The 488,074-nt window shown below is 40.3% G+C and overlaps 5 protein-coding genes and 1 non-coding gene across 9 annotated transcripts; 5 read left to right on the forward strand and 1 right to left on the reverse strand.

The window, feature by feature from the left end:
* The first annotated feature begins 36,750 nt into the window (after positions 1-36,750).
* Positions 36,751-306,167, forward strand: RTN1 (reticulon 1). 3 transcript variants are annotated; one of them, XM_056133580.1, is made up of 9 exons: positions 36,751-36,908; positions 169,335-170,102; positions 182,177-182,932; positions 297,252-297,459; positions 299,797-299,935; positions 301,642-301,711; positions 302,172-302,218; positions 302,302-302,360; positions 305,359-306,167. In XM_056133580.1, the coding sequence occupies exons 2-9, from the start codon at positions 169,352-169,354 to the stop codon at positions 305,399-305,401; spliced, it is 2,073 nt and encodes a 690-aa protein (XP_055989555.1). In that variant the 5' UTR covers positions 36,751-36,908; positions 169,335-169,351; the 3' UTR covers positions 305,402-306,167. The 3 variants fall into 3 exon arrangements, with proteins under 3 accessions (XP_055989555.1, XP_055989554.1, XP_055989556.1); XM_056133579.1 differs by lacking the exon at positions 36,751-36,908 and adding an exon at positions 37,058-37,495; XM_056133581.1 differs by lacking the exons at positions 36,751-36,908; positions 169,335-170,102; positions 182,177-182,932 and adding an exon at positions 282,273-282,481.
* LOC130042217 (small nucleolar RNA SNORA31) lies at positions 165,188-165,319 on the forward strand. Its single transcript, XR_008795167.1, has one exon. It is a non-coding gene; the product is annotated as a small nucleolar RNA SNORA31 (small nucleolar RNA).
* A 19,704-nt stretch (positions 306,168-325,871) lies between the features above and the next one.
* CCDC175 (coiled-coil domain containing 175) lies at positions 325,872-368,218 on the forward strand. The gene is made up of 14 exons (XM_056133379.1): positions 325,872-326,049; positions 329,150-329,235; positions 331,127-331,238; positions 331,610-331,745; positions 336,018-336,246; positions 337,902-338,024; positions 340,384-340,493; positions 351,342-351,423; positions 356,306-356,442; positions 357,999-358,109; positions 360,640-360,711; positions 362,245-362,380; positions 364,425-364,556; positions 367,934-368,218. The coding sequence occupies exons 1-14, from the start codon at positions 325,872-325,874 to the stop codon at positions 368,216-368,218; spliced, it is 1,929 nt and encodes a 642-aa protein (XP_055989354.1).
* An 18,793-nt stretch (positions 368,219-387,011) lies between these two features.
* On the reverse strand, positions 387,012-406,767 carry JKAMP (JNK1/MAPK8 associated membrane protein). Of its 2 annotated transcripts, none has more exons than XM_056134188.1 (7): positions 406,653-406,767; positions 403,775-403,866; positions 401,901-402,055; positions 398,126-398,332; positions 394,753-394,934; positions 389,847-389,923; positions 387,012-387,734 (listed from the first exon to the last, which is right to left on the reverse strand). In XM_056134188.1, exons 1-7 carry the CDS (start codon positions 406,654-406,656, stop codon positions 387,516-387,518), a joined length of 936 nt encoding a protein of 311 aa, XP_055990163.1. In that variant the 5' UTR covers positions 406,657-406,767; the 3' UTR covers positions 387,012-387,515. The 2 variants fall into 2 exon arrangements, with proteins under 2 accessions (XP_055990163.1, XP_055990164.1); XM_056134189.1 differs by having other exon boundaries at positions 403,775-403,848; positions 406,653-406,733.
* A 29-nt stretch (positions 406,768-406,796) lies between these two features.
* L3HYPDH (trans-L-3-hydroxyproline dehydratase) lies at positions 406,797-415,385 on the forward strand. The gene is made up of 5 exons (XM_056134187.1): positions 406,797-407,448; positions 410,527-410,696; positions 413,211-413,333; positions 413,420-413,557; positions 415,141-415,385. The coding sequence occupies exons 1-5, from the start codon at positions 406,941-406,943 to the stop codon at positions 415,264-415,266; spliced, it is 1,065 nt and encodes a 354-aa protein (XP_055990162.1). The 5' UTR covers positions 406,797-406,940; the 3' UTR covers positions 415,267-415,385.
* A 5,596-nt stretch (positions 415,386-420,981) lies between these two features.
* On the forward strand, positions 420,982-423,012 carry GPR135 (G protein-coupled receptor 135). Its single transcript, XM_056133894.1, has one exon. It carries the CDS (start codon positions 421,090-421,092, stop codon positions 422,608-422,610), a length of 1,521 nt encoding a protein of 506 aa, XP_055989869.1. The 5' UTR covers positions 420,982-421,089; the 3' UTR covers positions 422,611-423,012.
* The last annotated feature ends 65,062 nt before the right edge of the window (positions 423,013-488,074 follow it).

Here is a 488,074-nt window from a genome sequence, read left to right on the forward strand (position 1 = left end):
AATATTTTGTTTTCTATAGCTGGTTATGAGGAATCATATAATGTCATGCGGCCACAATTTTGGATTTCTGAAAAGAGCCAGATAATTACGAGATTGGTTTCTGTGTGTCTGGTGTTATGGCCGTGCCAGAGAGCCGCTCGTGGGGGGTAACTCGTGACCTCGGTAGGTCGTGAAGGACATGCGGGTACCGCCCCCCCTTCCCATGAGACTGCAGTTGCCCGTCACTGTCGGCTCATACCTGGCTTCCAATACGCTCGGAGGCGGTGGCCACCTTGCTGCCAGGGGGGAAAAAGGCGGAAGGGAGCAACATCCTTTCCCTCCTGGGGAGGCATGGCGCCGTAGTTTAATGCATGGTCCATTCACTTTTCTTCTGCAACCTCTTGGGCTCTGGACTAAGTCCTTTTGCCTCTGGAGCCATGGCCGTGCCAGAGAGCTGCTTGTGGGGGCAACTCATGACCTCAGTAGAGCGTGAAGGATGAGCCGGTACCACCCCCCTTCCCGTGAGACTGCAGTTGCCCTGTCACCGCTGGCTCATACTGGCTTTCCAATATGCTCGGAGGTGGTGGCCATCTTGCTGCCAGTGGGGAGAAAGGCGGAAGGGAGCAACACCCTTTCTTTCCTGAGGAGGCGTGGCACTGTAGTTTAACGCATGGTCCATTCACTTTTCTGCTGCAAGCTTCCGGGCTCTGTATTAAGTTCTTTTGCCTGTGGAGCCATGGCCGTGCCAGAAAGCCACTTGTGGGGGGCAACTTGTGACCTCAGTGGGGCGTGAAGGACGAGCCGGTACTGCCCCCCTTCCCATGAGACTGCAGTTACCCTGTCACCGACCGTTCATATCTGGTTTTCCAATAAGCTCTGAGGCAGCGGCCACCTTGTATGCAGTTCAGATGCATTTCTGCCAAAAGCAGCTGAGTTTCAAGATTTGTTTTGAGTCTCTGGTATCATGGCTATTAATCAGCTTGATCAGAAGCCAGAGAGGCCTTTTGTAGGCAGCGACTCGGGGTCTCCTTGAGATGGGGAGAAAGAGTCTGCTCCACCCCCATGTGGTGAGGCCCCGTGTGTCTCGTCACTGCAGGCCCAAACCTGACTGTCCAGTGGCCTCTGGAGGATGGCGGTCAGCAGGCCGCCAGGGGGAACAGGCCAAGGCACAAAACCTATTCCCACCTGGAGTGGCCCAGCACCAGTAAGCTACTGCCGGAACAGGACGCATATCTGCCAAAAGCCTTTAGGTTCCAAAATTCGTTTCTGAGACTCTGGGATCATGGCCATTAAGCAGTTTGATCAGGAACCAGAGAGGCCATGCCTCCAATTATATAGGTGAGCTGGAGGTGGTTTGTGGGTGTGTCTCCACATACCTAACTTTTGGCCGTTTACTTTCTTGTTAAACTTTGCCCCAAGTTTTTGGGGTCTGGTCAAAGGCACAGCAGCAATTTTGGGGTATCTGAATGTCTGACGTTGCCATCAGGCTGCTGATGCACTCACCTCACAGGTACAGATTGACCTGCTGGAGGCACCATACCCCCATTTATATTTTTAATTCTAAATTAAAATACTTGTATCACAGTCAAACAAAATAACCCAACCCAAACCAAAGAAACCAAAAGAAAATCCATCCTAATTGCCACCTTTTAAAGAACTGCTTATTGTGTTAACATCTTAAATAGAGAATAATTTCACAAAATAGAAGTGACTTTAAAGATCTGGGTGCTGAAATAAAATTTAAATTCTATTGACTTGATAGTCTCTGAGTCTTGGCCGTTGATGGGATTACATGGCTCCAGGGGGCCAGTTGGTGGGTGTGATCCCTCCCTACTGGAATTTAGAGGATCTGGGTGGAGGATGCTCGGCCCAAATCCGAGTAGGCTTGGAGATCTCGGCCCCGGAACCCGCGTGACTTTGTCCCTCTGCCAGTACCTTCATGTGTGCGGAGAGTGGTCTCAGCATGGTGGTGGCTGGTCCTGGAGGTCTTCGGCTGCCGGAGCCCTGGTCGGGGTGGGGAGGAAAGCTCAACCGGCTCCCCTCCAAGGGATCCCTGCAAGCAAGGACAGTCAGGCGCGGGAGCAGGAGACTATAAAAACCAGCTCCCGGAAGAGAACAGTGCAGTCTCCTGCCCCCGCGCCTGACTGTCCTTGCTTGCAGGGATCCCTTGGAGGGGAGCCGGTTGAGCTTTCCTCCCCGTCCCGACCAGGGCTCCGGCAGCCGAAGACCTCCAGGACCAGCCACCACCATGCTGAGACCACTCTCCGCACACATGAAGGTACTGGCAGAGGGACAAAGTCACGCGGGTTCCGGGGCCGAGATCTCCAAGCCTACTCGGATTTGGACCGAGCATCCTCCACCCAGATCCTCCAAATTCCAGTAGGCGGGAGTCACACCCACCAACTGGCCCCCTGACGCCATGTAATCCCATCAACGACCAAGACTCAGAGACTATAAAAACAAGCTCCCGGGACTGTGCGGCTGCGAATGCGACATCTTATTATGACATCTTATTATCTCATTCCTACTTTGGACAAACTGGCAGGTTACCGAATGTAGCCTGCCCACGTGGCAGAGCCTGGCAAACTCCCCGTGGCGTACCCAATATGCCAAATACCAGTAACAATGATGGGTCTCATTCTCCTAAAGAGCCTTGAATATAATCTCAGGTCTAGGATGAAGGAGACGTTACTGGGGCCTGCTCAAGGCAATCGACAAATAACAGGGTGATTTGTGTTTTGTGATTGTGATTGACTTGATAATTTCCTAATAAGCCCTGACTTTACTGGTAAAGAAATATGGAGTGACAATTTGATTACTTAGGTTTAATTCTAACAGGAAAAGAGTTTGGATATTTTTTTTATTGAGTCACTGTGTTATAAACAATTACAAAGCTGTTCATGATCGGTTTTCAGTCATACAATGATCCAACACCCATCCCTCCACCAGTGTACACTTCCCAGCACAATGACCCCAGTTTCCCTCTCCCCCTCAAGAGTCTAAAGATTTAAAACTTATTCATTTTAAATTTTACAGACCTTTGATCCTTATTTACACTTAAGTCTTACTTTGACAATAGAGGACATAATCTTGTGGCACTTGCAAAGTCATCAGCAGAAAACTGTATTATTTGGCATCAAATATAATTAAATTAAAGTTAGCAATTATTCTGAAGTAAATAGATGTCTATTTATAATGGATATAAAAATGAAATATTTACCCATGGTTTTTTGATATGATTAATGGACAAACTTTTCTTTAAATGTAGCCAGAATAGAATTTTTTATTTTTGCTTTTTGTGTCACACCTGGCAATGCACAGGGGTTACTCCTGGCTCTGCACTCAGGAGTTACTCTTGGTGGTGCTCAGGGGACCATATGGGATGCTGGGAATCGAACCCAGGTCGGCCACATGCAAGGTAAATGCCCTACCCGCTGTGCTCTCCAGCCCCTATAAAGAAATTAAACTTTCTTTGTCCAAGATAACAAAACCTCACCACTTCACCTTCCCAGTTATATTTTGCTTAGAGGTAACAAACTATGGAACAATGGATTTTAGCTGAGAGAGAAATTTAATTCACGAGTATCGACCAGATTTTTTTGTGTGACTATTCCTTTTTCCTTTTATTTAACTCTTTAGACCTCAGATTAAAGGCCTTTCATTCCTTATTTAGATTATGCCAGTTAATTGTCACAGACTATTATCATTGGTCCATATAAGGTGTTTTTTATGTTTTATCTCCACGTTCTTCTCTAGTTTCAATCCTATTCCAACTACAGTCATAAATATGTTTCTTGTTAACTTTGAGGTGTGCATTTATCTTAAAAATCTTGCAAGTATTGTATTCAAGAAGCTAAATGAAGAAGACTCGGTAAAATAACTGAAAGAAAATAAGACTTGAGAATTCAGGCCGTTGATGCTAGAAAATTTTTCTATAGAGTGTGTTCAAGATAAAGGAAAGAAAGTGGAGACCTGGTTCTTTGTGTAAAATTTTTTTAAGGAGTTTAACTATAACATGAAGAAAAATGGGCCAGATACTAGAGAACTAAGATGGCATACTGGTATTTTCCAGTTGGCAGACTAATCATTTGCTTTAAAGCTAATGGGAATAATCCAAAAGGTAGCAAATAATATGTACAGGGAGAGTATGTCCAGGATATAGACGGAGAATTGTGAAACAGTATCCTAAAGGAGGTAAGAGTTGGTGGGTGATCACAGGTTGCAGCTTATCTTGGTCAGGAGTAAATGAGTACTTAAGTAAGTAGATGTATGAGGTGATGAAAGTGTATGAAAGTTCTCTTTTACATCTTTAAATTGTTCAGTTTAATAAAAATAGGGTTGTCTCAGAGTAAGGATGTGGGGGGGGGGTCAGGGTATAGGGTATAGAGATAATACAATAGGCAGCTGCTTGCCTTGCCTATGGCTGATAGGGGTTCATTTCTTAGCACCCCATATGGTCCCCCTAACCTTTCAGATGTCATCTCTGAGCAAAGCTGAGTGTGTATTAAAAAAGTGCCCCCCATAAACACTTGGATAAATAGTTTTATATTCCTAATTAAATTCACTGCTATTTTGAATTCTCTACAGAAAATATCTCAGGATTGATGTTATACAGCACATACAAAGTTCAAAACTGTATTCTTTCTACTGTTTTTCAAAGCCAGTTTGCTCTACTTTCTCCAGATACAACCAAACAATTTAAATAAAAACTTCTTCATTCTCCCACAATCAAAATTCTTATATGCTGGCCTAACCAAAAAAATACCACTTTCCCCAGAAATTCACTTAAATTGTGAAGACACTTAATGCCTAATAATAAGTAAACAAGTTTCCATTTCTGTTTTCTAGTAACTTGAGTAATATAAGACATCATAAGACAGTTCCTACTCATTTTTCACAATTATCACACTATATTTCAATATTTTATGGGCTTCAGACAGTAGGCAACAAAATCATATATAGATATATATGATTATAGATATAGATATATATAGATATCTCTCAGGGAGTCCAGCAAACTAACAAGAGTATCCCGCCTGCACAGGCAGAGCCTGGCAAGCACCCTATGGCATATTCGATATGCCAAAAAACAGTGACAATAACAGGTATCATTCCCCTGACCCTGAAAGAGCCTCCAATCGTTGGGAAAGATGAGTAAGAAGAGGCTGCTAAAATCTCAGACTGGGAGGAATAGAGACGTTACTGGTGACCGCTCAAGTAAATTGACAAAAAAAAGAATGATAGTGATACAGTATGTGATACAGTGAGTAAATATACTTATGTAGAGTAACTTGAGCACACAAATAGATACAGTAAAGTTCTCAAAATGAATCCATTTTGGAAGTTAGAGGGTTAGGTACATTGGGTTAGGTGCTTGCCTTGCATGCGGCTGACTTGGATTTGATCCCCAGTATCCCACCACCAGGAGTAATTCCTGAGCAGATATCATAGCCAGGAGTAACCCCTGAGCATTGCTATGTGGAGCTTATCCTCCCCGCCCAAAATCATTTTTTTATTTAATTCAGTAATGAATGCATTAGTGGCTCAGTTTGTTTGATAAATGAAAGGGAAGAGAAACTAATGAGGGGCAAGTAAAATCTCATAGTAATAAGTTGAAAGGAGGTGCCATGTCAGTTGGAGCCCTGCTGTTTCTATTTTACTAGACTGAACTACTTAAGTCACTCTCTGGGTCTTCTCCTGTGTTAAGTGTCAGAAGCTGCCACAGAATGGTTCACTGAGTGTGGATCATACAGTGGTGGAAAAATAAAGACTTTTTTTTTTTATTATGGTGGTCCAGGAAGTAATTCCTGGACCAGTGGCAATACCCAACTTTTATTTTTGGAGGGGGCAGGTGGTGGGCCACACCTGGCTATGCTAGAACTTACTCCAAGCTCTGTTTATAGGGATCACTTATATCAATCCTCAGGAGACCATATGTGGAGTCAAGAACAGAAACTGAGTCAGTCACATGTAAGGCAAGTGTCTGATCCACAGTTCTATTGCCAACTCCAACACCAACTTTTTTTTTAAATTGTATTGAATCACTGTGAGATAGTTACAAGTTTTTATGTTTGAGTTATAGTCACACAATGATCAAACACCCATACCTTCACCAGTGCACATTCCCCACCACCAGTGTCCCCAGTATGCCCTTTCGCAACCTCCCCCTGCCTCCATGGCAGACAATATTCCCCGTACTCTCTACTTTTAGGAATTATGGTTTGAAATACAGATACTGAAAGGTTATAATGTTTGGTCCATTATCACTTTCAGCACACATCTCCCATCCTGACCAGTTCCTCCAGCCATCATTTTTTTGGTGATTGCTTCTCTATTCCATCTGCCTTCTCCCCTCTGCTCATGAGGCAGGCTTCCAGCTATGGAGCAATCTTCCTGGCCCTTGTCTCTTCTATGCCTGGGTGTCAGCCTCATGTTATATTATTTTAAACTCCACAAATGAGTACAGTCCTTCTATGTCTGATCCTCTCTGACTCATTTCATTTAGCATGATACTCTCTATGTCTATTCATTTATAAGTAAAATTCATGACTTCATCTCTCCTAACAGCTGCATAGTATTCCATTGTGTATACGTACCAAAGTTTTTTTAAATTTTTTTTTTTATGTAGGAATACTGCTATTTATTCAGCCACTGCTTAACTGATTGAATTGGACATGAACTCCACCTTACTTTTTTAAATTTTTTTATAATTTTATTTATTGAACCACCGTGAGAGCAGTTACAAAACTTTCGGGTCTAAGTTTCACTCATACAATGTAACACCCGTACCTTTACCAGTGCCCATTCTCCACCCCCCAAAACCTCAGTATACCCGCATCCCATACCCTCCCTCTACCTGTGGGGCAGATGATTTACACATTACTCTCTCTCTACTTTGATTACATTCAATATTTTGACACCAGACTCACCATTATCATTTGGAATTTTACCCTAACACTCAGATCTGCTGAAAAGGCAACTGTAGACAATTTGTTTTCTATTGCTCATTATGAATAAGATATGATGTCATGTGGCTGCAGTAGTGGCCACATGATTTTGAAATTCCAAAATTTTAACAATTAAATCTGGAGGGATTTCTACCAAAACCTGCTTGGTTCTGAGATTTGTTCCTGAGTCTTTTGGATCATGGCCGTTAAGCAGCTTGATCAGGAGCCAGAGAGGCTGTTCATAGGCGGCGACTTGGGGTCTCATTGGGACGTGGAGGAAAGGGCTGGCTCCACCCCCATCCCATGAGGTCCCACGTGTCTCATCACTGAGGGTCAAAACCTGACTGTCCAATGGCCTCTGGAGGATGGTGGCCATCGAGTCACCTAGGAGGAGCAGGTGGAGTGACAGCACCATTTCCCCCCTGGAATGGCCTGGCAACAGTAACCTACTGTGGGGTCCGGACGCATTTCTGCCAAAAGCCACTTGGTTCCAAGATTTGTTTCTGGGATCGTGGCCGTTATGCATCTTGATCAGGAGCAAGAGAGGCCGTTTGTGGGCAGCAACTCGGGGTCTCATTGGGGTGGGGAAGAAGGTTCAGCTCCACACCCATCCCTTAAGGCCCCATGTGTCTCGTCACTGTGGGCCCAAACCTGACTGCCCAATGGCCTCTGGCAGATGGCAGCCACCGAGCTGCCAAGGGGGAGCAGGTGGAGGGACAGCACCCTTCCCCCCTGGGGTGGACCAGCGACAGTAACCTACTGTGCTATCTGGATGCATTTCTGCCAAACACCACTGGGTTTCGAGATTTGTTTCTGAGTCTCTGGGATCATGGCTGTTAAGCAGCTTGATCAGGAGCCAGAGAGGCCGTTCGTGGGCAGCGACTTGGGGTCTCTTTGGGACGAGGAGGAAAGGGCCGGCTACACCCCTATCCTATGAGACCCCACGTGTCTCGTCACTGCGGGCCCAAACCTGACTGTCCAGTGGCCTCTGGAGGATGGTGCCCACTGGGCCACCAGTGGGAACAGGCCAATGCACGAAACTTATTCCCACCTGGGGTGGCCCAGCACCTGTAACCTACTGCAGGGACTGGACGCATTTCTGCCAAAAGCCATTGGGTTTCGAGATTTGTTTCTGAGTCTCTGGGATCATGGCCATTAAGCAGTTCGATCAGGAACCAGAGAGGCCATGCCTCCAATTATATAGCTGAGCCGGAGGTGGTTTGTGGGTGTGTCTCCTATATACCTAACTTTTGGCCATTTACTTTCTTGGTAAACTTTGCCCCAAGTTTTTGGGGTCTGGCCAAAGGCACAGCAGCAATTTTGGGGTATCTGAAAGTCTGACCGTGCCATCAGGCTCCTGATGCAGTCACCTCACAGGTACAGATTGACCTGCTGGCGGCACCATATCCCCTACCAAAGTTTTTTTTAACCAGTCATCTGTTCTAGGGCACTTGGGTTGTTTCCAGATTTTGGCCATTGTGAACAGTGCTGCAATGAACCTATAGGTACAGATGTCATTTCCACTGATCTTTTTTGCATCCTCAGGATATATTCCCAGAAGTGGTATTGCGGGGTCATATGGAAGCTCAGCTTCTAGGCTTTGAAGGACTGTCCATATTGTTTTCCAGAAAGGCTGGACCAGTCGGCATTCCCACCAACAGTGAAATAGCGTCCCTTTTTCCCCACATTCACGCCAGCACTGGTTGCTTTTGTTTTTTTGATTGTGTGCCAGTCTCTGTGGTGTGAGATGATATCTTATTGTTGTTTTGATTTGCATCTCCCTGATGACTAGCAATGTGGAGCATTTTCTCATGAGCCTTTTGGACATTTGTATTTCTTTTTTGAGGAAACTTCTGTTAATTTCTTCTCCTTATTTTTGGATGGGGTTGAAGGATGTTTTCTTGTACAATTCTACTAGTGTCTTGTATAGCCTAGATATTAATTCCTTATCAGATGGGTATTGGGTAAATATTCTTTCCCATTTTGTGGACTTTCTCTGTATTTAGGTCACTGTTTCTTTTGAAATGCAGAAGCCTCTTAGTTTGATGTAGTCCCATTCAACACCAACTTTTAATAAGCAAATGGTAATTAGGAAGATACTGTAACAAAATGCATGATTTTTATAAAATCACTCTTGCCCTTAAAAGATCAAACCTCTTTTTGAGATATTTCATCATGGCTGTGATTCTCTTTTAGACTATTTCAGCATTACCTGGATTGTATTCAAAGGCAAAAATAAGCTAGATTTAAACCCTTTCAAACATTGTGGATCAGAGAATGGGGAAAAGATGATAAATGAGATGATTGAAAATCAGATTTTTGTATTCTTTAGTTGCAGACATTTCTCCTTCTCCTATACACTTAATATCTTTAATTCTCTACTTAGCACCTTTACTTATTCTAATTTAATTGATGTAATTATTTGGCTCATTTACAATCCTTATTTTGAATGCTTCATTTTAAAATTGTCATTAAGGATTTTCTAATGTGATATTACATTTAAAGAAAATAAAGACTCATTTCTTTAAGACTTTCCAAACATTCTGATGTTTTCTCAGTAATTTTATTCTTATTTGTTTATTTATTTGAAGTTCAATTTAGTTTCTAAATGAGTTTCTAAGAATATGGGGTGTTTTTTGAGCTGTAACTATAGGGACTCAATACAAGTTACACTAGACATTGAAGAACAGTAAAATGAGTGACTGACATACATGTATTTTAAATGACAAACCATGTGTCTTTTTTTTTACTGTGTGTGATTGCAAAGAACTCTCCTATTTGTTGAATATCCTTATCTACTCACGTTGTCCAGGATATCAAGGTATATTAACTAGGAAGTATTTATCATTCATAAATTCACCATAAATTTTTAGAAAACACAAAAGAAAAAATAAACTGAAATAATAAAAAAATTGAAAGAACTTCACCACAATATCTGTTTGTGATTAGAACAGTTTTTCTTAAACTTTTCAATTTCCCTTATTCTCTTAAAAAATTATTTCAAATAACTATTTAGATACTGACCTACTGCTTGCTTCTTCACCATCCCAGGTGGGTCTTTCCTCCTGCAGATTTCCCTGGGCCTAACCCAAAATGAGAGGCACAACCTCTACCTACTGGATGGGCCTCAGGAACCTCCGCACCAGACTTGCCTGACCTTCATATTAAGAGCCCACAAGATAGTCCTTGCCTGACCTTCTGCTTGCTGCTCCATCACAGAGAAGACAGAGAACAATCTCCAGCTTAATCCTTCAGTTACTTCCAGGAGAGAGGGTTGATTACAAAGACAAAACCCCAGCACAAGAAACTAGAAAACCAATGGGAAAGCACACAGAAGCCTACTAAGCTCAATGAGAGAAAACATTATCATTGAAACATAAATAATACCTTCAAATGCTCAGTGTCTTTGGTGACACTGATGAGGATGTTCAAATGGGTTCAAAGAAATGATAGCATAGGTAGTCAGCAAAGCACAAGGTAGTATGAGAGTAAAAATAAAAAACTACTACAGTCAGAAATGAAGAACATTTACATAGGTGATGTTAGAAAGTCAATAGAAGCTCTGAACAGCAGAATAACAGAAGCTGAGCAAAACATCAGTGAGTTCCAAGATGAGAAAGAAAAAGTCTCTAGGAAACAGCAAAATAGTCTGAAAAGAAATGAATAGCATACCAGAGAACTAAGGGATGAGTTAAAGAGAAACAATACAAGAATCATCAGAGTCCCTGAAGAACAGAAAGGCATTTCTGAATTTTAATTTCCAATATGGTAAATATCAGTTGATGCAATTCATAAATGCAAAAGTTTATGGAATAATTCCTAATTTTTTGCCATTCCTTTAACTTTTATTAGACCAAGTAATATGAACCTGTATAATAAATCTGTTATGTTACTGTCAAGGGGACAGACAAAGGGGTTGGAGAGAGGTTGGGAATATTGGTGGAAGGATGAGGACATTGGTGGTAGGACTGGTGTTGGAACATTGTATGCCTGGAACAACTTTATTATGAACAACATTGTAAATCACTGTTTCAATAGACATTCTTTTAAAAAATCATTGGACAACAAATTGGAAGCCTAGAGTGTTAACACAATGGGTGGGGTGCTTGCTTGCATGTGAAAGATCTTGGTTTGCTCCCTGGTACCCCGCATGGTCCCCCAAACCCTGCCAGGAGTGATCCCTGAGTGCAATCAGGAGTAAGCCCTGAGCACAAAGTGTGCCCCAGCAACAATTACTACAAAAATTGGGATAAAAAATTATTTCAAAGAACTTTTGCATTTATGAGGTACATCAACTGATATTTACCATATTTAGCAAATTAAAACTCAGAAATTTTATTAATTTATCTTAAGGTAACAAACATATCATCAAATCTGTCACTGTCACTGTCCTCCCGTTGTTAATCGATTTGCTCTAGTGGCCCCAATAACGTCTCCATTGTGAGACTTGTTCCTGTGTTTGGCATACTGAATACATCACGGGTAGCTTGCCAGGCTTTGCTGTGCGGGTGAGATACTCTCGGTAGCTTGCCGGGCTCTCCAAGAGGGGAAGAGGAATCGAACTGGGTCGGCCATGTTGGCCACTAGCAAGGCAAATACCCTACCCACTGTGCTATTGCTCCAGCCTATGATCAAATCTAACACATTTTATTTTTAATTTTAATTTTTGTTTTTAATTGAATCACAGTGAGATGCAGTTACAAAGTTGTTTATGATTGGATTCCAGTCATATTGTGATAGAACACTTGATCACTCACTCACTTGACATCCCGTTACTTATCGATTTGCTCGAGTGGGCACCAGTAACATCTCCATTCATCCCTGTCGCGTGCTAATGTAGCCCGATGACGTCTGCTCATTCTAGGAACACGAAGAGGCTCAAACACATCTTTCAGGGTCTTGACGAAGAAGTCTGACCATCTCATAGGTGGGCAGCCACGCGATCTTTTGACATCCTGTGGAATCCAGTCAGTAATGGCTCTAGTCCAGCTGTCTCCAAATCTCATTACTCATCCAGCTCATCTGATTTTCGATGCATTGGCAAATGAGACAGCGTCCCTGATTCTTGATCGTTGAATGGAGGTCGGAACTCTAGATTCTTTCTCTCATTTGAGTGAAGAGTGATACTCCAAGCATAGCTCTTTCGATCCCTCTTTGGGAGACCTAAATAGCATTCTCATCCTGTTTTTGTAGGGCCCAGGTCTCTGAGGCATATGTTAATGCAGGAAGAACAGTGGAATCGAAGAGATGTGCCTGGAGCCAGAGAGTCTTTGTCCTCTTAGCTATTTCTTCGACACTCTTGAAGGCGTTCCAAGCTGCTCTCTTCCTCCTGCGCAACTCAGGAGCCAGGTCATTCGTCATGTTGACCTATGTACACATAACTGTTGCATTTGGAGATGTTCGTCCTGTTGAGAATGAATGGGATGTCAGGAATGAAACCATTTCTCATAAACATTGTCTTTGTGAGATTCCTCTGTAATTTGACCTTTCCACACTCACGGTCATAGTCAGCTAGCATTTGTGCCACTTGGCTAATGTTTGGTGTTATTAGAACGATGTCATCAGTAAAGTGGAGGTGGTGTAGTTGCTGACTGTCTATCTTCACTCCCATTACTTCCCATTCCAGTCATTGCATGATGGTCTTGAGGGTGGTACTGAAGAGTTTCGGTGAAATGGTATCACCCTGCTGAACCCCTCTCTTAACATCGATGATCACTTCTTTGTAGAATGGTGAGATCCTGGTAGTGAATCCATAATACAGCTCGCGGAGGATCCTAATGAATTGACATTGAATTCCCTGTTTGGCTAGGGCCTCAATGACTGCTTCAGTCTCAACAGAATCAAAGGCCTTCTTTCAATCAATGAACATTAGACAGAGTGGCATCTTGAACTCCCGACAAACCTCAATGAGCTTGGTTATTGTGTGGATATGGTCGATTGTGCTAAATCCTTTTCAGAAACTGGCTTGCTCGCATGGTTGTCCTTCATCTAGTGTTCTGCCAATCCTATTCAGGATGACTTGAGTGAACAGCTTGTAGACGAAAGACAACAGGCAGATCAGGCGATAGTTACCAATGTTGTAGATCTCTCCCTTCTTGTACAGTAGTACAGTCCTGTTGGTCTTCCATTGGGATGGAACCTTGCATTCAGACAGGTAGCATATGAAGAGCTGAGCCAGTGTATTGATGAGTACTGATGGCAGGTTCTTCAGGTGTTCGGGTATGACTTTGTCTGGGCCGGGTGCTGTTCACTTCTTTACTGATGAAATGGCATGTCAGATTTCGGAAGGGAGAACTTTGGGAACAACATATCCATCCTGCGGAATTTGGAATCTGGGCAGGTGGACGTGGCTACCAAAAAGATCTGAGTAGAAGTCATGGGTAATCTTCTCCATTGCCCTTCTGGAAGATGTAATAGATCTATCAGGATGTCAGAGGGCAGTCATCTTGGTCTTGTAGTTGGCAAAGGACAGGCAGGCATTGCGAATGCTTTTCCCAGCTTCTGGCACATCTGCCAGCACTGCTGCTCTTGTCTCTTTGAGGTCTTCCTTTATTGCATCTCTGCACTGCTTTGTGAGCTCGGACGTTCGCTTGCAGTTGCCTGAGGCTTGCGCCAAGCCACGTTGGTGAATGAGTTCGAGAGTTTTCAAAAACAGGCGTCTTTTTGTGGCTCTCTCTCTCTCTCTCTCTCTCTCTCTCTCTGTGTGTGTGTGTGTTCTTTGCACAATCATGGAGGTGCTGAACCAGTTGATTGTATTCCTCATCAATGTTGTCAACGATGACAATTTCCCATGTTGCCACAATCGTGCCAAAGAGCTCTCAGTTGGTGGTCGTTTTGGGAGTTCTCTTCTTAAACTTTGCAGCCCTTTGCCCCCACTCTGTGAAGTAGAATTTTGCACAAAAGAGACGGTGGTTTGATCCCATTTGGAATTTTGGGACAACAGTGACATCTGTCAGGGAAGACCATTGATTGGATATAACGTGGTGAATTTCGTTGTGGAACTCTCCACCGGGAGACTCCCATGTACAACGTTTAGATTTGGCCTTCTGGAATTGTGAGTTACGATGAATGGTCTTGGTCGACATGATGAACTCAGACAGTCTGTCACCCTGTTCATTCCATTCTAGGTACCAATGTGGAGTTCTTCGGCTGATCTTTTTGGTCCTATCTTGGCATTAAAATCACCAACAATGATCTTGTAGAAGGTGTGGTCTTCTTTATAGAACTTCTCCAGCCCCATGTAGAACTTCTCAATTTCTCTTTCATCATAATTGGATGTTGGTGCGTAGACAATGAAGATAGAAACTGCTGGCAGTGAGCTACATCTATTCAAGTGTAATTGTTCGATTCGGGTTGTTAGGCATTCAAATGAATAAATGTTTATGGTCAAGATCATGTTGACAAGGACACCGACACCACTGACTCTTCTTTTGTTGCATGTTCTGAGGAACAGTTCTTCCCCACTGTCGAAAATTGTGTGATGTGATTGGTGCTTTCTCGTCTAGGTCAGTCCAATGATTTCGTACTTGATCTTTCGTGCTTGCACAAAGGTCCTCGATGGATGCATCCAATGCCAGTGTACATGCATTGAAAGTACAGACAGTCATTTTTGTCTTTCTTCATTGTGGCAGCCTAGGTCGGTCCTGAGATTTTATCAGCCTCTCCTTCCTCATCCATCTTAACGCTGCCGTATTGGTGGCTCTTTCAGGGTCAGGGGAATGAGACCCATTGTATTTATTGGTTTTAGCATATTGAATACACCACAGGTAGTTTGTCAGGCTCTGCTGCGTGGGTAGAACACTCTTGGTAGCTTGCGAGGCTCTCTGAGAGGGATAGAGGCTTTTAAGGAGGCCTCTAATCGTCCTTGCAGGTGTTCCCTTGGCTCAAACAATATTTCAACACAATCAAATATGGTGTGGTAATCTTGTATTAAGTATTTTATGATGTGTTTTATTATTCTGGACCTCAGATTCAGGCTCAACGGATCTGGGAACAGAAATATTCTGCCTGCTCTCAGCAGCCTGGCAGACCTCCATTACCTCCACTACTTCCACTATCTGGCTGCTGACACTCTGCAGGACGTTTTCAGGCTGTGCAGCCACATTGCTGCCACACGACACATCATAAAACACTTAGTACAAGTGATAGAACACATTTTAATAAAAATGTGCTTTTGTCATCATTGTCACTGTCACTATCCTCCCGTTGTTCATCAATTTGCTAGAGTGGGCCCAGTAACATCTCCATTGTGAGATTTGTTTGGCATATCGAATACATCACAGGTAGCTTGTCAGGCTTTGCTGTGTGGCGAGATACTCTTGGTAGCTTGCCAGGCTCTCCAAGAGGGGTGGAGGAATTGAACCCGGGTCAGTCAAGTTGGCAGCATGCAAAGCAAATGCCCTACCACTGTGTTATGTGCTTTTGTCATATGGATTATATTTCATAAAATTAAAAAATTCATGAGAAAACAGCATTGTTTTATATCTAAAAAATTCTCAGTTGTCTGACTTACACAGAGATGTCTGTATTCTCACATTTGCTTTGGCATCCAACTTGCTGCATGTGTAATCTCAAATCATCTAACCCTGGAAAACTCCCATTGTGCACAAGAGAGTGAAATAAGTATCATATTTTAAAAACTATTTCTTACTGAGTCACTTTGAGAAACACAGTTACAAAGCTGTTCATGTTTGATTTCCAGTCATACAATGTTCCAACACTTCTCTCCATCAATGTACATTTCCCAACATCAGTGACCTCAGTTTTCCTCCGGATACCCCTCCCACACCCATCCAGCCGCTATGACAGAGACCTTTTCTTCTCTTTCTCTTTCTTTCTCTTTCTCTTTCTCTTTCTCTTTCTCTTTCTCTTTCTCTTTCTCTCTCTCTCCTCTATGTTTCCCTGTCTCTCTGTTTCTTTCTCTCTTTCTTTTTAGGAATTATGATTTTGTAATATAGATACTGAGATGTTATCATGTTTGTCCCGACTTTCAGCACATAGTTCTTATCCTAAGTGATCATTTCCAACTATCATTGCCACAATGGTTCCTTCTCTATCCCAACTTCCTTCTCCCCTAACATCTGTGGCAGGATTCCAACCATGGACTAATCCTCCTGGCCTTTGTTTCCATTGTCTTTTGGTATTAGTCTCATACTATGTTTACATCCCGCGAATGAATGATGTCTGTCCCTCTCCTGACTCATTTCACTCACCATAATAATCCCCATGTCTATCCATTTATAAGCAAATTTCATGACTTCATTTTTCCTAATGTGTGAGTTTTAAAGAAAAAAGGAGCAAGGGCACATGGGGCATGAGCATTTGGTGGCCTAGAGCCGCCTTCCCAGGCCGGCCACAGGCAGACGAAGTACTAGGAGAATGGAGAACAGGAACTGGGCCCCAGGCTGGTTAGCAGTCAGTTTATTTCTCTCTCCTCCCCAGTGTAGTCTGACTTTTCCCCTTACGGCACAATCATAGTCGTAGTTTTGGTTGTAGTCCCAGTCATCATAGTTTCATCATCCTAGTCTCCTCATAGACCTTAAAGTCTTCTCCTTTGTTATCTCCTTCCTCATCTGTCATAGTCTCATAGACTTTGACTTCCAGTCTTTGTTGTCTTCTAGTCCTATTTCTAGTCTCAAAGTCCCAAAATCCCAGTGTCCAAAGTCTCAGTTCTCATTCTCCTAGTCATCAATTTTCTAGTCTCTTCTTACCCCTTACAGCATAGATAAACAGATATCATGAAAGGTGGGCATACACAAAGGTGGGGTTGAATATTATCATAACAACATGCAGATGTAAAGCCACTCCTTCAGGAGATTAACTCAAGGACAAAATCTCATCTGAGGGCTCAACAATCCAGATTACTAGGAGATTCGTTCAAGGGTGGGATTCCATCCAGGGTGTATTGCTTTCTCCTTTCCTCAGCTAGTAATCCATTTAAACAATCTGAATTTATTTCTTACAATATTTTAGTCATTTTGTATGAACACAGTAAGAGATATATTAAGCTTAAAGGTTGGTTCTTCAGTCCTCAGGCCAGGTTAGTCTTTCCTAACCTCTGCAGGGTCCTTATTCAGTTACTTCTTTTTGGGTCATGACAGAATTTTTCCATGACCACTAACATTATACTTACGGTGCTTAGCTTGTCTCCTTTTGATGCCAGGTTAGCTTACAGCTTGCGCTGGATCTATCTGGGTCTACCTTCATCAGGATCCTGCTTTTGGAGTGCTAGGAACTAAGGGCATCTGAGTCTTAAGTCAGGTAAATATGGACTCCCAGGAGTAAATATTACTTTGGAGTCAATTAATTCCCAGGTTACAAAGATAGCATGACTTGTCTTCCTGTGCCTATACAAAAAGGACATTGCTAAATAAGCTACGCAAATGACATAAAGGAAAGAGAAAAGCAATATTGGATTACCAGTGCTTGATGGAATTGGGTGTGCCTCAGGGGCACTGTTGTGGGAGTAGCTCAATAACCTTAAGCTCCCTGAGGGAGGAGCAAGGACAACCCAGTATTAACTAACACTAATGGCTGCATAGTATTTCATTGTGTGGATGCACCAAAGCTCATTCTGTTCTCTGTTCTCAGGCACTAGGGTTGTTTCCAAATTTTGGCTATTGTGAGTAGTGCTGCAATTAACATAGGAGTGCTGATGGCATTTCTGCTGTGTTCTTTTGTATTTCCAGGGTATATTCCCGGAAGTGTTTTTGCTGGATCAAATGGGAGCTCAATTTCTAGTTTTTTGAAGAATGTCCATATTGTTTTTTTAAAAAAAAAACATTCCCACCAACAATGAGTAAGAGTCCCCTTTTCCCTCCTGCATCTGTGCCAACACTGGTTGTTATTTTTGATGTGTGACAGTCTCTGTAGTGTGAGATGGTATCTCATTGTTGTTTTGATTTTCATTTCCCTGATGATTAGTGATGTAAAACATTTTTTCGTGTGCCTTTTGGCCATTATTAAATAACATATTTTATAAGGGCCAGCCAACTCAAATCACTCAAGGGCCCTGAGGTCAGCAGGCCTGTGATTCAGTTCTAAGTCCAGAGGATGCAGTGATTCTTGAGTCCTGCCATTCTGGAGACAATCCAGGCTACCCCTAGGATGCTAAAAGACCTCAGGCCACACCCAGTAATGCTGGGGGTGGAGGGGGGTGCTCCAGGGTAGTACCCAGCAATGCTTGGCCATGTGGTGCAAGGAAGCAAATTCAGACCAAACAGCTATGCTTCCTCTCAGCCCTGGCAAATAACATCATAACATTGTCATGAAAGCAGTTTCCATCTCACAACCTCTGAGAGATAACAGTCACACACAGAGAACTATTTCAGAACAATATTTAGAACAATATCTGTGAAGGGTAAAAAAAGGGTAAATTATTCATGATTAATAGTAAACATATCTATTTATTTATTAATTTTTATTAGTGGAAACACCATGAGGTACAGTTGTAGACTTACAAATTTTTGTGCTTGGGTTTCAGTTATACAATGATCGAGTACCCGTCCCTCCACCAGTGCCCATTTCCCACCACCACGGATCCCAGTATCCCTCCCACCCTCCATCCCCCCATCCCACCCTGCCTCTGTGGCAGGGCACTCCCTTTTGTTCTCTCTCTCTTTTGGGTGCTGTGGTTTTCAAAAGAGGCATTGAGTGGCAATCATATTCAGACTATAGTCTACTTTCAGCATGCATCTCCCATCCTGGGAGGATCCTCCCAACACCCTTTATTTGGTGCTCCCTTCTCTATCTGAGCTGCCTTTTCCCCTAATGTGCGTAGTAAACATATTTAGAATTCTAGACCTAGAAGGTCTTCATTTACAAATTGGGATAAAATTTAAAGCTATATTTAACAATAGTTCTCAATAAGCAAACAATTGCATACACAATTGTGTCCCCAAACAATAATTCTCAATAAGCAAACAACTGCATACACAATTGTGTCCCCAAAGATGAAATACCTGGATACAACCTAACAAAGCAGGTAAAATTTATACATAGAAAAGAGAATCAGAGAAATAGCACAGGGGTTAAGGAGCATGCCTTGCCTGTGGCTAAATCCACTCTGAACTATGGAACCACAAGGTCTGCTGTTTTTCAGGTTTCCTCCTTACAACCTTTCCCCTCTTGTCTGACTATACTTTACACATGGATAGCTGCTCTTTGCTCCACTTAATTGTGCTTATTTGCAAGCCAACTTCCTCACCCATTTTACTATCTCTCCACCCCCTTGAGTTGTAACTTTGTAAAACTATTTTATTGAATCACTGTGAAATTGAATTTCAGTCATACAGTATTCCAACTCCCATCCCAGTGTAAATTTCCCAGAACCAGTGTCTCCAGATTCCCTCCCACATCAACACCCACCCCCCCATGGCAGGTGATTTCCCCCCCCCCCCTTCTCTCTCTCCCTCTCTCTCCCTCTCTCTATCTTTCGTATAATTTCCAGGAAGTTAGGGAAGGCCCCATGGGCTCTCCCTCTTGCCACCCAGGTTCCTGGTCTTGGGCAGCTCCCCCACCTGGGACAATTTGATGCCATGGGCAGATGAAGGAGGAAACGATGGCCACCTGGGTTGATTAATCAGTTGCCATTTATTCCATTCTCCCCACGTGCTGGTTCCAGTCTCTTTGAGCCCCCCATTCTAGTCTTACAATGTCCCTCATTCCCGTCTCCTGTCTGTCCAGCTCATCTCTCTGTGCTTCATCTCGCAGCCTGGGCTCTCTCTCTTCATGTGCCTGTTCCTGTATTCTTTTTCTACATTCTACTCTCTGTGTCCCCCCCTTGCTAGTCTCTCCGCGCTCCATCTTGCTGCCCTGCTCTCTCTCTCATCTCTCCCCAACTCTCTCATCTCTCCACCTCCAGCACTCCAGCCTACTCTACACCCAGTCCTTTGCAAAATCAACATCAGAAAGCCCTTCCTTTGCTCACCACTTAAGGTGTTTTTCTCCTTTCCTTAGTCCAATAACTTAATTAACATTTTAATTGACATTTTAGTTCTACTTCTTAATATTATTTATTTTGTATAGACACAGTAAAAGATACAGTGAGTTTATAGGGTTACTCTCCTGCAGATATCTCGCTACAGACTCAGACTACAGTGCTCAGGCCAGATTAATATTTCCTCACCCTAGAAGGGTCTGAATCTAGTTATTACTTTTTGGATCATGGCAGAATTTGTCCATGACCATGCTCTTAAGTTATAGTTAAGTATTATGGCGCTTTGGCCAGACCCATTTCAATGTCAGGGTAGCACATATCTCACAGCTTACCCTGGGTCCATCCAGTCCCTCATCGGGACCCTACTTTTGGGGTGCTAGGAAGTAAGGGCTTAATCACTTAATCACTTAACTTCCCGTTAGTCGGCGATTTGCTCGAGCGGGCGCCAGTAACGTCTCCATTTGTCCCTGTCGCGTGCTAGTGTAGCCCAATGGCATCTATTCACTCTGGGAACATGAAGAGCCTCAAACCGATCGTTCATGATCTTCACGAAGAAGTCTGACCATCTGGTAGGTGGGCGGCCACGCAGTCTTTTGATATCCCGTGGAATCCAGTCAGTAACAGCTCTAGTCCAGCGGTCGTCTTTAAATCTCATCACGTGACCAGCCCATCTGATTTTTGACACCTTGGCAAACGACACAGCGTCCCTGATTCTTGATCATCGACAGATGTCGGAACTCCGGATTCTTTCTCTCATTTGAGTGAAACGTGATATTCCAAGCATAGCTCTTTCAATTCCTCTTTGGGAGACCCGAATAGCGTTCTCATCTTGCTTGCGTAGGGCCCAGGTCTCTGAGGCATATGTTAATGCAGGAAGAACAGTGGAATCAAAGAGATGTGCCCGGAGCCGGAGGTTCTTCGTCCTCTTAGTTATTTCTTCGATGTTCTTGAAGGTGTTCCAAGCCGCTCTCTTCCTCCTGCGCAGCTCGGGTGCCAGGTCATTTGTCATGTTGACTTCTCGACCTAGGTACACACAGCTGTTTCATTCGGAGATGGTCGCTCCGTTGAGAGCGAATGGGGCGTCAGTAACAACGAGGCTGTTTCTCATAAACATTGTCTTTGTAAGATTCAGCTGCAGTCCTACCTTTCCACACTCACGGTCAAAGTCGGCCAGCATTTGTGCCGCTTGGCTGATGTTTGGTGTTATTAAAACAATGTCATCAGCAAAGCGGAGGTGGTGTAGTTGCCGACCATCTATCTTCACTCCCATTCCAGTCGTCGCATGATGTTCTCGAGGGTGGCACTGAAGAGTTTCGGTGAAATGGTATCACCCTGCCGAACCCCTCTCTTGACATCAATGATTACTTCTTTGTAGAATGGTGAGATCCTGGTAGTGAATCCGCAATACAGCTCATGGAGGATCTTGATGTATTGGGCTTCAATGCCCTGATTGGCTAGGGCTTCAATGACTGCTTCCGTCTCAACAGAATCAAAGACCTTCTTTAAATCAATGAACGTTAAACAGAGCGGCATCTTGAACTCCCGAGAAACCTCAATGAGCTTGGTTATCGTGTGGATATGGTCGATGGTGCTGAATCCTTTGCGGAACCCGGCTTGCTCACATGGTTGTCCTTCATCTAGTGTTCTGCCAATCCTATTTAGGATGACTCGAGTGAACAACTTGTAGATGACAGACAATAGGCAGATCGGGCGATAGTTGCCAATGTCATGGATGTCTCCCTTCTTGAACAGTAGTACGGTCCTGCTGGTTTTCTATTGGGACGGAACCTTGCATTCAGACAGGTAGCGAGTGAAGAGCTGAGCCAGTGTATTGATGAGTACTGACGGCAGGTTCTTCAGGTGTTCAGATCTGACCTTGTCTGGGCCCGGTGCTGTTCGTTTCTTTACCGACGAAATGGCATGTCGGATTTCGGAAGGGAGAACGTTGGGAACGACATATCCATCCTGTGGAATTTGGTATGTCAGCAAGTGGACATGGCTATCGAAGAGATTTGAGTAGAAGTCATGGATAATCTTCTCCATTGCTGTTCTGGAGGATGTGATGGATCCATCAGGACGTCGGAGGGCAGTCATCTTGGTCTTGTAGTTGGCGAAGGACAGATGGGCATTACGAATACTTTTCCCGGCTTCTGCCGCATCTACCAGCACTTCTGCTCTTCTCTCTTTGAGGTCTTCCTTGATCGCATCTCTGCACTGTTTTGCGAGCTCGGACGTTAGGGCAACTGAGGCTTAAGTAGAGAGAACAGATGTCCAGGAGGTAAACATCATTCAGAGTCAATTAACTCCCAAGTTACAAAAGCATAGCATTAACTGTCTTCTTGTGTCCATACATAAAAGGACATTGCTCTGAATTAACTATGCAAATGACTTAAGGAGAAGAGAAAAACAATATTTACAAGTCAACAGAGCACAAAGAAGGAGGTTACAAATAAACACAGAGGAATGGGAGCACTGTAATGGGAGTAACCCAATAAACCTAAACTCCCGGTGGCAAGGCAGAAAGGACAAACCAATGTTATCCTACACACACACACACACACACACACACACACACACAGAGACACACTCTCTCCTCTTTCCTTTCGGATATTGTGGTTTGCAATATTGATACTGAACGGTTATCAAGAATATCCCTTACCTACTTTAACTCTCAGATCTTGTTTAGCATGATCATTTCCAGCTATTATTGTCATACTGGTCTCCTCTCTCTTACCTTACTCTCAGCCCCCCATACACTGTGGTTAGTTCCAATCATTGACCAGTCCTCCTAACCTCTGTTTTCTTGGCCATAGATATTATTCTTTTACTATATATGTATATTTTACATATTGCTGTAATTTTTAAAGAAAAGTATATGCCTTTTTTTGACATTAGGCTAATGTTGGCTTCAGCATGAAAATTCTCAAAAAAAGTGAAAATAGAGCTTCCACAAGACTTGATGATTTCATTTATCAGAATATAACTCCAAAACACAAAAACATCAATACAAATAATATATATGCATGTATATGTTAATTGAAGCCCTAACTGCAATAGTGACAATATGGAAACAATCCAAATATCCAATGACAGGAAAATGTATAAATAAATTGTGTTATATATACATGATATCATGATATAATACAAGAAAACATAAAATCTTACAGTTTGTTGCAACTTGGATGGAATTGGAGGGTATCGTGCTAAGCAAAATAAGTCATAGGGAGGATAAATATCTAAATGATGCCATTCATCTATGGTATATATAAAGAGAGACAAAACAAGGGAATAGACAATATTGAATGGCAAAACCTTGTCCTTGGATTATAACTAAGATTATCAAGCAGTGTGTAGAAGGATGGGGCAAAAGAAGAGGTGTACTAGAAGGAATTTAAGGATATTGGTAGAAGATCTTGGGCACTTTGGTGGTCTTGAGATGCTGTAATTTTGTATATCAAAGCCACAAATGTTAGCACTATTGTAGCCATGTTTCCTAACGACAGATGATAAAAGAAACTTCATATGAGTTATTCAGAAAAAACCCACTTCATCTCCTATATCATATTTCTTTGGGTAGTTGGAGTGGCTGCGGATGGGAAGTGGTAAATTTTGGGGAAAAGCTTGTCAAAATTCTAAATAGGGCTCATTTAGGAAAGATGCTGTTAAAGCTATAGATTTCAAATTTTAGCAAATGTAAAAGTAAACTTGAGCTACTACATTATATCACATATTCCTGGGTCTATTTCTAAAGAATTTGACTCAGTGTGTCTAGAGTAGGACCCAGGAATATTTATAATAAATAAGAATGTCTTGAGATATAGCTTGTTTCCAAATTTTGAAGAATATTCCTTCACATGGTGCTCATTATATATGCTATGGGAGAAAAGACCCAGATAAAGTATATAAGGATAGATTCAGAGCAGATAATTTTCATTTTTTAAATGCTTTTAGGGACTATAATGATGCATTTTCTTGTTTGCCTTAAGCACCTTGGTGAGCTTTGAATTATCGATGAAGAAATATGACAGGAGCTACATATTTAAAACTTGCACATATATTCTACATCTATTGCACATTTCACAAACCCCCAAGTACAGGTGACTATTTAAACTTGACTCTCAGCCCCAATCATGCATATCATAGGAATTCTTGAGGGGAGACTGCAGAGAATTAAACTTTGGAATCTCATATTTTGAGTGTTTCATCTCATCGAATAACCTTATTTTTTGTTAGCAACAATTGCATGAGAGTGGGTTAGATCCATGGAGTCATAAGGTACCCATTCAGAATACAGTAACACTTAGATCCTAAATATGGTACATCTTAGTTGGGTACTATCATAGATTGGAGGGAGGTCTCAGAGTATCTGAATCTGTGTTTTGAGAGAGACAAACATATTGCATCAGTAGTAGGGGTGGGTCTAGCACCAAGATGTTAGTTTTCAAGCTTTTAAATGTGTCACTGGCAGTCTTGATACCTAAAGTTTGTCTTAGGAACACTTTGCTTAGATGCTAGTTTCTGAGCAGAATCTTTAGTAAATCCAACTCTGAGGTGATCATATATTATGAGACTCATAAGAAAAAGTGAGATACATAGTACTTTCTTATAGTATTTTGGTGGAACTGAATAATTATTACAACTACTTGGTTTGTTGTTGTTTGTTTATTATTGTTTTTTAGCTACTTGGTTCTTAAGCTTGAACTGAAATGGTTTTTATCCTAATAGAGCAGTGAAGTTCACTGTAGTGTTTAACTCCAATGCACAGTTTTCAAATAGAATAGAATGGGCTTGGCACTCCTTGGAAGATTTATATGGTAATGATGGCATTAACTTGGATAGAAAGTGATGTGGTCTCTAGTTATCAAAGTTTACATTCTTGAAACTGTTTAGGTTGGCAGAACTTGGAGATAGAGAGTGATTGTTAGAGGTTCTGGGAGCTCCATGATAAGATTGATATCATAGTATGAGTCAGGACCATTTTAAACCAGAACTATTTTTTTCCATTCCTTCTACACAGCAGAGGCTTGTAAGTGATATAGTGCTTTGCCTGCTCAAAAGCAAAGAGAGAGAAAGTTGGAATCATGTTAACCTATGTACCAGTTTAATTTGACAAGGAAGCCACCAAGTTTGAGAATAGTTATGCATACACCTGAGTTAGTATTTATGTGGTATTGAATCAGCTTCTGGGCTGGAGCTATAGCACAGTGGTAGGGCATTTGCCTTACACGCAGCTAACATGGCCGACCCGAGTTCGATTCCTCCGCCCCTCTCGGAGAGCCCGGCAAGCTGCCAAGAGTATCTCGCCTGCACGGCAGAGCCTGGCAACGATATGCCAAACACAGTAACAACAAAGTCTCCAATGGAGACGTTACTGGGCCCGCTCGAGCAAATCGATTAACAATGGGAGGACCGTGACCGTGAATCAGCTTCTATTTGTGGGACATATCAATATGGAAAGAATTATAATTATCTTCACTTAGGTGATCCAAATGAACTGACTGTTCAGGACTTCCCAAAACCCGTTATCAAGAGTGTCTTTACTCTAGTCCAAACTAAGTGAGGTAAATGAAATGAGTAGCCTTTCCAAAATTAAGCTATGGCTCTACTATTGTTGCTGAAACCACCAAACACATCCACTCTCCTTGGTTTCCTTAAAATTCTACCCTAATTAAGCTGTGAAATTTCCAAAGGAGTTCAGCAGGAAACTATTGTCTCTGGAAGTTGTTTTGTTTTTGTTTTTGTGTTTTTTCAGTTACTGGAAAAAAAGGTTTAAGAAGAGTTCCAAACTTCAAGAAATCTGTGCCACATTCTCTGTAAAATATTTTAGAAAAATTCATCCTAGAATTTGTACAAAGTCCTGAGTTTTTTTTAAATTTACTTGACATGTTAATGGAGAGATTATAAGAAAAATAGGAGAAAGATGATGAACATCGGTCTTCAAAACATTTAAGTATACAAGCATGGCTGTAGACTGTGGAATTTCTTTCTGGAACTGCAGATTAATAGGGAGTAAGCAGAGGTTGACAAAACTCAAGAGATTTGCTTCTGAGCCTCATATGCCATAGCCATGCTAAAGTCTATGGGTAAAAGAGGGCAGAAAGTCAAGACGGGAAAAGTTAGTGACTCAAGCTTACTTAGTAAGGGACTAGATATTTGCAAGGTGCAGAGGATGAAGTAAAACTAACAAAGTTCGAGTACTAGAAGTGAAGCCATATCTGAGTCAGGAACCAGGACAAATGGATTGAAAACAGGGTGGGAGGAACAGATAGAAGGAATCAATTTGATAACAGTGGCAGAAACTAGAATTTTGGTGGCAGTATGGGTGGTATATATATTTATCAAAGTATGAAGTTATGTGAAACATATTGTACTGCAAACCACATAATACTGTGGCATCACAATTTATAAAAAAAAAGAATGAAAGGGTTGGTGAATAAGATCTGAAAAAGAGTATCTATTAAAACATTTATCTTAAAAAATATGCTCTGGGGGCTGGAGTGATAGCACAGTGGGAAGGGCATTTGCCTTGCGTGCTGCCAACCCGGGTTTGATTCCCAGCATCCCATGAGATCCCCCGAGCACTGCCAGGGGTAGTTCCTGAGTGCAGAGCCAGGAGAAACCCCTGAGCATCACTGAGTGTGACCCAAACACAAAAACAACAACAACAAAAAAAGTATACTCTGAACTAGCATTTGAAGTCCTTCAAAATCTGAGCTCAACCAATTTTTTTTTATTATTTTCTATCCGGCCATCCATTGCTCTAGAAAAGTGACTATAATCCCTTTTTTTGGTTCATATTATTTCTCTCCCATATCCATACTACCATATGATTCCTTAAATATGTATACTATGATTAATCTATATGAAACAAATCCTGTACATCGATTCTATAATTTTGACTTTTAAAATTTTATTATTGTTGTGGTAACACGATTTACAAAAGTGTTAATATTCATGATCTTGATATACAAATTTACTACCCCCCCCCACCGGAGTGCCAAAAACACTCTGACACTGTTTTTATGCCATTTTTGTTCTTCCACGTTTCTCAGACTCTCTAACCTCTCCTTCCTATCAGTAACCTCAGTTCTCTTGTCAGAATGAAGATTTGTTGTCAAGGACCATTCACACTCCCAGTCTTTCTTTCTTTATATACCAGATGAGTGAAAACACCCAGAACTTCTCCCTCTAAATTACTTTGCTTCACATGAAACCTTCTAGTTCCTTCCAAATTGCAGAAAAAGGGAAGTTTTTTTTTTATAACTGAGAATAAATACCAGATTCACTTAACCACTCATTTGTTGCTGAACTTTGGGTTGTTTCAGATCTTGGCTATTGTCAATAGTGCTACAATAAACATAGGAGTGTACATCTCTTGCCAAATTAATGTTCTTGTATCCTTGAAATAAATGCCAAGAAGTGGAACTGCTGGATAGTATAGAAGATCTATTTAAAATTTTTAGGTCTCCATACTTTTTTCCATAGATGCTACTCAAGACAAAATTCCTAATGAAGTAAAACTAACAAAGTTCAAGAACTAGAAGTGAAGCCATATCTGAGTTAGGAAACAGGACAAATGGATTGAAAACAGGGTGAGCTCTCAACAGTGAATGAGAGCTCATCTTTCACCACTTCCCCTGTTAGGCCTGGTTGTTTAAGGGCCTTTTTATATAAGCCATTCTTATTTATATGAAGTGATATCTATTTTATTATTTCAAGCAAATCCTGTCACTCTCAAATTATAACTTAAATACTTTTGTTCCAATAAAGTCTTTTGATCTCTCAAACTATAGTAATATTTATACTCTGAATTTTATAGCAGTATTTTATCTGTGCCATTTTAATAGTATTTACCATTTCTACTTGGATTTTGAAAATTAACATGCTCACTTTATTAGTTCCATGTTTTTATTATAAAAATGACAAAAAATTGATCCATCTTTGCATTCCCAAAGTTCATATTAAAATATATAAAGAAGATTGATAGTTAAACAAATATTCCATGCATTTCTCTGCCATTAGACTTGGGATATATGACTAGTTGTCAATATCCTATAAGAAGTGATGTGTGACATCAAGCTTGGTGTGATTTGAACTGATGAGAAATTTTCACACTTTCATTCCTCCTTTTATGGCAATCTGCAAGGTCATGTGTTTCAGGTAGTCTAACTGCAAGTTGGTGAGGTTTTTATAAACTTGAGTCCCTCATTAATCATGTGAATCAGAGTTGCCCCTGAACTGTTTTAGATGTGAGTATAATAAATTCTGTTAAACCACTTAAAATCTCAGAGTTAACTGTTATAGCAGTACCACATATCTCAACCTGAAAAATAGGAAGTAGCTTACATTCAATAAGCTTATAAATGGGCACAAATGAAGAGTTATTTATTGGATAAATTGTGCTGCTGCAATTGTTCAAGAAGTCTGTTGTCTGCATGAGATTATAACATAGGCTATCAAAACAAAAAGGACAATGGTATCAGAGAAAATAATTTCTATGTGATTACACTCTTTATATAAATACTTTATAATCTATTCTCAAATTAATTTTGTAATCTGATATGTATGAAATTTCATAGTTTTTATGTTTTAATTTCCCCCTGAAATTTCATAGATTTTAGATCACAGAATTTAAGTTAGATAGTAGAGATACATTACTCAAAAAAAGCTCGCAGTTTTACCATTTGGTTTTGTGTTCACACCCACCTGTGCTCAGGACTTATTCCTGGCTCTGCTCTCAGGGATCACTTCTCTCATGCTCCAGGGGACCATATGGGGTGCCACGGATCAAACCCGGGTTGGTCACATGCAGTGCAAGCACCCTATGCACTGTACTATCTCTCCAGCCCCAGTACACAGTTTTGAAATGTAGCCAAATGCACACTTCTATTTCCTCTGACTTACAGACATCCTGTAGCTCTTCTTCAGTGAATTGATCTTTTATGCATACAATGACTTAACATGCATAATTTATAAGCAAAACTTAATAGTATCTAATGGATGCTGGCTAATTACCTTAGACTTTAATACAGCTTAATTTTCCTTTAGAGAACTCAGAAAAGATGAAAAGTTTACAAAATAACCTCAAAAATTCTAGAGATAACTTGTAATAATATACTTTTCAAGGACTATTGAGCATATCCTTGAAAGTTTGCTGAAATTGATTCAGCCCTGTGAAAGTTCAACATTGTTCTGTTATTCAGAGCCTGTAATTGGAATCTTACATGTCTTCTCTGACAATGTGGGGTACTTTAACTCTAGAGCCTCTTATTTTATCAAAATATAAGCTGAGTTAGTAAAGTTGTCTGATATCCACTAAAGATAATAGAATGTATGCCCAGTTACCATTTCTGGGAATGCTACCAGTCTTGACCTGTGAAAGTTATAAAGTTAAAACATGGAATTACTTTTTTCAAATGTATTTAAAATTATTTTTATAATAGTGCCTTTTTTTTATAGTTGCTACGCTGCTACATTGTATTGAACCACATTGTCAAGAAAAACACCAAATTTTTTTTCATTTTTTATTTTTTATTTTTGTTTCTTTTTTTTTTTACAGTTGTAGATTTACAATTTTTTGTGCTTGGGTTTCGATTATACAATGATCAGATACCTATCCCTCCACCAGTGCCCATTTTCCACCACCATGGATAATATCCCCCCACTCCCATCCCCCCATCCCCCCTGTCTCTGTGGCAGGGCAATCCCCTGTGTTCTCTCTCTCTCCTTTTGGGTGTTGTGGTCTGCAAAAGAGGCATTGAGTGGCAAACATGTTCAGTCCATAGTCTACTTTCGACATGCATCTCCCCTCCTGGGAGGATCCTCCAAACACCCTTTATTTGGTGCTCCCTTCTCTATCTGAACTGCCCTTTCCTCTAGGATATCCGGCTAGCCTCTAAGTTATGGAGTAATCCTCCTGGTGCTGATCTCAGCTATTCTTGGGTATTAATCTCATACTTTGTTACTTTATATCCCCCAGATGAATGCAATCTTTCTATGTCTATCCCTCTCTTTCTGACTCATTTCGCTTAGCATGATACTTTCCATATTGTACCACTTGTATGTAAATTTCATGACTTCATCTTTTCTAACAGCTACATAGTACTCCATTGAAAAACACCAAATTTTTAACACCAAAAAAAATCTTGACTAGGAAAACTCTTTGGAGGAAGATATTTTTTAAAGTCTTCAAAGCTAAGCTGCACAGGAAGTCATGATTCTATTGAAGGCTAGCAGTTTTCCAAAAGATCATGTAGATGTTTATGCAGATAAATATTTTTTCTACAGTGGGGATATTGCTTTCAAAACCAGTTTCTAACACTGTGAACACTGTCCTACTAATATGTCATGCCCATTTCAATATTCAATATTGTGTTTTCTGCTGTACTTTTTTTTTACTGCTCACATGCTTGCTAGCCAGGACTATCTTTATGCTAAAGATTTTTGTTTGGAGCTTTCAATTATCATTATGACCTTTAGCTTGTTTTCCCAGTCATAATAGGCTCATCTTTATTCATCTTACTCTTTTGTGTTTCTTTTTGGGTCACACCCAGCCTTGCACAGGGGTTACTTCTGGCTCATGCACTCAGGAGTTACTCTTAGCAGTGCTCAGGGGACCATATGGGATGCGGGAAATTGAACCGGGGTTGGCCACGTCCAAGGCAAATGCTCTACTGTGCTATCACTCCAACCCCAATTATCTTACTCATGACCCAAACGGGTCCCAGTAGGACAAATGACCAATGGTGCAGGACAACTCATAAATCCATACAGAGCACAGAGTTTGGTGGCCCTATCTGCCCTGTGGTTCAAACTTGCATTATGGAATGACCAATATGGAATTACAAATGTAACCTGGCTCTTTTTCACAAACTTTGCCATCAGTTCCTCTTAGCACTTTCATATAAGCTTCTGTCAAGTTTCAGGTTCACACTTTTTATAATGCAGGTCTTCCAATTTTCTCAATTTGTTATAAAAGTAGCTTTATGGAGTTAGAACTCTCAGAAAAGAGTAAAGAAAACATTTTTCTTTAGACCTCTCCAAACGAAAAGAAATTCTCAGGGCCAGTTACACCCACAAGCCAGCTCTGACTGGTGCCTTACAATCTCATCAACAATCATGATCCAGGGACTCATTATAAACCTTTAGGAAGAGAGCATAAAATAACACAACATAGCCATGCTGCAGGACCCTGTGCTAGGCTGTTTCATTCAGGGCAACCTGGAGGGGGGCGTGGCTGGGGCTCCCTCCCTGCCCCAAGGGACCCAGCCCCGGCAGCCAAAAACCTCCAGAACTCAATAGCTGTCATGATCACGGCTGCTCTCCATATGCTTGGGACAAGTTTCAACCATGAGTAAACCTATTACTGGACCACATGACTGTGAATACTTCACACCACTAATATTCCAAGAGTAGTTCACCACATTTGATGGGGTTTAAAGTAAAAGGCAATGAATCTTAGGGGGAAATATATTTGTACATATATATGCATATAAATATATATATATATACATACCCAAGGCTCAACATGATAGTTTAACAACATGATAGTAATCTCTTATAGAAGGACTTAATATTCCCTGGGTGAAATACAATAATCTTCACAAACTTTCCTAGAAGGAAACTCTTTTGGATCATTTTCAGCGGTTTATTCATAACAATACAAAATAAATTACTTCAGTTCTGCTTAGGGGCAGGGTTTGGGGTTTGGGATGGAAACATCCAAAATATGGTGGTGGGAAGGTGTGATGGTGGTAAGATTGGTGTTCAAATATTAAATGTAATCAAATATTGTGAACTACTTTATAAGAATAAAATTAAAAAATTAAAAAAAGGAATTCTCGGGGTCTGGGACTTCCCAATATATTTATCAAGGCCTGAAATGAGGCCAGTACACTTCACAAAGGCTACAGCTTGTTGGAAGATGCTGTAAAACTTTCACGTAAAAGAGGTTGGGGCCAGAATGAATAAGGTCAAAGTCTTTTCATCTGGAGCTACGCTTTAAAGTTAGAGCTGTCAGTTCAATCGGTGACTTATTCGGTACTTCTACATAAAAAAAAAAAAGATAAAATAAAGTTAGCGCTAACCACAAATCTGGGGATTCTGTGACAAGGTGCAAAGGTCGAAGAAAAAAGCATTTAGGCTAATACTTCCTGAGCTGTCCAAGGTTCTGACTTTTACACAGGGTATCAGTATCTTTGTTATCTTTGATCTTGACAATAATTTTTCTTCAATGAACTGGATATAGTCTCTTATAACTAATATTGATTACCTTTTAAGTTTGCCTCAATCTATGTTGAGTAATATGCTTGTTAATGGTTAACTTCTCACAAACTGAAAACTATATTATTCTGTGTCATGTGTGAGAGCATGAAGCATAGCTGTGTAAGAGGTAGATATTAGTAACAGCCACATTAGCCAAGTGCCTTTGACAGTGTTTCAGAACTATGGTTGTCTCTTCACATTTTTCTGAGTAATAAAATATGAATAGTATCTCTAACATAAATGGCAAAAATACAATATAGTAAATACTTAAAGATGCTTGAGAAGGAAAATCTACTTAGAAAAATAAATCTGCACAACAAAAGACAATTTCACAAAATAAAAAAGATAAATTATATACATGCTATTCAGAAATTATCTCAGACTGGGCTAAATCCTAAATATAAAATCAAACAAGAATATAAGATATGGGTGCTAATCCAGATCTTGGATTAGGTAATACTGTTTTAGATATGACAAAAACCAACAAAAAATAAAATGTGAACTTCATAAAAAATTAAATTTTGTGCTGCAAAGGCCACTTAAGAAGTAAAACAACTCACAGATGGGATAAAAATAGTAAATCATATCTTTGATAAGCTTCTTGTATTTAGATGATATAAATCACTCATACCTTGATTTTGAAAAATCATCCTCACTATTTACAACAGCCAGAATCTGGAAACAACCCAAGCTTCCAAAATCAGATGACTGGATAAAGAAACTATGGTACATCGATACATCTACATAATGGAATACTATGCAGTCATTAGGAAAAAGGAAGTCATGAAATTTGCCTATACATGGATAAACATGGAATAATATGCCGAGTGAAATAAGTCAGATGAATAGGTACAGACATAAAATGATTGCACTCACTTGTGGGATATTAAAAAAAAACATAGTATGATACTAATATCCAAAGACAGTAGAAACAGTGACCAGGATGACTGGTACATGGTTGGAAGCTAGCCACAAGTGGGAGTGTTGGGGGGAGGGTGGTGCAGAATATCTTAAAAGATGTTTTGTGAGCTCAAAGCATGGATAATTCAGATTACAGATATCCCAATTCAGGCTTTTGCCCAAAGAAATTGCCATTCTCAGTGCTGTGAAGTCATATTTTATATTACAACTGATGTAAAATGTTCCCCAAATCTCCAGCAGTTTAATGCACCCAGGTTATATTTTAGGGAATCAAGATACTGAACTATTAAGCAAATAATAATGAGGTTGAAAACAATTTCACTGTGGTACAAGTTGTTGCGGTATGCTATCCATCATGTCTTCCACACTCCTTCTTTCCATGAATATAAGATTTGGTCTAAGTTAACTAGATTTAAATGCTCCTTGAACTGAATTCTTTCTTTTTTAAAACAATGAATAAGACTTCAGAACATCACTAACCCCCTCTCCCCCAACACCCCACCCCAAACAATACATAAAGATAAAACCTGACAGTTCTTTTGTCTCAATTCTTCTTGCTAAGAACACTTTAAATGTCTCAATCTGATTTTTCTTTCTTTCTAAAGCATTTAGAGCAACTCACAACTCATAGAAACTATGCAAGCCCTGGAATTTCATTATTGACCGCGTTATGCTCATAAATCTTCAATTAGTCAAGCTTTGTCAGTTCACAGGGATGTAGGTGTGAAATAATACTGAGAAACACTGGTAATTTTAACAATAACATGAAATTTAATAACTGAAAGTTTCTTTCCCCAGAAAAATATACCAAGGTGAATAGTAAAGAAAGATATTTTATTATCTCTAAAGATGGTTGTGAAAATTGCTAAAACTGAGTGTGCAAAGCAAATAGACTCATTACAAGGAAATTTAGTTAAATTAGAAGTGGGAAAATTTCACTGAGGAAAAATTAATTTCCTCTAACAAGCCAGAATATACTTTGATTCCTGTACCAAGACAATTCTCAAATATTTAATATTCATCAATAAACAGTGTAATATAATTAGAACTTCCTATATTTTTAGCATATTGCTAATGAAAATATCTGACATTTTGACTTGGTAATTCTGATGCTTCAGGGAGTTTTAAAGGATAAATTTGAGAAAAACTCCTTAGCGTAACCAGATAAAATGACAGGATTAAGTGCCATAGTATGTTAGCAGTAGAGCTTGCACAGCCTCCATGTTGACTCACTCAGCAGCCCTGCTCTATCAATTTATGACTAAATCTCCAAAGAGATGCAAGCCAACAAGCTAAGATTCATGGACACACCAGTCCTCCCTGTACTCCACATTCGGCTGAAAACTCTGGGGTGTCCTTGGGAGGGGGCAGACTAAGTATCTGCCCTGCTGAAGCTCTAGCAGCTACAATCACAACCCACCTCTACAGCCACAACAATGGCTCAAGTCCACTGCTTCACTAATACTCTCCGTGCTTCATTAATACTCTCTGCAGGGGCACCAAACTGTGAAAAATTTCAGGTACTCCTGTGCTCAGGCTGACAACTCTGGGGTCTTCCCGGAGTGGGATGGGGAAGCTCCTGTACTTCGGGAAGCTCCAGCAACCACCCTCCCACAGCCGCTGCTGTATCAACTCATTGACCCAGAACATAGATCATGAATTCTCTACACTGACAAGCTGCATAAGTGAGTGCACTGTGGCACTATCCTCCTGTTGTTCATCAATTTGCTCTAGCAGGCACCAGTAACGTCTCCATTGTAAGACTTGTTACTGTTTTTTGGCATATAGAATACGCCACGGGGAGCTTGCCAGGCTCTGCCATGCAGGCGGGAAACTCTCGGTAGCTTGCCAGACTCTCCGAGAGGGACAGAGGAATCGAACCCGGATTGGCCGCGTGCAAGCATTCCTCAATACTGGAATTCTACTAGGACCACATCAGATTAGATAGGCAAGTAACAGCAATCAACTAAACTCAACAAACAAAATAACAAAGCTCAACTAACAACTAACAGACTAGTAAATTCTTAGACAAGGACTTAACAACTCCTTGATGAGATATAACAAAGTGTTTTTTTTCACATAAACTAGATTTTTAGATACTTATTACTTTTATTATTGGAGCTTTATTGTCTAATTTCAACTCTAGAATTATATCAATAGTTGCAGGTTTTGTCTATTAAAAATAAAAAGCAACAACAACAACAACAAAAAGAATGTTAAAAGGGGAACAGCTTTTCATCTTAAGGCTGTTAAGGCTATTTACTCCAGGAAACATTTTTTGTTTGTTTGGGGGCCATACTAGGGATGATCAGGGTTTACTCCTGTCTCTGAGCTCAGGGATCACTATTGGTTAGTGGGGGTCAGGGGATCAGATTCTCAAAACTATGATGATTCGTTTTTAGATTTTTGTTGTTGTTATTGGTGGAGTTAAAATCACTTTAGGGCCAGAACCATAGAAAGTGGATAGGGTGTTTGCCTTGCATACAGTCCACCCAGGTTAAATTCCTGATCCCTGGTACCATATATGATCCCAGAAGTAATCTCTGAGCGCAAAGCTAGGAGTAAGCCTTGAGCACAGCTATGTGACCCTAAGATAACAATGATAACTTTAGAGATGTAATTGTCCTATATTGCATGTATATACCATAAACATTGATGAAATTTTGGCATGTATACTCATTAGTTTATTGTCACTGAACAGAATAAAAATTGAGCCCAAATTTTAGACCTTTTTGGGTGTCATGTATGGCAATGCTCAAGACTCACTTCTGACTCTGTGCTCAGGAATCACACCTGGTGGGGGCTTAGGGTATCCTGTGCCAGCCATGGGTCAGCTATGACAAGTCAATGTTAAACACACTGTGCACATTACTCTCTCACCCTAGTTTTAACAGTTCAAAGGAGCATCTCAATAGTTCTGAAATCTTTGAATATATAAATGCACAGGTATAAAAGGTATAATTCCTCACACAACCGTGATGGCAGAACAGAACAGACCCACCAAGTTTCTGGTAGTTGGAGGGCAGGTCCTAAATTTTCTGAAGAAGAGTATGAGCCTAGTTCTTCTGCACTCTGTAAGCCGAACTGATCCTTTTTATTTTTTCTAGCAAAATGTGCATTTTACTGATCCCTAATGTGTCTATGTGGGACTTGTACATTCTAAACCAAGTCACTTTTGTGGAGTTGGGATCTCCAAGTATCTCTCACCTCATCAGAGAGGGCAACATGTTTGTGAATAGGGTTGGTGTTAGGAAGTGGTGGTGGGGTAGGTCTTCCTGGAATATTCCACTTCTCCAGTAGAAGTCAAAGGTGCCCACACCAGTGGCAATGACTTTGACTTTGTTTCAGGCATTCAGAAGGATGTAACGTAGCTGTTATTGTCCCTGCCCACTGACATCCTATTTGCCCTCTGTGCGGGCTCGGAGAAGTTTTCTTCTGTAGCCCTTCAGGTAGTTTGCCAGTCCTCTTGCTATAGCCGGCTGGGTTCTAGAAACGACACTGAAGGACTCAGAGGCCTCCACCCGCGGGGCTGCCGGCTGACCACGCCTCCGTCTGCCGCCAATAGCCCCCGCTGACCCACGTTCCTATCTACAGTTGGTCCAGGTCACCTCCACCACCGTGGCCTTGAGGTCGCCAGAGTGTTCGGGGAGTGTATGTGTGTGTGTGTGTGTGTGGGGGGGGTGTCCTCGGGTCTCAGGGTGAACTTCAGGAGTTGGCTGGGGCAGCGCACAGCCCCTTAGTCACGCATCCGCGGGAGCTGCCCCTACCTGCTGGTGCCCACGGATTCCTCCCCAAGCGAGAGGAAGACGCCCGAGGGTTTGGCCCGTGCCCCCATCGGGGCCTGCCGGGAGCCAGCCGTGGTGGGGTGCCGACGCGTGCCCAGGAAGGCTGGGACCGAGCAGGCCTTTTCCACCTGCGTAATACGCGGCTGGGGAGCCGCGGAGCCGCGGCGGCTGGAGTAGGAGGAGGAGCGCGGGCGGCGAGGAGGTGGCGGAGGAGGGGGAGGAGCTGAGGCGCCGAGAGCGGCAGGCGGCGGCGCGGCCGGAGTTGCAGCAGCGGCGGCGGCGGCGGCGCGGACACCGCAGCCTCCCCGAGCCCGAGTCCCGGCGGGGGCAGCAACCCCGAGCGCCCGGCCGCCCCGCCACCGCACCCCGGCTCCGCCAAGCCGCTGTCGCCGCGCCCGGGGTGGGGGGAGCGCCCGCCATGGCCGCGCCGCCCGATCCCCGAGACGAGCAGCTGCCACCGGCCGGCCCCGGGTCCCACTGGGTCGGGGACCGGGGGGAGGGGGAGGCCGAAGCGGTGACGCCGAAAGGGGCCACGCCGGAGCCGCGGGCCGGGGAGCCCGATCGGGGGTTGGGCGCCGCCGGGGCTGGCGAAGCGGCGCCGCGGGGACCGGGCTCGGGCCCCGCCCGGCCGCCGCCCGTTACCATGGAAACTGCATCCACAGGTAAGGCGGGCGCGCGGGCGCCGCTGCCCCGCAAATGGCGTTGGGGCCCCGCGGGCCCCGGCCCGTGCCCTTCTCCGCAGCTCGCCGCTGCACCTTCTCGGCGCTCTCCACCTTGAGCGCCAGCCCCTGCCCCCCCACCCCCCACCCCCCCTCAACCCTCGCCTCTCCGCGGGCCACTGAGAGTGTTGGAGGACTTGGGGCTGGGGGCGGGGGGGGATTAGCGGTGAGGGGAGGGAGAAGCTGGGTTTTAATCTTTTCCAAAGGTTCGGAAGAAGACTAAACACATCGATCACTTGGGCGATCGTTATGATTTCGGCTTTAATAAAACACGACCCGCCTAGGCACACTAGGCATGCTAGCTGCTGGAGCTCCCGCGTCCAAGTTTCTTTCATTCGGCCCGAGGGTTGGGGGTCTGAGAGGGTCCGCTGGACTGCTTTGCGAGGAGCTTTTGGGGGGCGTGTTTGCGCGCAGCATGCGCTGCAGCAACAGGGGGCCCGGACAACAAAGCGGCGGCCGGCGCGCTGCCCCCTAGACCCGCCTGAGTGCAGGAACTGAGACGTGTCTTTAGCTCCCCGTGTTACCCCTTTCCTCCCTCCACGATTCGCCACATTCCACTCTCTCCCAGACCCCCTTCCGTCCCGTCCTCCGTCTCCTCTCCTGCCCGCGCAAAAATGAGAACTCCCCCCCCCCACCCCCAAGACTTGAGACTGAGTCGGAAGGACAGCGTTGCATGCGGGTTTAGCCCCTCCCGAAACGGTGGGTTCCCTGCTGCTGGGGTATCTTGAAACTTGCAACTCCCAGGCCCGCCTGGCCGCGAGATTCGAGATTCGGAGGATTTGAGTGGCGATGAGTGGATGAGGAGCAGTTTGCCAGCAATCTGGACCCGCCTGGGCACTAGGAGATTGCCCTGGACTTGCACTGCCTTTCGGCCGACTTTTCCTGGAGCAGGAAAGCGCGGGTGCGGAGCTGGGAGCAGAATCGAGCTGTACAACCTGGTCCGCCAGGGCAGGAAGCGGAATTTGGGGAGTGGTTGCAAACTTGGGTAATGCTGGCTTTCCAAGGACCCGGGCAGTGGGTGATGTGTTATGTGGCTTCCTCGAGGAAGCTTTGCCGTGGTGGAGTGCGGGTTGTGTGATCGGGAAATACAAGCCCCCCAGGATTTGGGATGATGGGTTCTTCGGAAGGAGAGAAAGCAGGGAGGGACTGACAAACTTGCTTTTGGCAGCTGGTTTAGGGAAACCCCTTCCTGAGCCGCCACATCTTTCAAGGGTCTTATGGAGTGCAGTAGGAGTCTTAAGTTCGTCTAGCATGAAAGATTTGAGCTGAAAATTAGAGAGGTGGGGAATGCATTGATGCACTTGCAAGCAAAAAAAACCAAAACAAAACACCCCCCCCCCCCCCAGGAAGACAAGAAAAAGGAGATAGAGAAGAAGATTCCAAAGCAGAAAACCCCATTTGTCCTGTATTAGTTTTAATATGAAAGGATTGTTTCTCTTTATTTGCAAATTAAAGAAAAAAAAAGACTTTGTTGTTGGTTTACTATTACCATTTATTGTTGAGGGTAGCTCATAACTTAGAACTTTTATTCACAATCATCACTATAAAGTAAGTGATTGCTTTATAAACATTGCCACCTTCCATTAATGTTACCAAGGTTGGGGGGGATAAAGAAGGGAGGCTAAGAGTCCTGTAATCACTAGCATACTGACATTAAAATGTGTTGAACATGCGTAGAACGAAGTGGGTAGGTGTCAGTTTTTAACATTATGATTATGAGTGAAACATTTTTCTATATTGAATGTATTAGGGAGCTCCAATCATAGGGAACAAATAAACTATAAATTCAAATATGATGCTAAGTTTGAAGGAAGAAAGTGAACAAATAAGAAAGGAGCATATATTTTGCATACTCATGTGGAATATTTTCTGGCTTATTACTCTAAAGGGATTTTAGATCGTTAATTGTTTAATGTTTTATTTTTCTGGGTAATTTCAAAGGCCTTATTTTGTCCAAAGAAGTTAGAAATTCAAATTGAATATTCAAAACTGGTACAGACTTAAACTCTCATTGTCTTAAGACAATGTTTCTTATTTGACTGGATCAACTGCTATAGAGATCAAGATGTCAGAAATGATATCTAAAATAAATAACTTAATCTTGCAGGAGTCCAAATAAAACCTGGACTGGCTTCCTTGTCTGCTATTTTGGGGATTCTTTGGGAATTATTTTGTTTTAAGCAAAGACAGCAAGTGAATCCTCAGCTTTGTGAGAGACAAAATCCAGAGGAAGCCTGGTAAATACACTGCTTCAGTATTGTTGGCTTTTTAAGGAATGATGCTCCTTGGAACTCACATCAAGATGAGGAGTGACTTTGAGCATGAAACATTTGTAAACATATTGTTTCTTTTTCAGCTGAACTTATTAAATGTGAGATATTATATGTAAAGGAATTGATGTTTTAAAAACTACTTAAAGAAAACCCCAATCATGACATCTAGACATTCTGTTATTTACTTTATGCGTCCATGATGTCCCAGCATGAATATATTTAAACATCATGAAAGCTGCACTCTGAAAATGCAGCAGTATTGTATTTCCAGGTACTGCCTTTTAAAGGTATAATCATTAGTTTCTATAATTGATAATGAGTATGTGAAATAATATATTTTGCCATGGCTATGTTTATCACACATTTGTAGGCTACACATGTTAGAATTATTAATCATATATCCGAGTAATTGTCTAATAACTTTAACAAAAGATGCTAAGAATTGTTTTTTTTTTTCAGGATCAGTTATTTTATTCCTGGAAACTATTCAAAGGTGTATAGGATAACACAAGGCTAGAAGAATAGTCTTTGTTTAAAGGAAGAATTTAAAATAGGACATTTGAAAAAAATGCAGTGATAAAGAAATTCACTCATTAGCCACTTTGGAAATTAAGTCCTTGACTTTCATATATCTGGAAAGCAATGAAGAGATGGAGAATAATCTTGAGAAACCAGTCCAGTAGGATTTGCCTCATTTAGGTTGGCATAGATAATTTGACTTAGATTTCCTAATAATTAAATCCTATTTACTTTACTCAGACTATAGAGCTTATAAATTAAAATTTGTGTGTGTTTGTGTGTGGGGAGAGAGGGGGCACACTTAGTGGTGTATAGGGCTTATGCCTGGCTTTGTTCTCAGGGATTTCTTCTGGCAGACCTGGGAGACCATATGTGGTACTGGGGATCTAGCCCAGGCTGGCTGAGTGCAAGGCAAGCACCTATCTGCTGTAGTATTGCTATGGCTCCTTAACTTAGAATTTTAAAATGCTGAGTGTGATACTCTTGGAAAAACATCATGATTCAGCTGATTTTCAGAATATTCATATATCCTGGTTTATTCTGTTTAACATAATAAATTGTACCATACACATTACCAGTCATCTTCTTAAACCCATGTGGAGGCTGGACTGCATGCCTCACTTGTAGATGTGTTTTAAAGAAATAGTACATTAAAAAAGTTGAAATCATTCCCAATATCCCTTTATGAAGGTGAAATTTCAACCTATTTTCTTTTATTTTTTGAGAAAACATTGATCTAAATGAGAAGGATATTATTTGCTTTTAAAATATTTTACAGAACATATGAGAAGGTTATTTGAATGCAATTTACTTTTTTTGGACATAGCTTCTGGATATAGTTAATAACATTTTAGGCAGTGAGTTTGGTGTATATGCCCTCTCATTTAGGGCATGTGACTTGGATTAAAGTAAAATTTAGAAACACTTAAAATGTTTAGAAAATTTTAAAAAAGTCCTAAAAAAACTGATGAACACACTTATCATCAAGATCACAGCCTAATTTTCTCTTCATGAACTTATTGTTCCAGGAAACACATTCTGCAGATACATCACAGGTCTCCTGCCTACATGTCTTTTCTAGGCTCTCCCTGATTTTGAGGAACTGCAGAGAAGCTCTGATTACATGGCTTGCCTATATAGTCTATCCTAAGAGCACAGATGACAGAAAGTTTTTTTTTTAAGATTCATTAGTGAATTCTTTCAAACCTTTTTTCTTTCCATTGTTTTTGTTAATTGAATCACCATGAGATACAGTTATAGACTTTCATGATTACATTTCAATCATACAATGATCGAGCACCCATCCCTCCACCAGTGCCCATGCTCTACCACTAATGTTCCCAGTATCCCTCCCATCACCCCCACCCCTTCCACTCCCTGCCTCTGTGGCGGGAACATTTCTTCTTTCTCACTCCTTTTGGGTGTTATGGTTTGCAATACAGGTACTAAGAGATGACAGGAAGTTTTTATCTGTAAAGTGAGAAGCTGTTATAATTCAATTCGACTTGGCCCACATTGGGTACTGTTTTGTGTAATACTAAGTAGTACACATAGGTTGTGGCTTCCGAGGATGTGCTCCTTTCTGCTTCATATTAGTATGTTTCATGTTGTGTCATTTTTCACTTTTCTCATTCCCAGGTCATCACTGGGAGCTTGACTAGAAGGATATTATAACAACTTAACCGCATATGCACAAGGGCATGAGTTACTTTACTGAGGTCAACTAACCATAAATAAATATGAGCATAGCTTTCTCAGACTGCATTGCTAAGGGGAAATTGAATCTATCTATCTAATTCTGTTTTGTTCATAGAAATAAATGGCTGGATATCATTCATTTAGTTGTTGCTTGTATTTTAAAATTAAATTATTGTAGTGTAATCACACTAAATTTGAAGAGAGATTTGAAAAAGACAGTAAAATATAGATGACTATGAAAATAAACATTTCAAAAGATTAATAACAGCAGATTGCTCACCACAAAAATCATTATAAAGAACATGATAAAAAATAAAAGGCATACAACCAGTTTTATTTGTTTAAATAATAGAGGGCAAAAAGAAAAGTATAAAGAGTGTAAACTAGACAGCCCTGTGATGTGGAGGAGACTTGCAGTATGACCAATGGGAAAAGAGAGAAAAGGACTTCTCAGTTTTCAATTAATTCTCAGCTCACACTTAAACAATTCTTAAATTTGAAAATTGAGGCTGGAGCCTGGAATCAGTCAATAGAAGAAAATCATATAGCGCTGCTTTTGATAAGACTGGTTCTTCTGAGATAACGACTTTATGTCTCGTGTTTTCCTTTTCATTGTTACTGTTATTTTGGGTTTGGGGGCCACACCAGTGGTATTTAGGGGAAACTCCTGACTCAGCTTGGTGCTTGGATGTCATTCCTGGTAGTGCCTAGGATCTAATCCTGGGCTCCGATATGCAAAGTGTGTGGTTCAGCCTTCTGAGCGCTCTCCTGGAGCCTTATTTCCTGGTATTTAGTTAGGGTGCTGAGAAATTTTAAAGTCATCCCTGGTATATTTTGAGAATAAGACTAGTGCTTGAAAAGTTCAAGGGAGATGTTATTTTGGGGGGCAGGCTTTCCACATCTCAGAGCTCACTCCTGGCAGGTTTGGGGGACTCTATGTGGGGTTGGGGATTCAAACCGGGTTTGCCACATGCAAGGCTAGTGCTCTACCTGCTCTTCAATCCTCAAAGTTCGAAGGAAGAATGGAGATGTTTAAGAAGGGGAAATGATGCATTCTTAAAACTTATGAACCTCTGGGCCCAGAATGATCTAATATAGCGGGTAGGAGCTGGAGCAATAGCACAGCTGTAGGGCGTTTGCTTTGCATGCGGCCGACCTGGCTGACCCAGGTTCGATTCCTCTGCCCCTCTTGGAGAGCCCGGCAAGTTATTGAGAGTATCTCACCTGCATAGCAAAGCCTGGCAAGCCACCCGTGATTCAATATGCCAAACACAGTAACAAGAAGTCTCACAATGGGGACGTTATTGGGCCCGCTCGAGCAAATTGATGAGCAACAGGAGGACAGTGCTACAGTGCTACAGGGAGCTTGCGCATGGTTGACCTGGATTCAGTCCTCGGCACCACACATGGTCCCTTGAATTCTGCTAGGAGTGATCCTTGAATGCAGTGCAAGGAGTAAGCCACTGGGTGTGGCCTCAGACTTCAAATAAACAACTTACAAATTGTTATATTTGATGGTGATGATAGAGTCTAAGAATTCATTATTATGCCAAATATTTACAAATACTTAGAAAACAATAGATATGTTGAGCAACTGAGAAATTGCCATTGTTTTCCATGGGGGAAACTAATTCCCCATAAAGCAAATGTACTTTTTTTTCGGATTCTGAATTGCCATCATCAGTATCTACTGTGTACCTATTATGCTCAGGAACTCCACAAAATACTCAATTTACATAGAGATATAGAAACTTGCTCTAGGAGCTGAGATGTAGTTGCTGGGTATAAACACTTGCCTTGCATATGTGAGGTCCTGAATTTGATCATTGGAAATATTAACAAAAGAGAGAGAGAGAGAGAGAGAGAGAGAGAGAGAGAGAGAGAGAGAGAGAGGAGAAGAGAAGAGAAGAGAAGAGAAGAGAAGAGAAGAGAAGAGAAGAGAAGAGAAGAGAAGAGAAGAGAAGAGAAGGAAAGGAAAGGAAAGGAAAGGAAAGGAAAGGAAAGGAAAGGAAAGGAAAGGAAAGGAAAGGAAAGGAAAGAAGCACACTCTTTAATTTTGCAAATGGGGGGATTGATGTTATACCACTGCTCTTAAAAAAATCTTGATTATGGTGTTTACTCAAGTAAATGTTTTTGAATTAAAATCACTGATTTAACTCTAAAAATAATTATGTTATGAGTAAGTATATGTGAATATGATATTAAAAATCTTCCAGGTGGTCTGAAGAGATAGCTCAAAGGGCTAGAGCACGTGTTTTATAGGCAGGAGTTTTAAATTCAGTCCCTTATACATAGGCTCTACATGGTCCCAGAGGCCCCATTGAGAGTGACCCCCAAGTGGGAGTAACTCAAGTAACTCAAGTACTGGCCAAGTACTGCCCTAATATGTCCCCATTTTTTCAAGGTAGAAAGGACTATAGAGAGAAAATGAAAGCTTCACACTGTTTCCCATCCAACCTTTATTTCCCTCTCCAGAGGTCACCATTGTTATCAGTCTTTTTTTTTTATTAGTGAAACACCATGAGGTACAGTTGTAGATTTACAGATTTTTGTGCTTGGATTTCGGTCATACCATGATCAAATACCCATCCCTCCACCAGTGCCCATTTTCCACCACCAGGATAATATCCCTCCCCCCATCCCCCCCCATCCCCCCCTGCCACTGTGGCAGGGCATTCCCTTTTGTTCTCTCTCTCCTTTTGGGTATTGTGTTCAGCAAAAGAGGCATTGAGTGGCAAACATGTTCAGTCCAGTCTACTTTCAACCTGCATCTCCCCTCCTGGGAGGATCCTCCAAATACCCTCCATTTGGTGCTCCCTTCTCTATCTGAACTGTCTTTTCCCCTAGAATACCCGGCTGGCCTCTGAGCTATGGAGTAATCCTCCTGGTGTTGATCTCAGCTATTCTTGGGTATTAATCTCATATTTTGTCATTTTATATCCCCCAGATGAATGCAATCTTTCTATGTCTATCCCTCTCTTTCTGACTCATTTCGCTTAGCATGATACTTTCCATATTGTACCACTTGTATGTAAATTTCATGACTTCATCTTTTCTAAGAGCTACATAGTACTCCATTGTGTAGATGTACCAAAGTTTCTTTAACCAGTCATCTGTTCTTGGGCACTCAGGTTTCTTCCAGTTTCTGGCTACTGTAAAGAGTGCTGCAATGAACAAACAAGTGTAGATGTCACTTCGACTACACATTTTTGCCTCTCTGGGATATATTCCCAGGAGTGGTATCGCTGGGTCAAATGGGAGCTCAATTTCTAATTTTTTGAGGAACGTCCATACTGTTTTCCAAAAGGGCTGAACCAGTCGGCATTCCCACCAATAGTGAAGGAGTGTCCCTTTCTCGCCACATCCGCGCCAGCATCGGTTGCTTTTGTTCTTTTGAATGTGGGCCAGTCTCTGAGGTGTGAGATGGTATCTCATTGTGGTTTTGATCTGCATCTCCCTGATGATTAATGATGTCGAGCATTTTCTCATGTGCTTTTTTGCCATTCGGATTTCTTCTTTGAGAAAGTTTCTGTTCATTTCATTGCCCCATTTTTATTATTATTAAATGACTCAACAAAGAATTTTTATTATTATTAAATGACTCAACAAAGAATTGTCAGTGGTAGAGAATAGAGGGCTTTCTTATAGCTATGTCCCTGAGTGATGAGAGAAAGTGGATCTACGGCACAGTGGACTCTTGATGTCAGATGCAAAGGACAGTTCATGGATGTAAATGTTGGAAAGATAGGGGAGATGATTTATTAAAAAAGGTTTGATCTTTTGTACTGCTGTTTGTCATTTAAACAGGAAGTAATGTCAACAGAACGTAGGTGGAACTAAAGGTGGAAGTGTGAAAAGAGAGATGGCATAAATTGTTTCAGAGGTGAATGGGAGACTGAAAGAACTAGTCGAGTTGCTGGAATTCTGAGCAGACCTAGGGCTTGCTTGGAGTTAGTGATCGCGAGCTTACAGTGAGAGCAGTTATAAAGTGTGTTCTCTCTGTTTTTAGGGATACACACCTGGCCATGTTAGGGGTTACACCTGGCTTGGTGCTCAGGAATTATTCCTGATGGAGTTTGGGGGACCAGATGGGAGGCTAGAGATTGAAACCAGGTTGGCCACTGCAAGGCAAGTGCCCCTACCTGCTGTACTATTTCTCTAGCCCCTTTTTCCTCCTGTAATTGGTTTTGATTTCCTTAGTTGATTTGGAGTAGGTGAGTTGGTTTGTGTGTGTGTGTGTGTGTGTGTGTGTGTGTGTGTGTGTGTGTGTCCAGTGAACATGGCAAGAATAGAGGGCGACGGAGTTGAGGATATATCAGGGCAGTAAGAAAACTGATGAGTTGTGAAATCTGGTGGGTAGATGAGGACAATAGGGGGACAGGAACTGTGAAACGGTGATATAACTGTGGTGGATGTGGTGCTACTGTTGAAGAGGACCTGGAGTAGGGACACTGCAGTGAGGAAATCAAATGTGTAGTGTAGGTAATGGCTTAAGAGTGGGTGTTTGGGCTAGAGATGAAGGAGCAGATGCAAGTCTGAGATGCACCCTCACACCTTCAGGCCTTTGGAAGAGTGGAGTACAGAAGGCAAGGCCCGGAAGTAATCTCTTAGATGATGACTGAAACCATGAAGAATCAGAGATAGTGACAGGGAACCCAGTTCTGTCTAGGAAAAGACACAATGGTCTGGACATCAAAGCTAGGGCTCTTTAGTAGGGACAAGAGCAATGTCATCCTCTAAAATGATACACAGTAGAGCCCTGCCTATGGGTTCTGCAAGTTCTGTTTAATACTCAGCATGTAGGATGTGCCACTTAAAATAGTTCACCGTGGGGGATGGGGCTTTGAGGATTGTAATTAACTAAATATGAGCTATTGTAATGGTGAAATTACTAAACTAACTTATGAAATTTTAGGTAGTATTAATAGAAAGCCTTGACTTCTCATTCTATGAGGGAATAGCTTTTCTCTGTTCTGTGCTAAATGTGCCAAATTGGGAGCCTTGTACCAAATAATGGGTACTATGCTTTAAGATGCTAAAGAGGTATATTTTGATAAGAATAAAATGTCTAGGCTGGTGAGGTTTCTAGAAAGAATGTCTTCTGAGAAATGATGGAGTAAATTGAGAACTTTGAGCTAGAAAAAATAAAGAAGCAGTGATCCGAAAGTTAAATTTAAATGCTGTAAGAACTCATGAAATTAAAAAAAAAAAACTTGACCCAAGTGATTTCATAGGACAGAACTGGACTGATGGGTAAATTAAAAAAGAAGATTTCTGCTGAGTGAAGGAGAAAGTTCTAATTGCAACAACCCAGGAAAGAGAAGCTGCTTTTTAGTTACTGATATTTAAGCAAAAGCAAGGTTGCTTCTTAGTTGTGAAAACTTAGAAACGAAGTTGCTGGTTATCCCAAGATCTTCAAACCTTCCCCAAAGAGAGTATACCTCTAATTTTATACTGTGGCTGTTAACTCCAAAGGGAACAAAACACAAAACACAAATGCAATTGTAAGCCATATTTATCCTTAAATTGGGTGCCTAAATAAAACTCCACTTTAAATAATGGCCTTCTATAAATTTTTGATAGGAATTCTTAGTCTTCACTAGTGGGAAAAATTCTATAACTTAACATTGTTTCTTTTTAAATTTATAAATTTTATAAATACTTTATAAATTTTTTCCAGTTTGGAAATATTAACTAAATATGTCACATCACGTTTGGAGGCATCTCTTTTATTTATTATTTTTCCTGAACTATTTTATTCCTTTGCCTACTATAACTAATACAATAAATATTCAATATATAATAAAACGTTTTTAGAATTAAATAATTCTGTAATGCTAAATGCTAAAAGACCACCCTGGAGGTGCTTGGGTGCCTCTTGAGCCACATCTAGTGGTTTTGGGGGGCCTCCAGATCTGTATCCAGTGATGCTTGGAGAACCATGTGGTACCAAGGGATTGAACCAGGGTCAGCTGAATGCAAGGCATGTGCCTTAACCTATGTGTTATCTCTTTGTTGCCCAACTATTTGTATATGTATGTCAGTTTATTCATTGTAAAGCCATGCTCACTGGGTTGCCTAATCAATTGCATTTTTAGCTAGAATAGTTCTGCCTTTATCTTCCATGTCTAATCTCCAGCTGAATTTTCTAACTCACCAACTGCATGAGATTATTATAAAACTTCTTATAGGTCATGTTCTTGCTTTCTGAATTTGGATACTTGTGTACTTAAATATTTGAAAATATAATACTTTTTATGCATAGAAAATATTCACTTTAATTATTTAAGAAAAATTTGGGCCCATACCTGGTGGTTCTTGGGTCTTATTCCTGGCTCTGCGCTCAGGAATCAGACCTAATGGGGATTAGGGGACTAAATGGGGTGCTGGGGACTGGACTCAAGTCAGCTGTATGCAAGGCAAGTACTGTGCCTGCTATATTATCTCTCCAGTCACTCATTTATTTTTAATTTTTAATTCTTTATAAGGCCCACCAAGTAGTTCTTTGAGAGAGGTGAGTGTGTGGTGCTTCAGGTAGAACTTGGAGCCTCACATGTGTTAGGCATGGTCTCTAGCTATTGAGTTCTCTCCCTGGCCCTTCATTTATTTTTTTAAGACAGCTCTTGGACAATAAGAAATGATGCATATATCAGTTTTTGCTAATCTTGTTGATGGACATAAGAATGAAAATTGGTGTGCAGTCTACCTTTGGTATAAAATTTTGAACTGATAGTAAAATTCAGGACTGATCAAAACGTGGTCTGTGTATGCCACCTGCTTCAGTAGTTCCTAATGTTATCCGTAGACCGCAAATCAGGAAAATTTCCCTGCCAGTAGCATATTAAAACTAAGAGGAGGCAGCAGTATATCTAAGCTTCCTTTTCTTGGCATTTTTCTAGAGGAGTATATAAATTATGCCTTTTGCCCCATTTCCTCTGTACTTACAGTGTAGATGAGAGAGATCACATACAACAGGCATAGGCATCTTTGGACAGTGTGCAGTTCGAATGGATATGAGATGCTTTAAGTGCTACAGAAGATGCTCTAAGTGCTAGCTCTAAGTGCTCTAAGTGCTACACCAGTCAGGTGTGGAAAGACAGATTCTTGGAAGTTACTGATTCTTAGATCCTTTTTATATGGATCCTGGGACCTTTGAAGGCTTATGTGTTGGAGAAGTAATATAACAAATATTTTTAGGGAAGGTTAATTAGTTGGACAGTAGCATAGATGATGTACTTAATGGGGTGCTGCTGAAACTTTGAAGTTTCTTGAAAGAAGTCTGACTCAATAACATAATTTTTGGGTCTTAATTAAATGATAATGGGAATAAAGAGAGAAATACATGGAAAGAAAGAAGAGCACTACATAGCAACACTCTATAGGACGTAATGACTAATTGAATATGAAGGATGAAGTGAGGTTCTTTGCCCTGTGGCTAGGAGAAAGTTGGTGCTACCAAGTGACAAGAGGTGGAACCAGTTAAAGAGATGAGGATAGGAAGGTCATTTTTAATCCTATGAGTTTCGAGATGATGAAAAAATCATTTGGGTGGAAATTTCCACTTGGCACAATAGATAAAAGAAATAGATTTTGGAGGTGATAATATGATTATTGCTATAGATGGAGAAACTTAGAAGAAAAGCCATAGAGTAAATTAGTCTTTTGAAAGAGATTGTGCATTATGGAAAGAAGAAAGGGCCAGGAAAGAGCAAGAGCATCTATCTCTTACTCACTAAATTACATCAGACAAGTTATTGAATTTTTCTGAGTCTCAGATTCCATGGTATGTGCAGGCACTGTTGCATAATGAAGAGTGCCTGAACTTCAAATGGTAACTACTCTCATTAATAAGTGTTACACAAGACAATGTGACATGGTAGAGAACAGTGTTCTTCAACCTTTCTGTACTTGATGACTGATATCTATCCCTGGACCAGTGGTTGGAGACCACTGCTAAAGAATTAACCCTGACCGAGGAAGCAGATCTCTTGTCTTAGCTTTGGATATTTCAGTGTGGGCAAATCTACTTTTGGTCTCATTTTCTTTATATAAATGAAAATGATATTGTAATACTGGCTATCTTCTAGGGCTGCATGAAGATAAGAATATGTAACATGAGGAGAAAGTACATGAAAATTGCAAATAACTGCAAGGTAATAGAAATTCTTTTCAGCACATTCAGCTGCAGAAGAGAGGTCCAGAAGAACAAAAGATAAGGGAAGAAGTCATGCTCCTCAGCTGCAGGGCTTTCATGTTTGCTTTGCTTACCTGGACTTCAGAGAACGGCCAGAGAACAAGGTAGAATACACACAGTGAGAAAGTCAGCATTGGCAATCCATCTTGCAAGATATTTTAGCAATGTGGAGTTCAGCTCAAGTGGCAAACCATTTAATTACTCATATCCTAGAGAGTGACTGACCTATTACAGGAAGACTCTGAGGTGTGCTCATGGGATCCAGCTGGGGGAAGGAGAACAGAAAATAGAGTCTGTTCTGATTTTCCTGCTCAGTGAGGGAATAAACACAGGCTGGTCCCACAGATTCATGGGACTTGGTCTGGATTAGGCTGATTCTCTCACAGAGAGCGCACACAGTGAAAGCAGCTTTTCTTTCTATTCTTCCACCCTCATCCACCTCAGGAGCTTTGTGATGTTGTGAGTACATGCAGGCTAGTCTGATAACACTGTGGGTTACACACATACACAAATATGGCCATCTATTTTATTATTTTATTTTTGAATATATATACACACAATAAGAATATTTTTTTCTTTTTGGGTCACACCTGGCGATGCACAGGGGTTACTCCTGGCTCTGCACTCAGGAGTTACTCTAGGCGGTGCTCAGGGGACCATATGGGATGCTGGAAATCGAATCAGGGTTGGATGCATGCAAGGCAAATGCCCTACCTGCTGTGCTATCTCTCCAGTCCCCGATAAGAATATTTTTATTTTTTAATTTATCTTTTTTTGATCTTAGTAGAAGTTTATTACAAGGAAGTTTATCCCATAGAAGAAATTTATGTTATGGAGGGCCTCAGTTCTCTCAAGCACATGTTCCCCTTGCTAGTCTCTCCGTGGTCCATCTTGTAGCCCTGATAAGAATATTTTTAAATAGAAGAATAGTCATATATTTTGTTTTTTGGACACGCACACTCTGAAGTGTTCTTTTGCATGTTACTAGCTCTGTTCTCAGGGATCTCTACTGGTGGGACTTGGGGGGACCATCTGGGATGCTTGAGATTGAACCTGGTTTGCTGCATGCAAGGCAAGTAATTGTCTATTGCTCAAGCACCCAGTTAATATTCTTGTATGGATAGAATAGAGATACATTTTCTTATTCTTCTCGCTAAGTATATTAAAAATATTGAGTAATATATGTTTATATATGTAAACATCATAAGGCTTTGATAGGTGGTGAGAAAACTGACTTTCTAGGATCTTTGGGAAATAAGGAATGGTGGGTGAGTTCTCCAGATTTTCGCCCCTATATCTCAGACTACCACTGGTGGAGATAGCAGTCATGAAATACCAATGGACATAGACAAAAAGAACTGACAAGAAAACTTCTTTTCTCTGGCCGAAGGACCAAGAAAGGGCCAGCCACATACACACCAGAAAAAACAGTAGGAAACCTTGATTTCTATACCATGAAGCTGTAAGAGGCACTTTGACAAACTTCTCTCTCCCTACCAGTATCAGTGATGACCACAAGTTTCCACCCCCAGCCAGTGGCAGGATTTTGGTATCTAATATGCCCAGAAGCTAGTGTCACATCAGAGACAGTCTTTCAGAGAGTCAGAAGTTTTAATATTGTTCAAAAATAGACTGGGAACTAGGACTTCCACTTCCACCTGGCACTAGTAAGATGGCACTAGTAAGATGGCACCCTTCTTCCTTCCCTATCAGTGTGGAGTTTAAATAAGATCTGTTATCTTTGAATTTGAATAACAAGGGATGATGACACAAACATTGTAATTATCTGACAAAGATCATTGAGTAAACATCTAAAATAAAGCTCCAGTGAGCATTTATGAATACATTTGAAACAAATTACAAAATTATTCCAGCAAAGAAAGATTCAGTTTCAAAATGAAAGATATAGTGAAAATGCGGACCGAGAGATAGTATAGGATTTAAGGCACTTGCTTTGCATATAGCTCATACTGGTTTGTTCCCTAGTATCTGCGTATAATTCCTCATGCTCTCCCAGGAGTGATTCCTGAGCACATAGGCAGGAGTAAGTCTGAGCACCACTAGGTGTGACAAACTTTCTCCACCCCTCCCTCCCAAAATGTAGTGTTGTCAAGTGAAAATTTCAGAATTTGTATATATATATATGTACATATATATATATATATGATGAAAGAATGGGAAACAATGTCATCTCAGTGTATGAACTCAACAGAAAGGAAAGGATAGAAGAAAGAATAGTGAACTTGAAGATAAATAATAGAAATGCCCAGTCTAAATAAAAGAGTGGAAATAAACTGAAAAATGAATACATGATAGAGCTTTTCCATTTTGTAGCTCAGGAATGTTTAACAGGACTTAATCCCTTTCTCAGATGTCCACTTGAATATTCATATGAATAGAGTACAGTGGAAATAGGCCTAAGAGTGTGCTGTCTCCTATTTTCTTAGCTACATTGTTTCAGATATAGATATCAGGGATAATCACCATAGTACTGCTTAAGTTCTTGAGATATTTTTCACATTTTTGCTATTCACTAATTTCTGAACTCCTAATAATTAAATCACAACCTGCACATGTAAATTAAGTTATTTAACAAGCAGTTATATAACACTTAAAATTTGGAGCACTGTACATTAATCTCAATAACCAGCCAATGAAGTACATGTAGTTATTTACCCCTTTTTACGGATGAGTAAGATGAGGTAGAGATTAAGTGACATGCTTAATTAAGCACACAGCAAGAGGCAGCACCAAAATTTGAACCTTAGCATCCTGACTAGAACTTGTGCTCTTAATAAAGCAAAGTCTAACTTTCTAATTTAGGATTTATATATTTTATGTGTAAGCCTTCTAGTTTGTCATTTGTGTAATGTAAGTTCTATACTATGGGAAACTCAACTGACAATTGAAATTTGACAGAGAAGATCACTGTAAAATCTACAGTAATATTTTCATGAAGAATGAAGAAAAATGGTTGGGTCATGGTGAAATTATTACACCTGTCAAATAAAAATGAGTTTTAGTTAATTATAAACAACCCCTAAGTCAGTTATAAATAACCCCTAAGCGGGAGCATCCGTTGCCCCCAGGTAATAAAGTGTTAGTCTCATTAACTCAGGATGCACAGAGTGAACCCGTGAGTTGCCATTTGCTTCAGAAAATGCTCGACCCTGTGGGGCCCAGCCGAGTCTTTGGTGTGGTGAGAGTTCCAGGGAGGAGACAGTAGCAGAAGCCTTGATTCTGATGGAAAGAACTAGTACTACAGTCAACACACAAGACAGTGTGTGATAGCTGTCTAAAAATACACAAGAGCTAGACATACTCTCTAGCTCTCAAAAGGGAAGGAGTGTGGTCTCTCAGAAGTTACAGGGAAAGAATTAGTGTTCAATATTCAGCAAAATAGTGAACTATAAAGTTAACATAGGCTGCTGTTTCTGGTGGTGAGTTTCTTGTCAATGGAGGTATATAAGCATAATGGGACTGGTCATTTGTATGACAGAGAGAATAAATAGGAGATATTAGGTGAGTAATTTTGTGTCTTTTCTATATCTTCGATCTCCTTTGGAGAATCTAATGAAAGCTTTGCAGTCTTTACTCAGTGAAATGCACCCATAAACACCATTTTGCAATGAATTCTAGAAGTTTTAGGAGACTTTTTATAGAGGAAGAAATTAAATAACTTTCTAACTCTTAGAAATCAATAATTTCAGATACTGGCATGTAGATCATTGTTTACACAGTAACTATAGTTTCATGGTTCAATAAAATCTCATGGAAGCATCTGTTTCTTTATTCGACAAATATTTACTGAGCACTTGCTGTGCACATGGAGTTGCATAGATGGCAGTCACATAACTAGAATATAAAAGTAAATGCAGTAAAATAATGATATAGTCAGACTATAAGAATGCAGTCTAGTTAAGGAAAAATTCAACCATTTGTAAATACTGTTTTGTTCTTTCTATTCAAGAATATGCTGTAGCTGAATTTGACTCTGAAAATATAACTAAGCTATAGTCTTTTCAAATAGAGAAAGAAGCCTCTGTGGGTCTTTGTGACTCTTCACTATCCAGATAATGATATATTTTGTATTCACTGTTTCTGTGTTGATTATATAATTCTGTATATACATTAGTCGTTGCTAAAGATTTTAGAACCAGATTTTATTTTAAGTAACCTAGACAACATCCCTTTATTATTTTGTTAGAAGACTCTTGTGGTGGGGATAGGGAAGATTATTTCTCCCTCTAATAAACCCCATCAATCATCTAAAGTTGCCTTAAATACATAATTATTTTTTGATGTGGAAAACCAATGTTTTCTCAACATATTTTGAATTATATATAGTTTAAATTGATAGAGGTTGTATGCAAGGCAAAAGCCCTACCCTCTGTTCTGTTGCTCTTGCCCCAACTCAGGGACTGGTTTTGCTTAGGAGTGATCTCTGGCTGTGTTGAGAGTACCGTGTATAGTGGTGGGGATTCGAACCAGGGTCAGCTGCATGCAAGGCAAGTCCCTGCCTCCTGTACTCTCTGGATGGTGTCATAGAAAATTTTGTTTTCTATTTCATCAGAACTGCAAGAAAGGAAAAATATCTAGCATTGCTTTCTAGAAATGGTACAATCTTTTTAAGGTCAAGAAGTTTTGACTTAAGATTTGAATGCTTACGTATGAAAAATTTTAAGAGCAAAGGAATTGCTTTCCTTTCTCTGAATAATGTTGAACAGAAAAATATTCATTCAAAAGAGAGGTAATGGCTGGAGAGATGGTACAAGGGTTAAGATGCTTGCCTTGCATATGACCGACCCTGATTTGATCCCAGGCACTGCATATGTCCCCATAAGCATCACCAGGAGTGATTCCCGAACACAGAGCCAGAAGTAAGCCCTGAACATTTGTGGGTATTGTCCCTAAATCTCCCAAAAAAGGATATTGTGTTTTAGAGGATAATGAGCCCTAGTAGTATCCTATCTTGAGGGTAAACATGTATTAGGAATAGTGAATGATTTGTGGTGAATCATGAAGGCAATTTGTGTTGGTTTATTTTGTTTAAGTATAATAACCTGCTCTGTGCTTAATAATGCTTTAACCACCATTAACTCCCAACAATGATGATTTCTCTAGAAGGAATCTTATATCTGTCAAAAACAAAAAAGCGCCACTATTCTAAAGACAGGGATATATAAAAGTTAACTTTTTATTGCCTCACTGTATAAGGAAATGGAGCATAATCCAGTTAAATTTTGTTGTAAAGTGGAAATGTTAAATTTCACAGTCTAATTTGTAAAAATTATAAAAACTGATAGTTGTAAGATAAAAAAATTACTCATCTCTCCTTCTTTACACAGGTCTTAGGGCCAACATTCTCTAGTGGTTTGAGGAGTCAGCGGGCCAATTTTTATAGTTCATGACTATAAATATTATATAAATATAAATTTTATATAAATATAATTATATAGTAATTATGGGCTCGAGTGATAGCATAGCGGTAGGGGGTTTGCCTTGCAAGCAGCCAACATGGCCGACCCGAGTTCGATTCCTCCGCCCCTCTTGGAGAGCCTGGCAAGCTACCGAGAGAATCTCGCCCGCATGGCAGAGCCTGGCAAGCTACCTGTGATGTATTCGATACGCCAAACACAGTAACAACAAAGTCTCCAATGGAGACGTTACTGGGGCTGCTCGAGCAAATCAATGAACAACGGGAAGACAGTGACAATTTTATAAATATTATATAAATATAAATATATCACTTGATCACTTGATCACCTGACATCCCATTACTCATTGATTTGCTTGAGCGGACACGAGTAATGTCTCCATTCGTCCCTGTCACATGCTAGTGTAGGCCAATGGCGTCTGCTCATTCTAGGAACACGAAGAGCCTCAAACCGGTCATTCAGGGTCTTGATGAAGAAGTTTGACTATCTCATAGGTGGGCGGCCACGCGATCTTTTGACATCCTGTGGAATCCAGTTGGTAATGGCTGTAGTCCAGCGGTTGTCTCCAAATCTCATTACATGTCCAGCCCTACTGATTTTCGAAGCCTTGGCAAACGAGACAGCATCTCTGATTCTTGATCGTCGATGGAGGTCGGAACTCCGGATTTTTTCTCTAAATATAAATATGTAGTAAGAACTATATAAATGTTTGCTATTTTTTCTTATTCCCTATCAGTTTTTTCATTTGCATAATAATCACTAATCTCTGAGTGAAAGCCTTAAGCTAAATTCTTCTCTATCTAGATCGATTTAGGGTGAGTTGTATTGTAAAGTATTGTAAAGTTTAAGTGCTTTACAAAGAAACTTACGCTGATGCTGTTTGTCCAGTAATTCTGTTTGTCCAGTAATGCTGAAGCTATTTGTCCAGTAATTCTCAGTTTATAAATACGGTGGACCTTGAGCAAGGCCAAAGCTTCATTTGACTGCTAAATCTCATGCTGTCTTTTGCTCTATGCTGCATTTGTGCCTTTGAAATATAGTATTAAATACCTAATTTGTCTCATAAGACAACAAAACCAGGACATGGAATTCAGCTTTGTCTTGCAGGGAGAAAAGGGAGTAAGAGGAGGAATCTCAGTTGGAAAGACAGTTAGAAGAGACATCAGAGGTGGAGGGCTCTCTGGAGATGATAACAGAAGGAAGGAACTTAGCCCCTGGACTGGAGACAGATAGACAAAAGGGGAAAGGATGTGGAAGAAGGAACAGAAAGGGAAAAACAGGGCGAAGGACAAGAAAGGTAAGTGTGACATGGTGGGAGGGAGACCCTTTGAAGAAGCAAAATCTTGTTAGGATTTGTAATAAATTGGAAAAGAGAAGCAGGCAGCAAAGGTTTCCAAATTTTAGAATCTAATGGGAATGAAATTAATTCTTGGCTTTACTTCCCTTTGGATTTGTATTTCACATCTTTGTAATGCCATTATAGCAAAATGTTTCCAAATGGGTTGACTCCATCAAGCCCCTAGACCTCAGGAGTAGGTGTTGAACTTGGGGTGGGGGGAAGTTGCACAGGGCTGTCTTACCCATACCCTCTCAACCCCGCAGCTGAATGAAATAAGTCCCTGACTGGAGTCAGGTTTCTGGACCAAAATATACCTTTCTAGTTCTGGGGATTTTCCAAAGGACTCACCCTAAATTGATGTAGATAGAGAAGAATTTAGCTTCAGGCTTTCCCTCAGATATAAGGGATTATTTGTAAACTTTCCTTCAACTAACATTAACATGGAGGTTTGCAAATGCTTTGTATTGGATGGGAATATTGTAGAATTAATTTGTTTTGCTTGTTATCATGTTTAAATGGAAATATTGTATTCTAACTTTTTTGGGGGAAAAGTTAGTTGAAGAAAGGAGAGGAAATAGGTGAAAGTGAAGGACATTAATATTTAATTAGAACCCAGTGTTAGACAGGAACTGTAATAAATAATTTGATCTACCTTCTTAGATTAGCTTTGGGATTCATGGCCTACTGACTAACAAATTATTTGGTTAATTTCAGCAATTATGACAACTAGTTTGCATAATTTTCTTTATTTGCTATCAACCTAGGCCATAAACTAGAAATGGAAAAGTAGTCCTCTAGTGAGATCATGCTGGATTGATACGGATTTGGGCCAGATGTTGGGGTTCAAGTCTTAGTAGAATGTGCTTTATCAGAAATGTTTAAGCCACCTTTGTCCTGGGAAGAGGGCATCTGTTGAAATAGTCACCTGAGAATTGGGGGCCTTCTGATCATTTTACAATGATAATGAAATTACATGTGATGATTTATTTTTCTATTGTTCACTTGTTTTTTTGGGACACAACAAGAGTGCTCAGAGGTTACTACTGGCTCTTCACTCAGGATGCCTGTTGGGCTCCTTGGGCCATATGTGATGCTGGGGATCAAACCCTGGTTGGCTGCTTGCAAGGCAAACCACTAACTGTTGTATTATCTCTCCAGCCCCTGCATGTGTTTATCTTCATTGTATCAAAGGCTGAATGTCCCAAGCAGAGGGTCAAGTATGACAGTGTCAGAATTTCTTCACTTGGTGATTTATTTTATTTTTGTTGCATAAAAAATCTCAGTCCCATATAGGGATGATAGCATACTTTCATAAGCTTTCAAAATACAATCTGAAACTTTCATTTATAGTTTACAAAGCTAATGTCAGCTATAATGTAAATATTTGCTTCTGTTTGAGTTATAAGAGTGATCAGCAAAAAATTTTCATATTCCATCACTGTCACTGTCACTGTCCTCCCGTTGTTCATTGATTTGCTCGAGCAGGCCCAGTAACGTCTCCACTGTGACACCTGTTACTGTGTTTGGCATATCGAATACGTCATGGGTAGCTTGCCAGGCTTTGTCGTGTGGAAAAGATACATACTCTCGGTAGCTTGCCGGGCTCTCCAAGAGGAGCAGAGGAATCGAGCCCGTTTGAGTTTCCTTTAAAACTCTCTAGAGTGATCACTTAAAAAATAAAATCAAGTCTTGTCAGTTAGGATTAAATCTGATAGCATATGAAATCTGTTAACAGTTTTTAGATTTTTTTGGATGGCCGTCCTTGATAAGGCATTCAATTATCCTGAGAATTTACATAATCAAATGCAGTAGTTTATGCTAAGATTAGTTTGACACAGTTGCCACGAGCAGCTCCTCCTCCTCAACACTGACCTGCTCACCTGGAGGCCCTGCCCTCAGAAAGGAGGCTGCAGACCATGCCTGGGAGAGCTCATTTCTATTAGTTAGGCAAGATAGTGACAATTAGTCTTAAAACTTTCATAGGTTTGTGGAAAACAAGATGTTGCAGCATTTTCAAGTCAGTTCTAGCTCTTTGGAAACAGAGCAGTTTCTTTTTTTTTTCTTTTTTGCTTTTTTGGATCACACACGGCGATTCTCAGGGGTTACTCCTGGCTCTGCACTCAGGAATTACTCCTGGCAGTGCTCGGGAGACCATATGGGATGCTGGGAATTGAACCCGGGTTGGCCATGTGCATGGCAAATGCCCTACCCGCTATGCTATTGCTCCAACCGTCAGAGCAGTTTCTTAAGATGAAGAAGAGTCCACAGAAGTGAGACCTAAAAGCAATTTTGGGCCTTGGTGAAAAAAAAAATTCAGGTGCCCCAACAAAGATGGCTTGGCTAAAGTTTTCAAGAGGGATTTGTAAATGAATGTCCATGCTGTTCCACCTTCTGGTGATATGCTGAGTGACATATACCAGCTTCCTCTATCTTCACTCAGTGCTGTTGCTGTTCCTTCAGCTGACAGAAAAGTCTATGGAATCAGGAGTTCAAGCTGTTCACAGAGGAGGTGGGTAGAGCTGCTCAATGCTGAGGGGATAGCTCCAGTGGGTAGAGCACATCTTCCATGTGTGAGGCCCTAGGTTCAACCCCCAATACTGATGGTCCTCACCTTGGTGGCCTTAGTACCCCATGAGCTCTGCAGGGTGAGCCCTACCAGGAGTGATGCCCTACAGCAATAAAAATAGACAGAGTCATTGCATAAAGTAGGCTGTTTTCTAACACAGGAAGGGATCAGGAAGAGATGGTGATCACCGTTTTAGGGATGTTTAAAAGGGTACTTAAAAAAGTAAGAAATCAGACAGGATTGCTTCAAATAGTATCTCTTATTTTTTTTGTCTCAGGAGTTCATAATTTTCCAGTAAAAGCAGGGAGTTATCATGCACTAAGTCCTGTGAGTAACTTTGAAATGACACGTGTTTTTAATATTTAGGTTTCACACATTTTGCTAAAACCTGCATAAGTCTATATGAACAAACCCAAATGCCAATAATCTAGTAGGTAATTTTAACCCTGAAATATTATCCACTTAAGCTTGTTATGACATGCTCAGATAAAATGTCTTGGATAAGTAAAATGGAAACACTGATTAACTGTTGTTATTTAAGATACTAAAACACAGACAAAAATTTTATAAACTAGTGCTTATGGGGCCAGTAATAAAGAGGTGGAGCAACAAATTATTCCTTATATACTCACATCGCATGACAGAGCCTGGCATGCTACCTGTGGCATATTTGATATGTGAAAAACAGTAACAGTAACGGGTCTCATTCCCCTGACCTCGAAAGAGCCTCCAATATGGCAGCATTGGGAAAGATGAGTAAGGAGAGGCTGCTAAAAATTTCAGGGCTGGGATGAATGGAAACATTACTGGTGCCCGCTCGAGTAAATTGATGAACAACGGGATGACAGTGATACAGTGATACTCACATGCAAAGTATTATTCTAAATGCTGTGGATATAATATTAAAAAGCCCTTTAAATTTATAACCTAAGAAATAAAGCAATGTTTATTTAAGATAAAAGCATGCACATAATGTTGTATCAAGCATCTTAATTGAAGAGATTAGAAAAGCTTTTTACTGAAAGTTGTACTGTAAGTGAGTTTTAAAGGACAAGAAATTAGCCTAAAGCCTAAAGCATGAGAAAAAGAAAGACCAGCCTTGCTTAAAACCATCTTTTTTTCTTTCTTGGTTCTTTTCAAAGAAGAATCTGCTTTTCTTTTCTTCCTCTGAGAGTCTAGGTTTCTGGTAGAGAGCTCTTTGTCTTTGTCTTTAAGCCTCTAGATTATTTCTGGTTCATAAACAAAGTTATCCTCCCCACAGTGGCTGCTTTTCTGAGAGTGCATATGGCTTTCATATTCGAACAGGCTGTGCATCTCAAACAGGTATGCAGACACCTGGCTAAGGACCAAGAGCACTCAGAATCAGACCAGACAAAGCCAATTCTCTCCAGTAGTCATCCCTTTATAGACAAGAAGTGGATGCATTAAGAGTAAATTCACATGCAGTTTTCAAATTTGAGACCTTAAACTTCTACATGAAGCATCTAGGCTACATCCACAGACCATAGGGATTTGCACTTTTCTTTCCCCGTTATGATTACTTAGTCAAAATTATTTGAAACTCATTAGGCAGAAAGATGTACAGAAGAGAGTTCTGGGGTGAGTTAGAAACTCAGAAACATGTGCATGTATGCGTGTGTGCATGCGTGCATGCGTGTGTGTGTGTGTGTGTGTATCACAGAGAGAGAGATTGATTAGGGATGCTGGGAAGAATGCTATAGAAAAGAAGGAAAGAATGCTGGATTGATGACTGAAGCAAAGAAATTTTGACCTAGGATTTATTCCATAGATCATTCTATTTCCTTTCCCTCACAATTGTACCCATAAATCCAGAGCCAGAAAGGGATAGAGGGGGATGCCTAAAGGTTCTTATTAGAGAGAATTCTCAGAGTTTTGCTTTTTAGAATTGTCCAAAGTTCATATTTTTAAAAAAGTCTTCATCAGCTGTATGTGTATATTTCAGACACTTTGTTTTAATCAGTTATATGTGTGCAGATATGTTTTATGCTAGAAGTTTGATTTTTTTCTTCTCCTAGCATATGTTTTATGGAACTGTTCACAAAAGCAAGCTGAACTTGTTTCTTTATCTAGGCCTTGAAGGATATCACATTGGATGATTGTGGGGGACAATCTTCTAGGGAGAAGGCACATTGAGTTGTAAATCTGGCAGGATGGGATAGTGACAGGTGGTTTTATGTGTGACTTCAATCCTCCTGGGGAAGGAAAAGAAAATGAAAGAGTGCGTAGGGACAAGATGGTGAGAAACTCAGTGCTGTTGCATTTTGTATAAAGATTAGATTTTATTTTCTCCGTGATAGAGACTAATTTGAGATTAACTTTTTGGAGGGTGGTGAACTAGGAGCCCTCTCAAATTCGTTATCAGAAAGCACTATGGCAATGTGGAAGGTCAAGTGGGAGGGTGGTGATGGGTGGGAAGGAGTTAAGAGGCTTCCATGGCACCACGGCAGTTTTATGAGACATGGTGAGGCTGAAACTGTAGCGTAGAGATCAAGAACATTAGGATGGAGAGATTTACATGAAGTATACTGTGGGTAGAACTTGGAGATTAGAAAAGAATCATTTCCGTTCCTGCTTTAGACATGTGTTATGGGCACTTGTGATGCTGTTAAGTGTAATGCAGATACAGGAAGAGAGAATCAATGTAAAACACTTTCAGATGATAATAGCACTCCATTGCAAATGTGATGCATTAATATTAAAATCACATTTCACTGAGCTTATCTTGAAGGTAATAGTCATCTACATTATTGATTATATAGTTGTAGAGAAACCATTAGGAGTCATACAGAGTGCTTTTATAAACAAAAACAGCAACGTTTGAATCCTTTGAATTAAAAGTTTTTAATTGACACAGAGAAATTACAATTCAAATTCATGTTCTAGATATTTAAATTTTACCTTGGTTATGGATTTTACTTTATTAGTTACGATATAGGAAAAGTCTCCTGATTGAGTATAGGTTGATGATCTCAACCACAAGTATTAAAGGAAATAATTTTTATTTGAAAACAAAATAAAGCTTGTCAAGTTCTATTACATGTATTATAAGCATACTTGATTTATACGTTACTCTGATAATGTATTAAATAAAATGATAGAATTTGATAAAATAGGAGGATTTGCTTTTACTTTTTTTTTAGTAAAAACTGTTTTCATTTGGAAGTTCCGAGTTGGGAAGAGGGAGAGACAGAGAGACAGAAAGAGACAGAGAGGAGAGGAGAGAAAGGAGAGAGAGAGAGAGAGAGAGAGAGAGAGAGAGAGAGAGAGAGAGAGAGAGACAGAGACAGAGATGCACTCAAAACAGACATCGGCTTCTTGAGTTGAAACAGAGGCCCAGTATACATACCAGCATTAAAATATGAAAGTACACATCTAAAGAGGGGAGATACTCGTGATTCATGTGCTTGGGCACTATATACACCCAGCAACAACACCTGTGTTTGGGCAGCACATGTACCACAATTTACTTTTCCCTGTGACTTTCTTTTTTAAAAAAAATTATGTACTTATATTTGGTTTTTGTGTTACAGCCAGCAGTGCTCAGTAGTTACTCCTGGCTCTGCATTTAGGAATTACTGGCAGTGCTTAGGGGACCATATGGGATGGTGGGGATTGAACCCAGGACTATCCAGGCAAGTGGCTTAACCTCTGTACTATCTCGGCACCTATCTTTCTAAAATACTATTTTCAATTGGGTAAAAAGCACCTGGAATATCTACCACTTTGCTAATTTTTAAGTAAATTCACTTAGAATTCAATGTTATTGTATATGTTCACATAACTCTTCACTCAATCCATTTCCAGAACTCAATCTACTATGACTTCCCATTCCCGCCCTTCCTTCTGTCTCTGATGGCCTTTACACTTTCTGTCTTTCTAGGAGACTCATTATTTTTCAAGCAACCTCAAAGAAAACAGTTTTTATTTGATAACCTCTAAGTGGTTTGCTGTGTTGAATTATATGTAACCAACTCATTGTCAGAATGGCCTTTGAAAGGCTTTAAAGCAGAACCATGCTTTGGACTTGGTAAAATGGTATATTGCTGATTCCTGCACAAGTCTTTCAGGTGTTGCTCAGCTCAAATCAAGAAGAAGGAGCTAGGAGTCTATGATCAACTGTTATCCAAAGTGACTTAGTCTGAGTTTGAATCCCAGGTCACCCTTTTCGATGGTGCAATGCTAAGCAAGTTGATTGAATTATTAAAAATTATAGCTTCTTTACCTGTAAATCAGTAGATCCTGCCTTACGGAGTTGTTGTGAGCCTTCAATTAGATTTTATACATGAAAACATTTTGATCAGGACCTGGTATACCATAACTATTTAATCTCTATTAGCTAATATTATTTATCTGTTGAGTTGTTATTCCCAATACCTTGTACCACCTGTCTGAGATGACTAGGAGCGTTCATGGTTTATGATCAAAGAATATTTTAAGACCTTGGCACAGTGCTTAAACTGTGAACTAGAAGGTAAACTGTTTCTATGGTTGTACTTTGGGCCTAGGTGTTTTTTCAGTTTTGAGTGTGGTAATATGAAAAATTTTAATTTTTGTAATATTAAATATGAAACTTTTTTGTGTTTTTAGTTTGGTGACTCACACCCTGAATATACAGTATTCAGAGTCATTATGAGTCAAGGTATTATGTGGTACAGGGACTACTTAAGTTTCTCTGAATCTATCTGTGATAGGTTATCATAGATGAATGATTTCCCCATGTAGGCCTTTTGCTCCTTTGTATTACCTGAATTCCCTCCTCTGCCCTCAGAATTTAGTGAAAGAAATGCATTTTTTCCAATGTTTGCTCTGAATGAAAACTCAGAAGTGCTACCCTACTGTGTTACTCTTTCTTACCCTTTTCACATTCACAGACCAGTGTAGACAAGATTGTTTTCTTTCCAAGGATAGTGGTTTTGATCTCTCCCAGTATTTTCTGATTGACCTTGTGAGGCACACAATCCAAAATTCAGAAATCTAGGGATATTAACTCATTTGTAAATACCTTGTACATTTATTATGTTCAGATACTTTTACATTTTTGAAGGTTTTGTCTAATTTGCATTATTGTATTTCATGACCTAGTACATTCTTGGCATAAAAATGTCCTATTTTATTTTCAGGGTTGTTTATCCAGATAAACTGTGATTTACAGTTGTTCATAATAGAGTTCAGGCATACAACATTCCAACACCACTCCCACCACCAATGTCCCCTTCCCTCCACCACTCTCCCTAGGTTCCTCCCTCTTTCAGCCTACTTTTGACAGGCATATAAAAAATTTATTTCATCATAGTTGGTCCGGTAAAACTTAAAGGAATGGCAAATAGAATTACCAAAAAATCTATAAAAGTCAATTAGTGATGATGAATTGCTGTATGGTTTTAACCTTTCTTATTCTATTAGAGGACAACCATCTGCACCATTAGTGCCATACTCAATGCAACATAATGGGAAGTTTCTCCTGTCCTTTGAAAGAGCTCTTTTAATACTTCTTGCAAAACTGGTTTCAAGGCTGTGAATTTTTTTAAGCTGTTGCCTATCTACAAAGCTCCTTAGAGTTCTTTCAAATCTGAATGATAATCTAGTCAGATAAAGTATTCTTGATAAGGTGCTGACTTTGTTGAGTTTTATACTATATCCTTCCATATTCTTCTTGTAGAGTCTCATTTGATAGATATGCTCTACATCTTATGGATTTTCCTTTGTATATAATATATAATCCTTTCTTTGACCTTTTTGCATTCAATATTCTGTCTCTATCGTTGAATTTTGTCATTTTGTATATACTGTGTCTTGTAATTTTCTTGCTCGAGCTCGAGCTCGAGCGGGCCCAGTAACGTCTCCATTGGAGACTTTGTTGTTACTGTGTCTGGCATATCCAATACTCTCGGTAGCTTGCCGGGCTCTCCGAGAGGGGCGGAGGAATCGAACTCGGGTCGGCCATGTTGGCTGCTTGTAAGGCGAACGCCCTACCCGCTGTGCTAATTTTCTTAATTGGATCTATTTCTACTGGAACTCTTTAGACCTCTTGGATCTCAGTGTCTGTATTCCTCAACTCTGGGAAGTTCTTACCAATGCTTTCTCTAGCTGTTGTTTCTCCATTTCATTTGCTTTTCTGTTCTTCATGGACTCTGATGGTTCTTACATTGTTCCTGTTGAAGTCATTCCATAATTTTTGATATCCTGTTCATTTCTTTCCTATTTTCTATCTTTTGCTGTTTCCTAGTGGTTTTCCTCCTCCTCATCTTGAAGCTCCTTGATCTTTTGTCCTGCTTCTATTATTCTGCTGTTCAGAGCTTCTGTTGACTTTTTTTCCTTTTCTGCGTACCAGTGGGCTCTTATTGAAATAAATTAACAAAATCCAAGAGTTTTTAATCATCTTTTCCAAACCTTATAAACTCTGTGCACTGTGGTCTATATACATGAACATACAACATAGCATCTCAACAAAAATGGAGTCCAACTGGAATATAAGCCAATTTACAGGAAATCAGTTTTCCCTTTCCCCAAATGTTTTTTGATTTTTGACCTCCACTGTTCACTTCTCAGTGGAACTGTGATCCCTTGTGGCTAGGGACATTGCAATTCTCTCGCATTTTTACTGAACAACAATTTTTTTTCAAGTTTATGTTTTGCTTCAGAAAATAAAGGAAGTGACTTCATTTTCTCCAGGCACCCTTCCACCTCCTACCACTGGTTAAAATACAGCAGTCTATATCTTATTACCCAAACTCTATTGCCTCCCTTGCCCTACCCAGTATCATCTACTGGGGAATTTAAACACACTTCTATTGATATCTGTCACCTGTGGAGAGACAGATTCTAGGCCCAGGCGAGCTCCTTCTGATCTCATGAATTGCTATAACTTTTGAACATTTTGAATCCCAAAGATGAAGAGAGCTTCTGTTGACTTTTTAAAAATATCACCTACCCTATTTCATGTCTGTCATTCTGACTAGTAGTTTTTTTCATTTCAACTCTCATACTTTCTTGTGCTTTGCTGATTATCCGGGCTATTCTTTTTTTTGAACTCATTGAACATCCTCATAGTGTCATTAATGACATTTTCTGAAAAAAATGTCATTATTCTTTGGTGATAATGTTTTCTCTCATTGAGCTTAGTAGGTTTCTAGGTGTTTTCCCCATTGGTTTTCTAGTGTTTTTGTTGTGCTGGAGGTGAGTCTTTTAGTTAACAGCCCTCACTCTCACTGCCCTTCCCTTCCCCGCAGGAGATACTGTGGAGATTGCTCTCTGTCTTTTTCCCTGGACTGGGATGATGGAGCAGCAAGAGGAAGTCAGGCAGGAGCTATCATGTGGGTCCTTTATATGGTGCAGGTCAGGTGTGGAAGCTGCTTGGGCCAGTAGGGCGGGGCTCTGTATCCAGTTCTGGAATAGACCCAATAACAGCTGGAATTTAGCCTCACCTGGCATGGTGGACTAGCAAGCAGGTCAGAAAAATGTCCTCTTTTAATGAATGAAAGAAGAGCTCATTTGGGGGCAGAATTCTGGGGAGATTACAGGGAGACACCTAGAAGCAAAAAAAGGATAAATTGGGGTCAGAGAGAAAGTACAGCAGGTAAGATGCCTGCTTTGTACTCCAGTTTAGTCCCCAGCAACCCATATTATTCCCCCAAGTCCCTCCAGGAATGATCTCAAGCACTGCTGCGGGTGGCTCAAAATACAAAAAAAGACAACAACCAGAAAAGTTCAAACATTTCCAGGCATATGATACATTTATTCTCTATTTGGAAAGTGTCATGTGCATCCTCAGTGCAGTTTGCCTGTTTTATTTACTTTGTATTTTTCCATTTTTAAAGCACTTTTTCTACATAATAATCATGTGTTCTTCTTATCGTGTCACCTAAGTATCGAAATCTCTAGTACGGTTGTGGTTCTTACTGCCTTTCCATCCCTGAAGTTGTATTTACGAGGCCTGCATAATTGCGCCTGTGAGAACACCCACAGGCAGTTTTTGTTCTTTTGCCCAGACAGAATTCACTTCTCAGTTCTAAACCAGCCCATATTCTTGCAGAGGCAAGGAGCAAGGGTGTCCCAGGAGGATAATGAGAACCCAAAGCAGCTTTTTCATAGAGTGAATTAAGGCCAAACACAAATCATTTGGGGATTTTGACCTAAATCTTAACCCATTTATTTTCCTAAAATAAATCTTCTTTCCCCCTAGTGCCTTTAAAACTGTTTGTAAAACTGGCACTATGCCATAATTGTTGCTTTCTAAATTAAAGACTTTAGAAACAAATGACAAATGAGAAATCTCTAGTGACAGTATAATTCATAAGCATTGTATGAAGCTTATCTAATCATTTCTAGAACACAGATGCTACAGGTTTTGTATTTCTTCCATTTTTGTCCTGTACTAAAGATGTGCTGATGTTTTCTTTCATGTGGCTTCCTTTTCCCCCCAATTTGTTTTAGCTTATTTTTCGAAAGTAAGAGGTCATGTTTGCTTAGAAGAGTACTAGTAATGGGTATTCAAAGTTAGAATAACACTACGTTTATGTTTCAATATATTTCTATTTAATTGCATTAACAAATAGCAATCATTAAACATCCATGTGTTAGACTGATTTTCTGATTTAACTGGCAAGGTACCCGTGATGTATTTGATATGCCAAAATCAGTAACAACAAGTCTCACAATGGAAACGTTACTGATGCCTGATTGAGCAAATTGATGAACAAGGGGAGGACAGTGCTACAGTGCTACCGTGCTATATAATTTAATCTTTATACAATACTGAATTGTAATTTATATCTAGAAAAGTTATCAAATAATTTTTTAAATGTAAAAGAAAACTTTTGTATAGTTTGGAGTGTACATATCTGTTAACTGTTACCTAACTTGTCTATAAACATTTTCATAGTCGGTAGGGCGGTCGCCTTACAAGCGGCCAACATGGCCGACCCGAGTTCGATTCCTCCGCCCCTCTCGGAGAGCCCGGCAAGCTACCGAGAGTATTCGATATGCCAGACACAGTAACAACAAAGTCTCCAATGGAGACGTTACTGGGCCCGCTCGAGCAAATCGACGATCAACGGGAGGGCCTTTACCTTTACCTTACCTTTTCTCCCTATCATCTTCCATCCGCACAACTACTGTTATTCTAGCTTCTGTAACTATGGTCTAGTTTTGTCTCTTTGAGTATACATGAAGGAGATACATTTTTGGTCTAATTTTTTGCTTAATAACTGCTTTTGAGATTCATGTGTACTACTATGAATTTTGAGATTTTGTTGTTTTTTATACTTTGTAAAATATAATATATTACAACTTGCTTATCTATTCATTTATGGATGGTTATTTGGGTTGTACCCATATTTTTGGCTAATATTTTGTGAATAGTCTTGATTTTTTTTGTAGAACTATTTCTTTTGAATGTGCACTTGGAATTATAATGGGAAAGCACAGAGTAGGCTACATTGTGTTTTATTTGCAACTTCTAAACAGTTTGCCAAAGTACTGTAATATTTTGTATCCTGTCAGTGATACATGAAACTTTCAATTGTTTCATATTCTTGCCAACCTCTGCCAGTGCTAGACTATTTTATTTTAAGAATTCTAGTGAATATGTAGTAGATTCTTATTTGAGTTGTTTTTTCACTGAAATGTATCATGGTACAGTTTGCATATAATAAAATGCACTAATTTCAAGTGTATAGTTTTAGTGTTCAAAATGTTTGAAAGCACATGACCATCATCCAGGTTTGTTTTAAAGCTGTTATGTGTTTAATTTATAATGAGTTAATAAATATGTTTACATCTTCTATCAGCCCTATATAACTGCAGTTCTGCAGATCATGAATCCCTAATGTGTTAATGTATTCACTGTTTAGATTTAAAATCATGCTACTTGTATACCATCTTTGGGAATATTGAAAAACAATGATCTATTGGGAACCCTTAATGTTTTCTTAAAATTTAATTAATTAATGTGATGTGTGAGTGTGTACATGTGTGCGTGTGTGTGTGTGTGTGTGTGTGTGTGTGTGTATGCTTTATTCCTGAAAGAGGAATTTTTTTGGAGGGCAGTTTGGGTTATACCCAGCTGTGACCAGAGAAACATTCCTGAAGGTGCTCAAGGACCGTATCAGATGCCAGGGATCAAACTAGGGTTAGCCCCACTCACAGGAACCTTTGCCCTTTATACTATCTCTCTGTTCCCTGAAAAATGAATTTTTAAAGTCGCTACTTATGATTAGGATTCTTATTTTTTTGCTTCAGTTTTTCATCGATTTGCTCGATGAAAAACTGAAGCAAAAAAATAAGAATCCTAATCATAAGTAGCGACTTTCATATTCTGACTCATGTAACTGAGGTTCTCTTAGATGAATACAAATATATAAATATTAGATCTTTCTGATATCTTTACAATTGCATAGTTTTATAACTATGCTAATCTTATTTTGAAGTGTACCTTGCCTGCTTGATTTCTAACACTTGTTTACATTTATATCTTTATTCTCCAGCTTTAAATCTTTATAAAACATGCTTCTTGTAACTAACATACTACTGAGTCTCACTGTTTTTTTTCCAGTCCAACATTCTTATTTTGAAGTCTTTTCTTCTTTTCAATGTATAAATACATTTTTGTTACTGATGATATTGCTGGGCTTTATTGCTGGCTCCCCTTTTTGTTTTTATTGATCGGATCTGGATTTTATTCTTTTGATACCCTTTATATACCCTATTTTGAATTAATCAAACATTCTCTACTATTTTATTTCTTGTTCTCTTCTATCTATGGTCTTAAGAGTTGCTGAACACCCAATATCCTTAATTTATCACATCCTACTTAAAATTGAAATGTGGCACTTTTAGCCACTTAATATTCACACTTGCTCCTTAAAGTATAATTTGTCCAGACATTTTAGGTAGATGAAGAAACAGACCCAAGGAAGATAAGTAAATTGCATAAAGTCACACACGGGAAGAGCTGTAATACAATATAATACAAAGAATAATATTTAAATAGCCTCATTAATGTTAAGTTCGGTGGTTCTTCTCATCATTGTTATTTCTATATTTTATAAATGGCATAAAAATACATGAAGAAAGTTTCATGTGATTTATCATCAGATGTTTCAGTTATAGATATTGGCATTTAGGGACTACAAATTGGTTTAACTAAAAAATAAAATAACTTATTTGGTTTTATTTATTTTTATTTTTTATGTAGGAGTACTGCTATTTATTCAATTTAAAAATTTTTTTTTAATCATGTGGAAATTCAATGTTGTTGATAAGTTTATCCGAGAGCAAGTCTATAGAAGAAGAATTACGAAGGAGAATAGTGAAGAATATTTAAGAATATGTAAGTTTTAGGTTTATTATGGGAGTAAATGAAGTAATATAAAAATTAAGCTACCAACATTTATTCACCATATATTATTAGCATCATCACATTGATTTTAGTTTTTACTTTACTTGTTCTTATTTCTTATACATTCTAAACCTTTTCCATGTTAGCAACTTTTCTGCACAGTTTTGTATTAATTTGAGTTTGAAAGAGTCTATATCAGAAGGACTTTATGCAATATTTATCATTGTGTCTGACTTATTTTACTGGCCATGCTCTCTGGATTCATTGGTGTTGTCACACATGGCTGAATTTTCTTCTTAATATTATTTCCTTCTGAATAATATTCTGCTTTATGTCTCATATGTTACATATTCTTTTATCTATGTATAGGCAATTAGGTGTTTCTGTGCCTTGGTTGCTGTGAATAAATTCTTCCAGGAAAATGGGAGTGTTGATGTCTCTTTAAGAAAATTATTTTTGTCTGGAAAGATTGTCCAGAAGATAAGGCTCTTGCCTTGATTGGAGCCAACAAGAGTTTGATCCCCCAAGGCGCACGTCATCCTCTGGGCTCTGCCAGAAGTGAGTGATTCCTAAACACAGAGATAGGAGTAAGCCCCAAGCATTGTGGCCAAAAAAAGAAAACTAAGTGGAAAATGCTATAATTTTCTTTTGATATGTACCCATATGGGACTTCTTCATCCATTTTTCTTTAATTTTAATAATTACAACTCTGTGGCTGGTATTTTTTTAGTCTTCAATTTGTGCATGAGAAAATTGAGGCACGAAGAGTATGAGAGGTACACAAGGTCTGGAAAAAGATAAAGTTAGTCTGATTTGGAAGTTTGTTTCTTAACTTTGAAAATTGAAGTGGACAGGGGGAAGGACAGGACTTGGCTTTACAACTCCCTGGACTCCTTGTAAGTTTCACAGCAACTCACTGTCATTGATAAATGCCCTTGTTTTAATGACAGGAAAATGGAGATGGTGGTTGAGGCAACTGACCAAATCTAACATTGCTATTAGGAAAGTTCTGTAAGTGTGTTTTCTCCCAGTGACCAGAATGGGCTCATTCTGGAATGCCGTAGAGTCAGAATCAGCAGAATTATATTAGATTAAGTTCAGGTCCTCCTGTGTATTCCAAAGACTACTAATAGAACTGGTTGGCTATGATTCTGGATATTTATTTTGAAATATTTGAGGAAAGAAAACAATAAAAGATACAAAGAAAATTAAATAATAGAATACCAAGAATCCAGATAATGTTAGAACAAAGAGGAGAGTGTTTAAATTCATAATACATAATACAGAGAAGAAATAATTTTTATTTCTGCATATTTATCAACAAAAACATATCCTAAAGTATTCTATAAACAAAAAACACTGTCCTCCGGTTGTTCATCGATTTGCTCTAGCAGGCCCAGTAACATCTCCATTTTGAGACTTGTTACTGTATTTTGCATATACTCTTGGTAGCTTGCTGGGCTCTCCGAGAGGGGCTGAGGAATTGAACCTGGGCTGGCTGCACGCAAGGCAAATGCCCTACCACTGTGCTATCGCTCCAGCCCAATACACAATACACAATACGCAAAATATTCTATGTGTGAATAAAAATTTACAACTTAAAAATGAATTTTAAGTTGTGGGATATTGGAACAATGGGTATGCTTTGCTTAGATTATGATCAAAAGATTCTAAAATGAATTATATTTATTTGAGAGAAAATAAAAAAGTGAGTTTTCCGGGTGGGTCAAATTGAATTGATTACTTTTTTAGCCTAATTTACTGAAAGAAACCTCTGTTTCAGAACTGGAATTAGTGAATATTTGGAAAAATGTTTGACAGAGTGCCATTTTTTTGTAAGAAAAATGATACTTTGCAAAAGTAAGAAAAAATGATACTTTGCAAGGCCTTAGTACTATACATTTTGTTAATGCTATGCATTTTTGTAACTGATTTTGTGACTCTGTAAAACCGAAGTAAAGCAAGTGTTTTAGAAGGTGCCATTGGATCATAGTCAGATTGTTAATCTGGGTTCCTCAGAATAATAGTATTTGGGTGGAGGGAGAAAGAGTTAAAATTATTAACTCTTTCTTCCTATTTCTCTCAGTTGTATGGAAGCTTACAACAAACAGGCACTACTTTCAAATGGCAAGAATTATAGTAATAATAAAATTACAGAGTGTTTTATGAAATTAAGATAGGCTAATGTGTGTTTTAAAGGTGCAAGATAAGGACCTTGACCCCTGTACTATTTATTTCTTTGGCTCCTACTTAGTAATTCTTAGTTCAGAGCTCTTATTAGGATTTCACCTAGAGTATTCACTTAATTAAAAGAGTTTTCCTATTAAAGATATTACACATTTTAAGTTACATTATTTTATTAATATTTTTAAGGTTTTGATGTTTTTACTTGTGTTTTTAAATTATAGACATTATTCTGTCATAATCTAATGTCATTAATTTTCTTTCTGATCTTTTTACTTTTATCTTTAAAAAAGTTCCTTCATTTAAAGTTAAAAATCTTACACTTTGATTAAATTTTGAACAATAAAAAGTAATGCATGGGAAAGAAAGGTTTTAATTTGTTTTGGTTAATGACTATAGAAAACCACCTTTATTCCAAGTTAATCAATAATATCAGCATCATTTGCTGAATGTTATTTTTCTCTAAGCTGAATCATTATTTTTACAATCTATTAAATACCTGTGTTAACAATTTCATGTTGTATTATCTATTTTTTAAAAAATTATCTTTATTGAATATCCATGAGATAAACCATTACAAAGATTTGGTCAGTTGCCTTAACCACCACTATCTGTGATTGGGTTTCAGTCATACAGTAATCCAACATCCATCCTTCTACCAGTGTACATTTCCCACCACCAATGTCCCCCATATTCTTCCCACCATCCTCCAACACCACTCCACTTCTCCTGCCCAACCAACGCGCAGGCACTTTTCCTCTCTCTCTCTCTCTCTCTCTCTCTTTCTCTCTCTCTCTCTCTCTCTCTCTCACTCTCTCTCTCTCCTTTTGTTCATTATGGTTTGCAGTACAGGTACTGAGAGGTCATTGTGTTTGTTCAGGGTGTTCAGTCATTTTATTGGGAAAGTAAGGCTGGAGTAGTTTTTTTAACTGGGTGGCAACTTTGGGTTGTGGACATGACTTCTGAGGCTTTGGGAAGTACAAGGAAGTGGGGGGAGATAGCCCATCCTGACCCTGAGAAAACCCTTAGATTTCAGTCACAAAATCTGCATACCCAGATTTTAAATGAGTTAATATCTCGGTTTAATTCATCCTGAGACTGTGGAGACATGGCAGTGATTTTTGGATTGTGGAAGCAAGTGGCTGCCAGAGGCTCTGCTTGAGTGGGTACCACGCTGAACTACTCCCCCCCGCCCCCATGGCTTACTCTGGTTTGTTCCGCCTTGCATGGGTCTGAGATTAACTGTGACTTTTGATCTCTTTTGAGATTTATTTATGGGTCTCTGAAGCAAGGCCAATAAATGAGCTTGTAGAGCTGAGCTTGTAGAGCTGAGTTAGTGGGCATGAGTTCCACATACCTAACTTTTGTTTTTTTAGTTTCTCAGAAAATTTGGTCCCAAGTTGTTGGGGTCTGATCCGAAGCACAGAGGCAGTTTTAGGGTATCTGGAAGCCTGAAGGCACCATAAGGGTGTTGATGCACTTGCCTCACGGATACAGGTTGAACTGCTGGCACACTGCACCTCAGTCTATTTGGTTTTTAAAATTTTTATATTTTAGGTTTTGGCCTACAAATGGTGATGCTCAGGGCTTATTCTTGGTTCTACACTCAGGGATCCCTCCTGGCAGTACTTAGGGCACCTATGGGGTACTGGGGATGGAAGCCCATGTCGGCCACTTATAAGGCAAGTGTCCTACTAGCTACCTGGTATTTCTCATTAGAAATAGTATTATCTATTTTTAAGCTTTCTAATTATTTTATTAATCTGTTTATTGTATACTGGTTCTATGAAATTTGAATTATTGTAGCTTAATAATACATCTTGTTAAGATGTAGTGTGATTTCCATTTTTTAAAAAACATACTTGGCCATCTTTCCTCTCTTTCCTCTATATGAACTTTAGCATTTTTCCCTTTGGCTTCAAAAGTTAGCAATGATTTTGATTGAAATTTTAGGTATTTTGTATGCTTTTAATTTATTCAGATATTCTTTTATGTTTCTTTAGAAAGCTTTGACACTTGCATTCCAGGCATTTTGTATATGTCTTCCTCTTTATTTCTCCCTTTTCACTTGTTAGCTTCTAATTTTCTTAAAGTACTTATGATCATGCTATCCCTGCCTCCTATATTAGTTTCATTTTCTCAGTCAATCTTTACAAACATCCAAACCCTTTCCTATCCACTTTCCACGTTTATCTCACACTACCCATAAAGCATGCCTTTTACTTTGGATATTTCCAACTTTTTGACTTTCCTTAACCAGGCATCTTAGCTTTCCTGCCTCTATCCCTTTATATATAAATTTTGGTCTGGAATATCACCCCCAGTTTGCCCCCAAAGAAGTAATTTGTAGCATTTTCATGAATGAAATCAAGTCAAACCAAACCTCCCAATTTATGAAGTGTTACAGATATTAGGAAAATTTGGTATGTGACCCGGGATCTTCTGTAGTATCACAATCTCTCTGAAGAATGGGAACAGTGGAACTGACTTCAGACTGCTGGAATGATTAAATGGGATGATAGAGCAAAGCATTTCGTAGACTACTTGGTGCACAGTGAATGATGTGAATGCTTAGAAAGTGATTAGATGTTATAGGCAGAATTTTGCTTCCCCATCAAAGATATCCGAGACCCAGTCCTAGCTGCCTGTGCATTTGATTTACATGGCAAAAAGAGATACTGCAGGTGTGATTAGAAGGACCTTGAGCTGGGAAGATTATTCTGGATCACCTAGAGAGGTGCAAAAGAATTCTCATAAGAGGAAGACAGGAGGATCAGAGTTAGAGAGGTGAGCCATAGAAGAGTCTTATACAGAAGGCAAAGACTGAAGTGAGGGGAAGAAGGAACTGAGATAAGAAAATATTGCCCTCCCCAACTCCCAGAGCCTCCAGAAGGAATGCAACCCTCATTGGCACTCTATTGATTTTTGTTTAGTTAGATACATGTCAGACTTATGACCTTCTTAGCTATGACATAATATATTTGTGTTGTTTTAAACCTCCGAGCCTGTGGTAATTGGTTGCTGAATTTATAAGAAACTAATACAGTGCTATACATAATTTTATCATAATCACTATAGTAATTATTAAAACTGGGAAAAAGAAACCTTAAGACATGATCACAGTTTTTTCTTCAGTTCTGTAATCACACCTAGTACTCAGAGGGTCACTCCCAGTAGTACTTGGGGGTTGATGTAGTGCATGCAAAGCAAGCACTCTTGTCCTTTGAGTGATCCTCCTGGCTTTGATCACAGTCTTAGCACAACAAAGTTTCATAAAGAAGACTGATTTTTTTTTGTGGTTCAGGGGGACAGATTCAAGATCAATGGTTGAAAATTATAAGAAGGACATTTTAAGCCAATTAAAGAAAATAAACCTTTCTCAGAGTTCAATAAAATTAAATTGATTATATATAGGAGTAATTTAAGCAGCTAATGGATGACCTTTTGTTGGATAAATTGCACATACATCTTGCAAAGGGTTAGACTAAATTTTAATCTTTGAACCTAGCTTTCATGCCTTGCCGTTCAGTGTGATTTGCATTATCATACCAGCAAGTATTATCTCTCATACACCTTGTTCCTCTTGTTACTCTCTCTCTCTCTTAGTTTTGGCCCATAATGGACTGTGTTCAGAATTGTTCCTGGCTCATTGCTCAGGGACCGCTCCTGGCAGGCCTTTTGGGGATCCATATCCAGTTCTCAAGCTGGCTTCCCTGGACTCCAGCTCTGTGCAAAGAAAGCACCCTATCCACTGTGCTATCTCTGTGTCCTCAGTTCCCATTATTTTTTGTTTTATTTTTGGGTCACATCCCATAGTGCTCAGGATAAATTCCTGGCTCTGTGCTCAAGAAGCACTCCAGGGATGGCTTGTGGGACCTTATGGAATTCTGAGGATTGAACCTTGGTCAGCTGTGTGCAAGGTGTGATCTAAATGCTCAATTGTCCAGTTCTGTGTATTTACAACCTATGATCTTGTCTTTTATATTTAGTGTCCGGGACTTTTGAGGATCCCAGGGCAGTGTCCTACACAGTTTTACACATTACTCATAGGTTGACATGATTTTTTAAAATTTTTATTAGTGAAACACCATGACACACAGTTGTAGACTTACAAATTTTTGTGCTTGGACTTCAGTTATACAATGATTGAGTATGCATCCCTCCACCAGTGCCCATTCTCCACCACCAATGATCCCAGTATCCATCCCCCGCATCTCCCCTCCCAGCCTCTGTAGCAGGGCATTCCCTTTTGTTCTGTCTCTCCTTTTGGGTGCTGTGGTTTGTAAAACAGGCATTGAGTGGCAATCATGTTCATTCTATAGTCTACTTTTAGCATGCATCTCCCATCCTGGGAGGATCATCCCAACACCCTTTACTTGGTGCTCCCTTCTCTATCTGAGCTGCCTTTTCCCCTAGCATGTGTAGCTGGCCTCCAAGACATGGAGTGAACCTCCTGGTACATATCTTGGCTATTCTTGGGTGTTAGTCTCCTATTTTGTTACTTTATATTCCCCAGATGAACGCAATCTTTCTATGTCTGTCCCTCTCTTTCTGACTCACTTCACTTAGCATGATACTTTCCATGTAGTACCACTTGTCTGTAAATTTCATGACTTCATCTTTTCTAACAGCTGCATAGTACTCCATTGTGTAGATGTACCAAAGTTTCTTTAACCAGTCATCTGTTCTTGGGCACTTGGGTTTTTTCCAGATTTTGGCAATTGTGAACAGTGCAGCAATGAACATGGAAGTGCAGATGTCATTTTGACTGTAGGTTTTTGCCTCTCTGGGATATATTCCCAGGAGTGGTATTGCTGGGTCAAATGGGAGCTCAATTTCTAATTTTTTGAGAAAACTCCATGATGTTTTCCAAAAGGGCTGAACCAGTTGACATTCCCACCAACAGTGTAGGAGAGTCCCTTTCTCGCCACATCCGTGCCAGCATCGGTTGCTTTTGTTCTTTTAGGTGTGGGCCAGTCTCTGTGGTGTGAAATGATATCTCATTGTTGTTTTGATCTGCATCTCCCTTATGATTAATGATGTAGAGCATTTTCTCATGTGCCTTTTTGCCATTCGGATTTCTTCTTTGAGAAATATTCTGTTCATTTTGTCGCCCTATTTTTTGAATAGGTTGGATGTTTTCTTCTTGTGGAGTTCAAGCAGTATATCCTTTGATATCCTTGATATCAAAGCTTTGTAGCACTGTAGCACTGTTTTCCTGTTGTTCATCAATTTGCTTGAGTGGGTTCAGTAACATCTCCATTTTGAAACTTGTTACTTTGTTTGGTATATCGAATATGTCATGGGGAACTTGCCAGGCTGTGCTGTGTGGGCGAGATACTCTCTGTAGCTTGCCAGGCTCTCAGAGAGGAGCGGAGGAATCGAACTCGGGTTGGCCGGGTCAGCTGCATGCAGGGAAAACGCCCTACCACTGTGCTATTGCTCCATATCCTTGATATCAGCCGTTGTCAGATGGGTATTGGGTGAATATCCTTTCCCATTCTCTAGGCTGTCTTTTTATTTTCGTCACCGTTTCTTTTGAGGTGCAGAAGCTTCTTAGTTTAAGATAGTCCCATTTGTTTATCTCTGTTTTCACTTGCTTGGCCAGTGGTGTGTCATCTTAGAAGATTCGGTTAACTTCAATGTCGTGGAGGGTTTTGCCAACCTTCTCTTCAATGTACCTTATGGATTCCAGTCTGATGTTGAGGTCTTTAATCCATTTTGATCTACTTTTGTACATAATGTTAGGTAGAGATCTGAGCCCATTTTTTTTTGCATATAGTTGTCCAGTTTTGCCAGCACAATTTGTTAAAGAGGCTTTCCTTGCTCCACTTCACATTTCTTGATCCCTTATCAAAGATTAGATGACCATATGTTTGGCGGGAGATGTCAGTATATTCAACCCTGTTTCATTGGTCTGCAGCTCTGCATTTGTTCCAGTACCATGCTGTTTTAATTATTGCTGCTGTGTAGTAGAGTTTGAAGTTAGGGAGGTTGATTCCTCCCATTTTCTTTTTCCCAAGAATTGCTTTAGCTATTCATGGGGGCTTATTGTTCCATATGAATTTCATGAGTGTTTGCTCCATTTTTTTGAAGAATGTCATGGGTATCATTATAGGGATTGCATTGAATTTGTACAATACTTTGGGGAGTATTGCCATTTTGACAATATTAATTCTCCCAATCCATAAGCAGGGGATATCTTTCCATTTCCTCGTGTTCTCTTTTATTTCCTGAAGTAGTGTTTTATAGTTTTCTTTGTACAGGTCTTTCACTTCCTTAGTTAAGCTGATTCCTAGGTACTTGATTTTCTGGGACACAATTGTGAAAGGAATTGTTTTTTTCATGTCACTTTCTTCTTTCTCATTATTTGCATATAGGAAAGCCATGGACTTTTGGGTATTGATTTATAGCCTGCAACTTTATTATACAAGTCTATTGTTTCTAGGACTTTTTTGGTAGAGGTTTTAGGGTTCTCTAAATATAATATCATATCATCTGCGAATAGTGAGAAATTGATTTCTTCCTTTCCTACCTGAATGCCCTTATTATCTTTTTCTTGCCTAATCGCTATTGCAAGTACTTCCAGTACTATATTAAACATCATTGGAGAGAGTGGGCATCCTTGTCTTGTCCCTGATCTAAGAGAGAAGGCTCTCAGTTTTTCCCCGTTGAGGATGATGCTTGCTGTAGGCCTGTGGTAGATGGCCTTAACTATATTGAGGAAAGTCCCTTGTTTACCCATTTTCACGAGGGTTTGCATCATATATAGATGCTGGATCTTGTCAAATGTTTTCTCTGCATCTATTGATATGATCATATGGTTTTTATCTTTTCTTTGTTGATATGATAAATTATGTTGATTGATTTCCAAATGCTATACCATCCTTGCATCCCCGGGATAAATCCCACTTGGTCATGGTGTATGATCTTTTTGATGAGTTGTTGAATTCTGTTTGCTAGTATTTTGTCAAGAATCTTCACATCCATGTTCATCAGGGATATCGGCCTGTAGTTTTCTTTTCTTGTGGTGTCTTTGTTTCCTTTTGATAGTAGAGAGATATGGGCTTCATAGAAACTGTTTGGGAGAGTTTCTGTTTCTTCAATTTTCTGGAATAGCTTGAGAACTGGCAATAGGTCCTCTTTAAATGTTTGAAAAAAATTGCTAGAGAATCCATCTGGCCTGGGGTTTTGTTTTTGGGAAAACTTTTAATTACAGTTTCAATTTCCTTGATCTTAATAGGACTATTCAGGTACTCTAGATCTTCTTGATTCATCCTTGGGAGATTATAGGAATCCAGGAATTTATCCATTTCTTCTAGGTTCTTTTGTTTCATGGCATACAGACTTTCAAAGTTGTCTCTGATGATCTTTTGAATTTCTTTGGTTTCTGTTATAATATCCCCCTTCTCATTTCTGATTCAGTTTATTAGGGTTCTCTCTCTCTGTGATTCTTGCTAGTGGTTTATCTATCTTGTTTATTTTCTCAAAGAACCAGCTTTTGGCTTCATTGGTCTTTCGGATTGTTTTTTGGGTTTCCATGTCATTGATTTCTGCTCTGAGTTTTATGATCTCTTTCCTTCTTCCTGGTTTGGGCTCCTTTTGTTGGTCCTTTTCTAAGATCTTGAGCTGTGAAGTCAAGTTGTTTATGTGGGCCCTTTCTTCCTTCCTTAGAAATGCTTGCAGAGCTATAAATTTTCCCCTTAACATGACTTTAGCTGCATCCCATATGTTTTGGTATCTCTTGTCTTCATTCTCATTCGTTTCCAGGTATCTTTTGATTTCATCTCCTTGACTTCCTTCCTGACCCACTCATTGTTCAATATTAAGTTGTTTAATTTCCAGGTGTTTGATTTGGTTCTCCGTGTCTGTGTGTGATTCACTTCTATCTTCATTACATCGTGGTCTGAAAAAATTGTTGATACTATTTCTATCTTCCTGATTCTATTGAGGTAGACATGATTTTAACATAGAAAAATGTGGCGAAGGAAGAAGTAAAGACATTATATTTTGAGTGTGTAATATATTCAAATTACCATTTGTCTTCCTATGAGCTGATTTGTTTTTCTGCAATTATGTCAACATTGGTTTAGATCTTTCCTTGAACAAAGCTGTGAGATGCAGAATATGCAGATAGTAACTGATGAAAGAGACACCTAATGTTCTGCCTTTTCCTGAATGTACACATTAAGTATTTGTGTTGGTTTAAGGTCCTAACTTTGTGGACTTCTTATCATAGAGTGCTTCCCCCCACCCCTTTGTAAAATTGAATCACCGTGAGATATAGTTACAAAGCTTTCATGTTTGAGTTTCAGTCATGCAATGATCAAACACTCATACCTCCATTAGTGCACATTTTCTACCACCAGTGTCCCCAGTATTCCTTCCCACCCCATTCCAGTCCTCACCCTTCCTCTATGTTGTACAATTTCCCCCCATACTCTTCTCTACTTTTGGAGAGTTCTTCCCTTTTTATTTTATATATTATTTGTATACAGAATTTTTGAAGTTCAGATGGTTTCTGGGAAACCTGAATTCCATTTCTGATCAGTGCCACCTTTAATCAGGGTAGAAGAAATCATGCTCTGAATCTTGCTCTTAGAACAAATCTGTCTGTCCGACACTGAACCAAACAGACTTAAAGACTTAACACTATTTATTTTTTCATCTTGTAAGAAATTGTTTTTTTCAGTTGAGCAAATGAAAGGATAGTGTGAATCTTGTGCCCAAGCAAGGATATAGAGATGAGAGCTTGGGAGTCTGTGATGCAAAGAAGGAGGGAATTGCATCCTCTGTCTCAGATACCAGAAGGTGCTCAGGCACAGAAAGTTTCATGTGTAATGGTTTCCGTCCTCTGCTTGTCTGCATAGCTAGAAATCCTGAGTTGCAAAGGGAGGTTCACAGGAAGAGGATGGTCCCGTGGGTCCATTTATGGCTCAGAGAGGCCCATTATGGAAAGCTCCCTAGTCATGAGCTCTTGGTGTTAAGGAGAGAATGTGGCTGGGAGGGTCACAGCTTTATTTGTTGCTTTTATATATTAGTTTTATCCTGTGAATTGGCCCCAGTTCCAGCAATGCTCGGTGGGTACTTGATTCTGTCTTTACTAGTTTCTAACTTATTTCCTGACTTTAAGTGAATAATTTCATTTATAAAGAAAGAAAATAGGGACTGAGCAAAGAGCTCAAAGGACTGGAATGTTTGCCTGGCACCACACGATCCTGCAAGCCTCACTTGGGGCCCCTCCAAGTCCCCAGTACCATACAACAGAACTTGAGCAGCATCACATTGCTGGGCCTGAGCACTAGGTGGTCCAGCTTGCATGATTTTTGAGTTCATCTGGTGTTGTCAGGGCTTAATCCTAGCTATGCACTCAGGAATCTCTCCTGGTGGTGTCAGGGGTAATCTGGGATGCTAGAGATTGAACCCAGGTTGGCTGCATGTAAGGCAAAAATGCCTTACTTGCTTTATTATCTCTTCAGCCCCTATTCTCTGTTTGTTAAAGGCAATTTTTTTGAAGTAAAATTGCATATAAAATTGCATGTATTTATTTAAATGCTCTGAGTTTAATATATGTATAAATGTTGTAAGCATCTCCATGATCAAATTTATACATAGCATCACCCCTTCCCCCCAAAATTTTTTCTTGGTACTATTTTTTTAATCTTATTACTTCCATACTCACCTGCTAGTCTGCTTTCTGTACTTTCCTGGAATTTTACATCAATTGTACTGAATGCATTTTTTCTTTCTTTGTTTTCTGGGTTATGCCCAATGATCCTCAAGGTTTACACCTGGCCCTGTGCTTAGGGAGCATTTTGTGGTGCCGGGGATCAAACCTGGGTGGGTTGCATACAAGCAAACACATAACCTCTGAACTCTCTCTCTGTCCCTTGAATTGCATTAACTCAGTGTCACGATCACGATCACGACCACCCTGTTGTTCGTCGATTGCCTCGAGCAGGTGCCAGTAACGTCTTCTTCGTCCTAGCCCTGAGATTTATTTTTTTTTAAAGTGCCATATTCAAGGCATTTTCAGGGTTAGGAGAATGAGACCCATCATTGTTACTGGTATTTGGCATATTGGGTATACCACGGGGAGTTTGCCAGACTCTGCCGTGTGGGCATGTTACATTTGGTAGCCTGCCAGTTTGACCAAATTAGGAATGAGATGATAAGATGATAAGATGCTTCCGGGAGCTGAGTGTGATAATCTCTGGATCCTGGCCGTTGTTGGAGTTACATGGCAGTTGGTGGGTGTAACTGTCTAGTTACTGGCAGGTCCAGTCCCAAACCGTGCAGGCTTGGAGATCTCAGCCCCGGGTCCCACACACCTGGGTTCCTCTGCCAGTTCTTTTATGCGTGAGGCTCATCCAAGTGTGTGGAGAGTGGTCCCAGCATGGCCTTGGCTGGGCCCCGGTGGTCTTCAGCTGTTGGGCCCTGGTGGAGACAGTCAGGCATAGGGTAGGAGACTCTGTCTTGTTCTCTCCCAGGAGCTGAGTGTGATAATCTCTGGATCCTGGCCGTTGTTGGAGTTACACGGCAGTTGGTGGGTGTAACTGTCTAGTTACTGGCAGCTCCAGTCCCAAACTGTGCAGGCTTGGAGATCTCAGCCCCGGGTCCCACACACCTGGGTTCCTCTGCCAGTTCTTTTATGCGTGAGGCTCATCCAAGTGTGTGGAGAGTGGTCCCAGCATGGCCTTGGCTGGGCCCCGGTGGTCTTCAGCTGTTGGGCCCTGGTGGAGACAGTCAGGCATAGGGTAGGAGACTCTGCCTTGTTCTCTCCCAGGAGCTGAGTGTAATATTTATAAAATTCATCTATATTGTGGTGTATCAAAATCACTCCTTTTTATTGTTAAATCCATTGTATGGCTGCCCCATAATTATTTACCTATTAATAGCCATTTGAATATTTTCCAGTTTTTTACTGTTATAATTAAAGCTGATATGAATATTGTGTACAAGACTTGATCTAAATATATGTTTTAATTTCCCCTTGGGTAAATAAATATTTGGCAATAGACTAATTGAGTTATAAGGTAGATAAAAAAAAGTAAATACAGTTTTAACTTTGTAAGAAACAGTCAGGCTGCTTTTCAATGTGGCTGCAGTGATCCTCCACCAGTTTAGGAAGGAGAGTTCTGGTTCCTCCAGGTGGAACTGGCAGTTCACGGTAGTGAAAGCCTTTGACATTTTTTTGCCATTCTGAGTGTGAAGTGCTGTTTCATTGGCTCTTAGCTTGAATTTCCCCCCAGGACTCATGATGTTGAATATCTTTTCTATACATATTTCCCATACATATATCTTACTTGGTGAAGTATCTGTTCAAATCTTTGTTCAAGTTCTTCTTCTTATTATACAGATCTATAATTCAGTCTATCTAGTTTTATGAACTGTGGTTTTTAAATTTTTATTTATTCTTTAATAAATAAAATGTTAATATTGTTAATATTGTAGCAAAGAAATCTTTGCCTAATCTAAGGTAACAAAGGTTTTCACCTATGTGTTTTTCTGGAACTTTTGAAAAAAAAATTAGTCTTTGCATAGGGGTCTATGATCTGTTTTGGATTAATTTTTGCCTGCGGGGTGAGGTATGGATAGAATTGGTGTGTGTGTGTGTGTGTGTGTGTGTGTGTTTTCCTCTATGTACAGCCAACCTTTATGGCACCATTTGTTGAAAGATTCTTTCTTCACTGAATTTTCCTTGTTGAAATGATCATCCATATGGGTGTGGGGTCTATTTCTGGACTCCGTTCCATTGATCTGTCTCTCTTTGCAGCAATACCACCACACTCCTTTGATTACTATAGTTTTACAATAATCCTTAAAATTAGTATTGTTTTGTTTTTCAATTTGATTCTCCTTGATGAAATATTGTTCAAACCAAAGGAAAATTCTGAAGTATTGTTTTAGAGATTCTTTCAGTGTTTCAGAGCAACACTTGCTTTGAGAGCAAACATGTTTATATAATCTTTGATATTTTCTGTGCTTTGATGAATAAATTAAGGTTGGCCAGAGAGATAGTACAATGGGTGGGGCATTTGCCTTGCATGCGGCTGACCCGGGTTCGACGCCTGGCATCCCATATGGTCCCAGAGCACTGCCAGGAGTAGTTCCTGAGTTCAGAGCCAGCAGTAACCCCTGAGCACTGCCAGGTGTGACCTAAAAAAAAACAAATAAACAAAAAACACCTGAAAATTAAGGTTACACTATTACTTATTGGAGCAGGAGAAATCTCTATATTGTGTAAGCCACATCACAAACTTTTCCAATATTATTTAATAATTAAAAGTTTTAAACTACTTTTGACATTTTCAATCACTACAATCCAACCAATATTTATTAAATTATTTTTTATTCTTTCTGTATCTTTTATGTGATATCTCCCATGTGACTCCATGTGCATGTAAATATTTTGTTTTCAGATAAATTGCTGACTTATGAGCTGCTTCTCTAGTTTTGTAGGCTCTGGTTCTTGGGAAATATTAGTTCAAGTTTTAGTTCGGCAGTTACCCAGATGTGTCTTATTTTTCTCCTGAGACCCATTGCCATATTTTCTTCCAGATATCCTTTGTGTGCTTCAGTTACAAAAATTTTCGCTTTATGTGCAGTATTGATTTTGTTGTTGTTATTTGTTTTGTGGCCATACCTGGTGTCGTTCAGGGATTACTCATGACTCTGTGCTCAGGGATTCCTCCTGGCAGACTTAGGAGACCATTTAGGGTTGCTGTGGATTGATCCCAGATTTGTTGTGGGCAATGCAAGCACCCTGCCCACTTTACAATCTCTCAACCCCAGATGTGCTCTGAGAGTGTGGTCTTTATACGCTCTGTATCGTTGTTTTCTTGAGTCCTTACAACCCATGGGCACTGAGTGAGGAAGTGGGAGTCAGTTATGGGCCCTTGGAAGCCACAGATAAAGAAAAAATGAGATAATAAGTAAATTATAAACAGATTTATATTAATTATTCTGCGATAAATGGAAGAACCAGTATAATTATTTTAGCCTTTATTGAATGCTGGGAACTGTTCTAAGGACCACACACATGTTTGCTATTTACCCATTGCAACTACCTTATGGGTTAGGTTTGTTGCTCTCTCCATTTTGCAGGAAGTTGCAGTACAGAGAGTTAACACATGGTCTGAGGTCATACTACTCATTAGGGACAAGGCTAAGATTCACACAAGTGATCTGGATTCATTTAGGAAGGGGCCAAAATTTACTGCTGCAATTTTTTGATTTTTAAAAGTAAATTCCTTGAGACTGGAAGATAGTAAATGATTAATTCTGAGACATAAGGTCTCTGGGATTTGCCATCAGGCACCTGCCACCTGTCTGGTTCCTTTCCACTTTGCTCAGCCTGCTGTCTTCACCAAGCACTTTTCCTCTGGGCTCCTCCGTCTCCATTTAGCACTTTCCTGACGGCTGTCTGGGCTGGAAACTCTTTGAGTGTCCTGGACTTTATACACAGGTGCTGGTGCTGCAGACTTTGTGAGTCAAAAGTGTTGGGTTGGGCTCCCTGTAGCTTTCTGTTTGATCATTTTCTTACTGCATGCACTTGAAGAGTCAGCACAGAACATCTTTAACATTGGCATCCAAGCTTTAAATGGATATGGTCGAGTTTGCCAGCGTTCTGCATTGATCCCGAGTCTCTGGAATCTTAGGCAGGCACTGTATAATGACTTGGTGCTGTAGGCCTAGAGAAAGCTTCACAATTGCTCATTCCATGATGGAGTGGTTTGGGGTGACCATGTTCTGCTTCAGTCCATATCAGAATTCTGTGGTTAGTGAGAAAAATTACAAGGACACATTCCTCCCCTCCTGCCCCCTCGCCCAGATATTTGTGTTTATTTTCCATTGAAAACTCCAGTGCTCACATGTACAGTTTGTGTCTTTTCATACAGTAGTCACTGGTGTTTTCTCAGTATTTTTGGTTTTCCTCTGGGCACATACATCCCTGCCCACTGAAGTTGGGTGTAGTTGGGTGGGCGGTGTTGGGCAGTTGAAATACAAATGGATGGGCTGTGTGCCTCTCAATGGCAGATTTAAGAGACAGGTCAGTAATGCCTCAAAGGAGTGAGGGGTGGGGAGGGGGGCAGGTAGAGGGTGGGGATGGAAACGGGTCCTTGGTGGTGGGAAATGAAGGGATGGTATTGGAACATCGTATGACTGAAACCTGACCACAAACAGCGCTGTAACAGTTCACCTTATGGTGATTTGATAAAAATAAAAAGAGAGTGGAAAAAGAGCCAGTGCAGGACTCACTGCATATCTTCTATTCTGCTTCCTGAAGGCACCAAGGGGGAGCATCCTCTAGCCTGGTACATAGGAGCCAACCTGCCTAGACAGGTAGCATGAATATGGAATGACATGTACTACCCTTGCATTCATTAATTGATTTCTTAGTACAGTAACTATAGATTTATAGGAAGTTGCAAAAATAGTATTGAGATTCTTTGTATTTACCACTGAAAATTGGTAATGCTTACTGATAATGAAACTGGTAATGAAAACGAAAACCACCAATGCTTTTATCTGACATAACCATTCAGTGCTGCTCTGAGTCACTGAGGTTTTAGGGTTGACTCAGCATTATTCTATTTGGAAATTTTAGAGTTTTTACTTTTTAAACAATACATACTTTCATTTCAACAATAGAAAACTTCTCAACTCACCTCACACTTTGCCTTTTTGGGTTTTGGGCCATACCTGGTGGTGCTCAGGACTTACTGCTTCTTGGTCTGCACTAAGGGGTCACTCCTGGTGATGTTCAGGGAACCATATAGGGTGCTGAGGATTGAACCCAGATTAGCCATGTACAAAGCAGGTGCCCTGCCCACTGTACTATCTCTCTAGTCCCTTCATTTTGCACTTTGATTGCCTTTTTTTTTTCGCTCAAACAGAATGTTTTCTCTTGTGTTGTAGGTCGTCAGGCAAGTTTATTTTTATTCTCCTTCTGTCTGATCATAAAATCTCTAACAGAACACATCTTTGAATCCTTTCTAACACAGTATTGCATGTACTAGCAGGCACTCTTAAATGTGCATTGCTGAGTGGATGATTATTGATATGTTGTTACCCGCATCTTACAGCATCTTAGGAAGGAAGGGAAATAAGAGGCTCATCTAGGGATCTTCAGGGGGCTGATTACCCTGGAGTTTATCATTGTTCAGAATTTCAGTTCGTGTGATGCGGTCAGCGAGAGATTCAGTAAAAGCTTGGAAGCTTTTTAATGGCAGTGGGGCTAGGGGTGGGCAGCGGCGGGGCGGGGAACAAGGTACTTACCACACCAAGGTCCTTTCTAAAGCATTGAGTTCCCCCTTGAACCATTTGTAGGCCAGCTGCTTCCTTATTTATCTAAGATTTTCAGTACCTTGAAAGTTTATCTGCGAGTGTAGCCAATATTTTCATTCTGAAACTGCCATACCCTACCCTCCTTCACTATTAAATCTGTGTAATCCTCTACCTGTGGGGCTTTGAAGGTGGAAATCGATCTGTCAGCTGCAGATGGCAGTGCACTTACACCTTTGACACTGCTGTGAGCATGCAGCTGGCCAGGTGTTTTATGACCAGGACTCAAGTCATTGCCTGAGATAAAAACTGGGAGGCAATTGGCCCGCTGACATCTGGTTTTAAGGCATTTTGTAGCTCTTGTGCTGCTGGTTTGTCAATGTTTGCTCTGAAGCCTTCCTCTCAGGCATGTGATGCCCATTCATCCTCACCAGTCTCTTCTTTCAGGCTTCTGTCTTCTTCCCTCTGAGTTCTATGCAGCGTTCACAGTCCCGTTAAGGGGGCTTTGTCTAACTCTAAAATGAGCACAGCACTCCAGGGAAAGGCAGACCAGAGGGAACACAATCCTTGCTTCTGTTTAGGTATCGTAACTGGTTTTGGTCTTATTCTCCTTCCTTCCCTCCCTTTCTTTCTCTTCTCTTTCTTGCTGATGGATATCAGAGGGGCAGATGCAACTGTTTTTGATTCTTTAGTTATTCCTTTAGAATAGAAGCTGAGGGCACATTATTTGAAGAAAATGGTTGCAAACATTTGTGCAAAGAATGACAGTTTCAGGAGAGATGATTTTGAATTGTGATTCAAGAGGTAAGACTACATTTGCTGAGCTACAAACTGCGTTTCAGTTTGAGGAGAACCAAAGTAAACAAGCCTCCCCTGAACTCATTTCCTGGGAGATAAATAGGATGGCAACTTATTTTGGTTCTATAAGGCTCATTAAACATGGAAGTGTCCCGTTCATTTGCTAGTATAGGAGAACTTAAATTAGATGCCACAGATGAGTAGAAACAAAACGTGCATAAACTGCAACTTCTGGGAATATGTCTTATAGAAATATTTGAGCTCAGGGGCTGAAAAGAGTATGGTGGTGGGCAGGAATCATCATTCCTTGAATGGGGTTTGATCCTGGCATCCCATCTGCTCCTCTCTCCCACTGCTCTGCACCACCAGTACTAATACCTGAGTGCAGAATTCAGTGTAAGCCCCAAGCATTGCTGGGGAGATTCCCAAACAATTCAAAAACAAACAAAAATTGTTTTTGAGCTCAAAAGACTTGTCTTAAAAAAAAAGACTTTTCTTAAATACAGATATCTTCAGAATGAAAACATGGGGAACGTTCAACTGCAGAGGGATAAAGAAAAACATTTGTAGTGTCAGACGGGGTTATTAGGGGTCACTTGGGATTGACTGGCCAAACCTTTTGTTGAAAGCAAGGTAGGAACTGGTTTGAGAAGGCTGAGCTAATTATTTGTGAAGGCTAGGCAATGATGGGATTTCTCCTGGGGCATGGCTGTCTGATTTATTTTCAGTTTCAGCTGAATAGTCCTTGGAGCTGATGTGAAGAGTATGGAGTCTATTGTTTTCTAAGTAATGTTTCCATGACTAGTTGCTAGGATTGAGTCTGCACCAAGTGTGGGCTGATGAGTGACCGGGTGGGCAAAATTAAATAGTCTATCCAGGTTGCTATGGCAGCCAACAGGAGGGAAAGTCCAGTGAGAAAATGAACCCAAGTGCTGCAAAGAAGAAAACTGCAAGAAGCAGCGCATAAGCACAGCAGACTCATCGAGTGTCCTCACACGTCCACTTGGCAGAACGCTTCCTGCAGTAAGTGGGAGGCAGCATCCCCGGAGAGGCCTTCTCTGGCCACCTGCGTCACCACACTAATCCCCAATTCTTGCTTATTTTCTTATTTGCATTTATCAGGAGGTGAGACAAGTTTTGCTTATGTGCTTATTACTAGACTAATAACCATGAAATTAGGGTTCTGTCCTTCCAAGTAGGATCCTCAGAGCCTAGCCCACAGTAGGAGCTCAGTAAACATTTGCTGGATGAAAACTGCTGCTTATAGGGGCAGTTTTTTTTCATCTTTAAATTTTATTCTGGCTTAGAATCATTTCAGATGGAAAAGTGAACCACTGTAAGAGAGGAAGAGATTTTTCCCCCATGACTCCCCCTTTTTTCTTTCCCTTTTTACTGGTTCTCTGGAATAAAGCATTATTCAATGCAAATTCTGGAAGGAACTCAGTGATTTCCAATGAAGCTATTCAAATGATGGGTTATATGGCCAATCTGGCACAGAAAACATGAAGGTCCAGATATGAAAGGATATGAAAGGAAAATCAATCCCTTGTTAGGAGCTAGACCAGACATCACTAGCAGTCAAGAAGGGCCCCTGGCTACACATTTCAGTTGTCAGTCCCCATAAGTGTAGAAAGAGGTTGGAACTTTTATTATGTTCATTTTACGTAGGAGACTTTTGAGGTACTGAAACTAAGTAATTTACCATTGGTTGCCAAATATTTTAGTGGGACAGGCAGTCTGTATTCAAATATACTTCACAGTATCATGTTGAGAACTGAGATAATTAGTTAAAAGTGATTAAGTTTGTTCAGGACACAAAATATTAATTCAAAAGGACACACACACACACCATTATTATTGCAGCACTTAGTAAAATAGCCAAGATACAAAATCGATCAACTTTGGTGGCCAATGATAGTTGAGTGGGTTATAAAGTTGTGGTATATGTACACAATGGAATACTATGCAATAGCAAGGAATGATGGAATAATAGAATCATGCAGTTCACTGCAACTTGGGTGTTCTGGAAGATATCATGTTAAATGTGTAGTCTAAACATAAGTGTAGTCTAAAAATCCCCCCCCACCCCCTCAAATGTTGCATGTGTTCGTCAATGTGTGTTCTTTCTCTCCCTCTTCCTGCTGGCTCCTCTGTCTCTTCTCACTGGTACTTTTCTGATCTCCTAATGCTGTGGCTTAATGCTTTTCTATTAATCTCCCCATCCATCTAGTGGAGAAATAGGCATATGCTAATAGGATGTCTAACAGAGAAATCGGCTTGCTTGCTCCTAAAGCCAGTGTTGAGTGACCTATGCAGACAAGGATACAGGGGATAGGAACAGTATGTTTAGGTGCATGCTTTCACCGTGCCCAGAAAGAGTGGCATGTAGTAAGGTGACAAGCTTCTGAATTCAGTTGCTAAATAGTCTCGTGACCTTAGGCAGGACATTCTGTCTCTGCAGGCTTGGTTTCCTTAACACTGAGGGTAAGATGAGTCACTGAAATAGGTAAACACTAGCATTCCTTGTAACTCTAGGAGTGCACTGGCTCTGTTCTGTGGCCCCAGTGTCCTACCTGTCTAATGCCACATTAACTGACTTCACAGAGGACATGTCCTCACCACAGAAGATCTGAACATAGAAATGAAACAATGGTATTCTTCTCACACTGGACAGCCCCACCTCAGGCTGAGAAAGTGGAGACACAAAACAAAACGCATTTTAACCAACACTGTCATTTTACCTCCAGTTTATCTGAGTTAGGGCATTTTTTTCCAGATTAACCAGGCATTTGACATTGGGGTAGCTAGGAGACCAAGGACAGATTTTTTCCTACAATATTAATTAGAACTGGCCAGCAAGAGTCATGGATCAGGGAGCTGGGAGGTCAAGTTTAGGAGAATGAGCTAATGTTCCAAGAGAGGAGAGGAAAACAATTTTTTTTAAACCAAGGGACATGTTTAGGGATGCAGATTGACATGATTTCAGCAGGGCTATTCATATCTAGAGGGGAGAGGCTGGGGTGTTGCTAAATACTAAATATTCTATGATACACAGAACAGCCCCCCATAATAAAGAAATACGAGATTCAAAATATCAGTAGTACTGACGTTTAGAAACCCTAGAGTAGAGGAATAGAAAAAATGTACACCTAGATAAGTTTAGAAAGGAGCTTCCTGATGTCTCTAACTTGAGTTAAAATCTGGCACTAAGAAATATGTCCCCTGTGCCCGAGAGACAGTTCTAAGGGCTGGAGCATATGCCTATCTCACAGAAACCCTGAGTTTGATACAAAGCTCCCAAGGGTGACCACTTAGCATTGCTGGGTCTGAGCATTGATTCTTTAGACCAACCCAACCATGCTGAACATCATACAGAATAGTACCTGGCCTCTTGAGTGTTGCTTGGAAGGTCTCCTCAAAAAATACTCTGAAGGGGCCAGGGTGATTGTATAGAGGGTTGGGTGCTTGTTTTGCATGCAGTCACCCAGATTCAATTTCTGGCATCCCATATGATCCTGGAGCCCACCAGGAGTGATTCCTGAGTGCAGAGTTAGGAGTAACCCCCATGCATCACCGAGTGTGGCCCAATCCTGCCCCCACCCTTCGCCACCCCCCCCCCAAGTACTCTTGAGATCAGAGATAGTACATCAGGTAAGATAATTGCCTTGCACATGGTTGATCTGGTTCAATCTCTGACATCCCATATGGTCCCCTGAGAACCACCAGGAGTGTTCCCTGAGTGCAGAGCCAGGAATCCCTGAGTGCCATTGGATATAATACCCAAACTTAAAGAAATGAAAAAACTACAGTCTGATAATCGCAGCAGCTATTTGTGGTAGGCATGGGTGTAAAAAATATATTACTATTAAACAATATAGTACAATATAATTAATGATTATATTGTATATAATATGCAATATATACAGTGCTGGGCCCTCTGAAACTGAGAGGGTTAAGTAATTGTCACATATTACATGTGAATAAGTAATAGTCTCAAAATGTTTGAGGGTGGGATTTAAAGTTAGATCATGCAGCCAGAGCAGGGGAGACAGGATACAGAGCTCTCTAGAATCCTCCACTATCAAAGCTGGATGAAGGGAAGGATTTGATCTTTGAAGAGACATGTGGTAATATGCAGATCATAAAACCTATGGATTGAGGAGAATTCTATCAGTTTATTTGAATGTGTTATGAATGTGAACAGGGTTTCCACAAATTGTTACAGGCTTAATTTTAACTTAAAGTTGGGGATTTACTATTTTCAGTTGGTGAATGCAACATTAGCAACTGAAATGCAGTTGAAAAAAAAAAGAAAAAAAAAAGAAATGCAGTTGAGTGGCCTTTTCAGGTTGTTACCTGCTAATCATTTTTGTTGCTGCATTTCCTAAACCTTTTTTGTAAAAATAAATAAATAAATAAATAAATAAAACATCAGCAACTTCTCTGTTAAAGTGAAGGCTCAGCCTGAGAGTTCTTGCTGCATCTTCCCAAACAAAGAAGAAAAGGGAATATTTTTCTGAGCAACAGATTTCATAAGTCCCCACAGATATAAACATTTGCATGGCAAATATTATTACACATTTCCCAAAAATTCCTCATTTAGAAATTTTAGGAAAGATTTTGAATCAAAGCATGACCTCTCCATGCCTGTAAATTTAGGCATCAGTGTAGGTGTCATTCAGCCCTGAATAAAGCTGAGTGTCATGGTTCTGTATATGGTTAACACAGTAATCCTTTAACATAAGTCCTTTTACAATAAGAGCAGCACAATTAAGACAACAAGATGGTAGCATGGGTAAACAATCTCAGTCCTTCTGCCATGCTAATATTTATAAAAAAAATACAGTAGGAGTATTTACAATCAAAAGAACATCACTAAATTGATAATGATCAAATAGATGTAATAGTAATTTACCTGTTGAACATTTGCTACATCTCATATCTTGGAATCAGTATTTAAAGAATGTCTTTTAATTAGGTTCTAAAATGAGACTGCAGATATGGTGGTGGTACTTTTCCTCTTAAATGTGCAAGGGATGTTTAGTTTAGAGGAGGTAAGTAAAGATTGTATATATGACTCAGCAGTGGAGCACATGCAAAAACTTATAGAATATGTATATAATTGTATCAAAATAACAAAAAAAATAAATAGTATATTATCCTTTGAAAAGTATTTTATTCTCTCAGTAAAGAGGTTAAATTCTTGTTGAATTAGGTATCAATGCCAGCAAAGTGCAGCTGGCAATTGGGTGTGCTCTGTGACTTTCCATCAAGGTCCTTGGCTGGCAGCATGAGTCAGAAGTTACAGAAATTCTAATGCCCACATCAGATTTAAAGAAAAAAAAAATCAAAGGTTGGATGAAAGTGTAGATGGATAAATGTCTCAGTATATTAGCAATGGCTCATTAATAGGAAGTTGTTGAGGGCAACCATGTTATATTGATTAAATGTACAAACAAGAACCTTGGAGTTTGTCTTCTGCAGGAGACCCCTTTGTTAGGATTATTGACAGCAGGCTATTTGATAGGCAGCTGGATGCAGCTAAAGCATCTAAAGCAATGGGATGCTTTTATTATAAAATGGATCCAGGCATGTCCCTTTTCCTGCTTACTTGCTTGCTTTCTCTCTCTGTCTTTCATTCTTCCTTACTTACTGCTTTTTTTGTGGGGGACAAGCATTTCAGGGCTTATCCCTGGCTCTGTGCTCAGAAATCACTCCTGGTAGTGTTCAGGGGAAAACTGTATGTAGAGTTGGGGCTTGAACCAAGATCTGCTGCATGCAAGGCATGTGCCTTCAGTCCTGTAACTGCTCTCTGTCCTGTTTTTCCCTTGTAAATGCAATCAGTGCAATCCCTATCAAGCATCAACTTGGTCAGGTCCTCTCATTTATACGTTCAAGAGTCCTTCAATTGCCCTTAATAGCACCGTGGTTTACAGTTAGATTTTTACTTTCCTTACTACTAGTCCATGAATATCTGTTCCCTCCCCCCCACCAACTAGATTCTTTTTTTTTCTTTTTGGGTCACACCCAGTGATGCTCAGGGGTTACTTCTGGCTCTGCACTCAGGAATTATCCCTGTCAGTGCTGGGGGATCACATGGGATGCTGGGAATCGAACCCGGGTCGGCCACGTGCAAGACAAACACCCTACCTGCTGTGCTTTCACTCCAGCCCCCGCAACTAGATTCTTAGCCCCTGAAGGAGAATCATCCCTCTTGTGATTCCTGTGCCTTCTTAAAGCTTGTCACATCAGCACTTAAAAACGATTTCCTGAATAAATGAATGCATTTATATTAGAACTTGAGCTCTCTGCCTATTGCTTTCAAAGCAGGAATATTTATTAAGAGGCCTCTGTTCTCTTCTATACTCACCGTATTTTGTTCATGCTGCGTGAGAACTTTGGTTGGTACTGGGTATTTTATAACTTGATTCTTCGAAGTAATAGTATGCATCTTTCCTTTCCCCTCCACCAGATCTGAATTTTATCCTGAATGTTGATCACAACTTGGTTAGAATTCTTCGTCTCAAAACCTTATTAAGTAGCAGTTTAATAAATGCAATAAATATTTATTAAGCTGCTACTCTGACTCAGATATGTGAGGTGCTGGAGCTCAGAGCTAATTCTGATTCTGCTTGGTTTCCTAGGAGCTTTTTAGAGATCAGAGAAGGCAAACAAGTAGCTACACTACTATGTGGTCACCTTAGAGTGATAGTGAAATGGAGAAAAAGCTATTGGAGATGAATGAATGAGGGCAGTGACTTCCCAGGGAATGGGCATTTTACAAAAGATCCATATCAGCATTAATTAACCTCTCAAGTACCCATTGTACTTACACACGTTTGTATGTGTGTGTGTATTTTCACACTGTGGTCTCTAAAATTATGCATATGAATTTATAATTATAAGAGAAAAAGGAGTAGGATCCCGTCCTCAAGCATTGCTGAGATTGTGCTTCTGTGCATTGAGGATGCCAATAAGTGGTGGGGGATGAGTCAAGGAAGATCACTTGAAGGTGCTTCATGTCTCTATTTAGAAATTGGTGGTACAAGTAACTGCACAGAGGCAGGGACAAGTGGCACTTGTAGTAGAGGCAGCTCCCTTGAGCAGAGGCATGAAAATTTGAGTTGATAAATAACACAGGCAAAAGACAGCAAAGGGCCCTCAGCGTTCCTGCAAGGCCTGGGAATCCACAAGAGAGACAAGAAGAAAGAAAGGAGGATTTCCAGGAGAGAGACAGTGTCTAATAGGCTGACTTTTGGAGTAAAGTGGGGAGAGGTGAGGACAGAGAAGGACTGAAGGATGGAGAACTGGACAAGGAAGGAGGGTCCTCACCTTTGTGTTCTGCAGAGGCTGGAGAGGAGGGCGATATCTTTGGGGATTTTCTGAACAGTTGCCTTGCCCAATTGGCATTGGTTGATGAACCAGGCCCATGGAAGAGTCATGAGAGTAGGAGTTGAGAGGAGAGGAAAGATAAATGTAGAGTACTATCTAGCAATAATGGCATGAAGACAAAGAGAAATGAATCATGGTAACTGCTGGGGTCTACAAGTTTAGGAAGGAGTTTTTTCTTTTTATAGGCTACTCTTTGCAGTGGCTTGGGAGCCATGGGGTCATAGTCAGGCATGTGCTCTAGTTCTTGAACCACAATCCCCTGTCTCTAGTAGGGTATTTTCAAAATCAGGAGAGAGATTCAAATATCAGAGGGAAAGAGGATGAGCAGTATGATTTCAGGAAGTGGTAAGGAGAGCCTTTGGGAGCCTGAGGAAGACTTGTACTGGTTTTGGGGTCCCAGACATTCTAGTTTTCTCAGAGCCATCATGCTCAGAGGGTAAAATCCAAGTGGGATGAGTCTTCCACCCCCCCCCCCATCTATAAAATGGAGCTTTACTCTGTGTCTGTGAGGGAAGGGAAAGAATAAATATTATTAGGAGGCAGCTGAGCACCCATGGCAATGACCTTAAAGGAAAAAGTTCTTTAAGAAGAAGTCGTTTTTCAGAGTAAATACAAGCTGTCTTGTTCTAACTGGTTGCATCTTAGCAGTAATTTATTACATGCCCTGTTTGAAGTAAATGAATAATGAAGAATTCAGAAGACTTTTTTTTTCTTTCTGAATCTTGAACAGCGTAAAATATGCTGTTCACTCTGTTGTGAGGGATTTATACTATCAACCTCATATTTTACTTTTTATTCTGTTTTTACTGCAAAAAAATCTCAAAGATATTCTTTTTATCTAAAAATATAGAAAAAAATCAGGACAAATTTCCCTTATCAGAATAAAATGATATCAGAGAGAATTAAGTTGCTCTTCTAATCTACTGATGTTCAGTATTATTTCTTTGTTTCAAATGCCTGTTAGATCCCCGAGTCCTTAATGTTGCTTTTTTTTATGCGTGAATGAATGAGATCATTGATAGATTGATTTTCAGCATTTCCAAGTAGGGTTTTATTTTTTTCCAAGGAATATTTTGAGGTGGGGCACCAGTCTGGCTTGTCAGTGTCAGGGATACCCAGAAGTATTGGTTTTTGCAAAAACAAGTTAATAGTCTAAACAATGAGAGAGAAAACGGGATCTTGTGAATTGCTTAGCTTTCCTTTCCACACTCTTCTACAATGAGCTGATGATAATTTCCAGAGGAAAATTCTGATGTGATATCTTTAGAACCATGCTTTTAGATGCAGCACTGCTGCCTGGGGAGGTTTCAGCACCTGCCTTATCTTCCTCCTAGACAGACCTGACCTTGGCTCTCAATACTATGATCTTGCCAGCACACTGAATTGGAGTAACTCATGTTGATGTCCAACTTTTGGCCTTTAGCTCTATGTGTCTATGTTGAGATACATAGAATACAATAGAAGCCTGAGTTGACCTGCCAGTTTTATTTCTCACTTGGTGTCCAGAGTTGGATGATCTTCAAACCTTCAGCTGAACGACATGATGTATCTTTCCTTTCACCTTTTGCTCTCCTTCTTGCCTTGAATGTAGATCTGATGTATGGGTGTTGCTGCCATTTTGTGTGCATGAGGCAAATCCATATCTTAAATTAGACACTATGGAAAGATAGAAGAGGTCTGGGTTTCACATGAGTCCCAAACTGACACTGCGTGTTCTTAGGCTTCTTTTGTTTTTTAAAATCTATTTTATTTTTTATTTTTCTGGTATTTGGGTCACATCCAACAGTGCTCAGAGGTTATATATGGCTCTGCACTTAGGAATTACTCCTAATGGTACAGGGTACCATATGGAATGCCAGGGAATCAAACTTGTGTCGGACATGTGCCCTACTCATTGTGCTATAACTTGGCCCCCTCCCAAATTTTTTTCAAAATGTTTTTAGTTCATGATGTCTACCAGTAAAAATATCTCTGTCTCTGTGTCCCTGTCTCTCTCTATATATATTATATATATATTCATTTGTATTTTTGTTTATAAACTATTCACATGTTAGTGTATAAGACAAAGAGAAAAGCTAAAGGCAAAACACTTAAAAATAACTTGGTAGTTGATTTGTTAATGTTAAACATTGTCATACTTTTTGTACTCTCAGTAAAGCAGAGCATAACAGAGTGATTATAATCCAATAGATTTTCCTTTCCCCCTAATTTTGGGGTGAAAAATCTTAGCTTAATGCTTTGTGATGCATTAATGCTTTATGATGAAATGGTCTGGAAGTCAGCTTTCAAGGTTTACTTAATTCTGTGATTTATTTAGTTTTATGTTCTTTTGGCTGCCAGATATGAAAAAGATGTGTTTTCAAGAGGAATAAGTAGATCATTTGGTTGAACTTATTAAGTCAAGATACAGAGCTTATTAAGTCAAGATACATATTTTCCAATCCTGCCCATCAATAATGCAAAGATTTTGATTAAATTTGGCTGATAAACCTTGATCTTTCATGATAACTTTCTCTGCAAACTAATTGACATGATTAAAATAATACTTTGAGTCACTGGTTTCAACATGCACAGACAGACACTCTTCATATAGATTTTAAATGGATTGAAAAATTTAGTTTCTAATATAATATGTACAGATACAGGTTTTTATATATGACACAAATTATTTTTAGCTAAAATTACCTAATTGTTTCCAATTACTCATGTTCAAAATGTACATTTCCCACCGTCAATGCACCAATACCCCGTTTCCCAGACTCCCTCCCCTACCCCAACCTTTTGAAAGGTGTCTGTCTCTACTTAGACACTTTCCTCTCCTCTCCTGGCCTCGCCTGGCCTCTCCTCTCCTCTCCTCTCCTCTCCTCTCCTCTCCTCTCCTCTCCTCTCCTCTCCTCTCCTCTCCTCTCCTCTCCTCTCCTCTCCTCCCCTCCCCTCCCCTCCCCTCCCCTCCCCTCCCCTCCCCCTCTTTTCCCCTCCCCTCTCCTCTTCCTCTCTCTCCTTTTAGGCATAATGTTTTGCAATATATAGATACTGAAGGTTATTATATGTACATGTATATTCCTTTACCTACATTCAACACTCAGTTCTTGTCCAGAGTGATCATTTCTAACTACTATTGTCATACCGGTTCCTTCTCTATCCTAACTGCCCTTTGATTCCACCCCCCCACCCCCACACACACACCACATGTGACAAGCTTCCAACCATTAATTAGTCCTTTGGGCCCTGATTTTTCCTGGTCTTGGATATTAGTCTCATACTAATTTTTTTTATATCCTACAAGTGAATGCAGTTGTTCTATATCTGTTACTCTCCTCCTGACTCATTTCACTCAGCATGAAAGCATGTCCATCCTTTATGAGAAAATTTCATGACTTATTTTTTTCCTAACAGCTGTGTAGTATTTCACTGTGCAGATGTACCATAGTTTCTTTGTCTAGTTGTCTGTTCTTCGGCACTTAGGTTGTTTCCAGAGTCTAGCTATTGTAAATAGTTCTACAATGAACATAGAATTGTAGATGGTGTTTCTACTCTGTGTTTTTTGGGCTTCCAGGGTATTTTTCCAGAAGTGGTATATCTGGGTCAAATGGGACTTCAATTTCTAGATTTTTGAGGAATTTCCATATTGTTTTCCAAAAAGACTGGACCAATTGAAATGCCATCTTTTAGCTGGAGAGTTTGTGCATGTTTATTTTTTATTAAAATATATACTTGGGGGACTGGAGCAGTTTGGACATTTGCTTTGCATACAGCTGAACTGGGTTTGATTCCTGGCAGGAGTGATTCTGAGTGCAGAGACTGGAGTGAACTCTGAGTATCCCTTGTTGTGCCTCCCCGCCCCCAGTACACAAATCTAGTTGTATTACAAAAGGTATTTGTCATCCCAGGAGAGACTAAATAATTTAGACAATTTCTCTTTCTTTTTTTTTTATTTAATCACCACAAGATACAGTTACAAAGCTATTGTGATCACTTAATCACTTAACTTCCTGTTAGACGTCGATTTGCTCGAGCGGGCGCCAGTAACGTCTCCATTTGTCCCTGTCGCGTGCTAGTGTAGCCCAATGGCATCTGTTCGCTCCGGGAACATGAAGGGCCTCAAACCGATCGTTCATGATCTTGACGAAGAAGTCTGACCATCTGGTAGGTGGGTGGCCACGCGGTCTTTTGACATCCCGTGGAATCCAGTCGGTAACAGCTCTAGTCCAGCGGTCGTCTCTAAATCTCATTACGTGACCAGCCCATCTGATTTTCGACACCTTGGCAAATGAGACAGCGTCCCTGATTCTTGATTGTCGACGGATGTCAGAACTCCAGATTCTTTCTCTCATTTGAGTGAAACGTGATATTCCAAGCATAGCTCTTTCTATTCTTCTTTGGGAGACCTGAATAGCGTTCTCATCTTGTTTGCGTAGGGCCCAGGTCTCTGAGGCATATGTTAATGCAGGAAGATCAGTGGAATCAAAGAGATGGAGCCGAAGGTTCTTCGTCCTCTTAGCTATTTCTTCGACGTTCTTGAAGGCGTTCCAAGCCGCTCTCTTCCTCCTGCGCAGCTCGGGTGCCAGGTCATTTGTCATGTTGACCTCTCGACCTAGGTACACATAGCTGTTGCATTCGGAGATGGATATTTGAGCATGGAAGAATTTATGCACCATTTCACCTGATAGAAACATTAACTGAATGTAGGTGAACATAGAAAATAATAGAATAGAAACATATAAGAATACGCAAAACACATATACATACACTTCAAACATTTAGCAGCTACCTCAACTTAACATACTATATACCATATTATATGTGTATTATGAGCCATAGTAGTTCACATTGATGTTCTAATTTTCCATCCAATTTCAGATAATCATTTACCTCTTCCTAATAATACATGAGCAGCAGTTAGTGTTGACTCACTGCTTCAGTCTTCACTAAAAGGAACTTTGTGTATTTTATCATGGAAACAGATACTAGCAAACACTACAAATAGAGACATGTTGAATCTGCAGTACTTTCATCTATGTAGCCAACTTCCCACAATATTTAATTTGTACTGATACAAGTCTCTTCAAATATGAAGCAATATTTTAATGCCTCTTCCAACTGCGATTTCTGGGCTGAGCCCAAAAAAACTGGTATTATCTGACCCTAAGAATATTCTAATGGTTGTTCACATTTAGGATATTCTCCTCGTATGTGTCAGTTAATTTTTCAAGATGTCTACAGGTTTGTATCAAGTGATTCATCTTGATTACACATTGATACAGATCCTTATTTTAATTAACAAGGAAAACAAATTACTGTGGTCAGATCTTATTAAGTTGTTATTTTTATTTGTGATTTGGTCGATGAAGAAATCATACTGGAACTACCAGTTCATCTTAGGGCCTTTTGTAAGTGTTTGCATTATCACTATTATCACCTGTGTTATCTTTAGTGGAATCTTTAATTTTTGCTTTTTGACTTAAACAAAATTAAGCACCATGATTTAATAAGTTGTTCATGATGCAGTTGTTTTAGGCATTCGGTGTTCTAACATCCTCTCACCATCAATGTGACTTTCCCTCTACCAATGTCCCCAGTTTCCCACCCCCCCCCCCCAAGCCTTAGTAGACACAAACAAATTTACTTCACATCGCTGGCCACAACAAAATCAGAAATGAAATGATCAGAAATCAGACTGACAAAAGCCAGTTTGTGATCATTGTTATGTCTCCCAATGGTGTTACTTAAGTCATTGAGGAATGACTGAACTGATTGGTGCTGGTTGAGCCTTTTATGTTGTTGTTTCCACTCATGGAACTTGGTGGGCATATGCAACTTTCCATCAAGTTTGCCAAACTAGGCTGTCAATACTGTGAAATACAGAGGAGTTGTTGCCTGCACCTGGGCTCCAAGTGCTGTGGAGCTGTGCTATTTATGTGTTGGAGGAGTTTGGGTACGGTGGCTGCTGGGACTCTCTGGAAGGGAGGGTATCTCCCCATCCCCATTCCCAGAAGACCTCAAAGTTTTCAGTGCAAAGGTCCATCTTCCTGGGACAATTCAGCAGCTTGGTTTCTCTTCCTTTGTGAAATCTTTTAAAGCCACAACCTATACTGTGATAGCTGGTTCAATAAAATGAGGTATAAGCTGTACAAATATTTGTTGTACTTAACTGTGAATAGACTTTGCTGTCACCACATGTTGAAGGCCCAGCAGTGACTGAGGATACTCACTCTTCCCCAGGGAATCCACACACACTGTGTGACACAATGAATACTAGCGAGGCAAGTCAAGTGAGAGGGTCAGTGCCAGGGCACATGGTAGATATTAAATTAAATTCACTGTCACTGTTCTCCAGTTGTTCATAGATTTGCTCAAGTGGGCCCAGTAACATCTCCATTGTGACACTTGTTACTGTGCTTGGCATATCGAAGACATCACAGCTAGCTTGCCAGGCTTTGCTGTGCCGGGCTCTCCAAGAGGGGTAGAGGAAACAAACCTGGGTCGGCCAGGTCGGCTGCTTGCAAGGCAAACACCCTACCCTCTGTGCTATTGCTCTTTAAAATAATTCCATTTATTCCTATCAGTGCCAAAATGGATTCCCTTGTGTTCTTTTCTTTAGGGTTTCAACTCAAATTTAAGACCATGTGATGAGATCTGAGGGTCTCTGTGATCTGGCCTCAACCTACTGGTCATGCCAAAGTCTGGTCAATGCCAGGCTCAGCTTCAGGGAATGATTTCCTTGTCAGCATGCACCATATTGTTTTGTTGCCTTGTTTTTGTATTTGCTTGCCCATAATTCCTTCCCCTCCAAACCCCCACCCTCAACTCCCCTAAATACTTAAAATTCTGTTTCAAGTGTAATCTTTCCTTTGTCTCTCATGCCAAATTTTGTGGTTTGTCCATAATTTCTGAAGCAGGTGTTCATGCCTCCAAGGATACATTCTTGTAGAATTCATGTTTGTTTTTACTTTTCTAAAAGACCAAGGGAACCTGGATGTCAGGAATAGAATCTCCCAGGACTATGAGAGTCAGGGATCTTTCTGTCTGTGAATGAACAAACAAATTAGCCTGCGACAGACCGAAGATGCTGGCAGACAACTGGGACTCCTTCATGGCTCACGCAGGGCAAGTGATGTGAGCTTTCATTCCATACCCCGTTCCTCATAGCCAATGCAGAACAGCTCTGTGGGAGCCACACAAGAGCTGTGCCTAGGTCACAGCCAAAGTACTGTGACTTTAGGAAAACTCTAGTCTTCAAAAGTGCTGCTTGCAGACCTGCCTTACCTTTTTCCTTGAGGCAGTAACAGCAGCTCCTGGTTGGGCAGCCATGTTGGCTCTGCCTGATAGGAAATGCTCAACCTGTCGTCCAAGGCCCTTTGCTCTGCATTCTTGAAAGGGCTGTTGGAAAGCTGCCAGCACCCCTGGACCTCATCTTAAGACATGTTGAGAATGTCTTTGTGAGAGGACCCTGGAAGTTTGCTGCCCACCTCCATCTTTTTTTCTCTCTGGCAGCTAGCATGGGCCTTGGGAGCATTGTGGGTTTGGGAGAATAGTGGGTTTGTACTAAATATGTGTTGAAAAAATTATTAAAACAGATGTAAATTAAAGAAAAAATCTTTGGTAGGAAATGAGAATAGTAGGGATTCCGGAAGATTTCCCTTCAAAATCTCTATATTGAGACCAATTTTTTTTTCTTTTTGGGTGATGTGCAGTTGTGACTCCTGGCTATGCACTCAGGAATCATTCCTGGTGGTGCTCAGGGAACCATATGGGATGCTGGGAATTGAACCCGGGTTGGCCACATGCAAGGCAAACACCCTACCCACTGTGCTATCGCTCCAGCTCCCCAATACTGCTCTGGAAGGGGCATCTGCCATACCCCTTTGCACTTGGTAAGTCCTCAGCCTTGGTTCAGCTGCTTTGGGGCAGGGGGGCCCCAAGGCACGGAGAACTTTATGAGGAAAAACCTCTCACCTAACTTCTAGGCAGCCTGTGGAGAGTCTCTGTTCTGTCTGTGCAGTGGATGTGTTTGAACTAAATTCTAATTGCTGAGTTTACAACAGAGGACTGTGAACAGATTCATTAGTTAGGTTTCTGTTTACTCTCATATCCCACTAAGCCATTAATTTGTGTAATTATGGCCTTTTGCTTTGGCTGAGGGATATTAGTGTAAAAAAGTATTTGCTGAACCTGACTCTCTGATGTAAGATGTTGGGAAATTTCAGCATGCTGATAGAGATGAAAATGCACTTTTTAAAATTCCAAGAACCTCTTACTAATCAGGCGATATTGAAAGAACAGAGCTCATTAGGTCCAAAGAAAAAATCTTTATTCCTGCCCCCTCAACCCTTACCAATCTGATTTGTGGGACCTGCTTTTTTTGTTTTGTTTTGTTTGGGGTACAACCATTGGCAGTCCTCTGGGTTGTTCCAGACTTGGTTCTCAGAGGCCACTCCTGGTAGTGCTTGGAGAGTGAGCTATCTCCTCAGCCCCTTGTCCTTGCTTTTCACATGAGTGCTGAAGTGGTCCTGTAACTTAGCTGGTAACTTTTTTGTTTGTTTGTTTGTTTATTTTTCATTTGTCCAGTAACTTAAAAAAATACAAACAAATAAAATATAGATAAAATAAAGCACATCAATAAAAGTATTTTCAACTGTTACCATGGGGTCTGGCATATCGAGAGTATTCGATATGCCAGACACAGTAACAACAAAGTCTCCAATGGAGACGTTACTGGGCCCGCTCGAGCAAATCGACGATCAACGGGAGGGCCTTTACTTTTACTTTACTTTACCATGGGGTAGGGGGATCATGTTTTACAATTAAAATAACTTTTGCCCTTGTAAATGCCACCACAGTATAGTTGAGAGTTCCAAGAAATATGCCTTGGGAAATGGTGCCTCAATCTGTAACATCATGGGTGTCTGAATATTTTTAATCAACTAGAGAAGTTGCTAATGTAAAATAAGATGGAAAAATGGGCTTTTTCCCCCTCTGTGCCTCAATTTATAAGTAAAAGTTAAGTCATAAAAACTCAAACCTATGTAAATAGAGTTGACTTTTTAGAGCTTCAATAGTCAAAGTGTAGCCCATGATCTAATAGCATCTGTTTTACCGGGGAGCTTATTTGAAGTATGAAATTTCATATGAAGGAGACCTCTTGGATTACCATCTATCTTTGGCTAGAAAAATACTTGGCAATAGACTATCAGTGATTAGAATCTGACTTTTTGTATGTTGTTTTATTTTGTGGGGGAGAGAACTCCCAATGTTTCTTGGGGACCCAAGTATGCTGCCTGGAGTTTCAAACGTGTGCTCCTTGCTTTGACCTCTCTCTTCACATCTGAGGAGAATGTGATTTAAATCTATCTGAATCTGAGCTATAAAAGTAGCTGAATTTGCATTTGGTTATCAAAAAATAATCCTTAGTTTAACACCTGCATTTTAATACAGATATTGTATACTTCATGTTTATATGTAATTGTAGATGAAGTTTGGAATTTGGTGTTGCATTTAGAATTTGGATAGTTGACATTATATTGTCTTTAGTCACCATTTCCAATTATCTAAACATTCACTTCAAAATTGAGAATTCTAACACTGGGTGAAACTTCACAGGTTTTGACTTTCCAAAATCACAGCCAAAGCTCACTTGCTAAAATGGTACCTAATTTTAATTGTATTAACAGTTCTTTCCCTTTATTTAGAGTGATGTTACAGTCTTGCTAAATCAATTGGGTACAATTTTTGGCCTGTCTCAAATTAACAAGGTAAATATCCCTTTATAAAAGATCAGTTTTACAAAGAGCAGAAATTATGTTGCGAATTACAGGTAACATTTAATTCTGTAAGCTTTCACTACTTATAAAAGAACCTTCACAACAATCTGCCATCCCCTGGGTGAAACTGATAAAGATAACCTGTCATTTACTCTGGGATAAGCACACAGGCCAGGCATAAAATAGCCATCTATCTAAATGAAATCACAAGGACAGGATGCCTTCTATTCTCACTTGACTAAAGGCAGCAGGAGAGAGGACACCTGTAATTAGAGTCCCCTGGAGCTCTGATTCTGGCTGCCTCACCTGACTGCTCATTGAGAGAGATCAGAGTTCTTTCTGTACAAGACCAGTGTGTATGACTTACCTCTACACTCAAGAAGTTTTTACAACAGAGTAAATCCCTTATAAACTCAACCCAAAAGTGAAAGGTCTCAATCTCAGACCTTTCAGTAAATGTTCATCCTCAGGAAGGGAACAAGTTCAGGAAATGAATGGCCTATTTCCCTCCAAGGCCAGGTCTCCCTAGTCAAAGCAAAGAATTAGGGCAACTATCCAGATAATTCAGGCCACCCAAATCTACTCTGGCCTGAATGATTCAAATTACAAAGCAACCTTCTGGGCAAAATCTGGTCCCCCCTTATAATTCAGGGGAGTCAAGATCCCCCACTATTTCCTTACTTGGGGCAATTGACATCATTCACAGCTTCAGACAAGCAGGAGATAAGGGTATTAATGTAACCCACTTCTCTCTGTGTGGCTCTTGCCTGGGTACATTACACTTTGCTTTCCATTCTGAATACCACTTTCTTTTTCTGAGCTGCACAACCTGTAACCTGAGGGAGAAATAGTAGTAAATAGCAGATGAGGCGGTAAACGGACCTTTTGACTCATAGTCACAGAAATCTGAACCTCTGTATTCATTCTGTGCTTTATTGTCTGTAGATGAGAGACTACAGTTTTACATGGAAAAAATTTATTATTGGTTTATGAATATTTATTGCAAAGTTAGTTTATAACTCTTTGGACTTTACAGAAAAAAATTGTGAAAATAGTATATCAGATTTCCACATGCCTCAAAACCAGTCATCTTTATAGCTAGACTCTTACACTAGTATGCTGCAGTGGTTATTATAGTTAATGAATCAATAGGGAAACTATTATTCATGAGTCTTATTCATATTTTCTCATTTTCCCCTTTAGGCTTTACTATTTTGGGATCTCAGTAGGATGCCATGTTGCATTCTCTCATCATGTCTCTGCTATTTATGACCTTGATGATCTTGATGATCTGAGGATGTTCACTAGGTAGACTATCCCTTGGCTTGGGTTTTTCTCATGGTTATGCTGGAATTATGGGTTTGAGGACTATCATAGAGTGAGCTCTCAGTCATGCATTCCCATCAGGAGTACAGGATAGTTATTTGATCTTATTGGTAATGTTCACCTTAATCTGAGATGGGGTTTGATTATATTTCTGTACTGTTGAAGAATTGATGTGAATTATTAATATCACATTTATTGTAGATATATGCATGTTTATCAATATGTTACAAATAAATGTATCTTAAAATATTGTTTTTTGAGGTTAGGAGGCTCAGTGGTAGAATATTTGCTTGGCGTATGTGAGATCCTGTTCCTTAAAATAATTTATTGTAAGAAGAATTACAGAATACGTATTTACCTAGTAAATTCTGTGTCTGAAAATTTCACTGAGGGCATGAAAGATTGCTCATAAATAGTATTCACAGAGTGTCTTGACATATGATTTGTAAGAGTGGAAATCATCAGAATTTTTATAAAAATCAAGTAAGAATTAGAAAGCTAGCCCCTGGTAAAGCTCAGTGGAAAGTAACTTTTCTGCAGGGAATTTAGCATTTTTTGAGTTTCATAGCATCACACGGAGCTTTTGAGACCCAGATCATGAACAAAGGTGAAATTAACAAATGCCTAATACATTGACATGACTTATAGACATCGTGGCATTTTGAGGCAAGTGAGAATTTTGCAGATGATGACTTTCTCAGTCAAGTGTTCCCGCCCACTCTCCTCCTTACCTGCATTAGCTAAGCTGGAGTAGATTATAAGAAATGTCTTCAGAAAGGGATATCCAAGGGTTATTTGCACATTTCAGTTTAAAGACTTTGTATTTCTTCCACTATCTGGAATGTTTGTCACTAAAATATTTGCACAAATTGACATCTTCCTTATCTCAATCTACCTTCAATAATAAATCTCTTCATGTGTAGTGCCATTACCTAAGAAGAATGTACTCCACTTCCTCCCTCACATCTTTTGTACTTTTGATGAGTAAGAATACCATCTTGCTATTTTTGCTTCAATTATCTTTTGAAATTATTTTTAAATTATTTATACTTAAGCTCACTTTTGGCCATTGTTAGTGTGTCTTACTTGAAGTTGCAGATGTCTGTATGTCCAATAGTTATCTTCTATTTGAGGAACTTCTTTTACCTTCTCTTTAAGTATGTCTGCTGGTTATGAATTCTCTTAACTCTGGTATATATGTAAGAGACCTTGTTATTTGAAGGTTATTTGTGCTGAATAAAGACTCTTAGATTGACAGTTACTTTTTTTCTTTTTGTCCTTTAAAGATTTTATTACCCCATTGTCTCTGGCTTACATAGTTTCTGACAAGTAGGTTGCTATGATTCTTTTCTTTGTGGATCTCTTTGTAATGGCTCTTATTTTATCTTTAATATCTTTAGTTTTCATCAGTTTGCGTATGATATATCTAGATTTAGTTATTTTTAATCATTTCACGTGGTTGGAGTTTTCTGGTATTCTTAAAGCTGTGATTTTTTTTTTGGAAGGGTCTTTATTTTTAGTGAAACAAGGTAGTTTTTACTGAGCAAAATTTGCTTAAAAAGATGTAAGAGGTGAGAAATAGAGGAAATATGTGTTCAAGAGAGAACATGGTTTACTCAGACTGGAAATAAGCAAGAAACACAGAGGTAAGCAAGTGAGATATATGTTCAAGGTCGAACATGGACTTGAAGAGAAAGCCTTGGTCTATTAATTTTGGAAAAGTCTCAGCCACTATATTTTTAGTTTTCAGCCACTGTCTTTTCAATTTTTCTCCCCATTTTCTTTCTTTGTTTTCTGAGATTGTAATTACCTATGTGATGTTGTCCTATAGAAGACAGATTGCTGTGATGATTTTTTTTGGAGTGCACACCCATGATATGCAGATGTTATTCCTGACTCTGCACTCGTGAGCAGTCTCAGGGGACAATATGGGATGCCTGGGATTGAACCTGGGTCAGCTGCAAATAAGGTAAGTGCATTCCCCACTGTACTATCACTTCAGCCCCAGGTTATTTCACCTTTTATGTGTGGGGGTGTGGTCACAAAAAATAACTATAATAGCTAACACACTTCAAATAATAATGACTTAGAGAGTAACTCAGACTAATGATAACAACAAAAGATTCTTAGTTCTGTACTAACTGTGATTTATCACTTAAAAGTCATTACAGAACCTTCACGAAATTATATTTCTGAATATTAAAAATATAATAATTCATTTCTTCACATTGATGTTCACTGCCCAAACAACTGTAGCATTGATTACTCTAAATGAGTGATTTATTGTGTGCAATTTAAAGTAATGCCTTTCTATTTTGGATAAAATACCGGTGTGAGAAGCTGAAGTCATGATCACAGGAGTGATCTAAGGGCCAAATTCTGGGCTGTGAAGATGGAAGATGGGTCCTTGGGTCAAAGAATGGGGTCAGTTGCCTCGAGAAGGAGATGAGATAAGAAAATAGATTGTTTTTCTGAGCTCCAGAAAGAATCCAACTCTGCTGGCTTGTTATTTTCAGACACCAGACCTCTATACCTGTATAATAGTAAATTGATGCTATTTTAACAACCACATTTATGGTCTTTTGTTACAACAGTAGAAAGAAACTGATACAAACTTTGAAAGAAAAAAATCGAGCCTTACAACTAATCTTAGAGGGAAATATATTTTTCCATATGTATATATATATATAAGCTATATATATAGCCACACAAGGCTCAATTCTTAAAAACATATTAGTAATCTCTTATAGAAGGGCTTAATGGCTTCTGAGTGAAATACAACAATATTCACACACTGTCCTCTAAGGAAAGTTTATTGGAGCATTTTCAGCAGTTTATTCATAACAAACAATACAAAATAAATTATTTTGGTTTTGCTTTGGGACAGAGGTTAGGGTTGGGATGGAAACACCCAAAATATGGTGGTAGAAAGGTGTAATGGTAGTGAGATTGGTGTTTTAATATTAAATATAATCAAATATTGTGAACTTGATCACTTGATACATTCAATTTGCTCGAGCAGGTGCCAGTAATGTCTCCATTTGTCCCCGTTGCGTGCTAGTGTAGCCCAATGGCATCTGCTCATTTTAGAAACACAAGAGCCTCAAACCGATCATTCAGGTCTTGATGAAGAAGTCTGACCATCTCATAGGTGGGCAGCCACGCAATCTTTTGACATCCCATGGAACCCAGTTGGTAATGGCTCTAGTCCAGCGGTTGTCTCCAAATCTCATTATGTGTCCAGCCCATCTGATTTTCGATGCCTTGGCAAACGAGACAGAGTCCCTGATTCTTGATCATCAGTGGAGGTCAAAACCCCGGATTCTTTCTCTCATTTGAGTGAAGCGTGATACTCCAAGCATAGCTCTTTAAATTCCTCTTTGGGAGACCCGAATAGTGTTCTCATCCTGTTTGCATAGGGCCCAGGTCTCCGAGGCGTATGTTAATGCAGGAAGAACAGTGGAATCGAAGAGATGTTCCCGGAGCAGGAGGTTTTTCATCCTCTTAGCTATTTCTTTGACGCTCTTAAAGGAGTTCCAATCCACTCTCTTCCTCCTGCACAACTCAGGTGCCAGGTCATTAGTCATGTTGACTTCTCTATCTAGGTACACATAACTGGTGCATTCGGAGATGTTCATTCTGTTGAGAGTGAATGGAACATCAGGAACAAGACCGTTTCTCATAAACATTGTCTTCGTGAGATTCAGCTGTAGTCTGACCTTTCCACACTCACGGTCGAAATTGGCCAGCATTTGTGCTGCTTGGCTAATGTTTGGTGTTATTAGAACAATGTCATCAGCGAAGCAGAGGTGATGTAGTTGTCGACCGTCTATCTTCACTCCCATTCCTTCCCATTCCAGTCATCACATGACATTCTTGAGGGTGGCATTGAAGAGTTTTGGTGAAATGGTATCGCCCTGCTGAACCCCTCTCTTGACATGGATATTGTGAACTACTTTATAAAAATAAAATTAAAAAATTTTAAATAATAAAAAATATCCAGCCTTCTTTAGTAGTACAATAAAGGAAATTACTCAGAGTGTGTGGATAATTTTAAAGACTTTCAGACAAGTGAGTGTTTAGTTGGTAATACTGAAATTGATCTTTTATTTTTAATATTTATTGTATTATTTTTAATTTTAATTTTTTATTTTATTGAATCACTATGAGATAGAGCATTTTATGGCTGTTCATGATTGGGTTTCAGTCATACAATGTTCCAACACCCATTCATTCATTAGTGTAATTTCCCAGCACCAGTGTCCCCAGTTTCCCTTTCTCCCACATCCACCCCCAAACCGTGGGGCAGACATCTTTCTTCTCTCTCTTTCTTCCTCTTTCTCTCCCTCATTTTAGTCACTATGGTTTAAAATGCAAATGATGAAAGGTTATCATGTCTGTCCCTTTACCTACTTTCAACACTCAGTTCTTGTCCAGAGTGATCATTTCCAACTAATGTTGTCATAATGTACCCTCCTCTATCTTAACTACCCTCTACCTCCACACTCTTATGGTAATTTCTAACTGTTGACCAGTCCTCCTGGCCCAATGAGGTCCTGGATATTAGTTTCATATTGTGCATTTTTTTCATATCCCACAAATGAATGCAGTCAATTCTATACCAGTTAGTATTCCCTCTCCTTACTTATTTTACTCAGCTTGACAGTCTCCAGGTCCATCCATAAATAGGTAAATTTCATGATCTCATTTTTCCTATCAATTTTGTTTTCCTATTCCATAGTATAGATGTACCATAGTTTCTTTATCTACATCTGTTCTTGGGCACTCAGGTTGTTTCCAGATTCTATTGTACATAGTGCATCAATGAACATAGAAGTGCAGATGGTGTTTCTCTGTGTGTTTTTAGGCCTCCTGTGTATATTCCCAGAAGTGGTATTGCTGGGTGAAATGGGACCTTGATTTCTAGTTTTTTGAGGACTGTCCATAATGTTTTCCAAAAAGGCTGGACTAGTTGGTATTCCCACCAGCAATGAATGAGGGAATCTTTCTTCCTGCACCAGCACTGGTTGCTATTGTTCATTTGGATATATGCCAGTCTCTGTGTTGTGAGATGATATCTCACTATCCTCCCGTTGTTCATTGATTTGCTCGAGCAGGCCCAGTAATGTCTCCATTGGAGACTTTGTTGTTACTGTGTTTGGCATATCGAATACATCACGGGGAGCTTGCCAGGGTCTGCCATGCAGGCGAGATACTCTCGGTAGCTTGCTGGGCTCTCCGAGAGGGGCAGAGGAATCGAACTCGGGTCGGCCATGTTGGCTGCGTGCAAGGCAAATGCCCTACCCGCTGTGCTATCGCTCCAGCCCGATATCTCACTATTAAGTTGATTGGAATTTTCCTGATGATTAGTGATGAGGAGCATTTTTTCATGTGCTTTTTAGCCATTTGGATTTCTTCTTTGAGTAATTTTCTGTTCATTTTGTCTCCCCTTTTTTTGATGTGGTGGAAGTTTTTTGCTTGAAAAGCTCTACCAGTGCCTTGTATATCTTTGATCTTAACCCTTATCAGATGGGTATTGTTAAATAGTTTTTCCCATTCCATGCATTGTCTTTGCATCTTGATCCCTGATTCTTTTGAGATGCAGAAGCTTCTTAGTTTAAATTAGATGTTAACATAGTCCCATTTATTAACCTTTTTTTAAAAAAAATTTTATTAGTAAAACACCATGAGGTACAGTTGTAGACTTACAAATTTTTGTGCTTGGGTTTCAATTATACAATGATCAAATACCCATCCCTCCACCAGTCCCCATTTCCCACCACCACGGATCCCAGTATCCCTCCCACCCCCATCCCCTCCATCCCACCCTGCCTCTGTGGCAGGGCATTCCCTTTTGTTCTCTCTCTCTTTTTGGGTGTTGTGGTTTGCAAAAGAGGCATTGAGTGGCAATCATGTTTGATCTATAGTATACTTTCAGCATGCTTCTTCCATCCTGAGAGGACTCTCTCAACACCCTTTTTTTGGTGCTCCCTTCTCTATCTGAGTTGCCTTTTCCCCTACCATGTGTGACTGGCCTCCAAGTCATGGAGCAAAATTCCTGGTACTAATCTCAGCCATTCTTGGGTGTTATTCTCCTATTTTGTTACTTGATGTTCCCCAGATGAGTGCAATCTTTCTATGTCTATCCCTCTCTTTCTGACTTATTTCGCTTAACATGATACTTTCCATGTAGTACCACTTGTATGTAAATTTCATGACTTCGTCTTTTCTAACAACTACATAGTACCCCATTGTGTAAATGTACCAAAGTTTCTTTAACCAGCCATCTGTTCTCGGGCACTCAGGTTTTTTCCAGATTCTGGCTATTGTAAAGAGTGCTGCAATGAACAAACAAGTGCAGATGTCACTTCGACTCTACTTTTTTGCCTCTCTGGGATATATTCCCAGGAGTGGTATTGCTGGGTCAAATGGGAGTTCAGTTTCTAATTTTTTGAGAATTGTCCATACTGTTTTCCAAAAGGGCTGTTAATCTTTGCTTCCACTTGTTTGGTCAGTAGTGTTCAATCTTTGAAGATGCCTTTAGCTTCAATGTCATGGAGGGTTTTACATTTTCTTTCATATACCTTATGAATTCAGGTATGATCTTGCCCAAGGTTGCTCACTCTCATCACTTTTATTCAGTATAGTACTAGAAGTACTTGCCATAGCAGTTTGTTAAGAAAAAGATATTAAGGGCATCCAGATATTAAAGGAGGAAGTCCAGCTCTCTCTATTTTCAGATTACATGATACTATACTTAGAGAACCCTAAAATTTCTACCAAAAAAGCTCTTAGAAACAATAGATTTTTATAGTAGAGTGGCAGGTTACAAAAACAATACCCCAAAGTCCATGGTTTTCCTATATGCAAATAATGAAAGAGAAGAAAGTGATATTAAAAAAGTCCTGTCCACAATTGTGCCTCAGAATATGAAGTACCTCAGAATCACCTTAACTAAGGAGGTAAAGAACCTGGACAAATGAAACTATAAAATGCTACTTTAGAAATAAAAGAGGACATGAGGAGGTGTAAACACATCCCCTGCTCATGGATTGGGAGAATTAACATTATCAAAATGTCAATACTACCCAAAGCACTATACAGATTCAGTGTGGTCTCTACCAGGATGCCCATGACATTTTTCAGAGAAATAGATCAAACACTCCTTAAATTTATATAGAACAATAAACCCCCACGAATAACTAGAGCAATCCTTTGGGGAAAATAATTGGGAGGTATCACTTTCTCCAACCTCAAACTGTATTACAAAGCAATAGTAATTAAAATAGCATGGTATTGGAATAAAGACAAACTTAGAGACCAATGGAATAGAGTTGACTATTCTGTCATAGATGCTCAAATACATGATCACCTAATCTTTGATAAGGGAGCAAGAAATTTCCCAGAACCAGTCTTTAACAAGTGGTGCTGGGAAAACTGGATAGCTATGTGTAAAAAAATGAACTCTGATCTCTATCTAATGCCAATCACAAAAGTCAGATCGAAATGGATTAAAAAGACCTTATACCAGACCTGAAATTGATCCTTTATAATCAAGCTGCTTAGTGGATTTTACCCAATTATTATTTGCAAATATAAATTCATGATAAATAATCCATTTTGGCTGGAAGAGTTATGATTTTTAGTTGCCTTTTATCTTGGAATATTACTCCCTTTGTTCCAGATAGGTACTGTAATATTCTGATTTATCCTGGATAATAATAGGTGATGTCCTTTTGTTATACTGTAGGGAAGTGTTTGCTGGCTTACTATTTGATATAGTCTCTCTACAATATAGACGCTGTGGCCATAATTAACCTCTCTCAGAGTGTAGCCATTAATATTTCCAATAGTAACAAGAATAACTATAGGTTTTTGTTTACTGTGAGCCATTTTTTATCTAAGTACTTACATTTATATCATAATTATTATAATTTTAGAATAACTATTCTTTTTCCCATTTTACATTTTAGTTGAAGCTTAGAATGCTGATGTGACTTGTCAAAGGTCTTACAACAAGCAGTGGAGGAGCTAGATTTGAACTGAGCTGTTTAACATTCACCCAACTCTCAGTTTCTCCTTTGCTATGAAACACTGCTCCTCAGTAGTGCTAGCAGGGAATGGTCTACACAAAGTAGCAATGAAAAGGCAGAAGTTTATCCTTACTATTATTCTGGTGCTGCAAGCATATAAGGAAGTAGACCTAATGCTTTAAAACAAAGGAATGGTTCTAGTTTAAGATTTCAGACCCTCGAGTCAGGGCAGGCAGGCAGCTTGCTATGTGGAGGCATTCAGACTCTTCCATATGTCTTTAATGACATGTCATGTGGGTGACCTCTGCTTTGAGTTTGGCTGAATTATTCTTCATAAGCAATAGTAGGTTTTGGTTACTGGTTGCATAATGGACTTTTCAGGGGCTAAAGAGATTCGTTTCTCTACAGCTTCATAGGAGAGAAGATGGCCAGCCTCTAAACTACCTTTTCTGATTCAGAACCACCAGTTCCCATTTTGCCTGTTCTCTGTGCAGACTTTTCTTTTGCCTTTTGAATCACACCCGGCGATGCACAGGGCTTATTCTTGGCTTTGCACTCAGGAATTACTCCTGGTGGTCCTTGGGAGAACTTATGGAGTGCTGGGAATCAAACCCAGGTTGGCCGCGTGCAAGGCAAATGCCCTACCCACTGTACTATCGCTCCAACCCTGATGCTGACTTTTAAATGGCACAGTTGATCATATTACCAGTACAATTAGCCCAGTTGAGAATTCCAAGGTGGTTGTTAGACAAGGTGATTTTCCCCAATGCATGTAGCTCTCTCATACTCTGTGCTTGCAGAAGTTGCACAGAAAATGGTGCAGCGCTTGGTGGTGAAGATTAATTTTGTGATTGGTAATAGTTTATTACATAGAGTAAGAAGTTCAAACTCTTTCATGCATAATAAATAGTAACTCTTCGAAAATAATCTGTGAAATTCAAGTTTATTCCAAACAGTGATGTGAAGAAAGGTTCAGAGAATTTAAGGGAGTCCATTAGAACCTGAAAGTGTTATTGATGAATCATAACAATTCATGCTGAATTCATTTAAAACTGAAACACAATTGGACCTTAATTCATTTGCTCAAATTTTTTGCTGATCATTTTCTTTGTGTGAAAACCTATTCCAAGCACAGAAGAAATGAAAATGAGCAGGATAAAGTCTGTGTCACATTCTAGTGGATGAAAGGGTCAGTAAAGTAGCAGATAGAAAGAATGTCACGAATTTAATCAAAGAGAATAATTTCTTTGGAGACAATTAGAAGTACCTAATATTGTTGACAGAGATTGGGGGAAACTTTCTTCACAATAAAGATGAAACCCTAATGGACTCTTAAACAGTTAAGACTGAGCTCTGTAATTGTGAAATGGCATAGAATGTTCTTGCCTAACAAATGTTTTAGTAAGGATAGGATATAGCATGTTATAGGGAAGTACTAGGCTAACAAGAGCCAATACATTATTAATGCCCAGTAGATTTTACCAAGAAGTAGGGGAGTTTACCTGCAAGCAAAGGGGATGTTGAAGCTTTTAAATAACAGCAACAGGATGTAAGGAGCACAACACTGATACTTAGCATTACCTATTTCAGGGCTTTTTAAACTTTTTCTACTTGTCCAAGAATTGCAACATGGAGTAGCACTGCTAGAATACCTCTGATTCATTACAAATTTGACTTCAAGTGAATTTTTGATCATTGCACAGTCAGAGAGTCCTATTACTATTGCCAATTTGTTTCACAACCCCCCCCCCACATTCAATTACAGAATCGGTAGGGGATTGTAACCCACAGTTTTATAAGCTAGGGCCTACTCTATCAGATTGAACACATCATAAGGATAGAGAAATTGTCCTTTGTTAAAATCATAATTAAGGTAGCATGGTTATAATAGTGTTAATATTTATGGCATTGATGTGTACATTTGACTTTACCACTAAATATTAAGGCACTGTGATTTACATAGTTTACATAGTTATTCATAGCTGAGTTTCAGGAGCACAATGTCCCAACATGAGATTAGCACTTTTATTTTTAAGTGAATACCTTGAGGAGGTATTTGCTTTGAACTATACAAGTGAATGCCACTTGTGAGGCATGGGGAAGTTATTCACAATAAACTGTGTGGATGTATTAATTGGATTCAATGTAATAGAAGATTCAGAATCCTGGCTAAGATTATCATTGTCCATATCATTTAACAGTAATCTGTAAGTAAAACTAAGACATGTAGACTTTATCTGGACAGCCAACTGTTCTTTTCCTCTATGGAGAACGGATACTGAAGGAAAACCAGTAGTTGTGCACCCTGACCATTATCCCATATAGAGAAAAGAATCTCTCTGGATCATTTATCTAGTCACTTCCATTTGTTCTTCTAAACCTATTTAATATTCACTCCAATTTAGCAGAATCGCAGTCCCATCTGCTGAGCTCTACACAAAAATAATTCCATATTGTGTGTATGTTTGTGTGCATACTAACTGAAGTTCAAACTCTGGCTAATTTCAATATTCTGTGACTAATTTTAGTCTTTGATAGGACAAACTGATATTAGCCCAAATTATGTATTTGGCCACTTTATGATATTAGCCCACTTTGTGATATTATGGAATTTTTTAAAAATAGTAGCATAACAAGTGTGGGAACGTAATTCTCTGAGGCCAGTTAATGAGAGAATGATTTGTTTTTGAACATTTCCAAATAACTAGATTATTTACTTATAGTTAAATATGGCCATAAAACCACTCTCTGGATGATAGAATATGTTCCTTTAAACAAAAAGCCTTTCCCTTTCTCTTAATCACCTCTATCTTTCAGTTTGGATTAGGGGCTTAAGGAGGAGGTACCAAATAGGAGTTAGATGTCAGACAAGTGCCTTTACGTTGCAGTTAAAAGAAACTCAATCCTGACCCGTCAAAACAATAAGGAAATCTGTTTATTGATGAAACTGGAAACTTGAGAGGTGGACAGACCTAAGAGGTGGTTACATTCAGTAGCTTCCAGTACCTTCAGGACTGAGGCTTTCATTTCTTGATTGTTTCCATCTGTTTTCTCTATAAGCCAACAAGATTTTGTTTGCAGCTCCTGCAACAAAATGCATGTTTTGATAACATGCAGGGAGCTGCTTCTTGTTTCTCAACCAGTGAACAAAGAAATTGAGTTTAGTTTGGAAGGAAATGGTTTTAAATCACATGTTTAGATCTGAATTCATCATTCTGGCCAAAAAATGTTATATATTTTGCTGAATTATTTTTGGCTTATCAATAATTGTGGCAAGGTAATAAACCATTCTGGTTAGCTTCTGCCAGTGAACTTTCCTGGGACTGTAAAATGGATCAGTCTAAAAGGATTATTCAAGATTCATGCCGGCTAGTGGAGTGGTGCATAATAGTTGTGTGCATGCATGTGTGTGTGTGTGTGTGTGTGTGTGTGTGTGTGTGTGTGTGTTGTGGGTGAATTTAAACAATAGTCACTGCATCTGCGGCTGAGAAGAGGAGTATACATGCTTTGAAGTACTGGGATAACGTGTATAGGGTAGGATAAGACTATTAAGTCTTATCATGAAAGTAATGATCTAGATTTTGTATATAATTTGGACAATGAACTCAATTTAGAAGAGACCTCAAAGTGATTTTATTTAATAGCACAACAGTAAGTGTAGTATAACAACCCCTAAGAGAATCTATGGGAGTGTATACCTAAATTGAAAAAAATTTTCATTACTGTCTGTGTGTGTATAAGGGAGGCAGATCATGATAGGTAATAAAATTTTTGTGAATATCCTGCCAAAAAAAGGCATGAAGAATGAAGTCTTTTTGATTAAATACACAAACACACGTACAGAAATTCACCTCATAATAGATCCATAAAGTTATTTGTTCTTATTGCTTTTGCCTAAATTATGTTACGTTTTTCTCCTTGTTTTTGGAAGACTTGAATTGAAGTTCTATACATAGAACTGGTGTTTTATACACATATATATGCGTATATCATGTATGTATAATATTACCTGCCTTTGATCTTGACGAGGCCTAAAAGTAAGAGTGGAGGATGTAGTATACAGATCTGACTCTCCTGACTTTGTGCAGCATAAAGTTCTGCTTCTGTCACTGACGTTAATAAAACTGATTTTGGTAGGGAAGATAGATCACAGGGTTGGAGCTCATGCCTTGCTTGCAGGAGGCCCAGGTTTCACCCCCAGCATTGCGTGATCCCTGGAGCACCACTGAGAGCTGCCTCTGGGCACAGAGCCCCAAAAGCACTACAAGATGTGGCCAACAGCAGCAGCAATAACAACCAAAAACAAAACAAAAAACTGGGGTAATAGATATATATAAGAGCAATATTATATCTGGAAAAAGACAGTCTTAGGGCCAGAGAGATGGTGCAGAAGGTAAGGTGCTTGCTTTGTATGAGGCTAATCCAAGTTTGATCCCCTGTACCCCATATGATCCCCAGAGCACTGCCAGATGTGACCAAAAATTTTAAAAAAAATAGAAGAGGAGAAAAACAACAGTCTTGCTTAGAACAAAGTGCAGTGTTACATATTGCTTAAAAAATGTGTACTCTATTCTTCTAATTGGCAAAGGGTGTCTATATTAATGCTCAGTGCTTCTCACTAAAATTACTCTGATGTGTTTCCATAGAATTTAGAATGTGAAGCAAGTACCTTACCTACTCTACTATCTCTCAGGTTCCAGGTTTAGTAATTTTACCCTATGTTGTCATGGTTTTACATAGCAGACAGAGTGGATCAATCACTTGTAACAGTTTGGAAATTAAAGAAAACAAACAAACAACCCCACCAAGTTGTTTGTTGTAAATCCAGGGAGGTTTTCAGTGGCTTATTACCTTGCTTTTGAAATATTAGAAATCTTTGCAATGGCCCAGAGTGAGAACAGAAACTTTTCACTCAAGAAACCACCACAGAAATTCTCCTTTTAGCAATTTACTTTACTGATTAAAAAAATAATCTTTACTAGATCCCCTAGGAAATCCAAAAGGTTTTGTTGACCATTTGTTGTTTCTCGCTGGTACTCTTGAAGGAATCTTCTTTTATTTATCTTAATTTTATTTTTGAAGGATTCTTCATTTAAATAAATGTTTTAAACTATTTGTGGTTAAAATATTCATCATTAAGGATTGTGTTAAAAATATGTTGTCACAAAGAGTACTGTGGTTTAAAACCCCCTAAGTCATTTATTGTCCTTTTAAAAAAAATACCTAAGACTGACCCAATTAAATAGTTGTTTTTAATTGATTTTCATGTGCTTACTTACACATACAAACCACCACAGAAATTCTCCTTTTAGCAACTCAGTTTACTGATTTAAAAAAATAATATTTACTAGACCCCCTAGGAAATCCAAAAGGTTTTGTTGACCATTTCTTGCTTCTTGCTGGTACTTTTGAAGGAATCTTCTTTTATATATTTATTTACCTTAATTTTATTTTGAAGGATTCTTCATTTAAATAAATGTGTTATTTATTAATAAATGAATGTGTTATTTTTTGTAACTGATAAATAAGTTTAGAGTTACTTTTAGGAAAATTGTGTCTATGTGAGAGAGAGACAGAGAGAGGGAAAAGAGAGAGAGAGAGAGAGAGAGAGAATTTAGGATAAGGTGGTAGAATAATGCCAAAAACACAGAATCCTCCTTTTTCCAAAACTGTACATGCCCAAAGATGATATAAACTAAAAAAAATACTGAAAACTATGCTAGTGACCATCAAAGAAAGACCAGCCGCTTGCAGTGTGATGTGTAGAGAAAGAAGTACGGACTCCTAGAATCTTCTGGGCTCCTAATTCTATTCTCTTATTCCTATTTTACTGAGACAGCCAAGAGAACAGAATATAAATTTACCAAGTCCTCGGAAGTTTCTCCTGTCAATTTAGATTAATCTGTGTGCAGCTCAGGAAAAGAAAGAGCAAAGCCCTCCTAAGCCCTTAGTGTCTCACCAAAGGAGGAAAAAGCATCAGGATGAAACTGACCAGGTAGAAAGAAAGCTAAAGGAATAGAGACTGACCCTAATTACCTGGAACAAATTATCTTCAGCACTAATGGGTGATTTAGCCTCACAGAGAGAAAAAGGTAAAGTAAATGGAGAAGGTTGGAAATGGATCCAGGTTTTAGACTATTGGAGGCTATTAAAGTGACTATCGTTGGCTTCTGTTGGGTGGGAAGAGATTGGGAGTATAATTCTGGATAGAGGCAGGTGGCACAGAAAGAGGAAACACTGGATCTCTCTAAATGAGGACTCGTGGCTTTGTTTTCTGAAGAAATTGAGGAGCTGAGGATAACATCTCTTGGCATAATAGGAATTAGAAGATATGTACTCAGATGTGCATATGATGTGGGTTGGATAATACTGAGGTTAAATGCAGGAGTTTGCCTGCAAGTGGCCAACCCTGGTTTGATTCCTGGCACTGCATATGGTACTTGAGCTCTGTCAGGAGTGATTCCTGACCACTGGCTATAGGAGTAAGCCCTGTGTACCCTTGGATGCAACCCCCAAACAAAAGAAAAATGTATAAGTAAACAGCAAAGCTATGAGAACAGCTAACGAGGTCGTTAACCATAGCTGCCTTCTGTCCTACTTGTACTTAGTCTGGGATGGAACCTGAGACCTTCAGTTTGCTTCTGTGTCAAGATATATAGTATATGGAAGTCAGAGAATAAAATTTGCAGGCATCTATTGAATGCATAGAAACAAACCGTTTACAAATAGAAAAAGGCAGCACACTCAGAATATTCTCTAAGGCAAAAGCAAAAAAATCAAGAGCAAAAAATGATAGCGAGTGCAAAGCTCTGAAGAAAAAAGAGTGACTCAAGAATTTCACACTAGTATTATTTTTTAATTGTAAACGTGCACAAAAACCTTCAAAAATATATTTTTCATCTTTTGTTTTATTTCTGTTACTCTCTCTCTCTCTCTGTGTGTGTGTGTGTGTGTGTGTGTGTGGTGTGTGTGTGTGTATTTAGGAGTATGTGCCTTTGATCATATGTACTACACTAAAGACATGATTTCATTGTTATCATTTGAAAAGTGACATGATGGGTGGGGAAATGGCTTAAATAGTTGAAGTACACTTTTTGCATGTTGTTGCCCTGGGTTTGATCCCAGCTCGGCAGGGTCCCCCTGAGTGCTCCTGAAGTGATCCCCAAACACTGAGTCAGGAGTGACCACTCAACACTCCTTGTTGCTACTTGTTAATATTTATTTTATTTTAAATGTATTTTATTAAATTTTGCAAATTTAATTTAATCCAATATATCCAAAGATTAAGTAATATCTAATTAATTAATCAAATGCTTCCAACTTTGTTGTTTTGCAAAAAAACCTGCAATGAACATCATCAGGATTCTCACTGTGCACACATGGGAACTTTCCTTTAAGATAAACATTGGAGGTGGAATTTCTAAATTGTAAAATTTATGTATTTTTAATTTTTACTCAAACCTGTTAGACCAGCCAAATTATTGTTGTGGTCTAAAGCTAATAAGATATTTTCTAACTTTTAAGGTTCAGTTATTAAGGACCTTTCAAACAAGTTTTCAGACTTATTTGCATTCAAAATTGCAATATATTCTTTTTATTTCTGACAAATTTTCTTAAAGCATAGAAAACAAATATTTTAATAGATACCAAATTTAATAGAAAATTTATTCTAGAAATAAAGGAACTGGTAATCTTTCAGCAAAATAGTAATGATAATTTTTTAGCACAAAATATCATAAAAATATTTTTTTCAACAAATTTATAAATAAATGTCACCTATGCTTATTGTCTGCATTTTCTTGTTTTGTCAAAATTCACTTAGAGAAAAGTCAGGTAAATTATGGTACATCAAGAAAAACCTAAAAACTAAAGACCAAACTGAAAAAAAGAACCTTCTCTTAGTAGAATGTGGTTTTGATTCATTGCATAATTAAATCAAAGACATAAGTAATATAAAAATATTAAGAATGGAGGTTATTTGTTATAATAATCAACATTTGGCAAAAATAGACAGGAAAATGTGGTAAAATAGTGTAAAAATCTACCAACCAGAGTATAAGAAACCATGTTAATCTGTACCTTATTTTCAGTAGTAAAATGCCAAAAGATATTATTTAATTAATGTCTAAGGTCATGTCAAGTTTGATTCCTTTTTCAGAATTTGACAAAACAATAATCAGGTCTATCTGGAAAAATTAATCTGTAAGACTACCCAGAAGGTTATGGGGAGGGTAGAACAATAGTCAAAAGGGTAATATAAAATTTGAAACTCTATAATTATAAAAATAGTTAAATAACTGAAAAGAGAATAGATAGTGGAAAAGAACTAACATTTTAGAAGGAAACTCATTTATATAACCATTTGCTATTTAAAAATGAGTATTTAAAATTGATACAAGAAAATGGCTGATTTTGTTGAAAGGACAACATATTTAAAAATAGAGAAGTTGACAAAGAAAATGAACAGGAATTTTATGTAAAGTAAATATAAAGAGCAATGGAACATGAAAAATGAACACTATGATTGTATCCTTCAGAATTAAAGGAAAGTCAAATAAAATCAGGTCTACTTTTTTTTGTGGGGGGAGGTCACACCTGGCTCTGCACTCAGGAATTATCCCTGGCAGTGCTGGGGGACCATATGGGTTGCTGGGAATCGAACTGGGGTCGGCCACATGCAAGGCAAGCACCCTATTTGCTGTGCTATCACTCCAGCCCCATGAGGTCTACTTTTTGTGTAACTGATAGCAATATTTTCAGTGGTGTTCAGAGGTGGCCAGGATGAGCAGAATTAGGACTTAGGGTAGTGGTAGAGATGCAATCCAGTGCTTTCTTTTATAAGAAAATCACTTGAGCACTTGATCACTTGACATCCCATTACTCATCAATTTGCTCGAGCGGGCGCCAGTAATGTCTCCATTCATCCCTGTCTCGTGCTACTGTAGCCCAGTGGCGTCTGCTCCGTCTAGGAACATGAAGAGCCTCAAACCTATCATTCAGGGTATTGACGAAGAAGTCTGACCATCTAGTAGGAGGGTGGCCACGCGATCTTTTGACATCCCGCATCCCGTGGAGTCCAGTCGGTAATGGCTCTAGTCCAGCAGTCATCTCCAAGTCGCATTAGTGTCCAGCTATCTGATCTTCGACACCTTGGCAAACGAGACAGCGTCCCTGATTTTCGACCGTCGACGGAGGTCAGAACTCCGGATTATTTTTCTCATTTGAGTGAAGCTTGATACTCCAAGCATAACTCTTTTGATCCTTTTTGGAAGATCCGTAAAGCATTCTCATCCTGTTTTTGTAGGGTCCAGGTCTCCGAGGCGTATTCCAAGGTGGAATCAAAGAGGCATTCCTGGAGCCAGAGTTTCTTCATCCTCTTAGCTATTTCTTCGATGTTTCTGAAGGCGTTTTATGCCCCTCTCTTCCTCCTGCACAACTCAGGTGCCAGTTGATTCGTCATGTTGATTTCTCTACCTAGGTACATATAACTGTTGCATTTGGAGATGTTCATTCCATTGAGAGTGAATGGAACATCAGGAACAAGACCGTTTCACATAAACATTGTCTTCGTGAGATTCAGCTATAGTCCAACTTTTCCACACTCATGGTTGGGATCAGCCAGCATTTGTGATGCTTGGCTAATGTTAGGTGTTATGAGAACGATGTCATCAGCGAAGCGGAGGTGATGTAGTTGCCGACCGTCTATCTTCACTCCCATTCCTTCCCATTCCAGTCATCGCATGATGTTCTCGAGGGTGGCACTGAAGAGTTTCAGTGAAATGGTATCACCCTGCCGAACCCCTCTCTTGACATGTATGATCACTTCCTTGTAGAATGGTGAGATCCTAGTAGTGAATCTGTAATGTAGTAGTACAGTCCTGCTGCTTTTCCACTGGGAAGAAACCTTGCATTCAGACAGGTAGCGTGTGAAGAACCAAGCCAGTGTATTGATGAGTACTGACAGCAGTTCTTCAGGTGCTCGGGTCTGACCTTGTCTGGGCTGGGTGCTGTTTGCTTCTTTACCGATGAAATGGCGTGTCAGATTTTGGAAGGGAGAATGTTTGGAACGACATATCCATTCCTGCGGAATTTGGTGTGTGGGAAGGTGGACTTGGCTATCGAAAAGATCCGAGTAGAAGTCATGGATAATCTTCTCCATTGCCCTTCTGGAAGATGTGATAGATCTATCAGGATGTTGGAGGGCAATCATCTTGGTCTTGTAGTTGGCAAAGGACAGGCATGCATCGCGAATGCTTTTCCTGTCTTCTGCCGTGTTTGCCAGCACTGCTGCTCTTCTCTCTTTGAGGTCTTCCTTTATCACTTCTCTGCACTGCTTTGTGAGCTCAGACATTCGCTTGCCGTTGCCTGAGGCTTGTGCCAAGCCACATTGGCAAATGAGAGTTTTCAAAGACAGGCTATCTCTTTCTCGGCGTTCCTTGCACAATCATGGAGGTGCTGAACCAGTCGATCGTATTCCTTGTCAATGTTGTCAACGACAGCATCTTCCCGTGTTGCTGCAATAGTGCCAAAGAGCTCCCAGTTGGTAGTCATTCTGGGAGTTCTCTTCTTAAACTTTACAGCACTTTCTCCCTACTCCGTGAGGTAGAATATTGCACGAAGGAGATGGTGGTCTGATCCCATTTGGAATTTTGGGACAACAGCATCATTGGTCAGGCAAAACCACTTGAATATGATGTGGTGAATTTCATTGTGGAACCATCCACCAGAGATTCCCATGTCCAATGTTTAGGTTCAGCTTTCTGGAACTGTGAGTTACCATGGATTGTCTTGGTCAACATGATGAACTCAGACAGTCTTTCACCCTGTTTGTTCCATTCTAGGCCATGGATCCCGATGTGGAGTTCTTCGGGCGACCTTCTCAGTGCTATCTTGGCATTAAAATCACCGACAATGATCTTGTAGAAGGTGTGGTCTTCTTTATAGAACTTCTCCAGCTCCATGTAGAACTTCTCAATTTCTTCTTCATCATAATTGGATGTTGGTGCATAGACAACGAAGATAGAAACTGCCAGCAGTGAGCCACATCTATCCAAGTATAATCATCCGATCCGGGGTGTTAGGCATTCGAATGAATCAATGCTTATGGCAAAGCTCATGTTGACAAGGACACGACACCACCGACACCTCTTTTGTTGCATGTCCGGAGAAAGAGTTATTTTCCAGTGTTGAAAACGGCATGATGTAACTGATGCCTTCTTGTTTTGGTCAGACCAATGATGTCGTACTTGATTTTTTGCACTTGTACCATCAGGTCCTTGATGGATACATCTGATGCAAGTGTACGTGCATCAAAAATACAGACAGTCATTTTTGTCCTTCTTCATTTTGGCAGCCTAGTTCGGCCTTGAGATTTTATCAGCCTCTCCTTCCTCATCCTTCTTAATGCTGCCATATTGGTGGCTCTTTCAGGATCAGGGGATTGAGACCCATTGTATTTACTGGTTTTGGCATATAGAATACGCCACGGATAGCTTGCCAGGCTCTGCTGTGCGGGCGGAATATTCTCGGTAGTTTTCCAGACCCTCTGAGAGGAATAGAGGCTTTTAGGGCAGCCTCTAATCGCCCTTGCAGGTGTTCCCATGGTTTAAACCATATGTGAACCCTATCAAATATGGTGTGGTAATCTTGTATTAAGTGTCTTATGATGTGTCATGCAGCAGGTTCTGTGGGGCTTCACTCGTGCGTGAATCTTGACCCGAGTGTTTGAAAAGTGTCCTGGAGCGTGGCGGCGACTGGGTAGTGGAGATAGTGGAGGTAGTGGAGGTCTGCCAATGAGGTATTTATCTGTTACCGGTGGGGTGGGTCTTCTGTGTAGAACCCCTGGGTCACCGGAGGTTGGTGGAAGCAGACAGGGAAGGATAGGGTGGGGCTTCTGGTTTTAATCTTTTTAAAGAAAATATAAGGCAATATTTCACAACAGAATAAATATACTCCTGCTTTTAATTTAGCAGCCCCATTGCCGAGTATATATCCTCTGGATACGTTTGCCAAACAATGTGAATTTTCATACAAAAATTAAAGTGCAGTTATTAAATATTGAGAAAAATTAAGTGTCCACTGATTGGGGTCAGGATAAAGAGTACAATATAATACTTCTGATTTGTGAGAGGGTCATCATTGGACACATGGAAAGACTCTGAGTATTCTTCTGAACTCTGAAAGTTCATTTAGTGGAAAATGAAAATTAGCAAGAAGGATCACAAGTAACAAAATCCTTTTGTACAATTAAGAAACTGTTTCATCATGAGTGTATCACTGTATCACTGTCATCCTGTTATTCATCGATTTGTTTGAGCAGAGGGTACCAGTAACGTCTGCATTTGTCCTAGCCCTGAGATTTTAGCAGCCTTTCCTTACTCATCCTTCTCATTGGTGCTGCATTGGAGGCTCTTTCAGGGTCAGGGGAATGAAACACATCATTGTAACTGTTTTGGGCATATCAAATACACCACGGGAGATTCCCAGGCTCTGCCATTCGGGCAGGATACTCTTGGTAGCTTGCCGAGTTCTTCGAGAAGGAGAACTAGACTATAAGAGGTTGCTTCCAGGAGCTTTGTTTTATAGTCTCTGGATCTTGGTCATTGATGGGATTTCATGATGATGGGGGCAGTTGGTGGGTGTAACTGCCTAGCTACTGGAAAATGGGGGATCTGGGTGGAGGACGCCCAGTACAGATCCAAGCAGGCTTGGAGATCTCAGCCCTGGGACCCATGCACCTGGGTTTCTCTGTCAGTTCCTTCATGTGTGAGGCTCATGCGAGCCTGTAGAGTGGCCTTGAGCATGGCTGTGGCTGGGTACCAGAGGTCTTCAGCTGTCGGGGCTCTTCCCATATCTGGGGAGGGAAACTCAACCCGCTCCCCTCTGAGAGGCCCCAGTGAAGACAGCCTGGCACGTGGGCAGGAGACTCTGTCATGCATGTAGGAATAATAAAAGGCTCTTGAGACTGATTTAGGAAAATATAGACATATAAGAATTTCCTGAGGGACATATACAAATATATAGTGTTTGGCTCTCGGAAGGGAGGGAAGTCGTTTTCTTTCCAACTCATGCCATTTGTCTGTATTTGTGACCATGTGTGTATTTGATGAGTATATCTATTATGTAGTTTCATGAGCCCCCTGACGCCTTCTCCCTATGTTCTTTCTGTTAGATGAGTACATGTCTGCCACATTCATGGACTTTTCTTAACGGATGACTTCCTACAGAGGTAAAACTCTAATGAAGAAAGGCATAGCTCAGGCTTGTGCTTCTGTTATTAATGTTAGTCATTTTTAATGTTCTCTGAGTACAGTTTTGCTGAAAAATCCCTTTAGTTAAGTTCCTGCTCATGGGAATCCATGAGATAATTTCATTTTCAAACTCTTTTAACAGAAGTATTGTACCACTTGGGACAAGGTGGATGAACATAGAAGATATTATGCTAAGGAGAGTAAATCAATCACAGAAGAACAATCACTGCATAATTCTTCTTAGAAGAGGTATAGGAGGCAATAGAATAATTGTTACTGGTGGTTGCAAGTGTGTGAATTATGGGGAGTCATTCGAGAGGAATAAAGTTACACTGCTTGTACAGCTGGCAGGGTGTTTTTCTTGTATACTATTGACCTAGGTTGGATCCCTGAAATCCCATATGGTTCCTGCCATGAGCAATTCCTGAGCACAGAACCAGGAGTAAGCCTTGAACACCACCAGGTGTAACACAATCCACCCCCCTCCCGAAAAAGTTTCATTTCTACAAGATGAGTCTCTTCCAAAGATCTGCTCTATAACATAGTGCCTACAGTTTATGACAAGCCATTGTGGATGTAACGTTTGTTCTGAGTGTAGCACTCATGCTGAGTGTTCTCCCCACCCCACTCAATACCCACACTCAAAAACTTTTGGACGTGATTGATATGTTAATGGATAGTGGTTATGGTAATATTAGTGTACATAATTTCTAAACTGATTTAAATTGTATGCATTGATTATGTAAAATTTCTACACTAATTATGCATTAATAAAATTTGGGGGGGTGTAGACTGAAGATTACTGAGATATATTTACTTAACCAGGCCCCACCTTCATAAGAGGCAGATTAAGTGTTGAAACCCTGGTTGGGCCCAAGCTAACTAGAACATTCTCTAGCACACTACTTCTTTGCACTTTTCAGAAATTAGCTCAACTCTGGGATAGGTCAAATAGGGTTCCCTGAAACACGGAAAATCACTATTATAGCTTCTTTTTTTTTTATTAACTAAAGAGATGTGTTTCTGTTTCCAAATAGTTGTTCAAATGGATTTTGAGATATGAAGTGCTTTTATGTAAGCCAAGGACCATCTGAATTTAATGTTAATGTCTTTTTTTAAATAATGCATTAGAATTGGAGTTCTTTAAGTACTTTTCTGTCTCCTTATTGCTTTCTCCAAATACTTTCTGATTTTTCAATTTTGTGGTTGTCAGGACTATTTTTGGTACTTAAAAAGATGTGTTTTGGGCATTACTCATTCTGCCTCAGTTTAGTTAAGTCAGTTATGACATGATGACTCTTACAGCTAAACAGGCCCAGGCAAGTCACTGTTTTTCTCCCACAGATGACTCTGTTGATAAGGCAGCAAAGGCGAAATAATTGGCTAGAAGTTTATGTTAATGATGGGGTTTTAGTGCATGACTTCATCAGATTCTTCATACGGAAAATTAAAGGAAAGTTTTCCAGAGGTTATAAATTTTGCCTTTCTTCACTCTTACACCCTCTGTATTCTAGATTTTATCCTTTATTATTACTCTGCTCTTACCTACAATCCAGAAGTTGACCTGAGCACTAGTCATAATAAGGACTTACTGAATGTCCTTTGTCAGTTATGCGTTATTGCCAGTACTCTATGTTTAGTAATGATCCTCTGAATAGAAGGAAGATAAAGAAACTCAGGCCTATATTTCTGCTACTGGTAATCGTAATGGTAATTGCCTTTTTTGGAATACTGAGAGATAGTTATATCTGCTTTCTTTTGCAGACATAGAAAGATTCTAAAAAGTTGTACCCAAAGACATGTGAACAGTCACTGGATTTCAAACCTAAGCCTCTCTGTCTGCAAATCTTTTGTTGTTTCTCTGAACTCCTATTCTAAGTAGGGATCCCCTGGACCATATTAGATAAACAGGTGGGGTTTTTTGGGGTGTTTTTTTGAAAATTATCATGAATCACGACCATCCTGTTATTCGTCGATTGCCTCGAGCAGGCCCCAGTAACGTCTCCATCCTAGCCCTGAGATTTTTAAGAAAGTGCTATATTCAAGGCTCTTAAGGAGAATGAGATCCATCATTGTTACTGGTATTTGGCACATTGGGTACACCATGGGGAGTTTGCCAGACTCTGCCATGTGGCAGATTACATTCGGTAGCCTGCCAATTTGTTCAAAGTAGGAATGAGATAATAAGATGTCATAATAAGACAGGGTTTTTTTAAAAATTTTTTAAAAATTTTTATTAGTGAGACACTATGAGGTACAGTTGTATACTTACAAATTTTTGTGCTTGGGTTTCAATTATACAATGATCAAATACCCATTCCTCCACCAGTGCCCATTTCCCACCACCACGGATCCCAGTATCCCTCCCACCCCCCACCCCCCATCTTACCCTGCCTCTGTGGCAGGGCATTCCCTTTTGTTTTCTCTCTCCTATTGGGTGTTGTGGTCAGAAAGAAAGGGATAGACATAGAAAGATTGCATTCATCTGGGGAACATAAAGTAATAAAATAGGAGACTAACACCCAAGAATGGCCAAGATTAAACAGGTGGTTTTAAGTGATAAATATATCACTGTCACTGTCCCTGTCCTCTCGTTGTTCATCGATTTGCTCGAGTGGGCCCAGTAACATTGTGAGACTTGTTACTGTGTTTGGCGTATCAAATACGTCACGGATAGCTTGCCAGGCTTTGCCGTGCGGGTGAGATACTCTCGGTAGCTTGCCGGGCTCTCTGATAGAGGCGGAGGAATCAAACTTGGGTCGGCCGTGTTGGCCGCATGCAAGGCAAATGCCCTACCCACTGTGCTATTGCTCCAGCCCAATAAATAAAAATATATATATATATACACACACATATACGTGTGTGTATATATACATATATATCACAAAAACTAGTCCAAATATATATATCACAAAAAATGATCTATATGTGTGTGTATATATATATGTACACACATACACATATATATAAAACAAAAACTGGCCCCCTTTTCTACTCTACTACCTGAGATTCTCATTGGTCTATTGACTCTGGTGGACTGTTGTTGGGATTACCATCTTCTATTCCAGTGTGTAGATAGGCAAAGAGCTGCTTTCAACACTTCATGTTTACAAACTAAAGGGAAAATTTTCCAAGTCTTTGTGGTCAATAAGAGAAAGCAGAGAAAAGAGTTTTGGATGAAAGGAATGGAGATTCTTCATGGTCATCTGTTAGCTATCCCTGAGATATATTATCTCTTAAAAAAAAACACTGAAGAGTTTCTGCTTTGAAGACCAAATCGAAGAATACCATATTGCCTTCCTGGATAAGTGGGATGGACAAGTGTCATGTGTCAGAAAGAAGCAGGGAATGTAAATTTAGATGACACTAGTTCAAATCTCAACTATACTACTTGAACTATATCAATGTAGGCATCTTAACTTTTTCATACTCAGCTTACTAATCTCTTATAATAAAGATAACAATTAGAGCATAGAGTGTGTGAGGGGGACAGAATAACAAATTATTCCACGTTCCTTCAAATAAAAATATTTGTCTTTTGATATGAAAGCCAGATTAATTCTAGCAGAAATGTTAATTTACTTAAATAAGTTTCCAAACAGATGGGAGAGAAACAAATGTACTTAGGTAGAGACAAAGCACCAGATGACAGAATTTATCTTGGCACTCAGATGTATTTTACTTTTGTTATACTTTTTTCATATGGGTTTTGTAATGTACTTATACCATCAGACACAAAAACTAACTTACATAATGGAAAACAATACTTCTAAGAAGAAATATAAAATAAATGTTGTAAAAGAGCCAATTAAGAAAAAAACCAGTTTGAGCAATGACAAATTTTTACTAATTAGGTTAATATTAATGATTTTAAGACATATTTTTTTGCAAATGAAAGTGGTATCCAAGGCTATTCTAGCATCAGGAATGGTAAACACTCACTCATTTTGAACATGATTCATCACATTTACAGTTAGAAGATACAGACACCTATTCTTTGAAGAAAGTTTTTCGGGTTTATTAGTGAGACAGATTTTGCCACAAGTTATGCATTGTTATGAGATCCAAGAAAGCAGGTAAAATTGAAACCAAAAGTGACAACTAGAAATATATTTAAATTTGTCAATAAGTACAGGAAAATTTCTGTTTTGTTTTGGGGGGGGATGGAGAGAGGTACATCTGAATGTGTTCAGGAGGTCTTATGTGGTGCTGGGGATTGAACCAGGATTGTCTGTGTGCAATATCTCCTGTATAGTCTCTCTGGCCCAAGACTTTCTGTTTTTAGGAAGGAGACCATTACAAAGTTTTACATCATGTTTACCATTTATTTACCAATGAGAAGTGTGCCGTACTTAATCTTTGTCCTGTTTTCCTAGACACATGTGCTCTAGTACTTACAGAATCAAGAGTATTAGTTAATTACTACTTAGTCACTGAACTCATTCACTGTCACTGTCACTGTCATCCTGTTGTTCATCGATTGCCTCAAGCAGGCCCCAGTAATGTCTCCTTCGTCCTAGCCCTGAGATTTTAAAAAATGCCACATTTGAGGTTCTTTCAGGGTCAGGAGAATGAGACCCGTCATTGTTACTGGTTTTTGGCATATTGAATACACCATGGGGAGTTTGCCAGACTCTGCACGTGGGCAGGATACTTTTGGTAGCCTGCCAGGTTCTCCAGAGTAAGAACTAGGTAATAAGATGTTGCGTGGCAGCAGGGTTTTATAGTCTCTGGGTATTGACCATTGATGGGATTACACGGTGCTGGGGGCAGTTAGTGGGTGTGATGCCTACATACTGGAAGATGGGGGATCTGGGTGGAAGAGGCCCCAGTCCCAATCCGAGCAGGCTTGGAAATCTACGCCCTGGGTCCCACACACCTGGGTTCCTCTGTCGATTCCTTCATGCATGAGGCTCATCCAAATGTGTGGAGAGAGTGGTCTTAAGCATGGCTGTGGCTGGAACCAGAGGTCTTCAGCTGCCGGGGCTCTGCTCGGGGTGGGCAGGGAAACTCAACCCACCCTCCTCCAAGGAGTCCTGGTGAGGACAGCCAGGCACGGAGGCAGGAGACTCTGCCCTGTTCTCTTCTAGGAGCAGGGTTTTATATATTCATCACAAATGAATTTACAAATAACATACATTTTTTTCTTCAATGACAAAGTAGAGTTGGAGTGATGGTACAGTGGGTAGGGCGTTTGCCTTGTAGGTGGCTTACTGCGTTTGATTCCTCCATCCCTTTTGGAGAGCCTGACAAGCTACCGAGAGTATACTGCTCAGAGCCGGGAAATTTCCCCATGGCATATTCAATATGCCAAAAACAGTAACAACAAGTTTCACAATGGAGACGTTACTGGTGCCCACTCGAGCAAATCAATGAACAACGGGAGGACAGTGCTACAGTGCTACAATGACAAAGTAATAACATGTTTAACAGTATGAATTTTTATGTGAAAAATACTGTGGATTGCTTTTCTAAAAGACCATATATCAAACTGTACTTTCAAAGCATACTCTAGCAGTATTAAGAATCATATTTGGGGCTGGAGCAATAGCACAGCAGGTAGGGTATTTGCCTTGCACACAGCCGACCTGGGTTTGATTCCCACCATCCCATATGGTCCCCTGAGCACCACTAGGAGTGATTCCTAAATGCAAAGCCAGGAATAACCCCTGAGCATCGCTGGGCATGACCCCAAAAGGAAAAAAAATATCATATTTTCCTCACCCCCCAAAAAGAAAAATAATGTAAGAAAGTAATAATATAAAGATTTCATGATATATTGTAAACTAAAATATAGTTACAGATACCATAATCAAAGTTCAAAATAGTAATAATGGAATTTTTGAAATATATTTTAAAATCAATAATCAGAATTAAAACAATAATAACCAATAAAATAATATTTAAAGGTAGATGACCTAGTATAAAATGAACAAAGGACATAAAGAGTCAGGGCCCAAAGGAAGAAATGACATAGTCAAGAAACACTTCTAAAGATTCATACATATCATTTTTTTAGATACCAGGAATATGCAATTTAAACCATTAAAAATGGAGGGAGGCATCAGTTTGTAAAGTGATAAGATTAAATATTGTTACCAAGGTTTTACTATTTTTCTATCATTCTTCTAACTACTGGAACTTAACCCTTTAGATGCATTTTGCTAGTGGGGGGTGGTAAATGCTCCTTCCCATTTTTGCTCATTCCTTGTGTACTTTTCAAAGGAGAGCTCTCTCAACACCCTTCGTGCTTTGCTTCAGTGGTGACACATGTTAGGTGGGCATTATTGCCCTTGCTGTAAGAAGTTCTTCACTTTGCTTCAGGGGGAAATGAAGGTTTGGGCTCCCTGTTTCCATTGCATCTGTGATCTGGAACCAGGAGGCAACTTCTCCCCTGCTCTCAACAAGAAATTCCAGAGCAGAGCAGAGCAGAGCAGAGCAGAGCAGACCGGTGCTTAATCTCTGCTAATATCAGAACATTGTGGGGGAGGGATCCTGTCCATCATATCATCGCTTCAACCACCTCCCCTACCTTCATCTCCATCTCAGTAATCTCACCCTCCATCCTTATCAAAATTCACATTACGCCCTAGTGCATGCAGTCTCCCGGGAAATGTAATTCAGACCGCACCACCACTGCTTCTCCTATGCTCTTTCTTGCCTGTATTTTTCCTCTCTACTCCCCAATCTCACTCAGAATTTTGGTAGGCATATTTTTCTATCATATTGCAAATCTAGTGGAGATGTTGGTATTGATTTCTTAAAAACACATGTTCATCCATAAACGTGTGGGGAGGTAACCCACTTGGGCAACAGGAAATAAGTCTGTTAGAAATTACATTTGTAAATCTACAACTGTACCTCATGGTGTTTCACTAACAAAAATTTTTAAAAAAATGTAAATGATGGAGAATGGGGACTGGTGGAGGGATGGGTACTGGATCATTGTATAACTGAAACCCAAGCACAAAAAGTTGTAAGTCTACAACTGTACCTCGTGGTATTTCACTAATAAAAATTAAGTAAAGTAAGTAAAGTAAAGGCCCTCCCGTTGATCATCGATTTGCTCGAGCGGGCCCAGTAACGTCTCCATTGGAGACTTTGTTGTTACTGTGTTTGGCATATTGAATACGTCACGGGGAGCTTGCCAGGCCCTGCCGTGTGGGCGAGATACTCTCGGTAGCTTGCCGGGCTCTCCAAGAGGGGCGGAGGAATCGAACTCGGGTCGGCCATGTAGGCTGCGTGCAAGGCAAACGCCCTACCACTGTGCTATCGCTCCAGCGATTTTATTATTTTTAATAAAAATTTTTAAAAAATAAATAAAAACATTTTATGATGCTCAAAAAAAAAAAAAAGAAATTTAACTTAGCTGCTCTGTGTTCTTCCACAGCTTTATTAGCCCCTCCCTGTCTTGCCTCATCTGTACTAGCAGAGTGACAGAATTTTCCTTATGTGGTTCCTGTGGAGAGTAAATGAGTTGATAGATACAAAGTTTGGGAAGTGCTTAGCACAGCACAGGGCCTCAGCAGTAATCAGGGTCACTGTAGCCACGAAAGACCCATCCCTCAACACAACCTGTAGGATAGACTTGACTCTGACCATTTCCATCACCCCTTTGTGGGCAATAATGAAACATTCTCTTTAGGTGGAAGGGGAAGTGCATGGCTGAGTCAGGAAAAAGGAAAACTATACCAAGCATGTAACTGCTATAGTTTGGCACCATTATATAACAACTACTTGGAAAAGGTAGTGATGAGCTGGATTCTTCCTCTTTAACTGGAGTTTTAAAAAAAGATAGTAATGTACAGATTTAAGTTGTGCACCATTCAGAGTCAAAATGTGGAGACTAAAGGGATAATGAAGGGATGAGGATCTTGCCTTGTAAGCACTGACCCTAATTCAATCTCAGTCACTGCATATGGTCCCCCAAATACTGCTCAGAGTCAACCCCAAGCACCACTAGGTGTGATCCAAACACCCTATCCACCAAAAAAGCACTGTAGCACTGTCCTCCCGTTGCTCATCGATTTGCTCCAGCGAATCGATGGATGATGAATCATTACTGAATCATCAGTAACGTCTCCATGAGACTTGTGTGTGGCCGGCCCTGCCGAGCCGGTTTCGATTCCTCCAGCCCTCTCGGAGAGCCTCGCAAGCTACCGAGAGTATCTTGCTCGCGCAGCAAAGCTGGCAAGCTACCCATGGTGTATTTGATATGCCAAACTCCCACCAAAAAATAGATTAAAATGTATAGATTATACATGAAATTCACCACTAACAGTTCGATTCTGTCCTTCACCAAGTAATTAACCCTTTTACTCAACTTATGCCTTCTGATAACTACTACTGGTTTATATTTTGCTATAATAAAGCAGCTATAAATCATACCTTTGACCTGAAGAAGAAAGCATATAGTCTCTTAGAAAATCATCATCACATATAATTTAACCTGGATTGGAGCAATAGCACAGCGGATAGGGTATTTGCCTTGCATGCAGCTGACCCAGGTTTGAATCTTCCATTCCTCTTGGAGAGCCCAGCAAGCTACCAACAGTATCCACCCCCCCCCCCGCCCCCCGCCCGACAGAGCCTGGCAAGCTACCTGTGGCGTACTTGATATGCCCAAAACAGTAACAAGTCTCACCATGGCGATGTTACTGGTGCCTGCTGGAGCAAATCAATGAACAATGGGAGGACAGTGCTACAGTGCTACAGTGCTACCCATTGGTTAAACTTTTCCTATTTATTGGCTCTGAATAATTAATTTATATGAGAGTTGGAATAAAAGGCTGACTTAACTTCATTTCTGCAGCTGTGTGCAGTGAGATTCTCCTGGTGCTTTAAGATGATTCTAGTTCTGTTAACCTAGGAGAAAATTACATTATCTTAAGTTCAGAGAGAGGGTTTTTTTTCTAGGGGAGCTCCCAAGAAGTGCTCAGAAGGTCCCCAGGTCATTCCTGGTGATTCTCAACCAAAATGACCAGATGATTCAATGCTAGGGCATGAGGATAAGGTTCTTCTCAGGCTCTGCAGTGCTAGTGACCACTTGGGTGACCTTGGGTCACTATGGCCATATTTGGCAGCTCTGGGTGGAAAGGATATGCATTAATGGAGACTGACCCAGGGTTTGCAGCCCTCCACCACTCAACTCTCTCCACTTATTTAATCTTTTCAATTCTTTCCCCCAGCTACCTTTATTGTATGAGAAGAGCCCAAAACCCAGACGATTAGAACCAGGGGGTATAGTTTCTCTTTTCTGAATATAGACTTCATTAAATATTTTTGCTGGAGACTTATCTTCCAGAAACAATAACCGTAGAATCTACCATTCATTTGTCTTCTTTCACCACATCTTCACAAAAAAGGCATTTCAGTTATTTCAAATGCTATTATTTAATTTATAAAAGTAATTCTTATCAAAGAAACATTTTTGTAATTTTGATCAGTATATATAAGGAACTCAATATATAGAAAAAGTAAATTTCAAATGAAAGTCATTTTAGAAATGCTTATAATTTATGAACATTTTCGTGGCAAATGCTAATAAGATATAACTGTATCACTGTGTCACTGTCATCAATTACTGTCATCAATTACTCCAGCAGTACGCCTTCCATACGGACACCTTGGCTGGAGTAGCATCAGTATGGGCATGAAGGAGGAAAAAGGAGAAATCAGAATCTGTGAGGTTTCCACTTTACTTCCAAGACAAAATGTCTTATCCTTTAAGATACTTTTTAAGCCCTAAGTGGTGTAATAAGTATTTCTGGAATGACTGATTTTGCACTACCTTCCTGTATTTACCTTACACCAAGACAGAAGATTAAGTACTACAAAAATGAGCTTGTGTTGTGGTAATCTACTTACTGATGCTTTATCTGTGAGAAGCAATGAGAAGTGACAAAAGTTAATGGTGCTTTTCTAGGAGAAAGAGGGAGAGGTGGAGATAACCCAGTGAAGTGAGCGAGGTCAGAGGTGTACTAGAGTTCAGCTCTACCTTCTAGTTTCTTAATTCACTGAAAATGACTGTGTTCCCTCTTTCTTTCAAGTTTGATAGCCCCTCATTGGGAATACCATCCAAATGTCTGGTACCCTTAGGCAAGTCTTGCTTGGTTGCTGGCTGCTTTTCTTCCCCCAGAGCTCTCACCTGGTCTCCTGTGAAAGCTTCAAATCCAAGATGATAAGTTTAGTTAATACTGGCCTTAAATTCTTTCATTTATTTGAATTTCATAACTTTTATGATTATGTATCCTCACTAAGAAGGTTTGATTTTAGTGGAAGCATTGTCTCCAGACTTCAGGCAGAATCCAGCATTCCCTCTGCACCCTGGAAAGCTCCTCATTTGCAGTGGGAATCACAGTGTGTTCTGAGCAGCCTCCCACTAGCCTGGGAGCAACTTGAGGACAAGGCTCATGTCATTTCATCTTTTTTTTATTCCTTGTACTAAGGCAGTGCCTGGCTCAAGACTGATGCACGAAGGACCCAGACCAGCTTGTGCAAGAAATACCAATTAGCAAAGTGTTATCTACACATTATTCTTTCAGTTCCTGGTATAAATTAAACATATGAGGAAAGCTCAATATTCCTAGGTTTAAATTTCTTCCCTGCCATTTACTAGTGATGTAATCCTTGCTAAATCACTTAACGTCTTTGCCATAATGTGCTCCTCTCAGATTGTCTTGTGGAAGTCAGAGGAGAAAGAAAGATATTGAGGTTATGAACAATAATCAGGAAAGTAGCAATACAAAAATGATTTAAATGAATATGCATGAAGCTGGACCTCTAAATGGGGTCAGACTAATTCTCAGAATCATGCAACAGCTTGGTAACAATGTTCCAAAACATCATGAAAATATGAAAATACCACCCACAGTTACATAACAAAGGAGAATATGATTTTTTCTCATTGGTAGGAAGTGTTTTTCATTCTTTACAATATAGAATAAAATGCTGTATTACTCTAGTTTCTTGAGCCATGCCTGAAATATGGGTTTGCCTCCTTGGGTATTATTCAGCCTTCCCTGACTGCAGCCTCCTTATTACCTCATTAGCATTCAGGGCTCTATCTAAACATCTTAAGTTGAGGTTCCCACATTTGTTTCTTAGCCCATTGTCAACTTCACTTACATGTTTCCTGAGTAGTGGTTTCCATGTAGACTTTATTTTCTTTCTTCCAGACCTCCTTCTGTTGTGGTTTGTGGGAAAGATGTTTTTTTTTCCCTTTAACTCTATTAGTGATGCCTAAAACTTGAGGCTCGCCCAAGATTTCTCTTTCACCGTCAGCTATCACACCCATGCAGCATCAAATTCTATTGATTTCTCTTGCTTCATTTTTTACTTTATCTAGTTCCCTTCATCCCCATTGTAATTGCCTTTGTTCCGGTCTTTATTAGTGACATCCTGGACTTTTCAGTGCTGTACCCTCAATTCTAATCTTTCTAATCTTCCAGTTTCCAAACTCATCTGTCCTTTCTCTATCATTCTTCACTTCCAGAGTGACTTTTTTGAAATAAAATCAGATTTCCCTTCCTTAATGTTGGCTGCTGACTCCTCGTTGTGATCACATACTTTCCAAGGAGCTTCTATTGCAGTGGGGCCCTCCCCATAGGCATTTTTTCCTTTTAAGCACTATGACTTACTATACTGTTACTGATAGAATGTCATGTATATTGTTTTATTTACTTTCAGCATCTAGTCCTTGTCCAGAGTGATCACTTCCTTATATCTTTGTCATATTGGTCCCTTCCCTGACCTGTTCTTCTCCCCTTACAGTGGCAAGCTTTCAGCTAAGGATCAGCTCTCCTGCTCTTCATTTTTATTGCCTTTGGGCATTGATTATTTTCTACTACTTTTTTTATATCCTGCATATGAATGAGATCATTCTGCGTCTGACTCTGTCCCTCTGACTCATTTCACCCAGCATGATACTCTCTAGATCCATCCATGTATCAATAAATTACATGACTATATCCCTTATTACAGCTGAGAGGTATTCCATTGTGTGTATGTGTGTACCGTAACTTCTTTATCCAGACATTTGGTCTTGGACACTTGAGTTGTTTCCAGATTTTAAATATTGTGAATAGTGCTGCAATGAACATAGGGATGCTGATGTGTTTTTTGCATTGTGTTTTTGGGCCCTTGGAGTATTGCTGAGAGTGCCAAGAGTAGGATTGGGTTATATGGAAGCTCAATTCCTAGGTTTTTGAGGAATGTCCAGATTGTCTTCCAGAAAAGTTGGACTAGTCAACATTTTTCCCATATCCACACCAACACTGTTTGTTATGGCTCTTTTTGATAAGTGCTAACAGGCACTTTTTGATTAGTGCCTCCTGTGTGAGGTACTAAATAATCTCAATGATGTTTTTATTTGCATTTCCCCAATGATTAGTGACATAGAGCATTTTTTCATATGTGTTTTGGCCATTTTATTCTTTGAGGAAGTTTCTGTTCATCTCTTCTCCCTACTTTTTGATAGCTTGGATTTTTTTTAATGGTAAAATTTTATCAGTGCTTTATATATCTTGGATATTAACCCTTTATTAGTGAGACGTAGGAAAATAATTTCTCCCACTCTGTGGACTGTCTTTGTATTCTAGTCATAATTTTCTTTAAAATACAGAAGCTTCTTAGTTTAATTTAGTCCCATTTGTTTAACTTTGCTTCTACTTGCTTGGTCAGTAGCATTTCATCTTTAAAGATGAAAGAAGATGCCTCTAGCATCTTCAAAGTCACGGAGAGTTCTGCATATGTTTTCCTCCATTTACCTTATGGATTCAGGTCTAAAATAGAGGTCTTTATTCCATTTTGATCTGACTTTTGTGCATAGCATTAGGAAGAGGTCTGAATTCATTTTTTTTGCATGTGACAGGCTAGCTTTCCCAATACTGCTTATTGAAGAGGTTTTCCTAGTCCATTTCTATTTTTTTGATCCCTTATCAAAAATTAACTGATAATATACCTGAGAATCCGACTCTGGATTTTTAATTCTATTCTATGAATTTCAGGAGTGTTTCATGTTTCTTTAAAAAATGTCATGGGTATCCTTATGGGGACTACATTGAATCTGTACTATGCTTTGGGGAATATTACCACTTTGACTATTTAATGCTCCCAGACTATGAGCAGGGGATGTATTTCCTATCTTCTTTAATTACTTGAAGTAGTGTTATCATTTTCTTTGTATAGATCTTTCACTTCTTTAGTTAAGCTGATTTCTCGGTACTTTATTTTCTGAGGCACAATTGTGAATGGGATTTTTATTTTAAAATCTCTTCTATTTTGTCATTTGCATATAAGAAAGCTGTGGACTTTTCCATGTTAATTTTGTAGTAACAGTGCTTGTATAAAATTAAAATATCTATAGCACAGAATTTTCTGAGAATTAAAAGCAGTTACTCATTCATTTAGCACAAAGCTTAAAATACCATGATGAGCAAAAACATCACATCATGTTTTCGTAACATACAAATTAGAGGGATTAAAAGAAAATAATCACAAAAGAAATATAAAATGCCAACCATGGCTAGTACTTTAACAAGACATTTTATCTGAGTCTCCAGAGATCTGGGGGTGCTGCAGCAAATGCCTGACCATGCAGGCTACATACTCTATTTGTCCCATACATTTGTCATCTGGGACTGTTAGGAAAAACTGGAATGGTTAATTTGTGATCAAATTGTGAGTGCTGCCTGTACTGAGACCCAAGGTATTGACCATGACAGAGCAGTGAGGGATGCCTTTCTGGAGGAAGTGATGTTTGAGCAGAGATCAGAAGGATGAGGCGGAGCTATTATGTGAAGAGAAAGAAGCATATTTTGCACCCAGTGAACATCAGAGCTTAGCACATCCAAATATTTAAAAGAAAGCCAATGTACCCTGGTCACCAAGAGCAAAGGTCAAATATAGATCAAGAAAGAGCCACAAAACCAGGAGGAGCCTGCATTGGCAGACCTCCTTTGGTTCATAAAAAGGCACAAAAGCTCTCCTACCTTTTTGACTAAAGAAATTGGAAAAGTCTTGAGGAAAAAAGATCATTCTGTTTTGTTGAAAATGTAATGTTAATCTTATTAGAACCCACAAGTTCCCCCACAAAAGGGAAGATATGTCTTTGGTCCTAAGAATACTCCCCCGCGAAAGAGCAAAGAACTGGAACTCAAAGTCCAACATTAAAACTCCCTTTGGTTGGGGGCCAGAATGTTAGTACATTAGGTAGGGAACTTTCCTTTCATGTAGCTGACCTAATTCAATCTCTGACAGTATGTCCCCTCTGTGCCCACCAGGAATGAGCTAAGCACAGAGTTTAGGGATCACTCCTGACAGGACTTGGGGGACCATATGCAGGTGTCAGAGATTAATCTTGTTTAGCTCCATACAAGGCAAGCACCTAATTTGCTGCACTGTCTCTCTGTCCTCCTTTTGGGGGGGCTGTCATTGCTCTTCCTTAGTTTCTTTCTACTCCACATATGGACAAGTTCATTTGGTGATTATCTTTCTCCTTATGACTCCACTTAGCATGATACCTCCAATTCCAGTCAGATTTCAGTGAACTGTATAATTTCATCTTTTCTCATGGCTGAGTAATATTTCATTGTATATCATACCACTGGATATTGGGGGAAGCAGGCAGAGGATCTCTGCTCCCAGGTCCTGTTGAGCGCAGAGTCCAAGGTCACAAAGTTCCACATTACATGGGTTCCGTGGGACTTCACTCATGCATGAGGCTTGACCCCAGCGTCCGGAAAGTGGCCTGGCATGTGCCGGTGGTAGGTGGTGGAAGTTGGCAGATGAAGAGATTATCTGGTGCTGGCAGAGAGTGGCTTATGGATATGACCCCTGGGTCTCTGGAGATTGGGAGAAGCAGGCAGACAATCTCTGCTCCTGGATCCTGTTGAGCCCAGAGTTCAAGGTCTGAGCTGCTTTGTGGCCGCGTGATACATCATAAGACACTTCCTACCCATTTTTCCATAATTACCACACCATTATTAGTAAGGTTCAAATATGGTGTGAACCATGTGGTTCACCACCTTATCGTTTGGGTGGGGGGGGGCGGCAGGTGGGCAATGGTGCCAACCTATGAAGTGTGAACCAACAGGTGCTGCAGACCCTTGCAACTTGCCAGTCGACCAAAATCTTGCATTTGGTAGACTGGGATTACCTGTAAGGGTGATTAGAGGCTGCCCTAAAAGGCTCCATCCCTCTCAGAGAGCCTGGCAAGCTACAGAGAGTATCCCGCCCACATGACAGAGCTTGGCAAGCTACCTGTGGCATATTCAATATGCCAAAACCAGTAACAATAATGGGCCTCATCGCCCTGACCCTGAAAGAACCCCTAGTACAGCAGCGTTAAAAGAAGGAGAGGCTAATAAAATATCAGGGCCAAACTAGGCTGCCAAAATGAAGCACTAAAATGACTGTCTGTACTTTCAATGAACGTATGCTGACTTTGTAAGCATCCATTGAGGACCTGATGGTGCAAGCGCAGACAATCAAGTATGACATCATTGGTCTGACTGGGACAAGAAGGCATAGATCACATCACCCCATTTTTGACACTGGAGAAGAACTCTTCCTTGGAACATGCGACAATAGAGGCGTCAGTGGTGTCGGTGACCTCGTCAACACGAACTTGGCCATGAGCATTGATTCATTTGAATGCCTAACAACCCGAATTGATACTTACACTTGAATAGACGTAGCTCATTGCTGGCAGTTTCTGTCTTCGTCATCTATGCACTAACATCCAATTACAATAAAGAAGAAATTGAGAAGTTCTACATGAAGCTGGAGAAGTTCTATAAAGAAAACCACATGAAGACTAAAAGATCATTGTCAGTGATTTTAATGCCAAGATAGGACTGAGATCAACCAAAGAACTTCACATCAGGACCCATGGCCTAGAATGGAATAAACAGGGTAAGAGACTATCTGAGTTCATCATGTCAACCAAGACCATCCATGGTAACTCGCAGCTCCAGAAGGCCGAATCTAAACGTTGGACGTGGGAGTCTCCCGGTGGAGAGTTCCACAATGAAATTGACCACATAATATTCAATCGATGGTTTTGCCTGAACGATGTCACTGTTGTCCCAAAATTCTAAATGGGATTGGACCACCGTCTCCTTTGTGCAAAATTCTACTTCACAGAGTGGGGAGAAAGGGCAGCAAATTTTATCTTGTTTTCTGGAATATTGACTTAATATAATCTCCATAACCATTTTGCTTCCTGTTATAATATCGTGTTCCCTGGACATACAGAGAATCCTTACCCTTCTGTGTGACTTTGTGGGGTTGATGTTTGCCAAATTTCTTACCAAAAGTCTGGTGGATTTTTGGTATGTTCACCAGGCATGTGGGAGTGGTGAACCATGTTACCAGTCCATAATTTTTTTATTGCCTATTTGCAAAATAAATAGAAGAGAGGTAGAGATTCTTCCTTCTTCACTACCTCAGTCCAAAAACAGCACATATGATTTCTGCCCACATCCTTTTGGCAAGATCTACTTACATGATCCCACCCAGGAAGGGAGCTGGGAGATGTAGACTTTGCTTGGGCAATCACACCCCAGCGACACCTGTGTAATATGGGATCATAGCATGCTTAGGTCAGTGAGCAACCATCTTTGCCATAACTTTAAAAGAGATTTCAGTTTATTATTGCAAAAAATATTTCCTGAATTATTAATTCAGAAAAGCAGTATAACCATCTTTGGCTCTTCAATTAATAAAAATAAGATGATACTTTGTCAAAAAGATTTTTTAGGAATCACTTCTGATTATGAAGTTTCTCTGAGGCATCTTTGTAGACGTTTGTAAATTGGTTGTTGTCTGACTTTACGGTACTAGTCATCAGAGCTCCACTCTTTGGTGATGAGGTATTGTAACCAGATTTATCCACATGAATTATTGTTTATCTGGGAGTGAACTTTACAAACACACATATAAATATTAATTTTCACTTGAAAATTACTTAAACCTCATTTATTTTATATATTTTTGAAGCCCTTGGAGAAATTAAAATAAGAAATTGCACTTTTATGAACTGAATTGATTTGTGTAGAGAAAGGCTGCCAAATAGTCATATTTTGGTCTGAATTATTTGTCTAATTACTTCAGCTCTCAATTTTGTCCATGTAGACACAACTCAAACAACAGAGTTTGAAAGAAAGCAACCCTTCAGAGACAAATTATAATCATCTGTACAGTGTCTTAGAGATTATTTATCATTTTCATATACTTTTTAGTTTGAGTTGATTCTGCAGTCTACCAAGTGGGATGCAGAATGCTTTGGGGGTAAATTTAGCAATTTTAAAAATGAACTTAATAAGAAACAGTACTTGTTATAAGACAATAAAGCGTGGTGCTACTTAACACTGCCACTTATGGGATTTAAACATTCCCTTTGATGTCAGTGAAACTGGTAGTTCATTATAGATACTGCTTTTCCATAGTGTGGATAGTTGCCTGAGACTGGCACATCTGACATTTTATTCAGCAAACATGTGCCTTTTTATTTTAGTCTTGCAGTAATGGAGAAACAGGAGTAACTCTCCTCTTTCTACACCAAAGAAAGAGATAGGTAAAAAAAACCCACAAGATCTTCAATTCTTATTTCATCACTATACTCTGTCATCTCAGGCTGGAACGATAGCTAACGGGTAGAGCGTTTGCCTTGCACAAGGCCAACGTGGCTGACCCAACCCGGGTTCAATTCCTCCGCTCCTCTCAGAGAGCCTGGCAAGCTATCGAGAGTATCTTGCCCACATGGCAAAGCCTGGCAAGCTACCCGTGACATATTCAATATGCAAAAAAAAAAAAAAAAGAAAGAAAGAAAGGAAGAAAAACAGAAAAAACAAAAACAAAAACCAGTAACAAGTCTCACAATGGAAACGTTACTGGGCCTGCTCAAGGAAATAGATGAACAATGGGAGGGCAGTGCTACAATGCTATTCTGTCATCTTATTATGGTCTCTCTGAAAGTGACAAAAGTGAAGTAGAATGGACTGCACATTTGCTTCTTATCTTTTGTCCTTTTCTGTGTAAACTCAAAAAGACAGCAGTGGTGGTCTATCTCTCCCACCGCCCACGTTCGGTAATCTTGTGCTGGTTCCCCCACCTTAGGGAGGTCAATGGCGATAGGCAGGCGAAAGAAGAAATGAGGGCCAGGCTGGTTGGTCTTAGTTGCAGTTTATTCCATTCCCATCTTCTCTGATTCTCCTCTGATTCTCCTCCTGCTTCTTCCTCCCTCATGCTACTTCATTCTCCTCCTCAATCCCCCTTCATTCTCCTTCTGGCTCTGGAATCTGGATCTCCCTTCTCCTTCTCCTTCTGGAGTCTGGATCCTGATCCCCCTTTCTCCCTCTCCTTCTGGAGTCTAGATTCTGATCCACCAGCCCACTCTTACAGTCTAGTTAAATCCCAAAACCATGAGGTGTTGGGGTAACAATTACACATTGGTGTGGTCACAATCAATAGGGGTAAAGTTCTTTCCCTTGGGGAAAGCCGCTTCTAGGACAGATACTCTCTCAGCAGGACAACCCACTCTAGAAGGGAAATCCCCTGGGTGTGTTTCTCCTCTCCTTGTCCAACAAACATATAAGCATTCATAATATTAATCATTTTGTATGGACACACAGTAAGAAATACATTAAATTTATAGAATTTCTCTCCTAGGGCCATCTCGATCTCAGACTACAGTGCTCAGACCAGCTAGTCTTTTCTATCCCTATCAGGGTCCTAGTCTCGTTGTTACTTTTGGATCATGACAGCATTTGTCTATGATCAAACTCTTAACTTATAGTTAAGAATCGTGGCACTTTGGCCTGGCCCATTTTGATGCCAGGGTAGCTCACCGCTTGCCCTGGGTCCATTCAGTCCCTCGTTGGGACCCTGCTTTGGGGGTGTTAGGAACCAAGGGTAACTGAGGCTTAAGTCAAGAAAGCAGATGCCCGGGAGTGAATAATATTCAAAGCCAATTAAATCCTAAGTTACAAAGCATAATATTAATGGTCTTCCTGTATCTATACAAAAAAGGACATTTCTTTAAAGTAAACTATTCAAAAGACATAAGGAGAGGAGAAAGGCAATATTAACTTACAATACAATTTCAGTGTACTAGAAAGATCTGACCTTACAAATGAACAGATACTGATTAGGGGGAAAGCTGATTAACTGGGTGGGGAGGAGAGCATAGGGAAGAGTTTACAGATAAACACAATGGAATGGAAGTGCCCCAGCAGCACTGTAATAAACCTGAATTCTTCATGGCAAGGTGGAAAGGGCAAACCAATGTTAAGCCTAAAATAAAGATAAAGGTAAAGGCCCTCCCGTTGATCGTCGATTTGCTCGAGCGGGCCCAGTAACGTCTCCATTGGAGACTTTGTTGTTACTGTGTCTGGCATATCAAATACTCTCGGTAACTTGCTGGGCTCTCCTAGAGGGGCGGAGGAATCGAACTCGGGTCGGCCATGTTGGCTGCGTGCAAGGCAAACGCCCTACCCGCTGTGCTATCGCTCCAGCTGGAGTGAGTATCTCGCCTGCACAGCAGAGCCTGGCAAGCTCCCCGTGACACATTCGATATGCCAGACACAGTAACAACAAAATCTCCAATGGAGATGTTACTGGGCCCGCTTGAGCAAGCCTAAAATATTTGGAGCTATATTCCAACACTTTTCCCTGTTTTCATGGATAATATAATGACATTATAAAATGTCAGGGAAGAAAGAAAAATATAGTAAGTTAAAAGCCAAGGTCAATTAATCAGTCCCAGAAAGCTTGAAAAATAAAAATCCTTCCTTTCGACTTCATTAGCCTGTTTCATTTAATCTTAGACATAGAAGTATGAGCTAGTAGCTTAAGTGGGCGGTGGAAATGCTGCAGTGAGTAAAGACTGTACTTGATCAAGAAAGTACTTCTGACTCAATTATAGAATATTTCACTTCCATGAAATATTTAAGGTTTATTCTGTAATGATAATACTAATCATATATGGATGAATATTGTTAATGGTTTAAAGTAGTAGTTTATCAAAAATTAGCTTTTAGCTATGAGAAGTTACACCTTTCATTTTAGCTATGAGAAGCTATATATAATCCTTCCTCATTTATTCTTGGTGATGTCAGTGGGCCCCACTGGTGGCTTATGTGAAGCAAGGAGGAGAAAGATGGTCACTTTCTTCCCATCCGCCACTGGCCACTGCCACCTGGGACCCAGGGTAACTGGGGTCTTGTCTTGCCTCCCAGAAAAGAATTTCAGGAATAAGTGAAGTAAAACAGAGAAGTAAAACAGATTTTATTTGGAGGGCTTTTGAAAGAAAGGAGGGAGAGAGAGAGTAAGAGAGAGTAAAGCACTCAAGGGAGAAGGAGGGCTTCTCCAAGCGCAGAGAGAGCCCCGACACACATGCCAGTATTAGGTACGGAAGCATGAAAGTACACATCTCAAGAGGGCAGATGCGGGTGACACATATGCTCAGGCACCACAAGTGCTCGGCCACGTGGGTAGCATATGCCAGCATATGTGAGCACTTCCTTTTATTCAAGGTGACTTTTATAGGGTTTTTCCACCCTGCCCCCACGTGGGGCTTCTACCTAGGAAAAAGTCCATTGCTTAGAAGATTGCCAGGAGATTAGGGCTGGGAGGGGTGATCGTCTTCTTTGAAATTCCTTTCCAGGCCTTTTGTTTCTGCTGGAGCTACTCTGGGAGGGAGGGGTCCAGCCTTCTTTGGGTCTGCTGCTGGCCAGGTGAAAGTTTTATCAGGCCTAGTTCCTGTTTTCTGCAAATTTGGCTTTCACAACTTCAGGGCTATTACTTACCAGGAAATTATGGCCATTGGCTTGGGAGGGAGCCTTCCCCATCTGCCTGCCTGCGTACATTATTGGAACCACAACAATAAATAACATGATATAGTAAATACTATATTCAAATTTTTCTTAGACTTAATAAAATATAGTTTTTATGATAACAAGAAATAAGTGACAAGTATTTTAACTAATATAGCTAACTAGGCAGGATATAATAGTTTATAGTTTATAATAGGTAATAAGATAGAATTCCTTTTGAGAGAGGATTCTTGCATTTACTCTTTTCTCTCTTTAATGCCCTTACCTGTAGCACTGTAACACTGTCCCCCAGTTGTTTATTGATTTGCTCGAGTGGACACAAGTAGCGTCTCCATTGTGAGTCTTGATGTTACTGTTTTTGGCATATCGAGTATGCCACGGGGAACTTTCCAGGCTCTGCCATGCAGACGGGATACTCTAAGTAGCTTGCCAGTCTCTCCCAGAGGGACAGAAGAATTGAACCTGGGTTGGCCATGTGCAAGGCAAATGTCCTGCCTGCTGTGCTATCGCTCCTTAGCTGATGTAATTATATTCTTTCCTTTTCTTTTTTTTTTAATTTTTATTAATGAATCATTGTGAGGTCGATTGCCTTGAGCAGGCCCCAGTAACGTCTTCTTCATCCTAGCCGTGAGATTTTTTAAAAAGTGCCATATTCAAGGCTCTTTCAGGGTTAGGAGAATGAGACCCATCATTGTTACTGGTATTTGGCATATTGGGTACGCCATGGGGAGTTTGCCAGACTCTGCCGTGTGGGCAGGTTACATTCAGTAGCCTGCCAGTTTGTCCAGAGCAAGAATGAGATAATAAGATGTCGCGTGGCTGTCAATCTACTGTTCTCTTCCGGGAGCTGGGTTTTATAGTCTCTGGGTCTTGGCTGTTGATGGGATTACACAGTGCCAGGGGGCAGTTGGTGGGTGTGACCCCTGCCTACTGGAATATGGAGGATCTGGGTGGAGGATGCTCAGCCCCGATCCGAGCAGGCTTGGAGATCTCAGCCCCGGGACCCTCATGCCTTTGTTCCTCCGCTGGTACCTTTATGCATGTGGAGGGTGGTCTCAGCATGGTGGTGGCTGGTTCTAGAGTTCTTCAGCTGCCAGAACCCTGGTTGGGGCGGGGAGGGAAACTCAACCCGCTCCCCTCCAAGGGGCCCCAGCGAGGACAGCCAGGCGCGGGGGCAGGAGACTCTGTGTTGTTCTCTTCCTGGGAGCTGGGTTTTATATCGTGAGGTACAGTAGGAATTATTTTCTTTTCAATGCCTCAATTTGGTCAAAGATTTTAAAATTATATTCTTAATTATCAAATTTACTGTGTTGTCTTCATTTATAGACAATGATCTGAAATTCCTTGCTCTGAAATTTAGCTGCAATTCAATAGCAGAGAACACAGTTTAAGTTGAGCTTAACATGAACCTCATCCAAGGTAGTGCAATGACTGATACATTAAAGAGCTTAATTATCAGCTGTGCCACTTTCTGGAACTCACTGGTAGGGATCCCAGAGACAGCCATAGTCTAGACAAATAACCATGGGATCACCCATCTCTGAGATGTCCAGGAGAGAACTTTATTTACTAATAAGGAAGTTACTAGTTATTTCCCAAGTTCATGGGAAACTGGAGATATTAAATGATAATGAATAAGGGCTGTGTTTTAGACTAATTCACATTGGGGTTTTTTTTTTTAACAGTTTAGGAGTCCCCTGGAGCAAAAAGGGAATAAATTGAAAGACATCTGTGGAGAGAGATAATACAGAAAGTAAGGCGTTTGCTTTGCATATGACTGGCCCACCAGCACCTCATGTGGTCCCCAGTGCCTCCTAGGAGTGATGCCTGAATGCAGAACCAGGAGCAATTCCTGAGCACCATCAGTGTGCTCCCCCACCCCAAACAAAAAAAAATAGAAAAAGAAAGATGCTTGCTCATGGTTCTGTAGCTTGGCATCATCTTAGCTATGAAGTAAGTTAGCAGCAATGATTTCTTCATCATGTAGCATCTTTTTCCTAAATTTTGGAGAAGTTGAAGAACCCAAACTGAAACAACTTGAAAAGGAATAAAATGTTATTTTGACTTTTTATTGCTCCTTTGATAGCATTCACATGAATTTATGGAGTACTGAAGATACCAGAGGCAGTTGAATGTGCTTGTGTGTTAATAAACTAAGCATACAATGAACATGTTTGCAAATGAAAGTCACTGAATAATCAAAACCTAAGAAAAGTAACATAACACATTCAGTTTCAAATCATTTTAGGATCTGGGACTGGAGCAATATTACAGCAGGGAGGGTGTTTTCCTTGCACACGGCCGACCCGGGTTCAATCCCTGGCATCCCATATGGTCCCCCAGCACGGTCAGGTGTGATTCCTGAGTGTACAGCCAGAAGTAACCCCTGAGTATCACTGAGTGTGACCCGAAAAGCAAAAATAAATAAATAAATAAAACCCATCCAAGCTTTTAAAAAAACAAACAAACAAACAAAAAACCCAGATCATTTTAGGGCCATTTATACAATTTAATACTTCTGAAGTCAGTTACATATTTTAAAGCAAAAAATTTTAATGTTCATAGATAAAGTATGAGTTATTTGAAAATTTCTTTTTAGATATTCTTTTTAGATATACATACATTTAAAGATGTATGTCCTCAGTCTCCAAATAGAAAAAATAATTTTGGTACTATTTGAGCTGTTCTATTTGTTCAATTTTCATGAATATTTTTTCATCTTTGTATTCTCACAAGTAATTATAGAAGGCAATAATGATAAGTAACTAATAGTATGTTATAATTTGAAATAAAATGGGCCTTCGATGATTTAAAAGGAGAAATTCCTTTTCACTGTTACTTATTTTCTCATAAATTTAAAAGGCACAGTGAAAAATGATGTGAAGCCATACATGAATAATTCTTCAGATATGAATGTCTTGTCATATCTGCAAGAAGCATAATTAGAATTGCATAGAGTCCTTTTATTTACCGATAAGGATGACTGAGCATAAAGTACGTCAGTGAAGAGCTTGCCATATGGGTGAAGTTACCCCTTTTTTACTGTTTACTTGAAATTTATGGTGAGAATATCCACAGTGAAAAATCATCTTTATGACCTCCCACAGTAACTAGGCACTTTTTAATGAAGTATTTTCATTGCTACAGATCCAGCATTCTGTTGCTAATGGCCCTCGCACACTGCCATGTGTATGTAGCCATGTGGGCGCTTAATAAATACTATTTGATGATAGAACTTAATTTAGCCATGACATTTTATGAATGCTTATGATTCACATACCTCCTCAGTGCTCACAGATGCACTTAGGTTTTCATTTTGTAAAAGTTCAGGAGCCAAATTGGCACCTTAAAAGCAAAGCCTGCTCTGCTTCACATGGTTCAGATTGAAGGATTTACCAGCAGTTCTGGCACACCCAGTCTACCCATCTGGTATGAAGTCTACCGAAGACCCTGGTAAAGATGTGTGGTTTTCACAGATTCCACAGCTCCAGCTGGCTCCCTGTTCTTGTGTGGACATTTTGCAATCATGGGACCAAAATACCAGTTGGGGAAGAGGAGTGTCAATTGGGTCATCACAAACCCATCACAGCCTTTAGAATTGACTCAAGACACAGTTGAATGTTGGATGAATGCAAGAAGAAATACAGGAAAGAAATCAGGAATGAAGGTTCATATTTTTGGTGCATGCCAGGTGGTATCAGTGGTTCTTTGTTTGTGTGTGTTTTCTGTTTTTCCAGTATCAGGGATCAAAACCAGGGTCTTGGGTATGTTCGGTCGGTACTCCACCACTGGGCCACATCCTTGCTCCATCACATAATAGTTAATAAAATATTTAAGACTGGAAAGCTGTCTGGGGAATAAACCTGGTTTCTAGGTATGTGTTTTCTTTGTTCCTTACCATTGTTTTTTATTGTTCTTATAGTAGTTACAAAGGTTTGTTGTGGTGCTTGCATACTTTCTAGTTGCTGTGCTCACCAGGGATTCCCTACTTTGTTTGCAGTGCTCACCAGGGCTGCACACTTATTTGTATACTGGGACACACTTAATGTTGTTGCTCTGGAGAGAGAACACTTCTGTTGTAGTACCAGCACCACAAACTTCAGTGCCTCCTGGATTGACCTTAACATATGGTGTAGGACTAGGGATTGAATTCACTGCCTCATAGTGCAAAGCAGACACTACCCATGCGGCACATCTCTAAGTCCCAAAGTGAGGAACTTTTATTTTTTAAATACCTATGGCTGATCTTACCACTAGTAACACATGATTAAATCATCTAAATCATGGATTTCTAGTTTTTGTACATATAGCCATATAGACACATACACACATGGAGCTTGACTATGACATTGAGCTTTTAAATAATTAGTTCTGCAAAAGAACCATAGAAATGGTAGAGTTGTAAAAGTTCTAATGTGTCCGTTATGCAAACATCTATTTCCAGAGCCCAACCATCTACATAAAAGGAAATCATTAATTAATTATTGAAATCCTAACTTCCATATAGTTTTTGGCTTTAGTTTATTTGCTCTATTGTGTTTTTCATGTATAGAATCAGAAATGCAGATGATTTTTTGTAAAGACTTGAGATTTCTCATGCTTTTGTTCATTGTGTGTTCTAAGCGAGTGTCACTGAACTCTTTCTATCTCCTGTGGCCAGCCTGTCGATCCACCTATCCACCAACTAGTCTGGGTTGCACCCCTATGTCTCAGTAGTCAGAAAAGCCTTTTCTACATTCCCACAGCATGTTGTCCTTTCTGTGCCTTCTGTTCATTGTCTTCCAGCATCATTGTATCTCGTGTACTGCAGCCTCCTGCAGACAGCACTCTTACCTGCTGCCTTGATATGTGCTTACAGATGAGTTTTCTTCCCAGATGGGCTCTTATGTTGAATTGAAGTCGATTTCCCCTCTAAGCCAGCCAAGAATTGCCTGGGCCTTTGATGTCAGGGATGGTGTGGACTATTGTGTGATAAAGGCAAAAACCAATATACCTTCTGAGTTTGAGTTAAATTTAATCTTAATGCAAAACCAGCTCGGCCTGTCTGCATCCTACCTCTTCAGCTTTTTGCACTGTGGGGCCCATTCTTCAAGGAATAGGGTTTGCTCTGTGGAGGTTGCCAGGTCCTGGGTGAAAGGGAAGGGAGGGAATCTGCTAGGAGATAAATCTCACCCAGATAATGAACCATCAAGCGGGGTGTCTGAGGTGTGGATGTGGGCCTAGAGAGGTGACGTGGGTCAGGTGTGGAGGCTACTTTTATAATGAAAAACATCATCAAGTTTTTTTGTTGCTATTACTCCCAGCATTGTATAAGCAAATTTTGAACTAATGGCTGATAAACAACCCTGAGATATTTATTATAGTTACAATTAGCCCAGCCACCTTTTTCATCAAGTTCTCACTAATTCCTAGCATTTTGGTTCTTTTCTACTCCTTACTTTGCTTCTCCTTACTTAGGCCCCTGAAATAACTTTATGCTGCTCTTTTCTACCTCTCTAGAATCATATGTATTTTCAAAGCCTCAGTGCAAGTATTTTCAAAGCCTCAGTGCAAGTCTTAGTTTACTTGTAATAGCTACTTTTTTTTTTCTAAATTCCTCCAATCTATTTTTATTGATCATTATGTTAGAGTAGAAAAATTTGGTATTTTAGCTTCCCTGCTAGAATTGAATTTTTGCACTAATGTCAGAAATTATTCATGTTTTGAAGTTATTGCTTATTATTTATGGTCCTTCGGAGATGAAAGGAAAGAAAGTGGGAAGCAAAAAAACCTTGATGTAGTTTCCTAGCTGAGCACTCAGAGCCCCTTGGATCAATATGTCCAAACTCCAACACATCAATAGCTGACTTACTGCTCTGCTTAAATCACACAGTTTACCTGGCCCATACATCAGGTAGTTCAAAGGAGCAAAGTGAATTCTTGTAGATAAAGGACATTAATCTTTCTTGTCACTCCCATGATTAGTATGGCTTCTTCAGATCCAATTTACAGATACCAAGTGACCTAGCAGAATAGATTTCTTATATGTATTTTGATCTTGACTGCATGTGAGTGAGTTGTGTATATGTATACATATGTGTAAGTAAAAGTGTTTGACTCAGTGTTAAAGTAATGTGTTCTGAATTCCAGTTTTATGCTCATTAATCCCAAGATTTCATTTGTATACCTTGACCTCCTGCATTCTAAGATGAGATTATGTTTGAAATTAGAAATGCTCAAACCCCACTGTTAAATTTGAGATAGTTCATGCCTACCACAAAATAGGAGTAAGACTTTGAAAAATTGAAGAAAATATACTATGGAAAGGTAAAATGATACCTAATGGTATTACGTTTTCAAATTATAGCATTCTCTTCTAGCCCTGTACTTCAAAATATTCAGTCTGATTTTTTTGAAATGTATTTGAGGTATTCTTAGTAAAAATAAGTGCTGTTTTTAAGTGCACATACTTTCTTGCCATAATCACTTAATCATTTTTATAAGAAATAAACATTGATCATACCCTAAAGTCTGTGCAGAGATGGGTTCATTCTACCTTCTGTGTCACTTTTAGATCCATCTAGCTTTGCTTAAGAAGTCAGCCACAAACCGTGGACCTCCTTTATTCCTCACAGTCATTCTAAGAATAGTGCTAATGGAGTCAGATTGCCCTAAATACAAATTCTGGCTGAGTCTGTCATTTCTGGCTGTTTCTTAAAGAAAGTTCCTTCATCTCTGTAAGCTTCACTTTTGTTTTCAACAATAGCATGGATATTGGTGATGGTGGTGGTGGTGAGCTTAGTAGACTGTTTAAGCTTAAAATGAAAAATCCATTTACTTATTTTGGCACATGGTGAGCTTAAATATTATTTGTTTTGTCTTCCTGGACTCCACAGGTCCAGGCCACTTCCTGGAAGATTGAATGACAGATTAAACGTCATGGGCATGGATGGAACTCAAAGTATTCTATTGTTTGCTGTTTCTGTCACCATTCACATAGTGCACTGTCATGCTGGGCTGCATTACACTGCATGTGTTGTCCTGGCATGTCCCAGCTCTCTACAGAAGAGCCCAGAATGTGGTTCTGCATCCCACCATGTCCGCCACCTCACAGCCTGTCTCGTGCCCATCAATCCTTGTTCCATCGTGTCTTTCTCTAGTACGTTACAAAGCAGGTCACTTTGCACGAGATTTTTCTAGATCCTATTAACTTGTGTTCAATTCCCACACATTGCATGTCCTTCTTTTGGGGCCTTTGCACGTGATGATTATCCAATAAGTCATTTTGATGGAATTAATTAATTGTTGATGATAAAGTTTATTGTAAGTCCTTTTGAATGTCTCTTGATTCACTGTTGATATGGAAAAAATTGGTCTGTCAGTAGTTACTGAGAATGTATTTTGTGCAAGGAAAAACACTAAGGAATCAGGCAAATAAAGAAATATATGACATGATTCTCAATAAATATACATTAATAAGGTACCTGTAGAAAAGGAATAAAGTCAGTGGGCCCCAAACAATTAGGAGCCTCAGAGTGAAGATGAAAGAGAAAGCACTGAGGAGTTTAGGAGGATACTCCTAAGAAGGAAGAACTGGGGCAAGCATTAAGAAAGAAACTTTGGATTTGGGAGGGAGTGAGCTTTTAACTTGCGGGGAAGGACTGGAGCAAAGGCTTGAGAGTTGAGCATCTCATGATGTTTGTGGGCTTGAACAGATGTGTTTCTTGAGTTAATACTGAACTTAATCCATTAAAGACAGCCTGAATTCTATGCCAAGGAGTGACAGAGATGGTCACTGAAAACTTTGGAGTAGAGAAGTGAACTTGGTGATAATGGTCTTCACAGGAGATGAAAGTGTCAACTGTGAGCAAAAGGGCAAAAGAAGAGGTGAGGCTAGAACTTGGAAGGTTCTTAAGAAACTATTACAGTTTTTCAAGTAGGAAGTAGTAAGATCTAGTCGAGGCAGCAGCCATGGAAAGGGAAGTAATGGAGAAAGCATGCCAAATGGAATTATGGGAGTTAATTAGATAATTCTATGTAGGGAGAGGGAGCAAAGGAATCCTTCAAGTATGAACAGAAGTTTGATTTCTATATAAATAGATACCATACCAAATGTGTATTGTTGATAAATTATAATCAAAACCATTCTTTTTTAATTTTTGGAAACTAGAGAACAAAGCTGTCAACATATTATATATTTAAGAATAAGACTTAACTTTGTCCCAAAGGTAATTCTTTGTGCAACTGGAGAAAAGTTAGAGCTTTCTCTATATTGAAAGTGTTAAGAGGAGAATGCATCTAAATTATGTAGGTGGATCATATAGTAGTGATGGTTGTATAATTTTGGGACTATTCAAAGACTGCTGAATTGTTTACTTTAAGAGTGAATTTTATGGTTTGTGCATTGTAAGTCAACAAAGCTGCTCTTTTAAAAAATATTTAAGCAGTTGAAAGTTTCTGAAGGTTTTAATAATTTCTGAATATTTAAGCAATTTATAAATAGGCATTTACTTCTTCGCTCACCTCCACACAGATTGTGTCTCAAAGAAGGCTTTGAGACAGAACTATATTCCTCTCTTTGTACAGAGGCAAAAATTATCTTACCCTCTCAGCCTCATCAGAACTTTCACTGCCATTCCACCCCAGCTCTGCCACTCTATGCTTTCCTAGTCCCTGATGAGAACTGTCGAAGAGACTTAGAGAGTGGTTTATCTGCCAGACCAGGTTTTCTTCCATCAGAATTTCCTGCTAATGTGAAAATACTGCAGACAGTGCAAGGCCTGGCTTTTGGGTAAGGAAAAACAAAACAAAACACAAAATCCCAAACACTTGCTGAATTTTTTAAGTTAAACATAATTTTGTAATCTTGGCAGCCAATCTTTATTCTGGCAGCAAGCTTTAAGTAAGACAGAGTTCAGGAAAGAAAAAGTAAATTTATCATAAGCTTAAACTCATAGGCACATCATCGTCTTTGACTTAGAAATTTTTTGCTAGAGAATGTAGGCTCATTTCCCCCCTTATTCTCTATGTGAACTAAGCACAAAGATAACACTTAAAGGATGGGTGGCTCAAGTGGTACAACACATGACTTTTTTGAGGGGGTCACACCCGGCGATGCACAGAGTTTACTCCTGGCTCTGCACTCAGGAATTACTCCTGGTGGGGCTCAGGAGACCATATGTGATGCTGAAAATTGAACCCAGGTTGGCTGTGTGCAAGGCAAATGCCCTACCTGCTGTGCTAGCACTCCAGCCCCAAGAACACATGACTTTTATGTAGAATATTCTGGACTCCATTACCAGCCCTCTAGACTCCCTCTTCCAACCCAGACCCAGCATCGCTGTCAGTGGACAGAATCCCCTGATGGGTGTGACCACTGTAATTATAATAACAAAAATAAAATGAATAAAAGAAAATTTGAAAGTAAACATAATGGGGGGTACCTGAATTTCTTAGTATCTGTTTTTCTTGTTAAATAACAGGCTACTGAATTTCAAGAGAATGTTTTCTAGGTGACAAAGCGGCTCCTGGCACCTTGCTGGCATACCCATCCTTTATAGATGGCTCTCTTGACAAACGTGTCACAGGCTTCATACTGTGGGCCTGCTGATTTCTTAGCACTCAGGAAAAATGAGTGGGAGTTTCAGGGAAAAAGCCTCATAGTGGAACAGTGCCGGCTACTGTCATTCATCATATGGGCAGTCTCAGGGCAGACAATTCTGGGAAAAGTGAATGCCACTGATCCTGGCTGTTAATTCTTAAATGGTAAGTCTGTCTCTCTACCACCATCACTGTCACTCTGATTTTCAAGTTATGCTTCGCTTAAAAATATTTCCCATTTAATGGGATTAATGTCCTTTATAACTGTCAATATTGGCTCTATTCAGACTATAATTGGTTTTTCTTGGTTCTTGGTTTTGTTTTTAACTCAGGGAAAACGGCAAGCCAGATTTTTTTAAAAAATGGAGTTTATCCACCTTTCAGTATAGTCCATCTTTCTTTTCTGGCATTCTATTTTTATTTCAGAGTAACGGGGGCTTGATTGAATCATAGAAGTCTTTTAAAATATCGACCTCTTGTCTGTCCCAAGGAGTTGAAATCAGCTCCATTTACTAGGGAAGTAGCTCATCTAAGGGTTCTAATCACTCCTGTTCCTTTTCTGTCTACTGATTTGGTAAATTTCAACTTTTCACATTCAAGTCAACTGTGACCATCCATGACAGGATGTATGTCAATCGTATCACTGGGAAGTGCCTAACAACCATTCACCTGGAGCAGGGCAGACAATCCTCGCCTTGCACACTGGGGACTTGAGCATTTGATGTAGACACTGGAGGGCAACACAAGTGCCCTGTCTGTATTTAATTGCTTCTGGCCCAAAGGACCTTGATTGCATGTCTATAGGGACAAAGCACCACATTCATGAACAGGTGATAATAGGATGCAAATGAGTCATGTCTTCCATGTAAAAGAGAAGTAATGGTAAAATTCACAGCTCTCCTTCACTTTGTGTGTTTGTGCTGTGTGCAAAGCACAGAGCTAAGAAATTTATCTCATTTAATCCTTAAAACTGTTCAGTAAATTTGGAACTATTTTTTGTTTCTTTCTTTTTTCTTTTCTTTATTTTTTGCTGGGGGTGGGGGAATCTTAACCATACATCACAATGCTTAGGGCTGTTCCTGGCTCTGTGACTCCTGGCAGTGTTCAGGGGGACCATATGTGGTGCCAGGGATTGAACCAGGATCTGCTACATGCAAGGCAAGCGCCTTATCTCCAATGCTTTCTCTCTGGCCCCCTTTTTAAATGAAAAATTGAGATTCAGGGAAGTGAAATTGTCCTGAGTCCTACAACAAATGATAGTAGATCCAGAATAGTAATATTAATTAATTGGTAAACTATAGTTTGCCAATCAGATAAACCCAACCCTATGAAAATGAGGTAAAAAAGGTAAAGGCCCTCCCGTTGATCGTCGATTTGCTCGAGCGGGCCCAGTAACGTCTCCATTGGAGACTTTGTTGTTACTGTGTCTGGCATATCGAATACTCGGTAGCTTGCCGGGCTCTCCGAGAGGGGCAGAGGAATCGAACTCGGGTCGGCCATGTTGGCCGCTTGTAAGGCGAACGCCCTACCGCTGTGCTATCACATCAAAGTTAAAATGTAGGGTTTTAGGATTGATTCTCCCTTTGGAAAAAGTAAAACTGTCTTTAGCAGGTGATCTTTTTCATCCCATTCCTTAATATTATCAGACAATTAGAAGTACATGATAAGTCACCATCCTTTTATAGGTGAATTTCCTTTGCCCTATCTTCAGCTACCTCCCAAGGGGACATTATTTGTGGGTCTGCACATTAACTCTTGTCCATATCCAGCTGCCTCTCTGTAAGTAAGAGTTGTAGATGGTCATGGAAGAATGAAGGGAATGAGGAATGAGATCTTCTAAGGAATCCTTAGTTATATAAAGCTAGTAATTTCTAATCTATTCAGGAAAGCACTTTTGTTTGGTGGTTTTGTATTTAACAATGGAACAATATTGGTTCCAACTCAGGGCAATTGGCTTTTGCTCTCTGCCTCAGTTCCCACATCTGCTAGCTCAGTAGGAAGCACTGACAAGAATTAATTGCTTTTCCTGAGCCTTCAGGTTCAGTTCTGCTTCTCAGTTCCAACAATCCCACAGGGCTCAGCTCTTGCATAATTTCTTGCCTAGAAGAGCTTTCTGTTTTCAACAGTTCTCTCTGATGGGCATAAATGTATATACATTTTCAAATTCAGAAAGTTAGAACCTTAAGAATATTTGAGTTATTTGGTCTAATTTTCGAAAATAAACTCATTCACTTTCAAAGATTTTTGGCCTTTATGAAGGCTTTGCCATGGTCCTGCCTTAAAAGTGAAAGTAGACTAGAGACCAAACATGATGGCCACTTACTTCCTGTATTGTAAACCATAACATCCAAAAGGAGAGAGTAAAATGGAATGTGCCTACCACAGAGGTAGGGGGGAAGGGAAGGGTGTGGCAGGAGGAATACTGGGAACACTGGTGGTGAAGAATGAGCATTGGTGGAGGGATGGGTTCTCAATCATTGTGTGACTGAAGCGTAATCATGAAAGTTTGTAAGTTTGTAACTGTATCTCATGGTGATTCATTAAAAAATATTTTTATATGCAAATACTTTTGTTCCTCTTCCTCTTGGGGGAAAGTAGTATTCCCAGTCTCCTGATGGACTCCTAGTGCAAGACAGAGTGAGTAGGATATAAATTGCAGGGGTGAGTTTTATCCCAATTGTTGAGTCTATAATCTTTCACATATGTAAGATTATTAGAATATAATAGAATATTAGAAATCATCAAGATTATATTCCCTTAGTTATTACCAGACACCAGGAAACCCTTATTCTCTGAGGCTTCAACTTAGGATAACATTATATTGATTCTGCTTTACAGATAAGAAGGAAATAAAGTAAGTTATAGCTGACTATAACAAATCGATCAATACCAAAATCAGAGAAAGTTGTCTGCTATCCTATTTGCACATCCCTCCAGGAGTCCTCTGGAGCTCCTGCAATAGAAGACTTGAGTTTCAGTGAGTTGTTGTCTCATCCTATTTCAAACTTCTCTTTCAGTGTCCACCTGAGACAAAACACTTATTTCTGATATGCAACTGATTTTCATTATTGGAAAACTTGAGTTCTAGGCTGCTCGTTCCTATGATAAATTAAAAACCATCCTCTTTGTAATTTGCATCTATCAGTCCTAGTTTGTTCTCAGTAACTGCATAGAATAGGTTATTCTCATTGTTTGACTGGTCAGTCTGTTCATTTATGCACTTTGTACTGGATACCTTCTGGTGTGATACGGTGTTCAAGACATACATCTCACACTGCAGGAGCTGAGAGGCTCATCGAAGATAACATGGGTACACAGATGTCTGATGACATACATGCCGTGTGTAAGAAGAAGGAGAGAGAATAATTGGAAGGATTCGGGTTGTGACAGGTAAAAGGTAGCATTTAAAACTGCTCATCTTTAATACCTTAAGGTTAAAAGGGAGATATATATATATATATATATATATATATATATATATATATATATATGTTGGAAGGAAAGTGTTGGAGAAGCTATGGGCAGATTATTTGACCAGAGCTCAGAGTCTAAAGCGTGAAAGATCAGGTTGTAAATGCCAGGGGATTGAGTGTGAGATTGTGAAGGACTGTAGTGAAGGGAGAGAAGAACAGAGGGACAGGCTTTGAGGACTTGTGTCACGTCATCTCAAATGCCAGACTGTAGCCTTTAAAGATTATCCAGCGAAGACTTAAAGGGAGAGATTTGTATATGGAAGTTGGAAGGTCAAAATGTTGGAGAAGCTATGGGCAGATTATATGAACCAGAGCCTGGGGCCAATGGTGGAGATGATGACAACTGTACTTAGTGTGACAACTGGTAGTAGGAGATAGTGGGCTGGAGGGATGTGCAATATATGGGTTTGACAAAGAGGACCAGGAGTCCTCTGGACCTCCTGCAATAAAAGACTTGAGTTTGAGTGAGTTGATGATAAATTTGATGTATACCCCCAGGAAACGACCTACTGCATAGTCCAGAAAACCATCTCTAGTATATGTCAAGAGATCTTCCTCTCCTGAGGGTTTGGGCAATCCCTTTCTTACCGTCTGGTGAACAATAACTGTTTGGGGGCCATAACCATAGGGGGTTAGGGCTTACCTCGATCTGTGCTCAGAGATAACTCCTAGAAGTGCTCAAGAGAATCTAACTAGGGTTGACTGTGTACATCACTAAGTGTATTATCTTTCCTGACACGCACATTCATTTAACATTTGGAAATGGTTCCAATAATTGTGATAGAGTACACCAGGATCCAGATGTCCATGGTAAAATATCTCAGCACTGATTTTCCTGTATCCTGGAAGGTGCACATGAAGGTGGATCCCATATATTTGAAAGGAACTTTAAAAATTGTTAGGACAAATGTGTGTGTGCAAATATTGATTTAAATTTATTTTTTTTTCTGTCTCTGTTGTATGATGGGTAGCACACAGGGCTTCTAAATATAGTCTGTTTCTTTGGTGATCTCTTTACAGTAGGCAATAAAGCCATCACTATTGCTAGTATTTTTGCCTTTTGTTAAATTGAGACTTTTTGGGTATAACTGATAAAGACAAATGCAAAGGAAATACAAGTAGAAGTCTAGCACAATTGTATAGATGCAACTGGAGAGCTGATACAGGTGATAAGGCCTTGCAATGTAACCAACTCTGGTTCCATGCCTGCACAGCATATGGTCTTCTGAGCACCACCAGATGTGGCCAAAAGCCCCCATCTCCCCAAATCCAAAAATGAAAACCAGAAATTATTTTTTTTGTTGTTTTTGTCATCTCGTTCAGTTTTATCTATAGAGAGGAAATGCTTGCACAAATCGTAAGAGGTTCTTTTTTAAGCCCGATTTCCTTTTATTTATTTTAACCCTGTTGATGCTAGTACCTAGTTGCTCGATGACTTTTTATGGGAAGTCCATCATTACGTGAGGCAAGTGTGGGGAGGAGGAAGTTCTCCGTCTCTAAAAATGCCTCTTCCTGCATTTCTGACCATGTTGGGCACGTCACCATCTGAGGTTTAATCTTCGTTCTAGACCATTCCAGCTATATTTTTCTTTATTGTCCCCTCCAAGGTTTTAAAAAAATTGTGGACTTTTAAAGAAGGATGAAAAATGTTCATTTTCCCACAATCTATGACACAATAAATTTACATCTTTTATTTTTTCATATTCAGTAGCAATTTTATTTTTTTTAATTTTTAAATTTTATTTTCATAAGGTTGTTCACATTGATTACATTCAGTATTTCAACATGAGTCCCACCACCATTATTTCAGATTTTCCCATCACCATTCAAGCCTGCCTGCCATTGGCAGTTGCTAGAGAGTTTATTTTTCTGTTGCTTATTATGAATATCATGAGAGGTTGTGTGGTCACAAAAGTAGCCGCATGCTCCTGGAATTCTAAAATTGTATAAATTTATATCTTTTAAATAAATTAAAATAATTACTCTCCATACAGCTAGGACTTTTTAACAGTAAAACCAAGAAAAAAACTAAAATGTAAAACCCTCACCCCTCAAGTCCGAGCTTCTGCCCCAAAGTAGCCTCAGGTAAAATATATTATGTTGCTTTCAGAAAAGTTGTTCAAGTCTACACCAGTATTCTGTCTACCTATCAATCTACCTATCATTTATTTATTATCATTCTGTTATTCCACATCCATCATCATGTTATCTAGCTCCTATAAAATTGACATAAAAAGATATTATGTAAACAGCCCTGTAATTCTTTTTCTTTTTTATTTCTCTATATATGGAACTACTTTTTTCTCTTTTATAAGAATCTGTCATTAGATGCATCTACTTGACAGACCTGCAGCAGTTGCTTGTCTGCTGCCAAGATTTCCTTTCAGCTGCAGGAGAAAAGCATCCTTGAACTTTCTGTCTGCCTGGTGGTGGCAGTCCAGAATGACCTGGACTACAGGAAAGAAACAAAAATGTGTGCATCTCACAAACTGTAAGCAGTGAGAACCTGACTTGCTTCACAAAGGAATTAAAATATCAGAAAAATTAGAAGCAAATTAAAAAGAAAAAAAGCTTGCTCTTTAAGTTGGGAACAAGCATCTTTCTGCTTGTTTCTATATCTCTTTGCTTTTTTTAAAAAAAATTTTTAAATTTTTTATTTATTGAATCACTGTGAGAACAATCACAAAGCCTTTCAGTTTAGTCTCGGTTGGTCATACAATGATCAAACACCCGTCCCTTCACCAGTGCACATGTTCTACCACCAAGAACGCTAGTAAAACCCCCACCCACCCACCCCACCACCTGTGTGGCAAATTTCCACTTTTCTCTCTCTACGTTGATCACATTCAATATTATGACAAAAGACCCAACATTATTATTGGGAATTTTCCCCAACATCCAGACCTGCCAAAATGACATAATTAGATAATTTGTTTTCTATTGCTGATTATGAAGAACATTTGGTGTCGTGTGGCTGCAATAGTGGCCATGCAAATTTGGATTTCTGATATTTTAGTAATAAGTCTAGAGTGATTACTGCCAAAAGCCCCTGGGTTCTGAGATTGGTTTGTGTGCCTCTAGGATCATGGTCGTTCAGGAGCTGGAGGAGGCATTTGAGGGTGGCAACTCAGGGCATTGTCATGGTGGGGAGCAGAGCCGATTCCACCCCCATCTCACAAGCTCCCACATGCCTCGTCAATGCAATCTCATACCTTGTTGTTCATTAGGCTCTAAAAGATGGAGGCCACCATGCTGCCACTGCAGGAGAGGTGGAGTGACAGGCACCCTTCCCCTCCCAGGGCGGCATAACACCAAAGTTAAATGGACAGTCCAGATACATTTTGATTGGGCATTATATTTCGCTCAGATTTTCCCAGGACCATTCAAGCCTATCTTTCAGGGACAAATGCTAGATCATTTACTTTCCATTGATCACTTTGCGCGGCCACGTGGTTCAGAAAATAGTCCTAGTACCTGCATACGGGAGCCATGCTTGTAGAAGCTCATGGTAGCCGGGATTCCATATGGAGAAAGCGGGGAGATAGCACCTACCCCACCTGGGACATCCTGGTGATATTGGTTCAGTATGGTGTCTGGAGAATTCTCCGGGAGTTGTGGGGCCTGCTGGCCAGTTTTCTTTGCTGCTGTGTGCTGTAAGATGGTGCTGGGGGTGGGTTGTAGGCTTCCAGGGATCAGAAGCTGCCTGGGAACTGGGGTGGAACTACTCGGCCTGGGGTCCCCATGCAGTTCGGAAAATAGTCCTGGTACCCGCATACCAGAGCCATGCTTGTAGAAGCTCATGGTCGCTGGGATTCCATCTAGAGAAGGCGAAACCAGAAATTATTTGAACTGGCTTGTTATTTTCAAAATTAGGCTGCTTGTTGAATGAAGTGAATGTCCCTAGCAATTTGAGGAAAGTTTTTAGTCTTCATTCTCATGCAATCCAGGAGGAACTAAGCTTGAGCTTAATTCTAAGTTTCATAATTATTTCCTTTTATTTGGCAATTTTTTTATTGATTACTTATTATATGCCTGGTCCTGTTCTAGGTGTTGGACTATAGTAGTGAATTGAAATAGTTGAAATTTCTTGTCCTCATGAAATTTAAGTAGAAAGCTTGTAAGTCTATAACTGTACCTCACCTTGATTCATTAAAAAAAAAATAATTGTATCATTGTATCATTATCATCCCATTGTTTGATTTACTTGAGTGGGTGCTGCTAATATCTCTATTCCTCCCAGCCCTGAGATTTTAGCAGCCCCTTCTTACTTGTCTTTTCCCAACAATTGGAGGCTCTATCAGGGTCAGGGGTATGAGACTTGTTGTCGTTACTGGTTTTGGCATATCGAATACACCACGGGGAGCTTGCCAGGCTCTGCCTGTGTGGGCAGGATTCTCTGGGTAGCTTGCTGGGCTCTCCGAGAAGCATATATTTATGTATTTCTCTCTATGATTTGTTGCCTACTGAATGAACCCCATCAAATATGGTGTAGTAATTATGGAAAATGCATACGAAGTGTCTTGTAATGAGTAGGAAGTGTTATAATGTATCACCTCATGGCCGCGTGGTCCAAAAAGTGGCCTGGAGTGTGGTGGCAGTTCGGTAGTGGAGGTCAGCTGCCAGGACTGGGTCCCTTGGGGAGGGGAGGGCTCACCCGTCCCATTCTGGGGCACCATGAGTGAAGACAGTCTGTGAAAAAAATAAAAGAAATTTACCTAGAAAGGGAAGATACAGCAGGTGAGAAAAAAAAGGTAGTAAGTGAGAGAAACAGAAACAGTGACAGGGAAGATTGGAGGGTGGGAGGGACTATGATTGGCTAGAAATAAGGTGGGACATCAGGATGGACATAGTTGGAGATAGAGTGGTTAGGATTCTTAGAGCAAAGGTGTAGAGTGACCATTTGTAAGGGAGGGGTTAGATTGTGGGAGCAGCCTTTCCAGGAATGAAGCTAGCTTGTGTGGAGATAGGGAGGCAAGGGATGCTTTCCTCTTAGATGGAAAATTGCTAGTGCCTGAAAGGAAGTTGGGAACCAGGACAAAAACAGATGTAAGTTCATTTGTAATTACTTGGACTAAAATTTTTCTTTTTTCAGAAAACAACTTTACAAACTAGTTAAAGGAGGAACAAAAGTTTTACTGACTTTGAGGTTGCCTGAGTTTGAGTCTTAATTCTGCCACTTTCTGCCTGTGAGAACTTAGGTGAATTATTTGACTTCTCTGTGCCTTAGTTTCCTCACCTGTACAATGAGACTAATGTTACCACTGATCTTATAAGCTTATTTTAGTGTTTCAATAAGTTAATATTAATAAAACTTGGAACTAAATTTGACAAATAGCAAGTTCTCAAGTATTATTATATAATTTCTTCTACTTTTATAATTTTGTGAGTTGCTGTCCTAATCCCCAGTGGTTCTTGAGGACTATCTCAAAGGTTATGTGTGGATGTGTGTGTTGAAAGTGTGGGCTTAATATATATATATATATATATATAATAGTTGTAAGAATTGAATAAAATCCTGCTGCTTAGATATCAAGGCCTCAGTACACATTAGTTTTCATCCCTTCTTGTAGCAGAGGAAAAAGAGGTTTTATTATTATTATTATTATTATTATTATATTATTATTGTTATTACTATTTTCTTTTCAACTGGCTTATGAGTAGAATAAAGAACAGGTGAGTCTATAGACTTGAACTTGAAAATTTCTTTTGCCTGAGCCTCACCATGGAACTAAGAAATCCCTGAGCAGTGCATAGTTCTTATTTTGAATAGTGGGTAAAGAAGACATAGAAGAGCATGAATAAGGAGGGAAATAGAATGAAGGGGAAAACTGAAGAAATTAAGAAGTATGCTATTAGGTTACATGCTTTGAGGATGAGGTCATCAGAAAGAAAACTAGCAAGAGTCCCTTTCTCTGATCCTGTAAAACATGAAGGTACCTCAGCAGCAGACTCCTTGCCTTGCATATTTTGGTCCCTGGGACCATCATAAAAGAATACAAATAAAATTAATAGCTGAAATGTGAAGGGACAGATAGCATCACTGCAGATGAAACAGGGATCCCTGAATGGGGCAGCAGTCCCCGGGGGTTCTTCCAAAACACCCCTCTCCCCTGTGACGTGTCCTAACACCAATTAGCCTGAATTAGCCTGTATTTCTGCCTCTACTTCGGGAGTCATTGCTAACCAGGAAGGCAACAGAATAGGAGCAGTCACTGTGTCCTGAAGATACTGAAAATCAGCTTTCTAGTTGAGTGTAGGGTTTGCCCTGAGTGTGGCTGCCTACATGAGCTTCTGGGGTCTGCTTCCAGGTGATTTCCAGTGTGATAGACTCAGGGAAACAAGGGAAAGGAGTGTTTTCAAGGGTCCAAAGGAACCCAGGGAACATGGGCTCTGGAGAAGAAAGGGTGCTGTGGGGTTGGCAATAGGGCACTGAAGCCAGGTGCCACTCACTGTCTGATGCTGCTTTGATTCGTAGGTGCACCAGATGTTTCCATGAATCGAACCTTTTCAGCCGAGCCAAAAGACGAGGATGGAGCATGCTACACGTCTCTGATTTCTGATGTCCGTTGCCCACCTCAGGAGGATTCCACGTATTTCACTGGCATTCTTCAGAAGGAAAATGGCCACATCACCACATCAGAGAGCCCTGAGGAGTTGAGCCCCCCGGGGCCCCCTTTCCCAGATGTGCCTGGGACGGAGCCTCCTGGTTTATTTAGTTCTGATTCTGGAATAGAGATGACTCCTGCAGAATCCACCGAGGTGAACAAGATCTTAGCAGACCCCCTAGACCAGATGAAAGCAGATGCCTATAAGTACATTGACATAGCCAGACCAGAGGAGGGGAAATGCCAGGAGCAGCATCCCCCCAAGCTGGAAGAGGAAAACTTGGACTTTAAGAATGAGGACCCTGAAATCTCAACAAAGTCCAAAGAGGTCCGTGAGCCTGAGAAGCCTGCACCTGTGGAGGGAAAAATCCTCAAGGACCATTTATTTGAAGAGTCCACTTTTGCCCCTTACATAGATGATCTCTCAGAAGAGCAGCACAGTGCTTCTCTGGTCACTGCCCCCGTCAAAATCACACTGACTGAGATCGATCCTGCCATTGAAATGGCTTCCCAAGAGCAGAGCCCTGAAAAGCAAGAGATCTGCCTGAAACCAAGCCCTGACACAGTCCCCACTGTCACTGTCTCAGAGCCTGAAGATGACAGCCCAGGATCTGTCACTCCTCCATCTTCTGGGACAGGTAAGGGGACAGTATTCTCTGTCTGAGGAAAATCCAGGAGAAAGCCAACAAAAAGAGAATAGAAATACATTACCATAGGGCCTTCTTCTGTCCCCATTGAACTGATTTAACATACAGCCTTTTCTGTTTTGTGCCCATTGTACAAAGGCAGATCATCAGAATTTTTCTTAGTGTTCTCTCACGTTTGCTTTCTGAAGTTATTCATTCTTTTAATTTGAAGGGAGCAGTATAAGGATGAAATGCATAAAAACATTCAATCTTCATGTGTCCCTGTGATTCAGAACGAAAAGAGAGGAGCCACTTAATTTTAGATTAGCTTTCCCAGCCCCCCTTCAACCTCCTGGAGAAATCAGGGGGTGAGAACTATGGCTACTGTCCCCAGAGAATCTTGAGTACCTTGGGTAGGCCATTGGCTTTCTTGGCCCCGCCTCAAAATCTGCACAGTGAAGAAGTGGGGGCTTCAGGGCCTTTTGAAAGAGTGAACAGAAGGATAATGCCAAAACAGAGGGTACTCTTCCTCTCCCTCTTCAGTTCCGCACTGTCATTTTAATAGTTCTTCATGGCGTTTTTCTTTTCTTTCCTTCTTTTCTCCTTTCTCCCTCCGTCCCTCCCTCCCTCCATCCCTTCCTTCCTTCCTTCCTTCCTTCCTTCCTTCCTTCCTTCCTTCCTTCCTTCTCTCTCTCTTTCTTTCATTCTTTCTTTCTCTTTCTTTCCTCTTCTTTCTTTCTTTCTTTCTTTCTTTCTTTCTTTCTTTCTTTCTTTCTTTCTTTCTTTCCCTTTTTCTTTCTTTCTCCTAAAAAATTTCCTTTTATTTTTTGGAGGGTAGTCGGGGGGTGGGGGCACAACTGACAGTGCTCAGGGCTTACTCTTGGCCCTATGCTCAGGGATCACACTTGGCTAGGGGGATGGTATGGGGTGCCAGGGATAAAACCCACGTTGGCCACATGCAAGGAAAATGCCACACCGAGTGTACTATTTCTTTGGACCTATGGCAGTTTGTTTTTTAAAGTAAAGAATTTAGATGGTTGAAATTTAAGATGTTCAGAATTCATAAGATTGTGGTCTTTGGTGGTCTTTGAATTTGAATATTATCCTACTCTGACTCAAGTATTGTGTTAGAGAAAACTTGTATACATCCTCTTCAATACAAAGCGAACCTAAACCCAGCTGGGAGGCCAACTAGATAGCAGGAACTTCTCCCCCACCCTCTGCCAGCCTCACTTGTAAGCATCTCCCACCTGTAGGCTCGCCACCTGGGTTTAGCACCAAGTAGTAAGGAGATGACTTCATGGTGGTCCCTCTAGTCTCATTGCTCTACAGAATATTACATCAGCTACTCTCTTTTGTCCATTTTTATCTCAGATTCATTCTTCTAGATAGACACAAGGATCTTAAATACACACAGTACCAGGTCTCCAGTTTTTAAAATTCATTCATTCACTCACCAAATAGTTTCTACATAATTCTTTTGGTCAGGACTGGTAACACTCAATTAAAAACAAACATAAAGCCATCTGGTAGAACAGGTGGCCTGGGAAATATCCATCCTTCAGTGCAATTGGAGACAATTGAAGACTATGGGTAATCCAGCAAGATTCCCGTCTAACATGACCATTAAAGATGCTGATGGAAAGAGTCAACCTCAGGAGATTTGAGGACACAGGTGTGCAGGCATTGTGACCTTCACAATAATCTGTAGAGTAATATTGGGGACATGATGCAACTAAGGAAAACAGGCTAGGTGTGAAGTAGTTCTGCTTTGTTCCAGCTGACATCATGAGGCAGGGATATAACTGGGATAAGCCTTTTTTTAATTAAATTTTTGTAACAATAATTTTAGTTATATCCCTGCTTCATAATCTCCAGGAAGTGGTCCTTTATTCCACAGCATAAAGGTACTAAGGCTCTGACGATGTAGTTAAGATTATCAGCCAGAGCTCCAGGGTTGTCTGGTAAATCAAGAAGCAAAATATCCCCAACACATAAATATCCATTTATATGACATATATGCAGTGCTATATGACATCTGTTTCAGACAAAAATCAGAGTTTACAGAATTAATGATAAAGATGATATAAAGCTAATTAATTTTTCAGAATTTTTTTTACTAGTTATGTCCTACTGGGGTTCCAAAGAAACTTTACACATAGTTTCTAACGAAGACAGATCTGACCCTTCGTTATACTCATGAGTTGCCAATTTGTCAGCATGAGGTTAGGGCAATGATTTTCCTCTTAAACTGAACAATGTTTATTCAAGAAAAAGTCTCCTGTCTCATTACACCAGTCTTTCCTCTATGCAGCAGCTCTCGCATGCACCACAGCAGAAACCTGAGTCATAGGACAGAGACAACACAGTTAACGGAGAGATCAAAGAAATCAACTTGTGCTCAAGGCCTTTCTCCTGGTTCTTTTTCTTTCCACAGGCTAAAGTAATCATTTTCACATCTTGTAAACTCTTTACTAGACACTGAAAATGTGGTATTTGATTACGTTTATTGGGGCTTGGGACACTGCTAGTTTTAGGCCCAGCAGATAAGATAAGCACCAAGAATTACAGAGTCTACATAGAAACTGAGAAAAAAGAAAACAGTATACAGAAGAATTGTTTGTTATATAATAAATAAGGACATCATCATCTCTAGGGAATAATTCTCCTTAGGTTAATTATTAATCAGGAGAAATTTAAACTTAGAACAGTTTTAACCACAGACCCTGCATCTTATACAAGAAATCTAAGATATTTTCCTTCAATTTGAATAGATTATTCCATCTTGCAAGTTTCACCAACCTACTTAACTATTTTCATCTTGTCAAATATTATGCCCTGAGATATAAACCAAAATTTTTGCAGATTAAATATTTAAAGTTTTTTCTCAGCAAAGATCAATTGTGAATGCAAGTGAAACACTTTAGAAAAATGTGGTACATGCCCTGACATGCCAGCACATTGTCCCACTGTCACCATGTCATTGCTTACATAAACTCCAAGCAACAGTGTCTCATGGTCATGACATTCATTAAGATGTTAGTCTCCAAAAGGATGATGGTCAAGGAGTCACTATTCAACCGTTCCAGCTTCTCTTACTAATAAATAAGCAATACAAATATAAATCAGTACTAATAAAAAAATTTAAAAATTAAAAAAAATTAAAAAAATAAACTAAAAAAGATAAATAAATCCATTGACATCTCAATGTAAAAAAAAATAAATCAATTAAAAATCTTCCAAAACTAGTTATTTTCTTTATCAAGGAGATCTGTGATTTGCCTACTCATGAAATATCAGAGTGTTGGTATGAGGGGTTCAGAACAGTTTCCATGAGGAGGTGGCATATGATCTGAGATCTAACTGGTGAGAAGGAGCCCACAATTCATAGAGGAGTATAGAGACAGTAAGTAAAGTAAGAGAAAGTCTGTCTTATTTGTGAACTGAAAAATGGCACAAAGCAGAAGAAAATAATTTTGGTAGAAATAAGAGTTGGAGAAATAGGCAGGATCCAGGTATTTGAGCTTGATATACCAGAATAAGGAATTTCGTTTTGGGGCCAAAATCATAATATAAGAGATAAGTCACTTGCGTTGGGCTCAGCTGATCTGATTTAATCTGTGCACCATATATGGTCCTCGGCGTCACCAGTGATTAGTCCCTGAGCACGGCCAGCTGTGGCTCAAACACTCCTCCCCTATGAAAAAGAATCTGGAAATACAATTTGGGACATGGCATTGTTCATTTATCCATTCTCTTAATGAATTTGTATTAAAGCATTTATTCTAGTTATCTGTCTGTCACCTCAGGGAATAATCACAAGATCTTTGCCTATATGGAACCTATATATCTGTTGGGAAGAATTGTGCGTGTGCGTGTGTGTGTGTGTGCGTGCGCGTGCGTGTGTGCGTGCATGTGCACGCACTGTGTGTGTGTGACAATATCAGGTGGCTACAAGAGTTTTGGAGAAAAATTAAGTAAGGTACAGTATAAGAGATTGCTTTGACCCTGAGTTTAAGAATACATTTAGATGATGTCACAATTTTGTTATTTTTAATTTTAGATTTTTGGACCACACCAGGCAGTGCTCCTGGCTTTGCATTCAGGGGTCACTACTGGCAGTGCTTTGGAAGATGCCAGGGATTGAACCCAAGTAGAATCCAGGCAAACACTCTGCCTGCTATACTGTTTCTCTGACATGTTTCCACATTTTTATAAGCATAAGAAAGATTCATGGTGCTGTAGTGATGGCGCAGTGGGTAGGGCGTTTGCCTTGCATGCGGCCTGCCCTGGTTCGATTCCCAGCATCACATATGGTCCCCTGGGCACTGCCAGGAGTGATTCCTGAGTGCAGAGCCAGGAGTAACCCCTGTGCATTTCTGGGTGTGACCCCAAAAAAGCAAAAAAAAAAAGGTTCATTCAAAGGTGCTCTTTGATATCTTTGGCAGTTAATAGTTTTATTACCTTGGTCTTATGTACTATAGTCCATAAACGCTTTAGAAAAAAGTAGGATATGTGGGTGGTTGTGTTCTAGAATTTTTTTTGTTTAGGCACTGGTTTACAAAACAATGGTAGGGTTTCATGCATAAAACACTGTAGCACCACCCATCCATCAGAGTAGACGCTTTACTCTTTCATGGTGCCATTGTCCCCTTCCTCCACTGTCTCCTCCTAACCCCCAGCCTCAGTTCTCAGTTACTATGGCCTTTAGTAATAACATCGTTATTGCGCTATGTTTCTTTATATCCTACATAAGAGACAGATCATTCTGTTTCTATCCTCCTATGACTGATTTTACTCAGCATGATTGATACTCTCCAGATCCATCTATGTAGTAGCAAACTGCATGAGTTCGGTTGTATGCTAGGATTATTTGTAGTAACTTAGTGAATAGAGAGGAAATGAAATTTAAAAAATGATCTTATTGGCAACTACAATCGGAGATTGAACTATTTGAATTTGCTCTCAGTACCGGGGACTGGAGCAATAGCACAGTGGGCAGGGCGTTTGCCTTGCTAAGTGGCCAACATGGCCAGCCCGAGTTCGATTCCTCCGCCCCTCTCAGAGAGTATATCCCCGGCACGGCAAAGCCTGGCAAGCTACCCGGAGAGTATCTCGCCCGCATGGCAAAGCCTGGCAAGCTACCCATGACGTATTCGATGTGCCAAAAACAGTAACAATTGTCGCAATGGAGACGTTACTGGGCCCGCTCGAGCAAATCAATGAACAACGGGAGGACAGTGACAGTAAAAGAGAGGGAAGTCTGTTCCCTACTAATAACTGAGCTTAGCAGAGACCTGAATGGGATAAGGGAGCTTTAGGAAAAGGGGACTGCTTGTATAGAGGCCCAGATCTAGGAACGACTTTTGTGATTGCAGCCAGAAGTTCTGTGTGGCAGGATTTTAGGGAAGGTAGGGAAGAATGGCAGGCTTGAATTGATTTTTACCATGATCCTCTGGATGAATGGAGGGGAGATTAGTAATGTCATTTGTAGTGTCATTCACAGCTGGACACTGGCATCTGATACTTAATAACTGAGCTCACATGGACCTTTCCTGTGATCCTTCTTAATTATGTTGTCATCATTAGCAGCAGAAGCAAACATATCTCCTCTTTGCTGCTGCTGCTAATTGGTAAGGCATGATAGTTTCAACCTTCTCAATTTCTATATACCTAGTCAATTATTTTAATTGACTATTGCTAGATTTTTTTTTATTTTTTAAAGAATAGAGTTGGACTTTTTTTTAGGGATTATTCCTGACTCTGCAATCAGGAATTATTTTTGGCAATGCTCAGGAAACCATATGGGATGCTGGGAATCAAACCTGGGTCAGCAGGACGCAAGGCAAGCAAGCACCTCACCTGCTGTACTATCTTTCTGGCCCAAAGATTACTTGTTTTTATTTTGTTTTGCCCTTTTTTTTAAATTGGTTTTGGTTTTGCTTGGGGTGGGGGGGAGGGGCACACCTAGTGATGCTCAGGGATTTCTCTTGGCTTTGCACTCTGGAATTACTCCTGGCTCTGCTCAGAGGACTATATAGAATATCTGGGATTGAACCCAGGTTGCTGTACTATTGCTTGAGCCCCCTTGCTAGCTTTTCTGGTTATGTTTTGATACATAATAACCATTTTCTTACTATAAAGTTTTAAACCAGGTTAGGGAAAGGGTCTTATTATAAAATTGCTCAATTTCTTCTAGCATTTTGTTAAATTTTCAGTTCCTATTAAGATGGAAGGTCATAACTGGAGAGATAGTATAGGCGTTAAGGTGCTTGCATTTGTATATGACAAACCCACATGTATTCCTGAGCATCACATAGTGTGGTCCCAAACCCTAAACCCCAAAATTTTCTTAGAAGGAAGCATAGTGTATGAAAATCACCCCTTACTCTACCACACACACTTTTTTCCCTTTGTGAGTCCCTTTTGACTCATAATAAGTATTTTTAAGGTATTTTATTTATTTTCCCAAATTGAATTTCACCTAGCTTTTTTCCTCTCACGCTCCACAGTATATGATCTTATAATTATTCTTGAGCGTCCTTTTTTTAATTTTTTTTATTTATTTACTTTTTTTATTAGTGAAAAACCATGAGGTACAGTTATAGGCTTACAAATTTTGTGCTTGGGTTTCAGTTATACAATGATCAAGTGCCCATCCCTCCACCAGTGCCCGTCATCCATCCCCACGGGTCCCAGCATCCCCCCCCCCCTCATCCCCCGCCCCCGTCCCATCCTGCCTCTGTGGCAGGGTATTCCCCCTTGTTCTCTCTCTCTTCTTTTGGGTATTGTGTTTTGCAAGAGAGGCTTTGAGTGGCAATCATGTTTGGTCTATCGACTACTTTTAGCATGCTTCTCTCACCCTGGGAGGGCCCTCACAACACCCTTCATTTGGTACTCTCTTCTCTATCTGAGCTTCCTTTTCACCTAGAGCCTGTGGCTGGCCTTCCATTCATGGAGCAAAATTCCTGGTACTAATCTCAGCCATTCCTGGGTGTTAATCTCCCTTTTTGTTGCTTTATGTTCCCCAGATGAATGCAATCTTTCTGTGTCTATCCCGCTCTTTCTGACTCATTTCGCTTAACATGATACTTTCCATGTAGTACCACTTGTATGTAAATTTCATAACTTCATCTTTTCTAACAGCTACATAGTACTCCATTGTGTAAATGTACCAAAGTTTCTTTAACCAGTCATCTGTTCTTGGGCACTCAGGTTTTTTCCAGATTCTGGCTATTGTAAAGAGTGCTGCAATGAACAAACAATTGCAGATGTCACTTCGACTATACCTTTTTGCCTCTCTGGGATATATTCCCAGGAGTGCTATAGCTGGCTCAAATGGAAGATCAAATTCTAATTTTTTGAGAGTCGTCCATACTGTTTTCCAAAAGGGTTGGACCAGCCGGCATTCCCACCAGCAGTGAAGGAGGGTCCCTTTCTCGCCACATCCGCGCCAGCACCGGTTGCTTTTGTTCTTGTGGTTGTGGGCCAGTCTCTGTGGTGTGAAATGATATCTCATTGTGGTTTTGAGCCTCCTTTTTGAATGTCTTAACGCAGCAGTTTTCAGATGAAGGTAGAATTGGGAGGTAAAAATTAATTCTGTATTTTATATAAAATTTTATATCAAAAATTGATATAAAAATGTTCATTTTGAGTGCTGATACTCAATGTTTACTGGGAAGTCTCTAATTTTATTCACTAAATCTGCCGACTTTAACTAGAGGTGACTGGTAGAATTACCCTGTAGTTACAAAATGCAAATGCCCAGGCTTCAAATAGACCTAATTTCTATAAAGCTAGAATTTCTGAGGGTGGTTTTTTAGTTCAAAAAACTTATTAAAAACCACTGTTCCAAGGTTTGATCTAGTTCTCACATGAACTGTATTTAGAGTAGCTCCCGTGTGTCAAGCTCTGCACTAGTTGCTAGGGTGGTAGAACAGGAAGATATGGCCCCTTGTGGTTTATCTCTCTAAGTACATTGCTGTCAACACTTATTTTCTTTGTTGTGTTTATCAGTACTTCATTCACTTTTATGGCCACATAATATTCCACTGTTTGAATTTACCACTTTTTATTTGTCCATTCATCAGTTGAGGGACAAAGGGTTATTTATTCTTTTTTGTAGTGATGAGTGGTATTCAGAACATTGGTGTACCAGTTTTTGATTTGGACTTTTTTGTGGTATTTTTTTTTCCTCTTTGGTAGGTACCTGGAATTTCTGGGTCATATGTTAACTCCATTTAAGTATTTGAGGAATTGTTACACTGTTTTTCAAAGCAACTATAAAATTTACACCCTCACAAGCAGTGTAGGAGGCTTCCAATTTCTCCATCTCCTACACAGGCTTTTTTACTATTTGATTTCTGTATTCTAGCCATCCCAGGGTGAGTGAAGTGGTATCTTATTGTGATTTTGACTTGTATCATTCTACTGAATAATGATATTAAGGATATTTCACATGTTTTTATGTATAAACATTTGAAAAACTATGCATTTTCCTTTTATAAATTGGCTTAATTGTCTTCATTATTGAGTTGTAAGTTTTTAATGAATACAAATGTAACCTCTGATATATGGTTTGTAATTTTTTTCCCATTCTGTAAATTGTACTTTCTTTCTTGATGATACCCTCTGAAGCACTGGTGTTCAATTTTGAAGTTTAGTTTATGCATATTTATTGTGTTGCTTTTACTTTCAGGGTCACATAAAACAGGCCACTATCCAAACCAAGGTCAAGAAGATTGTTTCGTGTTTTCTTCCAAAGTTTTATGGGTCCCTATAGTTCAAGTATTTAGGTAGTTAGTTAATTTGAAGTTTAATTTTTGTACATGACATGAGGTGAGAAGTCCAATTTTTCTTGCAAGTGGTTATCTTTTCCTCTTCTCATTTGACAAAATATAATCTGCTCCATCTCAGACGCCACCCCTTTAAGAAATATATATGTTACATGATAATGAGAAGCACATGTAACAGAAAGAAATGGGTTCAAATTCAAGCCAAGTCATTCCTAGCTATGTGACCTTATCATTCCAGTCCTGGCAGGAAACAAGTGACAGTCTCAGAGGTTCTAAGGGAAAAGTTTAAAGAAGGGTTATTTAGAGATGTGTGAAACAATTAAGAGACCAAAAAGAGATAGCAGAGGAAGCCCTCAGGACCTGGGTAGGCATTAGCAAGCCTAGACTAAAAGGATCCTAGGCAGGGAACAACTTTCCCAAAGCCTTCAAAGATCTGGTGTTTGTAGAGCAGGAAGAGGGGTAAATAGTCCAGTATTCCCCCACCTGCTTTCAGTGATTCCTGTTGGCTGAAAATAACACTTTCCATGTAGGTCAGCCTTTCAGAGCACAGAAAGGACAGAGAGATATGAAATAATTCAAGGGGGGGGCAATATAGAAAACACCAGCATGAACTTGGACAAGTCACTTAATCACCACCAGATTCTAAACCCCAGGTATAAAAGGTGTGAATTTCCTGTAACTCAGCAGATGCTCAACAAGTGGAACTGTGATGGTCCTGATGCTGCTATTCCAATATTCTGGAGGGACAGACCATCCCTCATTCACTTTTTTTTTTTTGCTTTTTGGGTCACACCCGGTAATGCTCAGGGGTTACTTGTGGCTCTGCACTCAGGAATTACTCCTGGAGGTGGTTGGGGGACCACCTGGGATGCTGGGAATCGAACCTGGGTCAGCTACGTGCAAGGCAAATGCCCTACCCACTGTGCTATCGCTCCAGCTCCCCTTATTGACTCTTGTCTCTCTTCTTTCTCTTCCTCTTTTCCCTCTGCCCTACCATACAGAGGTAGCCTGGTTACTTTTGTATCTTGTTACTGTTCAAAGTCATATCTCAGAATTATGTGTACATCATATTAAAAGAACTCTGCTGTAAAATAGAGTTTAGATGGTTTATTAAATAAAGATTGGGATCATACAATAAACCTTTAAAAATATAAATCATTTTTTATATTTTTTGAGAGGCAATGAAGTGTTTTTTTTTAGGTTACCAAGACAACAACACAGATCATATCATGTTTCTGCACCAGTGGTTCTCACTTCACTCAGCATGACGTCCTATGGGCTCTCTCCTTCCCATATGGCTTTACCTCTTTTCCTGTTGTTCTCCCCTGTTCACTTTGTGCAGGCCTCCTGGTGATACCCAGCAATCACTGCAGCTCTGACCTCTGAGCTCTTGCACTATCTGTTCCCTTTGCGTGCATTCTTTTTCTTTGGATAGCTTCATGAGTCACTCGCATGCCCTCCTCAAGTGTGGAATACAGATTACTTTTCAATAAAACCTATCTTGATTTCCCTGTTTAAATTACAGACTCATCCTCACCTACTTGTCCCTCATTCTTTTATTCTATGCTACTTACCATCTTCTAAATGAACCAATAATTATTATACATATTTTTTATGTTGCCATCTTCTCCCACTAGAAATATAGGCAGAGATTTTATTTGCTAATATATCCCAGAAGCCCAGAGGAGAGTCCTAACATTAAATAGGTTGTTAATAAATAATAGAATATTGAATGATTGTATTAAAGGTAAAATCAAATCTTCTTTATAGTGAATCCAAAAATGTTAAAATGTTTTATCCAGGGTTCTCCCACAATTGAAAGCAACTGACTAACTAGTGATAGTATACTAGTAATAGATCCTCTAACTGTATTCCTCCCAGAGACCTCAGCACTTGAAACAATGAGAAATAGCTCTTCCTCCCCCCAAAAGAAAAAAAAGCAGAGATGTTCTCTAGGAAATAAGGCCCTGCTGCATGGCATGGGAATATCAAGTTCCAGGGAGCTGTTGTCATGGGAACAGGAGATTGTCTCAACTAAGCAGAGAAATATCACTACCATTGCCAGTGACGTTTGGGGGCCATCTGGATTAACATCAGGCAGAAGGCAAGTTCATTGACCCTAGGGACTAGAAGAGACTCTCAAGTTTTGTTTTTCTCAAGATGTGATGAAGAGAGAAAAGGGAATTAATGGTGAACTCTGAGGCTGGGGAGATGGCTCAGAGGACTAGAGCACATACTTTATATGGCGGAGTCCAGTGTTTAATTCCTTGCCTGCACTGCATGGTCCTGCAAGCATCTTGTCAACAACCACCCACAAGCACTGAGCTGGGAGTAGCCCCTGAGCACCACTTGGTGTGGTTCAAGTACCAAAACCCAAAACCCTGGACTCCAAAGTTAGAAACACTGCAGGATAATTTGCATAGCCTTAGTGAAATTGGTTTAATTTTTTTTTCTGCTTATATTGCTTCACCTAGTCTTTTCACTTAGAAAGACTGAAAATGTTGATTTTCATGGGAAATGTAAAATTCAGAAGCCATGTTGTATATAAGGATCCAGATTAGGTTTCCTGTTTGTTTGTTTGTTTGTTTTTGGCTTTCTTTGGGTAACACCCGGCCATGCTCAGGGGTTACTCCTGGCTTTGCACTCAGGAATCACTCCTGCAATTACTCGTGGGACCATATGGGATGCTGGGAATCGAACCCTGGTTGGCCATGTGCAAGGCAAATGCCCTACCCGCTCTACTATTGCTCCAGCCCCAGATTAGGTACTTATTTACTTATTTGATCTTACTAAGTAGGGAACATATATAGCAATAGGCAAGGAATAATGGGTGACTTTAAGACAAGTGATAGTGGTGATTCAAATTAGTTACAAACATTAGATTTTCAGATGAGTTCTGTAATGCTGAAAAAGTTCCCCGAGAGACTGAATCAGAAATTAAAACAATGACTTGCAGAATGTTTTCTACCTTGAGGAAAGGGGAGGAAAAAATAAAAGCCAGGTGCTGTTGCTAAGAAATTGTTGGGTGGCTTTTTAAAACAGGTTGATGAAGCTAGGTACTTGAGACACCAATTCATTGGACCCTAACAGCAATTAGCCTTTTAGTTCAGGTGGCCTGCTTCTCCAGCGCCAGCCTGCAAACAGACTCTTTTCATCCTAATAAGAGACGTGTTTCTCAAGCAATGACAAAACATTGCCTCTAATGGAATTTTGTTTTATTTCTCCTCTCCCTGTCCATCTGTCTGTCCGTGTGTGTGCCTCTCTGCTCTCCTTTCCTCTGTGGGACGACAGAACCATCTGCCACGGAATCCCCGGGGAAAGGCAGCATCTCGGAGGACGAGCTGATCACTGCCATCAAAGAAGCCAAGGGCCTGTCCTATGAGACCACCGAGAGCCCAAGGGCCGCGGGCCGCACGGCCACCAAGCCCGAGGCGAAAGCCAGGTCGGGGCTGCCCACCATCCCCAGTCCCCTGGACCACGAGGCCAGCAGCGCAGAATCGGGGGACTCAGAGATCGAGCTGGTGTCCGAGGACCCGCTGGCCGCCGAGGACGCGCTGCCCTCGAGCTACGTGACCTTTGGCCACGTGGGCGGCCCCCCGCCGTCGCCGGCGTCGCCGTCCATCCAGTACAGCATCCTGCGCGAGGAGCGCGAGGCCGAGCTGGACAGTGAGCTCATCATCGAGTCCTGCGACGCGTCCTCGGCCTCGGAGGAGAGCCCCAAGCGGGAGCAGGACTCGCCCCCCATGAAGCCGGCCGCCCTGGACGCCATCCGGGAGGAGCCGGGAGCCCGGGCCGAGGAGGTGATGTCCAGCCCCCGGGGTCTGGCCCAGCAGGGCCCCGTCCACACCATCCCCGCGGCCGCTGCCGCTCCAGGCCGCCCGGAGCCGCCATCTGCAGAGGCGGCCCCGGCGCCCGCTGGACCCCCGGCGCCCCGCAAATCTGCTGATGCTGCCATGACGTCCACTTCGAGCCCCCTGGCCGCGAAGGGACCAGAGCCACAGGGGCCTGGGCTGGCGCCCGCTCTGCTGTTTTTCAATAAGCAGAAAGGTAAAGTGCAGGCGCTTCCCGGGTGGAGAGGTGGGTCGGGGGGCTTTGTGTTTGCCCTGAGCGCTGGGAGGTATTGAGCAGACAGAGGTGTTTGTGCTCAGCCCTGCGCCGACGTCCAGGGGTCTAACAATTAACCAAGGAAACCGTCCCATGGGCCTTGAATGGCCTGAACCCAGCATGTCCCCTAAATAGTCCGGGAACGGGCCTGGTGGACCTTTCCTCCTATTCCAAAGTTGGTTCAGAAGAGCTGGCTTTCTGGTTTGATGCCCTGGCTCCCGTTTTTTCTTTCTCAGACTCCCACCCTCCCCGCCATCACCTAGAACGTTACTCCCCGACCCCCAAATCATCCACTGTCCCCGGTAGCAGCAGGGTAACAGAATTTAATAAAACAGTGGGAGTTAGGCCCGGGAACTGCCCCCTGAGCGGTCAAATTAGTGGACTGTAGCCACTTCTGATGAAGGACGCTCAAGTCAGCGTCAGATAAATCCGAGAAGCCTAACTTTATTCAGGGACTCCTCCACCCATCTCTTCAGTTACTGTGATTTTGGAAGTATTTTCTGTCTTGAGGCTAAATGATTTTGAGGGTACACCCGCCTTCCAGTGTGCATTCTAACTTCAGTGATGTTAGTAGCAATTAAAGTGTTTCCTGTAAAAATAGAGGACAGGGCCTTTTTCCTTAGAACGTGGGAGCTACATTTGAGATTCTTTAAAACCAGCACATGGGGAGTGGGGAGGAACCTAGAGGAATATAATAGCACTGTCCTCCTGTTGTTCACCGATTTGCTTGAACTGGCCCAGTAAAGTCTCCATTATGAGACTTGTTGTTACTGTGTTTGGCAAATTCAATACATCATGGGTACCTTGCCGGGCTTTGTCATACGGACGAGATAACTCTGGGTACCTTGCCGGGCTCTCCGAAAGGGGCGGAGAAATCAAAGCCGGATAGCCCCTGTCAGTCTCCTGCAAGGCCCTACCCACTGTGCTATCGCTCTAGCCTGGAGGAATATAATAATTAAAAAAAAAGATAATTCATGCTGGTGACTTAGAAAGGTGTCATCATGTGGGGCTGATCAAACTAATTGCTCTTAAATTCTCAAATAACTCCTCCCGGACATATGGGGTATGTGCAAGAAAAACACCGATGGCAAATTTAACAGGTTGGCCTGTGTATTTGTTGGGGAATGTTAAATAAATATGGAGGAGTGGGCTTTTTTTTTTCGCCCCACGCATACTGTATGGGAGGTAACACTGGATTTGCAGGGAGCACATTAGTGTGAACAACCCTGATCCCTGCAGTCTCAAAGGTGTTGGATTTACGTTCTATGTCAGTTCTTAGCCCTGAGCCTGAACACAGGCATGTCTCCATTTCAACCATTCGAGTGCCCCAGGAAGAGTTCCCATGTCCACAATGCTGTTCAAATAGACATATTCTCAAAAGTAAATAAATCTGTAGACTAATAGAATGGGAACTGTGCAGTCCCATTGCCTCCCCAGTCTGGCAGAGAGAGCACTGTGACAGCTGGGAATGACTGAGTGACCACACATCTGATGAAGAGCTCAAGGGATGGAGAACTGCAGCTGTGACTGCAAAGGATTCTGAGCTTGTTTTATGGCCAGTGCTGGCTGATGTCATTCTAAGCTCTGTGCGGGTTGCCCCATATGGCTTGGGTACTCTGCTGCCAAGTTTAGATGTTAGGAGAGAGTGGCAGTCTTTTCCAATGATTAGTCATGGCAGGGTGAATAACCTCTTCTCTCCTCTGCACCAAGGGGTCCTTTGAAATCCGGCCTCCCACTGAACCGCACTGCTCAGTGACAGTCTCTATAAAGAGAGGCTGAAAGGCAGTTTGGGGGCTTGGGTGCCCTGAAGGTCCTTACGTATGACACTGCTGCCAGCAGGTTATTTAGTTCTGAGCTTCCTTTTGGTCTCAACCTGTGCCATCTCAGCAGCTGAGAGGTTAGTGCTGCCTGGCTTCCTGCAGGTCCTTCTTAATCACTGTCAGTGGACAGTAGTGGGAGGGCTGCACACAGAGCCATGAGGCTGCCCTGGACAGCGGGGTGCGTCAGCCTCCATGGTTGCCTCCTCTTTTCCATTAAGCTTCTGGCGGGATCAGCCGCATTTACAAGTATGCTGGTTTGCCTGACTTTGGAGGTCTGCTGATGCTGGGCAAAGTTTCAAAAATGCCCAGAAATATTTAGAGGAAGGTCTGCAGGCCAGAGAGATAGTACTTACTTTGATTGCCTTGCTCTCTGCCAATCCCATTCAACCCTGCGTCCCCAGTATCACTTATGTTTCCCCAAACATCCCCAGGAGTGATCATTGGGCACAGAGCTAGAGTAAGCTGTGAGCATAGTCAGTGTGACCCAATACCTCCTACCCCAGAATTACAATAAGGTTTGGCAAATATCTGATAGCATTATAACATGCTGTTTTGGGACTTCAAGCCTTACTGGTGCATTGACCCTAGTAAGGTCTGTTTGGACAGCTTCCTGGCTGTTCACACACTCCACTGCTATTGGCCTGGAGACAGACAGTGGCTCATCAGACTCCAGTTCCGAGGCTCTGTGCACCCTGGAGCTGCTGCTACCTTGTAATTCTGCTTCCTCATACCTTCCCGGATGACCTATTTAATGAGCAGCAAAATTAGACGTGCCAATTGTTCTCTCCTCAGAACCTTTTCATTACTTAACTCATTGACACGTCTTCTTTGTGTCTCTCTCTCTGACCTCTCCTTCCCATTCTCTAGCTCCCTTCCCAAATTTCTGGTGTCTCAGACTGGGTTTTGTTTCCTCCTTTCTTGCTCCTCACTTCTTCATTCTCATCCACACAGGTTGTCATGGGCTGCCTTTTGTGCAGTGTTGCTCAGGTTCTGGCTCTGGAAAAATCCTCTCTTCTCAGCTGCAGGACTATCTCCCCACTGTTTATTGAATATCCTGTGGGCCCTGCCCTATGGGGTAGTAGGTTTATGTTATTACTCAGAACTTGTTCTCTGCCTCCTCCTATTATCACATACCTTGGTGCTGCAAACATCCAAGTCAGGCCTGTGTCTGAGCACCTTTGTTGGTCTGAGATGGTGTTCAAAGGATAACTTGGTTGTAATAATGCCAGTGCAAGTTCTTTGGTAATGCTTGGCTATAAAACTGTAGCTCAAATTATCTGGAAAGTGGAACTTTCAAGAATATATCAGAGACCTCAGCCCCTGAGAAGTACTGGTTAATATGGAATTTTCAACATGTTGCTAGGACAATCAGGTATACCTGAGAGTCTGGGACTGCTGACAGAAAATGCAGGTTCCTGCATGCCAAAAATCAGAGTGGACCTGGGCATCAGCCTGTACTTTCTGTAAGAACCCTCTGTAGAGAATTTTGGCTGTAAGCAGATGAGCTAAGCAGCTTTGCAGTGCAAAACAGCTTGGTAAGCATGCCCTTGGTATATCATGTTTTTTAATTACAGAGATCTAGGGGTGTCTCACCGTTTCCAGCCCTTTCTATGCCCTGGGTAGAAGCCCTCTGCACCTTCCCTCCCTGGGTGCCAGCTGCTGCAGCAGCCTGAACTAGCAAGGTTTGGCCCTAGTGGCAGAAAAAGCTTAGCTCCTCCTTAGGGCAATGATTTGCATGAAACTACCAGATGGAGGTTTCAAATACACCTAGCATTTATGATGTCTGTTACTACTTTTTGCATTATACTAAATATGTCTTCTAGCTGAAAATATTTGGGAGAGAATCACAATAGGTGTGACCCATTTAGTTCTTTTCTACCATTCTTAAAAATGTCATTAGACTCTAGTACTTTTTTTTTGAGACTGAATTCATAAATCAGGCTGTCACAATTGTTGGAAAGAATTTTTCATGGTGTGGATTTCACAGTTAACACTGAGGTCCTCTGGCCCTTCTGTTGTAGCTACTGTGTGCATATCAGCTTTCAACAAGATGAGTCCTTAATTGCTGAATGAAGTCTGGTTTCTGTGATATTGAGCATTCCATGTTAGACTGTTGAAAAAGAAAATTGCACATGGGCAACTCAGGTCTGATCCTCACCACCCCAGTGCTCTTCCATCTCTGAGGACATTCTAGAAACTGAAAAATATGTGTATAGACCATTGTGTAGTGTTTGGTCTTTATAAAAAAAAAAAAACCCAAAACAAAAAAACACTGTAGGAAGCTGTTGACAGATTTTTAACTAGAATGTAAAGTGATCTGCTTAGCATTGAAGGTCCCCTAGTTGCACTGTGGGGGGAAAAATGGAGGAAGACAAGCACAGAGCTCCTAGGAAAACTACTAGGAAATCATCACAGTAGTGCAAGCATGAGATGATGGTGACTGGAATAGGTAGAGGCAAAGGAGATAGGAAGGAATAAGATTTGTGTTATCTTGGAGACTGATATAATAGGATTTACTCACACACTGAGTTGGTAGAGACTTTATCTCCAATACTTCTCAAGTTATATTTCAGTTTTCATCACTATATGATTACAAAGAGAAGTAAACATATTACATTGGGGAAAACATGATGATTGTTTCATTACTCCTTAAACTCATTTTTTTAGGTTTCATGTTGAAGTATTATAGCTTTAGATTGTGATAGCACTGATATGTACCTACTACAGTGTAAATCTTATGCATGCTGAAGGTTGTGTGTTCACGGGCTCTCTGGACGGCTGTCACTCACCGCCCGCATTCGGTGCTCTTGAGCCACTGTGTGTGGCCTGGAGGCTGTTGGCCAAGGGCAGACGAAGGAAGAAACAGGGCCAGGCTGGTCGGTATCAATTGTAGTTTATTCCAATCCTCTTTATTCCTGTCTCTCCTCTACCTCCTTCTCTCCTGGGCCCCAATCTGGAACCTTTCTCCTTCTGACTCTGACTCTGGATCTCTGGAGCCCGAGCCCCCTCACTTCTGACTCTGCTCTTCCAAACTTACTGTCTTAGTTTATATAGCAATCACATAGGGTGGTGACACAAAGGTGGGTTGAATATCGACAAGAGAAGTAAGACCACTCCTCAAGGAGATTAACTCAAGGATAAAATCTCATCTAAAGAGATTACTCCAGATTACTAGGAGATCCACTCAAGGGAGGGATCCTAACAAGGGTGTGTTCTTTCCTCAGCTAGTAATCTACTTAAATAGTTGTAGTAGATCTACTTCTAATATTTCTAGCAATGTCATTCTGTGTGAGCACAGTAAGAGATATAAACATCTCATTATACATTCCGCAGTCCTCAGGCCAGGTTAGTCTTCCTAGCCCCAGCAGGGTCCTAGTCTCGTCATTACTTACTTTTGGATCATGACAGCATTTGTCCATGATCATGCCCTCACTTATAGTTGAGTATCGTGGCGCTTTGGACTGGCCCATTTCGATGCCAGGGTAGCTCAAAGCTTGTCCTGGGTCCATTCAGTCCTTCTTTGGGACTCTGCTTTTGGGGTGCTAGGAAAGAAGGGCAACTGAGTCAAGAACGCAGATGCCCAGGAGTAAATATTATTCGGAGTCAATCAACTCCCAAGTTACAAAGCATAATATTAACTGTCTTCCTGTGTCCATACAGAAAGGACATTGCTTACAAGTTCAGTGTCCTTAGGATGGGTGTGACCCGATAAACATAAGCTACTTGAGGAAGGATAAAGCAGTGTTATCCTACACTACAGTAGCTCAGTATCTACCATATTTCCATAGCTGACCATCTGGGTACTTAAAGTCCATCAGTGTATTTCAGTGTATTTAGGTGACAGTGATGTTTGGATGGCTGAGAAAAGCTGGAGAATGATGGTTAAAAATGGCACCCAATGAAATAAAATAATATGAATAATGAGGTAGGCAAGGATCATGAACAAACAAGGGGTGTGTGTTTGTGTGTGTGTGTAGAGTGCGTGTGTATAGTGTGTGTGTATGTGTGGGGGGTTGTGTGTAATTAAAGTTTGATTAGGGCTCCCAAATTATATAGCTTTCAGAAAGTTTAAACTAAAGTCTCAACTATGAATCAAAAATATATCAACAGGCATATGAAAACCAAAAGCCTGCCAGAGGTAAGAGGTAAAAGTCAGAGAATGACTAGTTTTAAGGAAGACCTAGAAATAATCTGATTTGAGGACCTGCTTGCCTCTGCCTCTTTCAGACTACAGCTCTCCATAGTCATTTTCTGTGATTACTCAGTGCTTCCTCAGCCAACACCATCTTCGTAATTACCCTTCTGAGTTAGGTTTTTCTTTTGTTTTGTTTTGTGGCCACACCCAGTGATGTTCAGTGGTTACTCCTAACTCAGGAATTACTCCTGGTGGTACTTGAGCAACCAGATGGGATGCTGGGGATTGAAACTGAGTTGATTGCATACAAGGCAAGCCCCCTACCCACTGTACTTTCTCTCCTAGGTTTTTTTTAATTTGTTGTTGTTAAGAGACTGTGATTGACAAAGTTATTCATAGTTGAATTTCAGCCCAGTATCAATATTGTTTCAATATCAATAGTGTTTCAATATCAATCCCACCACTGGTATCCCCTGGTACCATCCCACCATTCAGTCTGCCTTTTTAACATTTTAAAATTAGGTTATTATAGTTTGGATTGAGTTTTTTTAGTGTAGTTGACTTTGTGGTTTAGATCTATAGATATACCATACATCTACATGGATGATATGCCCAGGGTCCCTGACTTTCCCATGTTACCTTCCATCCGCCTCTTGTTACTTGCCATCCTCAATTTCTTTCCTTGTCAATATTTCTCCTTTCTATACAATAGGTTCCAGGATAATGGAGGTAGACCCTCTTTGATACCTTGCATTCCCTCATCTTGATATTCTGTATACCACAGATAAATGAAATCATCCAGTGTTTGTTGTTCTTCTGACTTACTTCACTTAACATGGTATCCTTCAGTTCCATGCAATTTGTTACAAATTGCATGATTTTATTATTCCTTGTGGCTGCTTAATATTCCACTATATATACGGTATATGTATATATATGGACTGGGGCAATAGCACAGCGGTAGGGTGTTTGCCTTGCAAGCGGCCAATATGGCTGACCCGAGTTCGATCCTCCACCCCTCTCAGAGAGCCCAGCAAGCTACCGAGAGTATCTCGCCCACACAGAAAAGCCTGGCAAGCTACCCATGACGTATGCCAAACACTAATAATTCTCACAATGGAGCCGTTACTGGGCCCGCTCGAGCAAACCGATGAAAAACGTGAGGACAGTGAAAGTGAGATATATATATATATATATATATATATATATACATATATATATATTGCATCTTCATTTATTCATCCATCTTTTGTACACTGGATTGATTCTGTAGCCTAGCTTCTGTGCTAAATGTGGCAATAAATAATGGTGTGCATATGTCCTTTTGAATGAATGGTTTTGTCTCGTGGGGGTGGATAGCAAAAAGTATAATTGTAGATTATAGGGCAGCGCTATACTTTTATGAGAAAAGACTGCACTGTTTCCCATACATGTTAATAAAAACAAAAATTCCCACAGAAGTGGATGAGAGTCTCCTTTCACAAGATCCCCACTAACATAGGTTGTTCCCAATCCAGTTTTGTTTATTTGGTATGTGCCATTATCACTGGTGTAAGATGATATCTCATTGTTGCCTTGATTTGGATTTTTCTGATAATAAGTGATGATGATCACTTTTTCATTAGCCATCCACCTTCTTTAGAGAAGCATCTTCATTTCCTCTCCCCATTTTTTGTATAACATTTAAAATTTTTATTGTTGTTTATTTTTGTAAGCACTTTGTATATTTTTAATGAGTACCCTTTATCTATGTGTTAAGTGCAAGTGTTCTCTCCCATTCAGGTGAATATCTTTTAACTTTACTCCATGTTTCTTTCACCATGCAGAAACTTTTCAGTCTGATGTAGTCCCATTTGTCTTTTGTGTGTGTGTGTGTGTGTGTGTGTGTGTGTGTGTTACCTTTGCCAATAGCCTCATATCATTGTAAACACATTTGAGGGCGAAATCATGGAGGAGCATTTTATCTGTATTTTGGATCCTTTTGATTTCTTTTTCTTCTCAGATTGCTGCCGTTAGGACCTCTAAATTACATTGAATAAAAATGGAGACAGTGGACATTCATTGCCTTGTTCCTGATCTCAAACTGAATGTTTCAGTTTTCACTATTGAGAATGATACTGATGTGGGTTTGTTATAGATGACCATTAATATCTTGAGGAAGGTTCCTTCCATTCCAATTTTGTTGGATTTTTTTTTATCGTGAATGGATGTTGTATCTTGTTGAAATCTTTCTCTGCATTGATTGATCTGATCATATGATTTTTACCTTTCTTTTTTTCATGTGGTCACTGTCACTGTCCTTCCATTGTTTATCAATTTGCTCGAGTGGACCCAGTAACATTGTGAGACTTGTTACTGTGTTTGACATATCAAATACATCACAGGTAACTTGCCAGTCTTTGCCGTGTGGGTGAGATGCTCTCAGTAGCTTGCCGGGCTCTCCAAGAGGGGCGGAGGAATCAAACTTGGGTCGGCCATGTCAGCCTCATGCAAGGCAAACACCCTACCTGCTGTGCTATTGATTTGTGTATGTTGAACCATCCTTGCATTTCTGGCATGAATACTAGTTAGGGAAGTTGGTATGAAATTTTCTTTCTTTAATATAGTTTATAAGGTTTATAAAGTGTTTATGTAGTTAATTTTTTCTGCATGGCATTTTGATCAGGGAGGGTACTTGGTGTGATTTCTATACTCACAAATTCATATATGTTTGAGTATGTTATCTGTCTGGGAGAAAATTCCATGTACACTTGGCAAGAATGTGTATTCAGCTTTGGGGGATAGAGTGCCCTGCATATATCCATTAAACCTCCTGTAGAGTGCTTGTATATTAGAGTGCTTGTAGAGTGCTTGTATGATATCCTATCTGGTTGATATGTCTCATGGCAGAAGTAGAATGTTGAAATCTTGCACTACTGTAGTGTTTCCATCAATATAATTTTTTAGGTCTATGAGCAGAAACTTTATAAACTTTGATGATCCTCCATTTTGTGCATACATGTTCATGAGAGCTAGTGCTTCTTTTTTTTGGGGGGGGGGTCACACCCGGCGATGCACAGGGGTCACTCCTGGCTCATACACTCAGGAATAACTCCTGGTGGACCATATGGGATGCTGGGAATCAAACCCGGGTCGGCTGCATGCAAGGAAAATGCCCTACTCGCTGTGCTATTGCTCCAACCTCAAGCTAGTGCTTCTTGACCTGTTGTCCCTTCACGGTGTCCATCTCGGTATCTAATTACTGTCTTTTAGATAGAATTCTGTTTGGGTTGATACAAGTCCTATATACTATTGGCACATATGATTGTATTTCATCCGTTCACTATGAGCTTGTTTTTATCCTGGGGTAGGAGGGTTGGGTAACACTATAACAATCCAAGAGAATGAGAATGGAAGGGAGGAACTAGTTGTCTCAGCTATAATTGGGGCTTGCTTTCTATTTGATCACTTAACATAGGTAGTTTAGTAAGTTTTTTTTGAAGTCTGGGGTTGCTGAGTGGGTTTTGTGTTTTATTTTTTCTGAAAAAAGGGCAGTAGGCCAAATAATTTTGGAAACCTCTGGATGATCTAGGTGTGTAGATTTGTGCTATCTAGGGTTTGCCATGATTATGTAACACTGTCCTCCCCTTGTTCATCTATTTGCTCAAGCAAGCACCAGTAAGATCTCCATTGTGAGATTTGTTGTTACTATTTTTGGCATATTGAATACGCCATGGAGAGCTTGCTAGGCTTTGCCATGCGGGCGGGATACTCTTGGTAGCTTGCCAGGCTCTCAGAGAGGGATGGAGGAATCGATCCCGGGTCTACTGTGTGTAAAGCAAATGCCCTACCCGTGTGCTATCACTCCAGACCATGACTATATGTTATGATATTCACACCATTACAAAAATCACATAACACATTTCTCAAAGTATTTCTACTTTGTAAAGAAAAATATAATTGTAGTTTGTAGTATCCCAACTTAGAGGAGTTCTCCAGATTATATTTATTCATAGCTTGGAAAATTCATGGGGAAGGAGAAGGCCTGAGAGTGGGATTGAGATATACACGTTCAGTCAAAAAGGAGGAGTAACAGCTTCCTATTCTTACACAAAATGATCGACTACTCTCCAAAACTGACAGTTCTGTTCAAAGCTGAGAAATCCTGTAAGTGAAACTTTCTGATTTCTCTCTTCCCTTTGGGGAAGTACTTTATTTTTCTACAACTTTTGGCCAAGCCCAAATTGAAATCTTGCACGATTCATCTACAAACAGCACGGGTAAAAGCAGAGTACATGTTCCAAAATAATTAAATTTCAAGCTTACTATTATTTGTTTTCTCCTACCATCTCTAGGAGATTTGTTTGATTTTGTTTCTAAAAATGCAGAAGAAATCAAATAAAGGAACTCAAATTAAAGCAGGAGAGTGACTTTCACATTCTCTGCATTCTCTGTTAATGTCTGTTGCCATCCAGTGGTTGTGATGGAAATATCCAGCCTTTTCTTTTTTAACTTCATCTCACATCACCATTATTTGAATTTTACAGTTCTCCTGGGTTATGATGAAGAAATTACGTCTTTGAATGACTCTAAAATATCACGTGGCTTGAATATTTATGTGGTGATTTAAATGATAAATTTATTTATATTTTCCTTGGAACAAATGTAAGAAGGGAGGTCCAAACAATTTCTAAATGGCTTAGTTGTTTAACACACTTAATCTTAAGCCATTTTTCCAAATCATTTGACCTTTACTAAAGCATAAATGTAGAATTTATGAACCATAATTTTTTACTAATTGGAGTCTTTGATCAGCATCCTCATTTTGAACTAACATTATCCAGGGGTTGAGCTACATTAGTTTATTCTAGGTGATATTGAAGGGATAAAAGACCCAGGATTTGAGAAAAGGCCACGTGACTCCCATCCAATGCCCTTTTCCAGCTAAACTTATTTCCAAGTACTTGCCTTTTCCAGCTAAACTGATTTCCAGATAGTTGGCATGTTTATAAGTAAATCTAAATTATTTTTCCATGTCAGTTTGCTTTAGAATTTGGAGGTTTACCATTTAATTTTGTAAATGCATATTGATGAAAATGGGACTTTTATGATGTTACATGATATGCTTAGTTAGCTCAAATGATGACATGATTAGTCAGCTAGAAATTCAGTTTAGTTTCCTGGAAAAGACTTAAATTTTTCTATTTTAAGTTAGCCAGTTGATGGTTCAGTCAGTTGTATGGAATGATCATTTTTGCAAGCATTAGAAATAAAGACATTTGCTGCTTAATTGATTATAAATAGTTTTGATGTAAGTAAAATGGATTCATTGTCAAGCTGTATTTTATTTTCCATCTCTCCTTTTTCATAGGGTCCACTTTCTGGATCCTTTCTGATTCCTCTCAAAATAGAATCATGAAATTTTGATAGATTTTATATATTCCATTGAGTTGTAAAAATTATAAAACCAAGGGTTTTTGCTTTAACTTTGAATTTTAAAAGAGTCTCTTGATTACTTTTTGATTCCTGTGGAGACCACTTTTTTCTCTAAAATCTCATTAGTGTGACTGAAAACACAAGAGGAGCTGATAAGAGGAAAGTCACTGAGTAGATCTTCTGTGAAGAATTCACTTACTGTTCACCTGTCAACTCTGGATTGAGACAAAATGTTCCCACTTGAGCTATACATTTTATCTGTCCAACCGTATATTATATTGTACTTGCCATTATATGATGCCCATTTAGTAATAGATAAAGGTGGGTAGCTTTCCACCAAATTGATATTTCCTTATCCATAGTACAGAAGTCATTGCTTTGAAGTAAATTCTCAATCAGGAATTGTGTTTTCCAGCCTGCCTAATAGGTAGGTGAAGATGTGAACCTAGTTTTTTACCAATGGAACATTAATGGAAGTGATGCCACCTCCAGGTCAGGCCCTGAAAGCATAGTTTTACCTTTGCCTTTTTTAAAGTTTCTAGACCTGGGGTCACAGAGCAGATGGGTATCTAAGTTCCTGAATTACTAACGAGGGAAAATACTGCTAATGAGCATTCACATGATCTATTCAGTTAGCTCAAGATAAGTTTCTCCCACCTTATTCACAGAAAGTTTAGAGTTATTATTATAATACTAGAAATACTAATGTAGTCTCATCCTAACTATTACAGTACTCTGAAGTAATACAAGATTGAGAAAGAAGATTGACTGTTAGAATGTATGTTCATGGATACATTATTATGTCTGACTTCTCTACATCTCTGTCCTTTGTACTCTCCTTTGCTAATACTTTGCTAATTATCTACACTGCTGGATTAACTTATAGGCTATTTCTGAGCAAATTAGTAAAAAGGAAGCATCTTATCTTTCAGGTATTTTGTCACTAATTCCTGAGACATTGTCATAAAAACTGAATAAATTGTCAATGACCACAAGGTGAGTAACTGTTGTCGTCTGGAATGGGACAAAATAAGCAACCTTGGTGGTGTCCATCAGAAAAGCAGCAGCACAGAAAGGTTCTGTAAGATAGACTTCTCAAGAGATTCACCCCGTCAAACCTGAAAAACAAGCATGCATTAGGGTCCCCACTCCAGCACTTCCCTTTAGGTTGCCTTTCTGAGCTTTGGCCTATGGAAACCAATACACTAAAGCTTTTTCTGCTTCCCTTTAAAAATACTTATTTTCTGTGTTCTGTTTGCTTGGGTAAATTTCATGTTCTCCATTTCTTAGAGTTCACTATACAGGTTCCATTTGAGAAGCCAGTTTCCTTGTATGTGTGGGTGAGCAAGTATGCATCATCTCCAGAGGACTGACGGAATGAGCCACCCTAGGCAGAATCTGTTCCACTGCTTTAATGAGTAGCTTTGTTGGTCTAACGCTTCATTTTCAGTAATTTTTATTTGTTTGTTTATTTATTTATTTATTTATTTTTGCTTTGGGTCACACCTAGTGATGCGCAGGGGTTACTCCTGGCTCATGCACTCAGGAATTACTTCTGTCAGTGCTCAGGGGACCATATGGGATGCTGGGAATCAAACCCGGGTCTGCCGAGTTCAAGGCAAACGCCCTACCTGCTGTCTATTGCTCCAGCCCCTTTCAGTAATTTTTAAACAAAAACTTACCTGAAACTGGTATGCACAACAATTCACACACACACACACACACACACACACGCACACACACACACATATGCAGGAGATATACCAGAGAACCTTTAACCTAGTGGATTAACTCTTCATTGCCTGGTGAGCTTAGAATTGGAACAAGGAGAGTAGCTGGTTTATCAGAATTTTTTCCCTCTGACTGTTATGTGTTTCAATCACTGTGGAAAATGGCTTTGAGACTTCTCTCCAAACATTCTGAGTATTTCCATATGATCCAACAATTCTGCTCCTGGGCATCTACCCCAAGAACAAAAAAGCATCAGTGTGGTAAAACAAATATATATCTATCTTCATCACAGCACTATTTACAATAGCCAAGGTCTGGAAGCAACCCAGCTGCCCAACAACAGATGGGTAGATGAAGACATTGTAATATTTATGCACAGTGGAATACGATTCATCTATGAAAAAAGATGAAAATTCTGCAGTTTGCTGCAATATAGATGAAATCTAAGTGAAGTGAGAAAGTGGAAGATTGACACCAGATGATCTCACTTATATGTGGAATTTAAAGAGATAATGCAGCTGTTAGTCCCCAGTGTAACAAACCTTTGAGACATGAAGATTGGAACTGAGAACTGAGGAGACTGGGCGAGGGGTAAGGAGGGAGAGTCTGTGGGATAACAGAGGATTCTCGACACATAAGTGGAGGGATTGGTGTAGTAGCTCTGTAACTGTAAAACAGCCACTTGTCTCGATTAAAAAGTTAAATTTAAAAAGGGAAGAATTTTCTCCCATTCCCTGCCAGTTTGTGAATAAACTCTTCTGTAAAGATTGGGATCTTCAGCTGGAATTGCAGTTGCTCTCTGAGCCTCTTCCTTTGGTTCTTTCCTTCCAGGGCTACCTTCTGGAGATATCCCTTCTCTAGACCTTTCTTTTGATTGCCTAACCTCTCTTCACTGGGATAAAAACTTATGGGCCAGCCGGATCTGAACGTAAACTCTACTACTTACTCCTGGCTGTGTTACTTTGAACAAGTTAACCAGTCGATGCTTCACTTTTTTTCATCTGTTTGAGACAGAACCCATGCACAGAACTTCTATGAGGATTAATTGAGACAATATAGGTTAGATAATTGCCTTCTCATTTTATTACTATTTAAATATTTATGCTAATAATAATTATACAATGAGATGGGGTTTGGGAAGAGTCTAGTCCAGTTACTCATTTAATGCAAAAGTAGCTTCTGCAATGCACTCATTTTATAAAATTTCAATTAATCAGTGCACAGATTTTCTTCATATATTACAGTTTGGCTGCTTTCCAGTGATTATATGAAATTGACTAGATTTCACTACTAAGCTCTTTTCCAAGCATATGATAGGAAAGGTTGGCATTGGAGGGGTTTCATATAGGCAACTGACCTGGTTTAGCATCTTCTATTGAGTTAAGTTTTTCAAAATATGGATGTTTAGGTCATACCTTAAATATCCCAAATTTTAAGTCATTTTTTAAAATTTTTATTAGTGAAACACCATGAGGCACAGTTGTAGACTTATAAATTTTTGTGCTTGGGTTTCAGTTACACAATGATTGAGTACTCATCCCTCCACCAGTACCCATTCCCCACCTCCAATGCTCCCAGTATCTCTCCCACCCCCCATCCCACCCCACCCCTGTGGCAGAGCATTCCCTTTTGTTCTCGCTCTCCTTTTGGGTGTTATAGTTTGCAAAAGAGGCATTGAGTGGCAATCATGATCAGTCTATAGTCTACTTTCAGCATGCATCTCTCATGCTGGGAGGATCCTCCCAACACCCTTTACTTGGTGCTCTCCTCTCTATCTGAGCTTCCTTCTCCCCCAGCATGTGCGGCTGGCCTCCAAGCCATGGAGTGAACCTCCTGGTACTTACCTTGACTATTCTTGGGTGTTAGTCTCCCATTTTGTTACTTTATACTCCCCAGATAAACGCAATCTTTCTATGTCTGTCCCTCTCTTTCTGTTGAGTCATTTTTAAGTCAGTTTTGTTGATATTGTTATCGTTCTCAGTATTCCCAGGTGATTTTAAAGGTCCATCCAGAATTTATAGTCACTGAATGAAACGATGTGTGTAGGCTTTTATTTTCTTCTGTCCAGTTGTTCTCTCTCCCGAAGCATAGGCATTTGTACTTCTTTCCTTTTTTTGACTCTGTATACCTATATATTTAATGTTCCTAGCGCGAGCAGATGCCATTGTGCTACACTTGCACGTGACAAGGACGAATGGAGATTTACTGGCACCCGCTGGGGCAAATTGATGAGCAACGGATGACAAGTGTTACAAGTGAAGTGATATCTGTATTTCAAAATTCATTATACTCTTTAATCTCTGCAATTTAAAAAATATATTTTAAAGCCCTTAAAATAAAGCAGCTAGTGCTCATTCATTTTCAAACCCAAAGTAAGAAACATTTAAGAATCTGAAAGACCATGGTCGGGTTAGGTCACTGATCAGGCTAAGTGAAGCTGAGCACATGCTTTTCATGCACCACATGGTTTCCCAGAACCCCTGGGAGGGACTGACAAGCACAAACCTTAGAGTAGTATGTGCAGGGACGAGCCCCACCTTCCAGAACAAAAGTACAAAACATAAAAAAGAATTTGAAGGGCCAATCCTAATCTAATCTTTACAAGTTGATTAAAACATATCGTCTTTTGTGGATAACAATTCTTAGTGTGGAATGCTTTGCATCAATTTTTGGAGTGAGGTGATTCACAACTATTTTTTTCTTCTTTTTTTGGTTTTTGGGCCACACCTGGTGGTGCTCAGGGCTTACACCTGGCTCTGCATTCCGGAGTCACTCTCGGCTAACTCAGGGGACTGTGTCGAGTGCTGGGGCTCAAACCTGGGTCTCTGATGTGCAAGGCAAGTGTCTTGACCTCTGTAATGACCCCTTCATTAAATTAATGTTTCCCGAACTGGCAAGTACCAAGGGTGCTGGAGACACTTTTTATTTGTTCACTTAAAGGTAGCTTTTGTTGGAGGGCAGGGAGGAGGATGGTTGCTGAATGATTTTTTTTTCCCCGAAAAAAGGAGTAGGAGGTAGGCAAAAGAAGTTTGGCATCCTTTTCCCTAAATGTTTCAGTGCACATCTCTAAATATAGGGGCATTTTCTTACATAACCATAGAATCATTATTACATCTATTAAAACAAATAACTCCTATTATCTAATGCACAATTTACATTCAAATTCCCATAAGAATCCTCCAATTTCTTTCAGTTGATTATTTTTAAATAGCTATTAAGCAAGTATTTTTTTCTCAGTTTCTACTGTAGTGACCATATTTTTAAAAAAAAGTGGAGCTCTGGAAAGTTTTCTGGCTAGTATACTATATGACAATCTGCTGTATTTCCTATTTAACTTGTTTGTTTTTGAAAAAATTGAACAGAAGAATTGAAAGGATTCTTCAGTATTCACTTGTTTTCATGATTCTCTTTTTTATTCTTCCACTCCTGGAACTTGGTATGCTTTACATTCCGGACTCAAACAAATATTTCATGGCTCCTTTTAGGTGGACCCCTTAAATAATATTGGCAAAGAAGATGGATCACATGCTGATTACTTAGATATAAATTTTGAGAGTAACTGCTCTAATTGGGGAGCTTAGACATGCCTATAAATAATATTTAGCCTGACTTTCGGTTGACAGTGTTTTTCTGGGCTTTCCCAGAGAGCCAGGTGCTGCACTGTGACAGTGGCATCACCATTGTGGGTGAAGTGAGAAAATGACGAGCCACTTTAACACCAAAGTGGCTGGAGCAGGCCGAGTGTTTACACCTTATATAATGTCAGTTGTATTTCAACATGGTCCAAAAATATCATGCGAAGGTATTTGAAAAGAAGAAAAACAAATCTGGTTTTAAATGTGCCTGTCTGAGGGTTGCTGCTGTTACCATGGAGATCAGAAAAGCAGATTTTCACGGCTTTGACACCCTGAGCTTGTTTTTGAACAGATTCATGAGCCTGTGGGCTTTCTTCCCTCCTATTCTGGGAGGTTTTGTTAGACATAACCTTGCCTGAATAATATTAACATATCGTTTGTGTGAAATCACATTAGATGCTAATGCTTTGAGTTGTTTTTAGCATTATTTAACAATTCAGGATTCATTTTTCATCTGCATGTTTTAAAATAGACCGACTCCCCTAATCAGCTTTAGCATAGTTCTGCTTGAAGCACAAGGAAATGCTAGTTTAATATTTTGGTGCCATCTGCTGTAAATTTCATGGCATTCTACCCATCTGGCTTACTTGCAACCCCCTCCTACTCTTTTTTAAAAAATCTTAGTAGAAAACAACAAATCTCTGTCTAAATCTTTCCTACTCATTGGCCCTTTCTCTTGTTGCTAATCAGTGGATGAGGCTTTTGTCAGAAGAGTATGTTTCCCTTGGCTCCATGGGTTCATTTCCTAAGACTTCTGTTCTAGTTTAGAGAGGAGTGTGTGTGTGTGTGTGTGTGTGTGTGTGTGTGTGTGTGTACTTTTGTAAATTCGACAGCATCACAAAATAAATTTGGGAAGCTATTACATGGCAGGCTCTTTCCTAGGCACTATGGGTGAAAAACAAAGCAGACACCCTCTTGCCCTGGAGGATACAAGTTTGTTTGTTTGTTTTTTTATTTGTTTGGGGAGCCCCACAAAGCTAGACTCCTGGCTCTGAGCTCAGGGCCTGAGGGACTATATGGGGCCATGTGCAAGACATTTGCTTTACCTGTAGTACTATCTCTCCAAACCTGGAGTATATAAGTTAATGCTTATAATGCATTAATGGTGAGTGCTATGAATTGAAAATAAAACAGGCTAAGGGGAACTGATTTAAACAGAATGCTCAAAGAGGCCTAACATTGCAATGGACATCTCTAATGTGTAAAGATTATGACGTGAGAGGATAGTTCGTCCAACACTATGCCTTGGAACTCTTGTTCAAGACAGACTCATTGCTATTTAGCAATCTCAGTATTAATCATAAATGGTATACTGCTGAAAACCAAATCTGTTTCCTGAAAGATGTTAGGCAGTTTCTGCTCTTGTTATAGGACTGAGAGGACCTTGGATTTAACTCTGACAGTTCTTAAGCTCAGCACATCACCTTACTGATGTGAGTTGTGTTGACCTGTATTACTCTTTGTTGAGTCATGTAGAGAATTTTTGAGTTTTAAATTTGGTTGAGTTGGAATACCAGAGGATTTTAAGTAAGAATTTAAACTCTCCATGGATTGTTTTTGTTTTGGGGTAACACCTAGCTCTGCTGAGGGCATATTCCTGGGTCTGCACTCAGGGATCACTCCTGAAAGACTTAGCGGACGACTTGGGGTGCTGAAGATTAAACCCAGTTCAGCTGCATAGAAGGCAAGTGCCCAATCCATTGTGTTGACTCTTCTGCCCCTTCATGGAGTACTTTTACCTGTCAACCCTCAATATATCCGGGGGAGAGAATGCATATGGGACATCTAAATAATAATATGAGATACAGTTCTAAGTGAAATTTCACCAGAAATGCTGTTAGTATTGTTATCAGTTGGATTGCATAGGAGAGAGAAGTGTTTAGATGTTCAGTGCATTTTTCTTTGCCAAGTCTCTTTAAAGATCCCTTTAAGGATCTGACAGTTACTATAATAGTTAGGTGCATGTCTGACATGCCTCTGATCCTGGTTCAATTCCCAGCACATACTCATGCTTTTATTCATTTATTCAATAATAAAGTCTCAGGCACCTACAGTGTGTGAATGACTGGTATGTGATTGAGGAAGCTAAGGTCAATAGACACAGTCCTGTTCACAGGACATCTGTAGGGACCCAACATATCAGTTAAACTTAGAGAGATTAAGTATGTAAAAAGCAATGGAAGCAACACTGCCCCAGCTCTGTCTATATTGACTTGTGTTTTGATCAGTCATGTTCTATTAGCATTCTGACCTTTTAGTTCTTCTTTTCTTATGTTTTAAAATGTCTGGAGTGGAGGGGGAGGTATTCATACAATTCACATCACTTTCTTTAAAAAGGGGTGAATTATTGTGAAGTGATGACAGTATTTGTTCTGACTTACTAGGAATGAGCCACATAATAAAATCATTTCTTTACTAGATTAAATAACTATTATCCAGTGCTAGGTCAAATGGGAGCTCAATTTCTAATTTTTTGAGAATCGTCCATACTGTTTCCAGAAGGGCTGAACCAGTGGACATTCCCACCAACAGTGAAGGAGTGTCCCTTTCTCGCCACATCCACGCCAGCATCGGTTGCTTTTGTTCTTTTGAATGTGGGCTAGTCTCTGAGGTGTGAGATGGTATCTCATTGTGGTTTTGATCTGCATCTCCCTGATGATTAATGATGTAGAGCATTTTCTCATGTGCTTTTTTGCCATTCGGATTTCTTCTTTGAGAAAGTTTCTGTTCATTTCATTGCCCCATTTTTGGATGGGGTTGGATGTTTTCTTCTTGTGGAGTTTAACCAGTATTTTGTATATCCTGGATATCAACCCCTTGTCAGATGTGTATTCGGCGAATATCCTTTCCCATTCTGTAGACTGTCTTTGTATTTTGGTCACTGTTTCTTTGGAGGTACAGAAGCTTCTTAGTTTAAGATAGTCCCATTTATCTATCTCTGTTTTCACTTGCTCGGCCAGTGGCGTGGCATCTTTGAAGATACCATTAGCTTCAATGTCATGGAGGGTTTTGCCAACTTTATCTTCAATGTACCTTATGGTTTCTGGTCTGATGTTGAGGTCTTTAATCCATTTTGATCTTACTTTTGTACATGGTGTTAGGCAGAGTTCTGAGCCTATTTTTTTGCATGTAGCCGTCCAGTGATGCCAACACAATTTATTAAAGAGGCTTTCCTTACTCCACTTCACATTACTTGCACCTTTATCAAAGATTAGATGAGCATATGATTGAGGAGAGATGTCAGTGTATTCAACCCTGTTCCATTGGTCTGCAGTTCTGCCTTTGTTCCAGTACCATGCTGTTTTAATTATTACTGCTTTGTAGTACAGTTTGAAGTTCGGGAGGTTGATTCCTCCCATTTTCTTTTTCCCAAGAATTGCTTTAGCTATTCGTGGGGGCTTATTGTTCCATATAAATTTCAGGAGTGTTTGACCCAGCAATACCACTCCTGGGAATATATCCCAGAGAGGCAAAAATGTATAGTCGAAGTGACATCTGCACTTGTTTGTTCATTGCAGCACTCTTTACAATAGCCAGAAACTGGAAGAAACCTGAGTGCCCAAGAACAGATGACTGGTTAAAGAAGCTTTGGTACATCTACACAATGGAGTACTATGTAGCTCTTAGAAAAGATGAAGTCATGAAATTTACATACAAGTGGTACAATATGGAAAGTATCATGCTAAGCGAAATGAGTCAGAAAGAGAGGGATAGACATAGAAAGATTGCATTCATCTGGGGGATATAAAGTAACAAAGTAAGAGATTAATACCCAAGAATAGCTGAGATCAGCACCAGGAGGATTACTCCATAACTTAGAGGCCAGCCGGGTATCCTAGAGGAAAGGGCAGTTCAGATAGAGAAGGGAGCACCAAATAAAGGATGTTTGGAGGATCCTCCCAGGAGGGGAGATGCATGTAGAAAGTAGACTATGGACTGAACATGTTTGCCACTCAATGCCTCTTTTGCAGACCACAACACCCAAAAGGAGAGAGAGAACACAGGGGATTGCCCTGCCACAGAGACAGGGGGGATGGGGGGATGGGGGTGGGAGGGATATTATCCATGGTGGTGGAAAATGGGCACTGGTGGAGGGATGGGTATCTGATCATTGTATAATTGAAACCAAAGCACAAAAAATTGTAAATCTACAACTTTAAAAAAAAATACAATAAAGGGAAAAAAATAACTATTATCCAGTGCTAGTAAACTAGTGGGAGAAAATCCTATGACAAGATTGCATTTTCCTTCATTTTCTGTCTATACATGTAGGAGTTAGCATGTTGTTCTGAAAACTTAGAGACTAACAACTCTGCATGATTAAATGTAAATAGTCACCTTAGTAGGCTGATCGGGCTGGAGCGATAGCACAGCGGGTAGGGCGTTTGCCTTGCATGTCGCCGATGCGGGTTTGATTTCTCCATCCCTCTTGGAGAACCCAGCAAGCTACCAAGAGTATCCTGCCCACACGACAAAGCCTGGCAAGCTCCCCATGGCGTATTCAATATGCCAAAAACAGTAACAACAAGTCTCACAATGGAGACGTTACTGGTACCTCAAATCGATGAACAATGGGATGGCAGACAGTGACAGTGCAGTAGGCTGATCATGGGGCAAGTTGGGGAGTGGGGTGCTGAATTCATTACTAATAATTAAATGCTCCCTTATCCTGTGCCTACATGGAAGCAAAAGTGAATTTGAGAATACAGGGAGGCTGTTGAATGTCTTATTTATCGTCTATTCTCTAGGGTGCTTTAAATAAGGTTTTCCTGGGCACAATGAAGAGATTAAAGTTCACGGTATTATCCTTACTACACATAATAAAATTTCCATTCAAGTGAGTGCCAACATTCACAATTCTGATAGTATTCTTTGGAAACCTAAAAGCTATAAATGCTGCTTTCCTAAAGGAATTTTTATTGGTGGTCCTATTCTCAGCTTACGCTGCTCCAAGATGCTTGTTGGCATCTATGACATAGCCTTCAGGAGAGCTTGGCTTTTCCTGCTGATGACTGTGTTGGGGAAAATGAGCAGCAGCAGCAGGTCCATCACTGGTGCTCTCCGGATACTGGCAGTGCCGTCGCCATTTCCTTCTCCTCTCCCTTTCCTCTCTCTGGCTCTGTCAGTGACTGGAGATGTGACCATTTCTCCACTTTCCGTTACCACTGTGCCAACTGCACAGAACACTGCCGCATTCCAAAGAGTAAAGCCCAGTCACCATTTCTTTCTAATGCAGGGCCATCCTGCCAAGGGAGGCCAGGACTGGTATGTACATTCTGGAGACTCTGGGTCAGTTCTATAAACTGACTCTTTAGGTGCCAGCAAGTTTCAAAGCTCTGAGTATTTATGTTTCTCCCCCTGATGGCACAACATACTATACCATTGCTCTTTCATTCCATCTTCACAAAGACATAAAGAGTTTGTTGAGAAGGGACATTGTTCAATGTTGGATGGAATTGCTGAACTCTTGAATAATCTGCTCTGTGGGTCTTTAAATCTGGAAGAGAGTTGACTATTCGTGGACATTTCTTAAAGGACTTGAATTCAGGGATTCTTATGTGGAGATCATGCTATCATTTGCATCCTCCCAAACTTATATATAAAAATTCTAATGTCCTATGAAGGTACTGCAGATGAAGTCTTTGAGAAATAATTCAGAAACCATCGCTAATCCGAGACCATAGAGATTCCCCCTAAGCATGGCTGTGGCTAGAACAGGAAATCTTCAGCTTCTGGGGCTCTGCTCGGGGTGGAGAGGGAAGCTCAACCCACCTTCCTCCAAGGGGCCCCGGTGAGGACAGTCAGGCATGGAGGTAGGAGACTCTGCCATGCTTAAGACCACTATCCACACATTCGGACGAACCTCACGCCTGAAGGAACCGGCAGAGGAACCCAGGTGTGCGGGACCCGGGGTGTAGATCTCCAAGCCTGCTCGGATTGGGACTGGGGCCTCCTCCACCCAGAGATCCCATCTTCCAGTATGTAGGCATTACACCCATCAACTGCCCCCGGTGCCGTGTAATCCCATCAACGGCCAAAACCCAGGGACTATAAAACCCAGCTCCCGGAAGTGATATCTTATTATGTAGTTCTTACTCTGGAGAACCTGGCAGGCTACCAAAAGTATCCTGCCCACACAGCAGAGTCTGGCAAACTCCCCGTGGTGTATTCAGTATGCCAAAAACCAGTAACAACGATGGCTCTCATTCTCCTGACCCTGAAAGAGCCTCAAATGTGGCACTTTTTAAAATCTCAGGGCTAGGATGAAGGAGATGTTACTGGGGCCTGCTCGAGGCAATTGATGAACATCAGGATGACAGTGATACAGTGAACTTTTACCCCCATTGAAGTGCCTTGTCACCCTGATCAAAAGACAATTGACCATAAACATAAGGGTTTATTTATAGGTATTCAATGCTATTTCGCTGCGTGTAAGGATAACACCCTACCTGCTGGGCTGGAGCGATAGCACAGCGGGTAGGGCGTTCGCCTTACAAGTGGCCAACGTGGCCGACCCGAGTTCGATTCCTCCGCCCCTCTCGGAGAGCCCGGCAAGCTACCGAGAGTATTCGATATGCCAGACACAGTAACAACAAAGTCTCCAATGGAGACGTTACTGGGCCCGCTCGAGCAAATCGACGATCAACGGGAGGGCCTTTACCTTTACCTTTACCAATGCTATTTCACTAATTTGTATGTCTGCCTTCATATTAGTACCACACATTTTATTTTTTTTATGTAGGAGTACTGCTATTTATTCAGCCACTGATTAGGCTGATTGAATTGTACATGAACTCCACCTTACTTTTTTTCTCCATTTTTTATAATTTTATTTATTTAATCACCGTGAGAGCAGTTACAAAGTTTTCGGGTTTAAGTCTCGGTCATACAATGAAACACCCGTACCTTCACCAGTGCCCGTTCTCCACCACCAAAACCCCCAGTATACCCCCATCCCACACCCTCCCCGTACCTGTAGGGCAGATGATTTCCAAATTACTCTCTCTACTTTGATTACATTCAATATTTTGACACCACACCCACCATTATTATTTGGGATTTTACCCCAATACTCAGATCTGCCGAAAAGGCAACAGTAGACAATTTGTTTTCTATTGCTGGTTATGAATAACATATAATGTCGTGTAGCTGCAGTAGTGGCCGTGCGATTTTGAAATTTCAAAATTTTAACAATTAAATCTGGAGGGATTTCTGTCAAAACCTGCTGGGTTCTGAGATTTGTTCCTGAGTCTCTGGGATCATGGCCATTAAGCAGCTTGATCAGGAGCCAGGGAGGCCATTCGTGGGCGGCCATTAGGCCACCAGGTGGAACATTCCAAGGCATGAAACCTATTCCTACCTGGGGTGGCCCATTGCCGGTAACCTACTGCAGGGACCAGACACATTTCTGCCAAAAGCTGCTGGGTTTCGAGATTTTTTTCTGAGTCTCTGGGATCATGGCCATTAAGCGGCTTAATCAGGAGCCAGAGAGGCCGTGACAGTGACTAGGGGGTCTCATTGGAACGAGGAAGAAAGGGCCGGCTCCATCCCCATCCTGTGAGGCCCCACGTGTCTCATCACTGTGGCCCAAACTTAACTATCCAGTGGCCTCTGGAGGATGACAGCCACCAGGCCGCCAGGGTTAACAGGCCAAGGCACAAAAACCTATTCCCACCTGGGGTGGCCCGGCACCAGTAGCCTACAGCAGGAACCGGACGCATTTCTGCCAAAAGCTGTTGGGTTTTGAGATTTGTTTCTGAATCTTTGGGATTATGGTCGTTAAGCAGTTCGATCAGGAACCAGAGAGGCCATGCCTCCAATTATATAGCTGAACCAGAGGTGGTTTGTGGGTGTGTCTCCCTCATACCTAACTTTTGGCCATTTACTTTCTTGGTAAACTTTGCCCCAAGTTTTTGGGGTCTGGCCATAGGCACAGCAGCAATTTTGGGGTATCTGGAAGTCTGAAGGCACCATGATGCTGCTGATACACTCAGCTAACAGGTACAGATTGACCTGCTGGTGGCACCATACCCTCCACACATTATTTTTAATAATGTAGTTCTATAGTAAGTGAAAGTATAAGTCCTCCAACTTTGTTCTTTTCTGCTTTGTTTTGGTTACTCTAGGTCCCTTGCATTTTTATATGAATTCAAAAATTAATTTCCCAGTATCTGAAAAAAAATCAGAAATTGATAGAAATTGCTCATGTTTTTATAGTTATTTCTTTGTAAACATTGTATATTTGTTTCCAAAGGAAGCATTGGTCATCTTAACGATATTGTCTTAGCCCTGAGCATAGTTATATTTTAACATGGTTTTGTAGTTGTCATTCTACAAGTCTTATACTCAATATTGTTATTTTTGTTTGTTTCTTTGTTTTGAGGCCACAGCCAGTCACTGGCTCCGCACTCAGGAATTACTCCTGGTGGTGATTGGAAGTCCCAGTAATGGACCCAAATTGGATTTGTGTAAGGCAGATGCCCTACCTGCTTTCCTATTGCTCAGGCCCTTAATCTTGTTATTTTGTATTAAATTTATTCATGATTCCTGTTTAGTGTCCTGCCCCTCAACTGGAGTATAGTTATTTATAGAAGGGTTTCCCCTATTCCAATAAGCAGTTCTTATATACCCAGAACTGATGTGGTTTATCCAGAAAATTCAGCATCATTTCCCTTAGATTAAGGGCTCAGAAGGTCAAACCTCCACCCTTTCAAATACCAGTCATAAGCATGTGATCTATAGGGAATGAATTTTATATTACACCTATTTAATATAAAATCCATTTGTAATTCATCCTCTCTCATATGCCCTGCAAGCCCACCAAACTAGTTTTTGGTCTGTTTTCAGTTCTAAGAAAAACATCTTTTGTGTTTTTTTGTTTGTTTGGGGGACCATATGCAGTGCTTTGGATTACTCCTGGCTTTGCACTCAGGGATCACTCCTGGCATGCTTTGGGGACCATATGGGGTGCCAGCGATCAATCCTGGGTCAGCCACATGCAAAGCAAATGCCCTATCCATTATAAAATCTCTTCAACTTCCCTAAGAAAAACATCTTTATGAGAAGTAGATGATGAAAAGTGCATCCTGTAGCAGACTTTTGGCTTCCTTCACTTGGACACTAAATTTCTGATTTTATTTAAGGGCAAATTACCTGTTTGTTAGCTTCAATCAAGTTGTCGACTTATGTTGCATTAAATCACTTAATGATCATGTCTGTATTATAATATGCTAGTAATAAACTATATTTCCTTAATATTACATTATTATTCTTGGCATTTTGGTTAGAAGTAATTAATCTTGCATTTTATCTCTTAAAATATATTTTCTTAAGCAAAACTCATTTTTTCTAGACTCAAATTTGAGAGGATTCTGTCATTCGATGCATTTGTTAATCCTGTCAGCTTTGTATTATCACTTGCTTCCTACATATCATTAATTTAAAGGTCCAAATCCTGTGATGTGCCATTAAAAGCTTTTCTCCTAATTTGAACTTAGTTCCATAAACCATTTATTTACCATGTAATTGGTAACAGACTATGATCAGAGTTGGGAATTTATTGATTAGATTGTATGATTGTCTCAAGCAAGTTATACTTTACATAGAAATACCTCCAAACAGATAGCTACATTACACAATAATGATCACAGAAAGAGAGAAAGAAGGAACATACGGAGAGGTCAGTGATTAATTCCCTGGGGAGTTTAATACTATCTACCAGGAAGAGATGATATTTCAACCAAGTATTGAAACAAGAAGAATTTATGAGAGGAAAAGAGAATCTGCCTGATCACCATTCATTAGTTGGCTTTACTCATAGTAAAATAAAGTGTTTTCTTGAGAGATCTTACCTCAAGTAATAATAGGGGCAAATAGATTGTACAGGAGGTAAAGGACTGGCCTTGCATGCAGCCACATCAGCTGTGACCCTATGCCCTGCTGAGTGCAGCCACCAAACAAAAATAGAACAAAGAAACAAATACAACAAAATAAACACAAAGCTTTCCTACTACACGTTAGTCATCCTAACTCAGACAGTATTTTATTATATTACACCAATCACATTGTTCAGCATGGGCAACTCCATTAATGTTTTTCTAAATCTTGTGTTTTCCAGTTCTTTATCTCATGATAGTGATCTCATAATAATGTTCATAGATACAGAATACAGACACTAAAATGAGAAAACCCCAAATTTGTTTCTTGATGGCCTCTATTGATCTTGGTGAGGATCTTGGAGAACGAAAATTTTTACATTCACGGATCCTACTTTTATTCTTTGACTTCCCTGGAGATATAGATGATTTACTTGAAGTCAGACCAACCATTTAGTTGCTTCCAACAATTCAGCTAAGTTTTGAACTCCTCCACTCTGCTGTCAACAGCAATTTAATACTTTCATTTATCTATCTGGAGGCAGGCAAGGTCATGTGCCTTTATGCTGATAAAGCAGGTAGAATGCTTTTAAAAGTTGTAGGATTACTGAGAATGTCATAGATGCAGGGCCCACAACAAAATTACCTTTAGATAGCTTTCTGTCTCTGTCCCTCATTATTCCCAAAGCTAGGAAAGAAACCACTTAAAAGGTCAGTGACTTAATGTAAGGGAAATTACTTTTATTTTAATATTTTATTTTTAATAGAAATTCCTTCATGAATCATTTGTGAAGCTTCTTAAGGACAGGTGAGTGCCAGAGAATAATCTGGTTTTGGTGACCATAATATCAAGTTTAATCTAATGGTGCCAACTGGCACCTTTACCTGCACAGGTTTTACTTTACTACCTTACTGCTCAAGGCAATTATATAAAATTGCAGTGTGATTTTTATTGAAGAATATCAGCATTACAGCAGTACAAACATATAACTCAGATAGCAGTGAAAGGTGGAGGGAATGGTGCAAACCATAAAATACTGAATCTGGGGTGACAGGCTAGAGGACAAATAGCACTTTCCTTGCAGCTGTCCATTTGTAAGAAAAGCCATGGATCTAATTCTCCCAGTGATCCTCATGAGAGGAGGCCACAAGTGGAGTCCAGAAGACTCCTCCAATCTGGCTCAATTCAATGCCCAAATTTTTTATTGTATTTAAGATGTGTTTTTCAGGATTACTGCTTAATTTTAATTTAGGAAAAGGGCTGGAGCCATAGCACAGCGGGTAGGGCATTTGCCTTGCATGCAGCCGACCCGGGTTCCATTCCTCCACCCCTCCAGAGAGCCTGGCAAGCTATCGAGAGTATCCCTCCCACACAACAGAGCCTGGCAAGCTACCTGTGACGTATTCGATATGCCAAAAACAGTAACAACAAGTCTCACAATGGAGACGTTACTGGTGCCTGCTTGAGCAAATTGATGAACAATGGGAGGACAGTGCTACGGTGCTGAGATGTGTGTTTCAGGATTACTGGTTAATTTTAATTTAGAAAAAGCCTCTTTCACAGCCAGGTCTTTATCTACTCTTATCTTCTACATATCTGCTTGTACTGATAATATGTCACTCTATATACCCACACCTTTGCATAAGTGAGCTGCCACTCCATCTTTTCACCAGCTGAGGTCATTACCCTGTACAATGTATAATGTCAATGCACAAAAAATTCAGCCTTTTAGGATCACTATAATGTCAACACACACTGCCGCAATCTCTTTCACTTTGGTCAATGCCTAACTGAATTCAAGGGCAAAAACAGAAACAATAATAAACAGCTACCTGTGATGAGAAATAGTGGGTGTTCATCGCATGCATTTTCTCTCAGTCTCAGTAATTTGAAGACTTGTCAGGGAATTCTAGCAGTCTTTCAATCCCTCAGTTATTATAAATACTTGTTATTTTCAAGTCCTGTGCTAGTTACCACCACATGGAAATTGAAAGTAAACTAACATATTAGTATTTCCTTTCTGGCAGTTCCCTAGAAGACTGATGTGTATTGTTGTATATCACACTAGGAGGTTGATCAGAATGAAGATGAGAGTTTACTACTTGAAGGAGAAGTTAATGGTGAAACTGGAGAATATCTCTGGTTTTGATTTCACCACTAGCTGGTACCCGTTGACACTTTCACTTCAAGACTACTTACTTAAGACTATGCAACCCCCATCATAAATAATGTAGTCATTAGAATATAATATGGGACCAAATCAATAAATTTTAATATTTTTTTATAAACTCAATCTGTTAAGTGCTAGGGTGTTTTGACTTAGATATAGGTATTATTATGAATAATCTTTAACTTATATGAATAAAAAAAGATGATAAGCTCTTTTACCACCCAGTAAGTCAATGAAATCTCTAGCTTGCCCTTGTTTATATCAGATAAGACCAGATCTCAGTGGCTTACAACAATAAATAGCTTTTCTTCTGCACAAAGCATCAGAGATAAATTCAGCTGCAACCGAAGAAAACTTTCTGTTGGGCTCTGCTCAGTTTGTGGTTTTTCCTTTTGGATCCCAGGCTGAGGAATGGTACCAGGCTGAGGACATGTGTTCTTATTGCAAAGATGCAGCAAGAATGCTCCAGCCAAGTCACATTATCACATTAAGTTTCTGTTCAGATGTAGCAAACTGTCATGCTCCTTTACATCTCATTAGTCTAAGCATGCCAGGTGGTCAGGTCAAAGTCAAGGGATGAGTAAGCAGATAAAGATTGAAGCAATTAAGTAAAGTGAACAAATAACTTTATAGCTCACCACAGCAAGCATCAGAACTGTAGTAAAACTTCTTGAACTTTCTAATACTGAGCTACATTGCTGTAAATGATGTCTTCTATCAAAAATTGACACAGTTGAGGGGCCAGAGTGATAGTACAGAGGGTAGGGTGTTTGCCTCGTGTGCAGCTGGCATGGATTGAATCCCAGCTCTACATATGATCCCTGGAGTCTTCCAGGAGTGATCTCTGTACGCAAAGTCAAGTGTAAGCCCTGACCACTGTTGGATGTAGCACCAAAAATAAAACAAAAATTTTAAAAAAGTTAAATAAAAATAAAAACATATCAGTTTAATCTATATTGAGGACATTTCTGAGTTGTCAACTTTTATGGTACCACACTTGAAACCTTAAAGAAACACCATACTATAACCAGATAGTTTTGAGCAGTATAACAAAACTTATTTTAGGTCCCTTCATTGGGATAAATTCATTTTGTAACAAAGCAAAACCCTTCTTATGGGCTCCTAAGGAAAAACTAGGACAACCTTCTATGAACCATCTCAAGATGTAATATACAGTTTAAGTAGAAACCCAAGTTAGATAATGCCAGTAAAGGCCAAAATAAGTCAAATGGAAATGATATAAGAAAACATTTGTATTTTGAGCATTATTTGAGTTATGCCAACAAGCAGTGATTGAGGTTGAACTGAGCATTAACTGTCTTTATGACATAAATAATTTTGTAACTTAGTACGTTTTGGTTAGCATCATTCTGACTACACTGAGTATTTTCTAGCAAATTCAGGAATGTTTCATTTTAAACTAAACTTTGGTCTTGCATTAACATAATCTGTAGGTCATTGCAGTAAATGCAATTGTAACACAGTATCTCCAACCAATCAGAGTATTCTCTATAATTTAAGAGTTTTTTAATGTGCTGTTTTTATGTCATGGTTATCGGATGGAGGAGATAAGCCTTAACAGGTCTTGAACACATGTGAAACTTCCAATCAATAGTGATTAAAGTTGTTAAGCCTGGATTTTGTCAAAAGGAATGAAAAATGGATTTAATATAGTCTATAAGTATGACACTACCTCCACTACCCATCCGTCACCACACTCCAGGACGCTTTCCGGACCCACGTGGCAGCTCCAGCCGAGACTCACGCACGACTGAAGACCCACAGAACAAGATAAGCGGAACTCTCTAAGACCTTGGACTCCAGCTCGGCGGACCCAGGGACACATCATAAGACACTAAATACCCATCTTCAGGAACTGTCGTACCATACTTGATAGGGTTCAAATATGGTAACACCTACAAGGGTGATTAGAGGTCGCCCCAAAAGCCTCTATCCCTCTCAGAAAGATTGGCAAGCTACTGAGAGTATTCTGCCCGCACGGAAGAGCCTGGCAAGCTATCCGTTGTGTATTCAATATGCCAAAACCAGTAACTACAACTGGTCTCATTCACCTGACCCTGAAGGCTTCACCGACATGGCAGCACTGAGAAGGATGAGAAAGGAGAGGCCGACAAAATCTCAAGGCCGAACTAGGCTGCCACAACGAAGGAAGACAAAAATGATTGTCTGTACTTTCAATGCACGTACGCTAGCATCAGATGCATGCATCGAGGACCTGATGGTACAAGCGCGAATGATCAAGTACGACATCATTGGTCTGACCGAGACAAGAAGGCACGAATCTCACCATGCCGTTTTCGACACTGGAGAAGAATTGTTCATCGGAACATGCGATAAAAGAGGTGTTGGAGACGTCGGTGTCCTTGTCAACACAAACTTGGCCAAGAGCATTGATTCATTCGAATGCCTAACAACCCGAATCGGACGTTTACATTTGAATAGATGTGGCTCACTGCCTGCAGTTTCTATCTTCGTTGTCTATGCACCAACATCTCATTATGATGAAAGAGAAATCGAGAAGTTCTACATGGAGCTGGAGAAGTTCTATAAAGAAGACCACACCTTCTACAATATCATCGTGGGTGATTTTAATGCCAAGATAGGACCGAGAAGATCAGCTGAAGAATTTCACATCGGGACCCATGGCCTAGAATGGAACGAACAGGGTGAGAGACTGTCTGAGTTCATCAGGTCGACCAAGACCATCCATGGTAACTCACAGTTCCAGAAGGCAGAATCTAAACGTTGGACATGGGAGTCTCCTGGTGAACGATTCCACAACGAAATAGACCACATCATATTCAATCGACGGTTTTGCCTGACTGATGTCACTGTTGTCCCAAAATTTGGAATGGGATCGGACCACCGTCTCCTTCATGCAAAATTCTACTTCACAGAGCAGGGAGAAAGGGCTGCAAAGTTCAAAAAGAGAACTCCCAGAACGACCACCAACTGGGAACTCTTTGGCACTATTGTGGCAACATGGGAAGATGCCATTGTTGACAACATTGACGAGGAATACGATTGACTGGTTCAGCACCTCCATGAATGTGCGAGGAATGCCAAGAGAGAGATAGCCACAAAAAATCGCCTGTCTTCGAAAACTCTTGAGCTAATTCGCCAGCGTGGTTTGGCGCATGCGTCAGGCAACCGCAAGCTAACGTCCGAGCTCACAAAGCAGTGCAGAGATGCGATCAAGGAAGACCTCAAAGAGAGAAGAGCAGAAGTACTGGTAGATGCGGCAGAAGCTGGGAAAAGTATTCGTTACGCCCGCCTGTCCTTCACCAACTACAAGACCAAGATGACTGCCCTCCGACGTCCTGATGGATCCATCACATCCTCCAGAACAGCAATGGAGAAGATTATCCATGACTTCTACTCAAATCTCTTTGATAGCCATGTCCACTTGCCGACATACCAAATTCCACGGATGGATATGTCGTTCCCAATGTTCTCCCTTCCGAAATCCGACACGCCATTTCGTTGGTAAAGAAACAAACAGCACCCGGCCCAGACAAGGTCAGACCTGAACACCTGAAGAACCTGCCATCAGTACTCATCAATACACTGGCTCGGCTCTTCACTCACTACCTGTCTGAATGCAAGGTTCCGTCCCAATGGAAAACCAGCAGGACCGTACTACTGTTCAAGAAGGGAGACATCCATGACATTGGCAACTATCGCCCGATCTGCCTATTGTCTGTCATCTACAAGTTGTTCACTCGAATCATCCTAAATAGGATTGGCAGAACACTAGATGAAGGACAACCATGCGAGCAAGCCGGGTTCCGTAAAGGATTCAGCACCATCGACCATATCCACACAATAACCAAACTCATTGAGGTTTCTCGGGAGTTCAAGATGCCACTCTGTTTAACGTTCATTGATTTAAAGAAGGCCTTTGATTCTGTTGAGACGGAAGCGGTCATTGAAGCCCTAGCCAATCAGGGCATTCAAGCCCAATACATCAAGATCCTCCGTGAGCTGTATTGCGGATTCACTACCAGGATCTCACCATTCTACAAAGAAGTGATCGTTGATGTCAAGAGAGGGGTTTGGCAGGGTGATACCATTTCACCGAAACTCTTCAGTGCCACCCTCGAGAACATCATGCGACGACTGGAATGGGAAGGAATGGGAGTGAAGATAGATGGTCGGCAATTACACCACCTCCGCTTTGCTGATGACATTGTTTTAATAACACCAAACATCACCCAAGCGGCACAAATGCTGGCCGATTTTGACCGTGAGTGTGGAAAGGTAGGACTACAGCTAAATCTTACGAAGACAATGTTTATGAGAAACAGCCTCGTTCCTGATGCCCCATTTGCTCTCAACGGAACGACCATCTCCGAATGCAGCAGTTATGTGTACCTAGGTTGAGAAGTCAACATAACAAATGACCTGGCACCCGAGCTGTGCAGGAGGAAGAGAGCGGCTTGGAACGCCTTTAAGAACGTCGAAGAAATAGCTAAGAGGACGAAGAACCTCCGGCTCCAGGCACATCTCTTTGATTCCACTGTTCTTCCTGCATTAACATATGCCTCAGAGACCTGGGCCCTACGCAAACAGGATGAGAATGCTATTCAGGTCTCCCAAAGAAGAATAGAAAGAGCTATGCTTGGAATATCACGTTTCACTCAAATGAGAGAAAGAATCCGGAGTTCTGACATCTGTCGACGATCAAGGATCAGGGACGCTGTCTCATTTGCCAAGGTGTCGAAAATCAGATGGGCTGGTCACGTAATGAGATTTAAAGACGACCGCTGGACTAGAGCTGTTACTGACTGGATTCCACGGGATGTCAATAGACCACGTTGCCGCCCACCTACCAGATGGTCAGACTTCTTCGTGAAGATCATGAACGATCGGTTTGAGGCTCTTCATGATCCCAGAGCGAACAGATGCCATTGGGCTACACTAGCACGTGACAGGGACAAATGGAGACATTACTGGCGCCCGCTCGAGCAAATCGACGACTAACGGGAAGTTTAGTGATTAAGTGATAAGTATGATCAATCTAAATCATAATGTAGAAGCTCCGATAACTGCTTAGACACATAGATAAAGCATTTTGCTCTTTAAATATGGCAGATAATCTTGGGGATTTTTTTTCTGGTTTTGGGGATACACCCAGCGGTGCTCTGGGCTTACTCCTGGCTATGCGCTCAAGAATCACTCCTGGTGGGGTTGGGAGACTCTGTGGGATGCTAGGGATCAAACCTGAGTCAGCCACATGTAAGGCAAGTACCCTAGTGACTGTCATTCTTCTATCTCTCTGGCCACTCAATATAGCAGGCAGGCAGTCTTTTATTTATTGTGAGTAGAAGACATTCTTCAAAAGGAGAGCTAGAAGTTAATTATGCTCTTAACTGTGTAACATTTAACAACATCAGTCAGTGAAAGGTCCCTCTTATTTGTGTTATACGATTTCACCCCTCGTTCTGCTTACTTTAGTTCCATTCTGTTCTCAACAGCTGCTGTAATGAGATTAATAAACATTCTTGGATATGCATTTATAAACTATATATGTTTGTTTTTAATTTCAAAAAGTGAGTTGTGCTGCAATTTTTGTTTCTTTACATTTTCTTTCACTATATTAAGACAATGATGTAAGGGCACTAAGTTCATTGCCTCCAACAACCACAAAATATTTCATTGTGTGAGTCCATTAGATTTCTTACACCAATACCTAATTCTCAGTGATGGATTCCAGAGTAGCGTGCAGTCCTACTCACTATCATTCATACACAACACTGTCATGAATAACTCATACCTGACTTCTTAAAGTCTTGTGGCAGGATTGTCACTGTCACTGTCCTCCCGTTGTTCATCGATTTTCTCCAGAGGGCCCAGTAACATTTGCATCGTGAGACTTTTGTTGTTACTGTGTTTAGCATATCGAATACATCACAGGTAGCTTGCCAGTCTTTGCCATGCCAGCGAGATACTCTCGGTATCTTGCCGTCTCTCCGAGAGGGGCAGAGGAATCGAACTCGGGTCGGCCATGTTGGCTGCGTGCAAGGCAAACGCCTTACCCACTGTGCTAGCGCTCCAGCCCAGCAGGATTAGTCTATACAATTATGTGATGGGATTGTTGTGTCTTATTAGGTATTTGCATACATATTTAAGTAATTGTCAGAGTTTTTCCTAGATTCCTCAAGTCAATTTAAATTTCTACCCGAAAGGGCTGGAGCGATAGCAGGGCTGGAGCGATAGCACAGCGGTAAGGTGTTTGTCTTGCACGCAGCCAACATGGCCGACCCGAGTTCAATTCCTCCGCCCCTCTCGGAGAGCCCGGCAAGCTACCGAGAGTATTCCATATGCCAGACACAGTAACAACAAAGTCTCCAGTGGAGATGTTACTGGGCCTGCTCGAGCAAATCGATGAACAACGGGAGGGCCTTAACCTTTACCTTACCTTTACCCGAAAGTCAGAGATAGGCTTTGTTTTATTGTATATTTTATTTTATTTTATTTTATTTATAGGGATTGGGGCCTAGGAGGTTTGGGCCACACCCCAGTGCTGAGAAATTGTTCCTGTGGTGCTCAGACACCGTATTTGGGGGATAGGGAATTGCCCATGTCGTTTTCGTGAAGACAAGTGCCCTACCCACTGTACTATCACTCCAGTCCCATGAATTTCTAATTTTGATATATCTAAAAGAAGTAAAAGGATACCTTATTCTCTTTTATTTATTTATTGTTGTGGTTTAATATCTTTTAGTATATTTATTAGCCTTTTGTGTTTCCTTGTTGTGAATTACCTAATAATATATTTTATTCAAGTTTTATTTATTCTCCATTATTAGGGCTGGAGCGATAGCACAGCGGTAGGGCGTTTGCCTTGCACGCAGCCAACATGGCCGACCCGAGTTCGATTCCTCCGCCCCTCTCGGAGAGCCTGGCAAGCTACCGAGAGTATTCGATATGCCAGACACAGTAACAACAAAGTCTCCAATGGAGACGTTACTGGGCCCGCTCGGGCCTTTTTATCTGTTATTGGTTTAGAAATTCTTCTAGTTTATTACTCAGATATTAACTTCTTTGTGTTATTTGTTTATTTTGATGTAGTCAAGTATATAAAAATTTCATTTTATGGTGTCTGCTTTTTGGTTTGTAGTGGAAAAGGAAAAACTATTTTAAGGCATAAATGTATTTCATTGCATTCTATTTTGCAATCTAGACTTCCTCATGAATTTTAATCCTTAGTCTATCTGCAGTTTACTTTTGAGTATACTATGAGTTTGGAAAAGAGCATTCTTGATTTAAAATAATATGTTGGTTTTCTCAGCAGTATTTTAAAAATTATTTATATTTATTTAGGTAGGTTTTTTTTTGTTTGGGGCCACACCCAGGGATTCTCAGGGATCACTCCTAACTCTGAACTCAGGTGTCTCTCCTGGCGGTGCCTTGGAGACCATATTGGATTCCAGGGATCAAGTCTGGATTGACTACATGCAAGGTGTCTTACCTGTTTATTGCTGTGACCCCAGAAATATTTTTTAAAACAATTTATCCTTTTCCCATAGGACTTTAAGACCACCATGATCAGATGTTGAGTTTCTCTTGCTGTGGTTCCTGTGTATGAACCCCTGGTTCTCCTTCATTGATTTATTAAATATTTCTCTGTCCCTGTGTCAGAACATGTTTGTGCTGTTATAATTAGATGTTTATTGCAGTATCTGCTAATTGACTTAGTTTTGCATCGTTCTTTATCCTCCATATAAATTTTAGTATATACGTTTCAAATTATTCACACAAAATCATACTGAATTTATTAGAATTGAATTGAATTTAGCCTGAAGAAAATTATCACGTTAAGTTTCTCATTCACATATACCCTATTTATCTTAATGCACTTGAGTATTTTATGGGTATTCAGTGGAACTGGATTAATTCTAGTGACGGCATTGCTGTTGTAAAAACAACATATTTTTGACACTTTTTGCTGATTTAGAGAAAGACTGTGTGTCTACACATGTACATATAGATCTTACATATAAAATGTTTGCCAAACTCATCTATTAGCTCTATATCAAGTGTCTTGAACCTTTGAGGTTTCTTTATAGATATTCATAATAAATAAGGCATCATACTTTTTTCTAATCCTTTACAACTCTAGCATGCCTCATTCATTTTTCTTATTGCATTGATACAGACCTCAGATACGTTCAATTTAGTATCAATAGCCATATAACTGTCTATATTTCATCATAAGAGAATTCACTTAAACAGTCTACTAAGTATGTGGTCTATGGTTTGATTTTGAAATATAGCTTTGCTCAAGAGTCTCCTTATAGTTCTATTTCATATTTTTCCAGTAATAAATAGGTATTTAAATTTCTTTGGTTTTGTCCCCGTGATGTATTCGATATGCCAAACACAGTAACAACAAAGTCTCCAATGGAGACGTTACTGGGCCCGCTCGAGCAAATCGACGAACAACGGGAGGGCCTTTACCTTTACCTTACCTATTTTGAGTGGTGCTAAGTGTCTACTCCCAGCTCTGTGCTCAAGAGTTGCTCCCATTGATGGTTGGGGTCATATGGTGCTGGAAATTGAAAGTGGGCTTCCTCCATGCAAAGCATGTTTTCTGCCCATTGAGATATCTTTCTGCCCAGTGATGTAATATTTCTTTTTCCCATTTATTAATTGGTAAGCTAAACTGAAAAATGTTTCTAACCATCTTGCTTTTACTGAAATAAAATATTGGTGTGATTGCTATGTAATATAGCATTTTAATTTATTTTATTAAAGAAATTAATTTTGAGAGGAGATTTGGGCTACAATCAGTGATGCTCAGGGTCTATTCCTGATTCTTTATGCTCAGGAATGATGCATATATGTGTTGCCATGGGGTCAAAAAGGTTAACCATGTGTAAAACAAGTGTGTGACTACTTGTGCTGTCTCTGGCCCATATTGTAATATATATTTGTTAACTGATATTTGATATTAACTTTGATATTAGTGTCAATAAATACTGATTGTCAATATCATATAATGTTATTTTCACAGTACAGACACTAGACACTAAGTATATTTTAATCTATTTATTCCTCACAGCATATATGTAATACTCATTTCTCATTCTACTAATAAAATTGAGGCAATGAGAAATCAAGAAGTACTCCCGAGACTACATAGCTAGTCAGTAGTGAAAGTGGCTGAATCTGTGTTTTTATAGACTGAATCCAATTCTGCACCTTTGGGAATGTGGAGACTGATTTGAGCCACTTTTCACGGTGCCCAGGGTTTACTCCTGGCTCTGCTCACATGGTCATTCCTGACAGTGCTCCAATGATTGAATCAGTCTCGAGCAAGGCAAGTGCTTTAAGCACTATACTGGCTCTATGGCTCATCTGTACTCCTTCATCCGACCTTTGAATCAAGATCTTTCTAGCAAAATAAAAATGGTATGAGACACTTCCCTTCTTTGTTTTTGGAACAATCTGTATAAAACAAGTGTCATCTAGTAAGTATGGTACAACTTGGAAAGTATGGTAAAAGCGAAATGTCAAGCCATCTGGCATCTGTGGGTTTCTTTGTGGAGGAAGGTTTAGATTTTTGTTTGAATATTTTTAAGGATTATTGTTTTAGGAGGCTGAGCTATAGTTAAGCAGGTAGGGTGCTTGCTTTGCACACAGCCAACCCAGGTTCAATCTCTGGCATCCCATATGGTCCTCTCAGCCTGCCCAGAGTGATTCCTGAGTACAGAGCCAGTTACCCCTGAGCACAACCAGGTGTTTCCCCAAAACAAGCAAAAAAAAAGGTTTTTTGTTTTTGTATATTTTAAGTTATTTTGTACTTATTTGTATCATTTTCTCCAAATGTATATAGTTTGATCATGCCCAGAACATTATTTTGTAGCTCTGTTGTCTCTGAAGCTATTTGCTTTTGTTATGATGTATTTTTTCTGTTTCCTTCTTTTCCCCTTTCTTCATCTCCTTTATTTATGAATCTTTTCAAAGAACTAACTTTAAAATTTTTATATTCTCCATTTCAGTAATTCTTTTTCATATTGATATTTTATTCAGGTTTATTAATTTTAAGTCTCTTTAAAACTCACAAATTTGAAAGGTAGGGCGATGACTCAAAGGGTTGAACGATACTTTGCATGCAGGAACACTACATGGTCTTCTGTGTACTTTCAGAAGCAGCCTTCAAGCACAGAAACCAGGAGTAGCCCCAGCTCACCACTAGAACAAAACAAAAGAAGTAAAATAAAAAATAAGTTCACTAATGTTGGCATGCGTTTTTATTTGTCACTCAGATCAAAGTTTGTAAGACTATAATTTTTAATTTATTGCAGCTGGGCTAGTGTTGTATCTGTAATACTGTTTCTTTGGGATTTATTATGGTTTTGGTCAAATTCTAGGAAAATAGTTGATTTTTTGTGAGCATTTCTTGTATGTCAAAGAAAACAAAATAACTGTGTTCTGAATATAAAGTTTTCTATTAGTTTGAGATTATTAATGAAGATATTTAAATCTTACATATCTTTGCTAATTTTTGCATGCTTAACTTTCATTTCTTTTCAGTGTTTCTTTAACTTTCTAATTCAGTTTTTGAGTAATGTATTTCACTACACAGTACTGTATAGTGAGTGCTGTGAGAGCAGTGAAGGCTGGAATAATAGCATAGTGGGTAGGGCGTTTGCCTTCATGAGACAGACCCAGGTTCGATTCCTCCACCCCTCTCGGAGAACTCGGCAAGCTACCAAGAGTATCCTGCCCGCACAGCAGAGCCTGGCAAGATACATGATACGGAGACGTGGTGTATTCAATATGCCAAAAACAGTAACAACAAGTTTCACAATGGAGACGTTACTGGTACCCATTCAAACAAATCGATGAACAGTGGGAGGATGGTGCTACAGTGCTACAGTGCTACACAGTACTGTGAATTGATTATGCTTTGTGTATCTTGAAATTGTAGCTTGGTCCCTTCATGGTAAAATTAGGGAAAGGGGAAGAGAATGCTTCTCAGAGTAGAAAGTTCTGCTCTTACAATCTGAACTTGACTTACCCTTCTGCCTACCACCCTATCATCTAATACTCCTGCCCATCAGTCAGCCATAGCACCACTTTTGTTTTTTGTTTTTGTTTTTGTTTTTTTGAATCACCTTTTCTTCACTCTTCAGGAAGATACACTCTGGTGCCACCCTAAGGAATTTGTGTTGATGTTTTCTTCTTCCAGTGGCATACCCCAAGGAAGTAAGAGAAAAAGAATGCTAGGAAGTTCCATGCCAATCTTTCCTTTGGGAATGCCCAGCTCTCCTAGTCTGGACTGGTATCTGCGGTATACTCTTGTACCCAGTCTTTTTTTTCTGAAGGGTTTCCCTGTTTACATATGGTTTTTTGAGATCCAACAGCCTCCTTTTGCTTTCTGTGGTATTATTTCCAGAGTTGGATTTAGGTTGGAGAGCAAGGCACCTAGCTCTAAGTTCACAATCACCTCAGGCTACTTTGCATATATAATCAGTCATTTGCATTCATAACTATAAAAACAGTCTATAACAGTCTATAAAACAGTATCACAGTCTACAAATTTTGACTATTATAGAAGTATAAAGTATGATAGAAATTTTTTTCAACCTAAACTTTGAGGTTCCATTGGCATCTTAGTTTTGTAGTTGTTGCACTTAATATTTTTGCACCATGTAAATTTCAGAAGCCTGCAATTCATGTGTCTTTAAAAGGAATTTAATTATCCTTTGTCATAAGAAATATATTATGATGAGATTACACTCAAGGAAGGAGTGCACACATTCACATTTATTATTTTTCCCTTTGTTCATTTGGTGTTGGAAGCATTTCTTCCTCCCCTTACCTGTCTTAAATTGTACTTTTCCTTATTTACAGAGATACTCTGCTGCATTTTATTGCTTTTTTAACATTGTCCAATTTTTTTGTACTTGTTTTTCTTTTGGGGCCACACTGCGTGGTGCACAGGGGTTACTTTGATGGTGCTTGGGAGACCATCTAGGATGCCGGGGATTGAACCCAGGTGAGCCACGTGCAAGGCAAGTGCCCTACCCACTGTACTATCTTCCTGGCCCCACATTGTCTTTTGTGAGTTGATTTTAACCAATATTTTATTAAGGTGGAAAAAAATCCTTATTTAGAAAACAAAATAATTATTGGCCAACTGACCACTGAAACTTGAGTATTAAAACTCCTACCGAGAAACACAAAGGCAACTAGACTCTATGCTAAAAGGTGGTGTTCAAAACTAAGGTGAGAATCCAAAATACGAATGGATCATTTGCTTTGAGATGCATCTCCTTTAAACCAAATCAAAGGCTAGACAAAAATGAAAGAGTCAGAAAAAGTTAGTCTGATTGTGAGCATGTCTTGAGTTCAGTTGAAATTCCTTTTGGATGTATTTTCATGAAGCAAGCAAATTTCCTTCTTTGGCTCAACCTATAAGCTAACCTTTAGGTTCTTGGGAATTCTTCTATTGTATTTTATTTTTCTGCAGTAGCATTGTATGAGTGCTTTCTAGGCAGGAAAAGGTCAAAAAGAAAACAACGCTGTACAATGGCATCCATATTAAATCAAATTGCTTAAGTTGTAGCACATTTTATACAACCAGTCAAGCTCAGGGGCCTCATTCAATTCCATTAACATACGGGTGACCACTGATAGTGTAGTAAATACTACAAAAGGTGAATTATGTAGAAAGCATTCTCTAAATTTGCTAATTTTTCTCACTGGTCCTCTGCTTACTCCTTTTGCCTTCTAAAGACTGTTCTCCAAATAGCAGCTACTGAAGACTAATTCAGAGAATGTCGGAAACCATTTTATCTTATTTTGTATAATTTTAAAAATTATTTATTTAATTTAATTTTGTTGTTGTTGTTTTGGGGGCCATGCCCAGCAGTTCTCAAAGCTTACTCTTGACTCTGCACTCAAGGATCGCTCCTGGCAGTGCTCAGGGGACCATATGGGATTTGGGGGATTGAATTCCAGGAAGCCATCTGTAAGACAAGTACCCTACCCTCTATATTATCTCTCCAGCTTCTAAAACCATTCATCATCTTCTCATCACTCTCAGAATAAAATATGCGATTCTTACCATGACTTAAAGTTCCCTACAATATCTGATTTCTCCTCCCCTCTCTGACCTCTCAACCATTTTCCTTCTCATACAACATTTCCACTCACCTAGATATTCATTTCTCTCTCTAGCACACCCAACTTTATTCTTTTCATCAGAACATTTACACTATTTTCTTTGCCCAGTATTCTCTTCTTTCCAGATTGTTGCATGATTGTTTCTATAGCATTCTGTTTTCATCCTGCATGACACACCTTCAGAGAAAACTTCAGTGACCACTCAATCTAAAGTGTCTGCTTAGTTGCTAGTATATTATCCTATTTCAAAGCTCTTTCTAAGAAAGAGAATTAAACTCAGAGAGAGCCAGCAAGGTTTTAATTATTTATAATATAGATCTTCCCTCTCCATGTTGAGGTGATATATTACATTAATTGATTTGTGTATATTGAACCATCCTTGAAATAAATTCCATTTGTTCCTGAAATATAAATCTCTTTATGTACTCTTGAGCTTGGTATGCTAAGATCTTGCTGAGAATATTTGCATCTATACTGGTGTGTAATTTTTAATGATTTCTATGCCAGTTTTTGGTTGCATGATTTCTTAAGCCAATTTGCTTCTTGGTTCAAGTCAAAAATGGCAAGTAATGCAGTTTGTCTATATTGGCTCTTTTGATTCACTCTATATTATTAATTATTCTGGACTTTTGGCCAAACCTGGTGGTACTCAGGGTACACTCCTGGCTCTTTGCTTAGGGTGCACTCCTGGCAGTCTCAGGGGACGATATAGGGTAACAGGGATTGAACCTGGGTTTGCAACGTGCAAGGTAAGTGCCCTACCCACTGTACTACCTCTCCAGCTCCTCTTGGTTCTATTTTATTTTATTTTATTTTTTTGCTTTTGGGGTCACACCCAGCAATGCTCGGGGGTTACTCCTGGCTCATGCACTAAGGAATTGCTCCTGGCGGTGCTCGGGGGACCATATGGGATGCTGGGAATCGAACCTGTGTCGGCCATGTTGACTGCGTGCAAGGCAAATGCCTTACCCGCTGTGCTATCACTCCAGCCCCTGGTTCTATTTTAAAAGTGACTTCATAGATGCCAACTTTTTACAACCTCAATAAGGCAAATCTTGAAAAAGAAAAAAAAAACAGTATTAACATTATTTTGGACAGACTAAAATACATACCACAGGCACATCACATTTTAAGCTGAAAGAACCTGAGAAATGACAGTTGTAGGATTTTCTGACTTTTCCAAAAGCAGGTTATAAAACTATCATTTTAGAGGTACTCTCATATGTTAAGTAAAAATCAATCTTATTTTAAACAATAGGGATACTAGGGATGTGATAAACAAGCTTTGTTAAATCTTCTCTAGTTCACTGTACTTAGCTTATTTTCATTCCCGTCATCTTTTCCAGACTTCTTTTTTTCATCAAGCCTAGTATTCCAGGCCCAGGGATGTGGTTCAAGGAGTAGAGCTCACATCCAAGGGCTTGATTTAGATTCCTGACACCTCGTAGCCACCCTAAATTGTGCTGGGTATAATCCCCATGAGCATTTTTCAAAAGGCAGTTTCAAACCCAGCATAGAGATAGGCAGGTTTAATCATTTCTTTAAGTATTCATTTCTTTGGAAAGGCTCCTTACCACATAAAATTTTGCAGCCAACCGGGCCGAGCTGGGTTTGATTCCTCTGCCCCTCTCGGAGAGCCCGGCAAACTACTGAGAGTATCTCGTCCGCACGGCAAAGCCTGGCAAGCTACCCGTGACGTATTCAATATGCCAGACACAGTAACAAGTCTCAAAAAATGGAGACATTATTGGGCCTGCTCGAGCAAATCGATGAACAACGGGAGGACAGTGTTTGCATACATTTTCCTATTAATTTGTCTTTGTAAAGATATAATTTTTAGACCTAGCCAGAAATTTAAGAGGAGGATTCCTCTCTTTCACCATTTTGAGGAAATCCAGTGATAGGGATCATCATTATACCTGTCTGGTATAATAAATGATCAAAAGGAAGATTGTTGAGAGAAAAAGTAAGAAGTTTATTGATGACATGTATGCTTCCCTTATTCACTGAAAAATGGAATAATCCCCAGCCACCCCTAGTTTCAGATTTGTTTGAGCACTGTCCTCCCATTGTTCATTGATTTGTTCAAGCAGGCCCAGTAATGTCTCCATCTTGAGACTTGTTGTTACTGTGTTTGGCACATCAAATACATCACGGGTAGCTTGCCAGGTTTTGCCGTGTGGATGAGATACTCACCGTAGCTTGCCGGGCTCTCTGAGAGGGGCGGAGGAATCTAACTCGGGTCGGCTGCATGGGCCATGTGCAAGGCAAATGCCCTACCCGCTGTGCTATTGCTCCAGTCCCCTTATCGGATGATTCTTGGGTAAATAATTTTCCCACTCTGTGGGCTGTCTTTGTATCTTGATCACTGTTTCTTTTGAGATGCAGAAGAGTCTTAGTTTAATGTAGTCCTATTTGTTTATCTTTGCTTTCACTTGCTTGGTCAGTGGTGTTCCATCCTTGTAGATGCCTTTAGTTTCAATGTATGGAGAGTTCTGCCAACATTTTTCTCCATGTACATTATGGATTCAGTTCTGATATTGAGATCTTTAATCCATTTTTTAATTGAATCACCATGAGATAGTTACAAAGTTTTCATGGTTGAATTTCAGTCATACAGTGAACAAACACCCATCCCTCCATCAGTGTTCATTTTCTACCACCAATGTCTCCAGTATCCCTCCCATTACCCCCAACTCCCCACCCCACTCCCTGCCTCTATGGTAGACACTTTCCTTCTTACTCTCTCTCAACTTTTGGGCTTTATGGTTTGCAATACAGATACTGAGAGGCCTTTAATCCATTTTTATCTGACTTTTGTGCCTGGTGTTAGAAATAGGTCGAAGTTGATATTTTTTTTTTTTGCATGTAGCTGTCCAGTTTTCCCAGAACCACTTATTGAAGAGGCACAGCTGTTAGGAAAAATGAATTTATGGAATTTGCTTATAAATGGATGGACATGGGGAGTATCATGCTGAGTGAAGGAGAGGGACAGACATAGAATGATTGCACTCATTTGTGGAATATAAAAAAACATGAGACTAATACCCAACAAATAATTACACCAATTAGAAATTACACCAATTAGAAATGTAATTAGAAATAATTCACTGTCACTGTCACTGTCCTCCCTTTGTTCATCGATTTGCTCAAGCGGGTCCAGTAGCGTCTCCATTATGAGACTTGATGCTACTGTGTTTGGCATATTGAATACGTCATGGGTAGCTTGCCATGCTTTGCCGTGCGGGCAAGATACTCTCGGTAGCTTGCCAGGCTCTTCCAGAGAGGCGGGGGAATGGAACCTGAGCCGACCAGGTTGGCCTCGTGCAAGGCAAACACCCTATCCACTTGTGCTATCGCTCCAGCCCTAGAAATAATTATAATTAAATAATTATAGTTCTTGTCTATATTTACCTTTATAAAATTTCCCTCTGAACTTAGATCAAATTCTCTGATTTTAGCTGTAGAATTATGAGTTTGCTCTTAAATAAAATTCACTCATTATTTTGCTTAAATATTAAATTTTTACTAATTTTAATGTTTGATTAATGAAGAGATTTGTATTTTAAAAATCTCTACTGGGTACAGGGGTTAAGGTACTTTCCTTGCATGCAGCCAATTCTAGTTCCTGACACTCTAAGCACCACCAGGAATGATCTCTGTGCATAGCATTGAGCCAGAAGAAAGCCCTGAACACAGCTGCTTTGGCCCCCAAACAAACAAAATTCTATGCTATCACAGAGAGTAATAATTTGTGCTGTACAATTCTATTTTTCTTGACTATTATCTGGGTCCCATTTTTTTAAAACTATATTTCTGGTTAGTTGAACCTGTTATAAATATATAACCTTCATCATTAATATTTATTTTGTCTTAAAGTTTACTTCAACTGCACAGCAATAGCAGCTTTTTATATTTCTTTCCTGTCCTTTTACTTTAATCCTTCCATAGCTTTATGATTTAGGTCTGACTTGCTAAGATAAACCTGCTTTTCTGCTCCTTCATATGATCATATGTTTTTTAACTAAATATCTGGTCCATTAACATTTATTATCATTATGGGTCAAAAGGTTTATTTACATTGGCTTTTAGCTAGTCACTTGCTTTGTTTATTTATATATAATGTTGGATTGAGATCATCTGGTATTTGTCCTTCTTCTGACCATTTCACATGGCATAACAACTTTCAAGTGTATCCAACTTGAAACAAGCTATAAATTTCATCATTCATTTTAGTTAAGTAGTATTTACTATGGGCTAGAGTGATAGCACAGCGGGTAGGGCATTTGCCTTGCACGCGGTCGACTGGGCCGACCCGTGTTCTATTCCTCCGCCCCTCTTGAGGAGCCCGGCAAGCTACCAAGAGTATTTCGCCTACACGGCAAAGCCTGGCGAGCTACCCGTGACGTACTCGATATACCAAACAAGTAACAACAAGTCTCGCAATGGAGACATTACTGGGCCCACTCAAGCAAATTGATGAACAACAGGAGGACAGTGCTACAGTTTTACTATGTCTGTATAGCACAATTTATTTTTCTGCCACTCAAAGCCTCTCTTGCAAAACACAGTACCCAAAAGAAGAGAGAGAGAACAAGGGGGAATACCCTGCCACAGAGGCAGGATGGGACGGGGGGGGGGGGGAATGAGGGTTGGGGGGGGGATGCTGGGACCCATGGGGATGGATGACGGGCACTGGTGGAGGGATGGGCGCTTGATCATTGTATGACTGAAACCCAAGCACAAAATTTGTAAGCCTATAACTGTACCTCATGGTTTTTCACTAATAAAAAAAGGAAAAAAAAATTATAGTTTACACTGTTTCAATATGTTAACATTGATGGTATTAATGTATATGGTAACCTCACCTCACTACCACCAAAGTGCCCAGGACCCTCCACCAATGTCCTTTTCTTATTTCCAATCCATGTAGTCATTCTCACCACCCACTTCTCACCTTACACTTGGTATTCTAAGTTCTTAAATCCAAGGTCCAGGGTTTATTATCATTAGACACTTTTTCCGTGTTTTGCTTCTCAATATAACACTAAAGTGAGATAGTTTGGCATTTGTCCTTTCTCTGACTTATGCCACTTAACATGATATCCTCCAGTTCCATCAAAGTTACTTGAAATATTTTATTTTTCTTATAGGTGTATTTTCTTACATGTATTCCATAGTCTACATGTATCACAACTTCTTTTTCCTTCCATCTTCACTAGACATTTAGGTTGTTTCCTATCTTGGCTATTATTCTTAGTGCTACAATGAATATACAGTTATGGCTATATCTTTTTTGATTAATGTTTTTATATTTGAGGGTAGGTGCCAGGAGATGGAATCGCTAGGCCAGATGGAAACTCGATTCTAGGTTTTTGGAGATACCTCCATATTGCTTTCCATAAAGGCTTAACCAGAAAATATTCCCAGCAATCCCTCATTCACTAATGAGTGTTCTTTTTTTCACCACATCAATGCCAACACTTGTTTCCAATCTTTTTGATATATGAATTCTGACTGCATCTCTCATGCCCTCTCATTGTGTTGATTCACATTTTCACTTATGAAAATAAGTGATGACGAGTATTTTTTCATATGCCTATTGACCATCCATGTCTTTTCCTGAGACGTTTCTATTCATCTCCACCCCATTTTAGATGGAGTTATTAACTTTATTGTTTCTAAGCTTTATGGCCGCCGTATGCATCTTAGATATTAGTCCTTTACCTGATATTGTCTTCAGTTCAGAATGGTGTTTTTTGTCTTGGATTGAGTCTCTTTTGCCATGTAAAAATTTTATTTGATGTAATAACATTTATTGTTTAGCACTGCACTGTAGCACTGTCATTCCGTTGTTCATCGAGTTGCTCGAGCAAGCCCAGTAATATCTCCATTGTGAGACTTGTTGTTACTGTGTTTGGCATATCAAATCCGTCACGGGTAACTTGCCAGGCTTTGCTGGGCAGGCGAGATACCTGCCCAGCGGCAGCTTGCAGGGCTCCGGAGGAGGGGGAGGAATTGAACCCGCCTCGGCCAGGCCGCTGCTCACAAGGCAAAGGCCCTACCGCTGTGCTATTAAAAATTAAATAAAATAATTTAATACATTTCTGGGGTTCATATCTTGGAGGGTTCTATCTATATTTTCTTCCAATATATTTTATGAATTATGCACATCCAATTTCTTTTTTTTTGTGTGTGTAGCTATATAATTTTCCCACCATTTATTGAAGAAGTTTTCTTATTCCACTTCATGCACCCAGTTCCTTGGTTATGGATTAACTTTCTATAATTCTGGATGTTTATTTCTGTGCTCTCTTTTACTCTGAAGAGTATTACTGTATTTCAGCACTACACCATTTTTATTACTATAGCTTTACACTATAATTTAAATTCAGGAGATATACTTTCCATCTTCTTTCTTCTCAGAATTGCTGATTCCAGACAAATTTTAGTAGTATTTGTTCTAAATCTTTGAGGACACTATTAGATTTTGATGGGAACTGCATTTAGTCAGTATAATCATTAGTTTCAGGTGACAACTTAAAGCCTATTGCTAAAACAGAAGTTGGAGAAAGCAGAAAATCAGCTAAGGGAGTTACCGAAGAAGGTATAATAAAGCAAATCAAATGTATACCAATTTGGCCTTTTTTCAATGAAAACATTTGAATTTCAGTATCAGGGGAAAATGGAAGAGAGGAAGGAGTAATTCCCAAATACTAAAGTTTCCTAATCTCCTGTCAGCAATTATAATTCCAGCATTGAATTAGGAGAAACAAGTACACGTGATCTGATGAAATTTCAGAGCTATCCAAAAAACTTCCAGAGTGGAGAAAAGACTACAGAAGGAAGAAGGAGGGGACGAGAGTCTATCACTTAGTTTCTTATTAGCACCGTATGTAAGAAAACAATGGTGACTTCAGCATTAATTCTGAATCTAAACTTCCACACTCAGCCAAACTTTATTTATATTTTTATTATAAAGAGTAAAATAAAGGTATTTTCCTGACAGACCTTGAAAGTTTTCTTTTTTTAACCTAAGTGCCTTGTATGGAAAAAAAAATAAGCCCCAAAGTTAACTTTAACAAAATAAAAATTCAAAAAAGATGAAATAATATATGAGTAATAACTGGCATGACCTATAGAAGCAAAGAAAATAATAGATAATAGAACTTGTATTGGATCTTGGGCTGGAGCAATAGCACAGTGGGTAGGGCGTTTGCCTTGCATGTGGCTGACCCAGGTTCTATTCCTCCATCCCCCTCAGAGAGCCCGGGTGAATTACTGAGAGTATCCTGCCCACATGGCAAAGCCTGGCAAACTCTCCGTGGCATATTTGATATGCCAAAAACAGTAACAACAAGTCTCACAATGGAGACGTTTCTGGTGCCCACTTGAGCAAATCAGTGAACAACAGGAGGACATTGCGACAGTGCTGCAGTATTGGATCTTAGTGCTTAAAGCCTTTATCCTGTTGAGCACTGGTGGAGGTGGTGATAGTGTTTCAAGATTATAGTACAGCAGATAGGGCATTTGCTTTGCATGCAGACAACCCACGTTCAATCCCCAGTACCCAATATGATGCCCTGACCACCAGGAGTCATTCCTGAATGCAGAGCCAGGAGTAAGTCCTTAACATCACCACGTGTGGCCCCAAAGCAAACAAAAAAATATCCTTCTTTTTCCAGAAACCAGAGTTTCTACTTTTTAATAATGAAAGTAGAAACTCTTGTTAGGTATAGTTGAGAATTTTAAGAATGTTCATTATCTTTTCTCAAAGGATAAGAGGAAGGAAATCTGAACCTGAAATCTTTATTTGCAGTCACATTGAAAGTGTGCCTCCGAGCACCAGCCTTTGAATGAATGTATTGATCATCCTGGTACCCACAAACCTGTAACCAGCTATTCCTAAAATGTCCTCCCCTGTTTTTCTTTCTTTTTTTTCCCAATTTTGGGGCCACAGCTCACTATGCTCAGGGCTTGTTCCTTCTTCAGGTATCACTCCTGGTGGTACTCAGGGAACCAAAGAGAAATCTTACAGTGGAACATGGGTCAACTACATGCAAGAAAAGTTTCAACCCTGTACTAACTCTCCAGCCTCATTTCCTGTTTTCCTTTTTTTTTTTTTTTGTAATAAACCCATTCTTGGCCCCTGCAAACAAAATGATTGCTTTGAGGACCTGAGTTCCAGTTGACCTATTTCCTATAAAGCTCGTTCTCTCTACTAGTCATCCTCTCTCTCACTTGACTTTTAAGCACAATGGAATCAAACCTTCACACTTATAAAAAAAAATCACATAATTTATTTTTGTAATAGATAAAATTTAAATGATTAGACTGTAACTTTATAAAAAAAAAATCATCTCCTGAATAAGGCAGAGAACTTCTGAGTATAACTCTTGAAACAAATATTAATTTTATAAACCTTGGCACAGAAAAATCAATAAACTAAAAAAAGTGGTAGTAAAATTGCACTGCTCGAGCGGGCCCAGTAACGTCTCCATTGGAGACTTTGTTGTTACTGTGTTTGGCATATCGAATACTCTCAGTAGCTTGCCGGGCTCTCTGAGAAGGGCGGAGGAATCGAACTCGGGTCGGCCATGTTGGCCACTTGTAAGGCGAACGCCCTACCGCTGTGCTATCACTCTAGCCCTAATTTTTTTAAATTTCTCTAACTTATAATCTAGAGAAATTTATAAATTTATAAGTAATATCCAAATTTAACAAATCAAGAAAGACTTGCAAAATTGGTAAATAAATCATAATAAGCAAAAATAAGTAAAACAAACAAAAAGCAATATTATGAATGGGTGGAATAATGCTTAAATATTTTCCAAAAGCTTATTCTAATAAAAAGTCATATAATTTTCAGTTTTTTGATATAACAATTGCAAACTAAAGGTGACTTCTATATAATTTGCTTGATCTATTATAGAACTTTAATGATAGCATATTTTGAGACTGGGAAAATCAGTTACTAAAATTATTACTTTTACAGAACTAAAGGGCTGGAGCTATAGCACAGTGGTAGGGCATTTGCCTTACATGCAGCCAACATGGCCGACGCGAGTTCGATTCCTCCGCCCCTCTCGGAGAGCCCAGCAAGCTGCCGAGAGTATCTTGCTCACACGACAGAGTCTGGCAAGCTCCCCGTGACATATTCGATATGCCAAACACAATAACAACAAAGTCTCCAATGGAGACGTTACTGGGTCTGCTCGAGCAAAACAATGAACAATGGGAGGACCGTGACCGTGGCAGAACTAAAAAGCACAGTAAGAATAATACAGGGTTAGTGGACTGTCATCTTTGAAGATACCATTAGCCTCAATATTGTGGAGGGTTTTGCCAACCTTGTCTTCAGTGTACCTTAAGAATTTTGGCCTGATGTTGAGATCTTTAATCCATTTTAATCTGACTTTTGTGCATGGTGTTAGGTCGAGGTCTAAGTCCATTTTTTTGCATGTGGTTGTCCAGTTATGCCAGCACCATTTGTTGAAGAGGCTTTCCTTGTTCCACTTCACATTTCTTGCTCCCTTATCAAAGATTATATGTTCATACATTTGGAATTGTGTGTACGGATATTCCATCCTGTTCCATTGGTCTGCAGTCCTGCCTTTGTTTCAGTACCATGCTGTTTTAATTATTACTGCTTTGTAGTAGAGTTTGAGGTTGGGGAGGGTAATGCCTCCCCACATCTTTTTCCCAAGAATTGCTTTAGCTATTTGTGGGTGTTTGTTGTTCCATATGAATTTCAGGAGTGTTTGATCGATTTCTTTGAAGAATTTCATGAGTATTCTTATAGGGATTGCATTGAATCTGTATAATGCTTTAGGGAGTATTGCCATTTTGACAATGTTAATACTTCCTATCCATGAGCAGGGGATATGTTTCTATTTTCTTGTGTCCTCTTTTATTTCATGGAGTAGCAGTTTGTAGTTTTCATTGTAGAGGTCCTTTACCTCTTTAGTCAGGCTGATTCTGGGGTATTTGATTTTCTGGGGCACAATCATGAATGGGATTGTTTTTTTCATGTCACTTTCCTTTGTCTCATTATTTGCATATAGGAAGGCCATGGATTTTTGGGCATTAATTTTGTAGCCTGCGACTTTACTGTACAAGTCTATTGTTTCTAGGAGTTTCTTGGTAGAGAATTTAGGATTCTCAAGTTATAGTGTCATATCATCTGCGAATAGTGAGAGCTTGACCAACCAAGTGGAAACAGAGATAAACAAGTGGTACTATCTTAAATTAAGAAGCTTCTGCACCACAAAAGATATAGTGACTAAAATGCAAAGACAATCTACAGAATGGGAAAGGATATTCGCCCAATACCCATCTGACAAGGGGTTGATATTAAGGATATACAAAGCACTGGTTGAACTCCACAAGAAGAAATCATCTAACCCCATCAAAAAATGGGGTGATGAAATGAACAGAAACTTTCTCAAAGAAGAAATCTGAATGGCTAAAAGGCACATGAGAAAATGCTCTACATCAGTAATCGTCAGGGAGATGCAGATCAAAACAACAATGAGATATCATCTCACACCACAGAGGCTGGCCCACATCCAAAGGAACAAAAGCCACCAGTGTTGGCGTGGACGTAGCAAGAAAGGGACTCGCTTCACTACTGATGGGAATGCCGACTGGTTCAGCCCTTTTGGAAAACAATATGGACAATTCTCAAAAAATTAGAAATTGAGCTCCCATTTGACCCAGCAATACCACTCCTGGGAATATATCCCAGAGAGGCAAAAAAGTAGAGTCAAAATGACATTGTTTGTTCATTGAAGCACTGTTTAAAATAGCCAAAATCTGGAAAAAACCTGAGTGCTCAAGAACAGATGACTGGTTAAAGAAACTTTGGTACATCTACACAGTGGAGTACTATGTAGCTGTTAGAAAAGATGAAGTCATGAAATTTACACACAAGTGGCACTACATGGAAGTATCATGCTAAGTGAAATGAGTCAGAAAGAGAGGGACAGACATAGAAAGATTACATTCATCTGGGGAATATAAAGTAACAAAATAGAAGACTAACACCCAAGAATAGCCGAGATAAGTACCAGGAGGTTCACTCCATTGCTTGGAGTCCAGCCACACATGCTAGGGGAAAAGGCAGCTCAGATAGAGAAGGGAGCACCAAGTAAAGGGTGTTGGGAGGATCCTCCCAGGATGAGAGATGCATGTTGAAAGTAGACTATAGACTGAACATGATTGCCACTCAGTGTCACTTGCAAACCACAACACCCAAAAGGAGAGAGAGGACAAAAGGGAATTCCCTGCCCCGGGGGGGGGGGGGGGGGGGGGGAGGGGGCGGGGAGAAGGGAGGGATACTGGGATCATTGGTGGTGGAGAATGGGCACTGGTGGAGGGATGGGTACTTGATCATTGTAGTACAATGTAACTGAAACGCAATCACAAAAATTTGTAAGTCTATAACTGTACCTCATGGTGTTTCACTGATAAAAATTTAAAAATAATAATAATACAGGGGTCAGAGCAATATTACAGCAGGTGGCGTGTTTGCCTTGCATGTGGTCAACCCAGGTTTGATCGCCTGCATTCCATATGGTCTCTGAAGTACTGCCAGGAGTAAGGCCCAAGCATCTCTGGGTGTGACCCAAAATGCCAAAAATAAAAGAAAAAGAAGAATAACACAGTGACCATCTATACAGTGTATATATTAAATATTTAGATTTAATAAATAAGGAGTAATTCATGAGAATCAGTACCACTGTTAAGGCATTATTTATAGTGAAGAAAGTTAGCTTTGCCAAGAATAGAAAACCAGAGAAAAGCAAAGTAGAGAGATCATCAGTTTTCTTGTAGGCAAACAGAACAGCACTTTTTTGATTAATTATGTAACTCCCTGAAACTAAAGAAAATGGGGATATAAGAGAGTGACTCTAAGAGATAAGAGCCCTTCAAGGTATCTGCTGCTGAGCTAGAGCTAGTAATCTCTCAGGAAATAGGACTGATAAACAGATTGTAACTTGGTCCACCTGCTTTGAGGACAAAGAACGTTTTCAGAAGTTGTAGCAAAGACCATCTTGTGACATTCTATCCTACAGGGAATGAGTCTCAGGAAAGTGGATGTTTGGAAAGTGCTTTGTGACCAACCAGAGATTAACTGTAACCAAGCACTTTCCATTTTCTAAAAGAGAATAGATGAAAGGGAAAAAACAGCAACAAATATCCTTGAGATAAACTCAGATGCTTAATAAGTTGACTTATATTCATATCGAATCCATATTTAGATCTCGAAAATTTTATTTGCCATCTCAACCCAAATATAAGTGCTATTTTCACTTACCCTATTCTAAAAATATTTGAAAATATTTAGATTTAAGGAATAAGTAGTAATTCATGAAAATCAGTAACACCATTAATCTTAAATAAGAGAACAGCATAATTGGGGGCAAACTGAAATTTACTTGGGTATAGCAGAGAATTGCAATCTGGAGTACACAGATTGGAGTAGATGCCATTGTCCCAAAGGGAGCAAGGTCAGGGACTTCTAGAGATAAAAAAAAAGTATGAGATAATTAAGGTGGAAAGGTCACAAAGTAGAAGAAACAAAAGTTCATTTTTATTAATACATTCTAAGTGGTTATTTTATGCTCGTTGGCTTCTTGGAACATGGGCAAGTTGATCCAGTGCAGAGGTTTGACCCAGTAGAACTGCTTTTTTCTTTTGGGGACTGTGAGGGGAGTGTCCCAAACAGTGTTCAGAGTGCGCTTGGGCCACTCCCAGCAAGTATTAGCCAGCCATACCAGACAGTTCCATGCTCAGACCCACAATGTAGTATAAGACAAGTTTTCCTTAATGACTTGCTCTGACTATATTTTTAAAAAATAAAAATATTTTATTGAATCACCGTGAGATAGTTACAGGCTTTCATGTTTGAGTTACAATCACACAATGATCAAACACCCATCCCTCCACCAATGCACATTCACCACCACCAGTATCCCCCGTATACCCCGCCTTTTCCACCCTCCCATTGTCTCCATGGCAGACAATATTCCCCATATTCTCTCTCTACTTTTGGGCATTACGGTTTGCAATGCAGATAATGAGAGGTTATCTTGCTCATTCCTTTATCTACTTTCAGCACACATCTCTCATCCTGACTGATTCCTCCAATCCTCATTTTCTTAGTGATCCCTTCTCTATTCCAGCTGCCTTCTACCCCTCTCCCCTTTCCCCAGCTGCTCATGAGGCAGCCTTCCAACTATGGAGCAATCTTCCTGGCCCTTATATCTACTACCCTTGGATCTCAGTCTCATATAATGTTATTTTATACTCCACAAATGAGTGCAATCCTTCTATATCTGTCCCTCTCTTTCTGACTCATTTCACTTAGCCTGATACTCTCCATGTCTGACTCTATTTTTAAATGGCTCTAATGATGTCAACTTTTCATACCACCTTTGCACATTTAAAAGCTGATGATGTAATGTATTTATTTAGAGAAAAATGCAGAAGATAGATGTCAGTTGGGAATTACCAGTATAACCAGGATATGAGATTGAATTTTGACTCACAGGGCCCTCCAGTTCACAAAAACCAAATACACATTCTTCTCATTCTTCCAATGTACACATGGAACATTCTCCAAGATAGATCACATACTCAACACACATAAATTTACAAATATGGAAGTCATACAAAGCACCCTCTCAGACCACAATTCTATGAAAGCACAAATTAACCACTAAAAGAAAATGGGGAAAAACTCCAACACTTGGAAGCTGAACAAAACACACTGCAAAATAACAACTGCATCTAAGAGAAAATCAAGGAAAAAAATAAAAAGATTCCTTGAAACTAATGATAATGAAGAAATTAGCTATTAGAATTTGTGGTACAGCTAAATCTGTACTAAGATGGAAATTCAGGAAATACAGGAAAAGTAGAAAAAAATCCAAGTCAGAAACCTAAACACACATCTAAAATATATGAAGAAGAAACAACAAATAAATTCAAAAAGTAGAAGAAAGGAAATAAGATGGAAATCTAGAGCAGAGACTAATAATACAGAAACCAATAAAACTATAGAAAGGATGAATGAAACCAGTTTCTTGTTCTTCTAAGTATAAAACCAAATAAAGTTTAGTAAGAGAGAACAGGTTTGGCAGGCTTATATATCAACCATAAAATGAAATGATCAAATAGTTTGTCCTTTGATTTTATACATATTAATCAATAATAAAAATGCCATTACCTTTTCTATAAATCAAATTGCAACTTCTTTCTCTTGTCTGTGTCCATAAATGCTGAGTGACCTCACAAGTAAGTTTCCATCAGGTGAATTAGTGCAGCATCAATTAGAAATCACAGTTTTGGAGAAGTGGGCTATTATGGGACTAAATATCTTTCCTATTGTTCATCACTTTAATCATAGGATTAAGAGGAAACAAATAATGCACTTATATCCTGAAAGCATCTTAGGAAATTTTGAACAACCTGCTCTTGAATACAATAGGTCTTCCTCCACGGAAACATAGGAAACATCGTTTCTTAAGAGAGAAATACTGAACATACTGGAAATTATTTTCTTTCACAGTTGTAAAGTTCTATTATGGCAATAATGCAATCAAAACACAAAATTCAAGGGCTAGAGAGAGAGTTCCTTGCATGCACCTGACCTGGGATTGTTGATCCTTGGCATCCCATATGGTTCCCAAACCTCCCAGGGATGATCCCTGAGCACAGAGCCAGGAGTAAGCCCTGAATACAGCTGGGAATGGTCCTCAAACAAAACAAAAGACTAAATTTGATGGTTTAGCACATTCAGGACCTTTCATCAAGTGCTGGGGATATAGTGAGATTATGATTCAACATTTACCCTCTAGCAGACCCGGGGAAATGGGAAATAAATAGTGGTTATAAAGATTTTGGGATCCCACATTCTGTACCCATGTGTATTTGTCAACACAGCACATAACATATTGTATACTTGGTAAATTCTGATAAAAAATATCATAAGAATATGTATAAGACATAGTGATGCCACCGAGAATGGAAACAAGAATTGAACCTTGAGCTAAGCCTTAGAACATTTTAACTTGCAGAAAAAAACTGAGTAGCAGAATTTTACTTGAAGAGTAAGAGTATGTATAAACTTTCAGAAGCGGGAAATAGCATATTGGTTTGAAGGAACCAGGAAAATTCATTTTCTCAGAATTTAGGATGTCAGTGATGAGGCCAGAATATATAAAGTGGAGCTGATTGAAAGGATCCTTGTAATTTCACACCAGGGAATCTAATAATCAGATTTACATTTTAGAAAGATTTCTCCAGGCAAAGCATAGGGTGGCAGCCAAACAGATATTTAGAAGGTTATAACAAAAGTACAGTGACAGGAGTCTTAGTTCTAAACTAAACCAGATGTTGCAGATGAGAGAATGAATCTGAGAGATTTGGGAAGTAGAAATTAAGGTGTGAGAGTGGGCACAATAGGTAAAGTAGGCAGTAGACAAAGATAAAGCACCTTTTTTGTGTTCTGATCTGATTATGTGAATTGGGAGTGTTTGAGAAGGAAATAATACATGAATAGTGAATCTGTGTATATGGGACATTGAAGAAGATATATTTAATATGCTGTTAGTGACTGGAGTCTGAAACTTAGACTCTAAATCAGGGTCAGAGATAAAATGTCGGTGATCGCATGCTATCCTTACAGGAACCTCCAGCATGGGTGAAATAGTTCAGAAGGGAAGATAGGATGAGGATCTCAGATTCATCATTTCCCAGTGCCTACTGCATCATTTGGGGATGGAAGTGATATGATACCCATTGCTAATAATAGTTAGAAATAAAGACAGTTGGATCGAGAAAATTTTAATATTATCAAATAGCTTTCAGATTTAGAAATTTTGTCTATAGATGGATAATAACTCATAAGTGAAAAAAACTGAGAACCAGGTAATTTATTTTTTTTTCTAATATGTTCTTTTATTTTTTTTTCTTTTTTTATTAGTGAAAAGCCATGAGGTACAGTTATAGGCTTACAAATTTTGTGCTTGGGTTTCAGTTATACAATGATCAAGTGCCCATCCCTCCACCAGTGCCCGTCATCCATCCCCATGGGTCCCAGCATCCCCCCCCACCCCCATCTCCCCCCCCCCCCCCCCCCGTCCCATCCTGCCTCTGTGGCAGGGTATTCCCCCTTGTTCTCTCTCTCTTCTTTTGGGTACTGTGTTTTGCAAGAGAGGCTTTGAGTGGCAATCATGTTTGGTCTATCGACTACTTTTAGCATGCTTCTCCCACCCTGGGAGGGCCCTCACAACACCCTTCATTTGGTACTCTCTTCTCTATCTGAGCTTCCTTTTCACCTAGAGCCTGTGGCTGGCCTTCCATTCATGGAGCAAAATTCCTGGTACTAATCTCAGCCATTCCTGGGTGTTACTCTCCCTTTTTGTTGCTTTATGTTCCCCAGATGAATGCAATCTTTCTGTGTCTATCCCGCTCTTTCTGACTCATTTCGCTTAACATGATACTTTCCATGTAGTACCACTTGTATGTAAATTTCATAACTTCATCTTTTCTAACAGCTACATAGTACTCCATTGTGTAAATGTACCAAAGTTTCTTTAACCAGTCATCTAGAACCAGGTAATTTAACAACATGGTAGTTTACTTTTAAGAACATGGTAATTTACTTTTAATGTTTTTATTTAATGTTTTGAGGTCTCATTTGGCAGTTACACAGAAGCTACTCGGTACATGGTTGTTCCTTGGTGCTGTTCAAGGGAACATTCCATGCTGAGGATTGAGCCTTGGCCTCCCTCATGCCAGGCACGTGCTCAAGCCCTTTGAGCTTTCTCCCTGGCCCCAGTTACAATTTTGTTACAGAAAATATCTGTTCATATGTTTAAATTAAAAACTTTTCCTGAAACATAATATTCATAAGTATTTGATAGATTTATGCATGCAGAATATGCAGATGATGAATTACATTTTAGTTTTAATTTATGTATATTTAGAATGAAAAGACAGGCAGAGAAAGAATGAGACTGATAGTGATAGATAAATCAATACTATTAGTTCATACAGGTGGAAAGTCAAAAATATCATCCACAGTATTTCATTAGTATTTCACTATAATTTCTGCTTGGACTCCCCATCATCAGTTTCAGCATATCTCCAGCAATTTTCTATAAATATTTTAAATATTTTTAGGAGCAATAGCACAGTGGATAGGGCGTTTGCCTTGCATGTGGCCAACCTGGGTTCTATTCCTCTGTCCCTCTCAGAGAGCCCGGCAAGCTACCGAGAGTATCCTGCCTGCACAGCAGAGCCTAGCAAGCTCCCCGTGGTGTATTCGATATGCCAAAAACAGTAACAGGTCTCACAATGGAGACATTACTGGTGTCCACTTGAGCAAATCGATGAACAACAGGAGGACAGTGCTACTTAATATTTTAATACTTACATTGTGTTGTATGTACAATTTTATATTCTTCTTGACTTAATATCATATGATAAACATTTTCCTAAATTATTAAAAACTTGTCACGACACAATTGATTTTTTTTGTCTGCTGTCCTTTTTGGCCCTTCATTTTTCCATTTTACTGACTTTTTAAAAATTTTTATTAGTGAAACACCATGAGGTTCAGTTGTAGGTCAAACCCAGCAATGCTCACAGGTTACTTCTGGTTCTGCACTCAGGAATTGCTCCTGGTGGTGCTTGGGACCATATGTGGTTCTGGGGAACTGAACCCAGGTCAGCCACATGCAAAGCAAACAAACAGCCTACCTTCTGTGTTACTGCTCCAATCCCTCATCATAACATAATTTTTAATGACAACATAGATGTCCATAACCTTCCAGCTATTTGCTTATACAATCTTTATCATTCAACATTGAAGTTTTATTTCAATTTAGTTCCAGGAATTGAACATGGCCTCACATAGGCAAGGCAAGTGCCCTACTGCTAAACGACACCCCCTGTCCTAATTATTTTCGTTATTTAAAAATTTGGGGATGATACCCAGTATGCTTGAGAGCCTTTTCTAGAGGTGCTTGGGTCTTGAACCCAGGGTTCTGCATATGGAACATGTGCTCTTGGCCTTGGAGCCGTCTCCTTGATGATTTTTCTATTTCATCATCTTGGTTATAAGGCGTTGTGCCTATTTGCATTTTTATTGGAATAGGTTGCTTGAAATGGAGCTATATTAAAAGGCACCACAGTCTGTGTTTGTGTCTCCACCCAGATTCATATATTGAAATCCTAAAATTGAATATGAGAGTATCATGAGTATAGTTTGGTCTGTGATAGTTTGTTATAATAGCCAGAATAAACTAAGGTAAAAGGTATACATAATTAAGAATCTTTCTGCCTTTTAGAAAGATAATATCAGTTTACATTCCCATCAGTTTTATATTAAAAAGCATGAAGCATGATTTAAGAAACCTGTATATAGCATAACTGGGAAATTAAGATTGATACTATATACTTTATTGCTTCACTGAATACAAGGATCAGTTAAAATGAATGTAAGTGAGGCTTTATGAGATATTATTACTTTTTTGCTTATAAAACCTTTATAAAACAATATTAAGAAGCAGCCTCAAGTACAATACCTAAGTACTCCCAATGGACACAAAGCAATCGCTTTTCTAAAAGAAAGAAACAAGAAAGATTTCCCTGGTATGGAGGGGGAAGAGGGCTTGTTATTTTGTTTTTTAGTGAAAGTAAGAACTATTTAGTAATACCTACTTCGGAGGATTTTATGGTTTCTTAAAAACAAACATGCTGAATGTATTCCATTTATTTATTCGGAAACAAAGCTTTTAGGAGGCAAAAGCCAAGGGCTGTATTACTAACCTGATTGTTTCAGAAGCAGCTCTCAGCTACCATGGTGATGGGTACCATGGAAATAGACATACTTTGTCAAATATATTGTAAATGCTCTGAGTATGAAAGCAGCACTTACAGCAGACATTTTATTGGTGCTACTTTGCAGAGGATATATAACGTATCAAGACTGTGTACATTCTGTTGAAGGTTCTGACCTAGATTTTTTTAAAGTATGCTTTTTTAAAAAAAATGAAAGAAAGAAAAGAAAACAGATTTTAACCCATTAGATCTTAAAGGAGAATAATTTTCAAGGCTCACAGACATCTTTTCAGAAAATAAGCAAGTCTAAGTGGAAACTCCAGAACATTCCATCATATTCCAAAGAAAAGTGAATGTTGACATTTCTGTGGCAATAACTAATGAGAAGAGTGTGAATAATTTAAATCCATAATTATAATTTTTCTGTTTTTTTAAACTGTTTTTATGCTATTTTATGTGTTTTCAAAAAATAAATGAGTGTGCGGCATGGTCTCAGTCTTGTGCGTTCGGTGGCCATGAGCAACTTCTCGATCCTGGCCTGCTGTTGCTACCAACAGATGCACGAAGGAGGGAACAAGGCCACCAGGCTGGTTGGTGATCCATTGTAGTTTATTCCATTCTCCCCGCACACCTGTTCCAGTCTCACTATCTCCTCCTGTCCCCCATGCCCGTTCCTCTGTGCTCCATCTTGCAACCTTTGTTTATTTATTTATTTATTTACTTATTTATTTTGCATTTGCCAAAACCCAAGTAACTTTTTTTTAATATTACAAAATTTTGATTGAGCGGGCCCAGTAACGTCTCCATTGGAGACTTTGTTATTACTGTGTTTGGCATATCGAATACTTCACGGGGAGCTTGCCAGCTCTGCCGTGCGGGCGAGATACTCTCGGTAGCTTGCCGGGCTCTCCGAGAGGGGCGGAGGAATCGAACTCGGGTCAGCCATGTTGGCTGCGTGCAAGGCAAATGCCCTACCACTGTGCTATTGCTCCAGCCCTACAAAATTTTTAATTTTACAACCATGAAGTACAGTTGTAGATTTACAATTTTTTTGTGCTTGGGTTTCAGTTATGTAATGATCCAGTACCCATCCCTCCACCAGTGCCCATTCTCCATCATTTACATTTTTTTTAAAAAAAATTTTGTTAGTGAAACAGCATGAGGTACAGTTGTAGACTTACAAATTTTTGTGCTTGGGTTTCAATTGTACAATGATCAAACACCCCTCCCTCCACCAGTGCCCATTTTCCACCACCATGGATCCCAGTATCCCTCCTACCCTCCAACCCCCCATCCCCCTCTGCCTCTGTGGCAGGGCATTCCCTTTTGTTCTCTCTTTCCTTTTGGATGTTGTGGTTTGCAAAAGAGGCATTGAGTGGCAATCATGTTTGGTCTATAGTCTAATTTTCAGCATGCTTCTCCCATCCTGGGAGGATCCTCCCAACACCCTTTATTTGGTGCTCCTTTCTCTATGTGAGTTTAGAGCCCAGCTTCCCAGCATCGGGAGTAGCAGCTACACCTAGGTCAGATAGCACAATCAACATATGTAAAGCCCTTCCTTCTGGGGAAGTTCTAAGACAAAGATCTCCTGAGAAATCTACTCAAGGGCAGAATCTCATCTAAGGACATACTTCTCCTTTCCTTAGTCCTGTCACTGTCCTCCCATTGTTCATCAATTTGCTCGAGTGGGCCCAGTAACATTGTGACTTGTTAGTTACTGTGTTTGGCGTATCGAATACGTCACGTGGAGCTTGCCAGGCTTTGCCATATGGGCAAAATACTCTTGTACCTTGCAGGGCTCTCCAAGAGGGGCGGAGGAATCAAACTCTGGTCAGCCATGTCGGCCATGTGCAAGGCAAACGCCCTACCCACTGTGCTATCGCTCCAGCCCATTCCTTAGTCCATAACCATTTAAACAGACCTTAAGTTTACTTCTTAATAATTTTTCTAATCATTTTGTTTGGACACAGTAAGAGAAACATTAAGCTTATAGGGTGGCTCTCCTGGGGACATCTCACTATAGATCCCAGACTACAGTGCTCAAGCCAGATAGTCCTTCCTAATCCTAACATGGTCCTTGTCCAGTTGTTTCTCTTTGGATCATGACAGAATTTGTCCATGACCATGCTCTTAGCTTATAGTTAAGTATTATTGCTCTTGGCCTATCCCATTTTGATGCCAGGGTAGCTCACAGCTTGCCCTGGGTCCATCTAGTCCCTTCTTTGGGACCCTGCTTTTGGGGTGCTAGGAACTAAGAGCAACTGACGCTTAAGTCAACAACATAGATGCCCAGGAATAAATATTATTCAGAGTCAATTAACTCCCAAGTTACAGAAGCATAGCATCAACTATCTTCCTGTGTCTATCACAGTCACAGTCACAGTCCTCCTGTTGTTCATCGATTTGCTCGAGCGGGCCCAGTAACGTCTCCATCATGAGACTTGTTGTTACTGTGTCTGGCATATCGAATACGTCATGGGGAGCTTGCCAGGCTCTGCCATGCGGGCGAGATACTCTCGGTAGCTTGCCAGGCTCTCCGAGAGGGGCGGAGGAATCGAACTCGGGTCGGCCATGTTCGCCACTTGTAAGGCAGACACCCTACTGCTGTGCTATCACTCCAGCCCTAGTCCCCTGTGTCTATACAAAAAGGATATTGCTCTGAAGTAAACTATGCAAAGGGCATAAGGGAAGGAGAAAAGCAATATTTCACTTACAAATACAGAATTCAGAGTCCTTAGAAGAACCTGACCTTACAAGTTACAGGGTCTGATTTGGGGATAAAGGTGATTAACCAGTTGGGGGAGCAAAGTGCAGAGAAGAGGTTAAAGATAAACACAAAGAAATGGGAGTGCCTTAGGAGCACTGTGAATGGTGTAGCCCAATAAAGCTAAGCTCCCTGCGGCAAGGGAGAAAGGACAAACCAATGTTATCCTACGCTTTTATTTAAAAGTTCTTCCCAAGCAAGGCTCTGAAATGGCCTGATTCATTCAAGCCCCTAGGCTTGACTCACTGCTTTCTTGTGCACAACTAGATTTGTGGATTTATTCCCCAACATGAAGTTGGATAGAAAATGTGTAAAGAAGCCTCCCCTTGACATAAGTCTTTTGTTTATTTTGAGAGCTTGTTTGGAGGTTCAGCTATCTACATACTCTTTGTCCAAGTATAGTCTATTCAAGAACTCTGTCCTCTTTGACCCAGTCTAGAGGATAGGGTATAGGGTGGAGGCACCACCTAGCCAACAAGATGTGCCTCATGTCCTCTTTTGCTCATTCTGAACAAGGCAACAGCGATCTGCCTTGTCCGTAATCAGCAAAAACACAGGGTCTTTTGTTTTTCCCTTTGATCACACACACACACACACACACACACACAAAGTGTAAGAGAGAGAGAGAGAGATTTTTCCAAAAACAACCCCTTTTCCTTAGAAATTGGGTCTGTGATGAGAAAAGTGTATGGAAACATCACCATCTTTTCCCTAACACTTCCCTTTTCCTCCTGCCTCTGATGCAAAAAAATAGTCTTTGAAGAAAGCATAAAACAGTTCCAGCAAACGAAAACACAAGCTTTCACTGCATTGTGCTTTCAGATATTGTGAGTATAATTTACCTGCCAGATGCACTGATTGATCCGTTCCCCTAGAAAGCCTGGCAGGCCCATCTCTTTGAGAAAACCCACTCGGGAAAGGGTACCAGAGCCTGGAAATTGCCTGGAAATGCTTCCCCAGGAAAGCAATTTTATGAATTGGGTCTTCTGGGCAAATGACATCAAATTTCCCCTGATACCTCTCAGTCATGTTTTCCATCAGCAGAATGATCATATTCTTAACCTTGTTTGTCCGTGTTTCAAGGTGTGTTCCCATAAAGACTACATATTTGGAAACTTCCAGGTCACATAAGTGTCCACTGTACATAGCAGCCTGCTGGTATGAGGAGTCACCTTGACAAAGACACCATTGAAAATCTTTATCAAACATATTCTTGAAGTGATTTCCCGTATATGTAGACTCCTCCCATTAATCCTTTGGATTCATACTCTGAAGGCCAAGGAAATGGTTATCTCGAACTTCCAATCCAAGAGGTTTCACCTGTAGTCTTGTAGTCTTTTGAGGTACACTTGGTCATGCTGCTCCCATGTGGTGGAGGAGGTGGTGGGGAGTGGGGGTGTTTTTTCCTTTTCTCCACTCTCTTTTCCAAAAGTGCCTCTTCATCTGGGTGGCTTTAATGAGCCTTCTTCTTTAGGATATTCTCTGAAACCACAGGGATCTTTGTTTCTTTTCCTTGCTCTGCCATTTTGCCAACACTGCCACTCTACAATAATGTTTTAAACCATACTAATACCAAATGGGGGGCACACCAGGTGGTGCTAGATTGGCAGGGAGGAAATAGTGCTGGGGATCAAATCCAGGGTCTGACACATGCAGGTGTTGGCTGTACCACTTAGGCTACGGAATGGCTCTATTAATGCCACTCTACCCTCCTTTTTCCATTGTTCAGTCCTCTTTAACAACCCTAACAGGAACATAGTACTGGTACTATTGACATGTCAATTCTATAATGGGATAAAGTAGGGCATAGAGAAGGAATAAAGACTTCTTTATTCAGCTGAGAACCAAGGAGTTGATAATAGGGCCAAACTCTCAGTCATAGTTTTCAAACATTAGAATAATGCAAAGATGAAACCTGTCCAAGGGTGTATGGATCCTCATCTGTGCATTTGTTTAGTAGATAATGTAGGTTAACAAGCACACTGTACTGATGTTTAATTTTGGAGCACCTACAAAATGCCTGATATTTAAGTAGGAAATCCAGAATGTATGCCCAGTTTATACCTAAGCCATCCTAACAAATTACAATAAAACATGAAAGAGTCCTTGGATTTCTTAGAGATGCTGTGGTCTAAACTGGATCATTTCTGATTGAAAACTAATCCCATGGGATGAGAGAGAGAGAGAGAGAGAGAGCGAGAGAGAGAGAGAGAGACAGAGACAGAGACAGAGGCAGAGACAGAGGCAGAGACAGACAGAAAGAGGCAGAGAGACAGAGACAGAGAAACAGAGAGAATGTGTGTGTTTACGGGGGCAGGGTGTTTTCCTTGCATGCCACTGACTCTAGTTTGATCCCTGGTACCACATAATATCCCCCAAGCACCACCAGAAGTGGTCCCTGAGCACACAGCCAGTAGTAAACCCTGAGCACCGCTGGGTATGACCCAAAATAAAATCAAACAACACACAAAAACTAACAAGCCCCTTCAGTATTCCCTGGGAAAGAGTAGAACGTAAAGCAGGGACCCAGAATCTGCAATGTAAACAGCTTGAGCAGTGAGAATTGTTTGTCATTATTATTATTTTTAGTTACTAACATCATTTGGATTTGGGGGTCAAAATATGGTAGTGCTCCGGTGCTACTTCCAGCTTGGTATTTGGGGGTCACTCCCAATGCTACGTGGGGCATCATGTGGTGCTGAGTATCAAACCTGGACCTCCCACATGCAAAAAATAAAAAAGCCTGCGGCCCAGGTCTTTGAGCCATCACTCCCAGCTTGGTATTTCAATCAGGTGCTTCTCCCAGGTAGCGACAACCAGATGATACAGTAGAAGACCTGCTTCCAGAGAAATGAAAAGCTGTTTGACTTGTTGATGGTTTCATTTTTACTGCGAGGAAGGCTGGGTCAGAGCTGCTAAAATAACTAAGCTGGGCTACTTTAGCATTAACATGCAACCCTGAAGTAAAACTTTGGAGAAAACACCTCTTTTATCTTTCCTTCTATTCACACCCGCTCTACTGCTTCAGCTCTGGCAGTCTCTCAAAGCAGAGAGGCCAGGAGCAGCGTCCAGAGCAGAGCTTGTCCCTTGGACTCCTTTTCCCCAGGCGTACACGACGCCCCTTGTTCCTGTCTTGGCAATTCAAGTTAAACTATCTATCTCTGGCCCCAGCCGTGGTAGTCATTGTTGTAAATAGCTTTGGCTAATTTATCTTTCTAAAATACTTAGAATAGCATTTAGATGCCAAGATACTTGGAGTGGGGAAAGAATGTTATTTTGGTAAGAAAATACTATTTTAGGGGCCTGTTCTAAGATTAAAAGACAGAAATGGGCCACAGGGCTTGTTAGGAAATTTCCTTGCAGAGTTAAAAATCCACATTCCAGCCTTCCATGAGTGGGGGAGTGCAGCTTTTTCCCACTTTCTCTTAAAATGAGGTCATGGCACCTCATTTACGGCTGCTTCTCAGAAGAGGTCTGGGCCTGGACATGCACTCTGAGTTTGCTAAGGAGAAAGACCGTGGCCTGCCCGTCTGTTTTCGTGCACCCGTGAAAGTCAGGTTCTGCCATCTTTCCAATAAACTCAGTTTATACCTGAGTCTGTAACGTTCCTTTTGCAAGTTCATGCGTTTTCTTTGATAGTTTTGTTCTAGAGATGAAAGATCTGTGGAATCTGTGCTTGATTTCATTTCCTTTAAACATCTAATACGAACCCTTCAATGGAGTAACTGGCCCTACGGAATCATAGCGTTCACCCACCCAGTGATATTACTCAAGTGGAAGAATACTTGCCTAACCTGTTTGCGGTTCTGGTTTTATTCGAAGCACCATGTGTCTGGTTTGTCTCTACCATCCCCACCCCTACCCCCACCCCCACCCCTCAAACCCCAGCTCGGCACTGCTAGGTGTGTGCCTATTGTCTCTCAGAGCCCCGCCATGTCTGAGCACTGAACAGTCAGGCCTGTCTTGGTGATGTTTGGTGACGCCTGTTTCACCAGCTGATCATCATTACATGGGTAACCAAGCACCACTGGGTGGGGGGCCCTTTGTAATAAACAAACAAACAAACAAACAAACAGAAACCCCATACATCTCTTTATACATCCTATTGAAAAAAATAGAAAATTTCCTTTTATTTTCTTTCTTTATTGCTTTTATCCCCAAATTATAACCACTGTTTCTTCATTTACCAGAGAAACCATCAACAATGGGGCTGTGGTGGGTAGGGCGGGGAACTGTCCTAAGTAACATAAATTTAAAAAGCAATCAGAAAGGATTTTCCTATTAAAATCTCAAATTTGGGGGGAAAAAGATGAAGACTGATTTTTCAAAATTGAGATTCTGTGGTTTGCAGTGCTGTTATTTTTTTCCGTCCACTTTATTTAAGCACTGTGTTTTACCAAGTTGCTCTTGATGATTTTTTTAACCAATATTTAATATTTCAACACCTGTCCCACCACCATTACACCTTCCCTCCACTACTGTCTCCATTTTCCCAACCGTAGTTCAAGTCTGCCCCCATAGAGGGCCCACAGTAATTTATTTTATATTGCTTATTACCACTAAATGGCTGATGGAATGATCTAAAAATATTTCTGTAAAGGAAAATTGCATCACACCATGACACAAGACCATTAAGTCTTTGTCTGAGCTTTTATTTCCTAAGCTGTTGTTACAAGTTTAATCTTCTATGCTAATGTTTTTGTTAGTGGAGATTGGTTGGTTTCTATATTACATTTCCATCCAATCTGATGTGCTACTACTGGGATGTCAATGTTGTAGAACTTAGAGATGTCATTTTCTAGGAAATCTGGAATATTTAACTCAGCTGGAAGTATGCCAGAGGCTTTGGGGCATATGGGGCACGGAGGTGAGTGTTGAGGCCCTTGGGAGAAGGAGGTGGGCATGCTGGTAATGGGTGTGGTGTTGGCAATATGGCATGAGAAACCATTATTAACAATGGTTATTATTAAAAATAGTTATTATTAACAGTGGTTATTAACAGTGGTTTCTCATGGCATATTGCCAATACCATACCCATCACCACCATACCCACCTCTCTCTCCCAAGGACCCCAGCACTCAGCCCCCTCCCCTTACAAATTCTGTTTTTGTTACCTCAGTTCACTTGCTTTGTTACTTCTGGCCCTTTTATGAAAACTTGCTGTGTATTTTTAAGTTCCTTGTAAGAGTGAGATCATTCTACATGGTTTTTGGGTTTTTTTTTTTTTGTTTTTGCCACGCAGCCAACCAGGGTTCAGTCCCCGACATACCATATGGTCCCCTGAGCACTGCCAGGAATAATTCCTGAGTGCACAGCCAGGAGTAAGCCCTGAACATCGCTGGGAGTAACCCAAAGAGAAAAATAAAATAAAATCAGGACTAAATTACCTTTTGTGTATGGTATAAGATAGTGATCCAGTTTCTTTTCCTTTCTTTCTTCCTTTATTCATTCATTCTTTCTTACTTCCTTTCTTTAAAAAAAAATTTGCACGTGGCTTCTCGGTTTCCTAGTAGCATTTTTTGAAGATGCTTTCCTCACTCCACTTCATGCTCCTAGCTCCTTTAGCATAGATTAAATATAAAGGTATCTGAAAACTTATATTTGTGCTCTAAGCTCTATTTAATTGGTCCGAAAATCTGTTTTAATTCCGATACCACAGATTTGATTTATAGTATTGTTTAAAGTCAGGGACTATATGCCCCCCAACCTCTTCTTTTTGCACAAATTGCTTTGACTATACAGGGAGTTTTATAATATTACACAATTTTAGCAATATTCATTCTAAATCCCTGAAGAATGCCAATAGATTATTGATGGAAATTGCGTTGAATCTGAATATAATTCAGATGTGGGAAGTACGGTCACTTTTGATCCATGAATATATCATTTTCTTTCATTTCCTATTGTCCTATTTCTTTCGGGAGTGACTTAATTTGTTGGTCTATAAAGCTGGTCCTTAGAAACTTGATATTTTTTTCTAAACACTTTAATTTTCTTTCTCTCAGTATGTCATGTGCATATAGAAATTAAATGGATTTTTGTGTATTAATATTGTAACCTGTTATTTTGATGTATTGGTTATTTTTCCAAAAGGTTTTTAGTGAGTCTTTAAAGTCTTCTGTATACATTATCATGCCATCTGCAAAGAGAATAGTTAAGTTTCTTTTCCAATTTGGATGCTGCTGATTGTTTTTTCTTGTCTGATTGCTGTGGCACAGACTCCCAAAACTATACTGAATAATAATGGAGAAACTGGACACCTTTGCTTTATGCCTGATCTCATAGGGAAGACTTTTCCAATTTTTTCCACCAGTGAGTATGATGTTGCCTGTGGGTTTGTTATAAATGACTTTTTATTTTGAGATATGTTCTTTCTACCTTTACTTTGTTTAGAGTTTTTATTATGGAGGGATGTTGAATCTTGTTAAAAGCTTTCTTTGCCTCAACTGATATGATCATATGATTTTTATCTTTACTTTGTTGCGTTGGCATATTACATTAATTGATTTGTGTTTACTGAACCAGCCTTATGTCCATGGAATAAATCGACATGATCATGATGTATGATACTTTTGATATATTATTGGATTTGGTTTGCTAAGATTTTGATGAGGATCTTTGCATTGATAGTTATCGCAGAAATTTTCATTTTAATGAATGTATCAAGTGATTTTTGAAGCAGAGTGTTAAGATGAGACTCTTAGCAATATACTATCTTTGGTTCCTTGTTGCTCTCTCTTTCCTATTGTCATGTCTACTTTTTGGTTACCAATTAGCAAGGTACCCATTTTGACTTGGATTTATCTCTTGGTCTCCTCACAGAATCTCATTAATGTTTCTTTTTGACAATAACTGATTTCTCTCTGTCAGGCCAAACTGTACAAAAATAATGAGTCGATGTATTATGCAAATATCAGGTCTGCACAAAGTTCTGTAGACATAGAAAATGCTTATGTTTATTTTCTGTGGTATATGGAAGAGCTTGAGAATATTATCATCATAATTAGTAACTGCAGTGACAGACAATAGGGAACAGGTTAAGTGAACTGCTACTAGTTTAATGGCCCACTTATCCCATCTCTTTCTTTTTTCCTATGCCCATATGCACCTGGCGATTGTGAAGGACCCAGTGTAGACATTACTAGCTATGGGGCATCTCCCCCTGACACCTTCACCTTGTCTTGGCTTAGACACCCATCCTCTGGGCCTCCACTCAGGGCCTCTACCAGAATGTGAGACTGAGTGCTCACCTGCAGGCCCAGCCAGGCTACAAAGAGTGACTGGCTCACCTTTATATGCCCAACAAAGAGAAGATAGCCTGACGTGTGATAAATTTTCATTTTGTAAGGAGGGAATGACTCGATCACTTTCCCTTGATTTTTGGTGAAGGTTGTACTTAGGCATATGCTTTGGTTATATTTGGATCTCCATTTCACATATCGCTTGTCTCGGCACTGTTTTTTCATCTGCAACATTTGAAGTGCTCTTTTGCTGCTTTTGTCCAAATATTCTGTTGTGTGTCTCTTTTGGTTTATAATTATTCATACTCAGTTGCTTCTTTTTGATAGTTTGAAGCTAGGGACTCCTTTTCACACTGTAAAAGAACTTTCAGTATGAGAGACAAAAATCTTTCACTATGTTGAATACTGTGTGAACAATCATACATACATATGTTTGAATTTGGATTTATACTTCGATTTTCTGCAGTGTGTTAAATAATTTGTATCGTAGAAATGTCCCTAGTTTTAGAGAAAGTCATCCAAAGCATTTTTAAAAGATGAGCAATTCAGGACTCTTAATAAAGTAGATTTTCATTTCTCCATCATTCTGATCCTGAGTCTGTCTGAAACCAAGAATTTGGAAGAAACTGTGATATCACCTGCATTGTGATCATTTCTTTACATTTCTGTCTCCAAAAATATTAATGAACTCCTGGATTTTACTCAATTCATTTCTTCTGAACCTAATACGTGGTAACACTGAGTACTCAGCAATTATGCATTTAAATAAAATGTGAAAACTGCCTGATGCAAGTGTAAATCTCCCTGCTAGAAAAGCATGTGGAAAGCACACAAAGGTATCACCTTCTTCTCTGACCAGGTTGCCCAATGTGTCCAATAAGACTGAAGAAGCAGAACCCCATTTTTAAATTTTTATATTATTATTACTCTCAAACAGTGCTCAGGTTGCCTAGGGGCTCCTCCCAACAATTTTTGCTGGCTGACACGTCTTGGGAGCCACATCTGATAGTGTTTAGAGAACCATGTGGAGCTGGAGGTTGGACCAAGGGGTCACTGCATTCAGGACATTGTGCCTTGACTCATACTATAGCTCTGACCCACAACTTTGTTTTTTAATTATTTTAATTTTTTTGTTTATTTTGGGGGTTGGAGCGATAGCACAGTGTTTCGGATGTTTGTTTGCCTTGCACGTGGCCGACCCAGATTCAATTCCACCATCCCTCTCGCAGAGCCCAGCAAGCTACTGAGAGTATCCTGCCCCCACAGCAGAGCCTGGCAAGCTCCCTTTGGCATATTTGATATGCCAAAAAAAGTAACAACAAGTCTCATAATGGAGGTGTTACTGGTGCCCGCTTGAGAAAATAAATGAACAATGAGAGGACAGTGCTACAGTGCTACAGTTTCTTTGAGGGGTGGGGGGTGGTTGGGCTGGACCCAGTGGTAATCAGAGACTATTTATGGCTCTTTGATCAAGGAATGATGCCTGGTGGTGCTGGGGATTGAACCAGAGTCATTCACATAGCACTTTACTTCCTATGCACTCCAAGACATAGAAAACAGCACTGCTAACAATAATATGTGGAAATGAGGGAGGGGCATATGGTTCTAAAAGGACAATATAAGCAACTTTGGTGGTATTAGAACTTTTCAGAATCTTTACTGTGGTGGTGGACACAAACCCACAGAGATGATACAAGTGTGTAGAACACACACACACACACACACACACGCATCCAAAGTAGGAGTAGAGAGTTGAATCAAAGTCTTTTCTCTGTATTGTTATTATTATGCTAGGGTTTTACAAAATGTTACCACAGGAAGAAATTGATGAAAAATACAAAGTATTACCTTATAGTCTGTCTTATACCTGCACAAAAAATCCATAAGAACCTCAATGGAAATTTCAATTAAAAATAAAAATTAAAAAATACCAGACTTTATCAACAAAGATACAGATGGCCAAAGGATATATGAAAAAACGTTCTGCATCACTCATCATCAGGGAAATGCAAATCAAAACAACAATGAGATATTGCTTCACACCTGTGAGACTGGCACACATCGCAGAGATCAAAAACAACCAGTGTTGGTGGGGATGTGGGGAAAAGGGACCCCTCATCCACTACTAGTGGGAATATCAACTCGTCCAGCCTTTTTGGAAAACAGTGTGGTCACTTATCAAAAAACTTAAGAATCCGTCTGTTGCATGACTCAGCAGTTCCACTTCTCAGCATTTTCCCCCAAGGGCCCAGAAACTATTCAGAAAAGACATTTGCACTCTTACATTCATTGAAGTACTATTCAGAGTAGCTGAAACTTGGAAACCCACGTGTCCAAGAACAAATGACTGGATAAGGGAACTGTGGTACATATGTACAAGGTAATACTACTTGACTTTAAGATGAAATCATGCAAATTGCTGCTATGTGGATAGATCTGGAGATTATCATGCTGAGTCAAGTTAGTCAGAAGGAGAGGGACGGGTGTAGGATGATCTTCCTCATATGTAATATATAAAGAAATATAATAAGGAAATAATAAATACTCAAGAGCAGAAACATAACTGGTCTTTAGTAGGAAGAGTATCACCATAGTGGGGATGATAGGACAAGGCTGGAAGTTGGAAGACACTGAACAATGGTGGAAGGAAGCTGACACTGCAGGGGAGCATTGGTGTTGGAATGTTTTATGCATAAAATTCTGCCATTATCAATATTGCAAATCACAGTACCCAGAATAAAATTTTAAAAATATATATTAGGAATGTCACTGTCTTCCCATTGTTCATTGATTTGCTTGAGCAGGCCCAGTGACATTGTGAGACTTATTACTGTGTTTGGCATATCCAATACATCACCGGTAACTTGCCAGGCTTTTCCGTGTGGGTGAGATACTCTCGGTAGCTGCCGGGTTTGGGTTGGCCTTGTCAGCTGAGTGCAAGGCAAACACCGTAACCACTATGCTATCACTCTGCAGGCTTGCACACAGTCAGCCCAGCCGAGCCGGGTTCAATTCCTCCGCCCCTCTTGGAGAGCCCGGCAAGCTACTGAGAGTATCTCGCCCACACGGCAAAGCCTGGCAAGCTACCCATGACGTATTCAATATGCCAAACACAGTAACAACAATTCTTAAAATGGAGACGTTACTGGGCCTGCTCGAGCAAATCGATGATCAACGGGAGGACAGTGTTTGTTTTATATTAGGAATGAGACATGAGTTCTAGTCCCCCTAGAACCTCTTCACACACAAATGCTAACAAGAAAGGGCTAGGAATATATCTCAAGTGAGCCACTTGAATGGCATGTTAAAAACTGTGGCCTCAGTCATCAGTACAAAAACATATTAAAAAATAGGAAATCAAAACTTTGGAGAAAAAGGGGTTAAGCAAATATGCTCCAACATTGTCAATAGTATAGTTCCCCTGACTTTATACTAAATTTGTCCTTGAACATCCTGGTTGAATAGAAAAGTTGAGGCTAACAACTACAACAAAAACCTTTTTATTAATTCAAAAAATAATCAAGTGTAAAATAACTGTCGTAAATGAAATAAAATCTGAGAATCATAGCATATTTTTACTATCAAATTTAGAAATTTTCCACTTATGTGGCTTATTCATGACTGTAATAAGCTCAATAATAGAAATATAGCAACTCTTCTTGGAACATACACACTCTTAAAGTAACATCCTTTAAAATCCTGAGACAGCATGATAGTATTTTCCTTGTCACTTTTGAATTTTGTTTGTTTTTTTGAAGGGTGTTGTCCAGTTTCACCTTTTCTGCATTGACACCATCTCTTAGGAGTGGAGTGTCACTGTGCTGGCCTGTTTGCATATACACGGTTTGCACTGTCTTGTTTTTCATATGGATGGAGTTGAGCTCAGTCTAGGAATGGGACCAGTAAGTGGCAGAGTCAGAAACCTTTCTCCAGAGCTTGCTACAGCTTAACCACTGAATAGTGGCCATTTCAAGAAAAAGAAAAGCCAGAAGTAGATATAAGAAATGTAATACCCAAGCTTGCTTATTTTCATTTTATGACAAGAGCCATGACAAAAAGTTAAGTATAGAATATCCTCTCCCTTCACTGAGCCCAGAGAACAAAGCATAGAGTTGGCCTTTTCCTTGGATTGGCCTTTTCCAGTTCAAAGCTTCGGGCCCGTCACTGACTTTGCTGCAGACAGTGGGTGACTGTCAGGAACTGTCACTAGGTAGTCAAGTATTGAGACTCACAACGGCAGCTTTTAACTCACACATCTGGGTCTGCACCTGACTCTCCCACCAAGGAGATCTTTGGAGGTACAGTCAAGTTACCAGATCTGATCCTCACACATCACCCCAGCCAGCTAAATGGGATCTTCTCAGCAGCCCTTCCTTGTAAGATTGCTGTGAGAGAATCCATGTGCAAAGCTTAGCCCAGGACTCAAGACTGGTTATTTGTGGATCAATATGTACCATCCCCATTGCTGCTCACATTCTTTCAGTTGGCAGCATTTTTCTGTGCTCTTTGATTTAGGGATGAGTTTCATGTAGTCTTCATTCCATGTATCTGATAGTTACAAAAAGTGGAACGAGGATGCCTTCCCCCCCTCCCCCGTCCCCAACTTTTGATGGTTGGTCTTTAACTAATGGAAGTTAAAAATAGGAAGAATCCTCCTCCACAAATCTGGAAAAGCTATATAAAGAAGGCTGGAGAAGGAAGACTGACATGACATTTTCTCCTTTCTTTTTCACAAGTTTGGCACTTGGCAGGTGTCTTAGCAAGACAAACATAAATCTCTTTAAAAAGCTTTAATAATAACCTGCCCTCTATGTACACTTTGATAACCTAACATGGACTGAACCAGTCTACACCGGCCTTGCATAGGCCTGAACACAGAAAATGACAGGACGGAAAGATGTGTGTGTCTTGTGGCCACAGCAAAGGCTGTGCTATTAGGTTCTGAGTGGGAGAAGTAGGTTAGAGTCCTCCAGAAATGCTGTGCAAGCATATCTGGTCCACGTTGCCTAGACCTGCATGAGAATTGTTAAGAAGGTTTGATTAGCAATCTTGATGTTTAAGAGTATTCCAAGGAAATAACTTCTTGACTATAGTTAATTATATTCTGAAATGACTCAAAGCACATTGAAAAATATTCCAGACATTATTAAAACTAGATGTAATTGACCTTATTTGAGCAGAATAGCTTAGGGTATAAATATTCACTTATGTTATACCAACAAATACTTGTGGTCTTTGGGCAAACAAATGAATCAAAATATTGCTGCTCGCCTCTCAAATTACTAAAACTTATAACTGAAGGGTTTTGACCAAATTATTCCAGAGTTCTTTTGCACTTCAGATTTAATACAAGATATCAGTCTTGCTTAATTACCTTCAAAAGGTTCTTTATTTTCTGTGCCAGAATCAAATCCAGTGTCTCTCACATACAAGGCAAAGGTGCTCTACTTCCCTGACTTTAACCCTTTGTAAATGTCTCTAACATTCAAGACTTTTAAAACCATCAGCCATTTAAAATAGCCAAGTAAATTGATGGAGAAGCAAGGCTATAATTGGAGCAGAGTCCCATATTTATCTTATGCCACAAGATTAAGCCTCTGCTGAGAACACTAAAATAGGTGAACAGAGAAATAGTACAGGGGTTAGGGTGCTTGCTTTGTGTTTCCCTAGCACTGGTTTGAATCCCTGGCAATATGTATGGTCCATTGAGCACCACCAGAAGTGTCACCACAAAGCACAGAACCAGTAATAGTCCCTGAGCACTGCCAGGTGTGGCCCAAAGACCAATAAGAAAAAGATAGAACACTGAAACTGAATCAAAAAGTGACATTAACTCTACTGTTGAGATTAACAGAGCACTGATAAAGACTCATTTGTTTAGATATCCAGTTAACCAACTCAGAAATCATCATTACAATATAACTAGGCAACTATGGAATCAGTAAAGATCTTTTAAAACTCATCTTTCATGAGTTCTTAGCCTGATTTACTGTGATCCTAATCATGAAAGAAAGAATACCTTTCTGGTCTCCTAAACCTCTAGTCTCACTGTAACACTGATGCCATCCTGTATACCTTTTTAAAGAGTATTTTAAACGATTACTTGACTGAGAGTGGAGAGATGTTTGTATCCTAGGAAGCATTATTGATTGTCTTAATGGTTTTATTTATTTGATCTCCTATGGTCATTTGCTGCAAAATATGCAGTGAGTTTGTAACAGCTCTTATTCCCCGCATTAATGGATTCATTATGTCCTTCATCTACTCACTTCTCTCCTAACACAAAAGCCTTCCTCTGAAGTTCCAAACTTTAAATGGTGAGACTGGATTTGTAATCCAGGTTGCCTATTGCTGAGAAAATATTTCAGTGCTTTTTCAGCAGCTTGCTGGGCTTTCATATTAGTACTTTAAAATATGTTCTTCCAGATATGTTAGGGATCGTTTGCAAAATTGCAAGTGATGCAGAAATTTACTGCTGTGCTATAAATGTTTAATGAGACCATTATTTTTAAACCAGTTTCTGGTCCTTGTTCATTAATGCATGTTCAGCAGAGGAAACTTTTTTTTTCTTTGATGACTCTACTAATGAGGCACTCTTGCAAAATCATCTGTATCTTCTATAATGATTTATTAGAATGTTTCTGTTACATTGATGTGGAAGACAAAATTTTTACCATGGCAATGCATTCATTTTGTTGTTCTGTTTGCTGTAGGTATAAGTTGAAGTGGTAGAATAATGTGACCTTCAAAAAAGGGTTGAAAATTTCTCTGACTCATTCACGGTAATAATAGTGAAAAGAAAATCCACAAAGTGGTGGTCTTCTTCACTGAAGTAAAGGGTCAGTATACGGAAGAAGGGACCAGGAAATGCCCAATTCTAACTCTGCCACTAAGTCTCAATTATTGAGTTTATCACCAGGGACACTCTTAGTTACAAGTGATAGACTATTCAGCACACTTCACCGCACACCAGAAGGTCACTTTTCATTAGAAGTTGAGGATAAGAGATTCAAGGTGCACATGTGGCTCAGTGACTTCATAGTGTTAGGGCTCAAGACTCTACAGTGACAGCGACCTTCTCATGCTCACAAGGCAACAAGTGGCATCTCAGAGAAAGCTTGGGGAAGTCCAAATGACACAAAATCCCCCCTGCTTTTCATTGTGAAAAATACCTTTTCCCAAAGCCCTTTTAGCAAACTTTTTTTTTATACCTTAAAGTATAAAGAAAACCAAAAACCTGGATTTTACTTGTAAGGCACTCTGGAAAAGAAGATCCAGATATAGATGCCCTCTAGCTATATGTTATTATGTATTTGTATAGGCTCCACAGTGGGAGAGGCACCAAGAAGAAGAGATTTATTTTAAAATGATTGTGGCATCTACCACAGTAATCAACCACTTTTTAGGCTGTTCATTACATCATAATTCTTTGCTGTTACCTCATCTTGGACCTTCCCACATTTCTCTTTCAGACCTTTTAAGTATGCTGAGAGAAAATTTGGCCATCATGTGTTTCCCTGGAAATATTAGACATCCTTTTATAAAATTGTGGTTCTGTTGTTACTCAGAAATCTCTCTGCCCCTGTTTGCAAGATTACCGGTAAAAAACCCAGCATCAGTTAAGACTCAACACACTTAGACCAGCCTTAAAAGTAATAAATTGTGGTCTTGCTTTTTCTGAGGATAGGAGATAGAAGGAGATTGTGAGAGATCCCAGTTTTCACAAATGAGACTTTTCATTGAAAACACAGTTACTGGTACCTCTGGCCTTGACATGTTGACATAAGATTTGTTTCTCCCCAGCCCAGTAAGTACAATTCTGTCTTAGAAATAAAGCCAGAGACAATGCAGAATTCTTTTTTTTTAAATTTTTATTAGTGAAACATCATGAGGTACAGTTGCAGACTTACAAATTTTTGAGCTTGGGTTTCAGTTATACAATGATCAAATACCCATCCCTCCAACAGTGCCCATTCTCCACCACCACCAGTCCCAGTATCCCTCATACCCCTATCCCCCGATCCCACCCTACCACTGTGGCAGGGCATTCCCCTTCGTTATCTCTCTCCTTTTGAGTGCTGTGGTTTGCAAAAGAGACATTGAGTGGCAATCTTGTTCGGACTATAGTCTACTCTTATCACGCATTTCCCATCCTGAGAGGAACCTTCCAACACCCTTTATTTGGTGCTCCCTTCTCTATCTGAGCTGCCTTTTCCCCTAGCGTGTGCAACTGTCCTCAGGGCCATGGAGTAATCCTCCTGGTATTTATCTTGGCTATTCTTGGGTGTTAGTCTCCTATTTTGTTACTTTATGTTCCCCAGATGAATGCAATCTTTCTATGTCTATCCCTCTCTTTCTGACTCATTTCACTTAGCATGATACTTTCCATGTAGTACCACTTGTATGTAAATTTCATGACTTCATCCTTTCTGACAGCTTCATAGTATTCCATTGTGTAGAAGTACCAAAGCTTCTATAACCAGTCATCTGTTCTTGGGCACTCAGGTTTTTTTCAGATTCTAGCTATTGTAAACAGTGCTGCAATGAACAGACAACTGCAGATGTCACTTCAACTATACTTTTTTGCCTCTCCGGTGTATATTCCCAGGAGTGGAATTGCTGGGTCAAATGGGAGCTCAATTTCTAGCTTTTGAGAATCGTCCATACTGTTTTCCAGAAGGGCTGAACCAGTCGACATTCCCACCAGCAGTGAAGGAGGGCCCCTTTCTTGCCACATCCACACCAGCACCGGTTGCTTTTGTTCTTTTGGATGTGGGCCAGTCTCTGTGGTGTAAAATGATATCTCATTGTTGTTTTGATTTGCATCTCCCTGATGATTAATGATGAAGAGCATTTTCTCATGTGTCTTTTAGCCATTCAGATTTCATCTTTGATGAAGTTTCTGTTCATTTCGTCGCCCCATTTTCTGATAGGGTTGGGTGTTTTCTTCATGTGGAGTTCAACCAGTACTTTGTATATCCTTGATATCAACCCCTTGTCGGATGTGTATTTGGTGAATATCCTTTCCCATTCTGTGGATTGTCTTTGTATTTTGGTCGCTGTTTCTTTTGAGGTGCAGAAGCTTCTTAGTTTAAGATAGTCCCATTTGTCTATCTTTGTTTTCACTTGCTTAGCCAGTGGCGTGACATCTTTGAAGACACCATTAGCTTCAATGTCATGGAGGGTTTTGCTGACTTTGTCTTCAATGTACCTTATGGATTCCAGTCTAATGTTGAGGTCTTTAATCCATTTTGATCTTACTTTTGTACATAGTTTTAGGCAGAGATCTGAGGCCATTTTTTTGCATGTAGCCATCCAGTTTTGCCAGCACCATTTGTTAAAAAGGCTTACCTTACTCCACTTCACATTTCTTGCTCCTTTATCAAAGATTAGGTGATCATATATTTTGGGAGAGACATCAGTATATTCAACTCTGTTCCTTTGGTCTGCTGTTCTGCTTTTGTTCCAGTACCATGCTGTTTTAATTATTACTGCTTTGTAGTAGAGTTTGAAGTTAGGGAGTTGATTGACAATGTAGAATTCTTAAAGGTAAAAATAAAAGGAGCTCACTGGGACCCCAGACTGGAGTGACTATTCAGAGGCTATCTGTCTGATGTATATTACCCCACTCAAAGGAAGTCCAGGTGTTTTCTAACTCTCAGACTCTCAATAGCAGAAAGCTAGGATGTTTTATTTCTTCTACAGATCAAGTGGAAGTCTCTAAGAACATCAGACTAGCTAACTAGTCGCTCAGAGACCTTGCCAACACTAAGCCTCCAGAGAAAATGGTCTCCAAGACTGCCTTTTTATGCCAAGAGATATTAAGGTAGCCAGGCAGAACTGACAGAGGTTCTGTAAGAGGCCCAGGTAGACTTGAGACTCTCCTCTCCTTTAGGAGATACCAGAGCAGCCAAGAGGCTCCATAAGTGGGGTTCCAGCATGCCACACCCCTCTTAGAAACACTTGGCAGCCAGTCTAGTGAAAACTCCTCTGAGTCCTCAGACAGGACCAGCTAAGAACAGAGAAGCCCTGGTAGCAGTACATGAACAAAATACCAAGCAAAGCTTCTGAAAGTCAAACTGCCTTTGGAAGTACCTTTAGAAAAATTGACCAAGACTCACATTTTGGACCTAAATAAAGGTATTACTGCCTAAAGTAAGAGATTAAACACAATTTTTCTTATATACTAGACAAACTATCTAGGATTCAATAGACTATCACCCACCATTCTAAGAACATTGTCATTTAAGTGACAATGTTATTGATTTTAACACCAATATCAATTAGATGCTGGAATTTTCTGAAAGTCATTTAAAAACTATCATTAAAATGCTCAACAATCATTTGTAAATTTTCTTTAAAGAAAAAACAGAATATATCAGCAAAGAAAAAGAAGCTATAAAAACAAATGGAAAATAATAAACTGTAACAGAAAAACAATTAAATACCAGAGTTGAGATGATGAAAGGAACAGTGAACTTGAAAGCAGAATATAGAAATTATGTAGATCAGAGGTTTCCAAAATTATTTATTGCACTCCTTTCTTTTAAAAAAATTACTTAGTGCATCCTTGGAAATCTACTTTCTTAAAAGCAAACAGAAAATGCCCACTGCTACTGATTCCCTGGAGTGCTTCAAGGCTCCCAAAGGCATTCAGCTATCCACTTTGAGTAACATTAAAAAGGAAAATAGGTCTCAAGGGCCTGTTTAGAACAGCAAAAGAACCTAATTTCCATCATTAGGGTCAGAGGAGGGCAGAAGATAGAATGGTGCTGAAGAAATATTTTAAGACATAGTGACTACAAAATAACCGTACTTAAGAGAACATTAGCACACACAATCATGAAGCAGTTAAACTCCAAGCTAGATCCCAAAATTCTATACCAAGACATTATCACTTCAGGTAGAAAGATGGGCCTGGAAGTATAAGCTTGTCTCTTTCCTATAAGACAAGAGAGGATTTTAGACAAACCAGATGGGGACCTTTAGGAAATGTAGTGGTAAGCAATGATGCATTTCTTGCAAAAACTTCTTGTGACAGCAGTGGCCTTCTGTGCATCTGAGAGATGGCCCTCGTGTGGCTCCAAGTACCTTCAGAGAGGCCATATCTTGGGCCATAAATGAATATGAACACATGTCCAGTAATTGAAATAATATAAAGTGTCTTCTTTACAATGAATCAAGCTAGAAATTGATAGCTGAAAAGGCAATAGGAATTTGTAGGACAGTTTTGGGTTTTCAACTGAATTGAGAGGGAGTAGATTTCTGTGTAGTCCTGCTGCCCCCCAATATACAAAGCCTCCCCCACTGTCGATATTGCTCATCAGAATAGTGTCTTTGTTACCCAGAATAAATCAGTGCCACAGTTGCCTAGAGTCCATAGAGGATATTAGAGTTCACGATTGATGTACATTCTACGTATATGAAAAACGTATAATTATTATATATAATTATATATGTATATATATACACATGTATATCCATCATCGTAATGCTATATAGAGCATTTTTGTTACCCTAAAATCCTTGGAGCTCTACTTGCTCATCTGTTTTCTTTCCTGAAACACCTTGGCAATGGCTGATACTTTTGTTATCTCCAGATTTTGGTTCTTTTTTTAGAATCTCTTGGAGCCGAGTCATATGTAGCCTTTTCTGATTGACTTCTTTCACTTAGAAATATATGTTTTGGGTTTTTTCTTGTCTCTGTGTGGCTTTATAGCTCATTTCCCTATGTTGCTGAAGACCAGTCTTGGGGAGGTCACAGACAGGGAAGGATCTAGATGACAGCCTTGGTTCTAGGCATTTGCACTGTTCTGCAGGGCCAGCAGTCAAGGCAGGCTCGGGTCCGTTGGTCCCTGGCCAGCCTGGGAATGGGTCCTGCTAGAGTGGGTGGTGGAGGGTCTGTGAGTCTTGGAGGTGAAATAGATTATCTTCATTTTGACAGAGAAAACAGAAAGAAAATGGCAGATGGGGGAAGGGAGAGGGAGAGAAAGAGTCTAAAGAATGAGTCCCCAGAAAGGAAAAACATCCACAAGTACAAGTAAGCCTGGGTTTGCTTAGAAATGTGCAGACAAGCAGAAACCAATACAAGTTTAGTGCAGGGGATATCCAGCAGGGGAATTTCTGAGAGATGTGATGGGACTGGAGGATGAGGAAAGGGACAGCAGTAAACTCAGGTTGTTAAGGAGCTCCAGAGTGCAATTTTGGCCTGAGCCAAGTTGCAGTGTCAGAGAAGCTGAGACAGAGAACAAGGCTGGCCCCAGGAGCTGGGCCTAGAAGCAGCCATCCAAGCGGCCTTGTCAGTTTGCCAGTGTGTGCTCTTTCATGAGTGCCCAGCCAAGACGGCCAGCGAGGCTCCATTCCAGCTCCCACTGCTCAGCAAACCTCATGCAGAGATGCAACATTGCAGCCACCTGGAGGAAGAATTCTAATCCAATTACTTTTCTTCCATATTCCTTTTTAATATTTAAAATGTAATCACGTGCTATAAGACACTGTCTTAAAGTGGACATCTCAGGCATTTTAAAACTTATAAGCTTTAAAGCTTTATTCATGACGCTGTACAACCATAACCATGATCTAATTTATGAACATTTTCATCATCTTCTAAAGAAATCTCTCTGGTTTTTCTCCCTCTCCCTTTATCTCTCTTTGTCTGCACCCTTCTTCCTTCCTTAATTTTTTAAACTCGTCCTTTTTTTCATTTTCTTTCTCTTTTCAATCTCTTGAATATAGATAAAGATATGGAAACACTGAATCATATTATCACCCTTAAGTTGAACTTTTTGAGGAACTGCCAAATTATTTCCCAAGCTCATTTCTTCAAAGTGACTCTACCATTTTATATTTCCACTGTCTTTGTACAGTGATTCTATGTTTCCTATCTCCACACTAACATTTGTTATATCCCATAGTTTTGTGTATATGCTGTAATGAGTGTAAAGTAGCGTAGTAAAGTAGTTTTTGTTTGATATTTATCTAAGTAACAATGGTCAGCACCTTTTAGCAAGACGTTTGATTCTTCGTATATTATTGTTAGGGAAATGGCTAATTAGATGCCATTTTAAAATTGTACTGTATTTGTCAGTTTTTAAAATTTATTAAAATATTCTTTGCCAAGGGTTTGACTGACAAATATTTTCGCCCATTTTATAGGATTCCCACCCCCACCCCCACCCCATACACACATTGTTAATAGTATCCTTTGAAGCACAAGAGATTTTTTTATTTTTGGACCATTCCCAGCAATGTTCAGGGGGACACAGGGGATGCTGCAGATTGAACTTGGGTTGGTCTTGTGCAAGGCAAGCACCCTATCTACTGTACCATCTCTCTGGCCTAAGAGACTTGTTAATTTTTATTTATTTATATTTCGTTTTAGGGTGTCACCCAGTGATGTTCAGGGGTTACTCCTGGCTCTTGGCTTATAAATTACTCCTGGTATTGTGGAGATTGGGAGACAGGCTATGGGATGTTAGGATTTGAACCTGGGTCAGCCACATGTAAGGCAAATGCCCTACCTACTATACTATCTCTCCAGTCTCTAAGGTTTACTTTTAGGGAAAAAAATTATCAAAATTGATAATATCCATTTTATAATCTCTCTCTCTCTCTCTCTCTCTCTCTCTCTCTCTCTCTCTCTCTCTCTCTCTATTTTGTTCCTTATGCTTTTGCTACCAAGCAGAGAAGGCCTAATGGTTCAGTGCTAGGATCCAAGATACAGTGCTGGGCCAGCCCTGGAAGGGTTCAGGGACCATTGTGGTACCAGGGCTCAAACTCCAGCAAAACATGAGTCCAAGCCCTTTGAACTACCTCCAGCCCACCAAATACTATCTATTCTTTTCTACATTAAATGGTCTTGTTACTCACCAATAACCTGTTGACCATGTATAAAATGGGTTAGTTCTGAATTTTTAATTCCAGATCATAGATCAGTACCATATTGTCTTAATTACTGTAACTTTGTGGAAAATGAAAATCAGGAAGCATGAAGTCTACAACTTTGTTGTTTTTAAGGTTGTCTTATCTATTTTTAATTCCTTGAATTTTCATATGAATTTCAGGATCAATTTGTCAATTTCTTCAAAAGACAGTATAGTTGGGACTTTCACAAGTGTTGTGTTGAAGCTGTAGATCAGTTTGGGGAATATTGCCATCTTAATATTAAACCTTTTGATGTGTGAACAGAAACATCTTTCCATTTAATTGTTTGTTTCTTTGTGTTCTGTTGCGAGGGATTGGATCTAGAACCTCACATGTGCAAAGCAAGTACTGTATTACAGAGCTATATCTCAGGCCAATCTTCTTTAATGCCTTTTTTCTACCTTCCTTCTGTTTTATGTGTCTTGTGGGTTGGTGGGTTGGCACATACGCTTAGTTGTGGTGCTGACTGAGAGTTGCATACTTAGTTTTGAGGCTTGCATACTTTCAGATTTGCCATGCTTGCTGGGGTCATACACTGGGTCTCAGTGCACTGGAGATTGCACATTCTGTTGTGATACCACCAGTGTTCCCAGATGGCAGTGCCACCAAATGACACTCGGCATAGCAGTGCTCTCACTCAGACTCTCAGCCTCATGTCAGAAAGGCAGATGCTCTGCCAACTGCACTGTCTCTGTGCCCTCAATAACATTTAGTGGCTTTTAAAATAGAAGCTTTGCACTTTCTTTGTAAACGTTTTTTCCTAAGTATTTTATTCTCCTATTATAAGTTGAATGGTTTTTTTGTTTGCATCTTTTGGCTATGTTTGGTTGTGCTCAGGGGCTATTCCTGGATTAGTGCATAGGAGTAATTACTGGTGATGTTTGAGAACCGTATGCAGTTCTGGGGATTTTGAACTAGGGTTTAGGGCAGAAGAGGCTGAATGTAAAACAAGTAAATTACCTCCTAGACTATCTCTCCAGTCCTTAAATTATTTGCTTATGTTTATTTTGCATTATTCACTGATAGGCTGTAGAAATGCAATTGGTTTTTATGTTTTGGTCTTGTATCCGGGCTGGAGCGATAGCACAGCGGGTAGGGCGTTTTACCTTGAATGCGGCCAAGATGGCCAGCCCGAGTTTGATTCCTCCGCCCCTCTCGGAGAGCCCGGCAAGTTACCGAGAGTATCTCACATGCACGGCAAAGACTGGCAAGGTAACCATGACGTATTCAAAATGCCAAACACAGTAACAATTGTCACAATGGAGCCGTTACTGGGCCCGCCCGAGTAAATCCATGAACAATGCGAGGACAGTGACAGTGATAGGTCTTGTATCCTGAAAACAGCAAGATTTATTACCTCATTTTTTAAAAATTCTGTAGAACAATTATATATGAGAATATTTATGTACAATATTATATACAATATTTATGTAATGCAGGTGTAGATTATCTTACTTGTTCATTTCCAATCTTGATGATTTTTTTTTCTTGTTATGTTGGAAGGAAGTTGTTGAGCAGACACCCAGGGCCTTGTTCCAGGTCTTTGGGGGAAAACTTTCCATCTTTTGCCATTAGTATTGTGTTAACTTTGAGGATTTAGTGAGATTTTTTTTTCATTTATCAAGCTAAAAAAATTTTCTTTCATTCCTAGTATTTGAATGTTGTTTTAATTTTTTTTTTTTTTAGTCTTTAGGCTACACTTGGCAGTGCTTCAGGGTTACTCTTGACTCTGTACTCAGGGATCACTCCTGGCAAGTTCGGGTGCAACTTTGAAGTGCAGCTAAACTGTGTTAGCAGCTTGTAAAGCGAGCACCCTGCACACTGTACTATCACTTCAGCCTTTGTTTTTAATTTTTTTTTTTTTTTTTTTTTTTTTGCTTTTTGGGTCATACCTGGCAATGCACAGGGGTTACTCCTGGCTCTGCACTCAGGAGTTACTCCTGGCGGTGCTCAGGGGACCATATGGGATGCTAGGAATCGAACCCAGGTCGGCCGCGTGCAAGGCAAACGCCCTACCCGCTGTGCTATCTCTCCAGGCCCTGTTTTTAATTTTTTTAATTATGAAAAGTTTTTGGATTTCTCAAACCTGTTTTCTGTATTAATTGAGATGATTATATGGCTCTTGTCTCATATTTTATTAATATGGAGTATTACATAGGTTGATTTGTTATATTTCTTTATGGAATAAATCCCACTTACTTATGATGTAGCCTTTTTTATATGCTGCTGAATTCAGTTTGCCAGTATTTTGGTGAGAATTTTGCATCTATATTTATAAGTTATCTTGGCCAGTAGTTAGTTCTCTGTCTCTTGATGTCTTAGTCTGCTTTTGGCATCAGGGTGATAAGTGACTTCATAGAATAAGATGTAATATTTTTTCTACCTCTTCTTCTGTTTGGAAGAATTGGCAAGTTTACTAATTCAATGCCTTGAATTTTTTAAATTCATTTTTATTGTTATAGTTTAGGTAACATGGTTGTTTGATGTTTGTAACATATGTACCAATCTAATTCAAAGATAGAAAGCAATAATTTATGATTTTAAGATTATTTTATAGAATTGTAAAACTACTAATTTAAGATTAACTCTTGTAATCTATGGATGAATAAAATAATTTGGAAAATTATTATTAAACTGTTTAAAGATATATAACTAAAAACTTAAAGGAGATAAATGGATTTCCTCAAAATTAATTCTAAAGAAAGCAAGAAGGGTAACAAAATAGCAAGGAAGAGACATGATGAACAAGAAGTAAATGATGAATTTAAAAAACAAACCTGTCAATGACTTCACTTAATCTCTTAATCACTTAACTTCCCGTTAGTCGGTAATTTGCTTGAGCGGGCGCCAGTAACGTCTCCATTTGTCCCCGTCGCGTGCTAGTGTAGCCCAATGGCATCTGTTCGCTCCAGGAACATGAAGGGCCTCAAACCGATCGTTCATGATCTTGACGAAGAAGTCTGACCATCTGGTAGGTGGGCGGCCACGCGGTCTTTTGACATCCTGTGGAATCCAGTCGGTAACAGCTCTAGTCCAGTGGTCGTCTTTAAATCTCATTACGTGACCAGCCCATCTGATTTTCGACACCTTGGCAAATGAGACAGCGTCCCTGATTCTTGATCGTCGACAGATGTCAGAACTCCGGATTCTTTCTCTCATTTGAGTGAAACGTGATATTCCAAGCATAGCTCTTTCTATTCTTCTTTGGGAGACCTGAATAGCGTTCTCATCTTGTTTGCGTAGGGCCCAGGTCTCTGAGGCATATGTTAATGCAGGAAGAACAGTGGAATCAAAGAGATGTGCCCAGAGCCGGAGGTTCTTCGTCCTCTTAGCTATTTCTTCGACGTTCTTGATGGCGTTCCAAGCCACTCTCTTCCTCCTGCGCAGCTCGGGTGCCAGGTCATTTGTCATGTTGACCTCTCGACCTAGGTACACATAGCTGTTGCATTCGGAGATGGTCGTTCCATTGAGAGCGAATGGGGCGTCAGGAATGAGGCTGTTTCTCATAAACATTGTCTTCGTAAGATTCAGCTGTAGTCCTACCTTTCCACACTCACAGTCAATGTTGGCCAGCATTTGTGCCGCTTGGCTGATGTTTGGTGTTATTAAAACAATGTCATCAGCAAAGCGGAGGTGGTGTAGTTGCCGACCATCTATCTTCACTCCCATTCCTTCCCATTCCAGTCGTTGCATGATGTTCTTGAGGGTGGCACTGAAGAGTTTCGGTGAAATGGTATCACCCTGCCGCACCTCTCTCTTGACATCAACGACCACTTCATTGTAGAATGATGAGATCCTGGTAGTGAATCCTCCATGAATGTGCGAGGAATGCCAAGAGAGAGATAGCCACAAAAAATCACCTATCTTCGAAAACTCTTGAGCTAATTCGCCAGCGTGGTTTGGCGCATGCCTCAGGCAACCGCAAGCTAACGTCCGAGCTCGCAGAGCAGTGCAGAGATGCGATCAAGGAAGACCTCAAAGAGAGAAGAGCAGAAGTACTGGTAGATGCGGCAGAAGCCGGGAAAAGTATTCGTAATGCCCGCCTGTCCTTCGCCAACTACAAGACCAAGATGACTTCCCTCCGACATCCTGATGTATCCATCACATCCTCCAGAACGGCAGTGGAGAAGATTATCCATGACTTCTACTCAAATCTCTTTGATAGCCATGTCCACTTGCCGACATACCAAATTCCACAGGATGGATATGTTCCCAACGTTCTCCCTTCCGAAATCCAACACGCCATTTCGTCGGTAAAGAAACAAATAGCACCCGGCCCAGACAAGGTCAGACCTGAACACCTGAAGAACCTACCGTCAGTACTCATCAATACACTGGCTTGGCTCTTCACTCGCTACCTGTCTGAATGCAAGATTCCATCCCAGTGGAAAACCAGCAGGACCGTACTACTGTTCAAGAAGGGAGACATCCATGACATTGGCAACTATCGCCCAATCTGCCTATTGTCTGTCATCTACAAGTTGTTCACTCAAGTCATCCTAAATAGGATTGGCAGAACACTAGATGAAGGACAACCATGCGAGCAAGCCGGGTTCTGCAAAGGATTCAGCACCATCGACCATATCCACACAATAACCAAGCTCATTGAGGTTTCTCGGGAGTTCAAGATGCCGCTCTGTTTAACGTTCATTGATTTAAAGAAGGCCTTTGATTCCGTTGAGACAGAAGCGGTCATTGAAGCCCTAGCCAACCAGGGCATTCAAGCCCAATACATCAGGATCCTCCGTGAGCTGTATTGTCAATGACTATTAAATGTAAATTTTTACCTAATATTCAATTTAAAAGTAAAGATGCTAGCCTTGATTAAATCGAAACTCAAGAATAACTGTTCTCTATGTCCATACCACCCTGAACGCTCCCAATCTTATCTAATCTCGGAAGCTAAGCAGGGTCAGGCCTAGTTAGTGGTGTTGTAGGTTTAAAACAAAGTGAAGGTATTCCTGGGTGAGGACCCAGAGCCACTGGTGACCTCCTCAGCATTGAATGGTGAGGATGCATTGTTTTCATGGAGCTGGACAAGCAACTTAAGATCCTCACTCTCTGTTTTCTGGGGAAACTGCTGGAGGCCTGAGGCAGGCAGGGCTGGGGGTCTAATGAACAGTGGCCAGGACTTGGGGTTGGGCTAGCCTGCAAAGCTTGGGCTAACCTTTATCTGTCTCTCTGGGTTTCTCTTTATTTTCCTGAGGCCCATGGAAATCAGAGTCTTTGGGAGGGTTTTCTGTACCCCTTTCTCCCCAACTTGCTTTTGTGTTCACAATCATGATCATCCTGTTGTTCATCGATCGTGAGCAGGCCCCAGTAACATCTCCTTCATCCTAGCCCTGAGATTTTAAAAAGTGCCATATTCAAGGCTCTTTCAGGGTTAGGAGAATGAGACCCATCATTGTTACTGGTATTTGGCATATTGGGTACATTACAGGAAGTTTGCCAGACTCTGCCGTGTGGGCAGGTAACATTCGGTAGCCTGCCAGGTTGTCTGAAGTAAGAATGAGATAATAAGATGTCTCATGGCGCTTCCGGGAGCTGGGTTTTATAGTCTCTGGGTCTTGGCCATTGGTGGGATTGCACGGCACCAGGGGGCCAGTTGGTGGGTGTGACCCCTGCCTACTGGAAGATGGAGGATCTGGGTGGAGGATGCTCAGCCCCGATCCGAGCAGGCTTGGAGATCTCAGCCCTGGGACCCGCATGCCTTTGTTCCTCTGCTGGTACCTTCATGCGTGTGGAAAGTGGTTTCAGTATGGTTGTGGCTGGTTCTAGAGGTCTTCGGCTGCCGGAGCTCTGCTCGGGGCGGGGAGGGAAACTCAACCCGCCCCACCTCCATGGGGCCCCAGCAGGGACAGCCAGGTGCGGGGGCAGGAGACTCTGCTTTTGTGTTATGGTATTTCAATTTAAAAAACTGTTTTTAGAAAAGAATATACTGTTTATAAAATCATAATAAAGATACAGATCATTTTAAAATAAAAAATGGAAAAATAAAAAATGAATCAAATAAAAGCTGCTGTGGATCTATCAGCACAAACTTTTAAGTTAAATGTTATTAATAGATATAAAGGGGAACATTTCATAATGATAAAAGGGTCAACTAAATAGTAATATATCAGCATTTAAACTTATAATTAAACAATGAGCATAGCATTAAAATAAAAATTTAAAGGGAAATAAACACATCGACATCAAAGTTGAAAGGTGTGAAGTTTTAAAATATAATCTTTCAGGCACAGAGACTAAAACTTAGTGTTAACTTATGGATTAACATGACCAATTGACATTATTAGAGCTTGAAATGTATTAGAGTTTGAAACTTCAATATAAGGCTTGTCTACTTGACATCTCTATCACAGATCACATTCTAGAATCTTAAATATGTCTCAAGAACTGTATCTCATGGTGATTCAATAAAATTTTTAAAAAATTTTTTAAGAAAGAATGTCTCAAGAAATGTCAGTGGATTGGAATTGTACAGAGTTTCTCACTTGACTATAGAATAATAAAACTAAAGCATTAGGATAGCTAGAATGACCCTCAAAAGTTTACAATTATAGGTCGTGGAAAGATGATACGGCGGTTAAACTGATAACTTTCCATATCCATCTCCAGTTCAACCCCTGGCACCATCTGAGTTAGAGCAAGCATGGTCAGGTGTGGCCCATCCCCACCTTCAAATAAAAAACAAATAAAAAGTAAGATTCAAGGAAGGAAAGTTTTTTTTTCTTTTTTTTTTTTTTTATTAGTGAAAAACTATGAGGTACAGTTATAGGCTTACAAATTTTGTGCTTGGGTTTCAGTTATACAATGATCAAGTGCCCATCCCTCCACCAGTGCCCGTCATCCATCCCAACGGGTCCCAGCATCCCCCCCCCACCCCTCATCCCCTCAAGGAAGGAAAGTTTATATTTCTAAATAATCAGTGGACTGCATCACAATGATTATTGGAAAATATTTTTAACAAGAACATAATGTATCAAAAGTTAAAAGATGCAGCTAAAATAGAGTGATTTAGATTTAGATTTTGAGGGATTTTTATACTTCTAAGTACATATTAGGGTGAAAATGACTGAAAATTATCTGTCACTGACACTGTCCTGTTGTTCATCGATTTAAATTATCTACACTGCCATTTGAAGGATAAAAGCATAGCAGAAAGAAATAGAAACAGTAGATTAAGTAGTGAACATATAGTACAAAAGAGAGGAAAAAAAGTAAAAAAAATTACTCTCTAAAGCTAATTTATAATATTAATAAAAGTTTTAGTAAGGTGATCCAGAATTGATGAGTCCATGTGGGACTTGTTCTAAGAATATGTTTGTTTTAACATTCAAGATTTAATATAATTTATATTTTAGCAGAATTGGGGGGAAATATATGATCATCTTAACAACAGAAATAACATTTGAATGAATTCATTATCTTTCATAATAAAATCTCTCTCAAAAGAAGGAAATTATCCTGATCTGATAAAAGACACCCACAGAGAATTCATAGCCAGCATCATAGTCATCAGTAAAATTTTGAGCGTAATTTTTACCTTGGTTTTACAGTAACACAATGAATATTACCTGTAACCATTTCTGCTGAACATTATAAGAGGACAATAGCCAGAATCTGGAAAAAATCTGAGTGCCCGAGAACAGAAGACTGGTTTAAAAAACTTTGGTACATCTACACAATGGAGTACTATGTAGCTGTTAAAAAAGATGAAGTCATGAAATTTACATACAAGTGGTACTACATGGAAAGTATCATTCTAAGCAAAATGAGTCAGAAAAAGAGGGACAGACATAGAAAGATTGCATTCATCAGGGGAACATAAAGTAACAAAATAGGAGAATAACACCCAAGAATAGCCAAGATAAGTATCAGGAGGTTCACTCCATGGCTTGGAGGCCAGCCACACATGCTAGGGAAAAAGGCAGCTCAGATAGAGAAGGGTGCACCAAATAAAGGATCCTCTTAGGATGGGAGATGCATGCTGAAAGTAGACTATAGACCGAACATGATTGTCACTCAATGCCTCTTTTGCAAACCACAGCACCCAAAAGGAGAGAGAGAACAAAAGGGAATGCCCTGCCACAGAGGCCGGGTGGGATGGGGGGGATGGGGGATGGGAGGGATATTGGGCTCAGTGGTGGTGGAGAATGGGCACTGTTGGAGGGATGGATATTTGATCATTGTATAATTGAAACCCAAGCACAAAAATTTCTAAGTCTACAACTGTACCTCATGGTGTTTCACTAATAAAAATTTAAAAAAAATAAAATGCTAGGTGAAAGCACTTATGTTTAATAAAATATTTCACCTAAATGAAAAAAAAACATTATTAGAGGAGCTTAAGTTAGTGTAGTGAGTCTTGGTAAAAAAATAAATGTATAAAATAAATTGGAAAGAAAGAACATCATCATTATTCAGAGAAGATATATTGTGTACAGAGAAAATTAGTTAAAAATGTACAAACCATTCCAATTAATAAATGAATTCAGCAATGTCAGTATAGCAAAGACATGGAGTAGCCAGCTTTCATTTCAACTTTACCATGTCAGTTTGTTTTTAGGATTTTCTTAGGTAAATCTTTTGGCAGACGGTTTTCTCCAACATGGGCTTCTGTCCTTTCAGTTAGCATTACTTGGATATATTTACATGTACATCTAATACTTTACTGTGTGCTATTTATTATTTCTTTGCTCCTGCTTTTCCTCTTTATTGGCTTTTATTTATTAATAACCTTAATCAGATATTTTATTAATGTAGAAATCGTATGCTTTGTTTATTATCCTTTTTAGTGGTAATGCCTTAAATGTTTAACAAAATGAATCTGACTTTCATGGTCTAAAATTGGTCTCGCTACCTTCCTTCTGAATCATTCTAGGAACTCTAATCATTCCCTCCTACCTGATGTACTGTTTGTATATCCTGTTAGTTTTCATTCTTTTAACCATCATTCCCAACCCAAATTAACCATAATATCAATTTTTTGTTAGGCCATACCCATGGTTCGGCGGCTGAACACACCAGGGTCCCAACTGGAGGCAGTTGGTGGGGATATCACTGCTGGAGGGCAAATCCACTGCTAAACATGCAAGACAAATGTTCTCCCGTTGAGCTACATCCTTGGCCCCATTTTCACATTTTATGCTTAACATTCTTTAATGCATTTCAACTTTTCTTCTAAGTTCTGTTGTCTTCTTGAGATACCACATTTAGTACATTTTTTTTCCTGCAGTACCTGCAGTTAGTAAATTCTTTCACCTTTTTTTTTAATGTTCAAACTTGCCTCTATTAGTGCTGTTGGGTATAGAATTCTCCATGATATCTCTTTGTAAAATCTTATCAAGCCGAAGGTTGTGTGTTCACAGGCTCACTGGACGGCACTGTCTCACCGCCTGCGTTCGCTGCTCTTGAGCCGCTGTGTGTGGCCTGGCTTGGAACGGCTGTTGGCCAAGGGCAGACAGAAGAAGAAACGAGGGCCAGGCCGGTCTATATCAATAGTAGTTTATTCCAATCCTCTTCACTCCTGTCTTTCTCTCTCTCCTTCTTTCCTGGGCCCCAATCTTGGAACCTCTCTCCTTCTGACTCTGACTCTGGATCTCTGGAGCCTGAGCTCTCTCGCTTCTGACTCTTCTCCCTCCGAGCTTACCGTCTTAGTTTACATAGAAGTCACATAAGGCGGTGACACAAAGGTGGGTTGAATACTGACGAATCAACAAAGAGAGGTAAGACCACTCCTCCAGGAGATTAACTCAAGGATAAAATCTCATCTACAGAGATTACTTCAGATTACTAGGAGATCCACCCAAGGGTGGGATCCCAACAAGGGTGTGTTCTTCCCTCGGTTAGTAATCTACTTAAATAGTTGTAATAAATCTACTTCTAATATTTCTAGCAATGTCATTCTGTATGAGCACAGTAAGAGATATAAATTTAGTTTGGTTCTTCCTGAGAACATCTCTCTATACATTTCGCAGTCCTCAGGCAAGGTTAATCTTCCTAGCTCCAGCAGGGTCCTAGTCTCGTCATTACTTACTTTTGGATCATGACAACATTTGTCCATGATCATGCCCTCAACTTATAGTTGAGTATCGTGGCTCTTTGGCCTGGCCCATTTCGATGCCAGGGTAGCTCACTGCTTGCCCTGGGTCCATTCAGTCCCTCGTCAGGACCCTGCTTTTGGGGTGCTAGGAACTAAGGGCAACTGAGTCAAGAAATCAGATGCCCAGGAGTAAATATTATTCGGAGTCAATCAACTCCCAAGTTACAAAGCATAATATTAACTGTCTTCCTGTGTCCACACAGAAAGGACATTGCTTACAATACAAGTTCAGTGTCCTTAGGATGGGTGTGACCCGATAAACATAAGCTACCTGAGGAAGGACAAAAGAGTGTTATCCTACATTTCTTCTCCCTCACTGCTTTGAGAGCATTGTTCCATTATCTTCTGGTACACTTTTGCAAATTGAACCAATAGCTGTCAGATGCAAATTTTCTCTAAAGTAATCTTGATTCATTCGCTTTTAAGATTTTTTTCCTTAGTATCACAGGTTCCACCGTGGTGTGGGCAGGATACTGATCTTTTATTTGGCTTTCTTTGTGCTAGAATTTGTCTCTTTCAATCAATTGAAATTTGGATAAATTATTCAAGTTTTGTGTTACTTCTCTTATTAAAATCTTATAATGATTTTTCCTCATTTGCTATTATTTGGTCTAGTCACCATCTCTCTGGTCCCTGCACATACATGTCTGTGATTAAGTTTCCTTGGCCTTTCCCCTGGAAAACCCCATCACTGAAACCAGTCACTTATTTCTTCTTCACAGCTGCTTAATTATTGTATACTCTCTGAAACCCTTCCTGGAACTCCTTCCCTAAACCCTGACCACGCTTTGTTGTGCGTATCCACGCTTTCCTGCTCATGTATCCATCACGTGATTGCATTTATCTATTTATGTGTAAGCTCCTGCCCAGCCCCGTTATAATCAAGTTCACAGTCAGCAACTGCCTATGTGTTTATAGAGATAACACTTAGTTTAGTCTCTATTAATGCAAATTGAATGAATCGATCAAGAAAAGAAGGCAAGCATCACCTCCCTAAAAGGATTTTTATCACAACTAAATGTATATCATATTAGAAAGCAAATAACAAGTTTGTCGTTTGAACAGCAGATAATTAATGCATTGCTTTGGTATACTGAATTATATAACAAATTGGTTGTTCCTTTAAATTTCCATATTCCATATGGCATAAGGCAGAGTTCTTAGTGTTCTGTGATTATAATGAAGGTTTTCTTTTTTCTTTTTTTGGTTCTGTGCCTTTCCTTTCATTTAATAGACTTCTCAGTGCATAAAAAAATCAAGGATTTTTATGGTAATGCTATAGTTTTTCCAAATATTACAGATTTCCATCCTGAAATATGTTTTGAAGCACATCTACTAACGTTCTCCTACATTCCTTAAACAGTTTTCTCCTCTTCCATTAGGACTATGCTTTAATTTCACCTTATAAATTAGGTCTTTGCTGATGATCTTAATAAAATGGTAAACTTCCATCCCACCCCTATTCTATGTGCCCCTCACCTCCATTTCTCCTTGAACATTTGTCCAAAAATGAAATAAAGTATTTACTTCTTACCAGCTTCCTCTGTATATTACCATATAAAATTGTTGTGGGTTGGAACTTTGTCCTATGTTTGAAACAGTGCATACCACACTTTAGATATTCAGTAAATCTTATTGAATAGTATATCAAAGTAGGCGCCAGTGATTCTCATCAGTAAAATCCTAGTGTTCCAGGAGAGAGACATGGGAGCCTTCAACATCTCGTTTTGATCTAAGATAAGATTATAAAACTCGACTATTTTGCTTTCATTTCTAACAGACTGTCTAACGTGTGATTTCATCCTGAAACTAAAGAAATCACTTCCTCTCCTGGCAGGCACCTAAACCAAGTTCTTAGCTGGCTGCGTACAAAGCCCGTCTGTTCTTTCCTGGTTTAAAGACAGTGGCAGTTCCTGCCTGCTTTTAGCAATCTTTATTTTGCTTTCTGTTTTCTTTCACTGCTAAAGGATAATTTACATATCTTTTCTACTCATTTTATCATTTTAATCTTGGCAAGAGATTTCAGTTAATACTGTGCAAGCATTTGTGCAAAGCAAGCACCAGTTTACAGTGTCTATGGGAAATAAGTCTTATTTCACAGAAACATTCAAAGCTATAATAAATACATTCGTATATTATGAGAGAGAATCTAGAGATGATAAATGTCTTGCTAAGGACCACATAACTAACTTATGCCACTCATCCTTGGTGCCTAGTCAAGTTCTTCGTACTCTTCTATCAGATTTGCCTTCCTTAAATTCATTTGTTTCTCTTATTGCCTCTGTAATGAAAAACTCCCAAGATCTACTCTACTAATGTGCATCTCTGTGGCTTCACGTATCTTACCATTTCAGCCTTCAACTATTAAATGATTTTATTGATTTTCAGGTGCCACCTACCTTTCATCAAGACTTGAACAATGTGACCCTTTAGCAAAGCTGGCATTCCAAGGTCAACTGCGTGGCCAGTGAAAATGCATGACCTGTTGGGGTCACAGAGACAGTACAGCAGATAGGGTGCTTACCTTGCACACAGCCAAACAGGGTTCAATTCCCAGTACCCCAAATGGGCCCCCAAGCCCTTCCAGGAGTGACTTCTAAGCACAAAGTCAGGAGTAAGCCCTAAGTACTGCTTCCCCTGCACCCTCTAAAGTCGCCAGTGTCTCTAGAGCATGTCAGTTTGAGAATTTCTTTGTAACAGAAATGCTATCTGTCACCAATGCTATCACCAATGCTATCACCCCTCTCCCCTTAGAGACTCCTGCTATGTCATTCTGAGTAGCACTGTAGCACTGTCCTCCCATTGTTTATTGATTTGCTCGAGCAGGCCCAGTAACATCTCCCTTGTGAGACTTGTTACTATGTTTGGCATATCAAATATGTTGCTTGCCAGGCTTTGCCATGTGGGAGAGATACTCTCGGTAGCTTGTCGGGCTCTTTGAGAAGGGAAGAGGAATCGAACTCAGATCGGCCAAGTTGGCCGAGTGCAAGGGAAACACCCTACAGCTGTTCTGAGTAAGCGTCCTCAAACAGGATGCTAGGCTAATGCAGATGGCTTAGCTGGGTTCTTTGGAAGCCTGTAGTCAAAAAAAAAAAAAATTTAAAAAAAAGTCAATGCTAATCTTAAAAAAAAGGGGGGGGGGCAATGCTAAAGATCTTTGCCTGTGTTTAATAAAATAGAAGAAAAACCATTTCTACAGGCAGAGCCTGGAGAGTCCTGTCTTTGGTCCTTACTGATATGGGCTATGGCTGTGGCAAAGTAGATCCAGACCCAGGAACTGGATCTCTGGGAACTGGAGAGGAAGAGCAAAAGCTCCACCTCCCTTGAGAGAGAAAGGCCTTGTGTGATAAGACCATGCCTCTGCTATTTCCATTCTTCCCTGTATCTCCTGTGGCAATGCCTCTCGGAGGTCACTCTAGGCCCTGCGCTGGGAGGGACCCCTAGCTAACCAGAGTCAGCCTCATGTCCAGCAAGTGCCTTAAAGCACCGTGTTCCTTTACTCTCTTTCCGGCCCCCCACCTCTCTGGGTCGTGGTGTTTAGTCCGACAAGGCAGTTGGTGCTGGTTCGAATAGATGACTACCCTCAATTCGCCTCCTCCCACTGACATTCTCCTTCTAACTAGGGACTCCTTGACTAACTAGGCTTCTTAGATTGTCTCCCAGGTCTACACCAACCCTCCCCCCCTCACCACCACCACCGTCCCCCCGACGTCGTCGTCATCCCCAGAATCCCATCACAGAGACGATCTGTTGGTGCAGAATGTCCCTATGTTTTCCTAGTTTCTCTTTGGATGTCCCCACGATTGGCCGCTCTCAGCGATCAGGATGTGGGAGTCAGTGCCCATGGCCCAGGTCATTGATCTGGGGGGACAAGCCCCCAGGTTCCCTGTGTGTTTAGTCAGTGCACAAACCGCGCTACAAAAAGACAAAGACAGACGGGAGGGTGCGGTAAGATTTCTGGTACTGACTGGGACTTGCAGACAAACGTCCTGGAGGGGGAAAGCCTGAAATTGGCGTGGATGATGCGCTTTCAAGTCCGGCCAGAACCTAAAGCACCTCGGGAGGAGACAGTGCATGAGCACAGAGGGCTAATATCGCGGAAACGAGATGCTGCTGCGTTGCCATTTAAGAGCTCGAGCCAACAACAGGTCGCTTGGGTTTCTAAGAAATTTCTAGAACCTGCATTCCGTCGGCGACTCCGCGCTCTCACAGCCCCATCCTGGTACTCTTTACCCCCGCCCCCTCCCGGGTCCTTATCCACCGCACCTCTGTTCCCGGGGCATTTTCGGCGGGTTCCACCCGGGCAGCATCCCACCCCCCCCCCCACCCCCGGGGTGGCCGGCCCGACGCCCGCAGCCCCGCAGCCCCGCAATCCCGCGCGCGCCGCGGCAGCTCCCGGGCCTGCGCCGCGCTGATTCGCTGCCGCCGAGACTGCGGCGCCGGCGCCGCGCCCGCCCCTCGCCGCGCGCCGCCCGCCGCAGCCTCAGTCTGTCTGCAGCCGCGGCCGCCGCGATCCCACCGCTGCCGCCGGGGCCCCGTCGCCCGAGTGCCCGCGCAGTGTCCCCGAGGACGGCCACGGCGAGCCCCCAGAGCCCGCGCGATGCAGGCCAGTGCCGATTCCACCAAGATGGACTGTGTGTGGAGCAACTGGAAAAGTCAGGGTATTTTCTTTATTTCAGTAGTGCATGCCCGCGGCGCACGGGGGACCCGGACTCGGCCATTGTGCATCATTTCACCTGTGGGACCTATGCATGCTTTACACCCAAGAGAGCCTTGTGTTAGGTGGGGAGTAAACTTGTTGTGTCAAAAATCAAAATGATTGGTGTTTGATTTTTTTTACCTTCCCTTCTGATTTTTTTTTTAATTTCCCCCACCCCCATCCCTTTGTTTTCTTGATGGAATATTCGTATTTAAAATAATGCATCATTTGCCCTCTGCGAGAGTTCTTTTCGGATCCATTGATCGCTTCGTGTTTGTTTAATTTCTTCTCATCCCGTGAGTTAAAAAAAAAATGCTGTCTTATTTGTTCCATGAAATTCAGCTCATTTAATTTCTACGAAAAGGTTGGAATCTCCTGGTAGAACCATTAACTGAGGGCTCTGGCGCATCCTTTTAAGAGGGACACACCCATTTCAGGGCTGTTATTTGTGGTCACACAAAGGAGATGGGGAATGCAGGCAAGCTCTCAGTATCCTGAAAATATGATGGCGTAGCCACATATTGGGATGGTTCACGTTGAAATATTCCAGGGGCTTTTGTCTGTCATTGGGTAATCTATAACTGCTATTTATTAATAATGGTAATCTGAGGAACAAATGGAGGGAATTAAAAAGGAGTGCTGTTGCCCTCTGGTATAGCAGAATTATTTTTGAAACATTCCATATTAGCACTGGGTGTGGCCACCCTTCAGCCTCGCTTGGGTTGCTTTTCAGCCATTTTTATTCAGCCCTATACTTCACACATCCATCTCTCCTTTGTTACATTAAGGGTCTCTCCTTCTCCTCGCTCCATTTGAACTGATGAGGAGAAAGAGATAATTGACATGTTAGTAAACTTGGGTGTTTGTAAGATGAGGTGTCTTAATGTTTGGCAAATGTGGTTCTGAAGAAGGCACATTTGACTTAACCTGCAGGGTTGCAACATCCCTCAGGGGACCAAGAATACTCTAGAGCAGAAGCTGTTGGTTTGTTTTTTAAGACCTCCCTCTTGTAATATTATATCACAGAAAGACTGAGATGCCTTTTCATCACTAAGAAAAGCCTATGGGACTTTTCTTCAGTAAAAATTTTAAGCAAAGAGGAAGTAAACATGGATTTCAGAATTAACATACTTCCACTGCCTCAGTTGTTGATTCGGATGATGGTGGCGTAAAATACAATAGTCAATTTCAAATCATGGAGCTATTGGAAATACACTTGTCAAATGTTTTTTAAGAATAGACCAAATTAAAAGCCAGGAAATAAGAAATGTATGGCAACTTGGGTACATAATTTTAAAGAATTATGACATTACAGGGAATTGCATACATTTTAGACAGAAAGGCTGATCTGAAAATTCTTTGTAGCATTTTATTCTTGCTATACATTTAGACTCTCCCAGATCCTCTGATTTATACGCACAACAAACCTATGCCTTAAAATAACAGCAACTTTAGATGGACATAAAGACAGGAGCTTACACTATGATTGTGAGTTTTTTCTATTTTTTTCTAAAGTGGTAGATGCCAAAAGATGATTTTGCAACAGCTTTTTTTTCTTTTGAATCAAATATAAGGCTTTGTTTCTTCACAATCCTCCCTTTTTTTGCCTCTGTTGATCTCACAAGGGGGATGGGAGCTAAAAAGGCATGGACAATTATAATCAGAGAATGAATGTATCATAATTTGTTCATTGAAGACAATTTCTTTTATTCCCAATGTATAGCTATTTATGAAGATCAGTGAGGGTCTTTTACCCTCAGTGACCTCTAGTGATCTTCAGTACCATTAATTTCTCTTTGTCAAATAGACACAAGCTATTATCTTGAATATTGACTAATAACTGCATGGGTGGAATCAAGAGAAAAGAGAAATGGTAAAAAGTCATAAATTCATTTTTCTTCCCCTAAAAATCCTCATCAAAACTAAATCAGCAATGCTATCTTTTATCATTTTAGGTATACCTTTGTCTTAATTCTCTCATTTTGGAAACAGTTCCTCTTAACCTTGGCTACAGTTTAGAATCATCTGGGGAGCTTTACAAAACACAAAGGATGCCTGGGCCCCGCCCCTAGAGATTCAACTGGACCAAGAATCAAGTTTTTTTTTTATATACTCCTCAAGTAAGTTTAGTACATAATCAGAGATGAAGCCCTTGGGAGATAATCATTCTTCATGAAACCCAGCAGAGCAAGATGCCTCATACAAGTGATAAAAATGGGTATAAAACAGCTATGAATTCACTTCAGAGAAGTCAGGGCTCTATTTACAATTATTGATTTAATAATATCTTCCATAAGTATTAGAAGGTAAAACATTTGTTTGCAAAAAAGTACATTATTTCAGCTATAGACAAAGTTTAAAGAAAGGGAAGCTATGGTCCATATTATCTACATCATGAAGATTCTGCTTCCAATCTCTAAACAATGATACTGCTGAATGTTGGTGAACCAAAACCCAGTGAAAAATAAGAATAAAACATTATTTAGTAATCAAATAACTACATAAATAATAATCTCACCAACCATAATAATACTTTTATTGGATTTTTTTAATGACTTACTTGAATCAATACATTTAACTCTCATAAATCCTAAAACATATAAGTTTTATTATCCCATTTTACAGATTGGCGGACTGAGGCTTCTCCCAAAACAAGTATCAGACACTGAATTCAGCTCTATGCTATCTGGCTCAATGCCCCTCACATCTCTCAGCTCTGCCATCTGCCTTTCTAATGTCTTGAACTTTTTTAATTTATTGATGGTTGTCAGGAGGTTTTTAAAGATGTTAAGTAATTTGCCCAGTGTTTTTCAGTAAATGACATGTTGAGTAGAAAAGGTAATCCTTGGCTTCAGGTCTCTCTTTCCCCAATTCAACTCTCACAATCTCTCTATATTCACACTGAGTTCAGGGAATGGACTTTCATTTATCTCTTCTCAAATATTTTCAAAAAATTCTCTCCCTAATAGCATGCATTACTTAGCAGTAAGGCAATGATCTGACCAGTTTATGTCCTTGTTGCCACAGTCCAACAGCATCAGTTTATCATCCTGGATTTTCATAGATATTAGCTAGTTAGCATTAGCTGAAATTAGATTTCACTCATTCGCTACTTTGCCTAGGCTCTTACATATCTTTCTTTACTTAAACTTCAATACAATTTCAGTTTATATTTGTATTGTATGGAGGCAGAAACTGAGTTTAAAGGCTGAGGGGACAAACCTGTTCCCTAAACCTACACTTTTAGCTACCCTACAGTACAACTTCAATCCAATTGGTGCTGTGTTAGGGAGCACCATTTGGCCCAAACCATTTAACCATCTCATTCTACTCATGCTTTAAAGAATTTTTTTAGATCTTCCTATTCTCAACAGGTTTACCTGACAGGATGCTTGATGAAGTGGTGGCTTCACCTATGTTGCATGCTGCATGCATGGAGCTGGAGTATAGTTGTGTATACTTTGCTCTGTTGTGACAATATTCTGAGTTATAACCTCCCCAACAGATAAAGTGTTGAAGAGAAAAATGCTATCCCAAGGATAGAACCAAAATTTAATATTTCTGAATTTTTTTTATAAAAAATATTTTGGAAAACATTACACTGTCCTTCTCTTCAGGGTGGCCCTTTCTGGAAGGAGCTAGTTCAAATCAGAAGTATCTGAACACATGGAGAAATGTCTGTCTAGACATGAAAATTGAAAGTCATGTTTGTATTTTGAAAATAGTATTTTTATAGAGGCAACTTTATAGTAGTATGTAAAGGGAAATATCACCTTTCATCAAAAAGCCTTTATTTGGACTTAATTATTAGAATACTGTATAGATACTACAGCAGAAATATTACCTGAGCAAACTCTCTCTCTACAGATTCTGATGAGACCCAGTGGGAAAACTGGAATAACTAACGATCTGGGCCTTTATTTTTTAATTAAAGAAAAGAAAACTTTCATTATGCAAATGATGAAATTATAGAAATTTAAATGTAGGTAGCTATTACCCTATTGAAAAATAAAACTGCTCTTAAATGCAAAGTATTATCAGTTTCAAGATAATCTATTTAAGGAAATATTTCAGAAGTTTGGGAGAGAACAAAGTGTGCATCACCTCAAAATAATTTAAATTATTTAACAGAAGCAGTTAACATGAAACTGAAGGAATTGAGCTTCAGATACATGTTTCTGTTTTTTAAAAATTTTTGCTTGGTGAAGAGACAGGGCTTGGAACATTGTATGAGTGAAACCCAATCATGAACAGCTTTGTAACTGTGTATTTTATGATGCTTCAATAAAATAAATATACAAAAAAATAATTGGTAATATTTATAGTATCCTACTTGAGAAATGAAATTTACAATGTTTAAATAAGTAAAAATAAAGGAAACTGCCTGGACATGTGGCAAAAATCAAAACATGATTTCTTTTAAAAAATAGAAAATTTTGTTTGGTGGGTGTGAGAGATTACACTCATATTTCCTAGGGCTCATACTCATACTTGCAAAGTACACACTCTACCACTGAACTACACCCAGTATGAAACATGTTTCTTTACTGTATGAGCTATTTTATTTCAATATTAAGGACTTTGATAAACAACAATAGGTTAGAAACACTTTAGCAATATACTGTGTGTGTGTGTGTGTGTGTGTGTGTGTGTGTGTGTGTGTGTGTATGTATTTAGGACACATCCAGCAGTGCTCAATATTTACTCCTGGCTCTGTACTCAGGTATCACTCCTGACAGACTCGGGTAACTATATTGGGTACCAGGCAACCAACCCAGGTAAACTACATGCAAGGTAAATGCATCGCCCACAGTATAATCTCTCTGGCTCCTACTTTTTTTTAAAACTGTATAAGGTGTATTTTAAATGCAAATCTATCACAAGAAGTCTAGCAAAAGATTCTGATCTAAATCCATTTTTGCATTTTTTTCAGATTGCCCTGAATGATTATTTCATTAAAAACAGTAATATCCCCAATACTCTCTTCCAAAGCTCTATGAATCGATACATTAATAGGGATCATGGATGAAATCTTTCATCATAATAAGCAGGCCTCTCCTTTATAATTCTTAAAAGATTTATCTGATTTTATCAAATTTTCATCTTTACTGCATTTAGGAACCAATCTGAAATAATGATATATTTTTTAAATGCATAATAAAATAAAATCTGCTGAGCTCTAAAACCCATGAATCCAGCAACCAAAATCTACCATCAGTGGGTAGCTTTTGAGATATATTTCTTTCTAAAAATTAAATTTTTTATTTGGTGATCCCGTCATTCTCAGCCTGATCTCCTAAATTGTATACATCTTTGATCATGTGTCTTACTGCTTTCCCAATTCTTGTGAAAGTACGTACAGGCAAATTGACAACCTTATACAATTTGAATTTAAGAATTGAACAGTAAGGGGCTGAAGCGATAGCACAGAGGGTAGGGCATTTGCCTTGCACACGGCTGACCCGGGTTTGATTCTCAACATCCCATATGGTCCCCCAAGCACTGCCAGGAGTGATTCCTGAGTGCAGAACCAGGAGTAACCCCTGAGCATTGCCGGGTGTGACTCCCCCAAAAAAAAGAATTGGACAATAATTCTTTAAAATCGAACAGCAATAACAGCTATGTTAAAATGTTGATAATTGTAGCTATATACAAAATTCAAACTATATTTTAACTAAGATGAAATTATTAGAAAATTTTTTAAAACTATTGGAGCTCTATGAATTTCAATACTGTTGATGATGGTTTCCCATGCACTTAATTCCAACACCATACTCATCACGAATGTACCTTCCTCCTCCACCAAGGACCCCAAAGCCCTTCACTTTCAACTCTGCCCCCTCATTACACACCCCAGTTCAACATTGTGATGCCTTCGCTCCTTTGTTGCTCTCTTACTGGTATTTTTAAATCCCACGTAAGAGAGATATCATTCTGTATCTATGCCTTTCCTCCTGACTGATTTCACTCAGCATGATATCCTCTAGTTCCATCCATGTCATGACAAATTGCATGAGTTTTATTCAATTATGTATGTATACCACAATTTCTTGATCCATTCATCTGAGTTGTTTCCATAACTTGGTTATTGTACTAAGTACAGTAATTTCATTATTTCATTAAAAACAGTAATAGGTGTGCATACTACCTTTTGAATTATTAGAGGATTTTAGTGGTGTTCTTTTCCCTTTAAATAATTTTGAGCTATATTTTTTAAGTTAAATCTGAGCAAAGTTGTATTTCACAAAGTCAAATTCTTAATTCTTCTTTATTGTTGCAAGCGGAGGTATCAGACAATTCCATCTTTACATACATGTTCCTTGCCTGAACTGGAATTAATTTTGAACAAATATAAAGTATATATGTTTTTAATTTTTGGAATTATTGCCGTTCACCTATTTCACAATGGGTATATTTCAAATGGAATCACATTTTACCTTCTGCCTCAGAAACATCTCACTGAACATAGTGGTAAAAGGATCTGGAAGGACATAACATTATTACTAAACAGAGTAAGGTGCAGTGAAAGATCATTCTTTTTCCTAGACTTAACATGTTTTCAGTTCAAGAAAAACTTTTGCTGTTACAGTGTTGGTTGAAAGAGATCCAGTAACTATCTTTTTTCCCTTTTTTTCTTTTAGAGAAAAAATAAACACAGTAACTCAATTAACAGTAACAGTACCTAAGTGGTTCTTTTCTTCTCCAGCATAGTGATGAATTTTAAGAAGGTATTTAAAGATTTGATGTCTAATTATGGCTAGTGAGCAACCGACCACATGAATAATTTTGTATTTTCATTCATTCAGAAAACTCAAAGAACTAGTACATAAGGACATTCTGTATTAACTACCTCCCAACCAAAAAGAGAAAAAAAGGGAAAAATCCTTCTATGTGCCTCCCTTACTTAACTATCACGTTCCCAAAACTCGTCTCTCTACATCCATCTCTGCTCATCTCCTTTGAGCTGTTTACTGGAAGCTTAGCAGGAAGTGTAGCTGGATACAGTGATAAAATACTGGCCCTGCCTGTGCTTTCCTTTCCTGACCAGATTCTGTCCATCAAGGTACCAAAGGGCTTCTGTATCACTGTATTGACTTTTCACCACAGAGAATGTAGTTGTGCTGAGAACTAGCAAACAGAAATCACGTTCAGCTTTTAGTTAACCGAGGAAATTGAATCCCCCACAGACAGAAAGGATTTTAACTTCAGTCCAATCTCTAGGGCAGTTATTAGGCAAATTCTTTTGCTTTTGTCTTCCTAGGAAGAAAGGTGCCAGAGATTTTTGCTGCCTGTGGCAATCAGACCCTCTTTGCCACTGTTCCACCTGCACTCATTTAGGGTAGAGAATTTTCTGAGAATTAAATGAAATGTCTCAATTTTTTACTTCATACAAGAAGCAGAAGACATTGTGGGTTTTTTTTTCCCCTCCAACTTTTCCACCAGATGATGTAAATCACTGAAGTGGCATTGGCCCTTTTCTCTTGTCTGTCACATTGGCTAAATTTAGGGGGTGTGAAGGAAGGACTCTGGGAAATGGAACCACCGCAGTTGTCTCTTATCCATAAAAGTTCCTTCTCTAGCTTTTGGGCTCAGGGATGAAACTCATGGATGAGTTAACTAGACCAGATCATTTTTAAATGTTTACCTCTATTTTCCACTGGAGCAATAGCAGATAGGGCGTTTGCCTTGCACGTGGCCAACACGGGTTCGATTCCTCTGCCTCTCTTGGAGAACCCGGCAAGCTACCAAGAGCCTGGCAAGATCCCTGTGACATATTCGATATGCCAAAAACAGTAACAACAAGTCTCACAATGGAGGCGTTACTGGTGCCCACTCGAGCAAATCAATGAACAGGAGGACAGTGCTACAGTGCTATTCCACTAAGCTTCTCCAGTTTAATGGCAAAAGTGGGTGAAGTTTCAACTGTTTATTCTTAACTTTTTATGATGGTGTTTTGTTTGTCCTATGAAAATCAGTCAGAGAAACTGGCTCTTCTATCACTGCTATGGATAGAAAAGACTTTACAAGTTCTTTGGGGGACTTCTAAAGGACTGAAGTTTTCTGACTTTCTAATCATTCTAGCCAATAACTCCATGGAGTAGTGCATTATTAAATATTTCCTAAGTAAAAGTCAGTTGCATATCATTTCAACCATTCTTTTGTTGAAATGCTGATATTATTTATGAGCAGGAATTTTCATCTGCTTTCTTAAAATTAGCTCTAATTTTAAGAATTTGTCACTTGAAAAGCATTTATATATATATCAAAAGTTAACTTTAATTTGTCATCTCAAAAGCATTCACTTATATCACATTTTTCTTATAAATAACAAGTATTAATAGCTGTTTAACTCTTCCCATTTGATACATTTTTAATAAACTCCCTAAATACTGAAGCTTTTATTGCATCATATAATTCAATATACTTGAAGTAATTTCACCAAATCAAAAGATGTTGGATCCTGTAAAAGAATTTATTTCTAGAAAGTTGATATTCCATTAAGCTATTAATTCGAGGGACTGAAGGGATAGTAGATAGTACAGGATTTAGGACTTTTGCTTTGCATACAGCTCACCTGGGTTCAATCCCTGGAACCAAATGCAGTTCCCCTGAGCATTGCTGGGTGTGATGATCCTTGAGCACAGAGCCAAGAGTAAGTTCTGAACACCTTTAGGTATGGCCAAACCCTTCCCCTCAAAATCAATAAATAGAAATTTTTAATTCAAACCTTGAATCATTTCTAGTGTTCATGTTTAAGTTAGGAAACGCAGATTTCAGTATCTGAAAGCAGGATTCTTAATTTTTGCCTATTTGCCAATGATTCCCTGACTGAATTACTTCTAAGTCAGCCCTAAGCCCCTGCAGTGCTCATTCTCACCTGTGGTTTAGGGACTAAGATGAGATACCAAAGACCAGCCCATTTATTAAATTGATGGGATACACTAATCTCTATTTTCAAGTCAATTCTTGCTCTTTAGCAAAATAGCTTTAATTTTAAAGTCTGTCTGATCTTTCTGCATTACAATAATGAAATAAGATACAAGCTATCCATACTTTATTGTACTGAACTTTATTAAATTTTGTAAAGTCAATTTGAGATAATCTGTTGCAGCTAAAAATATATATACATATATTAACATAAACATATGTATGTATACAGATTATTAAAAAATTTTGTTCATAACCTCTTTTTCCTTAATTTGATACTTAATTTATTTTATCACTATCACTATCATCCCGTTGTTCATTGATTTGCTCAAGCGGGTGCCAGTAACGTCTTCATTCACCCTGTCACGTGCTAGTGTTGCCTAATGGCATATACAAAACAGTAACAATTTATTTAATAAATTTGAAAATTTATTATATAAAGAAAGCTTCCTACACACATTTTCTTCAATCTAAGCAAAACTAGCACTGTAGCACTGTCCTGCTGTTGTTCATCGAGTTGCTCAAGCAGGCCCGGAAATGTCTCCATTGTGAGACTTGTTACTGTGTTTGGCATATGAATGCGTCACAGGTACCTTGCCAGGCTTTGCTGTGCGGGCGAGATACTCTCGGTACTTTGCCGGGCTCTCCAAGAGGGATGATGGAATTGAACCTGAGTTGGCCGGGCCAGCCACATTCAAGGCAAACACCCTACCACTGTGCTGTCGCTCCAGAAGTGAAAAAACCAGCATTTCCACAGCAGACTGGAACATAGAAATGCTCTTATTTGATCACACCACTGCTTTCTACCTATCTGACTCAGCCAACAGTGCTCTGGGCCATTTACCAACACTCTGACCACACAGTTTGTCACTGTTTGCCGTTGCCATCCTCCCTACCCCTCTCTTCCCAACAGTCCCAGCCTGAGCACATGGTAGTTCATTTCCGTCTTTTTAGCTGAACCTTGGACTCCTCTGATTGTCTCCTTGCCACAATCCCCTGTCCTGGGTCAGGACCACCATCAGTTGACCAGAACCCCCAGCCTCTAACCCTGTTGACTGGATACACTAGAGATCCTATTGCCATACATACCCTCCATACTTCCTGGCTCTCCTCTTACTCAATTGTTCAATTGATTCTTGTCCAATTCTGTTTAGTCCTTCCTGTATTTTTCTAAATATGGCCACAATATAATTTAAAATTTTCTCATAGTCACATTAAAGTGAAAAGGTAAAATTAATTTTGATAGCATATTTTATTTAATCCAACATATCCACAGTAAGTACCCTTTCAGCAGCAGCAAAAAAAGAAAATTGCATAAAAAGCGTTCCTGAGACACTACCTTTGAGGTACTAAGTCTTAGAGCCAGGGGTTTCCTGACACTTCCATGAATGATCCCTGAACACAAAGCCAGGAATAATCCCTCCAGTCTTATGACTTCAGTGATCACCTCCAGTATCACCCCAAAACAAAACAAAACAAAGAGATAAATCTTTTGTCACCTTTCTCATTGTACATTGACAGCCACTTTAGTAAGTAGATTGAAAGACCCATTGTGTAAGGACCAGACAGCAGAGCAGTGTTACTTAGTTAACAGTTGACATTATCTGCCCACAGATTCTTTCAGGTAAACTCCTAGTAAATACCAGTAGTGCCTCACTTTCTCCACCTGTCTGCACAAGCCTCCAGAGATTCAGAACACTCCTGTAAATGGCACATTATTTTTAAAAGGTGTAAGTAGTCTGTAAACAGGGTAGAATCCTGAAAATAGCAGATTCTGTCTTTGTTTTGAACTACGAACATGGTCCCCTGTGCCCCTGTACCAAGATGCAAATCAGCCCCCCGTCCCAGCACTGGGGAGAACCCCCTTTAGCACAGATCATTCTGTCTTTTCATTCCCAGATGTGTCTGCCATGTATATCTTTGGGTCTCATAAAACAGAAATGTGTGCCTTATAATGGGTTTCTTATTTTGATTTTAAACAATCCACTTATTTTTATATTCCTGCCACCTCACACATATGTGGAAGAGATAATAATTCAGACAACAGTGATGCTTCAGATAACAGGGATGCTTTACTCGGATGCTTTACTCTCCTTTTCATTCCCATTTCCCTTCCCCCTCAGGAAATAATACTTCTGAGGAGGCTCCAGATGCCCAGGGAGCCTTACCATTTAAGCTCACCTCAATTTATTGTCTCCATATTCAGCTTCAGAGGACCAGGCTTTTCAAGGTTCCTTCCTCTTCTGCCACATGGATTCTTAGGGTTCTTGGCTTTCAAAAGTGGCTCTTCTCTGCTGAAAACTGTTCTCACTTTGGAGCTCTCAACAAAATATTATTAAAGAAAAACCATTTGTTGTGCTCATTTGTACTGTGTTTTAAATGGCAAGCATTATCTCTACTTGCATTATCACTATAATACAGTATCTTTCTCTGGTTGTTTTTAGTTTTTGTTTTGTTCTGTTTTGTGGTGGCAGTGGGGAGCACACCTAGAAGTTCTCAGGGCTCTGTGCTCAGGGATCATTCCTGGTGGGGCTTGAGGGAACCATACAGGGTGCTGGGGAATCAAACCAAGGTTGGCCACATGTATGACAAGTGCCTCCCTGCTGTACTACCTATCCAGCCCACATTACACCTTTCTGGGATCTTTGCATTGCAGAAAATGCTAAATACTTTGCAAATAAAAAGAATTCATGCCTAGGAATAAAATTTTCATAGAGAAATGTGTAGAGATGGTCTAACTGGTGATTTGGCATAGGAAATGAAAGTGGCTTTGATGGATGGCAGATTTATACAAAAATTTTTTTTCCTCCATCCTCAGATTGGGCTGGAGCGATCATACAGCGGTAGGGCATTTGCTTGTGCATGGCCAGCCCAGCCGAGCTGGGTTCAATTCCTCCGCCCCTCTCGGAAAGCCCAGCAAGCTACCGAGAGTATCTCGCCCACATGGCAAAGCCGGGCAAGCTACCCGTGATGTATTCAATATGCCAAACACAGTAACAAGAAGTCTCACAATGGAGACATTACTGGGCCCGCTCGAGCAACCCGATGAACAACAGGAGGACAGTGCAACAGTGCGATCCTCAGATTGCTGAGGATCCTTAGGCTGGTTTTTAAAAATCCCTTTATCTTATATTTACTCCCCAGCCAAACAGAGGTAAGTCTGTGTGGGACATTCCTCAGGTTACTAGTGTCCTGCTTTGCTCTTTAGTAGCTAACTCTGCTCTTGTCAGCCTCTCATTGGTCACCTTCATTTTCCAGGGAGCAAATGACCTATTCTCTTCTATAAACTAGATGCTTACAGGTATACTGCCCTGGAATAGCATAAGCTACTGCCACTTTTATTGGGCAGTAGCTTATGCTATTCCTGTGCATTTGAGAGAGAATTTTGTGTCTTATTCACTGTCTTATTCCTCCATCTGATTCTCCATCTCATTCCTCTGTCCCTCTCAGAGAGCTCAGCAAGCTACCAAGAGTATCCCGCTGTGGTGTATTCAATGTGCCAAAAACAGTAACAAGTCTCACAATGCAGACATTACTGGTGCCCACTTGAGCAAATCGGTGAACAACAGGAGGATGGTGCTACAGTGCTATTTTTTCTTTCTGAAAAGTTGACATAACATGCTAAAGAATCCCCTTATGGCATGTTTTTGTGTGAATGAGCATTGTGCTAACTAATATACGTCAGATTAAGACAAATACCATGTGATATAACTTGTACATACAATCTTAAAAACCTGGTCTTGCTTGTAGAACTAGAAGTAGAATCAAAACCAGGGACTTATGGGGAATTAGTTGAGGAGCTATTGGTCAAAGAGTATAAACCTACAGCTAGAAGATAGTGATTTCCAGAACCAATGCACATTATATATCTAAACTGGGCTGGAGCAATAGCACAGCGGGTAGGGCGTTTGCCTTGCAAACAGCCAACATGGCCGAGCCAAGTTCGATTCCCCCGCCCCTCTTGGAGAGCCCAACAAGCTACCAAGAGTATCTCGCCCACACGGCAAAACCTGGCAAGCTATCCGTGACATATTCAATATGCCAAACGCAGTAACAATTGTCACAATGGAGACGTTACTAGGCCCGCTTGAGCAAATTGATGAACAACAGGAGGACAGTGACAGTGACAGTGATATCTAAACTAGCAGACATTTTATCACACCAAAACAAAATATTGATTATCTGATTTAATAGAAATGTTAGCTAATACTCAGATGGTGATACTATAATTATGTCAAATTAACACTTTGTGGGGCCAGAAAGATAGTACAGGGGAAATTCATTTGCCTTGCATATGACTATTCTGGGTTTGATCCCTGGCACCAAATATAGTCCCCTGAGCATCACCAAGAGTGATCCCTGAGAAAAGAGCATAGTGCCGGTGTGAAACCCTCCCCCCCCTGCAAAAAATAACAAAAATGAAAACATTGTATACTTTAAACTTAGATAGTATTACATATCAGTTATATAATTTACTTGCCTAACTGGAAAATAAATTTGTATATATTCTTCAGCAAGGCTTCTATGCTTTTTTAATAATCTGCTGGCTGAATTATCCAAAATATTCCCATTTTGTATCGCAAACTGCTTTATTCTTTTAATTTAGCTTCAAAATTGAAAAGATAATTGAATTGTTGATATGATATAAAATTTAAAGCTTGTATTCTAGATTTTTAGGCACTGAACATAAGGGCTGGAGCGATAGCACAGAGGGTAGGGCATTTGCCTTGCAAGCGGCCAACATGGCCGACCCGAGTTCGATTCCTCCGCTCCTCTTGGAGAGCCCGACAAGCTACCGAGAGTATCTCACTCACACGGCAAAGCCTGGCAAGCTACCCGTGACATATTTGATATGCCAAACGCAGTAACAATTGTCACAATGGAGACATTACAGGGCCAGCTCGAGCAAATCGATGAACAATGGGAGGACAGTGACAGTGACAGAACACAAGTGAACAAACAATACACAAAATCATTTAATTCAAATATCAGCCTCAGAATTTCTTGACACAGCCTCTAACCCTTTGGTTTTGCTTATTTGGGACACACACCACATCTGTTCACAAGCCTTTAGCATGGCCTGGGTCTCCCAGACCAGCTGCCATGCTTCCACAGTCAGCATCTCCAGAAACTCTGTTCTCTCCATTGCCACCCCTACTCCCCTGAAGGACCATTTGTTGGTATGACGAATGTTTGCCTCTAAGAACTCCATAGTCAACAGGCTAGGAAGGGCTCATGTAGTCCTGCATCCAGGAGAAGAGAATGGACTCTTCTCAGAGTTCTCTGAAACATCCACTGTTGTCTTGTATCTCAGGCCGCTGCCCTAATATGGTAGTCTAGCAAAACAGACTCACAGATTTTTGATGTCTGGACAGTCAGCCACTTTTTTTTCTTTTTGGGTCACACCTAGTGACTCAGGAGTTACTCCTGGCTCTGCACTCAGGAATCGCTTCTGGTGGTGCTCGGGGGACCATATGGGTTGCCGGGGATTGAACCAGGGTCGGCAGTGTGCAGGGCAAACGCCCTACCCATTGTACTCTCGCTCCAGCCCCAAGCCACATTTTTCTTATCTGCAAAATGAACTGTCCTCAGGGTCAGCAAAGGTTCTTCCCATGCAAAATGAAATAACACTACATATCCTGGGTGTGGCTCTAAGTCTACTAACCTGGTTTTCTTTTTTAAAAAAGGAACACACAGGCCAGGTGAGAAGCCTCCCAAACCAAGGCTTTGCAGGATGGGCCATGGGGTCTCCCCTACAGCACTGTCAGCATTAAAAGGTGTGTGTGCTTCTTGTCTCTCTACAGCTATTGACCTGCTCTACTGGCGGGACATCAAGCAGACTGGCATAGTGTTTGGGAGCTGCCTGCTGCTGCTCTTCTCGCTCACCCAGTTCAGCGTTGTGAGTGTTGTGGCCTACCTGGCCCTGGCAGCGCTCTCTGCCACCATAAGCTTCCGCATCTACAAATCTGTTTTACAAGCTGTGCAGAAGACCGATGAAGGCCACCCATTCAAGTAAGTGCCCAGCGCGCCCAGCCCTGGCCCGAGCTCTTACAATGCTCTTATCTCCCTACAGCTATTGACCTGCTCTACTGGCGGGATATCAAGCAGACTCTCCCTAATTTCAGCTCCCAGTGCCACTCTGAGTCAGGCTCCTCTGAGACCTCACAGGCCTCTTGATACTCTTGTCTCTTAAAATTGAAGGCTTCTGGAGAACTTTGAAGACCAAACCATTTATCTCTGTTCTTACATCATCTTATTGGGGTTTTCACATTTCAGTGACTGCTAACGAGAGATGAAGCATGTATGTTTGCTCTGCATTCATGTCGTTCCTATAGCCTAAATTATACTTAGCTATTGCATACTTAATTCTTACCAGCATTCATGACAGTCCCTTCCATGTGGCCCATGTTTATGACTTAAAGAGTGTTTCGGTGGTTAATCCTCCCAACTCTGTGAAGAAAGCAGAGCATTATACTATCATTATGCTATTTAGGGAAGAAAAAAGCTAAGGTTTTTAAGAAGCAAAGTGAGTTACATATAGTCACACGAGGTGTAAATAAAACAAAGTCAAGACGGTGGGGTTTGGCTTTTTATTCCCATGCTTTCTCTGGGAGTTTAATACCAGAGAATCAACGTCTGAGGGATACAAGTTCATAACAATGCATTCTGTACTGGGCCTTCAGGATAGAATGGACAGGGAAGAGCAGGCTTTTTATTCCTAGAGGGAATATTCTAAGAGGACATAGGAAATATGGCAGAAGGCGGCATTAACCCTGCTGACTTTCTGGCTTCCAGTTCCACCCCTTTGATCCTAGCCCATGAGCCACAGCAACTTATAGGAGCTGGTATCCTGTTTCTTCCTGCCCCGTACACACATACAGCCCACCATGTAGCCCAGTACTGGTCCACCATGCAGGCTTCCTGCTGCTCTGGTCTCATCACTACCCAAAAGGTGGAGGTCTCATAGTCCTGGGAGCCACACATGGGAAGAACTTCATTGTGGCTTGTGACTCCTCCTGGCTCTCCCTCACCAGTCAGCAGCATCAAGGCTTTGGGACTCCATGCTCATCAAGGTGGGAGGGGAATGGTATGCATCAGTGGGGACTTGCTGGGAAAGGGAAAAGGCTGCTTACCAGATCTCACTTCCAGCGTCTGGATTCCACCTCATTGATCATCTAATGTGGAGTTCATGTATCTTACGGACTGTAACTTGGTTGCACAAGCTCCACCTCAAAGGTAGCAAGAACAGAGGAAGACAGTGCCCCTTAGTGGTCTAGCCGCCCCTTTCCTTCCCTCAGACATCCAGACAGGGTTGGATTCTTGCATGTTTTGGCCTGCAAAACTGGGAGATTATTTCCTAAGATCTCATTTCCCGTTTTTCTAATTTTGTCCAGTTATAGGACCAGGTCTCTAACCACAGTTAGCTCAACTGCTTCATCTTCTTTAAGGAGATAAATTTAAACTAAAACTTTGGGGGCTGAGTTGTTTTTATCAGTAAAGAAAATAACTGGCTCTGAATACATACAATTCAAAATAAGTGATAACTTTTTTTTTCATAAAAAAGAGAAATACCTTAAAAGTTCATCACTAACTCCCTAAAACTCAAGCCAACCACTGCTTTATCCATGTTATCTCAAGTCACAGGGATTGATGAGAATTGTTAGGACCATTCTGTGTAGACAACATGGCACATTGTGAAACAGATCAGAGGGACAGAAAGGATGAAAGGCTGGTCTGTTACTAGGAGGATGCCCAAATCAAAGATGGGTGAACTCACATAAATATGAACCAGCCTGGTTTATCCACCCAGGAGCCACATTTCATCATTTAAACAAATAAAAAAATGAAGCTACTAGAAATGCAACTTCCTGTAATAAACCCTGTGAGCACTTCAACATGGCTCAGGTCACTTGAGTTTCAGGGTTTTCTTGATAAAAACCTGAATATAGGTTCCAGAATTTAAACATGAAATTTTAGAGTTTTGGATAACAAAAAAAACCCAAGAAAGAAAAAACCTGCTTAAAATTTACTTTAAATTTTACTTTACTTATTTAAAGAAGCAACTTGTCTCCATGCAACAAAGAGGAAATGAAGATTCCACAATTACCTGGTAAGCCAGGAATGATGGAGAGTCAGCCTGTGAATCAACTAGGGAATTACTCTTCTCTGCTCCCAGAGAGCTGCTCTGAATTATTAGCTCAATCTGTAATAGCTTTATGGGACAACAATGGTCAAACACAACACACACACACACACACACACACACACACACACACACATACACACACACACACCCCACACACACCCCTCTTTGATGGAGCTTCCGTGGGGATGATTTTTTTTTGGCAGGACCTACCTGGAGCTGGAGATCACCCTTTCCCAGGAGCAGATTCAGAAATACACGGACTGCCTGCAGTTCTATGTGAACAACACACTGAAAGAACTAAGGCGGCTCTTCCTCGTCCAGGACCTCGTGGATTCCTTGAAGGTACGGCTACTTCAGCTTTTCACCTTACAGAGTTGAGTCTTGTTTTCCCTGGCAGTATAATATTATAAGCCACCACACAGTGGAGAATAAAAAGTAAGTATTAATTATATTCTAGAGGTAGAAAGCCTCCAGCTGCCGAACTCAGTCCCCTCACTGTACAGATGCCAGAAGTGTGACTCAGAAAGGTTAAGACACCAGTGAGTCACTGACAGAGCTGAGAACAAGCTCAGATCATACATGTGGCCTCTCATTCTATATATTCTCTGGTACACTGGTAGTTTCTCCTTACCAACTTCAATTCCTTGGTCACTTACCTAAACTTAGTTTTAAATAAAATCCCAGCTTGAAAGATGTGAAAAATATAAGGGACTTTTTTCATTGAAAGAAACTCGGGACTCTGTTAATAGTAAGCAATTCACATGTCTGTACACAGTGCAGGCTGTGAGTTGGGCCCCTGCAGGGCCGGGGACCATGCATCTGGGTATTATTCCCTGTGCTCTCATGGAACTCTGTGTCTGTGGAGAAACTGCTCTAACCACCTTGTGACTTCCATGGTAAAGCAAAGCTAATCCTGATTGGACAAAGGTCAGTTGTTGAGAGTCTCCTGTGCTAACCTCAAGCACTTTTAGGTATCAGACTGGGATATTGAACCGGCATCAGCCCTCTAACAGTTCAAGGAAAAGCAGGAGAGAAGGAAGGCTTGAGCCTGAAGAAAAACCTCCTGCTTTTCTGGAATAGCAGCATTGTGCCAAATAATGACTAAAGAGAGATGCCAGGAAAGTTGCAATTATTTGCCCTAGGGCTTTTTAAGAAGTAGCATTTCTATTTTTCCAAATGTAAAATCAGTAGACTGGAACAGAGGTGGCAAGACTTGTCTCTAAAGGTCCAAAAATGTTTTCGACTCTGGAGCCAATGATCTCTGTTGGTAGGTATTCAATTTTATCACTATAGTTGGAAAACAGCCAACAGCAGTCCATAAATGAATGACTGTGGCTGAGTGCCAATAAAACACTATGAATAGTGGAAGTTGAATAGTATGAAATTGAATTTCATACTTCTTTTTGTTTTTGCTATTTGGGTCACACCCAGCAATGCTCAGGCTTCCTCCTGACTCTGCACTCTGGAATTACTCCAGGCAACGCTCAGAGGACCATGTGGGATGCTGGAGATCAAACGCGGGTTGGCCGCAAACGCTCTACCCACTGCACTGTTTTCATGTCATAAAATAGTATTCTTGTTTAGATCTTATAAAAACTATATTACTTGTATTTATTTATTTATTTATTTATTTATTTTATGCTATGGTGCTGCTGTACCATGCCCACCACCAAAGTACCAGGATCCCTCCAGCACTGACCCAATTTCTATGGCTGTTTAAAGACTTCAAACTTATCTGAAATTGTGGGTCCTTAGAAAAGGAGGCTATGGACCACAGTTTGGTGACACACCTTTTTCAGGTTTTTATTCCTTTGAGCCTCTCAACTTTGAGTCTAACAGCTCTCCTAAGGGTTTCCAGAGAAGAAAAAGCTGATCCTCTGTTAGTCATCATTCTGTGAGGACTGTACATGGGCTTACATGGAGACCTTTCCTATGGAGACCATGATAGATTTTGACTCCTATTCCCAATGTAATAGAAAAACCAAGGAAATGAGATACTTCTTGAGTTTTACAAAAATGCTAATATACATGATCATTTCATTCTCCAGTTTGCAGTCCTGATGTGGCTCCTGACTTATGTGGGCGCGCTCTTCAATGGACTGACCCTGTTGCTCATGGGTAAGAGCGGCCGAGTGGGTCTGGGCTTCCCTGACACCCTCCGTGAACATCAAATTGTGGTGGCTTATATGGAACAAATGCCAGAAATCCCTGGGTGCAGAACATTTCCCTCACCACCACAGTTTAATAAAGAGGATAGTATCTAATACATTAATACTTAGTTTCTCTGACTAAGGTGTTTTGGTTTCCTTCAACTACAGCTGGTTTTTACTCCAAACATATATCTGTTTACAAAGGCTGTTATAGCCAGAACTGCTGGGGGCTCCTCCATTCTCTCTCCTTCCAGAAGTATCTGGAAAGGAGGCAGAATCCCTACATTTTCCTAATGGCTAACTCTGCCATCTTTTATTTAGAAGTTTGACATCATAAGTGATGCTATAATTTTATATAACTATAAAATGTCTCAGTGAACGTATTCTTACTCTCAGAATTTTAATACTTTATTTGTTTTGCATTCCAGCTGTGGTCTCAATGTTTACTCTACCTGTAGTGTATGTTAAGCACCAGGTAAGTCCTATGTGATGTCAGATATTTACATCAAATTTGGTCTTGTGATCTTTGGTTGTCTTCATGGTTCTTTGTCTCTGCAGGCACAGATTGACCAATATCTGGGACTTGTGAGGACCCACATAAATGCTGTTGTGGCAAAGTAAGTTAATTAGAGCAACTCATAAAAAAGAGAGATGTTGTAGCAGGAATTTGAGTGGATTAGAAAGGGCTACTGGAAGGTTAATAAAATAATAGGCTGAATTTTAGTCATTTATTTATTATGTGATGGGAAGTCACATCCTTCCCATTTTTTTATTTCAGAAAATAAGTTTACAAGGTTTAAGAACAAGATGAATTAGAGGGAAAGAGAGGACTTTTTGAGGAAGGTAAAACTAATTATAAAGTTTGATTGGAATAAAAATGAGTTAAAATAATACTTTCAATCTTTGGGGGGGAATGGTTTTGTTTTTATTTGGGGGCCACACCTAATGGTGCTCTGGGCTTTATTCCTGGCTCTGCAAAGACTTCTGGCAGGGCAGCAGGGCTCAGGGGACCACATAGGATGCCAGGGATCAAACCTGAGTTGGCTGCATACAAAGGAAGCGCTCTACCCCCTGTACTATCACTTCAAACCCTATACATTTTTAAATACCTGAAATTATAACACCTGAACGCTCTCCAGTGTGGCCTTGGTGGCCCAGGCATTGAATTTTTAGGTCACCTGGATGCTGCTTGGAAATCCACAGCCCCCTCCCCCCCCCCACCACCACCAGCACCACCACCAGTAGTTCTTTTAAGTACATAAATCAGATCACATCACTCCCCTGCCTAAAATTCATCAATGGCTTTTCCTCCTAGAATTGATGACCTTATTTTGACCCACAAGTTCCAGTAGACTGTAGATAACACTGCCCCCCCACCCCACTTCCCGAGCATACTGGTCTCTATTCTCCTTCCGCCCTGAGCTTGTCTTTAGAGACTCCCAGTTTCCTCTGCCTGAAGAACATTGTGCCCATGTGTGTGCCTCAAGGCCCCTGGCAGTCCTTTAGGCATCAGTTTCTCAGATCCGTGAATCCACCTGTGTAACAGACCATGCCCGTACCGAGGGTGCTACTCACTGCCTGTCACTCCCACTACTGGTCTCCTTTGGATTTATAGCATTTATCACCATCTGCACTTCTCTTGTTTAATTTTTTTAATCTTTTAAATTTTTTAATGGATCACCGTGAGGTACAGTTACAGACTTACAAACTTTCGTGCTTACATTTCAGTCATACAATGGTTGAGTACCCATCCCTCCACCAGTCCCCATTCTCTACCACCAATGTTCCCAGTATCCCTTCCACCACCCCTCCATCCCCGCCCCCACCTTTGTGGCAGATGCATTCCCTTTTACTCTCTCTATTCCTTTGGGTGTTATGGTTTGCAATACAGGCATTAAGTGGCCATCATGTTCGGTATATAGTCTGTCTTCAGCACATATCTCCCATCCCGAGCAGGCCCTGCAAAGCGACCTTCATTTGGTGGTCCCTTCTCTAGCTGAGCTGCCTTTTCCCCCTGCATGTGAGGCCGGCTTCCAAGTTGTGGAGCAATCCTCCTGGTCCTTATCTTTACTGCACTTCTCTTGTTTAAACAACTAAACTACACTTACTTTATGTCCAGCCCCTCAGCCATCATGACAGTTCCATGAGTATTGCCACCCCCCACCCCCATGCCCCACTTTGTGGATCACTGAATACTGTCACCTAGAAGAGAGGCTGACACAAAGAAACGTTCCCAGCAAAACCCACATAATGCACTAAAAGCTTTAATGAAACAACCACCTCCTACAATTAACCTGCTTCAAAGTAATGCTACAAAGAATTATGCAAATAGGAGTTTGGGGGTGTTGGAGATTTTAAATTTAAACAGTATTTTAAATCTAGATGCTGTAGAACCAGGAAGGTTCAGGAGTTGTCCTTAATGTCACACTGGTATTTACAGAGTTGAGACTAGAGGTCAGATTTATATTTTTTCCTCTTCCCCTCCCCCGCTGCCATATTGAGACTCCATGATTTACAATACTGTTAATGATAGTTTCATGCCTACAATGTTCTAACAAAATACCCACCCTCCACCAGAGTGTCAGCTTCCCTCCACCAGTGCCCAGAGTCCCCTCCAAACTCTCCTCTCTGGAAAGCTCAGTTCTTTAGGCAAACTCTCTGATTTTGCCTTTGACCAATTGTAGAACTCAGATTTCTTCGTTTATGTGCTTGGTTGTTTGACTATGTTGGAGTGACCATAGGTTCCTTCACCCGGAACCAGCCCTATTTGTGCTCATTGCCCAGGAATAGTGGCTAGTTGTAACCTCTTTTCTTCCACAAATGCCCCAGAGTCAGTGATGAATGGTTAGCCTAAGTTCTTGGCACTATCTGTAATCCTGAAATAAATTGATCTTCTTTGTCTACCTAAAAAGTGCAACTTTTAAAAAATGTGTCATTCCTGAGTCATTAACAATCTGATACTTTCTAACTGCTCACAATCATATACAGAATGTTTGCTATCTTCTGAAATATTAAGGTATTTGATGATTTAGGTAGCAAAAGCAACAACTTGCCATGGCCTCATCAAGTGATTTTATTTAAAACACTTGAGAATGACTGCCTGTTTTTTTTTCATTTTTTAAGTTTTATTCAAGAACCATGATTTATAAAGTTATTCATAGTTGAGTTTTGGTATGTCCCAGTACCAATCCCACCACCAGTGTCTTCTCTCTCCAGGAATTCCCAGGTTCCCTCCCACCCACCCCCACAAAGTCCGCCACTTTGAGGGCACATTTTTTTAATTTGGTTGTTGAAGTTTGGATCTATTGTTTTCAGTGTTGTTTTGACTGTGATTTATATATTTAGCTAGAGCACTCCTTTATAACAACTGATGTCCTTGTTCTTGTTGGCCTCTACTCCCCAGTGCTTCCTGTCTATCTCTTCTTCCCTCCCCCAATTTCTTTCCTTCTCTGCCCTTGTCCTCCCAATACTCTGGGGTCAAGGGTGATCTGGACATCCCCCTTTCAAATACTGCACTCCCTTATTCAGCTTTTCTAGACCACATGTAAGTGAGATCATCCTGTGTGTGTCTTAATGAGAATAACTGCCTTCTGAAATTGAATTTTCTTTTTTTAGGATTCAGGCTAAGATCCCAGGAGCTAAAAGGCATGCTGAGTGAACAGACACCCCACCGGGGACTGGACATACACAAGAATGTCTGCCGTGGTAACAGCTGTTCTTACATGTTACTGCAAATTGATTGTTTCTTTCCCTCCCCCAGTACAATAATCTTAGAGACAACCTTTAAAACAGCTGTTTTTAGGCTGTTTCTGTACTCTTAGGATATTTGAGTCACTTGTGTCAAGCACTAAAGTATAGATAAAAGTGTATTAGATGTGGTTTTTAATTTTGTGTTGCTTTAAAAAAAAAGTGCATGATGGTGAGAGCCCAAGTTATCTTTCCTTCTTCAGTGTTCTTCTCCTCCTCTCTGCAATGCTCCTGTAGCTTCTAATGTTCCCTGTGGCTAGGCCTTTCCTGCCGAGTGCACTGATGCAATAGTGAAAAATCGCTTCCATGTCCTTGGGTTGCTGGTTGGATTAATCTTTAATAACAATATATAGAATTGTAAACTGATGTTTTAGTGTTTTTCTGACACACACATACACACACACAACATAAAAATGAAAACAGTTGACTGTCCTTATGGTAATCAGTTTTGTACAACTTAAATAAATGAATAAACCTCAAACCAACACGCAGTACTTTTGTTGTGTGGGACTGATGGGCTGATTTACATGTATGGTAATTAAAAAGTACCAGCATGTTGACTTTATTACAATTTGTATTACTTACGCTGTAGTTCCTAATGGACTTAATTATGGACTCGATATTTGCACTTATGTACTTGATACTGAATGCATAAATAAATGTTACTAAATGTACAATGTCTCCCTCTCTTTTATCTTTTGCCCAGAAAATGCTAAAGCTTTCTGACACTCACTATACAGAAGATTTGCTGGTAAGGTGGAGAACAAGTGTTCACTTCACTCCTTTGTGCAAGAATATCAGCCTGGTATATGATTCTTTGAGATAATAATAAAAATACAATAGTATAGCAGGTAGAGCACTAATCTTGCGCATGGCCAACCCAGATTCAATCCCAGTGCCACATAAGGTCTTCAGAGAGCACTGCCAGTTGTGACCCAAAAACAAATAAAAATTATAATAGAAATTAAAGAAGACAAGTAAAAGTAGTAAATTCTTTATTGGTGTACTCTGTAGAATTGATGCAGACATTTAAAATAGTTTTTAAAACAACTTTAAAATGATATAAAACCTTCCATAAACGATTTACAAAATACAATTCAATACTCATCTACAATAATTAGATTACTCTGAATTCCTTCCTTTGGTAATTAATCTATTAAGCATCTACTTTTTCACAGACTGTAAATAGGAGACAGTTTCTATCTTACAAAGCCAAGCATTATTGCAAAGGCACAGATGCATACAGTATTTAGGTTAGAGTAAAAATTTAATGATGACAAAGTAGAAGTGGATTGTAGGATAACATTGGTTCGTCCTTTCTGCCATGCCACCGGGAGCTTAGATTTATTGGGTTACTCCATCACAGTGCTCCCATTCCTCTGTGTTTATTTGTAACCTCTTTCTTTATGCTCTGTTAACTTATAAATATTGTTTTTCTCGTCTCCTTAATCCTTTGCATAGTTAATTCAGAGCAATGTCCTTTTAGCATAGACACAGGAAGACAGTCGATGCTGTTCTTTTGTAACTTGGGAGTTAATTGACTCCAGATAATATTACCTCCTGCGCATCTGTTCTCTAGACTTAAGCCTCAGTTGCCCTTTCTTCCTAGCACCCCAAAAGCAGGGTCTCAACGAGGAATTGGATGGACCCAGGGCAAGCAGTGAACGACCTTGGCATTGAAATGGGCCTGACCAAAGCGCCATAATGCTTAACTATATGTTAAGAGCATGGTCATGGACAAATTCTGTCATGATCCAAAAAATAATAACTAGATTCGGACTCTCTTAGGGTTAGGAATGATTAATCTGGCCTGGGCACTGTAGTCTGAGTCTGTGGCGAGATTTCCCCAGGAGAGCCATACTAAAAGCTCAGTGCATCTCTTACTGTATCCATGCAAACTAATATTAAGATGTTAATTAAGATGTTAAGTTTTTGGACTTAACAGAAACACCCCTAAGTGATATTTTGCCCTTGAGCAGAACAAGGGCTTTTGATGTGTTGATTTTGCTGCTGGACAGGGTGCGGTGACCACCCCCAATACAGAGAGTTGGAGAGAGAGAGAGAGAGAGAGAGAGAGAGAGAGAGAGAGAGAGAGAGAGATGAGGGATGAGAGATGAGGGATGAGAGACAAGAGAGAGAGACCAGGGCAGCAAGATGGAGCAAGGAGACACTAGCAAGGGGGGCAGAGGGAGAAGAATTTAGGGGAAGAATGCAGGAGCAGGTGCATGGAGATGAGAGATACGGCTTTTTTTTTTCCTCTCTTTTACGTCTTCTTCCCCCACACACCTTGATTTCTTTCCTTTTATGTCTTTCTCCCTATACTCTGGGGTCACAGCTGATCAAGGCATCCTCCCTTGACATCACATTTCCTCATGCAGTTATTCTGTATACCATAGTTAAATGAGATCAAGAGAATTTTTTTTACTTCATATAGTATTTTTTTAATTTTTTATAATTTTATTTATTGAACCACCATAAGAGCAATTAAAAAGCTTTTGGGTTTAAGTCTCGGTCATACAATGAAACACCCATACCTTCACCAGTGCCCATTCTCTACCCCCCAAAAACCCCAGTATACCCTCATCCCTCCCCCTCCCCCTATCTGTGGGGCAGATGATTTCCACATTACTCTCTCTCTACTTTGATTATATTTAATATTTTGACACCAGACCCACCATTATTATTTGGGACTTTACCCCAACACTCAGATCTGTTGAAAAGGCAACAGTAGACAATTTGTTTTCTATTGCTAGTTATGAATAACATATGATGTCGCGTGGCTGCAGTAGTGGCTGCGTGATTTTGAAATTCCGAAATTTTAACAATTAAATCTGGTGGGATTTCTGACAAAACCTGCTGGGTTCTGAGATTTCATGTTCCAGGGTCTCTTGGATCATGGCCGTTAAGCAGCTTGATTAGAAGCCAAAAAGGCCGTTTGTAGGCATCTCACTGGGACGGGAGGAAAGGGCTGGCTCCACCCCCATCCCGTGAGGCCCCACATGTCTTGTCACTGAATGTCCAATGGCCTCTGGAGGATGGCAGCCACCGAGCCTCCTAGGGGGAGCAGGGGGAGGAACAGCAGCCTTTCCCTCCCTGGAATGGCCCAGTGACAGTAACCTACTTTGGGGTCCGGACGCATTTCTGCCAAAAGCCACTGGGTTCCGAGATTTGTTTCTGAGTCTAAGCAGCTTGATCAGGAGCCAGAATGGCTGTTCGTGGGCGGTGACTTGGGGTCTCGTTGTTTATTTGTTCAGCAAATCATCCCTCAACATTGCTCAGCACATACGTGACACCCAACAGAATCAACCCCCAGCCTCACTGTTCCCTGAGACATGTTCCCAATAATGCTTCCCCCTGTTTCATTAGCTCAACAAAGCACATGTAACCCTGGGGAAACACACTGTTATTTGTGCCCCCCTTCTCATTTATGGGGGCAGTCTGCTGGTCAAGGCATCTCTGAGGAACTTATGCAAACAATCTCTAATTGCACATTCGATCTTAGAGGTGAATATCAACTTTTCTCATAGTTCATAATATATTTCCACTGATCTTAATTTAAAAGTTCTTCCCAGGGCTGGAGAGATAATACATCTGGGTAAAGTGCTTGCATTGCAAACAGCCAATCTATCCGGATTTGATCCCTGGTATCCCATACGATCCCTTGAGTACTCCAGGAGTGATCCCCAGTACAGAGCCAGGAGTAAGCCCTGAGCATCTCCAGGTGTAGCCCCAAAATAAAAACAAAAGTTTGTCCTTTTATAAATTAACTCAAGGAGTACACCAGGTTTTTCTTTTAATTTACCAGGTAGCCTCAGTTTGAGATTAGTGGTCTTCAGTACCTCCAAGATGTCCTGAAAGAATTTTGGGGAAGGAAATGAATAGGATTGAACCCTTGAAAGGTGACTTGTCTTGGCTGTGGACCTGGTAAGGTCATTCTGGAGCTGAGCCCCTCTTGACTTTCATTCTTCTGGAAACACTGTCAGATCCCATCTTCAGATAGAGTAGGCATGGCATTTAATTCCAATTAAATCACAAGAAATTTCTTTTAAAAATATAGAACCAGATATTTTCCAAAATCTGCTTATGATGTGTTTTAATAGCAAACACTGAAAACAACTCTAAATGTTTGAATAACAATCGATTTATAAAAACTAGGCTATGTCATGAAATAAAGAACCATATATCCACTAAAATTATCTTGTACAATATTTTATCACAAAAACATGATTCATAATATAGAACTGATGTCGGTGGGCCCCACGGGTGACTTATATGAAGGGGGAGGAGAAAGACAGTCACTTTCTCCCCACCCGCCTCTGCCACTTGGGACCCAGGGTTACTGGGTTCTTGTCTCGCCTCGCAGAAAGGAATTTCAGTAGTAGACAAGCAGTGAAATAAATAGATTTTATTTGGAAGATTTTTAGGCATGGAGGGGGAGAGAGAGAGAGGGAGAGACAGAGAGAGAGAGAGTAAAGTTAGACACGAAAGCATGAAAGTACACATCTCAAGAGGGGAGATGCGGGCGACACATATGCTCGGGCACCACATGTGCTTGGCCACATGGGCACAAGCAGCACATGGGCTCAGGCAGCATATGCGCGCCCTTCCTTTGTTCCAGGTGGCCTTTATAGGGTTTCTCCAACCTGCCCCCACGTGGGGCTTCTTCCCAAGTAAAAGTCTGTTGCTAAGGAGGTTACCAGGGAGGTCCAAAAAGAGGAATTTCATGGGGAGGCCTATATCCTGAGGGTCTGCGGATGGTCTTATCAGGCCTTTGTTTTCTGTATCCACAAGGTGCGTCATTCCTAGAATTCTTCTTCCATGAAACTTTGTTTCATTGCAAAGGGCCTTTTCCTATCTACCTGCCTACATCAGAACTAAGTGGGAAAAAGCACAAAATTCTGTAATATACTCTAGGATATTAATAGATAATTAACAAGTCAGCACAGCTAAAACTATGAGAGTATACAACAGACAAGTATAATTGTCTTTCCTTTAAGGGATTTTTTTCCTTAAATTTTTATTAGTGAAACACCATGAGATACAGTTGTAGACTCACAAATTTTTGTGCTTGGGTTTCAGTTATACAATGATCAAGTACCCATCCCTCCACCAGTGCCCATTCTCCACCCCCACCAATCCCAGCATCCCTCCCACCCCCCAACCCCCCCATCCAGCCCTACCTCTGTGGCAGGGCATTCCCTTTTGAGTTGCTGTGGTTTGCAAAAGAGACATTGAGCATCAATCATGTTCGGTCTATAGTCTACTCTCATCACATATCTCCCATTTTGAGAGAAACCTCCCAACACCCTTTATTTGGTGCTCTATTCTCTATCTGAGCTGCCTTTTCCCCTAGCGTGTGCAGCTGGCCTCAAAGCCATGTAGTAATCCGCCTGGTACTTATCTCAGCTATTCTTGGGTGTTAGTCTCCTATTTTGTTATAAAGGATTTTTTAAAGGTGGTTTTTACAATCTTAAGATTTTTTTATATCTGTTTTTTTCCTGATTTATATTTTGATGTACTGCCTTAGTCTAATATGCATCAGTATCACAACTGCAATAATGAGTAAAAAGACCATCCCAGTAAATATTGCTGCAGGTGACTCATGTAAAGTGGAGAGAAGAGCGTTATTAGCTGCAGAATGGAGTCTGGTATCATCCATTTTACTAATTTGGCCACCTGGGAAGTGCCTGAGAGACTTAGGGCTACACTCGTTAACATCTTAGAAGATCCTTTACCATACAGGTGCTTGTACTTCACCACCAGGTAGTTGTCAGACCTCACCTGACTCCCACTAGATCTTCAGGGCATTAGAATTAATCTCTAGCACCTGACAACTCTGGCTGTCGTGGCCTCATGCGAGACGGAAGAATTTGCTCCTTGCAGAAAAGGAAAATCAGCCTTAACCTCTGTCTAGTGAAATTTTTCTCTGGCCCATCACCTGTCCTTGCAGAAAACAATTTAAGGAAGAAAATAGTGAAGACAAGTGTATTTGGGAAATAAGAGGGGAGAGAGACTTTGGTGCTCAAGAGAGAATGTGGGCTTTTCTGAAGCGGAGAAATCCAAGTATATATACCAAGCAGAGCAGTAGGTTAATCTCTAAGATGGGGCACACATGCCATAAAGGCAAAGAAAGGGATTACATAACTCAGGCACCAATGTGGGTGACCCCCAAATTGGGAAATGCGCCAAATGTAGACAATTTAGGCAAAGATATGAACAAACCGCTGGTGGGTTCATTCCAAAATACCCTTTTGTTATGAGCCAAAGGTTTGGTATTCTGTGCAAACAAAAGTTACACCATGTTGTGAAACTTTATTTTGTGTATGATATTGTTAGATAGTAATCTGCTTACAAGGCCACTGACAATCAGACATAGACCCTGCCCCCTGAAACATCTGGTTATTAATGCTGGGTTGATTCTTCCCACCTTGAACTCTGATTGGCCAAACTGATTGATAATGATGTAGGCAGGTAGACAGGGAAGGCCCCCTCCAGAGGCAATGACAAAAGACAGCCCTGCAGAAAATAGGAAAACAGGAACTAAGGCTTAATAAGTCCCTCACCTGGCTCCAGCAACAGACCCAAAGAAGCTCCTGCAAGAACAAAAGGCCAGGAAAGGAATTTCAAAGACCATCACCACTCCCATCCTCCCTGGTAACCTCCTTAGCAATGGACTTTACCTGGGAAGAAGCCCCATGTAGGGGCAGGTTGGAGAAACCCTATAAAGGTCACCTTGAACAAAGGAAGGACATGCATATGCTCCTGAGCTCATGTGCTGCTCTAGCCCACGTGGCTGAGCGCATGTGGTGCCGGAGCACATGTGTCGCCCGCATCTCCCCTCTTGAGATGTTTACTTTCATGCTTTCATGTTAATGCTAGGATGTGTGTGTGGGCTCTCTCCGCCCTTGGAGAAGCCCATGTTGTTCTCTCTTGAGTATGTTACTCTCTCACTCTCTCTCTCTCCCTCCATACCTAAAAATCCTCCAAATAAAATCTATTTACGTCACTGCTTGTCTACTCCTGAAATTCCTTTCTGCGAGGCGAGGCAAGAACCCTGGGTCCTGGGTGGCAGAGGTGGTTGGGGAGAAAGTGACCCGTCTTTCTCCTCCCCGCTTCACATAAGTCACCCGTGAGGCCCACTGACATCAATAACACTCCACATGATGACTCAAAATTATGAACTCTGGCCAATATGATTGATGACACTCCAAAATGATTGAACAATGGGCCCTTGAACGATAGGCTTATGAAAGCCCCTGTCAGACTCTGGATCTCCTACCTGTCTCCAAGGTACTTGGAACCTGGTATGAACCTCTGGATGTCCCCCCTTATCCCCAGCGTGCCTGAGACTGGGATGGACTCTATCTAACTTTCCTACCAGTCTGAGGGACAGAGATGTTAATGACTCCGTCCCTCTACCTTCCTCCCTGCCTCGCGTCGGTGGACTGGATGACAATGTGCTGAGAATGTAGAGCTTACTGGACACCTAAGATATGTCACATTAAGAGTGTCTGGGTTGTGTCTTCAGTGAGCTGGAGGTGAGGACATAATTTGGAATATTGTATAAGTTATATTAATGTTCTTAGTGGATTTTGCTTACTTATATGTGTGACTTTAGTGATGGTATTGTGTAGGATAACATTAATTTGTCCTTCCTGCATAGCCTCAGGTAGTTTAGGTTTATTGGGTTGCTCCCATCACAGTGCTCCCATTCCTCTGTGTTTATTTGTAACTTCTTTCTTTGTGCTCTGTTGACTTGTAAATATTGTTTTTCTCTTCTCCCTAAGTCTTTTGCATAGTTTATTCAGAGAAATATCCTTTTCGTATGGACACAAGAAGACATTATAAGCTATGATTTTGTAACGTGACTCTCAGTGATATTTTCCTCCTGGGCATCTGTTCTCTCAACCTAAACCTCAGCTGCCCTTACTTCCTAGCACTCCCAAAGGCAGGGTCCCGACGAGGAACTGGATGGAACCAGGACAAGTGGTAAGCTATGTGCTACCCTGGCATTGAGATGAGCCGGCCAAAGTGCCTAATGCTTAACTATAAGTTAAGAGCTTGGTCATGGGCAAATGCTATCATGATCCACAAAGTAATAACTAGATTCCGACTCTGCTAGGGTTAGGAAAGATTAATCTGGCCTGAGCTCTGTAGTCTGAGTCTGTGGCAAGATGTTCCCAGGAGACCTGCCCTACAAGCCTCAATGTATCCCATACTGTGTCCATACGAAAATATCTAGTATTAAGATGTTGATAATGCTATTGGACTGAGGAAAGGAGAAAAACACCTTAAGACGTATTTTGCCCCTGGACAGTCAGGAAGGGCTTTGGAGTACCCCTAGGTGATGTTTCCGCCTGCCCATGAGCTGCCCTTGAGCCCATGAGCCGAGCAGTCAGGAAGGGCTTTCTTATGTTGATTTTGCTACCTGACTGCATGCAGTGTCAACCAGAGTTCTGGGGAGTTGGAATGAGAGCTGGAGAGAGTTGGGGTGGGGGGGGGGAGCGGAAAGATGGAATGCGGAGAGACTAGCAAGGAGAACAGAGAGAGAACAATATAGAAGAAGAAGAAAGAGGAGCAGGAACGTGGAGAGAGAAAGAGCCCAGGAGATTGAGCACGGAGAGATGAGCGGGAGAAACCGGAGGAGACGGGAATGAGGAGCAGTGTGAGACTAGAATGGGGGCCTTAGAGAGACAGGGGCAGGCGCGGGGGGAGAATAGAATGAACGGCAACTGATCAACCAACTGGCTTGGCCCTCATCTCCTCCTTTCGTCTGCCCCATGGGTTGGGCTGCCCTGGCTGGGCAAGCAGCCCCAGGCTCACCCCAAACCCAGGCGGCCAGGGGAGTTTTATACAATACTGTATGGATTGTTAGTCAATAAATTAAAAGTGTTTAAACATATTAAATTTCACTGGCCTCCATCATGCTTGTGACACCCTTTGCCTCTGATTTTTTTTTTTAAGATTTCCTCAAACTGTTTCCCAAACTCTGTTGCCTGGGTGTTGCCAAGGGGAAGATCTTTGAGCTGCCTGCAGATATCTTTGATTCTTTGATATCTTTGATTTGATTCTTTGATTCTTTGATATCCTCAGCATGGCCTTTGTTCTTGTGCTGGAGCCTCTACTCCCAACCTGGAATTCTGCATTTTAAAAGTTTTCAGGCCTCCTCTGATGGGTTCTATATTTCAAAGGCCTTCATGCCCTTGGGAGAGTTTTACTTGAAGAAACAATGTCTTTCTCAGTCTACTACTGAAAACCCCTTGTGCCCTGCTGTAATAAAATTATTATCATTTGGTCACACTTCTTGTACAATTCATTCAGCATTTAGTTTCACATCCACAGCCCTAACTCAACACTGTGCTTTTCTCTCTTTTGCCAAAATTTAGGATAACCGATGGGTATCAAAATCAGGATGGGTCTGCATGTTTTAAAACAAAGCTCATTCCTGGGACTAGGTTGAGAGCTCAAAGGGCAAGGGTCAGTGGTTCCCTGGGCACCAAAGGGAGAGACCTCTCCCAACTTCAAGCACAAAGATGTAAGTAATCCTTGAGCACCTCCAGGTGTCACCCTCCCCCCCCCAAAAAAAACAACAGAAAAATAAAAACAAAGCTCATTCTTTTGACAGTGTTGAGTTACTTTATATGATATAGCATCATTCTTTCAAGTGATGTTAGCAAAATGGCATAGTAACAGGTACCTGACTTCGCCTCCTCCCATAGATACACCAAAGGAACAGCTACAAATAGATAGTTTCCATCTGAGAAATCTTGAAACTAGTTGTGGGACCTCCACACACTGGTAAAAGAGTGTAGATTCCCACAACTTAAACCTTACCTTCCTCCCAATCACAGCACCCTATAATCAGGGGAGAGTTCAAATTTCTAGTTTCTCAGTGGTAAGTGAAAGTTTGGAACATGCATCTAGTACCCCAAGGCTCAATTACCATATCACACTTAATGCCAATAGACCTTTGCATTTGCTAGACCTCCAGGACCACAATAAACAAAGAGGCAGTTTTTAAACAGACTGTAGAGCTAGACTTGCTGTTATCTCTCGCCTCTGGGTTCAGCACAGAGAATTCCAGTTGCACAGCTCTGAGCTCTTCCTGAACGTGGGGTTCACTGCATAATTTCCCAGCCACTGACTAAAAAGTCAGCCATCTAATTAGTCTGCAGCTGTGGGATTGATGGACTCCATAATTAGTCCTCTGGGAAACTGATCAGGCATATAAGAATTTCCCATACCTCTCCCAGATGTGTTATAGTGATAAAATCATGTCTCCAGTTTTCCTGATTAGTTAGTTCACACACATCAGTCTAGTGCCCCAACTTTGATTGTTCCCACCAAGGGAGGGACTGTCACTGTCACCGTCCTCCCATTGTTCATTGATTTGCTCGAACGGGCCCAGCAATATTGTGAGACTTGTTACTGTGTTTGGCATATCGAAAACGTCACAAGGAGCTTGCCAGGCTTTGCCAGGCAGGCGAGATACTCTTGGTAGCTTGCCGGGCTCTCCGAGAGGGCGGAGGAATCGAACTCGGGTCGGCCATGTTGGCTGCATGCAAGGGTCAAACGCCCTACCCGCTGTGCTATCGCTCCAGTCTGTAAGGAGGGACTAACTAAGTAAATTTTGTAGCTCTGGATAACAGAATTCAATACGCACCAATTCTTAGGACCACGGAGACCAAAAAGGTGATTTTAAAACCATGCGCAAACATTCCCCACAGCTTTTCTTTGTGTTCATCATACAGTGAATAAACCAAAACATCTATTTTCTAGCTTCTAATTTTGAGAGGAGATACACTGATTATATAATTCTCTGACTTTCTTGGCTGGGCCTCAAATTAATCAGCATTTGAGAGCTCCAATGGGACAGACATTTAGTAACACTGCTAAGTATTGTACTTAGTAGTACTTATGCTAATTTCCTAGCATTAAGAACAGAGACCATTCAGACAAGCACCAAGTGGCTGATTAGGAAACTTCTACTAAGAGGAATGGCTGTTTTACCTACTGCACAGGAACAGAGAATCAAGGAAAAAGAAGCGCGGGGAGGTACAGAATGTGTTCTAAACAAAAGGACAAGTTAAATTTTCATACTGACTCTAAAAAAACAATAATTTACCGAACTGAGGTAAAAAATAATGGTCAAAAATACTGATGTCAGGAGAGATGTGTAAACAATGTGAGGATTTCAACTAAGAAAAAAAGAAATCAATGTCTGACTGATACAATAACTGAACTTCAATAGATGATTTGTAATGGCAGTCCAAATGAAGTAGCAGAAAATTTATAGGCAAGTCAATAGAAATTATTCAGAAAAGCAAAATGAAAGATGAAAGAGTGAAGTCCTCACAAGTGAACCTATTTCTGGACCTCGTGGCCGAGAATGCTTCATAGGACACACCCTACCCATACTCCAAGAGTACTGTACCACATTTGATGGGGTTCAAAGTAGTAGGCAACCAATCTAAGAGGAAAATATATATATGTGTTTTTTTACAGATATATACACAAAAGCACACAAGGCACAATCTTTAACAACATGTTAGTGATCTCTTATAAAAAGTCTTAAATGGCCCCTGTCAAAATAGGACAACCTAAATACTCTTTCCTCTAAGGATACTTTTCTATAACATCTTCACAACAAACAATACAAAATAAATTATTTCAGTTCCGCTTTGGGACAGGGACTGGGGTTTGGGATGGAAACATCCAAAATGTGGTGATGGGAAGGTGTAATGGTGGTGGGATTGGTATTTGAATATTAAATGTAATCAAACATTGTGAACTACCTTATAAAATTAAAAAAAATTGAAGAAAAAAGAAAAAGAGTTAAGCCAGTTTAAGGAATTTATGGGCTATCTAGCAGACCAAGAGAGATCTGTTATGAAATACTCAGATAAAAAAAGTCAGAAAGAAAATAAATAACTGAAAAACTCCTGAATTCATGGATGGAAATGTACATTCAGACCTAGAAATCTGAAAAGTAACAACAACAACAAAGAGATTTTAAACTTGACAAATCTGATGTGGTGGTAGTATAGACGGATCCCATGAGCAGGTTTAGTTAAAAGGGAAGTTGGACTGATGATACAATCTGAGAATTATTTGTATAGATTTAACTGTGTTTGAGAGAAGGTCTAGAGAGCATGAAGAGAAAACCAAGGATGGAGCCCAGGGAGAATGACCCTCTTAAAGCAAACAGGGACAAGTGAAGAAAGTGAAGTGCGGTGGGACTATCTGGAACCAAACAGGCAGGGCGTCAGTTTCTAATGAAAGGTCAGGGAGGCTGAGCAGCTCTGCTCAATTTGCTACAGTGGGCACCAGTAACATCTCCATTGTGAGACTTGTTGTTACTGTTTTTGGCATATTGAATACATCATGGGTAGCTTGCCAGGCTTTGCTGGGGGCAGGTAGCTTGCTGGGCTCTCCGAGAGAGGTGGAGGAATCAAACTCAGATCGGCCACGTGCAAGTCAAGTACGCTATCTGCTGTGCTATCACTCCAGCCCAGGGAGGCTGAGTAATAACATCAAATTGTAGGAAAGAGGATGAGTGGGAACAGAGCTTGAGAAAAAAACGTTAGAAAATGGAGGTAGAGGCAAATTAGAATTGGGAGTGAAAGAAATGCAAGATACAAACCACATTTTACCAGTGCAGTAATGAAGGGAGCAGAGATGTAGGCAACAGAACGGTTTTGTTTTTTTATTTGCTTTAATAAAGTCATGATTTTAGTAAGGCATGATTTTATTAAGAGAAAACTGGATAAGAGATCCAAGGATCATGTGAGAGATATAGATTAGAGAGGATCTAATTGGGAAAGGTCTTTGAGGAGGTGGGAAGGATTGAATTTAAAAGCTGCAGCTGAGTGCGTATGGTGCCACACCAGGTCAATCTGTACCTGTGAGGCGAGTGCATCAGCAGCCTGATGGCAACGTCAGACTTTCAGATACCCCAAAATTGCTGCTGTGCCTTTGGGCAGACCCCAAAAACTTGGGGCAAAGTTTACCAAGAAAGTAAATGGACAAAAGTTAGGTATGTGGGAGACACACCAACAAACCACCTCCGACTCAGCTATATAATTGGAGGCATGGCCTCTCTGGTTCCTGTTCAAACTGCTTAACAGCCATGATCCCAGAGACTCAGAAACAAATCTCGGAACCCAAAGTCTTTTGGCAGAAATGCATCCTGTTCCTGCAGTAGGTTACTGGTGCTGGGTCACTCCAGGTGGGAATAGGTTTTGTGCCTTGGCCTGTTTCCCCTGGCGGCCTGGTGACCGCCATACTCCAAAGGCCACAGAACAGTCAGGTTTGGGCCTGCAGTGATGAGACACGTGGGGCCTCACCACATGGGGGTGGAACCGGCCCTTTCTCCCCATCCCAATGAGACCCAAATCGCCGCCAACAAATGGCCTCTCTTTGCTTAATCTTGATCTAGCAGATTAACGGCCATGATCCCAGAGACTCAGAAACAAATCTCAAAACCCAGCGGCTTTTGGCAGAAATGCACCTGGACCATATACAAGGTGGCCACCGCCTCAGAGCTTATTGGAAAACCAGGTATGAGCCGGTGGTGACGGGGCAACTGCAGTCTCATGAGAAGGGGGACGGTACTGGCTCGTCCTTGACGCCCTACCGAGGTCACAAGTTCCCTCCCATGAGCAGCTCTCTGGTACGACCATGGCTCCAGAGGCAAAAGGACTTAATCCAGAGCCCGGCAGCTTGTGGCAGAAAAGTGCATGGTCCATGTGTTAAACTATGGCATCATGCCTCCCCGGAAGGGAAAGAGTGTTGCTCCCTTCTGCCTTCCCTCCCCCCCCAGCCCCCCCAGCCAGCAGCAATGTGGCCGCTTATCTTCAAATAAATCCTCTTAATTAGTATCTCTATATTTTAAAAAAATAAGACACTACTACTTAAAGGCAGGTGTGTTGGAAAGGTCTATAAAAATGCTAAAAGTAAGCATTAAAAATTATTATTGCCAACTTTTTAATGATGATGCCTCCTGCAAAAGTGACAAAAGTGACTTAAGGTAATGATGAAAAAAGAAATAAAACATTTTCGCTAAATATAGCACTGGACATTTCAGGCCCAATTTAATTTCTGATTACTCTGTGGGTTCTCACTTGAAAACTCATAATGTCTATGTCTCATTCTGTCTTATCAGAAAATACTTAGGGCAGAAATAAACTGAATTACTACACAGGGAGCAGCTTAATCAGTTCTCTATCATTACATTCACAGCACATTGCCCATATATAAAAAATAAACTCCTTAGCTTGAAATTTAAGACTTTTCAGTGAAATCATAGCCCAAATTTTCTGACTGGACTCCTGCTTCTCTTCCCTATGTACCCCTTAATCATCAGCCATACCACCATGACTCTGATGAACTCCCATATAATACAGATCATCCTTCACATCAACTCCAACGACCTTCTAAATATCACAGAACTACAAAAGCAGCCCTGCGATGGGAGAAACGTCAGTGATAATGTGATGAACTTCACCTAGGTGGGAAACAAATCAGAAAAGTGCTTTCCATGAGAAAATATTTCCTTCTGCAGACACTGAAATGCTCAGCGACCATAACTTCCTATTATTCCCTTAAGTAGAGATGTATATGCTTACACAAGACTAATAATAATTTTTCTCTGTCCTGTATTATTTTAATATTGATCATCTCCCTTTTATTTTTGACCAACTTTTGTCTTTGATCGGGTTTTTCTTGCAGGTTCACACACAAAGCCCAGAAACCTGGTATGTGAATGCTAAGCAAACTTGCTGTGTTAAGAGATGTCAGACCCCAAATGTGAAAGTAAGATCTAAGATGAGTTAGAATCAACTGAAACAACCTAGTGACCTATAGACAATGCCATATTAATTATACAATTATGTTATGCATTTTAAATCATACCACTCATTCCATGATAATTTATAATTGATTTGGAAACCCCCAGAAGCAACCAAAAATGACTAGAATCTGATGGCATCTTGGGGAGAATTATTGCCCTGCTCTCTTTTTCTTCTGAGATATTCCATGCGATCTCTAGGTAAAGGTAAAGGTAAAGGCCCTCCCGTTGATCGTCGATTTGCTCGAGCGGGCCCAGTAACGTCTCCATTGGAGACTTTGTTGTTACTGTGTTTGGCATATCGAATACTCTCAGTAGCTTGCCGGGCTCTCCGAGAGGGGCAGAGGAATCGAACTCGGGTCGGCCGTGTTGGCCGCTTGTAAGGCAAACGCCCTACCGCTGTGCTATCGCTCCAGCCCTACTCCTTAATAATTTACCCCATTTGTGTGTCTACATATACCTAGAAATTTCTTAGAAATAATAATTTCTTAGACCTCCAGAACCAGCCACCACCATGCTGAGACCATTCTCCACACGCATGAAGGTAGCAGCAGAGGAACAAAGGCATGTGGGTCCCGAGGCTGAGATCTCCAAGCCTGCTCAGATCGGGGCTGAGCATCCTCCACCCAGATCCTCCATATTCCAGTAGGCAGGGGTCACACCCACCAACTGGCCAACACATGGCGCCATGTAATCCCATCAACGGCCAAGACCCAGAGACTATAAAACCCAGCTCCCGGAAGCGCATTCGCGACTGCGCGACATCTTATTATCTCATTCTTACTTTGGACAAACTGGCAGGCTACCGAATGTAACCTGCCCACACGGCAGAGTCTGGCAAACTCTCCGTGGCATACCCAATATGCCAAATACCAGTAACAATAATGGGTCTCATTCTCCTAACCCTGAAAGAGCCTTGAATATGGCACTTTTTAAAAAAAAATCTTAGGGCTAGGATGAAGGAGACGTTACTGGGGCCTGCTTGAGGCAATCGACAAACAACAGAAATAATAATACTCTAAAATATGCCTGTACTCTGTCTCATGTGTATTCTTGCTTTATTAAACCCTTTGTTTTACTTAGAAACACTCTCTTGATGCCTTCATTAATAAACTTGTTTGTTATTTCTCTGACTCATTCTTGAATAATTTACTAGGGCAGAGTGATTTTTAGTCATAGCTGACTGTGCTTAGGGCTTACTCCTGGCTCTGTGTCAAGGAATCACTTCTGTCAGTGCTCAGGGAGTCATATGGGATACTAGAAATTGAACGGGGGTCAGTTGCATATAAGGCAAGCACTATTAGGGGATGGGGGAGTGGTGGTGGTGGTGCTGGGTCACACCTGGAAGTTCTCAGGGCTTATTCCTGTCTCTGTCCTCTGGAGGGCTCCTAGGGGCCTCCTGGTGGATTTAAGAGCCATATTGAGTTCCAGGGATCAAACCTGGGTGAACCTCATGCAAGGTAAGCACCCTACTCACTGCACTACCTCACAGACCCAAAGCAAGCACTATTAAACCCTGTACTATCTCTCTGGCCCCAGCATAGTAAACAGTTATCTAGACCAAGTAGAAAGACTTGCTTTATCATGTCCCAAACTCCAAGGACTTGACCTAAGGTTATCCCTCAGTTCATAGCATCCTTTTTCCCCATGTAATTTTTAGTTGGATAAATGATAATAATCACTTCAGTATGACAAAAAAATGAGTAAGTCACAGAGTTCATTCTAGATATGGGCAATGGTTCTGGTACTCACTACACAGAGCATAGATTTCCAAAGTTACTTGCTCCCCCACCCTTCTCAGAAATATTAAATTATTCAAAATCTCCTTGGAAATCTATTTTAAGTGAATGAACAGAAAGTAGTCCTCCAATTGTACCTGAGGCTACTACCATAGATCATGCAACCACTCTGGATTCAGGCAACCCCTCTGGATCATTCCAGTTCCCTACAGGGAAGCAGTATCACCTACTTTGTATTTAGGTGTGAGCAATACTGTAAAGCTCTCCCTTTCCTCCTACCTTCAAGGCCATTTTATTATTATTATTATTATTATTATTATTATTATTGAAACACCTTGAGGTACAGTTGTAGGCTTACAAATTTTTGTGCTTGGGTTTCAGTTATACAATGATCGAGTACCCATCCCTCCACCAGTGCCCATTTTCCACCACCACTTATCCCAGTACCCCTCCCACCCCCCATCCCCTCATCCCACCCTGCCTTTGTGGCAGGGCATTCCCTTTTGTTCTCTCTCCTTTTGGGTGCTGTGGTTTGCAAAAGAGGCATTGAATGGCAATCATGTTCGGTCTAATAGTCTACTTTCAGCATCCATCCATGTGTATTTTCAAAGCATTGATTGATGTTCATTATATAATAAGGCCCCAAACATTGACAAGATTAAAGAAAATAAACTTTTAGAGGAAAGTGCTCCAGACCGTCCCTGCTACCCCATATAAATGAAATGAAAATAGACTAAATTTTTCACCACTGGGACAATGACAATTTATTTAATAACATAAATTCAAATAAGTATGGAAATGACTAAGAGGTTTAAGAGTGACAAGAGATGGTAGACACTCAGCATTTGTCTTTTAGGATAAATTATTTTCATTTTTCATTTATTGAAAATAAATGATGGGGAATAGCATGTGCTTCATGTTAAGTACAGCTTTATTTCATTTCGTCTTTATAATCCCAGTTTATAGAACCACATTTTATAAATGAAAAATGAAGATAAGCTGTTTTAAGACCACTAGCAAAATAATGCAGTTGAAATTTGATTCACATCTGTTTAGCACTAAGAAATTATTGTTCATGGATTAAATACAACAGTTAAATGTTAAGAAGGAATCCTCTTAATCAACTATTGTTACAAATGCTGACATGATTTTCCTTTCCTGTAAGAAGTCTAATTTTTCTTGTTAGGCATAACTCCATCAGAAACACCGATATTCCTGTTTGCAAAGGGACAAACTCCTCCTACCATTTTATTATCAAAAAGCTATGTGTGAGGCTGGAGCAATAGCACAGCGGGTAGGGCGTTTGCCTTGCTCGAAGCCAACTCAGGTTCGATTCCCAGCATCCCATATGTTTCCCCGAGCACTGCCAGGAGTAATACCTGAGTGCATGAGCCAGAGTAAACCCTGTGCAATGCCAGGTGTGACCCAAAAAGCAAAAAATAAAATGTGGCTAAAAGCTATGTGTGGAATCACTGGAGCAAAGAATCAAAGCCTGATCACAACCAGGCATTTTAGAAACTTTTAAAAACCCAAGATGTAAGGTTTAGGGGGTCAAGGGATAATCTTTGTCAAAAATATGGCAGTGTTGTGGACATATAAATACAACATGAAATCTTACTGTGGGAGATGCTGCTAATACACAATGGGGAAGAGTCTACACATACTCTTTCAATTCAGTACTTAAGGCTTTTCTGACTACCTTGTGACTTCTAGGAAAGAATCATCCAGAGAGCTGGTTTGAACCCAATGTTGAAATCAATAAATGCTGGTGTGGAGATCATATGTGTATCTGGCAGTTAATGGGGAATCTTTTAACTATTCCAAAGCCTCTTCTCTCCTGTCACCAAGATAAAAAGGCTAGAAATCTAGACATTTACTCTCCTTATCTTCCTTTCATGGGTGGCCTTAGGATCTAGCACTGGCTGATGAGATATAAAAGAAGTGTTTAGTAATCTGAAAATATTTCTCTTCTTGAAAAACAAAAGGACAGAGTTTCCACGTGTTGCCTCTTTCCATTTTTCTTGATTTATAGAAGGATATGATATCCAGAAATTAGTGGGATGGTAAGGCCATGTGCCAAACATCATACCTGTACTGGCACTGGTAGAATCCAGAGTAAGAATGACAAAATTTGGTAAGAGTCTTACTTCTCAAGAGGTTTTGAGCATGGTCTAGTACTAAACCATCATAGATACTGACATACTGAGTACAAAACATTTGAATACACATCCAGTTGCTGGTAATAGTGTAACATTTGACTTGAGGCTATCCAATCTATGTCAATAAGAGAATATTTCATCACAGGAAATGTGCTTTAAGGACTGGAAAACCAAAAGAGGAAGGCAGGCAAAATTGCATCAGAGCTAAGAAAGCTAACTAGGAACCGTCTGACAAAGGTTTTTGAAAAATGTAATTTTCAGTCTTCTAGATACCCCTCTGTCCCTCCCCCCTTTTTTAACTGAGAGCAAAGAAGGGTAGAGAGAGACCTGAATGTCAAAAGTAAGCCAAATTTAGCAAAAGTGGGGCCTCAGGAGGATGTCTAAAGCCAGGATATGGCTCTTCTAGGAGAAAGGAGATAGATTTGGACTAGTTGTGCTACTGATGTGCTGCTTCCTCTCTAAGGCAGTATACCATAGAGATTGGGAATAAGTTCAGGGCTTTCATTCGCAAAATAGAACTTCCTACCTTAAAGGGCCTTGGAGTCTGGCCGGTCGGGATCAGTCCCCTGCTCAGCAATGCTGCTGGGACTTCATTTGCTGCGGGCAAATCTCACGCCAGAGGGCTGCAATCCTGATACTAAGACTGCAGTACACAGCACCCCACAACCCACCCCCGTTTAGATGATACTTCCGTTGTCAGTTTGTCCTTTCCCCCCTTTTCTTTGCATATTGCTTTTCTCCAACATCGTGCCATGGAAAATTAAAAAATTTAGCAAGCAACTAAGAAAGAAAGAAGGTATAAGAAGTTTACTTAGTAGGCAAGGTAAAGTAGAGAAGGATGTTTAGAAGATGCAGTATTTATATAGGTACAGTATTTAGAACAGTGCGTAGAGCAGAGTAAGCATTCAACAAGTGATTCATTACTGTCAGTACCACTCTTGATTTCAATTCTTCTATCTGTAATGCAAAGTTAAGAAAGGGAGAATTAAGTCTTCTTTGATGCTCTCCTGATCAGCCAGAAGAAGTGAAAGTTAAGTTATTCTGAGTCTGTAGCTTGACTAGGTTTTGGAACTGCATAGCAAAAATAATGTGCCTGCATTCAAAGAGCTCACAGTTTGAAGACAGGAAAATCCCTGATTCAAGTTCATGTACTCAGCAATGCCACAGTTACAGGTAAAGAGAAAAAATAATAGAATATAGTGGAAAGATATATAGACTCCACTTAAATTTAAAATTATCCTCGTGTGACCCTGGGCCATCTTTATCTCTGTTTCCTGGTCTATAAAAGTCAGTAGGAGCGCCAGTAGACTCCCAAAGCACTGTGAGCATTAAGAGGGCCTCTGGATATTAAACCGCTGCCCTAGTACCCAGAGCAGAGCGCCACGTTCAAAAGTGATCGTGATTCCAATAGTCCACGAGAAAAACAGAATGTCTAAACTAACCACAAGGACTGGAGCACAAGGAAATGTCAGATAAATAGAGCCCCCTCCTTTCAGGATTTCTACATTATTGTGGCTCAAGTTAGAGAACCCAGAAGCTGGTCATGCTAAGTCTTGCTGGGGAATTCGTGCTCGTGGTCCTCGGCGTCCTTGTTGCCCGGGGCAACCGGTATTCAGTGTCCTCTCTCTGGCCGCGATGGAGTCGGACAGGAGCAGCAGGTTGGCTCTGACTCCCTGGACGCCGGAGCTGGCCTTCAACGAGAAGCCGCGGGAGACCGCCGTGTCGACAGGCCAGTCCCTGGAGCTGTGCACTTATCCAGAAAGCCTGGGATGCGCCGTTGCCACTGATGCGCTGGAGCAACTCTTTGCTGTGGGTGAGAAGCGGGTGGGCACCGGCAGGGGCGTTCCTGTGAAGGCGGATGGGTAGCAAAAGCTTCAAAGGCAGAGGGATGGGTCCATTCAAAGGAATGGGCCGCCCGGAATGGGAGTCTGCTTTCTAGCCTGCGGCCTCCCTGGCTCCAGCAGAGCCCTTTCAGGCACCTTGGAATCTGCCTGTCGGTATCAGTCCCCTGCTGAGCAATACTGCTGGGACTTCATTTGCTGCGGGCAAATCTCACGCCAGAGGGCTGCAATCCTGATACTAAGACTGCAGTACACAGCACCCCACAACCCACCCCCGTTTAGATTAGATGATACTTCCGTTGTCAGTTTGTCCTTTCCCCACTTTTCTTTGCATATTGCTTTTCTCCAACATCGTGCCATGGAAAATTAAAGAATTTAGCAAGCAAATAAGAAAGAAAGAAGGTATAAGAAGTTTACTTAGTAGGCAAGGTAAAGTAGAGAAGGATGTTTAGAAGATGCAAACAGATGGGGCCAAATCTTGGACAGGGCCAAATTATCAGGAGACTGCATTGTTCTCTTCCGGAAACTGGTTTTTATAGTCTCTGAGTCTTGGCCACTGATGGGATTACACGGCGTCAGGGGGTCAGTTGGTGGGTGTGACCCCCGCCTACTGGAATTTGGAGGATCTAGGTGGAGGATGCTCGGCCCCAATCCGAGTAGGCTTGGAGTTTCCTGCCCCCGCGCCTGGCTGTTCCTCGCCGGGGACCCTTGGAGGGGAGTGGGTTTAGCTTTCCTCTCCGCCCCGACCAGGGCTCTGGCAGCCGAAGACCTCCAGGACCAGCCACCACCATGCTGAGACCACTCTCCGCACACCTGAAGGTACCGGCAGAGGGACAAATCCATGTGGGTTCCGGGGCCGAGATCTCCAAGCCTGCTCGGATTGGGGCCGAGCATCCTCCACCCAGATCCTCCAAATTCCAGTAGGCGGGGGTCACACCCACCAACTGGTCCCCTGGCGCTGTGTAATCCCATCAGCGGCCAAGACTCAGAGACTATAAAAACCAGCTCCCGGAAGAGAACAGTGCAGTCTCCTGCTCCTGCGCCTGGCTGTCCTCGCCAGGGCCCATTGGAGGGGAGCAGGTTTAGCTTTCCTCCCCGCCCCGACCAGGGCTCCGGCAGCCGAAGACTCCAGGACCAGTCACCACCATGCTGAGACCACTCTCCGCACACATGAAGGTACTGGCAGAGGGACAAATCCACGCGGGTTCTGGGGCCAAGATCTCCAAGCAAACCTATTATTATAGGATAAATGTTTTACTTACTCTTTTCACAAAAAAAATTATTAGTTGGCTTTTTAATCCCCAATAGATACCTTTTTTCTATTATGAGAGATACATAGATGGAATCTTTAAAAACTAATCTGCGAGGGTATGGTGCCGCCAGCAGGTCAGTCTGTACCTGTGAGGCGAGTGAATCTGCAGCCTCATGGTGCCTTGACACTTCCAGATACCCCAAAATTGCTGCTTTGCCTTTGGCCAGACCCCAAAAACTTGGGGCAAAGTTTACCAAGAAAGTAAATGGCCAAAAGTTAGGTATATGGGAGACACACCCACAAATCACCTCTGGCTCAGCTATATAATTGGAGGCAAGGCCTCTCTTGTTCCTGATCGAACTGCTTAATGGCCATGATCCCAGAGACTCAGAAACGAATCTTGGAACCCAAAGGCTTTTGACAGAAATGCGTCCGTTCCTGCAATAAGTTACTGGCTCTGGGCCAATCCAGATGGGAACAGGTTTCGTGCCTTGGTCTGTTCCCCTTGGCAGCCCGTTGACCACCATACTCCAGAGACTACTGGACAGTCAGGTTTGGGCCTGCAGCGACGTGACATGCGGGACCTCACCAGATGGGGGTGGAGCCGATTCTTTCTCCACATCCCAGCGAGACCCCGAATCGCCACCTACAAATGGCCTCTCTGTCTCCTGATCAATCTAATTAATGGCCATGATCCCAGAGACTCAAACAAATCTCAAAACCCTGCACTTTTGGCAGAAATGCATCTGGACCGCATACAAGGTGGCCACTGCCTTAGAGCTTCTTGAAAAGCCAGGTATGAGCTAGCGTTGATGGGGAAACTGCAGTCTCATGGGATGGGGGACGGTACTGGCTCGTCCTTGTTGCCCTACCGAGGTTACGAGCTGCCCCCCATGAGCGGCTCTCTGGCACAGCCATAACACCAGACGCACAGAAACCAATCTTGTAATTATCTGGCTCTTTGAAAAAATCCAAAATCTCAAGGCTGCTATTGTGGCCACGCAAAATTATATGATTTTCATAACCAGCTATAGAAAACAAAGTATTTCACAATGCCTTTTCAGCAATTCTGATTGTTAGGGGGGAAATTCTAAACAATAATGGTGCATCTTTTGTCGAGATAATGAATGCAATCAATGTAGAGAAGAGTTAAGTGAAAACCATCTGCCTCACAGGCATTGGGAGGGTTGGGAGGGTGTATATTGGGATTCTTGGTGGTGAAAAATGAGTACTGGTGAAGGGAAAGGTGTTTGATCATTGTATGACTGAGACTTAAACCTGAAAGCTTAGTAACTTTTCCCACAGTGATTCAACAAATAAATATAAAAAGAAAAATAAATAAATAAAATTATGAAAAAAACCTAATCTGTCCTCAAGAACCATAAAGGTAAAGGTAAAAGGTAAAGGCCCTCCCGTTGATCGTCGATTTGCTCGAGCGGGCCCAGTAACGTCTCCAGTGGAGACTTTGTTGTTACTGTGTCTGGCATATCGAATACTCTCGGTAGCTTGCCGGGCTCTCCGAGAGGGGCGGAGGAATCGAACTCGGGTCGGCCATGTTGGCCGCTTGTAAGGCGAACGCCCTACCCGCTGTGCTATCGCTCCAGCCCTCAGAACAGTAGCAAAGAACCATAAAATATTTTCTTAAATTAGAATACTAAGAAATCGAAAGAACAGGTACAGATGAGATTCATGAACTATAGAAACTTACATATGGAAGATGTAATTTCCAGCTGCATAGGCATTTGAGTGAGAGCTTAGAGAGTAAATTTTGTTTAAACAGATAAATAAGAGACTTTAATTTTCTGACTTTTTTTTAATAGAAAAAATGCTGCAAGATGACTATTTTAAATGCAATGAAGAAGCTAAAGCCTTTCTTAAGGATGTTGCTGTGGCTGTTAAGAAATTGGTATTGTATTATATATAAGAACTATTTTTTCCAATCTTACATCTATTTCTCCATCAAATTTTTATTTAGCACAAACTTTGTTCCATGGACTTCAGTAGATGGATAGATAAAATGTTTACTAAATGGAGTACAGAGTCAGGAGAAATCCCTGAGCTTTGAGGGTGTGGACCCCATACACAAATAAATATATAAATGTTCCCTTTACTATTTAGAAGCTATGCCTGTATTGACTATATTTTCCACAGAAAAGTAATCTGACATGTAGTTATTTACAAAATATGTCAATTTCTCAGTTTATAAAATAACCATTTCTCAGTTTATAAAATAACCATTGAGATCCTGGCTATTTATTTAAAATATCTATTTTACCACCAATAAATATCGCTGGAGCGATAGCATAGCGGTAGAGCATTTGCCTTGCACGCAGCCAACATGGCCGACCCAAGTTCGATTCCTCCGCCCCTCTCAGAGAGCCCGGCAAGCTACCGAGAGTATCTTGCCCACATGGCAGAGCCTGGCAAGCTCCCCGAGACGTATTCAATATGCCAGACACAGTAACAACAAAGTCTCCAACGTTACTGGGCCCACTCGAGCAAATCGATGATCAACGGGAGGGCCTTTACTTTTTACTTTACCACCAATACATTTATAGAGGCTTTTCCTTTGAGGGGGTGGCAGAGTGAGGGTCGGGGAGCTACACCTGGAAGTACTCAGTGCTTATTCCTGGCTCTGCACTCCAAGATCACTCCTGGTGAGACTTGGGGCCCGTATGTGGTTCTGGGTGGCCTCCTGCAAGTTGAGCATCCTACCTGCTCTCTGGGTCCCCAAGATTTTTCTTCTTTTCTTCTCCCCTTTTTTTTGAGTCGCACTAGACAGTGCTCAGTGGTCACTCCTAGCTCTGCACTCAGGAATGACTCCTGGTGTTGCTCAGGGGACCGTACGAGATGTCATGGATGGAACCCGGGTTGGCCACATGCAAGGCAGATGCCCTACCCGCTGTACTATGGCTCCAGCCCCGGCTTTCTCTTTTAAACATGACACCCCACCACACCCCCACAGGAAAACAAATGAAGCGATCCATTTGACTGTTTGGATTTATATATTTGGATTTATTTATAGGTATGTATAAGAGAACTGTTGTTCTTTCTATATTTAGATATAATTTTGTAAGCAATTTTGTTTTATTTTGGGGGGCTCTGGGGGCACACCTGGTGCTGCTCAGGGCTTAACTCCTTTCTCTGCGCTCAAGGATCACTCCCGGAGCACTAGGGTGACCATATGGGGTGCCTGGGATTGAACCCAGTCAGAGTCCCCTGAAGCCTGCCTGGAGTAATCCCTGAGTTTAGAGCCAGGAGTAAGCCACAGCTGGTGTGACTCAACAAATAATTAAAAAAAAAAACTACAGAAGGAACACATTATGAAAGATAAATACATATATGTTATTTAAAGATAAACACATACTATGAAACACATTATGAGGCAAGAAAATCAGCAGAAACTAAAAGATTACAGTGACATCCTTAAAAATGGCTGGTAGTATTCTCTTCCTATTTTCTTTATTTATTGGTTTTTGGTTTTGTTTTGGGACCACACCCAGCAGTGCTCAGGGTTACTCCTGGCTTTATACTCAGAGATTACTTCTGATGGGCTCAAGGGACCATATGGTGTGTCAAGGATCAAACTCAATCAACCATGTGCAAGGCAAACTCCCTACCTGCTGTACAATTGTTCAGGCCCCACTCTTCCCGTTTTCTTGTCCCATTAAATTTAACAGCAAAAGATGTTTAATGGAAATAAAATTTTGATCTCTGAAAACATTGATAGGACATTGTTTAGGAAGTTTTATTATTTTAATGTCTTAACTTTCTAAATATGCAATTTAAACTTTTAGGAACAAATGAGAAAAGATACCATTGATCTTTTGGAAATGGAAAGCATGGAACTTAGCAGACTGTATTTTCTATTACGAACGGTTCCTGGTAAATTTCACGTAGAATTAGAAGGTACTTTAAGCTTATCAATTATAGAAATTTGAGTTATTTTTAAAATAAATTGGGCTAATCACTTTTAATAATACAAATTTAAATTATTTCATGCAAAATATTTCTAGAAAGAGTACACTACATAAGTACAGTGATATTCATAATAATTTTCTCTCTCATTTTATGTGAAAATAACAAATAACACTTGAATATAATTTAGTTTTCAAATAGACTAGATATGTCAGCCCATTCTAATTTGACACTTAAAAGAATATTAATGTAAAACATACTTATTTGTAATTTGAATAGCCATTATCTACAAATAATTTTCTATTTCTTTTTCTATTTTCTATTTCTCAAATAATTCAGTAACATTTTTCTTTACTTTTAAGACTGTGTTAGAGATGCTCGAAAATTAAATATTTTTGAGAAAAATGGATTACAAAGAAAAATCTTTCAGTTGGATAATGAAGAAAGGTTTCTAAGGAAAAGATTGACAGAGCTTCAAGAAGTAAATGAAACTCTGGGGTAAGTTTCGTGATTTCCTAGTTTCAATATTTAATACTTAGAGTGCTCAAGGAAATGTCCTGAATATTTCTGGAATTTCCTGACAATGGGGCAATTGTCCTATTGTGTGAACTGGTGTGAGTGTATTAGGAGGTGGAGATATCCCTTGAAGAAGATGATGTGACTGATGTTGGGTGTGCGCTGACTGTGAAGAATTGCAGGGAAACAGAAAATTCTTCAATGTCAGAAGCTAGGAGACTATAAAATTTCAGAGACATCTAGCTGCCTGGGAGCAACCAATGTTCCTAACTCACATGTTATCTCATAAGCCACCTATGAAGGTAGACTCACAATGGTTTTAGTTCTCACTTCAGTAAAATAAAGTTTATAATCCTTGACCACCAAGGCCAGAATTCTTGTTGGGTGATATACTGAAAATGCAACATCAAACCAGTATATTACAATTAATTTAGTTGTAATAAAGGACATTCTGTTTGGGGACTGCCAGGGAAATAACTGGGTACTAGCATTCTTGAGTTGCATACAGAAGAACTGTTTGTTTATTTTTTTTTAATTTCATAAAGTTATTCACTATAATGGATTACATTCAATATTTTGACACCAGTCCCATCACCAACACACCTTCCCACCACCATTATTTTGAATTTTGCACCAAAACTGAAACCTGCTGAACAGGCAGGTGCTAGATAATTTATATTGCCTGCTATGAATAGCATAGGATGTCATGTGGCCGCCACACGCTCCTAGAAATCTAAAATTTTAGGTAATTGGGGTCTGGAGAAATCTCTGCAGTGAGCTGCTCAGTTCTGAGATTCTTTTGTGTGACTTTGGATCATGGCTGTTAAGGAGCTTAAGTTGTCACTGGAGGCAGCTCATGGCATGATATCCAAAGCCTCATGGAGGCGGGGAGATGGAAAGGACCCATCCCCTATCCCATGAGGCCTGGAGTTTGCCGTTACTAATCCCGAATACCTGGCCTTTTCATTGGGTTCTGGAAGATGGCTGCCACTGGGATTCCTAGGGGGCAGGTGGAGAGACAACGTTTGCTCTGTCTGAGGTACCCTGGTGAAATCGGCCTCACACAAAGTCTGGGGACATCTCTGTAGCAAACTACGTGGTAAACAGCAAGCTGTTTGATCTCAAACACTGCATTGGTCCTCTGAGCAATACCAGTAGCAATTCTGAAAACTAGCAGGTGTGGTTTTGCAGATCACAGATTTGTACATAATGTTGATTTGTATATAATGCATGTGATCCCCCAAACAAATATATATAATCTACTTAATTTACTAAAAGATTATAATCTTTTGGATGACTGAGGATGGGATGAATTTCCAAGAGTGGGTCCTAAATTTTATGTGTAATTAAGTAAGACAGTAAGACAGTCTGATACATGTATGTATGTATATATCAGCCTGTAGCTCAGGATCATTACTTTTTATTTATGAGTTATTTGTTTCCTTTTCTTTAAAAAAATTTTTTTTCTATTGAATCACAGTGAGATAAAAAGTTACAAGTTTCTTCATGATTGGGTTTCAGTGTATGATGTTCCAACATTCATCCCTTCACCTGTGTACATTTCCTACATTCCCTCCTGACCACCCCCCCACCTCTGTGTCAGGCTCTCTCTCTCCCTCTCCCTCTCCCTTTGTCTCTCTCTCTGTCTCTCTCTCTGTCTCTCTGAATCTCTCTCTCTCCCTCTCTGTATCCCTCCTCTTTTGGGCACTATGGTTTGCAATAAGATGCTGAAAGGTTATCATGTATTTCCCTTGACCTACTTTCAACGCTAAGTTCTTATCCAGAGTGATCATTTCTAGCTATTATTGTCATACTGGTCCCTTCTCTATTGTAAATGCCCTTTGCCTTCTACACACTTATGGCAAACTTTCAACTATTGACCAGTCCTCCTGCCCCCTATTTATCTTGGACTTGGGTATTAGTCTTACACTATTGTTTTTTGTATCGCACAAATGAGTGCAGTCATTCTCTATCTGTCCCTCTTCTTCTGAATTATTTCACTCAGCATGATACTCTCCGTTTATGAGTTGTGTTGCCTCATACCAACATTTTACCCTTAGATACCTCTTTTTTTTCCTCTTTGTGAAATTTGGTTTGCAAAGAGCTGGAAAGATAGCTCAAAGGGCTCAATCGCTTTGCAGCCAGGAGGCCTAGGTTCAGTCCTTGGCACTACCAGGTTCCTTGAGCATCATCAGTAGTGAGCCTTGAGCACAGAGTTTGGAGTAGCCCTCAAGTATTGTTGAGTGTCACCCCAAAACCAAAGGGAAGGTCATGGATCTTGACTTCCCCAGCTCATGAAGAAAGATATACAAAGCAAGAATAATCCTGAATAACAACTCACAGCAGGTTTCCTTCAATCCCACATTTCGTTTGTGTACTCAGAGAAAAAGAGACAAAAGTCATGAAGTTTGGGTAGAATTGACCACTTAGGTTCTGGTAAAGGTCTTAATAACAACCACACAGCATACCTATGTTAGGATTGTGGTTTTGGTTATTTGCTCTGATTTTTAGAGAAAGCTTTTTCAATTGAAGTGACATTACTTTAAAATGTTCATCTGTACATTCTCATAAATCAACATATATATATATACATATATATATTACACTTGCCATTAAAAGTCTAGTTTCTGGGGCCAGAGAGATAGTACAGTAGGTAGGACGCTTGCTTTTTCAGGCCTAACCACTTTCCTTTACCTGTTAACATCTCATTAGTTAGTTTGATTTCTGAAAATTTCTGTCCAGGGTGACCTAGGTTGTTAATTAGTGTTCAAAAAGAGTAGAAGCAGAGTGAGAGTGTCAGAGAGGAAAGAGAAAGGGGAGAGAGAGAGAGAGAGAGAGAGAGAGAGAGAGAGAGAGAGAGCCTGCCATGTTGCCATAGAGGCTGACTGGAGAAGGGAGAGGATGGTGAGAAGGAAATTGGCGTTATTGCTGGTGGGAAATGGGCACTGGTAAAGAGTTGGATGTTGGATCATTGTATGACTGAAACCTGATCATGAACAGCTTTTTAACTGTGTATCTCATGGTGACTCAATTTAAAAAAGCAAAAATTCTTTAAAAAATAATAAATAAAAATGAGCCCCCCCTCCCCCCCACCAAAGCGCATCTCACTTCAGCCTGTGAGATATTCCTTACAGTACAGAGCTGTTGGTCCATACAAGGCACGGGCCTTTTTAAAATGACAGTGAATCTATTCTTAACCCTTCATAAAATAAAGGCTGGGTTTACTCCAGCTGGTCAGAGAGAAAGAGACAAAAGTCATGAAGTTTGGGTAGAATTGACCACTTAGGTTCTGGTAAAGGTCTTAATTGTAAACTTTGATCAGGAGCATGTCATGGGCAGCCTGCAGGCCGCCTGAAAGAGGGGTGATGGTCTCTAATAGGAGCTTCCTTACTATGCTGCTCTCAGACTCAGTCTGAGGATGTAGCAGCTGTCTCATCTTCTGCATTGCTTTCATCTGTTGTGCTAGAAATTGAATCATACAGAGAAGATGGTGGTCTCTCTGGTTTGATGCCAGTAGAGAATGTTAAATCCATGTTATCAGAAGAATCCCTGTTCTGAAAATGCGTTTTTCACTGGTGGAAGGATGGGTGTTTGATCATTGTATGACTGAAACTTGTAACTATGAAAAGTTTTGTAACTACATCACGATGATTCAAAAATTCATCAGTAACATCTTTATAACATTGTTTATGATGATTTGATGATGACGATGATGATGATGATGATGATGATGATGATGATGATGATGATAATAATAATAAAGAGAAAAGGGAAAAAAGAGCAACATTTCTCAATCAGGGTTCTGTAGCTCTCCTCAGCCCCTGAAATATTCGAAGGTGTGCCTACAGGTACAAATCAAGTAAATGAATAAGCTACAGTATGAGATTAGTCAGTTAAGGACAAGGCAGGAGTGAGTTGGGGTCACAGGAAAGATCAGAAAGAGATTATGTTTAGAAAAATGTAAAAAAAATACCCCTCAATATCTGATAATAAGTTTAAACCCAAATCATGTAATGTTTTGTGGGGTTGTTGGGGGGTAGAAGTGAAGCAAGACCATGTGACATTTTGTAACTGTTTACAATGTTGAAATTTGTCCTCATATGAACCAAGTTTAAGTAATCACAAGCAACTCCAAGATTTGTATCCTTGTGGTTTCCTAAAATTTTATAATTTTATTTCACCAAACATAAGTTAATTCCTTTCCTAAAATCCATACTTCTCACGTCATAAATGATTAGGTTTCTTTCCCCTCAGTGAAACGCAAGAAAATCTAGCATATGAACATCAAAAGATTGTCATGGAACTCAACGCTCTGTTGGAAGAAAAAGCCAAGATGACTGTTTCCATCAATGAAATTTATGTTAAAATAAACTCAGCAAAAAAATTACTAGACTTGCAAAAACAATGTTATAAAGATGTTACTGATGAATTGGAAAGAGAAAGAAGCTTAATTTTCCAAAGAAAACAAATATTGTTTGACAAGGTAAGTAGTATTTTTTTAAATAACTGTAATCCCATTTGTTTATTTTTGGTTTTGGTTTTGGTTTTGTCTGGAAATTAAACAACTAACTACTGAACAATGAATGGGTTAAAGAGGAAATCACGATCACGATCCTGTTATTCGTCGATTGCTTCGAGCAGGCCCCAGTAACATCTCTTTCGTCCTAGCCCTGAGATTTTTAAGAAAGTGCCATATTCAAGGCTCTTGAGTAGAATCAGACCCATCATTGCTACTGGTATTTGGCATATTGGGTACGCCACAGGGAGTTTGCCAGACTCTGAACAATGAATGGGTTAAAGAGGAAATCAGAAAATATAATTAAAAGATTCCTGAAAACAAATGAGAATGAAGGCATGAATTACTGGAATATATGGAACACATCAAAAGCAGTGTTAAGAGGGAAGTTAATAGCTATGTGCTACTCGGAAGGAAGAAAGGACCAAATAAATAATGTAACAGCACAATTGAAGCAGCTAGATAAAGACCAAGAAAAATGCAGGAAATAAGGCTTAGGGAAGAAACCAGTGAAATGGAAACTGAAACAAATTAAAAAGATCAGTGAAACCTAGACCTGACTGTTTGAAAGAATAAATAAGATTGACAATTCATCCATTTTATTATTTAAAAAAGATTTTTTTGGTCATCATGATTTACAACACTGTCAATGACAAGATTTTATGCTTATGATATTCCAATACCACACACCCATACCACGGTGTTCATTTCCCTTTGTCATTATCTCAGTGTCTCAGGGACCCTCAATCAAAACTCTTCCCCCCACCCATACCCCTTCATCTCCCAATATGTAAACTCAAGTCTATTCACTAGTATATAGATTCTGTTGCTCTATGCCATTTGTTATTCCCTTTTTGTTAATTCCTTTAGTTACTGTGAGAAAATTAAAATAGTTCTAGGTAACGGTGTCTTCAAGCCCATCATATCCCCCTTAACACAAATCAAATACTTCTAGCTAACATTATTTATACAAGTGTAAAACTTTGGGAGAAGACTTAGGCCAAAGTTTGAGCAAAGAACTATTTTCAACAAATCTTGTTAAACACATAGTTCTCCTGAATGCAACTGTGTCCTGCTGCAGAGATAAATAATAATTGTCAAATTCATTCTAAGTTGCCAGAATAGTATAAATGACAACAGTATCAGCATTTGTAATTTTCTATACATCAGCGATAGCACAGCGGGTAGGGCGTTTGCCTTGCACGCAACCAACATGGCCGACCCGAGTTCGATTCCTCCGCCCCTCTCGGAGAGCCCGGCAAGCTAATCGAGAGTATTCCATATGCCAGACACAGTAACAACAAAGTCTCCAATGGAGACATTACTGGGCCCGCTCGAGCAAATCGATGATCAACGGGAGGGCCTTTACTTACTTACATAATTTTATAAGTCAATAATTTAGTATTTCAGTATTTTGTAATTGCCATTTGGTATTTCTGGCTCACTATTTCTCTTGTGATAATGCAAAACAAGCAAAGGTGTACTAGTGCTTTATTTGTTGATTTGCTTATATTGACTATGACATGTTTAGATTGAGTATAAATTAGGTTTAAGAAAAAAAATTACCTCAGCTTGATTGTTTTTATTAACTTTTCATTGGTTTATTATATTTGTCATTATAGATTTATAAAATGAAAAGGCTCCATGACCAAAAGAAAGCAGAAACTTTTAAAATGAAGGGAAAATTCCAAGCATTAACACGCAAAATGTCAGAAATAAAAGATAAGGATACTGTGGGCACAGAGGTAAGAAAAAAACTACATTTAAGCCTGACCTGAGCAACTTAAAGCATACTACTTTAATGCCTTTTAATAAAAAAAAAAAATTGGGGGCCACACCCAGTGGTGCTCAGGCTTCCTCCTGACTTTGCTTTCAGGGATCACTTCTGGCACGACTCTGGGGACCACATGGGTTGCCAGAGATTGAAACCGGGTCAAGCCTGGCACATGCAATGAACGGGCCATACTCATTATACTATCTCTCCAGCCCCTGCCGGTGCTGTTCAATGTATTTATTTCAATTTATCTTCATGTTATTCTGGGAGAATTTCTTTCATCTATATGGAGAATTCCATGTAGAGGTATATAATGCAACAGTAATATAGAAATATCACATTTCTCAGCAAAAGGATCAGTTAATTCCATTCTTTTTATTAGGTCACAGTCACAGTCATGGTCCTCCTGTTCATCGATTTGCTCGAGCGGGCCCAGTAACGTCTCCATCGTGAGACTTGTTGTTACTGTGTTTGGCATATCAAATATGTCACGGGGAACTTGCCAAGCTTTGCCGTGTGGGCGAGATATTTTTTAGGATAGCTCTAATTTTAATTGTAGCATTTCTATTATTATATCAAGTTATAAAACACTATTAAAATAAAAAAAATTCCCAGATATGTACATTTAATGTGATCAGGATTAGAGATATAGCTCATAGGACTGGGTGAATGCTTCTCATGTGGGAGGCCTGAATTTAATCTCCAGTATCTCATGTTCCCCTGAACCATCAGTAGTAATGCCCAAATGGTGGTATCTCTTGAGCATCACTGAATGTGATATCTATTACACAGACCCACCCTTTTTTTAAATCAGAAGATAAAAAATTTATTTTGATTTTTAATTATGAACAAAAAATAAAATAAATTACTATATCCCAGTCTCTTAATTTTAATAATATCCATATATAACTAAGTACTTTTTAAAATAATTCTTATTAGTGAAACACCATGAGGTACAGTTGTAGACTTACAGATATTTGTGCCTGGGTTTCAATTATACAATGATGGAGTACCCATCCCTCCACCAGCGCCCATTCTCCACTACCACTGATCCCAGTATCTCTCCCACCCTCCTTCCTCCCCATCCCACCCTGCCTCTGTGGCAGGGCATTCCCTTTTGTTGTCTCTCTCCTTTTGGGTGCTGTGGTTTGCGAAGGAGGCATTGACAGACCCACCCTTTAAACAGATACTTCTCTGACCCCAAAATGATGTGCATAGTTGGATGGCATGAAATGCCACAAAGCAGAAAAACTTAATTCAATATACACCGTCACTGTCCTCCTGTTCATCAATTTGCTCGAGTGGGCCCAGCAACGTCTCCATTATGACACTTGGGCTGGAGCGATAGCACAGTGGGTAGGGCGTTTGCCTTGCACTCTGCCGACCTGGCTGATCCAGGTTTGATTCCTCCACCCCTCTTGGAGAGCCCGGCAAGCTGCCGAGAGTATCTCGCCCCCACGGCAAAGCCTGGCAAGATACCCATGATGTATTTGATATGCCAAACATAGTAGCAATTTGAATATTATATATTTTAATTTAGAGGGACACATCTGATGATGCTTGGGGCTATACTTGGACTTGCTCAGGGGATCATGTGGTATTTGGTATAGAATTTGTGTCTCCTATATGCAAAGTGTTCATTCTTGTGAGCCATCTCCTTGGCCTAAAGCAGAATTTTTTTTTCAGAATCAGTTTTCTTTTCTAACCCTTTATTTCAAATGAGCTGAAATGCAAACACAATGTTCTGAAATTCACCTTCCCATTTCTTTACCTCAAAACTGCACTGTAAAAATATGCTCCACTATGTTTCTCCATTCATATTTCCTTCTTTAAATTATGCTCCCATTCTTGCTACAGTGGCATACAGTTTTATTTCCAAAATAATGTTAAATATAAAGAACAAATAATTCTTCTCAGCATGAGTTATTAATTAAGGCAAAAGACCCAATTAATGATGACTTTTGAAAAATAGTACTCATTCTACTATCTTGACAGTGCTACTATCTTGGAATGTTTTGAGGATGCCTACAAAATTACAGATTTGTTTAATTTTTTTAAAGAGTCAATAAAGTGAATTTATATTCTGAAAGCTGTTTTAAAATTTTCACATTCTCACTGCTTTTAACTTCACCTTTGAAAATTTAATTACTTCAGGATATCTCTGACCAAATTTGTTTTATGAAGAAGCAATACGATGGTTGCCCTGTTTTGAAGTAATGGCCATTCAAATGTAAAGGTTAAGAGGGTGATATATAAATATTTAATGAATTTATCTTTGTCATGAATCATTTACTAATGCTAAATTTCATTTTGTGGGGATTTTTCAACAGTCTTTAACTGATCACAATCTTACCATATTGCAACTACAAGAAACAATAAAACACTGGCGGCAGGAAGTCCATAACCTAAAGATTTTCTGTAGGAACCTGGAGGAGAAGAAGTAAATATTACTCTTTTATTGTTGCAGTTTTATAGGTTAATTGTGAAATTTTTATTTTTAAAAACATATTTATTTTATGCCCATAAGTAGAGACAGAATAACAGGTAAATTGTCTGCCATAGAGGAGGGAAATAGGGTGGGAAGGGATACTGAGGACAGTGGTGGTGGAAAATGTACACTGACGAAGGGATGGGTGTTCAATTGTTGTGTAACTAAAATTCAAACATGAAAGTTTTGTAGTTGTAGCTCACGGTGATTTAGTAAAAAAAAATATTTATTTGATGCTAGTGAAAAATTAATTTTTCTTGATTTAATAGAATTTGTTGTTGGCTATATATAATCACTTTATTTGTTTTTTGGCACACATGACTGTGCTCAAGGATTACTGTTTACTCTGTGCTCATTGATTATTTCTGGAAGAACTCTGGGAACCATATGGATTTCTAGGGATCAAACAATGGCTGGCTGGTGCAAGATAAGTGCCCAACCCACTCCATTGTCTCTCCAGCCCCAAGAATCATTTTTTGGCAGTACTCAGTGCTTACTCCTGGCTTTGAACTCAGGGATCACTGCTGGCAGGATTGGGGGGTCCATATAGGGTGCTGTGGATCGAACTTGGGCTAGCTACGACATGCAAGGCAAAGGCCCTATCTACTGTACTTCTTTGGTATCTGTTACAGCATCTTCCCTTTCACTTTTGAGACAATTTATAGAATTTCTTCTTTTTTCCTTCATCATGAGTCATGAGTTCATTCTTTCAAAAACCAGCTACTGGTTTCACTAGTATTCTGGTTCGGTTTAAATATATTCCAGATATATTTTTTTATTATTGGAATCCATTAACTTAGGGTTTCCTTTAATATTCTTTTTCTCCTTAATATTTAAAATTTATTTAATATTTAAGCCTGTTCTTGTTTCCTTATAAAAGTTTGAATTGCTATAAGTACATCCCTTTTAGAATAGTTATTGCTGTGTCCATAAGTTCTGGTACTTGTGTCTTTATTCTCATTGGCTCCCAATTTTTTTTTCTTTGACCCACTGTTATTTTTTCAAATAGTATGTTGTTTAGTTTTTAAGTGTTTGAGTTTTCCCGAAATTTCTATTTGTGGTTTATTTCATCCTAAAAACCATTGTGGCCTGAGGAGATACTTAATATATCTTCTATCTTCTTGATTTTATAGAAATTTGTATCCCAGCTTGTGGTCTGTCCTGAAGAATGTCACATATGCACTGGAGAAAAATTTATCTTATATGAGATGGAGTGGTGGACTTGCTGAACCACCCCATCATTTTTAGGCTATTGTGAGGATATTTTCCGAACTTTTACTTTGAGTCTGTTTTTCCAATGATAGTTCAGAAGTGACTCTTGTAAACTGCAGGAAAATGAGTTCAGTTTTTTTTACCCATCTGATATCACTCTGTGCCTTTTCATTGCTGCTTCTAGGCCAAATGAAGAAATGTGTTTCTACATTTTACGCTGGATTGGGGGTATTTTTGAAGTTTACTTATTTGATCAACCTTTGTTTTTTCTCCTTATACTTTAAAACCTGTTTCTTGATGTAGTTGTCAGGTCCCTTTTGGTAGTTGTTGGTGTTTGCCTTGAGATTACCACTTTTTATCTCTACAGTTTTGAGTATGTGGCCACTCTTAAGTTTAAAGCAATTGCATTATACAAGATCCATTATACCTCTTTTGTTTGCCCTCATTTTATTTTTTTAGTATCTTTCTACTGCCAAAGAGGATTTCTTTGCTCCAAGTAGGATTACTTCTTTTTTTTTTAATTTTTTTTTATTAGTGAAACACCATGAGGTACAGTTGTAGATTTACAATTTTTTGTGCTTGGGTTTGATTATACAATGATCAGATACCCATCGCTCCACCAGTGCCCATTTTCCACCACCATGGATAATATCCCCCCCCCCACCACCATCCCCCCGTCTCCCCCTGCCTCTGTGGCAGGGCAATCCCCTGTGTTCTCTCTTTCCTTTTGGGTGTTGTGGTCTGCAAAAGAGGCATTGAGTGGCAAACATGTTCAGTCCATAGTCTACTTTCGACATGCATCTCCCCTCCTGGGAGGATCCTCCAAACACCCTTTATTTGGTGTTCCCTTCTCTATCTGAGCTGCCCTTTCCTCTAGAATGCCCAACTGGCCACTAAGCTATGGAGTAATCCTCCTGGTGCTGATCCCAGCTATTCTTGGGTATTAATCTCATATTTTGTTACTTTATATCCCCCAGATGAATGCAATATTTCTATGTCTATCCCTCTCTTTCTGACTCATTTCGCTTAGCATGATACTTTCCATGTTGTACCACTTGTATGTAAATTTCATGACTTCATCTTTTCTAAGAGCTACATAGTACTCCATTGTGTAGATGTACCAAAGTTTCTTTAACCAGTCATCTGTTCTTGGGCATTCAGGTTTCTTCCAGTTTCTGGCTATTGTAAAGAGGGCTGCAATGAACAAACAAGTGCAGATGTCACTTCGACTATACATTTTTGCCTCTCTGGGATATATTCCCAGGAGTGGTATTGCTGGGTCAAATGGGAGCTCAATTTCTAATTTTTTGAGAATCGTCCATACTGTTTTCCAGAAGGGCTGAACCAGTCGACATTCCCACCAACAGTGAAGGAGTGTCCCTTTCTCACCATATCTGCGCCAGCATCGGTTGCTTTTGTTCTTTTGAATGTGGGCCAGTCTCTGAGGTGTGAGATGGTATCTCATTGTGGTTTTGATCTGCATCTCCCTGATGATTAATGATGTCGAGCATTTTCTCATGTGCTTTTTTGCCATTCGGATTTCTTCTTTGAGAAAGTTTCTGTTCATTTCATTGCCCCATTTTTTGATGGGGTTGGATGTTTTCTTCTTGTGGAGTTCAATCAGTACTTTATATATCCTTGATATCAACCCCTTGTCAGATGTGTATTCGGCGAATATCCTTTCCCATTCTGTAGACTGTCTTTGTATTTTGGTCACTGTTTCTTTAGAGGTGCAGAAGCTTCTTAGTTTAAGATAGTCCCATTTATCTATCTCTGTTTTCACTTGCTCAGTCAGTGGCGTGGCAACTTTGAAGATACCATTAGCTTCAATGTCATGGAGGGTTTTGCCAACTTTGTCTTCAATGTACTTTATGGTCTCTGGTCTGATGTTGAGGTCTTTAATCCATTTTGATCTTACTTTTGTACATGGTGTTAGGCAGAGTTCTGAGTCCATTTTTTTGCATGTAGCCGTCCAGTGATGCCAGCACAATTTGTTAAAGAGGCTTTTCTTACTCCACTTCATATTACTTGCAACTTTATCAAAAACTAGATGATCATATGATTGAGGGGAGATGTCAGTGTATTCAACCCTGTTCCATTGGTCTGCAGTTCTGCCTTTGTTCCAGTACCATGCTGTTTTAATTATTACTGCTTTGTAGTACAGTTTGAAGTTCGGGAGGTTGATTCCTCCCATTTTCTTTTTCCCAAGAATTGCTTTAGCTATTCGTGGGGGCTTATTGTTCCATATAAATTTCAGGAGTGTTTGCTCCATTTCTTTGAAGAATGTCATGGATATCCTTATAGGGATTGCATTGAATTTATACAATGCTTTTGGTAGTATTGCCATTTTGACAATGTTAAGTCTCCTGACCCATGAGCAGGGGATATCTTTCCATTTCCTCATGTCCTCTTTATTTCCTGAACTAGCGTTTTGTAGTTTTCTTTGTACAGGTCCTTTACTTCCTTAGTTAAGCTGATTCCTAAGTACTTGATTTTCTGGGGCACAATTGTGAACGGGATTGTTTTTTTCATGTTGCTTTCTTCTCTCTCACTGTTTGCGTATAGGAAACCCATGGACTTTTGGGTATTGATTTTATAGCCTGCAACTTTACTATACGAGTCTATTGTTTCTAGGAGTTTTTTGGTGGAGGTTATTGGGTTCTCTAAGTATATTATCATATCATCTGCGAATAGTGAGAGCTTGATTTCTTCCTTTCCTACCTGAATGCCCTTAATATCTTTTTCTTGCCTAATCACTATTGCAAGTACTTCCAGTACTATATTGAACAGCATAGGAGAGAGTGGGCATCCTTGTCTCGTCCCTGATCTTAGAGGGAAGGCTCTCAGTTTTTCCCCATTGAGGATGATGCTTGCTGTAGGCTTGTGGTAGATGGCTTTAATTATCTTGAGGAAGGTCCCCTCTATACCCATTTTGGCTAGGGTTTTCATCATAAAGGGGTGCTGGATCTTGTCAAATGCTTTCTCTGCATCTATTGATATAATCATATGCTTTTTATCTTTTCTTTTGTTGATATGATGGATTATGTTGATTGATTTCCGAATATTGAACCATCCTTGCAGCCCTGGGATGAATCCTACTTGGTCATGGTGTATGATCTTTTTGATGAGTAGTTGGATTCTATTTGCTAGTAGTTTGTTGAGGATCTTTGCATCTGTGTTCATCAGGGATATCGGTCTGTAATTCTCTTTCTTTGTGGTATCTCTGTCTGCTTTTGCTATCAGTGTGATATTTGCTTCGTAGAAACTGTTCGGAAGTGTTTTTGATATTTCAATTTCATGGAAAAGCTTAAAGAGGGTTGGGAGTAAGTCCTCTTTAAAGATTTGGAAGAATTCACTAGTGAATCCATCCGGGCCAGGACTTTTGTGCTTGGGGAGACTTTTAATTACCATTTCAATTTCCTTGATGGTGATAGGTCTGTTCAGGTATTCCAGGTCTTCTTGGTTCAGCCTTGGGAGTCTGTAGGAGTCTAGGAATTTATCGATTTCCTTGTGGTTTTGATGTTCCGTGGCATAAAGTTTCTCAAAGTACTCCCTGAGGATCCTTTGAATTTCTGTAGTTTCTGTTGTAATGACCCCCTTTTCATTTCTGATTCGGTTTATTAGGGTTTTCTCTCTCCCTTTCTTTGTGAGTTTTGCTAGAGGCTTATCAATCTTGTTAATTTTCTTGAAGAACCAGCGCTTGGTTTCATTGATCTTTCGGATTGTTTTTTGGGTTTCCATCTCGTTAATCTCTGCTCTGAGTTTTATTATTTCCTTTCTCCTGTTCGGGTTGTGCTCCTTTTTTAGGTCCTTCTCCAAGCTCTTAAGCTGTGAGGTTACGTTACTTATGTGTGCTCGCTCTTCTTTCCTGAGGAATGCTTGTAGAGCTATAAACTTTCCTCTTAACACAGCTTTTGCTGTGTCCCATAAGTTTTGGTAACTCGTGTTCTCATTTTCATTCGTTTCTAGGAATCTTTTGATTTCCTCTTTGATTTCCTGTCTAAGCCACTCGTTGTTCAATAGAGCACTGTTTAATTTCCAGGTGTTTGATTTAGTTTTCTGTTTTTGTGTGTGATTTACTTCTAATTTCAGCGCATTATGGTCTGAGAAGATTGTTGATACAATCTCTATCTTCTTAATTTTATGGAGGCATGTTTTGTGGCTCAGCATGTGGTCTATCTTGGAGAATGTTCCATGTAAGCTTGAGAAGAATGTGTATTCAGCTTTATGTGGATGAAGTGTCCTGTATATATCTACTAAGTCCCTTTCTTCAATTGTTTCCCTCAGATGAAGTATGTCCTTGCTAAGCTTGAGTCTGGTTGATCTATCAAGTGGTGACAAAGCAGTGTTGAAGTCTCCCACTAGTATTGTGTTGCTATTGATGTCTCTTTCCAAATCTATGAGTTGTTGTTTTAAGTACTTTGCTGGTCTCTCATTAGGTGCATATACATTTATTATTGTAAGTTCTTCCTGTTGTACAGATCCTTTGATCAATAAGAAATGGCCTTCACTGTCTCTTATGACCTTCCTCACTCTGAAATCAATGTGGTCTGATATTAGGATGGCTACCCCAGCTTTTTTCTGGGAGCTGTTTGCCTGTAGGATTGTTTTCCAGCCTTTGACTCTGAGTCTGTGTTTGCTTTGACTATTGAGATGTGTTTCTTGCAGGCAGCAGAATGTTGGGTTCAATTTTCTAATCCATCCTGCCACTCTATGTCTTTTAATTGGTGCGTTTAGCCCATTGACATTGAGAGAGATTATTGTTGTGGGATTTTGTCCCATTGTTCTGTTGAAATTTGGTGTATTTGAGGGGCCTTTCTTGGCTTAAAGTAGCCCATTTAGTTGTTCTTGTAACCACGGTTTTGAGTCTATGAAGTTCCTAAGCTGTTGTTTGTCTGTGAAACTGTGTGTTGTTCCTTCTATTATGAATGAGAGTCTCGCTGGGTAAAGTAGTTTTGGGGAGGCATTTATTTCATTGAGTTTTTTCACTATGTCCCACCACTGTTTTCGGGCCATGAGGGTTTCATCAGAAAAATCAGCTGTGAATTTTAAGGATGCTCCTTCGTAAGAGATTTCTTTCTTCGATCTTGCTGCTTTCAGAATTTTGTCTCTATCTAAGGTTTTGGTCATTTTGATCAGAATGTGTCTTGGGGTATTTTTATTCGGATTTCTTCTAGCTGGTACCCTTCGGGCCTCCTGAATATGTTCAGAAGTTTTCTTCAGCTCTGGAAACGTTGTAGCAAAGATGTCTTTGACAGTTTCTTCTTCATCAAGGTTTTCTTCCTGTACCTCTGGGACTCCAATAATTCTTATGTTACCCCTCTTGGCTTCATCACGATCTTCTCTTGCCATCTGTTCCCGAATTGTGAGTCTCTTTTCCATTTTCTGCTCTTTTCTGGAGAGTCTCTGAACTTCATCTTCGAGCTCACTGATTCTGTTCTCAGCAGCTGTTACTCTGCTGCTGAGGCCTTCCACTGAGTTTTTCAATTCGCCTACGAGATTTTTCAGGTCTGACATTTCCGATTGCATTTTCCTCATGTCTGCCTTCAAATCCTCTTGTCTTCTATTGGCATTGCTTTCCATTGTTTCTTTTAGTTCCCTAAGCAAGTAGGATTACTTCTTGCAAAGCTGAATTAATGATCAAATCTTAGCTAATGCTTGTCTATAAAGTTTTGTATCACTCTTGATTTGAATAATAACCAAGATGGGTAGAAAATTTTTATTGGGCTGTTAAATTTTATCAAATTTTATCTCTTTTGGTAGATAGAGTTTCATTTAGTACATAGCTGTCAGTGTTATGGAGGCTCCTGTAAGTGCAAGTTTTTCTTTAATCTTGCTGTTCACAGGATTCTATCTCTTTCTGTGACTTATGCCATTTTATTTTATTTTTTATTATTATTATTTTTTGCTTTTTGGCTCACACCCAGCGATGCACAGGGGTTACTCCTAGCTCTGCACTCAGGAATCACCCCTGACGGTGCTCAGGGGACCTTATGGGATGCTGGAAATCGAACTGAGGTTGACCACATGCAAGGCAAACACCCTACCCACTGTGCTATTGCTCCAGCTCCCTGACATTTTAATTATAATAAGCTTTGGTCTTCTATTCAGGTTTATTTTGCTAGGAATTCTGAGTTTATTGGATCTGGTAGATGGCTCAATCATCAGAGTGGAAAAGTTTGATTATAGTTTGTTCTATCAGTAATTCTTCTCCCATCTCTCCACTCCTTAAGACTTCTATAAAGCAGATACTGGTTCTTTTGAAATTATCCCTAATATTTTTAAATTTTAAGTTGTTTTTCTTTATTTTATTCTTTATAGTTTTATGTATTTTATCCTCAAACCTTTGGAGTTATTCTTTAACTTTTGTCATTCTGTCTCTGAATCCATCTATTTCTCTTTCTTTCTTGAAAGTATGTTTTTGTTTTTCTCAAATTGTTCTTTATTATGGCTGAATATTCAATGTTCTTCCCATTCTTAGTTTTAACCCTGAAATCTTCATGTGACGGCTTAGATAGCTCTTGGGTGTGTGGAAACCTTTCTGGGTCTTTGATAATTAATTGGGAGGGGGGTGGTTCTGCTCTTTTACATTGGTTCTGCTGTGCTGTTAGGGCAGTGGATGAAGGTCTGGTTAGGTGCAGGCTCATAGGACAATCTAGGCTTCACATTCACCAAATTCCTGAACAGAGAAGCATTGAGTCTGAACTTGTTCTGCTTCAATCTGATGGGATTTTGTTTTTATTTATTTACTTTTTTGCTTTTGGGGTCACATCCAGCAATGCTCAGGGGTTACTCCTGGATCTGCACTCAGGAATTACTCCTGGTGGTGCTGGGGGAGCATCTGGGATGCCAGGGATCCGAACTGGGTCGGCCACGTGCAAGGCAAATGCCCTACCTGCTATACTATTGCTCCGGCCCTCAAACTGATGTTGAGGCCTTACTGTATAAACCAGTATTGCTGACTTGTATTCACAGTTCCCACTCCCTTACTATGGTCTCATTAGCACAGTTCTCATATTCAGGCAGCTGAACAAAGCAAAAGTATTCTGAACACAACATTCTTCCTTGTTCTTTGGGTCTTTTCTTGGGCTCTGGGTAAGTAAATGCACTCAGATGCTATCTGAATGGTGAGGTGGTTGTGGGTATTTATTGGCTTAAATCTGCTCCCAGTGCAGGCAATATCAGTTTAAATCACCTTATGATATGAGGCCTCAGGTGTATACTCACTTCCACAGCTAGCCTGAGACTCTTCCAGTACAAGGATCTACCTCCTGCTCTGATTTTATGAAGGTGTAGATTCATGTGACTGTGGATAGATTTTTTTCAGTCAGCTGTGTCTGTGCTTCATTGCACTGGAACTCCTTATGCATACTATAGTTACTCACAAATTCCTCTCCCATCCATTATCTTCTTTGTGGGGTTGATTATAGGATTCTGTGGTCATGTCTGTGTTTTGTGACAGTGTAATCTCACAGGTCCCCTGCCCTACCATCTTGGTCCTGTCTTAATTTGTGTTCATTATTATCATTTGGGTTTTTCCTAGATATTGTCTATTGTCAATAGCACTGCTCTTTCTCAGGACCCTTTATTCCTTATTATTCAATTATTTCTGAATCAAATTTTGGAGTTCTCAGTCCTTCACTGTTCTCTATACACACTTGCCATGCATCATTTTTACCTACTTTCATTGCTTTAAGTACCTCTGTACTTCGGTGACTTTCATATTTTACAGTAATTTTCTAGTCTGGAATTTTAATGCATATGCTCTAGAGCTTATTTGATTTCCTCCTTATAAGACCTTATAAGCCCTGTACTATATATCCCTAATACAACATGTCCTTAAGAAAAGTCCGTATTTCCCACTCCCTGAAATAGGTCTTCTTTTGGTTTTCCATATCATAGTTAATAAGCCCCTGCCTTTTATCTAGTTATTCTAGTTAAAAGTCAATAGGTCATCTACCACTATTAACTTTCTCACTTCCTAATATTAACCGAACTGTAACTCCAGGTAAATTCAAAGGTTTATTCTGTTGTCTTCCTCTGTTACATGTCATGGATTCATTGTCCTTTCTGGGAAGCCATACCTTGAATCAGAATCAAAGACAGTTCTCTTTTAGATGATTTTTACCACTGAAATCTTTTCATTTGGGGTTGCTAGTTCCCATTTGGAATTCTTATTCACTGGGCTTGATCTACTTCCAGTACTGCAATTAATCTTAGCTGGGCCACCATATATCTTCTGCACCACCACAATAGCTTTCTAGATGTACTGTCTTGTGGTTTTCATTTTACACTGAACAATGAGTCTTTCTTATAACATATATATGTCAACCCATGTTAATCTTCTGTTCAACAAACAAGTTTCTCTCCTTATTTCCTTCAGAATAATATCTTACCTATTACCTTATCCTCACTCAAGTTCCTACAAGATCCACCCGTCTGACCATCTCATACTCCTTTTTGTCAAATACACCAAGTTTGTTCCTACCTCAGGATATTATCATCTGCTATTCCTACTACCAAAGAAGTTCTTCCTTCAGATCTTCACCTACCTTGCTCCTCATCAATCAGGTCTTTGACAAATTATGAAGAGAACAAGAAGTTGACAAATGAACACAGCAAGCACCATAGTCATCCTTTATTCTGTGTTCTTTTGTGCACTTAACACTATGTAAAATAATGTTCCTCGCAAAGCAGTCACCTGTACTCATGGAATGTGGCTGAGGCCTATGGATTAAAAGCACCTCTCTCCATATTTGCCCTTATGACCCAAGTGAGCCATTCTTGATTCAGGATCCTGAACTATTGAAGCAGTCATGAGAATTGGAAACTGTGGAGCTATCATCCAACTGCTCCATTATTATCCAAATGTATGAAATGAAGCATTATTTCCTACTTCAACAGGAACAAAATAGAAAAAGAGAAACTAAACTTGCTCAGTTAAAAAAATCGAACTTTTAAAACCAACTGATCAACTAATCTTCTCCAGTCTGTCCCTCAAGATATTCTTGTAACTAAAAGAACCGAACATATATAAATATATTAGAGATAAAACTTTTACTTTCCCACCACTCTGCTAGACTAGAGCTTTTGTGAGGGTAAAGACTCAGCTTCTGCTGTATCTCTAGTATCTAGAACTCCTCCAGAATGCAGGTATTCAATAGTTGTTTCTTATATCTAGAACTCCTCCAGAATGCAGGTATTCAATAGTTGTTTCTTAAATGAAACAAATTAATAAGTGTTGATTTAGCCATTTAAAAAGGTTTTTAAAAGTTTACTACTTAATTAGTTTTGGGGTCACACTCAGCAGTGCTTGGAAGCTGTTACTAGTGCAATATTCAGGATTCTCATCCAGCAGTGGTTGAGGGCCAAGCAGAGCTGGGAATCAAACCCAGATCTTCTGCATGTGAAGTATGTACTCTAGCCCTTTGAGTCATTTTCCTGTCTCATAGCTTTTTTTTATTTCAATGATTCTGTAAGCATTTTACAAACGGAAAAGATATTGGAAATTTTTGGTGTTTTATGCAGATATAACTTCATTGGGGAGCATATACTAAGATAAGTCTATTTGACTTTCTTTCTTAACAGGATCTATTTTGTAAGTAGCAAAATGAGACTGGACACTGAACGAAACATTGAGAAAGCAGATTTATTACAGAAGATAAAAAAGGTAGAAAAATGATGATTATTACAATTCTTTTTCTTTCACTTTTAGTTATTATTTTAGCTGTTATGTGAAAATGGAAATTTTTCAAACATGCATATTTTGTGAAGTAAAAATAACAAACACCACTGACAGTCTTTGACTTATGATTTTATCCTACCCTAAAGTACTTTAAATATATAAGGAAACAAATGTTGACCATGTGAAGATGAGCCCCCCATTTTTTAAAAATTTTTATTAGTGAAACACCATGAGGTACAGTTGTAGACTTACAAATTTTTGTGCTTGGGTTTTGATTATACCATGATCAAATACCCATCCCTCCACCAGTGCCCATTTTCCACCACCATGGATCCCACACCCATCCCCCCCATCCCACCCCGCCTCTGTGGCAGGGCATTTTCTTTTGTTCTCTCTCTCCTTTTGGGTGTTGTGGTCTGCAAAAGAGACATTGAGTGGCAATCATGTTCGGTCTATAGTCTACTTTCAAAATGCATCTCCCATCCTGGTAGGATCCTCCAAACACCCTTTATTTGGTGCTCCCTTCTCTATCTGAGCTGCCTTTTCCACTAGCATGCCCAGCTGGCCTCTAAGCCAGGGAGTAATCCTCCTGGTACTTATGTCAGCTATTTTTGGGTATTAATCTCCTATTTTGTTACTTTATGTCCCCCAGATGAATGCAATCTTTTTATGTCTGTCCCTCCCTTTCTGACTCATTTCACTTAGCATGATACTTTCCATGTAGTACCACTTGTATGTAAATTTCATGACTTCAGAAGATGAGCCCCTTTTGGGAGATTTTTTTCTTGTGGGTATAGTAACCTTACATTATGACTGTCCATGACTAATTAATGCTTTTAATTTGAAGTTTTAATAAAATTAACATCTTATTGCTGTTTTGTGGTACCTGTGAAGTGTGCAAACTTGTACTGCATATAGTATTACTAGTGAAATATTTGAAGCCGACTTTGCCTATAAGAGCATTCCCTAGGTTAAATTTAAGTTTAGTTTTTAAACTTTGGTTAAAAAAATTATCATAATAATTTGATAAATAAAGTGTATAAATAAAGATTTAGCCACACGATATTCCACATATAATTTATAAGTGTACTTAACTTCAGGGAATACAATTTAAAAGTTGAGCAAAAGGGGGTATGGTGCCGCCAGCAGGTCAGTCTGTACCTGTGAAGTGAGTGCATCAGCCGCCTGATGGCAACGTCAGACTTTCAGATACCCCAAAATTGCTGCTGTGCCTTTGGCCAGACCCCAAAAACTTGGGGCAAAGTTTACCAAGAAAGTAAACAGCTAAAAGTTAGGTATGTGAGAGACACACCCACAAACCACCTCTGGCTCAGCTATATAATTGGAGGCATGGCCTCTCTGGTTCCTGATTGAACTGCTTAATGGCCATGATCCCAGACTATCAGAAAAAAATCTCGGAACCCAAAGGCTTTTGGCAGAAATGCTTCCTATTCCTGCAGTAGGTTATCGGCGCTGGGTCACTCCAGGTGGGAATAGGTTTCGTGCCTTGGCCTGTTCCCCCTGGCATCCTGGTGACCGCCATTCTCCAGAGGCCACTGGACAGTCAGGTTTGGGCCTGCAGTGACGAGAAATGCATCTGGACTGCATACAAGGTGGTCGCCGGCTCAGAGCTTATTGGAAAGCCAGATATGAGCCGGCGTTGATGGGGCACGCCCTACTGAGGTCACGAGTTGCCCCCCACAAGAGGCTCTCTGGCACGGCCCTGGCTCCAGAGGCAAAATGACTTAATACAGAGCCCAGAAGCTTGCGGCAAAAAAGTGAATGGACCATGTGTTAAACTACGGCACCATGCCTTGCCAGGAGGGAAAGGGTGTTGCTCCTTCTACCTTCCCCCCCCCGCCCCGATAGCAAGGTGGCCACCACCTCAGAGCTTATAAGAAAGCCAGGTCTGAGCCAGTGGTGACGGGGCAACTGCAGTCTCATGGGAAGGAGGGAGGTACCAACTCGTCCTTCACACCCTACCGAGGTCACGAGTTGACCCCCACAAGCAGCTCTCTGGCATGGCCATGGCTCCAAAGGCAAAAGAACTTAATCCAGAACCCAGCAGGTTGTGGCAGAAAAGTGAATGGACCATGCGTTAAACTACGGCATCATGCCTCCCTGGGAAGGAAAGGGTGTTGCTCCCTTCAGCCTTTTTCCCCCAAGGGAAAAAGCAAGGTGGCCGCCACCTCAGAGCTTATAGGAAAGCCAGGTATGAGCTGACGGTGACGGGGCAACTGCAGTCTTATGGGAAGGGGGACGGTACCTGCACATCCTTCATGCCCTACCAAGGTCACGAGTTACCCCCCACGAGCGGCTCTCTGGCACATCCATAACACCAGGCACACAGAAATCAATCTCATAATTATCCGGCTCTTTGCAGAAATCCAAAATCGTGGCCTCATGACATTATATGATTCTCATAACCGGCTATAGAAAACAAAATATTTCACAATGCCTTTTTAGCAATTCTGATTGTTTGGGGGGGAATTCTAAACAATAATGGTGCATCTTTTGTCGAAATAATGAATGTAATCAATGTAGAGAAGAGTTAAGTAGAAATCACCTGCCTCGCAGGCATTTGGAGGGGTGGGGGGGTATACTTGGGTTCTTGGTGGTGAAAAATAAGTACTGGTGAAGGGAAAGGTGTTTGATCATTGTATGACCGAGACTTAAACCTGAAAGCTTAGTAACTTTTCCCACAGTGATTCAATAAATAAATATAAAAATTAAATGAATAAATAAATAAATTAAGGTGGAGTTCATGCCCAATTCAATCAGTCAATCAGTGGCTGAATAAATAGCAGTACTCCTACAAAAAAAAAAGTTGAGCAAAAGGACCTTGATCAACTAAGTAATACTTAATCACTGTAACACTGTCCTCCTGTCGTTCATCGATTTGCTTGAGCGGGCACCATTATTGTCTCCATTGTGAGACTTGTTACTACTTTTGGCATATTAAAAACGCCAGGGGAGTTGGCCAGGCTCCGCTGTGTGGGCGGAATATTGTCGGTAGCTTGCTGGGCTCTCTGAGAGGGATGGAGGGATTGAACCCGGGTCGGTCATGGGTAAGATCCTACACACTGTGCTAATACTTAATAAGTAATATAAATAATTCTTCATATGTTGAGGGATCAATAGAAAAATTATATATAATATTCTATTTATAGGGGCTGGAGCAATAGCACAGCAGGTAGGGCACTTGCCTTGCACGCAGCCAACATGGCCGACCCGAGTTCGATTCTTCCGCCCCTCTCGGAGAGCCCGGCAAGCTACCGAGAGTATCTCGCCCGCACGGCAGAGCCTGGCAAGCTCCCCGTGACGTATTCGATATGCCAAACACAGTAACAACAAAGTCTCCAATGGAGACGTTACTGGGCCCGCTCGAGCAAATCGACGATCAACGGGAGGACAGTGAATATTCTATTTATAGATTTATACAAGTAAATATGCACATTAAATATAACTGAAATTCTTGCTCTTTGCACTGAGATGTAAACATCCTTGATATTTCTTTCCCTGCCCCCATATACACATTTCAATAATTCAGAATTTATTGGATTAGGTACCCGCTTTCCATGTTCTCTATTTCTGTCTTGTCTCTAAATCAACCAGGAAATAAAACTTGTCTTTTTTCCTTCATTTCTAAAAGACATATAATGATAGAAGGTATTTTATGATCTGTTGCAATCAGTCAAACTTTGAGGGGTCATGAGGAAGAATCTGGTTTTGGAGCACAAAGTTATTTTTATTCACCTTTTTTTTCTTACTTTTATACTTCTTTACCCATACTTCAGTTCTAAAATATACTAACAACTTGTAACCAAATTCTTGTTCCTCTGTTACAAATTGTAGCTTCATTGTTCTTTCTTGGAAGCCTTACCTTGAACCGGAGCCATAAAAGACAATTCTCTTTTAGATGAGTGATTACCATTGAAAGGAAAACATTGAGTTACTAATTCATATTAGGGATTCTTACCTGCTGGGCCTGATCTATTTTGATTTTTTTTGTTATTATATTTTTCAACTGGCAAATCTTTTTCAATTGTCTTTTTGTATTTCAGTTTCTAATTTTCATATTTGATGCATTTATCTCATTCCAATATCTGATGTTTTGATAGTATATTTGTAAAGTTTTATACCTTCCAATTTTGGTTTATGCTGTCTTCCTTTTGTTCATGGGGGAAAAGTATGTGCTTTACATGTACCTGAAAAAATGTTCATAGAAGCAGTTTGAGGTCAGTGAGGCAGGTGTTTTCCTTGGAAACAGATATTTCACTCACTTCTATCATGTGCCCAGAGAATATCACTAGTCTTCAATTACCTTAACCCACCTTTAAGTTTCCTGTTGACTGAAACCAGACTTGTGAGATTCCGTTTCACTATTCTCTGGAGGGTGAAATTCTAAGGTTCCAGAATAAAGTGGAGGCTTATCAAGTTCTTCACCTGAATGAATTCCAGGTGTTTACTTTGTCATTTAAGAAAAGTGGTTTCTTTCTTATCAGTAAATATCCTAGGTGCAAAATTTGTTTTCAGTGCTAAGTTTATCACTCTGAACTCTTGCTTATTGGGGTAGAATTAAATTTCATTTATTTTTCCTTTCTTGTTAATTCTTCATTTAAGAATTTTTCCATCCAGATATTTTATGATACACAGTCATAAGGTTATGCTGAACCATGTGTACTAAACCTGACTTTTCTGGCTCATTTGAAGCAGTTCAATAAAGTGATATAAGTACAAGAAAAAAGCATCAGTCAGAGCATTTGATGGATACTATTTTTGTCCTGACTAGAAATATTTAATAAAAATGAAACAATATCTAGTCAAAAAAATTTTTAACAAGATCATCTGTTGGTTTTTTTTCTAGGTAGCTGAAAAACTAAAGAGTAGACGTTTGGAGTACCAAGATCTACAAGAGAGATTACAAAACTTAAACAAACAATATATGGCTGCAATAAAAGAAGAAGAAAAAATAAAAAGGCATCAGAGGATGATGATTCTCGAGTATGTTTCTATTCATTAATAATAAGTCACTGTGCATAGTTATGAGGTGTTTTTCTTTTTTTCCCTTTTTTTTTTCTTTTTGCCATACCCAGATGCTTAGGGCTTACTCCTGGCTCTGCTCTTAGGAATTACTCCTGGTGGTGCTCAGGTACCATATGGGATGTCAGGAATCGAACCTGGGTCTCTTGTGTGGAAGGCAAGTTCCCTACCTACTGTACTATTGCTGTGGCCCAGCAAGTTGTTCGTTCATCGATTTGCTCAAGTGGGCCCAGTAATGTCTCCATTTTGAGACTTGTTGTTACTGTGTTTGGCACATTGAATATGTCATGGGTAGCTTGCCAGGCTTTGCCGTGAGGGCAAGATACTCGCTGTAGCTTTCTGGGCTCTCCAAGAGGGGCGGAGAAATTGAACTCGGATCGGACATGTTGGCCGCTTGCAAGGCAAATGCCCTACCTGCTGTGCTATCACTTCAGCCCACCCTCTACCCCTCTCAACCTTATCTCTCTTAAAATGTATTGACAGCAACAAATAGTATTTACCCAAAAATAAATAAACTTAAAATAATCACTCTCCTAATCTGCTCTATAGAAATACAATAATGGTTTCCTCATTTGGGTCAGATCATATCCACTGATTCAAACTGCATGCTTTTTACTTCTAAGTCATATTCTTAAAAGAATAATCAGGTATTTATCCCATGAAATTATGTAGAGGAACTACAAGCTCTGTCTTTCTCAGAAATTGACTTTGTGCCTATATTTCCTTGCTCAGATAAGGATTTGGTCCTTAGCACAAAGCCCCTAACCCAGAGACTGAAAAATGCCCCCCGCCACACCCAGGTAAATTCTTATCTTTCACTATTCATTAGATTTCATTTAATCACACACATTTTCAATTCCACCTGTCCAATACTTTTCAAATACAGTCTGATGTCATTCTTAGAGTTCATCAGTCACTACTTTGTAATCAAGTAGACACAAAGTCCTTGTCCCATGGAACTGTAACTGGATCAAAGCAATCCCTCTGTCTTACTCAGAACTATATCTTCATTACCTTGTACATTCATCTACACATAGTACTGCATATTCACCCATGCACATTTCCTCAGGTTTTCCTAAAGATTATTAAGGATAACATCTTTGGAACATGAAATTGTGCATCTAATATTCATAATTATGCACCTAATAGTCTATTGCTACACTCAGGTGATGTTAAAATGTAATTGAAGTGTCCACTGCTACTTAGGTGAAGTTATGTTCATCTTTGTGGGATTTAATAGTGGAAAGGTGTTGCAACCACTTTGTCACTGAAGACCCCACTAAGAATGATTGCATGTTGTTGTTTGGAGCGACACCTGGTGGTACTTGGGAGCTACTCCTAGGCAGATGCTTGGAGGTCACTTCCAGTGGTGCTTAGGGAACCCTGTGGCCCTGGGAATCATTCATGAATTGAACTTTGCCAACAATTTTTTAAAAAATTTATTTGTGATGGTATGTTTTCTCATGCTGAGTTAAAAACAACAATTTCAATTAACACATATATTTTTTTAATGGTAGAAATGAAAAGCTCTTAAGTTACATCACTGAGAAAGAAAATTTCCTTTTTAAAAGAAAAGTTGACATCAAAAATATGACAGATGGAATCAGCACGCTTAGAGAACTTTTACAGTATGTTTGATGCCTTTGAATATTTTCATCTTTGTTTCTTCATTTGTTTTTTAATGACTGGTAATAAAAAATCTATGCCTATCTCTAATATAGTCTAAAAGGGGAGGTCATAATTAGCTCTCTCTGTTTTACAATTTGAAAAAGATTTATAGGTCTTGAATCTTTTCTTGAAAAGGTAGACAAGGTTTAAGTCTAGGAAAAAATTTTCTTGAACGTTGTCATGAAATTGCCTCCCTATGAAATTCATTAGCAACAGTCTAAATCCCTTTAGTTTTTATGGTTCAAAGATGTAATCCCTGTGCCTGAGTTAAATATTCAAGTTTAGAGATGTGTAATGTAGGGATGGAGAGATAACACAGTGAGTAGGGCATTTGTCTTGCATGCTGGCGACCTGTGTTCAATCCCCAGCACCCCATATAGTCTCCCAAGCATGCCAAGAGTGATTCCTGAGTGCAGAGCCAGGAATAGTCTCTGAGCTAGCCATAAAAAAAAAGGAAACAGGAATGTGTAACTTAGAATAAAAGTTACTTTTATGTTTCCACAGAGATATTACTGTACAGCATTTGCTCTTCATGTAGCACTGTAGCACTGTCCTCCCGTTGTTCATCGATTTCCTCGAGGGGGCACCAGGAGTGTCTCCATTGTGAGACTTGTTTCTGTTTTGGGCGTATTGATTATGCCACAGGGAGCTTACCAGGCTCTGCCATGTGGGTGGGATATTCTCGGTAGCTTGCTGGGTTCTCCAAGAGGGACGAAGAAATTGAACTCGGGTCGGCCGTGTGCAAGGCAAACGCCCTACCATCTGTGCTATCGCTCTAGCTCTTGCTCTTTATATTTTCAAATATATATACTTTTATGTGTTTGTGTATACACGTATGTGAATTGGGCCACTCTATAACTGAAATTTTTCACCAAGAGCTCCAGTTTAGTTACTTACATTGTTAATTTTAACTCAAGAAACCTGGGGAAAATATATCTGGAAGAAATATTAAAAATGATAAAATGATTAAATTTGGAGTAGTGAAGATTGGAGATAAATTCTTTGTACTAATTTTTACTTTAGACTGTTCAGTTTGAAACTACTGAAAATTATTTCAAAACAGAAAAATCCTATGTATAAGACCTCTTTCTTCTTTTCTCTACCTACATAGTCCTTTTTTTACAGATAACAATATGTTTTATTTAGCAAGAACTCACTTGACAGACTTATGCTTTTTCCTATTTTTACATTATAAACAACACACTCAAAGTTAACATCCTTTAATCTATCTTTGTCCATATCTGTGATTTTTTCTTTCTAATAAATTCCAAAGAGTTGAGCTGCTAGACTCAAGGGGATGCATAATTTTCATTTTGACTATTAATCAAGAGTACAGTCTCATTCTGCTATATGTGTATAAGACTAAGTTTATCCACCAACAAAGTTCTAGAGCCATATAGATCTATTTAGAGAGGAAATTGAGAATTCATACACTGACGTCAAATGGAAAAATAAAACAGCATCCACGAGCACAATTCTGTTTGTAATTTACCTGGAAGTGTTTTATATTTTAAGATTCACTTATGAATACTTTTGTTTTTAAAAGATATAAAGTCTCGGAGGCAGATAGACAGTTCAGCAGGTAGGCTGCTCAGGTTTGATCTCTGACATCCAACATGGTTCCCAAGAACCACCAGTAGTAATTCCCAAGTGCAGAGCCAGGAGTTACCCCTGTGCATTGCAAGATGTTGGTCAAAAGTCTTTTTTATCTATCTATCTATCTATCTATCTATCTATCTATCTACATGCGTACAGTATTAGTTTTAATGTGACAGTCAATTTATTTCTGTGCATGTAGCACTTCTCTAGGGGGAGAAGGGATCACAACTATCAGAGACTTATAATTCCTACATTTAATCTGCACGTTTCCATGTTTCCATCTGTCCTACCACAAAATAAATTTTCCATTCAAAAGTGTACTTCTTTTCCCTAAGTTCAAAGAATGTATATTGACAAATTATCAAATCATAGCTCAGTTTAGAAACCATGGTCTAGTCCACAATAGTCTTGAGCAGTCTAAAAACTAGAGTTCCCTACCAATTTGTTGATTTTCATCCCACCAACAAAACAATGGTGTTGTTTCCTTTCATGTTCTCTGTGGGCAGAAAGTCTGTCTCCAGCACAGCAGTCCTGACTAGCTTTCCTTTACACATGATGATTTCCTCTCCCTGGTAAAATTTCACCCTGTTCTGGACGTCCATCTTCCTCCCTCTACTAACCAATTCCCTACCATTACGCTTCTTCAGCTGACAACTATCAGCCCAGAATTTACTATTTACTATCTTTGGCTACCCATCACAATCCTTAAAAAATAGTTTGTATTTGCATAAAACTGGAGTTGCTTTCCTTAGTCTACCACAAATATTTTCAGCTGTAATACAAATTGATTTTGCCTCCCAATTAGAGGAAAACTGTAATGTTCATAAGGTTCTTTAGACATGATTACTTTGCTCATAAATGCAAAATCTAATATATTTTTCTTGTTTTTAGAGCTACAAAACAATTATATCGAAAAGAACTGAAACTGCTGGGTGATAAATTGCAAAGGGAATATGAGAGGCGGTAAAAAAGAATCATTTGTTTTGTGAATATAATATTAATGAACAATGCCCAAAATTTGGGAGAAAACAAGAGTAATTTTGGGTTGCCTAGAGTCAAAGTAAATTTCCTCAGTTAAATTGTAGGAGAATATTCTGTTCGATTATCTCTTATTGAACAGAACTAATGTTTCAATTAATCAAATACACCAAAAAGCCTAATAGGTTTGTGCAGTACCTCTTGCTCATTCAGGCTTCTGTGTGGACAAGTATAAAAGTTCTGTGCAGGGTTAAAGGGTCATGCCAGGCTTGCAAATGATACAGATTCATCTCTGCTTACCCTGTCTCTTCCTAGCTCTGTCACTGAGAGACTATGGGGCTTTGTCTTATTTTTCACCTGTAATTCCTGTAAAGTGAGGAGTGGTAGTTAGCACCTAGTGCTTGTCATGTATAGTAACTTGGATGATACTGTATGTAATGTTTTAAGTGCATGATAGGACTTAGCACTTAGCACTTGTGGAAACAGTTGTATTTTATTATAGCTATGTATCTCATGGTGATTCAACAAAAAAGAAAAGAAAAAATAAGAATGTAAAATTAAAAATCTATAGCACTTTGGTAAATGTAGCTGATTAAATTGATATTTCTACTTGATTTTCTTTTTGCTTTGAGATTCCAAGACTCTGGTTTGTGAGCTATCCTAGTGGACATATAGATACCATTTCTTACTGGGAAGCATCCTGCAGAGAAAGCTCCTCTTCCTCCTCCTCCTCCTCCTCCTCCTCCTCCTCCTCCTCCTCCTCCTCTTCCTTCTTTTTCTTCTTCTTCTACTTCTTCTCCTCTCCCTCCTCCTCCTTCTCCTCCTCCTTTTCCTCCTCCCTCTCTTCCTCCTCCTTCACCTCCTCTTCCTTCTCCTTCTCCTCATCATCGTCATCCTCTTCCTCCTTCCTACTCTTCCTCTTTCTTCTTCTTCTCCTCCTCATCTCCTTCATCTCCTTCTCCTCTCTTTCATCTTAAACTGCATCACCAATAACACAATTTTCTATCATCATACTTATATTTGTTTTGTTTTAAATTCATTCATCTTTTAAGTGTAAAGGTAAAGGCCCTCCCGTTGATCGTCGATTTGCTCGAGCAGGCCCAGTAACGTCTCCATTGGAGACTTTGTTGTTACTGTGTCTGGCATATCCAATACTCTTGGTAGCTTGCCGGGCTCTCTGAGAGGGGCAGAGGAATCGAACTCAGGTCGGCCATGTTGGCCGCGTGTAAGGCGAACGCCCTACCTGCTGTGCTATGGGCTGGAGCGATAGCACAGCGGTAGGGCGTTCGCCTTACACGCGGCCAACATGGCTGACCCGAGTTCGATTCCTCCTCCCCTCTCGGAGAGCCCGGCAAGCTACTGAGAGTATTCGATATGCCAGACACAGTAACAACAAAGTCTCCAATGGAGACATTACTGGGCCCGCTCGAGCAAATCGACGATCAACGGGAGGGCCTTTACCTTACCTTTAAGTGAACTGTTATATGAATTAATGTCATTCTGTGTTTTAATCTCTAGATTTTTCACTAAGTGGAAAGTATCTTGTGCTAAAAAAAAGGGTAAACTTTGGATATTAGAGCAAAGTGCTTTACTAGAGAAACTAATAAATGATCTTCAGGCTGTACAACAAACTCGCAAGCATTTAGAAATGGAGGTAAGAAAACAGGCAGAACTTTGATTTAGTCCTATAGATCATCTCTCATTCAATACTTCAACTTTATTTTATTTGTTTTGTTTTATTTTATTTAAACACTGGTTTATGAAAACAAAAAACAACCAAAAAAACCAAAAGTTGTTCATAAAATAGTTGTTTTGGGCATTCAATATTCCAACACCAATCCCACCACCAGTGTGACCTTCCATCATTGTCCCCAGTTTCCCACCTACACCCCTAGTCTTCCCCTTAGCAGGCACAAAATTATTTTATATTGCTTGTTAAAACTAAGTGACTAATGGAATTATAAAAATATGCTTCAGCAAAAGAAAATTTGTTAGAATTGTCTTATCTCACCATGCGGTCATGTCTGAGGATTTACTGAGTTGTTTGTTGCTAGTTGAGCCTTCTTTGTTATTGCTTTTGTTTATTGAGCTTTGTTGGCTTGTAAGCTATTTTCCCATCTAATTTGGTATATTCCTATCAGGCAGTCAGTATTGTGGACTTTAGAAATGTTGGGCAGCTGTTTATGTGGCCATGTGCTCCAGGAAGAACATGATCTTTAGAACTGGGCTAATGAGTTTACATGGTGGCTGTGGGATCTGGGTGTGGCTTCTGGTGCTTCTAGAAGTAGAGGAGGGTGAGGGGAGTCTATTTGCCCCCACTGTGAGAAGATCCCAGAGTGTTTAGCCTGAAAACTGGTGTGTCGGGGGCTGGAGGGATAGCACAACGGGTAGGGCATTTGCCTTGCACGCAGTCAACACGGGTTTGAATCCCAGCATCCCATATGGTCCCCTGAGCACCATCAGGAGTAATTCCTGAGTGTAGAGCCAGGAGTAACCCCTGAGCATTGCCGGGTGTGACCCAAAAAGAAAAAAAAAAAACCAAAAAAACTGGTGTGTCTAGAATTTTCATAGGTTTGGTATCTCTGCAGAGATTAGTCATGAAGCAGTGAAGTTGGGTTGTTGGTATGGCAGTGGCTGTGGGGCATGGGTGTGGCTGCCAGGGCTTCAGCAGGGAGGAGACCCAGCCCACTCCACTCCTAAGGGTACTACAGAGTTTTCAGCCGAAATACCAAAATGCCAGTGTACCTGTGAATTTTAGGGGTTTAGCTGGCATCTTTTCCAAGATTTCTTAAACCTTATTTTAAAAAGAGATTCTCCATTCTGCTAATTTCAGATTTAGAGGGAATTATTTAATTTAGTAAGCAATGTATCCATTTGTTGTGTATTAACTACAAGAATTTAGCAAATTGTCTTCAGAAGATGCTTTTTAACACATGATGTCAGGAACTTACTTGAGATTACTTTTTAGGGAGATGCTCTCTAAAACAAGAAACCAAACATAACTTATTTACCTCCTCTATTAATCCTCTGTCCACCTCTCTTTGTCCCCATTCTTCATATCATCTCTAGATGTCGTTGGTAAAGAAATTAACCTTCCTGTAGGAACAAAGAGAAAAAATTCCTCTTGGTGGTTTATTAAGAAACAATCAAACTAATAGAACTTGGGGCCGGAGCAAAAGTACAGTGGGTAGGGCATTTGCCTTGCATGCAGTCGACCTGAGTTCAATCCCTGGCATCCCAAATTGTCCCCCAAGCACCAGCAGGAGTAATTCCTAGTGCAGAGCCAGGAGTAACCCGTGAGCATCGCTTGGTGTGACCCTAAAAAAGCAAAAGGAAAGAAAGAAAGAAAGAAAGAAAGAAAGAAAGAAAGAAAGAAAGAAAGAAAGAAGAAGCTTAAATCATATTGCAGTCCTATGCAAAGAAATATTAATTTTTCTAGATGTTTGAAAATTGGAGCGATAGCACAGCGGGTAGGGTGTTCGCCTTACAAGCGGCCAACATGGCTGACCCGAGTTCGATTCCTCCGCCCCTCTCGGAGAGCCCGGCAAGCTACTGAGAGTATTCGATATGCCAGACACAGTAACAACAAAGTCTCCAATGGAGACGTTACTGGGCCCGCTCGAGCAAATCGACGATCAACGGGAGGGCCTTTTACCTTTACCTTTACCTTATAACAATGCCTATTTTTCTCTATTTAGATCAGTTATAAAGAAAGAGAGATCGCTGACTTTTTGCTTGGTGTTAAAGAACTTGTCCAAAAATTAAAAGAGGATGAGGAACACTTTGTTGATGAGGAAAATAAGCTAATTGAAGAGCTAACCGAGTCTCAGGTAATGTTCATTTAACATGTAAGCAGTTTCTGGAGGCTGGGTATGTGTCATGCTATTCTAACCATCTAACAGTAAAATAACTCTTCTAGTATGAACAAAGCAATAGTTTTGTTTTGAATTATTCTTCTAAACTAGAAAAAGAACAAGAAAGAGTACTTCCATTTAAAAAAAATCACATACTTCATGTTACATAGAGATGCTGGCATAATGTTAGCATGAACTTGTTGGGAGGTGGTGGGAGAGGGAAATAACAGTTCAAGAAAGTAGAACTTTTCAGATTCAGGGAACCAGTGATCCAGGCCAGGTGGCTCCTTTAGAGAGAAGGCTTGTATTTTAAAAATTATTGATAGAGATTGTGTGATTTTCAATTCTACTTGTACCAATTTCTCATGCATATAATTTCAACGCCACACCCATCACCAGTGTATCTATTTTCTTCTCCCAAGGACCCCCTCATGTCCCCCACCCCAAACTCAATTTTGTGGACTGGGTCTCCCATTAGATTGCCTTTTGACTTTTGTTGCTCTCTTGCTGTGCATCTTTAAGTCTCATACATGAGAGAGATCATTTTGTATGTATCCTTTTTCTTCTGACTGACTTCACTCAGCATGGTATCCTCTAGTTCCATCCATATCACTCTAAATTGCATGATTTTGTTGTTTCTTAGGGATGCATAATATTTAACTGTGAACATATGCCACAACTTCTTGATCCATTCATCTGTAGTTGGGCATTTGGGCTATTTCCCTATCTTTGCTATTGTACTAAGTTCAGAGATAGAACTTATATCCTTACAAATTAATGACTGTGTTTGGGGGATATATACCAAGAAGTGGTAACACTTGGTCATATGATACCTATTATTTTTGGATAGATCTGCATATTGTTTTTCACAGAGATTGAACCTGATGACATTCCCACCAACAGTGGATAAGTGTTCCTTTGTCTCCACCACTCTGCCTACACTGGCTGTTCCCAGATTTTTAAAAAAAAATATGCAGTCCTTACAGGCATGAGATGGTACGTGTGATTTTGATTTGCATTTCCCTAATCATGAGTGGCAATCAGAAGTTTTTCATATGTCTATGGACCATTTGTATATAGAGATGGCAGATCTTGGAGGGTTCCGCATATGAATTGGGGGTCGAGTAGTTGGAAGTAAAAGCACTGAATAGCCAGGGAAAACACAGATCTCATGATCCTGGAAACAACAAAAAGTCACACCGTTTAAGGGTAGTGGCATTCCCTGGAGAGTCCCAGAAATGGTTCTCATAGACTAGAGGAGCTGCAGAGAAAAATAATGGTATTCAAAGTCCTTATTTAAACAGGATTCTGTTTGAGGAGATTAAAGAGGCCTTGCGAAAGCAAGGGGGACTTCATTTGCAGCAATACTCCCTTAGAGGGACTATCTTTACCTTTCAAAACATACCCATAGCAGAGTTCTTTGTGCTACCTCCATGACACACACCCTGCTACATGCTATAGAAACCCAAAGAAATTTCAGGAGAGGATCCCTGTTCTATGTTTTTAATTTAATTTTTATGTTTTTGGGCTACATTCAGAAGTACTCAGGGCTTATTCCTGTCTCTGCACTCAAGAAATACTCCTGGTGGTGCTTTGAGGACCACACAGGCTGCCAGGGATAGAACCCAGGTCAGCATGTGCAAAGCAAATGTCCTACCTGCTGTACTATTGCCCCATCCTCATAAAGCTCTATTCTTTTTAATACAAACAACAGAAAGCAGCAAGCATGACTTCCTTTAAAAGTACAATATGGAAAGCAAGGAAATGCAGGGTAAAAAAAATTCCAATGTAAGAAGATTTGGGTCATGAATTAAAATAACTACACAGCTATACAAAGGAAGATCAAAATTAGCAATACTGCCCTAGTGTCTTTGTATCAAAGGTCCATTATCCATTCATCTGCTCTTGGGTACTTTGGTTGATTCCAGATTTTGGCTATTGTGAATAGTGCTTCAATGAACATTGGCATGCAAGCAGTTTTTCTGGATGAGTTTTGGGGCCCTTGGAGTAAATGCCAAGAAGTGGAATTGCTGGATTATATGGAAACTCAATTCCTAATTTTTAAAGAAATGTCTACATTGTTTTCCAAAAAGGTGGAACCAGTCAACATTCCCACCAGTAGAAAATGAGAGTCTCAATAGGAAGCAGTGTAGTGAAATCTAGCACAAGCAAAAAACAAAGGTATAGGAAGCACTGTACAAATAATAAATAAGAAACCTAAGAGGTGGGGGTAATGAGAAATGGTCTCCCTCTGCTGGTTTGGACATGTCTGGGTATATCATATTAGAAGCTGAAAAACAGAAGCAAAATGAATTAGAGTCCTTATGAAGCTCCTTATTGGAGGGTAGTTGAAAAAACAAGATAAACCAGTAGCACACATAGTCAATTCCATGGTGACTTATGCTAGAGAAAGAAATATTAAGCTTAAAATGGTGAGTAAGGGCAAGTGTGGTATGGTGCAGATAATCACATGCGATGCAAGAGCACAGATTTTTACAACAGTATTTCTTAGAACTTATGTATATTCTGATTTACTGACTTTTTAAAATTTAAATTTTTATTGTTAATTAATTTTTGGTGGGGTCTTGCTTGGTGATATTGGGAACATCATGTGGTACTGGGTTTCAAAACCGGGCTCCAACATGAAGACCATGTGTTCCAGTCCTTTGAACCAGTTCCTCTGCTGCCTTTTTCTTGCCAAAAATGCAATCAAACAAGAGAGAGTTCCTCAAACATACCTGTGACTAATATATGTAGTAATGTTAAGAGAATCATGGTGGAAGACAGAGAGATAGTACAGGGGCTAATGCCCTGTATAAGGTATATGCCTTGGATAAAGCCAACCCCACTTCAACTCTTGGTACCACATTGGGCTCTAAGGGTGCAGAACTGGAGACACCCAGCATGGCTAGCGTACTCCAGATGAGCCCCAGCACTGTTGGGCTAAGCAATACCACATTCACTGTTCATTACATTGAACTGCCAACCATTGGCTGAATATCACTGTGACAGGTCCTGCAGCTTCCTGAGCAGAGGGGAGGGAGAAAGTCAGGGAAGGAAGGCAGGCAAGCCTTGGTAGTAGAACCATAGAACTGAAAAGATCACTGGAAAGACAAAGGATCTTAATTTCTTAAACATGTGTGTTTGATATAAATAAAATTTTCGCTTTTCAGAGAGCTGTATATCAAACCAAATATAAAAAACTCCTTTAAATAGTATTATCTAGCTTCTATCAGATACCTTTCTATGCCCTTCAGGTTTGGAGATCTCCCTCAGAGAACCTACTTTCTAATCTAGAGGGCTATGTGACTTCTCTGATGCGTGCCTCACCATTTATTTTTCTTTCTTTAAAGAAAACATTTGTCATGGAAAAGCACAGTGCTGAAATGTATGAAGACATGCTACAGGAGTATCTTCCTAATCTTCAAGAGGTAGAAGTGGAGTTTATAAATAAAAATAAGAAGTATGAAGAGCTCTGTGGTCAGATTTCAGGTACACATGAAGCATTCTGCAACTTCCCTCAAGCTGAGTTAGAACTTCTGTTAACTTCTGTCATGGGACTTCTTCCACTATTTCCACTTACAACCCTAAGAAGGATACCAGGAGCAGGACCTGCCACAAACACCTCAGATTCATGAACCATTCAATTTTGAATTAATAGTTGCTTATACAGAAACCTGTTACTGTTGCCAAATTTTCCATGACCCCACATTCATTTCAGAACCTTATACATGATGGTGCTTTACAGTTTAAGAAGTTAAGGTCTCATTCAAGGTAGGGAGAGTGTCATCAGTCACAAGTATGTCTGGAAATACTTCCAACATGTTCTCATCACCTTTTACTTCCTGTTCTTTAGTTTTTGCCTCTTCTAGCTTTCTCTCTCACACTACACTTTCTCTTGTCTAATGTCTCCTTTTCTCTTTTAAAGGCTACTTAAAGTAACTCGATATCAACAGCATGGTCTCTCTCTGTGGTACAGATGAAACCAATTCTTTTACCCTGATACCATATAAAGACTTTTTTTCTGTTTCATCACATGCATCTACAAATGATAATCTCTTTTCCAGTTATGATTTAATCATTTTGCCCATAGGAACTACTCAGATTTTTCCCATTGGCCTACCTTATGGCAAATACACCTCATGAGTCCCATATCTGGGTAATTAGGAAATGATTTGAAATGTGTCTGAAAATATTTGAATGTGTCTGAAAATGTGTCTGAAAAATGTCTTATATATGATTCCATGGCATAATCATGCATGTATTTAACATAAAAATAATTATTTTCTCAACTACAATTGGAATGTGGCCATCAAACCCTGCACCGAAGAGTTCACACATCCTGAATTATTCCCACAGGGGTAAGGCTTGTCTTATACTTAAGGAGTAGAAGACTCTTGCCCAAGGACCATTAAGAGAGACAATTTCCAGAACTTCTATCTTCTTGATATTGGAAGAAGTTTGAAGGAATGGAAAGGCCAGAGCCAAAAGTTAGAATAAGGATTTAAAGAGAAGAAAAATCAAATGTACTGAGGTAGAAATAATCACTTGGCACAAACAAAATTGGGAAATAGATATTAAAATAGTTTTGTCAAAATAGTAGTTATATGGAACTTCAGTATACTCAAATGTATAATAAACATCCCAAAGTGAATAGTTGTTGCTGCAGAGAAAGGTGGATTTTAAAGAACATTATACGACCTTACTTTCCCAGACCTTCCTTCTTTACTGAGTAAAGGATATAAGAAACAGTTTTAGAGCTAGAGAGAATAGTACTAGGGTAAGATTCATGCCTTACATTTGTTAAACTGTGGTTTGATCCCTTGTACCACATGGTTCACCTAGCATTATCAGATGCAACCAGGTTGACCTATGAGCAATGTCACATCCACAGGCCTTCTCACTGAAGCACCAGCTTGGTAAACTGAGAATAGGAGAATAGGGACTATTATTCTCTCTAGTTGTAAGATTATTTCTTAAGTCTTCTACTCAGCAGTGGCATGATGGGTCCCCTGAGCACTGCTTGGGAGACCTGCTCCTAAGACAAAAAAAAAAAGAAACACTTTCAAGTTTGAAAGTAAATAATATAGTGCATTCTCAGATGATCACCGATGGAAGTAGGGAGAAGAGGGTAAAGTAGAAGAAAGGAAAGTGAGAGGGCATAAAAGCAACATGCCTCTGAGATTAATAAAACATACTCAGAACACAAGCAGTTAGAATTACAGAGGATGGCATGTATGGATCAGTACGCATGAGACCAATGGCAATACTTTGTGTTAATTGTGATAAACAAAACATAACCATCTATCTTTGCTCCCTAAGGAAGCATCCCAAAAATATATGTAAAAAAATATTTCTTGTTTAATTGTGTTAGCCCACAGGTGCAAAGAGCAGAGCAAACATCAGTAGCTAACAAATACCATTGCTGCCAGGCATATATGCAATGGAAGCATCAGCAGAGAGAGGTCTAGGTATAACAAGTGTGAGCAATAAGCACAGTGAGGGGGAAATGTACACTGGTGGAGGAATGCGTGTTGAAATATTGTGTGACTGGAATCTAATCATGAATAGCTTTGAAAAGTTGTATCTCACAGTAATTCAATAACTTTTTTTAAAAAAAAATACAGTCTCTCATAGGCAGGACCCAGAGTGCCTTGGACTATGGAGAATCCTGCTACTGTGAGGGTTGAGTCAAATGCCCTCTTCAGGGCAACTGATTTTGCTTCCAAGCCTAGCAGAAAAATTGGAGCCAAAGAGACTGAACTGCAGATTGTTGGACATGACTGCGGGCATAAAACAGAGGCTGTGCAGACTTTCTTCTACTGGTCTGCTTGTACTATGATTCCTCTAGAATTCCTTCCCTGTCTGGGAGAAGGAAATGGGGAGATTTTTCAAACAACACAAACCATTTTAGAGAAAACCTTCACAGATCCTAACATTTGAGGGTCTCTCCAGCAAAATGGTTGCTTCCTAATCACTGCACTGCAGAGCTCACCCAGGAACCAAAGCTTTTAGTACCTCCTTTGTAGAAGAGATTGGCTGTCAGTAATCAAACATCTCAGCAATATCTCCAACATGCAAGAGAAGCTACCGCAGACAGAGGAAGAGAACTCAGTGGAAACAGCGTCAGCGAGCTTATGAACAAGAGTACTTTTGAGGATATATTCTCAGAGAATATATACTCTTGATATTTTAAACATAAAATACAATGTTTTATATATTCTTTATCCCAGACAATGTATCTTAAAGGTATATTTTTGGGGAAATAAAAGATGAAGCTGGAGAGAAAATAAGCCTTGTAAGTTGGCCCATCCCAGTTTGATCTCTGGCCCTGAGCACTGTTAGGAGTATATATACCAAAGCACTGAGCACTATTAGGAGTAAGCTTGAACACAACTGAGTATACCCCCAGGTAAAGTATTGCTTTCAAATAAAAAAGAATAAAATGTCTAAATGAAAACAATAAGAAAAAAATGTCTAGGAATCAAAAACTAACTAAAAAAAATTAACTCAAATAGGGAGACCATAAGAAGAGTTAAGAAAACATATTTAAAAGGAAGACCTGCCCAACAAAAATGAGAAGATATGAGGCCAGAACAAAGGAGGAGAAGGAAAGTCAAAGTGTATTCTGGAATATCAAATACCCAGTTGATATAAATCGGGAAAAGAAGAATTGAAAATATGTGAAAAAATTTAAAGAACAATAAAATTCTTCAGAACTGGGGTGACTGAGTTACTACATACAAAGGAGGTATAAGTCAAGAAAAACAATAGAAAGACTATATGAGAGTTAGGAATAAGAAGGTTTGAATTATGGAGGTGTAAAGTCCCAAGAGCTAGTTGTGCAGATGAATAAGGGGGAAAAGTGCAGAAAGCAGTGACAATGGGAGAAGACAAAAATAACACTAAAAGTGCATCAAAGCGTTTGGCTACCTGGGAAGTAACACTCAGAGTAGATCACACAACTCTGTTAAATACTTTAACATGAATTAGAGACATATACAGGGAAATCTAAGCAAATTTTGAAAGACGGATTATCATTAGTTCCTGGGAAAACAATATACGTGTGTGTAAAAACACACATGTATGTGTTTACATATAGTTATGCACAAGAGCATGATATGTCCTCCTCCACCACATTAGGAAATAAGTCTTTAACCCCCTTAAAATGACAAGACAAGAAATAGTAAACATCTAAGAATTTTTAAAAATTTTAATAATGAAATGAGCCAAAGTTAATGCAAATTTAGATACTAGGATCGATACAGCCTTAGGGAGCACCTGACTGGATCTTGTTATAAACCTTATAATAATAATTGTTTTTTAAAATGCAGGTATGTGTCTTTTTATTACCTATTTTAATTTTGGACAAGCAATATATATTTTGTAAATTTAAATTTTCTTTAATTTTTTAAAATTAAATTGAGATACACAGTTACAAGGTATTCATAATTGCCTCTCAGTCATAAAATGTTCCAGCACCCATCTTTCACCAGTCTGTATTTCCTGTCACCACTGTCTCCAGTTTCCCTCCTGTCCCCCACCCCTCAAGCTTGCCTCTATAATGGACACTTTTCTTCTCTCTCTTTTTTCCCTTTTAGGCACTGCGATTTGTGGTACTATTACCAAAGGGTTTCATATGTATCACTTTTTTCATTATTATTATTGAATCACCATGAGATACAGTTACAAAACTTTCATGTTTGAGTTTCAGTCATAAAATGATCAAATACCCATTCCTCCACCAGTGCACATTCCCCAACACCAATGTCCCCAGTATACCCCCCCCTTTCCAACCCTCCCCCTGCCTCTATGGCAGACAATTTCCCTCATACTCTCTCTGTACTTTTGGGCATTATGGTTTTCAATTTAGATACTGAGAGGCTATCACATTTGGCCCTTTATCTACTTTCAGCACACATCTCCCATCCCAAACAATTCCTCCAACCATCATTGACTTAGTGATCCCCTCTCTATTTCAACTGCCTTCCCCCCCAACTCATAAGGCAGACTTTCAACTATGGAGCAATATTCCTGGCACTTGTGTCTACTGTCCTTGGGTGTCAATCTCATATTATATTATTTTATATTCCACAAGTGAATGCAGTCATTCTATGTCTCTTTCTGACTCATTTCACTTAGCATGATACTCTCCATGATCATCTACTTATAAGCAAATTTCATAACTTCATCTCTCCTAATAGCTACATAGTATTCCATTGTGTAGATGTACCAAAGTTTCTTTAACCAGTCGTCTATACTCGGGCACTTGGATTGTTTCCAGATTCTGGTATTGTGATCAGTGCTGCAATGAACAGACAGCTGCAGATGTCATTTCTACTGTGCTTTTTCTCATGCATATCACTTTACCTCCTTTCAGCACCCAATTGTTGTCCAGAGAGATCATTTCCAACTATCATTGTCATAGTGGCTTCTTCTCTGTCCTAACTGCACTCCCACCCCACCCAGCTTGTAACAAGCTTCCTACCCTGGGCCTGTCGTTCTGGCATCATTTCTATTGTAGTAGGGCATTATTCACATACTGTGTCTTTTATATACCAGTGCGATCATTCTACATCAGTCCTTCTCCCTCTGACTCATTTCACTCAGCCTGATAGTTTTAATTGAAATTTACTTAGAAAGATTCAAGGGTGAGGCGGAAGAAAGAGAGGATATACACACGTGTTCAAAAATGAACACAAACTCAAGAGTAAGCAAGTGAGATAATCTGTTCAAGGGAGAACATGGGCTTGAAGAGCAAGTCTTTACTATTTTAACAGAAAATTGTGTACGCAGTTATTGATTTTCTCTCTCTCTTTTTAATAGCAAAACAGGAGGAATATTTCTGTCTGGGAAATAGCATTTCTCAAGCTGCAAAGGAATTTACAAGATTCTCAATCAATGCGGTAAAGGGTCAATGTAATCATTCTTTTAGTTATTAGAATAATGCCATTCACATGCAGTATTACTGACCTAGCATGCTTTCATTTTCAGGAAATCTACATTTATTAAACTTACTTTTTTAATGGGCTGGAGCTAAAGCACAGCAGGTAGGGCATTTGCCTTGCAGACGGACATGGCCGACCCGAGTTCGATTCCTCCGCCCCTCTCGGAGAGCCCAGCAAGCTACCGAGAGTATCTCACCTGCATGGCAAAGCCTGACAAGCTACCCATGACATATTCGATATGTCAAACAGAGTAACAAGTCTCACGATGAAGACTTTACTGGGCCTGCCCGATCAAATCGATGAACAATGGGAGGACAGTGACAGTGACTTTTTTAATACTAATGGTTTAAAATTTTAGCTGCAACATGCACTCATGTATATGCATGTTTACACACATGGAGAAAGAGAAGAGAGAAAGAAAACTACTGATTTCGCAGCCTTAGTTTTCTTAATTATAGGTTAGCGATTAGATTATGTTTTCTAGGTTTCTTTTAAGATTTGTTTTTCTGGTAAATTCTTATGAAATTAGAGGGAAGATATTGCAGGGAAGGGTGTGAAGGTGGAAGCAGTGGAGCAAGGTAAAGGATGTTTGCAATCTTTTTAAAATTTTATAATAATTATGGCCAAAGAGATAGTAGAGGGGGCAGATGCTTGACTTCCAATCCTGGTTCTAGCCTTGACACTGTCAAATATGATCCCTGAACAAAGAATTAAGCATAAGTCCTGAACACAGTCTGGTGTGATTCAAAAACCAATAAAATAAAATAAAATTTTGTAACTAATGGTCAATGAAAAGCACATACGCGTAGCTGATTAAAATATGGAGGGCTTACATTTAGAAGTAAGAATACAGTCAAGTTGTATTCTGATCTTGCATTTTGCATGCCAATTTATGTTGATATCCAGATTAAGTAGATACTGATATATGTATATACTGTATATACGACATATCACTGTCTTTTGCCCCAAATGTTGCTTAAGTACACGTGTTGTTTGACCTCAATAGCACCTGTTTTATATATAATATTCATGCATGTAACATTTCAATTGGTAATAGTGATTACAATATCAACATATGTAACAGAAGATAGTCCCAGAATGTGATGGTTTTTTATTTGTTTGTTTTTATTGAATCACCATGAGATGGTTAAAAGGCTGCTCATGATCGACTTTTAGTCATACAATGTTCCAACAGCCATCCTTCCACCAGTGTATATTTCCCACCACCAATAACCCCAGTTTCCCTCTCACCCCACCCCCGCCTCTATGGAAGGCACTTTCCTTCTCTTCTCTTTCTCTTTATCTCTCTCTTTCCTCTTTCTCTCTCTTCTCTCTCTCTTTCCATTTGAGCATTATGGTTTGCAATACAGATATTGAAAGGTTATTATTTTTGTTCCTTTACCTACTTTCAGCATGCAGTTAAAACTAACTAGCAGTTTTATTAATACACCTCTGAAATGTGATTTAAATTTGGGTGTGGAACTGGGCCCGTTTGAGACACCTTGAAGAATCTGTTCCTATAGTCCTGAAGCCCAAAAGACCCATGCTCAGAAGTTAGCCCTCCTGGGGCTGGAGCAATAGCACAGCCGGTAGGGCGTTTGCCTTGCACACGGCCAACCCAGGTTTGATCCCCAGCATCCCATATGGTCCCCTGAGCACCGCCAGGAGTAATTCCTGAGTGCAGAACCAGGAGTAACCCCTGTGCATCGCCGGGTGTGACCCAAAAAGCAAAAAAAAAAAAAAAAAAAGGCCCTCCTGCTGTGAAATATCCACTGAAAGAAATAGAAATAGCCAGGCCACTTCTGCTCTTTGTCAGCTAGTGCCTGGCTTAAGTGACTGTGTTCCTGTCTCCTTCCTTCCATTTTAATTGAATTGTATGCTTATGCTGCTGTAATGTGTTCTTCCCCCCAATAAAATTATTTTGTGATTACTATATATGTGGAAGGCTGAAGGGCTGGAGCAAGAGTACAGTGGATAGGGCACTTGCTTTTCACATGGCCAACCAGGGTTCAATCTTAGCACCAGTATGACCCCAGAGCCTGGCATAAGTTCTGAGTGCCACCAGATGTGGCTCAAAAACCAAAAGCAAACAACAAAAGAAATATTCTACTTCCCAAGACACACTAATAACAAATGCAACTTTTAATATACTATGGTTATAGAGAAACATAAAAGGAAGCTACAGTAGGTATATTTCATGAACAATTCTATTTTCCTGATAAAATGCTGCTAGTGAAATTATGTGATTCTTAACAGTATTACAACGAAAAGAGAATAGATAATTCAGTAGATAAAGCAGTTGAGAATTCTGAAATATTCATAATATAATGTTTAAGAAATATTATATACTTCCTTAAGACCTTAGTAAAGCCCACTCCTTACTTCCCATTTTGCCAGATATTTTTTTAATTTATTTTTTGAAAAATTTTTATTAATGAGACATCATGAGGTACAGTTGCAGACTTACGAATTTTTGTGCTTGGGTTTCAATTATACAATGATCAAATACCCATCCCTCCACCAGTGCCCATTTCCCACCACCACGGATCCCAGTATCCCTCCCACCCCCCATGCCCCTATCCCACCCTGCCTCTGTGGCAGGGCATTCCGTTTTGTTCTCTCTCTCTCTTATTGGGTGTTGTGGTTTGCAAAAGAGGAATTGGATGGCAATCATGTTTGGTCTATAGTCTACTTTCAGCATGCTTCTCCCATCCTGGGAGGATCCTCCCAACACCCTTTATTTGGTGCTCCCTTCTCTATCTGAGCTCCCTTTTCCCCTAGTATGTGTGGCTGGCCTCCAAGCCATGGAGTAAAATTTCTGGTACTAATCTCGGCCATTCTTGGGTGTTAGTCTCCTATTTTGTTGCTTTATGTTCTCCAGATGAATGCAATCTTTCTATGTCTATCCCTTTCTTTCTGAGTCATTTCACTTAAAATGATACTTTCCATGTAGTACCACTTGCATGTAAATTTCATGACTTCGTCTTTTCTAACAGCTACTTAGTACTCCATTGTGTAAATGTACCAAAGTTTCTTTAACCAGCCATCTCTTCTCGGGCACTCAGGTTTTTTCCAGATGCCAGATATCAGATATTTTTTAAACTTTTGTCTAAACAGCCTTACTTGTGGTCTGATCTTTAGCTCCAAGACCTGTTTTCCAGAGACTGTAAATAAAATAAAAAACTTTGGAGTTTAGTGTAATTTTTCTGGGAAAGGAAAGATCAATGCCACTGATAGTTCATGAATTAGAAACTCTTTCCGGTGTGGTCCAAAAAAAACGTGATAGATTGTTTCTCTCAGTGCACTTAATGACATAATTTGGGGGGTTTGTGTTTAAACAGGAAATAGTGAAGCAAGAATTAAACTCATTACGAAATCAAGAATATCGTAAAAATCAAACTCATTTTGAAGCTCTAAAGAACTTAGAAAATGAAATCTATGTAAATGACATCAAAACAGATGATTTGCTCAGAGAAAATGAAAACTTAAGACAAGTAAGTTCAAGAGCACTTCACTTGTAGCATGATTTTAGTTGATTCTCCAGGCCTTGTATAACAGTTAGTTATTGTCAGATAATAGTTGATTATCTCACCTTCTATGAGATAAAGAGAAAGAAGACCTGGAAACTATTTTAAATAAAAATAAAAGCAGGTACAGAAAAATGCCCACATCTAAAATGAAGTCACTGGACAATAAACACCTGGACCAAGATGAAATCATGAACAGAATCCAGATATTTCTTTGCCTTTCTGTCCTTTTCCAATCTGTGAGTCACAATATAATCACTTGGAACACCACAGACCAGTTTTGCCAGCTTTTGAACTTGATATGAATAGAATGATACTCTGTTAAGCTATGTTATCTTTGAACAGTTCGACTTTATTTGTTGTTTGCAGTTATGATTTTTTCATTCTTTGTTCTGCATGGTATTTCATTGTAGGACTCTTCTACAACTCTTATACACCCTTATTCATTGGAGTTAGAGTGTTTCAAATATGAACGCTTACAAAGAGTGTTGCTATAAACATTCTAATACATTTTTTGGTGAATGTATGTACACTTTTTATGATTTTGTTTTGGTTTCTGGACCATATTTGGCAGTGCTAGGGCTTACTTCTGGCCCTGCACTCTTGACAAGGCTCAGGTGACCATGTATGGTGCTGGGTATCAAACTCAGACTGTCCATATGCGAGGGAAGTGCCCTTCCTGCTGTAGCATGGCTTAGGCCCATGTATATATATCTATTGTAAGTGCACGAACAGAGGATGAACAGAGCTTCAGAGATACACATTTTCCACTCTCATGTGTGCTGACATCCCCCAAAGGAGTCACAATAATGCTTCTCTCAGTAATAGTATAGAGAAAATCAGTGCTCCACATTCTCACCAAGCTTGTTCTGAAGTTTTTTTCTTAATCATTCTGAAAGTTGTGTCATCGTATACTGTGATAATTTTCAATTTACACTTATTTACTAATAAATGATAATTGTCATTGATGTGATTAATTAAGCATCTATTGGTGAATAGATCAGTGTCTATATTTTTCAAGTTTTGGGATAAGGACATTTGTCCTTGCTTTGGGATAAGGATCTTTGGCCAGGTTTTATATATTGTTCCCCACATTCAAAGGGAGGTTATAACTTGACTAAAGGTGGCATTCACTTTGGTTTCCTATAAAACCTGACAATAATCCTTGTATAAATTTATGGAAGAACAAGGCTGCACAATTTGACAGTCTCCCATGGCCTTATAAATTGTCATAAACTGTCAAATGAATGTTGGTTACTACTTTGAAGGTTTTTTTTTGGGAGAGGGGTTGGGAGCTTGGGTTACATCCAGTGGTTCTCAGGGCTTACTCCTGACTGCATTCAGGGATAATTCCTGGTGGGATTTGGGAAACCATATGAAGTTTTGGGTATTTAACCCGGATTGGCCATATGCAAGGCAAATGTCCTACCTGCTTTAATATTGTTCCATCCCATAGTTGGAAGATTTTTATCCATAGTTGGTAGTATTTGACTATTTCTTTGGACACTGGGCTATTGCCAAGTGAAATTTTCAGGGTTTCCTGAGACTTTAGAGTTTAGATATCCTGAGTATTGCATGATGAGAATGGAGAGTCATCACTTTAATACTAAACCACTACTAATAATTTTTCTAACCCCAAAAAATATCTTGAGGAAGCAATTCTGAGGAGACTCCTCACTTAATATATCATCTCACTAAGAGCTCGTGCTGAAGTCCTCCAGTTAGATAGCATTGCTGTTCTGTAACATTAGTGCATGTCCATTCTGCACAAGGAACATTGTGTGTGTGTAATTACCTTTTGCAGAAAATTATACTTAGAGTACTGTATTTATTTGGTGCTGAATATCTTACTAGTTAAGGATGCAGGACCTTTTATCTCTCTCACCATAATGCAAACATGACAAGACTTCATCATGCTACCCTTGCATCTGAACTAGTAAGGTGGCATGGAGGAGAAATCAAGAAACATTTGCAGAATGATGAGCACATGGATAGTAATTGCTCATTCAGTTTTCCTGTACTAGTTGAATGACTTAAAGCAATCATATATCTTTAATCTCCAGTATATTGACTACATGAAGCGCTTAATAGAGCGATACAGAAACAAAAAAGAACAACTCACAGAAAGCATGGGAGAACAGTCTAGGCACCTGAAAGACCTTAAGGGTAAGTAATGTGCTATGGGTGATCTTTACAGATGCAAAATTAAATTTGTATTTTCTTTTAATCAATTTTTCTGACTTGCATGCAATAAAATATGCTTCTTCAGATCAGAGTTTTGACAAATGCACATACCACTGTAGCCATAACTATCATATGCAAGATAAAGAATTTTCTTTTCAGTTTGAACATTTCCCTTGTGTTCCTCTGTAACTTATTTCCCACTCTACCTCCAGATCCTTGGAAACCATTAATCTTCTTTCTGTCACAAGGAATTAGAAATGGAAGAATTGACTCCTTAAACTTTGTTCTGCCTTCTTTCACTCAGCAAACTTTTAAAAGATCTATTTATGTCCTGAGTGTCATTGGTTTGCTTGTTTTTGTAGCCATTGAGGAGTAATTCATTATATGGATATCCATAGTTTACTTGCCTAGTCACCAGCTGAAGATATTTGGATTGCTTCCAGTTTGGGGATACTAATTGATTACAAATAATTATGCAAAATTTGTTTTCTTTTCTCTGGTAAAGTCTGATGAGTAAAATTACTGATGAGTAGAAGAGCTCAATTGATGAGTAGAGGTAGTGTGTGTAGGCTTATAAGAAGCTGCCAATTTGCTAAAGTGGTCATACAAATTGGTCATCCCACCAACCAAGTGAATGATACTCCATGTAGTCACTGACACTTAAAATTATCAACATTTTAATAGACACGAAATGGTATTTTATTTATGATTTAAAATTTTTTATCCCTGAAATGCTTTTCTAGAATATTTTCATATGCTTTCTGTCCATGTGTATATCATCTCTCCGTGATGTGTTTTGACCAGTTAGTTTGCTAATAAGGTGAAACAAATATTATTAATCATATACTTTCCTACAAAACAGTAATTTGATCAGAGCTTGGGGGAGACAATTTATATCTGCTCCACTTGCTGTCAAGTGGGGCAGCTGGATTCCAGCAGTCAGCAACTGGAATCATCTGAAGGAGTCATTCATTTATGATGCCCTGGTTTTCAGCCAGCTTCAGGGAAGACTGTTATCCAGAACTCCTCTATTCACGTAACTGCTTTGTTTGCTCTATATTGCACTTTTGAGCATACCAAGAGAGCAAAATGGAAGTTTGTGTCATTCTTAGATAGATATGGGTAGATTCAAATCTTTTGTTCAATGCTTTGTGCTGTGTGCATAGTGCTGAACTAAAAAATCTTTATATATTCTGAAAATTAGATCTTCTTGAATCTGAGGCTTGACTTTTGATTTTCTTTTTGGTGTCTTAAAAGGAGAAACTACTTTTCTATTTGAATAAAGTTCACTTTATCTATTTTGCCTTTTACTTGACTTTTTAAAATCTCAAAACACTGAAGATATTCTCCTATTAATTTTTAGTTTACTGCTTTTTGGTTTGGTTTGGTTTTTGACCCCACACATGGTAGTGCTCAGGGCTGACTCCTGGCTCTGTGCTCAGGGATTGCTTTGGGGATCAGATGTTGTACTAGGGGTCAAACTCTGGTAATTCCATTGCGATGTAAGTGCCTTAATACTTGTATTCTCTTTGGTTTTCTAGTTTTGCCTTTTTCTAGATCTCTGAATCATTTCAAGTTAAACTTTTTGTCTTTGTACAATATGAGATTTGAGTGTCATTGTTTTCATGCCTTTTCAGTTGTTTCTAAACCATTTTTTACTTTATCCATTGTATTTCCCTTAGGATTTTTTAAAATATAAATTTTATAAATGCATTTGTTTATTCCTTGATCAAACTTTTTGTCAAAATCATACTGTCCTGATTACTGTGGTTTCATCTTTGGTATGGAGCCAATTTTTCACAATGTGGACTTCCCCCTGAGAACCCTTTGGGCTATTTTAGGTTCTTTGAACTCTATGTAGGTCTTAGAATCAGCTTATTAGTATACATGTACATGTCAGTATGAATTGGGTGTGTGTATAATCTATAAATCAATTTGGGGGGGTTATATCTTAACAAAATCAAGGGACTGGAGAGAGTACAGTGGAAGGCTCTTGCCTTGCATGTTGCTGACCCAGGTTCAATCTCTGGCACATATGGTCGGTCCTCTGAGCCCCTTTAGGGCTGATCCCTGAGCACAGAGCCAGGAGTAAACGCTAAACACTAAACACTGCCATATGTGGTCCCAAACCAAACCAACCCCAAAATTACAACAATAGTGACAATGAAGTCTTCCAATCCAAGAACATGGTACATATCTGCATTTATTAGATGTTCTACATGACATTTTGCAGTAGTTAATGTACATTGAACTTCTTCAGACCACCTTTGGTCTTGATGATTAGTTAAAATTCATGAAATTCAGAAATTGTTATGCAGGACTTGTTTATTATTCAACCAAGGGTAGAAGTGTATGGGACAAGAGTGGAGGAAATCAGGTTGCAGACATGGAGAAATCTCTCTCAGTGGAATTGCATGGATGCACTTAATTTCCCCAGCAGAAATAAGTGACATCACAGGTAAGTACTGCCAACCAGGGGAGCTCACTCAGGTGTCCAGGATGTAGGCATATGCGTGACATTGGCCTTACCTGTACAAACGCTACTGAGATGCTTAGATGGTGTTTTTCTCCTCTTCCTCTTGTATGTTGTCACAAGGGCAAATTGCACTGATTACGTTTTGAATGGCAAACCAATTTCCCATTCCTGATATAAAATATATCAGTCAAAAACTATTAAGTTTTTATATATTGCTGGATTCAAATTTCTGATTTTTGCACATATTTTTGTGCCTGTGAATAACTATCTTACTCTGCTTACACAGTAATCTGGAAAGCACTACCCACCCTAGCAGAATGATCATAAGGCTAAGCTAATTTGTCTCCTTCCTTTCTACTATCCCAGTCCTATTCTACCCATTTCACAATATCTGAAAACTAGGTATAAAACAAATACTTCTGCTTAATGTTTATTTTTTTTACAGTTGAAGGGCAAGTATGATGTAGTTATTGTCATTTTGAAAGTAGAAATTTTTAGATAAAATTATTTGTTGCATGTGTTGTTAAAATATTGAAATAATTTTATAGTAACCTTTGTATTTAAATTCTTTGTTTCAGCATGTTATGTGGATTTATGGAGTGAATATCGGCTCACTCTTCAGGTATGTTTTCTTTGTATTACCTTTCTAAGTATTGTATTTCTAAAAAAAAATGTATATGCTTAGTAAGTGTGTGTGCACTTATATGTACACACATAAAATAGGAGATCCCGACTGCAAAGGAGTGACAGGGCAAAAGGGCTCACTATTTCTAAATAATGTGATATCTGGGCCACACAAAACTGTATAATCTTAATCTTTTGAGAATAGTATCTTCCCACTTCACCACATCAGTATTAAAGTAGAAATGACTTTTTTTAAAGCTCAAATTAAAAACAAATCATGACTATCAGTTCTAAATTTCATTTATTTTTTACGTTTGGGACAAGAGTGGAGGAAATCTGTAAACTGTAACATCTCTACCTTTTCCTTTCACCCCCAAGCTCCTTGTAGAAGCAACTTGGTTGGATTTTAAATTGTGACTCAGCTACCTTCTAAGAGTGAGGTTTATTGTGATCTTTGTTTGATACTGACTAAATAAGAAGAGGCCGGCAGGAGATAACAGGGCCTGGGCCTCAGATATATTGGTGAGGTTGAGATGTGGTATATGTATATATCTAAATTACAGAGTCAACAGGGTGGTAAGCAGAAGACCCAAACAGAACAACCAAAAATAGGGACAGTGGTGTAGGGAAGTCAACACGGATGGTGTGTTTGGTTTTGGAACATTGTATGCCTGAAATCTATTATGAATAATTTTGTAAATCACTGTGCTTTAGTAAAAAATAAACTTTAACTCTGGGTTATGGTGCCGACAGCAGGTCAGTCTGTATTTTTGAGCTAGTGCATCAGCAGCCTGATGGTGCATTCAGACTTCTAGATACCCCAAAATTGCTGCTGTGCCTTTTGCCAGACCCCAACAACTTGGGGCCAAGTTTACCAAGAAAATAAACGGCCAAAAGTTAGGTATGTGGGAGACATACCCACAAACCACCTCTGGCTCAGCTATATAATTGGAGGCAAGGCCTCTCTCGTTCCTGATCAAGCTGCTTAATGGCCATGATCCCAGAGACTCAGAAACAAATCTGGGAACCCAACTCGGCTTTTGGCAGAAATGCATCCAGTCCCTACAGTAGGTTACCGGTGTTGGGCCATCCCAGGTGGGAACAGGTTTCGTGAAGGGACGGGTGTTTTATCATTGTATGTCTGAGACTTAAACCTGAAAGTTTTGTAACTGCTCTCATGGTGATTCAATAAATAAATTTCTAAAAAAGAAAAAAAATAGGATGGAGTTGATGCCCAATTCAATCAGCCTAATCAATGGCTGAATAATTAGCAATACTCCTACATTAGGTAAAGGTAAAGGTAAAGATAAAGGCCTTCCCGTTGATCGTCGATTTGCTCGAGCGGGCCCAGTAACGTCTCCATTGGAGACTTTGTTGTTACTGTGTCTGGCATATCGAATACTCTCGATTAGCTTGCCGGGCTCTCCGAGAGGGGCAGAGGAATCGAACTCGGGTCGGCCATGTTGGCCGCTTGTAAGGCGAACGCCCTACCCGCTGTGCTATCGCTCCAGCCATTAAAATGAAAAAAAAATTTTTTAATTTTAACTAAAATACCAGATAAGGAAAATGTTAGTAATATGTTTCCCAGATGAAGCCACTAAGAGAAAAAAAAATCAGATAAGGTAACTTATCTAAGATTAAGAACTTAATGAAATTAGGGACACTGAAAACCTGATTCCAGAGTTTGTTCTTTAAAGTTTTTATATCATGATGAGTCTCTTCAGTCATTTTGTGCTGCTCTAAAATCAGCTGACTTTCCCTGCCATCACCACCACCACCACCACCAACAACAACAACAACCTAATAGGTAAAAATCTGAGTTTAAGACACTTCCCTAAGGAGTACATACAGCCAGGGGGCATATAAAAAAGTATATGTGACTTATCAGAGAATTGCAAGTCAAAAGGACAATGAGATACTACTACATACTAGTGAGAACAGCATGTATTAAAAAAGAATGGAAATGCCCAGTGTTGACAGGGATGCAATGATAAAAGAACCCCTCATTCACTGCTTGTGGGAGTGTCATCTGGCTCAGTCTCTATAGAAAACAATAAATTTCTCAAAAAAGTAAGACATAAGCTCCCATTTGACCCTGATTCCAGTTTTCCTACCTAACACCCATACATAGTTACATTAATTTGAAAAGTCATGTGTGCACCTATGTTCATTGCAGAGTTAGTACAATAGCTATGATGTGACAAAAACCCAAATATCCAATGACAAACAAATGGATAAAGAAATTTGGTCACAGAACTTAGTCCTATGCCAGGTTCCTCCCCATGCGGGGAGCTCTTTTTCCTTGCCTTTCTACTTTCTTCAAATAAAACTTAGGAAAAAGAAACAGTAGTAGTAGTAGTAGTAGAAGTAGTAGTAGTAGTAGTAGTAGTAGTAGTAGTAGTAGTAGTAGTAAGAGTTCTAGTATAGATTCACAATAGACTACTCTGAAACTTTAAAAAAATAAAATTTTAGACTGTTGTAACTTGAATGAAACTGGAGGGTATCATGTTAAGAAAAATAAGTCAGAGGGAGACAAATAAACCCAGCACTACCTTGTCATTGTATAAATTTTGTCAGAAGTAATGTTTTAAATGTGAGTTATTCTGATTTTAATTTTGGAAACAAATATACCAATAAATTTATTGTAAAAGGGGGAAATAAGGCAAATCTATCTCTGTCAGCAGAAGGGAAGAAGTGGTGGTGGGACCATGGTTATTGCTCATGTCTAGGTTAAAATGGCATTTTTTAATATGCCTTTTATTTAACTCTGTCAAACATTTATCAGTGTGCAACTCCCAGAAGTATAAGTACAACTGTTTGGACTCATTGCTCTGGGGGGATAAATTGAGTTCAGTGAGCAAGCCATTATTTCTTTTCATTTGTGAATCCATTTCTTCTGACATCTTTTACAGAACTTTGTGATTTGCTAAGAATATACACTTGTTCTTACGTGACTAGAACCCATTTTCATCAATCAATCTGTCTAGTTTGGGACATGATTCACTCACACAGAATTTGTTCTTATTTTGTTGCAATTTTTATTCACACCCTTACCCCTACTCCTCACCCCCAATCCTGTATGTTTTCTTTTTCAAGGAATTGACCAAAGAAGGTGATGAGATCTTGGTAGAAATAAAACGTCTAAGGGACTTAGTGCTTTTTAGAGACGAAAAAACTGTGATTGCTAGTAAAATGCTAGAAGACAGTCTTAATAATTTGCGTGCTATTATGGAACAGGAAGTGAAAGAGAAACCTTTGGGTAAGTAATAACATTGTTAGAGCTTTGGGTAGCAAAGAATTTTATTTGACAACCAATAGTGTTTGACAACACTATCTGACTATGACTGGAGATGGTGGGGAGGGGAGACGGCAAGGGAAGAATGCTTAAATAACGCATTTAGCTCCCAACAACCCACACCCAGTACTGTCACAAACACTGAAGATTGATTCTCATTTTTGAGCTTGAATCCAGGAGTGCAATGATGATACACAAATCTCTGTTCCGCTGAAGTGAGTTTTTAAAATAACAAAACAATAGCTTCTTTCTGGTGTGTTGAGCTCTTATTTTAAACTTGACCCCAGCTACTCACCACAGTGTTACCCAATTAAGAATTCTTTGTGAATTTAGACTCACAGGGTAATTTCTGTTTGGGGGCCACACCTGGCAATGCTCAGGGGTTATTCTTGGCTTTGCACTCAGGAACTGTTCCTGGAAGTGTACAGGGGTCCACATGGGATGCAGGGGATTGAATCTGGATCGGTCATGTGCAAGGCAAATGGCCTACTTACTGTACTACTGGTCTGGTCCTTCACAGGGTAATTTAATGAATGCCAATTATCACCCAAACTTGTAAGATATAGAAGGAATATTTATAGCTTATTTCTATGTCTACAGAAAAGAAAAAGAAACCTATTAAAAAAGTCCAAGTCCCAGAACCACCACTGGAGGAATGTAGAAAGAGATTAATAGAAAAAAAACTGAAAAAAAAGTTAAAGGATACAACTATGAATTCAGACTGCATGAATACAATGGACGTGAGTGTTTTTAATATATTGCAATTGTCAGCAATGTTAGATTTAACAAATTTATTCTTTTCCCACCAAAGAGCTGAATCAACACAAATATCTAAGCACAGTTAAATTATTGGGTTGAGAAAACTCTTATTTTGCTTCCGTGGGTACAACCATGAGTCTCTTAAATACTTCAGAGTATAAAAGTAGCAGCATATTATTATCAATACCCAACCATAAGAAAACTGTCTCCTTTTTGAAAAGAGATACCTCTAAGTAGATATCTATGTTTTTAGATACATCTATATTTAGGTATCTCTAAAAGCCATCAGTTTTAAGATCTACCCTAATGCAAAGATGTTACATGTGAAAAAAGTATAAACAAAATAAGACAAGTTGGTGTGTGTATATATGTGGGTTTTCCCAAAATTACATATAAAAGGGGATATGTGAATACATGTATTTATTCATTTGAAAATGACTATTATGACCTGATATTTTAATTATTTCCACAATTAGTTTGGTAAAAATCAAATGTCAAAACGTATCAGTTTTTGGAGTTAAGCTTTTCATTACTGTTTTTCTTTGTAGGAAGAGGAAGATGTCGCAACTGCACTACCTGTAAACAGAAAACCTATTATATAAAATATACTCATTCTGATAATAAACCAAAATACTTTATTGGTGAAAATAGATAACAGAAACAACATACTTTCATGTTTTCTATCAGACCCCACATATATATTTGCCTTTACAATTACTTATACATGGAAAAAAAAACACAACAGGCATGCACAATTATGTCAATGCTAAGGATTTCAGATTTTACTTGTTAATTCTTTTCTTAATAAAAATGGGACCAATGCTCTGCTAGATACACAAAAACTTGATTTTGCTCTATAAAATAAACTGTTGCAAGAGTTAAGTGCTCCTCAAATGTGTCTACTATAATAGAATGCTGGCTTTGCTGTATCGTATGCATTATGTCACAGAATATAATGGGTTATTTGTATTTTCAAGTCCAATCATAAAGTCTGCTAGGTCAAAATAAACAGACCTAAAGATATACTTTTGTTTTTCCATGTGCAACAGAAAAGTACTGATACATTTTTGATTCTTTACTGTTTTATTAAGAACACTTCTTAGGTTTTATGGCATTTTATATTCAGTGTCCATTGGCTCCTTCTGAGAGTATACGTGAAGGTTCGGTAAATTTTGCGGTGAACAAGTAAAAAAGAGCTGGGGTGGGTACCAATGCCAAAAGGGGTAAATCTTGCTCGAGTTTATCCACTCTGGAAATGGAGATTATTCCATAGGCATGAAGCAACCAGTGGCTGAAGAGAACAATGAGTCTTTTCTTTCTGACTAGAAGATCATAGCAGTTCTATATAATTTATAAGAAGAAAAGAGTAATACAGATTATTGGGCTGAATCGGCTAATTACCTATTAACTTAAAATATATCATTTTTCCCCACATGCAATTAAAAGTACCTCATTATTACAAAATGCATTACTCAAAAGTGTTAATAGACATACCAAAATGTAGTTTGTAACCACTAAGTTACAACTTTGTCTAAATAAATGGCTTATCAACTCACCTAGAGCTCAGGCTGTCTTTTTCTGATTTCGGTCTTTATTTCTTATATAGAATGCTAATTTAAAAAACATGAACTTTTTTCTTGTTTGTTTGTTTTGAGGGGCCATATCCAGAGATACTCAGGGGTTACACCTGGACTCCTGGTGGTGCGTAGGGAACCATATGGGGTGGTGGGGATCAAACCTGGGTAAGCTTCATGCCAAGGTAAACATCCTACCTGCTGTACTATCTCTCCAGTCCATAAATACATGAAACTTTTGTATAGAATATTTCCATGCAGAGAACAAACTAATTTATCTATTTATGGTAGCTATAATTAATAGAAATTTTAAAAACTTAATTTTGGTCAAATACCTAATAATTTGCCCCATCAATTTTTCCTCAGAGCTAATAAAAGTACCAAATTTTCTTATCTTTTCTAAGGGTATTAAAACGTTGGTGAAAGAATATAAAACAGAACTAGGGATATTATACAAATGGAAACATTCAAATAATCACCATAAAAAAATCTGTCTAGTTTCTTACTACTATTCTATCTAAAAGTCATCGAGATTTTTTCCCCTCTGAATCAATGACATAGTAGAAAAGGAACAGCAACAGTAACCACTATGAAGAGTTAATAACTGACTTTCTCGGGGATGAACATTTTAAAATACATTCTGTTTTGTGGTTGATTTTGGGGTCTTTTAAGCAATTCTCAGGGCGCCTGAAGGCTATTCCCAGTGCTGCTTAGGGGCCTTGCAGTGCCAGAGATCAAACCTAGGGCTACTACATGCAAGAGGTCTAGTGCTATTTCCTATTTTCCAGCCTCTGGATTAAACTTTTTTTTTAAATGCAAAATCAAATATCAACGGTATTGAGCAATTCAGACTAGATTAGTAAATACAGGATATCAGACAGAATAACAATGAAAATACTATATTTTCATCTCCTTGGAGTTAAGTTTCAAGTTCCTTTGAATAGTGGCCTCACAAGGAAGTAGTAAAAAGTTAGAGGCAAAAAAGTACCAGGAATTTTACTCCATGGCTTGGAGGCCAACCACACATGCTAGGGGAAAAGGGAGCTCAGATAGAGAAGGGAACACCAAATAAAGGTGTTGGGAGGATCCTCCCAGGATGGGAGAAGCATGCTGAAAGTAGACTATAGACCAAACATTATTGTCACCCATTGCCTCTTTTGCAAACCACAACACCCGATAAGGGAGAACAAAAGGGAATGCTCTGCCACAGAGGCGGGGTGGGATGGGGGGCATGGGGGGTGGGAGGGATATTGGGATCCGTGGTGGTGGGAAATGGGCACTGGTGGAGGGATGGGTATTTGATCATATAAAATGTGTAAGTCTGCAACTGTACCTCATGATGTCTCACTATTAAAAATTAAAAAAATAAATAAATAAGTAAAATCACCTGCCACAAACAAGCCACTGATACAAAATGGCTTGTCATGTTGCTTATAAATCATCACAATATTACATACATTAGAAAGCATAAGTGGAAGTCTATAACCAATAAAATAAAACTCAAACAAAAATTCATACAGATTACAGATATGATTATGAATAGCTACTAGTGCTGCCATTGTAAAACAAAATTAAAACAGCCTTTATACAATAAGGCATTTTGTTTCTCTCAAAATAGTGTTAATAAGTTTAAACATTTCAATAAATATTTCCATGTGGAAAATTTGTAAAATGATTATTTTCTCCAACATCCTGGATCACTAACAATTCACTAATTTCCCAAGCAAATATAATATACAAGTTATGCAACCTTTTATAAAATTAATGAGCTGAAAGCTACTATGTGAATCTTCTTAGTTGTACTATTATGTATGTCTCATTCTATTTGATTTGATTGTCCAAACCATTTAAAACTTCTTAAACAAAAAAGGTTTCTTACCTCTATTTCAGAAGCTGACATGTACACAGCCAGAGTAACCAAAGACAATACTAATATAATATATGGGAAGGCATAATCTGAAAAGTAAACAACATATTACGTTGAAACTTAAACAAGTTTTCTGGGCATAACATCAAAAAACTTCCGTAAATTCCAGAGTTAAACCTTCTGTACGGGTCCTGTGGGAGGCCTAAGCCCAAATGCACTAAGGCAGGGCTCAGCAAAGCTTTCCACCAAAAGGTCAGCTCGTAAATATGTTTGGCTTTGTGGACTGTACAGGCCTATCTCAATCATGGACGCTGCAGCTGCAGCAGGAAGGCAGACAAACAAGACATAAATAAACATAAATAAACACGGAGACAGGAGAGCACAAGGCACCCCATACGGTCCCCTAAGTACCACCAGGAGTATTCACCAGATGTGACCCCCAAAGACATAAAATGAATAGGTTTGTCTAAGTCCCAATTTATGAATAGAATTTAAATTTTACATAATTTTCACTTGTCAATTAATACTTCTTTCATTTCCCCACCATTTATTTATTATTATTTTTTAATGTAGGAGTACAGCTATTTATTCAGCCACTGATTAAAGCTGACTGAAGCAGGCATGAACTCCACATTACTTTTTTAAAAAAAATTTTATCGAGGGGCTGGAGCAATAGCACAGCGGGTAGGGCGTTTGCCTTGCACGCTACCAACCCGGGTTTGATTCCCAGCATCCCATATCCATATGGTCCCCTGAGCACTGCCAGGGGTGATTCGTGAGTGCAGAGCCAGGAGTAACCCCTGTGCATAGCCGAGTGTGACCCAAAAAGCAAAAAAAAAATTTTTTTATTGAATATCCATGAGGTAGACCATTACAACACTGTTCATAATGGGGTTTCAGTTATACAATGATCCAATACCCATCCCTCATCAGTGTACATTTCCCATCACTAATGTCCCTCTTTTCCCTCCCATCATCTCTCAATACCCCACCTCTCATTGCTAGCTTTCCTCTACTTTTGTGCCTTATGGTTTGCAGTACAGGTACTAAGGGGTCATCGTGTTTGTTTAGGACATTCAGTATTTTTATCAGGAGAGTAGGCTGGAGCAGCTTTTTAACTGGGTGGCAGCTTTGGGGTGTGGATGTAACTGCTGAGGCTTCCGGAAGTACAGGGAGGTGGTGTGGAGGCAGCCCATTCCGACCCCTGGGAAAGCCTGGAGATTTCAGTCTCAAAACCCACACACCCAAATTTTGAGTTGGTGGAGTCAGGTCTGGGGCATGGTGGTATTTTTATATTGCAGATTCTATCTCAGTAAGGTCCACCCCATCAACCATTTAAAACTATAAAACTACCACTAGCCCACCTTTAAAGATCCCTGCCTTATGGCATCCATTTAACATGAAGAACTAATTTCTTTCCTATGCATTTAGAACAGTTAATATACAAAATGAGAAATTTTTAATAATTACTCAAATAATTTGCTGTGTTTGGCTCCAGATAGGAAATTTTGGTTGAGAAAGCTACATATGAATAATTTGGCTTTAATTACTCCTTTAGAAAAGTCAACATATCAATAAAAACTTCAAAGGACAAATCGATCTCCTTCAAATACAGCACAGTATTATTACTTTAAGTGATCTTTTTCTTACAGAGCATTTTTTATTTGTTTCAAATGTTTAACACACTATTTTAAATGGACATATTAACAAAAATTGATTTTTCATACAATTATTTTAAAATACTTTAATTCACAAAACTACTAATCATTCTACACTACAGTGGAATCCATTTGGAACAATTTCAAATGTTATTTCAGGAATGAGCAGCCAGAAACTGAATTATCTACATAGACTCTAATCCAACTTACTAAATAATTGAATACTTGTTAATTTAATGATGTGTGACATTTAGAACCTTTTCTTGTATAACAGACATTAGGTCCTTAAAACTACTTAATAAAACTGCTTTTAACTTACAAATAGTGTTGCTAATGACACATACATTAAAGTAAAAAATCACTTAAGGTGAAAGGAGGATGATTAGTTTCTAAAAAAAAAGGACCAAATTGTGGCATGAAGGCAGTCATGGGCTAATGGTAGGATCAGGAGTGGTTCTTATGCTAAGGTATTAAAAAAAACACCCCACCAAATGCACAAAAGTAGAGGAAAGCTAGCGGTGAGAGGTGGGGTATTGAGAGACTCAATACCCCATATATAATTTGCTCCCCAAAATTGGGAGTCTGACACTGCCATCTTTATCATTACTCCCAGGGTCTCTCTCCTGAGCCTTCGGTATCATAAGCTACCAGAAGCCTCTTGCTGCACTACTTTGCTCAGACCTTTATTTCCATTGCTGGTACTGAATGCGTCCTTCCCACTTTTAGAAGTGGAAATCCCAACATACACTGTGATGGTGTCAGGAGGTGGGGCCATTGGAGGATGATTATTAATTAGGTCACAGGGATATAATTCACATGAATAGAATCAGTGCTCTTATAAGATATCTTAGATGACATAGGGAGATCCTCTAGTATGTGAATACAGTGAGAAGACAATGAAGAATCAATTTCTTGCTACACAGAAATCTGCTGGGGCCTGTCCCCACAACTTGGAAAAAAGATTTCTTCTATCTATAAGTTGCGCCATTATTCTGTTATAACAAACTAAACTATGACATACAACAAACAAATCATCTATTTTTTAACATCAGAAAATTATGACTTGGTATGAAACCCTGGCAAGCTACCTGTGACTTATTTAATGTGCCAAACACAGTAACAAGTCTCACGGAGACATTACTGGGCCCGCTGGAGCAAATTGATGAACAACAGGACAGTGCTACAGTGCTACAAAGCTTGATACTTTGTATGAATGAATTATAAGTAACACTTTGATCCTCCCTATGTTTTGAGTGGAGACCTATGAAATGATTTAGAGTTAGTTGTGTGGAGAAAGGTATGTTCCTATGAGCACAAACAATAAAGGGGAAAAAATGCTGCCTGAGAGTCTCCATGGGTTAACTTTTCAAACCTTTCCCATTCTTCACTTTTTCCCTTTCCTCCATTTCATAACCAAGAGGTTCATTAAAATAGCATCAAGACACTAAAGATTTTCAAATTCCATACAGAACATGAATAAGAAAAGACAGATCCCTAGCATCTCATTTTTCCCCCCAGGGCTTTACTTTCAGTTTCACCCTCACCTTCACCAGATTATGCAACTTGAAAATATTGCCTACTCTCACCCAGATCCTTTAGGTCTGAGGGATGGCCCTCTGCACGCTGGCAGGCTCCATCTTAAAGATGATACCCGCTCTGGAAAGAAAGATGGCAGCCGCTTGGGAGCTTTGTGGAAGGCCAGGTATGAGCTGGTCGTGATGGGGCGACGAAAACCTCAAGGGAAGGGGGGCATTCGCGGCTCGTCCTTCACGCCCTACCGAGGTCACCAGTTGCCCGCCACAAGCGGCTCTCGGGCACAGCCACGGCTCCAGAGCACAGAAACCAATCTCTTAATTATCTGACTCTCAGCAGAAATACTTCCAGGGTGAATAAGTAAAATAGCAGAAATCCAAAACCTATCACGGCCATGCGACATCATTTAATTCTTGAACCCAGCTGTAGAAAGCAAATCAATTCACAATGCTTTTTCAGCATGTCTGATTTGGGTGGGGGGGGGGGGATAAACTCTAAATAATAATGGTGCATCTTTTATCGAAATAATGAATCTAGTCAAAGTAGATAGAGTGTTAACTAGAATTCATCTGCCTCATAGGCATTGGGAGGGTGGGGGGGGGGGAGGTGGGGGTTTATTGGGGTTCTTCGTGGTGAAAAATAAGTATTGGTAAAGGGAAATGTGTTTGATATTTGCATGACCGAGACCTAAACCTGAAAGCTTTGTAACTTTTCCCACAGTGATTCAATAAATAAATTAATTAAAAGAAAAAAAAAAGATACCCAACATCCCTGTAATGGTCAATGTTACACATTCAAATAAATATTATTCTATTTCCTTAGTTATTCATAGTTTCCTAGTATGTGAATCTTCTGAATAATAATTTCTCATTTTGAGTCACAATTCAAGTATAATGGTTGCTGGATTAATGAACATTAATCTACTGAAAGAATATATGGATGATGGAGGATTTTTATTTTACCAAAAAGATTTTCATAAAGAAATATATAAACTTAATGGCAAAAATATATTACAATCAAGAGTAATTTGCATATATCATATATTAAACCAACTACTGTTCTTCAATTTTTACTATCCAGTTTAAAAGTTTCTTATTTAGGGACTGGAGCGATAGCACAGTGGGTAGGATGTTTGCCTTGCACGCAGCCAACCCAGGTTCGATTTCCAGCATCCCATATGGTCCCCCGAGCACCGCCAGGCAAAGCCAGGAGTAACCCCTTGTGCACTGCTGGGTGTGATCCAAAAAGCAAAAAAAAAAGTTTCTTATTTAGGTTAAGCTTTTTAAATTCAAGGAATTCTATAAATAAAAACCAGTTTAATTAGCTGCCACTGATTTCTTACTCTTTTTTTTTCTAGCCACACCTGGCAGTGCTCAGTGCTTACTCCTAGTTCCAGGCTCAGAGATCACTCCTGGCAAGGAGGGACCACACATAGTGCTAGGCATAGAGCCCAAGTAGCCTGCATGCAAGGCGAACACCCAACCTACTGTAATAGCACCCTGGCCCCAGTTGCCACTGATTTCTTACAAATCCTATCACATTCCAAGAAAGTCATAATTTTTTCATTGAAAGTCCTGATTTTTTAAAGACTATGTTTTAGCAAAATATGGTTTGCTTTCAAGGATTTAAAAAAAAGTTATTTTGAAGCAAAAGATAAAAAAATTACATTCAAAATATTATCACATATAAATAATAAACGTTTCATTGATTTTACCCATAAAACTTACATAAGAGTCCTCCACCAACTGCCTGAAGCACAGTTAAAATTGGGAAGAAGTAAAGTGCGGCATAAATACTTTTGAATCGATCTGACTTTCCTAACCCACAGGCAATCTTCTTTACCAGGAGAGGTCGGAGTAGCATCATTAATACCAAGCAGAATGCATAATAGATAAACACAATGGTGTATCTGTAACATAAGAAATTATAGCGTTAAGTATACAATTTAAAATAAATTTGTATCATTATTTTTATAGTAAAGCTCCTAGAAAGAGATTTAAGAAATCTGCCCACTGACAGGTCACACTTGCACAGTTTGGCCAAACTGACTCCTGTACTGCTGGAAAAAGTGGCCAATTCCTTTCCAGGAAACAGTCCAGAAATGTGCAACAAAATCCCTAAAAATATTTAAATCAGCAATTTTGCTTGTAGAAATTTATCTAAGGGAAACAGAGGTAGTGAAAAAAGTACCAACCTTAACCCTTATAAACAAGTATAGTTATTAACATAATAAAAACTAGGAAGAAATATCCAACAGCATGAAATTAAATTTTATGGCATATTCATAAACACCGGGCTGGAGCGATAGCACAGCGGGTAGGGCGTTTGCCTTACAAGCGGCCAACATGGCCGACCCGAGTTCGATTCCTCCGCCCCTCTCGGAGAGCCCGGCAAGCTACTGAGAGTATCTCGCCCGCACGGCAGAGCCTGGCAAGCTCCCCATGATGTATTCGATATGCCAGACACAGTAACAACAAAGTCTCCAATGGAGACGTTACTGGGCCCGCTCGAGCAAATCGACGATCAACGGGAGGGCCTTTACCTTTACCTTATTCATAAACACTAAGCTAGCATTAAAAATATAGTTATAAAAGAAATGTTAACTAAAAGATAACTGTGCTTAGCAGATTACATGATAAGAACAGATTACAATAAACCTTCTGATGGTATAACCTTAATATTCTTTAAAAACTATGTGTGATCGTACATACAGAAATGAAACAAGTTTTAGCAGCAACATCCTCAAGGAATAAATATTTTACTTGAATATGCTTTTATTGCTTTTTAAATTCCCGCAATGTAATTTTTAAAAGAAAAGAGTTCTAAAAATCTTTATGATCAAAATATAGTTTCTAGTTCTTTATTTTGAACAATGGGGTGCAGAGTTTTAACTTCCTCTTCATGAAGATTTTGAGATTCTTTTTATTATCCTTACTACTCCTTTTACTATCCGCCCCTATAGGGGAGTCACAAGTATAGGGATATTCTCAGAAGACCAACCCTGTTCCTGTACACAGCACAAAGACAGTGGACCACTGTGCTCTCCTGATGCTCAGCCCAGCCCTAGATTCCACTCACTACATGGTGGATCTCCTAGATGTGTTATTTTATTAAGCCACCCCTTACCAACACCAAAGCAAATGAAATCTTTCCACTGAGCAGTTTTGTCATTTCTTAGGAAGGCTATTTTAATCAGAAGGAATCGAGCCTCATGAAATAAGATACTTATTTCCTACTTTTGTCTCCTAAAGACCATATCTTGTACCTCATCTGCCCTTTTCATCTGTGTCTCTGGCATAAAGGAGAAAAAATTAATCTGTCAGCTAAAGCTATTTTTCACAAATATAACTATACATTTCATTTTCAGTTACTCAAAGTTAATATTATAAAGCTATTTCTTTAATGCTATTAATGATAGATGCATTTTTTAAAATCAAATCTGATCTAATTAATTTTTTTCCTGTGTTTATAGCTGTTTCCATTTATTGGGGTATGTTTCTACAGTTTAGATCAAATGAGATCTTGGATCCATGTTTATTTACTGGATAGACAAAATTTATTATTTTTTTATTTTAATGAATCACCGTGAGATGCAGTTACAGACTTATAAACTTTCATGGTTGCGTTCCTGTCAAACAATGTTCAAGTACCCATCCCTCCACCAATGCCCATTCTCTACCACCAATGTTCCCAGTATCCCTCCCCACATCCCCGTCCTTTCCCACCCCCTGCCTCTGTGGCAGACACATTCCCTCTTATTCTCTCTGTCCTTTTGGGTGTTATGGTTTGCAATACAGGTATCAAGCAGCCATCATGTTTGGCCCATGTGTACTTTCAGCACACATCTACTATCCCGAGCCATCCCTCCAATCATCATTTACTTAGTGTTTCTTTCTTCATCCCAGCTACCTTTTCCACCAGCGCATCAGGCTGGCTTCCAAGCCGTAGGCAATCCTCCTGGCCTTTAGATCTAATTAATTTCAACTTAAAATAAGTATCCTTGTTTTTCAATTTTGTAAGGAAGTAGATTTTTTTATACCAATTGAGAAAACTGCATTTATTGGTCAACATAACAGTGATCCAGAGGTAATTTTATACCATTATTTTTTCATTGCTTCACAAAAGGAAAATATTACTATGGCTTATGGATTTCTGAAATGGGTATTTCCAGTATAGCCTCACATTTAAGTTTAGAATGGTTAAGTAAATAATACATACAAACCCAATACTGATTATGAAATCTCATAATTTAAAAAAATCATTTTTGTGCACAATTATTAGAATAAGGCAGGCCATTTCATAGTGACTACTGTCAAAGCTGCCAAGAAAAAAATTACCTACTAAATTCAGGGATGGTGGATAGCTGGAAACAATTTAATCAATGAAGCTGTTTCTGTGATTCTCTTTGGCTGACCGTATAGTCACAAGACTCTGCAACTGTACCCAGCTCAGCAGGAAGAAGTGTTGAAAAGAATTTTAAGTTATAGTGCAGAATGAGGGAGGAAGTGCCAGCACCTATCACCATCTCTGCTCTGACCTGTATTTTATGACTCCTCTACTGCACACTTTACAGATACTGTTATAAAGAAAAATGTGACTATAATAGCAGCTGACTCAAGCCTGATTTTAACTCCGACATACTTTTCCTATGTGTCTGACATTGCTTCTTTGTTGCATGCAAGATTTCTCTAATAATTCTTTAATTCCTTTGTGGGGTACACTTCCAGTTGTGCTCAGGGCTTACTCCTGGCTCTGTGCTCAGGGGACCATATGTGGTGCCGGGGATGAAATCCCCATAAGAACCATCTGCAATTGCTTTATCTGTTGTACTATCTCTCCAATTCTTAAATTCCTTTTAAAGAAACATCTATAGCTTGTTTAAGAAGGGTTCATACATGTTCTAATAGATGTAGTATCATTTTGAAAGTTAGATGTGTTCTTATTTTGTCCTATTAAACTATGTGCCCCTGAAGAGAAGAAAATCTTTCTGGATCTCCTTCCCAGAGCCTGGAAGTCATTTCAGAATGTTCGTCCTGTGAAAATGAGTAAAATCTGCAATTATCATTAATAAAATGATCTTAAATCTAAACAAATACTTACAGTGGGTAGACAGCTTCATGAGTACAATGTACTGTGGTGATGTAGTCCGGGCTTGGGTTATAGAGCATTGTGTACCAGTCAGAAAGCATTAATACTCGACACGAACGGATATAAAGAACACCAACTGGATCACTCACAAGTAAGGTGATGACAGCTGCCATACTGCACTCAAATAAAGCAGTGATGTGTTGGAAAAGTGCACTGGAACTAGTAAGACAAAAGAATTCCATTACAACTGTTTCAAGATTTAAACTGCTTTAAATATAGTCTATTGTGAACAACTTTATAAAAATAATAAATAAATAAATAAAGTCTGCATATATTTCAAGATATGGATCCTGAGAGTACTTCTCACTGAAAAATCCTAAAACCAATAATCTAAATAGAAAAAGTCAAATAAATATGGAAGCAAGTAGTTTAACCTTACTTACAAAAATAGGACAATAATTATCCTAGAAAACTGTGCCAGTATTACACACAAAAAGACAAAAGAACAGAAATTCATGTCATCAGCAGCTTAGCATCTTGCCATATTATAAAAAATTAGCGGGAGCTGAAGTGATAGCACAGCGGGTAGGGCGTTTGCCTTGCACGTGGCTGACTCGGGTTCGATTCCCAGCATCCCATATGGTCCCCTGAGTACCGCCAGGGGTAATTCCTGAGCGCAGAGCCAGGAGTGACCCCTGTGCATTGCCGGGTATGACCCAAAAAGAAAAAAAAAAAAATTAGCTATAGTTACCCAGGTATCTACACTAGCACATGATAGGGATGAATGGAGACGTTACTGGTACCCACTCGAGCAAGTTGATGAACAACGGGACGATAGTGATAGTGATAATTAAATTACCCAGGTATCATTTAAAATTAAATGGTACATAAATTATTTCACATATTAGTTATAAAGCATAATAATAAACATTATAAGATCACCATATCTAGAATATTAACAACTTATATCTACTTCTGCTCTTCCCCATTCCACACTAGTCTTTCCCCTAGAGGCAACTATTATACTAGTAAGTTTTTATCCATTTTTCATGTTTTTATTCGTTTTCTATTTATATTTCAAAAGCAATTTAATGCTGCTTAATTTTGAACACAAATAGCACAGCGGTAGGGCATTTGCCTTGTGCACAGCCGGCCAGGCAGAGCCAAGTTCAATTCCTCCACCCCTCTCAGAGAGCCCGGCAAGCTACTGAGAGTATCTCGCCCACATGGCGAAGCCTGGCAAGCTATCCATCACGTATTCAATATGCCAAACACAGTAACAAGTCTCATGATGAAGACATTACTGGGCCCGCTCGAGCAAATAGATGAACAACGGGAGGACACTGCGACAGTGCAAAGTGATGTTAGATGAATATTAACTGTTTTGTTTCTGGGTCACGGAAACTCCCCAGCAGTGCTCAGGGTTACTCCTAACTCTGCACTCAGGAATCACTCCTGACAGGCTCAGGGAACATTTAGGGTACCATAGATCAAACCCAGGTGGGCCATGTGCCAGGCAAGTCTCTTACCCACTATACTACTTCTCCAGCCCCCATTAATGTTAACTCTTGAGAAAGTTTTTCCATTAAAAATTACATTTCTAAGATTCACTCAGTTGATGCTTATAGCTAAGGTTCAATCATTTCCACTGCTATATACTATTCAAGTGACCACACTATACTTGTTTTCCATTCTGCTTCATTAAGCTGTAAAGGATTTTTTTCTCAAGAGTGTGGATTGAATTTTCCCCTTTTCTGTGGTCTTCCTATAAAAAAAAAAAGTTCATTTGAGTGGGCCCACACCCAGCTTAGAGCTTATTTCTGGCTCTGTGCTCAAGGGTCAATTCTGGAGGTGACAAGGATCCAAAAGGGCCAACCACAGAAAAGGCAAGCACCTTAACCCGAATACTTTCTCTCAATTCCCATGTCCAACTTTTCCCCCACTTTTATTTTATATTTCTATTAGTGAAACACCATGAGGTACAGTTGTAGACTTAGAAATTTTTGTGCTTGGGTTTCGATTATACAATGATCAAATACCCATCCCTCCACCAGTGCCCATTTTCCACCACCATGGATCCCAGTATCCCTCCCACCCCCATCCCCCCATCACACCCTGCCTCTGTGGCAGGGCATTCCCTTTTGTTCTCTCTCTCCTTTTGGGTGTTCTGGTCTGCAAAAGAGGCATTGAGTGTCAATCATGTTCAGTCCATAGTCTACTTTCAACATGCATCTCCCCTCCTGGAAGGATCCTCCAAACACCCTTTATTTGGTACTCCCTTCTCTATCTGAGCTGCCCTTTCCCCTAGAGTGCCCGGCTGGCCTCTAAACCATGAAGTAATCCTCCTGATACTGGTCTCAGCTATTCTTGGGTATTAATCTCCTATTTTGTTACTTTATGTCCCCCAGATGAATGCAATCTTTTTATGTCTATCCCTCTCTTTCTGACTCATTTTGCTTAGCACGATACTTTCCATGTGGTACCACTTGTATGTAAAATTCATGACATGTCCAATTATTTTAATATTTTAATTCACCTAGAATAGATTTCTATGTGTGAGATATGAAGTGAAATAAGTCAGAAGGGAAAAAAAGTATTGGATGATTTTACCTATGTGTACATTAGAAGGATACAAAACTGATGAACAGAAAAACAAAAAGACCTAACAGTGGACACTGATAAGGGAACTAAAAGTACCTGTGAAAGCTGCAAGGAGGGGAGATAAAATGGGAAAATGAGGCATAAATATTTTTTAATAAAAAAATCAATTTAATATTAAACTATAAGGAAAACAAGGTGCTAGACAATTTTTGATTAGCATTCTAAAAAGAGAAGAGGGTATTTAAGGAAGAAAGAAGAGTTTGTGGAAAGTGAGAGGACCTAAAGCAAGAAAGATCCTAAAAAGTTCAATAAATGAGAGTCAGTGTGACTGTCATATACTAAGGTAGCATTGAATTCACTCCTACTAAACTTAAGTTCACACCTCCTCAGAAATCTTCATGTTCTAAAATCATATGGGAAGAGACAATGGAACCAGGTGGAAGATTACTGACTCTATCGGTCCAGGGGAAAGTATAAAACAAATATATGAAACTGTTGTAAATCACACTGTCTCAATACAAATAGGTGAAAAAGATTTCTACTGAAAAAAAGATCTATATTCTAAATATAAATGTAAAAAATATATTCTAAAGTGAAAAAAAGGTCTTGATATTTTTTATTAGAAATACAAATGTTGATTTATAATGATGAATACCTGAAACACTATGTTAAAATGCAAGGTCATTTCAATTAAAAAAAAAATTTATTTTTTTTTTTTTTTGGTTTTGAGCCACACCTGACAGTGTTCAGGGTTTACTTCTAATTCTGTGCTCAGGAATCTCCTGGAGGGTTTGAGGAACCATATGGTGTCCCCGGGGTTGAACCCAGGTCGACCACATGCAAGGCAACTGCTCTACCACTGCACTATCTCTCTGGCCCCTAAGAAAATTTTTTTAATTAAAAAAAAATAAAGAGTCTCTATGTCCAGAACCAATTCTTTGTAGAAAACAATAAAGATTGTAATCTAGAGATTTAAAAAATTCAAGATCGCTTACAGTAAAACATAAAAATACTTCTCTTAATAATTACTCAGTAAAGGTCTTTCATTAAGTTCTCTTGCCACAGTCAAAATTAAAGCGAAAGAGAAAATTCACCACATTTAAAACAGCAGAAATAAATTACTTGAGAAAGTCCTCTAGAATGTTATTTCAACAATACTAAATGTAGATATTTTTAAAACACTAACCTCTTTTTCCCTGAGTACCATTCTATGAAAAACCAGTGTAATACAAGAGGAAGCATAGCCATGAATCCCAGGTAGAGCCAATCATAAAGTTCTGGAGAGTCTGTGCAAGGCTGACAAAATTTCTGTGCATTTGTTCTCTGACCTCTTGGACACACCTATAAATCACAGAAATAATATTTTATAGACACAATATTTTAGAACATTATACCCCACAAAATCATTCTATAAAGCATCCTATTTCAGCAAACTTGTTTACAATTGCACCACTTAGAAATAAAAAAGGAAAACAAAAAGAAACCTACCTTGCACTTGTCTGTGTGTGTATGTTATTAAATTTACTAAAAATTAACTAACATCAAATGGAAAGCCTAGTTATTAATATCATACGAAAAAACTGCAAAGAAACAATACAGTTTGTTAAGTTTCTTGGATAGCCACTGTACCACATCACTAACATAAAATCATTAGAAATTACTCGAAGATTATAAAATTCTGGAGCTGGAGAAAGTATAGAGGTTACGGTACATGTCCTTCCTTGCATGAGGTTTACCCCTAGTTGAAACCTGGCACCACATGATCTCCCAGCATTGTTGGGTGCAAGCCCTGGAGTTCTCCAAGACCTGAAATGCCCCCATCCTCAAACTATTAAACCTGAGAGGGCTGCACAGATAATATAGGGGGAAGGTGTTTGCCTTACATGCAGCTGACCTGGGTTCAATCCCCAGCATTACATATGTTCCAGTGAATGATAGCCAAGAATGATAGCTGAATACAGAGCCAGGAGTAAACCCTGATACAGCTGGGTGTGCTCCACACTATTCACTCATGCCACACCCCCTACCCCCCAAAATAAAGTAATTCTCAATGAATTTATAAGACCAGTGATTTTAAACTACCAGTCCACAGGTATAATAAAGTTAAAGTTAAAAACCAATGTTATAGATAATACAACACAAGGGGATCTTATTTGTGCATTCATATTCTTTTATAAATGAACAAGTAAAGGACACTCTATCTGTGAAACTTTCAAAAGCTAAAGGATTCTACTGAGGCCCAGGCCTTGCAAGTGTGAGGCCATGAGTCTGATGCCTGGTATTGCACATTTGCATCACAAGTGATCCCAGCAGCTCCGCTGTGTCTGCAAGAGTCAGGTACATATGTATGTATAGGCAATATAACTAAAAGTGTGCATTGCATGCCTGGAAGGCAGGATACCTAGGTTTGATCCCTGCTGCTTTAATGACCCCTTGCTAAAAAGACACTTCCCTTGGGCTGGATATGTAGTTCTATGGTAAAGGGCATAAATGGCATATAAGAAATGTGAGTCTTATTCCTGACACCACACACACACACACACACACACACACACACACACACACACATACACGCCACTTCAAGAACTGTGAAACCCAAGGCTAGTGCAACAGTACAGCAGGTACAGTATTTACGTTGCATGAGCCAATTTGGGTTTGATACCCAGTATCCCATATGGTCTCTTGAGCACCACCAGGAATAATTTCTGAGTACAAAGTGGGAGTAAGCCCTGAACATCGTCAGGTGTGGCCCAAAGACTGGCAGGGGGGAGTGAGAGACCCTGGGGTGAGCACTGCAACTGAAACCAACAATGGGCAAGGCGGAGTCTGACACCCAATGAGTGCATTTGCACCCCCCACAGTGAGATTCCCCCCAAGAATACCTCAACCAGCACATATACAAGCACCATGATGAAATAAGGACAGCCTGCAATGCAGTGTACAAATCCCATAACCCAACTGTGTGATCTTCTGTCATCCCAATTAGCGACAAAAAAAGGGACTTCAGGAAGGGGGGAAAAAAAAGATTCTAAAATTAAAAAATATATAAGAAAGACTTACCCCACATTCTCCATATACTTCATTTGTGCCATTTTTAAATAACAGCGTCTTCCCACAATAGAGTCCAAGGCATGCTGGTTGAATATCGACAGCTTTTTTAAAAACAAATATCAGTATAGTAACATCTTTTGTGATAATAAAATATAATGCAATAACAAAGCACTTGGAAGAAATGTTTCAATTAAAAAACAATGTACTAGATAGAAGCCATTACAAATTTAAGATTCCTATTTCTCCTTGTACACTAAGAGACTCGAAAGTGCTATAAGATTCTTGCTGACATTGTTCTTTTTATTAAGGTCCCTCCCTCCCAACAGAATATATTCCCAGAACTCAATGCCCATGCCAGTATTTCTCCAAAGGCTCGAGCCAATCACTCCCCTGGATTAGATGGTTTAAAAGCAGAGGCTCCCAAACTGTGGCTTACCTCCCACTCTTCAAAACGGAAAAAAAGTGACCACCATCCCCTACCTACTTTCTTTAAGGGAACAAACAGAAAGTGACCCCAATCACATTCAAGGCCACTACAGTCTCCCCAGGATAGTTCCATGCTCCCCACCCGAAAGAGTATCATTGACTTTAGGAAACAATAGTCTAGCTAGCTAGCTTGCTTGCTTGCTTGCTTGCTTCTTGCTTTCTTTTTCTTTTCTTTTCTTTTCTTTAATTAGAGGACTAATAGAGGAGCTAACCTTTATTTTTTCCCATTCTGGGTATTAAGCTAACATACGCGTGTACTCGCACATTTATTACCGTTTTCATTCATAATAAAACACACCTTAGGGCCAGAGAGATAGTACAATTGGCAGGTACACAAGCTGACCAGGTTCAATCCCAGGCACCATCAATGGTCCCCTGAGCATTCCCAGGAGTTGTTACTGCAGAACTGGGGATAAACCCTGAGCACCATTAGATGTTGCCCCTCCCCCTCAAAAAAAAAGTCTAGTCAAGAGAGCTAGGATAGCAAAAAGGGCAATTTCCTTGCATACCACCTGCCCAGGTTCAATTCCTGGCTCCACATACTGTTTCCTAAGTACTGCCAGGAGCGATCCCTGAGTCCTGAGCCAGGACTAAGCCCTGAGCACCACCAGCTGTGCCCCCAAAAAAACGAACAACAAAATTGCCACACTCCTTAATGCCAGAAAAACAGAAAGTACAACTTCAGAATAAATTAAAAGCATGACATTAGAGAAAATAGGAACACCTTTACAAAAAGCTTACTGAAAACCATCACGGGAAGCAATACCTTACAATCAAACCTCTGATCTCAAGACTTGGAGAAATGAAAAGGCAGCTGTCCTTTAAATACACAAAGCAAAGAAATGCTCATGTCTACAGACTGTCTTTGGCGTTAAAGTGACTGATGGTACTGGAGAGGTAGTGACTGCAGTGCATGCCTACATGGCATGGGGGGTTTGAACTTGGCATATCTAAGAGCACTGCTAGGAACAATTCCAAGAGCCAGGAGTAAGCCCCGAGAATCGCCCAGTGTGGTCCAACCAAGTGCCCTAGCAAAAACAAAACAAAACAAAGAAAAAAACCTCAAACATTTGAAAGGTGACTGAGTCTTTCCCATCACAGACATTGATTCTCTTCATTGATTCATTCATTCAATAAATATGCCTTCAGCATCAGATTCCACTGATTAGGAACCACTGAAGATTCCAAAACAACTACAGTGAATGTTTGGGATGTTTTGCATTTTATGAGTATCCTGAAAGGATCTTCAAGATTTCACAACCTGGGTGGCCTGGTTCACAATGCCCTTGACACCTTTCAAGTCTGAGCAGATTTTCAATTTCTTTCTCTTTGTGTCGCTGAAACTCACTAAATCCCTCATTTTATAGCTTCAGTTTTAGCAATTCACTGTGTTTAGATTCATGGAATTCTTTAGCTGATTTGACATTAAAAATATATATATACATACATATATTATAGATAGATAGATAGATAGATAGATATGGGTCACACCCAGCGGTTGCTCAGGGCTTACTGGTTCTGCACTCAGGAATTACTCCTGGCAGTGCTCAGGACCTTATGGGATGCAGAGTCTGGGACCTCAGGTCAGAGGCGTGCAAGGTAAACACCCTACCAGCTGTACTATCGCTTGGGTCCGGCATTTTTTTCTTAAATCAACTGTATTCATGTTTTACTATACAAGAGAATTTACTAGATGAATTTTACTAAACATTTAGCTAATAAAAATGAATTAAAAAACAGAGAACTGGGAACTTCTTTCATACGGGCTTTGCGGTAAGGTTTCTTCCCAAACTCAGAAAACGTGAAAATTAATATGATTAACCAACAACTTATCGATCAAACAAGATCCGGCTTCTCAACATTCGATCATTTGCTTCTCATTTCTTTGCCTTGAGTTAATGATGATTTGTGGGGGTTGGGGGAGGATCTTTTATTTCCCCGGCGATGAATCTGCCGCTTTCTCGGAAGGGGCCCTTTAAACTTCCATTTGACATTGAGGCGGGAGACAACAATTCTGCCCCAATTAGCTTCTGTCTCCTTTTAACAGTTTTCTGCACTTACTGACGCTGCAACTTTAAATCTGGGAGCCAGCCCTCAAGAACACTAAACAAAAGGGACCCGAACACAACAAATGCTCTGGCATTTCTAACACAACGACCGTGCGGCCTAACCTATCCCAGTAGCACGGTCGACCCCCCCCCCACCCACACCCCCGGGCAGCCCCGTGGGGGTCCTGCGCCCACCCAGCCCGCGGCCAGCAGTGCGGCTCGCCGCCCGAGGGCGCGCGGGACCCCGCGAGAGGCGAGGCGGCGCCGCAATCCTCCTCCCGGGCTGAGCTCAAAGCGGGGGACAGAACAAGAGATGAAAGCCAACGCTCCCCTGGACTAGGGTGACCACTCACCCATCGGCCGCCTGTAGGTTTCCTTGGAGAAGCTGCGGGATCAGCGGACCTGGGCCCGGAGCCCGGACATCCGGGCCACGGCGCGTCCGGGGGGAGGCTCCGCCTCCTGGTAACCCGGGCGACCGCCCTGAAGCCCCTCCCCTCCCCTCTTCCGGGTCTGAGCGATGAAGCCCCGCCCCCCGCCCCCGAGACGGCCACTCTTCGGGTGTCCCGCGCGGAAAGCGGCGGCGATCGGCGGGCCTGCATCGCGCGCCGCGGGACAGCGATCGAATCCCCGGGCCGCAGGCAATGGAGAAGGCGCCGGCTGCGCCCCGGCTACCCCCACACCATCCCGGAACGCCGGTGTTGTCCGTGGTGGACATGCATACGGGCGGCGAGCCCCTGCGCATTGTCCTGGCGGGCTGTCCCGAGGTGGCTGGCCCCACGCTGCTGGCCAAGCGGCGTTACATGCGCCAGCACCTTGACCACGTACGGCGACGGCTCATGTTCGAGCCTCGGGGGCACCGGGACATGTACGGGGCTGTGCTGGTGCCCAGCGAGCTGCCGGACGCTCACCTGGGCGTCCTGTTTCTGCACAATGAGGGCTACAGCTCCATGTGTGGCCACGCCGTGCTGGCGCTAGGCCGCTTTGCGCTGGACTTCGGGCTGGTGCCGGCGCCCCCGGCTGGCGCTCGTGAGACGCGCGTCAATATCCACTGTCCCTGCGGGCTGGTGGCCGCCTTCGTGGAGTGTGAAGGCGGCCGCAGCTGTGGCCCGGTTCGCTTCCACAGTGTGCCGGCCTTTGCGCTGGCTACAGGTAAAGGCCGGGATGCTTCCGGTGCTGGGCAGGGTCACAGCTTAACTGAACTCAGGCCCAGGACACGACTAACTCCGCTAACCACGTCTCCACGCTGGAAACCAGGCAATGCAACTAACCCATTCACAAGCCTTTGCCATTAATCAGAGCGGTCGTTTTGATGTCACTGCTAATATGTCAGCATATCAGCTTGGCGAATTTGTGTGATGCATGCAATTCCGTTACCGAGTAGAAATCAACGATTCTAAGAGAATCAATCCTATGGGGTAATTTCTTTTACCCAGAGCCACCCGGTTCTCTACTTGCCAGACATTGCTCAAGTTTTCCAAGCTGGAGAGATCAAGGTTCGTTCTGGTTCAAGAAAGTGCAAAGAACAACTACCATTCCAGAGCGTTTTGGCCAGCTCAGAGTATGCTTGCTAAACATTACTCCAAGTCACTTAATGCGGCCTACTTTTTCCTCATCTGTACAATGCTTTCCCACTTTTTGAGGGTGGGTTAAACATGGACTATATTTGTAAATTATGAAGATAAAGGCATGTTTACTCTTAATCTTTAAGAACAGCAACACTGTGGTTTCAAATTTCCACAATACCTGAATCTGTGCAACCTCAGTAAATTCACTTCTTAGCCCTCTCCCTGTTTCATTTCTTACTGCTGAATTTTTGTGAGAATTCATAGTATACAGAGTAGTTAGATTTTTTGTTTTATTGTTTATTTGGGGGCCACACCCAGCTGTGCTCAGGGCTTACACCTGACTCTGGTCAAGGAATACTGCTGGCAGAGCCCAGGGGAATATATAGGGTGCAGGGGATAGAACCCAGGTCATCCAGGTACAAGGGAAGTGTCCTTCCCATTGTACTATCTTTCCAGTCCCAAGAATTCATTTAGTTTTAAAAGTAGTTCCTACCATCTGGAAGTCTGCAGGATATCCTCCAGGCATGTGAAGCCTGTCAAAGGTTTTGATGGTGTTTCTTAGTCCCGAGCCTGTAAACCATGTTAAACAGGTCACTTTGATCTATAATCTTCCCAAAGGAGCCCTCAGCTGTTGTATCAGTAAGGCGGTTTTCCTAGGCCTGGTTGAAAGGGAACCAAAGTTTAGTTACTTCACTTTGTGTTATCAGTTCATTTCTTCATCTTAAAACCACTCACATCACTGTTGGCTTGATCTCCATCCTTGAGGATATGGATTCCAGATTTCCCTCATAATGAATGACAGAGCATGACCAAGGTGCATCTTAGAGCAACCTTAGGTGACTGAAACGTACTGGAAAACTGAAAATGTGATACTACCTTACCCCTTAGTAGAAAGTAGGGTCCCATCTGCATTGGAAGGGCACTTAACAGAAACAGTTTATGTCTAGGACTGCAGCTGAGAAAAAAATCTCTCTGGTTTAACTAGCATGGGCTGGAACCACTCCACAGGGCTGGACCAGGACAGTTGGCTGCTGGAGCACAAACAACTATATGGGAGTTGGGGGCTGGCTAAGATAGGGGCTGCCGATGGTGCAAATACAGCCGTAGTGGTAGCTTCTCAGAGTATCATGGTGTGGCTGAACACTAACCAGGTGCATTAAGGAAACAGACGAAATTCTTTACCTTGAAAAAGTATGAAAGGTAAGATAGTGTAAGATACACATTGCCCCATCCTATGACCCCTCAGTGTCAACATATGTTAAACGAGGGTGACAATACCCACCTCAGGACTGCTAAGTTTATCTCCCCACTCCATTCTGCAAAGGTGACATCTCTGCTTTGTTTGTTGCATTCAAGTGCTAAGACAGTAGGCGGTATTCACTGAATAATCATTGAAGTTAGGAGACTATGTTGTGTGGGGACAGTAACAGCAAATGTGAGTATTTTGTCCTCTTAAAACCTCTATTCCCACTGGGGGGGTGGGGGGGAACTTTGACTTTAAGTGTATTCATTGCAGTCCCTCTACATTATCACCTGGATACCTCAAAACAATCAGGGGGTGGGGTGCCTATTCCATTTAACATGGGGGGGACATCAGAGCCACACTAAGCTTTCCACAATCCAGCTCTCAGTCCTTCATATTCCTCTTCCTCTTTTCCTGTTGCACCAACAAGATACATTTACAGGTTTTTTTTTTTTTGGTTACACAAGCATTTTCCTTTTTGAGAGTGAGGTGGGGGTGGAATTCAGGCAGCACTCGGAGGTGCGCTCTGAGCTTACTTCTGTCTCTGTACTCAGGGATCATGCCTTGCAGTGCTCAGCAAACCATAGGGGTTTCAAGGATTGAACCTAGGTCAGCTGTGTGCAAGGCAAGCAACCATACTTCTTGTACTATCATTTTGACCCCAGAATTTTCACTCATGTTAAAGTTGCTGTTCTAAGGTATAGTGCTAAAGGCCCTATAGGATAGCCTATAAACTGCACTCTGGTACCTTTGTAAGGCTGTGTCAATGCAGATACCAAAAATCCTTTATTTTGCACAATTTCTGAATTTTTAATCCTATTCTTCGTGTTGCATGATGTAGCCTTATCTCTCCTCATGCAGTTATTTCTTATTCTGTTTTGGAGGCTATGTCGGTGGTACTCAAGGCTTACTCCTGGCTCTGTGCTCAGAGATCACTCCTGGCAGTGCTTGGTGGACCAATCAAAGTTGGCTACATGCAAGACAAGCACCTTACCTTCTATACTATCTCTCCAGCCTACAGTTCTCTTTTCTGATGCATTTGTGGTAGCAGGTCAATTCAAAGTTCCAAGGCCTTGATGAGGAGGGCCTCTGACCCTCAACCTGCACAGTAAAACAGCACATCATCATCTACGCAGTTTGTAAGCCCTTTGCCCTAGCCTCACACTGCCCTCCTCATTGTTGCTTCTGTCACCCTTGTAGCCTCCTCTCTGTGGAGGTAAGTGGGTTTCACACGTCTCAACAGAGGCAAGAATTTCAGCCTCTTGTCTCAATCTAAAGGTCTCAATCTAGAAGAAATCTCTCTATCGATCAGGACACGAAGATGTCGCTCCTGCCACCCCTCCCCCCACAAAGAAAGACATTAAAATTGTGTTGCTGCTGTGCTAAAAACAAACTTCTTTTCAAACACATCTCTTTTAGATCTCCCAGTGGATGTTCCTGGCTATGGGAAGGTGGTAGTGGACATTGCTTATGGGGGTGCATTTTATGCATTTATTAGTGCTGAGAAGCTAGGACTCGATGTTTGTTCCGCAAAGACCAGGGACCTTGTGGATGCAGCCAGTGCGGTGACAGAAGCGGTGAAAGCTCAGGTTGGTATAGTAGCTGCTATATTAACAAATGCCCGCCCTTGTGGTGCAGAGGGAATACAAGTTACAGGTCTTTACAGAACATATATGTATTTAATTTTGTTTTGGGGCCACACTAGGCAGTGTTCAGTACTTACTCCTAGCTCTACACCAAGGGATCACTCTGAACAGGGCTCAAGGGAGCATAGAGTACTGGGGAGTGAATCCACGTTGACTGTGCAAAAGGCTAGTGCCCTGCCCACTGTACTATCTCTCTGACTCCTACCTAAATTTACCTTAATGTCTGAAATTTTAGCATTATTTACAATATATTCTATATGCCTTTTCTAAATCATAATTTTCATAATTATCAATATTATAAAAAATTAAATTATCATAGAAACTTCTGAAGCTCTGAATTTACATACGCTTTTACTCCACTAAGACCACTAATAGGGGCTGGAGCGATAGCACAGCGGGTAGGGTGTTTGCCTTGCATGTGGCTGACCTGTGTTCGATATCTCCATCCCTCTCAGAGAGCCCAGCAAGCTCAAAGAGTGTCACGCCTGCAAGGGAGAGCCTGGCAAGCTCCCTGTGGCGTATTCGATATGCCAACAACAGTAACAAGTCTCACAATAGAGACATTACTGGTGCCCTCTCGAGCAAATCGATGAACAATGAGAGGACAGTGCTACAGTGCTACTGTCACTGTCACTGTCACTGTCCTCCGTTGTTCATCAATTTGCTCGAGTGGGCCCAGTAACCTCTCCATTTTGAGACTTGTTACTGTGTTTGGCACATTGAATATGTCACGAGTAGCTTGCCAGGCTTTGCCATGAGGGTGAGATACTCAGGTAGCTTGCTGGGTTCTCCAAGAAGGGCAGAGGAATCGAACCCGGCTCAGCCGGCGGCAAGGCAAACGACCTACCGCTGTGCTACCACTCTAGCCCACAGTACTACTAAATTAGCATAAAATGTTTTTACATTATGTTTAAATGAAATCAAGAGGAAAGAAATTTTTTTTTATTTAATGAAGGAGTAATTTTAAACTTTTCACTAATGTTTGATCTTTATGCTATGGTGGCAAGTAGTAGACTTTGAGGGAGGAATGTTTTTTGAGGAAAATATGTGGGAAAATTCTTCGGTTGATAAGTTGTTTGAACTACTTTGTAAATTGCTGACCACTGACAAAAATGAAGATTTGCAGGAAGATCAAGGGGATAAGAAGGGCAGCTGAAATTGTTCTACCTTCATTCGTTAAAAAACAAAAAAAACAAACATAAACCAAACAGCCACTAAGCTAGATTCTAGAATTGGGGGTGGAGGAGAGGAACAAACTTCACCTTCAAGGAATTAGGTATGGAGGTGCAGGGAAGCAATCCCGTGGGCCATGTTAGTTTGTAATCAAGCTATTGTTGAGGTGGATCATGGTCTTTAAGACCATAGATCGTAGGAGGTCTCTTTAGATTTGCTTCAAGCACTTAGAACCTTAATCTATTTAATTGCTTTAAAAGACAGGTAAGTAGTAATGGAATCTACTAAATTTACATGAGTAAGTAAGATTATAGTTACCTTGGTCATATTCTCAGAAAGCACAGACATCCGGGAAAAATCATAATTATTCAGAAAAGAGGCAGCATTGCACATTTGGGCCTGACCATGCTCTACATTGATCAGATTTATCAGGGCATATTTTTCTTCCCTTTCTGTGTATCTGCTGTTTTTCATGACACCAACCAACTTTATATTATAGGTAAAGGTAAAGGTAAAGGTAAAGGTAAAGGCCCTCCCGTTGTTCATCGATTTGCTCGAGCGAGCCCAGTAACATCTCCATTGGAGATTTTGTTGTTACTGTGTTTGGCATATCGAATACATCACGGGCGGCTTGCCAGGCTCTGCTGTGTGGGCGAGATACTCTCGTCGGTAGCTTGCCGGGGCTCTCCGAGAGGGGCGGAGGAATCGAACTCTGGTCGGCCATGTTGGCTGCGTGCAAGGCAAACGCCCTACCACTGTGCTATCACAATCCTTTTTTATTATCTAATTGTTTTTTTTTATCTAATTGTTTCTTAAAAACTTTTATTGCTCTGGCCCTCTTCTAAATCCCTATATCTCTCAATGGTATAAACCATCTCACAATTCATAGTATTAATTTCCACATTATCCCCTTCAAGCTCCTAAAGTGAACCTATATTCTTCCTTGGTGCCTCTGAGCAGCTGTGGCCAATCTGTGGATCATTCATTCCAGACTCAGTGCTTCATAGAGAATGCGTTGGAGTGGTTCTGTGTATAAAGTAGGTATGTTTCTTTAGTTGAGGCCATATACAGGACAGCTTCTTCAGAAATAAATAAAAATGTAATAAGAATCATAACATCCAATAAAACGATATTTAGTCATCTAGTCAAAGACATCAATTTTAGTATCTTTGCCTTGACCCAATATTAACAATGATAATGGAAAAGTTGTTACAAAAGAATCCCACTTACATGTGTTATAAACTTGAAGAAAAATATTTACATGTTGTTTTTTATAATTTACAGGTTAAAATCAATCATCCTGATAGTGAAGACCTTGCTTTTTTATATGGAACAATATTGACAGATGGAAAAGATGCTTTTAGTGAGGAACCAACCACCAATATCTGTGTGTTTGCAGATGAACAGGTATTGCAACTATAATGTTTAACAAAGAACCAGGGAATATGGAACTAGATTACTAAATACTCCTAACTTCATTTATCCTGAAATAGGTTGACAGAAGTCCGACCGGCTCGGGTGTGACAGCCCGAATTGCTTTACAATATCACAAAGGACTTGTAAAACTAAACCAGATGAGAGCCTTTAAAAGCAGTGCAACTGGCTCCGTATTCACAGGGAAGGCTGTGAGGGTGAGTGACTCTCTTCGTTTCTTATTTCTATAGGTTATTTTTAATACCCAAGAGGTCCCAGTTGAGGGAACGGAGCAATAGACAGCAGGTAGGATGCTTGTACACAGCCAACATCCCATATAGTCCCCTGAGCCTGCCAGGAGTGACCTTGAGCAAAGAGACATGAGTAAATCCTGAGAACTGTTGGGTGTGGTCCCCAAACAAAACAAAACAAAAAAGGTTGAGTTTTAGAGAAGTTTCTTCACTTTGATCCTGGAAGAGAATTTTAAAGCAGGTCTGTGTAACAATCTATTTTCAACCAGTATGGTCACGGTCACGGTCCTCCCATTCTTCGTCGATTTGCTCAAGCGGGCCCAGTAACATCTCCATCGTGAGACTTGTTGTTACTGTGTTTGGCATATTGAATACGTCACAGGGAGCTTGCCAGGCTTTGCCGTGCGGGCGAGATACTCTCGGTAGCTTGCCGGGCTTGGTGTTAAAGTGTGATTCTGGGACTTCTGGGATCTCCTTTCCATGAATCAACAAGTCAAAACTATATTCATAATATAACTAAAATATTGTTGGCATTCACTTACACTCTATCATGAGTGTACATGGACTTCTCCAGAGGTTTTATGATATTATAGACCGCATGATTGAATACAGAAGCAGATATGAGAATTTAGTTATCTTCTGTAAACCAGACTTTAAGAAATTTGCAATCTATCTAGCTAAAACTGTATTATTTAGAGTATTTCAGTAGTCTTGGTCCTTAGCCATGGCATATGAAGGCTGACCTTCCTTCCTTCCTTCCTTCCTTCCTTCCTTCCTTCCTTCCTTCCTTCCTTCCTCCCTCCCTCCTACCCTCCCTCCCTCCCCCTGCCTTTCCTTTCTTCCCTTCCCTCATTTCCTCCATTTCTTCATTTCTTCTTTCACTCACTCCTCCTTCATTCCCCTTCTTGATGTTAGTGGTAACACCAGCTTCAATTCCAGGCTAAAAACTATAACCATGCTTATTTTTTGCTATCCTCCACATAAACAGTCACCAAACGTGCAATTCTACTCCAAGTCTTTCTATACATTTTGTTATTCTCCATCCTCATTTAAAATACCCTAACTAAAAAAAAAAATACCGTAACTAACTTTAGATTCAATCCATGAATTAATTTTATCCTAGTAATTTTCTGAGCATAGAATCTCTTTTCTACAAATTTATCCCTCACAGCAAATTTTTAAAACATGTGAGGGTCTACACTTTGTTCCCTTGGGTCAGAGAGATAGTACAGTGGGTAGGATATTTGCCTTGCATTTGGCCAACCCAGGTTCAATCCTTGGCATCCCATTTTGCCCCCTCCAGAGCACTTCCAGGAGTAATTCTGGAGTGCAGAGCCAGGAGTAACCCTTGAGTATCACCAGGTGCTGCCCCAAAGCCAAAAGAAAAACAAAAACCTTTTAAAACACAAATATGATTAGGTTTCTCTCCTTTCAGTACCTTTAGGACCAACCCCTGGATTTCTTTAAAATAATGAAAACAAAGAATTTGACTTTTAAGAAAAATAAAATATTAACGCAGAATCTGATATCACACTTCTTACTTTTTTTAGGAGGCAAAATGTGGTGATTTTAAAGCTGTTATAGTCGAAGTATCGGGGCAAGCTCATTACACAGGTACAGCAAGTTTTACAGTGGAAGACACCGACCCACTGAGGGATGGATTCCTTCTCAAGTGATTTACACAACTCTGAAGAACTTTCTTTTTAAAGCAATCATTACCAGCAGAGTATGTGAAAGTATTTTTACATTGAGAAGTCAATTGACATGTCTTATCTCATCAATTAACCACATTGAAGCAACAGCCCTTGGTCTCACTGGCTCCTTGTTTTAAGTATGTAAATGCGCTCGAAAAAAATGGAACAAACACCTCTTGCTGCCTACCTTCTTTAGCTTGTAGTCACCCCTATTTTCCTTCCCTTGGGGCTACTCCTATCTCTTAGTGCTCAAGGGACCATGCAGTGTTGGGGTGAAACACAGGGCTCCTGCATACATGAGCATGAGCTCAGCCCCTTGACTATCTGAGTCTTTTGTTTTTATTGCCAGGGACCAAGCCCAGAGCCTAACACATATAGGATGGACACACTATTTCTTTTTTTTTTTTTTATATACACAGCTCCTTTTATTTTTTTTTTTTTATTTTATTTTGCTTCTTGGGTCACACCAAGCGATGCTCAGAGGTTATTCCTGGCTCTGCACTCAGGAATTACTCCTGGCGGTGCTTGGGGGACCATATGGGATGCCGGGGATCGAACCCAAGTCGGCCGCATGCAAGGCAAACGCCCTACCCGCTGGGCTACTGCTCCGGCCCGGACACACTATTTCTGAGCCACATCCCTGGCCGGAGTTGCAAACCTCCTTAATCCACCTTTTAAATTACCCAGGTGGGACTGGGCTTTAAGAATCCCACCCCCAAATGTCGACTGGTTCAGCCCTTCTGGAAAACAGTATGGACGATTCTCAAAAAATTAGAAATTGAGCTCCCATTTGACCCAGCAATACCACTCCTGGGAATATATCCCAGAGAGGCAAAAATGTATAGTCGAAGTGACATCTGCACTTGTTTGTTCATTGCAGCACTCTTTACAATAGCCAGAACCTGGAAGAAACCTGAATGCCCACAAACAGATGACTGGTTAAAGAAACTTTGGTACATCTACACAATGGAGTACTATGTAGCTGTTAGAAAAGATGAAGTCATGAAATTTACATACAAGTGGTACAATATGGAAAGTATCATGTTAAGCAAAATGAGTCAGAAAGAGAGGGATAGACATAGAAAGATTGCATTCATCTGGGGAATATAAAGTAACAAATTATGAGATTAATACCCAAGAATAGCTGAGATCAGCACCAGGAGGATTACTCCATAACTTAGAGGCCAGCTGGGTATCCTAGAGGAAAGGGCAGTTCAGATAGAGAAGGGAGCACCAAATAAAGGATGTTTGGAGGATCCTCCCAGGAGGGGAGATGCATGTCGAAAGTAGACTATGGACTGAACAAGTTTGCCACTCAATGCCTCTTTTGCAGACCACAACACCCAAAAGGAGAGAGAGAACACAGGGGATTGCCCTGCCACAGAGACAGGGGGGGGATGGGGGATGGGGGTGGGAGGGATATTATCCATGGTGGTGGAAAATGGGCACTGGTGGAGGGATGGGTATCTGATCATTGTATAATTGAAACCCAAGCACAAAAAATTGTAAATCTACAACTGTAAAAAAAAAAATAAAATAAAGGGGAAAAAAAAAAGAATCCCACCACCTCCCCCGCACCGCCCCCTCAAATTCGGAAATACCTCTTTTTAACTCTAAACCATCTAAGAAGCCACATAGCTTCTCAAATAGAGGTAAAGGATAGCACTAACACAAAATCACAGCAACTTTCCAGAGAACAACTTTTTCTTTCTTTTTTGGCTTTTGAGGTCACACCTGGCAATGCACAGGGGTTACTCCTGGTGGTGCTCGGGGAACTATATGGGATGCTAGGGATCGAACCCCAGTTGGCCATGTGCAAGGCAAACGCTCTACCCTCTGTACACATCACTCTAGCCCAAAAGAACAAGTTTCTTTTCTGTGAAGTCCAACAAAAGGAAATGTCAAATACAGACAGCTTCTTTCCTAGCTGCCCAATGTGCATCACACTCTCACTCCTCTGCCCATTCTCCCATCACCCACTGAATATTTAGCCCCCTCTACTTTTCTCCATCGTTCTTTTACTCTTATCACTCAATGCTCTATCCTCACACATATGTGCATGGTTTTCTCACTTGTAGAGGCTGGCAATTTCCAGATTTCTAAATCCCGAGGTCCAAAGCCATGCTGGAATCACTACATAGAAGACAAACCAAGCTTTCTTTCACCTAGAAATGAGCCCCACCTCCCAGATGCCCTAACTTAATTGGTTAGTGGCTCTATCAGACAGTCAGGCAGGTAGGAAATTGGGGTGTCTCCTTTTCTCATTATTCATGCCCTGTCTGCTGATTATCCTGTCTGTGGGTCTGGCCATTTGTTCCTTCCTCCTTTTGTACATAATATTCTTTTCCTTTGGCAAACTGCCCAAGCCCTGCATACAGTCTGCATGCAACCTGGCTGGGCTGTTAACACAAGAACATACCAATCCGACTCTCCTCCAGGACCTATTTAAGTCTGAAAAAAAAAAAAGACAGAAACTGACTCATTATGGTAGTGCCCACAGGAGATCACCCTGGGTTAGTTTTTTCTAACTGATTTTTCATTCTTGAAACTGGTTGTTAAGACTTCCCTTTTGTAATCTGAACTCCCCAGTCCTTCTAGTAAATTCCTTTTTTTTTTTTTTTTGAGACAGGGCCCTCACTGTTCTTACCGCTTTTATCCAGAGATGTTATTATATATGTTACCTCCTTAAGCTCTCCTCTCCTTCTTCCCTATAATGCCTTTATTCACACTCTTATTTCTGCCACTAGTTATTAAAGTGCCCTTTCTTAACTTCTCATCCAGTTTCCAGATTCTCCTATGTCATTCAAAAGTACTTATTTGTGTATCTAGCAGTTTTCTAGGGTGGTAAGCGCCAGGTAGCTATATAAAAAGGCAAAGAGAAAATGGTTGAGTTTGAGGTGCTTTTCACAGCAAGGGAAGATGCTACATAGAAAGATAAGAGGGTTGGGATCAGAGCTTTAATTCTTGAAGCCCTAAGAGACTAGGCCTTGATGGACTCCAGCAGATGGTGTGTGTGTGTGTGTGTGTGTGTGTGTGTGTGTGTGTGCGCGCAAGCAGGGATGTGACACAAGTGGTAGAGCATTAGCCTTGCTTGTGGGAAGCCTGAGTATTATCACCAGCATGTGTAGCCCATGAGCACCACTATAATCACAGAAATAACAAAACTGAACAGAAAGTCAGATGGAAGAACTCAGAGGACAATCAGGCAAACAAGGAAGTGGGAAATCCAGGAGCATATGAAGTCACTCTAGTCTGTCTAAACTATATCTACTAAACATGCCCCTTTGTTTAAACTTCACTTGTGGCTGATGCCTTCACCCAATCATCCCTCCTTCTAGTAAATTCCTTGCTGTTGTTGAAGCTCACTCAACAGAGCATGAATTTGTTTTTCAACAACAAAAACCTTGAAAAAAAGTCACGTATTTCCTCTTCATTCCCTGCTCTCATGTATTCTAGGGGAAACTTTTCTTTCACCAGTACCCAAGTCAAGAACTTAAACATCAACCTTCATATTTTGCACAAATGTCCCTTTTTTCTTTTCCTGGAGAGTCTAGTATCACACTGAGTGGTCTCAATCAGCTACCCTAGGAAGTCAGAGCCATCAATTTTCACTCTGATATTCTTTTCTTTTCTTTCTTTCTTTCTCTTTCTTTCTTTCTTTCTTTCTTTCTTTCTTTCTTTCTTTCTTCTTTTTTTGCATCACATCTGGCGATGCACAGGGGTTACTCCTGGCTCTTCACTCAGGAATTACTCCTGGTGGTATTCGGGGGACCATATGGGATGCTGGGAATTGAACCCTGACCAGCCATGTGCAAGGCAAACACCCTACCCACTGCACTCTGATATCCTTAAACAATACAGATGCTATTGTAACACATTTGTGTTACCTGAGACCTTCTTTAGTGCTTGGATCCTTATGTATTATTTTTGAAAATCTTGCACAGAGATTTGTTAAATACATGTTTGTTGTTTGGTTCAGTGGATTTCAACTGGGATTGTCCTCCAACCCAATGGCCATCTGGTGGTGTCTGAAGAATAGTTTTAGTTGTCACTATTGGCATTTGTCTTGTGACTAAAGACTATGACTACTGTAAACATCCTACAATGCATAGAGTAGCCCCACGTGGAAGAATGACCTGACTCAAAATGTCAGTAACAGCTAGGCTGAGAAATGGAGTTTCCTTTTAGCACCTTAAAAGAACTTTTACTTACTCTGTAAATTTCCAGGACATTTTTTCTCACTAAAATCAGCACCCCAAAACACTAATACCATTTATTCCAAGACCTGTAAATCTTAAACTTATTAGATGTCCTTTGTTTTTCAAACGTGACTGTGTTTCAGAATCTTCTGGAGTGCATGTGGCTGGGTCCCATCCCTGATTTCACATTCAGTTTGGGAGTCTGAGAACTTGCATTTCTTAAAAGCACCTAAGGGTTTGTGGCCTGTTCAAGGTCCCTATTTTGCGAAGGATCGCTGTAGAGCAGGGCTTCCTAAACTTTTCCCACTCATGATCCTTTTTGACTGAGAAATTTTTATGCAACCCTAGGTATATGAAATGGATTTAGTTTCTAAAAAGAAACCAATCATTTCCTGAGAATAAATCATAAGCTTATCATAAAAACATTTTTATGATCCCCACAACATTCAGTTATGAGATGGCTGTAACCCCCGGTTCAAGGCTTTAGAAAATGTGAGTTTCTCGCGCACAACCTCCCCCTCCCCCTTACTAGTCTTACATATCATCCCCCTAAATTTAAGGTGTAGCTTTCGGAGGCATCCAGATCCTTCTTTCTTATGCATTGGTAGAGTTTAATCTCAAAACATACACATTCTGACAGCAGGTAGGATGCTTGCCTTCTCCTTGGCCCTTTTAGGTTTGATCCTCCAAATCTCATATGGTCCTGCTGAGCCGGTCTTGAGTGGTATCTGAGCACAAAGCACAGTCAGAACTGAGCATTTGTATGTGTGACCCTTAAACCCAACCCAATCCAACACACACACAAACACACACACCCCTTCTCGGACAGCTGAGGACGTTGGCCAGTTGAGCAAAGGACTGGGTCTTCCCCTCTCACCCCTAAATACACATGTGAGCTGTTACGGCCCTGACTTCCAGGCCTTTGAACAGAGGCTACCCTCTGTACTCTGGCTTCCCAGAGCACCGCTTGGGGAGTTTCTATCCCGAGGGCCATGCTGCCTCCTGCAGGCACCAGGATGCCCGTACCCACGACTTCTGCAACTCTGGGTTCTACCCAGTCTCCTGAGGTTTTAAAAGCTCACGAGGGGATTCTGTTGCAAGCTCAAGTCTGAGAGCGCCTGGGTTCAATGATGGTGCCCTTGAATTCCGGCTTTGGGTTGTTTGCACCTTTCTAAATTCCACTCCCACCTGCACACATCAGAACACCCTAAGGAAGCAGTCTTTGCTCCGCCTCCGGACCCCCAAACCCTCCCAGTATCCAACCCGAAAGGCTGCAGTGAACCCCTGATGAAATGGCTCATCTCTGCGAGCCAGTTCTGTCCCTAGGGCCGACAGAGGTCCCAGGAGGCCGACCGGGGAGCCCCGAGGTCCAGCAGAGACCCGCCGCGGCGCGCCGCCCTTTCTCGGAGGGCACCGGGCCCGCCTCCCGCCCCGCGCGCTGCGTAAACACGCGTTTCCCAGGGCAACGCCTGGAAGCCACGTCAAAAGCATCGCGGGGCTCCGCCGACAGCCGCCGTGGCTGGCGAGCCCCAGTCCAGCCGCGGCCTCTCGCCGGGCCCCGTCCCTCTGTGCGGGATGTACGGACCCGCGGCGGCCGCCGGGCCCCATGGAGAAGCCGCCGCCGCCGCCGCCGCCGCCGCCGCGCCCGCCCGTGAGCATGGCCTGGCCGGGCATCCCGCACCCCGGCGGCCCCTCCGCGGCCGCCTCTCCTGGCGGGACTTCCTCCTCCTCCACCGCGACGGCGGCCGCGCTCTCCTTCAGCTCCGTGGCCTCCGCAGCGGCCGCGGTGCTGGGGAACCAGAGCGCGGGGACTGGGGGCGACAGCGCTGGCGCCTCGCCTGGTGGCAGGCCCGGGACACCGGCGGCGGCGGCGGCGGAGAGGCCACCGCCAGGCCCCGGGGCGGCGCCGCTGCTGTCGCACGGGGCGGCGGTGGCGGCCCAGGCGCTGTTCCTCCTCCTCATCTTCCTGCTGTCTAGTGTGGGCAACGGCGCGGTGCTGGGGGTGATCGTGAAGCACCGGCAGCTCCGCACCGTCACCAACGCCTTCATCTTGTCCCTCTCCCTGTCGGATCTGCTCACGGCGCTGCTCTGCTTGCCCGCCGCCTTCCTGGACCTCTTCACGCGCCCCGGGGGCTCGGCGGCAGCCCCCGCCGCCGCCGCCGCCGCCCCCGCGGGGCCCTGGCGCGGCTTCTGCGCCGCCTGCCGCTTCTGCAGCTCGTGCTTCGGCATCGTGTCCACGCTCAGCGTGGCGCTCATCGCGCTAGACCGCTACTGCGCCATCGTGCGGCCGCCGCGGGACAAGCTGGGCCGCCGCCGCGCGCTGCAGCTGCTGGCGGGCGCCTGGCTGGCGGCGCTGGGCTTCTCGCTGCCCTGGGAGCGGCTGCGCGCGCCCCGCGAGCCGCCGGCGGCGCAGAGCTTCCACGGCTGCCTGTACCGGACCTCCCCGGACCCCGCGCAGCTGGGCGCCGCCTACAGCGTGGCGCTGGTGGTGGCCTGCTACCTGCTGCCGTTCCTGCTCATGTGCTTCTGCCACTACCGCATCGCCCGGACCGTGCGCCTGGCGACCGTGCGCGTGCGGCCCGTGCCCACCTACGCGCGCGTGCTGCGCTTCTTCGGCGAGGTGCGCACCGCCACCACCGTGATGCTCCTGATTGTCTTCGTCATCGGCTGCTGGGGGCCCTACTGTCTCTTGGTGTTGCTGGCCGCCGCCCGCCGCGCTCCCTCCACGCAGCCCCCCTCGCTCCTCTACGTGGGGGCGGTCTGGCTGACCTGGGCCAATGGGGCCATCAACCCTGTCATCTATGTCATCCGCAACCCCAACATTTCCGTGCTGCTAAGGCGCGGCCGGGAGGAGGGCTACCGGACTCGAAATGTGGACGCCTTCCTGCCCACCCGGGGCGCCGGGCCACCAGCCAGAAGCCGCAATCGCCTTAGAAACCGCTATGCCAACCGGCTGGGGGCTTGCAGCAGGGTACCCACTTCCAACGGGGGCGGCGGGGCGGGAGGGGACGTGGCCCTGTGGGCTCGCAAAAACCCAGTGGTACTTTTCTACCGGGAGGGGCCACCGGAGCCTGTGACAGCGGTGGCCACTCAGCCTAAATCTGAAGCCGGGGATACCAGCCTGTAAGAAGGGTTAGGATGTACAGCTTGTAAAAGGCAACATCTCACCCTCTTTGTTTAATGAGCCAGGATTCCCGGGAGAATCGTCCGTGCATTTCATAAAGCCAAACATATTAGAAGAGATAGAGAAAGAGAGAGAGAAAGAGAGAGAGAGAGAGACAGAGGGGAAGGCTTACCGCTTTCCCCAAACAACAGACGTACAAGACAAAGACCCCTTCTTCAAAATGTCAAAAGGAATGTAAAATGCAAAAATTAAAGCAATCTTAAACCACACAAGCAGCATTGTGAACTTCATGTATCCCCAATATAACCAAAAATGAAATTCACAATTACTGAAAAGCTCGTATTATAGGACTCACATTGTAGAAAACAAACCATCAAATGCAACCAATATTTGTTTAAGAACGTAGAGTTTCATTCAGGGAAGCATGGAAACTTTAGAATTGCTTGGGGGTTCTGGGATATCACCAGCATTCAACAAAACATAACATTTCCAGAACTTGCCCTTCTGACACATGCTTTGGGTGCTTAGGTTGGGAGCAGAAAATTTTTATCCCTTGTCCCTCTAATAATCTATTTTGGAAAATTAAAAATTCACTTCTCATTTTAAAACCATTTTGCAGTTTGAAAGGATAGCTTATTACTAGATGAAACCCAATCCTCTGAAGTACAAATATAAATATAATGTCACTGATTAAAAAAAATTCCCTGGTCAAAGTGATAGTACAGTGGGTAGGGAACTTGCCCTGCACACGATAGCCCTGGTTCAATCCCCAGCCCTGCCGGCAACCCTGAGCAATGTCTGGTGTGGCTCCAAAAAAAAAATAATAAAAAATTTTTTAATTCCCCAAATTATTTTGAAAAAATTAATGTCACCCATTCTATTACTCAAATTCTGGGGCTTATCCTACTTCTAGAATTACCTGTCTTAAGGAATTTGGAGACTTTATCCTTAAGCTAACCTGTCACATTTTTTTCATAATAATTTGGGGGATGTTGCTTTCCAATAAAAAACTTTGTGACAGTTTTTTCTTTTATCTGAATTTGATGTTTCAATACAGTCAAATGTAATTTGACGTTAGATTGAATCAGCCATGTAACGCCACATACATGTGCTCACATACAATTATATATGTGGATATATACATTGAAAGTTCACTGGATAGCCAGTGTGACTTAAGAGAAAGGGATTCAAAAGAGGTATCCAGAAAATATTTTTGAGAAATGGTTGCATTCTTTATAGAGCTTTCAAAGATATTTACTGTATCACTGTATCACTGTCATCTCGTTGTCCATAGGTTTGCTCAGGCACCAGTAATGTCTCCATTCGTCCCAGCCCTGAGATATTAGCAGCCTCTACTTACTCATCCTTCCCAACGGTGCTGTATTGAAGGCTCTTTCAGGGTCAGGAGAATGAGACCCTTTATTGTTACTGTTTTTGGCATATCAAATACGCCATAGAGAGCTTGCCAGGCTCTGCTGTGCGGGTGGGATTCTCTTGTTAACCTGTCAGGCTCTCCGAGAGGGACGGAGAATGTATAGAAGAGAATACAAGCAAGTATGTTAAAATCAGCGGTAGGGCGTTCGCCTTACAAGCAGCCAACATGGCTGATCCGAGTTCGATTCCTCCGCCCCTCTCGGAGAGCCCGGCAAGCTACTGAGAGTATTCGATATGCCAGACACAGTAACAACAAAGTCTCCAATGGAGACGTTACTGGAGCCCGCTCGAGCAAATCGACGATCAACGGGAGGGCCTTTACCTTTTACCTATGTTAAAATCAAACATGTGTGCTGTTTTAGGTACATCAGTGGGCTAGACTATATATAGACTATAGTCTCTATGGGATTACACAACACCGGACGCAACTTGTGGTGTGACTGCCAAGCTACTGGGAAATGGGAGATCTGGGTGGAGGAAAATTACATGAATTTGTTTTTCAAATGAAGAACTGGAGAGCTAGACCAGGAGTTAAGATACTTGCTTTGCTTGTGACTACAGGGATTACAGCATTCATAGCCCCAGTTCAAATCCTGAATGTAGTCCCCAAGCAATGCATATCCCCTGAGTATTACTGCATATGGTCCAGCTTCTTGCCCAAAATGATCACTCATTTATAGATATGACCTAAAATAATGTAGTCTTTATTAGAGAGGTGGGATAGATATGGAATTATTCTCTCCAGTAAGATATTAGTAATTTAGGCATAAAATAAGAGAGGTACTTTAGTTAAGTAGAAATATCTTCAGAAATAAGCAAAAGAAAAATGCTTCTTAAAATTTCAAAATCACAGCTCAGGAATTGTGTGCGAAATTTCTCACATTAAATCCCACTGTCCATGGAATCATTTGCTCAGAACTTTAAAAGAAAGTATTGTGCATTCTCCATTTTATCCTTCTTACATCTTGATTCTCTTTTCATCAATGTTTTATAGCCTTGAACAGTTTCTTTTAACTAGATATGAAATGACATCATTTCTAGTAATTTCAGTAGCTGTCTTTATTCCCCTGTAAAGTATATAGTTGTTAATCAGTATTTTTGCAGGAATGATGAGGGTAAATCATTATTTTGTAATTAAAGATGGAAATATATTGTTAATTGCAGAGCTAAAGATATTTAATGTTTCATCATAATCAGGTTTATAAATCATAATTTTCTTAATGTAGTACAAGTATATAATATACCTCCTCTTTCCACTAATAATAATAACCTACAGAGTTGCAATTGAACTAATACTTCATATACGATCTACCAAATTTGCCTGTAAAAGGCAGAAGAGTTGTGTATTTTTGGCATTGAGATAAAATGGAATTCGTTTCTGAATTGAGATTTGAGACTGAGATTCAAATTCCAAGCATAAAAAGTATTATCAAATGGGAATTCAGCAGAATATGAGTAAAGGGCAGAAGAGTTAAAGATTTTAGGGGAAGAAAGCAAGCATTGTTGCAAAATAGGATATTGCCTGAAAAATATGGAATAAAATATATAAAAATAATAATGAATCTAAATAAACGTGGTTTGTAAATGAAGGAAAAATAAGAGGGATTGCAAATGACTAAGAGATGGCATGAAGGACCTTAGGTAGAAAAGGAATTCCATACCAAATCCCCAGTGGGAGGAAATTTTAAGAAAGGGTGGCTTGTCAAAAAAACCATTCATTCTGTTTGTGGGTCCATGAGTCATGGTTAGCAGGAATGCAGGGAGCAGAAAGTTGCTGATAAATACTGAACACTGTGCTGCGTGATGCCTGTTTTATTTTTTGCTCTTGTTTTTGTTTTTTTTAAAATTCAAATAACTGATCAGCAGGAATTGTATTTGAAATGTCTTCTGGTTATAAACCCACATTCTCTTTTCTATCACAGAAAGGTCAATGGATAGAGACGAGCTATAACACCAAAATTACCATCACCACTACCATCATCATCACTGAAACTACCATCATCACTACCCACCACCTTTACCCCCACTACCATTGTCACTATCATCACCATCACTACCATCATCATCAAAACCATTACCACCATCACAATGACCACCATCATCACCACCACTATCACTATCACCACTACCATAATTAAAACCACCTACCACCATCACCGCAACCACCATCATCACTATCAGAATCACCACTATCAAAACCATCACCACAACCATCACCATGACCACCATCACTACTACTACCACTGTACCATTATTAAAACCACCACCACCATTAAAACTGCCACCACTAATACCACCAATACCACCATCACCATCACCACCACAACTACCATGAACTCCCTGATGGATAATGGTGGTTATAATTATGATCACCATCACCACCCTCGCTAACACTTCCATCATCACCAACAAAAGAACATTCACTACCACCAACACCATCATAACCACCATCTTCCATTATTCTACTTTATAAAGGAAAACGTCCTGGGTTCTAAGAACACTAAAAGTAGAAATCATAGTGCATGCCCTGAAATGACCTACAATCCAATTAAGCACCTTGTGCATTATAAAAAATATAATAAGGACTTGAACTTAACTGTGGGGAAGAAAAGGTAAAACATTTTTAGAAGTGGACATCAAAGGAGATGGGTTTGGGTAAAATGCTTTGTAAATAAAGGACAGCAAACAAGCTGGTCCAGACATACATGCATAGAGACAAAACAGAAAGCCTTGAATTAACAGATGGAGTGTGGGGGGAATCTCTCACATTTAATACTTAGGTCTTGACTTAAATACATGATTATGGTGACTGTGGGGCAAAGGGGTAAGAAGTCATGAAAATACTGGAATGTGTTAACTATTACGTAACAAAAACTACTATGTACTCTTTCACACATCATTTTGCTCACATCATGAGTACTTAATTTAAATAAAATAATAGTAACAAGCATAACACATCTGTTCCCCTGTGGCTTATAGAAGAGGTACTTGTCACCTTCTCCTCCTTTTCCTTCTTCTTGCTCTTCCTCTTCCTCTTCCTCCTTCCTCCTTGTCCTCGTCCTCCTTTTTCTCCTCCTCCCCCTTCAGTACTTATAACTGATAGACTTTGAGAATCACCCTCCCCTTATCTGTTACTGTTGTTAGCAATATGAGCTCATGAAAATATAAATATGACTCTTTTTTTCTCTCCTCTCTTTTCTCTCCTCTCTTTTCTCTCCTCTCTTTTCCCTTGTGCAGAACTTGACATGGAAACCACATATCAGAACTAGATCACAGCGGGGAAAGCAGCTGTCAAAATCCAGACTTTGACTATAGATCTCATTCCACTCATTTCAGACGCTAGTGGCCCCTTGGAGGCAAGACTCAAAATAGTCTCCAATAGTGACCCTTTTACCACTCCCCCTGGCACCCACTTCCACCCAATGTAGACAGTAGATCTCCAATCTAAACAGGTATGGACAATGGCCAAAATCTGGAAACAACCTGAGTGCCTGAGAACAGATGATTAGAAAAAGAAACTATGGTACATCTATATAATGGAATACTATGTCGCTGTTAGGAAAAATGAAGTCATGAAATTGGCTTCTAAATGGACAAACATGGAAAGTATCGTGCTGAGTGAAATGAGTCAGAAGGAGAGGGACATAGATAGAATGATTGCACTCATTTGTGGGACATTAAAAAAATCACATAGTATGAGACAGGAGAAACCCAAGGACAGGAGAAACACAGCCCAGGAGGATTGGTCCATGGTTGGAAGTGGAAGCCTGCCTCTGGTACTGGAGGTGAAAGCAGCTGGGATAGAGAAGGGACCACTATGGCAATGATTATTGAAAATGATCACTCTGGATAAGAACTGAATGCTGAAATTAGGTAAAGGAACAAAGACGATAATCTCTCTGTATCTGTATTGCAAACTGTGATGCCCAAAAGGAAGAAGAGAGAGAGAGAGAAAGAGAGAGAGAGAGAGGAATGAGAGAGAGACAGAGAGGATGTGTTTGTGTGCGTGCGTGCATGTGTGTGTGTTGTGTGTGTGAGAGAGAGAGAAAGAAAGAGAGAGAGAGAGAGAGAGAGAGAGAGAGAAGAAAAGTGCCAGTGGCAACAACAGCAGAAGCCCTGGAAGGGACCAGGTCCGGGGTCAGGGCTGCTACCATTTACAGTCTGGGCACTCTGCAGCCACCAGTTCAGCAGAGCCTGACAGGGGGCACATGCCCTCAACATGGATCTCCAGACAGTTGGTGCTCAGGGAGGTTTTCCTGCACAATATGCTATAGGTGACATGGGCTGGCCTCAGGAAGAAAAGGTGGTAGAGGTAGGAGGTAGGAGGGAAACGGTGAGAAATGTGTACTGGTGGAAGGATGGTTGTTGGAACATTGTATAACTGAAACCCCATCATGAACAGCTTTGTAACTGTGTATCTCACAGTGATTCAATTTTAAAAAACAACAGGTGTTGAAGTGTCAGTGAGGCAGAAAGGGGTAGCCAGGGTTATGCCTCTGCTGAGAATGGTTTCTCATTCAGTTTCACTGAAAACATTGCTTCCAACTTTTTTGTTTGTTGAATTTTTGGTTTGTTCTGGTTTGGGACCACACCCACCAGAGCTCTGCCCTCAGGGATCATTTCTGGCTAGCTCAGGGAATATGGAGCTAGGGCCGGTGGAGTGGTGGTGGCTCTCAGAACTCTGAACTGGAGTGGCTGCACAGAAACTCTTCACAATTTTGTGAGAATGAATGGAAGTGTTGATACTTTAAAGAGGCACATTCCAAGGCATCTAGTACTGGGTGGTATTCCAGGTTTCTGCCATGAGTGACCAGCTTGGGCGGCCGAATGACTCCAGAAACTTGTGGCCAACCGGGTGCCCACTCTGGGCCCATAAGCCATGCCAAGACTCAGAACTGCCACTGCTCCAGTGGCCAAGCCGCTGGTGGGGCAGCCCTACCACCTTTTCTTCCTGAGGCCAGCCCATGTCACCTACAGCATATTGTGCAGGAAAACCTCCCTGAGCACCAACTGTCTGGAGACCCATGTTCGGGGCATGTGCCCCCTCTCAGGCTCTGCTGAACTGGTGGCTGCAGCCCACCTAGAGTGCCCAGACTGTAAATGGTAGCAACCCTGACCCCAGACCTGGTCCCTTCCAGGGCTTCTGCTGTTGTTGCCACTGGGGGCCAAGGGGCACGGCACTGACAGCAGGTCAACCTGGACACATGGAGCGAAGGCACCATCAGGCATCAGCAACCTGATGGTGCCTTCAGGATTCCTGACTCCCCAAAATCACCGCTGTGCCTCTGGCCAGACTCCAATAACTCAAGACCAATTTCCTGAGAAATTAAAACACCAAAGATTAGATATGTGGGGGCTGGAGCAATAGCACTGTGGGTAGGGCGTTTACCTTGCATGTGGTCGACCTGGGTTCGATTCCCAGCATCCCATATGGTTCCCTGAGTATCACCAGGAGTGATTCTTGAGTGCATGAGTCAGGAGTAACCCCTGTGCATTGCAAAGTGTGACCTCCCCCCGCCGAAAAAAAGTTAGGTATGTGAAGGACATATCCACAAACCACTTCTGGCTCAGCCGTACAAGCTCACTTATCAGCCTTGCTTCGGAGACCCATAAATAAATCTCGGAAGAGATCAAAAGTTGCAGTTAATCTTGGACCCACGTAAGGCTTAACAGACCAGAATAGACTGGAGGGGATGGGTCAGTCCGGTACCCTCCCAAAGAGAGGCTCTGGCAGCTGCTTGCTTCCACAATACAAAAATCAGCTGTCATGCCCCAGCTGGACTTCATTAGTCTTCACTGTCTCGGGATGGACCTCACCGAGATATTAATCTGCTGAAAATTTAGGTATGGGGGGTTTGTGACTGAAATCTCTAGGCTTTCTCAGGGTCAGTATGGGTTATCTCTCCTCACTCCTCTGTACCTCTAGAAACCCCGGCAGTCATGTTCACACCCCAAAGCTGCCACTCAGTTGAAAAAAAGCTACTCCAGTTGTGCCTTCCCAATAAAAATACTGAATACTCTGCACAAACACAATGACCTCTTAATATCTGTATTGCAAACCATAATGCACAAAAGGCAAGAGAAAGAGAAGAAAGGTGCCTGCCATAGAGAAGGTGGTATGGGCGAGATGCTTTCGGTAGCTTGCTGGGTTCTCAGAAAGGGGCGGAGGAATCAAACACAGCTGGGCCGGGCCGGCTGCGTGCAAGGCAAACGCCCTACCACTGTGCTATTGCTCTAGCCCTAGAATACTACATACATATAAAAGTAAGTTACACATTAAAACTTTTATAAGAGTATACACTGACTTTTTAACAGAAACCATTCAGGATAGAAAAGAAGGGCATAGGATATTTAAACTTCTAAAACTAAGCATTTTCTGAGAATGTGTGGTTAAATTATATTTAAAATTCAAGACATAGAGTATTTACAGATAAACAGAAGCAATTCATCACCACCAAAGCAGCCTTGCAATAGATAGAAAAAGAACTTAGATAAAATGAAAAGGTGAGAACTTAGAAATGATAAAACACCAAAATTATACAAGATAGGAGTTGGGATAGAGTGGAGAAGAGTGAAAATGTAGCCCATTAAGATGAATGCAACTGCAAGATGTCCACTATGGTACAATAATCATGCAATTATAAGTTTATATATAAACTTTAGGATGACTTTGAAACAATATGAAAGAAAAGAAACTGGTAAAGGAACTCAAACACAAGATAATAATGTTATAGTATAAAGAAGACTATATGAGGAGGGCCTGAAGCAATTAAATGGTACAATGGCTATGATGCTTGCCAGAATAAACTAATAGATAATTATTGTGTTCAATTATTGACATATCATAAACTAATAGATAATAATGCAGCTGACCTGTGTTCAATTATTGGCATATCATATAGTCCCTGGCACTGCCAGAGACTCTCACTCTTGAGTGCAGAGCCAGGGGTAATCCCTCATCACTCCTGGCTTTGCCAGGTGTAGCCCTAAAGCAAAGCAAAACAAAATAAAAACCAAAAAGAATATATGAGTTAAATACCAATGATAAATAAAACCTAAAAAATAACAAAGATGGCAATACATACTTCTTTTTCATTAATTATCCTAAACAGTAATGGTTTAAGTTTACCAAGTAAAAGGCAAAACGTGGCTGAAAAGATAAAAGCAAAATACAATGTTTTGTTCTGTATATGAAACCCCTCTTAGCATGTGTGGCAAAGACTCAAACTAAAAGGTTGGAAGACAATCCAGTAAGCAAATGGAAACTTTAAAAAAGGCAAATATAGCTATAGCTGTATCAGATGATGAAATTTCTAACTAAAACAGATAATAAGATAGGATTAGAAATTATAAGATGATTTTTAATGAAAAAACTTATCGTACTTTTAAAATATATATGCACCAAATTAAAGAGCACCAGAATATACCAAATAATTTCTACACCCCTCTTGGAGAGTCCAGCAAGCTACCGAGAGTATCTCGCCCACAAGGCAAAGCCTGATAAGCTACCTGTGACGTATTTGATATGCCAAACACAGTAACAAGTCTCACAATGGAGACGTTACTGGACCCGCTCGAGCAAATCGATGAACAACGGGAGGACAGTGTTACAGAATGACCATTCATAGTAATAAATAATAGTAGAAAATTATAACACTCCACAACAATGTGGAAGAATAAACTAATAGATAATAAAAAAAATAGCCTAAAATGACAAATTAGAATTGAGGGTTTTTCTTTTCCTATTATTTTTGGGTTACACTTGGTAGTTTTCAGGGCTTACTTCTGCTTCTGCACTCACGTACCACTCCTAGCAGGCTCAGGGACTACCTACAGGGCTGGGAATCCAAACTGGATCAAGGTAAGTATCTTGCTCACTGTACTATCTCTCCGACTCCTAAGGAAGTGTCTTAATAGACATTTATAAAAGTTGTCACCTCAAAACTTCTGAATTTTTTGTTTTTTAAAATTGCACATGAGGGGCTGGAGCAATAGAACAGCGGGGTAGGGCATTTGCCTTGCACACGACCGACCTGGGTTCACTTCCCAGCATCCCATATGGTTCCCTGAGCACTGCCAGGGGTAATTCCTTGAGTGCAGAGCCAGGAGTAACCGCTGTGAATCGTCGGGTGTGACCCAAAAAGCAAAATAAATAAACAAATAAATAAATAAAATTGCACATGAAAATTGTTAAGCATAGATTGGGTGCTGGGACACACAAGTATCAATAACTTAGGAAGATCGAAATCCCACCAAGTGTTTTCCTAATAATAGTACCATAAATTGGAAACCACAAAAACAAAATCAGAAAAATTTCAAACATGTGAAGACTAAAAATAATGTTTCTCATTATTTTGAAGGCCAAGGAAGAGATTATTATAGAAATTAAAGGGGTAGGAATATAGATAGCTTGGTAGTAGAACATCTGCCTTGCATGTGTAAGGCCCTGGGATCAATTTCTGGCAACATTATATACATATACAAACGCATATACATGTATATGCATATCATATATGCACAAAACATTTAAAAAGACTTGGAGACAAATGAGAATGAAAATAAAAGCTATCAAAAACCATGAAATGCAGCAGTGCAGTGATCCTAAGAGGCAAATATATGGTGATAGAGGCCTTTGTAAAGAAACAAAAAGGCCAGAGATATGGCACAGTGGGTAGGGAGCTTGGTTTGCACCTGCCCAACCCAGGTTCAATCTCTGACACCCCATATGGTCTCCTGAGTCACGCCAGGAGAGATCCCTGAGCACAGAGCCAGGGGTAAGCCATGAGCACTGCCAGGTGTGGCACAAAAGCAAAACAAAAATTTCAAAAAAAGATCCTGGGAAAATATAATACATTTTATATTTTATAAAATATAAACCTGTAAGCCAGCCAAATCTTTTCACCTTTAGATATACTGTAATATTACTTCTCTCAGAACCAGCCACAACCATGCTGAGACCACTCTCCGCACACATGAAGGTACTGGCAGAAGAACAAAGGCATGCGGGTCCTGGGACTGAGATCTCCAAGCCTACTCAGATCGGGGCTGAGCATCCTCCACCCAGATCCTCCGAATTCCAGTAGGTGGGGGTCACACCCACCAACTGGCCCCCTGGCGCCGTATAATCCCATCAACGTCCAAGACTATAAAACCCAGATTCCAGAAGACATTGTATTATCTCATTCCTACTTTGGACAAACTGGCAGGCTACCGAATATAACCTGACCACACGGCAGAGTCTGGCAAACTCCCCGTGGCGTACCCAATATGCCAGATACCAGTAACAATGATGGGTCTCATTCTCCTAAAGAGTCTTGAATATAGCACTTTCTTAAAAATCTCAGGGCTAGGATGAAGGAGACGTTACTGGGGCCTGCTCGAGGCAATCGACGAATAACAGGAAGGTTGTGATTTGTGATTCGTGATTACTTCTCTCAGACTCAGATAATGTTTACAATTGAGACTCAATTTTATTCTTTTCCACATGTGAGATGGGGGGATATCATTATTCCCTTGATTTTGATATTTCTTCTTGATTTAGATCTCAAGAACAACTCACCAGATTTGGGGTGGTAGATGCCTCCCAAGAGGTATTTATTTCTTTTATTAAAATGTTTTTTTTGTTTTGTTTTTTTGGAGGGGCTACACCCAGTGGTACTCAAGGTTTGCTCCTGGCTTTGAGTTTAGGAATCACTTCTGGTGGTGCTCAGTGGACCACATGGCATGCCGGTGATTGACTCAGGGTCAGCTGCATACAAAGCAAGTGCCCCTACCGGCTGACCTATCACTCTGGCTCCCTCTCAAGCAATGTTTAGAGGGCTGGAGGATACTTACTGCCATACCCTACAGGACAGATCAATACGAGGGCCTAACACATAATTCCAGGTACAGCAGGGCCATTCAGGTAATGACTGGTCTATTCTTCATGCATGCTAGGGGTAGATTTTAAGAATCATCCATTTCATTCTCAAAATGGAGCTGGCTGAGCTGCAGTTCTCTCCCAATGTCTGGGCTTGGCAACCTAAAGCTACCCATCTTCTCAGAATATCTTTTCTGGTCTAAAGTAGAGAAACAATATTTGCTAGGTTAAGATAAAACTTGCATCTGCTAGATTAATATGCTCTCTGCATGAGCTAGTTTAAAAGTAAATAATTATCAATAAATGCCTTCTCTTGCCAAAGAATCATTGAGAGTGGGCTTGAGGTTGGAGGGGCTTCCTGAGCAGTGCTCAAGGGTCGTGCCTATTTCTGGTTATTAGTGGTCCACAGGCAAGCACTTGTTTTCCTGGTTGCATTTCTATATATGTTCTCATTGCAAAGAGGGTGTGAGTGTGTGTAGGAAAATTAAAATAGTATTTACTTGTCCTTTGAAGGCCTGAAGTATTCATTAATTTCCACAAGGGGGCTCTCTTATCAAGTACAATAATTTTTAAAAAGGGAAAAGTATCAGCCAAAAGGTAGTGCACTGGGGCTTATTGAAGTTTAATAATCTTTAAATGCTTTTACACTTTTATTGATTACAGTTTGGTTCCTGTTATCAGGTTTAAAAATCAACGTATAATCTTAGGGTTTTTCAAACAGGGCTTTTTTAAGTTTATTTTGTAGTGAGGGAAGGAGAGAGAGGTGTAAAGTTGGTAATCTAATTTTTTTTTAAATTTCCTCATGCTTCAGACATTTCTTTATGGCCCAAGAATTGTCATATTGGTTCAACTTTTCCTTTTCAAGTCAAATAAATAAGCCTTTGAATAAAATTCTTTACTTTTAAAAGGCAAAATATTATTACCTGTTTAATAGCTCTTTGCTTAATCTATAATGCATACGACGTTGACATTGTATTACCATCACTGTCTTAAATTAAAGCATTTAAATATTTTATTGCATAATTTACTATTTAAAAATATCAGTAATAGTATTTCTAAAAGTCCATGAATTAATTTAAATACCTAAAAACTAAATATCTCGCCCGCACGGCAAAACCTGGCAAGCTACCCATGATGTGTTCGATATGCCAAACACAGTAACAATTGTCACAGTGGAGACGTTACTGGACCTGCTCGAGCAAATCGATAAACAACGGGAGGACAGTGACAGTGACAGTGACATACACAAATCTTGTTCAGTTTAGATCTTTTTCAATATATAGTGCTAAAACTAGATATATGATGTAATGAAGAACTTAAGTTTTCCTTTTGCCTCATTATTAGTAAAAATAATTTTAATAAGTATGGTTAGTACTAGAAGTTCTCCATTAACTTTGCCTTTAGATTATTTCTTTTAAACATAATGTACATATAAAATACGTTCAATTTTTATGTTCAAAGTAGTTGAGAAATAAGAAGAGTTTTTCATTATGTGGTAAGTAGACTTGAGTATGTAAATTGGGAGTTGTTATTCTTCTAAGATTATTCTTTAGAGAGCGGGATTTGCCGTGTAGTCAAGTTGACTCAGTGTTTCTACTCAGGTATATTCGCTTATATTATTTCATATCTGTGTGCCAGATATTACTATTCTTACTCTGTAGAGGAAAAAAACAGAGACACTAAAAAGTGGCTTGTTCAGGAGCTAATAAGAATGGTACTGGAAGATTGCCACTGCAACAAACGGCCACAGTGAACAGAGAGCTTGGCCAATGAGCATGGAGGTGGGAAATCTGAGAGTTAGGAGGTGAGATGAAAGAGAGGGGAAATCCTAACCAGCAGCTCGAAGAAGTGTGAATCCTATCTGCTAATATACCTCCCTACCTTGTCAGCGCCTCTGCTGCTAGACGGAAGTTTTTTGGGTTTTCTGGTAATTTGAATATCAATATTATCATGCTTGAAATGTAAGACTGAAAATCCATTTCCTGTGTTAACTTTTTCAAATGATTATTGGGTTCCCAGGAAACCAGCTTCTGAATGTCTGGCGACTTTGGATAAAGGCCAGGACCTGTGGGTCTGCTAGTGATGACCAGGCCTCAAACAGCTGGAGTGGAGTAGTCGGGGCTCACTGAGACTCCTTCATTCCCCAGCCCCAGTGAAGGGAAGGAAGCTGGCTTCCTTGGGGATACTCAGGTAGCTCCCAAAACTGTATCCTTTCTACTCTGCCAGCACCCCACCCTTATTGTCTATAGAGCTGAAAACCTGAACCTCTATTCCCCTTTGTGACTGGGAAATGCTACTATCTTCCCTAAGGGAATCATGGGAGAATGCATGCTTAAACCTTGCTTTGATTGCTTTTAACTTGCTCTTAACTTGTACACCCCCTTAGAAGATAGATTCTCCAGTTCTATCTTTGGAAATAGGAAACGTGTCTTTGTTTGACGCTAACAAGATAGATTAGCCACCCAGACTGTCTCCGGGGTAGCAGGAATGGTCAGATTCTCTTAGAATTTTTACACAAGAGCACTGTCACTGTCACTGTCCTCCAGTTGTTCATCGATTTGCTCGTGCGGGCCCAGTAACGTCTCCATTGTGAGACTTGTTGTTACTGTTTTTCGCTTATTGAATACGTCACAGGTAGCTTGCCAGGCTTTGCGAAGCGGGCGAGATACTCTCTGTAGCTTGCCGGGCTCTCCGAGAGAAGGAAAAGAAATTGTTTTCTAGTTGTAGATTCCTTGGCTCAAATACACAACATACCCATAGGACAACATCCCCATTAATATTACATAAAGTCATTCAGATATAGGGTTTTCAGAATTTGGAAAAATTGCAAGTCAGGGTAGAAGAGGTAGAAAACGTGATCTTACATAGACTTGCTGCACTCTTATCACTACTGAACATTTCTTAATGAGTAACTTTGAACTTCCTGTGATCTACTTTGTAAGAAGATAGGAAGGGAGGATGAGGAAGAAATTCCTTCCTATGAGACATAAAGGGAAAAGAAAAGGAGGAAATTGATGAGGGAGGAAAAGGTGTAAAGAAAAAAAATATAAGAAAAAAAGAGAGAAGATGGCTGCAGTTATGGGGTATCTGATAAACAAGAAAAATGTAACACGTGTGTTTATTCAGCATTTACTTGGTGGTAGGCTCTCACTGGACTCTAATGGAAGGCAGAGAGAGAACATTTTTATATTAAGGAGAATGTAGATAGAGGGAAACAGAAAATTTATTAAGTAAAATATATGTGGTTGCTGATAAATTCTTAGTTCATTGTATTTTTGCATGACTCTTTTTATCTCCTATAAAGTTATTCATAAACTCAAGTAAATAGAGATTTACTATTCTGGAACTTTAAAATATAGAAAATGTGTGAGTCATAACTCACACATCTAATACAGGTCTAGTGTCAAAATAAATAAAGAACTCATTCAATTCAATGACAGCAAAACTATCAACCTCCTAACAAAAAAAAACATGCATAAAATCTGAATAGACACTTCTTCAAAGAATACATACAGATGGTCAATGGGCACATGAAAAAATGTTCAACATGATTTGTTATTATGGAAATTAAAATCAAAACTATAAGAGATATCAACTCACATCTATGAGAATGGTGAATATAAAATGACAAGAAATATCAAGTGTTGCTGAGGAGGTGGAGGATAAAGAACCTTCCTAACAGTGCTAGGGATATAAATTGGTGAAACTCCAATGGAAAATAGGATGGAAGTACCACAAAAATTAAAATAGACTTACCATATCATCCAGCACTTCCATTTCTAGATTTATGAAGACTATAAAAACTCTGGGTGGCTGGAGCGGATAGCACAGCGGGTAGGGCGTTTGCCTTGCACGCAGCCAACATGGCCGACCCGAGTTCGATTCCTCCGCCCCTCTCGGAGAGCCCGGCAAGCTACCGAGAGTATTCGATATGCCAGACACAGTAACAACAAAGTCTCCAATGGAGACGTTACTGGGCCCGCTCGAGCAAATCGACGATCAACGGGAGGGCCTTTACCTTTACCTTTACCTATAAAAACTCTAATTTGAAAAGATTTTTGCATTCCTATATTCACTGCAGTACTTTTACACCAGCTAAGACATAGAAACACTGTAAGTACACTCTGACAGATGTATAGGTGAAGAAAATGTATTACATAACTTCAATGGAGTATTGATTAAATACACAGAAACAAGAAAATTAAAACAGAAATTCTGCCATTTGGAGCAAGCTGGGTGAACTCCGAGTGGATTATGGTAAGTGAAATGAGTCAGAAGGAAAAAGACAAATACCACAGGAGTTCACTCATGTCCAGACTATAAAGAAACAAAGAATATATACAAAGAAAATGATGAAAAAACAATCCCTTAGATTTTGACAACAGATTGGTAAATTCCCATAGTGGGGAGCAGGTGGGGTGAGAAAAATGGGGAAACAACGAGAATTGGATGTTGGTAGATGATGGTGGGGGTGCCATGTTAGCCTGCATTTCACAAGATATGGAGCTGTGTTTCTCAGATGTATAAAAAATTATAAACCAATGTAATATCAATAAAATGCATTTATACACATACACATATATTTATATATTTATTTATTGACCAAGTACATCCAGGAGTTTAGTTTATAGTTTGCTGCAGGTTGACCTTAGGTTGACCTTGCGACCACTCACTACTTTCAGGCTGGAGTGATAGCACAGTGGTAGGGCGTTTGCCTTGCACATAGCCAACATGGCCGACCCGAGTTTGATTCCTCCACCCCTCTCGGAGAGCCCGGCAAGCTACCGAGAGCATCTCGCCTGCATGGCAGAGCCTGGCAAGCCACCCGTGATGTATTTGATATGCCAAACACAGTAACAACAAAATCTCCAATGGAGACGTTACTGGGCCCACTCAAGCAAATTTATTGACCATACTTGGTGATGCTTAGGGCTTACTTTTAGCTCTGTACTCAGAAATTATTTCTGGTAGTGCTTGGGGAACCACATGTATTGCTGGAGATGGTATTGGGTCAGCTGCATGCTAGGTAAGCACCTACCTGCTATACTACTCTTCAGCCCCATTTATTATTATTATTCTCTTCAGACACATTTATTATTATTTTGTGTCTTCTGTTTCTTTTCTTTTTCTTTTATTGTTTTTTGAGTCACACCTGGCCGTGCTCAATACTTACTCTTGACTCTGGCTCAGGGATCACTCTTGGTAGTGCTCGGGAGATGAACCTAATTCTGCCACATGCAAGGCAAGCCTCCTACTCGCTATATGATCTCTTTGGCCCTCCTTTTTGTTTTCTCGATTGGAGTAATGATTTTGTATTGCTTTATATCTATGTAGCTTAAAAGAGCTAACAAAAACATAAATTTCTATTCCTACTTAGTGTACTGATCAGTTTATTTGCAAACCTCCTGAGAAATGTACAAGGGAAGAAAGTCAGGGTCAAGAGTGCATTTTGTTTCAAATCAATACTGGGAATAAATGCAAGACAAAAATACCTGGAATTAAACAGAGAATGTTGGATTTAGCATGAAGTGGATAATTTGACAGCCTATTAAAGAAAAAAACAAATGCTTTTGTGTACCAAAGCATTTTAATGGATAACAAGGTGAAATTGAGGTCGATACTGTCAAGTAAGTTCTAAACAGATTCCAGATTGACATTTTGTATTGGTGCCAAAAAGACTAGTCAGCTTTGTGTATTTATAACTTACACTTCGAAGATCGAACTGAAGACATGAGAGATAAAAATGTTTAACAACCAGTGTGTGGCATGGGCCCAGATACTTACTATGCACCTTGAAATGTATTTTGGAGGTATTTTGACCGCATATTTATAATTATGGAGAAAGTTACATATGGTTAGTGTAGAATGAAATGTTCCCATTTAAAAATTGAGGGGCCTGGGGCGGGAGTGATAATACAGCAGGTGGGGCGTGTGCCTTGCAGGTTCAATTCCCAGCATCCCATATGGTCCCCTGAGCACCGCCAGGAGTAATTCCTGAGTGCAGAGCCAGGAGGAACCCCTGAGCATTGCCGAATTGACAGAAAAAAAGCAAATAAAATAAAATAAAATAAAAATTGAGGGGCCAGAGATATCATACAGCTGAACCCATTCCAATCTCAGGTACTGCACATGGTCCCCTGAATACTGCCAGAACTGATTCCTGAGCCAGGAGTAAACCCTGCACACTGCTGGGTGTGGTCCATCCCTTCCTTACAGCCCCCCAAAAAACAATTATTAAGCTATTACTTTGTAACAAAGAGTTAACATGGCAAATTTTGCTCTCAAATAGCATTATGCTTGAACATTATAAACCTGGGGACAAGGGAGAGTGCCCATGGGCCATTAGGGCCATACCAATGATGCTCTGGGGACCACATGGTGCTGGGGATTTAAACCTGGGGCTCATGCATGCAAGCCATGTGTTGTAACTACTGAGAAATATTCCTGGTAACAATTTCTTTTTCTATAAATTATTCTCCCTTTAATAATTATTTCACATAGAGGTGAGATCATCTGGTATTTGTTTTTTTCTTTCAGATAAAGGTAAAGGTAAAGGCCCTCCCGTTGATCGTCAATTTGCTCGAGCGGGCCCAGTAACGTCTCCATTGGAGACTTTGTTGTTACTGTGTCTGGCATATCGAATACTCTTCATTTATTGTAATGGCTTCAAGAATCATCCATGCTGTTGTAAATGTTTCCTCATCCTTTATAGTGAGTAATATTCCATTGCATGGAATTTATATGCGGCAATTTCTTCATCTGCTCATCCTTAAGAGATCACATACATTGTTCCAATGTCTTGGTAGTTGTAAATAATAAACATGTAGATGCAGATAGCTTTCCAAGTTAGTATTTTCACTTCCTTTAAGTATCTTCCCAAGTAGAACTGCCAGATCATAGGCTACTTCTGTTTTTCATTTTTGAGGACCCTAGAAACTGTTTTCCATAGTAGCGGCACCAACTTTCTTGCCTATCAACAGCACATGAAAGTTCAATTTTCTTCACATCCTCACCAGCACCTGTAATTTCTTGTCTTTTTGGCAATTTCTATTCTAACAGGCAGAAAGTAATATCTTTTTGCAATTTTAATTTACATTTTCCTAATGACTAGTGTTGTTGAGCACATTTTGGTGTCCCTGTTGGCCTTTTGGAAAAATGTTCACCAGGTTCTTTACCATTTTAAATTTCGGGTTTTTTGGTTTTGCTTTTTGCTATTATGTTTTTGATATATTTTGGATTTTAACAATTTACCTTATCAGACACATAGTTTGCAAACATCTTTCCCATCCCATGGTTGTCTTTCACTTTGTTGTGAGTTTCTTTTACGAGCAGAAGTTTTGAAGATTCCTGTAGTTCTTTCTGCTTATTTTAATTCTATTGTTTTTGCCTTAGATGTTTAATGGGTCCCATGTGAGAGTAGAGTGGGTAGGGCATTTGCCTTGCGTGCACCATCCTGGGTTCAATCCTTGCCATCCCATGCGGTCCTCTGAGACGACCAGGAGTGATTCCTGAATACAAAGCCAGGAGTAACTCCTGAGCACTGCCAGGCGTGGCCCCCCCAAAATAAACCAAAACCAAAATTTATTGCTAAAACAATATTGAAAGAAGTTTATTCCTGGGCTTTCTTCAGGAATCTCGTGGTTACTTTGTTGCGTGAACAGGGACATATAAGAAGCCCCATGTGAGATTCTTGGGAAAGAGATCAGAGGTGGGGACTAGGGTCAGTGCACCTATGTATATCACTGACAGACTTTCAAAAGCACAGTCTTCACAAGGCACAGTTTGGCTGTTCACCACGGGGAAGAAGAGAACAGGTTTGATACCTTGGATTCTACTGTGGAACACTTAGCATTTTCCGGTGTGTCTGAGAAGAAAACCGTGCAGCTCTGGGCTCTGCAGAGGGGCTTGTTGAGCTGGAGGTCACACGAGAGCCCGACCACACCAGCAGGAAGCCTCCTAGACTTAACTGAAGTTCCAGGATAAGGAGCATTGAGGATGGGTGATAGAGGAGTGAAATTCATGCAGCAGAGAGTCACTGGCTTGTGGGGATTGTACTTCACCCCACGCACTTCCCTGCCGTAAATTTCAAAAGACCAATCAGAATCCTGAGGAAACTGTACTTTAGATTTTCAAACTGAGCACTGACCATATGGGAGGTTGAGAGATTTGAGATTTGGTAAAGCGTTTCTGAACAATGACCAATGCAATGACCAAAAATTAATTTGAAATCCACTGCACAATGAATTAAAGATGTTCCTGGCAGTACTTGCATTTCTTGGGCAAAACGGGACCATGAGTGGGAGAAGTTTTTTATAATCTGATTTATAAAAAAAAAAAAAGCAGATGAATCATGCTAATTAAAGCAATACAATGGGTGGGTTGTGGGGGATGCTGTGATTTCCTGTCCAAGATACCCCTTTTGGACCAAACCAGGCTCCAATTCCTGCGGGTGGCTCAGAGCTAATCCCTCCCCAGGAACAGGTCTCAGATTAAAGGAGGTTTTCCCGGAGGTTCTACCCACACCTCCCACACCCCAAGGCAGTTCATCTCCAGTCACCTGACAGTGCAGGGTCAAATATCCAGTTGGAAGGATTTTCCAGCTCTAGCATCTGCTGAGTTAAGTTTTATTTCAGTTCAACCTTCCTTACTCTGTTTACCTTAACGTCTCACAATTTTTATGCTGCAGACTTCTCTACACTAAACTTCCTGATACAGATTTCTGTTTTTGGATTTTTTTCCTGGGAAATATGGTGTATGATAATTTTCTATTATTTTAATTATATGTGGATAAACTACGTGTTGGTGACTACTTTATTAAAAATATGCTAACAATGTGCTATGCTTGAGTTTATGCTGACTTATTTAATAACCCCAGTAAAACAAATGTATATATTTAGCAACAGAATAGCATTTGGTAATTATTTCCAAATTACTGGACAAGCATTCTATAAACATGCCATTTTTTGAGACTATGCTTTATTTTTTAATAAATTAATATATGGTCAGCACAAACTGCTTAAGTTTTTTTCATGACATTTGAGATTAATAAAATAAATCCCAGTGACATATGCTCTCAATTTTCCATGTTTTTAATTTATCAAAAAGGTTTTTAACTAAGATTAGCGTGTATCAAACACATTTTTAAGCCTAAAGTTTATTATTTTTCAACTCCATGCTTTCAATAGTTTGGCTTAATTATTCTAATATGACCAAACTTTAGAATTCATCAGTTGCTTCATTTCTATTAGAAATTTAACTTTTCTAAATGGAGATTCTACACTGGTGATTTTGAAAAGTTAATTTTATAGCCACATTGTTGACAATGAAATCCAAGAGATATTAAATGTTAGAGAAATACTATAGAAATACTGTAAAAGCTATTTAACATCATTGTTTTCTCTACTAGCCTTATTGAGACAAATGCCTAAACTTCTGTATTTTCTCTCCAACACCCAATCTCGATTGTCTTTAAAGCTAAACATGTACAAGATTGGACAGAACATTTTTCTAATCAGATCATTCACATTTTAATAGATACTGTAGAAAATAGGGTTTACATTAGTTGGAGCCAGGGGAATGTAGAACTTACTGAAATAATACAGCTTTTCCTTATCAGTTCCCCTCAGTAGCAACATTTTGTAAAATTATAGAGGCTCTAGAGCCAGTTCAAAGGGGTTCATGCTCTGCATGCTACAGGCTTCAGTTCAGCCTCTGGAATTGCCGGGAGCAACCCCTGAGCACAGTGTCAGGAATAGGCCCCAAGCAGCACTGTGAGTGGCCCCACCAAAACAACAAAGCAAATTACAGTACAATGTCAACCAGTATATTGATAACCATAGAGGTAAGATACAGGGCATTTCATCATCATCAGAATCCTTCTTGTTGTTTTGTTGTGGTCACATCTATTCCTGCCCCCATATTGCTCCATTGCTAGAATTTTGTCATTTTCATAAAGTAAAAGTAAAAGTAAAGGCCCTCCTGTTGATCATCCATTTGCTCGAGCGGGCCCAGTAACGTCTCCATTGGAGACTTTGTTGTTACTGTGTCTGGCATATCGAATACTCTCGGTAGCTTGCCGGGCTCTCCGAGAGGGGCGGAGGAATCGAACTCGGGTCGGCCATGTTGGCCGCTTGTAAGGCGAACGAACGCCCTACCGCTGTGCTATTCATAATGCTATTTAAATAGAATCCTCCAGTATTTAAACTTTGGTCTTTTCACACAGAATAATTCATAGGATACTGGCCTACTTTGCTGTTTGTAACTAATTGATTTCATTGCAATTATTATTATTGTTATTATTACTGTTATTGTTATTGAGTAGTATTCTAGTGTATGGCTGAAACACATCTAGGTTGTTACTAATTTGGGCTGTTATCAATAGTGCTCATATGAACATTTATATACAGGTTTTTATGTGACAATATTTTGTTTTTTATCAGGAATAAATGTGCAGAAGTATAATTGTTGGGTTATAGTATAGTAAATGCTTAAATAGTTTTTTGAGAAATTGAAAATTTCCAGTGTGAGAGTAACACTTCATGTTCCCACAGGGAATGCATAAATAATTGGATTCTTCCTCTTCTTGGCGTTGTCCTTTATTTTAGCTATTCTGATTTGATGTACAATGATATCTCATTGCATATTTAATATGCATTTCCTTAATGGATAATGATAGGAAAAAGCTTTGCATGAGCTTATTTATTTAGGTTGCTGTCTTCAAGTACAAAGGTGTCACTGGGAAGTGTCATACAACTAAGAGAGGGGGGCTCAGGCCTGTGACTTCTGCTGCCATCAAAGGCCACTTCATTAAAAAAAAAAAAATCGGTGGGCTACCCAGGGACTCTTGAGTACAGTGCCAGGAATAGTTAGCTCCTGAGCACCACCAGGAGTGGCCCCCAATCCTCCTGCCCCCAAATATATATGATCACTTGATCACTTAACATCCCATTACTCATCGATTTGCTCGAGAGGGTGCCAGTAACGTCTCCATTTATCCCTGTCTTATGCTAGTGTAGCCCAATGGCATCTGCTTGTTCTAGGAACACGAAGAGCCTCAAACCAGTTGTTCAGGGTCTTGATGAAGAAGTCTGACCATCTCGTAGGTGGGTGGCCACACAATCTTTTGACATCCCATAGAATCCAGTCGTAATGACTCTAGTCCAGCAGTCCTCTCCAAATCTCATTACGTGTCCAGCCCATCTGATTTTTGAAGCCTTGGCAAACAAGACAGCGTCCCTGATTCTTGATCGTTGATGGAGGTCGGAACTCCAGATTCTTCCTCTCACTTGAGTAAAGCGTGATACTCCAAGCATAGCTCTTTTGATTCCTCTTTGGGAGACCCGAATAGTGTTGTCATTCTGTTTTTGTAGGGCCCAGGTCTCTGAGGTGTATGTTAATGCAGGAAGAATAGTGGAATCGAAGAGATGCCCAGAGCCGGAGGTTCTTCGTCCTCTTAGCTATTTCTTCGATGCTCTTGAAGACGTTCCAAGCCGCTCTCTTCCTCCTGCGCAACTCAGGTGCCAGGTCATTCATCATGTTGACTTCTCAACCTAGGTACATATAACTGTTGCATTCGGAGATGTTCATTCCATTGAGAGCGAATGGAGCGTCAGGAAAAAGACTGTTTCTCATAAGCATTGTCTTCATGAGATTCAGCTGTATTTCGACCTTTCCACACTCTTGGTCGAATTCGGCCAGCATTTGTGCCGCTTGGCTAATGTTTGGTGTTATTAGAATGATGTCATCAGCAAAGCGGAGGTGGTGTAGTTGCCAACCGTCTATCTTCACTCCCTTTCCTTCCCATTCCAGTCTTCACATGACGTTCTTGAGAGTGGCACTGAAGAGCTTTGGTGAAATGGTATCACCCTGAAGAACCCCTCTCTTGACATCAATGATTACTTCTTTGTAGAATGGTGAGATCCTGGTAGTGATTCCGCAATACAGCTCACGGAGGATCCTGATGTATTGAGTTTGAACGCCTATTTGACTAGGACTTCAATGACCACTTCAGTCTCAACAGAATCAAAGGCCTTCTTTAAATCAATGAACGTTAGACAGAGCGGCATCTTGAACTCCCAAGAAACCTCAATGAGCTTGGTTATTGTGTGAATATTATCGATGGTGCTGAATCCTTTTCGGAACCCAGCTTGCTCGCATGGTTGTCCTTCATCTAGTGTTCTGCCAATCCTATTCAGGATGACTCAAGTGAACAGCTTGTAGACGACAGACAACAGGCAGATCGGGCGATAGTTACCAATGTCGTGGAGGTCTCCCTTCTTGTACAGTAGTATAGTCCTGCTGGTTTTCCGTTGGGACAGAACCATGCATTCAGACAGGTAACGTGTGAAGAGCCAAGCCAGTGTGTATATATATATATATACATATATATGTATATATATGTGTGTGTGTATGTGTATATATATAAATATATTAAACATATACATATATAGAGAAAGAGAGAGATTTTTAAATGCATTCAAAAGCCCTAATTTAAGTCTACAATTTCTTTCTAAACTTTAATTCCTTGCTGCTCAGGTCTGCAAGGTAACTTTAATGGAAAAAAAGAAAATTGTGTCTTTCACTAATTTTTTAATTAATTAATTTTTCCTGGCTCCCTGATGGTCTCTTTCACTAATTAAAAAGTGGCAAAAACATCTCTCATCAACAGTCAGGAACCCGGATTCTTTTCATACATGACCATCTTTTAGGCTATATGTGTCAGGTCCCCAGGGCATTCATATGGAAGAATGAAAAGTAAAGTTTTCAGAACTTTATTGTATTATCCAAGTTATAATATAAAGTACTCGCACTATCTCCCACCGACGTTGAATGCATGTGAAACTCTCACATGTCTGTCTGTTTTGTGATTCGAAGGATGTGTAACTACAAAACAATTCCCAGGGAACAGGGGACATGTGACACTTCATTCCTCTGTAGATGACTTCCCCTAGAGACACTAGAACTTTAACCTTTTCCTCCCATGTGCAGGCCCTCTTGCCTTTCCATTAAGGAGATATAATTTTGAACAGAGCCCCTGAACTTGTCACGTTGAGAGAGAGAGAGAGAGAGAGAGAAAGAGAGAGAGAGAGAGAGAGAGAGAGAGAGAGAGAGAAAGAAAAAAGAAAAAGAAGAAAAGAAAAAGAAGAAAAGAAAGAAAGCCTGTTTCTGCTCTCTTCCCTGTTACTCCTCCCCCTCAGCAGTGGTGGGCAAACTAGGGTCAGTGCTCTTGGATGTCAGGCAACCAAGTGGGTGCAGACCTGCCATAACCTCAGGGAGGCCGTCTAAGGTGACAACCCGAGGCAGGATATGAGCCAGTTCGAGCCACATCCTCTCAGAGGACCAGAAGACGGAGGTCAGTCCAGCCCTCGGGGAGCAGCTTGACCTTCCCCATGGCTGTACGATCCATCTGGGGCTCCAGACTGCGCTGCCACATGCACGCTACAGTTGTCCAGTGTCACTAGGGAACATTCTCTCCCAGGTCATCATCCATCTCAGTAGTGCTGCTGGGAAATCCGTACAAAGTCTGGGATAGACTTCATGAAAAGAAGATGGAAACAAACATGTTTGCGCAACTTCACTGTGCACACATGCCTCTCCCAGGCATTCTGATCCCCGCGGTGGTATGTGAGGGACTCAGCCTAGTGGTCAGAGGGTTCTCTGAGAAGTTCATTTGGCTTGTGTGTGGATTTCTTGCTCTCTGTGTGTGGTAGATGGAAGTAGTGAGGCTTCATCTCTTTTGGAATAATATGTTTTATGTTCCCATTGGACATTGAGTTTGAAAGCACAAGTCAATGTGTAGGAGGATATTTGCATCAAGGTAGAACAGAGGGCTGCTGATTGCCTGAAGGCCCCTCATGCTTCATTGGCTCTCCCTCCCCGAGGCCTATCAGAATCCTGACTAAATTGGAAGGCAGACACAGAATTGTCGGCCAACTCAATCTTTCCCACGAAAAAGTTAATTGCATTCCCACCAAACTCACTGTACGCCATCTAGAGGGTCCAGGGTTGGCAAAGCATTCGCTCTTTTTCCGATAGGAAGTACAAGGCCCTAGTTCCTAAGAAAATGTGAGACTTGAGCCCATCCTCAAATAATTATGAATTCAAGGCAATTATAGCATGCATCTGGTCCTAGTTCCTGCCAAAATAAACGTGACTATAAATTTTAGCAGAAAAACAGTGTTACTCTAAAGCCGTATACTATCAATTTGGGGCCTAGTTTCAAAATAACCTACATGCTCCAACAGCCAGAAAATTAATGCAGACACTGAAAGTAGTGGGATTGGGTTTTTAATAATTATTATTTCACTTAATCTTTATAACCACCTATGGGAAAGGCATTAATATACAATTATAGTTGGTTTATAAATGTTGAATTTGGGGCTGGAGCAATAGCACAGCAGGTAGGGTGTTTGCCTTGCACGCGGTCTACCCGGGTTCAATTCCCAGCATCCCATATGGTCCCCTGAGCACTGCCAGGAGTAACTCCTGAGTGCAGAGCCAGGAGTAACCCCTGTGCATCACCAGGTATGAGCCAAAAAAGCAAAAAAAAAAAAAGTCAAATTTAAGGACAGTAGTGTTAAACTTGATCACTTGACTTCCCATTAATCGTTGATTTGCTCCAGCGGGCACCAGTAACGTCTCCAGTTGTCCCTGTCACGTGCTAGTGTAGCCCAATAGCGTTTGTTCATTCTAGGAACACGAAGAGCCTCAAACCAATAATTCATGATCTTAATGAAGAAGTCTGACCATCTGGTAGGTGGGCGGCCACGTGGTTTTTTTTTGACATCCCGTGGAATCCAGTCGGTAACGGCCCTAGTCCAGCGGTTGTTTCTAAGTCTCATTACGTGACCAGCCCATCTGATTTTTGATACCCTGGCAAATGAGACAGCGTCCCTGATTCTTGATCATCGACGGATGTCGGAACTCCGGATTCTTTCTCTCATTTGAGAGAAACGTGATATTCCAAGCATAGCTCTTTCAATTCCTCTTTGGGAAACCCGAATAGCATTCTCATCCTGTTTGCGTAGGGCCCAGGTCTCTGAGGCATATGTTAATGCAGGAAGAACAGTGGAATCAAAGAGATGTGCCCGGAGCCGGAAGTTCTTCGTCCTCTTAGCTATTTCTTTGACGCTCTTCGACTTCAAGAGTGTCGAAGTGTTAAACAATTTTTCTAAATTCACACAGACAAGAAGATAAAAGTGCAGGGAATTGAACAGACTTTGATCTCAGAGCACTCACACATAACCATTCAGCAAAATCTCCAAGAGGCTCTGTCACAGTGGGACTCATGGGAGCTGGGACTGGGGACAGAGACTGAATGAATTCTTGATGGTATCAAAACTTATGCTCTACCCTGAGGAAGAGGGAAGAGTAAGATATTGAAAATGGAAAAATCAGCCGAGACGGAAATAGGATGACAAAATATGAAGGGTAGAGGAGATGGCAAGATTGCAGAAGTTGAGTGGTACAGTGGGTTCAAGTGAATTAGAGTTGAATTGAGCAAAGCAGTGGGAAGTTAGGAACAGAAGTAAAAATTAAAACTAAGAGCTGAGTCATGCAGGAGAGAATTGACTTTTAAATGTGAAGGGTAGCTAGTAAAGGGTTTTAAGTATAGATCAGGGCCTTACATTTCTGAAAGACTGCTGTTTGTGCAGGGACTTGCTGACAGGTAATTAGGGACCAGGGTGTGGTAGCAGAGTCAAATGTATAACTGCCAGATTAGACTTTAAACCAGTCACAAAGAAGGAATGGACTAGGAGAGAGGCAAATGGGGATGAAGAGGGAGAAAGAAAGACTTAGAGCTTAGTACAGGGGCTTACAGGAGAGCTACTATGGCTACTAATGGCTTAGTAGCTCTCAAGTCTCTGTCTTTCTCTCCATCCCCAGGGAAACGGGACTCGGTATGATGACCTGTGTGACTGGATGTGGGGTGTGAAGGACAAGGAGTATCTAATGCAATAACATGATATGCTTCCCTCACACGTAATGGTGATATTATTCTTCTGGGAAAGCAGTGTGGAAGAAGGGAAAGCTGGGAGAGCAAAGGCAAAGGAGAATGAGAACACTGTAGAACATACTGGATTTGAAGCGAGTATGGGGCATCCTAATCAATATTCCCACTAAGGGTTAGTGAAATGAATCTGGAACTCAAGGGAGATTTGAACTAGGGAAATTTATTTTCCTTCTCCTGTGGTATTTGAGGCTATGAGATTCTATTCATTTCACATCTTGATACAGATTTACTCTCTGAGCTCGACTTTCAGGTATTAGAGCTGGAAGTCTGCAAAGTATATTTCTGTTCTGCCATTTTCTGAGGCACTGTCCAAGAAGGGAGTCTCCAGGGTAAGAGAAGGGAGAGTCTGCTCTGGCTTTGCCTCTACCCTCAGGCCCTGGAGTTCAACAGACATCAGAAACGGTTTTTCTAACATTTTTGAAAGCAGCTTTCTCTTTTGCTCACTCCAGCATTAAAAATACCCAACCAGTTGAGTGGTACAATGGGTTCCTCCCCACGAGATCTCTCTTAATTTTTTTTTCTTTGTTCTTTCAGCTCTAAGAGGTGGTGAGGCTTCATACAGAAGACATATCTCAGAACAATCTCACCCTTTCAGTTAGCAACTTAAAACCTAATTAATGTGCTTTCTAGATTAATTAATTCAGCTAAAATACTGACGTGGTTTGGTCTCTAATATGGACCCTGTCTGTGGCGGAGTTGTTGAGGGGTGGTTGAGGAAACTATAAAGGGTAATGAAAGAAGTGTGCTTTGCAAAGTTTTTTTCAAGAGCTGTCAAGTTTGAAGATCTGTCAACTTAAGTTGTGGACCAGAGAAGTTCTGGGGAATCTAGAAACCTATGTCTTCTAAGGAAAGAATCACCTAATGAGGATAATATTTAGACCAGAGAGACAGTTCTTGATGAAGTAAGATTTTCCAGAAGATGATGGAAGAAGGCTGGTTCCTGGATGAAATCAATGAAGGTGGGGAAGGAAAGGATAAGTTTTCCAGTGGGAAAGTCATCTGGGAGGATGTAGGGGATGAAGAAGGTCTTAGTGCATGGAAATTTTTCCACTGTCCAGGTCGAGGGGGACAGAGATGAGGACAGTGGGGAAGGGAGAAGTCAGTGAACAGGAAATAAAAGAGGCTTCAACCTGCATGATTGTGTGTGTGTGTGAGTGTGAGTGTGTGTGTGTGTGTGTGTGTGTGTGTGTGTGTGTGTGTGTGTGTGGTGGTTGGTGGGGGAATGCGGGGGAGTGGAGACAGGAGACATAGGAATAGAGCCTAGGGTCACATAAGCTAGACATGCATCCCATCTAGAGTTGCAGCTCCAGTCCTAGTTTTGTTTTATATGATCACAACTTAGCAGGCTTTTGTGGGTCAATGAAAAATCAGACAAGGGGTCTAATATAGGAAGGAGTTTGCCAAGAGATGTGGGTGTGGGCAAGAGAGAACTTAGCATGGAAGAAATTAGACTACAGTTGGCCTGAAAATGAAGCAAAGCTCTTGGGAGATGATGTACAGAAACCTGGTTTTAAGTGAGCTCATGAGGGTGCGGGTGGAGTTTAAGTCTTTTCTTTAGCTAATTCCTTAAAAGGAACATTTTTTCATGTGCACTGGCCAAAGAGAAGAAAACAGAGACTTGATCCTAGTTTTAATTTTACCAAAATCATGAGGGCTCATCCTTCCCAACCCAACATACAAATCACCTTGTCAAATTCTTTAGAAATCTGGATATTTCAATGAACCCTTATTATTGTAGTTAAGGAACTATTTTTATTTTTGAAAATCAGTGTGATAAAAAGCTAATAAAACATTATAACTCAAATATGAAGAATCAGGTATACTGTTGTAAGGGGGCAAGTATGGTTTGAATACAGTTTGACTATTACAATTTTTTTAGGGCTGAGATCTAGTCTGGTAAGTACTTTAACCCAGGCCAATAATGATGGCCATAAAATCTTATGGTACTGCAAAATGTAGTAAGTGGCTAGGCTTCCGAACTTTTCCAATTATTTTCGTGTAAATGCATTTGTATGGAAGTAGTTTCCCTCAGGACAGATCATAATTTTTAAAACTTGTATCCACTGCAGCCCTATAAATTGCTGTTTCTCCTTAATGCTGGCAAGTAGTGATTTATTTGAGCAAATCTGCAGTCCTTTCTAGACATACTTTTCTCTGAACTTCCCTTAGGCGAGAAAGATTTTTTTAGTGATCATTGGGGGAAAGCATAAAAAGCTATTTATTACATTGATACATTAATTTTCACATAAATTCTGAGTTCATTCTTAATTATTATGTATTTAATATAAAACCATGACTATATTTTCAATATACACAAATATCTAAAGCATATGCTTACTTGTAATTTTAGATTTTTTTTAGAATAAAGCTTTACTGTTTTGGAGCCACACCTGGCTGTGCTCAGGGATTACTCCTGGTTTTGTGCTCAGGGATCATTCCTGCTGGACTTTGGAGACCATATGGTGTTCTGGGGATTTAATTTGGTTGACTGAGTGCAAAGAAAGCATCCTGCCTGCTGTTCTATAGCTCTGGATCTATGCCTTTTGTTGTTCTTTTCAAATTTGTATTTTTTACTTTTGCAATTCCAATTATGAAATGCATTTAGATGAGTTTTATCTAAGGCTCACCTTTTCATGGACATAGAAGAAGGATATAGGGGAAAAAGTTAATAGAAAGTAGGTACAGGTTTTTTTTTAGTTCGGTTACAAAGATATTTAAAAATAGAATATCTCCAGAAAAGTATATATTATGGTGAATCTTTCACAATATGATAAAACAATAATTGATTTACAGTTGAGAAGTGACCAATCAATGCCACAAATTGCAACTTGTCTCTCGCCATCAGGGAAAGGCTGGTGGTACAGACTGTAGGAATCTCCACACATCTGAAAGGAGAAGTTAATGAGTAGCAAAACCACTTGAGTCATACAAATGTGAGTTCAGCTTGTAGTTCAGTCATTCACACAGCCTTTGATCTTTGTCAACTTTAGTTTTCCTTAGTTATGTTTCCTTGCCGGAGAATTTGAAAATAAAATACCTCTCAAGTTCTTTTGAGAAACCATTGTGATTACGGGTGTTAAAGCTGGTACCTGGGAAACTTGGGGGGCCTACTCCCTGTCTAATCCTTGACTTCCTCCAAATTCTGCTTCTGACCTCTCAAGTGATCACTGGGGAGACTGTGGTTCCTATCCCCATGTCTTCCTACAGAACACTTGCTTGTCTTTTCTTAACTTGGAAATCTGGTTGAAGGTGCAGACTCAAAAGCTTTTGTAATGATCAACAGTTCTTTAAAGCATTTAGAACAAATTCTCTTGTCAGAAAAGCTTGATTAAGTGACTGATTTGTGACCACAATCTCTCCAAAGTGGAGCAGCATGATTATTTTATTTGACTGCTTATCAGAATGATCAAAAAAGAAAACCACAACTGTGCCACTGGTTCAGAGCTTCCTAGGATCTGCATAGCAGGGCTCCTTCCTTGATTCTCATCCATGTGAGTCTTGGCAACACTTCGGAGTTTGTGAATAGTTTTCCCATTGGTGACCTTGTTAGGTGCTCAGGTCTATTTTGTGGCCCTCTCCTCAGTTCCCATCTCTCTTTTACTTTATAGCAACCTTGCGCTGCTGTGAAGCCCTTTCTCAGCCAACCCCCTAATAGTTTTGGCAGGGAACCTTGACTTTCTCCTCCTTGTCCTAGTCTTCTTTTACACCTGCCAACTAGAATCTTCACACAGAGGCAAAACTTAACTCATTGTCTTTTCTTTTTTCTACGTTTTGCTTTTTCTCTTAAAAAACCTTTTTTAATTAAATCACAAAGTTGCAAAGCTATTCATTTTCTCATAATTCATTTTTTTCCTTTTGGGTCATACTCAGGGATGCACAGGGGTTACTCCTGGCTCATGGACTCAGGAATTACTCCTGGCTGTGCTCGGGGGACCATATGGGATGCTGGGAATTGAACCCAGGTCGTCCGCGTGCAAGGCAAATGCACTACCCGCTGTGCTATTGCTCCAGGCCCTCTCATAATTCATTCATTCATTTGGTTAATAATGTCACCATTCTCTCCGAGACTCAGGCATAAGGACATTGGCTCTCCTTTGCTTCCAAAATGTAGACACTTTCTCTGCTTATATAGTCTGCCTTTATAAAACTTTTCAAATTGACCATTCATTTTCATTTCTATAGTTTTTGTCTCACTTCAGGTCCTTATTGCCTTTTCCTAGGGCTACTATAATAAGCATATAAAGAGTGCTCAGGTTTACTAGGGCGGAATCCCCTGTCTGTTGGTGATCAGGGCTTATTCCCAGCTCTGTGCTCAGGAATCATTCTTGGTTGTGCTCAGGGAACCATACGTGGTAGTGGAATTGGAACCAGAGTTGGCCTTGTGCAAGGCAAGAGCCTTTCCCCCTGTCCCTATATTATTTCTCTGGCCTGGAGAGTATCCATCCTTATTTCATTTTAAATCATTTTACTTACCACAGTTATAATGATATTAAAAGTCAAGCTTATATTATACACTTGCTATGTTTTTAATATCATGATTAGCATTAATACACACCATTTAACCCTTGTGATGTCTGATGGTATTATTCTACCCATGTTGTAAATGTAAAAACTGACACTTGGAGGGTTTTACTTTAATTGCTCAAAGTATTATGACTAGTAGGACTATTGAGAAAGCTTAAATTTGAGTTCCCAAAATAGATCCCATAAGTATCCATGCACGTATAAATTTTTGTTTATCTGCCTTTGTTCATGCATTGCCTTTCACATGCACTTCTGCTGTGTTTTCTCCACTAGAATTTGTATTTCAAATCACCCTCATTTTATGAGACACATTTCTTTCGGCTCTCCTGAGATGAGAATAAGAAGCTCACCAATCACACAACTTAACAACAAAAAGAACAACACAATTAAAAATGAATAAAAGTTCTAAATATAAACTTCTCCAAAGAAGACATATGGGGAAATGTGTTCAACATTACTTATTATTTGGGAAAGTAAAATCAAATTGACAATGAGATATCAACTCATACCATAAAATCAGCCTGTAAAAAGACTGGTGTGAAAAGTGTTGGTAAAGAATATGAAGGAAAAGAAACTCTGGTACATTGTTGGTGGGAATGTAAACTGGTGTGTCCATTCTGGAAAAGAGTGTGGAGTTGTTTTTTTTTAAAAAGAGATAAATGGGAATTTCATATGATCTACAACCTCATTCCTAGGCATTTATCTGAAGGATATTAAAACATTAATTCAAACAAATATTTACACTTTTTTGTCCATAATGTTATTTACAATAATCAAAACATGGACTCAATTAACTGATAGCAACAAAATAGTACTATATTACTATAAAATGTAAAGTCAGGGGCCAGAGAGATAGTATAAGAGGTACAGCACTTGCCTTGCATGCAGTGAAACCAGGTTCGATTCCTGACACCCAGATGTTCTCCTGAGTGCTGTCAGGAGTGATCCTGAGTGATCCTGAGTGCAGAGCGAGGAGTAAGCCCTGAGCACCTCTGAATGTGCTTCAAATACCCCAGCCAAATTATTATTTTTCTAAAATGTGAAATCAAATCAGAAAGACGTACAGTAGCTAAATGCTTGCCTTGTACATAGCTGACGTATCAATCTCAAGTCAAACTCAATCTGTGGTATTGCATATGGTCCCCTATACCCCCCACCAGGACTGATTCCCTGAGTTCAGAGCAAAGGGTAAACTCTGAGCCTGGCTGGTTGTGTCAAATCTCTCAACCCCCATTCCTCTCAACCCCCAAGATAAAATTATGTCTTTGGAGACAAAATTAAACTTTAGGTGATAATATTAGGTGAAATTAGTTTGAAGTAAATGATAACTACAGGATGGTTTTACTTTATGTAGAATATGAGTAATTAAAGCAAATAGACTGGCACAAAACAACAAAATTAATTCCTAGGCTCTGTGATGATAGCAGTGGCTGCCTGAGGGAAAAGGGGGTGGAAGAATGAATGTTGAGGTTGATGTTTTTTTGGTGGTAGAATGACACTGGAACTTTGGTAATGTGTGGTAACACTGCAACACAGTGTAGAAGTACAGAGTTATTCCTTTGAAATTCTGTAGTATTGTAAACCAATGATAAGTCATTTTTTAAAAAAAAAGAGGAGGAAGAAATTATGTAGTGATGGTGCCAAAAGATAGATTTTCTCTAAGATCAATCATAAAACAATAAGCAACATTATACAATACTTCCTCCTAGGTTCATTGTTTATGACATCTGAAATGTTGTTAATATTGAAAAGATGTCAAAATGACATGATGCAGAAATTTTATATAAAATATATACAATCATATATGCATTCATAATTTAGGTAATGCTATTCCTAGCAACAGAAAGTTGGAAAATAATCCAATGTCATCAACTGATGACTCAATAAAAAGGTAGTCAGCAAAACAAAAGGAAACAAAGGGAAAAATAATAATTTTTTGCAAGCATAATAATCAAAATGAAAGGGGGCCTGAGCAATAGTACATTGTGTAGGGTGCTTGCTTTGTACACAGCCAACTTGGGTTTGATTCCTGGCACCCCGTGTCCTTTGAGTCAGCTAGGAGTGACCTCTGAAAGCAGAGCCACAGGGTGTGCCCCCCAAACAAATAAACAAAAAGAGAATTAAGGGCCGGAACAATAGTACAGAGGGTAGGGCATTTGCCTTGATGAGGCCAAGCTGAGTTCTAATCCCTGGCATCCCATATGGTCCTCCAAGCACTGCCAGGAGTAATTCTTGAGTGCAGAGCCAAGAGTAACCTCTGAGCATTGCTGGGCATGACCCCAAAAAGCAAAAAAAAAACCCAAACAAATGAAAAACATTACTACAATCAAAAGTATCAGAAATTAAGGTAATATAAATGTCTGAAAGACTTTGAACAGCAGAATAACAGAAGCTGAGCAAAATATTAAGGAGTTCCAAGATGAGATAGAAGAAACTGTTTGAAAACAATAGAACACAGAAAATAGACTGGAAAGAAGTAAACAGCATGCCAGAGAACTATGGGATGAGTTCAAGAGCAGCATTATAAAATTACTGGAGTTCCTGAAGGCAAATTTGAAAGAAATCACAGCTAAGAGTTTCCCAGAGTTGAGGAATTCAGGCACTGAGATCCAAGAGGCCTGAAGATCCCAGAGAAAACAGACTCAGCTAGAAAAACTCCAAGACACGTTGTATTCAAAATTATAAAATCCGAAGATAGAGACAGTTTATTGAAATAAGCAAGATCATAAAATGAAGTTACATACAAAGGAAAGCCCATAAGATTTACTGCAGACCTATCAAATGAGACTCTACGAGTGGGAAGAGTATAGAGGGAGGTGATACAAAAACTCAAATGAACACCTCACCAAAAATGCTATAGTCAGCTATATTACCATTCATATTTGGAGGAATTATATACAGTTTTATGGACAGGCAACAGCTTAGGTAATTTATAGCCCTGAAATCAGTTTTGCAAGCATAAAAAGAGCTTCCTTAATAGACAGTACAAGCTTGCCAACATATGACATTTAGTATGGCACTAACTGATGGTGCATATGGTTGCCCTCTACTAGATTAAGAAACATATGTTTACTCTTCACTTGCTAAGGGATTTTATACATTTTCCATCTTGAATTAATGTGTCTTTACGTTGGTTGTTCTATGTCCAAACAGTTATTTAATAGCTAGATTTTTGTTGCAATATTTTGCTTATTAATGCAGACACTTATGCAGTAATATAATATTTTCTGTTACAAAACCAACATTATCTTTCTTAAGATAAAACACTATACTTCTTTTAGGCCTATTCATATTTCCCATCTAAATTTTCTTGTCCTCATTGTTACTAAATTTTACATTTGTAGGTTTTGCTTATTTCATGAAAACTAAAATATATTAGCACAGAATTTTTTAAATGTTTTATTTTTGACAAGGAAGACACAATAATTACAATACTCCAAATGAAAAATAAAATTTAATACAATATATTTTAGATGTCAGAGTTGAACAATTAGTTATGCAAATGAGAATTAGGCGCTACAATATATTGCATCAATGATTTGAATTTCTTTACTAACATAAGTTAAGATCATGCAGCAGTCAATCACCCCAAGCTGACTTTTAGAGACTTAATTTATGTTAATTCCATTTGCTATTCTTTTCCCCCCATTCCATTGCTATTAGTTTCTTTTTATTTATTGAATCATTGTGAGATAGTTACAAAGCTTTCATGATTGACTTTCAGTCATACAATGATCTAACACCCATCCCTCCACCAGAGCACATTTTTCACTGCCAATGTCTCCAATATCCCTCTGCCATCCCGACCCCAATACAACCCCTGCCTCTGTGGCAGGGGCTTTCCTTTTTACTCTCTCTCTAGTTTGGGGCTTTATGGTTTACCATTTGCTATTCTATTAAGTTTTGTTGGAGCAAGTAATATGAAATAAATTTGTTATATGCCTGCCAACAGGGCAGGCTGGGAGGTTGGAGGGAACCTGGGGACATGGTGGAGGGAAGGGGACATTGGTGGTGGGATTGGTATTGGAATATTGTATGCCTGAAACAACTCTATGATATACAACATTGTAGATCATGGTATCTTAATAAAAATAAAATAAAATAAATTCACCCATAGAAAAAAGAAATGAATAAAGGCCTGCCAAACTTTCCCAAATAACTTTATAAAGAAGCAAAAGACATGAATTAAAACAGGTTCTTTTCGTCCTTCACGCCCTACCGAGGTCACCAGTTGCCCCCCACGAGCGGCTCTCCGGCATGGCCACGACTCCAGAGCACAGAAACCAATCTCTTAATGATCTGACTTTTAGTAGAAATACTTCCAGGGTTAATAAGTAAAATAGTAGAAATCCAAAACTGTGCGGCCGCTATTGTGGCCGCGCGACAACATTTAATTCTTGAACCCAGCTGTAGAAAGCAAATCATTTCACAATGCTTTTTCAGCATATCTGATCTGGGCTGGAGCGATAGTACAGCGGGTAGGGCGTTCGCCTTACAAGCGGCCAACATGGCCGACCCGAGTTCGATTCCTCTGCCCCTCTCGGAGAGCCGGCAAGCTACCGAGAGTATTCGATATGCCAGATACAGTAACAACAAAGTCTCCAATGGAGACATTACTGGGCCAGCTCGAGCAAATCGATGATCAACGGGAGGGCCTTTACCTTTACCTTTACCTGATTTGGGGGGGGGTAAACTCTAAATAATAATGGTCCATCTTTTATCGAAACAATGAATCTAGTCAAAGTAGATAGAGTGTTAACTAGAACTCATCTGCCTCACAGGAATTGGGAGGGGTGGGAGGTGGAGTTCTATTGGGGTTCGTGGTAAAAAATAAGTATTGGTAAAGGGAAATGTGTTTGATATTTACATGACTGAGACCTAAACCTGAAAGCTCTGTAACTTTTCCCACAGTGATTCAATAAATAAATAAATTATAAAAAAAAAAAACAGGTTCTTTTTTTAATTCCTCATTGTCCTGAGACATTATATTTTCATCCAAAATTATGCTTTGGTTTTGGTTTAGGTCAAGTTGAAGTACCTTTTCAAAAATATTTTTTAACTTTTTAAAAATTAAAAAAAAAATTTTTTGGGTTATATTTATTTATTAAATTACTGTGGGAAAAGTTGCAAAGCTTTCAGGTTTAAGTCTCAGTCATATGATGATCAAACACCTTTCCCTTCACCAGTCAAACACCTTTCCCTTCACCAGTACTTATTGTTCACCACCAAGAACCCAAATATACCCCCCTCCCACCGCTCCCAATGCCTGTGAGGCAGATGATTTCTACTTAACTCTCTCTCTACTTTGATTACATTCATTATTTTGACAAAAGATGCACCACAATTGTTTAGAGTTTCCACCCAACAATCAGAACAGCTGAAAAGGCATTATGAAATAATTTGTTTTCTATAGCTGGTTATGAGAACCATATGAGGTCATGCAGCCGCAATAGTAGCCACACAATTTTGAATTTCTAATATTTTACTAATTAAGTCTGGAGGGATTTCTGCCAAGAGCCAGATAATTACGAGATTGGTTTCTGTGCCTCTGGAGCCATGGCCATGCTGGAGAGTCGCTCGTGAGGGGCAACTTGTGACCTCGGTAGGGCATGAAGGATGAGCCGGTACTGTCCCCCTTCCCATGAGGCTGCAGTTGCCCATCACCGCCGGCTCATACCTGGCTTTCCAATAAGCTCTGAAGTGGCAGCCACCTTGCTGCCGCATGCGGGGAGGGGGCGGGGGAGGGGAAAGGCAGGAGGGACAGACACCCTTTCCCTCCCAGGGAGGCATGGCGCCGTAGTTTAACGCATAGTCCATTCACTTTTCTGCTGCACACTGCCAGGCTCTACATTAAGTCCTTGTGCCTCTGGAGCCATGGCTGTGCTGGAGAACTGCTCGTGGGGGGCAACTCGTGACCTCGGTAGGGCATGAAGGACCTTTAACTTTTTAATATGTATTGAAGAAACACAACAAATATTTTATCATTTGGATTATGGAAACATTTATTTTTAGCTTTGATATTAATTTTGAAAGGCACTTAACAGAAATTAGCACTTTTACCCAGCTAGAGATATGTGTTTTAATGGAAACAGCTTTCAACTTAGTTAAGACCGTGATAATGGAGCTATACCTGGGAGAGAAAAGACTGGGAGAGAGAAAAGCTGTTGTAGTGTTAATGCCTATTATGCACTCACAGCCAGCTAGGACTTGACAGAACATTGGACCACAGAAGCCCTCTGAGTGAATAACATGGGAACCAATCTATAAATAGGAGGTCTATCAGTTATTTGCCAAAACACACAAATTTTTGGTGTGACCACACAGAAAGGAATAGGAACGTCATTAGGATTTCTCACAAGCTGAATGGACCTTGGACAAAGACAGCAATAAAGATATCTTGTTCTCCTGAGCAGACATTAGGGGCTCGCTTAGACTTTGCCTCTAACCTTGGTTTCCTTCCAGCTCTTCGAAAGACAAAGCTGGGCCTGGGATATTTATAGCGTGAGAGCGAGTAAGGGCTTCTGTGTGGGCTCTGAAAAAAAACAAGGCCCAGGCCTGAAGCAAGGCAGTTCTGGTGACTGGGACCAGTAACTTGTTTCTGAGAGGCATGGGGTCCCGGATCCTCGGAGCCCCAGTACCACCCTGTACCATGTACCTATGCAGAGAGGTTTTATGCTAACCACCTGCCCTGAGATGGTGCAGGCTGTTGCCAGAGTTTCTCCCAACCATCTTCTCAAATTCACTGCCAAACATACTTGGTTCCATACTTCTGTGTCTGCACATACTATTCCTTTTAGTCAGAATTTCCCTCTTCTTCACCAGGAAACCTCCAGCTTATCCTTTTGAACTCACCTTTTCTGAGAAGCCTCCACACCGCCCTCAGGCAGAATTACTCATCTCCACCTCAGACCTCCTAAAGTTGTCTCCTTCAGAGACCTTGAGGCACACAGGGTTCTCTTTCCCAGACTGGGAGTGTCTCAGATACAAGCCCAGCAGTTTAAATCTTTGTCACTCAGAAGATCTGACATACAGTAAGTACTTAATAAATGTTTGTCAAATTTATGTTACATAAAAGATTTTGGTATGTGGCCTGGAAGCACAAAAATGAGTCATCTCAAAATGAGTAAAGATCAATATAAGGGTGTGTATATATGTGTGTGTGTGTGTGTGTGTGTGTGTGTGTGTGTGTGAGAGAGAGAGAGAGAGAGAGAGAGGTGAGAGAGGAAGATGGAGAGGAAAGAATGGGAGAGAGTAAATAACAGACTATTAAATGTAATAATCAAGACCAAACTATCTCCAACAGAAGTATTCAAGGCACCAGGTGGAGAGAGATTTACTCAAACTATACTGCAGTGAATATAGTTTACTCAGGCCACCATAACAAAGCACTTTAGACTAGATGGATTAAATGGCAAAAAGTTATTGTCTCATGATTTTGGAAGTCAACTATCTGAGATCCAGGTGTCAATAGGACTGGTTTCATTATCAAGGCTTCTTTTATTCTTTTTAATTTTTTAAATTTTTTATTGAATAACCATGAGATATAGTTACAAAGCTTTAATGTTTGAGTTTCAGTCATACAAAGATCAAACATCCAACTCTCCACCATTGCAGATTTTTCACCACCAATGTCCCCAGTGTTCCCCCACCCCTGTCCCACCTCTTCTCCCTGCCTCTGTGGCAGACAATTTCCCCAATACTATCTCTCTATTTTGGGGTATTATGGTTTGCAATTTAGGTACTGAGAGGCTATCATGTTTGGGCCTTTATCTACTTTCAGCACACATCTCCCAACGCTGAATGATCCTTCCAACCATCATTGACTTAGTGATCCCTTTTCTATTCCAGCTGCCTTTCCCCCCAGTTCACAAGGTAGGCTATCAACCATGGCACAATATTCCCAACCCTGTCTCTACTGTCCTTGGGTGTCAGTCTCATGATACTTTATATTTCACAAATGAGTGCAGTCATTCTATATCTGTCCCTCTCTTTCTGACTCATTTCACTTAAGCATGATACTCTCCATGACCATCCACTTATGAGCCAATTTCATGACTTCATCTTTCCTAATAGCTGCATAATACTCCATTTTATCGATGGACCAAAGTTTCTTTTACCAGTTGTCTGTTCTTGGAGGCCTTTTTTCTTGAATCCTTCCAGGCAACCCTCTCCTTTCACTGCCTCCCAACTTCACACAGCATTTCCTCTGTGTCAAGGAATTTAATTTAATTTAATGCTTAAATTACTAAGCATCTCATCCTTAATCATCTCCTCATGGAAGGATACCACTCTTAGTAGATAAGGACCCAGCTTTAGTGATCTAATTTAACCTTAAGTCATCTCTTCAAAGATTCTATCTGCAAGATACCCTCAAATTCTGAGGTGTTAGGGCTTAGAATTCAACATAATGAATTTTGAGGGGCTGCAATTTAGTGTTTCATAGTGGAGGACTGTGCATTTGCCTGAGGCTTGTCTTGTTTATCAGTTCTGCAAAGTTCTTTTATCTTTCTTGAACTTCCTCTTCAGATCTAAGCAATATTGACAAACCCCTGAAGCACACCTTTAGATGATAATCGGAAGTGGCAAAAGTGCAGCCAGGATGTTAACTCAGATTCTCCTCTCACTCTTCTCTATCCTCCACTTAGCGATGGGCAGGCCTAAGCCAGAGGCTCTTTCACAGATGTCAGTAGATGCATGACCCGTGATGCTGTACCCTGCAGCCTGTATTCCTTGGGGCACTCAGATACCACAATGGGTGTCATCAAAATTCTGTGCCAGCCTTTGCTTTCACTGTTCTCTGGTTAGTGCCACCCAGCACCAACCCAGGTTAGAACTGAGCCTGAGGCAGAGAGGGAAAAGGGTCTCTGTAGCATCCTCACAAATGAGGATTGTGTGAGATTACTGCAAAGCAGTCCGGTGCTGGACTGAAATCTAGGCCTGCTGTAACAGTACATCATTCAAGGCGTTGTGCCTCCCAGTGCAGATGTCCATTTCAAAATGGAACAGAGGAATCATTATTACATGTGTAAAACTGTTGCGAGTGTATTCCTCTTGGAAAGAGCAGTAGTGGAGCAATTTCCTGAGAAGTTTCAGTTTATGAGGTTGGCAGGCTAAAGATGCTCTTTCCTTTCTTTAGTTTAATATTTCTCCAATGTAAAGGCTGAGGCCACCTATGTAGGCTTTGCAAAGAATTCTTAAAACTCTAAGGCCCCATGCCCTCATTTCTACTGACTGCTTCTGGAATTCTGGCTGGAACCATGAATCTGAGGCTCAACTCTGGCCTTGGATAATTCTTATTCACAGCAACCTGGGAATAACTCTGATTAAGTAATACCTTCTGGAAAGCTAGGCGAGGCCCTCCAGGTAACTGGTTCTGCTTGGACTATGATCTGCTCAGTCTCTGACTGTGACCACCTGAATCACCAAAGCCAGTGCCACAGAATGAACTCCTGATTCACGATCTCCAGATCATTGCCCATCACCCTTAGCTTTGCTATTCTCATGTCTTTTGTAGTTTGAAATACAACTTGGATTTTACTTTTTTTTTTTTTTAGAAGAGCGTAGACGTTTTCTTTTCCTTTTAGGTGGGGAGCAGGGGCTCACACCCAGGGATACTCAGGAGTTACTTCTGGCTCTGCACTCAGGAATCACTCCTGGCAGAGCACTGGGGACCATATGGGATGCTAGGAATTGAATCTGTGTTAGAAGTATGCAACTCAAGTGCCCTACCCACTGTACTGTTGCTCCAGTCCCAAGTCTCAAAATTTTTCTAATCTTAATGTTACTCAGTGTTGATGATGGTGCATCTAGTCGAAAGGAACTTTCTCATTTTGTGACTGGGTGTGTTAGTGGGTACAATCCTTTCCTAATGGCATTCTGTCAATGTAAGAAACTGGATGTTCTGCTTCCCAAAATGAACCCCAATGAAATATGAAAGATCTTGCCAATGATCTAATATTCAAGAATATTCACCAGTTTAAAATTGTTCAAAATATTAGGGACTTATCAAATTCATAAAATTAAGATATCAGGAAGTAGGGGTCAGGAGAGATAATATGGTGGGTAGGTGCTTACCTTGCACACAGCTGACCCGGGCTCAGTCCTCAGAACCCTATAAGGTTTTCTGAGCCCTGCCAGAAGTGATCCCTGACCACAGAGTAGGAGTAAGCTCTGTGCACAGCCGGGTTTGGCCCCCCCAAAAAACTTATATGTATGTTTGTTACATACTAAGTTACTTACTGAGGCAGAATGTTTTGACCCAGCACCAGGCTATCTTCACCGGGGCACCTCAGAGGAGGGCAGGTTGAGTTTCCCTCCCCGCCCCAAACAGAACTCCGACAGCCGAAAACTCCAGAACCCAACCACCTTCATGCTCAAGGCCACTCTCTACATGCTTGGACACGCTTCACGCTTCACCCAAGAGGGGACGAGCCTCATCCCAGACAAGATGAACCTCACCCAAAAGGGGACTGGCAGAAAAACCTAGGTATGTGGGAATCCATGACTGAGATCTCCAAGCCCACTAGGATTGGGACTGGGCCCTCTCCCACAAGCTCCCCAGTTCTCCAGTAGTTTGTCAGTCTCACCCACAAACTGCCCCCAGTGCCATGTAACCTCATCAGTAGCCAAGACCCATCACTCCCAGAAGAGCGCTGCAGAATGTCCTGAAGCATGAGGCCACATGTGTGACTGTGCGACCTCTTACACTCTATCTTACACTCTATCTCATTTACTCATCAAGAGTAGCACACATTTGTTTTGACGTACTTTCTTGTATTTTCTTATCTACGGGCTTGATTGGCTCCAGAATGAAATACAATAATCTTCACACACTTCCCTTTTATTGTGGTGAAAAGTTCTCGGTGGTGGGGTTAGTATTTGAATATTATCTGTAATGAACTATTGTGAACTACTTTTATGAAAATAAAATATAAAAATATATATATATTGACATGTGTGTATATATGTGCATATATTTACTTCATACCTTACTATAAGTTATATATAAAGTAGTTTATACTTTTTATATATAAGTATTTATAGTAAGCATATATATTTACCTTATATTTACATATATATAAAAGATAAACCTATTTTGAAAAACATAATAGACACTCATGGTTAAATATAAGATATTTTCATTCTCAAACCAAAAAGCCTCAAGGCAGATTTGAGTACTTCCTTTTACTACCTCTAAAGAATTTTTGGAAGAGGGATGAGAACAGGTAAATGTAACTGATCAATTCTGGTGAACTTCTTTTGATTTAGTCCTGAGTTTGGAATGATCCCTCAAATGTTTTAAATTTTAAAATCAACAATAATTCTAAAAAGCAAATTATTGCACAAATCTCTCTGGATGGGCCTGGTGTTAGAAAGAATAAAAACCACAAATATTGACATGTATCAAAAATTGCTATTGTATATTTATAATTTGATCATAATAAAAAATTATCTAAAAGCCAGAAAGATAGTACAGCCAGTAAGACACTTGCCTTGCACACGGCTAACCTGAGTTTGATCCCCAGCATCCCATGTGATGCCCCGATCATTGTCAGAAATGATTTCTGAGTGCAGGGCCAGGAGTAATCCTTGAGCATCAATGAGTGTTACACTAAACCCAAAGCAAAACAAACCAAAACATAGTCTAAAAGAAAGGTTGAATGTGACTAGAACCATTTTAAAAAAATTGTGACAGGCAGTAGATTTTCACATCTGAAGTGAAAACACATAAAGATGAGTGTCACACTCTCCTCAGGTTGCAATTTATTTGTAAAAGTCAGAGTTAAAGACTCCAGTAGTTGAGTTTGATGGCCACAGTTTGAGCTATCACAAGCTTGAGTGCTTAAACGAGATGTTTCCAACTTTAGCAACACGCCCTTAGTTTAAGCAGCATTCTTTTGCTAAAGACCTCACTTTCCTGGCCCGTTACTACCTTGAAGACTCAAAATTGGACATCTGCTTCAGTTTTGATTCTTCAGTGCCAAGCAATAAAATTTGACTTTATCCAGTTTCCAGAATTACTGGGAAAACTGAAAGCAGGGTGGGGGGTGTGGTGTGAAGCAGGGCTCAGGGGAAAACTTCAACAAGGACTAAAACCAGGGAGGGAAGCTTCTGAGCTCAGGGAAGCAAAACCTCCATGGTGGGCTCTTTAAGGAACAGCATTAAAACTGGTCATGGGGTTCCTAGGTTCTGATTGCTCTGCTTGGGTCTCAAGTTTGTTCCTTGATCTGGAGGTTCAGAGGTTGGGGGAGAGAATAGTTTGATCTTTGGATGGGAGAGGACAGAAGGTATTTAGAAGAAAATAAGATTGTGCTCAGTATAACACTTTGTGGTTCCCTCCATTCCCATGATTCTACTGTTCCATTATTAGAAAATTCCCACTTGTAATGGTAAATGAAATAGGCCCAGAGAGTTCACTGTTGGCTCTTTTCTGATTTCAAGTATAAGTCTCAAAGAACAGCAATTGGACTGGCAGGATATTTTCCCTCTGCTCCCTGCGCCATGCAATTCCCCATCATGATCTGTGGGTAACCTGGCCCTTCCTACAAGCCCATGAACCAGACCAGAGTGGGTAAGGGTGCTGGACAAGAGGGGGTGGTGCTGCTTCTAGGATGACCATGTCCAAAACCTAGCCATTTTGGGGTTTAAATTCATTCTTATTGGAAATGCAGAAACTGGCCAGTCTTGCTTGCTTCATCAATTTATTAAAATCAACTCAGAAGTTACTCAAATCAAATAATGGGAGTAGAATTTGGCTCAAAGATAATGACTTTAGTGGCAAATATATAAAGTAGCAGATATGGGATACAGAAGCCAAGAACAATTCAGCTCAATTTCTCTCCAGCCCTCATACAGTGAGGCCTCCAGCCCACACATGCAGAGCTTCTGTTGAACATTTTCCTTTCTTATTTTTGAATATAAATGATGTAAAAAAATCCTAGAGAAAATAGAAACTTTCACTAAAACTATAACATACTCAGAAGTGAAAGTAGGGATTACATTCAAGTAATAAGAATAAAAAAGTTTTTTTCTTAAGCACAATTAGAAGAGTACAGAGAGATACTGCAGCGGGAATGGATCTTACCTTGAGTGTGGTCAACTAAGGTTTGATCCCTGGCACCCTTATGATCCATTGAGCCCCACCAGGAGTGATCCCTGAAAGCAAAGCCAGGAATAAGCTCTGACCACAGCTGGGTGTGGCCCCCAAAGAAAACAAAACAGTATGTTAAATAGTGACCTTAAAAAAAAAAAAGTTAAACAAGAAACTTGAAATGAAATAGGAAAAAAAACCCCACAAACAGTTGTGCAGAAGTAATCTAGGAGGTCCAATACCTGACTACTAGAAGTTATAGAAGAAAGATGAGCTAAAGAAACAACCAAATAAACCATCAGAGAAAATTTTCCACTGAATAACATTCCTGATGGTTTAACCCACCTATGTGAGATACAAATGAGTGATGGGAGAATCTGTACCTGTTCATATTGTTAGGGACAAAAGGAACAGGGGCAGGGGCAGGTTAAAATAGTATATGAAGGTGGACCGGCCAGATATCTTCATCTCAAGGACCAGCAAATAGTAATCGTAATGCCCTGCTATTCCCAGCCCCTGCCTTGTCATCCTGAACACAGTGCGCCTACGGCAGTGCTAGGGCTTACGTGTGGCTCTGTGTTCAGGGGAACATATGAGGCACTAGGAATCAAATCAAGGTTGGCTGCATGCAAAGCCTTAGCTGTTGTTCTATCTCTCTGCTCCCTCAACCCTGTCCTTTTCCTTAAAAGGCTATGAAAGAAGGATTTCAGCCTTTCTCTAGAATCCTACTCAGGAGATCCCTTCCATGCTGCAGGTGTTTTCCTATTATTTCTCTCTTTCTATTCTCTTATTCTCTCTCTCTCTCTCTCTCTCTCTCTCTCTCTCTCTCTCTCTCTCTCTCTCTCTCTTTAAAAATCTTCTTTCCAATTTGATTGTTTTGTGTCATCTCTGCTTCCAAAAAAGCTTGAAAAAAAGAACCTGGAGTCCACTGTAACAATCCCACAGGAACTTTCAGAACTCTGGAGATGAAGTGAAAAATACTCCAAGAGGTAAAAAATAGTCACATATAAAGGATCACAGATGTGATTGAATGATTCCATGGAAACACTTAGGATCAAGGAGATATTGAAGTATTACCTTCATACTCAGCATGAACCTTTTTAAAACCCAATCTTTAATTCTAAACTTAGCCAGAATACCAATTAGGTATAATAAGTATATAACCTGAACAATTTCAGATATACAAGAAGGGTGGTGGTGGTGAAGGTCATCTCTCACCTACTGTTTCTTAGAACTTTCTGGAGGTTTTACTTTGCCAATACAAAGGAGAGAATCCAAAAGGAAGAAAAGTAGCTGGGAGGAATCTGGTCTGGAGAACAAGGGCAGTTAATTGGCGATGGTGTTGCACTGCTGGAATGAGGGGGAGGGAGGTGGGGACATATTCTTAAACCACAGATTTAGGAGTCAGCGAGACAGCTTGGTGGGTTTAATGCATGCTCCGCCTGTAGAGGATGGTTCATCCCTGACACGATGTGATTCCCTAAGCACCACCAGGAGCAACCCCGGGGAACAGAGTTGAGAATAGTCCTTGGTGTGCCTCCTACCCTCTCCTTCAACAAAAGGCTGCAGATTCTTGTTAAAGCAGAAAAGCAATAAGGTCTATAAATAACTGACTTCATTTCACAAGCATTTTATATAAATGTAAGAGCAAATACCACAAGAATGAAGTGAAGATACATGAAAATAAAGATTGTTGTGTTTCATTTTTCCTTCCAGATTCAGAACATTGTCTTACACACTGGCCTTCCATACGATTTCCTTATTTTAGAGGGGGCAGTGCTCAAGGCCACTCCTGCTCATACTCTGGCTGGTTCAATGGTCCCAGCAGTGCTGCGGGTTATCCTATCAGTGCTTCAAGTGAGGGGCTTCAGTGATCCACAAAGAGGTGCTGGTTTGGGGACCAGGTGATGCCAAGGTTAAAACTTATGTCTCTGTGGGTGCAAGTCATATACCCCTTACCAAGGAATTATCTCCCTGACCCCAACATGGATTCTTTTAATGACTTCATCAATCCAAGGAAATTCTGAAGGAGTGAAGGTGCCTCATGGGAGGTAAGGAGGGAAAAGTATTCAGGGAAAGGCCAAGGATTGAGGCACTGGTGGTTCATTTTCAGTCACTTATCAGCACTTTACTTTAGAAATGCGTATGTATATTTGGTTTAAATTACTATGAAAACTTGGCGGAAAAAGTAGTACAGTGGGTGGGGCACTAGCCTTGCACACAATCGACCTGGCATTCCATAAGGTTCCCCCAAGCACTGCTAGGAGTATTTCCTGAGTATGAACCAACAGTAACCTCTGAACATGGTTGAGTGTGGCCCCCCAAACATAAGCAAAAGCAAAACAGTAAATAAATAAAATGACTTAGAAAACAAAAGCCAACAATAATATTGTAAAATCCTTACATTTGTTATACTTGAATCAGTTATAAAAAAATTACAAGTCAAAATAAAGCATTAAAAATAATTCAACAGAGAAGTAAAAAAATATAAAAACAAACACCGTCCTCCCGTTGTTCATTGATTTGCTCGAGAGGGCCCAGTAATTCTCCATTTTGAGACTTGTTACTGTGTCTGGCACCCGAGCTGCGCAGGAGGAAGAGAGCGGCTTGGAACACCTTCAAGAGCATGGAAGAAATAGCTAAGAGGATGAAGAACCTCCGGCTCTGGGCACATCTCTTTGATTCCACTGTTCTTCCTTCATTAACATATGCCTCAGAGACCTGGGCCCTATGCAAACAGGATGAGAATGCTATTCAGGTCTCCCAAAGAAGAATAGAAAGAGCTATGCTTGGAATATCACGTTTCACTCAAATGAGAGAAAGAATCTGGAGTTCTGACATCCGTCAACGATCAAGAGTCAGGGACGCTGTCTCATTTGCCAAGGTGTCAAAAATCAGATGGGCTGGTCATGTAATGAGATTTAAAGATGACTGCTGGACTAGAGCTGTTACCGACTGGATTCCACGGGATGTCAAAAGACCGCGTGGCCACCCACCTACCAGATGGTCAGACTTCTTCGTCAAGATCATGAACGATCAGTTTGAGGCTCTTCATGTTCCTAGAGCGAACAGACGCCATTGGGTTACACTAGCACGTGACAGGGGCAAATGGAGACGTTACTGGCGCCTGCTCGAGCAAATCGACGATTAATGGGAAGTCAAGTGATCAAGTGATCAAGTTTGCCAACGTTTGCCATGTGGGCCAGATACTCTCGGTAGAGGGGTAATAATGACAGTGTAAATTTACAATTTATTTTTCATCAAATATATTTGTTAAGTGTGCAGACTGCTCAGATTATGGTGAAAATTTGTGTAACTTAGGTAAAAATATGTTACTTAGGGGTAATTTTATTTATTTATATTTTTACTTTTCTGAACCCAGTTTGCACATCTGTATAAATGAGTCATTGATATTTTAGTGGATGGGAAAATGCTAGTGCCTGGCTTTTTATTTTTTCTTTTTGGGTCATACCCAGCAATGCTCTGGGGTTACTCCTGGCTTTGCACTCAGGAATTACTCCTGGCAGTGCTTGGGGAACCACAGGGAATGCGGGGGATTAGAACTCAGGTTGGCCCTGTGCAAGACAAACACCCTAATTGCTGTACTATTGCTCCAGCCCCATGTGTCTAACTTTTATAAGTGGTAATTATTATTCTAAAAGGGAATTCTTCCCAAATGTCAATTACTCATAATTGACATTTATTACACTTATATGATCATATTTTAATGAGTTTATTTTCATATGTTCATTAAAGGGACTCCGCGCCAGACTGTTTTCACTTGGGCACCCCAGAGTGGGGTTGGTGAGAGCTCTCCCCACCCCAAGGGACCCAGATCCGGCAGCCAACCTCCATTACCAAACCACTACCACGCTCCAGGCTGCTTTCTGGACTTCACGGCCGTGAAGTAGACACGTGACACATTATAAGACACTTCCTACCCATTTTTCATAATTACCACACCATATTTGATGGGGTTCAGACAGTAGGCAACAAATCATAGAAAGAAATATGTAAATATATGCCTCTCAGAGAGCCCACCAAGCTACCGAGAGTATCCTGCCCGCATAGGCAGAGCCTGGCAAGCTTCCTGTGGCATATTCGATATGTCAAAACCAGTAATGACAACAGGTTTCATTCCCCTGACCCTGAAAGAGCCTCCAATTGTTGGGAAAAGACGAGTAAGAAGAGGTTGCTAAAATCTCAGGGAATAGGAACATTACTGACCCCCACTCGAGTAAATCGACAAACAAGGGGATGACAGTGATACAGTGATGTTCATCAAAGCTGGGTGACTTGGTAAACTGATAAATACCTTTGGATTCTCAAGCCCAGGGACTTCCAAAGGAATGGTGGCAAATCATCAACCACAAATTTGTGTGAAATCCACAGGAGAATAAGTCCAGGGATCTTGCACAGGTATGCGACTAACATATATGTGTATATATACACACATATACATGAACATATGTACATAAGCATATATATAAGCATTATATATGTATATACACAAATATACACACATATATACAACTAAAGCAACACTGTAGAGAGAATCTTATCAATGTTCCCTCTGAAGATTTATCCTGACCTTACTGAAAAGTTTTCTTCTCAAGTGATTTCCACCTAACAGAGTGGGCAATTTTCTTCTGGAGAATTTTAATTTATAATTGAAAATCTGGACATTCTCTGTCCTTTGGCAGACTCGATTGGTTGCTATGACTTTTTGGTACATCATCATTATGATTAAAGTACAAATGAGTTTCAGGCCAACAGCATGTCCTGGAGATTACAAAATTACATGCCTTCGGAAGCAACTCACTAAAGGAGAATTTAAAACAAAAGAGGAACTGAAGTCTGGAGAAAGAATTCCACTCACTTAGTTCATCACAGCCACCTTATTAGGAGTCGGAAATGAGAAAGAAACTCCTTCTAATGCAGACTCACAAATTATCCTGGTGTGAGGAGAATTATGTCTGAGAGGGAAGCATCATTGCTGCCTCTGTTTAGCACACTTCCTTCCTCTGGGGGTTGTGAAGTGGAAAGCTTACCCTTTCCTCTTGGAAACAAACACCAGTGCTCAAAATCTGTGGCTGTCTCGGAAAATCCCCTCATCTTATTCCTAAACTTTTGAGCACCAAATGTTGTTGACTCCTTACCTTACCTTCCAGTCCTTCACTGTGTTCTCCACCTAAGCACTGAAAGAAAAAGGTGATTTAACACTTTTGAGACACACACCAGTGCCGTAGTACTGATATGAAATGGATTTCTGGGGCTCTGGCTTTTTGGGGCTAGACAGCTTTGTGGACTTTACCGCCCACTTGGAAAGGCCCTGGCTCAGTTAAGTCTCTTATTGGCGTCTGACAGAACAGTGTCCAGATTTGTCACCAGGCCATGTCTAAAGGAGCAGACGATTTGTTGAAGTCATTTCGGATGCAGGAAATCCTGTGTTTACTACCTAGGAAATACTACATAAAGTTTTGGATTTCCCCTCCAAATCTCACCGGCTCCCCGCCCACCTCCACCCCCACCTCAATACTCCCACGTCCCTTCGTCCCTTCCCCCTCCCCCCACCTTCCCCGCCACCACCCACCAATCCCCTCCTTTAACGCTCTTTTGGATTAAAATTCAGAGACAGAGTCACTGCTGATAAGAAAGATGCAGACGAAATCACAGTAGAGTGACAGCCCACTGTGTACAATAGGCCTGACTCCGTGTTCATCTGCTTCTCAGAATTAGTTACTAGACTCGTTTTCTTTGGAGTGCGCAGGCCTCTCTACATGGGTAGGCCTGGGGTGCTAATGATTTTAGGGAGGCCTTGCCATTTCTTTGAGGATGTCTGAAAGGATGTGTGAGGGCAACACCTTGAAAATACTAGACTCATTTGTAAAGAGGCTGGAAGGTACACTACAAAGGGAAGAGCAAGAAGTTCTAAATATCAGTAAATCAATTCTATCAATTAAAGGGCATGACATTAGCCCTCCCTAAAATTAATGATTTAAGCAACAAAGTCTGTCATTACAAAGTACTTCTACTCATCAATAGAAGATAGAACTGGAGTACCTAGAGAAGGATGAGCAGATATTGAAGATGAAAATATATCTAAACTACTCAAGGATCAATGGCCTTTCTATGGCATCAATTATATGGATATATTGTAGCACCATTGGCAAGACTATAACTAAAGTTGGTTGGGCTTCCAATTTCAAGTTAATTTAATTCTAAAGTATTTAGATTACCTTTTTTTGTTTTATTTTGTTGCTTGTCATTTTAAGTTAAAAAATTTAGTTTCTTTTTATTCATTTTGATTTTGGGCCACGCCTGGCTCTGCTCAAGAATCATTCTTGGCCTGGGGTAACTGGCTGTGGGGGCATGACTAGTGCTTCATCAGCTGTACTTCAACCCCCCCCCCCTTTTTTTTTTAAAGAATGAAGAAACCAACGAACATTCCTTTGACTTTATAAGTTTGTGTTTTCCGTGTATTAGTCACTGCATTTTAAAATATAATACTTTCATTATCTTTAAGTAGGAATTTTCAGATACAAATAAAATAAAATGCTTGCCAATTTAAAACCTTAGTTAAAGTTAAATTTTTAGTGGATGTCCCAAATATTGCACAGGATTTAGTATTTAAAAAATTCTAACTTTTAATTTTTTTCTTTTTGTTTTTGGACCACTCCTGACATTGCATAGAGCTTAGTCCTGATTCTGTGTTCAGGAATCACCTATGTTGGTCCTGGGGATCAAACCAGGATCTGCTGTGTGCAAGGCAAAACTGTATTTCTGCATTTTATTTAAACATTCTGACTTACACAACTGTTCAAAATATAGCTGATGCCTAAGTTTATAAATGTTCCAATACCACGCCTACCACCAGTGGGATTTTTTTCACCACCATAGCCCACAGTTCCCTCCCCTTCTCCCTAAGCCTGCCCCCTTAGAAGGTACAAAAGAATTCATTTTAAATGGTTAATAGAATTATCAAAAATCCTTCACTAAAAACATTGTGAAAATTGTTATATTTTGCAATGGGGTCATTAATCTTTATCTGAGGGTTTACTACTTGTTGCTAGTTGAGCCTTCTGTTATTATCGTTTTTGTTTAATGAGCTTAGTTGGCTTTTATGATACTTTCCCATCTAATTTGAAGTGTTCCTACTGGGCTGTCAATATTGTGGCATTTGGAGGTATTGCACAGTCTCGTATGAGGCTGCCTGCTCTAGTAACTCCAGGAACTCCAGGATGTGTAGAATTCTGCCTATGAGTTTACAAGGTGGTGGCTGTTGGGAAGTGAGTGTGACTACTGGGGCTTCTGGAAGTATGAGGGTTGGGGGTTAAGGCTGTCTGCCTCCACTCCTAGTAGACCCCAGAGGTTTTAGCCTGAAAATCAATGTACCTGTTGGCTTGGTGTCTCTGCAGAGATTAGTCGTGAAGCAGAGAAATTGTGCTGCTGACTTGGTGATAGCTGTGGAGATGGGTGCAGCAGCTGTCAGGGCTTCGGCATGGCAGGAACTTGACAAAACCCCTTTATTATCTCTCTGACCCTTTCATTAAAAGTTTTAGATTTATACCTGTTATGAATAATATATATTTATCATTTAATTAAATGGACTATATTTTATCTGAAACTCAACTAAAAATAGCTATTAGACTTAATTTTGGTTATTTTTTTTGGTTAGTTTTTGATTCAATATTTCTTGGAGATTTCTTCCCCCGCACAATGATTGTGATTTATTTTGGTTAATTTTTTAGTGTTATAGTCTATTCCTCTTTCCATACATACAAATGATGTGGAAACCCTATTCATAACAGTATTGTTGATCATGGTTCTTAAATTTTTTTAAGTAATCAACTTTATTATTTGCATTATTTATATAGGTATATAGACTTGTATCTTTAATAAAAGAGTGATTACTTTTGATCACAGGAATGTAACCACAGTTAAAGAATTCTCAACTAGGGGATATTTTATTTATTAGAGGACATTCGTCAATATCTGGAGACATTTTTGGCTGTGACACCTTAGTGAAGTGCTCTAAGAGGTAAAGGACAGGACAGCTTCCCAGCACTCTATATTGTCCATGACACTCAAAGAACCATTTTAGCACAAGTGAAATAACTGCTGTGAAGAGACAATGTCATAACATTTAAAAAGAGAAGCTTTCTTTATATTAGTATGGGTCAGATACAGAATTATCTCTCTCATATGTGTGATAAAAAGAAATAAAGTAGGGAGTAACAAATGGCCTTTTGTTGAACCTGAGAACTGGTCCATAGAACTGAGTTTATCATTTTGAAGTGAGGGATTAATTGTGGAGGGACAGTTTGGTGGAGGGCGTTATGTTAGAACATTGTATCTATGAAACCCTTTCCATAATAGTATTGTTGATCACCATGCCTAATTTTTTTTAAGTCTAATCAACCTTCTTATTTGAATTGTTTATGTAGGTATATAGGCTTGTGTTTTTAATAAGAGTGATTACTTTCAAATAATTTGTTCATTTTAGTAAATGCTTATTAAGATTCTCTATCGTCTATTCTTGTTCCAGGTGCTGAGAATCCCCCGAGAGCAAACATTTCCAACTTCATGGAGCTTTTAATGGATGGGATCAGAAAACATAATAAACAAATGAAATGCAAAATATGTGATAATAAATGTTATAAATAAATATAGAGAAAAGGAATGCTTGAATGGGTAGATAAGGTTTGAAATGAGACATTATATTTCTTTGTAGAATCAAGAACATGTCTTTAATACCACTTCCCACTAAAGACGTCTCTATCATACAAGTGGTAAGGAAGTCATGACTTAGAAGTTTCCATTCTAATAAAAACTTGGATGATATGACATAGAAAGTGATGTGATATGAAGGAAAAGAATCTTTAAGGCAAAGGAAACAGAAGTCTGAAGGGTCTGATACAGGCCAGTGCTTGGAATGTTCGAGAAAAGAGAGGAAATAAGTTTGGCTGTAGCAAAGGGAGGAAGAGAGAAAGTAGTGGGGATGAGGTCAGTGGGTGATGGTTTGGGCTGGTGTCCAGATCACGTAGGATAGTGGAAGCCATGGTGAGGAAGTCACATTGATTTCTAAGAAACATCGGAAGTCTTTGGAGAGCTTAAGCTGGGGTCCGGGTGGGGGAGTGGGAGAGGGCTGGATTTTACATATAGTTTAAAATCATTGCTTCAGTTGTTGTCTTCAAAATAGAGCAGTAGAGGGAAAGACGGAAGCAAAGAGACTAGTGTGGAGGCCATGATCATACTCCATTAAAGAGATGATGGGGCTTTGTCACATTAATGCTGGCTAACTGTCAAAATAGAAATTGTGAGAACTGATGGAATTTATCAAGTACACTTACCCATTGCTAATGGGAAAGTCAAATTGAATAATTCCAATAATGGGAGTTTAGCAATCTTAAACAAAACCTACGGCTACTCTTTAACCTAGAACTCCCACTTCTATGAATTTATACTAGAGATAAATAGAGATGGATTGGTCATTCATTGCAATGTTACATCAGCGTAAGATACGAGTGATAGTTGAGAAAACTGCTACCTTTGTACAATGGATTACTGTGTAGGTTTAAAAAAATGGATTGGAAATCTGCATGAATTTGTTGGGAATGATTTCTAAATTATAAAAGCTTACTGCAGAACTGAGAACTGTAGTACTTCCTTTTTTGTAAAATAAAAAATTAAGTAAATATATTCATTCCATGTATCTTTTTATCATTGCAAAAGAGGAAGGAAGATGAATCAGAAAAACAAACAAGACAAGGGCGGAGCTTGAGGGATTCGGGCAGATGACTATAGGAGACTGTGGCATTTCTCTGAGTACAATGTTCTATGGAGTTTGACTGAGAAATTACGTTAGTAGCACATATATATGTACCAAAAAGGAATCAATAAAAAGAAGATGGAACAAAACCTAATGAAAATGGAAAGAAAGCAGAAACAAATCTAAGTGTATTTCAAATATTACTGTCGGTCTTATTAAAAGGAGACAGGAAGAAAAGAGACAAATTCGTATCATGCTAAGCGAAATGAGTCAGAAAGAGAGGGATAGACATAGAAAGATTGCATTCATCTGGGGGATATAAAGTAACAAAGTATGAGATTAATACCCAAGAATAGCTGAGATCAGCACCAGGAGAATTACTCCATAACTTAGAGGCCAGCCGGGTATCCTAGAGGAAAGGGCTATTCAGATAGAGAAGGGAGCACCAAATAAAGGATGTTTGGAGGATCCTCCCAGGAGGGGAGATGCATGTCGAAAGTAGACTATGGACTGAACATGTTTGCCACTCAATGCCTCTTTTGCAGACCACAACACCCAAAAGGAGAGAGAGAACACAGGGGATTGCCCTGCCACAGAGACTGGGGGATGGGGGGATGGGGGTGGGAGGGATATTATCCATGGTGGTGGAAAATGGGCACTGGTGGAGGGATGGGTATCTGATCATTGTATAATTGAAACCAAAGCACAAAAAATTGTATATCTACAACTTTAAAAAAAATAAAATAAAATAAAGGGAAAAAAAAAAAAAGAAAAGAGACAAATTCAAGTGATTTTTATGAAAACAGGTTTTGATTACATATCTCCATTTGGGACAGATTGAAATACAGGAAGGAGAAGTCAATTAAAATAGAAATGCAAAAACTGCAGTTTTTTTGGTAAAGTTATGAAGAAGCAATTTTGAAATTCTAAGACTAAAATAGGATTGAACAAGTGAACAAATGCACTGATGTGTTTGGGACTTAGGGTAGCTGGAAAAAGAGGACATGCAGATATAGAAAGCAGAAGTCAAGCAGAACTCTGTAGAACTAGATGAGAATTTGAGGTATGGGCATTAAGTCATAATTTCTTTTTTTTTTCCCTTTATTTTATTTTATTTTTTTTACAGTTGTAAATTTGCAATCTTTTGTGCTTTGGTTTCAATTATACAATGATCAGATACCCATCCCTCCACCAGTGCCCATTTTCCACCACCATGGATAATATCCCTCCCACCCCCATCCCCCCATCCTCCCTGTCTCTGTGGCAGGGCAATCCCCTGTGTTCTCTCTCTCCTTTTGGGTGTTGTGGTCTGCAAAAGAGGCATTGAGTGGCAAACATGTTCAGTCCATAGTCTACTCTCGACATGCATCTTCCCTCCTGGGAGGATCCTCCAAACATCCTTTATTTGGTGCTCCCTTCTCTATCTGAACTGCCCTTTCCTCTAGGATACCCGGCTGGCCTCTAAGTTATGGAGTAATCATCCTGGTGCTGATCTCAGCTATTCTTGGGTATTAATCTCATACTTTGTTACTTTATATCCCCCAGATGAATGCAATCTTTCTATGTCTATCCTTCTCTTTCTGACTCATTTCGCTTAGCATGATACTTTCCATATTGTACCACTTGTATGTAAAGTTCATGACTTCATCTTTTCTAACAGCTACATAGTACTCCATTGTGTAGATGTACCAAAGTTTCTTTAACCAGTCATCTGTTCTTGGGCATTCAGGTTTCTTCCAGTTTCTGGCTATTGTAAAGAGTGCTGCAATGAACAAACAAGTGCAGATGTCACTTCGTAAGTCATAATTTCTAAGGTATGAATGTGTGATGCATTATGTGTACACATGTATATTTATATCTGTTTAAGGTATGTATGCACAAATAAACATTTCTCACTCTGTAGAAAGTATTGGGTTGAGCAATAGCATAGTAGGTAGGGTATTTGCCTTCCGTGCAGCCGACCCAGGTTTGATTCCTCTGTCCCTCTCAGAGAGCTCGGCAAGTTAACGAGAGTATTGCACCCACATGGCAGAGCCTGGCAAGCTCCCCCTGGCATATTCAATATGCCAAAAAGAGTAACAACAAGTCTCACAAAGGAGACCTTGCTGGTGCCCACTCGAGCAAATCAATGAACAACGAGAGGACAGTGCTACAGTGCTACAGTAGAAAGTATTATGAAACAAAGTTAATCTCAGGGTATAATACCACTATAAAGTATTAAAGTTGTTTTGAGAAATGACTCACTCCAAGACTGGGCACCACAGTTTCAAGACATCCTGGAAGCCTATCGCTTTCCAGAAAGTTTTAAAAATTGGGACATTTCACAAGGACACAAGAACAAGTTTGAAAGGGAACTCCATTGGGTCAAATGTAAAACACTTTAAACAGAGCATCCTTAGCATCTCGGAGGTGGGGCAGGTCAGCCCAGTTCCCATCCAACAGAGTCTCAGCAGTTGAAAGCTTCCACACTCCACAATTGCGGCCAGACTCCAGTGCTTGAGATGAGCCCCATCCCAAAATAAATATGCTGAAAAACTTAGGTATGCGGTTTTATGGCTGAAATCTCCAGGCTTTCGTGGGGTTGGAGATGGGCTACCTCCCCACTTCTTTCTATACTTTCAGAAGTCCCGGTAGTCACACACACACACACACACACACACACACACACACACACACACACACACAAAAAATGCTGCCACCCATTTAAAAATTTAACTCCAGCTGTTAAAAACTCTGTTAAAAACTTTGGGTTTCCAACATCACAAACTCTACAACACTGATAAATCAGGAGTAGCAGACCAGATTGGATAGGATTTAATGTAGAAGGCAACCAATCTTGATTAACACAATATAAACAAAGACAGCTTAACCTATAACAACATTTTAGTAATCTCTTATGCAAGGACTTAATGGCTTCATGGTGAGGTACAATAGTCTTCACTAAATTTCTTCTAAGAAAATTTTTTTGATGATTCTGTTAGCAAATTATTAATAACAAACAATATAAAACAAATTATTGAGGATCTTCTATGAGGTCAGGCTTAAGTGGTGGTTGTGAATATTGGAGAGTATGGTGGAGGGAAGGTGTAATGATGGTGGAATTGGTATTGAAATATTGAATGCCTATAACAAATCATCATGAATGAAAATAAACAGATAAAAACAATTTGAACATAAAAATGAATATAGTCATGAATTATGTCACTGGTAAAATAGGAACTTGTGAATCCAGGTGATCCTAGATATGCTGACAATGGAGGAGGTGGAAGGAGTCTCTCTCATTCTAAAAGGCCAACTAGGAAATGTGGAGAGAGCTGGGGACAGACATTCATTTTTTGTAACCTTCAGGGACTAAATATTGGTTCAGCCAAGATTCATCAAGGACTGCTAGTCTTTGGAAAATTTTTTTTTTTATAATTTATTTCTTTATTGAATCACTGTGGGAAAAGTTACAGAGCTTTCGGGTTTAGGTCTCAGTCATGTAAATATCAAACACATTTCCCTTTACCAATACTTATTTTTAACCGCGAACCCCAATAGAACCCCACCTCCCACCCCTCCCAATTCCTGTGAGGCAGATTAGTTCTAGTTAATACTCTATCTACTTTGGCTAGATACATTGTTTCGATAGAAGATGCACAATTATTGTTTAGAGTTTATGACCCCCCCCCCCCCCCACCAATCAGACTTGCTGAAACAGCGTTGTGAAATGATTTGCTTTCTACAACTTGGTTTAAGAATAAAATGATGTCGCGGCCGCGCGGTTTTGGATTTCTGCTATTTTACTTATTAACCCTGGAAGTATTTCTATTAAAAGTTAGATAGTTAAGAGATTGGTTTCTGTGCTCTGGAGTCGTGGCCGTGCCGGAGAGCCGATCGTGGGGGGCAGCTGGCGACCTCAGTCGGGCGTGAAGGACGGCCCATTATGCCCCCCTTCCCATGAGGTCCCTGCCGCTCCCACCACCCCCGGCTCAAACCTGCTGTCCACAAGGCTCCCGTGCGGCCGCCATCTTTCTTTCCAGAGAGACGGAAAACCATTTTTGATGAGCCTATTATCAACCATTTATTTAGAGAAGAAATTAGGTGATAACTTGACTGAGCAGTCAAGATGCAGGAAGGACACAAACCAGATATGAAGTACTTGGGTACTTACTATGTATAGCATCTATCTAATGAATAGGAACATCAAATACAGACAAAATAAGAAAAACTAAAGTTTTTAAAAATGTGCTTTGGTGAACTTGACTCATTCATTTAGTCTACATGCTAGCAATCATATTATTCCAACTTTACTTTTGAGTCTCCTTCCTCCTTCCCTCCTTGATTCCTCTGGTCCTCCCTGGACAATCCAGGATATTCTTTCTATCTCAAGACCATAATTTTCATCATATTGCCAAAGGCCACTTTTTCTATGTAATGTTACATATTCATAGATTCTGGGGATTAGGACAGGGATATGAAAATTCGGGCTAAGTTAAAAACATTAGTTGGGAATTTTGGTCAAGAGGGCAGCGTTACAGCAGCAAGTGCTGGAGGGACGGCAGCTTTCAGGGCTCTGAACAACTGATGGAGCCACAAAATTGCTGTGTGAGTGGATGTGGGTGCCCGTTGGATATTCTGGTTCCGGGAGCTTGCCATTAAATGAAACTGGCCAGTCATCCACCGCAGAGGACCATTCTGGAGTGAGATGTGTGAGGATGGCAGTGATGTAACCTCAAGCTGGTGGAGGTCCCACAGCTCTTGGTTCTATGGGCAATGGCAGAGTTCTAATGGGTCTGAATAAGACTCTTCAGCTTTTTTGTGCCCACCTCTGTGGAGTGCAGGTGTTGACATCCTGGAATAGAGGATGCTCTCCAGATTTCCTCCAACTGGGTGATTCACTGCCATTGAGGCAGCCCCACCACCATTTCCTCCCTGGAAAAGCTCGTGCCACCTGCAGCATATTATGGAGGAAATCCTCCCTGAGTGCCAACTCTCTGAAGACTAAAAATGAGGGTGTGTGTTCCTAGTCAGTTTCTGCTGGACCTGTGACTGCAGCCTGCCCAGAGTGCCCAAGCTGCATACTGCAGAAGCCCTAGACCTGGTCCTGGTCTCTGCCAGGGCTACCACTGCTATCACTATTAGGGCCCAGGGGGCATGGCATTGCCACAGATCAACTTGGACCCCCAGGGCAAGTGCATCAGCAGCCTGATGGTGCCTTCAGACTTCCTGATATCCCAAAATCATCACTCTGCCTCTGGCCAGACTCCAACAACTCAGGACCAAGTTTCCAGAGAAATTAAACCACTAAAACTTAGGTATGTGGGAAGCATGCCAACAAATCACCTCTGACTCAGCAGTGGAGGGGGGGTAGGTTTGACAGTGCTTGCGCAAGCAGAGCCCCTGGCAGCCTCTTGTTGCCACAGTCTAAAATTATTGCCATATCCTTGGCTGCATTCCACTGCCCCAAGATGGAACTCATAGAGATATTGCTGAAATTTTGGATATGTGGGTTTTGTGACTGAAATCTCCAGGCTTTTTCAGATTCGAGATGGGTCACCTTCTCCCACCTCCCCGTACTTCTGAAAGCACTGGTAGTCACCCCTATGAACCAAAGCCAGCACCTTCATGGAAGCTCTTCCACCAGCCTTGCTTCAGAGATCCACAAATATTTCTCAAAAGAGATCAGAAGCTGCAGTTAATTTCAGATCTGTACAATGTTGAACAAATGAGTAGACTGGAGGGAAACAAGTTTGCCAGTGCCTTCCCAAGCAGAGCCCCCAGCAGCTGCTTGCTCCCACAATCCAAAATCTCCGCCATGACCCTGGTCAGATTCCACTGTCCCAAGATGGACCTCACTAAGACATTAACCTGCTGAAGATTCAGATATGTGGATTTTGTGACTGAAATCTTCAGGCTCTCTGTGGTTGGAATGGGCCACCTCCCACCACCTCCCTGTAATTTTGGTAGCCCCAGTATTCATGTCCACAATCCCAAACCTCCACCCAATTGCAAGCCGCAATGCACAAAAGGAGAGGGGAAGGGAGGGAGGGAGGAGGAGGAGGAGAAGGAGAGTGATAAAGAAGAGAGAGAGAAGAGAAAGAGAGAAAGAGAGAGAGAGAGAAGATACCTACCACAGAAGCAGATGGGGTGGTGGTGGAGAGGTGGTGGAGGTGGAGGGAAACTGGGGACAATAATGGTGGGAAATTGGGAAATGTACACTAGTGGAGGAATGGGTATTTAAACATTGATGACTGAACCCAATCATGACTGGACCCAATCATGAATAGCTTTGTGATGGTTTATCTCACAGTGATTCAATTAAAAAAAAGTCAGTCATGAAACACAAAGAGTGGTTAAAAGATAAGAGGCTGAAGAGATATGACATTTGCTACAATACTGGATCTTGGACTGAATCATTGTGTAGAGAAAGAAAATATTATGAAGGACATTCTTTTTGATATAACTTGACAGAATCAGAACATGCATTAGTGTCTAGATTAAAGTATTAGAACAAATGTATAATGTTCATAAATGCATTGAAGTGGTGCAAATGTATATTGTAGTTGGTAGGAAATGCACACTTGAATATTTAGGAATTCAAGGATACAATGTATGCAACCTACTTGTAATCAGATGGTTTAGGAAAAAAAACCTGTATGTACATATAGAGAATAAGAATGATCAAATGGGATTGCATTGTTAATAATAAGTGAATCTGGGAAAAAACATTTAATTGGGACCCTTTGTGTTATCTTTAGTTTTGCAACTTTTTCTGTTAGTTTGAAAACATTTCCAAAGATTTAAAAAATCATCAACCCTGGCACCTAATCCCAAACTTCTGTCTCCATGCTTGCGTATTCAATCATCCAGTCTCTGTGCTTCCTGCTGGAGCTTCACCTGCCTCTCAGTATGGGCCTGACAAGTAGCTTTCGGGGCAGTCTTTTCAGCTGTTGCTCAGTTGAAGGAGAATGAACATTCTCAGCAGGTTAAGAAAAATGCAATCCTCTTGATAACTTTCACCCTTAGTTGTAGCCTGTTTCTGACAAAATATATAAAAATTAATTTTTCCCATTTTATTAAATTTTTTTTTCTTTTTGGGTCACACCCGGCGATGCTCAGGAGTTACTCCTGGCTCTGCACTCAGGAATTACTCCTGGCGGTGCTCAGGGGACCATATGGGATGCTGGGAATCGAACTTGGGTTGGCTGCGTGCAAGGCAAATGCCCTACCCGCTGTGCTATCACTCCAGCCTCGTATCTGGGGAACATAAAGTAACAAAATAGGAAACTAACACCCAAGAATGGCCGAGATTAGTACCAGGAATTTTACTCCATGACTTGGAGGCCAACCACACATACTAGGGGAAAAGGGAGCTCAGACAAAGAGGGAAACACCAAATAAAGGTGTTGGGAGGATCCTCCCAGGATGGGAGAAGCATGCTGAAAGTAGACTATAGACCAAACATGATTGCCACTCAATGTTTCTTTTGCAAACCACAACACCCCAAAGGAGAGAGAGAATAGAGGGGAATGCCCTGCCACAGAGACAGGGTGGGATGGGAGGGATGGGGGGTGGGAGGGATACTGGGATCTGTGGTGGTGGGAAGTGGGCACTCGTGGAGGGATGGTATTTGATCATTGTGTAATTGAAACCCAAGCACAAAAATGTGTAAGTCTGCAACTGTACCTCATGATGTCTCACTATTACATTTTTTTTAATAAAAAAAATTGGGCTGGAGCGATAGCACAGTGGATAGGGTGTTTGCCTTACATGCAGCCAATAGTGGATGCTTCTTGGATCATTTTTAAAATATCCTCATTAGGATGCAATTTTGCAAGGATGACTATGAAATTGTAGTGTTTGGGAAAACCTAGTTGAGACTCCTCCAGCAAAGAGGGGTGGGCTCAACCACTTAATTTGTTGTATTCCTTCCTCTTCTTCTGACTACATTCTAGCCAGGTTGTCACAAACTCTACAGGGAGAAATCACGGTGATGACAGACACTGATTTTATGATACAATCAATACACGTGGTTTCCGGAGTCACCTGAATATAGCTCTGAAAACTTGTGATCACCATTAATCTGCTAAAACAAAAGGAAATTCTGGAATGAGCCTCTTACTTGCTGAAACAGAAACTGCTCAATCCATTGCCCTTCTTCCACTGTTTCGTTTCTCAAATTGGCCTGCAATCCTGACTGGGCTGATCCTTAGTTCAGGCAGGAGAGATAGTTTCATTCTCCTTAGAGGGTGGATTGCAGTAAGTTTCCCGCTCTCAAACACTGGACGTTTGTTTCCCTGCAAGGGGAAGTTTCAGAATTTCTTTGCCTTCTCAAGCACCTGGGCCACTTTTGTCTTTGTTTAGGGGTCACGGGCAGAGGGGCTCAGGGCTTACTTTTGGTGGGGCTCAGGGGATTAAATGGGATACTGGAATGGAAATGAGGTCAGTCATGCAAGGCAAGTGCCCTCCCTGTTGGATTCATGGACAGCAGACAATAGTGGACTGACTTGAGAGCCCAGGAGTGATGCTTAGCAATCACAAAGGAACTTGGGAGTGGTGTTTTCTGAGGAGTCCTTGTGACTCACAGTTTTACAATTGATAGTTCTCTTCTGCCGCATTCTAGTGATGTGAAGTCAATGTCAGTGACCCCGGGGCTTCCTTGCTGTAGCTCAGGCATCTTGCATTCTTCCTTCAGCAGCCGAGCCTGAGGCAGGGCCTGCAGATCCCACTCTTTCCTCTCAAGACCTCTGCAGACACTGGAAGGTCAAGTTTTTAGTGTGAATTCACTAGCTATAAAAATGTCAGGTCAGGAAACAGATGCTGCATTTCAGGGTCAAATATCTCACATTCAGGGCAGTAGGAGAGGGCTGACTTCTGCAGAAGACTTTCAAAACAGGACTAATAAGGAGGTCATTATGATGATGGAGTACCTAATGATACTGGATTGCTGGGAGGAACAGAGGGAAGGAGGGAGGTCAGGCCCCTTCTGGGACCCTTCTAATCAACTTGCAGAAATGACTGCAAGTTGGAAATCCTAAAGGTTTATAATCCAAACTAAGCATGAACAGCTCACGAGTGACCAGCTCTGCCTTCTACTCTGGCCTCTTGTTTCCGAATAATAAGAAACGGACAGCAAACTGCTTACTGATCTCAGAGTCATCATCTTCCAGGGATCAGACTGAAGTCTCAAATGGTTGTTTCTGAGCAGATGTTTACTGAGAAGCTACTGTATTAAGCACAAAAAATTTATCGAAGAGACTGGAGCTTTAGGACAGGGTCAGGGCAGGGCACAGGCACATACCAACCTTGGACACCAAATGGCATCCTGAGCATCACTGGGTGTGGCTCTGGAGGCCCCTGGGCACAGCCAGAGGCAGCCTTGGTGGATTATGGCACCACAAGGCCCAGCAGCACTGTCCCTTTCGACTTTAGCATAGAACTGCCAGTCTTGCTGTCCAAAGTAGTAAAGCGTTGCTGGGAATGACTCCAGGGCCTTGAGTACTGCTTGGGAAACTACCCCACTAAAAAAAAAAGAGTTACTAAAAGTTGTTTAAGTATGGAGGATATGTATGACTTGACTTTTACATTTGGCTCTGTGCTCAGGGATCACTCTTGGCTGTGCTTGGGGAAATATCTGGGGTGAGAAGGATTGGACAAGTCAGAATCAAGCAAGACAACCTTCTTAACCACTGTTCTATCTCACTAGTACCACATTAACACTGCTGTAGCCATGTTACCTAAACTGTAGCACTGTAGCACTGTTCTCTCATTGTTCATAGATTTGCTCAAGCGTGCACCAGTAACGTCTCCATTGTGTTTTTGGTATATCGAATACTCCAGTTACCTAAAGTATACTTTGAAAAAGTAATAAAAAAATCTAAAAAATAAAATTTTTCTGCCATGTAGCAGGGTCTCTAGGTAAATGCCAGCTTTCAGATAACAAAATAGTATTTAGATACCATCAGTACCCAGTGACTAGATGAAAATGAAGCTGGTTATAGAGGAAGCACCTCAGGCACATTGCACTGAATCTCGGCTCTTTTTAAAGAGCTCCGAGAGCACCTCCTTCTCTCCCTGTGCCTGTCTTCCATTGTCATTGCTTAACATACTTTGAGAAACTTTTCCTATGCCAGAAGAATCTGGGGGACCCTGAATAGGATTAGACTCAACGAAGTTTCTCTACACTGGGGCCAGAGGTGGGTTGGGTGGTAGCTGCTCATCACTCAGGTGGTCCCCCTGCAAAGAATCCCTTGTTTCAGAAGCAGGAAAATGACATGGGAAATGGTGCTGAAGATCTGTATAGAACTGTTTCCATTCCTCCTCCCCCTTAAAAGGAATCGTGGCCAAAAAAGAGACAACAAATGTTTTACATGAATGATATGGGACATCTCTACTTAAGAACCTTTTTTTCCCTATGGAAAAACAAAAGATATTATGTTTTAACAAAATTAAGGTACTCCTTCATAAACCCCTAGTGGTACAAACCTGTTTTCAGTTCATTGATCTGATGTCATGGAAACACACAATTGACTGCAGTTCACAGAAGCTCAGAAAGGAAGAGATCAAAGGTGAGAGTTGATATTTTCCATACAAGATGAATTAAAATCATTGTTCCATTTAAAAAGAAAACCAAAAATCATATAAATAAGAATCTCTTTCCTCTAGGGTTCTAAAGTTCTGCATGATTAGTAAGTTATAGATTTAAGACATGGCTAAGTTTGGGACTCAATATTTTCGTAGACTTTAGTAGAGCGCCTATGAATAGGAATAGGCATATAGAGGCTTAGCCAGTGT

This window comes from Sorex fumeus, unplaced genomic scaffold (genome assembly GCF_029834395.1).
Source record: "Sorex fumeus unplaced genomic scaffold, SorFum_2.1 ptg000098l, whole genome shotgun sequence".
Lineage (NCBI taxonomy): Eukaryota > Metazoa > Chordata > Mammalia > Eulipotyphla > Soricidae > Sorex > Sorex fumeus.

What these genes read in the sequence shown, in the direction of transcription:
- GPR135 (XM_056133894.1), top strand. Translation starts at nt 421,090, where the DNA reads ATGGAGAAGCCGCCGCCGCCGCCGCCGCCGCCGCCGCGCCCGCCCGTG.
- JKAMP (XM_056134188.1), bottom strand. An exon ending in TGGTACTCAGGGAAAAAGAG is followed by an intron (nt 398,333 to 401,900) that starts GTTAGTGTTTTA and finishes TTGTCTTACTAG; the next exon opens with TTCCAGTGCACTTTTCCAAC. An exon ending in TGTCAGCTTCTGAAATAGAG is followed by an intron (nt 387,735 to 389,846) that starts GTAAGAAACCTT and finishes TAAATTATATAG; the next exon opens with AACTGCTATGATCTTCTAGT.
- CCDC175 (XM_056133379.1), top strand. Translation starts at nt 325,872, where the DNA reads ATGGAGTCGGACAGGAGCAGCAGGTTGGCTCTGACTCCCTGGACGCCG. An exon ending in GGAGCAACTCTTTGCTGTGG is followed by an intron (nt 326,050 to 329,149) that starts GTGAGAAGCGGG and finishes TTTTTTTAATAG; the next exon opens with AAAAAATGCTGCAAGATGAC. An exon ending in GAAGTAAATGAAACTCTGGG is followed by an intron (nt 331,746 to 336,017) that starts GTAAGTTTCGTG and finishes CTTTCCCCTCAG; the next exon opens with TGAAACGCAAGAAAATCTAG.
- L3HYPDH (XM_056134187.1), top strand. Translation starts at nt 406,941, where the DNA reads ATGGAGAAGGCGCCGGCTGCGCCCCGGCTACCCCCACACCATCCCGGA. An exon ending in GGCCTTTGCGCTGGCTACAG is followed by an intron (nt 407,449 to 410,526) that starts GTAAAGGCCGGG and finishes CATCTCTTTTAG; the next exon opens with ATCTCCCAGTGGATGTTCCT. An exon ending in CAGAAGCGGTGAAAGCTCAG is followed by an intron (nt 410,697 to 413,210) that starts GTTGGTATAGTA and finishes TATAATTTACAG; the next exon opens with GTTAAAATCAATCATCCTGA.
- RTN1 (XM_056133579.1), top strand. Translation starts at nt 37,252, where the DNA reads ATGGCCGCGCCGCCCGATCCCCGAGACGAGCAGCTGCCACCGGCCGGC. An exon ending in GTTTTTCAATAAGCAGAAAG is followed by an intron (nt 182,933 to 297,251) that starts GTAAAGTGCAGG and finishes GTCTCTCTACAG; the next exon opens with CTATTGACCTGCTCTACTGG. An exon ending in GATGAAGGCCACCCATTCAA is followed by an intron (nt 297,460 to 299,796) that starts GTAAGTGCCCAG and finishes TTTTTTTGGCAG; the next exon opens with GACCTACCTGGAGCTGGAGA.